The sequence below is a fragment of the Chiloscyllium plagiosum genome, unplaced genomic scaffold, assembly GCF_037043375.1.
Source record: "Chiloscyllium plagiosum isolate Xiang-an unplaced genomic scaffold, Cpla_swu_hap1 HiC_scaffold_25, whole genome shotgun sequence".
Taxonomy (NCBI): domain Eukaryota; kingdom Metazoa; phylum Chordata; class Chondrichthyes; order Orectolobiformes; family Hemiscylliidae; genus Chiloscyllium; species Chiloscyllium plagiosum.
The window spans coordinates 30244921-30706584 of NW_028270163.1; the positions used below are offsets into that span (position 1 = coordinate 30244921).

At 41.6% G+C, this 461664-nt stretch overlaps 2 protein-coding genes and 2 long non-coding RNA genes across 6 annotated transcripts; 1 reads left to right on the forward strand and 3 right to left on the reverse strand.

The window, feature by feature from the left end:
• Positions 1 to 2089: 2089 nt before the first annotated feature.
• On the reverse strand, positions 2090 to 19354 carry LOC122562115 (uncharacterized). The gene is made up of 3 exons (XR_006315223.2): positions 19236 to 19354; positions 17447 to 17542; positions 2090 to 2796 (listed from the first exon to the last, which is right to left on the reverse strand). It is a non-coding gene; the product is annotated as an uncharacterized LOC122562115 (long non-coding RNA).
• Positions 12776 to 227015, forward strand: ntn1a (netrin 1a). Of its 2 annotated transcripts, XM_043714647.2 has the most exons (7): positions 12794 to 13617; positions 13767 to 14831; positions 127322 to 127510; positions 158889 to 159038; positions 161120 to 161173; positions 179853 to 179927; positions 224701 to 227015. In XM_043714647.2, the coding sequence occupies exons 2-7, from the start codon at positions 13814 to 13816 to the stop codon at positions 225027 to 225029; spliced, it is 1815 nt and encodes a 604-aa protein (XP_043570582.1). In that variant the 5' UTR covers positions 12794 to 13617; positions 13767 to 13813; the 3' UTR covers positions 225030 to 227015. The 2 variants fall into 2 exon arrangements, with proteins under 2 accessions (XP_043570583.1, XP_043570582.1); XM_043714648.2 differs by lacking the exon at positions 158889 to 159038 and having other exon boundaries at positions 12776 to 13617.
• On the reverse strand, positions 110193 to 157959 carry LOC148145310 (uncharacterized). Its single transcript, XR_015761405.1, has 3 exons — positions 157912 to 157959; positions 156246 to 156309; positions 110193 to 111943 (listed from the first exon to the last, which is right to left on the reverse strand). It is a non-coding gene; the product is annotated as an uncharacterized LOC148145310 (long non-coding RNA).
• A 2225-nt stretch (positions 227016 to 229240) lies between the features above and the next one.
• stx8 (syntaxin 8) lies at positions 229241 to 427104 on the reverse strand. 2 transcript variants are annotated; one of them, XM_088000556.1, is made up of 8 exons: positions 426989 to 427104; positions 425936 to 426035; positions 409915 to 410009; positions 408923 to 409033; positions 399955 to 400079; positions 395505 to 395597; positions 275727 to 275828; positions 229241 to 230310 (listed from the first exon to the last, which is right to left on the reverse strand). In XM_088000556.1, the coding sequence occupies exons 1-8, from the start codon at positions 427003 to 427005 to the stop codon at positions 230243 to 230245; spliced, it is 711 nt and encodes a 236-aa protein (XP_087856682.1). In that variant the 5' UTR covers positions 427006 to 427104; the 3' UTR covers positions 229241 to 230242. The 2 variants fall into 2 exon arrangements, with proteins under 2 accessions (XP_087856682.1, XP_087856681.1); XM_088000555.1 differs by lacking the exon at positions 426989 to 427104 and adding an exon at positions 426898 to 426935.
• Between the last annotated feature and the right edge of the window lie 34560 nt (positions 427105 to 461664).

The following is a 461664-nucleotide window of genomic DNA, read 5'->3' on the forward strand; positions in this document are numbered from 1 at the left end:
AAGACTTTTAAAAATGAACTTTTGATCTTTCCTACCCAACCATGAGTGACTGTTTGAAAGTTTATTCTATAAACATGTCAGCATCCCATTGATATTTTTTTCTAACTTTAATTGTGATGTTTTAGGGGAATCACCACATGTTATGGCAGTGATGAATTCTCCTGCAACTTATTGACACAGGGAGGTTGAACAGCAATGAACATCTCTGTCATTGCGTACTGCTAATTTCACACCCGGAATAATTTATAGTTGGACTAAAAGCACACAGTCTTTGGTGTATTGCATTAAATAATCTTGAGAATGTTTCGAAACAGTTGGCTAAATTCTAGTACCATAAACATTCCGCTCTGTGAATTGCGCCTGTGGGTAAACTTATCGATCGGTGTTCCTTCTCTTGTTTGTGCGCCTGAGCTGCGCAAAATTCCTCTTTGCGTTGAAGTAGATGGATTTCAGAGACAAGATTTAAATACATCTGCTCCCTTAACGTTTCTGGGTTCTATTACAGAATGTATTTTAATCTTTTCAAACCAATAAATTTACCATCTTCGCTTTACACTGAAATTCCTGAAAATTTAAGCCTTTTTTCGAGTCTGTAATTCTCGCTTTTCACTCAACGCGTTTCAGTTTGAAGTTTAAACACGTATACGTAAACACACAAGCTTTCCATCTTTGTACGTGACTTCTGTTTATTTTAATATCCAGCCCTTCTCATTATTCCTCGGGACAAGAAGCGCCCCTTCTGAGTAACCCACTGTTCACAGTCGCTAAAGTTATTACTGTGGATGTCCTCTCCTGCACCCCACTGCACCCTTTGGATGCTTAAACGGTCAGGGTCCTCGACTTAGACAAGGTATCACATGTATAAAACATGTTAGTTTCGCTCTCGGAGCTGAAAACATTTATTCTACGTCAATCTATTAGACTTGATCCAAATATCGCTTCGTTGCGGGGGTTTGAGTAATGAGTTCAACAAACGAATTGACTTTTTTTCGCCGAGTTTCTTTGCCCCGTTGCATCTCCCAAGGTTTGGCAATGGCTGGATCCAGGTTGGAATCGGGGCAGTTGGTACAAAATACCTGAAGGTTTACCTCAAAGTTGTTGGTTTTTTTTTTGTTTTGTTTGGGCTGCTGATTTTCCATTTTTTAGAAAGATTAACGGCAAACAGGTAATTGTCCCCAAAACAGATTTTGGTTGTTTCGTAGTTTACCAAGTTTTCGGTGTTTGTGTCAATGTTTTACCAATGTCTTCAGTCTCAGTCCTCAATCCTAGTCTGCTTGGTAACAGCACTCCTAAAATTAACCAGAAGAGAACCCAGATGGTCACACATTGTAAAGCAACTGGAACTAGTCTGAGCAGAAGCAGAACTGGTCTTTTCATCCTCCACCTGTTGAAATGCCGTTACCGTAAATTTTCCCTTGCCCGCCACCACCACTCCTTCCCCTGCCCCCGTAGCCCCCACCCCCTCTTTCGAATCTCTTGTTTTGTTCAAAGTGGAGTTTGACTCTTTGGTCAAGCTACTCGCTTTAGTTGCCAACTTCAGAATTACAAACAAAAACGCTGTGCCTCAGCTCCTCTCAAAATATAACCGAGTCCGGCCTTTCGGAGCTGGTTGGCATCTCCTGCGCTGTCTCCAGCTAATCCTGGGTATCATGTTCTCTTCCCACACCCGGGATTAACAGGCCTGTCCGTAAAAGTCTCAGTCCATAAAGTTGGGTTACAGCCATTAAACAAGCCTTTTTTTCACCCTGCTTTTCTCGAAACAAGGATCGTGTAGTGCAAACGCCTCTCAAATGTTATTGGCTTGATCAAGTTTATGAGTTTTTTATTGTTTCAAGAGCTAATATCCAGTGACGACATATTTAAAGTAACATTGATTGCTATGAACATCAACTTTTGCAAGACACTGAAATCGCTTGGTTGAAAATTCGGATGAAACTCAGTAATATATCAGTAGGTGGCAGCATTGTGCGCAGTTAGGACGGCAATACCAATATTACTCAACATCCAGACTTTCTCTTGCATAAAGTTAAAAATCACACAACACCAGGTTATAGTCCAACAGGTTTAATTGGAAGCATACTAGCTTTCGGAGCGACGCTCCTTCATCAGGTAATAGTCTCTTGCATAAGATGCGTTGTTTGTAACAGATTTCTCTCACACTAAGTTGATCCTAAGTGTATGTTATAGATAGAATATTCTCATCCCTCACTGTGAACAGCGCCATGAAATGCGCCTGTTTAGTGATTGACAATTCTTGTAAAGCTCCATCTCTAAATATCCCGCCCCCTTCCTAACGGAACATTTTCTTTTCTCCAACGGTTCTGCTTCAGAAATCAAGCAAATGTTGCATGCTTTGCTGCTGCGATGAAATATGTTAATGTATTAAAATTGCAGGATGAAGCTGATATGAGTTCCATCTTATTAACTCGCCCACCCAAGCGCTGATGGGTTGCTCGCACATTAATATTTAAAACACTTGGCTATAATATTGATATGAAATGTTCGAGTTGAAACCAATTTTCTTGAATGTGTTGGTTTATTGCAAAGCACTAATAAACAGAGATTTGTTTGGTCATAGCCGAGGTAGCACACTACGCGAGTACACGAATGAAGTGAATTTAAAAGCTCAGATTGCAGTCACACGTATCTACCAAGTTAAAGTACATGCTTGCATTGAAAAAGATGCTGTTTGTCACTGACTTTCCGAGGCTCAAAGACAACCAGACCACAACTGTCCCATCTCATTTGTCCTTCAGCTGTCGGTCCTGTTGCGGGAATGCAGAGTTCACGAGACTTCTGATAGAGCGGCAGAAAATAAAAGGAAACACATTTTTCAGGATGATATAGCCAGATTGAATTTCTGATAAAATCATTCATTGAATGAAAAGCAGTTCAATTAAGCAGTCAGCGAGAATAAGTGGCCTGCTGAAGGTGTGGTTTAGACATACCTCCAAACACACATTTATGCTATTTGCAGCTGAAAGGGTTCTCCCAGGAAAAATGCCTAAACGAGACGTGTTGTCCATTGCCCTATGCCTCTCCGCATGGATGACAATTACAGGCTCAGGAGCTGACCAGATTTGAGCCTCTCCGAGCTGTTACAAATCGAGTCCACACCACCGTAAAGAAACATGTTTTAAATTTCTAGCAGATCGAGCAACACGGCCATTAGGGACAAAAATGGAAAGGTTTAGCCAGTTAACAGTTCAAACGCGGCCCAGTCTTAACATCAATGTGGTTTAGTACCGGCGGTGGTGAATTGGAGGTACCTATCTTCACAGTCGCAGGGACTAGATTACACACCTTTAGTGTAAAACATTCTACCCAAAAGCTGACAAATGGCGGAGCTCCCACCTTTCGGTATTAATTTTCAAAATCCAACCAAATGAGGAGGTAAAATGGACTCTGTAAATGAAACTGCACTTTCTATTTGTGGTACTTTAGTTTGTTTTCATTTATTTCATTGGACGAGACCAATCTAGCAGAACATTTGAAAGTGTATCAATCTGCGCTGATTTCTTTGCTGTCGACCTTCTCAACGTTGTCCAACATTCGTTTTTCAACGTGTTTGTGTCTCCGCCCCCTGGTCCCTGCAGAACATTCTATCACACAAATCTGGCTGGCTATTGATGTTTTGTTTCAATTATTTTTGGAAGTCTGTGTCATGGCATCAGCGAACCTGACGAGGTTACAGAATGCTTTGTGAAAGTATCTGTTTGACTACTTCCACACTGCTGGTGAATATGAGGCTGGCCTGTCCTGGGGTTCACCGGCTTTCTGATAGAGGCACTTAGCTCTCGCCCTCACTGGAGTGTTGGAATGTTACGCAGCATCTGAGTGAATGTGCTTACTCCAAACTGCGCTTGTCTTGCCTTAGCTCCCTAGGGTTTGTGTTCAGCAGGATTTTTAAAATTTTGAATTAATTTTAATATTTGTGGACTTTTTTGTTTTCTGGCTATTTGAAATACTGTGTTGTGTACTGGCAATATTACTGTTTTTCAAAGACTAAGTTAATGGCAGATTTTGTTTGGCAAGTAAGGGGCAGGAACATTTCAACTACCTTTTTAAAAAAGTATTATCGCAGTGTTTTTTTTTCATTAAATTGGTTTTACTAATAATCGCTCGCGATTTATTGAATGCAGAAATTAATTATTGGAAACAGAGTTTCCTCTGAACAACAGTGACGCTCCTACACGGGATTAAGTATTAATCCTGGAATATAAAATATTATCACGAAAAGCAATGAAATATATTGACAATCTTGCCCTCCAGAATAGTAGAAATTGATGGTCGTTAAGACGTACGATTATATTAATTTATAAGTCTTTGAATTAATTCGGTTATGAGATGGAAGTGGGTATGGTTGTCAATGATATCGTATTAAATAATATTAAATGTGTAAATCAATACAATGTTGAGAAATGAATGGCAATTTAAGATTGTGGTTCTTGTTATATGAGGTTCTGTAACCTCGTCAGGTTCGCTGATGCCATGACAGACTTCCAAAAATAATTGAAACAATTGTGCTCCAGCACTTGTGGTTAGCAAATGTAACGGGGCACAATTCTTAGGTGTTGCGATCTGAATATGCATTGATTCCCAGATGTATGCACACATACACATCAATACACATCAAAACTACACAGAAAAAAGGCTTGCATTCATGTAGTGTCTTTAATGATCTGGGGTCATCCCAACCAATGCAGTGTAGGCAGCCAGTTTACTCACAATAGATCCCCACATCCAGTCGTGGGATCATGATAAGAGCGTCTGGTTTTGCAAATTTTGATTAAGGGAAACATTTTGGCTGGGATAACTTCCCTGCTTCTCTTATATTACACATGTACAACACACATATACGGGATTACACGTCACATTTGCAGAGGACGTATTCAATTGTGTATACACACAAATACATAATGTATACTATTAAATGTAAACGCATATGCAGAATTTATATATGTACACAACCTTTTTTTAAATAATTGATTCATGGGATAGCGCGGCGCTAACGCGGCCAGCATATATTACCCAGCCCTAATTGCAATTAAGAGTCAAGCACATTGCTGTGGGTCTGAGTCACATGTAGGCCGGAGCAGGTAAGAATGACAGTTCCCTTCCCTAAAGGACAAAACTGAACTAAATGGGTCTTTTCAACAATCAACAATGGTTTCGTGATTATCATTAGATTTTTAATTCAAGATTTTTTTTAGAGAATCCAAATTCTACCATCTGCCACGGCAGGATTTGAACCTGGTTCCCACAACATTGCCTTGGCCTATGGATTAATAGTTTAGCAATAATGCCTCAAAGCCATTGTCTCCCCAGTAATAGGGATATACACAATTATACGTATGCACTTAACACTTATAAAGGATGTAAACATATGCAGGATGTATACTATTATGTATAAGTGCATTTGCAGGATATATATAATGACATATATAGACATCACACATAAATGTTGCACACAATTGTAAAGAAACATATGCAGGATATATAAAATTATACATATACATATCGCACTTATAAATTATGCACACAATTGCGTACATCACACATAGGCTGTACACAGGTTGCGAGGAGACCTTGTAGAAGTTTACAAAATAATGAGGGGACGAGATAGAGTTAATGGTAGTTGCCGCTTTCTAGGATGGGGATTTCATGACTAGGGGCACTTTTTGAGGTGAGAAGAGAGGGATTTTAAAAAAGAGATGACCTTTTTTTTCAGAGAGGGTGGCTGGCGAGTGGAATGAACTTCCCAAGGAAGTGATGGATGCAGGTACAATTACAACATTTTTAAAAAATTGGATGGATACGTAAATAAGAAATGTTTGGAGGGATACGGACCAGGAGCAGGCATATGGAACTAGTTTAGTTTGGGATTATGTTCGGCATGGACTGGTTGGACCAAAGGGTTTGTTACCGTGCTGTATGACTCTATGACTCTGTTCACAGAATGTACACAATTTCACACACATTCTCTGGCTCTCACTGGGATCCAAATTCGAACTGAGTCTACGAGTTCACTCATTCAGATCAGTTCCAGATCTGAACCTTTTACACAGTTGTGTATGGACCTCAAAGACCTAAACAAAACTCACAGAGGCATCGCGGGAGCTGTGACTTGTGCTGCTTAAAGGGGATAAACAATCTTATTCGGCCTTTACAACAAAAGCTAATACCAAGACTGGATGAAAACAAAAACCAAATAAAGAAACTGCGGATGCTAGAAATCAGAAACAGAAATTGCTGGAGGGGAAAGGGGAGAGAAAACAGAATTCACATTTCGGGCCCTGTGTTTTGAAGAGGGGTCATTAGACCTGGAACGTTAACTCCGCTTTCTCTCCACAGTTGCTTCTTGACCTGCTGAGTTTTTTCCAGCAATGTCTATTTTTGTGACCAAGACTGGGTCTGCTTCTGAAACCATTGCAGTACCAGGCTGTGCGCACTTTCATTGGCTTGTTTATATTGACAGTACGATAACGTTGAATTAAAACTCTTTTTTAAGTTGCACACCCGTTCATAACACTCATAATTGTGAATTGAATTATAGATCGTGCGGCAAACGCGTCGTTTTACGACGTTAGGTTTGTGCACTAGCCGTCATAAAGAACTTTCAAAGAGAGAAAAGAAAGGTCTGAGGAAGTCTAATTGAAGGAATCGTTCCGGTTGATTTCAATTTGTTCCCGGGATCCGCCCCCTCCCTTCCATTAAAATTAAATTATTAGTAAAAACAGGGGGCTGTTGACTTTGGCAGAGTTTATAAAGAAGCTCGGAATCGCACAAAGATTTGGTGTCAACCCTTCTGGAGGAAGGTTACCCTGACTTTCTTTTGAGACCATAGTTTATTCCGAGGGTAATTCTGCTGTTCGCTGCACGGTTCAGGTCAGAGTCCATCTGCTTTTCCAACCGTGGGAAGTGGGGTCGAGTTTGGCCAGGGTAAAGTCGATAATATTGGCAAGTGCAAACTGGTTATCTACCAGAGGAAACAGCGATGCTCGGCAGCTGTTGGGGTCATTTTGGTCTGGCTACAAATTTACCATGTCTAATCTGTGAAGGGTTTGCAATCATGAAAAGGCGATTCGAATAAAAGAATGCAAAAGTGTGGGCGATATTAAGAAGAATGTTAAATTATTCAAAGTGCTCGCGCTTTCATCTATGTGCTGGGTAGTATCTCTCTGGACAGCTTTGAAAGTTTCCTGGCTGTTCTTTTTTTGGGGGGTAGGGGTGGTTGGCGGGGCGTGTTTGTTTAATTTTTTTTTCCTAAAACACATAATTTCACAGCGAAGCCTTCTCGCAGAGACCCTTGCACAGAACCAACCCCTCGTAATTAATTTGGCATTTCAGAATAGCGACTGGGCTGCATAATGCCTGCATTCATCCCTACAGTCTCATCTGAAAAAAAATCTTTTAAGAAAAGCTTTCAGAAAGCCAGAAAAAAAAACCATTCCGTTACTGTTCAAAGGAACTGTCAGTCCGCGGAATAAATCGCCGCCGATTACTCGCTGCTTATTTAAACAGGGGCTTCGTGAATTTCCATAAACCGACAATTACTGAGTAGGACTTGTGTGTGGGCAGGAGTGTGGGGGTGGGGCTGCCTGGATTTCACACAAGGGTGCATTTGCAGCGTGCTCGAGATTGGTCGGTCGGGGTAACTGAATGGAGAACTGACTTTGCATCTGTACCTTCACTGCAGTTCAAGGGAGATGAAACCATTAGGCTCCCGGTCCCAAGGTAGTGTCACGCACACAGCTGCAGCAGCGAAAACTTTGCCCCAAAGGGTAGAAAGTGCACTCGCCTCTCCAATTTTTCAGTTCTGCCATACCAGCGCTAATTGTAAACGTACGTTCGACAGAGTTCTTTCAAATGATGCCAGTTCATCTGCCTTTTTTATTATATTGCAGACTCATGTTCAGCGTGAGATCCCAACCAGGAGTAGGGCGACATTCACTTCTGACGCGATTGCACTTTCTGAGAACTCATAACTAAAAAGGTTGACACTAACATCTTTGTACTGAAGTTCACTCCGTCAGGAACATATTCTGCTACCGAGCTCTACCCTATTGAACATTCTCGCTTTTTGTTAAAACAGAAAGCGCTAAAAGTTTGATAAAGAGACAAATGATGATATCTTACCTTTATCGCTCCTTTTTTTTCATTTGCTCCTCTCATACCACCTCCCCCCAAATACTTCCCCAAATCAAATACCGCTCGCTTTAAGTTAAAGCGACTTTTCAATTTTTACTCCAGCCTGTAAGAACCAAGTTTAGCAAGAAGTGGATTCAATCTAAATGTTAAATATATTTTATTGACTCAGCTTCTATAGCCTATTCACTGACCCATGAAATGTGATCGCCGATTAGAGTTCTGGTCAATAGCAACTCTTTAAACATCATTAACAGTTCAAACGTCATATTTATCAAATTTAACGTCAAATAATCTGCAAAAGTTTACGCCAGGATTCGAGTGAATGAAAACAATGAGAAGGGTTAAACTATTGTTTAATTAAGTTAAATGCGATCTGTTAAACTAGATACGCATCAATAAATTACTCATTAATGTTTATGACAGCGATCTGCCATGAACCGTTTGCTCTAATAAAACGCTCGAGTATTGTTTACCATACAGTTACTATCTTGATCAATATTACACTAGCCCGTGATTTACATGTACGGACTGTCCTTGCGAAAGTGCGATATGTACAAGTGTTTAAACAACATTCCCTCAGTACCTGTACAAAAATGTCAGGAATTTGCAACCTGGAAAGCGGGCACTTTAGCGTCTTCCAGCCTGCCGTGAACACGCGTGGAGTCTTCCCCGAGTTCATTTAATATCGCAAATGGATCCGTGGCCACGCCACATTCTCCCACACACTGCGAGCTCTCGCATTTTCAATCAGGATAACCCATTCAGAGAATAAATTAATTGGTCACAATTTAGTGTCAATGGGCGACTTGAGCATAGCTATTCCCTCTTTGCGCTCAGGATGAAAATCAAAATGATTCTGAACGGAAAATTATCCCATCTCCGCTTTTGCAAACAAGAATAGGCAAGCCGTTCCTTCAATGTGAGGCTTCCTAATCACAAAACAAAGCTTATGTGCCCTGGGCGGTAATAGACGCCCTCCGGGGTAAAGTCCCGCTCTATATCAGGCTTAAGGGGCGATTATTGAAGGTTTCAAAGCTGAAGCCATCAGTAGAGAAACTTTGGTTAGTGATAAGTTTGTTGGAAAGTCGTGCTTACTTCTAAAGAACGGAGTGTCCGTCACAGGACGGGTACACAAAGATGGCCCTGAGTTTAGCAGTAAATTGTCATTTTAAACAAGTGCAATAAAAGAAGCGAATCTTACGATAAGACACGGTTGCAGTTTGGTACCCAAGTCAACTGATGAAACAAGTTTTAGAATCTACATTACAACTGGCTCTGAATAGGATCACTTCTGTTGTATACTGCCTTTGTGCTGCAGAAGATTGGAAAACCTGTGAAACCCTTCAGTGGTCTTATCGTTTACATTAACTTTCTGCAGTTGCAGTGGAAAAACAACCCACTGCACAAAAGCTTGCCCGCTTTCCCGAGCAGAACAAACGTTTTGCTGATTGTCTTCGATTGCAGCGAAGTGCGAGCCTCGAATACAGTGCTCAACTAATTCAGTGTGTTTGGACAAGACAAACATTGTTCTTGTCATCAACAAACTGGAGAGAGGTCATCTGGCTCGTCCCCTGTGCTGTATTCACTCTGTGGCTCTGTGACCAGATATTGCTGATGTGAGAATCATCCGCTTTGACCGAAGGGACAAAATAATAGACATGAGAACACAGCAACTCAACTCGCTAGCTCGCCATTGTGACAGAGCTGCCTGCATTCTGACGGTACCAAGTGACTTTTTTTTCTGTAAAGATTGCTCAAAGGCTTCCAAATTAATTTCTTCACACTCGATTAACCCAAGAATAATAAATAGCTATAACCCTTAAATATAATACTCCAATTAGGGATGGACAATATATGCTGGCCAGCCAGTGACGCCCACGCTCCACCAATGAAGAAAAAAATTACAAGCACATGGGGGTTTGTTGAGTTGCAGTTACATCTCTCGTAATATCCATTTTCTCTTTAGGAAGAACTTTGGCAGTAAATATGCTTTGCATTACTGTTAGACCGAAGATGTCTTGTATGTTGAATTCATAAGCACCATTTCGATTCGTTTTATCATAAGTTGAATAGCAGCATGTCAGCAATAAGGAATAAATGTGTAAAATATGGAGAATGCGAGCTATTCGACAAATATATATATATATATATATATTGATAACATGCTCTGTCAACAGAATCGGAACAATTTACAAGACATTCTCTCAACCCCTCGGCTACTCACACTTGGTTTGAAACTAACGCGGAAACAAAATGCATCAGTTAAATTACACATCTCTCAACCGAACGGGCTGAATTTCTTCAGTATACGCCCAATAGTTTATTTTTAAATAATGACTCCAGAGTTCGTTCGAAATATATATACATAATCCGCGAAATAGGCAGTGAATTACAACAATTGAAAAAAAAAGCTGATGTTAAAATCTGTTAAAATGATGTTAATCTACTCTACAACGCTTCAAAGATGAATAGCTCAGATCACAAAATCTGTTAGAAACGTGTGTAAGGTTAAAATCCCAACAAATTTAAACCATAATGGTGCTGTTAAAAGGGACTGTTAATCTGAAATCAGGTTTTATTTGTTTTATCTTGTCTAGGTGTTGTCGAGTTTAATTTTTTGAGAAGTATTTTGGAAGTAATTACCGATGGCTGAATTCAATATAGGGTTGCAATTTGTCCACCGCAATCAAACTATTCGACTTTATTTCCAATGGTATTTTAAGCCGTTTATCTGGTTTTAAGAATGTATATTTTCATTGATCTGCTAATAGTATCTCGTATCTATCCGTTTAAAATTTGCTAATGAAAGTACAGTATGTAACAAAATATAGATTATTTAAATTATTAGCTACTCAAGTTTTCCATCTGAACTTTAATTTCTTCTGAAATCAAACCCAGAAAAAACATCAGAAACAGTTTGACCCCAGTTTAAATCGGGATAATCTGTTTACTGAAACAAATACATTCATCAGATTGGTATTGTATCGGTCAAAACTGTAAAATGAATTAATTCTAACAAAATTCTAACATTAATTCTGTCCTCTAATTGAGATGTAAGATAGCGATTCTCAAATATAGTGATATTGAACTGGTTAGAACTTCCAACACGCACAAATTTGACTGAAAGAGTTCCTGAAAGATCAATAGAATATACGTGTTTATCATGCAAAATAAATGAAACTCTTCGCTGTTCTTCTAAAATGTGCGCTCCCCCCCCCCCCCCGCCCCAACCCCACTACCTAAGCCCTAGGTTACTATTATTAGTGGTAATGGTTTGTCTACCTCCTAATTGGGATCTAGGTAGCGACCCTGATGAATCCAGGGTGATCGTGTTGTAAAAACGATTTGGCTAAGGTATTATGGGCTATTTCACGGTGAACAGTTAACAAATCCTCCAGCATGCTGACAGGGGACAGGCCAGGCTGCTGAACCGGGGCTTTCCTGCAGGGCCAACGCTGGAATCCCAAAGCCACCCCACTGAGAGAGCAGGACTGAGGCGAGATTAATCAGGGACTAATTCAATTTACAACAGCCCATTTATTCAGCCTCCCTTTTCAAGCGGAGCCTTTGCAGCAGCATTGTATAAGCAAATTTGCATAGTCTAAATCTGTAGTTGGGCTGAACTGTGATTGCCACAATAACAGGTTCTTGATTTTCTCCCCCTTACTTTGCTACCACGATCATTAGGTTGACAACAATATACATTCAAAACGGGTTGGCTTGGTTCATGTAGATACAGAAAAGCTGCTACTTTTCACACACACACACACACACACAGTTTTCGAGTTACAAAGGCTGGAATCGCCTTACAGATAATTCCTAACACCTTTCATAGTTTATTTTAAGACTGCCTACATAAAGATATACCTTTGGAAACTAGTTCCTGTTTAACATTTTTATGGCTGGGTGAGCACGTTTTTTATTCAGCAACTTTTTTTGGAATGTGTTTGGAAGGGGCCTTGCATTGGCACCAAGTTTAACAATTTCCTTGCGGTGTCAATCATCGTTTCCATGTGAATTTGTGGTAGCCCTTTGTGTTCTAACAAAACTGCTGGGGAATGTCTTCCTCGACCATTATGACACGCATTAACATTTTAATTGCACTTTTTGTAGTTGTATCTTGATATCCGTTTAAATTCTAGGCCAACAAAGTGTGTTTCTAAATGACATCAGGTTGAGCCTTTGACAGTTCTGTGTGCCCCACTGATTTGCGAATTGGTTCGCTGCATTATTTGGGCGTTGCTTGTTATGTTTCAGCTCAAGCACAGTTAAATCAGCGACAGGTGTCCGCTGGAATCGAACTATGTGTGGGAATTTAGATGTAACGTAAGGTGCAAGATGTCTCTCATTCTCTCGACCCCCACCCCACACCCACTCACATCGACATACACACTCGCAGATATAATTTGAATATGTATATATCGGCTGCTCCCTGTACTCCATCAAACAGTTGCAAATGAACAAGTATTCGAGCTTTCACAAAGTAGGAAAGGGTGGAGATACTGAAACTACAAAATGTACACCGACGAGATGCTTAAATCGCGCTGATCCCTCATTGATTACAACCCCCAATGTTTTAAGTTGAGCGTCGACTTAAACATATGCGGTTATTATGCTTTTCTATAAGTTTCCATTGCACCGCCGCCATGGATTTGGGAAGGCGAGATTTAACGATATAAATACGTCTGCGAAAATCGTAAAGCTGCACATTGTAAAAATGTAAAATGATCGGTGGAGTCGATGGGCAAGTTACTTACAACCGCCTCGACAAAGATTTGATTTTACAATCCAGCCGCAGTCGGCCCATTGGGAACAGAACGACATGACAGCGTTTATTACCGGGCAACTACCTGCCAATTTAATGTGATTTGAGTTCACACCTATAATTTCCACTGCACAAGAGATTACATATTTGGGAATATAATTCCACGGCAGGTTTTTATTTGGCATGTTTCATTCCGTCCAGGCCATCCCTATTGTTAAGTACACTGAAGTTCTTTCCTCGATTTTGAAAACAAAAATTCCTTATCTGAGATCCTCCACGCTATAGAGTCGGGCTACACCAGCTTGAAGGGGACGTGTTAAATGATTGCAGAGGCTGTAAACAGTCTAATTGGGCTCGTTCTGTGGCTGGAGCTCCATGTGAAAGGATGCTTGCTTGCTATTGATAAACTACCAGTGGATGTCGTTGTTTTCGCTCCGTATGTGTATGTGTGTGTGTGTGTGTGCAATGACACTCTCCGTCAGGGCACAGGATGACCTCGAGCTAGCAGGAGTTGTGCACGTCATTCACTTTCTATGCAGACACAAGGCGTAGAGACAGAGTCCCAAAGGAAAGGGAGACTCTCCTTGATACAGGGGCCGCGGGAATGACGGATGAACACTATAGAAAACGCTCTCCCAGCTGAAGCAAGCGGCATCGGTATTTGCATTGTTCCGCTTTCCATCAAAGCGTCCTTTTTACAGGTAACACTCTGCACAGAACATTCCCCGCCAGAATGCAAAGAAATCTGCAAACTTTATTTTTGGCGGACAGGTTTCTTTTTAACTGCTATTTCAATGTATGCAACTGATCTTTCCGCGTATTGTTCTCTCTCTCTCTCTCTCTTAACTAGGATCGTTCGTCACGGAAATCGAGGCTGCACTGTCAAGGCAGAACAAGATGCTGTGGAGTTTCTGGGAGTTTGTGTGCGTTTTTGCGGGTTTCGGTTGCCTGGCGGAGGGAGTCCGCGGGGGCTATGGCATGAGCATGTTTGCAGCCCAGCAGACACCCCCAGACCCCTGTTACGACGAGAACAGCAGCCCCAGGCGCTGTATCCCCGACTTCGTCAACTCGGCGTTCGGCAAAGAAGTGAAAGTCTCCAGCACTTGCGGCAACCCCCCGTCCAGGTACTGCGTGGTGACCGAGAAGGGAGACGAGCGCTTCAGGAGCTGTCACATCTGTGACGCCATGGATCCCAAAAAGGCTCACCCTCCAGCCTACCTGACCGACCTCAACAACCCCCACAACCTGACCTGCTGGCAATCGGAGAACTACATCCAATACCCCCAGAATGTCACCCTCACCCTCTCGCTGGGCAAGAAATTCGAAGTCACGTACGTGAGCCTCCAATTCTGCTCCCCGCGTCCTGAGTCAATGGTCATCTACAAATCCATGGACTACGGCAAATCCTGGGTCCCCTTTCAGTTCTACTCGACCCAGTGCAGAAAAATGTACACCAAGCCCAACAAGGCTGTGATCACGAAGCAGAATGAGCAGGAGGCTATCTGCACTGACTCCCACACTGACATGCATCCATTCACTGGGGGCTTGATCGCTTTCAGCACCTTGGACGGTCGCCCCTCGGCTCACGATTTTGACAACAGCCCTGTCCTCCAAGACTGGGTGACCGCCACCGATATCAAAGTGGCCTTCAGCCGCCTCCATACTCTCGGGGATGAGAACGAAGACGACTCGGAGCTCGCCCGCGAGTCCTATTATTACGCCGTCTCCGATCTGCAGGTCGGAGGCCGCTGCAAGTGCAACGGTCACGCTTCCCGGTGCATCAAGGACCGGGACGGTAACCTGGTCTGTGACTGCAAGCACAACACCGCTGGCCCGGAGTGTGACAGATGTAAACCTTTCCACTACGATCGACCCTGGCAAAGGGCCACGGCCAGAGAGTCCAACGAGTGTGTGGGTAAGAGAACATTTCCCATCTATTTTACGCGAGATCTTCGTGTTGTCCGGGAGAGGGTAAGACAAACAATAATAATTAGACGGACAAGCCCGTGAAATGTGGAGTTTTGAGGAAATGAGGGGGGTTAAAAACGTTGCCACTGTCCACTTTCCTAGTACCATCTGGCTTTTCACGTACTTGTCCGATTCAAGAAGATTATTTACATCAGGTCAAAACACAGCGGGTGTTGGACATCTGAAACACAGAGAGTTCTGAAGAAAGTCAGCAGGTCTGGGAGCATATGCGGAGAGAGAATCAGAGTTCTCGGTTCGAGTCTCCTTCAGCACAGACCGTTTCTTTGGAATGGACTTCAGAATTGGCCTCGAAGCGCTCTCTCTGTTTCTTTCTCCGCAGATGCTGCCAGACCTATTGAGTTTCTCCAGGATTCTCTGAGATTCTTTGCATCACTTTCTATTATTTACAGTCCGGATTCATTCCTTTAGCAGCCTGCAGATTGCAGGTCTGTTGTGTGGTTTGTAAATGTTGTAGCGAATAACAGTCTGTGTTAATTATCAACTCAAAGTTCAGCCAACCCTCCTGTTTGAGCTGTTCATTGACTTTATTAAAGGCGGGAGATATTGTGGAGCAAAGGACCACTTCCGTGCCTTTCTGCTCCCTGCTAATATCTGGACAGCCACCGCCTGCTGACCACTTCCTTACCAAAGTCGAAAAGGCTCAGAAACTGCCATTTTCAGCCTTTTAAAGCTGCTAATTCAAATCGTATTGATATTCAAGGGAAAGAAAGCTTGCAAGGCGTGATTTACGATCTCCAAGAATAACACATATTAACCATCAGTGCAGAGAGTGTCAAATTGGCAATAAATCACATTGCATGCGCTTTAGAAAGACTGTGGAAATTGATGTGGTTCAACTCAATGCCGATAAAATTCACGGAAGCTGCTTTTCAGATTCAAAAGCGAGGAATCGAAATAACCAGAATCCAATTAACTATACAAAAAGAGCTAATTGAGTACATTATTGGTCCTCAATAACCCTAGTTTCAATAAATCAATCGGTTCCCAAAGTATATCGGTTACTATTTATAGATTTGAATTTGCATTGCACTTGAGATACACTCAAGCCAGATATTGAAAGGTGAAAGTATATAGGATTAATAACTGCGCTGCAGCACACTATTGCAATTCCGAGTTATTTCCGAGAGAGCTTTTGATCAACAATAACGAGAGAAATTATTGACACAAACCATCCGTTCACCAGCAGTATCTTTGAAATTACAACTCCCAATATTCAAAATGTTTAGTGCAGAACTGAGCTGTTCGATTCTGAGGTTGGTGAGGTGCAGCTAACACAAAAACGCGCCCAAATTTCATCACCATGAAGAGACCCGCCAGTTGGAGTATAATCCAGGGATTTTAGGAGAGATTTTGTTTAAACATCGAATAATCCCACATTGCCACGAACTCTATCATCCCAGAGGGAGATTAGGACCCACCCTGTCATTTACCGGCGCTCACTGTGATAAAAGGATTTATAATTTTACAGCTACTATACAACAAAACTTGTGTCTTTGATGTCTCCTTTGAGGTGATCGGTTTTATTGCCCCAAGCCCCATAAATTGGGGTAATCTGTCTGTTGTTTTCATGGGGTATTATTTAATTATTTATTTTTCTGTAGGGAGTTGCCCATTTAACTGAAATTTCGCCCTGAAGCGGTTATCAGTTTGTCCAAGGCAGTTTAAGTTCTGTTTTAATTAACTGATGCGTACGTGGATTTTTTTTGACAAATACCAACCAAGGCGAGAATGGTTTAAAAGGGTCGGATAGAAAATGCCTGTTTCGGGTCTTGTCCAGAATTTTCGGGCAAGAGCACTCAAATGAAATACGTCCTTAAATGAAAACGGGAAGTAAATAGTTATTGAAGCGTATTCAGAAGTTCACTTGAGTGCTTTTTTGACAATTGATATTAATAATGAATGGATACCGAGCCACTCAAGTGTCCCATGACCAAACTGGCCAACACCAGACTGAGAGGGCTCTGACAGAGTGTACAGGATGTGTTCGCTGAACAGATCTCACTCCACGCGGCGACCTGAGGGACTTGTCCCCAAAGCGCCTGGCTGTTGGTGTTCAATGATGTGAGGGCCATGCTGTCGCTAAGAGTGATGGTCAAAGCTGTTCTAGATACGAACACAGAGGCGCGTGAAACGACAGGGTGGGAAAGAGGCTGAACACAGAAATAATAAATACATCAAGGAGATGCTCCCCCACAGACGCTGTCAGATCTCCTGCTCATTCCCAGCACTTTCTGTTTTCATTTCAGATTTCCACCATCCGCGGTAGTTTTGCTTTTACTAAAAGAGAAAGGAATCTGAAAGTAACGTTGTGCTCAGGAGGAGTGCGCCTGATGTTTGAAAGAGCCTGTTGAATGGGTTTGGGGGGGGGGGGTTGATCTCCGCATCAGTAACCTGTCTTGGAAATACTGTGCAACTGACCCGTTTCTGTGCAGTGTGCTTCCTTCATTTGAACACGCAACCGAATGGTTCAGCCTGGCTTTCTCTACGAAAAATACAGCTCAGGTTTATCCACCGCGTCCACTTCTCTAGTCTCAGTCTTACCGAGTAGCCGCTTCATGGTTTACTCATCCCTTGATGCTTTTTGGCTCGCTTTGCAGAGAGGAGCCAGTGTCTTTTTTCCCACCCCACGTTAGTCCCCTATGAATAAGAAGCAAATACATATGAGGCCGGATCCGAATTCTGGAGTTTAATTTTCATTGGTTATGCAAGGGAATCAACACATATAATATTTGCTAAAGACCCTTCCCGTAATTCTTCCCACCACTTAAAACAAACGCATCATTGAGACAAAACAGTGACGCTGTGAGATCTATTATTTCACACAGTTTCATCTTTCACTTTTAATTTGATTGAATAGGTTTTAGGAATGCATCAATCCTCCCGTTTACCACGATCTTGTCGATTTGTATAAACAAAGTCCCTTTCAAGCGGCGAGGCGATCTGCGCCGCGGTTTTGTTAACAGCTTGGATCCGCTGAAGGATCTACCCTCATTTCCTGTAGTCTAGTTGCAAAATAAAACCCCAGGTTGTTCCCGCCCCATAGTACGGTAATGCAAGAGCCTGCTCACGCGCTGAGGAGAAGCGCCTTGCTAGTTTAGGCAAAGAGGATGGACTTGTCAATGACACACCCTTTGGGACAGAGATAGGAACACTCGCACTGCAACAGCCTTACTACACCAGATTTATAGAATGATGTGCAGGTGCCGGTGTTGGACTGGGGTGGACAAAGTTAAAAATCACACGACACCAGACTATAGTCCAACAGGTTTATTTGAAAGTCCACGCTTTCGAGCACTGCTCCTTCGTCAGGTAGCTCGTGGGGTAGGATCATTGGACACAGTCTTTATAGCAAAAGATCAAAGTGTCTTACAACGGATGCGATGTATAAAACAAATCTAAATTGATGTTAAATGTTTAATCACTTAGACCGGAGATGCAGGTTTCGATTGATTAATGTGTAAATCCCAGAATTTAGTGCCCCAAGATAACTTCAGGTTTTATCACTGTATATAAAGTTGACGTCTCAGACGAAAGTGTGAGGTTACAGTCTGTCTTGTCCCAAGCTGGAGTCAGACTGTTGTTATTTCCAAAGTAAGAATTTATAGGTTGAAGCTCAGCTTGAGTCGGAAAAGTGAATGGGATCTGGAAATACCCAGTGTCAGATCCAAAGAGCAGTGGGTGAAATAGACAGCATGAAATAGACAGCACCCAGCTCAGACTCACGGAGCGCTGTGAGGTTAGCCTGAATTTCGCAGGCCCAGTGTTGTGCAGATAAACCCTTCGCAGCTAAACATTGTCGGGGGGTGCAATGACTTCTCATTTTCTGCTAGGATAACAATGGCAGTGACCGTGCAGAAAATACCTCCAGTGAAAAGACCCTGGGCGCACAAAGCGGGAGTGGGGGTGTGCTTTTCACGCTTTTATTCGCTGCTTTTGGTGACTCTGACAAGTTGCGCAAGGCCCACGGCTGGCGCTGAAATGACAGAATGGGAGGAGGGGCAGGAGGGCGAGAGATCTGGAAAGTGCTTTGAGCTTTGCTGGCCGGCTTCTGCTTTGAAGGAAACACATTGGAGCACAGAACCGCGGTCCGGGGGGGGGGGGGGGGGGAAGAGTGGCTGGAGCAGGCGCGCTGATACATCAGCACCGAATATTTGTGGTTCACACCCGGACTCATAAAGAAACAAACAATCAACCTGCTCACCAGCTTCTCAGCACCAACCTCAAACATCCACCTCTCCCTTCAAAGTGTTGCCGAACAAGTGAACAATAAAAAGTTAACAGTTATGTCAATAACATTAGCAAATTGCTTTACTGCTGGGTTGCTCTTTACCTTCAAGTTCAACATTTCACAATTGAACATCTCCATCCGTCTTTTTCACTGGTTAGAAATAGCACCAAATGCATATAATAATTACTCTATTGGTGCATATGCAAACAAATAGACGTTAAGTCGTCAAGTGCCAGTACATCCGGTTTTTGGAAAATAATTAACCTAGTATTTATTTTAGGCCTTCCGGGAGGCGATTCTGGGTAGGCTACACTTAAACTGCCAAAACATACTGCCCCCCGTGGAGATTGCTCGTTAATAAACGGCATGGTGCGCTATCAATCAATACTAGCATACAGCTAATTTTTCACCATTGTACAGCAGTGAGATCCTAACAGGGAAAAAGAAGTTATTTTTCTCACTCTCTCGGGTTTGACGGGCCAACAATAAAAATGGTTTTGGCACATTAGAACAATCATGTGACCAGCTGTTTCAACCAAAAACGTTTCGAAACTCTTACACACCATGAGAAGCGCATTGACTTTACATAACGCGTCACCTGAGAAATGCGGCATTTTGATACAGTTGTTGCAATATCAGACAACGGTGACTGAGTCAAAACCCTGCTACTCCATTACTAATAGCACCGTGGGTGCACCAACCCGACATGGACTGCAGCAGTTCAAGAAGCAACTCACCACCACCTTCTCAAGGGCAATTAAGGATGGGCAAACCTAGCCAGCAATGCCCACATCCCATGATTAAATACATGCGTATATAATATGTACAGACAAAGCATCCTATCAGCATCCTTGGAAATAAATCAGCACCCTCAGGCCAGCCAAAGCATTTCAAGATAATTGGGTAAAAATCGCACAATACCAGGTTATAGTCCAACAGGTTTAATTGGAAGCACTCGCTTTCAGAGCGCTGCTCCTTCATCAGGTGGTTGCGGAGTATAAGATTATAAGACACAGAATTTATAGCAAAAGTTTATAGTGTGATGGAGCTGAAATTATATATTGAAAAAGACCTGGATTGTTTGTTAAGTCTCTCATCTGTTAGAATGACCATGCTGGTTTCAGTTCTTTCATATGTAAATCACAAAACTTGTTTTTAAAAAGTTAGTTTCTGAAGTGAACTTTAACAATTGGTATCTGTCAGCACATATAATGCATTGAAGGTGTGAGCTGCTATAAATTCTGTGTCTTACAGTCTTATACTCCACAACCACCTGATGAAGGAGCAGCGCTCCGAGAGCTAGTGCTTCCGATTAAACCTGTTGGACTATAACCTGGCGTTGTGTGATTCTTAACTTTGTACACCCCAGTCCAACATCAGCATCTCCAAATCAAGATAAGTGGTGACTCTGTACTGCAGCTCCTGCTGTTATTGAGCAATTTACACAGTTAAGTTGCACTTAGCAAGATCCCAACTAAACAGAGAATTTTATTTGATTGGGAGACCACATACTCTGTATTTTTCCCTGCCGTTTCCATTACTGTAAGTTGCTGACAGCACGCTGATCATCCTTCAATGGAACATCCTAGAGATAGCTGTGCAGCTTAAGTGGAATGATGGGGTCTCTATGATGAGGGTAAAGGTATGTCCCCATACCACCTCTGGTTCTTCTGCCAATCAGTTTAAGTCTGTGTTCATTAGTTACCAACAATTCTGTCACAGGGACCAAGTTCTTCTTGCTGATTTTAACAAAATCAACCATAGTATTTACCATCTCTATCTAATCTCCTCCCACCCTTTGTTGCTCTAAGAAAGTGAACCGTAGCTTCTCCAACCCTTTTGTATAACGATGGTCCATTTTAGTAAATCTCTTCTGCAGCTTCTGTGAGACCTTTATATTCTTCTACAAATGTAATGCCTATATTTTAACTCAAGATCCCAGCTGATGTCCAACCAGTGTTTTACACTTATAGCACAACTTTTTGTATGAGGCCCGAAATAATGTACTGAGGACCTTATAGGTGTTTTTTTTAAGGAGGTTACTCAACATGATGCTATCCTCAAAATACACATACCCCAAGTTCCCTTTGTTTTCCTCCTTCCTAAATTTAGTTTAAATTGCTACTCCTCATTCTTCCTATGAAAGCTTATCACTTCACACATCTGTGTTACATTTTATTCGCCCATCCAGTCTGTGTCCACTTAGAGTCAATCATTGTTCTCCTCTGTTTGAGACATTTCCAAATGTTCTGTTATTTGCAAACTTTGAAATTATATCCTATACAGATCCAAGTCCAAATCATTATTAATATGTTTTGGTGATGGATGATGGATGGCATAGTTATGATCTCAGCTAATGGTAATACAGAACAAGTCAGATTCCAGTTTGAAACCTGGCTTGATAGATCATAGATTTAATTTTGCAACTGGTTGCCATAGTTGTTAATTACTGATCATTTTAATGTGAGGTTTCCAACATTTTTAAATGAAAGAATACAAGTTTGTTCGCAAAAGAAAGAAAAGCTCTCTATATATGACAGTTTAGAAAGATCATAAAATAAACAGCAAAGTTTAAAAAATACACCAAAGAACTTGTGAGACTGGAAATCAGAAACAAAATCAGAAATTGCCAGATAAACTCACCAGGTCTGGCAGGTCTGGACAGAAAGCAAAGTTAATCATCTGATTTAGTGACCCTTCTTCAAAATGAGTTTCACCTTATTTTGCAACAATCTCCATCATAAATAATCACATAGAAATATCATTTTTATCTCATTGCTATCATTTCTTACTTAACTGACTCCCTCCAATTCTTCTTCTTAGATGCTGTGACAGTTTCATAATTATTTTCCAGTTCTGCTAGCCTGAATCTTCTTTCAGTTCTGTTGACACAAACCTCTTTTCAGATCTGAATATTTGAAAACTTCTACACAAACTCTCATCACTCGGAGACTTCACAAATTAAAACCCTTCTGTTCAGATTACTTTTATCCTGAACTGAAAACTTGATTTTTCTGCTAGAAGGAAACTGTTCCCAAAACTGACCTCATGATTATTCTAAACTGAAGTCAAAGCTAAATTAATAGTCCAGAAGTGTGGTGCTGGAAAAGCACAGCAGGTCAGGAGCATCCAAGGAGCAGGAGAGTCGATGTTTCGTGCATAAGGTCATGAAGGCCATGAATGCAAAGTTCATGGATATTCCCATACACCACCTCCCAAAGAGAAGTCCAGTCAGCACTGACAAGGGATAACATTTGAAAATTAGCTAATATGTATGGGTGGTGTCCATTATGTTTACCTACAGTCCATCAGGAGGCCCTGATGAAGGGCTCATGCCTGAAAAGTCAATCCTCCTGCTCCTCAGATGCGGTCTGACCTGCTGTGGTTTTCTCGCACCACATATTTTGACTCTAATCTCCAGCATCTGCTGTCCTCACTTTCTCCTAATCGCTAAATTAATAGTGCCTGGTATGTTTTCTCTGTCTTCCAATTATATAAACATTTCATCAATTAACATCACAGATGATAGGGTTGGACGATTTAAGCTATAGGGAGAGGCTGAACAGGCTGGGGCTGTTTTCCCTGGAGCGTCGGAGGCTGAGGGGTGACCTTATAGAGGTTTACAAAATTATGAGGGGCATGGATAGGGCAAATAGGCAAAGTCTTTTCCATGGGGTCGGGGAGTCCAGAACTAGAAGGCATAGGTTTAGGGTAAGAGGGGCAAGATATAAAAGAGACCAAAGGGGCAACCTTTTCACACAGAGGGTGGTACATGTATGGAATGAGCTGTCAGAGGAAGCTATTCCTGATGAAGGGCTTTTACCCGACACGTCGATTTTCCTGCTCCTCGGCTGCTGCCTGAAATGCTGTGCTTTTCCAGCACCACTCTAATCTAGAATCTGGTTTCCAGCATCTGCAGCCCTTGTTTTTACCTGCCAGAGGAAATGTTGGAGGCTAGTACAATTGCAACATTTAAGAGGCATTTGGATGGGTATATGAATAGGAAGGGTTTGGAGTGATATGGGACAGATGCTGGCAGGTGGGACTAGATTGGGTTGGGATATCTGGTCGGCATGGATGGGTTGGACCGAAGGGTCTGTTTCCATGCTGTACATCTCTATGACTCTATGACTCTATGATCTGCAAGGCACTTAAATGAATGACATGCTTTCTTGGAAATGATATATTTACATCACTGTGCCAGCTGACTTCTGACCTCTTACATAATTGTCTTCCCCAATCAGATACCAACATTCCTCTGTCCCTATTCAAATTCAAATTATAATTTTATGTTACATACATTTGTCATAACATCTACAAATGTATGTTTGCCAACCAAGTGCAATTAGGAGTAGACACCATTGGTGCTTGTTCTCCTTTGGCCATGAATGCAAAGTTTACTTATATTCCCATAAACCACCTCCCAAAGAGATGTCCAGTCAGCACCAACAAGGGATACAGTTGGAAATTAGCTAATATTAGCTAATAGTTAGCTAATTAGAAATATCCATTATATTTACCAACAGTCAATCAGGAGGCCCTGATGCACTGCCTTCATGGTTAGATAGGTTGTGTTAGGCCAACTGTAATGTCAAACTGAAATGTTTTGTCCAGGATCCATGTGCATTCTCTGAAACATGCTTTTTGCTGCATTACTTTTCTTCCTTGTAAGTTCCTGCACAAAGGTAAAGTTGCCTACCAGGCCATAGAGCTGCTCTCTCATTAGAGAGAGATGACTCTAATGGTTTAATCTGAGGGACATTCTTGTAAACTTCAGCTGGTGCAGCAATGGATCCCATGCTGTTGGTGTCACTCTGCATTGCAAGCTAGCTGTTCAGTCAACCAAGCTAACCAACATCCCCAGTGAACACTATTCAAACACTATGTATAGTGAAATTGTCAACAACTTAAACAAGTATGAAAAATTGAATAAGTTAGATAGCACATTGTTTGGGATATATTATCTTTAAAACTAGTGTTAGTGATTAATGTTTGAGGTTGTGGATTTGTCCACCAGTAGAGACATTTTGGGGAGCCACATTGTATTTCAAGTTGCAACAATACACTTCCCTACCTGCCATCAGGATCCCTGCACCTTCAGGATAAGAGTATTGCCTCCAATCAGAGGAGCAGCTGATTCAGCCATGTCATCGGGAGCAATGGCCACTACTGGGACTGCAGCATTCTACAGTTCACAAGCAGCTCAAGAAATCCTGGAAGCTGGTAAATGAGGGAAGTTGAACAGGTCCAATCAGCTGGTCAAAGCCAGGTGGACTGGTCAAAAGACAAGAGAGCAAGGTTCTTTACAATGGAAGGCCTCTCTGTTGGGCATGGGTGGCTGAGCAGGAAGATCTCTCCTCCCCCAATACAAAGGCAGGCTGCCAGCATTTATCTGGTGCCTTGTCCATGTGGCATGGCCCTCCCCCATGAACAGTAGGAAGAGGCCCTTAAATGTCCATTAATTTGCCCTGGCGTGCCTCAGTTTGCCACTGGGTGGGAAGGCTGACCTCAACTTCTGCCTAGAACTCTCCCTGTTCCCCTTCTCCCATTAAATTTAAGAAAGGATGCAGGTAGATTAAGGGATTAGTTTAGACTGCATCACACAAAGCCCAGTCTGGTTTTACTTTACTTCAAGTAATAACTGTAGAAGGATGTTGTTCTGGTTTTGACATATAGTAAGATAATTACTAGATAATATAGTAAGACAGTTAAGATAATAAAAAGAAGTAAGTTGTGTCCAGCATACTGAGGCAATTTTGTTACTCAACAGAACATCTACCTCAATAATGGGAAGGGCTAAAAATTAATATTCTAGATCTACTTGATAACATTTTCATTTTTTGTGAAACATAAAGTATGATACCTATAAAGAATGTTTGATAACTATCTATTATAGAGTTGCTATTTTTATAGAATATAATAGAATTTATAGAATAGGAGAAAGTGAGGACTGCCGATGCTGGGGATCAGAGTCGCGGGTGTGGTGCTGAAAAAGCACAGCAGGTCAGGCAGCATCCGACAAGTCAGAGAATCAACATTTCATCAGGAAGGGCTTATGCCCAAAACATTAATTCTCTAACTCCTTGGATGCTGCCTGACCTGCTGTGCTTTTCCAGCACCACACTCTCAACTAGAATGTATAGAATCCCTAAAGTGTGGAAACAGGCCTTCAGCCCAACAAGTCCACACCGACCCTCTAAACAGTATCCCACCTAGACCTATTCCCCTACCCTATTACTCTATATTTCCCCTGACTAATGTACTTAACCTACACATCCATGAATATTATGGGCAATTTTAGCTTGGCCAATTCACCTAACTTGCACATCTTTGGAATATGGGAGGAAACCGGAGCACCCAAAGGAAACCCATGCAGACATGGGGAGAATATGCAAACTCCACTCAGTCACCCAAAGCTGGAATCTGACCCAGGTCCTTGGCGCTGTGAGGCAATAGTGCTAGTTACTGAGCCACTGTGCGGTGCAGTGCAACAGTGGCTTTGAATACAACTATAATAAAAAAAGGCAAGAAATAATCATTAGATATTTTCACTCTGCTGCATTATCAGAATTGAGTATATGATAGATTATTATGTTTAGCTGTTCTTGTAAAACCCTACAGTGTTAGCTCAATCTTGCTGTTTGAGAGGAGCCATGGGATTGATTCTAATCAATATAACTTGCTTAAATTTCTCACTGAAATGCATTGACATAGATAAAGAATAGGCATTCTTATTTAGTAATGTCTGTAAGTGAGGAAATGGGCAGTTCAAGGGGAATACAGTTTTGCAAGTAAACAGTTATACCTTGGAGCAAGCCAGTAAATTATGTGCTCACTCTCATTGTGCATGCAATACAATGAATAGGAATTTTCTCAAGTAGCTATGAATTTGATTGAAGTACATGTAATATCATACAAGGAGCAGTTCTGATAAATATCAAGTCTGCATCTTCTCATGAACTAATCAGAAATCTTTATTCAGTGGTAATGTAGATCATTTTGCAATGGGGTATAAATGACATTTTACTATATGCAGTTATATTATTTATCAAAATAGGGACATTAGTGTTATGACAGTTTTCTAATTACATGTTAAAGTGGCATTGCTGCCTCAAGGTTTTATAATTAGGAATAACATCTGGTGACCATTTGTTTAGATGCTCACAACAGAAGCAGAATTTGTAATGAATATATTTGTATTTCATGGGGAAGCTGGCTTACACATCTAAGTCAGGAATCTGCTGATGGTCAGTTCTAAGATCATTCTCATCAATACATTATAAATAGCTATTTCAGTCTCTCCCTTCATATTCCCGATATGACTTACTCGGGAGAAAAGCCATGACCTTGCACACTTTACTAAAAATGCCAATTAAGTACAAGCTCTCAGAAAGCTTAGATGACTACACATAATTCAGATTCTAATGATTATCTTACATAGTCTATGAATAGAATATGTCAGAGAAGAGCAAGCTTGATGATCAGTCACATTGACAGATAATGATGCACCAAGACAAGAAATGATCCCAATAGTTTCCAAACTGATAAATCCACTGAGATTATTTTTGTTTCCACAAAATGACTGTTAATTATTGTAATCGTTGTAAAAATTATTTTGGTGGTCCCGAATAGATCCTTGTGACAAAGTTCATCACTCACTGCATCCATCATGGTGAGAATGCAGTTGCCTTTGCTATGCATTCCTTTCATGTTATGTGAGCAATGTTACCACACACATCACAAAACATTTGCTTGCTTTGCTTTCCAAGGTAAACAATGATCTAAGGAAACCCAGTTTAGACTGATTTAGTGAGTGCTTTGTATATATATCAAAGGGAGACATTAAAGTGTTACCTGAATTAATCTTACAGTAAGATTTTAATTTGTAATAGATGATCATTTGGCTGCAGTCCTGCAATTGGTTTTGGTGTAAAGATTTTGATGATGGGGTTTCCAAAAGACAGTGTATGAATATATGATACAATTAAAATAGAGGCAATGATTTTAACAACTGTTAGTATTCACTAATTGATAGCTCTGTAAAATCCTAATTGCTTCTTAGATAATAAGGTTTAACATTTGATTTACTTGAAATAGTTCAAAGTGTTTTTTAAAAAAATAATTTTGCAGTCTTTTTCAATGGTGATTCAAATGTAGACTAATTCAACCAACATCAAATATGTCAACAACCTAGATAGACAACTGCACCTTATATAAGTATTGCGGTTTCAAGAAACTATTAGCATAATTGTCCAAATTAATCCAGAACAATGTATCATGCAAAACCAATCATCAACAGTTGCCACTTTTAAACAGGGTGCTTACTGATAATGGGGCCATTGTGACACAGAGATGGAGTCCCTCCCTCTTAGCCAGAGGTATTAACACGTTTGAATAGATGGTTTTAAAAAAATCTACTTACTGATGGTGCATTACCAAAATTGCTGCAATGGTTTCAGATGGAAAATACAGCATGATTCTAAAATGCAAAGTATTAAAAAATTCTATCTTAGCAACATTAATTCAACTATACTGTGTTTTCAAAGTAAATTAAATGTAAGATGGATTTGATGGATGTCGTTTATATCAGAACAGATTCACACTGATTCTTTGGGATTGTTATGGAGAAATGGATGGACCATTATTATAGTATTATGAATGTCTTCACGCGAGTGCTTGGAGAACTCTCTTGCAAGGCCTGCCCATCATGATTGTTAACAGCAACAATATGAAAAGTCTTCACATTTACTCAGCATTCAATTTACTTGACTAAAGTGATTACAGCTCCCATTTCATTTAACTCTACTAATACACAGCGGACATGTATTTGTGATGTAGTCAGAATGTAGAATTTTATGTAGGGAAAGAAACTCTCGTGTCTGCATTGGCAAAAAGCTCCCACCTACTGCACTTCGCCCATGATCTTGTATGCTCTGGCATTTCAAGTGTTCATCTAAATACTTCTTGAATGTTGTGAAGGTTCCCAACTCTAATACTTACAAGATTTGCAGGTAAACAATACTTCCTCAAATACCCTTTAATCCTCATGACAATTTCCTTAAAACTATGCCCCCAGTTATTGACACCTCTACGAAGGGAATATGTTTCTTCCAATCAACCTTTCTATCTATGCCATTAATAATTTTGTACACTTCAATCAAGGTTCTCTCTCAGCCTTCTCTGCTCTAAGGAAAACAATTCCAGCATACCTAGTCTCTCTACAAACTGAAACACACCAGGCCAGGCAGCACCCTGGTGTGCCCTCTCTCCCCTGCAGTCACATCCCTCCTATTGTGTAGTGACCAGTATTGCACACTGCTGTGGCCCTATTAATGTTTTATGCAGTTCCATCATAAATTCCATGTCCTTCTGTTCAATGCCTTGATTATAAAGACGAATATCCCACATGGTATCTTAACTACATTATTTACCTTGCCGTTATCTTCAAAGATGTATGGACATGTGCGCAAAGATCCCTCTGATCCTCTGTACTTCCCAAGGTCCTATCATTCATCACATATTTTTTCGGGTAGTAGAAAGTGAGGACTGCAGATCTTGGAGAACAGAGTCGAGAGTGTGGTGCTGGAAAAGCACAGCAGGTCAGGCAGCATCCAAGGAGCAGGAGAATCGACGTTTTGGGCATAAACTGTTCATCAGGACATTCCTGATGAAGGGCTTACGCGTGAAACTTTGATCCTTCTGCTCCTCGGATGCTCCTGATCTGCTGTGCTTTTCCAGCACCACACTCTCGACATTGCATATTTCTTTGCCCTCTTTGTCCACCAAAATCCATCATTTCATACTTAGAGTCAAAGAGGTGTACAACGCAGAAACAGACCCTTCGGGCCAACTCATCCATGCTGTCCAGATATCCGAAATTCATCTAGTCCCATTTGCCAGCACTTGGCCCATATCCTTTGAAACATTTCCTATTCAGCCAGATGCCTTTTAAATGTTATAATTCTACCAGCCTCCACCAAGTCCTCCGGCAGCTCATTCCATGCTCACACCACACTTTCTGTGAAAAAGTTGCCCCTTAGGTCTTTTAAATCTTTCCTCTCTCACCCTAAACTTATGCTTTCTAGATCTGGACTTCCTCAACCCAGGAAAAGGACTTTGTCCATTTACCCAATCCTTGCTCCTCATAATTCTATAAACTTCTATAACATCATCCCTCAACCTCCGATGCTCCAGGGAAAACAGCCCCAGCGTATTCAACCTCTCCCTATAGCTCAAATCCTCCAACCCTGGCAACATCCTTGCAAATCTTTTCTGAAACCTTTCAAGTTTCACAACATCATTCATATTGGAGCGAGACCAGAATTGTGCACAATATTCCAAAAGTGGCCTAACCAATGTCCTGTACAGCTGCAACATGACCTCCCAACTCTTGTACTCAATGCTCTGATTGATAAAGGAAAGCATACCAAACACCTTCACCATCCTATCTACCTAAAACTCCATTTTCAGGAAACTATGGACCTGCACTCCAATCTCCCTTTGTTCAGCAACACTGCCCAGGACCTTACCATTAAATATATAAGTCCTGCCCGGATTTGCCTTTCCAAATTCCAGCAACTCACATTTATCTAAATTAAACTTCATCTACCACTCCTCGGCCTGTTGGCCCATCTGGTCAAGATCCTGTTGTACTCTGAGGTAACCTTTCAGGATTAAATTCCATTTCCCAATGTTCTGCCCATCTGGCATCCCTATATATAATTCTATTGTCTAAGGCTTTCCTTCTCAATATTTACCACACCAGTAAATTTTGTGTTGTCTGTAAACTTACTAATCATACCTCCAACTTTCATGTCTAGATCATTAATGTACATTATAAACAGCAAGAGACTGAACATCAAAACTTGTGGTCCACATTGGACACAGGTTTCCACTTACAAAAAAAACCTTCGACTGTCACCCTCTGCCTCATCAATTTGACACATTGCACTGGATTCAATAGGTTGTTGCCTTCTTTAGCAGTCTCCCAAGTGAAATGTTATCAGTAGTCTTACTGATTTACTTACTAGATCAATTGCTTGTCTACACAACTAATCATCTCTTCAAAAACTTCAAACAGGAAATAGTGAGAGTACAGGGCAAATATATTCCCAGAAAGCTGAAGTGTGAACACACAGGTCTAGAGAATCCTGGGTCTCAAGGAATGTGCAGGATTGCATAAGAAACAAAAAGGAAATGCTTGTAGTAGATGGTGGCACAGTGGCTTTGTGGTTAGCACTGCAGCTTCACACAACCAGAGACCCAGGTTCAATTCCAGCCTCAGGTGACTATCTGTGTGGAGTTTGCACATTCTCCCTGTGTCTGCGTGGGTTTCATCTGGGTGCTCCAGTTTCCAAAGATGCGCAGGTCATGTGAATTGGTCATGCTAAATTGTCCATTGTGTTAGGTACATTAATCAGAGGGAACTGGGTCTGGGTGGGTTGCACTTCGGAGGGTCAGTGTGGACTTGCTGGGCTGAAGGACCCGTTTCCACACTGTAGGGAATCTAATCTAATCTAATCTAATCAGATACAGAGGACTCAATAAAATTAAATCCCTTGAGGAGTATGGAAAGTGCTCTGATGTAAATTAACCTACAAATAGCTTGTCCTAGCCCACTTTGGCCATATCCTGTCTGACCATATTAAAATTAACCTTCTCCCAATTTATAATCTTGCTTCCAATTCATCTTTGCCATTTTCTGTAGCTACCTTAAATTTACTGAGTTATGGTCACTATCACCAAAATAGCTCCCACTGACACTTCTACTACTTATCAGCTTGATTCACTAAAATTAGGATTAGTACCATGTCCTTTCTTGTAGGACTTTCTATGTGCTGGCTTAAAAGCTCTCTTTAATACATTTTAAGAATTCTGCCCTTTCTTAGCCTTGCGCATTTTGCCTTTCCCCGTTTATTTTGGGGAAATTGAAAACCCCCAAAATTATTATGCTATTACTTTTACACTGCTCTGAGATTTGCCTGTGTATTTGCCCTTCTATCTCTTCTTGGCTATTTGGAAGTCTATAGTACACTCCTAGCAATGTGATTTGTTGCTTTTAAGTATATATGTCTATACCTGTCTGTGCATCATTTTCCATCGGATCTCTACTCTGTATCCACCCCCTGCCAAATTAGTTTAATTCCACCAGGAGCACTGGAAAACCTCTCTGCGAGGATGTTTGTCCTATGTTAGTTCAGGTGTAACCCATCAGACCTGTACAGATCCCACCTTACCTAGAAATGAAAGCAGGGATGCAGGAATCTAAAGCCCTCCACTCTGCACCAATTGTTCAGCCATTGAATCTACTTATTCTTATGCTCATTAACATATAGAGTCACAGAGATGTAGAGCACAGAAACAGAGTCGTCAGTTCAACTTGTCCATGCTGACCAGATATCCTAACCTAATCTAATCCCATTCACCAGCACTTGGCCCTTCATCCCTCTAAACCCTTACTATTCATATGCCGATCCATATGGCACCATGAGTATTCCAGTCAATCCAACCTTTGAGGTTATGCTTTTCAATCTATTACCTAGCTCCCTAATTTCTGACACCTTCTCTCTTTCGAAAGCCTTGCAGCTGCTCAGTGACATCCTTGATCCTGGTCCCAGGGTGCCAACACACTCTCTTAGAGTCTGCAACCACAGAAATGCCTCACTATTGAAACTTCTACCATTACTGCTTTTCCTATCTTTCCCTCCTAACTTGTGCAGCTGGGCAATTAGTGCACTCCCAGGGGAACTGAAACTCTCACCATTTTCTAACACAGAAGAATTGTCCTTGAGTGACATTTACCTTAGAGATTTCCTGACCACCTGCTTGCCTCTACTTTCCTGACTGATAGTCATCGAGTCCTTCTCTGTCTGCATTTCCTTAAGCCACTGTGTGACCATGTCTAAAAACATGCTGTCCATGTAACTGTCAGCACGCTGTTCCTCCAGCCTCCTCAAGTTTTGAAACCAAGCAATCGAGTTTGTAAAACAGGTCACACTTTCTGTGAATGTAGTCATCCAGACTGCCAGGAGCATTTGAAACTTGCCACATTATGCAGACTGTGTTTCACAAAGGACTGAGCTCACTTGTCATACCTTTAATTAAAATATTCCTATCTGAAGCTTCAGCCTAGTAGAAAATTATATACATTTCTTTAATTTGCAAAACTTTACCTTCCTTAATGCATTGCTAAAGTGGAGAAAAACAACCTCCTCTAGCTTATCTCTCCACACTTCAGGCTCTCTGCCTTTATTCCTGATGAAGGGCTTTTACCCGAAACGTCGATTTTACTGCTCCTCGGATGCTGCCTGAACTGTCGTGCTTTTCCAGCACCACTAATCCAGAATCTGGTTTCCAGCATCTGCAGTCATTGTTTTTACCATACCCATTACCTGCCATTCAGGTCTATTCATTGTACTAATGTCGTTTTCATCATCAAAGGTAGATGGGCTTCCTGTTCGAGTTTAGCTGCTGCTCTGACTGACTCGATTTCTTGTTCTTGCTCCTGCTTGCTTATGGTCCTGCACTCCTTCAAAATCTTGCTGTTTCTGGTGCTGGTTTTTTTGACCCTAAATTCCTCTGGTCTCTTTCTCTTGCTCCAGTTTTATGGCCCCAAACTCCTATCTTTGTATCCTAGCACAGGACCCTCACTTCACCTGCTCCTCTTAGTGATGCTGACATGTCATGGGGCCCTCAACCTTCCCACTCCTCTCAGTTTTCTATTTCAGTTACTGGTGATGGCTCTGGTTTACCAGAGGAATGCAATGACATTCAAGTTTACTGCACCTCAAGTGACTCAACTGCAAAGACTGGGGGGAGAAAGAATGGAAGGCCAACAATGGAAGGCAGTTTGATAGTAAGGAGACCAGGCAAGCATTTCTGTGGAATTGGACATGACTCCTGAAAGGTATGTTGCCTTTGTGGTGCCCAGATCAAGAATGTCACAAAGCAGCAGCATGACATTCTTTGGGGAGAGAGTGAAGAAAAGGTTTGTTGACCACATTGGCACCATTGACGTAGGTAGAAAAAGGAATGAGATCGTGAAGTAGATTTAGAGAGCTATTCAAGAGATTGAAAAGCAGGGCATCTAAGGCAGTAATCTCAGGATTGGTCCCAGTATCACATGCTAATAACTTTAGAAATTGAATGACTTAGAAAGTGGACACTTCGCTGGAAAATTGGTGCAGGAGGCAAAGCTTTATCTTGCTGGGGCATTGGGGCTCATTCTGGGTCAGTTGAGATCTTTCCAGGGGATTTGCTCATGCCGCTGGGGAGTATTTAAACTGGCTTTTCAGAAAAATGGGAGCATAAATGAGGGCGGCATGGTGGCACAGTGGTTAGCACTGTTGCCTCACAGTGCCAGAAACCTGGGTTCAATTCCCACCTCATGCAACTCTCTGTGTAGAGTTTGCACATTCTCCCCATGTCTGTGTGGGTTTCCTCCGGGTGATCCGGTTTCCTCCCACAATCCAAAAATGTGCAGGTTAGGTGAGTTGACTGTGCTAAATTGCCCATAGTGTTAGGTGAAGGGGTAAATGTAGGGGAAAGGGTCTGGGTGGGTTGCGCTTCGGCGGGTGGGTTTGGACTTGTTGGGCCGAAGGGCCTGTTTTCATGCTGTAAGTAATCTAATCTAATCTTTTAGATTAGAATCTAATCATCTAAAAGGATATTTACCCTGGCTGTAGAGTCGACAATGTTTCAGAAATGAGGAGGAAAGTGTTCACTCAGGGCTGGTTGAGTCTTTGGAATTCTATGCTCCAGAAAGCTGTAGAAGCTCAGTCATAAGTAAGTTCAAGACAGAGAATAGATTTCAGGTTACGAATGAAATCAATGGATGTAAGGAATGACATGGGAATAGGGCATTGCTATGATTAGCCATGATCTGGAATGATGGTACAGGCTCATAGGGCTGAAATGCTCTTGTATTTTTATGTTCCTACACAATTTCTCATTAAACATTATGTTGAGCTGAGAAAATATGTCAAATGAATTAAGTCATACTTCTTTTATGTTCCCTCTAAGCAATGCCACTGATGGGCAACCAAAATAGAGTCTAGAATATATTTTTTTACATTAATTGTTAAACAAAGTGCTCATAACACTTTGATTAACACTGTTGATTTCATAATACATGCGTAGCAATGTCACAGGTGTAGTTTGCTACTTGTATTAACTAATCTGATCAATGTCACCTAGAAGCTTTGATCTTAGCATAGATGTTCAAATGTTTTAGGGAACTGCAGAACATACCTAATGACTGATTTCATATCATTACATTTTCTATTCTTTGTGAAGGTGGTGGCATCAGCACAGATTTACAAGGAAGTTACCAGGGTTGGAGGGTTTGAGCTCTAGGGACAGGCTGAATAAGCTGGGACTGTTTTCCCGGGAGTGTCGGAGGTTGAGGGGTGACCTTATAGAAGTTTATAAAATCATAAGGGGCAGAGATAGCGTAAATAGACAATGTATTTTCCCTGGGTTGGGGGAGTCCAGAACTAGAGGGTAAGGTTTGGGGTAAGATAAGAGGAGGAAGATTTAAAAGGGACCTAAAGAGTAACTTTTTCACGCAGAGGGTTGTGCATGTATGGAATGAGCTGCTGCAGGAAGTGGTAGATGTTGGTACAGTTACAACATTTAAAAGGCGTCTGAATGGGTAAATGAATAGGAAGGGTTTAGAGGGCCAAGTGCTGGTAAATGGGGCTAGATTAATTTCAGATATCTGGTGGGCACGGATGAGTTGGATCAAAGGGTCTGTTTCTGTGCTGTACATCTCTATGACTCTATGACGTCTTGACATTTGTAGCTAAATACATGAGTTCTTTGTGTGCAAATCTCTTTCCAGAAAAATGTTTTCAATACTCTTGCTTGATTTATCAACAAATAAGGATCAAACATATTGTATACCGCACGTCACTTATGGACTAGGTAGATTTGGCAGGCAATCTAGCAGCCTTTAGTAATCATGTTTGCTCCACAGCATATATTTCATGGTGCCTAGATGTAATAGAAGATCCCAAGATGCTTTCTAAGACCATTGTAAAACTAGATTTGACATGAAACCATATGAGGACACAGTTGGGCAGATGACTAAGAGTTTGCCGAAGAGAGAAGTTTTTAGAATTGTAACAATGGAGGGAAGAGAGGGAGAGAGGCAAAAGTGTAGGAAGAAAAATCTAGAATTTCAGTCCTTGTATTGGAATGCAAGCCACTAATGTCAAAGTAATTACCTTTGGCATTGATCAAGAGACCAGACTTTGAATAGTACAGAAATTTCAAAGGGTTTTTGGGCCAGATAAGCTTGCAGACATGTAGAGGTTGAAGATATGGAGATATTTGCAAACAATAAGGCAGTGCAATCAGGAACCAATGAGGGTCCTGCAAACACAAAGATCCTTGAAGTTGTTGTCTCTTCCCAAATTTGTGCTTATCTTTCCCAGGACTCTATATTTGAATTTGTCCAAATACAGTTTTGCCCCATCACAGAATCAAAACAGCTCTTATCAAAATCAGTAAGAGCATTCAATGTAACCGTGACAAAGGCAAACTATCCTTCCTCACAGTCGAGGATGACCTCATGTTTAGAGCGAGTAGAATTTAGAAGTCTGGCCAGAATAGTCAGTTGTAGAGGTAACCAAGATTTGGAGGAGGTTTACAACAGCAGATAAGCTGAGACAAGGGGTGGAGTTGGTCAATGTTACAGGAGTAGGAGTAGGCTGTCTTAATTTCATTGTGGTCATGTGGTCTAAAAATCAGCATTGGTCATGAGCAGTCTGAATCAGCTTCAGACAGTTATCATGATGACGAATAGAGGCAGCGACTAGGGAACACAGTTAACGGCAGTGAATAAAGAAAATATCCCAGATGTTGAGGCAAGCTGACTCAGAAACCCTTAATGGGCAGGCCCTGATTCGGCAATTCTTGCCCCCATTCTGATTTTGGAGATTTTTGCCCATTCCAGATAAGGTGTGGGTAGCTTTCCTGTATGCAGAACTCCCACTCTTACCAGCTCAATTGTGGGACTTGTCCGTCTGTACTACAGCCTTCAATTTTTTAGTCAGACATGTTCTGCAATAACTTGAGGGTTTTTTTTGTTTTTATTTCAAAAATAAACTTTATTCATAAAATATTTTGATGATGTGTACAGTTGGTCCTGCCATACATACGTAAACATTCCATTTCTTTGCATACAGAGATCAGAATTTATCATTTGTATATACAGGTCTGTACGTTTATCAATCATATATCCATATATTTAGCTGAGGCGTCAGCAGAGCCCAAATGACTGTGTAGGCCCCCTGTTCTTCTTTAGGCAGGCAGATGTTACACGGTGGTCTTTCCCCACCGTGCCTTGGCGGCAGCTGCCCCAAGCTTCAGCGCGTCCCTCAACATGTAGTCCTGGACCTTGGAATTTGCCAGTCTGCAACACTCAGTCGGGGTCAACTCCTTCAGCTAGAAGATCAACAGTTTTCGGATTGCCCAGAGAGCGTCCTTCACTGAGTTGATGATCCTCCAGGCACAACTGATGTTCGTCTCGGTGTGCGTCCCGGGGAACAGACCGTAGAGCACGGAGTCCCACATCACAGCGCTGCTTGGGATGGACCTCGACAAACACCACTGCATTCCTCTCCAGACTTCTTCTGCATAGGCACATTCCAGAAGGAGGTGTGTGGCATCCCCCCCGCAGCCACTTCGAGGGCAGTGTGCGGTGTGGCTGAGAGTCCGGGCGTGCATAAAGGATCTCACAGGTAGAGCCCTTCTCATCACCAGCCAAGCCATGTCTTGGTGCTTGTTGGAAAGTTCTGGCGATGAGGCATTCTGCCAAATGGCTTTGACAGTCTGCTCAGGGAACCGCTCGAAATGATCTGCCCTCTCCTTTTCCCGAAGGGTCTCAAGGACACTACGTGTTGACCACTTCCTGATGGACTTGTGGTCAAAGGTGTTTTTCTTCATAAACTTCTCCATGAAGAACAGGTGATACGGAACGGTCCAACAACTCGGAGCGTTCCGCGGCAGCGAGGCCAGGCCCATCCTTCGCAACACCGGGGACAGGTAGAACCTCAGTACGTAGTGACACTTGGTGTTTGCGTACCGGGGATCCACGCACAGCTTGATGCAGCCACACACAAAGGTGGCCATCAGGGGAGGGTGGCATTGGGTGTGTTTTTTCCCCCGTTGCCCAGATCTTTATACATCGAGTCCCTTTGGACCCGGTCCATCTTTGATCTCCATAAAAATTGGAAGATGGCCCGGGTGACTGCAGCGGCACAGGTTCTGGGAATAGGCCAGACCTGTGCCACGTACAACAGCAATGACAGTGCCTCACACCTGATGACCAGGGTTTTACCCATGATGGAGAGTGACCGTAGCTTCCATCTGCCCAGTTTCTGCCTCACTTTGCTGATACGCTCCTCCCAAGACTTGGCACACACCCCAGCCACTCTGAACCAAATACCCAGCACCTTCAGTGGTCAGTCCTGACGGTGAAGGGGATCGAGGATTGGTCGGCCCAGTTCCCGAAGAGCATGGCCTTAGTCTTTCCTCGGTTTATCTTGGCCCCCGAGGCCCGTCTGAACTGGTCACATATGCACATAGTCTGTGCATGGACAGCGGATCCGAGCAGAAAACGGTGACGTCATCCATGTACACGGAGGCCTTAACCTGCAGGCCCCCGCTGCCAGGAATAGTCACCCCTCTCAGGCTCACATCCTTCCTGATGGACTCGGCAAATGGCTCTATGCAGCACACAAACAAGGCAGGAGAGAGAGGGCAGCTCTGCCTGACTCCAGATCTGACTGGGAAGCTATCTGATTCCCACCCATTGATTGAGACTGCACTGACAATGTTGGTGTAGAGCAGTCTGATCCAATTGCAGATTCCCTCCCCAAAGCACATTTTGGAGGGAACATCTCTCATATATGTGTGTGATATCCTGTCAAAGGCTTTCTCCTGGTCCAGGCTGATTAGGCAGGTCTCCAACCCTCTGTCCTGCATGTAGACGATCGTATCCCTGAGGAGTGCGAGACTCTCAGCGATCTTCCTGCCCGGTACAGCACAGGTTTGGTCAGGGTGAATCACCGACCCCAGAGCAGACCTGACCCGGTTTGCGATTACCTTTGACAGAATTTTATAATCCGTATTCAATAGTGAGATTGGTCTCCAATTTCTGAGTTCCTCCCTCTCCCCATTCCGCTTCTAGATGAGGGTGATGATGCCTTTCCTCATGGATTCACTCATGCTACCTGCCAGAAGCATACTGACATACACCTCCAGCAGGTCCTGGTCCCACAGAGCAGAATAGAGCTCGACTGGCAAGCCGTCGTTTTTATTATTTTATTCTTTTCAAAGGACTCGAGGGCCTTGGTCAGCTCATTCAGAGATAGCGGCTGGTCCAGCCTCTCCCGTGTTCTGTCATCTAAGACCTCTGTGATAGAGGACAGGAATAACTGGGAGGCCGCGCTGTCGGTCGGCTTCGCGTCATACAGACTGGCGTAGAAGGATTTGCTGATCCTCATGACGTCAGCCTGATATAACATTATCGAGCCATCTTCTTCCTTCAGGCTGCTGAGCACGGAGCTCTCTTTGTGCACCTTCTGGAAGAAGAAACGTGAGCACGTCTTGTCCTGCTCCACGGAGCGGAACCTGGGCTGGAAGATTATCTTGGAGGCCTCCAAGGCAAAGAGCGAGGCTTGCTGGCCCTTCACCTCCTTGAGGTCCTCCGTGACATCGACCCCCATCGTCTGCAGCAGGAGCAGGTTCTGCATACTTTCCTGGAGCTGGGACAGTTTTCCCCGCCTCTCTCTCGCCTCCTGAACACCTTTGAGGATGAAGAACCTCTTGATGTTCCCTTTTACTGTTTCCCACCAGTCCGCTGGAGACTCAAAGAGGGCCTTCACGGTTCCCCAACCTGTGTAGTCCCTCTTGAGCTCCTCAATGTTTCCCGGGGTCAACAGCTTTGTGTTCAGCTTCCACATTCCCTTACCAGCCTGCTGCTCATCCTGTAGGTGACAGTCGGCCAGCAGGAGGCAGTGGTCAGAAAAGAACACCGGCTTGACGTCGGTGGATCTGACCAAGCAAGAACTTGTGGTTTACAGTACGTCCAAGGAGTTTTGAATGCCAAAGTATCCCAGGTCTGAGTGGAGAAAGAAAGAAGCCGCCTGCTCTAAGAACCCTTTCTTTGACAGGCTGTGAAATACAAAAAAAAGCCTATTGTTTCAAACATTGAGAAACACTGTATTGTTAGATGTGTTTTTAATGCAGTAATGCTCTGTTCCACAAAGGCAAGTTAATCAGCTTTATGTGATCCTAAGATGCTAAGTGATCCCACAACCGACTAATCAGATCTAAGCTCAGCAGTCCTGCCACATCCAGTCATGAATGTTGGCCAATCAAACCCTCTGGAGGAAGAGGCTCCACAAATATCTCCATCCTCAATGATGAAGAGCCCAACACATTAGATAAGGTTGAAGCATTAACAGCAATCTTCAACCCGAAGTGCCGAGTGGATGATCTATCTCAGCCTCCACTAGTGATCCCCAGGATGACAGATGCCAGTGTTCAGTCAATTCAACTTACTCCTTGTGATATCAAGAAATGTTTGGAGGCATTGGATACTACAAAGTCTATAGCCCTGACAACATTCTAGCAATATTAGTGAAGATATGTGTTCCAGGAGATGCCACTTCCCTCGCCAAGCTCTTACAGTACAGTTACAACACTGGCATCTACAGTACAGTTACAACACTGGCATCTATACCTGACAATGTCATGTATGAAAGTACGTCCTGTCATCAGAAAACCACTCAAATCCAACCCAGCCAATTATCACACCATCAGTCTACTCTTGCTCATCAGTAAAGTGATGGAAGGTGTCATCAACAGTGCTAATAAACAGCACCTGTTCAGCAAATAACCTGCTCAGTGACACCCAGTTTGAGTTCTGCCAGGACCACTCAGCCCTTAACCTCATTACAGCTTTAGTTCAAACATGGACAAAACAGCTGAATTTCAGACATGAAGTGAGATTGACAGCTTTTGACATCAAAGTTTCATTCAATTGAGTGTGGCATCAAGGAGACACAGCAAAACTGAAATCCATGGGTATCAGGGATAAAATTGGTTGTAAATCATACATTGTGGATAGGAAAATGGTTGTACTTGCTGGAGATAATCATCCCAACTCAAGGGTACCTCTACATGATTTTCTCAGAATAGTATCCTAGGCTCAGCCATCTTTAGCTGCTTTATCAATGTCCTTCCCTTCATCATAAGGTCAGAAGTGGGGATGCTCACTGGTGATTGCACAATGTTCAGCTCCATTTGCAACACCTCACATATTGAAGCAGCCCATGTTCAAATGCAACAAAACCTGGAAAGGTTTGGGCTGACAAGTGGAAAGTAATATTCTTGCCATACAAATGTCAGGCAATGACCATCTCCACAATTTTGCCACCACCCTGTGACAATCAATGGTGTTGCCATCACTGAATCCCCCACTATAAACTACAAAAACAGTCAGAGGCTAGGCATACAGCAATGAGCAACTCACCCCTTGACTCCCCAGAGCCTGTCCACCATCTACAAGGCACAAGTCAGGAGTTTGATGGAATATCCCCACTTTTCTGGATGGATGCAACTCCAACAACACTCAAGAAGCTTGACACCATCCAGGACATGCAGCCCATTTGATTGGCATCACAATCACAAAATACTCTTTCCCTCCATCACCGATGCTCATTAGTAGCAGTGCGTACAATCTATATGATGCGCTGTAGAAATTTACCAATGATCCTTTAGACAGCACCTTCCAAATCCACACCCATTTCCATGTAGAAGGACAAGGGCAACAGTTACATTGGAATATCACCACCTTCAAGTTCTCCTCCAAGTCAGTAACCATCTGATATGGAAATACATCACTGTTCAACTGTCAGTGAGTCAAAATCCTGGAAATTCCTCCCTAAGAGCATTGTGAGTCAACCTATAGCACATGGTCTCAACGATTCAAGAAGGCCGTGCACCACCACCTTCTCAAAAGTAACTGGGGATGAGTAATAAATGCAGGCCAGCCAGCGATGCTCACATCCTATGACTGAATTAATAAAATGACCAAATAAATTTCCCATTGGGAAACACTATTTAGCATTAAAACTGAAGGAACAATGCCTGAAGGATCTTGAATAGAAGATTGATTGAAGGAGGTGAGGGCTTGGAGGCCTGAAATTCATCACTAATTCTGAGCCAATTTCCCAATAAATGGAGCCTGTTGCTATGTCAGCCTCTCTTGGGCCTTCAGGAATACTGTCGCTGCCTCCCTTCAGCAGACATATGGTGGATATCCTCTCTTAGGGGAGATGAATTTGTTGAATTGAGAAGTTTCTCAACTCAACCTTCTCCAAAAGAACTAAACCATATAGTTTCAATCTTCACAATACTTAGAGGTGGTTTCTGCTCCTTGAATACTGGACATTGGACAATCTGGCAACAGGACATTAGTTAGGCCACTGTTGGAATATTGTGTGCAATTCTGGTCTCCTTCCTATCGGAAAGATGTTGTGAAACTTGAAAGGGTTCAGAAAAGATTTACAAGGATGTTGCCAGGGTTGGAGGATCTGAGCTACACGGAGAGGCTGAACAGACTGGGGCTGTTTTCCCTGAAGCGTTGGAGGCTTAGGGGTGACCTTAGAGTCATAGAGTCATAGAAATGTACAGCATGGAAACAGACCCTTCGGTCCAACTTGTCCATGCCGGCCAGATAGTTTCAATCTAATCCCATTTGCCAGCACATGGCCCATATCCCTCTCAACCCTTTCTATTCATGTACACATCCAGATGCCTTTTAAATGCTGTAATTGTACCAGTCTCCACCTCTTCCTCTGGCAGCTCATTCCATACATGCACTACCCTCTGCGTGAAAAAGGTGCCCTTTGGATGCCTTTTATTTCTTTCCCCTCTCACCCTTAACCTATGGCCTCTAGTTCTGGACTCCCCCATCCCAGAGAAAAGATTAGAGGTTTACAAAATTATGAGGGGCATGGATAGGATAAATAGACAAAGTCTATTCCCTGGGGTCGGGGAGTCCAGAACTAGAGGGCATAGGTTTAGGGTGAGAGGGGAAAGATATAAAAGAGACCTAAGGGGCAACTTTTTCACGCAGAGGGTGGTACGTGTATGGAATGAGCTGCCAGAGGATGTGGTGGAGGCTGGTACAATTGCAACATTTAAGAGGCATTTGGATGGATATATGAATAGGAAGGGTTTGGAGGGATGTGGGCCGGGTGCTGGCAGATGGGACTAGATTGGGTTGGGATATCTGGTCGGTATGGACTGATTGGACTGAAGGGTCTGTTTCCATGCTGTACATCTCTATGACTCTATGACTCTATGGAGTGGTCCAGACAGGTGATAGCGAGACAGAGCTGAGTGGTGCCATTATACAGGTGGGAATTAACATTATAGTATTCAGAGGATGATGTACAGGCAGCACATAAATGCCATTAGTGAAAGGCCCAAAGCTAGACGCTTTGGATGACACCAGAATTGGAATGTATCAACCAAATCACAATGCGTCATGGGACCAAGGACATCCAATGTTTGGAGTTTTCATCCAAAACCAAAATAACTACACAGTTAAAACTTTGTACATTTAGTTCAGTTGTGTGGAGCCAAAGTATAACTCTGAATAATTCTAAACATGAATTCTGCGTTTTCCCCATAGATGCTGCCAGACCTACTGAGTTTTGCCAGCAATTTCTGTTTTTATTTCAAATCCCCAGTATCCACATTCCATTCTTTATTTTACTATAACTCTGAATGACTGTTAAATACCGCAAAGATCAAGGTTTACCATGACATTTGTGCACTGCCATTGTGACATTGCAGAACTCTTCACAATTTAACATGCAGCTATTAAGGTGTCAGAACTAAAGAGTAATGAATCATAACATAAATGCCACAAGTATAAAACCATTCCTATTCAAATATACCAGCAATCACCTCGAAATCTAAAGGTAGTTCTTCTATAACGCGATGGTTGCATTCTTGGGCAACCCCACAGTATAGGAAAATCATGCTTTAAAAACAATGCTTTAAAGTATTGGTGATGTAATCACACTACAGTCAACACACATTTTAAAAGTTGGCACTTTAGAAACAGTGTCCCCAGTTTGTCAGTAGCTTTACAGTGAATTTGTGTTAACGAAACACATGCGATAGCAGAATGACCTGTATAATTAAGGATTTGAGACGCAATTCAGCAAAGCCCATTAAATGCATTAAGAAGCAGCATCAATAAAATTCATTGATGCCCAATATTTGGAATCGTAATATGAACAAACTTCTTATGTAACTTTAAATTTATTTGGTCTCATGATGAATTGCGATTTGATTGATACACTCCAATTGTGGTATCGTCCAAAGTGTCTATTTTCCTGATCCAGAATTTCAGTTCAGTACTCATAAAATTATTGAAATGGTTTTGACATTGCAAAACTTGTTTTTGATCTTCACTTGTATTCTTCTCCCTGAATTTTATTCTTTCACCACACTCACCAAGCCTAACATTGCACAGGAAATGTCCTGGAACATTTAATGCAGATTGATTATAACAAAAGCAAAAATGGAATGTTTGTTTTGAAAGAAGACAGCATCTGAAATGTTTTGCTACAATTGTGTACATTCTTACTGCTGCTTATATAGGGGATAGGCAAACACTGAACAGAGGGGATTGAGATTAGTTGGAGGGAATAGCTCCATTCCTGTTTGTTCTGACAATAAATTGACACCGAAGTTTAAAATAGTGAAACAGGTTTGTATAAATTACAAAAGTGGAGCATAAAATCATCATTGGATGTATATGAACAATACAGTTAAGGAAGAACCATGTAATCATCCAGAGTCAATGCACAAAGAGATTTACGGTTTATTGCCAGTCAATGTTGTTTTGCTACAATCTAATTTATATGGCATGTTATATGGCATTTCATGACTTACTCTTTAATGGAGATCAGTTAAATAACACAATTAATAAAAGATGTTTGCTGTGCCTGGCTGGCAACATGTAATTTACTGAACAACGAACGTTTGATAATTGGAGTGCATTTTAAGACTACATCAGAAACTCTGCACAATGAGGTAATCTGGTACATTGAGATGAAATGATAGTTTTACATATGCATTTATCTAGAATCAACTATATTTACCAACAGAAGATCCCAAATATCTTTGTATCATGCGCTCAGAAATACTTCTAGTCATCTGCACTTAGTTTAATCTAAGCAATTTAATATTGCCTTAACATTGCATTTCCTAAGGGAGCACTATTAGTACATGATGCTGAAAAGAATTATGAAAGCTGCTTGACAAGCAGAACTAGTGGGGTTATCAAATTAACATGTCTCTTTATTTTGATTACATGGTGGAATGAATGCCATACAACTAGTTAAAATTATTCAGTTCAACAGGTGATTTCTAATATTATTTTGTAAAATATATCAAAATTATGGCATATGAAAGGAGCAGAGTAATCATTGTTACACTCCTAGTGTTTAATATTAATTGCGTCTTTTTGACAAAGGTGCATGAAATCCTGGTTATGTTTTGAAATGAAGCATGTGTTCAATCTGTTATATTTCTGATAAATAGCTTCTTTGGTGGTGCTACTAGTAAATAAAATTCTCAGCATCATAAAATCAAAAAGGATTCTTAATTCCCATGATTCCTCAAATTGTGAATACTTGTGTCTTGTGTCTGAATTTACCAATTTAGAGTCTCAAGTGAAAGTCGACATGGAAAGGAAGTAATAATAATAAAAACAAAGGCCTTTTAAATGACACTGTGAATATTAGCATTTAAGCATTTCACACATTGGTATGACTTTTTGTTGTCTGCCACTTTAATGGTTGTGCTAACTCCTTTTCAACGAAGTAGGGAATAAAGGAATTTCATAGGAATGTGTTAAACTTTTACATACCAATATTTGCACAGCATAATTTCAAGGACAGAAGAAAGACTAGGTGGTTAAAGAAATCTATATTTATGTTTTTAAATGTTTTAATACAATCCTGCAAATTAATTTCCCTTCATCAGACTTTTCCAAAATGTGAAAGGCAAACAGCAACAACCTGCATTCATATAGTGCCTTTAACCCAGTAAAATGCCCAAGGCACTTAAATAACCTATTTCCATGTCACAGCAATTGCAACATAAATACAAATGAAAAAGAAATTTCTCATCTCTTAGCCCATCTGTCTAGATAACCCCTATTATCTGAATCTCCTTCCTGTGCCTGGTCTCAGCCTGACTCCAAACCATGGTATCGCATTCTTAAATAATTACAAGTCTTTTGCATCTACTCCTTCTCTCTAAAAATCTATTTCATACCTTGATCGCTATAAAGAAGCAAGTTGTGGCATCAGTCCCAAAATTTATCTATCGCTGTTGAAACATATGTTTTTGTGCTCAAAACCTGCCTTCTCCAAACTGTGGGCTATTTTGTATAACTTGGCAAGGCCTTCTGACAGTCACCTCAATTCAAAGTTAAAAATCACAACACCAGGTTATAGTCCAACAGGTTTATTTGGAAGCACTAGCTTTCGGAGAGCTGCTCCTTCATCAGGTGGTTGTGGAGTATAAGATCGTAAGACACAGAATTTATAGAAAAAATTTATGATGCAACTGTAATTATGTATTGAAAAAGACCTGGATTGTTTGTTAAGTCTCTCACCTTTTAGAATTACCATGTTGGTTTCAGTTCTTTCTCAATTCAAAACCTTAAAGCCTAGTAGCTGTTAATTTTTCAGTCCTCTGACATGAAATCAACCATGTCTTGAACTACCTAAACAAACTGAATATCTTCTTCATGATTCAATGCTCAGAACTGAACATAGTATTACTCAAGGGACCAGAACACTCCATGCTTCTGGCAAGATGTCTGCTGACTTAATTTCCACTATGTCGGCTGTATGATTTGGCATTTTATATGTTTTGCTAATAACTATTCAAACTGCAAAATGACCATGAGAGCATAGTGTGTATCATGAAATGTCCCTCTCTTCCTCAAAGGGTCTTTCTCTTTTGGCACTTTAAACAGAGAGTTTATCAAATCTCAAAATTACTGTCTTGGAATTCATGACAATAATCCATCTCTGTGGCAGAGCACGTTAGCATGTCAAAATTCTCATATATGCTGTTGAAAGCTGGGCTGTATATTATCAAAGAACCTAAGCCTTATACGTTTAACATTACTGAATTTTCAGTGGAATCATTTGACATTATGGTGATTTTATTCATGACTCTGCACACTTCCTTGCCCATTGACCATTTATATTTATTGATTATAGATGCATAGGTTGCCACAACAAAAGCCTAAAACAGCACTTTGTTGATTAGAAATATTGAATTTCATTGTATTTAAGAGGCACTATTCCTGAGATTTTAACTATTTGTTTTATGGCAGATTTGAGAAAATTACATTTATCTGATAACATGTGATCAGAAAGGTAGCTACCATTAACAGATCAGTGGTCTCTCAAATCTTTCTCCCATAGTCTAAAGGAATGAGAAGATAAATGAATCACACAATGTCTCAATTGTCAGTAAAATAGCTTAAAATGGCAAATCCTATGTGAACCAACCCTAACTATTGTGGAAACAAACATGAAAATAAATGCTTGTGGAGAGAGTCCTGTGACTCACTTTAGTATCCATTTCTAATTCTAGAAGACCATGGGTTCTAAATCTTAGGGCTGACTGTCACTTGCACTTGCTTGCTGAGTTGAGGAAGATGTGTCATTGTTTGGCTCCCTATTAAAGTAGAGCACGAGACAGAAATTTGTCACTCAATTTTTTTGGGGGAAATTGACCCTGTTTAATTAGGGAATAATTTTTTGGTGACACTTGAGTGGCAATTTCATTGATGAGCAAAGACAGAAATCTTAAGGACCTGGATATTCCAAATAATGGCATTTTTTCAGTCAGGTTGCCACACTTACATTTTTCTATTCGTATTGAGCTCTAAATTACTGGCTGGGGATTCTGATCCTGACTCCTTCAGATCAGTGGAACAAAGGTGAAATCAACATATTTCTTCTGTAGGAAAGGAAAGTTAGGGGATGTCAAATTATGCCCACTTTTAAATCAGTCAGTATGCTGATTATGCAGCAGCACAGTCAGCGACTTTGACAGTTTTGGTGAAAAGATAAAGTTAAAATGACACAACATTTTTATGCCTGTTCATCAAGTGGTTGTCCAAAAGGCAGCATCTCGAAAGCTAGTGCTTCCAAATTAACCTGTTGGACTATGTCCTGGTGTTGTGTCATTTTTAACTTTGTTCACCCCAGTCCTACACTGGCACCACAAATTATGCAAAGATAAGTATGTAAGTGTGGGGTTGCTCTGACAGTTGATTAAGGGGTTAGGATGCCAGATAGATAGGGTGTCAGGTTGGGGATAGAGTGCTTAAACTATGTCGGCATATGCTATGGGAGTGGTGAGGTTGGTGGCTGGTTAGTGAGTCGGTGCCAAGGGTATTGGGGATGTTAGGGAATGGGGGAATGTCATTGGGGTTAATTGTTACCTCGTAGAATCTTTCAGATTACTTTAGGGGTGTCAGATGCAGGAAAATTGTTCATTGGAATCTTCAGTTTCTCAGGCAATTCACACAGAGTCTGTTGCATTTGGGATTCCACAGATTCCAGGGCACAACTCATGTCTGAACTACTGCAATGAGTGTCTTTTGGAATATCCAGAGTAGACAGGCAGGAGGCTGAAAGAACACAGCAAGCCAGGCAACATCAGGAGGTGCAGAAGTCGACGTTTTGGGTGTAACCCTTCTTCAGAATATCTAGACCATAATTAGTTCCTATATAAGGAAATGTAAGATATTTCAAAAATGAAGAGAAGGAAATCTTTTTTGGACAAAATTCTCCCTAACGTGCAATTTCAACAAATTATGAAACCTCTACTAATAGCCGCTCACAAAAAGTTTTCTTTGTCTCTAAATACTTACTTTTCATATGCCTAATACAATGAAAGCCAAGCAAATAAAGATATTGCTTCTGTTGCACTCTTGTAACCTATTTCAGTAAGATTGTTTAACAGGAACAATAAAATATTGATGATTTGCTTTCAAATAAAAATCCCAGTCTGGAGATAAACAAAACAAAACCTATTCTTTTATACATTGTATGCGGGGATGAATTTCAAATATTCCAAAATTGTTATCAAAGTATGTAGAGGAATACTGCTGTTAAGGGAAAATTGGAATTATTGTCTGACTCATTGATCTGACAATCTAATAGGGACTGAGTTTTATTGTACACAGGTTTAGGCTTGGATGTTGGCATAAGGTGCCTCAATAAACCTTGAGGTCTTGTTTTGTGCCTTCTATTCAGCATTATAAAGTATTTTTCATGCTTACAAACAACAGAAACTGAATTATTCACATTGATTTTCAGCACACTATTTGTGCTAGTTTTCCAGAATTTCAAAAAAGCTTAGGAAGGAATTAGTTTTCAACAGAACAGTATTGTTCCTGAAAGTATTTATTTTCTTTGATTAAGAATTTTTATTTGATACTTAAAATATGTTATTTTGGCATTTTATACCCATTACGCTATAATCCTGAAGCTTAAAAATGTGTTGATGGAAAAGCACAGCAGGTCAGACAGCATCAAAGGAGAAGGAGAATCGACATTTCGGGCATAAGCCCTTCTTCAGGAATGAGGAGGGTGTGCCAAGCAGGCTAAGATAAAAGGTAGGGAGGAGGGACTTGGGGGAGGGGCGTTGGGAATGCGATAGGTGGAAGGAGGTTAAGGTGAGGGTGATAGGCCGGAGAGGGGGTGGGGGCGGAGAGGTCGGGAAGAAGATTGCAGGTCAAGAAGGCGGTGCTGAGTCTGAGGGTTGGGACTGAGAAAAGGTGGAGGGAGGGGAAATGAGGAAGCTGGAGAAATCTGCATTCATCCCCTGTGGTTGGAGGGTTCCTCTGTGGAAGATGAGTCGCTCTTCCTCCAGGCGTCGTGTTGCCATGGTCTGGCAATGGAGGAGGCCAAGGACCTGCATGCCCTTGGCAGAGTGGGAGGGGGAGTTAAAGTGTTCAGCCACGGGGCGGTTGGGTTGGTTGGTGCAGGTGTCCCAGAGGTGTTCTCTGAAACGTTCCGCAAGTAGTCGGCCTGTCTCCCCAATGTATAGGAGGCCACATCGGGTGCAGCGGAGGCAGTAAATGATGTGTGTGGAGGTGCAGATGAATTTCTGATGGATATTGAAGGATCCCTTGGGGCCTTGGAGGGAAGTGAGGGGGGAGGTGTGGGCGCAAGTTTTGCATTTTTTGCGGTTGCAGGGGAAGGTGCTGGGAGTGGATGTTGGGTTGGTGGGGGGTGTGGATCTGACAAGGGAGTCGCGGAGGGAGTGGTCTTTCCGGAACGCTGATAGGGGTGGGGAGGGAAATATATCCTTGGTGATGGAGTCCGTTTGGAGGTGGCGGAAATGACGAAGGATGATCCGATGTATCTGGAGGTAGGTGAGGACTAGTGGGGTTCTGTCCTGGTGGCGATTAGAGGGGCGGAGTTCAAGGGCGGAGGAGCGGGAAGTGGAGGAGATGCGGTGGAGAGCATCGTCAACCACGTCTGAGGGGAAATTGCGGTCTTTGAAGAAGCAGGCCATCTGGGTTTCTGCACAAAATATTGCATCCATATGTGTCACTGACAGTAGTATACTAGTTTCAATGAAACTAAACTAGGCAGGAAAAATTAGGATAGTTCCTGTTCCCAATTTACTATCCAGTGATTCCTGCTGGAAAGTACACATGACTGTGGGTGTGTGAAAGCAGAATCAATCTGTCAATATTTTGTATTGAGGGTTGCACATCTGAATGAGTTACTGAACAGCAATTGACACATTAAAGTCTACCCCAATGTGTATCAATGAAGATATTTACATTCAGCAGTTAAACAAGATAATTTGGTATCAATTTCAAAATAAAGCTGCCTATAAGGATCCAGCAATTTGTGAAATATGGATTTTCCCCATCTTAATGTTAATTTGAGTTTGCTGTCTTGTCAAGGAAATCTCTGGGTACCCAACAACTGGGAAACATGAAGCAGGATGTACAAGCCAGTCACATTGAAGAATTCTCACAGGCAGCAAATCAAATATTATATGCGAAAGAAATGGATTTTTGGTAAAAAAAAGTCTTACTACACAAACATAAAATTGAGTTTGGCCATTAACTCTGATTTCTTTTCACAGATGATGCCACATCTGTTTTTGTTTACAAAATTGAGTGTCTTGTACATTAAGATGATTCAAAGGTAGTTATGAATTGATGAATTGCCAAAAGTCTAGTTTCATTCATTAACAAGGCATTTTGTGAGTTTAATAATAACATTAATGGGACATTTTTACTAGATCAGTAATTTCTACAGATTATTATCAGTGGTGCTCGCTAGATGAGATGTGAAACCTCAGGGAGTTACTGATAAAAAATTTCTGGATTTCTATACTTCACTTTTGCAGTTGCAGTGATGACAAACATCACCAGTTTTGTTGTGATTATAATGGTTTGCACTGCTGCCTCATAGCGCCAGTGATCTGAGTTCGATTCAATCCTCGAGCAACTGTCTGTGTGGCGTTTGCACGTTCTCCCCTTGTCTGCTTGGGTTTCCTCCGGGTTCTCTGGCTTCCTTCCACAGTCCAAAGATGTGCAGGTTAGGTGGATTGGCCTTGCTAAATTGCCCGTAGTGTCCAGGGATGTGTAGATCCGCTGCAGTAGCCATGGGAAATGCAGGGTTATGGGGATAGGTTAGGGGGATGGGTCTGGGTGGGATCCTCTTCGGCGTGTTCGGGTGGACTCGTTGGGCTGAATGGCCTGTTTTCATACTGTAGGGATCAATGGATCTTCTTCGAAAATGTGTGTCAACAACTTTAGGAGAGAAGAGAAGCAAGTGTCTGAGGGGTAAATGTCTTATAAATGATTCAAATAGTAAATCTGGGCAACAAAAACATTTGCCTTGATCTTATTAATAGGAACTAAACACTGCTTTCTTGAATTTACTTCACTTTTGAAACAAAAGGTACTCTTTTAACTCTCTCTTTTGATTTTATGTGAAAACAGCAATTGGATGTCTACCTTTACAGCACTCTACCTCACATGCATAGTGTGCTGTGATATCACAGCATACAGATACAGCAAGGATAACAATCTCATCCACAGCATGGTTAGGATATGAAATAAATGTTTTCCTGTGCTCAACTGTAAGGCATTACAATGACTTTTTTTTAACATGCAGAGGGTAGATTTGAAGTAACATCGCTGTATTCTGTAGCGATAATATAGAGATGATTACTGTTTTGAAATCGTTCACTTCTATCAATATTTTCATATTTATGATTTGAAACTTTTATTTTTGAAAATTTCTGACAATTCATTTAATTTTGCCAGGGTTATTCTGCACTGTCAATAATTCACCTGTGTCAGTTAATCCTATCTGACTTTTAATATAAATTAAGTCCTCTGGTATGCAATCTGTATTTCAGACTGACAGCAATTATCAACTGACGTCAACGGGGGAAAAGTGGAGATTTCCATATCAGTGTGAGGTTCAGGAACAATTTTCACATATGAGTTCTTCACATAACCAACCCTTTTAAAAAAAAACCTTCAGCTTTCAATATGTCTTAAAATATTTTCATTTGCTTTAATGCCTCAGAATCTCAAATCTTCTTCAACATTCCAGACAGAACTTTAAGGCAGAATAATTCTGATGCTGAGATTCAATTGTGTATTCATTATTTGATTAATAATACATCGCAATCCATATCTCTTTTTATTATCCTTAGCTAGCTTCTTCTTTGTTATAAATTGAAACTGTTGCTTTCATATAGCCTTGCAACTTTTCAGATTACATCTTTACTATCATTTAAGACATACTGCAACATTGCACTGAACAGTTCAATGTGAAAGATATCATCATCTTAATGCCCTATTTATATGTTTAAAATTCTTGCATAGCACATAATGGAATAGACACAATGCTATGCATGAATCTGCATGATATGCTACTAACTTTTCCTGTTTTATTCTAATCCTTTTGAAATCTAGATGCATTGATGAGGAAGGTAACACTTTCTTTTCAGTCTGTTGTGCGTTAAGGTGCATTACATTTCTACATCAGGAAGGCCTGCAAACTACAGTCAGTTCTATATAATGCTATAGTTCAGTTCCCATGTGATCTGGCGTTATAAGAAAATTGCACAATAGCCATGCCATTTAAACTAATGGGGCCGGAATTGTGTTATAACCAATAGAGGTAAGGAAAGTTTGTGTTCTATAAATAATGATCTAAATTCTTCAATGGCATTAAAGCCAATTCATATTGAAGAAACACACGTTATAGCAAAAATGACTGTATCAGAAAGTAAACTGGGATGCATATTTATGGGGGTTTTATGTTTTAAGAATCTGTTCATCTTTTCCTCTTTCTGTCTTGCAAGCTTGATTTGTTGCTCTAACAAACTTACAAAAACTAATTACCCTCCAGTACCTCTCCAAGTGACTGTATTTGTAAGCTGTGTCTCTGAGTGACTTTCAGGGCAATTTCACCAACTTGACCATGATCTTACATAATCTCACACATCAGTACATACAAGCAGCAGTCACCAGATAGTGATCATAAACAGGAATTCATTCTTGCTCCCTTCTTCCAAATAAAAGGACTTCAATAAAATGAAATATAATCTGGCTACAGGCAAACTAGAGTCATAGAGTCATAGAGATGTACAGCACGGAAACAGACCATTCGGACCAACCCATCCATGCCGACGAGATATCCCAACCCAATCTAGTCCCACCTGCCAGCACCCGGCCCATATCCATTCAAACCCTTCCTATTCATAGACCCATCCAAACGCCTTTTAAATGTTGTAATTGTACCAGCCTCCATCACTTCCTCTGGCAGCTCATTCCATACACATATCACCCTCAGTGTGAAAATGTTGCCCCTTAGATCTCTTTTATATCTTTTCCCTCTCACCCTAAACCTATGCCCTCCAGTTCTGGACTCCCCCAGCCCAGGGAAAAGGCTTTGTCTATTTATCCTACCCATGCCCCTCATCATTTTGTAAACCTCTATAAGGTCACCCCTCAGCATCCAACGCTCCAGGGAAAACAGCCCCAGCCTATTCAATCTCTCCCTATAGCTCAAATCCTCCAACCCTGGCAACATCCTTGTAAATCTTCTCTGACCCTTTCAAGGTTCACAACATCTTTCTGATAGGAAGGAGACCAGAATTGCATGCAATATTCCAATAGTGGTCTAACCAATGTCCTGTACAGCCACAACACGACCTCCCAACTCTTCTACTCAATAATCTGACCGGTAAAGGAAAGCACACCAAACACCTTCTTCACTATCCTATCTACCTGCGACTCCACTTTGAAGGAGCTATGAACCTGCACTCAAGTTCTCTTTGTTCAGCAACACTCCCTAGGACCTTATCATACAATACTACACTATTCCCTACACTCAAAGAAAAAAATGCTTCTTTTTGAAAACTGTTATTTCCCAGACAACAAGTGGGTTTTTACCCAAAAACCTGGACCTACATTGTTATTGAGACGTCCACTATGGCTTAGGGTTAGATAGGAAACATACAGCCATGAACTTTACTTCTCCATTGTGCTCTTGTTATTATACTTTAATGATACTGCTGACATCAAGAACGTATGAGGGAATTTATAGCCTGAAACTCAACTCAATTGGCAATGTACTGATCTGTGTACAAGCCTTTTAGTCAATACGCTTTTATGTATAAGAAATGAAATCTACCATTATGTAACAAGAGGCAAGTAGGTTCAAGATGTTTTGTTTGGACCAGTGCCTATATGACGAATTTGAGGTTAATATTAGTTTAATTACATACAGTGATGTGTTTTATGTATTATACTATTTTATTATGATTTACCAGCAAGGCACCAAACTTATTCAGCCCAATTGACTGATTTAAAAAAGATTATAGGCTCACTCTTGTAGCCACCAGCATTTTTGTCTGCATTCCTTTATTTGCTCACACCCATATGCCCTTCCTTGGTTGACTGAGTCTCAAATCCTACTGTATTGTAAGTAAAGTGTCGCATCACCATAGTCCTACTGGACCACTCTCTCACTAGAGACAGAGATGACTACTGTGGTTTAACTTGAGGGTCACCACACCTCAGGCAAGGGTAAAGGGTGAAGAGGAGAATCCTTCATGGTAACCACAGCAAGTGCAGGAATTGAACCCACATGTTAGCGTCATACTGTATTATAAATCAACTGTCCAGCCAACTGAGCTAACCAACTCTTCACTTTGCCCCACCTTATACTGACCTGCTGACCACTAACTACCTCACCAACTGCCCTTGGTTGACTTCAGGATCAGCATTATCTTGGGAATAAGTCATGTGGCTCAGAGTTGTACTTTAGGTCAATTAACACACATGAAGATTCCTTCATGAAATACATTTATGATGGCAAACAATGGCTACTCTAAAATTATTTTACTGGTTTTGAAGCAGTTTGGAACATCCCAATGCTGAGAAAGGCAATCTATAAGTGCTCATAGCAATCAAGAAGTCTCGGGCTCCAAAATTAAAGATTCTAAAGATTGAGTAGAATACCACATATGGTACTATAATGAAAACATTAATCCAAAATTCATCTAGAGGCGATATTAACATAGAGTTATAGAGTAATACAGCATGGAAAAGACATATCAGTCCAACTAGGACAGGATGTACATGTATTGGGAAAGGCAAGGACTGATTACGGATAGTCAACATGACTTTTGATTGGAAAGTCATGTCTCACAAACGTGACTGAGTTTTTTGCCAAAGTAACAAAGAGGATTGATGAGGACAGAGCAATAGATGTGATCTATATGGATTTCAGAAAGGCATTCGACAAGGTTCCCCATGGGAGACTGGTTAACAAGGTTAGATCTCATGGAATACAGGGAGAACTAGACATTTGGATACAGAACTGGCTCAAAGGTAGAAGACAGAGGGTGGTGGTGGGGGGTTGTTTTTCAGACTGGAGGCCTGTGACCCAGTAGAGTGCCACACGGATTGGTGCTGAGTCCACAACGTTTCATCATTTATATAATTGATTTGGATGCAAGAATAAGAGGTATAATTAGTAAGTTTGCAAATGACACCAAGATTCGAGGTGTAGTGGACAGTGAAGAAGTTTACCTCAGATTACAATGCGATCTTGATCAGATGGGCCAATGGGTTGGGGGTGGCAGATGGAGTTTTAATTTAGATAAACGCAAGGTGCTGCATTTTGGGAAAGCAAACCTTAGCAGGACTTACACACTAATGGTAAGGTCCTAGAGAGTGTTATGAACAAAGAGACTTTGGAGTGCAGGTTCATAGCTCTTGAAAGTGGAGTCGCAGGTAGATAGGATTATGAAGAAGGTGTTTGGTATGCTTTCCTTTATTGGTCAGAATATTGAGTACAGGAGTTGGGAGGTCATGTTGCAGCTGTACAGGACATTGGTTAGGTCACTTTTAGAATATTGCGTGCAATTCTGGTCTCCTTCCTATCAGAAAGATGTTGTGAAACTTGAAAGGGTTCAGAAAAGATTTACAAGGATGTTGCCAGGGTTGGAGGATTTGAGCTATAGGGAGAGATTGAATAGGCTGGGGCTGTTTTCCCTGGACTGTTGGAGGTTGAGGGGTGACCTTATAGAGGTTTGTAAAATCATGAGGGGCATGGATAGGATAAATAGACAAAGTCTTTTCCCTGGGGTGGGAGAGTCCAGAACTCAAAGATATAAAAGAGATCTAAGGGGCAAGCTTTTCACTCAGAGGGTGGTATGTGTATGGAATGAGCTGCCAGAGGAAGTGATGGAGGTTAGTATAATTGCAACATTTAAAAGGCATCTGGATGGGTATATGAATAAGAAGGGTTTGGAGGGATATGAGCTGGGTGCTGGCATGTGGGACTAGACTGTGTTGGGATATCTGGTTGGTATGGACGAATTGGACAGAAGGGTCTGTTTCCTTGCTGTATATCTTTATGACTCCATGAAATAGTCCATGCCGAACATAAACCCAAATTAAACTAGTCCTACCTGCCTGCTCCTGGCCTACATCCCTCCAAACCTTTCTTATTCATGCATTTATCTGAGTGACTCATGTCAAAAAAAATTACACAAAAGAAAGAAGAAAGGAATATTCTCTCATCTGTACTAATATATAGTGTACTTGCACCCCAACTGTTATTGCAAAGTTATAATGGTGTACTATTGTAGTAATAAAATGATAAAATGTTGTTAAGTATTGGTTTTGAATCACCAGTGAGTACAAATGCACCCTAACTCCTTGTAAGAGTAAAAATATTTTAAAAGTATTAAAACATTCCAGTTGATTATTCTACATACCAAGACATTTTATGCTTTTTTCATAATAGTTGAGCAATTATCAACAGAAATAGTATTGGTGTCTCAAGATGTCAAGGTAGTTTCTCAATTATCTATTTTTTAATGTGTTGTTTGCTGAAATAGTCTACAATATTCCACAAATTAATAACTTGCTTGCATTTATATAGCGCCTTTAACATAATAAAATATTCCAAAGTGTTTCATAACAATGTATTTAGACACAGTTGGCACTAAGGTGTTATCAGAATAGGTGACTAAAAGCTGCATTAAAGTAGGTAAGTCGTAGAGAAAATCTTAGAGAGAGTTGGATAGGTTTAAGAAGAGAATTCCAGACAAATGAAGCCATACTCATCAATTATGAACTGAAGGATATCAGAAACAAAAACAGAAGTTGCCAGAAAAGCTCAGCCAGTCTGGTAGCATCTGTGAAGGGAAATCAGAGTCAACATTTCAGGTCCTGTTACTTTGGCTTTTCCAGCAACTTCTGTTTTTGTTTCTGATTTACAGCATCTGCACTTCTTTTGGTTTTTATGAAGGATATCAGGTTTGTAGAAGAGGCTACAATTTGATGAATGCAGAGTTCTTAGTGAGCTGTAGGATTTTAAGGTGGTTTCTGAGATAGAGATAAGTGAAGAATGGAGGAATTGAACAAAAAAATTCAAATTTAAATTTCAGTCATTGCTAGACTGGAGGTAAATGTAAGTCAGTGATTGCAAAGGTAATTGGTGAGTGGGACTCGGTGTTAACACAGGGCTCAATTGTTAACACAGAAATCTTAGACTATAATTCACCAAGGCCATAGTGAATTTTATGCATAATTTGTAAAGAGTTTGTAAAAAATCTTTGTCTTAATTTATTTCTGTTTTCTTTCACTTGGCTTTCTTCACTTGGAAAACTGGAGAATTGTGAATGTTTCCTTCAGGCCATCAATAAACCTATTTTGTGTTCCAGTTGGCAAAAGCCAATTTAATGAGAAGTACAATGACCTCAGTTAATTGTCTCCGATCACTTTCAAATGTGAGTAGCTTGGTTATCATTAATTCTTAAGTAACCTGGCACGATCATGAACATACACGGCAGCAAAACTGTCTGGCAGCTTTCTGCTTTAAAATGCTAAGCAGAGGCCTGTTTTAATTACTGTACTATGGGGCAGACAGACTGAGCCAATAGCATTGATCTGGTAAACAGAGTCTAGAGTATCACCACCTTATCAACAATGACTATTTAAGCAGCAGTAAATTAGAAAGTGCATTATCATCATTTTATCTTTACATGAATAACTTGGCACAAGATGAAGAACTGCAAACTCCATGACCAGGCAATTTTACTTTTTTTTATTGCAAAGAGATTGCCTCACCATTCAGAGGTCATCTCTTTCATGTATTCAAGATTTAAAATGAAGTTTAAATAAATACAAATGCGGAGTCTTCAAATGGTTTAGTATAAAACAATCAAAGAAAGAATATCAAAAACTGTGTCCTTGAGTCAAGTCAACAAGGCTGAAAGGCTCCACAAGATGTTGCATTTGACAATTTTATCGGTGTAGGAAAAGGGAGGAAAATGAGTCATCACCAGAACCCCCCGTTTCAATGATGGTATTCTTGAAGAAGTGTGTGCTCAATTGACCACAAATAACTGGTACCAATGATTGAACGCCTTTCTCTCTGACCGGTATTAATGCACATTCTTGCTATGATATGAACTGAGCTTGAGTCTGATCAAACTGACAAAAAGAATGACAAAGAAGAAGCAAAAAATAAGTCCCTGGAAGTATAAACAGCTGGAGCATTCTAATCATTTGACTCTCACAGTCATACATTATTATCTCAGATCCTTAGAAGAGTATAAAAGCAGTAGGAGTATGCTTGAGAGAGAAATCAGGAGGGCAAAACGGGGACATGAGATAGCTTTGGCAAATAGAGTTAAGGAGAATCCAAAGGGTTCTTACAAATACATTAAGGACAAAAGGGTAACTAGGGAGAGAATACGGCCCCTCAAAGATCAGCATGGCAGCCTTTGTGTGGAGTTGCAGGAGATGGGGGAGATACTAAATGAGTATTTTGCATCAGGATTTACTGTGGAAAAGGATATGGAAGCTATAGAGTTAAGGAAATAGATGTGACATCTTAAAAAATGTCCATGTTACAGAGGAGCAAGTGCTGGGTGTCTTGAAACGCATAAAAGTGGATAAATCCCCAGGACCTGATCAGGTGTACCCTAGAACTCTGTTGGAAGCTGGGGAATTGATTGCTGGACTTCTTGCTGAGAAATTTGTGTCATCGATAGTCACAGGTGAGGTGCTAGAAGACTGGAGGTTGGCTAACATGGTGCTACTCTTTCAGAAAGGTGGTAAGGACAAGCCGGGGAACTACAGACTGGTGAACCTGATGTCGGTGGTGGGCAAATTGTTGGAGGGAATCCTGTGGGACAGGATGTACATGTATTTGGAAAGGCAAGGACTGATTAGGGATAGTCAACATGGCTTTGTGCGTGGGAATTCACATCTCACAAACTTGATTGAGTTTTATGAAGAAGTATCAAAGAGGATTGATGAGGGCAGAGCGGTAGATGTGATCTAGATGGACTTCAGTAAGGCATTTGATAAGGTTCTCCATGGGAGACTGTTTAGCAAGATAGATCTCATGGAATATAGGGAGAACTAGCCATTTGGATACAGAACTGGCTCAAAGGTAGAAGGGGTGATGGTGGTGGAGGGTTGCTTTTCAGACTGGAGGCCTGTGATCAGTGGAGTGCCACAAGGATCGGCGCTGGGTCCACTATTTTTCATCATTTATATAAATGATTTGGATGTGAACATAAGAAGGATAATTAGTAAGTTTGCAGATGACACCAAAATTGGAGTGTAGTGGACAGTGAAGGTTACCTCAGATTACAATGGGATGTTGATCAAATGGGCCAATGGGCTGAGAAGTGGCAGATGGAGTTTAATTCAGATAAATGTGAGGTGCTGCATTTTGGGAAAGCAAATCTTAGCAGGACTTACACACTTAATGGTAAGGTCCTAGGGAGTGTTGCTGAACAAAGAGACCTTGGAGTACAGGTTCATAGCTCCTTGAAAGTTGAGTCACAGGTGGATAGGATAATGAAGAAGGCATTTGGTATGCTTTCCTTTATTGGTCAGAGTATTGAGTACAAGAGTTGTGAGATCATGTTGTGGCTGTACAGGACATTGGTTAGGCCACTGTTGGAATATTGTGCGCAATTCTGGTCTCTCTTCTATAGGAAAGATGTTGTGAAACATGAAAGGGTTCAGAAAAGATATACAAGGGTGCTGCTAGGGTTGGAGGATTTGAGCTATAGAGAGAGGTTGAATAGGCTGGAGCTGTTTTCCCTGGAGCGTCGGAGGCTGAGGGGTGACCTTATAGAGGTTCATAAAATCATGAAGCGTATGGATAGGATAAATAGACAAAGTCTTTTCCGTGGGATGGGGGAGTCCAGAACTAGAGGGCATAGGTCTAAGATGAGAGGGGAAGGATATATAAGAAACCTAAGGGGCAACTTTTTCACGCAGAGGGTGGTACGTGTATGGAATGAGCTACCAGAGAAAGTGGTGGAGGCTAGTACAATTGCAACACTTAAAAGGTATCTGAATGTGTGTATGAATAGGAAGGGTTTGGAGGGATATGGGCCGGGTGCTGGCAGGTGGGACTAGATTAGGTTGGGATATCTGTTCGGCATGGACAGGTTGGACCGAAGGGTCTGTTTCCACGCTGTACGTCTCTATGACTCTATGGTGTTTTGACACTTGGGCGCAAATTCCATTCTACGTCTCTACTGGGAAGCAATGGTAATTTAGCCTCAGGCTGATGGTCATGCAACACAGTGTTGTTAGCTGTTTCACTGCAATGGGGTGAGGTGGGGGGTAATGTAAGCAGAAAACAGTAGTTGTGATGGAATTAAAAGCAGAGCATACAATTCTTCCAGTGTCCTGCCCATTCCAAGATTATTATTCACCATGAATGACTGAACCACACCAGAATTCAATACCAGGACTTATTGGTTTCCAGTTCACTGGTCACCAAGTTGAGCTTGCTTCAATAAATGCGGCAAAACACATGTATAAAGCTGATAGCAGTGGTATTCAAAGCACTTCTGCTGTAAATGCTAATAGCTGGAACTGTACAATATCTATACTGTATTCTAAAATATTCTATTGATAGTGCTTCACTTTAACAAAGTAGATCATGGCATAGTGTCTCAGTGGTAAGCACTGCTGCCTCACAACGCCAGGGACCCGGGTTTGATCCCAGACTTGGGCAACTATCTGTGTGGTGTTTGCACATTCTGCCTGTGTCTGCATGGGTTTCCTTCAGGTGCTCCAGTTTCCTTCTACACTCCAAAGATTGGGCAGGTTAGATAGATTGGCCATATTAAATCACCCATAGCGTTCAGGGATGTGTAGCTTAGGTGCATTTGACAGGGGTAAATATAGGATAATAGGATTGGGGAATGGGTCTAGATGGGTTACTCTTTGGAGAATGGGTGTGGATTTGTTGGGCCGAAGGGCCTGTTTCCATATTGTAGGGATTCTATGAAAATTCTGTGGAAGTTGAACCTGGATGTTAATTTGGGATCATATTCGCTGATGCCAGTCAATGCTGATTTCTGGGGTTTTGAAGGGTTCACATCAGAATATTTGACTTACATTGGGCCAGTGATTACTGTGTCAATCTCCAGTTCCTGTCAACCTGAACTGGAAAATTCCTCAGCAATCCCTTCCCATTGCCTCAAGACGTCAGCGTCTGCCTTTTAGCATTGTGTAAGGAACCAATCCAGATTGTTATTATAATCTGTTCTTCACATGTTTGTGTTGAAGTCATTCAACACCAATTGAAAAATCACTGATATACAATGAAATAAGGTTACTCCTGGACCTTCGAGCATTCCAATGTACTCCAATTAATCTGTTCTTACACTCTTCAAATATCCATTCCTGCACAACATTGGTACTAAACTTTTCAACCTTTTCAACTTCTTATAACTTTAATATATCATGTACTCAGCATCATATCTTCCTCCATTCCAAAAAACTATAAAGGTGGTATCCTTTTGTCCTTAATATATTTGTAAGAACCCTTTGAATTCTCCTTAACTCTATTTGCCAAAGCTATTTTATGTCCCCTTTTTGCCCTCCTGGCTTCCCTCTTAAGTATACTCCTCCTGCCTTTATACTCTTCTAAGGATTCACTCGATCTATCCTGTCTATACCTGACATATGCTTCCTTCTTTTTCTTAACCAAACCCTCGATTTCTCTAGTCATCCAGCATTCCCTATACGTACCAGCCTTTCCTTTCACCCTGACAGGAATATACTTTCTCTGGATTCTCATTATCTCATTTCTGAAGGCTTCCCATTTCCCAGCTATCCCTTTACCTGTGAACATCTGCCCCCAATCAGCTTTTGAAAGTTCTTGCCTAATAGCATCAAAATTGGCCTTTTTCCAAATTAGAACTTCAACTTTTAAATTTGGTCTATCCTTTTCCATCACTATTTTAAATCGAATAGAATTATGGTTGCTGGCCCCAAAGTGCTCCTCCACTGACACCTCAGTCACCTGCCCTGCCTTATTTCCCAAGAGTAGGTCAAGTTTTGCACCCTCTCTAGTAGGTACATCCACATATTGAATCAGAAAGTTTTTTTGAACACACGTAACAAATTCCTCTCCATCTAAACCCTTAACAATGTAGTAGTCCCTATCTATGTTTGGAAAGTTAAAATCCCCTGCCATAACCACCCTATTATTCTTACAGATAGCTGAGATCTTACAAGTTTGTTTCTCAATTTCCTTCTGACTATTAGGGTGTCTATAATACAATCCCAATAAGGCGATCATCTCTTTTTTATTTCTCAGTTCCACCCAAATAACGTCCCTGGATGTATATCCAGGAATATCCTCCCTCAGCACAGCTGTAATGTTATCCCTTATCAAAAACGCCACTCCCCCTCCTCTCTTGCCTCCCTTTCTATCCTTCCTGAAACATTATGCTGCCAGTCCTGCCCATTCTTGAGCCATGTTTATGTAATTGCTATGATATCCCAGTCCCATGTTCATAACCATGCCCTGAGTTCATCTGCCTTCCCTGTTGGACCCTTGCATTGAAATAAATGCAGTTTAATTTATTTCCTGGGTAAAGTGGTCATTATCTAAACAGGCAAAACCCTGATGCTCACTACCACCTGAAAAGAGGACACTGAACTGAGGCCCATAATCTGTACACTTTGATGCTTGCGAAGAAGCAGTGCCCACCTGCAGACCTTCTCCCTCTATATAAGGCCTGTTTTGATTTGATTTGATTTATTATTGTCATACATGTACCTAGGTATTGTGAAAGGTATTTTTTGTGTGCACTACAGGCAGATTATATCATGCAAAGAGCATAAGGGTACTTTTCCATGGTTGGTTGGCAACAGCAACAGAACACAGAGAAATCATATGGATTACCGGGCTCTACTTCCTTCCAATGATTTACTTATAGCTAAGGGGTAAACTACTGGTGTCCAGCAGATTTACATGGTGGAATGAGAGATATGTGTCTTGGTGAGCGTGGAGACATGCTGATAACTAACTAATTCTCCATCACTACAATCTCCACATTTCAGGCAGTACATGGGAGGCATGACCAATAGTTAGTATCAAAATCATGTTGTTTCTGTATCAAATGTTGCCATTTTCTATACTTACCCAATTTTGTATTGTTCCTCCATTCATTTTATTGGATCTATTTCATTCTTAAGAAATGTATAAGATTTTCTTCAAGTACAAACCTCATTGATATATAACTTGAAGCTTGGTATATGCAGGGACCTGTCCTCTGCCAAAAACAAAATCAAGGTAGTTTGTCTTTTTGTATTAAATAAAAGCATGGGGGACAATAGTTCCCCAATGTCTTGTCCTATTAGAATTGACCTTCAGCCAGTCAGCATACTTTTCTAATGTAGCATAAATTATTGCTCCCTTGGAAATTTGGCACTCTTGCATTATATCCTGATGAGGATAAAATGAAAAGCTTCAACAGCTGTCATTTTATCAGCAATAATCATTGACAACATTGTCCAATAATCTTTTTAAGTTTGAGTTAGTTGTTTTTAATGTGAGTAACCCAGGATTATGACACGTGGATTTGAATAATACATAGTACAATCAATAATTCCCTCAATTTTTGCTTGGCCAAAGTGCAAGCAAGTAGAGTGATAATATTATATTGTACTAATGATTGAACTGTGTCACTGATGTGTGAGGCAATTCCTCTGCAGAGTATTTTCAGAAAGTCAGTAATCATAATTTATTTGCATGACCATTGGATTTACAACCCCATGAACTCGCTTGCTTTAGATTTTTTTTCAAAGATATGCTTTACTATTGGCTTGTGATCATATAAAATGAACAAAATATTCTATGTTCACTAGTGGTTAGGGCTAACCTAGCTGACAACAAGAGAATAATTCACGTCTAGGAATCTTACTTTGTTGGAGGGCATAGTTCAATACAATTATTACTCAAATCATACCTATAGCTACTGTGTTCCATCAGTCAGTGTCATATTGATCTTTGGAAAATGAGAGTTTGTTTGGAAGCGGTGCCAGGGACCAACGAGAAACAATTTTCTGGCTTTTAAAATTTATTAGTGCATGAAAGATACTACGTTTGTACTACAATCCCTGTAGTGACAAGTAACATGGGTTTATTGAATCTCAAAAAGCAGGGATTTATTAAATGAATGAAGCCATATGGTTCATGACTTGAAACAAAGTATTTTACAACATAAAAATCAGAGAACGTGAATGCTAATATACACAAATGATCTTAAATAATCAGCTACATTCAAAACATTAAAAGTATAATGAACACAGTTACGTACAATCTGAACCAAATTCTTAACATAAAACTTTTGTTGCATCCATTTACATCTAACTCAGGTTAGATACTTATAACAAACTGGAGGATAAAGCTTTCAGTCTGAGAACTATTCCAAAGATTTATATCAACTTTGAGATTTCTTAGGACTTCTGCTAATCTCAATTAAGGTTGCCCCTTAAAATCTCCTCCAACAACGCTAATGGTTATAGACTCCCAGGTCAGTATGGGCTTCCATTAACATGTTAACCATAGCCATTTTGGGCCAGAAACCTCTGGATTCTAATACTCCTCATTTCTGGAATCTTATACCAAAGATTCTTTATTACCCCAGAAGTCCAATTTACTGTTAGGAAACCTTTGGTAATTAAGGTTTATACACTCTTTTAGCCAGCAGATACAGAATTTAAACTAAGCTCTGCTCGAAAAAGTTGTCTGATAAATCCATAGAACATAGAACATCGAAAATAGGAAGATGAATTGATCATTCAGTTCTTAAAGCATGCTCCGCTCTTCAATATGATCATGGCTAATCATCCTACTCAATATTGTGTTCCCACTTTAACCCCATACCCTTTGTTCCTTTCAACCCATAAGAACTTTATCCAACTCCTTTTTGAAAACATCCAATACTACTGGCTTCAAGCACTTTCTGTGGCAGAGAATTCCACCGGCTCACTACTCTAAGTGAGGAAATTTCCTCTTCTTATTTTTCATTATACCCTAGCTACAAGTGACAACGTTAAATAAATCTAGATCTAAACCTAAAACACCTCAGCCATAATTGGCTTTTCCCATCTCCTGAGACTGTGGCCCCTGGTTCTGGACTCCGCAGCTATTTGGAACATTATTCTGACTTTTACCTTGCCTTTTCTTGTTAGAATTTTATAGACCTCTATGAGGAGCCCCTCTCATTCTTCTAAGTTCCAAATCAAACTAGAAGGTAAAACTTAAAACCCTGCTCAAGGCCACAGCCATAATTAACTTTGGGTGGTCCTTTTCTTTAAACTTATCTCCAAGGCTGCTTGATAAATTGACCAATTATTGGAGGCCAGATGCTTTTGCCATCATCATCTCCCAGAGAAACGTAGTTCCGAAAGGGATCATTATCCCAATTCAAAATACAGGTTTCTCCCCTAAAGGGCATGGGCCATCACACATGTTTTTCTCTATTTGACTACTCCAACCCATTCACCAATCCTTCTTAGGGTTTGTTTTCTTCTGCTTTCATAATTTAATATTTAGCATAAAGTAAATTAGACTCTGTACCTGGGAGCAAGCTCAACATCAATTACTTCCCCATTTTTATGTTAGATTGTCCATAATAAGTAATATATAATCTTCCAAACTTTCTTCAGCCACTATCTTGACAATTGCATAAAGGTTTTGACTATTGGTGCTGTGTCGCATTGTCTCCATTAATATTGACAAGTTTAGTGGGAGGGTATCACTTTTGAATGGTGTGAACAGTTAAAGCACAACCACGGGCACATCTCTGGCACCCACCTTAACCATCCATACAAGAACTCTGGCTGCCTACCAATGAGGGCATTTGCCCAGATCTCCACCTGCCTGCCCAATTCAACCATATCCTTCTTACAGTCATCCCTTCACCATGTGATTAGGCTGACATGCTTCGAAAATAAAAAGAATTGCCAAATTCAATAGAGGTCCAAACTACTTCTCTGGACTGAACACTACCCTGCTGCTTTCTATTGGCTGAGACTACATTTCCCTAACAATAGTTTGATGAGCTTGACCTCACTCAGTATAACGCACATCAGACACTTTTTTCCCCAAAAATATTATTTGTCCATAATATTTGCACAAGAAATAGCATTATAATACATTGGACTCAAATTTTACAGAATTTGCAGGAAAATTCAACTTGGCGCAAAGCAGCATGTTCCATCCTTGGAGTCATAGAGTTGTACAGTTCAGAAACAGACCCTTTGATCCATGCCAACCAGATATCCTAAGTTAATCTTGTTCTATTTACCAGCATTTAGCCCATATTCCACTAAATCCTTCCTATCCATATACCCATTCAGATGATTTTTAAATGTTATTGTAGCCGCATTCACTACTTCGTCTGGCAGCTGGCTCCATATACACACCATCCTCTGCATGAAAAAGTTGCCTCTTAGGTCTCTTTTAAATTGTTCCCATCTCACCTTAAACCTATGCCCTCTAGTTTTAGACTCCCCCACCCTGGGAAAAAAGACCCTGGCTACTCACCCTATCCATGCCCCTCATAATTTTATAAACCTCTAGAAGGTCACCTCCTAACCTCCAACGATCTAGGGAAAATACCCTCAACCTATTCAGCCACTCCTTATAACACAAATCCTCCAACCCTGGCAACTTCCTTGTAAATCTCTTCTAACCCTTTCAAGTTTCACAATATCCTTCCTAAACTAGAGGGCATAGGTTTAGGGTGAGAGGGAAAAGATATAAAAGAAACCTAAGGGGCAACTTTTTCACACAGAGGATGGTACGTGCATGGAATGAGCTGCCAGAGGATGTGGTGGAGGCTGGTACCATTGCAACATTTAAGAGGCATTTGGATGGGTATATGAATAGGAAGGGTTTGGAGGGATATGGGCCGGGTGCTGGCAGGTGGGACTAGATTGGGTTGGGATATCTGGTCGGAATGAACGGGTTGGACCGAAGGGTCTGTTTCCATTCTGTACATCTCTATGACTCTATGACTCTATTACAGGGAGACCAGAATTGCATGCAGAATTCAAAAGGGGCCTAGCCAATGTCCTGTACAGTTGCAACAGGACCTCTCAACTCCTATACTCAATGCTCTGACCAATAAAGGCAAGCATACCAAATGCCTTCTTCACTATACTATCCATATTAAATTGCATCTGTCACTCCTCTGCCCATTGGCCCACCTGATCAAGATCCCATTGTACTCTGAGGTAACCTTCTTCACTGTCCACTAAACCCCAATTTTGGTGTCATTTGCAAACTTACTATCTATACCTCCTATGTTCACATCCAAATCATTTATATAAATGACAAAAAGCAATGGAACCAGCACTGATCCTTGTGGCACACTGCAGGTCACAGATCTCCAGATGGAAAAGCAACTATCCGCCACCACCTGTCTTCAACCTTCAAGCTAGTTCTGTATCCAATTAGCTAGTTCTTACTATATTCCATGTGATCTAACCTTGCTAACCAGTCTACCATAAGGAACCTTGTTGAACGGCTAAATATTTTAAATTACAAATTATAGAAAATGTAGTAGAAATAATATTTTTCTCTGAGCACCATGTTCCCTCTAAGGCATCTCAATACATTGTCATTAGTCTTGATCTATACCATGCACTCTTTATGAGGCACACACCACGAGGGATATTAGTTTCCAACCCCTCTCTATATCGGGGATAAAGGGCCTTGACAGCAACTTTTCCCCATTGTGCATCTGCAACACTTGAAAGGACTGGTGGTTCAGAACAGTACAGATAGGGAACCTTGCTTATAGTTCCATACCTCTTGGCAACATTAACCTTTTAGAGGGCAGCTAAAGTTTGCATTCCTTACTTGGCAAGTCAAATGCTTCCAGAAATGGAAGAGGTCCAGCATAATTGGGCCATGACCGTTTTAGAGATTCAATTAGATTAGATTCCCTACAGTGTGGAAACAGGCCCTTTGGCGCAACAAGTCCACACCGACCCTCCAAAGAGTAATCCACCCAGACCCATTTCCCTCTGACTAATCCACCAAACACTATGGGCAATTTAGCGTGGCCAATTCACCTGACCTGCACATCTTTGGATTGTGGGAGGAAACTGGAGCACCCGAAGTAAACCCATGCAGACACAGGGTGAATGTGCAAACTCCACACAGACAGTCGCCCGATTTGTCAGAGGCAACTCTGTTGATCGCCTGTCTCCATCAGCCATGCCTCAGTCTCTGAATCATAAAAAGGAAGGTTCAATTTCCACCTCAATGCTTGAGTACAAAAATCAACTCCTGTGCAATATTAAGAAAATATTGCATCTTCAGAAGTGCTATATTTTGGATGAAACCTTCCACAAAGGCCCCACCTAGCTTCTTGAGTGAATGTAAAACATTCTAAGGCATTCATTCAAAACAAAAGAGCAGATCCTTGGTGTCCCAGCTAATACTTATCCCACCATCAACATCCCAGAAGTGGCTGATCTGGTCATTTATCATAATGCTGTTTGTGGGATAAATTAGCTGCTGCATTTTATACTTTACAACAGTGACTACATTGCAAAACTCTGTTGGCTGTAAATCACATTGAAATGTCCAGTAATCCTGAATAGCATCATATGAATGCAAATATTTTCTTTTCTCCCCCTCACTGGATATATTAATAAAACCATTGATCTCCCAACAAATAATACACAACTTCAAATCCCACAGTGGAATTTTGCAAATTTGAATTCATATTAAAAATCTGGAAATTAAAAGCTGGCTGAAGTAAAATTGATGTGATGTGAGACTGCCAAATCATCATCACAGGCCAAGAAGGTTCAGTAACTTGTTTTAAGGAGAAAAATCTGCTGCCCTGAAATCCCACAACAATAAGATTGGTTTTTAGCCACAAGCTGAGATGCCAGCAATCTCACTGCACTTAGCTAAAAATCAATTCCTTATCTGTGCAACATTTGTTCAAATATAACAAAAAAGTAGTCAAATTCTGTGTGAAACCATTCAGCATCATCTACTTTTCAGATTTTCCATTTGACAGTTTTTTTTTTGAGTTTGGAAATCTAAAGGTTGATCACATCAGACTTTTCTCGGGTGCATTTTCGTAACACCATCTATAATATTTTTCACATTAACATTCACCAACAATTAGAAATACCAGTTTTTGGCAAAAACAAAAGTGAAAATTGGAGGTAAAGTCCAGTTCAACTTAGTCTTCTGAGTATAAGCTTAAGAAAACACAGTTGTGTGTGAAGGCAGTAACACCTGCCAAGCTGTCAAAATATTTGACTACAAACTGAGTCCTTCAACATCTTTGTAGCATTCATTGGGATTAAAGCCATTATAAAGACCGACACTTATTTAATGCAAAGAAAATGAATTGTGTGACACTTCAAACTTAAAAATATGCTCAAAAAGGCTTTAAATCATTACTGAGGCCTGAACAATTTAAGACTCCATCAATACCTTTAGAACTGGAAGGCAATTACTGACACTTAAGTGAAAACTTTGGCTCACATTGGAAATCTTATTTCTTGAGTTAGAATTTCATGGGTAAAGCCCCACTCCAGAGATTGGGAAGGGTGGACTCCCTGATATCGTTTTGACTCCAGCTAGTTTTGGTCCTTAGTGAGCAATAATTCACCTCTTTAGGACCTCATTCTGCCACCTCTACTGGTGGGCAGGGGGGTCAACATGTGGGAGCCGGAAAGACAAATCCTATCAGGTTTGTTTGCAGGTTTCTGTGTTTTGGAAGACAGGTCCCTCATTCAATAATGTTCTGCAACTAATGAAAGGACCTGGCATCAGAAAGTGAGGAGGTGGGATGTTCACTGATTGCCACACCCCTGCGGATTCTTCTGAATCATACACCCCCTCTTTCCCAGCTATCGCCCCACCATCCAATTCTTAGTCACCTGTGCCCTGGGTCCCTTGGTGATCTTGTGGATCCAGGGAAAGCAACCACTGCACCGTAGTACCTCTGATGACAAACATAAAGCTGTCAGCTCTCTGCTTGGCAAGAAAAGAAATAAGATTAATTTGTGATGCTTTTCAAGACCAGTGGTTAGGTGGAATTGGAAGTGTAGGTTGCCATGTTACTTGAGACGAAAAAAATTAAATCATGAATGCACTGGAACAGGTAATTATAGCAGAGGTTTTAATACAGAATGGTGCAATATTCTTTAGGATCAAGTTGATCCAGTTGATGAAGTAGACAATATAACCTCAGTAATTTCCACTGCTTCCTTATAAACACTGAATGGCGACAACATAAACTCTCCCAAAGCATATGAACTGAGCAAAATGATTTGATTATTAGATGCTGGTCATTGGATTTAGAGAAGATCCCTGAATAGTTATAATGCTAATGATAAAAGCAAAATGAATTCACAAATATCATTGAACTGTTTCCTTGGACCATATATTGGTCTGTACGCTCCAATTTCTCATGTCAGCCACTAAATTACTTCATTCACACGTGTCACACAGTGGCTCAGTGGTTAGACTACTGCTTCAATACCAACCTCAAGCAACTGTCTGTGTGGAGTTTGCACAATCTCCCTGTGTCAACGTGGGTTTCCTCCAGGTACTCCGGTTTCCTCCCAGAGTCCAAAGATGTGCAGATTAAGTGGGCTGGCCATGCTAAATTAGCCATAGTATCCAAGGGTGTGCAGGCTAGGTGGATTAGCCATCAGAAATGCAAAGTTACAGGAATCAGGTGGGTCTGGGTGGGATGCTCTTTGGAAGGATGGTGTGGACTTGATTGGCTGAATGGCCTGCTTCCAAACTGTGGGTATTCTATGATTCATCATACTTCTAACTCAGAATGAAAATAAAATGTAAATCCTAGAACTGAAACTAAAAACAATGTAAATAAGCAGGAGGTCATTCTATACCTGGGAGGTAAAGATGGATTAACATTTCAGATGAGGATCCCACCTTAACTCTTAGTCTATTTTTCAGATACTGACTGATCTGCTGTGTTTCCATCATACGCTGTTTCATTTTAAGTTTCAGTAATCTTCATTTTGACAGCTGAGGGAGCACTATTAGAAGCCAAGTGTTCAAAAGTTCACAGTCGTAATTTACACCTAAAATATTATTCCCCCAATTATGCTGCTTGCCTTCATTTCGTGTGTCATAACTTGTACAAATAATTATGCCTGGCTGTGATTCAATCATTAGATCATCGGTGGGCCAGTCTATTGGGAACAGGGTAAAACAATGTAACAAAGGATATATTCAGGAATTTAAATGACTGAACATTATAGATTTAATAAAGAATCTTTTACTTGTTAGAATTGGACCTGTCATTAAGAGCTTGGGTTGAGGATTTAATTCAGTATCCATATGAAATGCATTCAAAATTTTCAGCATTCTAAGATCTGCGTTGATAATGGATTTAATAAAATTACTATTTTGCCAAATGAATAATATCAATTGAAATATGATGTCAGATTAAAATAAAATGTTTGCACTATGAAGACAGCTTTGCAATGATTACTATATCCAGGAGGGGTAAAGGGCAATATAACACCATTTTATACTATGCCAGCATTTTAACATGATAATTTGCATTTACATTTTACTTAGTACTCTCCATCTCAGATCAATTGCTTTCATTAACATTATTTACTTTGTCCATGCAACATCATTCAGCATGGTTACCTAATAGGATAAAATACTCATTCACTTCTTACACTATTTTGACATCCATCAAATCATGGTCTCGGTTGCTTTCTTCATAGAATAACATTTTTTTAAAATGCCCAAGTTGTTAGCAAGGCCAGGGGAACTGATTAGGTGCAAATGGGGTAGTGGGGCCACCTCATTCCCATTGAACTGGAGTAATCCACTGAATGTTAACCCAGTACTCATAGATCAAAATATTAGCTGGCTCTTGCACTTGTGGCTGTACTATTGCAAGTATCATTTGTTGTCTTATGTATCACATGTGTGAACTGCAGTTATTATTTCAAATCATCTTAGTCACACATTTAAATTGATCATAATCATTGCTCCAAAAATATACAGTAATGCTTGTCAAATGCAGTAAAAATCTGCTTTCCAATTTCATCTAGTCTTGCATTAAGTGGAGTAGTAGCCAGGTGGCACAGTGCCACACACAGGCCACTACGGCCTGACATATTACCTAATGCAATTTACGGCTAGGAATGTGTTGCACGGTTCAAATATTCTTAGGGCTCAGACAACTATAATATAATACACTGATTGTTGCCTCTTAACCTGCACTGTGCTACTTGCAATTGTGTAGGTATTGTTCAAAGTTAGAATTCAGTTCACGATTGGTCACTGGAGATTGATGCATAATTAGCACAAAATGGACTGGGAAAAATATGTTTATTGATAAGAGTAGAATAGTCTCAGTGCTTGAAGAATTTATGGAAATGTAGTTTATCAATATCACATCAACATAGCATCCGGAACTTAGACCACAAGTTCTAAAATGGTAAGTTCAGTTTGGAGATTTTATTTGGCATAAAATCACTTTTGTTTACCACCAACATGAAAGCCAACTGATTGACAATAAACTACTCCACCATCTACAATCACAGGTTCAGGTCAGAATTCTCAACAAAGCAGTTTGTGATCAAAGCCAAGTTATCAGAGGAGGTGTCAGACAGAGACTAAGTAGCCACTCATGAGGAAAGGAAATAAATTTAGAAGATAACTTGCTCAGTTTTTAATTAACCTTCCAGTAGCAGGTTTAGGACTAGCATTAAGAAATAAAAGTGATATGTGTCATGCACAGAGGAGGAAACAACAGAAACTGAAACCTGAGGTGACAGCATTATTGAAGTCTAAAGTGTGGAGTAGTTGGAACCAACTAGAGTGGAGAGGTATGGGTTAATGAGAGGAGTAACAGCTACACATTTGGTCTATATTCAATGGACTCTCACCTAGCTACACCAATGAGTAGTGGCATTTCCAATGGTGAGAAGCTGAGAAAGTCAATACTTGCTGGTTTCAGGTAGCACTTTGCTGCTTTGGCACAAAAAAAAGCCCTCGCATGTTCTTCCTCGCAAGCAGAAGATATGAGTGCCTTGGCATGATCTGTATGGGGAGAGAGAATAGAAAATGCCAATGGCATAACTATTTCAACCATACTTTGGATATTTGATTTTGCACTTCACTATGTTTGTTAAAAACTGATGCAGAACATATTTTAGACTGGATGCCACTTTACAATTTTACTGGTTAGAGATTTTTTTTAATCCTGCCCCTAAATCACCCATTATAACCTCACTATTTTCCTTTCACTCATACAAGTGTTATTCTGCCTTGTTTGATTTTCCAGCTGCAGTGCTGCACTGTAAACATAATGGTTTCAAGGGAATTCAAATTGGACATCTGGAGAACTGCTCTATGTACCAGTTTAAACACAAAATTCAATCAATTTTTAAATCATTTTTATTCATGTGTTCTATATTGTTGTCCACAAATCAGAAATGTTGTGTGATGTGTCCAGTGGTGACATTACTCTTTTATTTTAGATTTCAACATTGTAGTCTTTAAATTAAAAGTTAAATACTCAGTATAATTTCTCTGGTGAAAGTTATTAGCATCAAAAGTTAATGTTCCACCAAAGAAAATCATAGATTGTTCATTTTGACATAATTCAAAAAATTAATGATCTGTATCCTGCTCTCAAAGCAAAGAGAAAGCAATACAGAAAAAATAAATCCTTGAAATATTATTTCATGTAAAGGAGCTACAGGTTAAACAAGCAAAAGAAAAATTTAGGACTGCAGTGGAATTGGTTGCCAAATTCAAATTTCCTCCCTCTTCCCCTTCCGCTTGTAGAGAAGGGTGATGATGCCTTTCCTCATGGATTTTAACATGCTGTCTGATGTCGTACACTTCCAGCAGGTCCTGGCCAATCAAGTACCACACAGCTGAATACAACTCAGCCAGTATGACATTGCTCTGGGAGTTTTATTCTTTTCTAAGGACTCGAGGGCATTGGTCAGCTCATGCGGAGATAATGGCTGGTCCAGCCTCTCCTGAATGTTATTTCTAAGACCTCCATGACAGAGGACGGGAATGACTGGGAGGATGCACTGTCTGTGTGCTTCTTTTATGCAGTTCAGCATAAAAGAATTTACTGATCCTCAGCACATCGAACTGAGATGATGTTACTGAGCTATTTTCTTCCTTCAGGCAGCTTCTGGAAAAAGAAATGCCAGCAAATCTCGTCCTGCTCCATGGTGCGGATCCTGGACCAGGAGGTTATTTTAGAGGCTTCCGAGGCAAAGATCGAGGCTTGCTGGCTCCTCATCTCCTGGAGATCCTCTGTAATATTGATCCCTATTGTCTGCTACAGGAATAGGCTCTGTACACTTTTCTTGAGTTTGGACAGTTTTCCCTGTCTCTCCCTTGTCTTCTGAACACCTTTGAGGAGAAAGAATCTCCTTATGGTCCCCTTGACTGTTTCCCACTAGTCCACAGCAGACGAAAAGAGGGGCTTCACAGTTCTCCAACCTGTGTACTGCCTTGTGAGCTCCTCAATGTTTTCTGGGATCTGTTATTTCATGTTCAGCTTCCATATTCACTTGCTGGCCCACTGGTCATCCTGTAGGTGACAGTCGGCCAGCAGGAGGAAGTGGTCATAGAAGAACACATGGTTGGATCTGACCGAGAATTTGCAGTTGCAAAAAGGAAATCTATCCTTGAGCAGACAGACCCATTTGGCCATGACCAGGTGTGTCTACTCTGCACTCCATCTGTAGGGGTGTTGAAGACATTGTGCATTTTGGCTACCTTAACCATTTCCATTAAGAATCTGGACATGACATCCAGTTTGCTGTCGGCCCCTCTGGCTCGGCCATCCACATCAATGATGCCATTGAAGTCTCTGGTCTTTCATCATCTTAAACACTCCAGTTAGATCAAATCATAACTGTGTGCATTGTGAATACAGGTGCAGCCTGTAGAACCTGTCACCTTACTTAAACTCTTAGACTTGTGAATGCAGGTGGATCTGCCTTGCACCAGCAATATCAATATATCCTTCTTGAGATGTGTTGCCCAAAACTGAATGCAGTACACTGGATGCAGTCTTACCAGAGTTCTGTGTAACTGCAGCATGGCTTCTACTCCAGGTGATTAGTGACTTTTTTACTTTTGTAGGACTTCAAATGGCCTGATCAGAGTTTTATAGCTATTCTTATGCAACTTTAACTAGGGCATCAGAGCAAAAGGAATAGTTGGCTTTGCAAAATACCCTGTGGTAACTGATTCCAATGATTTGGAACAGGGACAAGGTTTGATTTTGTCTGAAGGTCATAATTGAAAAACACTTATAAACAGCAATTAATTCTTTTTTGAGGAGATGAGGGTAAATCTTGCAAGCATTTATGCCTGATCAGGCCTATAGCAGACCTAACCATCTGAAGTCCCCGGTGACATCAATTAGATATTCACAGGATTTCTTAAATATTTGTGACCAGGTGTTTTGACTCATAAGCCTGCCTATTTAAAATACCTATCAGTATTACAGAGAGCTAGAAGAAGACTTGTTGATATAATTTGAAGCTGTCTCCAGAAATCTTTTGGCATTTTTTGTTCCTATTTTCTTTGTCACTACTTAATTGCACAGGAGGCTGAAGGCCAAGTGTTTTTTTTCAGTTTTTTGGAACATCCACAATACTGGCACAACATATTATGTTTTTTGGAGGTAGAAAAGGAAGATCAACAGTAGGCTGCCAGCCAGGCTAGGCTGTACCAGAGACCGGCTGCACCCTTGCACATTAGCCTCATGCTCCCATTTACTGGCAGAAATGCAAATACTGATTATGAAAGAAGAGCATAGATCACAGATAGTCAGAATTACAACTAAGGCAGTAGCAGATTGTGCTGCAGGGACATTGTTAATATATTTGTACTGGACTCTGATTACCAACATCTGGCAGTTTGTGGTTAGGGTATGGCTGTCACCAATCCTCTTTGCTATGCATTAGGGTCTGTCTAATTATGAGTGGTACAGGGCAAACCATTGGTGAGTTTTAACAAAATGATGCTCAGACCCGGCAATTTCTTCTTTCCAACTATGTCCTGAATGTATGCCTATTAGTGTGATGCCGAGAGAGTTCTATGCATCTAATCTTTATTTTATTCAACTAAATCTTTACTCTCAATCTGCCGATACATAGAGTTGAAGTATACAAGCTCTCTACCTCAACTGCTTAATTAAGTTGAACATCTTTGAATGTCTGTCCCGTTTGCAAATTTGTTGCTTTTGTTTGTTCCCTTCCTGTATGATAAAAATCCCATGGGCCACCTGTACGCAAATGTTTTTTTTCTGTACAAGCACGTTATGCAAGTTAATATATATTTATTTTCATTTGTTTTATCTAATATAACATTTGTCACATGCATGGTTTTCAAACTGTTCAATGCCTTACTCCTCCCCATCTCTGTAATCCCTTTCAGCCCCGACAACTTACTAAACCTTTTCCATCCCTTCTATTCTGACCTCTCGTGCATCCTGCATTTTAATCTGTCCACTATTGGCATCCAGAGAAAGTATTCCTGTCAGGGTAAAAGGGAAGGCTGGTAGGTATAGGGAATGCTGGATGACTAAAGAAATTGAGGGTTTGGTAAAGAAAAAGAAGGAAGCATATGTCAGGTATAGACAGGGTAGATCGAGTGAATCCTTAGAGGAGTATAAAGAAAATAGGACTATACTTAAGAGGGAAATCAGGAGGGCAAAACAGGGACACGAGATAGCTTTGGCAAGTAGAATTAAGGAGAATCCAAAGGGTTTTTACAAATATATTAAGGATAAAAGGGTAACTAGGGAGAGAATAGGGCCCTCAACGATCAGCATGGAGCCACAAAAATGGGGGAGATACTAAATGAATATTTTGTATCAGTATTTACTGTGGAAAAGGATATGGAAGATATAATCTGTAGGGAAATAAATGGTGACATCTTGCAAAATGTTCAGATTACAGAGGAGGAAGTGCTGGATGTCTTGAAACGGTTAAAGGTGGATAAATCCCCAGGACCTGATCAGGTGTACCCGAGAACTCTATGGGAAGCTAGAGAAGTGATTGTTGTGCCTCTTGCTGAGATACTTGTATCATCGATAGTCACAGGTGAGGTGCCAGAAGACTGGAGGTTGGCTAACGTGGTGCCACTATTTCAGAAGGGCGGTAAAGACAAGCCAGGAACTAAAGACCGGTGAGCCTGACCTCGATGGTGGGCAAGTTGTTGGAAGGAATCCTGAGGGACAGGATGTACATGTATTTGGAAAGGCAAGGACTGATTCGGGATAGTCAGCATGGTTTTGTGCGTGGGAAATCATGTCATACAAACTTGATTGAGTTTTTTGAAGAAGTAACAAAGAAGGTTGATGAGAGCAGAGTAGTAGATGTGATCTATATGGACTTCAGTAAGGCGTTCGACAAGGTTCCCCATGGGAGACTGATTAGCAAGGTTAGATCTCATGGAATACAGGGAGAACTAGCTATTTGGATACAGAATTGACTCAAAGGTAGAAGAGAGAGAGGGTGGTGGTGGAGGGTTGTTTTTCAGACTGGAGGCCTGTGACCAGTGGAGTGCACAAGGATCGTTGCTGGGCCCTCTACTTTTTGTCATTTACATAAATGATATGGATGCGAGCATAAGAGTACAGTTAGTAAGTTTGCAGATGACACCAAAATTGGACAGTGAAGAGGGTTACCTCAGATTACAACAGGATCTTGACCAGATGGGCCAATGGGCTGAGAAGTGGCAGCTGGAATTTAATTCAGATAAATGCAAGGTGCTGCATTTTGGGAAAGCAAATCTTAGCAGGACTTATACACTTAATGGTAAGGTCCTAGGGAGTGTTGCTGAAAAAAAGAGATCTTGAAGTGCAGGTTCATAGCTCCTTGAAACTGGAGTCGCAGGTAAATAGGATAGTGAAGAAGGCGTTTGGTATGCTTTCCTTTATTGGTCAGAGCATTGAGTACAGGAGTTGTAAGGTCATGTTGCGGCTGTACAGGACATTGGTTAGGCCACTGTTGGAATATTGCATGCAATTCTGGTCTCCTTCCTATCGGAAAGATGTTATGAAACTTGAAAGGGTTCAGAAAAGATTCACAAGGATGTTGCCAGAGTTGGAGGATCTGAGCTACACGGAGAGGCTGAACAGGCTGGGGCTGTTTTCCCTGGAGCGTCAGAGGCTGAGGGGTGACCTTATAGAGGTTTACAAAATTATGAGGGGCATGGATAGGATAAATAGGCAAAGTCTTTTCCCTAGAGGGCATAGGTTTAGGGTGAGAGAGGAAAGATATAAAAGAGACCTAAGTGGAAACGTTTTCATGCAGAGGGTGGTACATGTACGGAATGAGCTGCCAGAGGATGTGGTGGAGGCTGATACAATTGCAACATTTAAGAGGCATTTGGATGGGTATATGAATAGGAAGGGTTTGGAGGGATATGGGCTGGGTGCTGGCAGGTGGGACTAGATTGGGTTGGGATATCTGGTCGGCCTGGATGGGTTGGACCGAAGGGTCTGTTTCCATGCTGTACATCTCTATGACTCTATGAGTCCATTTGTGCCATTTGCTGGCTAGCTCCAAACATTCCTCCCACAAACCTTTCCACATCTGGACACCGCGAGCCTCCTAAGATGATCCTGATAAGTGACGATCTTGATTAAATATTTGTTTACTTGGTTCAATATCTCTTTATGTGGCCTGGTGTCACGTTCTGGCTGATAACCTTTTGTGGAATATTTTGAGATATTTTACCACCTTCAAGTTATGAAAAGCATGTAAGTTGTTGAGGCTATGGGAATTTCCTGGATTTTGCAGACAGTGTGGGAGAAGGTTAGTTCAGTGACATTATCAGATGTGCCCGGAATAGACAAGATAACAGGTCCAAATCAGCTATAAATTACTCAGCAGGTATCATTGGTTAGTTTGTGATTTAGTAAGGTTTCACTGAAATGTCAGACGACATGATCTCTCACAATCAGGAATGTTAGCCCAACTTTATTTTCCAGTTGTTTCTGAAGCTTTTGAAACCTTTAGATTAGATTAGATTCCCTACAGTGTGGAACAGGCCCTTCGGTCCAACAAGTCCATACCGACCCTCTGAAGAGCAACCCACTCAGACCCATTTCCCTACATTTACCCCTTCACCTAACACTATGGGCAATTTAGCATGGCCAATTCACCTAACCTGCACATCTTTGGACTGTGGGAGGAAACCGGAGCACCAGGAGAAAACCCACGCAGACACGGGGGGAATTGTAAACTCCACACAGACAGCCTGAGGCGGGAATTGAACCCTGGTCTGTGGCACTGTGAGGCAGCAGTGCTAACCACTGTGCTACCATGCCACCCCGTGAGTTTAAATTGCCTTCAATGTTTTGAAGACATTTCTCTCCATTGTCATAGAGTCCTAGAGATGTACTGCATGGAAACAAACCCTTCGGTCCAACCCGTCCATGCCGACCAGATATCCCAACCGGCTCATATCCCTCCAAACCCTTCCTATTCATTTACCCATCCAAATGCCTCTTAAATGTTGCAATTGTACCAGCCTCCACCACTTCCTCTGGCAGCTCATTCCATACATATACCACCCCCTGTGTGAAAATTTGCCCCTTAGGTCTCTTTCATATCTTTTCCCTCTCACCCTAAACCTATGCCCTCTCGTTCTGGACTCCCCGACCCCAGGGAAAAGAATTTGTCTATTTACCCTATCTTCCCCCGTCACCCCTTGAGATCACTGATTTAATGCAACTCTGTCTTGATGAGAATCTGGAGAAGTTGAGAGATAGGCACTTCAGGCAACTCATTTCCCGAGGAGTCCCTCAAAGGTCCACAAATTGACCGGTCAAGACTACTAAAAGCTAGAGTTTGCTGGGATTATTCCTGTTGAAATAGGTTTCCACTCAGAATGTGCATGTTTGTTTCTTTTTCAATTGGCAGTAATCATTGCCGAATTGACAATGTAATGTGTTCCAGCAGTAAAATGTCCTCATGAACTGCTCGGGACTGTGGACCTGTGGGCTAAGAATTCCCCTGCCTAAAGTTTCAAACATGACCACTCTCCTTATTATCACTTCATTTGGTACCTTATTTCTTTCACCTTCCAAAAAAAATGGATCGCTTGACTCTTATTCCACTTCATCTGTTATGCAGAACTGGCTTATTTTGCAAACTAGTAAGTTTGTCTTTTCTTCATCATTGTTCTTGTGCATGGCCATCACCTTTAAGCGGCCTCTGAGACGTTCCCAATGCCAAGCTCAATATGAATCAGGGACATGTTTACTTACTGAGGCCAACTCTATACAACGGACACACTTAGTTGGGAAGATGCTAATAATTCATTCACGAGAAAGCCAAGTTGAAGTTGAAATGAGCAAACCTAATCTGTCATAATGTCATCCAATGTTTGAATGCTGCTTCTATTTCAGGAACAGCTTCATAAAACAGAAATTTAACTTATTTCTACCAACCAGGTAGGATGTTGTGTGTGTCTAAACCTGGTTTTCAGTCATGCCTCAAATTATTTTTGGGGTTCCCCTGACATCCAGCTGTAACTTTGAGAAAGTGGCACAAGTGGTCATTGTTAGCTGTTTACACATTATTCAAGAGTTCCAGCAATCTGTCATTAGAGATTCCATGTGAAATTCTCATGCACCAAGGTTTAATTAAAATTTGAATATTCATTATGGAATATCTTAATATCACGTCATGGATTCTATTAATATGGAAAGATATTTTCATTTCAAATATGATCATGAGATGTGAAGTTTTACCAGTCAACAATTCTGTAACTGAGCATAATTAAAAATGAGCATATTATCTAAGTGTTAAAGATGCCACCTATTGGATGAGAACTTGAGGTCTCACCTACTCTGGTGAGCATACAGAAAAGTCCAAAAAGATTTAAACTGGACAGATCACCCACAATTGGTCTAGGCACTAAAAACAGCAAAACCAAACTTGTCCACCCTGCAAAGTCCTCTTTTCTAACATCTGGGGCTTGTAGCAGTATAGAGAGAGCTATCCCGCAGACTAGTCATAGTCATACTCACAGAATCAGAACTTACAGAAAATGTCCAAGAGGTGTTGGCACAGTGGTATATAATCATGAGGAAATGCTCTGGCAGTCCTCAACATTGGCTTTATCCCTTGTGACATGTCATGGCACCAAGTCAAACTTGAGTATAGCAACCTCTTCATGATTATCAGCAACTGTTCCTCTTCTGCTGATGAATCAGTACTCCTTTCTGTTGACTACTAATTGGTAAAAGAACTGAGGTTGGAGGACTTCAATGTCCCTCGCCAAGAATGACTCAATAATACCATTAACTGGTTGATTCCTGAAGGAAAGAACCATGACACTGGGCATGCAGCAGATCTTGAGAAACCAAAAGTCGACAAAATCTTACTTGACTTTATCCTCACTAATAAACCTGTCACAGATACATGTGTCCATGTCTGTATTCATAGGTGTGACCACACAGTATTTGTGGAGATGACAACCCACCTTCCCATCATATTGTGTATTGCAGCCACTATGCTAGATGGGACAGATTGAGAACAGATCTTACAACTGGGCATCCATTAGGTGCTGTGGTCCACCAGCAGCCGTGGAAGTGTATACAATGACAATCCGTAATGTCATGACCCAGCATGTCCATCAATATACCATTACCATTATGTTCATGCCAAATACAGCACTGGTCATCCATAAGTTTTCAGATGTCAGCCTCATGAATCTACTACACAGGACTATGTACATGCCAAACAGCAGCAGAAAACGATAGACAGAGGTTAGAAATTGCTTAACCATCAGACCAGACCTAAATTGTGCAATCCTGCCTCAACCAGCCATGAATGGTGTTGGACAATTAAACAACTAACAAGTGGAGGAGCTCTACAAATATCTTTAACCTCAATGATGGAAGAACTCAGCAAATCAGTTCAAAAGAGAAGGCTGAAGCAATTGCAATCATCTTCAACCACTACTGCTAATTGCACGATCAATCTTAGTATCTTTCTGAGATCCACATGTTCAAAGGTGCCAGCATTCAGTCAATTCAAATCATTCTATATAATATTAAGAAGTGACAGAAGGCAATGGATATAATTAAGGCCATGGGACCAGATAACTTTAGCATGAGTATTGAAGAATTGTGCTCCAGAACCTGCTGTGCTCAAGCCAGACTCTTTCATTACAACTACAACATTGGCATTTATTTGACAATGCCAACAATTGCTCAGGTATGTTCTGTCCACAAAAAGCAAGACAAATCCAACACAGCAAATTACTGGCAATTCTCAATCATCAGCAAAATGATAGAAGTGACATCAACAGTATTATGAAGCAAAATGTCCACAGCAATAATCTGCTCACAACACACGGTTTGAGCTCTGCCAGGCCACACAGCTTTTGACCTCATTACATCCAAACATGGACAGTAGAGCTGAATTCTGGGGATGAGATGTGAATCACCACCCTTGACATTGAGACAATAGTTGACTGAATGTAACATCAAAAAGCAATCACCATCCCTCTACCATCAGGTCAGAAGTGGCAATGTTTGGTAATAATTGTGCAATGTTCAGTATATTTGTGAATCCGCAGCTACTGAAACAGTCCAAGTCCATATGTAGCAAAACCTGGACAACGTCATATGGAGCTTATAAGTAGCAAGTGGCATTAATGCTACACAAGTACCAGGCAATGACCATCTCTAACAAAAGTGAATCTAATCAGTGCTTTGTGACATTCAATGGCATTACCACCATACATTCTCACTATCAACAGCCTGGGGGATACCATTAACCAAAACCTTAATGCCACTAGGGGCGGCATGGTGGATCAGTGGTTAGCACTGTTGCCAGGGATCTGGGTTCGATTTCTGCCTCAGGCGACTCTCTGTGTGGAATTTACACATTCTCCCCGTGTCTGTGTGGGTTTCCTCCGGGTGCTCCAGTTTCCTCTCACAATCCAAAAATGTACAGAATTAGGTGAATAGGCCATGCTAAATTGCCCATAGTGTTCAGGGATGTGTAGGTTAGGTGTAGTAGTCTGGGTAAATTTAGGAGAATGGGTCAGGATGGGTTACTGTTCAGAGGGTCGGTGTGGACTTGTTGGGTCGAAGGGCCTGTTTCCACACTGTAGGGATTCTATATCTATAAATACTGTGGCTGTAAGAATGGGTGAGTGGATGGGAATTCTTTAATAAAATCCACACCTCCAGTCCACTCCCATCATTCAAATGCACAAGTCGGGGTGTGATGGAATATTCTCCATTTGCCTGGATGAGTGCATTCTCAATAATACTTTACAAATTTGACACCATCCAAAACTTAACCATCACTTGATAGTCAGTCTTCTGCCTCAAACATTCACTTCATTTACCACAGTCACTGCAGTGTTTGTACCATATGCAAGGTGAACTGCTACAAATGACCAAGTCTCCTTATCCAGTACATCCAAACCTGATATCATTACCACCTAGAAGGACATGTGCAGTAGGAGCATGGAAACATCTACACTGTAAGTTCCCCTCTAAGACACAGAGCTATTGTCACTTTTGTCACTATTATTGGATCAAAATCTTAGAATTCCGTCCCTAAAGCATTGTAGAGATATTTTCTAATGAGCTTGCTGTGAGATGATATGACATACTTCCAGGCCTCTTGGCTTAGAGGCAGGGACACCAACACTGTGTCACAAGAGCCCCTAACAGCATCATAGAGATAGCTATAGCAGATGGACTGTAGCTGTTCCAGAAGGCACCTCCTCAAGGCCAATTAGGAATGGCCTAAAATGCACTACCCAAATCCCATGAAAGAAGATCCAAAACCTCTGACATTGTTTCAAAAAAGAGCAATGATGTTCTCCTCAGTGTCCTGACCAATAATTAGCTTTTAAAGTTTTCAGTAAAACAGATGATTTGGTCATCAATCTCACTGCTGTTTGTGGGATCTTGCTGTGCTGCCATGTTTTCCCATGTTATAACAGTGACTACACCTTATTGATTGCAAAGCACTTGATGCTAAATGTTAAAGCCAGGCATCATGTGGTCATGAAAGGCACTGAAGAAATATAAGTTATTTTGACTCTTTCCATGTTTACAACGTTATTACTGTATGCTTAAATGATTTTTTTTTGTTATCCTAAAAGCAGTGCTAATGAAAAGGCTCAACAACTGGACTCCACTCCTTAAATTTAAAGACAGGCTACGTAGATAGGAACAAAGCTGTCCTGCTGATTTCACAAACCAGTGTAAACTCCAAACTTACACTGAGAAACTCCATTTGGTTTGTTCCCAGCTAATTGGTGAATACAGTTCTATTACCATTAAGAGGAAACCATTAAAAAGGGAGAGTCAAATCTACCGTCAGTACTCCCTTCTTTGTTTGAACAATGCAACCAATTAATCAGAAGATATGATTGCTTTGAAGTGAAAGCCTAATAAATTTCAGTTAATCCAGCTAATGCATTCTAGAAAGAAATCTGTGGATTATGCTGTGGAAGGGCTAAAAAGATTGAGCTGGATTAGCCACTAAGGAGTTGTCAAAAGCAGTGGTTACAAATTGTCACCAAGGACACCGAACCAGCACACATACTGCACTCAGTGTTGCAGAATTGGCAGCCCACGGAAGTCATTCAGTTTATTTTGTTCCTTCAGTCCCTGAAACCGGGCAGTCCTTTCCCCTACAGGAAAAGCACAGCCTTTTCCTCCCTGGCCCAGTTGTATTTGTTTAGATGGAGACCTTCCAGTTTTTTTAGTACTTTGTGCAGTCATGCCCTATTTCTCACAGTGTCACAGTTGACTTTGTACCCTGAGCCCATTGTTATTCTCAGCACACTGGCCAGGATGAGACACAAAATCAACTGGAATTTTTCAAACTCAGAAGAATTTTCTTTTCCAAATTAAGTCATAACCTCAAGGCAGGGACTGAAGTCTGGAACTTGATTTCTGTTTGTTTAGTATATGGGCTCCAAGTGATTTTTTGAACACAAACAACAGGTTGAAACTGGTCCAAATTCTAATGTTAATCAGCCAAACCACAGCCTTAGGTAAATATGTAGGTAAAAACAATGACTGCAGACGCTGGAAACCAGATTCTGGATTAGTGGTGCTGGAAGAGCACAGCAGTTCAGGCAGCATCCAAGGAGCTTCGAAATCGACATTTCGGGCAAAAGCCCTTCATCAGGAATAAAGGCAGTGAGCCTTTATTGGGAATACCAGGGCCTCCAAGCCCTACGTTTTTTCCTCTCCAGACGTCCCCAACAGTACCCTTCCACCGACACTCTCATTCGTTTGGCCGAACTGGTCCTCACCCTTAACAATTTCTCCTTTGAATCCTCCCACTTCCTCCAGACCAAAGGGGTAGCCATGGGCACACGTATGGGCCCCAGCTATGCCTGTCTCTTTGTTGGCTACGTAGAGCAGTTGATCCTCCGTAATTACACCGGCACCACTCCCCACCTCTTCCTCCACTACATTGATGACTGCATTGGTGCCACCTCGTGCTCCCGCGAGGAGGTTGAGCAATTCATCAACTTCACCAACACATTCCACCTTGACCTTAAATTTTCCTGGACCATCTCTGACACCTCCCTCCCCTTCCTGGACCTCTCCATCTCCATTAATGACGACCGACTTGACACTGACATTTTTTACAAACTCACCGACTCCCACAGCTACCTGGATTACACCTCTTCCCACCCTACCTCTTGCAAAAATGCCATCCCGTATTCCCAATTCCTCTGCCTCTGCCGGATCTGCTCCCAGGAGGACCAGTTCCACCACAGAACACACCAGATGGCCTCCTTCTTTAGAGACCGCAATTTCCCTTCCCACGTGGTTAAAGATGCCCTCCAACGCAGCTCGTCTACATCCCGCACCTCCACCCTCAGACCCCACCCCTCCAACCGTAACAAGGACAGAACGCCCCTGGTGCTCACCTTCCAGCCTACCAACCTTCGCATAAACCAAATCATCCGCCGACACTTCTGCCACCTCCAAACAGACCCCACCACCAGGGATATATTTCCCTCCCCACCCCTTTCCGCCTTCCGCAAAGACCGTTCCCTCCGTGACTACCTGGTCAGGTCCACGCCCCCCTACAACCCACCCTCCCATCCTGGCACTTTCCCCTGCCACTGCAAGAACTGTCAAACCTGCGCCCACACCTCCTCCCTCACCTCTATCCAAGGCCCTAAGGGAGCCTTCCACATCCATCAAAGTTTTACTTGCACATCCACTAAAATCATTTATTGTATCCGTTGCTCCCGATGCGCTCTCTCCTCTACATTGGGGAGACTGGGCGCCTCCTAGCAGAGCGCTTTAGGGAACATCTTCGGGACACCCACACCAATCAACCACACCGTCCCGTGGCCCAACATTTCAATCCCCCTCCCACTCTGCCGAGGACATGGAGGTCCTGGGCCTCCTTCACCACCGCTCCCTCACCACCAGATGCCTGGAGGAAGAACGCCTCATCTTCCGCCTCGGAACACTTCAACCCCAGGGCATCAACGTGGACTTCAACAGTTTCCTCATTTCCCCTTCCCCCACCTCACCCTAGTTCTAAACTTCCAGCTCAGCACTGTCCCCATGACTTGTCCGGACTTTTCCTACCTGCCTATCTCCTTTTCCAACTATCCACTCCACCCTCTCCTCCCTGACCTATCACCTTCATCCCCTCCCCCACTCACCCATTGTACTCTAGGTAAATATGTAGCCAATGGAAGGAATACATAATGTTTCTACCTAAAGCTTTAATCAAGGCACTATAGCCAAAACTCTGAATAACTAGCCATTTAGTGGTTACTCTAACATCCACTAGCCAATCACTTTTTTGACTGACGTTCTTCTGTCTTTTACACTTGAATGGCGGTGATTCCTATAGAGGAGACAGTGCCACAGATGCCAATTGCCCTCTGCTGGTCATTGTTCATGCATGAGTACAAATGAAGTACTGGTGAAGCCAGGAGCTTCTATCTGATTTACTGACACAAACCTGGCAAATAAGGAAGGGATCCATTACAGTAGACGTCCACTTATACTTGCCATTGCCTGCTCTCTAGGACTGATAAATGAGGGGTTTCCTGCGTGTAGTTCATCTTTTCCCACTACAATCTATACCAAATTAATGAGTCACATCAACAAGATACTGCACAGAAGTAATGTCTAGGTAGGAGGAACTTACAACATGGTAATCCATTATGCAAGTTCAGACATCATGCACATTCCTGAACCATTACATACAATGACCTTCTTTGTTCTTTCATATAATGTAAATGTTTGCTGTTATTTTTGATGCAGTTGAAATTTTCAAGTGAAATTTTACGTTGTATAGAGTATTATATAAGAATAAAGGATCAGCATATGTCGGTACTCAACAGAACAATTGTAATAATGATGTTAAAGCCAGGCATTTAGAAAATTTCAAGTTAGTCAGGCAGAATCAATATGGTTTTGTGGAGGAAATCATGTTAGATATCTTTGAGGAAGGAACATGTGCTGTGAATAAAGGGGAAACTGGTGGATATGCTGTACTTGGATTTAGAGAAGACATTTGATAAAAGCACCACATCAAAGGGTATTGTGTAAAATAAAAGTTCACGGTGTAACAGGTAAAGTATTGGCATAGATAGAAATATGGCTAGCTCACAGAAAACAAAGGGTCATTTTCTATTTGACAAGTTATAATGGTGTGTCACAGGGAACAGCACTGGGGCCTCGATTTTACTGTTTAAGAAATGATATAGATGAAAAGATTGCAAGTATGATTGCTACATTTGCTAATAACACAAAGATAGGTCAGAAGCTAACCTGCGAAGAGGACATAAAAAAGTGACAAATTATAAATAGGTTGACTATGTGGAAAAAGATCTATTAAATGGAACCTAATGTGGGAAAATGTGATGTTGTCGATTTTGGCAGAAAGAATGAAAAAGAAGCATAATATCAAAGTACTAGAGATTGCAGAGGCCTGAGTTGCATAGGGATCTGAATGTTCTGCTGCATGAATCAGAAGGTTAATGCACGGGTAAAGCAAGTAAATTCAAAAAGTTAATACAACGTTGGTGTTCATTCGAAGAAGAGTTGAGTACAAAATTAAGTTTACAGTTGTACAGAGCATTGGTGAAATGACATCTGGAGTCTTGTGTACAGTTTTGGTCTTTTAATTTAAGCAAGTGTGGAAATGCATTGTTCTGAGTTCAGAAAAGGCTTAGTGGACCAATACCTGAAATTGGTAGGTTGTCTTATGAGGAAACAGGACATGCTAGGCTTGTATGTACTGAAGTTTATAAGTGTAAGAGGTGATTTTATTGAAGCATGTAAAATCCTGAGATGTTTTGAAAAAGTTGATGCGGCAAGGATAATTCCCCTTATATGCGAATCTGGAAATTGGGATCACTGTTTAAAAATAGAAGTTACCCATTTGAAATAGGAGGAGAAACCTTTTCTCACAGAAGGTCTCTTGAAACTCTCTTTTTCAAAAGGCAGTGGAAGCAGAAACTTTAATTTTTTTAAGGCAGAACGAGATGGATTCATGGATAAGCAAGAAATGAAAGGGTATTGAGGATATGCAGAAATATAGATTAATCAGAGCAGCCATGATCTTATTGAATACACAGCAAGCTCAAGGGTTCAAAAGGCCTCTCCTTCTCCTAATTTGTATATTTATAATAAATGTAAATTCCGCCTTTAGTTGGCAACCTATTCCTTATTCTGTTGTAAGGGTCAGTTGTGATTGTCTGAATGCAACAGATAATTATTCAGATAATTTAGATATCGTTTTTATAAAGTTTCTGTGGAATGTTTTATAAACTCCTATAACATATAAATATGGTTATAACTTTCCTAAGATTCTGGGAAAATGTGTTATTTGATCTGCAGTTGGCCAGTGAATTTCAGGTAGAATTTCCTCATATTGTTTACAGCTGTTCGGAAAATGACTTGCAGTGTTAGTATGAATAGAATGGTCCTGATGAAGCCACAATCTGGAATAAGCATATCTGAATCCAAAATTCAATCTCTTTGATGTATTCACTGTAATTATGACCTTTCTCTCCTTCACCAGTACTCCCAAAGGGGACAGTTCCAGCTCTATCCTCAAGCAAGATTCCACAAGAAACAGCAAACCTTTATTATTTTGCCCATCAAGACAATCATTCTTTTTGCATGAATCTAAAGAGTGAAGGCTGGCAGCCTTTATACCAAGGCAAAAGGTCTTCATAACTGAGCTGGTCCTACTTTAATGTATCAGCCAGATATGCCCAAATTTCAGCATTTGGCCTACACAGTATCGTGCTGTTGCCTTGTTTCTTCGTGTCACGATACATATAGGACTGAGTCCCATAATATAGATCTTGTGTCTGCAAGACATCCAGGGAAGTAGGCCAATCCATTGAATTCAAGTACAAATGTTCTGCATCTCTTATTGATATTTGTTTGACAGCTTTCAAGGAATTTCGAAATTTTAAAACTGCCTTTATCGCAGTTATTTTTACAAAGTTTATCTCAGCCTGCCTTCTCAAAGTTGAAAATCTGGATGAAGCAATCAAAAAGAGATGGAAATGCAAAACATGGTAGTCATCAACTAATCACTGTATAAAGGTTAACATTCAGGGACTTAATATAATTAATAACTTATTGCTATTTCCAAACTTCTGAAGAGCAATAATTAAGTCTGTCTGCTGTCATTCTACTAAGCATTATTTTTACTATTCAATTATCAAATTATCGTTTAATGAGACTGGCTAATTTTCACCTAAAGCGCTTCTTAGTGGAATATTACAAAGCCTTGAAAGATCCTGTTGGAGGCAGGTAACAAAATCAGTAAGCTAATGTAGAATGTTCAGTTCCTGGGTTCATTCAATTGATCTAAAATTTAAAATGGTTTCAGATTATTGAAAGTGTGATGCTCACATGGATCAGTGTGAGAATTTAAGCCCTATATTTAGCCATCAGAGGAACTTAAGCAATTTCCTAAGCACCTTGTTTGAAACAAGTATTAATTCAGCAGCATACAGCTTGAACATATTAAAATTTTCATGATGTAGCAGATTGTCCGTCTATAGTTGTTCTATTTTGGCTACAGGATGCAGCTAAATTATTTATTAGGCCCTGAGACTTCAGAGTCTAGAGACAACCATATTGATATGGGAAAGGAGTCACATATCATTTAAATGAAATAGGGATGAAAAGTTTTCAAAAATATGAATGAGTCATGTGGAGTTTTGTTTTACAAAAAACTGGCAGTTCCACGATCATTTTTATTGATATCTGCTTCATATGCCTGCTAGATTATACATTCAGATCTCTGGATTACTAATCCAGAAAAATAACCAAAATAACACTTAATGTAAGGCACCAGAAACAATGTTCATTCAGTTGTTTACCAGCACAATACAGAGATCCTCACAAAGAAAACATGAAAATCAAATATCTACTTGTGTCTGGGATCATATTAATATATTTCAGAAAGCAAATGCTACAGTCAAGTGTTCACATTATTCATATAACATTATATATACTGTCATTAACTTTAACAAAACTTTTCCTGGCAAGTGGCCAACAACAATTGGCAGTGTGGTGCAAGGAGAGAGTGCAATGTGTGCCTGCTCAAGAATAACAGTTTGGTTCTTAACGACTAACTCTCAAAATCCCACCAGTGTACAGACTCTCAACATCTCTATCATTAATTACATGCCTTTAGACATAAACGGAGCAATTTCTGGGTGTCAGTAATACTTCTGATGGTCTAATAACACTTGGAAAAGCTGTGTTATGTATCAGAAAATAGTTAACCATGTGGAAGTTACCAGTTTGCAATTTGAATTTGGGAAGTAAATCTGTAAGCCAGATACAACAACAGCAATTAAGCATATTAGGTAAGAGATGGATCAAATTAAAGAGATCATGTTGTCTTTCCTGATCATTTTAGAAGCACGCCTTGTAAATGCTTACAGGTTGAAACTGTAATTAATGAGACAAATATTTCAAACTCAGAAAAGCAGTTGTGTTGACATAGTTTTGCTTCCTTCGTGGAAGATGTTTTGAATGTTTTTAACACTGACTCATTCAAATCAGCTGAGGAAGATTTTGCAGGCATTTGCCAGAATACATTGTTCCATACATTCAAGATATGAACAATGCATTGTTCCAGAAGAGTTACTGACTCGGACATTCCTAGATACATAGCAGCACATTCCTAGCAGTGCCTTTCTCAAGTGTGAGATCAACTACATATATATGAAGATAAGAGTGGCTATAATTAATCCGAATCAAAGGTTTCTGTGCAGTCACTATGTAGGTGGTCTGGGATGCATAACAAAGATTCTTGCATGTGAATGCCCAGTATTTATTTGGGATCAGTGCATGATTTATTCATCCCTAGAAGAGGCTTCCAGCTGAGGAATTTGCAAATGACGAGTACGTGCATGCTAAATATTGGGTCACTTGAGGCATGGATTCTGGCAAGAATTAATTCCTTGAGGCATAACTTGAAGATGCCAATAGAACATAATACCTGCATTCAGGTGTACAAGGTGGTGTGCTCCACCATTGGATAATCAGCAAGCTTACGGTAAGGTTTTTTAAAATGCAAGATAAGCAAAGTGAACTGAACGATTTGAAGTGTACTTATAGTGCATAATCTCCCTATTAGGAAGAGCTTGAATTGGAAACGAAGAAGCTACTTGCAGCTATCAGTGGTCATAGAGGACCATGACCTGCAAACTGTAACACCAACCAAAGAAAATGGGAGTTTAGAAGCAATCTTGATGACTATACAATTTAGTTAAGGAAATCTGCACTGCCCTACTTGGAAATTTCATTATTTTGGATTATTGGTATTAAGGGCATAAGACCATAAGATTAGGAGCAGACGTAAGACATTCAACCCATCAGCTTTGCTCTATCATCCAATGAGACATTGGCTAATCTAATAACCATCAACCCTACTTTCCTGTCTTTCCCCATAACCCTTCATACTTTACTGATTAAAAACCTGTCCATCTCAGCTTTGGACATACTTAATGACTCAACTTCAACAGCAATCCACAACTTCACTACCCTCGAAAGAAGAAATTCCACCTCATCTCTTGTTGAACTGGGGACTTCTTATTCTGGGATTATGCCTTTTGGTGTTAGATATTCCCACAGCGGAAAACGCTTTTCCACATTCACCCTGCCAAGTCCACTAAGAACCTTGAATGTCTCCATAAGATCGTACCTCACTCTTCTAAGCTCCAATAAGTATAGGTCCAACTTAATCAACTTCTCTTCATAAGGCAACCCCTCTATCATCTGGATGAAACTAACTAACCTTCTGTGGATTGCCTCCAAAGCCAACATGTTCTAACCTTAGATAAGAGGAAGGTCCAAAACCGTTGACAGTATTCCAGCTGTGGTCTGTCAAGTGTCTTGTATAGTTTTTGCAAGATCTTGTTATTTTTATATTCCATTCTCTTTGAAATAATCAATCTTCCTTTCCCATTACTGATGAAATTGCTAGTATTATGTGATTTATGCACAGTGATTCCCAAATTACTCTGTGCTGTACTTTTCCACAGTCTTACCCCATTTAAATAATATTCAACTCTTCTATTCTATCTGTCAAAGTGCATTACATCACATTTTTCCCACATTTGGGTGAAACAAGAGGTCTCGCTATCCATAGGAAATACATTTCAGAAATATTCAATGATTTTGAGGAATGGGGATTTATTTCCCATAAGAATGAATACATTTTTGGCAAAGTGCCAAAATAAAAACACAAGAATGGAACAGTTGAACAAGTACCAGAAATTGTTCCCTTAGAACACAGTGAGCTAGGAATATCACAACAATAGCATGAACCCCCTGTACTTCATCTGCCTAGTTTTTGCCCACTCACTTAATCAGTCTCTGTCCCTCTGCAGATTCCTTGTGTCCTCTTTACGACTTGCCTTCCCACGTATTTTGAGGAACCAGAACACTAATTTCATGGCTGTCATAATGAAACTTGTAACCTCCTTTAAATTACAGTAGTCATTCTTACTACTCATGCATATCTTCTGCTGGTGCAAAACCAGAGACAAAGTCAAAGATTATATTTTTAAATCAATGTTTTGTTAGCATGTAAGAATGATGTATGTGTAATTTCTGTGCTTTGGGTTTGGTGGTTCAGAAGTTACTCAGTAGAGACTGTGTTACTAAAGCTTGGAAATGTTTGATCATCTTAGGTAATGTTTAAGCTGTAAGAGAAAATAACATCCTTATGTGTAAGCCAAAATATTTTTTTTTTTATAAAACATCATGCTTTGGATTTTTACTTCACCATCACTATAACCTCTGATCCTGGTTTCATACTTTGGTCAAAATACTAGCTCTCCACAGAGAGAGTATCTATGTAATCAAGTGATGGTTACTGATTCTGTGGCTTCTTTGCATTGAAGCACCAGCTGCTGCAAGGTAGCTTACTGATTGAGTTTGTTGAAAAGAAATGGATGAACATTGACGGTGTTAGTCATTACCTGGCTTTGCAGCATGTGAGTTACTGGGGTGTGCTATGGGGTTTATGCCTTTAATGAACATTCCTGTCCTCTTGCCCACTACCTCACAACATTCAGTGTCAGTAAAACAGACTTTCCAAACTGTTTCTAATCCACAAACAAGCAGTTTCCAATTTACACGTCTGGTCAAGTGATATACTTCAGTTTTTTTTAATGTTTATGTTACAAAACTGATTTCGAAAATGGTTCATACTTGTCATATCAGGTCAAATTTGAACACTTGTGCATGCCCAATGTTTTATAAATGTTGCAGCTTTCTGCTATATGTTTGTTTGCTATATCCCTTTCCATGTTTGGAAAGATTTGTAGGGGTCAGAAAGTGCAACAATGTGTGGTCTATAAAGGCAAATCCAACTCTGTTTGTTATTGTGAAGAAACCATTTCATTTGATGTCAGCAGCACTGTCACTTTACTTAATCGACCACCTATTTAGAGGTTCTCTTCCTTATATTGTTAAAGTGTGGCAATGATGATCATAGCTCTACTATTATTGGTTCTTTAAACTTCACAAGCCGTTGATATTACTGCGGCTCTGTGGGGAATGTTTCCATAAGCTTAGAAATGTTTTGACTTTCACAAACATTTCTTCAATTAAAGGGTCTAATAGGAGATACCCAGAAAATCATTTGTTATGTCATTTGATTTGAAATGGCAGTAAGTTTTCATTCATAATATTTACATTTTGTGTATTTAAGGCTCTGCATCATTGTAATAGTTACCCATAATATAATTTTACAACAAAGACTAAGTTGTAGATGGACTATTTCCAGTTGCAAGATAGTAATAAATTCATTTTATACTAGAATTATACAACTCTAGTTGTTGTTATTTACTGAAACAAAAATATTGAAGCAAAACAGGCAAAGGAAAAATGCTTAGTGCTTAAATCGCAATTTCACACATTAGCCCCACTCGTCTGCCATTACCTCATAATACACTATTTCCTTCATCCATATACTTGGGCATGATCCCAGCCAGCAGTGATAGATTGATTCCATGATAACCACTAATTCACAAGGGTCTAGAGACTTATTATGGGTTTAGAGCTCCATTCCAAATTTAAGCATAAGAATCTTGCTGATATTTTGATACACTACTATCTTTGGTTGAGATATCTGCCCTTTCAGATCAATTTAAAGCAATTTAATTCTAAATACATCTAATACCCAAATGAATGTGTGTTGCAGTTTTATTTGCAGCTGAGATGAACCATTAGGAAGAAGGTTGGTTAAGGTAAATGCAGCACAAAATGTTGGACTGTCATATCTTAACAGAAGTTCTAACTTAAATTATACAATTACATCCTTCCCTTTCCTTAAAGATGAAACAGCTGTCAGTTCAAAGCTTTCCAGTGGGATATTGCGGTGCACCCCAATTATGTTACTGCTTTGAATTTATTTATAAATTCTTTCTGAGGTTTATGTTCGTGGTTTTAATTACTTATATTGGACAAATATTGCAGCCTTCCAGTTATATTGCCTTGAAGTGTTAATACATTTTAATTCAAAACACTCTTTACAGGATGCACAAAGGAATCATGCAAAGTTGTTAAGCGTTTCCTATGAAATTAAAGTCAAACTGCATATGTTAAAGGAAGTGAAGCAACACTGTTAAGTCTGTGTTTATACAAAATTAGAAGCTATTACTTTTGTCTTGTCATTATAGTATATGACAATATTGCTTTCACAAAAGGGGAAAAAAAACACTTGCTGGCCTTGGCTGCATTGAGTGTATGAAGGAGGGGAAGTAGGTCATTCACTCCCTTCCTGCAGCTTAAAGCCACCTCCTGAGAGGCTGACCAAGATGTTGTTTTTGTGACATCTGTGGAGATGTCAGTGGACTAGCTCTTAGCAGTCTCCTAACTGAGCATGATAATGTGAGATATTAAAGGAGAACCAGTAGGGTGGAAAAACTTGTTATTTCCAGAATTCAAATATGTCATTCTATGTCAATGTAATCACAGGTGGGAAACTAACCACGATGGTCAGACTCAGTGGTGACTTTTTCCTTTATCACACCAACCACACAGGGTAAGTGACTGGATGATTCATCAAAAGTAAGCCACTGAATAACATTACACCATATGGACTATTGGTCACACTAAGGAGACATGACAGGGAACAGTAGGAGAGGTAAAATTAGACACGGACATGAGTAAGTTAGAAGGCTCAAGTCGTGACTTGTGTATTTTTTGCATAACCAGAGTTTCTCCTGAAATCATAGACTCAATTTCTTCCATTTTGTTCTGTTCTGCTTTGTTTTATTGTGAAGCAGCCAAATAGCAGACTGCGTTTGTGGTAAACTGGGGCCATTTCATTTGAGAATACGTTTTTCATAAAACTGCTTAGCATCTCATTCCAAATCCTTGGTGCCTAGCACTTGCAATAGAGAGAGGAGCTTAATTGAAAGTCTGCAGTTTGATCATGGTTGTCGGGTAGAAAATAAGTTCCCACTTGCAAAGCAACATCCTGGTGCCATGAGCAGATAAATCTTCCTGATCTACTTCAATTAACATCAGACCAAAGTTATGTCTGAGATACAAACTATTTCCTGTGCTTTCAGACTCCAAAATCTGGAAATATTTACATTTGCTAGTGTGTTACTCTGAAATTGAAATCATATTTCAGTACATATTAAGTAAAATAGATTTATCTATTGAAATTATCTAGCAAGATTTGGAGTATTTATTTTCCTGATGTGAATGCAATAATTTGAGAATTAAAGAGTCAAGATTTTTTTTCGCCCAACTGTTTAGCATTAACCAAGTCCTTGGAACTATATTCATAACGCAGGTGCTTTCGTCATTCAGTCATTTCACAAAAGACTTGTATCATCTTATTAAAGGGATTAAGATGAAAACAATTCTAAATTTATTAATTCATTGCCACACATATTCTTCATCAGCTTGTTTGATTAAATGTATTTAAAATAGCTTCAATCAACTGAGAAGCTCAAGGTAGGTGAAACAAAAAATGCTGACTGGACTATTAAAGAAACTGTTGATGAGGAAGTCCATTTATATCAGTTTATTCATTAATCCTGGAAGACCATACACTCACACTTTTCAGCACCTACTCATATCTTGGATCATTCCAGGCTTTTCACATCTATCTGGTAATTCATTCCAGGTGTGGATCGCACTTTATGCAAAATACTTCCAGATATCAATCCTAATTGTACCTTTTGCACACTTCTGGACATATGAATTAGGAGGAGAAGCAGGCCTTGAGCCCCTTGGGCATGATCTACCATTCAACAAGATCTTGGCAGATTGGATTGTGACCTCAAATCCACATTCCCCCCCTTTCTAGGACAACCGTTAACTCCCATGTTTGCCAAGAATCTATCTAACTGTGCCTCACAGGTGACCCTGTCAATGACTCCATCTCTGGAAAAGAGAATTTGAAACACTTGTGACTTTCTGTGAGAAGAAAATACTCTTCGCTTCCATCTTAAATTTCATCTCTATTCTCAAACTGTGTCCATAATTTTTGTCTCCCTGCAAGGAAAAACATTCTTTCAGCATTCATCCTGGCTGGGCCTTACACGTTTTCATCAGTCCAAAGATGTGCAAGTTAGGTGGATTGGCCCTGCTAATTTACCCATAGTTTTCAAGAATGTGTAGGTCAGATGCATTAGCCATGCAAACTACAGGGGGATGAATCTGGGTGGAATGTTCTTCAGAGGATCGTTGTGGACTTGTCAGGCCGAATGGCCTGTTTCCACACCGTGGGAATTCTATGATTCTATGATTCTCTATAAGTTCACCTCTCATTCTCCATACAGGCCTAGCCTGCCCAATATTTTCTCATAAGAAAATTCCTCCCACCCCAGGTATTAGTGAAGGAAACCTTCTCTGGATTGCTTCTAACACATTTGCGTCCTTTCTTAAATAAGGAGACCAAAACTGTGCACATTGCCTTACTAACACTCTAACAAAATGTAGTAAAATATTCCTACTTTTAGCAATCATTACCACTCCCATCCCCAACCAATGACCACATTCAATTTGCCTTGCTTTTAATCAATAAAGGAATCAAGGGTTATGGATACAGGCAGGAAAGTGCAGTTGAGCCATGATCAGCCATGATTTCACTGAATGACAGAACAAACTCAAAGTGCCTACTTCTGTTCTTATACCTTCTGATTTTATGTCTTTATAATATCATTCATTTTATGTTCAATTCCTTGAAAAACGAAGGATCGCATTCCATTAGCTATTGTGCTGAACCTGCCATTCTAATCTTTTGTGACTTGTGCACTCAAACAAACAAATCCCTCTGCGCCTCAGAATTCCACAGTTGTCCTCTATTGAAGTTTTTCGTTTAAATGTATTAATTTTGTGGGATGTGGCCATCGCCGGTTGGCCTACATTTATTGCCCATCTCAGTTGCCCTTGAGAAGGTCGTGGTGAGCTAATATGTTGCTTTTCAGTCTTCTTACAAAAGTTAACTACAGTGCATTTTTGCATATTATTATCCATTTACCAGATCTTTCCCACTCATTCAATTTATCTATATCCATTTGCAAACTCCATATTTCTTCCTCATATAAATCTTCCTTCCTATTTTAGTCTTAAGTTTAAAATATTAATCTTGGACCTATTCTTCTCCTTTTCAAACTAGATGTAAAACTCAATCATATTATGGTTGCTGCTATGTAGGGGTGCCTTTACTCTGAGTTCATTAATTAATCCTGTCTCATTATACAATACCAAATCATGTTCCACAATCACTTGATGAAGAGGCAGCACCTCGAAAGCTAGTGCTTCCAAATAAACATGTTGGACTATAACTTGGTGTTGTGTGATTTTTAACTAAATCTTGTATACTTATCCTGTAGTGGATTCCACAATGTGCTATTGTCAAAACTATTCTATGAACTCCTCATCCAGGCTATTACTGCCAATTTGATTTTCCCAATGTACATGTAGATTAAAGTCACTGATAAGTCCCACTACATGAAAGAGTTAAACCTTGAGATTCTGCATCTGTACCAATACATGTTTGGAGATTTCAGAAACCAATGCAATGACAGGGATGAGCTTCAACTCCTTACCATATGAAAAGAAGATTCCAGAGGTATAGAGGATCACTTGGGCTTATGTTTTCATCAGCTTTGTAGAGAATTAGTTTAACACCTTGAGCTATGTTAAACCTGCTTCCCATGTAGACTAAGCATTCCTGCAAAAAATGCCACAAACGACAGACATTTCAAGACCTTCAGAAGAAGAACCGCAGCTAACAGTGTTTTTCTTCACCTCCTTGAACTGAACCATGGCAGAGTTGTCATAGTTTATTACTTTTCTGGTTGCTCTCTGCAATGTGAGGAATGAAGGTGTTAGACATTTGAGACATTTGCAGCCAGCCATCTATGTGAATCAGCATGGTTGCTATTGACCAATGACCTATTAATCCATTCAACAATCTTTGCACAAAGGAACTATAACTGGACACCTATAGATTTATCAGTCTGGAGGGGAATATTTAGTTGCACAGAATTTTAAGCTGTTTTCAAGACAAATGGTGAATTACCTCCTTGCAACAAAATGTGGCATCTTTATGTGTAATTCCTTCCCTTAGTATCCTGCAATAATGCAATGCTTAGTTTATTAATGCGGCTTATCTTGTTTTTCTGGTTTGAGTTTCTTCATTTACTAATTGCCCAAGCCAACGACAAGGGAGGTGCACATATCAACAGTATATTTGGGTGCAGTATGGAAATATTTAAAGGGGACAGTTGAAGAACTGGTGAATGCCTCATGTTGCCACTTTTCAGGAAGGTCTGATATATTAAGTGCTAATCATACACTTAATCAGACAGTGGGGAACCTTTGCCTGAATCAAGGATCCTTTGAGATAGAAATTGCACCCACTGAGTGCTGCTGGCCAATCAGAAGCTGGCAGCTCCTCATTGCTTGGCAACACTAGGGAGGTGCCAGAATTGCGCTCACCCAGAGCCCAGTGCCTTTAAGCGATGCAGGCCACGGGTGAGTAATGGTGAGAAGGAGTTCAGGGAGTGAGATGGTGGGATAGGAAGGACATTGGTTGGCTCTCAACAGGTTCGCTCAATCAGGCATTCAGCCCCTTTCAATGAATGATCCTTCATAAAAGCCTACAAGCAACCTGAAGAGGGTTTCTGTTTTGGGATCCCCTCCTGGTGAGTCTGCTGCCTGCTCCTGGGTGAATACTAGTGAGGATGTGAGAAGGCTGTTAAGGGGGTACTAATCGTCAATTTAACAGGGTTCTTGTTCTTTCTCACTACAAGCCTAATTGGGAAAGAGCTGAAAATGTGTTGCTGGAACAACGCAGCAGGTCAGGCAGCATCCAGGGAACAGGAGAATCAATGTTTCGGGCATAAGCCCTTCTTCAGGAATGAGGAAAGTGTGTCCAGCAGGCTAAGATAAAAGGTAGGGAGGAGGGACTTGGGGGAGGGGCGTTGGAAATGCGATAGGTGGAAAGAGGTCAAGGTGAGGGTGATAGGTCAGAGTGGGGTGGGGGCGGAGAGGTCAGGAAGAAGATTGCAGGTTACCTCTCCACCTCCACCCCACTCTGACCTATCACCCTCACCTTGACCTCTTTCCACCTATCGCATTTCCAACGCCCCTCCCCCAAAACCCTCCTCCCTACCTTTTATCTTAGCCTGCTGGATACACTTTCCTCATTCCTGAAGAAGGGCTTATGCCCGAAACATTGATTCTCTGATCTCCAGCATCTGCAGACCTCACTTTCTCCTCCTAATTGGGAAAGAGGCAGGTAAACAGCACAGTCCCCATCTCTCACCCTCCCAGCTAATTAACTGTCCCCCTTACCACCAAACCTGCCATACAGAAAGACATTAAACTCTGTCCTGTGTGTGATGCAGTGGTGTGGGAGGTATGGAGTAGGGGGAGACACAATTTATTTTTTATTGCTATTGGCTGTAGAAGTCATTGTTAAATTAAGTAATTAACCTACTGAAAGTAGCTGTTTGAAATATCAACCATGCTGTTGACACAAAGAATGTCTTTAGCTACCCAAACTGCTTACGCATCACTTAAACTTTAAAATTCTGGATACACTCAGCAGGCCCAGCAACATTTGTGAATAAAGCCAATAAATTTAACATCTTTAACAAATTTTGATGAGAGTTATCAGAAGTGTTAATTATTTTTCTTTCTTTCTCAGAGTGCTACCTGACCTGCTGGCTGCCCCCAGCATGTTCTGATTATGTTTAGATTTCCAGGATCTGAAGTATTTTTCATTCTGTGCCCAGTCACTTTGTCCTGTGCCATTCATACATCACCCCGTGCAATCCATATTGGTGAAAGAACATAGTAGATGAAATAATGAAAATAGAATTCACTATTTGGAGCATCTTATTCAAATACATTTTATGACATGAACATGTAATATTTGTCCAAAACATTAAAATTTCAGTCAATATAAATGCATAAAAAGATTCAATTTTTAATTGGTTAACACCCAAGCTAAGTAACGTTAGAAGGAAAGAATTTAGTTAACTCATGGATAATCAATTGTGTTCAGTCCTGGAAGAGAAAATGTAATCTAAAAATGGGAGTTAAGAAAGACATCAGAGAATTGAACTGATTGGATTGCTCTACAAAGACAGCATGCATTTCATTCTTGCTCTGTGCCATAATTACTCTATGGTTGTATGACATGGCAAAGTCACTTCTGATGAAGACATTAACTGCTATTGATGTGGCAACCTGACTTTCAAGTTTTAAATAAATGAAGATGTCAATAAGACGTTTCTTTGCAATGTGGAAGTAAGTTCTGAGGCCTTAAACAGTTCATGACTTTGGATTTGTGTACTTCATGCAAGATCTATCTCTTTCACCAGAGATTTGGTCACCAGTCCTAATATAGCCCTCTGCAGTTTAATGTCAAAGTTTATGAATGGATCTGTGAAGCACCTTAAAATATTTTACAATATTGCATTTGATATCTAAATGCATGTTGTTTTTGGTTTGAATTGGTTCTATAGATGAAGCTGTAATTTTTTTCCCCTAATCTTGCACTCCTGTCAAATAGGCTGCAAATCACATCAATAAATAGAGCTGCAGAATGATTTAAGAAAAGGGAAAGGTTCTGATGATAGTATTGACAAAATGCTGATTGACTGAGAGGACCTCATTGCATGTACATTGCAATAAACTAGGGTATGTTCCGTGCTAAGTGTTGCACCTTGGGCGCTAACCAAGATCTTATCAGCATAATTTAATTAGTTTATCACAGACAATTAGCTCTGTCATTTAGACTCCCTCAGGGCCTACACTATACCGACAGCAAGGCTGATGGTCTATGTGAGCTGCTTGTTTCCAGTGTCAACACTAATTTGAATCAATACTTCAAAAAATTATAAAACAACCCACTAAGGTCTCTTAAAATGAACAGTGCAATGGCTGGTGCGATAATGTTTAAGAAAAATCCAAGTTCTTATGTTCATTAAATGTAGCATTATTGTAATAACATGTACAGGTAGCTGACTGTAAGGTATTTCTCATACAATTCTGTCATTGATAATGATTAGCATTTTAATAAAAAGTTTTTATTGTTTTTGAATGCCTGTCAATGAAAGTTATATAAAGAGCTGTGAAAGGTTAATTGAGGGACTTTTCGTCACAAATTCAACTGAATAACACAAGGCTAATAACAATGACTCACTTTTGGAAGGAACAGCATATTTAGAGATCATATTATCAATAGTAAATTAAAAACTAAATAAGGTAATCAAAATAAATAAGTCAGTGTAAAAGTAGCACATACAGATTGTGAATTGTGACTTGGTTGGCAGCACACTCACCTCTGAATCACAAGATTCTAAATTAAAGACCCAGGACTTGAACACAAAAGCCTGGTTGACTGTCTGGTACAGTACTAAGGGAGTGCTGCTGTGTTGGCAGCAGTGTCTTTCAGATAAGGTGCTAACCCAGGCTCTGTCTACCTCCTCGACTCAATGTCAAAGGTCCCAAGGCATTAAATCAAAGGACAGTGTGGGAGACATCCCCATTGTAGGCCACAATGTATCCCTCAATCACAAATGTAGATGTCATGGTCATTACAACATAGGGGTTTGCTAAGTGCAAATTAGTTGCCACCATTCCTGTGTTACAACAGGAAAATTTACCAAGATGTTGCTGGGACTGGAGGTTTTGAGTAATTAGGATAGACTGGGATGTTTTACACTGGAGCATAGAAGATTGAGGGGTGACCTTATGCAGGTTTATAAAACCATGAGGGGCATAGAAAAGGTGAACAGCAGAAGTCTTTACCCTAAGGTGGGTGAGTTCAAGACTAGGGGGGCATATTTTTAAGGTGAAAAGAGAAAGATTTAAAAGGTTAACTTTTTCACACAGAGTGTGGTTCATAGTGGAATGAACTGCCAGAGGAAGTGGTAGATGCAGTTGCAACATGTAAAAGACATTTGGATAGGTACATGAGAAGGGAATGTTTCAAGGAATATGGGCCAAATGCAGGTAAGTGGGATCAGTTTGGTTTGGGAAACTTGGTCAGCATGGACAAGTATGACTGAATGGTCTGCTTCCATGTTGTATAACTCTATAACTCTATGACATCATAAAAAGAACTTTAATGACTACAAAGTACTTTGGGCATCCCATAGTCATGAAAGGAGATTTTTAAATGCAAGTCTTTTCTTTTATTTATGCAAGTTTCAAAGAAACATATCCGCAACAAAAATAGAAATTACTTGAAAAGTTCAGCAGGACAGGCAGCAACTGTGGAGAGAAAGCAGAATTAATGCTTCCGATCCAGTGATCCTTCTTCAGAATATATCTACAAGTTGGTTCCTGACTATCTGCTGGTTTGCAGACAATGAATGTGTGGATATTCTAGATAAAATTCCTGGAGGAAAATATATCAGGTGTTGCAAACCTCCATTTTAGGGTAACAATGTCTATGTTAAGTGTCATGTCTGTGATGTGAGAAAGAGCAGGAGAAACCTGGGCTTTTCAATGTGGAAAGTAGAAGTGGTCTTATTGATGTACACGAGCTAATAAATGCAAGGAAGAGGTAAATGCAGACGATAACTTTCAATTGAGTACAAAATTACGTCGGGACTTAAATTCAAGCCAGTAAGAGGCATCCTTAGAACAGATAGCAGAGGTAATATTCTTTAGAAAGAGAGGAAGCAGCATTTGGAATAGATTTCTGGGCAGAGAGAAAGAGACAAAGTCCAATTTTTAAAAAAGAAATCAATTCAATGTAATGCTGAGGGAATGTGGCTAGTATTGGGGTTTTGGGGAGACTCTTCTGGACAGATCAACTAATATTAAACAAAAACAGAAGTTGTTGTAAAAGCTCAGCAGATCTGGCAGCGTTTATGAAGAGAAATCAGAGTTCATGTTTTGGGTCTGGTGATCCTTCCTCAGACCTGAATTAGCCTCATCATCTGTAACTATCTTGTGAATTAAGTCAATACTGTGTATGATAAACTCGAATAAGATGCCAACGGTATATTAGAAAATTAATCATTAAATATTGAGTTCCACGTTTGAAAAGTAATTACAACTTGTAGAGTGCTCTCAACCATTTTATTTAGGATGTCCAATTAGTACTAGAGATATAAAAAAGAACAATGAGTTAAGTTGCAGCAAATTGAGAGCAGTATCAGAGAAAGTCAGTATTTATCACTTTGCTGTGATCCTAGTTACTAGATCCTAGATGTTAACACTATTACAGATCTGTAAGGGCTCCTGTGTCCCTACCTCTGAACCACAAGTCCTGGGTTCAAGTCCCACCTACTTACATGATATGTCATAACATCTTTGAGCAAATTGATTTGAAAATATGTGCAGGTGCTCTTGTGAAGTGTTTATGTCCCTACCACTAGGCCAGAAGGGCCCAATTCAAATCCTATCAGCTCCAGAATTGTGTCAAAACAGTTGCGATAATCCATTTTGTGTACCAGTAAAACTCAGTTTCAAAATTTATTACAGACAACATTTGAAGCGGAGGATGTTTTTTAGTGCAGTTTCCCAAAGATTGTGATTGTGATGAATAATCCCACTTTTTGTTTTCATTGCATTGACCTTCAAGGTCCATACATGGCAGTAACTTCTGAATGTGGAAGTCAATGTGTCATCACACCTATACACAGTACCTCAGAGGTATCTTGGAGTGGGAGCCTGGTTTAGAACAAACATTCATTGGGACCCCTGCTCTTCCTTATATATATTAATGTCTTATATCTTGATGTACAGGGTACAAATTCAAAATTTATAGATGATTCAAACTTGGAAGTATTATGAATTGTGAGGAGTACACCAGAGAATTTCAAAAGTCATCAACATTTTGTTGAAATGAGCCAGCAAGAAGCAGATGAAACTCAATGCAGAGAAACATGGAGTGATTTATTTTTGCAGGAAGAATGCAGTGAGACAAGATAAAATGAAATGTTCAATTCTAAAAGGATGACAGGAGCAAAGGAATCTGTGTTTATATGTCCATACATCATAGGAGACAAAATTGATTGTGAGAGTAGTTAACAACACATATAACATCCTCAGCTTTATCAATAGTACAGAGAATACAAAAGAAAATATGTTATTTTAAACTCTTGTAAAACACGGGCTGAGCCTCAGTTGGAACACTGAGTTCAGCCGAGTGCACCACACAGTAGGAAGGATATGAAGGCATTAAAGAGAACGCAGAAACGATTATTGACAATGGTTCTAGAGCCAAGAAACCTAAATTACACAGAAAAATTGGAGAGGTTTAGACCGTTTTCCTTGGAGAAGAAAAGGTTGGGAATGGATTTGATTTAGTTCCTCAAAATCATGAGAGACATGGACAGAGTAGATAGTGAAAAACTGTTCCAAATGGAGAAAGGATTGAGAACAAGCGCTCACAGGTCTAAGGTAAATGGCCAAAGAAGCAATTATAGCATGAGGAATAACTTATGCACAGATATACAGTGGTCAGGATCAGGAACATACTTCCAAAGAGTGTTGCAGAGGCAGGATCAATCGAGGGTTGAAAAAGGGAATCAATTTATTATTGGAAAAAGAAAATATGGGTGCTAATGGTGTTCAAACTACTTTGTTTATGTGCTGACTTTATGTTGATGGCTTTAAGAGCTGTCAGATGGTAAAGGTGACAAACATGACCACCATGTGACTGAATATCTGACAGTTTCACCCCCCTCTACTTGAGGACCAAATCAATTTCATTAACACGTACCAGCATGGGATTTAGGATATCTTTGTGAGAATCTAGAGATAACTGATATTCACCAAATTCTATCTCACCAATTCAGAAGGAATGAGGGGATTTATGAAAATTGTAGCAGAGATGTAAGCTCTAGCATGATCTTACTATACTTAGTCACCATGTTCACTTCAATATAAACTACAGTCAGTTTACTTTCTTTTGATCTTATTTCTAGCTTGGTCTGTTGAGCTTTTCCTTCTCCTCATAGCTCAGATAACAACACAATCCCCCTGCTCCCACCTTTATCCATTTAGCTATTTTCCCTTTTTTTTCAGCATCAGACCCTGTCCAAAGCTATGATGCTCAACTGAGGTATAAACATCAGAGTAGTAGTCACTGGACATGGGGGGCCAAGGTGTTGCCCTCCCCAGAAACACTCAGTATTACATCTGTGATGAATCCCTCAGTCTAAACATAAGATGTACTTGTCTTTTTTCAACAAATTATTCAACCATGGCTCTAAATCTTTGTGTTAGGTCCTGCAGTCCATACCACAAATAACCTTTTTTTAAATTTCCTTCCCCAGCTTTACTTTGCATTTTTCACATGAACAGCAACTTCTATTTGATGGGCAAAACACCCAGGTTATCCAGTTCCTTCAACATTTAATTTGTAAGTTCTCTATTTATTGCTTGCACTCCCATCCACTTTTACATCCTCAGCAAATTATAACAGATTTAGTTCTGCCCATACCCTAGGTGGTGCAGTGGCTCAGTGGTTAGCACTGCTGTCTCTCAGTGCAAAGGACCCAGGTTCAATGCCAACCTTTGGTGGTGGTGTGGAGATTGCACATTCTCCCTGTGTCTGCATGGGTTTCCTTTGGGTGCTCTGGTTTCCTCCCATAATCCAAAGATGGGCAGATTCGCTATGGGGATAGGGTCAGATGCTGTCTGGAGGGTTGGTGCAGACTTGATGGGTTGAATGGCCTCTGTCCACACTATAGGAATTTTATGATCTAGATAACTTCCAGATTACTTATGTACAATGTAAACAATAAGGGCTTTGTAATCCCTGAGGCACCATTTAATACCTCTTCCATTCTGATGCAGCTCAATGAACTGTTTCCTTCCTCTGATTCAGCTAATTTCTGGATGTCCACATGCTCCCCCTGTTTGTTACTTGCTGACCTTATTCACATTGCCCTATAATAGTGAGAAGTATGTCTTATAATTTATCATTAAAGTGCAGATCTATTTAACTGCATAAAGCGCTATTTCAGGAGTGGGTATTCTGTCAAAAAATAAATTTCTTGTTCCAAAGTTGTACTTAAATATGTGAGTAATTGATATTTTTAAAAAGCAATAGTTCATTTGACTTTGACCACTTACTGAATCCTGAAAGTGGCACCAACAGAAATTTCATTGTGAGTTGCAATCACTTTGGCGGGACTGTACTACAGGCCTTCCTGTAGTACAGGAAGTGATAGAGGAACAGATATGTGGATAGATCATGGAAAAATGTAAAAGCAACAGGGTTGTTGTGATGGGTGATTTTAACTTCCCCTATATCCACTGGTACTCCCTGAGTGCCAAGGGGCTTGGCTGGGGGAATTTGTTAAGTGCATCCAGGAAGACCTTTTGAAGCAATATATAAATAGTCCAACTAGGGAAGGGGCCATCCAAGACCTGCTACTCGGTGGTTTCAATATGGGAGGTTTCGGAAACAGTGACCATAATTCTGTAAGTTTTAAGTTTCTTATGGATAAGGATAAGGCTAGTCTTCGTGTGAAAGTACCAAATTGGGAGATGGATACTACAACAATACCAGGTAGGAACTGAAGAATGTAGATTGAGGGTGGCAGTCTGAGAGTCAATCTGATGTGTGGGAATTTTTTAAAGACCAGTTGATTAGAATTCAGGATCAGCATATTTCTGTGAAAATAAGGATAAGGAAGACAAGATTCAGGAAACTTGGAAGACAAGAAAAATTATGAGCTTAGACATTAGGAAAAAGGAGGCATATGTACGTTTTAGGAAACTGAAGACAGAAGTAAATAAAGAAAGTAGGAACAAAATTAAACAAGGATTTAGGAGGTATAAAAGGGGACATGAATTGTCCTCTGAAAACAGTATTAAGGAAAATCCAGTAGTATTTTATGAGTAAATAAGGAGCAAGAGCGTAACTAGGGTAAGAATAGGTCCACTCAAGGATAAAGGGGGAATTTATGTATGGAAACGTAGGAAGTGGTGAGGTCGTTAATGAATACCTTGCATCAGTATTGACAAAGGAGAAGGACATAGTGGATCGTGAGTCTAGAGAGGCAGATATTGATATCCTTGGGCATATCAGTATAAAAAAGGTGCTGGGTGTTTTGAAAAACATTAACGTAGACAAGTTCCCAGGATCTGATGGGATCAATTCCAGAATGCTGAGAGATATGAGAGAGGAAATTACTGGGGCCTTGTATGAAATCTTTGTATTCTCTTTAGTCAATGGGGAGGTTCCACTGGACTGAAGAATAGACAATGTTGTTCCTTTGCTTAAGAAGGACAACAAGGATAATCCGGGAAAGTATATGGCAATGAACCTTACATCAGGGGTATGGAAGTTATTGGAGAAGAATCTTAAGGACAGGATTTACTCACATTTGAAACATTATGTATTTATTAAAGAAATGTAGCATGGCTTTTGTGGGGGGGGATGTCATGTCTTTCAGCCTGTTTGAGTTTTTTGCGGATGTAACAAAGAAAATTGATGAGGGCAGAACAGTGGTTGTTGTCTACATGGACTTCAGCAAGGTCTTTGACAACATCCCTCATAGTAGGCTGACACAAAAGGTGAAGTCATATGGGATCTGTAGTGAGCTGGTAAGATGGATACAGAACTGGCTTAGTCATAGAAGGCAGAAAGTAGAAGTGAAATGGTGTTTTCTGACTGGAAACCTGTGATCAGTGGTGTTCTGCAGGAATCTGTGCTAGGACCCCTGCTGTTTACAATCCATGTAAATGATTTGGGGGAGAATGTAGGTGGTCTGATTTGTAAATTTGTGGACAACACAAAGGTTGGGGGAATTGCTGATAGTGAGGAGGATTGCCAGAGAATACAACAAGGTATGGATAGGATGGAGACTTGGCACAAAAATTTAAATTAGGACAAATGTGAGGTGATGCACTTTGGAAGATCTAATGCTGGAGGGAAGTATACAGTAAATAGCAGAATTCTTAGAAACATTAATGTACAGAGGTTTCTAGGCATACAGGAACACAGTTCCCTGAAAGTGGCAACACAAGTGGAAAAGGTGGTCAAGATTGCATATGGCAAGTCATATTGCAGCTGTACAGAACTTTAGTTAGGCCGCATTGGGAATATTGTAGAAAGTTCAATCACCACTTTACCAGACATAAGTGGAGGCTTTTAAGAAGTTACAGAAAAGGTATATTAGGATGTTGCCTAACTTGGACGGTATCAGCTCTCAGGAGCGATTAGACAAACTTGAATTTTTTTTCTTTTGGACATTGAAGGCTGAGGGGCAACTTGATAGAAGTTTACAAAATTATGAGAGGCATGGATCGAATGGATAGTCAGAATCTTTTTCCCAGGGTGGAAGTGTCAAGTACTAGGGGATATAGGTTTAAGTTAAAAAGGAAGAAAAGTTTAAAGGAGACATGAGAGGCAAGTTTTATACACAGATGGTGGCAAGTGCCTAGAATGCAGTGCCAGATGAGATGATAGAAGCAAATGCAATAGCAATGTTGAAGAGGCATCTTGATGGATACATAAATAGGCAGGAAGAGAGGGATATGAGTGGCTTTGAGGCAAAAGGTTTTTAGTTTAGAAAGGTGTCATGTGCTGGCGCAGGCTTGGTGGGCCGAAGGGCCTGTTCTTGTGCTGTACTTTCTTTGTTCTTTGCTCCTGGTGGCTTGCAGCCTGCTGCTTTTTTTATTCAAGCAGTAAGTGCAGGCACTTGGAGTCATTTCCAGCAGGAGGAGTGCCTCCTGGCTCAAGGAACATGAGGAGAAAAAGGGAATTTGTTGAAATAAATAATTTATTAGAAATAAAGAGGGAATTAGAAAAAAAACAAAAGTCCTTGTGAAAATACCAAAAACTTGTATTCCATTAAATTTCTGAACATGGAACAATAATGACAAGACAGATATATTTGCATTCTTTGGCCTTTCTGAAGATCTCTTGTGACTTGCTGATACTAATTTTTTTTTAAAAAAGACCCAAAATCCTTAGTTCTGAGCAAAGCTAGAATAATCTTTATCCTAATGAGTTCAAGTGTTTCTATAAATATAATCTCTTTAATGTATGCGTCATGATAAATTGCATAATCTGAGATTTGACTTTATTAACCAAATATAAAGAAAGGCATTTATACAATACATTTCACAACCTCAAGAAGTCCCAATGCACTTTACAGCTAATTAAGTACACATAATTTTGTAAATATGTGCAAAAACAAATTGTACAATATGTAGTACAATGTGACAGATGTCTAGAAGTACACAACCCATTTTGGCAAATTAAAATAGTGTTCACACTATCAATTGAAAGGACTAAGACTAAAGCATACATTAGTTATTTCCAAGTGTGGAAAGTTTTACAGCAATGAAATGCAATTCATTTTAGAGCAAATAATTCTATTTTAAGCTAAAGAAACTATTTATTGTGTGACTGAACAATCTGCTAGAATAACATATGGTAGAAAAAATTGACATAATGCATTATCATTTGGCATAGGATCACGCAATTCAATACAATCCTATACATGCAACACCTGCAAAGAGAATTTTCAGACACATTTTTAAAGAAATATCTGTTTAAAGATCATAAATTAATATCAAGTTGACAGCACCTTCACATAAAGAGTCTGCAAACACATTAGTGACATGGTCGGACTATAGCTAACAACTACCCTCCAGCAACATTTCATTGCTTTCAATCAGTCTGATGTTCCCACCTGGGAGTAATTTGTCCAGTTAATTGGGAGCACTAGCAAATGCTGTTAGCGTCACTGAGGGCGCAAATTGCTATGTTGGGAATGTGTTAGGAAATACTGGCAGCCCTTGGTGACCAGCAGCAGTCAGTTGTACTGTTTGATGTGCCTAACAACAGCCACTTGACAGATTATGGCGGCAGATTCAGTTCAGCGTGCCTCCCAGCATTGCATGAGGGCCAGAGTCGCTTGAGGAAATGATTGGCAAATTATGCTGCTTGTTTCTATCTAATGGAGCAGATGAAGTGTTTGTACTGTCAGAATGAGTTTTGCCTTGAGGTTAGATCTTTATCTCAGCTCTTTAGAGCATAGTTCCTTTCCATGTTGTCAACAGTTTAATCTTGTACAGACACTACTCAGTACAAGCTACTGTCATAGTTACTCAGTGTCAATAGCTTTAGCATTATTTACTCTTACAAGGATAGCATCCTTTCTCCAACCATTAAAAGTGGCTCCCAATGAGGATTTCACAAGCAGTCACTTTTTGTCAATCTGAAGATCTTGAATTAAGTGTAAATTTACATAATGTCCTTCATCATTTCGTTTCTAAAGCCCAGTTTAGTTTAGTCAGCATAGCACTCTCCATATAACCCATTTACAGGCCCTGATGAGATTTCTGTTCACAATTATTGATCCAACCTAAATTTAATTGCTTTCAGCATTACCACAAAGTACTGGATAGCATCAAATTACTGTCGAACACAGTTAATGTTGTACGGGAACAGAACTAAAGGACAGGACTGACAGAATTCTGTATGTATTTATATTGCAACGCTTCAAGTAGAAATGGTTTAACATTACATTAGACCCCAGTGATGCCTTACTTATTATAATGACTCTATCACTGTTTAACATCACTGTTTATTCCTTTATTATCTTGCCACCAAAGGAACTTCATAGAATCTAACAATAAGCACGCATTAATGGCCTGCATTGCTAGAGTGAGTACTTACGGAAAAAAATCACAATCGCATTGCTCCCATTTTCTCTCCAGAGACAGTGGAATGGGGTTGGGTGAGGGGCAGATAAATCCACACTACTGGACAAAACTTGAGCCTCCAGAGTTCAGTGTTCATTTGTGTTACAGTGCTGCAATTGAATAGTAATTCTGTAATATAATATTATTAGATGAATACATTTCAATCATTGTCGCTTACAGCAGTTTTAAAATCAGTGCAGTAAGATATAAATATTAGCACACTCACTGAAGTTAGCATCAAATGGTTTATTCTGGCCATGTTAGCAACGTATTGAAGACATGATTATTGAGCCTCAGAAATGACTTATGATGAAACAAAAAAATTATTTTGATATTTAAACGAAATGCTTTGTTATTGAAAATGCATCAATTGTCCTACTCCATTGCAAGCAGTTTCTAGAGACACATTGATACAGGATTCTTTACACAGATCAGTGACATTTCAACTTTCCAATCTGGGAGGTTCAATCTGGTCTGTGTTGAGGCAGGTGGAAAAGTAATAGGAGTGTTACAATTCACTTCAATCCTATTGGATTAAGGAGGGAAAAAACAGTTTAGGTTTTGCTTCTAATTGCTATCCAGCTAGCTGTGCACATGAAACCACCAGGTGGAAAGACGTTTGGGATTAATTCCGATTTCTCCATAGTTGAATGACTTGGCCATTTTCATGATAATGCACAGACTTGTTTGAGGGCACCCAGCATTTTCAGGAGACTGGTAAAGAGGAGAAAGTTGACAAATAAGAAGCAAATGATTCTAGTCCAGGAGACACAAATTTTATAGGTGCAATCACACTACATCTTCAGCATCACTGCCACCACAGTTTATTTCACCTCAGCAATAAAGCCACAATATAAGTCAAGAGTCTGGACAAATGAAGTCAGATCTTTTCAGATATTGTATCATTCACAAGAGTTTGACACTGAATAAAGTGTAACTCCAATTTGAAGTTTACAAATTGCCTATGGGGCTTCTCTATCTCCTAGTTTACCCCAATCCCTCCTCCATTGGTTTATCATCAAATGCTCTTTAAGTCTTTGTGAAGTTCCTGGGATTTATTTTCTGTAAAGTTGCTATATAAAAGCTGTTACTGCCTTTATCTTGTTCTTAGATGCATTATGAAGGATGTATTTCACTGGGGTTCCATGAGTGCCAATCTTCCAGAAAAATCACTTGGGGTTGCTGCTGGCTGCATGAGACATAACCCTTAGCATCTGACACAACGTCCACCCACTGACACCAAGATAGAAGCAATTTAAACAAGCTTTCAGTTAACTTAATTGTTGAGACAGGGCAGGTGCTGGCATCCACACAGTAAACATGAGCAAAGCTCTCTTCTAGATGGGAGAGTTGCAACTCCAAGCAAACAGTAAAAACTGCTTGGCTGAAACCCATCAAACTATTTAAAATTCAGAACAATGGCCTTTTGCTGTCTAAGAGAAAATATGGAATAAGAAACATGTCTGTTTTGATGAGACCTAAACTGTTGTAATTATTGCAAGGATGCTTTAAACAGACTCTAAAAATGAGACCTGCTGGGAAAAATACACGTTGGTGTGATGGTCATATAATTATGACTGTCCTAAAACAGAATTTTTCTCCATGTTGCCAGCTTTGTTTCTGTTGAACAATCTGCTGTATAAACACAAGAACACTTGAGTGACAGAGACCATATTGTTCTTAATAAAACAAAATCACTGCAAAAGACTTCTAAACTTTTCTAAATTAATTTTATGTTTATGGAAATATTTATTTCCAAAAAAGGACTTAGGCAGAATCTTATGCACAACAGCAGAATCGATTGGGGTGCTTGTCTCAATGTCAATATCTTGCAGTAACCTTCTCAATTTATTCATGTGGGTGGTGGGACTCTGCTAGGGAATAATGTATTCACAGTTACCCTTCTTTATTGCTTGTTAAACGGCTTACTAACAGTCCATCTCATCACGAGTTACAATCTTACCAAATGCATCACACAAACTAGCCTTCAGGAAAACTCGATATGGAAATCTGAGAGGATATCTGGTAGGTTCAGCTCACTGCTTGTTCCAAATGACCTATTGCCAAATGATAGAGGAGGGTATGGTCCTCAAACACCAGGCACACAGAACCTTTAACCACATGCAATAGGCACCCGCCTTTCGGAGAGTCATTACCTGCCATCTATGCATGCCGTGGCATTGTGGTCTGCAATCCCACACTTGTGATGCAGGGCACAGTGGCAAGCAGTGGTGCACTGTTACATTGGTATCGTAGTTACATAGGGAGAGGGCCCAGTAGTTACATAAGGAGAGAGCCCAGTCCATGGTGAGGAACAGATTGCCCACAAAGACATCTCACTTGCACCTGGTGACTACTGACATGTCTTCAATATTTCAGCTTTGCTCTGCCACGCATTGCACTGGCAATTATGCAATCAGCCAACCAGGCAGATGGCTATCTACACAGCTGTCTAGAGCGTATACACCTTTTCCTACATCAGTGAAAAAAAGTCAGGCTACCATCTGTACAATGAGACAAAGGTGTTCCCACCAACTCAATGCATCTGCAGCTAGTAATTGGACAGACATGGAAGTCTTTGGACAGTGAACGCCACACAATTGCATGACTTGATTTGATTTTTTTGTCACATATGCTCAAATACAAATGTAGAGGAGTACAGTGAAACATGTATAATGTCGCCACACAAAGTGCCATCTTAGTTCAAGTACCTAGTTACAGAATCTTAAAAATGAGATAGAAAGGAAGAACAAATTTAAAAGCTAAACAATGCAGTGAATATTGTACAGTCACATCTTCTGAGTTTTATGTAGAAAATAAAGAAATATAGCTGAAAATTCAAACATTTCAGACTTTCTTAAGCGCTTATGGAGGGACCACACTTTGATGAATTACCTTGAGACTGGAAGTCCATGGTGAGGTCACACTGGGCCAAGAGACTGCCACATCATGCCGAAAGTCTGTTACACCAGGCCGAGAGACCATCACACCGGGCCGAGAGTCCAGCACACTGGGCCAAGAGTCCGTCATATCGAGCCTATAGTCCATTACATGGGCTGAGAGTCTGTCAAACCAGAGTCGAGAGTCTGTCACACCAGGCCAAGAGTCTATCACACCGGGCTGAGAGATCAGCACATCAGGATGCAAGTCCATCATGCCAAGCTGACAGTCCATCACACTGGGCCGAGAGTCCATCACACTGGACCGTGAGACTATCACAACGGGCCAAGAGTCCATCACATCGAACCGATAGTCCATTACACCGAGCTGAGGGTCTGTCACACCGGGGCCTAGGGTGCCTCACATCGGGCCGCTCGTCCATCATGCCAGGCCAAGAGTCTATCACACTGAGCCAAGAGTCCATCACAACGGGCTGAGAGTCTGTCATGCTGAGCCGAGAGTCTATCACACCAGGCCAAGGTTCCATCATGCAGGGCCAAGAGTGCATCATGTCAGGCCAAGAATCCATCATGCCAGGCCAAGAGTCTATCACACCCGATCGAGAGTCTGTCACCATCCGAGAGTTCGTCAAGCCGAGCCGAGAGTCTGTCACGCCATCGAGAGTTCATCACACCGGGCCGAGCATCCGCCACAAGAGGCCGCGACTTTGTCACGTGGAGCCGAGAGTCCATCACACCGAGCCAAGAGTCTGTCACGCCAGGCCGAGAGTCCATCACGCCGGGCCGAGAATCCATCACGGCGGGCCGAGAGTCCGTCACACTGAGCCGAGAGTCTGTCACGCCGGGCCGAGAGTACGTCACGCCGGGCCGAGAGTCCGTCACGCCGGGCTGAGAGTCCGTCACGCCGGGCCGAGAGTCCGTCACGCCGGGCCGAGAGTCCGTCACACTGAGCCGAGAGTCTGTCACGCCGGGCCGAGAGTCCATCACGCCGGGCCGAGAGTCCGTCACACTGAGCCGAGAGTCCGTCACGCCGGGCCGAGAGTCTGTCACGCCGGGCCGAGAGTCCGTCACGCCGAGCCGAGAGTCCGTCACACTGAGCCGAGAGTCCGTCACGCCGGGCCGAGAGTCTGTCACACTGAGCCGAGAGTCCGTCACGCCGGGCCGAGAGTCCGTCACGCCGGGCCGAGAGTCTGTCACACTGAGCCGAGAGTCCGTCACGCCGGGCCGAGAGTCCGTCACGCCGGGCCGAGAGTCCGTCACGCCGGGCCGAGAGTCCGTCACGCCGGGCCGAGAGTCTGTCACGCCGGGCCGAGAGTCTGTCACGCCGGGCCGAGAGTCCGTCACGCCGGGCCGAGAGTCCGTCACGCCGAGCCGAGAGTCCGTCACGCCGGGCCGAGAGTCCGTCACGCCGGGCCGAGAGTCTGTCACACTGAGCCGAGAGTCCGTCACGCCGGGCCGAGAGTCCGTCACGCCGGGCCGAGAGTCCGTCACGCCGGGCCGAGAGTCCGTCACGCCGGGCCGAGAGTCTGTCACGCCGGGCCGAGAGTCTGTCACGCCGGGCCGAGAGTCCGTCACGCCGGGCCGAGAGTCCGTCACGCCGAGCCGAGAGTCCGTCACGCCGGGCCGAGAGTCCGTCACGCCGGGCCGAGAGTCTGTCACACTGAGCCGAGAGTCCGTCACACCGGGCCGAGAGTCTGTCATGCCGGGCCGAGAGTCCGTCACGCCGAGCCGAGAGTCCGTCACGCCGGGCCAGGTGGTCACCACATCAGGCTGGAAGATCGTTATGCAAGGTTTGTGCTGAGTCCAGGTTTCGGAGTCTGTGACCCGGAGAAGAAAGAAAAGAGAAAGAAGAAAAGTATACAAGAGAAGAAAGAAAGAGAGAAAAAGAGGAAGGGAAATGGATGGAGTGGACTCCGTCGCCATTTGGAGTGAAGGCATCTGTGAATTGGGGTGTGCAGAGTATTAGTCAAAAGCAATTTCCCATACCAGTCCTAAGACACTGGCCATGGAAAGGTATCCAGTCCGAGTATCTTTGCAGGTGGATATGCGCCTTTGTCCTTCAGAAATTGGATCATACTCTAGCCACGGCAAGTGTCTATCCTCGTGGAGCCAAGGACTCTGAGATCCGGAACACCTCACTGGCTCACCTTCATTCCACCCTTTTGTGCGATGTCTTCTCATGCAAGGACATAAAATGGGCAAACTGATAAGATACAGGTAGCTGGTGCAGCTGTTAATGCTGGTGAATGTAGGGAGAAGGGTGTGGAGCTCTTTCAAGGGAGTGAGGAGGTGGCGTGAGATGATGCTGGATTAATAGTGTAGCAGGATGGGAGTTAAAAGGGAAGTGAATAAAGGAAAATGATGCATGCAACACTGAGGGTGTCAGAGAAGTAGCTTTATTGCCAGGTGAATGCAGTAGCAGAGTTAGAGTAAGCGTGAGGTAGCTGGGAACAGGGAAAAGCACTTGCTCGGGCAGCATGGAAAAGGACATTGAACTTCTTTCAACACTGCTAACCGGTCTCTTAAACCTTGGACAGGACGCTGATCCAGGTGGCAATGCCTAACCAGGCCAATATCAGACAGTGGTGCAATCTCTTCTGTCTGACCACCCAACAAACAGGGCATCTGGGGCCTTCTATAGTCAATTATAATGCCAACTTGCCTTCCAGTCACCAGTCATGAGCAGACAAATGCCAGAGCTCCTCCAGGTACACGGCAGACTCTTGACAATGCCATGGCCATAAGGGATGCTGGCCTTATGGCGGATACCTGATGAATGATGATTTCTTCTGGGAATGGTACATTGGGAAGATGGGGCAGAAATATGATATGATACTTGCCATTTGGCCAGCAATGACCGAGGAGAAAGTGAGGACTGCAGATGCTGGAGATCAGAGCTGAAAAATGTGTTGCTGGAAAAGCGCAGCAGATCAGGCAGCATCCAAGGAGCAGGAGAATTGACGTTTCGGGCATAAGCCCTTCTTCAGGAATGAGGAAAGTGTGCTAAGTAGGCTAAGATAAAAGGTAGGGAGGAGGGACTTGGGGGAGGGGCGTTGGAAATGCGATAGGTGGAAGGAGGTTAAGGTGAGGGTGATAGGCCGGAGTGGGGGTGGGGGCGGAGAGGTCAGGAAGGAGATTGCAGGTTAGGAAGGTGGTGCTGAGTTCGAGGGTTGGGACTGAGACAAGGTGGGGGGAGGGGAAATGAGGAAACTGGAGAAATCTGAGTTCATCCTTTGTGGTTGGAGGGTTCCTAGGCGGAAGATGAGGTGCGCTTCCTCCAGCCATCGTGTTGCTATGGTCTGGTGATGGAAGAGTCCAAGGACCTGCATGTCCTTGGTGGAGTGGGAGGGGGAGTTGAAGTGTTGAGCCATGGGGTGGTTGGGTTGGTTGGTCCAGGTGTCCCAGAGGTGTTCTCTGAAACGTTTCGCAAGTAGGCGGCCTGTCTCCCCAATATAGAGGAGGCCACATCGGGTGCAGAGGATGCAGTAAATGATGTGTGTGGAGGTGCAGATGAATTTGTGGCGGATATGGAAGGATCCCTTGGGGCCTTGGAGGGAAGTAAGGGGGGAGGTGTGGGCGCAAGTTTTGCATTTCTTGCAGTTGCAGGGGAATGTGCCGGGAGTGGAGGTTGGGTTGGTGGGGGGTGTGAACCTGATGAGGGAGTCCCGGAGGGAGTGGTCTTTTTGGAATGCTGATAGGGGAGGGGATGGAAATATATCCCTGGTGGTGGGGTCCGTTTAGAGGTGGCGGGAATGATGACGGATGATACGATATATATGGAGGTTGGTGGGGTGATAGGTGAGGACCAGTGGGGTTCTGTCCTGGTGGTGATTGGAGGGGCGGGGCCCAGGTGTCCCTGGAGAAGGAGCATGCAATGTCCACCAACATCCCTGAGCTGTTCAGGGAGAGGTGGGAACTGCGTGGAGTGGAGTGTTTTATTTCCTCCTCCAACTCTATTTTGATTTAATCCCTGCCCTCCCCTTCACCTTTTTGATCACACAGCATTGCCCTTTGTTGAGAAGGCAACTGCTTGTCACTGGCCACGCGGGTGTTCCTTTCTTCCTGGTGGTGGAAATTGAATAAAGTTTTATACATCTGTTGTCTTCCACTGTGTTGCACACCCGCACACACACACAACATGTGTGTGAGGAAAACACCTACCGCTGTTAGGTGGTAGTGCAGGAATAAAAAAAGTAAAAAAATGTGTCTCACAGCACCAGAGACCTGGGTTCAATTCCAGCCTCAGACTTTGTGAAGTTTGCATACTCTCCCTTTGTCTGCGTGGGTTTCCACCGAGTGCTCCAGTTTCCTTGCACAGTCCAAAGATTGGGGTGGCACGGTGGCTCAGTGGTTAGCATTGCTGTCTCACAGCGCCAGGAACCCGGGTCTGATTTCCACCCCGGGGACTGCCTTTGTGGAGTTTGCACATTCTCCCCATGTCCTCTGGGTGCTCCGGTTTCCTCCCACTATCCAAAAATGTGCAGGTCCAGTGAATTGGCCATGCTAAATTGCCCATGCTAAATTGCCCATAGTGTTAGGTGTATTAGTCAGGGGTAAATTTAGGTAAGGGGAATAGGTCTGGTGGGTTACTCTTCGGAGGGTTGGTGTGGACTTGTTGGGCCGAAGGGCCTGTTTCCATACTATAGGGAATCTAATCTCAAAAATGTGCAGGTTAGGTGGATTGGCCATGCTAAATTGCTAATAGTGTTCAGGGATGTGCAGGGTAGATGGAATAGCCATGGGGAATGCAGGGCTACAGAGATAGGGTAGGGGGGTTGGTTGCTCTTCAGTGGATCAATGCGGACTCAATGGGGGCCGAATAGCCTGCTTCTACATGTAGGGATTCTACAGGTTGAAATGGGGAATGTGGTAAGATACAGTGAAAAAACTTGTCCAGCATCGAGACAAGTTTCACATTACCAAACTCGACACAACTCATACTTAGCCAAAAAATTTAAGATTCCATATTGATCTAATCCTCAAAAAGATATCATGCTTCAACTAGATTTTGGATTAATTTATGTAAGTTTGCACAATATGTGAGACTCATGGTATGGAGTAAACATGCATAGTCCAGATATATGACAATTGTCATATGAGAAATTTCTAATCTATTTAGAAAATGCTGTTGATTGAAGGCCTTACTATTCAAGAATAACTGAATGAGGGAGTATTTTTATATCACATGGTCTTACCAGACCATTGGACTGCTCTCTCAGAGAGATACAACTGGTGGTGATTTAATCTTGAAGGCCACTATACTCCAGGCAATGAAAGAGGTTGAGAGGAGAGTCCTTCAAGGTAAACTCAGCTACTGCTGGAATTGAACCCACTGTCAGTATCATACTGCTTTACAACCCAACCATCTAGCCAACTGAACCAAAGCAGTATTACCAGTCAGGTGTACATCCTCCATGGTATTAAAGGGAGTTGTGAGATGCACAACTAATATTCTGCCTTACGTCTAGGCTTTTCTATTGCAGCGAGAGAATCCCGGAGGAAAATGGGGAGAAAAACATTATAACACCCAGGATATTTTATATCAGTTACATTAAGCAAATCTGTTGGATGGTTTTGAATTACACATCAAATAAGCCAATAACAAGATTTCACGTTAAAATTTCAAAGCAGAAAAGATGAAAATAGATGTGATTATTTTGCATTATAGTCACATGTAGATTCAAGTGCTGATAACTTATTCTGATTTAGTTATTGAATAGTATCTGAAATATAGTAATCCAATCTGTAGTAATTTCCATTGATACTTTTGATCCCTATCTGTGTTTCTGTGTACAGTAGTTACTGCTATTTCTGCCAGTTCATTTTGGATCCTTGAGCTATGTATTAATGCTGAAACCACTTTTTTTTGTACTTCCTTTCAAAGATTGTAAACAGGTGTGAGGAATATTTTTAAAATTTCCTTTTTTGAATTCTTCATGCCATTGAAGGAGTTTTGTGTTGCCTGCAATTCAAGCATCTTATCTGTTGTCTTATCTGAAATCTGCCCACACATGAAATTCTGCCACTGCATGATTTAGAAAACATGCTTGACATGTAGAGACAGCAGACTTGCAGGAAAGGGCCTCATACAAGATAGTTCTGGGAACATTTACCATTGACAACATCATTAGGAAATGACTGGAAAAGACAAAGACACGGCAATGGCAATGGCTTTTACAAAACCTGCATTAAGTGCAGTGTAGATTTCCTATTGATTTAGTATGTTTGATATGGTATCTTCTTAAGTCAAAGCTGCTTTATTCAGCCTTCTGAACCATAGAGTATACTTGTAAAAACTTGTAAAGTACTCACTCAGTTTCCCTTCTTTCTATTACTGATAGTCCTTTAAAAGAATAATTTACCTTGATGGTTCCCAATTCATTTTGTTCTATCGTGTATCTTTTATTACTTCTTGTTGAGCTTCTGGCTGGTTGCTGGTTAAGATCTTCCAACATAAAGCATACTCTGAGGAAACCAAATTCTTAAATTTTTCAGAAGTATTTTGGGTGATGTGAGTCAAAAATGCCTTCTGTTGCGTCATTCAAATGTGGGCAGCATGGTGGCACAGTGGTTAGAACTGCTGCCTCACAGCGCCAGAGACCCGGGTTCATTTCCCGCCTCAGGCGACTGACTGTGTGGAGTTTGCACGTTCTCCCCGTGTCTGCGTGGGTTTCCTCCGGGTGCTCCGGTTTCCTCCCACAGTCCAAAGATGTGCAGGTCAGGTGAATTGGTCATGCTAAATTGCCTGTAGTGTTAGGTAAGGGGTAAATGTAGGGGTATGGGTGGGTTGCGCTTCAGCGGGGCGGTGTGGACTTGTTGGGCCGAAGGGCCTGTTTCCACACTGTAAGTAATCTAATCTAATCTTGACAGTCTGCTTTTTGTAGACACTGCTTCAGTCATTACTGAATTTAAGCTCCAGGCCCAGTTCTCACTTGAAGATGGGAGTTTTTTGATGCACTAGATGCAGGTTGAGAACTTTGTTTCTACCCTAACCCGTCGACCTGAAATATTAGACGTAACAGAAAATTCAAAACTGCCATTTTCACTGATACCTGTCACACAAGAACCAGTGTGTCTAGATATTTGTTTGGTCTGTTGCAGCTTCAGCAACTTTAATGACAGGTAGAATAACATTCAACAATGCAGAATCGTATCATTTAGCCTTGCTCATGAATCACAAAGGTATTTCCTGAGAACTGAAGCTTTTGGAACACAAGTTTTTGCTTGTTCCAATCAATCTGGTGGTTTTTGAAACAGAAGTCTCGTATTAAAGGGTTAAATTATTTATTGAATTAACTTGCTTCCTCATCTTTCCTTCTCTATCATGCACCATCGGCCATCACCAGATAATTTGGTAATCAAATAAAAATTACATCCCATTGCAAGTGCATCCAGTAGTCAACATAGAGAAACAACAACTGCTAGAAACATTTTGACATTGTCATTCCCATTTTGGTACCAGCACTTATAAGAAATTTACAGTCTGTCCACTGTAACTAGGGATTAATAACTTAGATAATTACAGTAAATAATAATTACTTAGATAGTCAGGATACCTCAAATTGTGGAGACAAAAACAACTTTGATTTATATAGCACCTTTAACATAGCAAAATATATCAAGGCATTTCACAGCATCATTATCAAAACAATTTGACACCAGGCCACATAAGAAGCTTCTGGAAGACGTAAACAAAAACTTGGTTAAAGAGGTAAGTTTGAAGGAATATCTGAAAGGAAGAGAATGAAATTAGAGAGATAATGAAATTTAGGGGCCAAATTCCAGAGCTTAGGGCTTGGACAGCCGAAGGCATGGCCATCAGTAGTGCCATCAGTAGTGGAGTAGCAAAAATCAGAAACAGGAAAGAGACTACAATAGGAGTGCAAAGATTTTGAAGGGTATTAGGACTGGAAGCTGGGAACAGAAATATTGGAGTCATTGGAGATTGAGTGGCAGGATGAACCTGGATGTAAAAATGACTTGAGGGTTTCCTTACTTAGTACATCAACAGGCTGACGAGGGGAGAGGCCATTTTGGATTTGGTGCCCGGCAATGAGCCAGGATAGGTGTCAGATCTCGCGGTGGGAGAACACTTTGGTGACAGTGATCACAACTGCCTCACATTTACCATAGCCGTGGAGAGGGAAAGGAACAGTTACCAAGGGAAGATATTTAATTGGGGTAAAGGAAATTATGCCGCTATCAGACAAGAGTTGGGAAGTACAGACTGGGAGCAATTGTTCCACAGAAACAGCACAGCAGACATGTGGAGACTGTATAAGGAGCAGTTGTTGTGAGCGGTGCATGAATTTGTTTCTCTGGGACATGTAAGAAGGAATAAAATTAAGGAACCTTAGATGACGAGAACAGAGGAGCTTCTCATCAAAAGGAAGGCAGGCTTGCTAGAAAGGAGTTCAGAAATGGACTGAGGAGAGCCAGGAGAGAGCATGAAAAAGGCTTGGCAAGAAGGATTAGGGAGAACCCAAAGGCACTTTACTCATACGTGAGAAATAAGAGAATGATTAGGGAGAAGGTAGGGCCGATCAGGATAGCGTAGGGAACTTGTGCGTGGAGTCTGAGCAGATAGGGGAAGCTCTAAATGAGTTTTTTGCTTCAGTTTTCAAGGGACCTTGTTGTGAATGAGAACTTTGAGGAGCTGGGATACAGGCTTGAACAGATCAAGATTGATGAAGTTGATGTGCTGGAAATATTGGTAAACATTAAGATTGATAAATCCCCAGGGCCAGACCACATTTATCCTAGGCTGCTCCAGGAAGTGAGAAAGGAGGTTGCTAAGCCACTGGCGAAGATCTTTGCCTCCTCATTCTCCACGTACCAGAGGATTGGAAGGCAGTGAATGTTATTCCTCTTTTCAAGAAGGGTAATAGGGAAATCCCTGGCAATTACAGACCAATCAGTCTTACCTTGTGGTTAGCAAAGTTTTGGAAAGAATTCTGAGGGATAGGAGTTATGACTATTTGGAAAAGCATAGTATGATTAAAGGCAGCCAGCAGGCTTTGTGAGGGGCAGGTCATGCCTCATAAATCTTATTGAGTTCTTTGAGGAGGTGACAAGACAGGACTACAAAGATCAAGCAGCGGATGTGGTGTATATGGACTTCAGCAAGGCATTTGATAAGGTTCCCCATGGTCGGTCATTCATAAAGTCAGGAATTATGGGATACAGGGAGATTCGGCTATCTGGATGCAGAATTAGTTGGCTGACAGAAGGCAGTGAGTGGTTATAGATGGAAAGTATTCTGCCTGGAGGTCAGTGCTCAGTGGGGTCCCGCAGGGCTCTGTTTTTGGGCCTCTGCTGTTTGTAATTTTTATAAATGACTTGGATGAGGGGGTTGAGGGATGGGTTAGTAAATTTGCAGATGCCACAAAGGTTGGAGGTGCCATTGATAGTATTGAGGGCTATTGCAGGCTGCAGCATGACAGGATGCAGAGCTGGGCTGAGAAATGGCAGATGGAGTTCAACCTGGATAAATGCAAAGTGATGCATTTTGGAAGGTCAAACTCAAATGCTGAATATAGGATTAAAGACAGGATTCTTGGCAGTGTGGAGGAACAGAGGGATCTTGGTATTCAAATACATAGATTCCTTAAAGTTGCCACCCAAGTGGATAAGGCTGTTAAGAAAGCATATAGTGTTTTCGCTTTCATTAAGGGGGGGATCGAGTTTAAGAGCCATGAGATTTTGCTACAGCTCTACAAGGCCCTGGTGAGACCACACTTGGAATATTGTGTCCAGTTCTGGTCTCCCTACTATAGGGATGATACAGAGGCTTTGGAGAGGGTGCAAAGAAGGTTTACCAGGCTGCTGACTGGACTGGACGGCTGGCCTTATGTAGAGAGGTTGACTCAGCTCGTACTTTTCTCTCTGGAGAGAAGAAGGAAAAAAGGTGACCTGATCGAGGTGTACAAGATAATGAGGGGCATGGATAGAGTCAATAGCCAGACTTTTCCCCAGGGCAGGATTGATGGGTACGAGGGGTCATTTTTTAAGACGTTAGGGGAAAGGTATAGCGGGTACATCAGAGGTAGGTTTTCTATGCAGAGTTGTGAATGAATGGAATGCGTTGCCAGCGGTGGTGGTGGAAGGAGAGTCATTAGGGACATTTAAGTGACTGCTGGACATGTATGTGGCTAGCAGTGAATTGAGGGGTGCGTAGGTTTTAATTTGCATTAGGATTAATCCTTGGCACAACATCGTGGGCCTAAGGACCTGTCTGTGTTGTACTTTTCTATGTTCTATGTTTTAACTATATTAAATACATGGATTTGAAAACAAGGACATGAGTTTTAAAATCAACTTGTTACCGATAATGTAAAGTAGTGAACTCCGAGGTGATGAGTTAAAATGATGATGACCTAGATATGGGAAGCTCAAAGTTACATATGATGGAAGACAGAAGACCTGATAGAAATGCACTAGAATAATCAAGACTGTAAGTTATGAATAAAGGTTTCAGGATGAAGAAAATGGCAATCTTCCTGCTCAGACACCACAGGACAAGGAGGGTTCATCTGATTCTAAATGTGTTTCCATGAAATACTGGGCAAATAATTGCGGTCATTCACTAATTATGTTGTTTAAACACCAGGTATCGGATGGGTGGTAGGTTTGGAGTTATCCCTACAATATGGAGGTATCAGACAGAAAATTATTCATTCTTGGTGGTGCTATAAGTGGACATGGGCAATGTTACAAAGATGGAAGTGAGTAGTCCTAGTCATGGAAAGGGTATGGCTTCAGAGCTTGCCTCCTGGTCAAATAAGCCCAGTGAGAAATACGACAATTTCTCCACTAGTGAGAAGTCTATTACTTCAAAGGTTACTTGGCATGGTCAATAAAATGATCGTTTGAAGTTTAGATGTGTGCAGAGAAATACTCCCTTCTGTTTTCGCCCCGGACTACGTTGAGACTGTCTAGACTGGTATCTTACTTTCATGAAACCCATGGACAGGGAAATTACTTTTCTTAAGATTCTAGTCCTGAGAGTTCTGTCTGCCAAGTTCATTCCAGAAAATGCGCTGCTTCAGATTCACAAAGGACAAACCTATTATTGTAAAAGGAGCATGAAGAATATGAATAAAGGACAAGGATCCTAGAACCCGAGCATAAACCTAGAGCGATATGGAAACTGAATAATATGGTATTAGTACAGTTATCCATCTAGAAATATGAGTTTAATTGCATCTTATTAAATGTTACAGGATCATAGAGTCAGTCATACAGCAAGGTAACAGACCTTTTGGTCCAACTAGTCCACGCCAATCATATTCCCAAACTAAACTAATTCCACTTGCTGCATTTTGGCCTTGTCCCTCCAACTCTTTCTTATTCATATACCTGTCCAAATGTATTTTAGACATTGTGACTGTACCTGCACCCATCACGTCCTCTGGCAGTTCATTTCACATGTGAACCACTCTCTGTGGAAAACATTGCTCCTGATATCCTTTTTAAAGTTTTTCTCTTCCCATCTTAAAGGTAAGCACCCTAGTTTTGAATTCCCCCACCCTAGGGGAAAGACTCTAAGAATGCCCCTCAACCTCCTACACTCGAGTGAAAAAAGTCCCAGCCTATCCAGCCTCTCCCTGTGACTCAAATCTTCCAATCATGGCAACATCCTGGTGAATCCTTGCTGAACTGTCTTGACTTTAATAATGTCTTTCCAAAAGCAGGGTGACCATAACTGTACACAGTACTCCAGAAGAGGTCTCACCAACATCCTGTACAACCTCAACATGACATCCAAATTCCTATATTCAATGGTCTGAGCAACGAAGGCATGCAGACTAAACTCTTTTTTAACCACCCTGTCTACATGAGATGCAAATTTCAAAGAATTACACGACTGAACCCCTAGTTCTCTCTGTTCTACAACACTACACTCTAACTGTATAAGTCCTGTCCTTGTTTGTTTTACCAAAATGCAATATCTCACATTTATCCAGATTAAACTCCATCTGTCACTCCTCAGCCCATTGACCCAACTGACCAAGATTTCTTAAGTAACTTTGTTCACTGTCCACTATTACTGACAATTTTGGTGTCATCTGCAAACTTACTAACAATTCTTCCTATGTTCTCATTCAAATCGTTTATATAAATGAAAAACAAAAGTGAACCCAGTACTGATCCCTATGGAACCAGTGGTCACAGGCCTCCAGTCCAAAACACAACCCTCCACCACCATTCTCTGTCTCTTACTGTCAAGTCAATTATATGACCTATTGGCAAGCTCTACCTGAATCTCATGTGTGATCTAACTTTACATATTAGTCGACCATGTGGACCCTTGTCAAAAGCTTTACTAAAGTCAAATTAAACAATGTCTACTGCTCTGCCCTCATCAATCTTTTAGTTGTAACATTGAATCTTTTATGATTTCATTGATCCTCAGCTTTTTGTTTTATTTCATGATTATGAGTGCCCTGTCAAATGTTTAGTACAGTACATGAGTCATATTGTGAATGGAATGGCACTTCACTGAGGAGCATGGAATAAGGGTAGAGAGTAATTGTGCAATTATTTGGAAATGGATTAACTGAATTTTTATCTTATTTTCATTTGTAGCTTGCAACTGTAACCTGCATGCACGGCGGTGCCGTTTTAACATGGAACTCTTCAAACTTTCTGGTCGGAAGAGTGGAGGAGTCTGCTTAAACTGCCGTCACAACACTGCAGGTCGCCACTGCCACTACTGCAAGGAAGGCTACTATCGTGACATGACCAAACCCATCACTCACAGAAAGGCATGCAAAGGTATGTGGGAAGAGCCTTGGCTTTCACCTGGCAAGAGGATTATTTTTCTTTTGTCTGCCATCACCGTGGAGCTTCCGCTGGTGGGAGCTCCCTTGTTTGCAATATCTTTAGCCTATCATTTTGGCACAGAGGGCTTTTGAGAAGACGTTCTTTTAGAACACATGTGACAGGAGAAGGAAAATAAACAAAGGTTGACAACAGAAAAGAACAAAGGTGTGAAAGGATTCTTAGTTTTAGTCGTATAACTGAGCAGAACTGGCAGATCAAAACATTAGCATAGCACAGGTGTGCACACCAGCAAACACACAGCAGTTACATTCAACAGGATCAGCCATAGCACAAAGAGAGCCTCATACATTGTTCAATGCAGCATTCTGATCTCCTAGCAAACTGCTCTAACACCTCTCAAAACAATATTAGTTCTTTGAAATGGGTCCTCATGCCTTGCCTTTTGTATGTTTTTCCCCTTTTTTTCAAAGGATAAACATAGGATTTTCAGCGTTATCTTGTTGACCTTGATTTAATAGTCTTAATTAGAAGAAATGCTGACAGGCAGAATAGAAGAGGTTTACTTTTACACTTCTGATGAAGTCAGGATCTAAATGGTAATTACACCCAAAATGGATGTAGAACCCAAAATGGACAAAGAAATTATGCTTCTTAAATCAACCAACAGGCATTATTAATCCCTCCAATCTGAACAATTCTAAAATGCAAATTTCATTTCAAAAATAATCATTTCTTTAATCAACTTGAATTTATTTACTTTGTGCCATTTGTGAATTACCTAAGGTTTAATTATTTGAATTAGTGTTCAACATTCTTACTTATAAGAGTGCAGCACGTTTTGTTAAATAATGGGGGAGATATTGAATCACTGGCATCTGTAACATTAAGAGAATCTGAAAATAGTTGAATCAGAATTAAATAATTCCACAGTTATTTAAAGACAAACTTCTGTTTTCCGTAAAGTGTTACATTTTTATTTGTCTGGGCAAAGGAGGAATAAAATTGTTATTGTTCTGAAAAAGTATTCCTAATTCAGTGATTAAAGATAAATAGGGAATTCTGTAACATTTACTGGTACACTTCTACTGGAATTAAAATATTATTCACTTATGAGTGTCATAAAATTACTTAATCATCTTAACATAGATTGAATATATCCATTTTAAACTTAAATAGTCTAATTATCCTAATAAGTTCTGTAATAAAGTATTAATGCTGAATAATAGTTTTACAATTATAAGATGCAAATACATTAATGGAAAGTTTCAATCAATTTATCTACTAACTTTATTTAATGTTAGGGATTATTTTATAATGTAAAAATGCACAGCTATTGAACTGGTTGTAATTATTTTACATGCAAAGACATTGTGAGAGATTGAGTTTTAGGCTAAAAAGGAGGATGTTAATAAAACTGTGTATATTCAAACTAAATATGTTAGATTCTGCAATTTGTACACAACACCCATTTCAACATCCAAACCCATCAATAAAACAAATACATAAATCTATCCAATAAAACTATGTCTGAACTGACTTAAGAAAGACATTTTGACATATAAAAAAAACACATGAAAGTAAAGAAATCTAATTTATTGGTACATTGTGTTACCTTAAATGAAGAAAATGCAGTCAACTCTATTGCATATTGCAATCAAAAACATGCAAGAGGTTGTATCAGACTATTCTTAGTAATCTTATCAGATAACCTTTAGGAAGTTTTTAAAAATCTATAAAATTATATATTCTAAGTTATAGTATGAATTGACTGGAAGAATTAGAATTATTGGTGATCAACCAAAGCAATCAGATTGATCTATCGACAGACCTCAAATAATTTGGTTGGAGTGATTTAGAGACTTCTGAATAGGTAGGAGCACAAACGTACTCATACACAAGTTGATAATAATAATAATACAATAATACAACCCACATTAGCCAATTGATCAATTTTGCAGGAAGGCAGACAGTTATATAAATAGCAGGTTTCAAGCCTGCCAAATTGTGCCTAATTTGAAGGAGACAGTATGTATTCAAAACACCTCGATGTAAGTCACATTACTGCATTACTTAATCTCATTGTTCGGCCAATAATGTAATAGGTTTATAAGGAACGTGAGGTATCGATATGAGTTTCAAAGCATGTTGCTGCATAAGTAGACACTCGATTTTACTTAAAGGTATTTTAGAAGTACATAAATATGGATCATATCTTTGAAACTGGAAGACAAATTTTGCTTTTTCCACCCTTAGATCAAAGAATAAGACAGCTACATATTTGCAGAGAACTGTTATGTAGAGAGCCCCAAACAGGTGCACTACTAACTCAGTAGTTTATATTTGTTAATCTTTTTTTACACAAAAGACACTATGGCTCATGTTACTGAAAACATTCCTGGATTTCTGTCACCCACAAAGAATGTTTAAAATGTTTGACACTTCTGAGAATTGAAGCAAGTTGGACTGAAACACTAGATTGACTTTGCTTTGCTTTGAATCAGAACAAAAGCCAAGGCATCAAAAACAGATCATTCCAATTAATTGCCAGAATTAAACTTTTAAAAAATGGTTCAGAGAAACTATTTTACATGTATGTACTGAATTCTAGAAATGCCTTCATTTTCAGATCCACGAACACAATGATTTGGTGCTAACTGCATTTAATACCAACTTCATTCATGACAATTTTAATTTTACTGAGGTAATGAACCCAGAAGATCAACATTAAATGAAACCTCATTAACAATTAATTCAGGCCATTAGTCAAAGTTTTCAGCTTCCAAAATAAATTCCATTTAAATTCCAATGGATATTAACATGTTTTTAACATCAGAAATTCAGGAAATATAAAGTTTTACAGCAACTTATCATTAAACACAGCTTTATAAGTTAAAGTATAATAGTTAAGTAAAATCAGGGCAATTCCCTTCTGAGCTCTTTCAGACTGTGTATGTTTATCTTTTGAGTTTGATAATTGATTTTTCTCTTGAAAGTTTAACAGGAATCAAGGAGCATTTTAATGGAGAGCTGAACTCACTGCATGGTGGGTGTATGTATTGGAAGCAAGTGATGTAAAATGATGACAATATAAGTTACGTGGGTTGTTTCCCAACCTCTTCCATTTCTAATTACTCATGGTTATCATAACAATGTTTAACTTTTCCAGGTGCAAACTAAGAAATCCTAACAATTCATTAACTTAAAATTTATTGTAGTATTTCATTGTTCCATCAGGTCTTGGTCATCATTGTTTCTTGTCATGTGCTTGCCAATAATTGGTCAAGTAAATTAAATTGACACGACCTATTTGAACTAATGTTATGCAGCATCTAACAGCCACCAGTACCTTTAAACTGCCATGTTTGTAACCATTTCAAAAAAAGACTTGATTCTTTCACCCATTCCACTTGCATCATCACCTAGTTTGACTTTAACATATGTTTTCTATACTCTCAGAAGTCTGATATTAACCATGGCATCAACTTTCTTTATACATTATTTATCTAACGCTATCATTTCCATTTTTCATTCAGATCAGTATCTAGATTTCCTATGGACCAGAAAGTCCTAGCTTTGATTCCTCTGTGTATATTAAGTTAACTTATCTGAATTGATCTTATGGTAGGTGAACTACGTGTTCACCTCAATGTCCCAAGATAGTGAAAGGAAACAAAAGGCAACATTTACTATTGCAATCCTGTGAAAATCTATTAAAAAATACATGTGAGAATTGAGTGAGAGAAGGCTCAGGGGTTAAAATGTAAACTTGTTCACCTATTAGTGTCACTGCGTCTGGCTCACAAATGAAGAATGACAACTTGGATAAAGTATCTCAGAAGGGTTTTTATTTCTTTTCAAATCTAAGATTGCCTCCTTTGTCAGAAATAAATGAGTTATTGACAAGTTCATGGTTGGGAAGTAGTAGTTGGATAAAGGATTCTGTTATTGCTAGCACAAATGGGTAGGCAGGTATTGGATTTATGTCCATGGGGAGCTGGCAGCCATCTAACCTGTGCAGCTGAGGTAAGCTGGCGCTCTTTAGAAGATAGTTGAATCAAAATTTGTGCCTGTGATTATACAATTGTTGCTGTGCAGATTTCAATATGTGAAACCATCAGGAGAATGCTGAACGAAGCATCCTGTCCTGTTCACTGTTAATCAATGCTCATTTACTCATTAATACCTTATCTGGTGTAAACACCCATGTGGCAAATTAATTGATGCTCAAGTCCCACAAACAAGCTATACATTATTTGTACAAAATTGAAGAATAGTAAGTTACAAGGCTGCAATTCAATTGAAATGTTCTGCTGCCATGAATGTGTTTACAAATGGTTTCAAAACACAATTCAACTTATTGCCATTTATTCAATTTCAAGTATTTTCTGCCCTTAAATTATGCAGTAAATCTTTGGTAACATGAACAAGCAATGCCAGATCTTCAAGATAGACTTACTTTGGTTACAAACCAAGCATATTTCCATAAGCAAGACAAATAGGCTTGCAAAGCCAGAAATACTTGAATAGCCAAGGAAGTAGAGATTAAAATAAAATAGAAAAATAACACTTATGACAAATGTCAAGTACAAAATACATTTGAAAAAAGTTCAAATAAAGAGAATGCAGGAAGAAAATGTGTAAGAATCATTAACAGAGAGTGGGTAATATAAAAGGGTAATCTGAATTGTTTAATAAATGTAAAATTATAATTAAAAGGAATGATAAAGCTTTGTTATGATAACAAAAGAAAATTTCTTATGAAGGCAGGAAGATGACTAAGATACTGGCGGAGTACTGTGTGTCTTGTCATTACAAAAATAAAAGATGAAGCTACACCCAGAGGATGAGGGCGGAGAGATTTCTGTTAAGGCTAGAAAGAAGTAAACATAAGTTTGGCAACATCTGGAGCATTGTGTCCAATCCTGGCCAGTACAGTTTAGGAAGGGTGTGAAGACATTAAGGAGCCTGCGGAAAAGATTTATGAGAAGGGTTTCATGGATGCATGATTACATGGATAAATTGGAGAAGTTGGATTGTTCTCTTCAGCAGAGATTGTGGATAGAGAACTTGAAAGTCGTGTTCAAAACCTTGAGGGATCTCAATACAGTAGATAGGGAGAAGGACATCAACAGAAGGGTTGAGACTGGAGGACCCGGATAAGGTGAATGGCAAAAGTAAATGGTAAAGGTAGCATGAGAAATAACTCCTTATATGCAGTAGATGGTTAGGAGCCCTGTGGTGGAGACAATCAATCCTATCTTTCAAAAGGACACTGGATTATTAAATAAAGAAGAAAGAAACTGGACTGTTACGGGGAAATGGTGGAAAAAGGGGTCAAGCTGAACTGCTCTTGCAGAAGTTAGCATAAACATAACAGATCAAATGGCCACTTTTTGTACTGTATTCTATTATACGAGCCCACATGTGGTGGGATCTCTCAGGGTTTGGATTAGAACCATTGCTTTTCCTGCTTTATATAAGCTTTCTGGCTTTGGATGTAGGGCCACAACTTCAAAGTTTGTGGATGATGCAAGTTCTGGCAACATATTAATTCATGAAAAGGATAATAATGGACATAGAATTGTGAAATGGGCAGCGAGGAAATTGGATGCAATTGGTAAGTGTAAGGAAATAAACATAGAGAAAAATGACATGGAAAAGCAATATAATCCAAATATTTTGATGGACTGTTAAAGTATAGTGATCTTGGGTTACATGTTCACAAATTCTTGAAGGCAGAAAGACAAGTTGATAAGAAGTGAAGCAAGTGTATGAGAGACTTCGCTTCGTAAATAGGACATTGAATGGAAAAACCTTTACCAATCACCAAATAGACCTCATTTGGAGTATTGTGTAAATTCTGAATATTATACTTTCAGAAGGATATCAAGGATGGAATGATAGTGAAGAGGTTTTTCAGGACTTTATCAATATCCCAGTACATCAACGGCAGTTAGGATTAGGCAATAAATGCTGGCTTTGTCAGTGATGCCAACATTCCAAGAAAGGATTTTTTTTCCAAATTGACAGAAGAATTAAAGAAGAAATGAGAAATAATTTCTTGACATGGACATCTTAAAATCTGAAATTGTTGTGGAATCAGATTCCATGGTAAGTTCCTCATGAAGGGCTTATGTCTGAAACATCGATTCTCCTACTCCTCGAATGCTGCCTGACCTGCTGTGCTTTTTCAGCACCACATTCTCAACCTAGATTTGAAAAGACAGTTGGATATATACTTGATGAGGAGTAATTTTCAGAGGTGTAAAGAAACATCTGAGGCCTGAAACAAAATTGGACAGCCCTTTGAAGGGGACATAGTTATCCAAATGATTTAATGATCTTGATGTGAATATTAAGAAGAATGGAGTCACTTTTTATTATGTTGAGAAGATAATAGATGTGGGGTAGAGAATAAAGATAATATTAAATAACACATACAAGCTGTCCCCGGTTTGTGAAAAGGTTCCATCTTGAGTCCGATCGCAAGTCAATTTGTAAGCAAGTCTGAACATAATGTAGGACAATATAAAGTAGCCGTTTGTAAGTACACGTAATGTTCATACATCACATCTTTAAATTTAAAATTTTAAAATTACACTGCTGTATGAGATCTCATTCATAAATACAAGCATTTGTAAGTTGGATGTTTGTAAAACAGGAACACCCTTTATTGTGATCAATAGTTGTTTGATAGTATAGAACTTAAAACATTGCTAAAAGGAATTTAGTCAAAGCTGTTGGTCTTGCACTCATCAGGACTGAGATTCATAAGACATACCTGAAGAAAGGAACACCAATTCATAGAGCAGGAGAAGACAATACTGATTAATTGGGCCATCACTGGATGCAGCATTGACAGACAGAGATTGGAAATTGGATTCAATAGACATCCAACAAGAACAGTTAACTGTCAATCTTAGTATTCAAATCAGGCAGGTCAGGACATTGACATGGGAATGCCCCAGAAATTGGCAGTTTCCACACCCCCATGGGGATGGGGATGGGGCTTGGATGGCTGGCTAGATGTACTTGTATGATTCAGGTGGCTGGGCACTTCTCATATATCCAGTTTGGTCATTCAAAGAGGAAAGCGTCAGTCAGTCTGAGGCTTTCACACAGACCCATGCTCTGGACAGAGCACTGACCTGCAGGGTCTTTATTCTCTGGCCATCCTATTACATTTGCTGTATACCTTCCTGCCACAGACATCGGTGACCAACTTATTCACATCAATAGTTTTGGACACAGATGCTGAAAAAGAGTAAGCATATTGTAGGGGAGAAAGTGAGGACTGCAGATGCTGGAGATCAGAGCTGAAAATGTGTTGCTCGAAAAGCGCAGCAGGTCACGCAGCATCCAAGGAGCAGGAGAATCGACGTTTCGGGCATGAGCTCTTCTTCCTGAAGAAGGGCTCATGCCCAAAACGTCGATTCTCCTGTTCCTTGGATGCTGCCTGACCTACTGCGCTTTTCCAGCAACACATTTTCAGCTAAGCATATTGTACCAAATGTGTCAGCAGCAATCACTGGCCTCTATATGCCTCGTCCCTCATGCTTGCAGATAATACAGTAGGCTCCCAACACAGACATCAATCCATTGTACATCCTGTGTGGCCATGAAATTATGCTTCATGCTGAAACAATTACATTTGGGACTGCACAGAGAGAGACAAACAACCAGATGTAAAGTGAAAGCAGTGCCATTTCTAAAACTGTGCCAGACAAAATACAGTGCATTGTCACCCGTGACACCAAAATGTCTTCAACTTGTTTGCAGCTTCGGGGCAATGTTCACTGCTCCTGTTCCTCCATGGGCATTCTAACAAAGTCCCTGATACCAACATGACAGCATCCTCTGCTGCCTGGGACTGCGCAGGTTCCTGGACACTGGCAGTCCTCAGAGTGCCAGTTGCCTGGGAGCATTTCATCCTGCGCCAACTGGCAGAGATGTGGCAGTAAGGTGCTCATCAGATTGTGGCCCCATGCCTTCAAAGCGTCACATTCCCGCCTCTGAGCTAGTGGGGCTGCAGCTGCAGCCTTGCTGAAACTTCCTCGGAACCAAACATTCTCGACTGAGCTTTGGAATGCCAGGGTTTGTCTGGGGGCACAGTGGCCTTTTAAAGGTGGTGCGAATGCAAGAGACGCTGATGGATATCTGGAGTGGCAAGTTATCCTGGGAGCAGCACCTGGTAAAATTGGACTGGAATCAGATGTGACAGCTACTATGGGGTTTGAGGCGAGCTTGGTAAGGTACAGTAAGGCCACAGAACAAAATCTCCGAATAATCTGACACAACTCAGACTTAATCCAAGAAAAACATAAGATTCAGCTCAGTATCATCAGTGCTGGATGTCAGATTGCAATACGGACTGGATTTCTTTTTGTCTTATTTACTGAAATACCCATTATTTTAAGCTGATAAAAGCAGTGCTCTGAATCAAATTGGACACAGAAGGACAGCACTAATTTTAAAAGATCATTCTCACTTTAGTGAGAAACAGTCATGAGAATTACATTTCTGGATGCCCAGAAACAGATCCCCAATTATAGATGCTGTCATGATAATCTACATGCTGTGTGAATTTTTGCCATTTTTTTTCTTCAACTTCTCCTAGTTTTACCTGGAAGATAAAGGGCTTTGAAGGGCTGACACAATTACTGCTTAATCATGTTTTTGGCAAAATGCTTTACAATGCAATAATGCTCCTTCAAAATGTCTTTTAGTTGATAAATACAATAAATGGCACTAAGCTATTATTTATAGAGATCTTTCCTTTTAATCTCCTATAAGTATTAAAGGCTTCAATTGAACTTAATATCCATAACACAGTGAACAAAATAATCAGTCTTCCCTCTATCGAATACTATCTGGTAAACTGCACTGGAAGCATCCGTGTGCAAAACGCAAAAGATTTGTCTAATATAAAAATACAGTATGATAAGCATTTACAAAATAGAGATTTGCTATTAAGATGTTTCACACACCTCAAATCTTAACCAGTAATTCCCCATTCGCGTACTGATCAAACTTTTCTTGTGTGTTTCTACAGTGCCTGGAGTGAAGGAATGTCTGTGGTTAAAGCTTTCATTCCTGCCAATGTAAAAAACTAAGCCAGGGAGTCTGTGACATGTTTATAGTTTAAATATCAAAACCAGCTGACCCATAAAGTGTCAGTTCAGAGGAATCCTATACTTTGGTACAGCAAGCATGAGGTGTTTTTGCATTCAAAAGGTATTTACTTCAAAACGCATACTCCATCTGAAAAATTATTGAGTTAGACTAATGTGGTTAATCTGACAGGTATTAATACTGTCCATTGTGGTATTATTCAAAATAAAAGTTACCAAGCAAGCAATTCTGCCACATCACCTAAAATATGGAACAAAGACTAACTCCCCTGAACTCTATACATTGCTAGCAGTTACAGTAGATTTCTTATTAAAATAATTTTTCTTGTGGGATCAAATATTAAGTGCTTGAACAGTCTTCATTGAGGTGAGCTTCTGGATTTGTGTTCTTGAGCCAGAACACATCTCCCCTATTGCCTTTGGTTGTTGCACTGTGAATGGCAAGCATTTGGAGAGAAGCACAAAGAACAGCTGTATGGATACTGGTCTCCAAATGAAAATTTGAATGTCTCTTCCTCTTCCCTTTTATTTTGAGTCTTAAAATATAATGAAAGAGGAATGGTAACATTAAGGGAGATTACTACTCTGTAATTGCTCCCTGATCGGGGAATACATAGTGTGTGCACTATATTTTTATATGTTCAATTTAATGGTTTTATTCTGACCAGGTGAGGAGGGGTTATCGCCTCCCACTTTTTAATCCATTCTCCATTGCATTTGTGTTTGTCAGCTGTAACAAATATTTTATTTCAATCATATTTTATTTTAATTAAAATATAGTTTGTTAGAAAATGAAGGTTTACCTAAGTGAGAAAAAATAATAAATATGTGGGATCAAACACGCCCACAAAAGCTGGCAACAAGTTTAAAAGGGAAAGTACTGAGTAGGAGAATAAAGGTTTTGCAGTATAAAAGTCCTTAGATTCTTTGAAGTTTTACAACCTGAGACCACAGTTGTTGAATTGTTGACTGGTACCATTAGCAGTGGTCAAATGTGTAGATAAAGTTGAGGTCCCAGTGGGTGGTTGTTACTCCAATTTCTTTTTCACTGATGAGAGAAACATACAGGGAGAGCGAGAAATTCTTCCAGTTCTTGTTTACAAGTATATTTTTCCTTCTGTCTCTCTGCTGTTCGAAAGCAGCTGATTAGTGTGATCAATATAGTTCAGTGTGTCTTCCTAAGTCTAGCTCCAATGATTTTCCAAGCTGGTTAATTGGCAGTAATGCTCTACATCTCACAATAAATGAAATTATCATACAAAGTGTGGATTAAAACAAGAGATGTGAATTTTGGGACATTGATTCACTTGTCTATTTGCACTGAAATGGTAATTTCAGTGCAAACAGTTTCATCTTTTTCACATGGGTCTTATGAAGTTTGCCTCAATCTGTGGTTAATTTACCACTTCAGCCATTTTAGGTCCATATTCTTGCTTTTTAAAAACTGTTTTAGTCCTGGAAAAGTTTTGAAGTATAGCGATCATTTGACACAAGTTAAAGTCTCAGAGTTTAAATGTATCATTATCCAACATTGTTTATTAAGAGAGAACAACAGTTAATGTAGATGTGCTACACAGCTACAACATACAGTGCATACTAAGAGAGAAGCTAAAATCTCTGCAACATGAAAAGAGAATAATGAAAATTGCACATTTAATTACTTTATTCAATTAGCCATCAATTATGGTTCTTCAGGAAATTTGCAGTTGAAGTGGCATCAGAAAGCACCACATCTTAAATGTGAACCATTTAGTCACTGCTGGATTACAGTGGTGTATAATAATATAATTGCTTCTCTCCAGAGTTAACAGTGATCATGTTACAGCCTCCATTTACACAGAATTCTATTATTGAGACTCAATTTTGCAAATGATCAAATTAATGGCATAAAGTGAGAGCATTGTGTAAATTAATATGGAACTTTAGGAGCAACAAAGGTGAATTAATGAATAATTTATACAGTTGATTAACAAGCTACATCGTTTTCAACAAAATCACAAGCATCTAGCAGATTGACTTATATTCATATAAAATGATGAACCTATTTAAAATTTGACCTTCATTCATACGCTAGGCCCAAATATTTATCACAGATATTTTGTTTTTTCCTTCTTCTGACATCCATACTTTCCTTAATTTGACTTAGTTTTTAGTATCTTTGACTCTCAGTTCATATATTGCAGGTTTACACATTACACTGACCTTGAACACAATATTGAAGGATCACTGAATTGTCAAATTAACTGTTCTTTGGATGCAATGCTACTCTAAACCCTTGCCTGCTGTTAAAGATATTTTCCTCTTTGCCTTTCCCTACACATAGAGTCATACAGCATGGAAACAGACCTTTCGGTCCAACTAGTTGATGTCGAACATAATCCAAAACTGCCTGCTCCTGATTCAAATCCCTTCAAGTCTTTCCTATTCATGTATGATTCCAAATGTCTTTTAAATGTTGTAATTGTACCTACATCCACCACTTTCTCAGGAAGTTCATTCCTTGTGCGAACTAGCTGGTATAGAATATTGCTCTTCAAGCCATATAAATAACTTTCTCTCTCTTCATGGTGTATGACTACTTACATTATCTACCTAGATTTGAAAAGCAGGGTGTTTCAACATTTCTATTCCTACCAACAATACTTAATTGGATTTTTCTCACTAATGTTTGCAGGATCTGCTCTGCACAAAATGGCAACCATGTTTTAACAGGATAACACCAGTTCCTGCATTTCAAAGTCATTCATTGTATTTGCAACTCTAAGATATTTAATACATGACAAGGCACTATAAATCTTCTTCCATGCTGTGTATACTTCATTTAATCGCAAGCATCAAAAGATAGGCAATTTTCACAAATGATCAATGATGATAAATGAATCGTTATAGACTTTCTACATAACGAAATGAGTAAGAGTAGGAAAAACACATATTGTCACATTGTCTCTTGGTGGCCATGTATTGTTAATGTTATTTTAATTAAAAGTGATTTTTCGTCTTGTTAGTATTTAATTATATGCTGAGACTCCAGACCAATTTAACTTTATGTAAAATTTTCCTAAAAAGTGCAATGACTCACAGTCAAAGCATAAATCTTTTTGTCATACTTTTAACCAAATTGTAACTAATGCAAAGGTCAAGCCCCATTTCAAAAATGGTGCAATTCAGTACGTTAGTCACAAGATGGTTATCTGCCAAGTGTCTGCAGCACATGCTGCTGACCGACAGAAATCAACTCATAATTGTGCTCTTAATCAGTTCCAGGGCAAGGTAAAATCCCAGCTGCCTTGCTGCATGTGGCTGCTGCTGTGGTGGCATGCAAATACCAACAGAATCTTGGGTGAAGGAAATTAACCTTTCTGAAATAAAGTAAACCTGTACGATCCATGATTAGTTTTAATCAATGTTTTTCTTAAGTTTGGTCTGGGACAAAGTTAAGGAGCTTTACACTGCATCAAGCTATACCATGTCTAACCTGAGAGTACAAAGTTAAAAATCACACAACACCAGGTTATAGTCCAACAGGTTTAATTGGAAGCACACTAGCTTTCGGAGCGACGGTCCTTCATCAGGTGATTGTGATTCGGAGCGTCGCTCCGAAAGCTAGTGTGCTTCCAATTAAACCTTTTGGACTATAACCTGGTGTTGTGTGATTTTTAACTTTGTACACCCCAGTCCAACACCAGCATCTCTGAATCATAACCTGAGAGTGTTACTGTTAACAGGTGGCACGGTGGCTCAGTGGTTAGCACTGTCGCCTCAAGGCACCAGGGACATTGGATTCATTTCCAGCCTCAGGTGTCTGTCTGTGTGGAGCTTGCACATTCTCCCCATGTCTGCGTGGGTTTCCTCCAGGTGCTCCAGTTTCCTCCCAGAATCCAAAGATGTACAAGTTAGGTGAATTGGCCATGCTAAATTGCTCCATAGTGTTCAAGGATGTGTAGGTTAGTCAGGGTTATGTAAATGTAGGGGAATGGGTCTCGGTGGGTTACTTTTCAGAGGGTTGGTGTGGATTGTTCGGCAAAATGGCCTGTTTCCATATCGAAAGGGTTCTGCAAACCCTTGCTTCCTGAAATGAGTCTCATTCCCCTGCACTTTGCATTCATTTATGCATTGCTATAATGGAATGCCACTGAATAGTTTTGTTTGGATCACCATTGTAACTGATCAGAAGGTTGCACTTGTAAGTCAAACATTAAAAAGGTAGTTTTCTTTTTCACAGACTCATTCTTCTGAAATAAGTTGGCTTTGGGCAATTCAGTGATACAAAGAATTAGACCTCCAATGGGTAGTCCTTATGGTAGCTCAATTGGCCTGATAGCTGGTTTCCAATTCACAGTGAACCATGGGTTCAGTTGCCACACTGGTTGAGATTACCATGAAAGACTCTCCTTCTCAACATCTCCCCTTGCCTGAGGAATGGTGACCCTCGGGATAAACTACTACTAGTCATTTCTTTGAGAAAGTAGCCCTATGGTCTAGTAAGACTTTGGCAACTTTTACAGTCCTTAAGACTGATGGGATGAAGAATCTCCCTCACATCTTAAAAGTGACATCACTGGGAGATACTGATACGTAAATATTTCCCCAAGTGAGGGAAAAAAAATCAGACCAAGTTCTGATAACACTTTCTAAAAAAGAGCGCTATCTATTGTGATTCAATTCAGATCATTCCCTTGGCTTGTGAAGGCACATGACACAGAGACTACAAAAGGGTAGAAACAAATTACCTCTTCCTCACCTCTCGTAATGAGCTTTAAACATCTGAAAAGACCTGAAAATAAAACCGCATCAATGTCGCGGATTTAAACTTTTTACTGCTCCAAACAACTTCTAAGTAAGTGTGCCAGAACTTAATTATTTCACCTGAGGCATTTGTTTAAAAGATGACTATTCAGCTCAAGCATGGAGGTTTGTTCAGCTTCACTGAAAATGAAAACATCTTTTGAAAAAAGTACGCTTGGTGCACGTGCAGACAGTCCTTTGATTCTCACATAAGCACACAGCCCATTTGTACAACATGGTATCTGTTAACATTGAACAAGATAGTTTCTGTATAGAACTGAAAAACTACCTCATTTTTGGAGCTGAAAAGGAATTTCAGTTTTGAGCTATTTTGTGAGCAAGGTAAACGATTGTGACCTATCATCTGAAAAATTATTTGCTACATGTGTGACAAGACTGGGTTTAATCCTTCATTTTGAAAATCATACCCTGACACCTTCATTGTTAGGGATGAACTTTAATTGTTACTTTCTCCCCATCCTTACTCTTCTTTCACTTCTTCCAAAGTGATTGGTCTGTAGCTTTAAGTATTCCTCATGGTCAAAATCTTACACTCTCCAATGAATGCATCTACAATGACATCATCAATTTGACCTTTCTGATGTCTTTGTAGAAGATGCCCTTGCTCGTGAAAGAAAAATTCCACAGCCCTTTCTCTAGAGGAGTATGGGAAGGGTCAGGAAGGTGATGAGGGTGTCTTCCTGACAAGAACATTAGTGGAAGATGGTGGCATGAGTATCAAATAGGATTTTCTTTTGCTCTCATGTTGACTTGTTCAATCCATTTATTAGCAATATGATTGCATTCCATTTGTCTTTGAGGAGTACTCTAAGTATATGAAGCTGGAGTGGCTACAATTCACATTTCCCAATCAGGAATTTGCACCTTAACAGTGACCCCAACAACTAAGTGGATTTCAAATGCATTGAATGTTCAGAATATATCAAACAATTGGAGAATTTTATGTACAGATAATTTATCAAGTCAAGATACTTCTAGCCTAAATGTAATGTAACCAGGCACATTATTTGATTAATTGCAGAGTAGAGAATACATGATACCCTGAGAACACACTAAAATCAATCAATGCTTTATGGAACAGGGACAATTAGTGAAGTCTTTGTTCAGACTGTAGCCATTCTCACCTTTAAGATGTTTTAGGGAGTAGCATCACATAGGAAAGATAATGGAAGGAGTGCCTACAAAGTCTTACATTTATATTTTTAAAAATGAAAGAACTGTGGATCCTGGAATTCAGAAACAAAAGCAGAAATTGCTGGAAAAGTTCACCTTCTGTAGAGGGAAATCAGAGTTCATATTTTGGGTCAAGTGATCCTTCATGTGGTCACTGGACCTGAAAGATTAACTCTGGTTTCTCTCCACAGATCTGCTGAGCATTTCCAGCATTTTCTGTTTGTGTTCCTACTTTTGAATTGTTTCTTTGCAGACTCCCAGTGTGTATGAACATCTGTTGTGCATTTAATGGTTTTGTGTTATTTATTGTAATTTTTAAAATCAAAATGTATATTTCTTATGGCAAACAATGTAAATACACTCCACCCTTTTTCTAATGTACTATTTGGAACCTAACACTTTGCTCATTATGCTGTAGGTCCTGATATTGAAATTGGCCCTGTTATTTAGCATAAATTAGAACAGATTTGTTTTCATAGTCCACGAGTCTCATAATCGGAATTTTCATCCTGACTAAGGGGCTAGAATGAAGTAAGGACTTTGTTGTGTTCATTTTGGTGCATAATACTGAAACAGCACTGATTGCCTTGTGGGTTCAAGCCTTGCCCAATGGGTTGCCACGTCACACTGACCATGTAGCTTATGAAAATAGTTTTCCTCAAAAATTCATCAGTTAGCCTCTTGACCGCATGAACCATTCAGATACATCTCTCTGGGACCTGGACAGTAAATATCAGTTGGATATATTAACAAGAAACCATCATGATCAAACCTCAGTACAACTAAAATGCATAGATATGTGCATTCCAGCAGCAATAATCATTAACAGGAACACTGGATGATTTGTTTTACCCTCTTTATCCAAGGGCTGCTGATACCAATTTTTGTGTTCAGTTGTTCAGCTGCTCCATCTGAGGTCAGCTAATTCAGTACAGACTGGGAGTCAACCAAGCGAAAGAGGCCTGAAAAAAAAATGTTGTATAAGTCCTAAGCTTACTTTCCACACTTTTGATTCAAAATAACCTTTTTCATTTTCAGCTGGCATGACAGTCAGCACTTCAATAGGTCAATGAGGTACAGGTTATGCAGAATGAAATGCAGGTAAATATTATTTATGTCCATGTGTAATCATAAGTGCTGTTGCACTACATACAAGTTAATGGATTGAAGAGATCATTCCTTTTGTATGCATATTCATGAGAAACCTACAGGCACTTAATTTGCCCATCAAATATTCTCTTAGTGTAAAGTAAAAAGAAATTTATTTCAGAAACAATAAAATTCAGTTCAAAATCAAATAATGAAATCATAACACTCAAGTTTAGATTTGATCTAATTGGTCTTTAGGTGAGAGGCATGCCAACATTTTAAATATATAAAGAAAATCTTCTGTCCAATTACTCTGCCTTCTATTTTAAGTTTCATTACTATAGACATCATTTTAGACAGTAATGACAGAAAATTAACCAGCATTCCTGCTCCTGACTATATTCTGTTGATGCATGTATATGTGCAAATATGTGAACAGAATAATCATGATTGGAAGCAAAAATTCCAAGATTAAGGGAATATCACCACTCACTGACATTCTAACAGATTCTAATCACAGGTGAACAGTTATGCACTGTCAACATATAATTCTACCATTTAAAACCCTAAAGCCTTTCTAAACCTCCCTCATTCAGTACAGGCCCAATGGGCTGAATGGCCTGCACTGTAACGCTTCTGTGATAGAAAGACAATCACAGACAAAAAAAACTTTGAATTTATTGGTGGAGAGAAATAAACTGGAAAATCATTAGTCCACAGTGTTTGTTGTGGTAATCCTCTTGCTTGCTAGAACCTTCTGTTGTTAAATCTCTTTTTTTTCCCAGGTCCCTTTCATATTTTTGCAGGAGACACAGGTGACTGGTACATTAGTTACATAGTCTCATAGTTATTGGTTAAGGTCATAGTTTACAGCAACTGCTGAAGGCCTTCTTCATGCTTTAGGTATTTTACTGGAGAAAAAAAATGCAACATCAACTCTTGGAAGTATACAAATGCTTCTGTGCAAATATCCAAATGCTTCTGCTAATATTGTTCACAGCCACAAGCTTTTCAGCTTCTCAAGAGCCACCTCGATGATTATTGTCAGTGTTAGTCTTTGTCATGTACAACTGGTTACAACTCCACAACCCAATCAGTTACATGTTGCCAGCCAAAACTCACTTTGTACATACTTTCTGGTCCCAGTCTGTCTACAAACAAATAGTCTCCCCCACTACTTGAAAAAAGCAGCAATATAATGACTTTCAGTAACTTTCTTGTTAAAAGTGCTCCTTCCAGAGCCCTTTCCTTCAAATAGTTTTATTTCCCCACAAGTGAGAAGTACCTACGGCACAGAAAGAGGCCATTCAGCCCATTCTGCCTGCACCAGATAAGTGTGTTGGGGAGACTTAGAAAGGTTTTAGAGCTTTAATTAATAGTTATATGTTGACAGTTCATAACTCTTTATGTGAGGTTAGAATCTATTTATCTGGTGGCATCAAAACAATAGAAATTCATCCTGGGTGAATATTGGTTGGATATTATAAAATATGTCTAATACCCTGTTCCACCAATAATACAATCCCACCTTTTTTACATTACTGCTCATGACATACTTCTGCCATCGCTCTCAAGATGAGACAGGAGACAATCTATAACATAGATCCCAAAATAGTAAACGTTTTATGCTGCTGAAGGTGCATACTGAATTTAGTGAAGTTTAATTTGGGCGGCACGGTGGCACAGTGGTTAGCAATGTGAACATGATCTGCCTTCATTATCAGAACACAGTGCGGCTCAATTCCCGACTCAGGCGACTGACTGTGTGGAGTTTGCACGTTCTCCCCGTGTCTTCGTGGGTTTCCTCCAGGTGCTCTGGTTTCCTCCCACAGTGTAAAGATGTGCCATTCAGGTGGCATAAATTGCCCATAGTGTTAGGTAAAGGGGTAAATGTAGGGGAATGGGTGGGTTACGCTTCGGCGGGTCGGTGTGGACTTGTTGGGCTGAAGGGCCTGTAAGTAATCTAATCTAATCTAAATATAAACTAAGCCATAATAATATTTTTACAAGCCAATGTTGAGCATTTAACACTGACTTCATTTCACAACCTTCATCCAAACCAACCTATTTCAATCTATACAGGCATTTATTTGAGATAGTTGGCTTTTATTTTTTGACCTTTTAGGTTCATTGCTTATTGTGTAAACCAAGCAGAATAATCAATTCTGATGACTTACAAAATCCGTATTCCATGAGCTTTTTGCATGATGTCACTCCAATAGTTTGTCTACAGTGAATAAGCTGCACTTTCCCTGTTTATTTTCTATATAAATGAATACACCAAGATTTTCATTAAAGGGTTAACTGAACATAACCTAAAAATCATGGGTTAAAGTCACTGAAACCATTGCTGATAGTTCTAATACTTATTTAATGTGCACAGATTATCTTTGATTTCCTCAGATATTTTCAGCTGCACTGTGTTCTGATAATGAAGGCAGATCATGTTCACATTGCTCCTTAACTCAGGATTGACTTAAAAGGTAAAGCAGAATTGCCCCAGTGGTATATTTCACAACATTTTAATTTGAATTGATAAAGAGATTTTTCAACTGCAGCACACACAAATTAAAAAGATAAACTTTAATTTAGAGTCATGGAGTCATAGAGATGTACAGCATGGAAACAGACCCTTCGGTCTAACCCGTCCATGCCAACCAGACATCCCAACCCAATCTAGTCCCACCTGCCAGCACCCAGCCCATATCCCTCCAAACCCTTCCTATTCATATACCCATCCAAATGCCTCTTAAATGTTGCAATTGTACCAGCCTCCACCACATCCTCTGGCAGCTCATTCCATACACATACCACCCTCTGCGTGAAAAAGTTGACCCTTAGGTCTCTTTTATATCTTTCCCCTCTCACCCTAAACCTATGCCCTCTAGTTCTGGACTCCCCGACTCCAGGGAAAAGCCTTTGCCTATTTATCCTATCCATGTCCCTCATACTTTTGTAAACTTCTATAAGGTCACCCCACAGTCTCCGACGCTCCAGGGAAAACAGCCCCAGCCTTTTTCAGCCTCTCCGTGTAGCTCAGATACTCCAATCCTGGCAACATCCTTATAAATCTTTTCTGAACCCTTTCACGTTTCACAACATCTTTCCAATAGGAAGGAGACCAGAATTGAATGCATTATTCCAACAGTGGCCTAACCAATGTCCTGTACAACCACAAGATGACCTCCCAACTCCTGTACTCAATACTCTGACCAATAAAGGAAAGCATATCAAATGCCTTCTTCACTATCCTATCTACCTGCGATTCTACTTTCAAGGAGCTATGAACCTGCACTCTAAGGTCTCTTTGTTCAGCAACACTCCCTAGTACCTTACCATTAAGTGTATAAGTCCTGCTAAGATTTGCTTTCCCAAAATGCAGCACCTCGCATTTATCTGAATTAAACTCCATCTGCCACTTCTCAGCCCATTGGCCCATCTGGTCCAGATCCTGTTGTAATCTGAGGTAACCCTCTTCGCTGTCCACTACACCTCCAATTTTGGTGTCATCTGCAAACTTACTAACTATACCTTTTATGCTCGCATCCAAATCATTTATGTAAATGACAAAAAGTAGAGGACCAAGCACCGATCCTTGTGGCACTCCACTGGTTACAGGCCTCCAGTCTGAAAAACAACCTCTCCACCGCAACCCTCTGTCTTCTACCTTTAAGCCAGTTCTGTGTCCAAATGGCTAGTTCTCCCTGTATTCCATGAGATCTAACCTTGCTAATCAGTCTCCCATGGGGAACCTTGTCGAACGCCTTACTGAAGTCCATATAGATCAAATCTACTGCTCTGCCCTCATCAATCTTCTTTGTTACTTCTTCAAAAAATTCAATCAGGTTTGTGAGACATGATTTCCCACGCACAAGGCCATGTTGACTACCCCGAATCAGTCCTTGCTTTTCCAAATACATGTACATCTTGTCCCTCAAGATTCCCTCCAACAACTTGCCCACCACCGAGGTCAGGCTCACTGGTCTATAGTTCCCTGGCTTGTCTTTACCGCCCTTCTTAAACAGTGGCACCACGTTTGCCAACCTCCTGTCTTCCGGCACCTCACTTGTGACTATCGATGATACAAATATCTCAGCAAGAGGCCCAGCAATCACTTCTCTAGCTTTCCACAGAGTTCTCAGGTACACCTGATCAGGTCCTGGGGAGTTATGCACCTTTAACCGTTTCAAAGCATCCAGCACTTCCTCCTCTGTAATCTGGACATTTTGCAAGATGTCACCATCTATTTCCCTACAGTCTATATCTTCCATATCCTTTTCCACAGTAAATACCGATGCAAAATATTCACTTAGTATCTCCCCCATTTTCTGTGGCTCCACACAAAGGCCATCTTGCTGATCTTTGAGAGGCCCTATTCTCTCCCTAGTTACCCTTTTGTCCTTAATATATTTGTAAAAACCCTTTGGATTCTCCTTAATTCTATTTGCCAAAGCTATCTCATGTCCCCGTTTTGCCCTCCTGATTTCCCTCTTAAGTATACTCCTACTTTCTTTATACTCTTCTAAGGATTCACTCAATCTATTCTGTCTATACCTGACATATGCTTCCTTCTTTTTCTTAACCAAACCCTCAGTTTCTTTATCATCCAGCATTCCCTATACCTACCAGCCTTCCCTTTCACCCTGACAGGAATATACTTTCTCTGGATTCTTGTCATCTCATTTCTGAAGGCTTCACATTTTCCAGCCATCCCTTTACCTGCGAACATCTGCCTCCAATCAGCTTTCGAAAGTTCTTGCCTAATACCATCAAAATTGGCCTTTCTCCAATTTAGGACTTCAACTTTTAGATCTGGTCTATCCTTTTCCATCACTATTTTAAAACGAATAGAATTATGGTCGCTGGCCCCAAAGTGCTCCCCCACTGACACCTCAGTCACCTGCCCTGCCTTATTTCCCAAGAGTAGGTCAAGATTTGCACCTTCTCTAGTAGGTACATCCACATACTGAATCAGAAAATTGTCTTGTACACACTTAAGAAATTCCTCTCCATCTAAACCTTTAACACTAGGACAGTCCAAGTCGATGTTTGGAAAGTTAAAATCCCCTACCATAACTACCCTATTATTCTTACAGATAGCTGAGATCTCCTTACAAGTTTGTTTCTCAATTTCCCTCTGACTATTGGGGGTCTATAATACGATCCCAATAAGGTGATCATCCCTTTCTTATTTCTCAGTTCCACCCAAATAACTTCCCTGGATGTATTTCCGGGAATATCCTCCCTCAGCACAGCTGTAATGCTATCCCTTACCAAAATTCCATTCCCCCTCCTCTCTTGCCTCCCTTTCTATCCTTCCTGTAGCATTTGTATCCTGGAACATTAAGCTGCCAGTTCTGCCCATCCCTGAGCCATGTTTCCGTAATTGCTATGATATCCCAGTCCCATGTTCCTAACCATGCCCTGAGTTCATCTGCCTTCCCTGTTAGGCCCCTTGCATTGAAATAAATGCAGTTTAATTTATTAGTCCTACATTGTCCCTGCCTGCCCTGACTGTTTGACTCACTTCTGTTTTCAGCTGTACCTGTCTCAGATCAATCTCTTTCCTCAGTATCTCCCTGGGTCCCACTCACCCTCTACCTTACTAATTTAAATCCTCCCAAACAGTTCTGGCAAATTTCCCTGCCAGTATATTAGTCCCCTTCCAATTTAGGTGTAATCCGTCCTTCTTGTACAGGTCACTTCTACCCCAAAAGAGATTCCAATGATCCAAAAATGTGAATCCTTCTCCCATACACCATCTCCTCAGCCATGCATTCATCTGCTCAATCCTCCTATTCCTGTCCTCACTAGCTCGTAGCACTGGGAGTAATCCAGATATTACTACTCTTGAGGACCTCCTTTTTAAATTTCTGCCTCACTCTCTGAAATCTCCCTTCAGAGTCTCAACCTTTTCCCTTCCAATGTCGTTGGTTCCAATAACTTTGCTAAACATGTTTTCTTAGCAGCATAGCTAGAACTAACTGGAAACCATGCATTTAGAATTTACAAAAGCTATGCTGCAGGGTTTCCCCTGAAATTCTTGATCCAAACTAAATGTGATACCTATAGTTTATAGTTACAGCTGCCTCAGCTCATTTCATGAGGTTGGTCATATGCAATTACCAGTTCAACTCAAGTGCTAAGGCATCTTTACTTATAAAAAGAGTATTTGTTTGTTAACCATTCTGATAAGAATCTCTTGCTTCATAGCTCAATTTATTCAGGAAAAGGTTTTGCTCTGGATTACAATAACTTTGCATCTCTAACAATTGAGCATGTTTATTCCAAATAAAGCTATGAAATTGCAGCAAGTCATAATTTGAACCTGTAATGTAACTCAGGCTTAGCACCGGTGTTGTATTAGGTTTCTCCAGTTGACATCTAATTGGCTTTTGAAGTACAGGCACTTAAATGATAGTGATAGCAATACGGCAGACTATACCACATTGGAATCTGCAATCACCTGCGTTTTGTCCTTGAAACTCCTTCTTTGTCACTCGGGCTTTTGCTGAGCTACTGTGAAGATGCAGACACTTCTGAGTCCTGTTAAAGGTTTTCATTTAATGAAGGGCATGATTTATTACCACTGTGAAAAGCTGAGACGTGCTAATGGTTCCCATAGTGGAAACCTATTGATCAAAACCTCCCCCATTCAGCCACCATCCCCCCTACCCTTCCACCCCATGCAACCCCTCAACAAAGTGTGCTGAACCTGATGTATAAAAAACATGGGAGTGACTCATTCGTTAAGCACTTGTTCAAACATTCAATCGTTGAGTTATAATTAATTCTGTACAAAGCTCAACTGCATGTACACTAATGAGGTTTCCAGCTTACCCACCCAATACAGCAGCACTGAAAGGAAGAAGTAAAACAAGAGACAGATCTGGAGATAAGTGACAAAGTGGCTTGGATGCTTTGAAGTACCAGGTGAAAAAAGCACTTCATCCAAAAGACAGACCTGATTCAGGGAGACACTGACAAGCTCAACAAAAAGGGTTACATTAGGAGTAGAAGCATCATTGCCCATTTCAGGTCAGCAAAACAAATCAAGAAAATAGTCAAAGGTAAAAGCAAAAGGTGTTCTAAATACATGGAGGAGCCACCAACAATGAGAACAACTTGGTGCCTTTAACATCATAAAACACACTAAGAAGCAGGATCATTACAAAACAATAAAATGATATTAGGTCACAGCCAACAGCTTGGTCCAAGAGATAAATTTTGAGGAATTTGAGAAGTGAACTCCAGAGGGAAAGGGGGAAAGAAATAGGCTAATATTGCAGGTGAAGCTCTTTCAAAATGATTAGAAAGTAATTCAAAAATCGTAGTATTTGCTCCAGTTTTTTTAATATGGTAATTTATAAATGAAAGAATTGGAGTCTATACAAACAGAATTATCTTCCAAATCCTTATAATGGTCAGATGCTTGGCATGTGTACCTAATCATTCGTCAGAGTTGGGCCTTTGATCTAGAGGCGTGTTTCAAATCTCTTACAATATAAAATGTAAATAGAACATTTTTAAAAAATAGAACTTTTCCACTCTGAGCCGACAGGCCATCAATCTGAATTCCTGCCATCTTCCACTTTCTATCTGAATTTCTACTATGCACTTAAGAGTAACCCATGGCCCCAGTCTTCACTGTTGCCATTTTCTTTGCACCCCTTTCCCTTCCCCCAAACAAAATTGGTACATTTCAGTATTTCATCAGCATAATCACTTGCATATTGCCTGCACCAGGCCTTTTCCAGCTGTCATATCATGTCAAAGCCAAAGATAAAATGAAAACCAGCAGATTCAGTCAGAATAGATTAAGATTAAGTTAACAAAAGAAAAGCACCATATTGAAAAATTCACTTCATAATGTCAGGCTCAATAATGGTGCAATACACAATATTGTTTTAATTATACATGGAGATATTAGTCTTTGAAGGATTTTCTGATTATACAATAAAACAATGCTAGTTGTTTTATAAAGGCACACTGTAAGTTGGGTCCCAAGATTAAACCCAATGTGTATACAATTTTCAATTAAATAAAACCAGCTGTTGGAATAATTACCATTGCTTCATGATGTGTTATGACCATTATAACAATCTGATAAATACTATTCCAATCAGATAGCATGGTCATTTTCTAGTGAAAGTCTAAGGGACTATGTTGTTTTTAATGAAACAAATCACCAGCAGTGTCCACTGATAACAGAGAAAGTGCTCCAGGCAAAACCATGAGAGACATGAATATTGCTCAGAGCTCAACATCTTTCTTACTGTGTCCCAAAAAAACAGATTCCATCTTTTTTTAATACTCACTTTAAATGTCCCTGTTAAAAAAATTAACAAGCTGTTTGGATTATTGGAAAAGCTTCAGACTGTTGATGTGGTGGAGGATTTTTTCCTAATGATTTCTTTCATGTTCTGTAAATCTTGGTTTTAATTATAATAATTGAGCAAGGCTGTTGCCAAGATTAAGCATATTGTTTTGTTTATAAAGGTATGCTTCTTTCATGAAAAACTAAGCAGGAATAAATAACCAAGTGAAGTTATTGTAATTGTTGTTTCTTTCACCTTTATGTGAAACACTTTTGGGACAAGTTAATAAAGTATTTGTCTGCACCATGCATTATCTGATGGTTAAGACACAGGAATTCTAAAAGACACTAGAATACCATAGCACAGGAGGAAATCTTTGAACCCTTTGACCACTGAAAGGCTTCTTTCATTTTCCAAGTGTGCATCTCCCTTCTTTCACTAATATCTGTAAAACAAATCTGATGCCAATGTTTTATACTGGGTGTTATAAAGATAAATTAGAGAAACATACCAAAGCAATAAATGGTTCCTGTTTCTATTCTTCTCAAAGTTTGAGCAAAAATAATATGCTTTCTGTCTGTAATTTTAGTTCAAAAATTTCAGAACAATTTACAAACCATTTAAAACAATAGAATATTTCCCTGCTTTTTGTTTTATTACAATTTGCACTGGCACATCCTGTCACTAAACATTCTCTTTCTTCTAATTCAGTGCATGTTACGTGTGTGGGATCACTATTTGCTCCATTATCAGATGAAAAATATCTGTTTGTGATCAACTTCCCAAATTTACTTGGTTCTGATGGATTTTCTGCATAATATAATCAAAGAGCTTAAAATGCACACTTAGAAACCATAGATAAAGTCTAAGGCTCCTTTTCAGCTCGTCTACAAAATGTTGCAAAGGAAAAGCTAATATTTTTGCAGTTACTGAAACTTTGGAAGCTTCTTCGCACACTTACAAAACACCCACAAATCTCAAGACATTACCAGAAGTCAGATAGCATGAGACTTGAGCCAAATCCCTAATAATATATCAAATTGCTTTCAAAGAATAAATTATTCCACACCTTTGTTAAATAACAGATGGATAAAATACAATTTTATCAAACATTGGTCACTGTTGTCAGGCCTTTTCTGTCCATAGTATACAAATCCATTGCACTTATTCCTACTAATCCATTGCATTCCATTGCAAAAACACAAAAAAGACTGGAACCTAATGGCACTTAAATATCAAATATATGAATTAAAGTGCAAGAGGAAGCACTTAAAATGAACAAAAATAATAAAAAGACAATTACAAATTAGTTCATCAAGTCTGCTTTATTGTATTATTTTGCGACAAGACAAGATGATCCCTAATCTTCCTTGTCCACCAAAAACCATGTACTTTAGCTTCCTGAGAGAGCAAAACACCAGATATTTTAAAAAGAGAACACCCCAGGCCAATTCCGGGAATAAAGAACTTTGGAAAATTCCTTTCTGACCTCTAAAGACAATCAAGACAAATCCAAGGAGATAACAATGGTATGCGGTATATTTCTCATCAACATTTTGCACTCAACAACATGGCCATCCTCCAAGAACTGGTCCCTTTTGAATGTCACAGTGAATTTGTGTTCACTGCGTGAGCTGGCAGCTCATATCCAAAGTAAAACGTCTTGATACCTTACCTGGTTTTAAGTTTAAGTGATTTAAGTTATTTCATCATACTGTCATTTGTTTAATTCAAATAATCTGTTCACATATACAACCTAGCTCCTACATCCTTTTAGCTACTTCAGTCATGTCTGCCTCATGTCTATGCTTTTCCAGAGCAAAATAATTCAGCTTTATGAGCTTATCATGGTAATAAAGGATTGTTAAATTATGTATTAATCTCGTGGCCCTCCTATGAACTTTTTATAGAGCTGCTATATCTCCCTGGTCCTTCTCAAGAAAACAAACACAACCTCTATGTTTTAACCAGGAAATGGCAAAGCAGCTAGCAGTCCATATTTGTAACACCATATCTGAAATTGTCTCATATATTTTCAATGAGATAAAGTTTTCTTAGACTCCACTCTATGTTTTGACTTCTTATTGCTGTTGCTATTCCATGCTGAGTTAACATACTTTCCACATAGTCTGAGGAAAAAGCTCTTATTTGGTTGTCAGCTTTTGTTTTGTCTTTAAAAGCTCACAGGCACAAACGGCAATGGGATCTGTCCACCAAATATCATTCTTAACTTCCAAGTCTCTTTGAGCTGGCTAGATTCTCCCCCATAGGGTCTTCCAGGAGTAAGCTCTCGCCAATCTGATGGAATGTGTTGGAAGATGACCAAATTGGGAAACTACTGATGCTGCTTAATAATCGACCTAGGAATCTTGCTCATTTCTAAATTTTGCAAAACATCTGGGAGACTCAGATAAGCTGATAAAATTTAATCACATAATTTTCTGGACTTTAAGATATCATGAAAACATAATACAATGTAAATAAGATCACACGCTTGTTTTAATTTATAGACTGTGACTATAGCCTTTTCAATACAATCTGAATACAATTCAAACCAATGAAAGATATCAGAAAACCTATATCAATAGCATGGATATTGCATTGCACAGAAAAACAGTAACAAAATAGGATAGGCTTTGTACTACTATATTGGAACATCAATGTGCTATGCTAAGGAATGCAACTCTCTATATTGTGATTAATTGTCACATTGGTGGTACTAGTGGTTGGCAGGAGCTTCTTTTTAATGGGTAAGAAAATCAATATTTACAGGAGAAGCAATGGCCAATGTGTTTTATTACTAAACTATTAAGCCAGAGACCCAAGTAATGTTCTGGTGACCTGGGTTCAAATCCCACCATACAATAACCAAAAGATCTGGAACTAAGAGCCTAACAAAGGTCATGTTGGGGAAAACCCCATCTGTTTCACTAACATCCTTTAGGGAAGGAAATCTGCCATCCCTACCTGGTCTGCCTACATATGATTCTAGACCCACAGGAATGTGGTTGACTCTTAACTGCCCTCTGGGTAATTAGTGATCGGCAATAAATGCTGGCCTAACCAGCAATGCTCACTTCCTGTGAAGGAATGAATAGTAAGAAAATATCTTGGAACTTTCTGATATTTGCTATGGACTGCCATTTATCTTCGTCTTCTCTGATAGGTGAGTTTCTTGTTGGCGATTCCCCTTATCTTTGACTTTCCAGAAGGGAAGGGGAAACTCAGGAATGCAATCAATTAACGCTGCATTAAAAGCACATGGCATCTGCCTGTCATCATGCTTGCATGCTTTTCCTAATTGCATTTGCCTTAAGAGCATTAGAGAAGAGAAACCATCTCTTGGTTGAATGGCATATTCATGGCTTCCCTGGACTGCCAAGTCACATACAGTCACATCTCCCCTACTCAGCACATCATCCTCAGAACTTCCTCATGTACAGACCAACTGACATTACTATCATGGATATCAACTCATCAAAGCCACCCTACATCTTGCCAAAAATATCATAAGTGTGATGAAGAGTCATTTAGACTTACCACATTAGCTTGCTTTCTTCCCACGGAAGCTGCCTGACCACACTGTGATATCCAGCAATTTTTGATTTCAGTTCATAAGTATTTGCAACATTAGTCCAATAATATTTTTAATTAAGACCTATTGTAAAGTTGAATGCGAATGTTTTGTACCATGATGCTCAATCCAGCTATGAAATAGCCTTGTCCAAAACCTCAAAAGCAGGAGGTCTAGATCATCCACAGGAGAAGTGCATAGTGCTGTTGGGTATCTATCATGGTTCAGAGCATGCTGTTGTCTCTCAAGGTGCCATTGTTCCAGCCTGGATGGCTGAGTTATAAAGCCTTTCATTAGAGCGTGATAGTGATTCATTGTATTTACATGCCAATCTGCTGCACAGTTTTAGGCAAAATCTGAATGCCTTGTAATTATGTGTAATCCTTTGAAAGCATTCTTCCTTTAAATGTAGGGCTCACACTTTTAAATAGCGAATAAAATAACCCCGCTCACTCGCTGTTCATATATCACCCAACAGGGCTCACCTCTAGCTCATTGCCTAATTCCACTCAAATGGATATTTGTGGGAGAGAGCTTTGTTTCATATTCTGGGTTCTGATGAAGTCATGTGCTTCATTATTAAGTATCTATTACAATATCAAAAGGGAGAAAAGAGGAAAAGTGGAATGGCTTACCTCAGGAATGGAACAAACTCAATGTAAGACTTGACTTGAAGTTTTCACTGTTTGATAATGTGGACTGTAATAAATGAGAAGCAGAATGCTAAGACAAATTATTTATTGGCATCTCTTTATCTCTGATATCATCTCTGGCCAACCACCCTATCTCTGGGATCTTCACAGCTTCCTTCAAATGAGTGTGAACAGTTTTAGGTCCTCACCACCTAATGCCAATTTCTTCTATCTGCTGTAGGCTGTTCTGCTTGAGGAATAATTACCTCCTGTACTTAAAAATGGTAATGACCTTTATTGCTATAAGGCAGAACAGTCCAAATAGATATTCACTGAAATGCACAGACAAGTAATTGCATCCCAAACAATGCAGTTGTATGAAGGATGCAAGTGCAGGTCAGAACATTTCTAGATGAAATCCAAAAAAAAAGACCTCATTGTGGCATAGGCGATGGTGGTAACTGGGTCAAGCAATTTATATACCATGAGAAGAAGTATATTCAATTGATTTTTTATTTGGAGATTATGGATGTCTCTTGTCAGCTGGCTTGACATTGTACAATCTTTCATCGCATTGACTAAATGGACACCCACACTTTTGCTGGGCACCTCCAATCATCTATCTATCATTTCTGCACTTGCGGTTGAAATTCTTTAGTTCCAGAAAGTTGTGTTCAAATTATGACCTCCTAAAATACCATTTCATTGGATCCACAAATCAGCAGGTGCATCCCGCCGTACTGGTGTACAGCAATTTCCCATGAAAATACTTCTCAATTTCGTGCAAAAAGAAGTTTTATTTGATGGCCGTTTTAAGGTGCTATAGGCTTTGATACTGCAAGGTTTTGGACTACCTGGTAAACAAGCTTACAATTTTCAAAGCTTGTTGCAACATTTAACCATATTCAGCTTCATCATTTTGTCCACGTACTTTGGACGACATCTCTCTCCCTGCTTCTTGATTTAAATTTGAAAATATTTCACGAGACAGTGAAGAAAGAGGAGGAAAATAAAAACAAAGGTGCCCTTAATGATGATGTTCAGAAAAGTTTTTTTAATATTTCAATTATCCTATGATGCATAATAGATTAGAAACAGTCAAAAGATTGTGCAACACAGTCAATTTTGCATTGAACTGGTTTACTCAGTTTTCATATTGCAATTCAAGAAAGACTGCTGCAATACAAAATCTTGATTCACTAATAATCCAGAAGAGCGTGGGGGAAGAATAACCCCATAGACTCAATTGCTCTGGGCTTCCTTTACCACATCCTTTTATTGCATTGCTTCCCCCATTTATCATTTTTACTACAAGGTTGCAATTAAATAACACTTGATCATTTCAACTATTGTCATTATGTAACTTTAAACATAGGTTATTTTCCAGTGCTCCTATCTGTGGAAAATATTTTGGATGGAAACCCCATAAATGAGAAGATAATTTGTCTTAACTTCAATTACATAGTATATTGCTAATAAATGTAGGTTTACAGTGCAAATGTGCAAATAATATACATATACTTTATCTTTAAACACTTTTACTTGATGGCCCATACCAAATAAGACTGTTTATTGCAGCAAATACTTTTGTTGTGTAGTGTTTGATATGTGAGATTGAGCAGCAAATTAGTAGAAAGAATAGCAATAAATGCATTTCTAGGTGTCAAACCTTTATAGAGTCATAAAGCTATACAGGCCTGAAGGGCTGAATGTTCTACTCCTGTTCCCACATCCTAAATTCATTTCTTCCTATATAATGTAGAGCAAATACTGTTTAGAAATTAAAATGACCATTCACTTCAGAGATACAAAGGTATAAAGCTGAACATCAGAGGGAACAGTGAGTTTACACCAAATTTGTTTTATCAGTATTAAATAAAGGCATTATAATCTTTAAAATTTGGAAGTTAAAACTTCCACTCAAACAATGGACAGTGGAATTACTTATGTGTTAATTGGAAGCATTACAATACTGTATAGAATGGTTTATAAGTTATTGTCATATTCCCGTTCTTCATATGTTTCTCTAATTTTGTATTATGAAATCAGAGCATACTCAATTTAGAAGGGACGTCTTGATAATTTTAATTTGTAATGCACTTTCATGAGAATCAAAGACTGTACAAAGGATTTAAATTCTAACATCAATTCAAAAGAAAGCTTCAGTGTTTGTAACACAACTAGTCAGAGCATTGATCCTTATTTCATTGTGAACTTTTGTACAATATTTGCACGGCATACTTTTTCTTGACCATTCTTGTGTTGAGGATTTTTAAATCTGATTGCAGTGATTGGCTTTCTTGTCCACTGACTAGAATCTTTTTGAACTTGTATTGAATGAATTTGGCAAGTGAACAAATGATACCTTGAAGTTCTAATTATTTTGTCCTTGTGTCAATGATGACTTGGGAAATTTTTGTTGGTTAAATATAATGAAGAATATCAAACCACATTCTCTGAGGGAAGAGTTGAGGCAGGTAGCACAATTTAAAAGGAAAGATTATGAGCAGCAAATGTACAGGCTGCATCACTATCTCAGTGAATCTCTTCTTTATTCCCCTTGTTTTATGTCCTCATTTACTCTGAAACTCTATTATTGTTGGTTTACGTTGCCTTTCCTTACCCATTGTTGTATGTTCCTCACAGCATGCGATTGCCATCCGGTGGGTGCAGCTGGCAAGACCTGTAACCAAACAACAGGTCAATGTCCCTGTAAAGATGGTGTGACCGGCATCACATGCAACAGATGTGCGAAAGGTTATCAGCAAAGTCGATCTCCCATTGCCCCTTGCATAAGTACGTGGACTAATCTTTTTGTCCCTCTAAGTAGAAATAGTTTTATAGCGTGGTCTGAATTGAAATTTGTTTAAGTCTGACAACGAGCTAGAAATGATTGGGTCCAAAGAAATTATCTTCATTTTTCTAAAGAGCCTAGACAAAGTTGTCCTTGTCCTTAGAAGCAAAGTTAATTGATACAGCAAACATTCTCATGGCCAACGGCAATAGTGCATCATCGATACCATGACTGTATACTTATATGGACTAGTTCAGACAGCCACAAAACATTCAAGGATTCAATAAGTCAGATGTAGCACTAGATTCTTGCTGCATTGCCCTGACTATGCATTTTTTTTCCAACCTCAAAAATTTGCATCATGACACAATATTACTTGGAATTCTGGCTCCCTCAGAGCTGAGTTACTGCTGAGGTAACCACAAATCATAGGAAAATTTTCAGTAAGAACAAAATGTGGACAAAACTCCACAAGATTAGTGGCCCCTTCTTCACCTGCTACATTGCAGCATTGGCTAGAAGTGAGAACTTTCCCAGCTATAGATTTTACTACAATCACCCTCAGTACCCACTGTGTTATCCATTGTCACGAGAGAGAACACATAACTTCATTTGATGTCGCATCTAGTGTATCTGCTATGAATCGAGGACGATCCCTATTCTGACCCCACCATGATTGCTCAGCAGTGAATGCAATTCTTGAAGTATAACACTGAACCATATGCAGTAGGAAACAAGATTTAGAAAGAATACCTTTAATGCAGTTAGATTCAGCATTCTGGTAGTGGTTCTGATTGTTCCTCTAGAAAAGAGGCATGTTTGGACAGTGAGCAAGAAGAGACTTAGGGTCAACTTCATGACCCTAAGCGAATAACCCTTGAAAGTCACTGTCTGCATATGAACATTAGAACTGGCCATTTGCCTGGAAGACCACATCTGCTGCAGGAAACTAAACTTAATATAAGGCATGACCTTTGAAGACTAGATGGATAATGTTAGCATTAGGTAGAGGTTCAGCTTCCATAAATGAAGTGCGCTGGCTTGCATGAAAGGACATTAGGACTTTAAACCATTAAATTCTAGTTGTGATATCAAAAAAGTTCAAAAGCCTGAACTGCCTGTATCAGGATGTGTTCAAATTAACTCCCTTTATAAGAGAAGATCTCATTCCCCTTCCCTGTGTTGGATTTGCCTGATTTTTATCAAGCTGGAAACATTTTGACCATGTGTCTCTTCATCAAGATAGGATTTTGCAAATTGAAAATGCTACAGATTTTTAATAAACTTTAGCTCATCTGAATTGTTTTAGAATCTAGAACTGGCAAGAAATTTATTTAGACCATATCAGCTTCACTCAGCCTTAGGATATGATTGGATATAAATCAATTGAAATGCATTCTGCACTAGATGTGTATAGCTAAAATAATTATGATTGATTGAAACTAGCTTAAAAGCATGAGTGTACACAGGTCAGACAGTGGCAACCATAATGTGATCCTTGTTTCTATAAGACTTGATTCTTTACTCTCACCTTTCAAACAGCCTTGCTTTATTTTTTTGGTGAATAACATAATGTCACTGACGTATACAATTGTGTTTGTTCTGATGTGCTGTGTGCCTCTGACAGAGTCAGAATGTGATCTCTTAACTTTCGGAATTTTGTGTGACCCTGTCTCTGGTACTTCATGCTGTCTACTTGTCTTCAAATGCAGAAACACTCAGCTTAAAAAAAATAGATCTAGGAGTTTAATCTCCACTTTTGAAATGAAAGTGCTCCTTCATGCATGGCCAATCTTAGTGCTGACTCAGTGCCAGAAAGGTGTAGGATTGAAAGAATCAAGTCTTGTTGGAGACAATATCCCAATTTGTTGTTATTCAACAGAAACTCCTGAGAATGAAGGAGGCAGAATTCCACAATTATTATAAATAAACATTTCAAATTAAGAATGTACACATGCTCTTTGAATTTGTAAAAGAGGTATCTACACAAAATACGTAATTTTTAAAGACCTTGAAATGTTTTGAACACTTGTGGATGATATATTGACGTCTCATTGCTGTTGCTTGCATTTCTTTCCCACAGAAATTCCAGTGGTCCCACCTACCACTGCTGCTAGCAGCACAGAGGAATCTGCCGGTAAGACTAGACGTATTATCTTTCTCACATGTAGTCTTCCCAGCTGGACAAACTCCCATAGTTTTGATATCTCCTCACTTTCAACTGAATGTTAACAAACCACAACAGCTGGCTGCGTGGCTATTCCTTTCCGCCGGTGATTTAAGCTTGGATATTATGTCTTATCTTAAGTTTTGCTCTGCTTGATGACAGTTTGGTATAACCGGCAAAGACAAAACATCAAGCAACTATCAGTTTGAAATTGTGCAATGTCAGTTGGAATAAAAAATGCATTCTCTCTACTACTTCCAGCTTAACTTCAACAGAAGTTCCAAATTAGGACAGGCGTTTGGAACTAAGGAAGCTTAAATATAGTGGCCAAGGTGAAGGATTTGATTTTCATCATCATCGTCTGGACTTAGAAGCTTAAATTATGAGTACAGGTTGTACAAACCTAGGTAATAAAAAACAGAAAGTGCTGGAAAAGTCTAGCCAGTCTGGCAGCCTCTGAAGAGAGAAAAAGAATTTAATTTTTGACTCAAATATATCATGTTCAGCTTGAAGCATTAATTCTGTTTTTCTCTTCACAGAGGCTGCCAGACCTGCTGAGTATTTTTCTTTCCAGTACTTTCTATTTTTATTTCAAACTTCTTTCATCTGCAACGTTTTGTTCATGTACTGGCCAAACTCCTGTTTTCTTGTATCATGACTAAGTTCCACATTTCTGGCTGCATCTTACAATGTCGCTCCTTCAGAAATGCTGAACAAGCCTGAAATACAATTGCTTCTTTGTCGTGCTGAGTTCTGTGGGGAAAATAAGCCACATTCCCTCTTTACAGCTCTGTCTGCCGTATTCTCGTAAGTGTTTATTCACTAACACTTTGAAAAGCTTTGGAACTTTTAAACCAATTTTCAGTGCGTTAGTGAATGGACCTATGAGTGAGGCAAGTCAGAAGTTCTGGGGGAGTCACTGGAAGTGGTTGGGGATGTCAGGGTTAGGGATGGGGGGTTTGTTGTCAGAAGGTCTTCATGAGTGCTTGAGGAATCAGTTCTGTTACTCTTATAAGCAGGAGTTGCACTAGATTTTTCTGTTTTGCATTTTAGGGGTCACAATTGAGTGAAATAAATTTACCATAGTCCAGGGAGACATTTTAGGATTGTAGAATTTCTTTTAGGTTTTTGGGGGATAAATTCGCATTAGACGTTCAAACTTCTCAAACAATTCCCATGGAGTTAATGAACGTTCTTTGGGTCACAACATATATTTTGCGTCCTGGATTCAGTCTTGAACTATTCGGAGCCTGGGAGATCCCAGTCTCTATTGCATTACCTTTGTTTGTATTGCTTTGGAAGATTGAAAGGTGACCTGATCCAGATCTATAAAATATTAACAGAATTTGTTGGGTTAGATTCACAAAACTATTTCATCTGGTGAGAGAGACAAGACAAAAAGGACCTGATGTTAGAGGTTGAGCAGAGTCATTCTGAGTAAAACTCAAGGAGCCCTTTTAAACATTAAGACTAGTGGAATTCTCAAACACTTTTCTTTCAAAAGGATGCTGAGATGATTGACGTGTCAAAAGTGAGATGTGAGGTAAGTGTGTCAAGATATGGAGTTAAAGTGGATTAACGGAGTTGAGACACCGATCAACCATGATCTAACTAAATGTTGGAGCAGGGCTGAGGAGCTGAATGCAGCTCTGCCTGGCAGTGTGAGGCAGAGTGCAGAAAGGACAATTCAGTGGGGAGTAAAGAATGCTAGTTACAGAGTCTGCCTTACATTAGTTGGGATGTTAGAAAGATTACAATCTCTGGTACCAATACATGAGACCCTTAACCAACTTTCCTTTTTGATTTCAATACCTAGGCATTAGGTAAAAAAACTAATTGTTTCAAACCATCCTGAGTTGTAGGTGGCAAATTAAGCATTGTAACTGATTCAACAACTTTAATAGGTTACAATATGATCCAATTCACAGCTCGACAGCAAGAACTATCAATATGTGAGAGGTCAGCACTTCTTGTTTGAGGGAATAAGATAAAACAATATTTTCTTCACAGATTTAATGTTCCAGTAGACTACCCCTTAAATCTCGGGCATTGAATGTCCTTCCAAAATTCAACAAGCTCCATCCTGCTGAGTATCTTTACAATGCTTGCTAATTAATATACAAGAGAATAACATAATGAGTCATGTATGGTCAAGAGCTTAGTTGGATAGGTCTGTAGTTGTGTTCAATTGTAGCTGAACCTATAGGTTTAATCTATGTAATGATATGCCAATTTCCTTTATTTCTCATTTTCACACAGAATAATGCATTAAATTATGGGACAAAAATTGATGACCTTTAGGAAATACTACCAAATAAAGAAAAACATAGACACCAACATCTCAACCAAAGGACATTGCTTTCCTAGTGATACAAATGAAAGCAAAGATTGGAAACCAGCTGAAGGATGGCACTCATTGCAAGGAAGCTTGGGAGAAGTGGGAAATAGATTCAGGGAAAAAACATTGGAAGGTGGTGCAAGTCAATCCCTTAGTAAATGTCCTGAGTCATTCTCTGCACAAGAATGTATCACAAGACCTCTCACTCTCTTATTCTCCTGCCCTCTGTCCCACATATGCTGATCTCTTTCCAGACATTTTCCATTTTCAGTAACATTTTACTTCCATCAATGTCTCTTTAACTGACACATACATGTTGCACAATACACTTACTTTTACTGTTGGGCAATAGACATTTCAAGCATAACTGTATGAAAATAAACTTTATTAACCAAACTCAATCAGCTGGTCTTAGTGCTATTGCACACATATGACTACCATTGTTCAGTCGTTCTGATCAAATACCTGAACTTGGAAATGGTTTAGTCCAATATTGAAGTGAATGGGCTCAATTAAATTACATTATTCAACATAGTAATGGACTTTACAAAAAGGAGAGATGTAATTGAAATATATAAGCTTCTTAGGTGTGCAGGTTGGCAGGGTGGGGAGGTACAGTGGCTCGCAATGCTTCCTCAGTGCCAGGAATCCAGATTCGATTCTAATCTTGGGCAACTGTCTGTGTGGCGTTTGCTCGTTCTCCCCATGTCTGTGTGGGTTTCAATTGGGTGCGCTGGTTTCCTCCCACAGTCCAAAAGGTGTGTAGGTTAAATGGATTGGCCATGCTAAATTGCCCTGTAGTGTCCATGGTTATGAAAGCTATGTAGATTAGTTATGGTAAATACAGGGATAGGTGAGGTAGTTCTGGGTGGGATGCTGTTCGGAGGGTCAGTGTAGACTCAATGGGATGAATGGCCTTTATCTGCACTGTAGGGGTTCTATGATTCTATGACACTGTATATGCCAAGAGGTTGTTTCCCTTGTTAGAGGATCATGGACCAGAGGGTATAATCTCAGAGCAAAGAATAGCCCAGAGATGAGGAATTTCTTCTCTTAGAGGTTAGTGAATCTTTGGAATTCTTTACCGCATGTAAGCTGTGTCATTGAGTACACTTGAGGATAAGATAGACAGATTGCTAAGCAATAAGGGGATCAAGGGTTATGGGTAGACTCAGGGGCCAAATGGCCTCCTTGTGCTCCTACATCTTATGGGTCTTAGTGTGTGTTAACATAACAAAGAAATTCATACAAGCATATTAAGTGTAGGTGCACTCATACCTAAACACTTTAGACTTATTATATTAATATGAATTGGTGAAATTATTAATTTTGATTGCAGAAGACTGACAGAAACAGAACATTAAGAAACATTTATATTAATTATGTTGCACAAACTTATTGCACAATTCTCACTTTCTGGAAGTTAAGCAGGGGTTAACCTGCCTTCATTCAAGCAGACTGCTATAAATGGAAATTACTTCTTACACCATATAAAACACTGCTGTATTTATGATGTAATTACTAGATGAATTCATACATTATGAAACAGCTAATCTCAGTAGAAACATTGAGTGATTCTCACGGTCCCTTCTCATAATATCCAGAGGCTAATACAAGTCTCAGCAGACTTTGCAACCAGATACTGAATACTGGAAACAGACATTGACTACTCAAAGAACCTTTTAGAAGAAGGTCATATTATTAACATTTGAGGGGATAATGGTACTTCTTCCCTTCTTGAAACGTTACCATTTACACTCAATGCAATCCTAGTTGCCAGTAAGCTATGGGTTCTATATAAGGTACGACTTCAATTTTATACCCAGTAAGATGATACTGTACATTGAATTTCCTCAGGCCAGAAAATTAGATTGGGGTGTTGTGTAGGGATCAAAGCAGGAAGAAACAGCAATGGGTGTGACAGAAAGAAATGGAATCTTAAGAATTATGGTGCAGAAATCCTGCAACACTGAAGGGATGGTTAAGGATTATTTCTCTCTCCAATCCTCAAGTAAGGCCAATGTTTTCTTTTGCAATGATGACCCTCAAACTTTTCTGCAATATGACATCAGTGCAAACCATATTTCAGGTAATCATGGTCCTAACTGCTTGTTGCAAGATGAATTTTGTTCTTGAACAATTCTCTGCATTCTGATTCAGATGAGAATTGGATCATGGGAGACCAGTCACATAGTGCTAAGACTTCTAAACCACTAAACAATGTGGGCAATGGTGGGTCAGTTGAGAAAATATGATGAGATTGTAAAAATGAGATTCCATCATTGAGAAAGGAAAGGCTGATTTTCTACCCAAATGAGAAGAGAATCTCACTAATAATAGCTAATTTGTGTGTATTAACACTCATTATCTATTCTCACCTCATTTGTATGCAATTTTCTATTCTCATACATAATAGAGAAACAAGATAACAACAATTCCCAACATTAAAGTCAGAGGAGGTACCCAGCAGCTTGTCACTTGCTTCCTACTTCAGTCCTCCACCTTGGCTGGAAGTCCCAGTCTATGGGCAGCATTAACAGTGAACTCCCACAAATACCTGCCCATGGAGATTGGCATTAAAAATGCACTAGACTCACTACACCATTATGTCAAATCATTACTCATTCATAATACAGTTCACTACTGCACTTCCACTGCACTTTGGAGTCAAACCAATACGCTTCATTGTAATGCTCATACTAAGCCACTTTGGACATAGGGTGAGGTTCCCATCCCATGCATCAGATCAAGGTGCATATCAGGGGTCTTCTAACTACTATGTGGATAAAGGAAATCCTGGAAAGTTCCAGCAGTGATGAGTACTTCCATTGTTTGTGAGCATAAGATAATTCGAGTGCGGCATAGTACACACATAAGGATAGTGTGAGAAAACTCACTGGAGCTCAGAGAGAAAAACCTTACATGGATGTCCCTGAAATTGACACTTAGCTGATTTTTTACTAAAGTTCAGATCATAATCTCTGAACCTATCTTCCAGGAAAGAAAAATGTCATCTCTTAAAAGCAGGGACAAGGAAGAAAGAACCAAAATAAATATTAATATAACAAAAATTAAATAGGAACTCGGTGGAATAGATATGCAGTAAATTAAGAACAGAAAGCAAAAAATGGTGTAGCAAAGCCTGAGAAAACAAAGCAGAGTGAAGAATAGAAAAGCAACATCCTGACATCTGGGAATATAACATCCGTCTCTGGGGCTAACTAGTCTCGCTTAAAATATACAGCTGGCATTTTCAGAAAATGTTCTTTGTACCTTCATCAAATTTTAGGTGTGGGCTGACTATGTTAGAACACTGACCCAATTATGGAGTGATCCCATTTAATTAAGTACCCCATTATTTTACAGACTGTACAATTTACTCCAAAGAAGATTGCATGCTATGCCATGTTCAACTCAAACACTAGGCTTTCCAGAGGAAAGGGTTGCTGATTAACTGCAATTGGACCTGGCTTTCATCAGGGAATTAACTCACCTGATACAATTCCAGGAATTTGTTCATTGTACAATTTTCACTTGGCCAGCAATTGGCCAAATTTAAATCTTGGTCTTCAGGAGAATTTATCATATCATCTTCTTGATTATATTCAATGTGCAAATATGAAAGTCTGGACTTTCTAAAGTTCCAGTGTTAACTTCAGTTTTATCCTTCAACAATTCTTTATTACTAGAATGCATTTTTTTTCCCATTTAATTATTTTTGCATCAATGAATGTAAATTTAAAGCTACTTCTATTCAGCAGCACATCTTGATGCATTGCTCCTTATGGAATAAAATCATCATGAGCACTTTACAAATAGATTGGTGGACAATAAGTGAGATTAAAAGAGGGTTGTAGGGCTCTGGTAGTGCAACAACTCTGAACCAGGAGGCCCAGTTTCAACTCCCTTCCTGCTCCAGAGGTCTATAACAACAAGTTGATTAGGAGAATAATTAGGAGAAGGGAAATGATTTGATGAATGAATTTGGGGGAACCTTTTGAAGATAGTGGAGCTGCAGTAATTTTCTCAGTAAGAGCACTGGTGCCAATACTACAGCCTAGAGTCCCAGAAATGGGCATATCTGGAGCAGCCAAATGAGAAGAGAATCTCACTAATAATAGCTAATTTGTGTGTAATAACACTCATTATCTATTCTCACCTCATTTGTATGCAATTTTCTATTCTCATACATAATAGAGAAACAAGATAGCAACAATTCCCAACATTAAAGTCAGAGGAGGTACCCAGCAGCTTGTCACTTGCATCCCACTTCAGTCCTCCACCTTGGCTGGCAGTCCCAGTGTCTATGGGCAGCATTAACAGTGAACTCCCACAAATACCTGTCTATGGAGATCGGCATCAAAAATGCACTAGACTCACTACATCATAACGTCAAATCACTTACTCTAAGGAGAGCCTTGTCATCTACTTTGCACAGGATGTCATTAATACCAGGGTATACCTTAGATTCCACTGAATCACAGGTATGCCGGAGTCCAGCAAAGTCACAACTTGTAACATTGCTCAGCGATTTTCTGCATTTTCAACATCACATGTCCAGTTAGTGCCCTCTGCTAAAGTTTCCCACTAGGCATATGCCCAGTACGATAAGAGAATCATTCTAACTGCCCAGCTATAGCACTATTTAAAGGGATCAGTATGGGACCTTGAGTTGAGATCATTTTTACTTTCTTCTTCTCAGGCCAGTGAGTGGAAGTACTATGATCAGTGTTGCTGAAAAGCATTATTGGCATCACAGAATAGTGCAGGGGATCATCAGTTACACGCTTATGGCTCCATAGATGGTACATCTCAACAGGGAGCTGTACTGGATTTGCAAGGGCTTCACTTCTTTGATATACAATTGGTGTATAATCATGCACAGGGCATGTTGGTAAATAACCACCATCCTGGCAAGAGCCACCATACCAGAGTCCAGTGACAGTCAGCCATTCCCACCCCCTTGAGACCATTACAACTGGCCAGAGGGTTCCTGCTTGCTGACAAGGGCTACATATGCCATACATGGCCCATGACTCCCCTTAATCACTTAAACACATATGGAGAGTGTACATGCATCAAGATCCGTGCTGGCAGCACAGTTGTCACAGAGTCATTAGTATTCTCAACCACAACTCTGAGTTCATGGTGAATGAAGAGAAGAAGATGGTGGTGGTGGAGGGGGACGGCGGTGGTGAGGAGATGGAGGGGGCACAAGGAGATGGGCTGGTGGCAAGGGTTTCATGGTGTGGGGAAAGAGAAGAGGCAGCTAGACTCCACCAGCTCTGAGCTGGCCATCATTGAGCAGTTAACCACACCCCAATTCCCATAGAATTAACACTGCCATTCCCAGTATGCTGCATTTCCTTACCTTTCCATCCCACAGACTATCACTGTATCCTTTTGACCAATACCCTGGTATTAATGACATCCTGTGCAAAGCAGATGACAAATTCAATAATATGCACAAAAATTAATGTATAATTCTTTTGCACTTCCTTCATCTGGCAGGGGGTTTACCTTACTGGGTGCTCTTACACAGAGGCCACAGCATGGCTGGTGGAAAGCTGATGATGTTCACTGAAAGCGATTTCAGCAGTATCGACTTTCAGAACACCCCTGAGCAGCTCTAGGTATTAACGACTCGACATCAGGCTGTAGCACTTCATATGGGTAATAATAGTGTGGATTGGCCAGCAAATAGGCAAGGGGTTTGTTCCAGTGGCAATAGTGGGAGGGTAAAAACTGCCCTCCTGAGAGAGCAAAGCAGGCTTGTGCACCATGAAGCCCATGCCACTCCCCCACTGCCAAGGCCGGACGATCCAAGCAGTCTATTGGAGGACAGTTTACAATGTATTGCAATGTATCTCCATTCTCCTTTGTGTATTGGCATCTCCACAAGAATAGCATTGATCTCAACTATGATATGGCATCAAGCTGGGCTAACAGAATAACTAGCATGGATCTCCTAACCTCAGCTTGAGCTTCCATGACACTGCTAAGATGTAAATGATTTCTGCCTGTTCCACAATGGAAGCTGAGATATTGGTCTGTAAATGCTGCTGGATGCACCAGCGCTATTATGGTAATGGTGATCACCTACAATAGAAAGAATGTACTCCAAGTTCTTCCCAAAGCCCCGTGCAAAGTTGGAATTGGGTTCCTCCATATTCCTAGAAAATGACAACAGGCTACTGCAAACTTTCCAATACTCCAAGCATCTCAGTGTGTGTGTCCATCAGCCTTTCGCTGTCCATCTTCCCATCAAAGTTCTCAAAGGACAGCACGGTGGCTCAGTGGTTAGCACTATTGCCTCACAGGGCTCCTCGGGCAACTGTCCATGTGGAGTTTGCAAATTCTCCTCATGTCTGCATGGGTTTCCTCCAGGTTCTCTGGTTTCCTCCCACAGTCCAAAGATGTGCAGGTTAGGGTGGATTGGCCATGCTAAATTACCCATGGTTTTCAGGGATGTGTAGGCTAGGTGGATTAGCCCTGGGAAATGCAGGCTTCCAGGGACAGGGTGGAGGGAATGGGTCTGGGTGGGATGCTCTTCGGAGGGGGAGTGTGGACTCAATGGGTCTGCTTCCACACTGTAGGGATTCTATGATATTCATCTGAATTGTTTTGCATTAAAAATTATGGAATTGACACACCCCTTCCCACTGGCTCAGCTGAAGCCAATCTATGCCCACTGATTCACCATAGTCTATCCCACCTCTTTATAACCTTCTAGTGCCAGTATCTGAGCTGGTAGCTGACAGTGTCAGATCAAGTGACAGTGCAGCTTTTATCTGACGTCTGCTTTTGCTCCCAACTTTATATAAAGCTGAGTTCATGAAATCAACTCACTTGACAATGATGGGGCTTATTGGTGTATGGGAATTGATCTTGATGATTGAATTTATTGAACGATGGAAGCAAGGAGAATGGTATTTCAGAAATTGATTCTTAAGGTACAGAATGAGAGAGCAGTTAATAGTGAGCATGAATATTGAGGGATGTAGCAGGGAAACCTTCCAGAGGTGTAAGAAATATTCTAACAGATGCAATGTGAAAAAAGATCAGCTCATGGTTAGAAAGAGATTGCATATGACCAAATTCATTCTCAGAAGGAAATGAAACCAGGTAGCCAAGGAGATCAATTTAAAGTGGCTGTTCCTGATTCCCTGGCAGTTTTGCCACAAGACATCTAATTACTTCATTTGTGTGGTCAAGGTGCATGCATCGTAAAGTGACATACCCTATCCACCAGAACACTAGATTAGGTGTTTCTCACCTCACCCATAAAATCCACACTGGAGGGCTTCCTCTTCCAGGGCAAAGGCATAAAGCCACATATTCATGTTCATACAGTTCTACTGATGTCCACCTTGCATTGAGCTCTTGCAACTTCCTCAGACCTCTAGCTGTTCAGATATGGCAGGCACATCACCCGAACACAGTGGCAACATGATCACTGACATTCTGCTCTGTCTGTCCCTTTACGATAAAGGGAGCAGAATGGAATTGATGGGATCCTGAAATTCTTGAATCTCCTGAATCCTACAGAGGAAATTGACCTCAACATTACAAAGCAATATCGCCTGAATTCAGAAGATGATTGTGGCTTACACCCTTCTCAAATCCCAGTTTGCCCTCAATCTGCATTCTGGTGCAAGAAACAAAATGTTGTGACCGTGAGCTTTCCAGCCCACTCCACTTCTGTTCCCCAAGTCTTCCCTCTTCTAGTTTAGGAATTTCAGATATCTGGCTCAGCTTTGACCCAACCGGCAGAGGAGAGAAAGGAGCACCTCAGCATTGATGAGGAGACCCTGTTTCTTCATCTGACACTCACAGCCACTAGCTCAGTTCATCAGCTAAGGCACTGCCCATATCTTAGAGGCTAGAAAAGAGGTGGGATCAGCACACAGAGAGTCACTGGGCCTGCGTGGGCTGCAGCCAGATCAGGGGAAAGGCTAGTTCATGAGCCAGCTCATTAAGGACACAGTCACAGATGAGTTCTCCTACAAAGAGTCTCAACAGAGTGGCACACAGGAAAACACTGATAGGTACGTCCACTAAGGTGTACATTGGCTGACCAGGCAAAGAGTCTCTTGTCAGATTGAGGATTCTGGCTCCAAGCTAGCAAAAGATTTAATATAAAGCTTGTCATCTCCATACCTCTGCTCCATTTCCCTGTCATGCTGCAAATCCTGACAGTGCAGACTATCCTACCTTACTTGCCAGTTGCAGTCTTAATGTCACTGAACACTCCATTTTTCTTGTGACAATGCAGTAACATGATCTTCCAAATCCAAGAACTCACCAGGACACCTTTTGGCAGAAAGCATTCCACAGTAACTTCAGAATCTTTGCACCAGCAATTTGGTTGCCTGGCCCTTTCAGCAGAATGCTCTTGCAGCTGAATGCATGTGCTTTAGTGAATGATAAACATATATGCTGAATGGAGCTTTGTGTCCAAGTTTGTAAATAGAGCATCATATCATCAGGGTTGTGTGAGGTCGTGACAGCAGCAGGGCAGAGGTTTCTGGGGCACAATGGGTTGCTCTTCTCAGCAGAGGGCAATGTCCAGGTCATGCTGGAAACAGCTAGAGATGCGGCATCCAATGGGTTTCTGACCCCCATTATTTTGTTTTTAGATTTATGGCCGTGTTCAGATTTCTATAAATGACAAGCAACAATCTACAAATGGAACTGCATGCAGTTGACATCATGGCTTCACATTCACCCGCAAAGTGACAAGGGTTACACTATGGTGGTGAAAAACAACAAACTAGCAACTGCTACTTTATACAATCCTCATTCAGACAAATCATCATTCACATTATTTTAAATATTGTTACTGATTGATAGATATGACTTCCATTGCACATATAGTCTTAGCTTTCATAATCAGAAAAGAATGATATGCATTCTGTTAAATAACCTTTAAAAAACCCTACTCACATTAAATACTTCACCGATGTGCTAAGTGACTTCTGTTGACAGCAAGAACACACCAACAGTGTTAAGAGCAAGGCCTCTCCTGATAAAATCAGATCCATTTAACATGCTTTTTAATATACTTTTTGCCTACATACTTTCTCAACATTGTCTCCCTGAGTATGGGTGCCACTTGCTACCCAGTACCTCACTCAAGCAGCCAGTTTGGTGGCAACAGAATTCCCAAGGCGGGGTAACAGGGGGAGAAACCTCACAGACTGATCCTGGAAGTTAAACATTTGAACTGCAGTGGAGAAAAAAAAATGCCCTTTCGCATCACTTTACATATTCATCTAGAATTCAACTTCACAAAACTGTTATCCCGAACTTTAAAACTTTACCTCAACAATCCTGTAATCTATAATAAAACCCAAATGTATTCCTGCCTAAATCTCGAACATTTTTCACCAATTTTCTCCACTGCTTAAAATATACACAATGTTTAAATTTTCTCATTGGTAAATCTGATCAAATCTGTAGTTTTCAGATCACTACGGACAAGTTAGGGGAATGGGCCAGTTGTGGCAGATGTTTTTTCAATTGTAGATGGATGTTGTGACATATATTTGGGGGCTTAAGAAATTCCAGACTGGCATACCAATTAAATATAAAAGATAAGAGTAATTGAAGGTGTTGAAGCACTTTCAGGTTGTAGATGAAGTAAATGGGATATTTGAATGCATTACTTGGATACTACTTAGATTCAGCAAGACCTTGTCCTTCTGCACTGAGTTTTGTTCTTCCACATAGTGATTGATGTTAAGACTCCAGAAAAGTTACAAAAGAAAGTTATCAGGTTAATACTTTGCCTTTGAGCTTTAAATATGAAGGCAGATTTCAAGGTTAGTGTTATTTACTTTGGAGAAATAAAATTAGTATCATTGAGGTTATTAAAATAATGGAAGGATTGGACTATGGGGGTGGGTAGGTTATGCTTACAAAACTTGTGGCAAAGAGTTGTGTTAGGTGCCAGGAAACACTTATTTTTGCAGAAAGGCATCCCCCTCTGGAACAGTTTACCAAAATATGTGCTGGGCAAGGAGTTGTTACAGTCCTTTGAAGAGGAACTTAAGAAGTTCCTTAGAGAAGCGGGTGTATCGATCATATAAAAGTTGTTTGCTGTCATTATTCCATTGACCCTGGCACATTGTATTCAGGAAGTGAAAGGTAGAAAGGAATTGTCCAACTTTTCTTCCTGAATTGGCAATAGGACTTTTCTTTAGCATTCTTTGCTTTGTCTCTCCCAGGAAATATAATAAGGGACTAATAAATCATGTGTATGTTTACACCATTGTCAGGTGCAATCTGCTTGATGACTGTATTTTGACATACTTTCCTTTTGTAGTTTCAATGCTTAAAATGGGACATAATGCATTCTGTTTACTTTGAAACCAGCTTATTAAAAGGGATACATTTGCTCTTGCATTCTAAGAGCAAGAGTGCACAAATAATCTGGTTTCCATTTTTATCAACAATGAATGAATTGGCTTCAGATCAGCTACTAGATTAAGTATGACACAACCTAATCAAGCCTCCCCATCCTGGGGCCAGATCCAAACCATTAAAATTGCTTATAGTCAATAAAACAGATGAAAAACTTGTCTCAACTCCACATTTTTATGGATTCAGATGCAGATGTCTTGTCATGAAATGTTTTGCTATTTTGCTTTTCCTTCATTTGTCTCTCCTTTACTTTTAAAATCTTTTTCATATGGTCAAGGAAATAAAAAGAAATGCATTTCTATAACACGCATTTCTATAACACCTTTCATGGCCTCAGGATGCCCCAAGATGCTTTATTACTAAAGTATTAAAATGCAAAATATTATCCTACGATTCTTTCGTTTGGTAACTGGGATATTAATTTCCCTTTGCTGTTGGTTTCTGTGGGATTATAAGTTACCCTCTTCAAGTCTCTTGCTTCCAGAGGCAGTTTGGACTCAGACTCAGGATTTACAAGACAGACCTAACTTTCTAATGATGGCAAAAATGGGATTGAGATTTCCCTTGGCAGAGAGTTATCTGCATTTACAGATAAGAAGTGAATTACATCGAATTTCACAAAAGAAGTCCTTCTCTCTGATTTTAATGAGCCAGTACCTTGTCAAGGGAATTTTGCTTGTAAAGTAATTGGCTTGGAAACTGCATATTGTGACATGTGGGCAGCACTGCTACACTGGATACTGAAAACTTGAAGGTACTGCCATGGGATATGCACCAAAAAGGCAAGATACTATTAAGTGGACATATATCACATGGTCTCATTTTCTCACCTCAACTTGCTTTTTTGGAAAGTCAGCATTAATTCAGTGTTTAATTGTAATTGTCCCAGTTACCAAACGAAAGAATCGTAGGATAATATTTTACATTCTAATACTTTTAAAAAGATAAAATCAATTTAAATTAAACATTAATTTAACAGGTAACTGATGCAAAGAAGTGTGCTTCAAAAACTGACTTCCACCAGTAAGGCTCCTTATGCTAACTCCTTGTTAATGACTCCTTGTTCTTAAAATTCTGACATGTCCCATCAGAATAGACTTCTTTCTTTAGAAAGAAAACTAACTTTTACATCCATGTGAAAGTTAACACAAAATGGTTTCCCCATTTCTTTCATGGCATCCGTTGCTACTTCTTCCCAGAGCAGAAAGTATCTTTGTCTCTTTTTTTTTATTTGTCTCTATCTCACTAGTTCACCTTATCATCAAGATGTGAAAACTGCATTTGATTTTTAAAAGGTTTCATTTTGGATTTCTTTCCCGATGTCTACCAGATCATGTGGACTTGTCTTTAGGCAAAGTTATTAGTCTCTGTTTCTCTATTCACGATATCTATTTCACCTTAATTTAGATAACCAATTTATACCATAACACTCTTGCAATGTTCAACATCCATATCACAGGCATGACATGAGAGGGTGATGAGATCAACAATTAATTTTCTGAACCAAGCCTGCTACCAGACTAAAAGATTGGATCCAAAAACATTCCTGATGGTCAATGCACAAATAGATTGCAAAACATCTGTACACATTTACTTAAACTCTGCAATTATCATGTCTTCCCTCAGGCAATGATGACAACAGTGCAAAAAAAGCACACATGCAGATCCACTGCACTGTACATCTTTATTTGCTTCCAGTGTGTGCCCAATTCACCAGCAATTGAACAACCACCTGTTCCTCAGTCTTATTACTATCCTCGGGAAGAGTTTTACATTGAAGCAAGTTGACTGAGAGTTATAGTTATCTCCATCTCCAGGGAAAGAAGTTTGAATACATGTACAAACAGATTCAAGAACTGCTTCTTCCCTCCTATTATCAGACTTTTGAATGGGTCTTTCAAATGTTAATTCTAATCCGTCTCTCTGTATCTTCTCTACTTCTGTAACACTGTATTCTGCACTCTGGATAGTACAATCTGCCTATATAGCACGCAAAACAACACTTTTTCCTGTATCTTGGTACATGAAAACAATCAATCAATCAATCAATCAATCAATCACACATGCTTATAAGGAGAAGTCTGAACTCTGGAATGCAACAAAAGGGAAAAAAAAACATTGTGAGCATTCAATAGATGCTGTAACATTGTCCACTGAAGCATAGTATTTCTCAGCTGGGGCACTTTATCTATACAAAAGATTAGTTCCACTGGTTAGTGCAAGTGATTTAACTCAGTTCAGGATTCCATGACAAACACTGTGGATGTGCATATGTTATCCATGTCACTTAGTTTGCTGTATTGCAACTTTAGAAAATAATTAAATGAAAATGCAGTCCCCTTAGTTTCTTTTACTTGTACATAGGATGTGCGCATTACTGGCGTATTATCTATCCTTAATTGGCTTGGAGAAATAGTGATGATCTGCCATTTACACCATTGCAGTATTTGAGGTATAGGGATTCCCACAGTTTTGGTAGGAAGGAGACTCTGGGGTTTTAACCCAGTGCCAGTGAAAGTATAGTGATCTAGTTCCAAAACTGGATAGAGTGTGACTTAGTGGAGAACTTGTCGGTGATATTCCCATGCATCAGCTGCCCTTGGCCTTCCAAGGTGGTGGTCACAGCTTTGGAAAGTACTGTCAAAGACGCCTTGGTGAATTACAACTGTGCATTTCGGGAATGGTACACCTCTGTCGCTGTGTGGCAATGGTGATGGGAGTGAATGTTGAAAGTGGTGAATAGAATACCAGTGATGGTACTAGTATAGAATTCACTGGTCCTGTAGATGCACAGATGCCCATAAATTCAATCTATATTCTATAGTAATAATGGGATATTTTGAATTCTTACTTGGTTGTTATGCCACAGCTCTTATGATCAGGTGTCTCCAAAATAAACCTCTCCAAACGGCTTGTGATGCAAACAACCTGGAAAGGAATGCACAACAGCTGTGTAACAGGTGTGAGAAGCTGGGTCTGATAAATGTCCTGATATCTTTGCCAACTCCTCTTGGAAACAGCATACAGAGTTATGAGGGTAGTTAAAAAATTCCATTTTATATAAAATTTGAAGTCGTTTGTTCAGGACAAAACAGACTTTGTTATCTGTCATGAATGAGCGCATGCGACACCCTATTCTTTGCAGCTGTACTATTATTCACAATGAACTTTTCTGGCAAAAAGAGGCCAGTGTTTATACTTTCATTTCATAACTGAGCTGTCACAGGATGCCTGATATTTCATCAACAGAGCCAGTGCTTTCATTTTAAAGTTATCCCTCTACAATTTGATCAGAGTCCTCAAGGAATTACTTCAGAGAATACATTTCTTTATGTTTTCAGCTTGTCTAGAATGTTCCAGAAGTTGCTTCATACTGTATGTAAAGAGCGGAGGACAGAAAAATGCAAATTGCATCTTGCCTCCTCAAATGCCAACCATTTGGTTTCAGTCCTGGTAACTTGGGCGAGGACTTTAATCTAATTACATGCTTTATTTGCAGCAATTTGTTTTTCAATCAATCTTGTTGAACAAGAAGAAAACCCTGCTACTGTGCACTCATTTGTGCTGCATTGTCCACAGATAGCAGTTTATGCCCGAGTCCCAGTCTGCACTGCCCCCACCTCTGAGTCAGTTAAATGTCATTTTCGAATGAGCAGCAAGTAAGGAACCAGGGAAATCTCAATGCTTTTTAAAAACTTAATTGTAAACGCAGTGCAGTTAGCATAGACTTCACTTCCATTTGGATCAGAATTTAGCTTTGTTCAGGGCTAATTCAGTATTACTTGCAATGTTTCTGCTTTATTCTTTTCTCCCCCCTGTTGCCAAGGCAACCACTTTCACTCAAAACATAAAAGAAAATAAAGCCCTGGCTGAGCTAAGAGCGAAACAATGAGCTTTCTTCATATTCTAGCCCATAAAAGTTCCAAAAAATGTTATAACAATGCATTGGTTGATACTATTGGTGAAGTTTAACTGGTCTTACTGAACTTAAGTCAAAAGAAAAAGAATCTGTAGTTTCTTTAGTGAAATTTTGCTTCTAAAATGCTGAAGTTCATTTTGGGTTTCTGGTGAATCATCTACTTTGTGAATAAGATTTTGTCTTGTTGCAACATGGTGATGGCCAAACCAGTCTTTTCCAAAAGGAATTTTGTCTCATTCTTGCTGATGAAAACAGCACCGTTAATTTTCTTTTCTAAGTTGTTTCAAATTCATTCTGACTTTTAGGTGAGCTCAAGCAGGCAAATTGCTGGTTGGCTGATTGTCAATAAAGTGACAGATAGCTCAACTGTTACATTTAGGTCAATTTAACCAACTGAAAGCTAATTCCATGTGTGTGTATATACGCAAGCGTGTGTATGTGTGTGTATAATACTTACACTTCAGTAACTATCTTGAAAATAGATCACCACAGAAGAAGACATTTTATATGAAAGCCACAATAATATCGAAAGACTACAAGAACTCATGTGCTCAGTTGGTAAAGTCAATGAGAAACTGAATCTTAGAGATCAGAAAGTCTCAAGTAGATTCTTGCCAAGATTACCTGATCTTAACTGATGTCAGATCCATCTTGTCACTCTTAAGGAAAACCAACAATCATTTACAGTTACAGCCTGGCCTGAAGATAACAGGACTGGACTTGGATGAGCTGTGACCTCTTGCCAAAGTTAAAAATCACACAACACTAAGTTATAGTCCAACAGGTTTATTTGGAAGCACTAGCTTTTGGACCGCTGCTCCTTCATCAGGTGGTTGTCACTTGATGAAGGAGCAGCACTTGAAAGCTAGTGCTTCCAAATAAACTTGTTGGACTATAAACTGGTCTTGTGTAATTTTCAACTTTGTACATCGCAGTCCAACACCAGCACCTCCAAATCATCCTTGCCAAAATAGTCTTAATAGTCACTGTGTAATCAATGTTTAAGAAATGGCTATTTGAATGACAAACTAGAGGAAATTTTTTATCCATGGAACTATACCCGATTAGGAGAAAATAACTGGGAGTTCCCTCAAGAGTTGCACCTGACTTTTCTGCAAATGTGGGGGCAACATTTGTTTATGCTGTAGTCACAGAACAGAAGTAACTCTGAAGAAATTCATTCACAGTTCCCTCTTGAGGTAAATAACTAAGTGGAGAGTTAAGATTTGGATTTGGTACATAAGTATAAATCAATGGAGGGGCCCACTTCAGGAGCATCATGACTTTACCAAACTTAGAAGTCTCTGGATCAAGTCTTAACAACAATATTTGGATGTAATCATTTATGTTTGTTAACTAATATATCAAATGTGCTCTATCATTACAGCTAAATAGAGGTATTGCAGGCAGCAATAAAATGGCCAGGAGCAAGAGGCTCAATATAAATTGAAAGTGCTTTGTGGGACATTTATTTGTTCAGCTATCTTGACAGGACACCAAAAGCCTTGCTAATGCCCAATGGGGTCCTCATTTCCTGACTGACCTTCTGTTGTTTGAGAATGACCTGTCGTCAGAATCTTCATGGACTGAAAGCAAAGTTTGACACAAGCCCGAGGTGAGGTGACAATGAGGTGTCCATGGGCCTTAATCAGAGGCCAGTGCCACTCTGACAGGAGGGGAATCTGTAGCTTAAAGGAGACCTGGGTGGTGTAAATAGGGGAGGCCTAAAGATCTCAAATAAGGCAAAGACTGCCTGCAGACAGCAAAGTATTTACCAGACAAAGCTCTTTGTGTGACTTTTTCTATAGAAATTAAGGCGTTATGAATGCTCTATAAGACCCATTAGACAACACAATTGGCAGCAGCAGATGGATTCCGTAAGGACTCAGCTATTCTGAGCAATGCTGTTTTTACCATGTCTTTTTGTAGTCTGATGTGTGTGTTTTTACTTCTTCATCCCACAACAGACTGTGACTCATACTGCAAGGCTTCCAAGGGAAAACTGAAAATAAATATGAAAAAGTATTGCAAGAAAGATTATGGTGAGTAGGATCTTTGCAACAGTTCTATTTACGTAGGATCATAATTCTCCTTTTGTCATAAGTTCAGAGGTCCAAGAGCAGATTTGTTCATTGTCCTTTTCGATGTGTCATCTAGTTTGTGAATTGAGTTATTCAAAAGGAATAAAATTAATTATTTCTGTTATGTATTTGTCAGATCCGTTGAAATTGAATCATATCTGCAGTTAAAAGCCTAAAGTTTGCTCTTGACGATGAGCAAATTTCATTGTAAAAAATTATCAAGGAAAGGTGGGAAACATTACTGATCTTAAAAAGAGTTTGGTAGAGTGAACATTAAGAAATATTTTAGAGCCAAGATTGAACCTAGAAGAGGAAACACTGCTTCTTCCATTCAAAATCCAATACATATCTGTATAATAATTGACTCATTGTCTACCCTCTTTTAACACTTTGTTTATGAATTTAATTCTTATACATTTTCTTCCTCCATCTAATGATCAGCTTAAATTTCCAAGGAAAGCAAACCAGTTAGGAGTATGTCTTATTATTTCATATTTTCCATGTTAAACATATTCCCATTCACATGATAATTATGGATGAGAAAAGCTGTATCTTATTTCATTTTTCAGAGATGCCTTAAAATAAGCCACTTCAGCACTGAATCATTTCCTAGAAGATTCCAGGGCTTTCACCTCTATTATTTGCCCTGGAAATCTATTCCAGGTTTAAATCATTTTCTCTGGAGAAGGTTTTTCCAGTATGTACCCTAATTATATTTTCTAGTTTAAATCTAAAATGGCTCCCACAGTTTATTTTAAAATAGATTCTACACTTCATTGACCACAGCTATTATCTCACCTGATAATGCACACATATACATTTTGTAATACAGTATACATCATAGGTCAGAAGTGGTAACCTTGGTAAGAACGTCAAGGTCAATGACAAAATACCAACTGCTGTTTAACTAAAATCCCTGTCTTGTGGTAATTGATACTGCCTTTCTGTGAACATGTGAACATGAAAGTCTATGCATAATTCAGTTTGTTATCCTTTTAAGTGTACAACCTGTTAAACGCCCATCTCCTCGCTATATTGTATTAAATGTATATCCATGTCACATCAATGCCCTCAGATGTATATTTCTATTTAAGCACTTAATTCTGTTTTTAAAAAGGCCACGTGCTTCTCTAATTATTTTTGCAAGCCTGTTAGCTTAAATATATATATGTTTATCATTTGTTCTTTACCACACCATTATTTTTCTATTTACAAACTGTAACCTAAACTTTTAAGTTGTTGTCAATATTTCTGATCTAAACAATGTACAAATATTTCAACCAATTTCAGTATAATGCAGCAGCAAGTTACAGATGTACTTCTTTTAAAAATGTATCATGGTCTAGTGTGCCAAAGGTGGTGGGAAATGAGTTACTAAGTTAACAGAAATATTTTGAATTGCTTCACATCTCTTTAGGCTGCTCTTTGTTAAGCTTTTGAGTGGTGTGTTCCCTACACGGAAAAACTGATTACCCTATCCATGCCATCCCAATTCTGCATGCCTTCTCCCACCACACCATGCATCAGCCAAAGAATTCAGTCACATTATTGGCCTCAACAATATGGCCTGAAGAAGCATTCAGAAGTCGATATAGCATAAAAAGTTACATAGATATGCTAAAAAATAAGTATCCAAGTTCTATACACTATGCTTTACTAACAATTACAAGTAATGTGACTATTAAACTTTTCAAAAATCATTAGTCAACAAATCCTTAGAGGAAAAATAACTGAATGAGTATCCCTTTTATCATGTAACTCATTTCTTGGATTTTTGACATCTTGCATTCAAGCTTTGTGTGATAACACTTTGGGATCATTTAGAGTGTTAGTGCTGTGCTGACAGATAAGCAGCCAACAGTACAAAATTATCCACTCTTATCAGTCACAGTTGCCATGCATGACAGATAAAATTTATATTGCTGGTTCCAGCATGAAATTTAATCAGCAGATGCAGGATTATTGATGGATGGTTATTAAGAAATTAAACAGATTTTTAGAATTATTATTATGATTATGTCAACAGGCAACCCATGAGCCAGTTTCTCCTTCTGAAAGTTGACACAGACAGGATTGATTATGTTGTTTGAAAAAAAACTTTATTGTGATGAGTTTCTGAAAAACACAATTTCACATTCTAATGAGCTTTTATGCTTCAACTATGTGTCCAAGCATTTAAAATATGTGGAGTTAATCTTATGAAGAACTGAGAAATTTGATGGATCCCACAAGCACTTTTTAAAGCAGATTTGATACAGCACAGGACTTCATATGAAGTTAAACTTAAATGTTCTCAGACTGCACCGATGGGGAGGGGGGGGGGGGGAGCTAATTTTTTTTTGAATTGATTCCAGCTTTGAAGTAATATGGTGACTTCAACATCATAATAGTTACATTGTAAACGCTCACTTAACGCTGTCAGATTTTGAATTGTCACATTAAGGATACTTCATGAAACAACTGAAAGATATATTCTAACATATATATTCCAAAGTCATTAAGTTTGTCCAGTGAATATTTCAGGAAGATTAATAATATTTAATGTTCAGTCTATGTTGTGATAAATGATCCCACTTGAGGCAGTGAAAGGAATGATCACTACCTCTGGTTTTCGAGACCCTGCTTCAGTATTAACCAATATCTAGATCCTTACTGGAAGTGCATGGCTGTAAGGTTTGGGTGAGGGAAGGGTTTGATCAGATAAGGGCAGTAGCTCTGTTCAAACAGTTTGTGCATATTCATGACCAAGGTTGACATATTAATGTATGCCTGTTGTAGTGATTGTAATAAGGTCAGCCAGGTGGACTCATAGAATAGGAGTTCCCTGGTTGGACCAGATTAACAGGCCCAATCAGGGACCCCTGGCTGACAGATAAAAAGAGAAGTGTCAGAGATTCTGACACTTGGAGAGCTGGCTCAGAGGGAGCTGGACCAGTGTCAGGGACTTTCCACTTAGAAATAAAGGGTGATCTGGTGATGGGATACCAGCCTCTATGGAGTTACTTCACCAGTCAGACAAGGTAACAGAAGATACGTAACACCTTTAAAGTTATATCTAAGGAATTAAATGGCTTTAGAGAGGAGATTAGGAAAATTGACCAGGTCAACAAATACCATAAAAAAAATAGTTCTTAGGACTAAAGTGATCAAGGATATGGGCAGAAAGTATGGAGTTGGATTATCAGTCATAAACCTATTGAATGGTGAAAAATGCTTGAAGGGCCGAATGACCTACTCCTGCTCTTATTTTTGATGTTCCTTTATTTCTAAATAAAAATATCATTAATTTGCTTCCCTCCACTACTGTAGTCACTTCCCTGAGATGGCACTTGTTGTCCTCCAGTACTTTGCTTACATGGCCACCAATTATACTTCATCAAGGCTACACCAGAGGGACCATCCCATCATTCATCCTTTCTTAACTGCCTCAGCTGTGCACTGCAAATGGGGAATTTGTAGAATAGTCTTTAGCCAGAATTTAAAGTCCTTGGAAAAAGTTGCAGGAGGGTTGCAAGGAAGAACTATTAAACAGAGTGAGGGTTGATAACCTGGAACTCACTGTCCACAAGGGTGTGGAAGTAAGGACAGTGAATAATTTCAAATGGCAATTGGACAGGCCGATGAGGGAACAAAATGTCCACGGCTATGAGGATAGCATGAGAGAATGGAATAGATTGCATTACTTTACAGAGGACAGGACTCATTGAGCTGAATGGCCTATTCCTGTCTCCACAACTTTCTAAGAACTCTGGCCAACTTTCCCCAATGCTGACCAAAGGCATTTAAGATCAATTGCAGTACATTGACCAAATCTCCAGCTGCAATGTGAGAAACAGCATTGTCTGCAGATCAAACCTGGCACTGGTGTATGCGGTTCAGCTGGTCATAAGTTAAATTCAATCAGCAATCAAGGGTGCCCACAATTTTCAACATGTTTTTCAAATGCTTAACTTGCAAATGGAAAGAAAGTTGCTTCAAATGCTGAAAATCCCTCAGTTGGAGACATTGCTTATATCATGTCACAGTATTTCTGTCTGTTTAATGTGTGTCACCATTTATCAGCTGCAATTCCCTCCCTAGACGACTGCAGCAATTATGTTGGACTCCACAATGATGTGCAGCTCCCTCAGCAACAGTTACTCCAAACCAATATATTTGTACTGATACAAGTTAAGTCAATTCTATTCACTTAATATTCATTCACCAAAATTAAGAACTAAATGAAAATAAAGACCATATTTTCAAATTAGCTTCAGATGGAATTGATGGTGAATGAATATTACTGAAAACATAATAGGTAACACTGTAAAATTAAAGCAGCTGTCACAAGAATCAATGACTTTGAACATGTTTTGTTTAGAAACTTCATCCACATTGATTCTGTGCAGCAGTAATAGAACTGAACAGCACATTGGTCCCCTATGCTAATGCCCATTAGGGTTGCAAACTTTGGATCAAATGGTTATGTGCATTCGCAGTGTGGAATCAAACTTATCAACTTTTCTGCATCTTGCATATAACTTGCACTTTGTCTCAGTGGCTCAATTATTTCCATGGGCACATTTCTTAAGATTAGATATCGCTTATATAAAATTGCCTCTGTGGTTTGAAAGCATAGCTGGTGCTCTTCAGAGAGGCAGTTAAGGAGTGTTGTACTGAACCACTCTGTTATTTGGTTTATGCCGATAGACACGGGAAGAATTCCTTCATGCACTATTTGTAACAACTGATAAAAGTCTGCTCATAATGAAACTGTTTTCAATTTGGCCATAATTAGTGAACAGAGGAACTCATTCCTCCAAATTTCCTCTTTGAAAGGTTGTTTGATTCTGTAACAGTTCATGGGGCCATGCATTCTTTTATTTACCACAGTTACAGATTGTTATGCACCATGTGATATTTTCAAAGTACAAGTTTTGATGTAACTCAGTTCACATCAGATCTAGAATCAGTAAATTATTGCTCTGCATGTAACCAACACTGTTTCATGGAGGTGTAGCACCACGACACCAAAGTAGGCCATAATTTGCTCAATGTTCCCAAATACTTGATCATTAGCCAAATGTAGAGCATTGTAGTTTGGAACCAGTTTTAATACCCATGAACAAGTGGAGTGAATACAGAATTTGACCATAAGTTAATATGGATTCACATTGCGAAGTGGACTGCAATCCCTTCTTTTTTGCCAGGTCACTACATTGTGTGAGGCCCTGCTCATGACAAAGGTCACATCTTTTTTATGTGTAGGGAACAAGAGGGCCTGCTTGGTTTTGTGTGGTAGAGGAAAACCACTTGCTGGTCTAACAAGAAGAGGCTCTAGGGAGACTTTCGCAACTAATTACAGGATACATTGATATGATAGACTTGTTACAGAGACTTTGAGGAGGACCAGATGCTAGCTGCCACTCCTTCAAGATCCTAAGCTGTTCTGTACACAAATCCACAAGACATCATCATCATGTGACATTTAAGGATGGATGCAAAATGATGCCCCGTGATACTACACCACACAAATGAATTTTGAAAAGTGTGATTTAGAAATACTGTCCTGTCTGCTGTCTTATATCATTTTGACCCCACCTCAACGACAACTGCTTCTTAGAGTAGCTTTTTGTCATTTCTACCATATACAACTGATACAGTAAAAATGAGACAGCATTCCTCCAGTACCAAAGATGCTACATGGACAGCACAATCTACACAATTGTACATGGCATAACGTGTATAAGAAGTGCAAAACACGCATGTACAGTGTAACAGAAGAATAATAAATAATAGACATTTTTCTAGCAGCAATTCAAAGTCATACAAAGAATTGCAGATGGGAAAGATCCGATCATACTGTGTTAAGGAGCCTGATGGCTTGGGAGAAGAAACTGTTGGATTCTGGATCAGTGGTGCTGGAAGAGCACAGCAATTCAGGCAGCATCCGAGGACAGGCAAAATCGACGTTTCGGGCAAAAGCCCTTCATCAGGAATAAAGGCAGAGAGCCTGAAGCATGGAGAGATAAGCTAGAGGAGGGTGGGGGTGGGAGAGAGTGGCATAGAGTACAATAGGTCAGTGGGGAAGGAGATGAAGGTGATAGGTCAGGGAGGAGAGGGTGGAGTGGATAGGTGGAAAAGGAGCTGGGCAGGTCGGACAAGTCCGGACAGGTCAGGGGATCGAGTTTCTGGAGGTTAGAAGCTAGGATGAGGTGGGGGAAGGGGAAATGAGGAAACTGTTAAAATCCACATTGATGCCCTGGGGTTGAAGTGTTCCGAGGCGGAAGATGAGGCGTTCTTCCTCCAGGCGTCTGGTGGTGAGGGAGCGGCGGTGGAGGAGGCCCAGCACCTCCATATCCTCGGCAGAGTGGGAGGGGGAGTTGAAATGTTGAGCCACTGGGCGATGTGGTTGATTGGTGCGGGTGTCTCGGAGATGTTCCCTAAAGCGCTCTGCTAGGAGGCGTCCAGTCTCCCCAATGTAGAGGAGACCGCATCGGGAGCAACGGATACAATAGATGATATTAGTGGATGTGCAGGTAAAACTTTGATGGATGTGGAAAGCTCCTTTGGGGCCTTGGATGGAGGTGAGGGAGGAGGTGTGGGCGCAGGTTTTACAGTTCCTGCGGTGGCAGGGGAAAGTGCCAGGATGGGAGGGTGGGTCATAGGGGGTTGCACAGTCTGGCCAACAGAGACCAAATGTTCTGGCATCTTCTGCCAGATGACACAGGAGGGAAAAAGAGTTTGAGTGAGGGGTGTGTGGAGTAATGCCTTTTGGATGCAGCAGGTGGAGTAAATGTCTGTAATGGAGGGGAGAGAGACCCCGATGATCCTCTCAGCTGTCCTCATTATCTGTTGGAGGGTCTTATGATCCAAGATGGTGCAATTCCCGAACCAGGCAGTGATGCAGCAGCTAGGGGACTCTCAATGAACCCGCTGTAGAATGTGGTGATGGGCGGGGGGGAGGTGGGAGGTGGGCTTTCCTCAGCCTGTGCAGAAAGTAGAGATGCTGCTGAGCTTTCTTGGCTATGGAACTGATGTTGAGGGTCCAGGTGAGATTCTCTGCCAAGCATACACCAAGAAATTTGTTGTTCTTCACGATTTCCACCCATGTCCAGTGGAGAGTGGTCACTCCATGCCCTCCTAAAGTCAACAACCATCTCTTTCAGCTTGTCCACATTCAGAGATTGGTGCAGAGCCAAAAAGCTGTCAGTCAGGCGTTGCACCTCCTCTCTATATGCTGACTCGTCGGTCGTGCTGATGAGATCCGCTACAGTCGTATTGTCAGCGAACTTGATGATGTAATTCGACCTGTGCATCGCTGCATAGTCATGTGTCAGCAGGGTGAACAGCAGTGGACAGTGTATACAGGTGTCTTCATATTAAAGTGAGGGCAAGTAAGTTTTTTTGGAGTATAACATTTGATATTAGTGGGGTCCCAACTAATTTTAAAAAAATGAACTTAAGGTTTTCATATTTTTTTTCTTGCAAAATGTTTATTTCAAATGATTCTTTTGAATCAATTTTCTGAAAATTATGCTATGATCTTAGAACAGGAAAAGGTTACAGTTTACAGCAGGACTTGCTATGGACACAATAGTTAACAAAGTTTCTAACACACTCAAGGAGGATGACCAATTGGTTTTATAATTTTTAACCAACAATAATGATGGAGCAGATGGCATCCATTAACTGATTATTAATGCATACCAGTAGCAGTCTGTGATCAGGACCAGTTCAATTACACAACCCGGAATGTCTATAAATGGCCATCGAACAAAACAACAGCCTGAGATGGCATCTGACAATCATCCCTGCCAACATTCTTTTTGAGATTTTAAAGCAACTGTATAAGTTTCAGCCGTATGTTCCTGTAAAAACAGATTCGTAGCAGTTATTAAATCAAATATTTCAGGAATTCTTATATACTGGATCCTTCGAGCTTGCATTAGTTATTGAAGTTCCTTTGGGGTGAAATCACACTTTACAATCTTACTGCACAAATACTGAATGCATTCGGTTTGAAACCCGTTTCTTTGTTTATTTTAAGTGTGGGCAGCACCTATTTATTTCAAGTGATAGAACATACAACAGAGAACATAGAACAATACAGTGCAGAACAGGCCCTTTGGCCCTCGATGTTGCACTGACCTGTGAAGTAACCTAAGCCCATCCCCTTACACTATCCCATTTTCATCTGTATGCTTATCCAAGGATTGTTTAAATCTCCCTAATGTGGCTGAGTTAACTACATTGGCAGGCAGGGCATTCCACACCCTTACAACTCTCTGAGTAAAGAACCTGCCTCGAACATCTGTCTTATTATCACCCCTCAATTTACAGCTATGCCCCCTTATACAAGCTGAGATCATCATCCTAGGAAAAAGACTTTCACTGTCTACCCTATCTAATCCTCTGATCATCTTGTATGTCTCTATTAAATCCCCTTTTAGCCTTCTTCTCTCCAATGAGAACAGACCCAAGTCCCTCAACCTTTCCTCATAAGACCTTCCATCCAGATCAGGCAACATCCTCTGCACCTTTTCCAATGCTTCCACATCCTTCCTGTAATGGGGTGACCAGAACTGTACACAATATTCCAAGTAACGCTGCATTAGCATTTTCTATAGTTGCTGCAATGACATTACGACTCCAGAACTCAGTCCCTCTACCAATAAAACCTAACACACCATATGCCTTCTTAACAGCACTATCAACCTGGGTGGCAACTTTCAGGGAACTACAGAACATCTGTCTTAGAACTGTGTGCAAAGCAACTTTGTATCAAGGCATTCAGTGTTAGTATAGAAACTCCACTGATCACATCCTATATTAGTTTAGGAAGAAATGTTCAGGAATATTCAGCCAGAACATCATTGAATTTATTTCGAATCTCTTGTCCCATCACTATTTTAAAATATTTGGAAGAGGAAGGCTAAAGGCTATGTGGTTGAAGGGTTATCTGTGAGAATGTCAGTTCAAATAGCTAACGTTTACAACTCCAAGTAAGCATTGTTGCTTCAACTTCACTTTAACCTCCTCATTACATTACAAACTCTTCTGAGAAATGCTGCAAATTATCTATTGGAATTGTTAATTGTTCAAGTCTTGCAGTCATCATCTGGTTAATGGAGGTCATACTAAAGGAGCTTTGTGTTTGCCACTTTCCCCAGTCTATTAAAACACAAATGTGCTGTTACGAACAGTAGATTGATGTGAAACATTGTGACATCACCAATAAACATCAACATGTCTGTGTATAGCTGGAATCTGCTGAGGTCACTAATGTACATTGAAATAACTCCACAGAGGCTGGTATCCTGTCACCAAGGCATCTTTTATTTACACATGGAAAGTCTTTAACACTGATCCAGCTCTGTGTGAACAGAATGTATGACACTTCTGTTCATATCTGTCAGCTAAGACTCCCTGATTGGGGCTGTTAATCTGGTACAATCAGGGAACTCATATTCAATGAGGTCCACCTGACTGGCCTTGTTACAATGACTACATCCTCCCCCTCTGAGTCTGAAAACATAGGTCAGTTCTTTTTTATGGAGCTCCTCCTGGGCGTTTAGCACTGGGTCAGGTTCCTCTGACTCTGCCTCTGATATAGGCAGTGCATAACACACAGTAGCTCGTCTCTTCTGCCCAGAGCATCTCAGAAGAAATTCATTCTCCTTTTCAGGTGGCAAAGGCATTGAGGCAGCGACATCCACTGTATCCATTTCAGATTCTGAGATATCTTCAAGACTTGATGGTGAGGGAGAACCCAGGAGTTCCAGAACAGTCAGAAAAGTTTGCTCTTGACCTGTCTGCGAGTTTGCACCTCTCTGGTCCATGTGCTTGTTCAGGACCATCGCACCAATCCAAACAGTATACTTCACTGGACCTGACATCGTGTTGACCATGACTCTCACCCATGCTGAGCCATTCCTGTGGTTCCTACACCAAACTTCATCCCCTGAAGTAAAATCTCTCTCGCTTAGTAGAGTTTTGTGTCCAGCATTGGTATACCTGATGCCGTTTCATGGTTGCCCCGCCCACTCCCAGCTCCGGGAATGTCAGATATGACCTGGTGCAGAGTCTTCTCCCCATTACCAACTCTGCTGGAGCTATTCTTGTAGTTGTATGAGGGGTGGTCCTATAATCAAGTAGGAATTGGAACAGTTTGGTATCTAGGGAAGCTGAAGATTGTTTCTTTAAACCTGCTTTCAAAGTTTGGACTGCACTTTCTGCAGACCATTGGATGATGGATGGTAATGGAGCTGACGTTGTAAGGTGAATACCATTTGAGATTGCAGCTGCGAAAAGCAGTTTACTGTTTGCTTAAATCCCCACAAAAGCAAACTGACCCATCGGGCTTCACAATTGGTACGACTGGTGCTGTCCCATTCTGCAAATTGGACTGGTTTGAGGATTCCTTCGTTTTCCAGCCTCCTGATTTCTGTCTCTCCTTTTGCCCATAAGGCAAACAGTACTTGGCAAATCTTGCAGAATCGTAGAATTGCCTTGTCGTCAACATGCAAGGTGGCCATGGCTCCTTTGAGAGTCCCTAGAACTTCCTGAATCTACTTCTAGTATGTAATTAGGACTTCCCTCAGGCAGCCATTTTCTCATCAAATAATGTTCAGCCAATCTCGGTGAATCTCTTACAAGCAATTTCACCCATCAAGTTTGGGCCCAAGCCTTTTACCACAATCAGTGGTAACTGAACCAGCTGCTTCTTACAAGAGACCGGAACTGATGTTGTTCCCTTAATCCATAAACAATCTTCAGCATAGGTTGTCAGTCAAGCTGAGGTCTTGTGAAAACTTAAGGATTCGAGTCCAGAGCGAATTTTGTTAAACACTGGTTCTGCAGTCACTGAAATGGCCACACCAGTAATGACTGCCTGTGGAACTGGGTGACTATTTAAACAGGCATTTATTTTGATTGGTTCTGATTTGGTTCCAAACCAGACGTCGGTGGACTTTCCAGGTTGTGCACTCTTCTGAATACTCAATTTAGGTATCTTACTCAGTTTAGGTCTAGTGGGACTTTTTTGCTGAATTAAGTCTGAATACTAGCAGCAACCACAATAACTTGCAGGCCCAAATCCCGAAGAAAATTTTAACCATTTGGCCAAGGCTTGGCTTTGTTTTGGAGTTTTGCTGTGGGCTGACCTAGAGTCCCTCTGTTCAGATTATGCAATTGCCTTCACTCAAGTGGTGTTCCCGAAGCTGGACTGGCAAGGGTGTCCACTCCAATCGGAATATCCTGCAACTGCTATGCTCCACTTGCCGCATTTTCCAATGATAAAGGCCAGAGGGTGGAGAGCATTAAGTTCCTCAGAGTGACAATAACTGACAACCTGTTCTGGACTTCTCACATAGATGTGACAGTCAAGAAGGCAAAACAATGCCTCTTCTTCCTCAGGCAGCTCGTGGACATGCCGAAATCCCTAAGGACTCTCATCAACTACAGATGCACCATTGAAAGCATACTGTTCCGGTGCATAATGGCCTGATATAGTAACTGCTCTGCCCAATACCATAAGAAACTAAAGAAGATTGTGTGCACAGCCCAGATCATCACAGAAGCCAACCTTCCATCCATGAGCTCCATTTAAATGGCTCACTGCCATGGAAAAGCTGCCAACATCACCAAAGACCCTTCGCACCCCAGCAATGCTCACCTACACCCTCTTCAGTCAGGCAGAAGATACAAAAGCTTGAACACACACACACTAGCAGGTTCAGGGAGAGCTTCTTCCCTGCTGTCATTAGACTCAAATAATCCTGATCTCATTAATCCTGATAGGCCTTGTGCACACCCTGTGCAATGTAACCTGTACGCCTCTGTCTAAGTCTTTTTGATCTGTACATCCTTGCTTACTATGATCTGCCTGTACTGCTCATAAACAAAGCTTTTGACTGTACTTTGGTACACAATAAATCAATCAATCATTTGTAGTTTCTGTTTGAAGTCCCATTGGACTTGAGGTAGTTACCTTTGCCTGCTTACATCATTAATTCCACATACCAAATTGTCTCCCAGCATCTCATGAAGGGTTAAACAAAGTCATATGCTTCTGCCAGTCAGCTTAACACAGTCAACAACTTTGATAAGGACTCCCCTGGTTCTCGAATTGCTGAGTAAAACCGAGAGCATCTCAGAATTAGAGGAGGCTTGAAGTTGTAATATTCTTTAACTAAACCCATTAACTCTTGAAAGATTTGAGTTTTTTCTGCTTCAGGGAAAGCATGTCTCCTCATAACCAAAAATGTTGCGGGTCCACAAACTCTCAGGAGAATTACTCCTTGCTTTTCATCTGCTCCAATGTCATTTGGGCAGAAAAAGTAGTGCTTTCTTTCCACATACTAGACCCAGTCTTCAACAGCAGGATTGAATAAGACAAGCTTCCCAAATAACGGCATGATGCCAAAAATGCTTACCCCAACTCAAAGATGATCGTTGCAAGCAAATCTTTTCAGGTGTTTGCTTTTCTCTCATTGCCACTGAAATAAGTCCACAGAGGCTGATATCCCGACACCAAGGCAGCCTTTACTTACACATGGAGAGTCCTTGACACTGATCCAGCTCCTTCAGAGCCAGCTCTCAGAAAGAACAGAATCTCTGACACTCCTATTTATATCAGTCAGCCAGGGCTCCCTGATTGGACCAGGTTAACAGCTCTAATCAGGGAACTCATATTCTATGAGGTCCACCTGACTGACCTCATTACAATCACTACACAAATAATCTTGGAGGTTACAGATTGTAACTTATGACTAGACTTTACATCTGAGCAGTGAAGCATAGACCTGTGATTGAAATTGGCCTCTTCAGATCCCTTGATAATTTTGCAAGTTTATCCAATGAGTAGCTGGACTGTGCAGACCAGATTTCATTCCCCAGTTGAACATGCCCTTTCAATCCAATAGTCTGTAAACAATCACTGAATGAGGAACAGTCACTTGAGTAAATCACCAGAAAGTGACAGAGTGAGAGTGACACAGAATATACCCCTGCAAGGAGTCAATGCCATCAGCACAGGAAATTGGGGGATTAGGAAATAAAATAACTCCTTGAAATGACATTCAAATGGTTTATCCAGCTTTTACGAAAGTAGAAATTAAATGTTATAACTATTAGTCTAAGTTTTCCAATCATAAAGCTGACAGCAGCCCATTCATTTTAATGGGTTATCGTTGGCAATATGATTGGAAAAACTAGGTTATAGCTTTCTTTGCCTCACACCCAAGGGAGAAGTGCACATCAATATAGAAGTTCACATTCAAATAATTCTTTGCTCTTGAGAATCCAGTTATATGCAATTTCCTTGAAATTGGCAAATGCATCTCCTCTCATACTTCCATATATAAATAACTTGTTTTTTTTTAAATTATATTCCTATTTTAGTAAGGCAAATTCTGAAGTGAACTATTCCAAGATAACTCTAATGGGCTACCATTAAACAAGCTGGCACATAGTGCTTGGTAACTAATGATACAAAATAATTATGTGAGAGATGACCATGTTGGATTGTTTTGATATGGTTATATAGTGATTCACTTCAGTTTGGAGTGTGCATACATAATTTAGTGTTAATGATATACTGAAAACACTATCATAAATCTTAATTGTACTACATGTCCATAGACAGGTATATTCGAGGAAATGCAGTATTGCCACTCCCATCCCCCACATAGATACTTCTGGCATTGGAACTGTTAAATGTTAACATATGCATTTGCAAGATACAGTGCAGAAGGAAACCTTCAAGAGTATTTCAAGGTGAATGGCAATAGAGTGAGTGGGTACGAGTTTCAGGCGATTGATGCAAGACTTTTGGAGCAGTTCCAAAGAAATAAAATTGAAGAGCTTTTCAAGGTCAAGGCATTTGCAAATGTTTATTAATTTTAATATCTGTATGAGATACTTCACTTTTCATTTTTAAAAATATATTTTTGATGGGTAACAAGGTCTTGAAATTGTGCTAACATTTGTTAAGAATCAGCTCTAACTATAGGGCATTAGAAAACAACTTTGCCGTTTGACTACCCTTATTATTTAGTCTGTACTTAAATGCATCTCTTAGGTTTTATTCAGGAATGTAGTGAATGTAAACTAAACTGACGTATAGCTTCCAGTGGATTGTTGCTGGCTCCAATCCGCTATCCATTGTGAAAAATGACAACAACTAGTTTCACTTCTGTATACTGCCTTCCTCAGAGAAATATTAAATATAACGCTGTAATCACATAGAAATCAGCATTCTCTGTTTGCCTGCTGAGGTTTGGTACAGATGCTGATCCCACTGGTAGTTTAAAAGGAGCTGAAAACACTTCAGTTGTCTGGATGACAAGAAGATTACAGTATACCATTATTAGATGCAAGACAATTTGTGCTAAAGAAATAATATTTTCAGACGCAGAAATGAAAAGGAGCTGTAGAAGAGATTTGATGCTCCAGACAACAATTAATAGAAAAAAAAGTGACAATAAAAGATAACAGGATGTTCAGTACACTCTCACACAGAGTTTGATGAATGATTGGGAATTAATCAGCTGGTAAAAATTTCATGTTTGTTTGCATGGTTTTGAGGTTATTGAAGTGAACTGTTTCCATCGTAGAAACCCAGGATTAGCATTAAACATCCTTGGAGTTGGGGACAACAATAGAGAGTTGGTGATCACTCAGGGTGGGAAGGGTTGAAGGAGCTCCATAATTGTGAGTGGAACCAGTGATCACAAGGGGTGGTGTCAATTGTGAAGGGGCTCAATGATCTTGTTTGATGATTATCAGGTCTGTGATCAAAGGAAAGGTATCAGTGATCACAGCGGTGAGGCCAAACTGCAGAGTGGTCAGGGATCATCAGTGAGGTCCAACCTGGGAAGGGAAACAGTCTAACTCAAGGATGGGGGCCTGTAAAAGGATTTCTCTCTTCCACACAACAGTCATTACCACCTTTAGATGTTGAGAGAGAAATACTGAGGCCTGTGCAACCACCTCTTGTCAGCTGTCTGGGAGCCTGCCCCTTTTCCCCACTCTCTTAAAATTTGAAGTGGTGAGTTTGAGATAGATGGGTTACATTTTGAGTTTTATATATGTTTACGTACCACCTGATCAAAATCCCTCCCTTTTAGAAGTTTAAAATTCTCCTCTCTGTAGCTATTTGGAAATCAGTTCTTGAACCGAAATAAACTAGTTCAATTCAATATCTGGGTTAAATTATGGTCATTTCTTTCATACTGGTTGTGCTATCATTGTGGGTTAAGCGTGTTTCGAATCCTTGACAGATAATTATATTCATATCAGAATGACGATCCAACATGGCTCCTGCAATTTATTTGTCACCAGCTGACTACTGCCAAATTTTATTCCCCCAGCAATCTTATGAAACTACAGTGGACAGTTTAAATGACCACACAGCATGGAGCCAGATGGATTTCATAAGTTTATATATCTCGATTAAACTATTTTTGGTTTAAAGATAGCATCATCCTTACAGTTTGAAAAGATTAGCAACCTTATTTAAATGAGGTCTTGAACTAAAGTTAAAAGAATTTTAAAATTGGCAGTAACTAATTTATGTAGAAGCATGACGTGAGGTAAGAATGACTGCCCATGATATCAAGGCAGCATATTCTGGATGTTATCATTGATCAGAAACTGAACTGAACTAGCCATATAAATTGTGTGGCTACTAGACAGGTCAGAGGATAGGAAACCTGCAACGAGTAACTCAGCTCCTGACCCCCTAAAGCCTGTCCACCACCTACAAAGCACTTATTAGGAGTATGAAGGAATATTCCCCACTTGCCTGGATGAGTGCAGCTCTAACAAAACTCAAGAAGCTTGACACCATTCAGAAAACAAACAACCCGCTTGATTGGCATCACATCCAAAAACACTTGCTCCCTCTCCCACTAGTGCTCAGTAGCAGCAGTGTGTACCAGCTACAAGATACACTAAATAAATTCACAAAGGCTCCTTAGCCAGCACCTTCCAAACTACACAACAAGTACCATCTAGAAGAATAAAGGAAGCAGATACATTGGAATACTACCACCTATAAGTTCCCTTCTACTTACTAACCTGACTTGGAAATATATTGCCGTTTCTTCAATGTCACTAAGTTAAAATCCTGTGACTCCCTTCCAAACATACCTACACTAAATGGACTGTACCAGTTCAAGAAGGCAGCCCACTGTTACCTTCCCAAGGACAACTAGGAATGGGCAATAAATGCTGGCCCAGCCAGGAACACCCACATCGCATGAGTGAATTTAATAAAAGCAACCCATACAGAATGTTAAAGCATCTTTAAGGGTTTCCACTACTGCAAATAATGATTTTTTAAAAGGATTGTATGTCTGTGGTATAGGATAAACAGTGGAGGATATAAAGTAAAGGTTGTAATAAAGGTTAAGATGCAGGCTGATATGTCAGAAGGGACCATCATTCACATATGAGCAAATGCTTCCAAATCTTTGGATAAAATGTTTTACTTGTAACTAAATTTGCACTGAGTAGCTTTTATACAATGAAACGAATTCTTGAAATCTCCCAAGTAAAACTCATTCTGGATATACTTAGAGAAACATTGCTTTCCCATGTGAAAAGTTAAAAGTGTTCCTCAGAATCGTGATAATTATTACAAATTATCCTTGGGATGTGGATGCCTGCAGATAACTGTGTACATCTGCAGTAAATAAGACCACAGTCTCTAAAACCCACATTTCACAGAGATCAGACTTTGCTGATAATTTTGATTCAATTAGTGTATCAACTTAAATGGCAACACTGGATGTATTGTGTCTGTGTCAAATGATATTCTTGAAATGAACAGCAGCCCATTGCCATCGGACCTCATTACTTCAACGTTCACCCGAGAATCACAAGACCAGCTGTAATACTGACTGAAAAAAAACAATGGGAATTGGGAACCTTTCCAAAGTTTAAAAATATATGGCCATTGATAATTTTCTGTATGTGCTACATATATTCTGTACAAGAGGTAGACAAGTTCTAAGTCTGTAATGCAAAATATCTTGCAATTTAAAACATGGTGACTGAAAATCTACAATTTAAGGCACATTTTAAAAAACATTCTGCTAGCCCACTACTACCGAACAATGTCTCTGACAATTCTCAGAAATTTGCAATATTTTGCAACGTTCTTTACAGATTCAAGTAAATGCATCTCAAAGTGCCGTATATAATCGTTTAAAACTGTCACAAAGTCTATGAAAGACCATAATTGATTAGATAAGATCCAAACCAAGCCTCGCCGATGATTGGTATCACCACAAGGAACTAAGCATCCGGCAGAATTTCAGTGAAAACTGTGACTCATTTGATTTTCTGCCTCCTCAGGGGGTATTGCTGATATGTGAATTTGTCACATGGCTATACAAGGGCTCCTGCTGCTCACTTTAACAGCTGCCCTCAATTACAAATTACAGGCAATTTCCTCCAATCAGCACAGCTAGGTTTTGCTGCCATGGCTTAAACTAATCCACTTTGCTTGTGATCATCGGGAGGGCTTTTTGGATTACAGTGAAAGCTTTTCTGCCAATAAACAGGGTTGATGTCAATTACAGGAAGTGACTCTCCCCTGCTGGAAGAGGCAAGAGGACAATCTAGTAGCTGCCTCATAGATTACAAATCCTTGAACTAAAAAATGAGAATCAAATTTTCCCAGTTACAATCAGAAATTGCACAGGTAGTGCTGAACAGGTTATTTTTAACCCCCCTGCTAGCATCACCAATCTCAGTCAGCTTGGTGGAAGAATGCTAAAACTGTAGCCGCCGTTGAACTGATCCATGTGCTTTGCAAAAAATTAAGTCTTGCTGACAGCTTGTATTGCACGATTGCTCACTTTAAGCGAAAGTAGTGTTATAGGTGTAGGGGTAAAATGTCTTTCAACATACACCAGGCTGTGGATTTGTTCATAAAAGTTCTCAGCACCAAAGGCAGCTATTTGGCCCATTACACTTCATCTCTCTGAAATTGCTCCATACTTTGTTTAATTCCATTGCTCTTTTCTCATATCACAGAACCTCCATTTTATTTCTTGTACTTATGCACACTATTTTAATAGGAGAAAGTGAGGACTGCACACCATTTTAATACCCTTATCTCCAGTTCTTGATCCACTGTAATGATCTTTAAGATGGAATTCTATTCCAATTTGGTGTAGGTTAGCCACTGCTTTGTTCTGTTTTTTATAAAAGCTGTTCACTTCTAGCATCCTCTTAGTTCCTTCAATGTAATTGTTATGGTTGTTTTTATGTGATAGAGACAAACTGTAGGTTACACCATTTCAGTCATGATTCCTACTTGGAATTGTCTGGCTTCACTCTATGTATCAAAACATATGAATAATATTTTATAATTTGTTTATAATTGTGTTTATCCAGGATTACTACAGTGATATGTCTGGATTATATTTCAGTTTCAATACTCCACTCCCCCCACCCCCACCATGCTAACTTGTCCATTTGATCGGGTGCTTCTTGACTTGCTGTGGATTTTCAGCATTTCCTGTTTTAATCTTTCATGTCTGCAATCTGCAGTTTCTTTCCTTTCCATTTTCTTGTCTAAACTAATTTAGAATCATTGAATTATAGAATTCTTACGGTGTGGAAGCAGACCATTCAGCCCATCAATTCACCACTGACCCTCCAAAGTCATCCCACCCTGACCCATCGTATCTCTGTAACCCTGCATTTCCAATGGCTAATCCACCTAGCTTGCACATCCCTGGACACTACAGAACAATTTAACACAGCCAATCCACCTAACTTGCACATCTTTGGACTGTGGGAGGAAACCGGAATACTTGAAGCCCATGCAGGTATGAGGAGAACATAGAAACGCTACACAGACAGTTGCCTGAGGCCACAATCTAAACCGGGTCCATAGCACTGTGAGGCAGCAGTAGTAACCACTGAGCCACCTTTATTTGATGAATAACAAAACGGAATCAAACAGCCTGGCTAACAGCTTGGAAAGAGCACCTGAACAACTGAAAAGAATGGTGATAATATCTACCTTGGGCTCTTTCCCAACCTCTCTTCCCTTACCACCCCCTGGAGGAAGCTGATTTGGGGAGGTTTGGGTTATATGGCAAGACTGGATAGGCTGGGACTATTTTCATTGGAGCATAGGAGGTTGAGAGGCGATCTGAAAGAAGTTTATAAAATAATGAAAGGTATAGATAGAGTTAATGGTAGTTGTCCTTTCCTAGAATGGGAGGGAGGGGGGGGGGGGGGGGGGGGGGGGGGTTTCAAGACCAGGGAACATAGTTTTAAAGTGAGAGAAGAGAGATTTAAAAAAGACATAAGAAGCAAATTTTTTAACAGAGGGTGATCTGTGTGTGAAATGTACCTCCTGAGAAAGTGGTGGATGTGGGTACAACTACAACATTTAAAAGACACTTGGATAGATACATAAATAGGAAAGGGATATGGGCCAGCAGCAATAAGGTGAGATTAATTACGTTTGGGATTATGTTCAGCATGGACTGGCTGGAGCGAAGGGTCTGTTACCGTGCTTTATGACTCTATGATCCATCCAGCTTTAAACTCATTCACTTTCACTGACTCCCTCTCACTGTGTTCCAGAAACAATGCCCTGATCCATTTTTCTGAGATCTTTTCCCACTTCTCAGACTTTCTTACAAAAAAGTAAAGCTTCCTCAGATTCTCACTGATTTTATCTTGTGTGTAGCTGAATTGTACTAAGAAGGTTCCAGATTTGATCTCCAGTCTGTATTAACTTAGTTATAACAGATGAGGTGCTGTCAGCAGTATTACAATTAGCCTCAACATCTCTGATTTGCAGAGTTCTTGTTCTTACAGACAATCCAATGACCCTTTCCGGAAGTATGCAGGTTGAACAGAGATATGAGCATATTCAGCCATCAAATCTGGCATTCTAGTGCAACACTGAGGCAGTACTGTTGGAGCTGCTCTCGAATTACCATCTCAGGCAGATATGAAATATTAGGAGAAAGTGAGGACTGCAAATGCTGGAGATCAGAGTCAAGGGTGGTGTTGGAAAAGCACAGCAGGTCAGGCAGCATCCAAGGAGCAGGAGAATCGACATTTCGGGCATAAGCCCTTCATCAGATATGAAATATTGGATGCCACTATTTTGAAGGGTTGTTGTAGCCAGTGGCTATCCTTCAATCACAAACCACAAATATTTGCATATTATCCAAAAAAAATCCAAATATTATCATATTGCAGATGGTGGCAGCTTGCTGTGCACAAATTATCTGCTTTGCATCCTGTATTACAACAGTTATTATGCTTTTACAAAATAATTCACTGATTGTGTAGTGCTTTCGATGTCTTGTGGTCATGAACGGCGCTACTTAGATGCGAGTCTTTCCCATTCAACTATAACGCACTTCATGCAAAGAATCTGCTGAGATCAAAACAGAACGTGCTTAGCATCCTCAAGGCTCTCATTTGAATAATAAATACTTGGCCAAGGTGCCAGTGGGTACTTCTGCAACCATACTCCAGTGGGGAATTATTCACTTTTCCACTGCGCAAATTTTCTAAAAGGAAAGGTCATTGGGATGTTACAACACGTGACAGTGGTTAACCAAGGGGCTAACATTAGCAGAGATAAAGTATTGGAGAAACATAAGGAAGTAAAAACCAAAAAGTCCCCAGAATCTGATGACCTACATCGAGGGCTCTAAAAGAGGTATCTGCCAAGGTAGTGCATGCATTGGTTATCATTTTCCAAAATTCTCTCAATTCTAGAACTGTTAGTAAGTTAGTAAACATTGCATTGCTGTCAAGAAAGGAGAGACAGAAATAACAGCAGTCTACAGACCGGTGAACCTGACATCAGTCATGAAGAAAATGCCATTATCAATAACAGTCTATTATTGGGGAGATGATGGCCGAGTGGTATTATTGCTAGACTATTAATCCAAAGACCCAAATAATGTCCTGGGGATCTGGGTTCAAATCTCACCATAACAGATGATGGAATTTGAATTCAATTAAGAAAAAATCTGGAATTAAGAGTCCACAAATCCATTGCAGATTGTCAGGAAAAGCCCATCAAGTTCACTAGTGACCTTAGGGAAGGAAACTGCCCTCCTTATCTGGTCTGGCCGACATGTGACTCCTGGCTTACATGTGACTCCAGACCCACAGCAATGTGGTTGCCCCTTAACTACCCTCTAGGCAATTAGGGATGGGGAATAAATGCTGGCCTAGCTCATTATGCCCTCAATCAAATGAATAAAAAGAATTATGAAAATCCTAAGGATACACTTTGAATATTATAGACTGATCAGATGGAATTGATGTTGTTTTTCAAAAGGAAACAATACTTCACAAATATATGAGAGCTTTTTAAGGATATAATTAGTTGGTAAATTTTGGTGCAGTGCCATACTTGTGAACAAGGTAGAGCTCATGGAATAAAAAGGACAGACGAAGGCTTGCAGTAGATTTCCTGAGGGTTTTTTATTGTGACTCTTCTTCTTAAGGATAGTGACAAGTATCAGAAAGATGTTGTGAAACTTGGAAGGGTTTAGAAAAGATTTACAAGGATGTTGCCAGGATTTGAGGGTTTGAGCTATAGGGAGAGGCTGAATAGGCTGGGGCTGTTTTCCCTGGTGTGTCAGAGGCTGAAGAGTGACCTTATAGAGGTTTATACGGTCATGAGGGGCATAGAATCATAAAATCATACAATCCCTACAGTGTGGAACCAGGCCGTTTTGCTCAACAAGTCCACACGACCCTCCAAAGAGTATTCCACCCAAACCCATTCCGTTCTCCCAATTCCTCCACCTCATCTGCTCTACTGCAAGCCTTTGTCTATCTCAACAATGTCCATCAAAATCTACTCTTTTTTTTCCAATTGTTTAGACAACTTTTATCCATGTTGCTATTGTCCTTTTTATTCCATGAGCTCTACCTTGTTCACAAGTATGGCACTGCACCAAAATCTACCAACTAATTATATCCTTAAAAGGCAGACATTCCACACCCAAGCATTCCCAATGTCCACCTATTTCGAACAACGTGCTTTTCCTCCACCTGTAATCCAGACAGCCCTCAGGGTAAATAGACAAGGTCTTCTCCCTGGGATTGGGGGATTCCAGAACTAGAGGGCATAGGTTTAGGGTGAGAGGGGAACAATTTAAAAGGGACCTAAGGGGCAACTTTTTCACATAGAGTGTGGTGCGTGTATGGATTGAGCTGCTACAGGAAGTGGTGGAGCTGGTACAATGACAATATTTAAAAGGAATCTGGATGGGTATTTGAATAGGAAGGGTTTAGAGGGATTTGGGCCAAGTGCTGGCAAATGGGACTAGATTAGGTTAGGATATCTGGTCGACATGGACGAGTTGGACCGAGGGGTCTGTTTCCGTGCTGTACATCTCTATGGCTGTATAAGTTGTAGAGGTCTTTACTACAGTTATGTGTAGAGTCTGGGTTGTTAAGTACTGAGATAGATAGGTTTGTAGTTAATAAGGAAATCAAGGTAACAGAAATAAGGCAAGAAAATGAAGTTGAGGATTATCAGATCAGGCATCACTTTGTTGAATGACAGATCAGACTCAATCTATTTCTGGTCCTTTGTCACATGGTCTTGGCGAATAGACAGATTGGTGTCAAATGATGTTCAGAGTGAAGAAGTGTAAGGTGGTACATTTTGGTTGAAAGAACATAGAGACATGGCATATAAAGGAACTGCCACAACCAGACTCTGGGTGAGGTTCCCAAATTTGTTACAGTTCCAAATGAGATACCCCAAATTGTTAACTTTCTGGGTGAAAAGGTATGAAATGTCACCTCTTTGTTGTTTGCCCATTATTTTGATTGATTACAAGAAGGTTAATTTGAAAAGGATCCCTTCCCTTGCAGATTCCTTTGTAAACTTATGCTTGAGAAAGGAGCCAGCTTTTCTTGAATTAACAAAGGAATGAGTTTACTAATTATTACACACGAGAAGAAATATTCTTGCAACCCACATATGCAAAGATTCACAGATTAGAAATAAGAGGGGCATCCCAAAAGATAATAGCTTAAAAGAAATTCAGATAAGTCTCTAAAGTGGTTAACTGATAGTTGAACATTGCATCTGTTGCATTCACAGTTATTGGCCCCATTGATGTTAATCGATTTCACGATCCTTGGTTTTGCAGATTGCTTGTGGTTCTGTAGTTTTGATTCCTTTCAACTCTGATTCAATTCTAACATTCTGGGAAGTGTTGTCAATCAGACAGACCTAGGGGTTCAGGTACATAGTCCCTTGGAAGCAGTGTCACAGGTAGACAGGGTGGTTAAGAAGGCATTTGGCACGCTTGCCTTCATTGGTCAGAACATTGAGTGTAGGAGTTGGGAAGTCATGTTGTGGCTGTACAGGACATTGGTGGGGCCACTTGTCAAGTACTATGTTCAGTCTGATCATCCTGCTATGATAAGGATATTATGAAATTGGAGAGTGTGCAGAAAAGATTTACAGGTGGGTTATCAGGACTGGAGAGTTTAAGTTACAAGAAGAGGTTGGATAGGCTGGGACATTTTCCCTGGTGTATAGGAGAGATTTATAGAGATTTATAAAATCATGAGGACATAGACAATGTGAATAGCAAAGGTAGGGTAGGGGAATTAAAAACTAGAGGGCATAGTTTAAAGATGAGAGAGGAAAGATTTAAAAGAGAACTGAGGGACAACTTTTTCACACAGAGGGAAATGAACTGCAGAGGAAGTAATAGATACAGGTACAGTTACAACATTTAAAAGACATTTTCATAGGGACACGAGTAGGAAAGGTTTAGAGGAATATGGGCCAAACACAGGCAGATGAGACTAGTTTATTTTGGAAAAACCTAGTCGGCATGGACGAGTTGGACCAAAGGGTCTGTTTCTATGCTGTTTGACTCTATGACAATCTGTTCAGTCCCACGAGTCCACTCCAGCAGAGTTGAAACTGGCTTTTTAACCGTTAACCTTGTGTACTCTACAAAGGGAAAAGCACAAAATGTGGCTGTAGTTTGGGACATAATCTATAGTATATGGCTTGAGCTTCAAAGCAAATGGTCAGCTTCTTGTTATCTTTGGAGTCAAAAGAGATCACAGTCTAATTTGTTTTCACTTGTCTCTTCACCCTCTCCCATCCTTTGAAGGGCTGTCATTTGAAGTTCCTTTCACAGCCGATAAATACGACATTCCCATCAGACAATATGCCTTTTAAAAACATATTTCCAAATTACCAGATAAAAATGCTTACAGTACTTGGACATCTGCATAGCAGTACTACTCTAAAGGGTGTGGAGGAGCAGAAAGACAGGTGTACATGAACATAAGTCATTAAAAGTGAAAAGACAGGTGAAGAGAACAGTTAATAAAGCACAAAACACCCGAGGCTTTATTAATAGAGGCATGAATACAAGAGTAAGGAAGCAACAATCCAACACATCAATTCTGTGATTCTGTAAACACTCTCTCCACCTATCCAGCCACTTCCACCTTCACATACACATCAAAGTTCCTGTATTCCTGCATCCTCTTTAAAACTCTTTTTTTATACAGTTTCTCACATTCTGCTTACATATGGAGGCCATTCAGCCCATCATGTCTGTACCACCTCTCCTCATGAGCTTTGTGATACAGTACTAATTATTGTAGCCTTTGCCCATAACCATGAATGTGATTATCCTGAATGGTGCAACATGCTCAAGAGGCTGCATTGCCTTATTCCTGCTCCTATTTCTAATCTTGATATGACAGTAGGTTTGACAGACCTTTCAAACCTCAGACATATAAAGGCTGAATCTTATTATTTATCCATACAAATGCACTTGTACTTTCCTGCAGGGATCATTACTCTGTAATCAGCGTCAGTAAATCTGGTCAAATTTCCATTCACTTGGCCAAAGAAAATTCAAGAACTATAAATCAGGGATTAAACCCTGATCTCTTTGGCTGAGTAATACACCACATGATTAATTTGCAAATTCAGCAATGGGACAGTTTATTAATTCTAATGAAAGGTCAAAAATAATCTATTCTTGACTTTCAAATGTTTACCAGCCTGTGAAGGAGGCTCAGGACTTGCATGTCCTTGGCGAAATGGGAGGGGAGTTACAGTATTCGGCTACAGGGCGGTGGGGTTGTTTAGTGCATGTGTCCCAGAGATGTGAAGTAATTTCTTCTGGTTGTTTCTACCAGCAATATAAATTAACTTGTAGGCTATTAAGCAGTTTTCTGATATAATTTGACTATTGTTGTGGACATGCAAGAAAATCACAGCAACCATATCCAAGTAATTCTCTTTACAACTGAACTTGGAGGAATTGTTGGGTGAAGTTCACAGCACAGAATCAGATAAGTTAATCGTTGTTTTAAGTGTGGCCTACAGAGAATCTGCAGTAGTGAGTAGAGTGGGTTTTTTCTTGATTATATGTTTTCGGAGATATGTTTCTTGTTTAAACTTAAAATATAAGCCATAACTATTCATTTAACCTGGGGCAATGTTTGTAGAGGAATAAGACAGTGTTAATTTCTGGGTCTGTAGATTGTGAAAGAGCAAAAATGGCCTTTAATAGAGTGATATGTACTTCTTGTCAGATGTGGGAGTTTAAAGAGAATTTAAGGCTTACTGATGGGAGACTGATTAGCAAGGTTAGATCTCACGGAATACAGGAAAAACTAGCCATTTGGATACAGAACTGGCTTAAAGGTAGAAGACAGAGGGTGGTGGTGGAGGGTTGTTTTTCAGACTAGAGGCCTGTAACTAGTGGAGTACCACAAGGATCGGTGCTGGGTCCTCTATTTTTTGTCATTTACATAAATGATTTGGATGCGGCATAAGAGGTACAGTTAGTAAGTTTGCAGATGACATCAAAATTGGAGGTGTAGTGGACAGCGAAGATGATTACCTCAGATTACTACAGAATCTTGACCAGATGGGCCAATGAGCTGAGAAGTGGCAGATGGAGTTTAATTGAGATAAATGTGAGGAGTGGAAATTTTGGGAAAGCAAATCTTAGCAAGACTTGTACACTTAATAGTAAGGTCCTGGGGAGTGTTGCTGAACAAAGACACCTTGGAGTGCAGCTTCATGGCTCCTTGAAAGTGGAGTCGCAGGTAGATAGGATAGTGAAAATGGCATTTGGTATGCTTTTCTTTATTGGTCAGAGTATTGAGTACAGGAGTTGAGAGGTCATGTTGCGGCTGTACAGGACATTGGTTAGGCCACTGTTGGAATATTGCATGCAATTCTGGTCTCCTTCCTATCGGAAAGATGTTGTGAAACATGAAAGGGTTCAGAAAAGATTCACAAGGATGTTGTCAAGGTTGGAGGATTTGAGCTATACGGAGAGGCTGAACAGGCTGGGGCTATTTTCCCTGGAGTGTCGGAGGCTGAGGGGTGACTTTTTGGAGGTTTACAACATTATGAGGGGCATGGATAGGGTAAATAGACAAAGTTTTTTCTCTGGGGTGGGAGAGTCCAGAACTAGAGGGCATAGACTTAGGGTGAGAGGGGAAAGATAAAAAAAGAGACCTACGGGGCAACATTTTCACACAGAGTGTGGTACGTGTATGGAATGAGCTGCCAGAGGAAGTGGTGGAGGCTGGTACAATTGCAACATTTAAAAGGCATTTGGACAGGTATATGAATAGGAAGGGTTTGGAGGGATATGGGCCGGGTGCTGGCAGGTGGAACTAGATTGGGTTGGGATATCTGGCCGGCATGGACGGGTTGGACCGAAGGGTCTGTTTCCATGCTGTACATCTCTATGACTCTACAATGATAAGATATTATTGTAAATGTTCACCACAATCCTTCAGTTTCATTGAATTAACAAAACTAATATAAATTCTTGAATTAATTTCAGGTGTAAATGAAGATAGGTTGACATGTTAAACAGATCATTTAATATCTTCTGAGGTAGTAATCGATATGGCCAAACTGAAGGTGATGCAAAGGATGTAAAATTATGGAGAGGGTTTTAAATACAAATTTCTTTCCACTGTTTTGCGCATAAAACATATGTATAATGCTGCATTCAGTTCTCAGAGAGCCCCCTTTGTAATGTTGTGTTGAGTTTATATTAGCTTGTAGCTAAAGTCCTCATGCGGGCAGCCAAAGGCATTTAAAAAAAGACAATAACACAATGGTTAAGGTTACCTCAGTGAAAAACCTGGAAGCTAACGTAGGGTGATTAAAACTGGTTTTGTTCAACAATGCTTTCTTCAATGGGGGACCTCACGAGACTAGACTGGGATTGTACTAACAGTGTAAAGAGCAAGGAGGGGGAGGAATTCCTGAAATAGATACAAAGCAATTTTCTTGATCTTTGAGTTTCAAATGTGTGGAAAAAAGCTGCACTGAGGCTTATTTTGGGCAAAAAAGTTAGACAAGTGGAGTAGGTTTCAAAGGTAGAGCATTTGGTGAACAGTCATCATTATATCATCAACTTTCAAATAATTATAGAAAGGATACACATCTCCAGTATCGACAACACATCATCAGCATCACATAGAAAAGCAAAGTCATCAATGAAACAGTCATTTCCAGGGTAATCATATATAGCAGGCTAGCAGTAAACAAGCAAAGAAGGCTTCACTGTTGAGAATGTGCACTGAATGGAAAATCCAATTCAAGGATGTTGTTCAAAGTGACATGAAAGACCTAATACCAATCATACTGATTGGGAAACTCTAGCTGATAATTGATGCAAACAGTGATGCCAACTGTGGTCAGGAGTTCATCACTACAATGTCATGTGGTTTGAGAAGCTCCAAAGCAAACATTAGCTTTGGAAGGCTCCAGTAGCAAGCATTGTACATCACCAGCAAGGGATATGTGTGATATTTGTGGCAGATGTTGCCTTTCCAAAATCAGCTTCTTCCGCCATCAAATGATGACAGGTGATCTCAGCTTTGAGCTCACCGGACTTCTGAGGCTGAATTCCTACCATCCTTCACAGATGAAAGGATGCCAAAAGCATGCATAAAATACCTCACCCAAGGAAAACAAACTTGCAAGAGTTGAAAAAGAATCAGGGCCAGGTGAATTGGAATCAAACATTGATAAACAAAACAGCAACTGAACAAAGAGATGCCTAAAGAGAAGATGTTTTGTGTACAGAGTAAAATCATTACTGTGAGGAGGAAAGGAAGGACATTCAAAACCAGAATTCCTTCGATGACAAAAGCTATGGAGAATTATGTGAAATAGAAGAGAAAGACTATTAACAATTATAAGGTTTGTAATACAGACAGAGGACAAGTATAAATAAAAGGGAACCAAAAGTCTTTTATAAACACATAAAAAAAATTTAGTGAAAGGAATGGAGTCAATTAGAGATCCAAATGGAATTTCTTGTTGAGGCTAAGGGCATACTTGAGTTACCAAATGAATAATTTACATCTGTCTTTACTAGAGAAGAGGATGTTATCAAAGCAGCAGTTAAGCAGGAGACAGTAGCAATATTGGATAGGATAAAAATAGAGGATTGATGTAAAAGGTTGGTGGTCCTCAAAGCAGAAAAATCACTTGTCCCAAATGGAATACATTGTAGGCTACTGATAGAAGTCAGGGTGGAAATTGATCAGCAAAATGTTCCAGTGATCCTGGGGGCAGGGAGGGGCTTCTAAAGAATTGGAGGATTGCCAGCTTTGGATCCCAATTTAGTAAAGTCGAGAAGGAAACACCTGGCCCAGGTCAATAAGCCTGGCATCAATGGTAAGGAACTTTGGGAGACCATCATTAAGGCCAAAAATTATTAGAATCTGGAAAAATATGGGATGATAAATGATAGTGTTGATTTGTTAAAGGCAAATTGTGTTTGACTTGCTTGAGTTCTTTAATGAAGTAATGGAGAGGATTTATGAATATAATGTGTTTGATGTAGTGTATATGGCCTTTCAAAGGGCATTTGTTACATACCACATAGTAGACCTGTTGGTAAGATTAAAATCCACGGAATTAAAGTGATAGTGGCAGCATAGATACAAAATCAGTTAACAATAGGAAGCAGAGGGTTATGGTGATTTGGAGCTTTTCAGACTGCAGTGAACGCAGTGGTGATCCCCAGAGGACTGTATCGGGACCACTGATCATTTTGAAATGTATTAATGACTTGGACTTGAGTATACAGTTCATTATTTCAAAATTTGCAAATGATACAAAACTGAAATGTAACAAACAATGAGGAGAACAGTAACAAACTGTCGGAGGGCGTCGGATGGTGCAGTTGCCCAGCTAGTGATTCCTCCATCCATGTAAATAAAAAAAGGCTTCCGACCTACCCTATCTCTTTTCCTCATTATCTTATACACCTTTATCAGCCTTTACTAATCTAAGGAGAACAATCCCAACCTTTCCTCACAGCATAGACCCTCCTCTCCAGGCAGCATCCTGAGTAACCTCTTCTGCACCCTCTCGAGTACAATCACATTCTTCCTCATAATGTAGCAACCAGAACTGCATGCTATACTCCAGTTGTGGCCTAACCAACATTTCATACAGCTTCTTCATAATCTCCATGTTCTTGCATTCTTTGCCTCAGCTAATAAAGGCAAGTATCCCTTATGCGTTCTTAACCACCTTCTCTCCCTGCCCTCCTACCTTCAGAGATCAGTGGATATGCACATTAATGTCCCTCAGGTGTTCAGTACTTTCCAGAGCCCGACAATGAATCATGCCTTGCCTTGTTTAGCCCTGTCCAAGGGCATTGCCTTGCACTTTTCTGGTTTGAATTTCATTTGCTACTGCTCTGCCCAACTGACCAGTCTGTTAATATTCTCCTGCAATTTATGGCTCCTCTCCTCACTATTTACCACCCTACCAATTTGTATCATCTTATACCCCTACATTGAAGTCTAAATCATTAATGTACACCATCGACAGAAAATGTCCTCAGAACTATTCCCAAGTCTGGATATAGACTCCCAGTCACAGAAATATCCCTCTACCATGACTCTCTGCTTCATGCCTCTTGGGCCCTTGAAGACAGAAACAGGGGAATATATTATGGGGAACAAAGAAATGGCAGAAGAATTGAATTGGTACTTCAGATCTGTGTTCATTGGGGAAGACACAAGCAATCTCCCTGAGGTAACAGTAGCTGAAGGACCTGAACTTAAGGGAATTTATATTTGCCAGGAATTGGTGTTGGAGAGACTGTTAGGTCTGAAGGTTGATAAGTCCCCGGGGCCTGATGGTCTACATCCCACGGTACTGAAGAACGTGGCTTGAGAAATCGTGGATGCGTTGGTGATTATTTTCCAGAGTTCGATAGATTCGGGATCAGTTCCTGCGGATTAGAGGGTGGCTAATATTGTACCACTTTTTAAGAAAGGTGGGAGAGAGAAAGCAGGAAATTATAGACCAGTTAGTCTGACCTCAGTGGTGGGAAAGATGCTGGAGTCTTTTATAAAGGATGAAATTATGACACATCTGGATAGTAGTAACAGGACAGGTCAGAGTCAGCATGGATTTATGAAGGGGAAATCATGCTTGACTAATCTTCTGGAACTTTTTGAGGATGTAACTCTGAAGATGGATGAGGGAGATCCAGTAGATGTAGTGTACCTGGACTTTCAGAAAGCTTTTGATAAAGTCCCACATAGGAGGTTAGTGAGCAAAATTAGGGCGCATGGTACTGGGGGCAAAGTACTCACTTGGATTTAAAGTTGGTTGGCTGATAAGAAACAAAGAGTGTGATAAATGGCTCCATTTTGGAATGGCAGGCAGTGACCAGTGGGGTACCGCAGGGATCAGTACTGGTACCGCAGCTTTTTACAATACATGTTAATGATATAGAAGATGGTATTAGTAATAACATTAGCAAATTTGCTGATGATACTAAGCTGCGTGGCAGGGTGAAATGTGAGGAGGATGTTAGGAGATTACAGGCTGACCTGGACAAGTTAGGCGAGTGGTCAGATGCATGGCAGATGCAGTTTAATGTGGATAAATGTATGGTTATCCACTTTGGTGGCAAGAACAGGAAGGCAGATTACTATCTAAATGAAATCAGTTTAGGTAAAGGGGCAGTACAGAGAGATCTGGGTGTTCTTGTACACCAGTCAATGATGGTAAGCATGCAGATACAGCAGGTAGTGAAGAAGGCTAATAGCATGCTGGCCTTCATAACAAGAGGGATTGAGTATAGAAGCAAAGAGGTTCTTCTTTTGGGCGGCACGGTGGCACAGTGGTTAGCACTGCTGCCTCACAGCGCCAGAGACCCGGTTTCAATTCCCGCCTCAGGCGACTCTCTGTGTGGAGTTTGTACATTCTCCCCGTGACTGCGTGGGTTTCCTCCAGGTGCTCCAGTTTCCTCCCACAGTCCAAAGATGTGCAGGTCAGGTGAACTGGCCATGCTAAATTGCCCATAGTGTTAGGTAATGGGTAAATATAGGGGTATGGGTGGGTTGCGCTTCGGCGGGTTGGTGTGGACTTGTTGGGCGGAAGGACCTGTTTCCACACTGTAATGTAATGTAATCTAATCTAATGTAATCTAATCTAAAAAGCTGTACAGGGCCCTGGTGAGACCACACCTGGAGTATTGTGTGCAGTTCTGGTCTCCAAATTTGAGGAAAGACATTCTGGCTATTGAGGGAGTGCAGCGTAGGTTCACGAGGTCAATTCCTGGAATGGCGGGATTACCTTACACTGAAAGACTGGAGCGATTGGGCTTGTATACCCTTGAGTTTAGAAGACTGAGAGGGGATCTGATTGAGACATGTAAGATTATTAAAGGATTGGACACTCTGGAGGCAGGAAACATGTTTCCGCTGATGGGAGAGTGCCGAACCAGAGGACACAGCTTAGAAATACGGGGTAGACCAGTTAGGACAGAGATGAGGAGAAACTTCTTCACCCAGAGAGTGGTGGCTGTGTGGAATGCTCTGCCCAGAGGGCAGTGGAGGCCAAGTCTCTGGATTCATTTAAGAAAGAGTTGGATAGAGCTCTCAAAGATTGTGGAATCAAGAGTTATGGAGATAAGGCAGGAACAGGATACTGATTAAGGATGATCAGCCATGATCATATGGAATAGTGGTGCAGGCTCGAAGGACAGAATGGCCTACTCCTGCACGTATTGTCTATTGTCTCTCAACCAATTTTGGATCCAACAAGACCTTTGTATTTGATTCCATGGGCTCTTAATTTGAAGTCCAGTTTACCATCAAGAGCATTGCTAAATTCCATGTAAGCCACATCAAATATATTGCCCTCTTCAGCAATTTAATTACCCCCTCCAAAGGTTTGATCAAATATGTCAAACACTATAACAAATCCATGCTTACTTCCTGACTAACCCATGTCTCTCCAGAATTCTTTCTAAAAACTTCCCCATCACTGAGGTTAGACTGATGAAAGATTTTGGTAGAAAGTACATATGTACAAATGAAAAGTACTACTGGAAAAGGTGTGCAGGGGCATCGGAGTTGGGACATAATGTTGAGGTTGTGCAGGACGTTGGTGAGGCCTCTTTTGGAATACGGTGTCCAGTTCTGGTCTCCCTGTTATACGAAGGATATTACTAAGCTGGAGAGATTTCAGAAGAGACTTACCAGGATGTTGCCGCGAATGGAAGATTTGAGTTATCAGGAGAGGCTGGGACTTTTTTCATTGGAATGTAGGAGGTTGAGAAGTGATCTTATAGAGGTTTATAAAATAATGACGGGTATAGATTAGGTGAATAGCAGGTGTTTTTTCCAAGGGTGGGGAACTTCCAGACTAGGGGCATACTTTTAAACTGAGAGGAGAAAGATTTAAAAAAGATACGGGGCAATTTTTTTTGTCACAAAGAGGGTGGTTTATGTGTGAAATGAATTTCTAGGGAAAGTGGTGGTTGTGGGTACTGTTACAATGTCTAAAAGACATTTAGATCAGCATCATAGAAACCCTGCAGTGTGGAAGCAGGCAATTTGGATTGGCATCCCACCCAGACCCACCCCCTACTCTATCCCTGTAACTGGATTGGTTGGACCGAAGGTTCTGTTTCCGCGCTGTATGACCATATGACTCTGAGAGTAGAGAGAGTTGGTGTATGTGTGCAGGACAAGCAGAGAGAACAGTTGATAAAGCACATAATATGCAGATTTATTTGTAGGGCACATCGTACAAGAGCAAAGAGAGAAAGCTGAGAGGAAATATGATACAAGTTTTCAAAATCATGAGGGGTCTGGATAGAAAGGAAAGGGAGAAAACGTTCCCAGTTGTAAAATGTTTGAGAATAAGAGGGCACAGATTTAAATTAATTTACATAAAAATAAATGCGATGTGAGAAAAAACCTTTTCCACTGAGTGAGTAGTTAGGGTCTGAAATGCTCTGTGTGAAAGTGTGGTGGAAGTTGTGCAGTTGAGGTATTACAAGAAAGCATTAGCTGACTAGTTGAACAGAAACACTGTACAGAATTAGTTAGAAAGGGGTGAATGGCCTTCTTCCGCACAGAAGCAATTCTGATTCTGTGAACTGCTCTCTCAGCTTGCCTTACCACTTTCAATGATTTATGCACATATACATCCATGTTCCTTCACCCGACAGCCCCGTCAAAGTTGGACCATCCATTTTGCACAGTTTCTCCACATTCTGCCTACCAAAATACCTTTTGGAAATACTCTACATCAACAACATTATTCCTCATCAATTCTAAAACTTAGCAAAAAAAAAACATTAATTAGAGCACATTTGCCAAGTGACTATTAGTTTTGTCCTGGATTAGATTATCATTTCTAAAAGCATCCCCAGTAGTAAGGTTAAATTGACTAGCCTGTAATTTCTGGGTTTATCTTTCCAAGGCTGTAATGTTTGCAATTCTCCAGTTTCCTGTCACCATCCCAGAGTCTAAGGAAAACTGGAAAATCATGACCAGCACTTCCACAATTTCTACACTCACTTTCCATGGTGACCTTGGAGCATATCTCATCTTACCCTGATGTCTTATCAATCGTAAGTACAGACAGTCTATCAAATACCGTCTCCTTATCGACTTTATACCCTTCAAGTGTTTGAATTCCTTTTTCTTTATCAGTACACTATCAGTACACCTCACAGTGCCAGGGACCCTGGTTCGATTCCGGCCTTGGGCAAATTTCTGTGTGGAGTTTGCACATTCTCCCAATGTCTGCGTGGGTTTCCTCCGGCTACTCTGGTTTCCTCCCATAGTCCAAAGATGTGCAGGTTAGGTGAAGTGGCCATGCTAAGTTGCCCATAGTGTTGGGTGCAATAGGCAGGGGTAAATGTGGGGAAATGAGTTTGGGTGGGTTATTCTTCAGAGGGTCGGTGTGGACTTGTTAGGTCAAAGGGCCTGTTTCCAAGCTGTAGGGAATCTAATCATCTTCCTTGGTAAGGACAGATGCAAAGTAATAATTGGGTACTTTAGAAATGCCTCCTACCTCCATGTATAATTATCTTTTCACTAGTTACCCCTTTTGCTACTTGTTTACTGTTAATGTGCTGACAGAAGAATTTCGCATTTCTTTTTATGTTAGCTTCTCATACCCTCTCTTTACTTCATTTTTCAACTTGTCAATGAATGTTTTATGTTTGACTTGGATGTCAATCATATTATCCACCTGATATGAACATTCTTTTGCTTTTCATCTTAATTCTATATCTCCTTTGTCATCCACGGAGCTCTGGATTTATTTACACTGGCATGAAGGGAAGAGTACCTTGACTGTAGCTGAAAATGTGTTGCTGGAAAAGCGCAGCAAGTCAGGCAGCATCCAAGGAGCAGGAGAATCGACATTTCAGGCATGAGCCCTTCTTCAGGAATGAGGAAGGTGTGCCAAGCAGGCTAAGATAAAAGGTAGGGAGGAGGGACTTGGGAGAGGGGCGTTGGAACTGCGATAGGTGGAAGGAGGTTAAGGTGAGGGTAATAGGCCGGAGTGGGGGTGGGGACGGAGAGGTCAGGAAGAAAATTGCAGGTTAGGAAGGTGGTGCTGAGTTCGAGGGTTGGGACTGAGACAAGGTGGGGGGAGGGGAAATGAGGAAACTGGAGAAATCTGAGTTCATCCCTTGTGGTTGGAGGGTTCCTAGGCGGAAGATGAGGCGCTCTTCCTCCAGCCGTTGTGTTGCTATGGTCTGGCGATGGAGGAGTCCAAGGACCTGCATGTCCTTGATGGAGTGGGAGGGGGAGTTGAAGTGTTGAGCCATGGGGTGGTTAGGTTGGTTGATCCGGGTGTCCCAGAAGTGTTCTCTGAAACATTCCGCAAGTAAGCGGCCCTCCCACTCCACCAAGGACAGGCAGGTCCTTGGACTCCTCCATCACCAGACCATAGCAACACGACGGCTGAAGGAAGAGTGCCTCATCTTCTGCCTGGGAACCCTCCAACCACAAGGGATGAACTCAGATTTCTCCAGTTTCCTCATTTCCCCCCCCCCCCATCTTGTCTCAGTCACAACCCTCGAACTCAGCACCACTTTTCTAACCTGCAATCTTCTTCCTGACCGCTCCGCCCCCACCCCCACTCCGACCTATCACCCTCACCTTAACCTCCTTCCACCTATCGCATTTCCAACGCCCCTCCCCCAAGTCCCTCCTCCCTACCTTTTATCTTAGCCTGCTTGGCACACTTTCCTAATTCCTGAAGAAGGGCTCATGCCCGAAACATCGATTCTCCTGCTCCTTGGATGCTGCCTGACCTGCTGCGCTTTTCCAGCAACACATTTTCAGCTCTGATCTCCAGCATCTGCAGTCCTCACTTTCTCCTACCTTGACTGTAGCCAAGTTCTCTCTTCTTTCCAAACCGATTAATTTTTTTCTGCTAATTTTTGATTTTATTTATCTGGCAGGGAACCATTCTTACCCCAACTGAATGTGGCTTTCCTCTAGTTAATTAATTTTATAATTGTTACATGCACTTTTCCAAAACCAACCTATACCTTAAGATAGAATAAATACTATCCCCTAAATATTCCCCCACTAACAAGAGGTTTATTTTAACCAACCTCATTGGCAAGAACCAGGTACAGTAATGATGTAGGATCCCAATTCAGGCTGCAGTTCAAATCTGTGACTCTTTAGTTCAGGACTTCAGCAATCTAGTGTTAAGTATACTGTTTCTCTCCAAATTAACAGTGTTTTAACGGTTTTAATTACTTATATAACTCACATACTTTGCATTTCTGTCAAAGGTTCCTTTGCCACAAGCTTTATGTTGTTGAGAGCGTTGTCAAGTGAAATTGTTCCTCAGTCTTCATGGTTTACGTTCACTCATCAGAAATTAATTACAAGTAGCAATGATTGAATTAACTTCCAATTTTAGCTGGATTATGTTGATTAATCCAACTTCGCAGTTTCAGAACCTTTTTCTCAAGATTCTGACTTTGAAGCATCTTCTTGCAGCTTGTCAGTATAACAATGAAATGCACTACATTTAAAGAGTTATTTTTTCACTCATTCACGTAATTTTGCCATTGCTGGCCGCAGCATTTATTGCTCATGCCTCGTTGCTCTTGACAAGGTGGTGGTTCATTGCCTTCTTGAACTGCTGCAGTCCACATGTTGTAGGTTGACCCTCAATGTCCTAAGGGAAGGAATTTCATGATTTTGACCCAGCAACAGTGAAGGAATGGCAATATGTTTCCAAGTCAGGTTGGTGAGTGTCTTGGAGAGGAACTTGAAAGTGTTCCTGCACATCTGCTACCCTTGTTCTTCGAGATGAAAGTGGTCATGGATTTGGAAAATGCTATCAAAGGATTTTTGATGAACTTCTGTAATGAATCTTGTAGATAGTATATATTGCTGCTACTGAGCATCGGTGTTGGAGGGAGTGGATGCTATTGAATGTGGTGGTAATTAAGTGGGCTGCTTTGTCCTGGATGGTGTTGAGCTTTTTGAGTGTTGTTGGATCTGTATCCATCCAGGGAAGTGGGGAGTATTCTATCACACTCCTGACTTGTGCTTTGTAAGTAGTGGACAGCTTTGCAGAGTCAGGAGATGAGTTACTCGCGACAGAATTCCTCACCTCTGACCTACTCTTGTAGCCAAGGTGAATATGTGACAAGTCCAGTTGAGTTTCTTGTCAATGGTAACCCCGAGGATGTTGACAGTGGGGGTTTCAGCAATGGTAACACTGTTAAATAAGAAGGGATGGTGGTTAGATTGCCTCTTATTGGAAGTGGTCATAGCCTGCAATTTGTGTGGTGGAAATATTACTTGCCACTTGACAGCCTAAGCCTGGATATTGCTTTAACCTTACTGTATTTAAACATGGCTGCTTCAGTACCTGAGGAGTGACGAATGGTGCACAACATTGTTCACCATTTCATCACTTCTAATCTTACAATGGAGGGAAGGTCATTGATGAAGTAGCCGAAGATAATTAGGCCTGGGATACTACAAGAGGAACCCTGCAGAGATGTCCAGGAGCTGAGGTGACTGATCTTCAACAACCATATTCCTCTGTGGATGTAGGTTTGCTCGCTGAGCTGGAAGGTTCATTTCCAGATGTTTCGTCACCCTACTAGGTAACATCTTCAGTGAGCCTCAGGTGAAGCAGTGTACATGATTCCTGCTTTCTATTTATATGTTTGGTTTTCTTTGGGTTGGTGATATCATTTCCCATGGCGATGTCATTTCCTGTTCTTTTTCTCAGGGGGTGGTAGATGGGGTCTAACTCAATGTGTTTGTGATAGAGTTCCGGTTGGAATGCCATGTTTCTAGGAATTCTCGTGCATGTCTCTGTTTGGCTTGTCCTAAGATGGAAGTGTTGGCCTCGAAGTGGTGTCCTTCGTATGTAATTATGTGGTTATCTGTACGTACTGATACTAGTGAGAGAGGGTCATGTCGTTTTGTGGCTAGTTAGTGTTCATATATCCTGGTGGCTAGTTTTCTGCCTGGTTGTCACAGTTCTTGCACGGTATTTTGAAAATGACATTAGTTTTGCTTGTTGTCTGTATAGGGTATTTCAAGTTCATTAGCTGCTGTTTTAGTGGGTTGGTGGGTTTGTGGGCTACCATGATGCCAAGGGATTTGAGTAGTCTGGCAGTCATTTCCAAGATGTCTTTGATGTAGGGGAGATTGGCTAGGGTTTCTGGATGTGTTTTGTCTGCTTGTTTCAATTTATTGCTGAGAAATCAGCGGACTGTGTTCGTTGGGTATCCATTCTTTTTGAATACACGGTATATGTGATTTTCCTCTGCTCTGCATAGTTCCTCTGTGCTGCAGTGTGTGTTGGCTCACTGAAATAATGTTCTGATGCAGCTTCGTTTGTGGATGTTGGGATGATTGCTTCTGTAGTTCAATATTTGGTCCGTTTGTGTTGTTTTCCAGTAGATGCTGGTTTGAAGTTGTCCATTGGATGTTTGCTTTACTGTGACATCTAGGAATGACAGTTTGTTGTTGTTTTCCTCCTCTTTAGTGAATTTTATGCCAGTAAGGGTATTATTGGTCTTGAAGGTTTCCTCTAATTTGAGTCATTTAGTGATGACAAAGGTAGCGGACCCAAAGTTGGGTTGGATGGTTGGCAGAGCTCTTTGTTTGAGTCTCTGCATTACTGCCTCTGCTAAGAACCCTGGTATCAGAGATCACATGGGTGTTCTGTTGATTTGTCTGTAGGCTTTGTTGTTGAAGGTGAAATGTGTGGTAAGGCATAGGTCCACTAGCTTGACGATATAGTCCATGCTGATGAAGTTAGTGGTGTTTGGTGTATGTGTCTTTGGGTCTTCTAATAGTTTAGTCTGTGTTTCCTTGGCCAGGTTAATGTTACATCAAAAGAGACCATTATTTCATCCTCTTCTATCTTAGTGTCTTTGATAGTCTTCAGGAATTCTTGGGTGGAATGGATGAAATGGCATCAGTCTTCTACTAAGTATTTTAGTCTTTGTGTAGTTCCTTGGCTAATCTGTAAGTTGGTGTTCCAGGTAGCAAGACTATGGGTCTGAGGGGGGCTCCTGGTTTGTGAATTTTGGGTAATCCGTAGATACGTGGTGTATTGGATCCAACAAGGAGCTACACCAAAGACTAAAATACTTAGTAGAAGACTCATGCCATTCCATCCATTCCACCTAAGAATCCGTGAAGACCAAAGACATTAAGATGGAAGAGGATGAAATAATGGTCTCCTTTGGTGTAACGTTAACCTGGCCAAGGAAACACAGACTAAACTATTAGAAGACCCAAAGACACATTCACCAAACACCACTAACTTCATCAACAAGGACAGTATTGTCAAGCTACTGGACCTATGCCTTACCACACACTTCACCTTCAACAAAAAAACCTACAGACAAACCAAAGGACTACCCATGGGATCGCCAATATCATGGTTCTTAGCAGAGGCAGTAATGCAGAGACTCAAACAAAGAGCTCTGCCAACCATCCAACCCAAACTTTGGGTCCACCACGTGGAGGACACCATTGTCATCACTAAACAACACAAATTAGGGGAAATCTTCAAGACCATCAATAATACCCTTATTCACATAAAATTCACTAAAGAGGAGGAAAACAACAACAAACTGTCATTCCTATATGTCACAGTAGAGCAAACAGCCAATGAGCAACTTCAAACTAGCATCTACAGGAAAACAACACATACGAACCAAATATTGAACTACAGAAGGATTCAACCCAACATCCAAGAAGCTGCATCAGAACATTATTTCAATTAGCCAACACACACTGCAGCATAGAGGAACTATGTAGAGCAGAGTAAAATCACCTATACAGTGTATTCAAAAAGAATGGGTACCCAATGAACACAATCTGCCGATTTTCTCAGCAACAAACCCAAACAAGCAGTCAAAACACATCCAGAACCCCTACATCAAAGACATCTCGGCAATGACTGCCAAACTACTCAGACCCCTTGGCATCATGGTAGCCCACAAACCCACCAACACACTAAAACAGCAGCTAATGAACTTGAAATACCCTATACAGACAAGCAAAACTAATGTCAAGATACCGTGCAAGAACTGTAACAAAAACTACATTGGACAAACAGGCAGAAAACTAGCCACCAGGATACATGAATGACATGACCCTCTCTCACTAGTATCATTACACACAGATAAAGAAGGACACCACTTCGACGAGGCCAAAGCTTCCATCTTAGGACAAGCCAAACAGAGACACGCACGAGAATTCCTAGAAGCATGGCATTCCAACCGGAACTCTATCAACAAACGCATCGAGTTAGATCCATCTACCACCCCGAGAAAAAGAACAGGAAATGACATCACCACAGGAAATAACATCACCAACCCAAAGAAACCCAAACATATAAATAGAAAGCAGGAATCATGTATACTGCTTTGCCTGAGGCCCACTGAAGATGTTACCCAGTAGGGTGACAAAATGTCTGGAAATGAATCTCCCAGCTCAGCGAGCAAACCTACATCCAGAACCTCAACCTGAGTTACAAATCTTCTCAAAACTTGCAAATATTCCTATGTGTCAGTTATGACTCCAAAAGGTGGGGGTTTGCCCAAAATCCATTGATTTAGTTTTACTGGAGCTCTTTGATACCATACTCATACTCCATCTTAATGACAAGTGCTGTCACTATCACTTCACATCTGGAAAAGGCTGTAATGAGGTCAGGAGCTGAGTGGCCCTGATGGAACCCAAACTGGGCTTCACTGGGCGGGTTATTGCTGAGCTGAAGCTGCTTGATAGCACAGTTAATGACACCGTGCATCACTTTACTGATGATTGAGATTGATTGATGGAGTAATAATTGGCTGGGCTGGATTTATCATGCCCTTTGTGTGCAGGACACACCTGGGCAATTTTTCTCATTGTCAGGTTGTAACTGTTTTGGAACAGTACTTTTGTAGCTCAGTTTTCACAACAGTAACATCTTTAAAAACATAAGGGAACTATGAAAACAAAACAAATAGAATGGAACTGTAAATAAGAAATTACTCTAAGTTAAACAGGTTAACATATCCATAAAGTAGTTGAGGGGGACTTAATGTAAACTTTGGCATGGATTCATTGAAGGGGAAATTTGTTAATGTAATAACAGGAAGGAGTAAAAGACTTGGTGATAGGGTGAGATGAAATGCAGTGGGCGAAGCTTATATGGAGCATAAACAGTTAATGGTCTGTTTCTGACCTGTAAATTCTGCATAATTATAAGTATAAGCATGTTAAGCATTTGTACAGAAACACTAGTTGTAACATAGCCTTGTGAAAAAAAAGTGAAATTTATAGATCATAGCCCGGGAAGTATTTTATTTAATGTATCTTTCTTAGTGCTTGTGTTGGAATAATTTAAACACTCGGTACTGTTTTCCTCTTTTTCAAGAAATTGTAGGGGCGAGCATATTAGCCAAATGATTAACACAACCTCCTAAACCTCACCCACTCATTCAGAGCTGACAGGCCAGCTCAGGTGATTTTTTTTCAGCCTATCAAAGGCCTCAGCACTGGCACCCCAGGTTGCCACAAGCAGTTAGTCAATCAGAGCTTCTGGGCCTGAGAGACTGACAGTTGAGGCTTACTCTATGGTGGGTGCAGTATCAACGAAGGTAAATAATCTTTATCTTCTTGGCATGGGTAGGCATCAGGAAGAGGGAGTGTTAGTGGGTCAGAGGCAAGACTCAATGTGTGGCTTTCAAAGACCACCCTTTGCCCCTCATCCGTACCTCTGATTACCCTGATCCAACAAGCAGGCCACACTTGTGTTCTAGCTGCAAAATTGGTCACTTAAGAACTTTAATTGATGGCAAGTCAGTAAAGTCCCTTTTGGATCATCTTGCTCAAAACATATTCGGTGTCTCCAGGACCACCTCATCTATTATTTGCCCTTCTCAGCACCTACAGGGATGGGGAAAATTCTGCCCTACGTTTGTGAATGTGTAATTGACCATTTCCTTCAATGTTGTTCATTTATTTCATCCTTTATTATTCTTGGTACTTTCCGCACATCTCTTGCTATGTACCTCTGCATGATGTGGAAATAACTATTCCAGATTAGAACAGTAACAATATTGCACTTTTAAAATGTCCATACATTCTAGCATTTTTCACATGTATTAGAAATTACTATTGGCAATGTATTAAACTGGACCATGCTTATATCGAATTCTTCACTACTAATAACTTTTATATTTCTCATCCAGAATCTAATATAAATGCAGATAATTTACATCGTGTTAATATATATCACAGAGTGAGATTTATCTGTTCTTGTATCAAATATTCCCCACAGAAATTCACCACCAGATGATCATAGCTATCCACAATATTAGTACTAAGATTGAGAGAGTGGTGAAGGGAGTGAACTATCAGCTTCTAATCACGTTGTGTACAGCTCGACTTATGAATGGTTTTCTCATTATAGGATTGTTTTCCGCCAATGTGCTAAAGAACAACTTAGGTCAAACAACCAGCCTTGTTTTCACATCATAGTTGTTGCAAGAGATGTCTAAAACCTTTTTTTTCCATAAGAAACATTGTTATTCTCATAACAGAATACAGTTGTCAGCCATTCTAACAATTAATACTTCCAGACAGATGGACTTTGCGAACAGATTTGAATAAAATGATATTGATTCTGCTGTTTCAATTCATGTTACCTTCCAGTCAGTTCTGCCAAATGCACTTTCCCAGCTTCCTTCACTCCTGTGTTGCTGCCTGCATTAGGCAGATTTCCTTTTCTTTTCAGGAGAGAAAGGCCAATTGTTTGAGGAGCTGCTTCCTTACTGCTTTCCACAACAATGAGTCAAACACTGAGGCACAATTGAATCAGTCAGAAGCAGTTCTGTTTTCATGATGCCACATATCATAATTAAAAACAGTGGAATGGCTCAAGTGCTCTTTCAGAAAGATGGCACGTACACTAGAGTGTGGTAGACTTTTACAGCACCAGAGAAACATTCAGGCGTGAATTAACAAAGGCAATTGGAATGATCTCAAGCTCTCTGCATTAACCCTCTGCATGCAGTCCATTCCTCTTAATAGTGACTGAGATTTCCCAACACCAATTTCTCAAATTAGTTGACGGGCAAACTGTTCTTATCAGAATTTATCTTAATTAGAAATTTCCTTTATATCTACCATTGCCACAGTAACACGCATTACTAAAAATGAGAAAAGATCATCAGATCTGCTTCATTCAGTCATGATGTATCAACAAACACTGATCCGCTCCCTAAATGCTGTTGGCGGAGTCACAGTCAAGTCTCTTTGCTACTAGGAAAGTTTTACTGTTATTTTGGCTGGACTACTAAATAAGAGTGCTTAATATTATTGCCACATTGTTCTATAATCAGACTTACAGCAGATTTTTCAGAATGCACTACAAATTTCTGAATATTGCTTAAAAAAATGAAGTAAATATATAACAGGTGATTGTTTTCAGACAAATAGAATACAATCAGCTGTGCAATTTATATATACAGTATACATATATATAGATATACACACACCTATTGAATAATGTGAAGTCTATTTGTGTGGAATAGTCATAGCCAGAAAACACAGCCCATGCAGTCCATCTTGTAAAAGCAAACAAACTTACTATCTGTATTCCTCATTTTTAAGTGATTATTTTAGAAACAGTTTTGAATGAATTGCCACACTGAACAGAAGAATGCTGAAACATTCTGGAATACTCATAGTGTCCATTGTTGTTAATTCACTGCCTCCTGAAAATCCTAATAATGCTCTCTGATGAAGATACTGCTGTTGATTATTTGATACAAAAATGAGGAAAACTCAAAAGTAGTCAGAAAAAAATTGAAGTCTGCAGAAATTAATCAGGGTTATTTGTAATTGTAATTTTAAGTAACTACTTCAGAAAACTGCTGAATAAGCAGAATCATATATAAACACAATTCAAAGTATTTACCATGCATGAGTACTCTACCTACATGATATACGTATTTACTAGGTTGATGCTAAATCAGAAAATATTTTCAGCAGTTGGAAAAAAAAGGACCACAACACACGGGTTAGACTAACAACAGAATTGAATTGACAAAGTCTATTTAATTATAAAGTACATGTGAACATGTTGTGCAATAGGGAACAATGCATGGCAATTTATAAAGTTATTATTTAATATTCAGGTTCACTCGCCATAACTCAATGTGAGTGGAATACTCTTAACTGGTATTGTTTAAATGGGAAGGAAAGCAAGTTTGGAATACTGAATGACCGACAGAGAGAGTAAGAATGTGTGACAACACAAAGCCAAGCGAACAGGGCATTCGAGAGCATGGACAATGACAAACTGCAGTTGCAATCTGTTTTATGGTTCTCCCATGCAGTTAAAGGAATGTAAGCACATTATGTACTACTGTTTGACAACGAACAGCACACAGTAAATTTTCTTAGATATAAACAATCACTTGTTCTAGGCTTTCTAATTAGCTTCTGGTTTAACAGTTCTTATCCTTTGAAGCATAAGCACTGCATATATTCTAAAGTATGATCAGCTTTCTCCCCTTTCCATCCATGTTTCAGCATTTTTTTCTGTGCTGATTAAGAATGATTCATTACCATGTTAGATTAAACTTCTTTTTCTAGGGAAGAAAATTGGTTTCTAAGGTTTCATTTATATCCTCTGTCAAAAATCAGTCTTTATTGTCAAGTTTATTTCATAGCCCTGGGACTCAGTCTATCGTCCTTCCCCCAGATTCTATGGAAACAGTTGCTACGACAATGATGAGTGGTCATCTAATTGGGGTTAAAACTCAATGTTGTTGCTGCATCTGAGGTGTGAAGAATTTATTTGATGCAATTTTTAATGTGTAAGACAGCCAAAACATTCTTGTTCCTTTCTTTGTTATTGCAGCTGTTCAAGCCCACATCTTGAAGGCAGAGAAGGCTGGTGAATGGTGGAAGTTTACAGTGAATATCATATCAGTCTACAAACAAGGGGTGAAACGGATACGGCGTGGAGATCAATTCCTCTGGGTCCGCTCAAAGGATGTAGCTTGCAAATGCCCAAAAATAAAAACAGGGAAGAAGTATCTCCTCCTGGGGAATGATGAGGACTCTCCTGACCAGAATGGGGTTGTAGCAAACAAAACCAGCTTGGTGATACAATGGAGGGACACGTGGGCAAGGAGACTGCGAAAGTTCCAACAGAGGGAGAAGAAAGGCAAGTGCAAGAAGGCATAAACAGAGACTGTGCTGCTTGGTTGTGAGCAGGAACCGATGTTAGGATAAAATTAGGAACTTGTGAAGGAACTCATCTAGCAGTTTGGGATTTTGGAATTGCCAAGTTTGCACCTAATGCTGATTTCAAATTAAAAAATAAACAAGATACAAATAAAGATGGACTACACTTTACATTAAAGCTCACTGTCTGAAATGATGAATATTTGTTTCATAACCAAAATCCTTTCATAGTTGCTCTTCTTTGCAAATAGTAGTACGAGTTTTGTTAAAGGGGCACTACATTTCAAACGGATGATTGATATTGGACAATTGCTGGGATTCATGCCAAGACTGGTTTGATCCCAACTTAAGCTGTCAACTTTTTATTTGTGTAGTTAAGCCACAACGTTTCATTTGCAATCTTCTTTCCCCTCCCAGTTTATATCTGGCACAATATTAAATGCTAGATTGTAATCAGATTTGCCAAGACCTGCAACCTTTGGCAACCAATGTAAAGATTATATTCCTTATTACAATATTTTCAGAGGCAGAAAAAAAAATACTTAAAAAGCATTCAAAGTGTCAAGGAAACATCTTGTTTGATTTCACTTCATGTTGACATTCATCTCACACTTATTAAGTTTGCTGGTGTTTTCTTAGTTCTGGGTTAATGATTGCACCCTTTACTATAGAGGATAGAAAATTCTGCTCCCTAAAGCATATGCCTCTCTGATATATTCTCCAGCCTTGGTGTATACCTATTTTACAGATGAAACGTGAATTCATTCACTCACGACCTATAAAAATACTGTCAGCAAAACAGCCTCAAATCAATTTAGTGGTTAAAGGTAAGCCTTAAGTGGAAAAAAAACCTTTTCAGTATAAAATTACTGAAATAAAGCTATATTTTCTTTTCAAATGAATTCTGTTACAGGTTCACAGAATCACTGCTCAAGAACAGAAAAAAAAGGAAAATCACTGACACTTGGTTCTTGTATCCCTCTAAAATGTTAACATATAGTCAAATTCATTAAAATTTCTATTTGTATAATTAGTACTTTATTAAAAGGCCTTGAATAGTTTTGGAAGTATTCTCAACTGGAAATATAACTTTTTTGATAAAACTACATCTCGAGGATGTTCCCTATTCCTCTTCCCACATCCGACAGGCCTGTTGGTTCAGATTCATCACCTACACAGTAAACTTCACACCTACATATTTTTGTAACTGTGTAGATGATTACAGGCAATGATTTACTGCTTGTTCCAGTGACCAGTTTCAGTTCCATTGGGGCAAGGTGACATCTCAACCTTGCTGATCAGTATCTCCATCAAGCAACCAACTCAGGTCGCACAAATGACCCTTGCCTTTGCTGTGACCCTGTTAACAAGTGTGCACAGCTCATTCTGTAATCAATCACAGCAGCAGACTAAAAAATATAAAGTAGAAGAAACTAACATTAAAACAGTCATACGTTACCACTTTAAGACGCTGCATAAAATTGATTTCTTAGTCTAAAAGTAAGAGGTACTCAAGAAGTGAATGAGTTTTGTAACAGGGTAAACACCATCAAGGTACCTCAGTTAGCATATGTGACTATAAGACTGACATAATTGGAAGTGTGTTTATATTGATGTAATGTAGTTCTGGATAAAGACTTTTATATCAGTTCAGCCATTCTCCAGCTAACTTAGACTTTATTATGACTCTTTCCCCTGTTACACAGACCTGTCGGGCTCTGCTTTTACCTGTTAATAAGTTGAACTGTAAATGTTGTTTAGTTATGGTCATTGCATAGTTTGCAATGTCTTCCTACAATGCATACTAATATATTATCATTATTATATATGAATATATTTAATTACACATAAAAAATTGTGCATTTTTTTGGTTGTTAGATGGCTGTAATTGAACCAGATGTGAACATGTACTATAACTGCTGAACACCCACACGTGATAGAATTAAATTCAGAATTCAGTTGAATAAAGTCCTGTAAACAATACCACATAGTATTTGGTGTGGATTATTCTCAATGTGAATTTTGGACAAAAGATGCAAATGGCACTGAAAAAAAATGAAATTAATGGAATCCTCTGAGCAAGAGCACATTCTACAAAATCCAGATCTTTTTAAAGGTGAAAATCCTCTCTGCATCTATGTTCGTAGGACAAATGATACTACAGACAGCGTTAAACAGCAGTGATACTTGAAAAGGTTCAGACGACATCAAAGACAAAAGGGTGCAGGTTGAGCAATTCATGAATACTATCTGAACCCAATGTTGTTCTGTTGTCGTACAATACATCCCTTTTATGAAGTATTACTCTTCATAAAGGACAGTACTTGCAAAGCTTTGAGAAATGCTTTTTTCCCATAAAATTTAGATGAAACTCGAGCACTGCATTTACAATAACATTACCAAGGTCAAAAATAAAATATTATTACCCTTTAAGGATATGAAAACATTAACCAGAAGTAACTTATTTGCTTAGAATAGACACAATCGATTTAGTGGAGAGATACAAAGAGCTTTGCCCTATGGTCACTGCTTTTAAAACTAGATATCTAATCTTGCTATTTATCAATGATAGGATGAGTAGGACATGATATATTTAGATTAAAGGATGATGGGGGTAAGTTAATTGGCTGTGCTGTAACAAAGCTGCTACCACCTGATGGATTAACAGGTGAGAAAAAGATTCTGATATCAACTCCAGGTCTGAGCTGACAACTATACTCAGCCAAGAAAACGGTGGCCCTCACCATTTCCCAGTTCTTCTACAATGAACTAGCCCCCGACTATGTCTTGAGTTCACAAATTAATAATACAGTTGAGATTACAGGGATCACTGGCAAAGTCATAGGTTCGTACAATACAGAAAAAGCACAAGAACACTTTGGGAGAGAATTTTCTGGGATGCTTTTGACAGTGACCACACAAACAGAACATGGTTACTACGTTGCTACAAAATGTGAGCACAATAATCTCCTCCTTTAATTTGGACAATCAGCTTTACACATAATCAAGATTTATTTGGCCAAGACACTGAAGGGTAGCTACTGTTGTCCATAGATTTTCAGCATGAATTGTTAACTTCCAGAAAAGGTAATTTAGAAGGAAGGAAATTAGAAGGATAAACATTTTAAAAAATGTAACGTCCAACTCCAAATAAACGTAGTTATATGATTTGAAAACAGAAGACAATGTATTCCAACTTCTTTTAACTGTTAAGAAAGTTTCAATCTGATAATAGACAGAAAAAAATTCAAAGGTTACAAGATATTTTCAGTTAAGTCTCTAACAGATCTCAAATGCTTGAACAACATCTCCCACCTAGTACAGAAAAGTAAACCTCTTGAATGCTTAAAAAGCCAACAATGTTACCAGTTAACCATTTGCCAACTAAAGAAATTTCTGAAAATGTTCCAAATGAAGAACAGTAAATGAAGTGATGGTGTTAAGACAAGTACGACAGAATGGAGATAAATAAGAATTTTCAAAAAAGAATTGTGTATGATTTTATGCAATTTCTGTAAATACAGTACAGATATGAATGCACTTTGTAATTAAAAAAACAAATTAAAATGTGGATTTACTGTGCTTGAGGCTAACTTGTATAAGTGAAGTGATATAATTAGACTGCATATCCTCATCTAAAATCTATTCAATGATAGATTATTCATTGTCATTATCTCTATATATTTTGTAAGGAAGAATTTTGCTTCTTTTTGATTTAGAAAGTTCAAATCAGAGGACATGTGCTGGAAGCAGAGTCTGAATCAAACCAAAGAGGCTGGCTCCTTCTGTGTTACATTTTCTTGAAAGCAGTTAAATAGATGAACAGATGGTCCAGATTTCTGAGACCACCTTAAACTCTTGCTGCAACTCTAAAACCTCTTGACCCAGGAAAAGTTTTTATTTTGCTTTAGCCTTGAAGCGTTTGAACACTGTATTGCTTTGAAGAAAAAGAGTTATGTCGAATTTTGCCAAAATCCTTATTTCAAAAATTATGCATCCAAGACAGAGCCTAATAATCCCAAAACTTATGTATAGAGAATGGAGTGGCTTCAGTGTTTTCAAACACACACTGATAAAATTTTGTCTTTAACAATGTATAGGAAGAGAATGAGAATTTTAACCAAAATCTTTAAATTAGTGTTCTGCAAATGTTGAACTTGCATATTGCAGCAAAGAAAGTTAGCAACTACACATAAAAAACACTGAGTAAACAGAGTTGAAAAATATTTATTCATAGACCAATATTGCAAATACTTTGAACAAATGTTTATAAAAACTGAATGCATAATGTAAGTGAAGACAATAAAGTTAGTAAATTATAAGAAAATCATTTGTAATTAATGTTCTGTTGGATTGGAATTTCCCCACTGAAAACAATTTGTTCTAAGTTTCAATTTCATGAAGGCGTGTGAACAGCAACACTGTTTACAGGCAGTGAGACAGCACACACTCCCTGTGCCCTACTGAGAGCCCCTTCAGTGACCCCACAAGCAATGAGAAAAGCTTTTTCCCTGGGAAAGCACAGTAATAGCGTGAGCCAATAGAAACTGCCTTATTTAACAAGATTGCTTGAGGATTTAAAATGATCATGTCCACCTCCTTTAAACAAGAATAAAATTATAATCAGAAACAGAGCAAAATGAAGGGAAAGACAAATTAATAAAACAAGTTAGAATAGCTTTAAGCATGCCATTGGTTAATTATTTAGAACAAGTCTAAAATATATTTAATTTAAGCATTTATCTGCATTCAACTTGTATACAATGATTCTGTTTCAATAAGGGAAACAAAGAAAAAACTACTTACATTTGGAGCATCCCTCAATCTTTGTAAAGAAAAAAATATATGTACGTGCAGACTGAAGAACTTTTGAGAGGCAAATGCTCAAAACTGTATATTAATTACAGGCCTTAGCTGCTGCATTATCCTAGTGACTTAAGAGTTCAACCCGCATCTCTGAATTTAAGTCAGAAATTAAATCAGGAAGGGAATTCTACTGTGTGAGTTTTCTTTTGATCTTGATCAATCCATTTTTTCATGAACCTCAAATAGCAAGACAATAATATCATAAACACATTTAAACATTCTATTGCTTGTTTAGGGATTCTTATCCCAAATGTTATCCCAGGAATTCATGAAGAACAAGTTGCTCAGTTTTCAGTTTCAGCATCCAATCCATATTCACCAGTCAGTTTGATGCCAGTATTCCTTCATTAGCTTGTTGGCCAGACAGCAACGACAACAATGGCAATCAGCAACAACACAATAACCACCAGCATTCCTACAATAAAATAAAATAATACTCATTCACAATGATTAACAAAAGACATTATTTTACAGTTTAAGAAAAGCATAAATTTTATTGAATATATATGAAAGTGGTTGCACCTCACCACGACTGTCCATGAGACCATAAGAAATAGGAACAGGAGTAGCCGTTTGGCCCCTTGAGCCTGCTCCGCCATTCAATAGAATTATGGCTGATCTGATACACCTCATGTTCACTTTGTGTTTTCCCTGTAACCCTTGATTATGAATCAAGGATCAAAACCAGCCTTAAATATACACAAGGACTCTGCGGCAAGGTGGTGCAAAGACTCTCAACTCTCACAGAAGAAATTCCTCCCCATCTCACTCTTAAACTTATATTCTGAGATGGTGCCATCTGGTCCTAGATTCTCCCAAGAGTGGTAACACCCTCTCAATATTGACCCTATTATGCTCCTTAAGAATCCCATATCTTTTAATGGGGTTATCCCTCATTCTTCTAAATTCCAGTGAGTACAGTCCCAATCCATTTAGCAGTTGGCTCATAAGACAATCTGCCCACACCAGGGATTTCCCCAATGAATCTTCTCTGAACTGCCATCAATGAAGTGATACCTTTGTTTAAATAAGGGAACCAAAATTGCTCATAGTACTCCAAATGTGGTTGCACCAGCAGCTTGTACAGTTGCAGCAAGTTTTTCTCACTTTTATACTCCAACCATCGTGAAATAAGGGCCAATCGTTGGTGGCAGTATAAAATGACATTGCAAAACAACTGGTTGAGTTCATTGTGACATTATTACAATCTATAAACCAATTTGCAATTTTATACAAACATATAACAAGCCTTTGATGAAAAAAACTATACAAATTGACTTATAAACTTAAACTAAGTTAATATTTAGTTTACACATTTAGTAAATAATTTTAATGCCAATTTTTCCAAACCAGGAACATTAAAGACAACAATTAAAAAGATGGTCAAAGTAAACAGGAATTGTTTCAACTGGCAAGTTCAATCTCGAGTCCCAATTACTTACATTTTACAAATTTTACTTTTCTCAGTGATTCCCTCTTGACAATCCATCATGAACATAATAAAGCTGGGTAAAGTAATCAAAGTTTGTGTGAAGATTTGTAGCTCGGGTGCTCGTTGTTGTGGTTCTGTTCGCCGAGCTGGAAGCTTTTGTTGCAAACGTTTCGTCCCCTGGCTAGGCGACATCATCAGTGCTTGGGAGCCTCCTGCGAAGCGCTTCTTTGATGTTTCCTCCGGTTTTTATAGTGGCCTGTCCCTGCCGCTTCCGGTTGTGTCAGTATCAGCTGTCCGCTGTAGTGGTTGGTATATTGGGTCCAGGTCGAAGTGTTTGTTGATGGAGTTTGTGGATGAATGCCATGCCTCTAGGAATTCCCTGGCAGTTCTCTGTCTGGCTTGCCCTATGATAGTAGTGTTGTCCCAGTCGAATTCATGTTGCTTGTTGTCTGTGTGTGTGGCTACTAAGGATAGCTGGTCGTGTCATTTCGTGGCTAGTTGATGTTCATGTATGCGGATTGTTAGCTGTCTTCCTGTTTGCCCTATATAGTGATTAGTACAGTCCTTGCATGGTATTTTGTGGCTAATCCTTTTGGTTGCGGTGACATGTTCGTAATCATTAAAAACATGGAAATAGAAAAAACACACCGGATCATCAACGCCACACTCACAGGAATCCGATTCACGAGAGAAGAAGAAAAGGATAGCCAACTCCCATTCCTAGACATGATGGTACAGAGAACACCAAACGGAGCATTCACCACAAGGGTATACAGGAAAGCCACACACACAGACCAAGTCCTAAACTATGAAAGTAACCACCCCAACACACACAAACGAAGCTGCATCAGGACACTATTCAAAAGGGCCACAACACACTGCAGTACACCAGAACTGCAAAAAGAAGAAGAGGAACACCTATACAAGGTATTCGCCAAAAACGGATACCCGTGCAACTTCATCAACAGATGCCTAAGAGAAAGACCACGGAATGAGGACATACCATAACCAAAAGGACTAGCCACACTACCATACATCAGGAGCATCTCGGAACTGACAGCCAGACTACTGCGACCCCTAGGACGCATAACGGCACACAAACCAATAGCCACGCTCAGACAACAACTCACCAGAACGAAGGACCCGATACCCAACATGAGCAAGACGAATGTAGTGTACAAAATACCATGCAAGGACTGCACTAATCACTATATAGGACAAACAGGAAGACAGCTAACAATCCGCATACATGAACATCAACTAGCCACGAAACGACACGACCAGCTATCCTTAGTAGCCACACACACAGACAACAAGCAACATGAATTCGACTGGGACAACACTACTATCATAGGGCAAGCCAGACAGAGAACAGCCAGGGAATTCCTAGAGGCATGGCATTCATCCACAATCTCCATCAACAAACACATCGACCTGGACCCAATATACCAACCACTACAGCGGACAGCTGAAACTGACAACTGGAAGCGGCAGGGACAGACCACTATAAACACCGGAGGAAACATCAAAGAAGTGCTTCGCAGGAGGCTCCCAAGCACTGATGATGTCGCCTAGCCAAGTAATCAAATTTGATATTTTCAAGTTACGCAAAATGAATATTGTAAGATTGAGAGCAACAAACAACATAATCATGTCATAAGCAGATATCCTCACAACATAAACTCAGAAAAAGTCATTATATCTGTGCTTATTTCACTTAGATTGCTATTCATTAAACCAATATTTATGCAGAGATTTCTGTTTATTATTCTTCTGGAATTGTGTAAATATGCTTTATAGTTGTTGCAACATTTATAAATATAGATACTCAAAATATGATACTTTATATGACGGAATTAAATTTAACCATTTGACTATCTTCACAAACTTTTGTAATGGTAATTGTAGTCAATATTAGAATGTCACTACAAAGAACATTTTAAGATTCAAGGAGAATTAATAATCACCAACAGAAATGTACATTTGCAAGAGATTAAAAGTGTTCTAGAAAGCTAACTGAGGTAGAAATAAGTATCACAAAGCAAACTGTAGACATTGCAACTAGTCGCCGATGGGTCACCATGATGATACGCCATTCATGAGGAACCACTGCCCATAAATGGAGAGAAAATGAACGGATAGCTACTAGAAGTACAAAATGTTCTGTCACATCTTTGTCATACCATCAATAAATGAATAAGAATGACAAAGTGGGAAACAAACAGAAGTGAAAGTACAATACTCATAGGGGAAATCTATCAGATTTAATTATTTGCACTTCTCAGTTAAAATGCAAAGAGAGACAAGGTCTTCTCTCACTCCTTTCCATGTTATTGACCATCAATGAAAAGAAAAACAAAAAAAACTGACAAACTTAATAAATGTGCAAACGCTTTCTTAACTTTACTTCTCAATTTGTTCCTTAAACTTATAATGGCCAGATCTTCCAATTTGTGTTGGTGCTGCTGTGTCCAGCACCAGTGAGTCAGAAAACTCCCCACTTTCCTAGTTCCATTTCAGCATCCTAGGGAACTCCCTCAGTGGAGGAATCCACTCAGAGATCTGTTAAGAGAATCAGCACAGACAACACAGTACCTTTTTATAGCACTAGCTGCTTTCTGTCAGGATTAATGACTCTATCTTTAAAGGTTGGTTAAAAAGGAGAATGGGTGGATGGGTGAGGTTTATGAGCAAGTAATGATGTGGTGGTAACATCACTGGACTAATAATCCAGAATCCCTAACTAATGCTGGGGATATGTGTTCAAATTTCATGAGTGCAGATGGTGCAATTCATTGTCAATTGTCGGAAAAACCCATCTGGTTCACTAGTATCCTTGAGGGAAGAAAATCTACTACCCTCACCTGGTATGGCCTACATGTAAGTCCAGACCCACGTCAGCATTGTTGGCTCTTAATTGCTCCCTGAAATGACTTTGCAAGCCACTCAGTTTAAGGGCGATTAGGAATGAACAATAAATCAATAAATACTGGCCCAGCCAGAGATGCCCTCTTTTAACAAACAAATTTTTCAAAAAGTGAATCAGTGGATTAAATCAGTGGGTTAAATACATAGAGATGAGGAGGTAGTCAGCTTAGGGGAGGGTAGTGGGTGGGAGTTGTCAGGTCAGGCCAAGGGGTTGGAGTGCAAAAATGAAGAGAATCCAAATTACAGTTGACAGGATCTCAAAAAAATGCTTCAAATTTGCTTAATTTCTGTTTTACAGACATGAATCAATAAGCATGTCTATGAGGTGACCTTAGTAAAATGTGTGCAAAATTACAAAAAAGGTGTTAGCAGAAGAATGACTGCTTAAAGTATTTTGAAGGCAGGCATTCAAACAAGCAAGCTAAAACCTAAAGGACACAAAGGCTCATCATTCTTCTGAAAGAAACGAAAATTGCTGATGAAAATAAAGGCACACCTGGTCTCTCTAAATAAACTTAGATACTGAAAAGATGGAAGACAATGTTGGAAGCAATAGGTTGGCTGCACAAAAACAGTGACTGAATGTGCAAGAATGGATACCGAAAACATAAAGGTGACTGGAAGAACTATCTTTTACGCCATGATTTGCTTATTTTGTGACCCGCAGCCAGACTGCTGATAAGTTAAACAATCAAAGGGGACAAAATCTGCAGAAAACAAATAGCGCAGGCATTGAAAGTACTAGCTGTATAGGCTATCAATGAGACTAGGGTTCAGTGATGGAGGACGATTGAATTGCAGCTCACCCATGCTGTATGCCCAGCAAACAAAGAGCTACTGTTGGTGGGTCAAACCAGCATCAGGATAAGACGACATGAGGCACTCTAGCAGTAAGGTATGAAGCAGTGGTGGACTGTGATGCAGGACTTTTGTTTTCGCAGAATAATGTATTCAGCACATAGCTACAAAATTTTATCAAAAAATACACTGTTTTACCGAGAATTGCATGAAGCAAAATGCAGTATTCAACATTTCGTTACCCTCCAGTGTCATTATTCACCATTACAAATTGCGTTCTCACGTTGCCAAATTATAAGTGTAATGCTGATTAGATATTTGCTCCGTCCATCTCAGTGACTTCAAATCAATTGGTAGAGAGCCATGAACAAATCACCTGTCAGCCCTAATATCAGAAAAAAGTACTGTGAGCAGAGACACCCAGAGCAGGAATAGGGTGTGAGGTACAACCTAAAATACTGATGATTAGGAATAACATTTATTCCCAGTTTATTATGTCACTGAACTTGCTCAACAGATTATAGCATGATTAATATGTTATTCTCTAGTTGAAAGATTTTATGGGTTCTGCCACCTGCTTAAGAAAATTCCAATATCAGGTATGAAGTTGAGTCATTCACTACACCTAGATATGCTTACCAATAAAGTGTCAGCTTTTCAGCTTCTCTTTAGTCCCTCCAGACTGTTTCTACAATTCAGATCCTACTAACTCTTCACAGGCATTTCCACAACAGCCTTCAAAGTCTGTAAAATAGCTTTATAATTTTTTAATGGCCTTTTTTTTCATACTATGCTATATTCTATTAATATGCTGATTGTCAATTCTTATTTAATTGCTAAGCACAGAATCAAAGATATAAAATCATTTTTCAAAAATTTTTAGAAACAACAGTTTGTAAGTTATGTTTAGTGCTGAAGATTGAAGCACAATTTACATTCTTCTGCAGTACCAAAGACTGCATCATAACATGTTATATATTATATATTCCTTATTATCGTTCCAATACACATCGTGTCACACTGACCAGCAAAATAAGCAGATCTGCCCACTGAGATGTGGTGTACTTAACACACATCATTTGCTCTCTTAAAATCGCCAGAAACAGTCCCTAAGGCCCACATTACATAGAATAAAACATTTTGCATTAGCTACTATTGTAAGATTCTAATGATTTTGTGGAGTTAATTCACAAATATAGTTGAAAGCATTCATAGTTTCTAATAGCCGCCAATTCTACAATTTTTTACTTTCAAAGACAACATGTAACTCCTCATCAGAAAATATTTAAGACTGAGCTCCATTTTATAACATACATTAAAATAAAAATAGCCTTTTTACTAAGGGAAAACAAATTATGCAGCTTGAATAAAAATGAAAATTTGTTTTATTTACATAGAGTAAGAAACCAAACTGTTATTTCAAGTCAACTGAATCAATTTTGAACAGACTTTCATGGGCCATGCAATTTCCCACAGAAAAGTAGGACTTACAAAGTATTAAGTGGGTCAGCTTTTTCAGGAAATTCAAAAGGCTTTTGGTATTTCACTTCAGTGCAATAACTGTAATTATATATTTATCTCTATTTACATTTTGTCTTGGGATTATGAAAACAAGACACTCCTCCTAGATTATAATCCTTGGGCTCCACACTCCATTAGAGCAGACTGTTTACAAGTATGGCTATACATAGAACCAAATAAGTATTTGACAGGACAACTATTTATTTTTAAAAAATCAATGCATCAAAGCTCTTAAAACAAATCACACCGAATTAGCTTGAAAACATTAGTTAGAAAGTCTCAGGCATTTTAATTAATTAATTTTCAAGAGGGACCCTTTTAACCTTCTATTCTTCTGAAATATCCTGAACTTGTACTAAAGCATTATAGACAACCACGTCCCCTCATTCTGACTCCATCATTATTATTATTATTGTTTGCTTCCCTGCACCCCCCTCAACTTCCATTCTCTCAAATCTTCAGTATCATATTTCTTAAAGTAAGAGATTAACACCTTTGACACAGGTTGATCTCTGGTTAATAATCCATGAATTTGACGAACCTGAATGTGCAATCCTGCAAAAAAACCTTACTTTTGTTATGAAGTATAATAGCATTCACAGCGAGTCACACAAATACTTAAACCCGTGTTAGCTGCAAAGTAAATATTTAATATAAGTTAATGGCACATCAACACTTACCACAGTGAATGCATAATGACATAATAGTAAGTGTGTTTCAGTCATGTTGGCGCCAAAGATCCCAGTAAATTACAACATCCAATATATATCAATGCATTAAATTTATGCTGACCTATGCATGTTACAAAGATTGCAATTTAAAGTGTTGTCCAATATTATGTCAAAGTAAATTGAGGATGGACACAATCCTTCTCTTGCATTTTATCTCCCTGTACAATCTATCAATACCATTTTTCCGCATTGTAAACAATGTTCATATTTTCAATTCCTTTTCCCTAAAATCACCATGTTTGGTACTAAAGTTTTCATTTATGAAAAAAATCCAACTAAAATTCTTATCATGCAATTAATGCACATATTCAAAACATAAAAGCTGAATTTTACCACCAGAGAGCAGTACAGCAGGTCCAAAAATGCAAGTCGCATTCTTAACTACACTATGTAAAATGCACTTTCGTGGCTTTCGGACTTGGTTCAAGGCTTCAAGCAATTTTGCTCTTTAACCAGCTGTTATGTTATATGTCATTGATTAAAATGCCCCCTGGCCCTTGACTATGGGATAGCACCTGGTCTCTAAACAGCAGCAAGGTAGAGATTGGGACGCACATTATAGGAATTACAGGTTAGAGCCTGTATCTTGCCAAGTACAGCTTACTGGAGCTCTGAAGCCAAGTGCTAGTTTAGTATTTGTACTGGTACAAAAAACACAGGTTTGTCAATCATTATGCTGAGCTCAGAGCTCAATGTAACATTAACAGATTTTATACCATAAAATACAGAAACTAGGTGTAGGTTTTTGAGATACCATTTAGAATGTGGAAAAACTTTTGCTTTAAATTACAAATAATTTTAAAATGTGCTTGAATGTAAAAGTACACATATTTGCAATTATGAATACTAAATGAACTTAGTACATTTAAATTTTCAGAGCTATGTCTTATCCATTAGTGTAAGGATAATGATCTGTAGAAAGTATCCAGTAATGCTATCTAAATTGCACCAACGACTTTAAATTGACAACTGCTCTAATATCATGACAAAAATATTATATGTTATTTATGGACAAAATTTGGGAAACAATCTAAATGCCCACCTCCCACTCCTCCAAAATACTTTAAAGAAAATAAAGCCTCACAGAAAACTCAAAAGAAAAGGTAGAAATTGGCTGAATGTGAGGCAAACCCCAAGCCTCTTGTAAGCAATGGAGCTGAGGTTGAAGAATAAATAGGGATTAAACTCCAGAACTGGACATTTTAGGGTAGCACTGGGAAAGCACTATCCTCCAACACCAGATTACCGTACTTGCCCAGATCACAATCCTATCACAATTGCAATTGGGAATTCACATTTAAGTGAGTAACTTGTTGTCTATTCTCAACAAATCTTGACACGGAGCGGTCAGAGCTGGGTGTTTGTTGCACTCTCACCTCAAATTCACATGATTCAGAGTTCAAGTCTCATTCAAAGTTTGAGCATTGATATCTAGGCTACAATCTGGATGAAGTTCTCTGTTAAACCAATGCCCTATCTACTCTCTCATGTCATATAAGATATCTCAAGACACTATTTTGAAGAACAGCATTCTTCCTTGCAATTCTAGTCAAGGTATGACCCTAACCTAATGCCATTGAAACACAGTATCCAGTCATCATTGTGTTTAAGGGAACTTAGACTAAAAACTGGTTATCATCTTTCCTACATTTCCTCAGTGGCTACATTTTAGAAAAGTACTTTTATGTGGTGTAAACCATTTGGGATGTGCTGAGGGTAGGAAAAGTACTATACAAATGTAAATCTTGATTTCTTTCTATGCAAAACGTGGTCAGAGATATGCAGGGCAGAAAAAGACAGGAGGCCAACCCAACCCCTACCTCACCACCCAAAATTGTTTTTGTCACCATCCTGAAGGCAGCACAGACTCCACAGACACTGGGTGCATTTAGCAAGTGAGGGGTTTCCATCTGACTACGAGCAGTGTCAGGACCATACTTTCCTGCCCATCCCAAGCCAGCCTCCAAAGAACAGTTGGAAGGTGCCAAAATCAGCAGCCCACCTGCCATTTTAAAATAAGTAATTAAAGGGCTGTTGAATGTGTCACTATATTTAAAATTGCTCACAAAACAATTATCATGGCAATGGGGAGCCCGAGTTCCAGAAGTTTTTTTGTAAAGGATGAAGGAAGGAAAAGCACAGCATTTGGGAGGATCCTTACCTGAGATGTTAGCCTTCCCACTTTGCTCTGCCCTACAAGACATCCAGAACCCATCTCCTCTCCCCAGCTGCCTGGTCCTTAACCACCCAATAATGCAAACTTAACTAGCTTCTGGCAATGAATTTCTCTTCCTTGTAAAGATGTTTGTTTTTCCAGCAATTCTCATGACTCAGTTAAGGCTGCCAGGTCTGCAAGAACACCAGCTCTCGAATGCAGTACTTTCTCCCATTGAGAAGTACAAGTTTCCATTTCACCACGTTTAGTTCACCAGCAGCATTTATCACGTTATCACTGCATAGCGAGCCTTTTTTTGGGACTTTTTTCAAATATTAATATTTCTTTTTTAAAAATCCAGAAAGGATCGTCATTAAAAATGTATCTGATGCTCCTTGGGCCATAACAAGTTAGTGTACCATGTTGAAAACCACGCATTAGGTTTTGAGACATATTGCTAACAAAGAAACCGATTAACAGGTAAACTGATTAACAGGCAAAATAATCACTTTTGCTCATCTTCAATAGTGGTGATAAGAGAATGATCACAACTTTAAACTTAGTGCGAGTTCATAGTATTGCACATTACTTATTGCTAGAATTCATGCAATTTATGATGTAAACCTGATATTGCTGATCTAAAAGTTGTGTTCGATTTCAGTTTGATCTTGAATATTGTTATTTAGAAAAAGTATATAAGATTGTCCAAATACAAACTCAAGGCAGCTAGAGTAATGCACCTGACGTTCTCACTGTCATAAACATACATAATGCATTATTAATTGGGATTTGGATTTTTAAAATAAAGGCAGATGTCTGGTTTCAGTTCTGCGATGGTAACTATCTTTTTGAAGAAGTTAGATGATCATTTTGAACAGTGAACTAAAGACATAATTTCCAGAAACGCATGCAATTCAGTCAATTGCCTCGCAGGACATCTATGCTGTTAATGGATGGAATGTTTGTACTGTTGAGCTTATGTCAGACAGAGAAAGGAAAAACAGACCAGAGGCCATTAACTTATCTTTAGATATTAGTTCAGAAGAAACAGGAGTTCAATTCTTAATGGAGAAATTTAAGAAAAATTTCTAAGCTATCTTCAATTATGCATAGCTTTGTCTTTTCTTCTTTTTATACTAAACTTGTATGAGTAACAGGAGTAGGCCAATCTGATCCAGATTTGATCAGGGACCTTGAAGTCAAGGAGCCATTAGGAGGTAGTGACCACAATACAATAAGCTTTAATCTGCAGTTTTAAAGGGAGAAGGTAAAATCGGAAGTGACAATATCTCAGTTGAATAAGGAGAACTATGGAGCTATGAGGGAGGAGCTGGCCAAAGTTCAATGGTGCAATACCCTGGCAGGGATGGCAGTGGAACAACAATGGCAGGTATTTCTGGATATAATGCAGAAGATGCAGGATCAGTTCATTCCAAAAAGGAAGAAAGATCCTAAGGGGAGGCAGGTGTGGCCGTGGCTGAAGAGGGAAGTTAAGGACCATATAAAGACAAAGATGAGTGGGAAATTGGAGGACTGGGAAACTTTTAAAGAACAACTGAGGTTAACTAAAAAGGTAATACGCAAAGATAAAATAAGGTACGAAGGTAAATTGGCCAAAAATATAAAGGAGGATAGTAAAGGCTTTTTTAGGTATGTGAAAAGAAAAAAAATGGTTAAGACTAAAATTGGGCCCTTGAAGACAGAAACGGGTGAATTTATTACGGGGAACAAAGAAATGGCAGAGGAGTTGAATTGGTACTTTAGATCTGTCTTCACTGGGGAAGACACAAGCAATCTCCCAGATGTAATAGTGACTGAAGGACCTGAACTGAATGGAATTTATATTAGGCAGGAAATAGTGTTGGAGAGACTGTTAGGTCTGAAGGCTGATTAGTCCCCGGGACCTGATGGTCTACATCCCAGGGTACTGAAGGAGGTGGCTCTAGAAATCGTGGATGCATTGGTGATCATTTTCCAATGTTCTATAGATTCAGGATCAGTTCCTGCAGATTGGAGGGTGGCTAATGTTGTCCCACTTTTTAAGAAAGGAGGGAGAGAGAAAACAGAGAATTATAGACCAATTAGTCTAACTTCAGTGGTGGGAAAAATGCTGGAGTCAATTATAAAGGATGAAATTATGACACATCTGGATAGCAGTAACAGGATAGGTCAGAGTCAGCATGGTTTTATGAAGGGGAAATCATGCTTGACTAATCTTCTGGAATTTTTTGAGAATGTAACTCTGAAGATGGACAAGGGAGATCCAGTGGATGTAGTATACCTGGACTTTCAGAAAGCCTTTGATAAAGTCTCATATTGGAGGTTAGTGAGCAAAATTAGGGCACATGGTCTTAGGGGCAAAATACTGACATGGATTGAAAATTAGTTGGCTGACAGGAAACAAAAAGTAGTGATAAACAGCTCCCGTTCAGAATGGCAGGCGGTGACCAGTGGTGTGCCGCAGGGATCAGTGCTGGGACCGCAGCTTTTTACAAAGTACATTAATGATATAGATGAAGGTATTAAAAGTAATATTAGCAAATTTGCTGATGACACAAAGCTGGGTGGCAAGGTGAAATGTGAGGAAGATGTTAGGAGAATACAGGGTGACCTGGACAGGCTAGGTGAGTGGACAGATGCACGGCAGATGCAGTTTAATGTGGATAAATGTGTGGTTATTCACTTTGGTGGCAAGAACAGGAAGGCAGATTACCACCTAAGTGGAGTCAAGTTAGGTAAGGGGGCAGTACAATGAGATCTAGGTGTTCTTGTACATCAGTCAATGAAAGCAAGCATGCAGGTACAGCAGGCAGTGAAGAAAGCTAATAGCATGCTGGCCTTCATAACAAGAGGAATTGAGTATAGAAGCAAAGAGGTCCTTCTGCAGCTGTGCAGGGCCCTGGTGAGACCGCACCTGGAATATTGTGCGCAGTTTTGTTCTCCAAATTTGAGGAAGTGCAGCGGAGGTTCACGAGGTCAATTCCCAGAATGGCGGGACTATCTTACATTGAAAGATTGGAGTGACTTGGCTTGTATACGCTTGAGTTTAGAAGGCTGAGAGGGGATCTGATTGAGACGTATAAGATTATTAAAGGATTGGACACTCTGGAGGCAGGAAGCATGTTTCCGCTGATGGGTGAGTCCCAAACCAGAGGACACAGTTTAAAAATAAGGGGTAGGCCACTTAGAACAGAGTTCAGGAGAAACTTCTTCACCCAGAGAGTGGTGAGTGTATGGAATGCTCTGCCCAGAAGGCTGTGGAAGCCAAGTCTCTGGATATTTTCAAGAAAGAGTTGGATAGAGCTCTTAAGGATAGTGGAATCAAGGGTTATGGGGATAAGGCAGGAACAGGATACTGATTGAGGATGATCAGCCATGATCATAATGAATGGTGGTGCTGGCTCGAAGGGCAGAATGGCCTACTCCTGCACCTATTGTCTATTGATGGGGCCCATCATTCAATATGATCATGAATGATCAAACACTTCATACTTCTTGCCATAATTTTGTATGCTACTAGTTATCAAAAATCCATCAATTTCTACCTTAAATATACTTAGGCTGAGCTACCACAGCCAACTGTGACAGGGAATCCAACGATTCACAAATTTCTGAGTAAAACAATTCTCCATCTCAGACCTAACTGGCACTCCCTTATTTTTAAAGTATGCTTCCTGATTTTACTCTCCCCAACCAGAGGAAGCATCTTACCTGCATCTTCTGTGTCTATCCCTTTAAGTATCTTGTTACAATGAAATCATCTCTCATTCTTTGAAACTGTAAAGAATAAAGGCCCAGTTTATGTGATCTTTCTTAAAGGACTGTCCCACTATCCCAGGAACGAGCCTTTTGAATCTTCATTGCACTTTCTCGCTGCCAGTGATACCTTTCATGATTTAAGGAAACCAAACCTGCACACAGTTCTCCAATCTGACCAAGCTACTAAATAATTGAAGCAAGACGCAACTACTCCTGCACTCAATCGTCTTGTAATAAAGGGTAACATTCCATTAGTCTTCCTAACAGCTTGCTGCAACTGCATGTTAGCCTTAAGTGACTAATAGATGAGACATCAATTTCCCTTTGTACACCTACACTTTGCAACTTATCATTTAAAAATTACTCTGTACATCTGATCCTCTTACAAAAATGATAACCCTACATTTTTCCATATTTTATCTATCTGCATGTTTTTGCCCATTCATTAAGCCTGCCCAAATCTGCCTGAAGCTGCTTTACATCTTCCTCACAACACATATTCCCACTTAAGTTTCGTATAGTCTGCCAATGTCAAAATATTACATTTGGTCTCCACCTCCATATCACTGATATATTTAGTCACCAACTGGGGCCCAAGTACTGATCCCTATGATAGCTCACTAGTCACAGCTGTTAACATGAGTATGATCTATTTATTCCTACTCACTACTTTCTATGTGTTTGTCAATTATTAATCTATGGCAGCACATTACCTCCTATCCTATGTGCTTTAATTTTTTTTTAAACCAGCCTCCTGTGATTGACTTTATCCAAAGCCTTTTGAAAATCTAAGCATACTATGTCCATCAACTTTTCTTGATAAATTTTGTTCGTAACATCCTCAAAAGGCTCAACAAATTCAAACACAATTTCCCATTTAAAACCCATGCTATGCCCAAGCAAGTCAATAGTATCCAAATATTTATCACATCCTTTATAACAGATTCTAGGATTTTCCCCTATTACTTATGTAAAGCTAACAGGTCTGTACTTCCCTGTATTTTTTTCTCACACTCCTTCCTTAAATAGTGGGGTCACATTTGCTTCCTTCCAATCATAGGAATCATTCCAGAATCAACAGAATTTTGAAAGGTAATGACCAACGCTATCTCTGTAGCCATGTACCTTAACATTCTTAAATGTAGAACATCAGGCCCGAGAGATTTATGAACTTCTGTCCAATTAATTTTTCCAGCATAATCTTATTATGATTAATTTCCTTCATCTTCCTGTTCACCCAAGTGGGATAAGATGTGCCTTTAAGAGATGTTCTACCCTGATTCTCTTGAAGAAGGGTGTTGTGAACTTGGTGCCAAGGTGTCTGCTCCATAGAGAAAGCAGCGTAAATAAGAAGCATGATTGGGTGGTGTCAGGCTCACACACAGAGCCGGAGAATTAGTTTTGCTTTCAGTTGTTGAAGGTGGGGTTTTTGGAGTTGAAGCTGTTGGTTACAGTTCTCTTTCTGCTGCTACAAAAAGCCCGAGGTGTCTCTATGTTGCGAGACTCATTCTGTTGGTGTTCCATCTCCAAGACTGGAGAAGATAGTCTGCTGAAGTTGCCTTTGCTAGGGTTTTTATGGTACGCTGCTAGATTGGAACAGTTTTCTATTAGATTAGATTCCCGAGTGTGGAAACAGGCCCTTCGGCCCAACAAGTCCACGCCGACCCGCCGAAGAGCAACCCACCCATTCACCAACATTTACCCATGACCAATCCACCTAACACTATGGACAATTTAGTATGGCCAATGCACCTGACCTGCACATCTTTGGACTGTGGGAGGAAACCGGAGCACCCGGAGGAAACCCACGCAGACACGGGGAGAATGTGCAAACTCCACACATACTCCGAGCCAGGAATCGAACCCAGTTCCCTGGCGCAGTGAGGCAGCAGTGCTAACCACTGAGCCACCGTACCACCCTATTGATGAGGAGTCATCAAATAATATATTATTTTGTTAAGTATTTCGAAAGAGTTAAAGTTATGCCAATTCTTTTTTGTTTGCACTTAACTGTGGTGTAAGAATAAAGAGCATTTTGCTTACGGCCTATTTGGTTGACCAAATGAATCCTATCTGGAACTCAGCACCTTACGCTTGCCTTTAAATAAGATAACAGTTAGGGTTGAGGTTATCTTCTTGAAATGTATTGAAGGGGTTTGGTCTGATCTATAACATTATTCACTTGAAGATATAAAAAAGTCTCCCAGAAGTACAAACATAATCAGTGAAAATCAACACAAAGTAATCACTTAGTTTCTCTGCCATTTCTCTATTTCCCATCACAAATTCTTCTGACTCTCCCTGTAATAGACCCATGTTCATTTAAAACAATGTTTCTGCTTTACACATCTAAAGAAACTTTTACAGTTCCTTTTTGTTTGCGAGAACATTTATTAATGAATGATTGTAGTCTTACATGCATATGTTTACACTAAGTGAACAACTATGGTAACCAACTTCAAAAATTCAGTTTATGATCTATGAAATCAGGTTTCACTTGGAATCTGTGAAAAAAATCTTGGAGTTTGACAAAATTTGCCGAAAGTCTAATTCACAAATTTAATTGTGAAGTCATAATTCAGTGATACAATGATTATGTGTACACATATATATTTGTGCATAAGTAAATAAATATGTTGGGTTTTTTCAGCAACTCTCAAGTCATACTGCAGAATGATATTTACTATATTCATGATGATGAGTGCAGTTGGACCTTTTTTCTTTTTGGATTGTGTTGACATTAACCAGGGGCTAATTTGGTGAGAAAATGTTAAAGGAGGAAAGAGTTCAGCTTGTGAAATACAGTCATCTGCAATAATAACACGGTTGAAATAACTATAACTTGCCCCTCCCCCTCACTTCTGTATTGTGGAAGAGATTAATAACCGCTTTAACAATCAACTATATTGTTCATATTCATTAGAACTGTTGACAAGCTGGATAACTGCAGGCAGGTTCTGCCAGGGTGATCCCAAAGCACATCTTTAGTAAGTGATACACATTTTCAGAAAGACATATCTTCGGAAAATGTACTAGTGTGTTAATTGCTAATGCAAAGAATAGCAAGGCTTTATGGGCTATTAAAATGTGCTCTCTTTATATAAATTCCTGTAGTCTCCACAAAATAATAACACCAGAAAGTCACACAATTTTCAGAATTTCTCCACTTGGCTTACCATTTCTTCCTTACTGGTCCCCATCCCCATGTTACAAATCAATGGCATCAAGTAACTAAATAACATGATTTGCTACTAATTCATCGCTGTTTTAAAATCACTTTATTAAATCAAAAAACAATCCTTGACTACACCTCATTGGCTCCGCAGGGTTCACACAGTTTCCTGTCTGCAATATTTGCTCCCAGTGATACTGAATGAGGTAATTCATAATTGTTTTCGACATCAGCCTTTTAATAGTCACTTTGTCTTCATGGACACTGTTCTCTTATCAACCTAACTGCAGCTGTATTTTTGGAAAAGAATATTGGCATGATGAATAGAATCACAAACTAAAAAGGTGGCTGTCAGTCAATTTTAACGTAAATTAACTCTATGCTTGTACCGAAAGTTGTTTTAAAATGAGAAATTAATCATATGTATATGTAAAGGATTAAAAAATACTAAGGAAAAACATGTTTCAACAAACCAAGTGCATTTCCATCCTTTAAACTGTAATCACAAAATATCTAAATATAACAAGTGCGTTATATTTTAATCCGACAGACTTTATTAAGGAACAACTGCCACGAAGGCAGTGATAAATGTACATAAAATGTAAAATGAAAAAGCAAATACACAAATCGTAGATTTTCCCAAACACTGAGGTACTTACACAATTAAATGCAGAGGTCCAGAACCTCAACTCTGTGATTACCTGGAGAAATTAATGATTGTCTTAACGGGGAATTGCAGAATAGGAAAAGCTGGATTAGTGGAAGTGTCATTACTGTTACTACTGGGGGAAACCCCAGAAAAAGCAATCAGCTACTCAAGATTCTGTATCTTAAATAAACATGGACACCATAGAACAAAAGAGAAAAAAAGAGAACAAATAATAAACATGAAGCTATTAGAAGAACAATCACAGTAATGGCATTTTCTAATCATCCTGTTCAGAGATGCTATTACAAATCTCGGAAGCGGTGAGACTTTGAACCCAGGCATCCTGGCTCAGAGGTAGGGACATGACGACTGCACCACAACACCCCTTGCAACCATTAGTGTATGATATACATGTGCATTTAAAACTGTGCACAGTTTTCACTTTCATGTCCAATCTACTGATTTAATGTAACCAATAACTCTTTCTCAATGCATTATTCTTTAATAACAATTTGACAAATGAAACATAGACATACTTACACACAAAGTCGAAATGGTAGAAGCTGGTTTAAGCTCACTCCCAACCATATGCATACGAACTGGTCCCTCTGATCAATTTATCACAACTGTTAGCTATCAGGACAACTCCCACCTTTCATTGCAAGCTCACATAATACATAGGTTAAGGGGTAAATGTAGGCAATGTGTCTGGGTGGATTGCGCTTTGGCGGTTCGGTGTGGACTTGTTGGGCCGAAGGGCCTGTTTCCACACTAAGTAATCTAATCTAATCTAAGATGACCCCATTTAAAAGTCATCAGAACTACTTAAAGGGACAATGTACTTTGGCAGCTGAAGAAAGTACCTGAAGAATACAGTTAATGGAAGTCACAGAATAACCTGAAAGAACTTCCATTATTTTGAGCCTGCACTGAATATATTAGTGAAGCAGGTTAGGTGAAAGACATTTCCTATCCATGGATGTTCAAAAGATGTCAAGACAAGCTAGCTAGCTCAAGTGTGACGTAGCAGATCTGTATAGAAGTATCAAACCACTAAACTCCAGATACCACTGCAATGCAACTAATAGTATAATCACCTCATAGGATGGTGAAGGTACATGGGTCCTAACCCACATCTCTCACCACTCTGGATATGAATAGGACAGGTTTAGAAAGATATGGCTAAGTATTGGCAAATGGGACTAGATTAATTTAGGATATTTAGTCGGCATGGACGAGTTGAACTCAGCTTGTGCTCAGCTTTGCACAGCTTGCTGTCCAAGCATCTATAAGCCTTTTCTCCCCCAGTTAACAGAACCTAACAGGCCTGCAGTGATATCTATCAGTTGCTTCCCTGGCGATGACTTTCTTCACTCAAGAACACAGGCAACACAAGACAAAGTAGGTGATTTAGCCCTCAATCCTGCTCCAGCATCATGATTGATCTGATAGTCGCCTTTACTTTCCTATCCATTTTTCAGAACTCTTTATTGCCAAATTGATTAAAATCCACCAAACTCAACTGTGATGATATTCAATGAATTAGCCTCCGCTGCTTGCTAAGGAGGAGAATTCTACAGACTAATGGCACAGAAATGAGAGACCCCAGTTTTAAATCATGTGACTTTATTCTAATCTCCTCCAAAAGGGGAAGTGGTCTCTCAGTATCCATGCTGTTAAGTTCTGTCAGGATCTTGTGTGTTTCAATATGTTCACCTCCTCACACCTCAGCAAGAGTATTCTATCCTAATAATGACAGCCCTCAAAAAATTTCACTACTCGAACACTGACAATCCTCCTTTCTGTCTGGGCATGCAGCCACACAAAAACAAAGAATAGGTAACCATAGGAAGAGCACTGGAGTTCATCCATGCGCTACCCCACTTGAAAAACAGATCATCATCATCAGAGAGGCAGCAACATAGTGCGGTACCTGATAAGGCTAGAGATTTAGTCTAGAGTCTTACAAGATTTTAAACAATTGCCTCCTCATTTAAATGCTGCCCTCATACAAATAACTAAATGCTGATGCCTTCATAGGTGTTCATTTTTCATTGTTTATTCATGGCACTAAACACTGATACTTGTCCTTTCTTTTATTTCAAGTTCAGAAACTCCATATAGCCCAAAAGAAAAATAGTAAGGGAGCACTACTGAAGAAGACGGCACCATAGACATTACACTTCCAGACAAAGGAGCAAGGGGTCATGATATCCAGAAAGCAGCTCATTAGAGGGAACCAGTACAGATGACAAAGTTGAGACCTTATCACCAATGAATATAACAAATGATGACACATACTGCCTACCTGTCATTTCACTTGTGCACAGATTAAAACAGACCAGCTTGGGTGCTGACTTTGCACATAACATCAATATCAGTGTCTGTGGAACAAATTGTCAAATTCTGACAGCTGTGATAGAAATTCAGATTACTGTCATTTTGGCTTTCAGGTCAACAATCTCCTTTGGTCTTTAAAGCTTGAAGGAGAGCATTCATTATTTGTTGTGCATGCCCTGAGGAGACTTTGCTGATTCTATAAAGCTGTTCCAAACTGCCCAACTTGAAGATGAGATCCAACAGTCTATAGCCAGGTCCTCAAAGGCCATAGCTCAAGGTTACCCAAAACAGCCATCTAAAGAGGCCCTGAGGAAATTCAATAGCCTTCTACTTTGCAAGATGTAGCTACTGCAGAAACAATTCTGAAGAGAGCCATTAGAGATAATAAAAAACACAAGACCCTACCTGACTGTTCAAGTTAGGATTTACTGTGCAGTTTAAGACATTGATATTTCAGAGGCACATTGATCCCCATTTCACAAAAGGTTCTCTGATTCAGAACACTCATTAGCACATTTAAATATTTAATAGGTCTAGATAGCTATTGGGGACACCTAATAAGCATACGAACCAATATGGCATTGAGCACACTTCCAACGTAGAATGTCAAGTTGAAGAGTTTGATTTCATGGTGTCTGCTTTAGATGTGGAAACTGTAACATGTATGCCAATTTCTGTCCCGACTTAAGCTAGAATGAATAACACATTACGCTCTGTGCAAGAGCTATCATAAACCAGCTCAGTTTCCATGGACTTAGAAGAATGCCCAATTTATTTTGCTTGGGGTTTCCTTCATTTGGTACCACCCACTGCATGTGGGAAATAATACAATAGACACTAGTAAATACTAGGAACTGTATCAATGTAACTGTATCATTGGAAAAAAGAAGGGAGGGGACCTAATTGAGGTGTACAAGATAATGAGAGGCATAGATAGGGTTGATAGCCAGAGACTTTTTCCCAGGGCAGAAATTGTTAACATGAGGGGTCATAGTTTTAAGCTGTTTGGTGGAATGTATAGAGGGGATGTCAGAGGCGGGTTCTTTACGCAGAGAGTTGTGAGAGCGTTGCCAGCAGCAGTTGTGGAAGCGAGGTCATTGGGGATATTTAAGAGACTGCTGGACATGCATATGGTCACAGACATTTGAGGATTCGTACATTAGGTTTAGCTTATATGAGGATCAATGGTCGGATCAACATCGTGGGCTGAAGGCCCTGTTCTGTGCTGTACTGTTCAATGTTCTATGAAATGGCACATTGGGCCAACTGCACTACAGTTTGTTTGTTCTGCTATTACTACAAAACTGAAATGACCCTGAGTTGGGATGTTGACAGCAAATTAAATTGATACGTGGTGCAGTATGATCGACCACACAATAATAAACTTAATGATCACAAAAAATTTCAGAAATGACATTAAATAAATGAATAGTACGTTAGACTGCATACATTGAAAAAAACATGAAAACATTCTTTTTATTTTCTTGTCTTCAAAATCTAATCAAAAACCCAAATGCACTTCACTGATCATAAAAGACCATGAACACTTAAGTGGTAAGTTACTGGAGTATTACATACAGCACAGTTAACATAATTTTCTTTTTACATTCATGAGAGCTCCATTTTCGCTTCAATAATGAATTCACGGTCCATTACAACCAAATCAGAAGCTTGCTGCTCTAAGTTAAAGCCATACACTACCTAAACCTAGTCATTTTTTCTTCAAATATTACCAATGTATTGTTCATCTGATTGAACTTCATAATGTGTTAACACATGATCTGAATATAAACAGGTTTTGAATTTTCTATGAGAAGTAACACTGTGATACTTCAATATCAAGGCAGCGTTTGATGACAATTAGACTCTACCTCATTTCATAGTGTTCAAACTATCTCACTCCAATAAATATTTTCAATATTTGCAGCAATAAGCCTTAACAGTGCTGAGGAATGAAATAATTAAGCATTCTGCACTTAGAGTACAAACTGCAATAATGAGTAAAGCTGGATGATTCCTGAAGAATCAAACTTAGAAGAATAATCTGTCTGTACTCCATATTGTTCCAAAATCTGATCACTAAATAATCACAAGGCTAATGTCAGTTGTCATTATTTATACACAAATGGTACAGACCTTTTAAATGTGGAGCAGATGCATAATTAAATGAGATAATCCAACAGCTATTGGCAAGTTCCACCACCCTACTTTCAACTATGTAAAACTGACAACTCATCATTGGCCTCTCCGTTTCTTAAAGAACTTATTGTATTTGACCAAAAATTGTCAATCAAATGAACCACACAAAAAAAACCTATTTTGTTCTTTAAATCATAAGCAAAAGTGATAATTCATGCTAAATACTCATGGCTGCCCATTACCTCTCTGGCATTCAAACTACCAGTGTGGAGACTCATTCCTTCAAATTTTTAAGTGTTTTGAAGCCATTTTATAAATGTCAACCTTTTGTTTACTATCCTCTCTCTTTGCCTCATACTACATCTTTTTGTGCTCTCTTTATTTCTTTATCTGTCCCTAAATTGTAATTCAATTCACTATCTTTTTCCATCTTTCCTATAACCCTATTTGCTTAAGAAGATTTAAGTTCATCGCCCTGTTCACTTGAACTCCAAATGTCACGCTGTTCTCACTGTTATCAGTTGACACTTGAGACAACTTCAAAAAGATTGTTTGTGAGACACATGCAGCTAACAGTAGGCACCATTATGTGTCCAATTAACAATTCTGGTCCATTATATCCGCTGTATAAATTATGAAGAACTCAATTTTACAAAACCATAATTTATTCAATGTTCAATGAAATCAGAGAAGATGCTTTACTTCTTTAAAAAAAACTCAGAGGATTTGAGCAGTGGCAAATTAGATAGTTGCACCACATTTGTTCTTTGTTAGGTAGATTCCTTGAGCATGAGTCTCCACTGCAAATTTCCTCATCTAACTAAAAGGAAGGACTTCAACGAGGCAAGGTAAAACTCTCGGTTCATGTACTTCTTTAGACCATAAGACTCAGAGTGGAAGTAAGACCATTCAGCCCATTGAGCCCACTCCACCATTTAATCATGGCTGATGGGTGTTTCAATTCCACTTACCCGCACTCTCCCTGTAGCCTTTAATTCCTTGCGAGAGCAAGAATTTATCAATCTCTGCTTTGAAGGCACCTAACAATCCAGCCTCCACTGTGTCCATGGCAATGAATTATTCAGGCCCACTATTCTCTGGCTGAAGAAATGTCTCCTCATTTCCATTGTAAACTGACCCCGTCTAATTTTAAGGCTATGCCTACGGGTCCTAGTAACCCCGCCTAACGGAAACAACTCCCTAGCGTCCAACCTTTCTAAAGCCAAGCATCATCTTGTAAGTTTCTATTAGATCTCCCCTCAAACTTCTCAACTCTAATGAATACAATTCCAGGATCCTCAGCCGATCATATGTCAGGCCTATCATTCCAGGGATTATCCATGTCAATCTCCGCAGGACACGCTCCAGGGCCTGTATGTCCTTCCTGAGGTGTGGGGCTCAAAATTGGACAGTATTCTAAATGGGGCCTAACTAGAGCTTAATAAAGTTTCAGAAGCACATCGCTACTTTTATATTCCAACCCTCTTGAGATAAATGACAACATTATATTTGCTTTCTTTATCACGGATTCAACCTGCAAATCAACCTTTAGAGAATCCTGGACTAGCATTCCCAGATCCCTTTGTACTTTGGCTTTATGAATTTTCTCACTGTTTAAAAAATAGTCCATGCCTGTATTCTTTTTTCTGCCTCGCACTTGCTCACGTTGATTTCCATCAGTCATTTCCTGAACCACTCTCCTAAACTGACTAAATCTTTCTACAGCTGGAAATGTGTTGCTGGAAAAGCGCAGCAGGTCAGGCAGCATCCAGGGAACAGGAGAATCGACGTTTCGGGCATAAGCCCTTCTTCAGGAATGAGGAAAGTTTGTCCAGCAGGCTAAGATAAAAGGTAGGGAGGAGGGACTTGGGGGAGGGGCGTCGGAAATGTGATAGGTGGAAAGAGGTCAAGGTGAGGGTGATAGGTCAGACTGGGGTGGGGGCGGAGAGGTCGGGAAGAAGATCTCAGGTTAGGAAGGCGGTGCTGAATTTGATGGATTTGACTGAGACAGGGTGGGGGGAGGGGAAATGAGGAAACTGGTGAAATCCGAGTTCATCCCTTGTGGTTGGAGGGTTCCTAGCCGGAAGATGAGGCGTTCTTCCTCCAACCGTCGTTTTGTTGTGGTCTGACGATGGAGGAGTCCAAAGACCTGCATATCCTTGGTGGAGTGGGAGGGGGAATTGAAATGTTGAGCTACAGGGTGGTTGGGTTGGTTGGTCCGGGTGTCCCAGAGGTGTTCTCTGAAACGCTCCACAAGTAGCCGGCCTGTCTCCCCAATATAGAGGAGGCCACATCGGGTGCAGAGGATGCAATAGATGATATGTGTGGAGGTGCAGGTGAATCTGTGGCGGATATGGAAGTTTCCTTTGGGGCCTTGGAGGGAGGTGAGGGGGGAAGTGTGGGCGCAAGTCTTGCACCTCCTGCGGTTGCAGGAGAAGGTGCCGGGAGTGGAGGTTGGGTTGGTGGGGGGTGTGGATCTGACGAGGGACTCACGGAGGGAGTGGTCTTTACGGAATGCTGATAGGGGAGGGGAGGGAAATATATCCTTGGTGGTGGAGTCCGTTTGGAGGTAGCGGAAATGACGGCGGATGATGCGCTGTACATGGAGATTGGTGGGGTGGTAGGTGAGGACCAATGGGGTTCTGTCCTGGTGGCGGTTGGAGGGACGGGGTTCAAGGGCGGAGGAGCGGGAAGTGGAAGAGATGCGGTGGAGGGCATCGTCGACCACGTCGGGGGGGAAATTGCGGTCCTTGAAGAAGGAGGCCATCTGGGTTGTGTTTTTGGAACTGGTCCTCCTGGGAGCAGATGCGGCAGAGTCGAAGGAATTGGGAGAATGGGATGGCGTTTTTACAGGGGGCAGGATGGGAGGAGGTGTAGTCCAGGTAGCTGTGGGAGTCGGTCGGTTTGTAGTAGATGTCCGTGTTGTTGGACCGAATCAACACGGACATCTACTACAGACCGAATCAACACGGACATCTACTACAAACCGACGACCGAATCAACACGGACATCTACTACAAACCGACGACCGAATCAACACGGACATCGACTACAAACCGACGACCGAATCAACACGGTCATTATCATTTTCTTCTCAAATCAAAGAAGCCCTACAGGACAGAAAGAGGTCATTTAGCCTTTCGAGTCTACATCAACCCTGTGAAGAGCATCCCACCCAGACCCAGCACCCATATCCTATCTCTGTAATTGTACATGGTTGGCTCACCTAGCTTGCACAACCCTGGACACTATAGGGTAATTTAGCATGGCCAATCCATCTAACTTGCACATCTTTGGACTATCTGAAAGATCACTGAGCCACCTATTTCCATTTTTATTATACCCTTAAACTTCACCAATGTCTCAGTTCTGCAGGTGCTGAAACTCTCATCTATACTTTTGTTACCTCATGATCAGGGTGCAGAATAACTAATGTTTTCTGAGGGCTTTCTTGAGATTTTCCCAAGGACTACTTTGATTTTTGGGAGTTGCTTTTTCATTAACTCACTTATAAATTGATCAATATCGTCAATAACAATTAACTCTCCATTAAACCTGAAGCCAAAACATTAATTTCAGACACACAACATTATTTAATTGGTAAAGTATGACAATCATAAATTACAAGGCTTTGTCCCAAATAACTAATACAAATTTCTATATATTCAAAGCCATCACTTGAAACACACTTTCCTGCAGACTGATGAACAGCTAATGCATTTCCATCAAAAGCACAGAAGTGGAACATTTTGACCCGGTAGTAACAACACCATATGTTGCAGATCTCAATCAGAGTTAAATTTAATTATTTACTATGTTCATTACAGTAGCATCCACTGCAATTTTTCCAGCTTCTGAATTGTACACTCTGCAGACATTTGGTGTACCTTGGTGATTTGAAGTTTTCTTAGATTCCACTTAGTTGAGTATTCCTTTGTTGATAGGTTTAAAAGTGTTATTTCTCCTTTGCAGGTTCCTGTCCCCTCCCTACCACTGCTGACCCACACCATCCTCCCACACCACAGGCTGATACTGATGACATCTCTCTCCTTCCAGATAGATTGGAACTTCCTTCTCCCACTCAAACCTCTCGCATGTCTCCCACTCCTCACTTCACACCTCTTGCAAAATCCTCCTTTTCACATCTCTTGTAGTCTCCTTCTGCTTCATACCTCTTCCGAGAGCACAAAGCATCATTTGCCCTCTGCAAATGCATCTACCTCCCACCACTAAACCAGTCTGCCTATTACCCCATAATTTGTGGCACCCACGAACAGAACTCCCAGATCCTACAAAATATGGCTCTTAGCGACAACCCCTTGGCTCTCAGTTTACCTTGTCTGCTATTAGCCATCGACATAGTTCTTACACATCTCCAGGCCCAGGTCTTGCCCTCCTGGACCCTATCTCCTCCCTAAACACCAGCACTGATATAGCTAATAGTTCACTATATCTCCAATCAGAAGCTGGATTCTCCACTGGGTTTGCTGTGGTTCTATCAGCAGCAAGCATGGGAGAAAACCAGCCGTGATTGCAGGAGCAAATTCTATTTATGGGAGTGACTTTTCTTTGATTGGTCACACAGGTGGTCAATTTTCCGAGGTGATGTGGGAACTTTCCAGCCACTGCCCCTGTGCATTTTAGGCATAATTCTAAACTCGACAAAACTAATGAAAGATCCATCAAAACCTATCCCTTCAGAGCAAGTCCAAATTGTAAATATCAACATTTTTTTCTCCCTACTATCTTACCTGATAGATTTTTCTAAACAGCTATTACAGTGAGTTAAAAAAAGTTCTTCCTGCAATTTAAAATTTACTTTTCACAGATGTCCATTTATGCCAATGGCCCTGTTTAAGCCTGCGTATTTTGGAGTATAATTGGGAGTTGACCGTATCTATATACCATTCTGCTCTTTGTTTACTTCAATGCAGTATCTTCTTAACAGACTGCAAAATGTATGCTTGTAATGCTTTTCTCATTGCTCATTCTATTCAGATGAGTATTTTGTTGATCTAAAGGAGACCTTCAGCATGTGAATGGTGCAAAGATCTGCTGTCACCAGAAATATATGTAATGTCATTAGAAGAAAGCCCAATTATAACTTGACATCACGGACGGTACCCAAATATAAGTTTGCATTTGAAATCAAATCAATTTAGTTTAAGATTTTCAGAATTCTAAAACTTGCTGAGGAGTACTTTTTGATAAGAAAATAACATTCTAGGTGTAATGTTTCTTTCAATAACAGCACTTCAAACATATTCTGCATTCAGTTCAGTGAAGCAGCACTAATTTGTCTTCCTCAGATGTTTAAGTCCGAGACCTTCCCCTGAGGATCCAGCCCAGCGACAGCCAACAAATGTTTTGGTCTGCTCAAGTCTGATTAGGAATCATCAGAGTGATGAGCCCTAATCATTCTATAAAGGTAGCTTTAGAAATTCACAAATCCTGTTGCATGAAATTAGCACAAATTTCTCACTACTTATATCTTTAATAGCCTGTCACATTGTAGACTCTATTCCTCAGCGAATTTTGCGATATGTAAGTTAATTAAAGGAAGCAACTGCTGCTGCCTCACAGCACCAGAGACCGGGGTTCAGTTCCCGCCTCGGACAACTGTCTGTGTGGAGTTTGCACGTTCTCCCAGTGTCTGCGTGGGTTTCCTCTGGGTGCTCCGGTTTCCTCCCACAGTCTAAAGATGAATTGGCTATGCTAAATTGCCCGTTGTGTTAGATGAAGGGTCTGGGTGGGTTGCTCTTCGGAGGGTTGGTGTGGACTTGTTGGGCCGAAGGGCCTGTTTCCACACTGTAAGTAATCTAATCTAAAAAAAAACTGAAGCACATAATGGTTTCATAGAAAATCAGGTGCATTTCACCAGAAAAATGGGATTTGAGGTATAAAGTATAAAGGTAATATTCAGGTCAACTAACAAGAAACAGGTTAGGCTAAATTGCATTTTCCCAATTTTAAAGTCGCTTTGGTGCCAACCTTAGAAATATGCCTCAGCTGCTCATTCCCAACGTACAGGTCCCACACATCCATTGCAATCCTTTTGTAAGTTGGTTACTTTTGTTGTTACTTGCTGCCGGCATAATTCAATTTTTACACTGAGCTGTTGCAGAGTGCAAAAAGTCCATGAGTCAGAAACCAGCAATTCAAGCATTACTTTCAGGCCAATTTAAAAGCATCTTGAGCTTTCCTCTGCAACCCCAACTTTCATTGTGGGATAATCTCTTCTCCTCCAGTCATCATTTCATAACATAAGTGTCAATAGATTTGTGAACTCACAGGGAGTGAGTTGTAATTTCCTTCCCTCTATCTTCAGCCAAAATGCAACAAAACTAGGATTGATTACAAGAAACAATGCTATTTTTCTGCACAATGTAATAAGTGGAAAGGTTCAGGCTTCTTAGAGTCACAAGCACAATAAGAGGAGAAGTTATTTAAGGGGAACATTAATCAAAGAAAGCAGTTGAATAAAAACGGAGATGCTCAGGAAACTTTTATTAAAATATCCACCAAACTAATTAACATATTCACACATATTAAACTAACTGCCACATCAGCAACTTCTATTGGTAAAAGAAAATTAAGCAAAGTATAAATTAAATGAATTTTCCAAATTAGTGGTCAGAGGGGAAAAATGTAACTACTGATATTGGAACTGTGCAGATATGCTTCCAAATCCAACACAAGATTCGGTTGTGAAGATAACAGTTCTGGAAATATAGCATTGAACTCTAATAAAAGTTGGTGCCAAGTTTGTTGAGTTTCATGGAGCATTTCTCCCTGCGTGCCCAAGCATGTTTTCTCACGCTACTCGCCACAATTTACCTCATTAGATATGCAACACTTGAATTTGGTGCCCTGTTTGTCCCATCTTCCCTCTCAGCATAGCAGGGACCTCCTGCGATTGCTGCTGCCAGTGCCCATTTGAAGAATAGCTGTGCACCAAGTCAAGTATTGTCAGCCAGGAGACCTTCACAGTGTACATAGAGGGAAAGGAACCAAAATGAAAAGCTTCTGAGGTCACATAGATGGGACAACGACGAGGCGCCAGTGTTGGCCAGAGGTGGACAAAGTCAGAAGTCACATGACACCATGTTCTAATCCAACAGGTTTATTTGATATCACAAGCTTTCAGGACACTGCTCCTTTCTCAGGTGACTTCACCTGAGGAGAAAGCATTGCTCCGAAAGCTTGTGATTTCAAATAAACCAATTGGACTTTAACCTGATGCCATGTGACTTCTGACATAGGTGGTATGGCTGTCGCTACATTGTAAATACAAGTGCACACTTTTAACTGTATTGCTATTTATGAACTAAGCTATACAGGTTACCATCTTTATTGTCAACCCATCTTACAGGATTACTCTTTCCATAACTCCCAATGTAGAGTTTCAACATCTTGTTCAACTTGTTACTATCAATACTGGAAACCTTGAAACAGTTGAAAATATTCACTTTTTGGTCATACTAGCAAAAGGGAAGAATAAAACATTCAAAAGCTGCATTTACTTCTGTGAACAAAAAGAGACTGCTTATTAGTCTATTGGAAGGAGGGATTAGTTATGACCTGTACAGTTTGTTGAGCCCAACGGTGCTCTGTCATACTGGAGGTGACATTCCTCCTGTTGAATATCCTCCTCAAGAATGTAGTCATCCTGCCAGCTCTTCAGCATCCACAGGATCATGTGGCACACACTGTCTGAACTGTAATGCAAGGAGCCCTCAGAGAAATCCAAACATCAGAACCTCATATTCAACTACTGTCTGCTCTACAAGCTGCACTGTACCTGCCTACCTGTCTCCTTGTGAGACATCCAGTCTTTGACAGTTTAACCTACTCCACCATATACCGGGACATGGACGACTCTGACAAAGAAAGCCATGGAATGCCTCTACGCAGATTTCTGGTAGAGATACCTTACTCAGATGAATGCAACACAAATAATGTCATGCAATGATAGTGGGAGATTTTAAGTATCGTAGGATTACATGTCCCCACATTTCTCAAGAAAGGCAGCATTGCATACAAGAGCATGTTTATAGAGTCACAGAGATGCATAGCATGGAAACAGACACTTCGGTCCAACCCATCCATGCCGAACAGATATCCCAACCCAATCTAGTCCCACCTGCCAGCACCCGGCCCATATCCCTCCAAACCCTATTCATATACCCATCCAAATGCCTCTTAAATGTTGCAATTGCACCAGCCTTCACCACTTCCTCTGGCAACTAATTTCATACACATACCACCCTCTGCGTGAAACCGTTGCCCCTAGGTCCCTTTTATATCTTTCCCCTCTTACCCTAAATCTATGCCCTCTGGTTCTGGACTCCCCCACTCCAGGGAAAAGATTTTGCCTATTTATCCTATCTTTGCCCCTCATTATTTTGTAAACCTCTTTTAAGGTGACCCCTCAGTCTCCAACGCTCCAGAGAAAACAGCCCCAGCGTGTTCAGCCTCTCCATAGCACAAATCCTCCAACCCTGGCAACATCCTTGTAAATCTTTTCTGAACCCTTTCAAGTTTCACAACATCTTTCCGATAGGAAGGAGACCAGAAGTGCACACAATATTCCAACAGTGGCCTAACCAATGTCCTGTACAGCCGCAACATGACCTCCCAACTCCTGTACTCAATTCTCTGACCAATAAAAGAAAGCATATCAAACGCCGCCTTCACTATCCTACCTACCTGCAACTCCACTTTCAAGGAGCTATGAACTTGCACTCCAAGGAGTCTTTGTCCATCAACACTTCCAAGGACCTTACCTTTCTCAAAATGCAGCACCTCGCATTCATCTGAATTAAACTCCATCTGCCATTTCTCAGCCCATTGGCCCATCTGATCAAGATCCTGTTGTAATCTGAGGTAACCTTCTTCGCTGGCCACTACACCTCCAATTTTGGTGTCATCTGCAAACTTACTAACTGTACCTGTTATGCTCACATCCAAATCATTTAATGTAAATGATAAAATGTAGTGGACCCAGCGCCAATCCTTGTGGCCCTCCACTGGTCATAGGCCTCCAGTCTGAAAAACAACCCTCCGCCACCACCCTCTGTCTTCTACCTTTGAGCCAGTTCTGTATCCAAATGGCTAGTTCTCCCTTTTAGCAAATGCTTACAGGTGAGAGAGAATCAGTGCCATGCTTTTGTGCAGTCTATAACATTTTGGACTGTCATTGTGATTTGTGGCCCAAAGGTTCCACTTTTAAGATTGCCTGTGATTACTTCTTCTTTACAGAGATGACTATGATCAAGCTGTGATGATTGATGACATGGTCAAGATTGCTTGTGATCAGCATTTGTATCCTACAGCTTGACACGCAGGGTACTATGACCATAGATAACTTCAACCTGCACTGTGTAAATGCATGATTAATGCAATTTTCCCTTATAGAGCTCATGTGCTCAGACAAAAAAAAACTTATTCTGCTCTGTCTTGGATTGGTTATTGCCATTTTCCATTTCCAGTGCATATTTACAACTTGCATGAGGATGGAAGACCACACAGACCACAGTAGGTGCAGTGAATTGTGGGCTCAGCCTCACAATCAAGGATTTACTTCCACACCAAACCTCCATATGCCTTTCTTCTTTGCTCTGCCTACCATTCATCAGTACTGAGCTTCCACGTATTCCCACGTACCTCTCTGAATTGCAACATTATACCCTAACATTATCTCTTGAGCCCCTGTACTCCAGATCAGACATCCATTGTGCTGCACCCCGCCCCCCTCCCCCCCCAAACTGAAGCCAGGGTACATGTGACCATCAATGATCTGCCAATGCACCATCCTCTCTCACTGTTACAATTATTGTCCTCTCTGCATTTCATCCTGCTGCCTCCAATCCCCACAACTGACTTCCCCAACTTCCCTACCCTAGCAGTTGCCCCGATAACTTGACTGTCATTGAGCTGGTCCCTAGGCGTCACCACGGTCCACTCCTGACCGCGTTGGGCCGACAGCATGACTGTTGAGTGACTGGACCCCTCACTGATCCCTGTGCACCTCCCCAACTGACTTACCACTTCACGCCAGACTGGTCGCACTGAAACTGGAGAACTGACTATGGCCCAATCCTGGGCTGCAGTGAAACCAGCTCCTTGATCCTGACCATCACAAGCAGACGACTGACCACATCCAAGCCCTTGGACTGCTAGCAGAAGCTGCCTTTGAGTTACTGTGCAAGGAATCCTTGATTGAAGGTTGTCTTCTATGACTTGACTGAGGATTACTGCCCTTAGACTTTGAGACATGGTCATCTGGTTGATGCATGTGCAGCGTGTTTGCTGTGCTAGTACATGCCATAGGCGTGAGACGGACCTAGCATGGTTCCATACAGCAACAAGTCCAGCTTCTTGACTGATCACTTCTCACAATCATGACAAGTTGACTGGCTTTATGTCTGCGCGGAAAGGTAGCGTAACACAGAAATACTCTGATCCTTTACTGTCTGGCTGAGAGGGCAAAGCACTTAAAGGCAAGGCAGAGATGCTATGAACATGAAAGTAAGCACAAAATATGTGAGCAAAGAGTCCTGGCAGTAGCACTTCAGTGAAAGGTGCTAGTGCACTCTAAAGTACAGCACTGAAGTGCAGATGCAGTGTGCGAGGGTGTGATGCTAACCACTATGGACGGGGTAGTGTGGGTTGTCCCTGTCTTTACAGCATATCCTGAGATATTGGAAACTGTGTACAAGATGGAGCTAGCATTGCTGGATACCTGTTCTGTCATGTTGGAAACTGTCCAGTTGTTTCAGCAGGTGGGAGAATGGGTAACTGCACATCAAAGAACAGCGATTAGGTAAAAATGGCACGCTTACTCTTGAAAATGAATAAACATAGGCTTCTTGCCACATTCTTGTGAGATTCTTGTCTCACCATTCACAACTTGAATGAAGAATTGGGCTTTTCTCTTGACATCAAGAATCTCATTTCTGCAGTAATCACTGTCTTTCTTGAACAGACACTCCAATGCCAACATTGTACCGGAGCTGGGGAAAATTCTTCCCTTAATTTCCAAATTACTTTTACTTATTTGTGGCGTTTATTAGTTTTTCCTCTCTCTTGTCTAGAAGTTCCAATGGGTATTACTCCACTGGCCCTGGCTCTTCTCCTGGACTTCATTCAAGTGAGCTTTTCAGACGATCACTACTGATAGCTTGTCATATTTTTGAAGGGTATCAAATCAGTGCCAAACTCTGTTCATATCTGATGGGCGATAACTTTATAGAAGGATGCCTCTGGATATCAACTAGGAACATGAAATCTAGCCAATTCTAAAGAACTAGCCCAAGGGCAGCTTAAGGTTTTCTGGGCAAAAACAAAACAGGTCATTAACACTCCCACACAAACAGCCACATAAAGACTTTATTTAAAAGTAACTGCAAAGCTATAGGTGAAATTATATTAAAACAAAGAACTGTGGATGCTGGAAACTTGAAACAAAAACAGAAATTGCTGATGAAACACAGCAGGTCTGGCAGTCTCTTTGGGAAAGAAGGGTTAATGTTTCTGAGTTTTGTTGAAGAGTCATCAGATTTAAAACGTTAATTCTATTTCTCTCTCAGCAGATGCTGCCAGACCTGCTGAATTTCACCAGCAATTTCAGTTTTTGTTCCAGAAAAATTAAAGATCAGAATTATGGTGACCGCTCAGATGTTCTTGCAGTAGTTAAACTCTTCTGGTTTCTGACTGCTTTATATTTGACATGAACATTTTTTAAAAAGCTTGAAACAATTTCACAAATGAAAATCATGAAATCTTTTTTGCAGTATCTTTTGCATTTATTTTGCCAAGTATTTTTGCACCCTTCTAAAGAATAATATATACTCATGAATGATTTACAATGTTCACAAATAATTTTTACACTCATATGCAAGCTTTACATTTTAATCTCTTTACATCCCCATTCCTTTGCAAACATTTACTACCTGTCTCAATCTGAGCAGAAAGTGTGAATGGCCATAGAAAACCAGCATAGCAGGAAACAGCATGTTTATCAATATACGACCCTGACAATACTTAAAAATCCTAAAGGTTTCTGTTCATGATTGGCTAAGTATAAAGTACACGAATTACAGCAGGAAAAGACATTAGCAGCTATTCTAACAAAAGACTGTTTACATCCAGAATATACTACGTGGACTTTTAGATTCCCTACAGTACGGAAACAGGCCCTTCAGCCCAACAAGTCCACACAGACTCTCCGAAAAGTAACCCACCTCGACCTATTTTCCCTCTGACTCATGCACCTACCACTATAGGCAATTTAACATGGCCAAATTCATCTGACCTGCCCATCTTTGGACTGTGGGAGGAAACCAGAGGAAACCCACGCAGACACGGGGAGAATGTGCAAACTCCTACAGACAGTCGCCCAAGGGTGGAATTGAACCCAGGTCCCTGACGCTGTGAGGCAACAGTGCTAACCACGGAACCACTGTGCTGCCCCTAAATGGTGTCTATACTTATAGACACTTATGCTATCTATACTTAAAAAGCATCTGATAACTGTATTTTTGATGACTATGACTTCACTAGAAATGAGACTGATACGAAAATGCAATACTTGCCAAGTTTTAATGCGTGTTTTGCCTGTACTAAAATTTAATATCCCTGAATGTCATTGATAACCTCAGTAAAATTAATGGTTTCTATAAATCCTCTGGTTTTAGGTTATTAAATACTAAACTGCTCAAGGTTATTTCAATAAGAAGTCATTCAATGCTGAATACATTTAAAATCTGAAATAATGCATCAATATTGTACATAAAATATTATAATTCATTTATCAACACTTATAATGACGCTCTGGACAAATTCTGTAACAATTAATTGTATGAAGTGATTGTTAATGGCATCATTCAGAAGATTTGTTTTCACAACACCACAACTTTGTTAAAAATGCAGCCCTTTACCAAGATAAATTTAATATTCTGGTTTTTCTGTGCCAAACTGATGCATTTTATACACATGAGCAAGCTTGCTATTTCCTCCTCCCTTTTCTAATGATATCTTTTATATTCACTAATAAAACAAATAATGAACACTGTCCTATTCTAATGTCATTTTTAACAATTACTAACACTCAAAGAAATTGTTGGTTAATTTCATGAAACTTGATGTTCAGTGACATTATTTGTGCATCCTTGATAAATAAGAAAGTTCAACGGAAATCCTGCCAGTCCAAAATAATCCTATTCTTGTTAACAATATTCAAACTACCACAGATGTTCACCACTGAATTCTCAAGCTCAGTCACCTCATCAGATGGAGGCGTTTGTCCAAAAGACAATCAGGGAGAAACAAAGGTCAGTTGTGAAGCCCTCACACATTGAATAGGTCGTATGTTTGTTGATGTACAACCAAATAGTAAAATTTAGGACAATTTGTTGTTCTTGTCCATGCTTGTGAAGTGTATCATGCTCATTCCCCACCCAGCAGCAAATTTGATAATTAAAAGCAAAACTGAAAAGTATATGTGCATATATTAGGTAAACTTACAAGTAACTTTTTAAACACCTGAAATACATTTTTAAGTGCAAAATTTCCAAAACAAAAACAATACCAAATGCATCACTATCGATCTTCTGATAAGTACAAATAACACAGACTCCACATTAATTTTAAATATCAAATTTGATCGCCTATTTCCTTCTCATTCAATAAAATCCACTTTTTTAATGTATGGAGCATCAATTAAGGTCTTTGTACAATTGGAATTTTCTGTTTATTTGAATTTTGCAAACAGGGTTCATGCTTTGTTCCCAACGCTGCACAGGCAAAATTTAATCAGAAATTAGATAATAAGATTCAGCAAGTGAGAAACACCAGAAGAATGGAAACTAGGTTACCTCCATGTTTAACACTTTCCAATCAACAAAGATTGTCCTGCCAAAATTAATTATTATTCAGAGCCTTTATTTTAGAATAAATTTAATAATTTTGCATCAGATTCTCTCAATAGATTCACATTTCATAAGAATGCTTAACAGAAGGTGCAATTATTAAAATTCCAGTCCAAAATTTTCTCTAAAACAGAATACAAACTTCCAGCTTATAGTCAAAAGGGTGACATAGATGATTTCATATTTTAAAACATTTAATGTAACAAATTGACTAAAAACACCATTAAATGCTACTTTGGAGGCATATTTTATTTTTCATAGCAGAACATAACTGAAATTCCACTTAAAAGCTATACTTTATTCTGTTCCTTAAGTTATCATTTAATTTCTCTGGATAGACTCCAAACATGTTTCGTCACCTCTAAGGGCCTACTATCTGTCATTTCCTTCCCAGTGTTGTAGGTTTTAACCCTGGAACTGTCATTCATAGCGGTGATTTTTCCTGGAGATACTCCCTTAGCAGAAGTTCGGTGAATTTTACAGCCTTGATTCGAATATTCACAAATTTGATCTTTGCAACCTGGACATGGACTTCCATCTGAACACCTGTGCAGAGAACTGTCGAGTCTTTAAGCATTTACCTGCTCCTTCTCTTCTGGATCCTGACAGGCTAACTTGTCCAACAGTTTTCAGGAATACCTTACAACCTTTTCCATGGCAACATGAATAATATATGCATTATATCCATTATGTGCATATAGAAATGCTGTGTAGCTATCCCAAGACCTTGCCTCTCTTGTATCTTGGAAGTTGAGAGTAACACAACAGATTTCAACAACTGAAATGGTTTCCATTCCATCAATGTACAAGTCATCTGTGAGCATTGAAATCACACCTTAGGAGTCCACATTAAATGTCCTGGGATCTACCATAATGCCTACACTTCTGAGAACTCTCACACTCCTTCTTCATTTCAAGGGCTAAAATGTTTTACAAGGATGGTCACTAGGAAACAAGTACTACCATCTGCGACCCTGATTGATGACTCTGTAACACAACCCTCCTGACTGAGGCTGAGCTTAGATAAAACACAGTCCTTTCTTCAAGGACGAAAGTGAGGACTGCAGATGCTGGAGATCAGAGTCAAGATTAGTGGTGCTGGAAAAGCACAGCAGGTCAGGCAGCATCCGAGGAGCAGGAAAATCAATGTTTCGGGCAAAAGCCTTTCATCAGTGCTTTCTTCAACCAGGGCCATCATGAAGTAGATGATAGATTTCCTGAAGATGAGGTTTCAATGCTTAGATCAGACTAGGGAGTGGGTACAGTCCAGACTGTGCTATATAATCCTAGCATGTGCGCTCTGCACAATTGGAGCAGACAAAGAAGAGATATGGTGGACTCTGAACAGCTTAGAGAGTGACAGCAGTGTTCTGTGGAGGAAGATGAGGATGCTGATCAGGAGAAACATCACCTTCAGCATGACTCAGTGATGCAGTGTCAGGGACAACAAACCAGTTAGCACTTAATTGACACAGTTCCAATAGATGTGAGTCGGGTGCAGTAATGAGTCACTGACTATAAATCAAAAGGCAGGTGGTCCTTGTTTATCATCAGCAGATTTTAAAAAATTGCTTTTCTTCTCTTTTGCTGTTGTTGAATAAAACTTACCATTTTCAAGTGCTTGAAGGTTTTGAAACATGAGTCGCTCCCAATAGAACAATGAGATGATGTTATGCTACATTAGGCACTGGGGAAAAAGTTACACACCCTTAGATAGGTTTTTTAAAATGTTATGACACAAAGCATAAGTCACCTGTGTAGCGTGAGTTTTGTAGTTTAGATACAATGACAACTGATCAGAAAAGATTATGTTAAAAAGCAATACATTTACAAATGCGAGCTTGAGTTTGCAATAGAGAGTCCTTGTACCACCAGAAGTGCACCTAGAAGTTTCTTTTTTGTTTTCCTCCCAACCAGTGGAAAGTTTATCTTATTAATGTCTTGATGATTTTGATCAGATCATCTTTTAACCATCTAAATTCATGCTAAAATCGACCTTTTTTAAAAAAAATTTCTAATCATAACTTACTCCCTGAAGTCCAGGTATCATTTCTAAACCTATGTTGCATTCCCTCCATGGCATATTATGAAGGACAACTCTTGGCTGGCAGCACTTGACTTGATGCACAGCTGGGCTTCAAATATGGCACCAGCCCTGGGAACCCTGGGAGGAACTGGCAGTTGCGAGTACTTCTGCCATTGCTGAGATGACAATAACAAACCAGGTGCACAATAGAAGCATGAAGTACAAATAATGAGCTGAGCTATGGAGAATTGCATGAGATAACCCACTCAGATTCACAGAAAGGAACTTTCTAAGAAACTACTTGAACATTTAGCAGATTTTAGCAAATTCAGACCATAGTCCTGAAACATAACAAGCTCGTAATTCTCAGATGTTTACAGATTTTCATAAAACATGTTAATGAGACACAATCTGCTAATTTCACTGGATATAAAAGATCCACTGGAACTACTTGAAAAAGGGGAATTCCAAAGTGAAAATGGGAAATTCTTCAAATGTCCTAGTCAAGAACTCCCTTTCAATCAACAAAAAAAATTAACTGATTATTTATCTCACTCCAGAGTATGGAACTTTGCTATTTGTGAACTGGCTGCCATGCTTGTCTGTGTAATAACAATGACCACTCTTCCTCAATAATAAGATAATTAATTGAATGTGCAGTACTTTGGAAAGTTTTGAGAAAGCAAACTAAATTATGTAAACAAAAATGGAAGCTATTTTTGCCCCAGATCATATTTATGCTTTTGATGGTTGTTCCATGGCCCTATTTTTGGTCATTGAAGTATATAAGGAGAAGAGTTCCAAAATACTTAGAATAATTTTATTTCTGGAACACTGGTGTCACTGGCTATGCCAGTATTTCTTATCCATCCCAAATTGTCCTTTCAAGGGGAATAGTAAACTGCCTTATTGAACTGAAATCCATGTGGTGTAGATGCACCCACAATCCTGTTAGGAAGAATGTTTCATGACAGTGAAGGATATAGTTCCAACTCAAACTGGAGGGGAACATGCAGGTAAGGGTGTTCCCTATGCATCTTCCACCAATGCCCTTCTAGATGGTAGAGACTGCTGGTTTCGAAAGTACCACAGAGGAATCTTTGAGTTGTTGCAATGCATCTTGCATTTAACAATCACACTACTATCATTGAGCAATGGTGGCACAGGAATCACATGTTCAAGTTGGTGGATACAGTGTAAATTATGTGGGCTGCTTTGTGCTGGATAATGTTGAGCTTTTTAAGTGTTGCTGGAGCTGCACTTGCAGGCAAACAGAGAATATTCCGACAAAATCCTGACTTGTATCTTGTACGTGGTGGACAGACTTCAGGGAATCAGAAAGTGGCTTACTCAATGGAGAATTCCCAGCCTCTGACCTAGTTGGAATTTACGTAGCTATTCCAGCTCAGTTTCTTGCCAATGCTAACCCAGGACATCGACACTGGGGGATTGAGTGAAGGTTTCATTATTGAATGTATGGGAATCTACAGTATTGATGCAAACTCTCAAGTCTGCTCTCAGGCAGTACAATGATCAGGCTTATTTGTAACAAATAGCAATTTACTTTGGAACAGGGTAAACACGATTTCTATGTGTTGTTGAATTTTTTTTAAGCTTATTTGTTTCTGTCTTTAGACATTGATGTACAAGTACCAAAATTTATTAATAAGCAAGAAAATATCCACTGGCTTAATTCTCACTTCTCGCAATACTAGACTCACCTTGGCAGAAATCTATAGCTAAATCTGCAGAAAAAAAGGTTAAAATAACAGAATTGTGGAGCCATTGTGTGCAAGCACTTTACACACTCCAGCTGAATTAAGGATTATGTTTTTGAGTTTCCCCTTTAAACTACCAATTTAGATGTCTCAAAAATATTGGATGCAGTTTTTAATACAGGAGGGTCTAGATTGGTAGTAGTTCCTTTAGTTGGGTTTACAGACCTCATGGGAAATTCAGAAGCATACAATTGCTATCTTGACCAAAGTCCATTTTCCCTTCACTCAACAATGACAACTTGCACGTTTTTGTACCTTTTAGTACCAGTCTCTTTATTGAAGCATTCTGAACCAAACTATGCTAATGGGTCACAATGAGAGACAGGTTTTAAGGTGTGTGTTAAAGAATGAAAGTGATGGAGAGAGGTGGTGAGGTTTAGGGAGAGAATTCCTGGGATTAGCACCAAGGCATTCACCATCAATGGTGGCACAATTAAAATGGAAAGCTATTCATGAAGCTGACATTAGAAGAGTACAGATATCTTGGAGACTGTAGAGTTGAAGAGGATTACAGAGACAGGAAGGGACTGAGCCATCGGCTCTGCTTAACTGGAGGTCAGGGTAGGTCAACTAACTCAAAGATGATGGTGAACAGGATTTTGTGCAAGTTAGAATGCAATAGAACGTAGAGTTTTAGACAACATCAAGCTTACGGGGGATGGAATGCAAATAGCTGGCCAATAATTCGCTAGACAAATCAAATCTGGGGTCACGAAGAAATGGATGAGATTTTATGCAGCAGAAAGACTGAGGCAGAGACGAATGATGCGAAGAAGGTGGGTTAGGCAGTCTATATGAAAGCACATATTTGTGGTTTAAAGCTCAACTTGAGTTCAAATGATCTAATTCAAATGTAGACAGTTGCCAGGCAAAGAGTTGGCAAAATAAAAGCAGAATTTGTCGTGAGGTCTAAGACAATGGCTTCAATTTTCCCAATTGGAAGATTTTGGAATTAGAAAAAGCGTTGGTCGAGCAATGTGAAAAGCAGTTTGAAAGTTTGGAAAAAGTGGAATAGTTTAAGAGTTAAAGGGGTGACGTAGTGCAGGTTGGCACCAGCATACATGCAGAAACTGATGTGTCTCCAGATGATGCCAGTGAAGGACAATAGGAAGGTGAAAAGCAAGAGAACTTTCCAAATACCAATCCTTATACGGATCGGATAATTGATAGAACCGGACAAGTACAGTCCCAGAAAGCTGATTGATGGAGGTGTGGCTTTGGAGGAGGGTGGGGTGATCAACTGTGTCAAACATTGGGCACATATAGGCTGAGAAGGGATGGTTTGCCTTTGTAAGCAGTCAAAGAGGATGTCATTTGTAACTCTGAGAAGTGCTGTTTGGAATTGTGACAGGGACAGAAGCCTGAATAAGGGGATTCAAACAGGGAGTGCCTGGAAAATGGTCACAAATTTGGATTGTAACAACACATTTTCATTAATAAGTTCCAGACTTTGAAGACGAAAAGGAGGTTGGAGATGGAGAAACAGCATGCAAGCATGGAGTGTTAAGGGTTGGCAAGACAGGTAATATTGGCAGATTTGAAGAAGTAAAGGACAGAATATGAGGAGAGAGAATCATAACATATGCCAGTGATCATAGTAGCTAGAAAGGGAGGATAAGTGATCAGTAATTTAGTAGGAATAGAATCAAGAAAGCAAGAATTCGGTGTCATGGAGATGAGGAGCTCAGAGTGCACAAAAAGCTCGGCAGAAACCACAGAAGACACAAAGTCAGGACCGAAGCCCTCGAGGAGGTTCAACGTTAGGCTTGGGAAGAGAGAAAAATGGCAGAAAGAGTTGATTGGATGGTCTCAAAGGGTGACAAAGAAATCAACAAGCTTTTCAGAGTTGTTGCTGGAGGTCAGGATGGAGAAGGCATGAAAGAGGGAAAAGAAGCCAGAAACAAATTCCGCAGGTTACCAAGTTATTAAATATCATAGCAGACTAAAGACGTAAATACATATAGGATTGATAAGCAGATATCTCATAAAGCTGAAACGTTTTGCACAAACAATGTATATTTATGATCAGGTTGAAATTGAATAACTTAATATGTCCGTTGACAGGACAATTATACACAAGAACCTAAAATACTAAGAAACTAAACTAGTTCAGAAGGACTTATTTCCAATTCTTTTCATTTTCAAACCATGCAAAACCAGTATTTTGTATCTCCTCATGACTTCAATCAGGGAAATATACTGCATGGACTGAGGAAGACATGGAGAAAAAGAAACATACCAATTCATAAGAACAACCTTCCTCAAGTGGGCGGCACGGTGGTACAGTGGTTAGCACTGCTGCCTCGCAGCGTCAGAGACTCGGGTTCAATTCCCGCCTCAGGCGACTGACTGTGTGGAGTTTGCACGTTCTCCCCGTGTCTGCGTGGGTTTCCTCCGGGTGCTCCGGTTTCCTCCCACAGTCCAAAGATGTGCAGGTCAGGTGAATTGGCCATGCTAAATTGCCCGTAGTGTTAGGTAAGGGGTAAATGTAGGGGTATGGGTGGGTTACGCTTCGGCGGGTCGGTGTGGACTTGTTGGGCCGAAGGGCCTGTTTCCACACTGTAAGTAATCTAATCTAATCTAATACTCCCTAAAATATAGTTAGTTATGCAGTTTTAAAGACCAACAAAGCACAGTCATACAAAAATGAAAATGAATCAGGCAGATGAAAAATACTGGTATCAATGGAAGATAATATAAATAATAAAACCTTCAGTTATTCACATTGGGAGATATTAGGTTTGCTCATGTGCTGTAGTTTATAAAGCACTGAAGATTGCTCAATAATTATATCTATCATAACAGTATTTCAATGCCTTTGGAAACATCAAATTAAACCATCATGATTCCTTCCCCTTCATTTCCTTCAAACCTTCCAGCATGTCTGAAGGTAAATTTCAGCACGTGACAGCATTTTACAATTGAAAAATTTAATTTCTAAAAAGAGGATTAAAGTTCTTTCATTCAAGTTTGGAAACTGTCACCTTCACACTAATTAACTCGAGTGTCTCCGTTGTTAAAGTCCTGTTTGACTTTTCAGGTCAGTGTATAAAAGCCACGTTTGCCGACCAAACAGATCAAAGTCTAATTTCCAAATGTAAGCAACGTCCCCTTTTGTTGCCATCTTTAACCGACCACCCAGTACTTTCCTCTGTAAATAGCCTGTACTAAACAACCTAATTTTTTTGCACTGTGAGAAGAGATTACTCCAGTAAATGAAACCTCTCCTCTCTTCCTTCATTACAAGAAAGTCTCATGAAAAGTAATTACTGAATATAATTTTGTAACAGGAAAACAATCAACTTGCATCCCGAAAATTACAAGCACTTTCTGTTAAATTGGAGCTACACTAACAATATTTTATAGTACAATTAATTGTCTAGCTATTAGTGCTTCAATGTAACATCTGTTAATGTAAATTGTCAGGAAAACACAACAGCACCAAATACTGACCTGAAATGCAATCTTTTTTTGGGGGAGGGGGTAATTCAATAAATAACTCCTATTTTCCAGCTTAGCTGATAAAATATTTTCTATCATCCATTCTAATTACTACTATAGTATTTTTCAAGTGCCATAACAGTTCATCAAGCCACCTTTGGAAAGCAGTCTTTGTAAAATAAAATGTCTTGGCTTCATCTACAATAACCGGCTAATAAATTCAGGAACTATTATTATTTCAAGCTTTAATAACTGATTTAATGGTTCTCCCTTCAAAATTGAATCAGTTTAAAACTACTCAAAATTTGCAAGACTGATTCTCAAGAGGCAGCTAAATTACTTGATAAGTAGATTATTACTGGAGGAACTGGATGCAGCAAGCTCTGAGATGATTAAGCCCTGGGAAATTCATCCACAAAATACCAGGGCACTGGTATTCATTTGTTTCTCACCTTTGGGTAATCTGCAGTTGAAAATGTATTGGGAGCCCTTGAGTCAAGGTGTTGAAACTAACATTTCAGTTAAACTTTCTCAGGCTGATAAAAGTTAATAGAAGAAAAACCTGTGTTTGATTTCACAGAAAGCAAAATCTCTAAAGGGTAACCCTTGACAAATCCCAGATTGTACTTGCCACTGTCTGCAGTTTGGCAACAAAACACAATGGCATCATGTATGTATACACTTTACAGGCTGAACGCCTATTCATGGTAGGAAGAAGCTTCACACACAGAGTGCCTTGTAGAACAAGATTGAAGTTTCTTAATTAAGTCAGCTGAAAGACAGTTTTAGCAGTCTTCCTCTCAGATCCCTTAACCCCTAAAGAGTAGTGATCATCAAATCAAAGCATTAAAATCAAGTGCACAAATCTTTATTTATTGTGCCTCATGTTCAGTGGAGCCCCTTCAGCTCTCTCACTGTTTCAGTGATTTTAGACATGTTTCTGGTTTATAAACAAGAAACAAAGGCTCTTCTTGTGTGTTACGGAAACCTACCAGTAGAGCAGAACTTCATTCGTTTGCACTGCAAAGTAGCATAGTCTCTGGAGAGCTGCTTAGTGAGATTCATCATATTAACATATCTATTAAAAACTAAACAGTATATGAAAACATATCCAAGTACTAACACCACACCAAGATTCAGAAGAGAACAATTTCATTTAAAAAAACTGCTGAAATACCTTCCTCGACCAATTTAACTATCAGATAATTGTCTGTCAACAAGCCACCCTTTATTTCAACTGATATAGCATTCTATAAATCCTGTGACACTCTCAATAACCACAATCCCTCTTCTACTTTAGCTCCTTCATAATTATAGTTCTGCCAAACAAGGACCAATTGTTTCTCAGCATTAAGTCACAGAGTGTGAATTGCTTTAATTTTTCCCCTTCAGCAGCTGTGCAGGGTGGGCCACAAGGTGCTTGTAATAATGAGGCAGAGGGACACTAAATAGGCTCTGAGGCCTGGCGGTCAGAGAGCTGGCGTTTCACAGTCGCCTGGTGTCACAAATGTTGCCTTCTAAAAATTTCCCTACATTCACCTTGACAACCTTTTTGCTCAAGAGGGAGTTCATAAAATCGAAAGTACCTTGCCAACGGGCAACATCTCACCTTTTGCTGTTTTAACCTTGTGTGTGCACCAATTTCTTTTTACTCTTGATAATTCTTGGCTTTTTTGTGCCTACTCATTAGTTATGCCCAACAAGATTCAGCAGACAAAGATGTGTGTGTCAAACAAAGAGAAGAGTGAAAAAAAGGGGGGAAGGAATTCTCCATTCACTTCTCTAAAGGATTCATTAATATCCTAAACTGTTGGCACAGCCTAAAACTGTTTTACGGTAACAAAGCGCACACTGAATCAGAGTCTGGGATCTTCAAATAAACCTTGCAGGCTGTCATGGCCACCAGGAAGCAGAATTAGTGCAATATTAGCTGACCTTCATTTTGTTATTTCATCAAATCTGACTGCTGTTCACTGCTTGGTGGTTACTAGGCTTCCTTCTGAAAAAAATGTAAGCATTTCCTAGGCAATTCAACAGCAGGTTTGATAAGCAAATAAACCAATCTTGAAGTAATATTTTTGACATTATCATGCTGCTCCAATTTTCATTTGGTTTTCCAACACGGTTGTCAAAACAATGCTGAGGTTAATGTTTTCTCCTGAAACAGGAGCACATTCTACAAAAGAGAGACTACACTATCAACACAGTGTTGTGTTGCAGAGAGAACAATAAGCTTTTACTTTTCAGCCACGACATGTTGAATTGCAAGTCTTAATAATGCAAATTCAACAGAATAGCAATAGTAATCTGCATTTTTGCAGCAGAAAGGACAGTTGTCGTGAAAATTGTTAATATCAAACAAAAAAATCCCTTTAAATGTAAAAGACTATAATTATAAGTTGCTAATGAATGAAGGTGAAAGATGTAACACTGAAACATGGTAACATAGATTACATCAATTCATTAGCTCTTAAGAATGTCCATTACTAAAAGAGACATTATTTTCAAGAGCAATTCAAAGTCCAAATGATGTCTAAACTGTAAACAAAGTACTATGCTAAAATCGTTTTCTGTAAATCTAAATAAAAGCGACTGAGGGAGGAATGCAAAAGAAAGTTGGGAAAACATCGAATTACAGCACCCTGAAATGATGGATTGATTGACAGAAGCCTGGTGCTTTTGCGATGTTACACTGCTAGGATGCAGATCATTTGCTTGCTTACTGGTAACAGCTGCTGAGAGCTCTTGCAGAGGGCAAAGAGGTGAGAATTACTATCAATGAATCCTCACTTAGTGTTTGAACAGCTGCATATGCAAATATCATCATAAAACCTTGGTTTTTTTGTTTTGTCAGACAAAGGACTGTGAACAACAGTGCATTCACAAACATGACCAACTCCTAAATACTTCTTTTGGTGGACAAGCGGGAAAAGGGTTAAGTAGGCCATGTTCAAGGGGAAACTACTAAAAACAATGACATCGTAATGCCATCTGGTGGATTGAGGGGACTATATTAAATATATCCACATACCACAAGAGGCTGACTTCTTATCAACCAGTTTGACTTGTCTTGTTTCACGTTGAATTCTGGAATCAGTTTTATCCACTAAGTGCGTCAGGTCATCAATGATCTCTGCGTGAAAAGAAAAAGCGAAAAACATACAGAATATGAGTCACTGTTAACTCATAGTTTCAGATCAATTAGAATCAATTAAATACAATTATGGTAAGAACTGTGAAATGCAAGATAGCTACAGTGTTTTTGAGGGAAATAGTATAGCAATGCTCAGCGGAATACTCACACACCACCAGAGAAGCATCAAGAGGAACATGGGGTTTCAATAATATTCTCCAGTTACACTTTCTGCATACATTCTGGAAATGATCAGTGTCTTCGAGTATGCAGCTCGGTTTGCATTAAGGTCAGTATTCATCTATTTATGTTACTTCGACTCATTACAAAGACACCAGCATGAGCTTGTACTTCCAGACTACGACACCAGCCAAGCTGGTCAGCTATAATCTTCCAAAGACCGAGCACCTATGATTCTCTTCTCATATCCATACACTGTCGGTGGAGTGTACAATCAGTGAAAAATTAAGAAAGTTGAGGTTGTTCAGAGCTGTGCTAAATTTGAATGTTTTTTGTTTATCTACCTTTTAACATAATATCAAAATTATTAACAGAACATCTGATAATTTTAATGTAATAACCAACTGAAATCTGCATTAACAATGCAATGAGGCACATTATTTCCATCTAAAATCTATGGCATATGGTAATACTTAAAGATGGATAGTTTCCGTGCTTAAAGTGGAGTGAACTAAATATGATCATCGAGGCAAACTTTGAAATGAAAAGATCTTATCCAGAGTAGAAAAACAGCATTGTATATGTGAATGTGCAGTCTATTCATTATTTGACAAATAATTTTAAGAATTTGTCTACAAATGTCAAAAGTAAAATTCTTTACAATGATTGTCACCTGAAATAACTTGTTCTACATTCCTCGTTTCCACTATTTACTCTGAAATGAGTGTCTTGTGGGAGCTTGCTTCACTGGGTATTTGAAGACCAACAGCAAGTGTCAACATTTCTCAAATGATTCAGGAAGGTCATGAAAATATTTGATCACAAATCACTCTAGGGTGAACCAAACCTACCTGCAAACAACCAGTGTGCTAAACATACAGACTAACCAGCTGTTTGCAGCATGCTTTCTTAAAGACACTTGTGGATATTTTCCCCCTCCAGGGAGCAGATTGACGAGACAATTCCACAATGAAATGTGGCCTAATTGCTAGGGTTTTACATTTGTTTAAAAACGATTCTTGTAGAAACCTTTGATACACATATATAAGTTATTCTATAAAATAACTTTGAGTGAAACAATACCTGGAAAAAAAATCTTGAACAAAAAGAAACAAAATTCTTCTAATGCACATCAGCATTAGGAAGAAAGGTTTATGATGGAAAGGATTCTGAAGTTAACTCACTGCTCAGATAGTGACAATTCAGCAAAGATTTCTTCACTTACCAAGGATGTTTAATTTGTAACAGATACAGAATTATAGGTCTTGTGTTTCTGCGGTATTACATTTCTAATAATCTTTCAGTAAGAGATTGCTAGTTCTTGCTGACTACTGCTATTTAGAAAGATTTTTGATACTTATGTTACTACATAGAAGTGAAATAATATCCCTCAGACATCCAACCTTTTCAAATTGTATGTATTCAACTGTGGCCTTCACGTGTAACTGTATGACAGGAAGGATTGTAGGCACTTATCATGCAAAATTGCAAAATCTAACTGCATTCAGCTTCCTAACAATTGGTTTTCTAAGGAGCAATTGTCTATGTTCCAGGAAAGATTGATCGATTCAGAAATTCAGTTTTTATTCCTGTGAAAGATGGCACTGGAGAATAAATCCACTACAACACTCGTTGGAATTTAAATACAATTTGTTAATTGAAAAAACTGAAATATTAGTGTAGTCTGTCATTGTGACTGTAAAAATATCAATGATTGGCATCTGGTTCATCAATGTTCTTCAGGGAAAGAAATCTACCATTCCCACCCAGTCTGGCCTTCATGTGACTCCACAACAATGTGAGTGACTTTTAACTGTCCTCTGAAATGGCTTAGTAAGGCACTGAATTCAAGAGTCATTGAGGTCAAACAACTCTTGGCAGTTCTTTTTGAAGAAGATTTTAGGAAGGTTGCACTCATTTGGTTGCAGATCCAATAGTGGTTAGTCAGGCCAATCCATGATCAACAGATTGTCCCACAGCAGGTGCATAGTTGCTGCTGGGGAGAATTCAATTTATACTTCTCCTTCTTTGCTCCATCTAGCTGGATCTTTGCTCGCTCTTAGCAGTATTCCTGAAGAAATATCTCCAGGCATCACAATCTACAACATGCAATTCCTACTGGCAATGGTCAATGTGGTAGAGACAGACGTCTTCAGGAAATCCTTGAAAGGTTTTGGGATGGTGCTTCTGTTTCACTTACCAGTGGTCAGCTCTCCATGCGACACAAGCTTCGACACACAACTGCATTGATGCAACGTGATGCACCCAACAAATGTTGGTGATGTTGGCTGTATCAGAACTTCAATGTTTGGGATGAGACATTGTCAGTGATCTTGAAGATGCTGTGGAGGGTGTGCAGTGGAAACCCTCCAAAAGATATATGTGTCAGTGTTATGGTATCCTTGATTCAGCATGGGTCCTTCATACAGAAGGATGGTAACAACTATAGTTGCGTACACATCAGAGTTTGAAGGGATCCTCCTTTTCTGGTAACTTTATCGAGAGCTGATAGGCTAACACTTGCTTGAATTGTTGGTGACATTCACAACACACGAAAGAGCAAATTGTAAAAAGTCATGTAATAGGAAATCCTGAAGAAGTTTAAGCCTGGTCCTGAAGAATCTTTTCAAGGTAATTAAACGCATACTGACAAAATCTCCTTCACATCCATCCTGGTTCTTTTGTAATGACCTATGCACTGCTGTCCACAGATTCAAATTTTATCATTACATAGTCTTAAAAATGCACAATAGTATGAAATTTTATAACAAGTTATTCGATAACTTAATCTGTCTTGGCACAAATTAGTCTCTTGGGTTGAATCTGGAAAACCTGCCTTTGAACACAGTATCTAACATTTTTGCACGAGAATAGTGAAATAAGGGTGTATTCCAAATTGGGCACCTGTGGTTCGCAGAAGAAACTGCCCAACTAAGTCAGATTTTTGTCAGCTAGGAATGGGAAACATAAAGTGAGCAGATTAGACTTGATAGTTGTTCTAAATGTTGTAGTGTTGCTGGGATCGAGAGGATGTGCTTAAAGAGAGGTATCATTTTGGATATGGTCCTGGGACAGCTTTGGGAGTGCCCTTGGGATTGTTAAAAGTAGATATGAATGTATGTAAAGAGTGCACAAATTCATTGGAATGGTCAAGCTCATTGGAACTGTTAACTTAGATGTCAAATGGAGCTGTCAAACTATTTTTAAGAACATATTCATTGAATAGTTGGAAAGAACTGTAGTGGTAAAGCAAATACTTGTTATTTTATTCTGTCTGTTGACATAAGTTTGATGTGGTTAACATCGGAAGGCTAATACTATATGATTAATTTTACAACCTTCTTTTATCAGATTGGTGAATAAAGGAAGCCTCTGAGTTCACAGTCAATTGACAGCTCCATGCAGTTGTAGACACTCTGAAATGGGACTATGTATTCCAATCCTTTTTAATACAAGGTATTGAAAGAAGTTAACTACATTGAGTTATTCATCAATATAATTTTTTTTAATGAATTATTCAATAGCCACTTTAAAATTATTTTATCTCAGTTGAGCAAATGTACTAGTGCTTTTCCATTGTGGAGTTGGTATAGTGGGGGTCATGGGTTAGCAATAATCTGGCATATGGACTACAAGTGGAAATGGAGATGGGTGGAAGGCAGACAATGGCATGGAGGGCATGAGGAGTCGGGGTTGGGTACAGGGGCATAGAAGATATGAGGAATCATGTGATGAGTCAGAAGTATGAGTGAACATGGATTGTGTTGATGGTGACGAGTCTGAGGGCTGGAGGTTGTTTTTAGTTCTTTTTCTTTTTAAGACTCTTCAGCAAGGTGCCAGAGCAGTGAGGCCAGTGTTCTGTCCAACCCACCTCTGGAATACTTCCAGTTATCCATCACTGCTCCCAGAAAACCTGGCCACTCTGGAACAAAAATCAAAGCTTCCACAGCACTTTCAGCCCAGTCATGTTTGAGGGCCAGGGAACTATCCCAACTTAATGCTCCTGACCTGCGAGCAAAGGTTCAATCCACTTATTCAGATACCTGTCATTTCACCTTTGTCTTTACAGGAGATCATCCTTCTCACATGTTTCATGTGCATTAAGCTGAACAAAATATTATGTTTTGGCTTGAATATTTTCACAAATGTAATTTCATCAATCTGATAATATCATCATGCCAATGCTTTGTAAAAGTGAGTCATCTCCATGGGTAAACTTATCACATGATTTGGGTTCAATATTGTGTGCTGCTGAATTCATAAATGCCCTGTCTGTGTTTTTATTTAATTGAAAAAGATTTATATTCTTTACAAAATTATAAAATTACAACAAGTATAACAATCTGAGAGTATAACAACAATTACAATAAATTAACTACTACTCTACATACCAAATAATTAAAACAAAAACTATCCATACTACAATACAATAAATAATTGGACATAATAAATTAAATTAAATTACTCCACTCAGCGCAACCCCACCAAAGCTCCCCATCACCAAGAGTGTCAGTTATAGTACCCATATTTATTTGGGATCTTCCTCTCAGGACACCCGGCCCATCAGACCCCAGGCCTCATGGGTCAACAAAGGCCCTAGTTAATATGGCCTACAAATCTGCTTCCCAGGTGGTTCAGAAAGGGCTGCCATCATGTCTTGTAGAAAAGTTCTGTTTTCTGGTGCACCATACTTGGAAGGAAGTCCACAGGGATGTGTTTAATAACTGATCTACGCCATCCCAGCAGACCCAGAGGGCTTTCCAAGGCCCAACTCATCAGAATGTTCTTCCTTGCACAATATGTAAGAATATTAAACAGCTTTTCCCCATGCTCAGATAAGGAAGGCAAATTTTACAGGCCCAGGTGGAGACACCGGATCTACCTTGACCTCAGTCCCCAGCAGCCCCTTCCATCACACTCACTATAGTGCCCCAATACTTACAAAGCTTGTGGCATGATCACAAACAATGGGTAAGAGTGCCAATACCTATTTTACATTTGGGGCACAATGGAGACGCTCCCTTTTTGAATTTTGCAAGCCGCTCTGTGGCCAGATAAACCATGAGAAGGACCTTCAGCAGCATAGCATGCGTTCTGTTGCAGATCAAAATCCTTATCACGTTCTCCCAAATGTCCTCTCATACCTCTGACGAAATCTCTGCTCCCAGACTCCATGGAGCCGCTCGATATCTTTTGAGGCACCACCTCCCAGTAAATGGTAAAGGATGCTTACTGGGAGAGTATCTATGATCTGAAGCACTCTCCTCTCTACGTCAGACCTATAAGGATCAATCAGAAATGCAGTCCTTTTCTGGATAAAGTCCCTGACCTAAAAGTAACGAAAGAAGTCCATGCTGGGCAATTCATACTCATCTGATCGAAGGACGTCATGACCTCCATCTCAAGTAAATCTCCCAGACAAGAGACTTCCCTGGATGCCTTTAACTTAAAACCAGACTCCATTAACCCTGGGCAAAATCCCGGTATTCCTGCTGTCGGAGTGAGAAAGAGGGTTTTAGATAAACTGCCTTCGCTTTGTTGTATTGCTGTCCATGCTTTAACCATACTGATGACAATTGGGTTCCAACAATAGTCCATGACTATCCTCATCTTAGCCATGAATAACAGATTAATAAGGGGGCACTTCACCTGGGATATCCAGCCATATTGACCTTGGCTCCTCACAAGCCCAATCATTCACAAAGGATAGCAGGGAGCTTATTTGATACCTCTTACTATCTGGAAACTCTACAGAGAAAGAGCCAAATAAGTTGACACATTGTGTTAAATGAGGCACAGTCACTGTGGGGTTTGATAGAAAAAGCAGTACATCATCTGCATAGAGTGTGATCTTATGCGCTGATCCCATCTCCGGGGCAATTATATTGGGGTCCCTCCAGATAGCCTCTGCCAACAGCTCAATCACCAGCATGAACAACAGTGGTGAGAGGGGACAGCCTCGTCAGCTGCCTCTACCGATACTAAAATGATTAAATCTTATGCCATTAGTAAGGGCCGCAGCCATGTGATCACTATATAGCACTACCACCCATCTGGTAAAGACCCCACCAAGACCAAACCATTCCAGAACATGAAAGAGATATGGCCACTCCACCCGGTCAAATGCCTCCTCTGCATCAAGGGAGACCATAAAGCCCGGAATCGACATCTGCTGGCACAACTGGACCATATTCAGTACTCTTCTAATGTTACTAGAGGACCAATGGTCTTTAATAAAATCTGTTTGATCCTCCTTTACAATAAAGGGCAACACCTTTTCCAACCTCAACGCAAATGCCTTGGATAAAATTTTTAAGTCTGAGTTTAGCAGCAAAACAGGCTTTTACAAAGCACAGTCCTCCAGGGTCTTCCCTCTCGAGGATGAGAGAAATATTAGCTTCTCTCAGAGATGACCGGAAGCAGTCCTGACTGTATGAATAATTGTACATGCCCAGCATTGGCCCGACCAACATATTTATAAATTCCTTATAAAACTCACTCGGAAAGCCATCTGGGCCGGGTGCCTTACCACTTTGGAGCTGTCTTACCACCTCCTGTATCTCTAGAACTGTCAAGGGAGCATTCAAAAGGGACGCCCGCTCCAGAGTCACACCTGGAAGGTCCAGATTCATAAAGAAGGACTCCATCTTTCACCAACCTGCCCTCAGAGCCCTCTGACCGACATAGCTCAGAATGAAATTTCCTGAAAACCATACTAATCTTTTTGGAGTCACGAGTAAGAGTCCCAGTGCCCTCTCTAATAGATGGGATAGATTGCGGGGGTGGTGGTGGGGCGCACTCTTTCCCCTACCCAAATAAGCCAGGTATTTACCTGGCCTATCCTCATACTCAAATAACCTTTGTTTCGAGAAAGACATCTCTCTCTTCGCTGTTTGAGGAATATAGAGCAGCCTGGAGAGCTGTGATTCGCTATAACTTAATCACTGGTGGCCCATCAAAGTATGTGGTCTTAGCTGCTTTCAGCCGGGCCTTGAGCAGACGTTGCTGCTCTCTGCTTTGTCATTTCTGACTAGCTGAAAAAGATGATTATACCCCTTGTGTAGGCCTTGGCAGTCTCCCAAAGCACAGATGAGTTACTGGCTGTGCCTGAGTTGATATCCAAGAATGCTTTAAACTCCCACAAAAAGTAATCGATAAACTTACTATGCTTGAGGAGAAAATGGTCCATGCGCCAATGCTGTGAACCTACCCCAATACCCCTGGCCTTAAACTCTAAATACACTGCCGCCTGATCAGAAATAGCTATGTTCCCAATTTTACAGGACAGCACCAAAGTAAAAAAAAACGATGGAACAAGAAACAAATCAATCCTTGTGTAATACTTGTGTGGATTAGTGAAAAAGGTAAAGTCCATACCCACCAGGTGAAGACATCCCCATACATCCACCAATCTCAACTCTACACATAAGTCCACCAATTGTTTAGATGGTGGGGATGTGCCTGGGAGATCCCTGGGCATCTTATCCACTGTGAAATCCATGAGGCAATTAAAGTCTCCCCCTATGGCATGTTCCAAGGGCAATCAGCCTAGAGAGCGCATCCGTCAGAAATTTAAGGGGGTGTGCCGAGAGACAATAAGCATTCAAAGTACCATACTCCTCACCATGTATTAAAGCTTTCAGAATCACAAACTGCCCATATTCATCCTTAATTTGATCTAAGGACTTGAATGGGAGATTCTTCTGAACAAGTAGAGCCACTCCCCTGCTTTTAGTGTTAAAAGATGTATTAAATCGCCACCATCTTGACTCCCCCTGCCTGGGCTTTCTAATATGGAGGTCCAGATGCAAGTGTGCATGCAAGATGACATTCTAGAGTCACAAGCTCCAGGTCAACAATTGCTGACTCCCCTCCGCCTGCTCTCACAGGTCTCCTCTTTTTCACACCCAGTCCCTAATCTTTCTGACCATTCACCAGGGTCACAACTACTTTAAGCTGTTTTTTAGAACTCTTGATAAAACAAGAAACTCGCAAGTTGTCTCAAAATATTATTTTCTAAAAAAAAACTTAACTCCAGGAGCTGAGTTCTGCAAACATAGGATGCAACATGGTGCAATTGACTTGCTGGAAAAGCTGTACTGCAACTAGGTTCGGTTTCCTTTTTAAAGGAGGGATAAATCTGCATTGGAACCAGTTCAGAGTAGACTCATAAGTTTATTCTTGAAAAAAAAGAGCTTAGAAGAACAAGAATGCGAAACTTGAAAGGGTGCAGAAAAGATTTACAAGGATGTTGCCAGGGTTGGAGGAATTGAGCTATAGGGAGAGGCTGAACAGGCTGGGGCTGTTTTCCCTGGAGTGTCGGAGACTGAGGGGTGACCTTATAGAGGTTCACAACATTATGAGGAGCATGGATGGGTTAATAGGCAAAGTCTTTTCCCTGGGGTGGGGGAGTCCAGAACTAGAGAGCATAGGTTTAGGATGAGAGGGGAAAGATATAAAAGAGACCTAAGTGGCAACTTTTTCACATAGAGGGTGGTACGTGTATAGAATGAGCTGCCAGAGGATGTGGTGGAGGCTGGTACAATTGCAACATTTAAGAGGCTTTTGGATGGGTATATGAATAGGAAGGGTTTGGAGAGATATGGGTGCTGGCAGGTGGGACTAGATTGGGTTGGGATATCTGGTCGGCATGGACGGGTTGGACCGAAGGGTCTGTTTCCATGCTGTACATCTCTATAACTCTAAGTGATCTTTATTGAGACATTTTGGGTAGGCTTGACAACATTGAATGCAGAAAGATATTTTTGTCATAAGGGCTTTCTAGAACTAGGAAGTATGGTTTCAGAACAAGTGTTCCCAAATTTCAGACAAGATAACAGGAATATCTTCAAAGAATAATAGCCTTTTGAGAGAAATGTTCTTCCCCAGAGAGGTGTCGAGGGTAAATCACTGAATCTATTCTAGGCTGAGATAAAGAGATACTGGAACTCCGAAAAGGCTTATGGGAAACTGGCAGGAAAATGGAGTTGAGGCCAAGATCAAAGTAGCCAGGATCTTATTAAATTGCAGAACAGACTCGAGGGGGTATATGATTTACAACACCTGCTTCTGTTGGTAATGCTCCTATATCCTGTCTGCACCAACTAGTTTCAGACTCTCAGAGCAGCCTAAATTCTTTGAAAAACAGAAAATCTTAAGGCAGACTCTTAGTTTACCTTAAATGTCATGCCAAACTATTGTCTATTGCTATAAAACATAGTACATTGACAAAAGAAATACAGGAGTTTAATAAAATGCCTTGCTTGACTGGATATACATTCAAATCTCATTAAATCTCTGCTTTCCTATAGATCTGGAAAATCTCCAGCTTACTGATCTGAAAGGATTGAGGTTTTCGGCAAAGCAGCAATTTAAAAAAAATCTGAAAGACTGCAAAATATATAGCATGACTAAACTAAAATGTAAGAGCAAGATTACAAAACTCTACTAGCCATTTGCATCTAAAAATGAGTGAATGAATGAAACTATATTTTCTTCTCTTGCTGAAGTAGAAACATCTAGGAGACATGCAATTTTCAACAAGATTGCTGATCAAAATCCAGAGACTTAAGAATTATTCATTTTCATTACATGTTGCTTGTTACACTCTATAAACTTATGTGTTTTGTTTCCCTTCCTTACAACAGCTTTTATGGTCCACAAGAATTACACAATTTTCTATCTGAAGATTGTTCAAACTTGTTCAAAAGAAAATCTCAATGACCACTGTCCCCCCACCCCTTCACAGTATCAACTCAATTTTGGATTACACAGGAGGTCTAATGACAAGGAGCTGACGACTTGTGAGGCCCCATCACTCTTATGTGCTTGGATGCACAGGAAGTCACACAATGCCCTAGCTAGTGGAAGCTCTAGTCATCCCATGTTTGCATCAGAAAAAAATGTGCTAAATGCTTCCATCAAAATTCAGTTTCTCTTCGTTGTCAAGGACAAAGAATGTAAGCATGCTTGGGAAACAGTTTATTTTATTTTGAAACAGCTTATTTCATTTTGCGAACAGTATCCAGATTCTCTAAAAATGTTATAGGAGCTCTCAGGAGTTAACTACTGCTTTACAAATACTGCTTTGGAATTACTGCATCACTATCGAGCCAAACTTGTTCTGTTTTCTCAATGGAAAAAAAATGCAGATAAAGCAAATTATATTTCTTCAAAATGCGTGACTTGGAAGTAAGAATGTCTATATTGTGGTTGTGTAATGTACCAACTGGAAGTACTCAGGAATATCTACTCATTGTCATCACAGTGACTGCCTCAAAGTGCATTAGCAAATGATGGAACAGTCCTCAAATCAATGATACTCAGGGAGAGTTTAAAAAACATTTAATATATAAAAAATGATCATTCCTAACAGGAAGCTAAAATGTACAAAGCAGGGAAGATGTTGGGTTTATTTAACGTTTGGGTGACATATATCAAGGCTTACAATAACTTATAGGAGAAAGTTAGGACTGCAGATGTTGGAGATCAGAGTCGAAGAGTTTGGTGCTGTAAAAGCACAGCCAGTCAGGCAGCATCTGAGGAGCAGGAGAGTCAACATTTCGAGGATAAGCCCTTTATCAGGAATCAGGAAATAACTTCTGCCAAACTCCGGTGCACATCTCCTCCAAGGCATGAAGCCGATCATAGCTGAATTAATTGTATATTCTCAACTCTAGGGTGGGGACTTCTTTCCCTATTGTTAACATGACATACAGCTAGGCAGAAGACCACGACTGATCATTTCTAGCTAAGAGACACACAGTCACTGCCAAAGCTCATACTCTTCTCTTTCCAGCTCTTATACTTCTTAAAATTTCTGTAAATTAGTTTGTTGTCACTCCAGCTTCTCTTGCTTTTCCATTCATTCCATTTTGAATATACAGAAATAGTGAAGAAGGCATTTGATATGCTTTCCTTTATTGGTCAGAGCATTGAGTAAAGGAGTTGGGAAGTCATGTTGCGGCTGTATGGAACATTGGTTAGGCCATTTTTGGAATATTGTGTGCAATTCTGGTCTCCTTCCTATTGGAAGGATGTTGTGAAACTTGAAAGTGTTCAGAAAAGATTTACAAGGATGTTGTCAGAGTTGGAGGATTTGAGTTATAGGGAGAGGCTGAATAGGCTGGAGTTATTTTCTCTGGAGCATTGGAGGTTGAGAGGTGATCTTATAGAGATTTATAAAATCATGAGGGGCATGAATAGGATAAACAGACAAGGTATTTTCCGTAGGGTGGGGGAGTCTAGAACTGGAGGGCATAGGTTTAGGGTGAGAGGGGGAAAGATATAAAAGGGACTTAAGGATCAACCTTTTCACACAGAGGGTGGCTCGTGTATGGAATAAGTTGCCAGAGGAAGTGGTGGAGGCTGGTACAATTACAGCATTTAAAAGGCATCTGGATGGGTATATGAATAGGAAGGGTATAGAGGGATATGGGCCAAGTGCTGGCAAATGGGACTAGATTAGGTTAGGATATCTGGTTGGCATGACAGAATTGGACTGTAAGGTCTGTTTCAGTCCTGTGCATCTCCATGACTATGATTCTAAATATCTAAATAAACCCTTTGGGTTAACTATCATAATGAGCAGCCTATTAAAATTCACACATAATGTTTAATAAAAACACTGGTTTGCTATCACCATTAATTCCTTTTAATTTAAATTTGGGGGAGAAAAATGAAATGAGGCAGTAACCATGTTTGGAATTTCTTTCTTTTCAAACATATAATGTTCCAGTTCATTCGACACAATTTTGGTCAGCAACACTAAAACTCACTTCAACAACCTGACAGGCAAATCAATGGTTCCCTTGGATAACTCCAGCTCAGTGTTCTTGCACAAAGCACTTCTTCCCTGTGCTATATCGACAGTGACACAGAATAACGGGTTGCTGAATTTGTGGACCATCACAGAAAAGCTTTTCCGGAACACTCTGTCCCAACACAGCAACTTGGGAGAAAGAAAGTGCACCACCACAGTGGTATAGTAGTAAGATATGTAAAGCACTATTGGAAAAACTTACCCAATATCAGAATACATTTGTTATTTTAATTAAAATCATATCTAGTTCAAATCCAACATGTGATCTTTTAACCTTGGTTTCACATTTTTGCAATTTTAATAATAGCATGTTTTGTACATTAAGGTGACAGACGTAACATTAATAAGTACTCAATTTATCCCAAATTAATAAAGTTGAGGTTTTCCTATTTTAAACCTCCAGCATTTTTCAGCCAATGGCCTCTGACAATATGTTGATTAACTTTCACTGTTTACTCTACATACAAAATAATGCAGGAGCACAAAATGATTGCTTCATTATGACCGGCGACACCAATGCCTTGTGATCTGGCTCGAATCAAATTACACAGATCAGCTTCTGGCATGTCCCTAGGATGCCCACTCAGGCAAAACCTGACTGTGTAGAACGCCATATCCTGTTGGTTCCACAAGGGATTTAATTTTCTTTCTGATCATGACAAAGACCATTTATTTTCATATTTGCCCTGAATCACTTCATTGACACAAAAACTGTATCCATACTTAATTACACTAAAGCTCCCCTTTCTCATTATTGGATTCTACTCTTCCATAAGCTGTAGTTCAAATTTATGCAAGCAACGCTCCTCATTAAAGATAGCTACTCTATCAGTCATGTCCTTGCTTTGCCTCATTAGTTACCTTTTGTTAATGCATTATCTTTAAAATCATGGCTTCATCATGTTCGTCCATGGTCTTGGTCTCTTCTAACTTCAAACTCTTTCAGCTCCAGATTTCAGGACACGGTCTCTGTTCTTCTTAATCTAACCTCACTTTCATCCTCCAGTCCTCTATGTGACTTGGTCATTAGTTAAATTCCTCATACCTTGCTACCTTCCACCTTATTTAATAAACTCCCCAGAACTTTCGCCCACCATAGTGCACTATTTAGTTATTTCTGCATTTGAAGTGCATTGAATAGTGCTCCATAAACTGCAAGTCGTTCTCTATCAATACGCACGTCTGATATCATTAAATTTTATTAAATCAAATAATTTTCCAACTAATGTTTCAATTATACTCTGCAAAGAAACCATTTAGCTCGCTTTATATGCTTACTAATTAAATAGAAATTTGATGGAAAGAGGCCATTCGGCCCATCGAGTCCACACCAACCCTCCAAAGAGCATCCCATCCACACCCAGTTTCCCTCCAACCTATTCCTGTAACCCCCCACTTGTCTTGGCTAATCCACCTAACCTGCAGATCTTTGGACTTAGGGAAAACCTGAGCACACAGAGTAAACTCAAGCAGACATGGGGAGAACATGCAAACTCCACACAGTCACCCAAAGCTGAAATCGAACTAGGGTGCCTGGCATTGTGAAGCAGCAATGCTAACCTCTGATCCACAGTGTCTTGTTCTGCTGTTTTATTGCTAATGTGCTTTCCTGTTCTTTCACTCTGCAGTTCAAACAAGTTTGAATTTGAGAGACATCCTGTTAACCCAAACTGAAACTAAGCTAGTTCTAGAAAGGAATTTGTATTGGAATTCCTAGCTGTGAAGTCATTTCTGAGGAGTGACCTGGTAACTTGTAGTTGCTATGGAGTTGAGAGCTGGGTTATCAAAAAAGATAAGTTGAGGCTATTTAGGGAGGGCTGAAGTTCCAGCGGTGTATACATAGCACAAGAAACATAGAATCTTGGATGTTCAGGAGAAGGACAGTTTTCCAAGGCATACGTCAATTTTCTGTTTGGCTCTGAGAAGAACATACAGAACTGCTGGATATCTTGGTAAAGCAATGTGTGAGCTTGAATAGGTGTGAATAGCTCAGGCAGCAAAAGACATCAGTGTGCATACTAAGTGATTAGACAGTGAACTGAAATGTGGTTGTTTGGTTAGTTGAAAAGGAATTCTGGAAACCTAAGCCATCAGGACTGTTGTGCCCAACAAGAGAAAGGAGTTGTCAGTTACAATCGTATTTGAGGACCTTAGATGGAATAAATCTGCTAGTGAAAAATGATGAGAGATCCTACATTCCTGAGACAAGATTCGAAATACTTTGAGAGTGCACTTGGTTCCACATAAAAGCCTGGACTGATGCTGAGAATTATTTTTGTAGTAGAGGGTATTTGAAGTAAAATTTCTACTTTATATTAAAAAACTTTTTTTCCTATTAACTCATACTTAATTTTATGCCAATTATGGATTTGACTGTTACAGTAGAAATTTTAAAATGTGCAATCTTGTTCATTGGTGCTATTCAGAGGGGTCATATATCGGACTTCTTTCATTTTAGGTTATCAATAAATAAAAATTGTAATATGATTTGTTGAAAACAACGCATATACTAACTAATCTGCTCATTCTTCTTTGTTGTCATTGAGTTTAATGTCGGTTGAGTTTAAAAGGAATGTGGAACAAAGTATGATATGAGAAGTATACCAGGGCAAATTCCCCATGTCCTTGAAAGTAGCAGAAGTAGCAGGGATAAGCAATATAATGCAGAGACTCCTATACATCAACTGATGAATGAATAGATCACAAGTATAATTTAATCAAATCAATAAGATGACAAGTAAATACATATAGACAATAGGTGCAGGAGTAGGCCATTCTGCCCTTCGAGCCTGCACCACCATTCAATGTGATCATGGCTGATCATCCTTAATCAGTATCCTGTTCCTGCTTTGTCTCCATAACCCTTGATTCCACAATCCTTGAGAGCTCTATCCAACTCTTTCTTAAATGAATCCAGAGACTGGGCCTCCACTGCCCTCTAGGGCAGAGCATTCCACACAGCCACCACTCTCTGGGTGAAGAAGTTTCTCCTCATCTCTGTCCTAAATGGTCTACCCCGTATCTTTAAGCTGTGTCCTCTGGTTCGGCACTCTCCCATCAGCGGAAGCATGTTTCCTGCATCCAGAGTGTCCAATCCTTTAATAATCTTACATGTCTCAATCAGCTCAGTCTTCTAAACTCAAGGGTATACAAGCCCAGTCGCTCCAGTCTTTCAGTGTAAGGTAATCCCGCCATTCCAGGAATTGACCTCGTGAACCTACGCTGCACTCCCTCAATAGCCAGAATGTCTTTCCTCAAATTTGGAGACCAGAACTGCACACAGTACTCCAGATGTGGTCTCACCACGGCCCTGTACAGCTGCAGAAGAACCTCTTTGCTTCTATACTTAATCCCTCTTGTTATGAAGGCCAGCATGCTATTACCTTCTTCACTACCTGCTGTATCTGCATGCTTACCTTCATTGACTGGTGTACAAGAACACCCAGATCTCTCTGTACTGCCCCTTTACCTAAACTGATTCCATTTAGGTAGTAATCTGCCTTCCTGTTCTTGCCACCAAAGTGGATAACCATACATTTATCCATATTAAACTGCATTTGCCATGCATCTGACCACTCACCTAACTTGTCCAGGTCAGCCTGTAATCTCCTAACATCCTCATCACATTTCACCCTGCCACCCAGCTTAGTATCATCAGCAAATTTGCTAATGTTATTACTAATACCATCTTCTATATCATTAACATATATTGTAAAAAGCTGCGGTCCCAGTACTGATCCCTGCGGTACCCCACTGGTCACTGCCTGCCATTCCGAAATGGAGCCGTTTATCACTACTCTTTGTTTCCTTTCAGCCAACCAACTTTCAATCCAAGTTAGTACTTTGCCCCCAATACCATGCACCCTAATTTTGCTCACTAACCTCCTATGTGGGACTTTATCAAAAGCTTTTTGAAAGTCCAGGTACACTACATCTACTGGATCACCCTCGTCCATCTTCAGAGTTACTAGTATGGACTAGTTGGCAGAACAAAAACAAAACCAAAATAGCTTATTCCCCAATTTTCTGCAAGTGCACATGTGAAAGCACTAATTATGGACAGGACTCAATCAAGCAAGTAATGATGAAGAGTGAACAGAAAACATAAACAAAAGAAACAATTCTTCAATTTCACACACTGTCATTCTATCAAAGCTGGTGTGAGTCATACTGCCACTTTCCTGCCTGTTTCAATGTTGCTTGCCATTTTCACTTTCAAATTAAATACAAATGAATATAACGTGTTTCAGTCAGCTTACAAACAATGGAGTCAATTAAATAGTGAACCTTGACTACAAAATAAATTGCAAAATTTGAAAAATTAAATTGAAAATTATTTACTCCTAAAGGAATGGAAGTAAAAGCTTTCACTTATAAATGAGAGGTCCTATTTTTGTTCTATGTCATTGATACTAGAAAATAAGGTAAAACACTAATGAAGGAATGTTTACTTCAAAATTATCACATTTTGTAAAATGCAATTGAATTCTATGGAAAAGCCACAAATGAAAAGTTTTCAGCATTACCCATGCACAATGCTTATGGGTCATATGGTTACCACCAAAATAATAAGTATTTTCTCATAAACAACCTGACACTAAAAAAAAATTAAAATAAATGACAGATGTTCAAGATTTTTTGCAGTAATAAAATTAAGTAAAAGGACAATAAAAATTCATTACAATCTGTGAAATTTCTCATTTTCTGTTGAAGAATTTTACTAACAATGCAAAATAAAATAAAAAAGATTTTACTTGTCTCAAACATCAAAGAATATAGGTTAGTGCAGTAAATGGTCTGAATACAGAAGATCAGCCAGGATCTCCCAAAGTGGTAGAAGGGCACAAAAGCATGAATAAAGTTCTCCTGCTTCTATTCCTTGTGTTGTGTTCTTGCACTTAGCAGGCTGGCAATATGGAGACAACCAGGGGTACAGCTTGGAACAAGGAAACCTCTCAGCAAGTGGTTCAAAAGCAACAGTGATGCTGGCCCCTTCACCTTAGATGTCCACATGATCCACTAATTCCAGAAAAGGTGCAATAAGCAGGTCACACGTTAAATAAATAAAGAAGCATAAACATTCAATAAGAGTTATAAGAGATCAGAGGAAGGTGCAACATTCCCTATCACAGTATCTGTTAAAGTTAGTCTTTTATTATGCTTCATTATAAAGAGAAGAAAATGATTCCAGCCTGCAAAGAGCTCAGTTTTAAAAAAAACTTTGTCGTCAGTTGTGTACATTAGAACGAGGTCCTAACTTTTCTTTTGAGAAACAGTGCCATATCGTATTAAGCAGGCAACTTCAGGAAACATAACGCAGATGCTTCAAGATAGGAGTTTGCAGTAAATATTAGATTAAGGATTGTAATTTTGTTCTGCAAAATGAAGAAAGAAGAAACTTCTGAAAGAAAATGTTAGGACAACCTTGACATACTTCTGTAATGTGGTGATGGTCTGACAGAAAAATTGGCCACACATAATACACATACAAATAGTACAAAACCTGCAATGGATTAGAGAGATAATGGATGCTTCTACTGGAGCCACAATTTTCATCAGCCACTGTATACATTTAAAATATACATAACATACAGCACTGAAACTGAGCCTTTGAAGATGGTTAAAAGACTTGATGTAATTTATGCAGCTGTCATAACGATCAAACACAAAAAAATCTTTTATTGAAACCCACTGAATTGCAAATAAATAAATCATACCAACATTCTTGGTCATTTATACTGTCATAGGTATCATAGGAAGAAGAGAGAAAAATTGTACCAATTCTCCTCAAAAGGAGGAATGGTCAACTGGCCAATGATTACATTTTTGCATATGAAGCTCTGTTAGACATTGGTTAAAGGACAGATTTGTCCATTATTTCATCAGATAATGGAGTGCTGTATGGCCTAAAAAGGCCAAATCTGTTGAACAGAAGGGGAAAAAATACTTTGGAAAGATAACTTTAAAAATATGACTCAATTTCTTTTTGGCCTCAATTATATCCATGTGTGGCAACTTAAAGTGATAAACATCTGGCAACATCAACCACAATTAGCATGTATTTAGAATAGTGCTTTTAACATTGGAGAACGTTCATAAAGTGGCTAAATACAGTAGGGGATCACTCTCTACCTTATTTAGTTCCTCAATTAAACAATTAATTATGTGAGGTCAAGGCATGTGAAATGATGGACACAATGTCTGTCTTATCACTCAGCGATGAATTCCACTGTCAGCACACCAGTCCATTTGAAAAAAATCTACTTCCTTCCTTCAACACTGCATGCATATATTTCTTAATGTCCCCAAAAGAGAATATAAAAATTGTTATTTATGGGCTGTGTCAATCTGATGGAATCATTGATTGATAAGCTTTTTTTCTGATGACTCTACGGAATGGAAGTGTAAAATATAAAACATATGAAGAAAGCACATTGGACAGTGGGTACAGTCACAAAACAAAAAGAAAGCTTTGAATAATGCAACAGTGTCATAAGCTACCATGGCTAAACAGCTTTCACATACACAGATGAAACAGTAGTTCAATTATCTCTTCTCTCTCATGTATTGCCACAAAGCTTCAGGATTTGGAATGCATAAAAACATAGAATCTATCATCGGTCCAGGAGCTTTTAACTGCTGATGAATGACAATGAAAAAAGATGGAGTAAATTTAATTCCTCTTCTGGGACAGATTGAAAGATGGCACCGCAAATTGCAACTAGAATGCATAGATTAACATAACATACAACTGAAAGGTGGAGTCGGCCGAAAGTTCCTTCATATTCAAGCTTAAATTTGAACATAGGAGCTTGAATGCATTCAAAATATTTACTGTATTAGCAAACATCACATAAATTATAAGACACATCCATCAAAAATGCATTACAGAAGAAAATAATCCTAAGACTGCTTTTAAATTTTCAATGACAAAAATTAGAATTCAATTGCTTTATTATTAGTAGCATTTAATATAAGTAGAATTGTTCTGTAGGGAGAGCTACTCTGGAGCATTTAATCTTTTGAACACTAAATAGCAGTTTCCCCCAAAACAAAATTACAATTTGTTCAGAAAATACAATGAGTAAGATGTGTTCCAATTTTTTTTTAAACATTTAATATGGGAATTTGGCCGAGATCCAATGGAGAGGTTTCAGAGAAGCCATGCATGAATTTCAAAGCTGTAAAGGCTGCCCAGCAGTTGAAGTGTTAATGAAATAAAAGCTCGTCTCCTTATCTGAGACTTTTCATATATCTGATACTTTAAAAGAAATGAGAAAGTATCACATTATTCGACATTACCTCAAAGTTGAAAGCTTATTTCCTTGTTTGTAATGAGTCAGCTTTGAGGATAGGATGTCATAATTGGTCTCAGTGGCCCTTGGTTCAGGTGGAAATCAGCCAGGGTCAGTTAGTTATTGGCTGTAGAAAGGACTGCAACCTCCCCTTCCCTTAACAGCTAAATGTAATGGTGCATAGCTGCTGTCCACAAACACAGACCACAGCACAATTCGCCATCTTCAGGAGAAACAGTGGAAATCAAATTGCAAAAAAAAGTACAAAACTCTGACATTTGAAACCAGGCTATTTCCAATGAAAATTTAGATGTAGTTACCTTTATTTTTTGACAGAAAATATGTCACAATAGCAGACACAGATAATGGGCTTCGGGTCTCTGATGTCAATAACAAAGAGTCCTGAGCCTGCACTTGCCGACAATAGGCTTGACTCAGCAATCTTTCATGAGGGCCTTCTCCTAATTGCCAGCCTCTATGCTCACTACAGGTCTTGATGCTGCTAGACCAATTATGAGGCCAACAACTCTGGAGCACTAGTGGCTCTAGCATGAAAACTGGGTGCTGCTGAGGTAGCTTGTTTTTGTTGAGATTAGCACAGAAATCAGCAAAATAGAGGTTGACATCCATCAGGATGCAGGGAAAATCCCTCTACTAGATTAACGTTGGCACCATTGTAGCCTTCCATGTTCAAGGCCCTCTCAATGGAACATGGAGCCAACGCACACCAAGGAAACATTCCATGGGATCTCATGCAGTTCTTCCTCTTTTCTCCAAATCCATCAGTGTCACCCACCCAATCATTTTATAATGGGTATTACGTCCTTACTATATAGGATTGATGACCTTTGCTGAATGTTAAATTGCTAAGTAAATTAAGTTTGTTGTTTTTGATCCACTTAAGTACTCTTTGAAGAAGGTATCACTGCAATTTATGTTTTTAGACTTGGGAAAAACAACTATCACTCCTATTGCTCCCATGAGTGAGATGAAGTAGCTCAACCTAGGGAACAGTGCTACAACATTCTTCTCGCACATTATACATTGTGTTTAGCAAGTGAGGCACTGAAGAAGCTTATAGATGTTATAATAGATAATTCTGCGAAGACCGAAGTAATGGAGTTTTGTCCTGTCTGATCTGTTTGAGTGTCACACTGGCCAGCACATTGAGCTACGAGGGATATTTTGCACATTTCCACATCATGAAACATGTGAACTAATTTTCTCATCAGGGAACTTCAGGAAAAAGCACTTAATATTCTTCTGAGTTAGAAAAATAAAGGAAATGCTCCAAGGTAGACAGCGTAAATTTTCATGGCAACAATGGCTAGAGAGACCAAACAACCAGTCTCCTTAACTGTAATTATCCTTGTAATTTAAAGGCAAATAGGATGAAGAACACTAGGATATTCACTGAGGTTCACATTCCTTGTTGGACTGAAAACACTTTTGGAAGTGGGAGCTAGTTTAACTGCCTGGATATTGCCTCCCATCAGCAGACTGCTGAGAATGGGTTGGAAGTTCATCCCTCCTGGCCTTTGTGCTCAGCTTCTCCCCATCTACAGCAGTGGCCTGGATGAGAAGTAAACTTATTTTTAATTAAACAATGTTGGAGACAGGGCACCTCTACTTGAAAATTCCCTCTGCCTCACTAATTTTCATTGCAGCCTATTGCTCCTTTTGAATTGAAAAGCCTTTGAATGGACTTACCACTCAATAGCTGACCACATTCTTAATTGGATCACAAGGAATTAATTGGTTAGCACAGAGAAAATTACACTTAAGGGAATGCTTTCCATGCACATTTCTTCTAATCCACATTTCAGTTTGAAGACAACGACCAACAGCCCATAAGGAAGTCCCTGCCCAGGATGGCCAAAACAATAAAAAGAGTGGAATTAGGATTTTGAAATCTATGTTCTGGTGTAGAAGTTGATGTTCTTCAGTTCTTCCACATTTATCAGTTTTTATGAACAAATGAGTTAGACCACCCATAAGGTTGGAAGAAGTGGAAATTTTATCTTAAAACACACTTCCACCACAATAAAACAATTGTCTAACCACAAAAAAGTTGCTTTTAATAGCTATGAATGTCATAGCTATAATGTTTTCCATTAACTATCACTGCTCTTAAAAGTATTTCTTTACTAGCTTCTGATGTGGAATTTCTCTCCAAAGCTATGCAAAGCATTAAAATAAGACCCAACTGTTGCATTTTCCAGGGTACTTGGTCACACCCCAAAGAAACTTCCAAATCCCCAAGGTGTCGTTCAGGAATAAAGAAAGTTAAATTTAATTTCAGAAAATCCAGAGAGCTCTGAAAACACCAAAAACCATGCCTTTTCACTTTACCATTAAGGCCAACTAATAACCATTTAGTTACAAAAAAAATGAAGAAATGCTAGTCACAGGAAATTTAAATTTCACAGAATTATTTCTGCAAATCTCAAAATATTTTCCAGTAACACATATTTCCCATTAAGTTAAAGTTAATTCTCTATGTAAAACAAAGGTCTTTCAGCCTTTAATTAGGACCAGCCTTTGAAAGAACACGATGAATAATTGAATATTATAAACTGCAGAATGGTAAATTACTAAAATCTCTGCTGCTTCTGCCACAGCTTAATGGGTGAATGTAACAGATAGGAATCAGAGGACTGCTGTTCAGAACAAGATAGGTCAGCTGCCCCAACTGCATTATCTGAACTCAGTTAAAGCATCTCAGCCTGGGCTGGGACGAAAAGATCAGCATTCCTGGTACAGTGAGCTTTGTAGAAGACTGGTTCAACAATAAAGTACCATAATATTGAATAGCTTAATAGCTGCCGTAACATGCATATGAAAGGGAGGAGGTGATAGTGAAATATTGACATTGCCATAATCATGCATCAACCATGGAACAGCAGCTCTGTAATAGATGCCTGAAAGGGTGGACAAGTTAAGTCCTTGTACATCTGGTGTCTTATCATTAAGCCAAAATTAGCTCTTGCCTCTGCAAACAGTCCAAGCAGCAACACCACATGACAACAAATACCCTACGCAAAGAAAATGCTTCAAATGCTGCGTTGTCATGTATCATGTAAATGATTAAGTATAGTTTTTCTTTACATATGTGCAACAAATGCATTTCTTATGTCCAGCAAATAACATTTGTAGGTCTGGCAATGAATCTTATGGTTTAAATATATTGATCCACTTGGAATGATTAGTATTTAAAGTCTGTTTAAATATGGGTACTATTGATGAGTTAGAAATGTAGCATTAACTGTATTCTCATGCTGGAAACAAATTAGTCTTAGACCAGAATATTTATCTTACTGCAAAGATTTACATATCATGTTTTAATATGGAAGTATGCCATAAGAAACAGAAGCCTATAAAAACCTAATCCAAATTTTAAGAACAGTCAAATCAAGGAGACTTGGAGAAAACAGTATGACGCAGTGAAAGAGTCACAAGCTGATTAACAGAGTGAATGCCTCCCTCCCTCCCTCATAGCTGTAATCACACTTATACCAGATGCTAGGGTGGTTAGTTCTAGATCCACCAAAGAACTATCTCTCTGTTTATAAACCCAGAATCCAGAGTGACACTTTTGGTCTCCCGTTGTCTAGAACACTAAAGCCAGGTTTAAGCCCTTCACCTTCAGAATCCAGCATGGGAATTCTGCCACAATGCCAAAGTTTCACTTTGCTTTTACTCAAGAAGGTAGTACAGTAAAATGACAGTGGCTTGTCTAGGAGTTTTATTGTGACCAGAAGTATTTTTTGTCCATTCTTGATATAACGTTTGGCAAAATTGGCATTTTACGTTCCCTTCAAAACTTTCAAAGGTGAGCTATATAAAGACCATGTCTTTTTATTTTTATTCTTTTTAAAATTGTGGGCTTAAATGATAAAGAACTGTTTTAAGATCCACGTTTCTAAATATTGTTACATAGTTTAAAAGCAAATACTTTGATATTCATTGTGAACATGTTTCTATAACTGTGGGTTACAGTAGCATTTGCAGACAAACTGGAGTTGAAGGTTTGGTTACAGACTGAGTTTTGGGTGGCAACAAGAAGTTATTGGTTATGGACTTGTAACCAGTTATTGATGACAAAGGTCTTTTGCCTGCCAACACTAATTGGTTCTCAGCTACATGAACAGTTTGGGGCTGCGAATAAAATACAATGAGAAGTGATGATATCTCCACCAGCTTTGGAGCCATCACTCTGTTCTGTGCAGTCTGTTAGGTTCTTATCCTGAGGTTTCACACACGAGATGCAATTCGCACACACTGACTTCTGCAAAGAGTTCAAGTTTATTAAAACCTGTACAAGCTCCCTTTTATACAGGTCAATTGATAATGCTCACAGGTACTCCGGCCACTCCCCCCCCCTCCCCCCCCCACCCCCTTCACCCCAACCCCCCACGCCCCCCCCCCCCCATGTTACCCCAGGTACAAAGGCATTTCTGCATGGAAGGGACGGAATGAGTGTTTAATTTAATAACACCAGTAGAGTAGGAGTAAATGGCTGCCCAAATGAAGTGTGGACTGGATAGTCATCTAAATTCTTGCATGCTATCTGTGAGAGAGAATGTCATCCCCACCCACTTCCAGTATGTTCAGTTTCTTGAAAAAAAACAGTACAGTTTAACCCTTTAATATTACATTAAATTGTACTATCTCTCTGGACATTAATCTTTTAACATTGCAAGTCAAACCCACTTTAAACCTGATTAAAGTACATCTTTCTTTTAGCGGTTTCTGTAAATTGTGATGTTCAACTGATATGTCAGAGACATTTTATCAGTTAACCAGCAACCATGCCTCTGACAAACCAGTGTAAGCATTTGAAAAAGGGAAGTTGAGAAGAAGTGGCCTGATCAGCAAGAACCAACTTAACAGATCTTGTGAACAGAATGAAGACTACTGAACCGTTTCCCAGTTTTGCTTCTATCCATTTTTTCCCTGTCTATATCTGTGCATGTACGTGTGTAAGAGGGAGTTTATAAGGGGTCTTAATTTGTAGTGTTCTTTGCCAAAAGTTTTTAATAGTTTACCTGTAGCTCGAGTCTAATGACTTCTAACAAAAAGAATGATTCTTGTTAAGCACAAGAACCTGTTCCATTCTTTATATCAACCGGAGTCTGGAAATTAGGTAAACCAAGACATTTTGCAGACTTATTTTAAAATCTTTAACTTTTGTGACAACCTCAGAAATAGAATCAGGCTTGATTTCTAGCAAAGTACACCAATCAGTCATGACAGCCGAACTTCTATCATTTTTAAGGTTGCAAGTTAATTTGCAGTATTTACAAAAGTTTTAATATTAAATGTTATAAAATTTTAATCCAGGAAAGTTGAAATAAGACTGCTTAACAAAATATGTATTAAGAAACAAATGAATCAGTTCCAAGTATTTAAAACAAGATCTAGGAGAAAATATTGAAAAGCTCTCAAAAACAGACCTTGTGACTGCAATGCAGGATTAACCTACACAATTTCTTCCAATGCAAATTCCATGCTAATTTAAATGTTAACAGCTTGCAGTCCACCACTAAACACACACATAGAGAAAAAGGACCCAAGCTGGCAGAAGCAAAACACATTTAAAGATTGCCTGAATCTCTCAATGAACGCACATTCTGGGCTGTAGCGGGCACTGGAAGTTGCTGGAGAGGTTTGACTGGTCTTCAAGAAGAGTGAATAGAATGCAACAGGGCATTGAGGCCATGCTCCCAGGTTCCCTAACACAGGATTCAATACCTTTGTAAAGGTGGGCGGTATGGTGGCACAGTGGTTAGCACTGCTGCCTCACAGCGCCAGAGACCTGGGTTCAATTCCCACCTCAGGCGACTGACTGTGTGGAGTTTACACATTCTCCCCGTGTCTGTGTGGGTTTCCTCTGGGTGCTCCGGTTTCCTCCCATAGTCACAAAGATATGCAGGTCAGGTGAATTGGCCATGGTAAATTGCCCGTGGTGTTAGGTGAAGGGGTAAATGTAGGGGTATGGGTGGGTTGTGCTTCGGCGGGTCGGTGTGGACTTGTTGGGCCGAAGGGCCTGTTTCCACACTGTAAGTAATCTAAAAGAAAGAGGTTCCCTCTCCTCTGACTGTACACCTAACATAGAATACCTTCTGTGAATATCAAGTATTTTATAATCATAATAAGTAGAACACACTGTAGAGGGACCAGTTGAATACTATTGCAAATTTCGTAAGCTTGAAATTGAAGTGTTACTTTGTTTTTCAACAAATGATTTGGAAAATGCCTTCTATCTCCACAGCAGAGCACACTCCAGGTAAATTTTACAAAGGACAGTGAAAGCAGAACACCATCATTGTGAAGGCAAGCTCCAAAACTCCAAATGCATGAGAAGTTTAATGATATCACATGAGCAGAGAAGGTCAGTAAATTCACCCTCAAATGCCATATTTTTATGGTAGAATTACTAGTTTCATACACTGCTCAATTCATCATCCATCCTTTTCATTCACCCACCAAAAATTTCTACCAAATACCATTCACACCTAACATTCATAGTTTAAACTGATCTTTATACACTTAACACTGCTGCAAGTGTCTCATAGCTGTCATACAATATCAGCTTTTCAAACATGACAGCCACAGATCCTGACACATTGCATCACATCCAGTATCGCAACTTCTTCTCTTGCTGACCAATATGACACACATTTAGTAACAAGGGCTAATCAGCAAGGGTCAAATATAGTTGCATGTACATTGTCATTTTTCTATTCTTTCACAAGTCATAAGTGCCATTGGCAAGGCTTGTATTTATTAGCTATTCCCTATTGCCCTTGACTAAGCCACCTTCTTAAATTAGCACAGCCCATGTACTAGTTATATCTACAGCACCGTTGGAAACAGAACTGCAGGATTTTGATCCAGTAGAGGAGCCCCGGATAGTACTTAAGATTGTAGAAACATCAGTAAGCATTCATGTAGCCAATCTTACAACATACGGAAGATCACCGATGAAGCAGCTGAACATAATTTGACAAAGAACACGAGTCTGGCAAACTCTCACAGTGTTGTCTTGGGTCCGTGATGATTGATCTTCAACAACCACAACCATCTGCCTTTGTGCCAGATTTGGTTTCTACGAGGAGAGAATTTTCCCCAATTCCCAGGGGCTTCAGTTTTGCTGGGGCTGCTTGATGTCAAATGAAGGTAAGTGATGCCTTGATGTCACAGACAGTCACTTTCACTTCAACTCTGGAGTTCAGCTCTTTTGTTCATGCTGAGACCAAGAATGACGTCAGGAGATAAGTGGCCCATGTGGAGCTCAAACTGAGCACCAGTGAGCAGGCTGTTGTTGAGCTAGTATCACTTGAAAACACTACTAAATGATACCAATCACCACTTGGCTGATGACATGAACAACACAGAAAGGCTATGACTGAGGCCATAATCTAATCCTCCCTAATCTTACAGTTCCCTGTCATCCCACAGTCTTGTCTGATTTCAACGTCCAGCTAATCTTCTGTCTGGATCTCTTGCTTTCCTTTCATTTCCCTAGCTCTGGTCCCTTTATCCTTGCAGATATCCAAGAACAGCAACCTAAGTTGACAATGGTGCAGAAGCAAGATGTGGCAGAGGAAGAAGTAGTACTGATAATATTCATGGCCTGACACACAAAACAATCAATTGTATAGCTTTTTGAAAAGATTGACACAATGCATATTTTAGGAGGTAACTCTGAGGCACTAGCCGCACATTGTGATGCTGGTGATGACTGACTTGAAGCCAGGGAAGGGGGACAGGATAACAGATATACCAGATTAATAGAAAAGGATGCACAGGAGTTCTATTGCACAATGATCAAACGAGGGCTTTGATGGGGTGGGTACAGAAAAGACTCTTGATGACCATACATAGAGTCATACAACACGGAAACAGACCCTCCAGTCCAACCAGTCTATGCCGAACGTAATCTCACACAATAGCCCCATCTGCCTGCTCCTGGTCCACATTCCTGCATAAACCTTTCCTATTCACGTACTTATTAAAATGTCTTTTAAATGTTCCGAGATATTCAGCATATCTGCCAGAAAGTCTGCAGTCACTGTAAAAAGGAATGCATGGAGGAATCCAGCACCAATCTAGCACTCAATTTTGCACAGAACTAGAAGCTCAACTTTCCAGTTTGCATTGTTGGACATTTGTAGACCCAAATATGGAGCACTGTTGGAATTCTGGTGTGGAAACTGGAATAGAAATTATGTAACCTCAGCTTGCTGCTACAAACTCAGGCTGGTGTGCACATTACTGTGGACCCCAGGATCTCTCACAGTTCAGCAATTTGTACTACAGCGGATTACAAGAACTGCTGAGGCACTGCACTGGGGAATGGAAATGGCGAAAAAAGAATGAAGCAGCTTTTCAAAATGACAGCATTCATTCCCCCACCACCAATGTCTTCACTGTTGCTAGTCAAAAAGCTAGGCAGCCCTAACTGCTGCCAACCACACTGCCTTCATGGCACAGAGCTGTTTGATGTCGTCCAGCAAGGCCAAATGGAGTCACAGAAACACAATATTCTATCAGTCATGTTGCAGCCACTGGACAGCACTGCTTAGGTGCACGACAGCAATTCACCCTATGATTGCAACCTGGATAGTTCCTTCCAATAAAGTAGATTTGAGAAGTTTGCTTTTTGATGGCTTTTATTTCAGCAGGAGGCCAAAAGGATGCTGTGATAGTGTGTAGCAAAGGGATATGATTGTTTTGAATGGCTAACTGGGATTAAATTAACTGATATTGCTCTAGGATAAGACGATAATGGATAGCCAATAAAAAGGGTTTGTGTTGATTACCTCTTTCTTTCCTGAATTACCCACCATACTCAAAATGGTGCGGCTCTGACAAATCATGGCATGTGCTCAGCACACTAATGCAGAGATCCTCCAGAACAGCTCAGACAGAAATGTAGCTGATACATCCCGATTATCTGCTTGATTGAATTTTGTGTGACAGCATGATTCCTGTTACATGCATGTTACCCATTTGTGCATAGATTGTGCACTATAGGAGTGAGCTAGGTGATCAGTGGCTTCTTACAGAATAATGGTTTTGTGATAATGCGAAATTTACCCTGTGATGCTTGAGTACAGTCACGTACCAGACACATAGCAAGGAAGTGAAAGCCTTGGCAAATGTGGTCTCTTTTGGATTCAGATGTGGTATACAAAAGATGTGGCAGTCAAAAGCATTCTGCACAATGAGGAAGCCTTGAATTCTGGAAAATGCATGGTTCCGCCAGCTGTTTTGTAAAAGAAAAGAATACAATTAATCCCCCTCCCTTTGTATATAATGAATTAACTCACCTGTGTTCACAACAGTAATGGTGTTGAACTTGTCCCTTGCTCCTGTCTAGATGGAGACATGTAAAGCAGTTTATCACCAATGTCACCTTCATAACCAATGGCAATGATGTCCTTGCTCTGCTTGGAGATTGCTGGTCTGATTGTGAATGGTGACAGATTTCATTGAGTACCTCTTTAGTAAAACTAGCTGCTCCTGGCTGATCTGGGAGAACTGCAACTTGAAGATGCTAGATAGTTGCAGCCTCATACTGCAAACACTTCTTTCTGCCACCCCACAGCCTTGTTTTGTGTTTACCCACCTTTGAATAATCTCTGGTCTTTCTCTATCATATTAAAAATCAACAGAAGCACACTGTGTTGTACAGAAGGCTAATTTATTAACTTTGAATTAATATATGAAACAAAATATAAAATGCAAGCAGAGGTAAGTAAGTAATTAGTAATTAAATAAATACATAGCTGCAACTAGTATGTCCTTATCAATTTAATTCTTTGATGCTGAAACTTGATACCACGTTTATCATGCAAGTCTTTTTTCAAAAATTATTTTCATTTTATTGCTGTGAGAATATATTGCTTAACAACCAGAACATTTATTCTTAGCGGCAAATGCTAGTACGGAAGAATGACCTCTCATGCTTGTCTCAGGAGGTCTTTAAGCATGCGATAAGACAAAGTAAATACTATGAATAACTCTGTTACTTTTCACAACTTTTCATCCAATTAGAAGCTGCTAGTTTATGATTCTCGATATCCTGATAAGCCAACAAAAGAGGAATTCATTTCAAGTTATAGTCAGTGCAATGGAATTAAAATTCTGATAAGTTACAGACCAATTTATATAAGTTGTGGGAGTTTCCATGCTGCTTTTTAAAACGAGAAGGAGCTCGATGTGTAAACTTTAAATGCAAAACATTAATTATAATGTGTTAATAATATTAAACATGCCCACAAAACAAAAGTGTCAGTATCCGGTGCTGCTTAATGCAAAAATGCTACTCAAAGATATCTAAGTATTTGAGGGGTGAAGACAATCATTAACCACTTCAACAGCACATTCAATCAAATAAGACCAAAGCAGCAATAAACCAAAATATTATAAACTTAAAGTACTCAAATGTCAATAAATACGTGACACTCAACTGACAGGCGGATCAACAGAGCCTGATAAATCTGTATTACAGCTCAATATAACTGCATTTTAACCGCATGGTGATGATGAAAGGCCTGTCAATCAGGATTAAAGGGGCTCTTAGGCAAAGACATGAACTTTTCCCTTTGACCTTTGTTAGCATCAAATAATGTTCGCACTATCTTGCTAAACAACCTGAAGAAGCCAACATACTTCCAGATGGCAAAGGCCTTTCCACTTGGGATATGCAGAATGAATTCCTAACCACCTTACACGGTCCAATTTGTAGGAACTCAGATGGATTGGGGTAGTCTGTTAGTTCCAGCGATGAGAGATTTAAATCAGTATTACAAGACTCATGCTCTACAGTCCCCTGGGAGAAATTACCCTGAGTCAATATGTCCTACTTTGATTTGATAATTGATAACATTTCCTTTTTAACAGACAATGTTCTGTAGTTTTTCCACATTCTCACAGGCACATCAAAGTAGAAAATGAAGACAAGAGTATGTTCCCAAGCATTTCATGTCATGGAAGGAATCACAACCATTGGTGTAAATTTATCAAAGAGACTTTGTTCCTTCTAACCAAATCAAAGGATGAAGAAATATTGTGTGTAACAACTAGGTCCTCAATTCCAGAAAGAAAGACAGTTGGTGGAAAATTAATGGCACCTCATGATCAGCTTGGAGATTTGTTCAGATTCAAAGTCAAAAGGGAAAAAATGAAGCAAAATGGGAATCTGTAGTAAATATTAAACCTCTTAAAAGTATGTCTGCATGGATGATGATTAAATAAAATTCTTTATCTGACAATTAAATTTTAAAGCACAGATGTTTAAATGTATTATTTGCTTCTCAAAATACAGCACATAATTTTCTTAAATTAAAGGTTCTAGGATTAGAATCATATAAAAACATTAGTACTGTTAAAATAGTTGGCCATTTGAATATTTTCAGACAAAAGAAAATCAACTTTAAGAGGATAAACTGTTTAGGTAATTATGGGGATTGCTTTACTTCACATTAGTGAACAATTTAGTTAGAACTATCACTCTAAGACTAGAAATCCTTTCTTAAAGTAACGTTACCGCTGGCTATTTGATTGCTTTCTGCTCTTTCTCCCTCCCTTGTAAGATTACTGAAACTAGTTCAGCAATACTGAAAGATTGGCGTTGTACTCCACCTGTTCTGGAAACCAAGGTCTGTGAAATGGCCTCTGAGAGAACTGTTTGACTCATACCACATTTGCAGCAAAACCACTTGGCACTGACCCTTAAAAAATTGCAATGTAATTGCAACCTTAAATTGTGAGAAATCGTAAACTCTATAGAACCACAAAGTTTCAATAAATAATTGAATAATTAGCTGGTAGAATGGATTAGTTTCAGCTGGAATTATACAAGGCTGAGTTGTACTTCATGGGTGGCAATTATTTAGTTTAGCACATTAGAAATTCCAAAACATAACAAATAATTCACAGAAAACATACTTAATCTCAACTATTACATTTTCTTAAATTTGCAACAATTGTAAAATTCATTCCTAATGGTCTCTTAGTAGGAGTTTACAAACTTCTACATAACTAAAGATTTAATATAGGCAGTTCTCGCTTTCATAATGGCGCTTTTTTCAATCTGATTCATACTGAGGGGTAGTTCTGTGAGCTGCAGTATTTTTCTGGTATCTCAAGTTCGTATTCCTCAAATGTGTGAATCTATGCAATATCAGCAGAACGTTCCACTATTTGATCATCACAGCTAAAGTTAATTACCTCCTTAGCCTTACAGGCCCTTTTGAATAAGAATTATTGGATAGCAAAGTAGAATAATATCCCACTCCTCTACTATTGCCTAGGGACACTGAAGCCAATTATTGTCCTGACTGAGATCAGCAAACTCAGCAAAAAAAATTCAGTCTGGAAACCTCCTGGTCTATATGCCTTAGTATATACGGAGCTGTTCATTTAGATATTCAGCAAGTTTTTTTTCTGTATGTAAGAAAGTAAAATTTAAACTCTTCTGAAACATTTTATAAAGGAAGTGCATTCTGATACCTCTCTCTAAAAACATAATGCATTACTGCAAGAAACTCAACAATATCCACTTGTTCCTAAATATTCTATCAATAAAGTTAAAATACTCAGTTTCATGTTCAACTTTACATTATCTGAAGGTTGTAGAATGTAAATAGTCTTTAACATCTCAAATAATAGAATTAGAATCAAATTATGTTACATTCCTTCATTCAGACATCCATTCATTTGAAAAGTGGAATATCATAATGTCTGAAGTATAACAAGAAAAACAAAATTGATTTTCATTCACATTGGGACTGGGTTTGGAGGGTAACGTGCATTATTGAACACAAATTTTCACAAAATCAGTGTTCAATTATGGCACACAGGAATCTGGAGTTTTAAGAAACTGTCTCTTGGATGTGAAACTATGTTTCAGTCTTCATGACTTTTTTTCAACAATCAACACAACTTTACATCTGTGAGTCATTTAGTGAAGGAACTGCACAAAAAAACAGATCCAGTTTACCAAATATGTGCAAGATTTATTAAAGCATGAGAAGATTTTGCTGGCACACATACAAGTAAAAGGTACTTTTTTTAAAAAACGAAAAGCTTTCACACATGTAGATCCACTTTCATGGATTTCAAAAGCAGATGGTCAATGGCCACTGGGTCCAAAACGGCAATAGCACAAACTAGCTATAAAATGTGACCTGCAGCATTAGTATAATCACAAACACATGCAAACCTTTTCGTCCAGAGGTTAGCATGGATTCTCCAAATTTCTCCTTAATACAATTTTCACATATCATGCACTTGTCTATAACTAATATGTGGAGCACTTAGAATTTTTTCAACAGGCCACAGTGGAATAAAGAAAACTCAAAGTATTATAAAGACATCTACATGCAGTCAACACTGTGTAGCTACAAAGCAAAACTGTCAGCATCTGAGCACTGGAAATATTATGCACAGTAATGACTGCTTATTCCAAGAAAGTGATTTCTGCCTCTCAAATTACTTCAACAGTTAATCAACATAACAATGTAAGCGTACTGGTACTGGTTGCTGCTGAGAGCTTCAGGCAATTGCGTGTACTTGAATATCGGCACATTAAATTAACATTAATGTGTGCTACAAACTGCAAACCAGTGCAAAAATGGTGCAAATTTCCATAAATTCTATTTATGCACCAAATGTGATGATCTCCAAAATAAAGTGGAAGCTGACCCAACCTGTTTTATAGTATATAATATGTACGCTACATATAGGATTTCCCAATAACCAGCTGCAGATATTTTCTCAATAAACTTACAATGAAGTCATAATCGCTTATCCTCCCGCATGATCATCCGTCACTGAAGAAATGAAGTATACTGACAGCTGGTGCTTTCAACAACAGCTGGATTTTCCACATAAAACAGACTATTAACAAAACAAACCATCATGGAATATTAACTTTTTAAAAAAAATTCAAAATATAGATACTAGGGATACACTAAAAGGTTTCAACATTTAGAGGATGGCTACAAGTTGATTGCAGGTTACTTGTGATAATTCAGTGTGATGAGGTGTGAACCAATCATAGCTTTCAAAAGAGAATTGGATAAATATTTGAAGGAGAGAATTTCAAGGAAATATGGAAGAAGCGGAGGGGTGAAACTAACTTTAAAAGAGTGATTACAAACTAATGGCCTCCTTTTGCAATTACTATTTCATACTAGATAATTATACTAAATCTCAAGCACAGAAAAACATTTACAAGGTACATTATAAGTACTTATGAAAATAATTCAAAGGTCTACATTTTGGAACCACGAAGTGATTCATTTTAATGATTTCTGTTGAGCAAAAAACGTGAAAACAAAGCAGAAAATTAGGCCTGGATTTTTGCCAAAACGGAAATCTCATCATGGCATTTCCCAATTTTGTAGAGGCTGGATTGAGGATGCATCAGAATTCAAGTATGCAAGGTTCACAGAGGCAGCTGGCCACTTTAGTCATCAGTTGCTACCAATGAAGTGAGGTTTTGGAAGTGTGAAACCAAAAAGTGCAGGACAGACCTTGTAAAAGCAAGTTTGAATTTTGTGGACACGTTCAGATAGCTAGAGTATGCCTTCGATCTGGTCCCAGGTCATCTCTGGAGAAGACAATGTGCCATTTTGTGGAAGTTTGGTGCTCTTTGGAGTTTTAAAATTGGGTGAAAATGTTTATCAAATTTCACAAATGTATTACTGTAAAACTCAATAGGACTATGAATTCTCCCAATTCCTTCGTCTCCGCCGCATCTGCTCCCAGGAAGTCCAGTTCAAAATACGTACAACACAGATGGCCTCCTTCTTCAAGGACCGCAATTTCCCCCCCGACGTGGTCGACGGTGCCCTCCCCCGCATCTCCTCCACTTCCCGCTCCTCCGCCCTTGAGCCCCGCCCCTCCAACCGCCACCAGGACAGAACCCCACTGGTCCTCACCTACCACCCCACCAATCTCCATGTAGAGCGCATCATCCGCCGTCACTTCCGCCACCTCCAAACAGACCCCAGCACCAAGGATATATTTCCCTCCCCTCCCCTATCAGCTTTCCGTAGAGACCACTCCCTCCGCGACTCCCTTGTCAGATCCACACCCCCCACCGACCCAACCTCCACTCCCGGCACCTTCTCTTGCAACCGCAGGAGGTGCAACACTTGCGCCCACACCTCCCCCCTCACTTCTCTCCAAGGCCCCAAAGGAAACTTCCATATCCGCCACAGATTCACCTGCACCTCCACCCACATCATCTACTGCATCCGCTGCAGCCGGTGTGGCCTCCTCTATATTGGGGAGACAGGCCGCCTACTTGCGGAGCGATTCAGAGAGCACCTCTGGGCCACCCGGACGAACCAACCCAACCACCCTGTAGCACAGCATTTCAACTCCCCCTCCCACTCCACCGAGGATATGCAGGTCATTGGACTCATCCACCGCCAAACCACAACAACGCGACGGTCGGAGGAGGAGCGTCTTATCTTCCGACTGGGAACCCTCCAACCGCAGGGGATGAACTTGGACTTCACCAGTTTCTTCATCCCCCCTCCCCCCACCTTGTCTCAGCCGAATCCCTCCAGCCCGGCACCGCCTTCCTGACCTGCAGTCTTCTTCTTGACCTCTCCGCCTCCATCCTACTCCGACCTATCACCCTCACCTTGACCTCTTTCCACCTATCACATTTCCAACGCCCATCCTCCAAGTCCCTCCTCCCTACCTTTTATCTTCTCCTGCTGAACACTCTCTGCTCATTCCTGAAGAAGGGCCTGTGCCCGAAACGTCGAATCTCCTGTTCCAGCAATAAAGTTTCAACTTTGATCTCCAGCATCTGCAGACCTCACTTTCTCCTCCTATGAATAGACCTGTCAATACCAACTGTCAGAAGAACCTGCCAAGAGATCTTGTCAAAGATGTCAAAAGGACTGTAAATGGGAGCTGTCAAGCAGTCAAGGCATTCAAAAGACTTTACTCTTTAGATCTTTGATAAAATAGCTGGCATTAAAAAAAACTCCTTGCTGTTTAATTCAACCTCTTGATCTAATTGATATTACCCCCATCTCTATGACGCAGCTCAGGAAAAAAAGACTGGGCCTTGACGTTTCAAAAATTTAAGTGCTGGAATTAAGCAATATTGAAAATTAAAGAAAGTCTGTTGTTTCTGGTTATTAACGTGAATTTCAAATTTCCTTGACAATTGGCAACCCATCAACTATGATGTCACCATACACATATAACAGAGATACACTTTTTATCAGTGTTTGCAAAGAATAATACTTCATGTCAAAATAAGCTAAAACACAAAATTACATTTGTAGCTCAGGGTGAAGTTCTGGATGTAGGTTTGCTCGCTGAGCTGGAAGGTTCATTTTCAGACATTTCGTCACCATACGCGGTTACATCTTCAGTGAGCCTCCAGATGAAGTACTGCTGAGGATTCCTGCTTTCTGTTTATCTGTTTGGGTTTCTTTGGATTGGTGATGTCATTTCCTGTTCTTTTTCTCAGGCAGTGGTAAATGAGGTCCAAGTTAATGTGTTTGTTTATAGATTTCTGGTTGGAATGCCATGCTTCTAGGAACTCGCGTGTATGTCTCAGTTTGGCTTGTCCTAGCTTGGATGTGTTGTCCCAGTTGAGGTAGTATTCTTCCTTGTCTGTACGTAAGGATACTAGTGAGAGAGGGTCATGTCATTTTGTGGCTCGTTGATGTTCATGTATCTGGTGGTTAGTTTTCTGCCTGTTTTTCCAATGTAGTGTTTGTTACAGTTCTTGCACAGTATTTTGGAAATGACATTAGTTTTGCTCATTGTTTGTACAGGGTCTTTCAAGTTCATTAGCTGCTGTTTTAGTGTGTTGGTGGGTTTGTGGGCTACCATGATCCAAGGGTTCTGAGTAGTCATTTCCGAGATGTCTTTGATGTAGGGGAGGAGTGGCTGAGGGTTTCTGGATGTGTTTATCTGCTTGTTTGGATTGGAACCATTTACCATCCCCTGAGAAAAAGAACAGGAAATGACATCACCAACCCAAAGAAACCCAAAAATATAAATAGAAAGCAGGAATTATCAGCAGTGCTTCGTCCAGAGGCTCACTGAAGATGTTACCTAGTATGGTGATGAAACGTCTGAAAATGAACCTTCCAGCTCAGCGAGCAAACCTACATCCAGAACTTCACCCTGAGCTACAAATCTTTTCAAAACTCGCTAACACCTATGGGCGCAATATGCTAAAACTGGCCCGAAAATGGAAAACAAATGCCATCCAACAGAGTGCCACCCGCGAACAGCTGTACTTCCTGCACAAATGCCTAAGAAAACAGGCACTACCTTAATGCCTTAAATACAAATCTCCCCTTAACACCCCACTAGCCAAAAGAATAGCAGAGCAAAACAGCTGCAGCATGCTTAGAGAAATGATTAATGATGCCCGCAACAGACTCTGCAAAAACAACCGGGAGATTTTGCACCAAAAATCTTTACTCACTCATGCAACAGACCACGAGTAAGCCATAGATATTAGACAGTGACAAGCACAGAAAATGAAAAAACTAGACCTGCAGAAAAAAACTAAACAAACTTACACAAAGTAAAAACACTAACAACACAGGAGCATGAACAAAACACCATCGGACCGACTCTTAACAGACACTGAAAAAACTGTCTTAGTAAGAGCATTAAATTACAACTTCGAGGATGCATACAAGAAAGATTTCTTAGCAGCATTAGAAACAACACTGAAATACAACCAACTCACAGAAGGAACCCAGTAAACTATCAGACAGGTAGTTGCACCAACATTAAGGAGCAAAAAAGGAAGGAAACACATTCAATTCATAAGAAAGGAAAGCAGTAGAAAAATTTAAAAAAAGATAAAACATTGTTATTCTACCTGCAGACAAAGAATGTTTGACAGTCATTTTAAATCAAAAAGACTACACTGAAAAAGCAAATGCACTACTTGCAGATATCAACACTTATCGACAAGTGGCGATCGACCCGACCCCACAACTAGAGAACCAAATCACAGTCCTACTCAAAAAACTTCAGAAATCTGAAGAAATACAGAGGAACCTCAATTGTCCGAATACCAATTATCCGAAAATTCGATTATCTGAAGGAAATCTTGAGGTCCCAATGGAAGCATTACATCAAAGACGTGTTTCCAATAGTGATCGCATCTTTTGTGTATAGTGATTAAACAGACACTGTCCCCAAATGACTGACTGTCCATCCTCTCTCTGTCCCCACACTTTCCATGGAGTGCTACACAAGGGTGTACCCTAAAACCCCCTCCCCACATAATCTCTCCAACATTGTCCTGTACAGAGCAAAGGTGGAACCTGTCAAAAAGTTGCAGCAAAATGTTTTGTGTGCTGCTTCTGTGCGCTATTTGCAGACTTACCTCACAAAGGCAACTGCAGCAGTCAAGCTGCCCAGGAGAGGGGGCAGGTGTGTACGGGGTTGGGGGGGTGGTGTTGGACAGGGTTGGAGACGGGGGGAGGTGTTGCATGGGGTTGGGAGCATGGGGGTGCGGTGTTAGGGGCAGGGACAGGGGCAGGTATTGCATGGGGTTGGAGGTGGGGGCGGTGTTAGGGACAGGGGGAGGTGTTGGGGGCGGGGGATGTTAGATGGCGGGGGTGGTGGTGTTGAACGGCGTTAGGGGCGGGGTTGGGGGTGGCACCTCACGCGTGGTGTCCTGCTGCAGTCTCCTGAACGGGGAGCAGACTTTAAAAACTCCGAGCCCCAGAGGAAAGGCATTTAATCGATTAACTGAATAATCTATTATCCAAACGAAATAGTGCCCGCCCATCACATTCGGATAATCGAGGTTCCCCTGTAACTAAGACCGACTTCCAAAAATAAAATCAGACGGATCCAACATACCATGCTTCTATGGATTACCCAAAGTTCATAAATCAGGAGCCCCCCTCTGACCCCTAGTCTCACTACAGAATGGCCAAGGAGCTACACCAAAGACTAAAACACTTAGTAGGAGACTCACACCACTCCATTCCATTCACTCCACCTAAGAATTCCTGAAGACCAAAGACACGAAGATAGAAGGGGATGAAATAATGGTCCCCTTTGATGTAACAGCCCTGTTCACATCAATCAACATCAACTTGGCCAAGAAAACACTGACTACACTATTAGAAGAACCAAAGACGCATACACCAAATACCAACTTCACCAGCAAGGACAGTACCGTCAAGCTAGTGGACCTATGCCTTACCACGCACTTCATCTTCAATAACAAATCCTACAGACCAACCAATGGAATACCCATGGGATGTCCAATATCAGGGTTCTTAGCAGAGACAGAAATGCAGAGACTCGAACAAACAGCTCTGCCAACCATCCAACCCAAACTTTGGGTTCGTTACGTAGATGACACTTTTGTCATCACTAAACAACACAAATTAGAGGAAATGTTCAAGACCATCAATAATACCCTTACTGGCATAACATTCAATAAAGAGGAGGAAAACAACAACAAAATGCCATTCCTAGATGTCACAGTAAAGCAAACAGCCAATGGCAACTTAAACCCAGCGTCGACAGGAAAACAAAACATACGGACCAAATATTGAACGACAGAAGCAATCATTCCAACATCCACAAACGAAGCTGCATCAGAACATTATTTCAACGAGCTAACACACACTGCAGCACAGAGGAACTACACAGAGCAGAGGAAAATCAGCTATACAGTGTATTCAAAAAGAAAGGGTACCCAATGAACACAGTCCGCTGATCTCTCAGCAACAAACCCAAACAAGCAGACAAAATGGGTCCAGAAACCCTAGCCAATCTCCCCTACATCAAAGACATCTTGGAAAATACTGCCAGACTACTCATGACCCCTTGACCCCATTTACCAAATGAACAGGAAATGACATTACCACAGGAAATGGCATCACCAACCCAAAAAACACAAACAGATAAATAGAAAGCAGGAATCATCAGCAGTACTTCGTCCGGAGGCTCACTGAAGATGTTACCTAGTATGGTGACAAAACGTCTGATAATGAACCTTCCAGCTCAGCGAGCAAACTTACATCCGCAAAATTACATGAATATCAATAAAATCTTCAGTGTTTATTGGTGTATCACAATTTCAAGAGAACCACATCAAATTATGGTTATGATGATCACTACAGATAAGCTTTATACTGGATATTATCTGAAGCTATAATTAAATGGCTCTAGATTATTAATCTCCACATAATTCATTTGTCAACCACATCTTTTATTCAGCAAAATAAGATGTGTTTTCAATTGTAAAATGGTATTAATTGTCAACAAAACAAACAGACCAACTGGTCATAATGTTTGAGCGCAACCCTCAATGAACCATGACTTTTACCTGAGCTGGGAGGTTTGTGATTTTGGTGATGGGTTGGACACTCTAATTGTAATGGCTTCTTTTGCAGTTCGAATGTTATTTCCATCTATTGAATCACAATACTTCATGATGACCTCCCATCTTTCCTTTATTTGTTCACTGAATCACTTCAATATTTCTAAATATAATCTCAATATAATCAGAACACAGATGTCGTCAATTAAGTTGGATTTCATTTTGAGAAAAAATAAACTCACTCGCAATCTGATGCTAAAGTACAAAAACTGCAGGATCACTATGAACCTTAGTAATCGAGTGTATTATATTGTATACTGTCAATTACCAGCTCCATCTGATGACTATGCATTATATACAAAGACAAGCATGTTTTTATAAAATGAACCATTTCATGACATGCAAAGTTGTATGGATTCAATGACCACTGATCATTCATGTGTGTCATTAAAATCCATTTGGTTCATTAATGTCCTTTGGGGAGGGACTTCACCTAAAGAGCAAGGTGGCTGACCCTTAACTATGCTTTGGGCAATTAGAAATGGGTAATAAATGCTAGCTGAGCCAGTGACATCCACATACCATGAACAAATAAACAAAATTAATGTAAAAGACATTACAGGTCAGCTGCCAATTTTGCTAATCAGAGACTGGCATGTTGACATTGAGGTGCTAACCGGATGCCATCATTCTGAGGCTTTATGCTGTATTTTATTTTGGGAGGGATGGAACCCTGAATTGAAAATGCAAGTCTAGCCCTTAGTCTTTGATTTAAACAAACTTTGTGGTATTAGGTGCTTCATAATCAGTATTTAAACTAACCTTGACCCATACCTTCTGGGTTCATTAGATGCATTTGAAAACAAATTGGCATTGGTTTATTTCATTTTTATGTCATTTAAATATTACATTTTAAAAATGATAATGAGATCATCCCTTAAATTATTGGGAGCATAGAGAGGCCAGTTTCCAGATTTGCCACCTCCTTATCTGTTATTGTTGCCTTTTACTCAATCTTCTTCACCAACTACTCTAAATTGACACTAAACTTGTTTGGCGAATGGTGGAGAAAGCTCGTTAAAGTTGCTCTTTCCTAGTAATACTGCAACATTTTCCCTCATCTACTGAGCAGTTTTTTTTTGTCAATTAACTTACATATGTGCCCTCTGGTTAATGATCCTCCTTTCTGAGGAAATCACTTCTTCCAATCTACTCTGTTAATTTTACTCATAATTTGAACATCTTCATAAAACCTGCCCCGTCTGCTCTGAACAATCCCAGTTTCTCTAATCTAAAACCTTTAAACCCTGTTACCATTGAAACAAATTTCCTTTGCACTCTTTGAAAGCCCTTTTACAATGCTGAGTATAGATACTGAGATATGTTGAGTTAGAGTTTCACCTGAAGAAGTGTATTTTAAGTTTTAACATATGGTAAGTTAGATGCAGACAGGCTCAAAGAAATACAACTCAGAAGGTGTGACTTACGTGACCAATAATGGGTGAAGGATGTGAGATTTGAATGGAAAGACAGAATCAGAAAGAAAATATGTAGAGGGAACTACAGGATTGAAACAGATTGCAGATGAATAATGGGGTAAGAAAGGTAAGAGGTATCCAGGCAAGTGTAAAGATGCTAAATGTATAAACAAAATTAGTATTTAACTGAATGAGCATAAATAATGAATGTTGCAACAATTATGCCATTCCAAAATGCTGTACCAGAACAGTCTAGATTTTGCAGTCAGTGATGAAAAACAGTGCCGGGAATCATTTCCGCCACCTCCAAACAGATCCCACCACTAAGGATATATTTCCCTCCCCACCCCTATCAGCATTCCGGAAAGACCACTCCCTCCGCGATTCCCTCGTCAGATCCACACCCCCCACCAACCCAACCTCCACTCCCGGCACCTTCCCCTGCAACCGCAAGAAATGCAAACGTTATGCCCACACCTCCCCCCCTCACTTCCCTCCAAGGCCCCAATGGATCCTTCCATATCCGTCAGAAATTCACCTGCACCTCGACACACATCATTTACTGCATCCGCTTCACACGATGTGGCCTCCTATACATTGGGGAGACAGGCTGCCTACTTGCGGAACGTTTCAGAGAACACCTCTGGGACCAACCCAACCGCCCCGTGGCTGAACACTTTAACTCAAGATTTCTCCAGCTTTCTCATTTCCCCTCCCCCCACCTTTTCTCAGTCCCAACCCTCAGACTCAGCACCGCCTTCTTGACCTGCAATCATCTTCCTGACCTCTCCGCCCCCACCCCCTCTCCGGCCTATCACCCTCACCTTAACCTCCTTCCACCTATCATATTCCCAACGCCCCTCCGCCAATTCCCTCCTCCCTACCTTTTATCTTAGCCTGCTTGGCACACCCTCCTCATTCCTGAAGAAGGGCTTATGCCCGAAACGTCGATTCTCCTGCTCCTTTGATGCTGCCTGACCTGCTGTGCTTTTCCAGCAACACATTTTTAAGCTCTGATCTCCAGCATCTGCAGTCCTCACTTTCTCCTAGGTATAGAACATAGAACATTACAGTGCAGTAAAGGTCCTTCAGCCCTCGATGTTGCGCCGACCTGTGGAACCTATCTGAAGCATATCTATCCTACACTATTCCATTTTCATCCACAAGTCTATCCAATAACCATTTAAATGCCCTTAAAGTTGGCAAGTCTATGATTGTTGCAGGCAGGGCATTCCACACCCCTACTACTGAGTAAAGAAACTACCTCTGCCATCTATCCTACATCCATCACCCCTCAATTTATAGCTATGTCCTCTCATGCTCGCCATCATCATCACAGGAAAAAGATTCTCACTGTCCACCCTATCTCACCCTCTGATCATCTTATATGTCTCAATTAAGTCACCTCTCAACCTTCTCTCTAATAAAAACAGCCTCAAGTCCCTCAGCCTTTCCTCAAAAGACCTTCCTTCCATACCAGGCAATATCCTAGTAAATCTCCTCTGAACCCTCTCCAAAGCTTCCACATCCTTCCTATAATGTGGTGACGCAATACTCCAAGTGCAGTCGCACCAGAGTTTTGAACAGTTGCAGCATGACCTCGTGGCTCTGAAACTCCATCCTTCTACCAATGAAAGCTAAACACACAGCATGCCTTTTTAACAACATTATCAACCTGGGTAGCAACTTTCAGGGATCTATTTACATGGGCACAGAGATCTCTCTCTGCTCATCTCCACTGCCAAGAATCTTACCATTAGCCCGGGTGCACCTTCCAAAATGAATTACCTCACACTTTTCTGCATTAAATTCCATTTTTCACCTCTCAGCCCAGCTCTGCACTTTATCTACTCTGTAACCTGCAACATCCTTCAGCACTATCCATAACTCCACCGACCTTAGTGTCATCAGCAAATTTACTAATCCATCCTTCTACGCCCTCATCTAGGTCATTTATAAAAATGACAAACAGCATGCCCCAAAACAAATCCTTGCGGTACACCGTAAATAGTAACTGAATTCCAGGATGAACATTTCCAATCAACCACCTCCCTCTGTCTTCTTTCAGCTCGGCAACTTCTGATCCAAACCGCTAAATCAACCTCAATCCCGTGCCTCCGTATTTTGTGTAAAAGCCAACCCTGGGGAACCTTGTCAAATGTCTTATTGAAATCCAGATACACCACAACAACCGTTTTACCCTCATTCACCTGTTTGGTCACCATCTCAAAGAACTCAAGGCACGACCCACCCTTCACAAAACCGTGTTGACTATCCTAATCAACTTATTCCTCTCTAGCTGATTATAAATCCTATCTCTTATAACCTTTTCCAACACTTTACCCACAACTGACGTAAGGCTCACTGGTCTATAATTACCAGGGTTGTCTCTACTCTCCTTCTTGAACAAGGGGACAACATTTGCTATCCTCCAGTCTTCTGGCACTATTCCTGTAGACAATGACCACAAAGATCAAAGCCAAAGGCTTTGCTATCTCTTCCCTGGCTTCCCAGAGAATCCTAGGATAACTCCCATCTAGTCCAGGGGACTTATCTATTTTCACACTTTCCAGAACTGCTAACACTCCTCCTTACTAATGTCAATCCCTTCTAGTCTAGTAGCCTGTATCTCAGTATTCTCTTTTTCCAGTGTGAATACTGACGAAAAATATTAATTTAGCACTTCCCCATCTCCTCGGACTCCATGCACAACTTTCCACTACTATCCTTTATTGGCCCGAATCTTTCTCTAGTCATTGTTTTATTCCTGATATACCAACAGAAAGCTTTAGGGTTTTCCTTGATCGTACCTGCCAATGACTTCTCATGTCCCGTCCTGCCTCTTCTTAGCTCTCTCTTTAGGTCTTTCCTGGCTAACGTGTAACTCTCAAGCACACTAACTGAGCATTCACGTCTCATCCTAACATAAACCTTCTTCTTCCTCTTGACAAGAAATCCAACTTCTTTAGTAAACCATGGCTCCCTTGCTCGACCACTTCGTCCCTGCCTGACAGGTACATACTTATCAAGGACATGCAGTAGCTGTTCTTAAATCTTGCCTCACGGCAAAATAACTCTTCCCCTGTGGTATATACCTATTCCTTTCCATCGCTAAAGTAAACATAACTGAAGTTTGGTCACTATCACCAAACTGCTCCCCTACTTCCAAATCTAACACCTGGCCAGGTTCATTAGACAGTACCAAATCCAATGTGGCCTCACCCCTTGTTGGCTTGTCTGCATACTATGTCAGGAAACCTTCTTGCACACATTGGACAAAAACTGACCCATCTCAAGTACTCGAACTATAGTATTTCCAGTCAATATTTGGGAAGTTAAAGTCCCATTATAACAACATACTGGTTACTCTCCCATATATCCAGAATTATCTTTGCTTTCCTTTCCTCTACATCTCTGGAACTATTCGGAGGCCGATAGAAAACTCCCAAAAGGGTGACCTCTCCTTTCCTTATCTAACCTCGGCAGACCAATCCTCAAATATCCTTTCTGCTACCAGAATACTGTCCTTGACTAACAAAGCCAACCTCCCCTTCTTTTACCATCTTCTTCGATCTTACTGAAGCATCTAAATCCCGGAACTTGCAACAACCATTCCTGTCACTGCTCCATCCATGTCTCCGAAATGGCCACAACATTGAAGTCCCCGGTACCTAATCGGGTTACAAGCTCACCCACCTTATTCCAGATGCTCCGAGCATTGAAGTACAACACACTTCAAACCACCTTCCTGCTTGCTGGTGAACTCTTGTGACCTTGAAACCGTAGTTCTGACCTCACTACTCTCAACGTCCTGGACATTAGAAGTATAATTTAGGTTCCCATCCCCCTGCTGTATCAGTTTAAACTCTCCTGAACAGCATTAGCAAATTTCCCCCCCCCCATCCCCAGGATACTGGTACCCCTCTGGTCCAGGTGTAGACCATCTTGTTCGTAGAGGTCCAACCTACCCCAAAATGAGTCCCAATTATCCAGGTATCCAAAACCCTCCCTCCTGCACCTCCCAGTAGCCACGTGTTTAACTCCCCTCTGTTCCTATTCCTCACCTTGCTAGCACATGGCACGGTCAACAAACTAGAGATAACTACTCTATTTGTTCTAGCACTGAGCTTCCACGCTAGCTGCCTGAATTTCTGTCTTAAATCCCCAGCCCTTTTTCCTTCCTATGTCGTTAGTACCCATGTGGACCATGACTTGGGCTGCTCCTCTTTCCCCCCCTCCCACCCCAAGGATCCGGAAAACACAATGTGAGACAGCACGAACCCTGACACCTGAAAGCAACACACCAATTGGGAGTCTCTCTTGTTCCCACAGAACCTGTCCCCTAAACTATGGAATCCTCAATGACTAATGCTCTGCTCACCTCCCCTGTTCCCTGAGCAACAGGGACAGACTCTGTGCCAGAGACCTGTACCCCATGATTTACTCCGGTAAGCCGCACCACCACCAGCCACCCCACAATGTCCAAAATGGCATACTTGTTATTGTTGTTATTGAGGGAATGGTCACAGGGGTTCCCTTCACTGCCTGCCGGTTTCTTTTCCGTCCTCTGACAATAACCCATCTGCCTTTTTCTCGTACCTGAGACATGATTACCTCCCTGTAACTCCTCTCAATAAGCCCCCACCGCCTCCTGAATGATCCAAAGTTCATCCAGCTCCAGCTCTCTAATGCAGTTTGATGAGCTGGAGTTGAGTGCACTGCCCACAGATAAAGTCAACAGGGACACTAGTGGTGACCCTTATCTCCCACATTCTGCAGGAGGAACATTCAACTGCCCTAACTGCCATCCCCACTGTTCTAAATCTCCAAAAAGAGACTGTAGTAAAATTAAGAAAATTTTTAAAAAGTTACCTTACCAATCTGGCGCACAGAAGCTTTTTTTTGGTTAGAGGAGTAAGGTGGGTGGGAAACACGACCTAAGGAGTGTTTCAGGTCTCACAAACAACCAAGTATATTACTTCACTGACTCAGCCATCCAGTGTCTGCTCCTGCTCAGCGTGCAATAGCAGTTAAGTCATTAAACAAGGTAAACATCTAATCAGAATATTCTCAGAAACAGCAAACCAGGAAGTTCAAAGCATTTAATTTCCTCATTTTTAACGTAAAATTTCAAAATAACTGATCTTGGCCAGCTTGAGACAAACAATGAAATAAAAGTTGAACCAACTTTGTAAACAAAAATAACGAAGTGTGGACATTTTTCTCATTATTGTCGAATTTGACTTTGATAAATATAAAATTAACTATGAGAGATCGATTTAGCAGTCATCATTAAATTCTTCCTCTTTGGCAGTCCCTCGGGTTCGAGGAATACTTCTACTGTGGTGTTGTGGGCCTTGAGGTGACTAAATAGTCCAACACTGGATCCACGCAGCCTATTACAGATGAGGTGGCTGATGTCTCATGTGATGGATGGGTGTAATGTTTGAATTGTTACATGCTCTTTCAGCTGTCTACATTTGGCCTTCACCTGGTTGGAGATGGTAAACATGGTTCACAGCTTCTCAGATGCTTCTTCTCCAGTTTGAGCTGCCTTGGAGAAAAGATTCCCAGGTGTTGGTGGTGATACTGAAGTTTTCAGGCAAGCTTTGACGACATCTTCGAAGTATTTCTTCTCCCCTCTTGGCAACGTTCCCCCCATGCCATGACAAATCTTAGAGAGTTGTTTTAAGATTTTTGTGATGGGTATGCAACAATGTGGCCCAACCAACTCATCCAACTGACCTAAACCGGTGTCTTGGTGTTGGCCTGATAGGAGACAATGATACTGCAGTGCCTATCTTGCCAGTGGATTTGCAGCATCTTACAAAGGTCATTTTACTGGTGATGTTCTTCTTGGGATTTAAAGCGTCTGCTGTACATAATTCAATTGTCTGGTGCACATAGGAGGACAATTAATATTGTTGACCCATGGACCACAAACGTGGTGCTGGGTTTGAAGTCTTTGATATCAAATACTCTTGCTCTCGGATGGCCACTGATGCCTGCCCTCACTGAGAGAAGACTCCCAAGGTTAATAAGAATTTATCCACATTGTTTATGAATCTTGATTATCAGACAGCAGTGCTGCATGGCAGGAGCAGGCTTGTTGAGAATCGTGGTCTTCTGGACATTTAGTCCAAGACCAAGTGGCTCATATGCTTTAGTGAATTCATCAACAGTGTTTTGGAGCTCAGCTCGAGTGTGCACATGGTATGCTGTACCTCAATGACAGAGGTCCTCTCAGTTCTGGACTAGATGCAATTTTGGTTGAAACATTTTCCACACATCCTGTAGATTAGCTCCAGTCCAACAGAAAACTTCATGGAGATGAATGAAATGGCAACTTCAATATTGGTTGGGCAGTGGAGGAAGAATGGTGGCGCAGGCAACATTGATGATGAGCTGGCACTCTCATCAGACTGATGGACTCTCTTCAAACAAGATCTTTGTATTTCCTTATTCTTAAAACCATTCAAAATGGTGCAGGATCGTGGTGATAATGGAAATGCTTTTCACCATATTTTACTGTTTTTCTCACAAAATACATGTGACAATAAAATCATTCCTTCATTTAATCAAATGGCGCACAGAGAAAGATGGAAAAATGGATTAAAACAGAGACACAACCTTGCTTGAATACACAGTCTGTACTCAGGTTGGGCTTGTGCGTATCATCAGTGAGCATCAGGACTTGGATGCCATCGCGCTGCAGGTGGAGGATGGTGACAAATTTCTGACCAGCAGTCACATTTGAGAAGGCTGATCTATAATCCCTCCCAGTTGATATTGTCAAAGATCTTTGTGAGGTCAAAGAAGGCTTGTATAGAGGTTGCTGCTGCTCTCCACACTTTGCTTTGTTTTCTTGCTGTGAAGTTCACGTTCATCTCACCTCAGGATACATGAAATCCACATTGTGATTCTTAGTGAAGTTCTTCAGTGATTGGGAGGCGGTGTTTGTGGAGGATTCTTGCAATAACTTTCCTCGTAGCAGACAACAGGAATACCTCTGTTATTACTGTAATTGGTCCTTTCTTGAAGGTGGTCATGATTATGGGGTCTCAGAGATCCACTGGCTTTTTCTTCTCCTTCCAGATATGGGAGGTGAGGTCATGTATTCATGCCAAGTAATTAAATTATTATGCTTTTAAAAGCCAACTTATACCTGATTCAACTGGCTTTTACTTTTTCAAGGGTTGTTACAGATAAACTAACGTACAACATTGGAAGTTCAAAGATTTCCTATTGTACGGCAGTACGGTCAAGCAGAACAAAATCGCACTCACAGGGGAACAGACCAAGAATCTCCCGCATCAACTTCTGTATTTCTGCATTATCAAGAACTCTCAAATGTGCTGCTGGTTTCAGTAGAATAATGACAGCCCACGACTGCAGTTTCATCGCCACTACCACTATAAAATCTGGTCGTTAGCAATTTAAAGAAAGATTCATGCAAGACATTCTGGTGACCATATCCTCAGAAATGCCCCAATAAAATTTGAGAACCACTTTTCTGGATTGTGAAACTTCAACATCTCCAGGTCTTTCCTTATAAGTCACCTTTAATATAAGGAACAGCATTTTTGATTTGTGCTCAACCCTTTCTGGGTATGGTCTGGCCTTGATGTATTGTTGAACTTCAGCATGATTTCCATAGCCTGATATCCTACAGTTCTAACTATTTACATGAGCATTCTTTAAGTGTTTTAAATAACAGTTAACAGTAATTAGGTTGAATCTCTTAGCCATAATGCATTAGTATGAATGAGCATTAACAGCTTCACCAAAAGTCGCAAACATATTCATCTATTCCATGCTGGGTAAAAATAACCTTTCATTATGGTATTAATGCACATCTTTCAGCAAAGTAATTAGAAATAATTTTGCTTCCATTGATCTGCAAAAGCTGCAGAAAAGTTAAAGCAGTTGGGAAAAGAAAGTGTAAACTAAGAACACATGTTGCTTCTATTAGGAATAATTTAGACTTTCAAACTATTTCCCACCTGGGCTTATTATTCTTATGCGTTTTAGATATAAAGCACACAAGTACTTGATTAAGTGATAGATTACATAAAAGTGAATATGCATGGGTGATCTAACTTAATTATTGGAAATTTCTGAAAAATATTTATATATTAATTAATTATGGCCTAATTCTGCTCTATATTGGATGGTTTTATTGCACGGTCATTGTAAGTCTTGAACACTAAGATCACTTGAACCACCCACTTTCTTTTGACAATACCTAAGAATCTGGTACGTGGCAATGATAGGTGGAAATGAGTCACAAAATAGCAGTGAGACCTAAGCTATCTTCCTTTCTTTTGTCCTAAAGAGATTTTACATTATCAAAGTGTCACCCTGCAAAACATGAAATGATTCAAGTCCCATTTCATGGTTCATAAAGTAAATTAGCATCACACATCAGCACAGTATCTAAACCACTAAAAGTACAAAATAAAGACAAAGAAAACATGCAAGAAGCTGTCACATACAGGATAAAACAATTGTATGTTTTAAAACTACATTTCTTTTGCACATTCATAAATGTTCTTACTTCCCCACCTTGTCAGCATCAACTGTTCTCAGGTCAGGTACAGGCTTCAATGCAGATCAGTGAACAAAAACAAATTGTAATGATATAGGATTCTATGATGTTATTATGATTTCTCAGATGTACTTCATGATCAAAGGACTGCTTATATCTTACAATTACATATGCAAAGAAAAGCTGTTTGTAAACAGCTGGATCCTACAATAAATGAAATAATCAATTTTTTTTTGATGGTGTCTGTTGAAGGAGGACTCTGACCAGAAGAATTCCTTGCTGTTCTTCAAACATCAGTTTACTTTCTTTTAACAGGACATGAACTGGTGGATAGGGTATTGGAATCATGGCATCTCCAACAATGCAATGAAATGGCCATCTAGGTTGTTTGCTGAAGGCCCTGAGTTTGTTTGAAAAGTTGAAATAAAACACACCATTTCCCTCACCCCTGCACTGCACTAATGGTTCTTCTTGAAATGCTCTTGGCATCTACTCTTTGATTCTTGGGGACTACTTCTTGGATTTCAAATACTCTTTTCTCATGCTCACCAAGAAAGATAGAAAATAGGAGTAGAAGTAGGCCATTCTGCCCATCAAGCCGGCTCCAGCATTCAACATAATTATGGCTGATCATTGATCTCAATACAATGCTCCCACACTTTCACCCCATATGTCTTGGCATCTTCAACTTCTAAAAATCTGTTTCTCTCTCAAATACTTTTAGTGACTTTGTCTCCAGAACTTTTAGAGAATTCCAGAGGTTTAGAACTCTTTGAGTGAAGAAATTTCTCCTCTTCTGAGTCCAAAATGGCCTACTGCATATCCTGAGACTGCGATCCCTTCTGGCCACAGACATAGCATCCATGTATCCTGTCCAAATCCTGTCAGAATTTCATACATTTCAATGAGATCTCCTCGCATTCTTCTAAACCTCCAGTGAATCCAGTCAATCTAATCTCTTCTCATTCGGCAAAGCTACCAGCTCAGGTGATCCTTTACTGCAATTCTTTGATAGCAAGTATATATTTTCTTACAACTTTACCCACTTCTAAAAGGATCAAGAACCAGAGGGCAAGGTTTAAAGTGTTTTGCAATAGAAGTAAGATCGAAAAAAATATTTTCACGTTACCTGTTAAGGCATGGAAAGCTCTGTCTAGAACTGTGGTGATGGCAGTTTCAGTTGAGGCATTAAAGAGAACATTGGATAATTATTTAAGTCGAAAATGTGTGCGGGCTTTCAGGGGAAAAAGACAGGAGATAGGCTCAGAAAGCTGGTGCAGACATGGGTGGCCAAATGACTTCATTCTGCACCATAACAATTCTCTGATTCTGTGCAACAACAGGGTCTGAAAACCTGCACTGGCCATGATTCCAACTATTCCCTGCGGCTTACCTGGCAGTGACTGTGGGAAACTGGTATCACACGAAAGCAAAAGTGTGTAATGTGTTGCAAGGAGGCCTGCGGCCAACATGCAGCAGAACGCTGGTGCAGGCAGTCATAGTAACAGCTACAAACTCAAATCTCTTCGTAAGTAAATTGACATGCTGGCCTTTGGGATTGGTGCCCTGAGGTTCCCTACAGGCCAGTCTGCTCGTAACTACTTCATGGAGCACCTTGTCCAAATAAAAGGTGTCAAACGGGGGACTGAGCATTGGGCAACTCTGATAAATAACTGGAGACTCTATTTTGTGTTTTAGTGTTAACTTCCCCTTCAACACTTTTTACACCCTTCTTTTCCCCTCTCAACATCTGCAAAACCCACCACTGTATATGAGGTTGAAATCCCTGTGGATCCTTGCACTAATATCTCCTTCCTCTCAATGCTAACTTGCTCTAAGTGTATTTCAGTCTCCCTTCCCGATTTCTATGCCTACATCATGCTTCTTTATCATGAATATGAATGCAAAGTATTCATTTGAAACTTCAGCCAACTCCACACACAAATTGCTACTTTAGTCCCAACTCATTCCCTGGTCCTGCAGCCACTCAATATTATCCTTGACCCTGGCACCAGGGAGGCATTATACCATCCTGGCAGCTGCAAAAGTGTCTCTCTGTTCCACCTTCAGCAGAATCACTGATCACTATTACTTTTACTTTTTTTCTCTCCAGCCTGTGCAGCTGAGTACTGCAGATTTGGTTCTCACTACATTTCCCTGCAAATTAATTTCCCCAGGCAGTATCCAGAGATGGCCCCAGAGGACTTCTGCACAACCTGCCTGGTGCTTTTGATTTGTCTGGTGGTCATTCATGTCATTTTCATCTGTGCAATTTTACCTGTGGGGTGACAACCTCATTATATACCTCGATATAATCAAAGACTTCGCAGATATTGCAATGACATCAGCTACTATTCCAGATCTGAAATACAGATTTCGAGCAGCTGCAGTTGGATACAGGTCCTGTACATATGGTCACCCTGAATACCAGAGGTTTCCCTGACTTGCCATATTGCACAAGAGGTGCATTTCATGAAGCTAAACTGCTTTGCCATAACTTACCTTTAATTACTCACATTTCCATTATTTCCTCTAAGTTAAAGAAAAGTAAATATATAGCGAGGACCTGACCTCATCCCTTTTCATGGGTCTTCCCCTCATCTATTCTTCTCAATGATGTTGACTGCCTGTCACAGGATCCTTCATTTTGTCATCTTGTTTATTAAGTGATGCACAGATATAGTAATAATATGTTCCATATTTGTGTTGGCACATCGGGCATTTCAACTCATATTGAAGCAATATTAGAAGAATTCAACAATAATATCCTCAATAGTCATCATCATTCCAAAAAAATTAAAACTAGTCACCAGTTAGCTGTGTATTTCTTTGTTAAAATGTGTAAAAACTGTTCTCTCCTTAACACCGTCTGCATTTCCAATGTGCGATTTCAGATCTCTCCCAATCCCCACCTCCTCTCTTCCAAGGGCTGAACTTTGCTGACTGCTGCCACTCACCTTCTCATTGCTATTCTAATGAAAGGCTGCCTGTCTTCCACACTGGCTGCTCATGATCTCAGTCTATGTAAGAAACAACCAATTCAAAATTGGAAGAGCAGCTCTTCAAAGATCCCACAGTTCTTACAGGGAACACTTTGCTCAGATTGGTTGCTGCATTTCCAGACATTTTGGTAGCCTTCAGCGGCAAATTCATTTGTCAGCCTGTGTGCTCACGTATTTGCTTGGAATATTTCACTGTATGAAGGCAAGAAATAAATGCACATTGTTGTTACCAATGACATTGAACTAAAGCCTACAGATTTGGTAGCAAGGCAACTAAAATTGAGCCAAAATAGCAAGAAAAAAGTTTAATTTATTCTATCTCAACAAAATTAAAATACCACACAGTGACAGATCCAAAGATTTTTTCGGCTGTTTTAGAGGATGTTTTAGAAAAAATATTCTGGAAGCAAACACAAATGATCTAAGGTCCCAGAAACGACACAGAATGCTTTCACAGACAAGTAGTAGTTTGGAACTCATCAGATGAAATAGTCTGTCAACTGGCATACCCACTTTCCTAAGTCCCTTTAGGCCTAACCTTAGCTGTAAGAAATGATCTCAGCATGAATTTTGCTAGTATGTTGTGGAGACCTTCACTATAATGTAAAAAGTATAGATAATAAAGTTAGAACTGGAATGCAGCAGTTCAATACACTCATTGGGAAAAGGTTGATGAATGTATTTGCTTCCAAGGAAGAAATATCCGAAGTCAGGCATGCGGGATCAGAAACAGACAGTAATTGAAAAAAATGGTGTAAAATGAAGACAATGTAACATGGTCAGTTGTTGAAATATTTGCTGATCTATCTTGCGCAAGTTTTTCTTTTATTTTGGAGGATGGGGGGGGGGGGGGAGGCGTTAGAGAGAAGGGAAGAAAGGAAAGATGTTTGCACCAAAGCCAGAGAGTTACATGTTCAGTGCTTTGTTACTGATCTTGGATACCGCAGGTGGAGTCAACAAAACTGCCAATATCAAGAGCATCAAAATTGGAAAACTTCGACCAAGCACAACAATGTTAATGTCAGCCTCAACAGAAACTGGGTAAACAGTTTATAAGAGAAATCTTGGGAACAAGAGATTTTTGAGAAAACAAAGTTGTGAGTCTTATAATGTCAGATGGAAGGATTTAAGAGGCTTGTACCTTTGAAAATCTAAGGTATATTTTTCAGTTGTCAACTGATTCCATGCATTCTCTGAATTCCAGTGAACTACTGCAGTCTATAGGTTTCAGTGAAAACTGCAGTGAACGTAGAAAAATACTGTAAGTCTCAGAATACTAGTGAGTAACAAAATGAGAAACTGATGTATATATTTATTGAAAAATAATCATAAATAAAATGCTTCAGCTCAAAAAGTCTACTATTGATGTTGTAAACAAACAACAATTTCAGACTTATATTAAAAAGAGAGGACCTCAATTTAATATCACCTTGTCATGCTTTTAGAAAGTAAATTTTTGATTAAGATTGTGGAGTGCCAAGGTTTTGCTTTGCAATTCTTGCAAAATTACTGCTCACCACATAACACAGACCACTTACCAAAAGTGGAAATTTATAGCAACATCTCATGTTTCAAGTCAAGTGCTCAATGACATTAGTCAACAACTGTTCTCAGCCTTGAAACACTCTTCAAGAAGCGCGACCCATCAAAGCCATGTGCATCTCTAGATCACTTTGAATACATTGGATATTGTGGTTTCAGAAAATACATGCGATATTTTAGCAAATTGCTTTTGCAACCATTTTAACAACTCCGTCTATACATTTCAAAGCTCTTCCCATATGATAACATTTTACTCTGGCTGCTGCTATGTTAGGCTCACTATTCAGCTTTGATAATTAAAGCTCTTTTCTTGATTTCTTAAACTGTTATTAAACAATATTTACATGAACTTTAGCCTTGCCTCTGTCCAAAATCTAACCCACACAAACATGTATACAGCTTTTGTAAAGCTTTGTCTGTTACCAGTAGAGTAGCCATAATATTTCAGACTGGCGAATTTATTCTGTTAAGTTCAAAGCCCATGACATAGCTCTACTTTCAGCTGTTTTTTGTTACTAGAAATTTAGCAACAATGTGAAGGATCAAAAATCCATGTGCTTTTTGTTTAAGGAATTTACTTTGAGAGCCGCAAGGAGCATAACTTCTATGTTAGAATCTACTTGGTGAATCAGATCAATTTATCTCATTGAAAAATGTAGATTTATTTAGATTGTTATAGAATCAGCATATCTATCAAATATCCACATTTTCAATGGGATGGCACCCTCTTTCTTACATACCTTAAAATTCTACATTACTTCATGGTTGCAATGAGGAACATATTCAAAACTAGGATACAGTATTCAAACAGGTCTACATGACAAATATATTAATAAACACAAAATAGAATAAACAGAGGAGCTGTTATAAAGAAGTTTATTTTATAAAATTATTAAACTCATATGACAGTCATAATTAAAATTTTTAGAATCACATTCTTGAAGCAATGTAATAAGCAACAACTTCCTATGCAATATTCTATTTGCAAAAGGTCAGAGCTCTGGTTTCAAATGCTTTTATTGAATTTTTAAGAAGTAAATTTGCAGATTTTGTGATCTACATTGAGTTTTTTTTAAGTTTATCAGTTATTAGTTTCTCTGGTTTCAATTCTTGGTATGAGGAATTTTACGTTAGTATTCCAATTATTGTTGGTTTCTCAGAAAGTTATTCCAGTAAGGCTGCAATTTCACAAATATACAATAAGGTCAAATATGTATGAGATAACTATTTATCACATAATGTTACTGATGACATCAGCTGTGCAAAAGCTTTGTACTTCTTCAGCCAGATCCTGGCGTTCAGTTACAAATAAATTCACCTATAACTAAACCAGTAAACAAAAACAGCAAGTTAACATTTAAGAAACCATTAAAACATAACAATTTAAATACCATTCATTTTCATGAGGCAAGTTCTGTTCACTAAATGGCATACTAAATGGCAGTACAGGTGCCCTGTTCCCAATCTCTGTTAATGCTCTTTGAACCAGGAACACTGCCATGTGCACAAGAGCTGAAGTGAGCTAGATCTGTAACCAAAGTGGTTGGTCTAGTCATTGCTGACGGAAATGAGATTTCCCTAAATCTAAAACACTGAATTAAAACAAAAGATAGAGATAGAGATTTTTAAAATGAAGCACGGAACAAGGGACAATCAGACAAAAGGAAATAACAAACAAAATTTACAATCAAAACAACCAAGTCTAAGGGTTCCTATAGATGAGCAGATACACCATTATATTCAGCAGGCAAGTTACATTATCCATGTTTGCGTTGATATCAATTGGAACATGAAATATGCTGGGCAAAATGTTTATTTTATTTAGAATGCAAAATAGAACTATATATGTATGTATACACACACACACACGGATGAAATCGAATAAAAATAAATGCATACAAGTAGTCGGTGTCACAGGTCAAACTGTCCATTTTTTTCTATCACCTGACAGATAGACAAAATAAATAAATTGTAATTGCATAGGTTTGAGTATACTAAGCCACTTTTGTGGTATTATCAACAGCATGGATAAGACACATGTTTTTGTTTATATAAATTTAAAATTACGTTGGCAATGCTTAGAACATTACACTAATGGACTAACTTCATATTGTAGCTGCCCCAATTTAGAGCATAATTGCTTCAATGTGAATTCTGCACATGTTCCACATTTCATAAGACCACCTTCGTGTTCCCACCCACTCAATTTTCATAGAATAAAATATCAGAGCAAAATAACAATAATAACAAAACGATTCTATGCAGCATACTACAAAAGGTTTTTGAAGTCCAGAATTTAAATACAATATCTGGAAAGTGCAGCAGAAATATATGCATTAGTGGAAGCTTCAAAGAGCTATATGCTTCTTAAAGTCCCATTTCTTTCCTCAAGTCTTATTCAGTTCATGCACCTTCTCCAGCTAAGAGAAGGTTTGCTTCCAGGCCTCTAACAATGCTAATTTATGCCACCCACCAAGAAGTGTGAGAAGGAGCCAAATGAGTCCCCTTCAACCCAGACTAACCTTCCTGCACAGTACAGAGACAATGCTGCACTGTCAAATGTGTAAACCTTTGGATGATGAGCAAACATCAATTCCTGTAAGTAGATGAAAAAGATCCTATGCCATTTTTCTTTGATGTCATGGCAATGTTATCCCCAGCATGTCTGAATTTCAGGCTCGGGGTTGAGTTTGTCAGAACGTGAGAGTCTCAGAGGAAGGGTGTAAAGGATTGATGGGGAAGATGAAGTTAGCGGGAGGAGAGTGACAACTACGAGGACCAACTGAGTACTCATTCAGGAATGAAACTGGGTTTTAAGGTGCCTAAGTTCCTTGGGTATTCACTAGCTTAATGGAAGTGAAACCTTCTGCATTCTCAGAGGATTCCAGATGGAGGGGAATTGTCCATTGGAATCTTCAATTCACCAGGCTATTTCCATGGAATCTGCTGTACCTATGATTCCAAGTGGTCTCTAAGTAGACATATATATGCACTTTAAAAATGAATTTGTACAGAAAACTTTAAAAAAACAATTAAAAATGAGTGTTGGTCCTATTGTCAGTGAGTCTGGGGAAAAGTAATGGAAAATAAGAAAATAGCTAATGAAGTAAACAGGCATTTTACTCTCACAGAATCATATAATCCCCACGGTAGAGATAATCAACACTTAGCCCACTGAGTCTGCACTGACCCTCAAAAAGAGCATTCCACCCAGACCCAAGACCCCACCATATTCCTGTGATGCCCCCGCACCTACCCCATGACTAATGTACCTAGCTTGCACATCCCTGGACACCACCATGCAATTTAGCATGGCCAATCCATCTAACCTATACATCTTTGGACTGAGAGAGGAAATCCACACAGGCACTAGAAGAACATACAAACTCCACACAGACAGTCACCAAAAGATCGAATCGAACCTGAGGTCCGAGCGCTGTGAAGCAGCAGTGCTAATCAGTGAGCCATTCATGAAATTTACTTTTACATAGATCTTTACAAGACAGGATATAGATAACATCCAAACAATATCCTTATTTCAGGCAACAGTGGAATTCAAGAACATTACAATCACTGGGGATGCAGTACTGCGCAAACTGTTGAAGTTGCAGGCTGACAAGTCTTACCAGGATCTGAGTGGCTAGTGAGATAGTTGATGTATTGGTTTCAACCTTTCCAAAATTCCCTGGTATTGGAAAATTTCCATTAGATTGGAAAATAGTGAATGTGTGAGACTTCTTGCAAAAAGGTAAGGAAACAGAAATCAGCAAACTATAGGCCATTTAGCTGAGCATCTGTTATAGAGTAAATGTCAGAAGCTTTAATGAAGGAGTTTACACCAGGGAAGGTAACGTGTTTTGATTAATGGGAAACTAGTGGACCTACTATATTTAGATTTCCAGAAAGGCTGATAAGAGTGTCACAGCAAAGGTTATTATGGAAAAATGGACTGTATAGGTGGCACGGATATAAGATTGGTTGGCTAACAGGAAACAAGTGTGGAGGCATAGATGGATGCTTTTCAGGTTAGTCAAAAATAACAAATGGTGCACCACAGGGATCAGTACAGGAGCTAAATTTGCTTATAATACAAAGACAGATATTAAAATGCAAGAAGCATTAGTAGAGGTTACAAAAAAATAGATAGAAAAATGAGTGAGCAAAGGTCTGGAAAATGGAAGAGAATGTGAGGAAAGAAACTTTGGAAGGAAGAATAAGAAAGGCAAATGATCTAAATGGTGGAAGATCAGAGTTCTGAGATGCAGAGAAATCTGGGTGTCCTAGTGCACGATTGACGAAACACTGGCAGACATGCACAGGAAGTAATGAGGAAAGCTAATAGAATGTTACAATTTGTTGCATGTGGAAGTGAATACAAAACTAGGGAGGTTACATTTCAATCATATAAGACATCGGTGAAACCACACCTGGAGTACGTTTACCATATTGGTCATCTTATTTAAGTATGTAAACTGGGTGTTTAATATCATTTATTGCAAGTTTGAGTTTCTGGTTTTTAAGTTACTGACTTGTGGGTTACTTGCAATTAATTTGCAACTATTTTTGTAGCCATGGCAATTTCTTTTTTAAAACAGTTTTTGAAGCCTGGCTTTAAGTGAATGGGATTTTTTTTTGTCTTGATTGTTTTGTAATACATCAAAATAAATAATAGGATCTCAAAGTTTGTTAGAAAAGTCTGAAACTTGTTTTACTTTCAGTTCAAAGGAACAATCCATAGCTTAGGAAAAGAGACTTTGGTTTCAGTTTGACTTGAGCTTTGGCCAGTTCTTTGAAATTCTTGGAATAAGAGAAGTGCGAACACCGATACTCCTGAGAGGGTAAAGATATAATGAATTAGATTGCCTTGGAATAAAGAGTTAATGTTAATCCAAGAATAGACATGTTCGGATAAAACCCTGAAGAGATTTTATCTTGAGTTTTGGGCCCTGTATCTAAGGAATGATGGGATTGGAGGGAGCCCAGAGGAGATTTACAAGAATGAATCTGGGGTGAAGGTCTTGTCATGAGGAGTGGTTGAGGCCTCTGGGTTTGTTTTCAATGGAGCTTAGAAGGATGAGGGGGAATTGCATTGAAACGTATAGCCTGGAAAGAGTGGACATGGAGGAGATGTTTTCACTGGAAGGATAGACGAGGACCTGAGGGCACAGCCTCAGAGAGAAGGGACAACTCTTTATAACTGAATTGAGGTGGAATTTCTTCAGCCAGAGAGTGATTAATCTATGGAACTCATGGCCTCCATTGCCTTCTGTGGCAAAATCATTGAGTTTATTTAAGACAGAGATAGATAGGTTCTTGATTAGTAAGGGGATCAAAGGTCACAATGAGAAGCACATCAGCCATGATGGAATAGCAGAGTAGACTCAATGGGCTAAATGGCCTAATTCTGTTGCTTTATCTTAAGGGTCTTATCACATTAAGTGGAGTATATTAAACCTGTTGTGCACCAGGAAGACACGACCTATTCCTCTGCCTAAATGTTGAGATCACAAGCGACTTAAAGGTAATGAGGTGTCAGATACAGGGACTCTGGAGTATTGTACCAGTCATGTTTCGCATACTGTATCAGAAGTTTTTTTTGGGAAATCATACAAAGGCTGCTTTGTTTGCATTTTTTCAAATTATGAAGCGGTCTTTTGGATTAATGGGATTATACTTTTACTGTGTGTTTAAAAATACTTTTGAGTTGGTTTTAAAAGTAGATACATTGTTTTATTCTATTTTATCTTAAAACCATAATGACATAGGAGCAGAAATTAGGTCATTCAGCCCATCGCGTCTGCTCCACCATTCAATCATGGCTGATAAGTTTCTCATCCTCATTCTCCTGCTTTCTCCCCCTACCCCTTGATACGCAAAGACCCTATCTATCTCAGCCTTAAATACATTCAATGACCTGACCTCCACAGCCTTCTGTGGCAATGAATTCCATAGTTTCACCTCCATGGCTGAAGAAATTTCTCCTCATCTCCCTTCGAAAAGGTCTTCCCTTTACTCTAAGACTATACCCTCGGGTCCTCGTCTCGCCTACCAATGGAAACATCTTCCCAACATCTACTCTGTCCAGGCCATTCAGTATTTTGTAAGTTTCAATTAGATAGCCATCTTCTAAACTCCAAATATTCCTCATATGTTAAGCTTTGCATTCCTGGATCACTCTTGTGAATCTCCCCGGAATATACTCCAAGGCCAATACATCCTTCCTGAGGTATTGGACCCAAAACTGCACATAATACTCCAAATGTGGTCTGACCAGAGCCTTATAGAGCCTCAGAAGTAGATACTTGCTTTTACATTGAAGTTGTCTCAAAATAAATGCCATCATTGCATTCTTAACCACTGACTCAACCTACGAGTTTATCCTGAGAGAACTCCCAGTCTCTCTGCACGTCAGACTGAATTTTCTCCCCATTCAGAAAATAGTCCATGTCTCCATTCTTCCTACCAAAGCGCACGGCCTTACACTTTCCCACGTGGTACTCCATTTGCCACTTTTTTGCCTACTCTCCGAACCTCCAAATCCTTCAGGAGCCTCCCCACCTCCGCAATGCTACCTGCCCTCCAACTATCTTTGTAGAGTCTGCCAGAATGCCCTCAGTTCCTTCATCTAGGACATTAAAGTGAAAAGTTGCAGTCTTCTTGTCTTTTGTTAATGATACAGCAAAACGTGCAGCATTGTATGTATATCCTTCAACAAAAGACAACTTTGTTAAAACCAAAATAAATCAAAATATGATCTGTCAAGTCAGGATTTGGCCTGTCCAGTAATGACATCATCTGGGTTCATGACATATGTTTAACAACATTGGAAGCAGACCAGAGTAATTTGACTAGAATGGAATGGCCATGTTGCCATGTGAGAAAAGTTCTGAGAGACTTATATTGTAACCTCTGGAATTTAGAAGAATAAGAGCCAACTTCAATGAAACATTCAAGATCCTAAGAGATTTTGACGGGGTAAAATGGAAAGGATGCCTCCTCATGTGGAAAGATCTAGAACTAGGCGGTCACTGTTCAAAAATAAGACAGAAAGTAGTTTTTTTCAAAAAGTTCTCTCGCAGATGATCATGAATATTTGGAACTTCTTCAATAAAAGGCAGTGGAAGAACAGTCTTTAAGTATTTGTAAGGTAGAGGTAGATATATTCTTACTCAGCAAGAGGTTGAAAAGTTATTGATGATGGGGGAGGAAATGTGCAATAGCAGTCATTGCTGGGAATACATCCAGCCTCCAGTAATGATCAGTGTCAACTTGACAGATTAGCTGGGGAGTCACCACGGCTTTCACCAAGGCAAGGATTAGAAGCTTTTCCAAGGGTGTGGAGGCCACGGTGCAGGGTCACTGATGCAGTATTGAAAATAAAACACAGAGCTGACATGAGGCCTTGTGTGGGATTGAGAGAGCACTAATGGATCTAAAGGAGGTACTCTCCCTGCCAGTTTTGCCAGGAATTCCAGTTGTGGGTCCTAGTATGCGCTGAATTGGGCCTCCATGTCCACCCACCTTGTGAAAAATTGCAACAAGGCAGGAACAGGCCGAGTATGGTTCTTAACATGTCATTGAAGGACACGAATTGGCCCAGAGGTGGATGGGCCACCTAATGCTTTCCCTTCCACCCATTTAAAAGTGGTGAAGTTGGAGGCTTACAGCAAAGTGGTGATTTTATACATGCCTACCAGCTCACCTGCAAAGGACGACAAGCCTCACATGTGAGTAGTAGAAAATGTCTATTTTAAGGCATTGGATTTGAATCAGTGATTGGATTAGATTCCCTACAGTATGGAAACAGGCCACTTGGCCCACAAGTCCGCAACGACCCTCTGAACAGTAACCCATCCAGGCCCATTTCCCTCTGACTATTCACGTAGCACTATGGGCAATTTAGCATTGCCAATTCACCTGACCTGCACATCTTTGGATTGTGGGAGGAAACCAGAACACCTGGAGGAAACCCAGACAGACATGGGGGGAATGTGCAAATTCCAAACAGACAGCAACCTGAGGTGGGAATCGAACCCGGGTCCCTAGCACTGTGAGGCATCAGTGCTAACCACTGAGCCACCGTGGTGGCCCTTGTTACATCTGTGTGACTCCGGCCCCACAATCCTTAACTACCCTCTGTGTAATGAGGGATGGGCGATGAATGCTGGACTACCCAGTGACACCTACATCCAATGCATGAATAATATATATATCAGTTGCTTCTGAGGGAGAAGATTGTGGATTCAACTTTCAATTAGATCTGAGTACATATTCTAGGCTAACACTTGAATGTAGTATGGAGGCAATGCTGCATTGTCAGAGCTGCTATCTTCTAATGACAAAATTGATTTCCATCAGATGCAGCTCCTAAGAAAAATGTATGCTCAGGTCCCAATCCTTTTCATTGTAAACAAAATAAAGAATTTGGACCTGGGTTCCATTCTACCCTCATGCAACTGTCTGTGTGAAGTTTGTACATTCTCTCTGTGTTGTCATGAGTTTCTCTGGGTGCTCCAGTTTCCTCTCAGTCAACAGATGTGCAGGCTAGGTGGGTTAGCCATGGTAAATGTGGGGTTTCGAAGGTAGGGTGAGGGCCTGGGTCTGGGTGGGACTTTCTGATTGGAGGGTTGGTGTATACTTGATAGGCTGAATGGTCTCTTCCTGCACTGAAAGCAGTCTCTAATTCTATGAACTGCGGATGCTGGAGATCTGAAACAAAATCAGAAATTGCTGGCAAAACTCAGCAGGTCTGGCAGCATCTACGGAAAGAAAGCAGAGTTAACATTTCAAGTTCAGTGACTCTGCTGAGTTTTGCCAGTAAGTTCAATTTTTGTCCCTTCACAGTAAATGGTGGTCTGACTGTAAGTGACGACAACCGAAAAACACTTTGACGGCCTTAGGTTGTGCAATGTGCTGTAAAAATATATTTTCAAAATTTGTAAATTATCAGCTAATAAAGGTGCGTTTTATTTTGCAATATGTTTTCTAGCAGATAGCATATTGTTGAGGTCCTCACTTTCTTATTTTCCTTTGGTTTGAAACAAAGGATGGAGGGCGAAAGTTGAACTCTGAACAGCAGCTTGTTTTAAAGGAGAAGAGAACAAAGACCAACGTTTGCTTTTGAGAACTGGTCTAGAAAATAATGCAATTTAATTACTGTTCGAAAGACACTGTAGGCAAATTGGCACTAAGCTGTTGCTATGTTCAGGGATGGCAGTTGGATGTCAAATTGGTCAATTAAGGGAGGACCTATGCTAACCAGCAATTCACAGAGAACGTGGATTTGAAAGCGAGAAAAGCACAGTTGGGTCTGGGTTTTGGTAAGAGTGTGATTTGTGGAAGCTCCAGATACTGCAGCTGTTTTTGCTCTCGCTCTCTTGTTTTCTATTGAGTTATTAGTTGCTGAATGTTCTGGGAAAAGAATCCCAGGAAATGGGGAAACATTTCAGGAAATTTGCTGAAACTGCTTGCATTGATTGTTGTCTTCAGAATTCAAGCAGGAAGCACAGTTCTACTTGCCTGTGAAGGAACCATTGTTCAAGAATTTCACATTGGCCTAGTGTCCATCATTTGAAATGGTTCACTGAAGTGACATATTACAATTATTTTTTTTTTAATTAACCCTTAAATGTGTCAGGCTGTATGTTGGGTTATGATCGCTGGATCAAGGATATAAACTCGATTATCTTGCTATTTATCTGTGTTCTCATAAAGTTACATTATTAATAATAGATTGTGAATTTTAAGCAATAAGTTTAGTGTTTACGATTTGTTATTTGTGAAGTCTGGTTAAGAACAATTGGTCAATTTTGAGGATTAATGAATATTTCAATTTCAGTGTTTTGATTCCAGTGACATTGAGGTTGATTTGGTTTGGTTTGCTATCGCTGTGTTGTAACAATATAAGCAGCGTTCACAACTATGTGCAAAACTTTACTTCCTAAACAATGCTAAGTTACTCTTGGCTTTCTTTTGATTTTCAGTTTCTTTCTCAGCTGTCACTCCCTGTCTAAATGTGCTATGTTCTGATATGTGCCAATTACATCAACAGTAAAACCTTTGAATAAAGTAAGCACCATTATCATCCGATGCAGCATTTAATGACTCCACTTGAAGCTCCCTATTTGGCCTCTGTGAATTATAATTTTATTATTTTCAGCAACTAGAGAAACAGAAGCAACACCATTACCAGAAAGGCTAAGCACTGAGATTCACTGATGATCAAAATCAAAGAATCATTAGTACATTACCTGCAGCCAAAAAAAAAGGAATGTTTATAATTCCAGAAACGTTGAAAGAGTAAACAGCCTTACTAAGCACAAACTTATCTTGTTGACTAAAACACTAATTATACACATCAGATTTGATCAGTTTCCTACTACTCATTCTATGTTCCAGTCAAAGCCCAAGAAAATATAATGTATTGAAAATTGATATCCATACAATTGAAAATGTGAAAATAAAGAATTCCTCATGGACTGGTACATAGGAATGATTAGTTTTGTGAGATACCAGAAGATTGCCAGTGTCTGTAAGACTATCCCTCAGCAAAAGTTGGCACATTTAGGAGTTTGGATAAAGCTAAAGGATGTTAGTAAACAAAGAGGACAGTAAAAATTTGAAATGATCCGTGAAGTTATGTTCAAGTGTTTTCTTTTGATCATTTGCTATAGATGGGCAGCCAGATGCACAGACTATCAGCAACACTACTTCTCATTGATGCTGGATAGGCTTCTGGTGCCTTCCAAGGATTAATCTGCTTCAGCAATGTATGCAAAACCGCTAATATATTGGGCTAAGATTGCATGCATATTTAATACAGTGAAAACTTTTTGTTCCTCACCTTTTACAACAAGTACTCAAAAACAGTCACGACCAGTGTTTAATTACAGACAATTAGCACTCACAAAGAAGCGCAGCACAGTACAAAGTTTAACATAAAACGCTTCAGTAAAGATTCCTTTTAAAAAATAAAACCTGTTTCTTGGTGCTAATAACTCTTCATTCCAGGGTCTCCCATTAACTACAGCCACTGTAAAACCACATAACTCCATTGAAACATTAACAAGAAGGATTATCTCCAGTGTCATGCATAATGAATAGCTACTAATGAGTTCCTGCTGTGCAACTGGTCACTTCAATAATATGAAGAGCATCCTCCATCAATTGCTGACATGCAACAAAAAGGCTTTATTCACCCTCTGTAGCCAACAAGATTGTTTCAAGCACGTTTTGCACACTGCATTTTAACTAAGTCAGATAAATTAATTTGGGGAAACAAGATTTTGTTTAGACTGTTGCATTTTCATTCACCATTGCATTATAGATGTCCAAAGACATGGATAACAAGCCTGCTGAGAACCCTATTTACAGAGTCAGGATTATCTGATATGAAGGACACATTATACAATCTAGACAAACTATTCAAAATCCCTTAGCTAACAACAGGACAAAGACTCCTTCTACCAATTTTACGATGCCAAACAAGGGTTATACAATTTGAATTAGTGGGCAACTACTCAAATCAGAGATAACTCATGTGTTTCAGGTTAAACTCTATATTTCAAGTCCTTGACCTTGGAAAAGTTAACATTTAAAGCTAATCCAGATAGCGATTGAAATATAAAATCAGAAGCAAGATATTTACATCTGAAGTAGTATCACTCATTTCATGTAGAACATTTAAATTGGGCATTCTTTTCCCTCACAACCAAAAGAATAACCAAAGAAAACATTTTGTTGTAATTATGAACACAATATAACAAAGTTTATAGAATTTGCTTTGAGAAGTTACAGCTATGCAGCACTTCATCCAAATTCACAGTGCAATATGTTGGCCTGAAGTTTAGTCCAAACTTCTGATTTAACTTGCAACTAAAACTAACTGGTAGCATTGTATTCATTTATGCTGAGGGTACGTACAGAATTTATGCATTATTCAGTTGCAGCTACTTATGTGCGAACCATTTTTATATTTATTTTCCTTTTTGGTTTATCAAGATGGAAGATAAACAACAAGCTAATTCTGTCAACCAATTCAGGTGGTCCTAATCATCCAACCTCATATCTTTGGTTTCTTAATATTGTGTGTACAATTGCCAGCCCTGTTTGAGAAATATCAGTATCTCCCATTTACAGTTAATGTTACTGGGAACATCAGTTCAACATACAACATAGTGAACTTTAATTCAGCTGTAAAGTAGGAATATTTTTTTTAAAATCTAAAATACCGTCCAACACATTCCTTTAAATTTCAGATCACATTTGTCGCTATATTATTGAATTGATGTGAGATGGAATTAAATTCAACATATTACTGGAGTAAATATGATTGCTATTAACTAATGAATCTATTTATCAAAGTATCCCAGAAGTGAGAAACAAGAGAATTTTCAACAATTATTATACTCCTTTACATTGCTTTTAAAAGCCCAAGCATTTGGAATCAAACTTCCATATTATATTGAACCACTGTGGCACCTATTGGTAAAATGTTGAAGTGGAGTCATGAACTATAAAAGAGTGATAGAGAAGGTGATCAGAAGTGAAACAGTGGAAAGTAAGGCCAAAATATCATGTACAGTTGAGACCACTTATTTATTTTTCTTAGTTTCTACCAGCACGTTAGCCAACATACTCCAACATTGCAAGGGGGGGTCGTGGAATCAATTGTTTTCTTCATCAATCTCTATCAATACGACTCTTTGTTCAAACACTCTCAGATTTTGTTCAGAAGTATAAATTATACGTCTTCCCCAATGGCTTCAATTATGAATGTGTAGAGTTTAACCTCGACACCCTTCCAATTCAAACAATTTATTAAGTCCACCCCTATTTGTACCAACTTTGCGAAATAAACACTTTGTCCCAAATGGTGCAGTTCTTAATTAATTCATTGGATGTCAGTTCACAGATCAGGTCAGCATTTATTGCCCATTCCCAACTGCCTTTGGGAAGGTGTTAGCCAGTGTATTGTTGTGATGTACACTCAATATGATTAGGGAGTGGGTTCCAGGGTTTTGATACAGAAATAGTGAAGAAATTCCAACAGTTCCAAATCACAGAGAGAATCTCAGAAATGAACTTGCAAGTGATAGCATTCACATGCAATTGTTCCCCTTGGCATTTCAGGTGAAGAGATGATAGATGTGAAAAGTGCTGTCAAAGCTATTAAACCCAAATCTTTCAATACCAATTTTATTTGCCAATTTGCCTAGGTTAGAAAGTTCAATCACGTCTTTGGTTTCCTTTTATCCACCAACTTATTTTTGCACAGTATTTTACTTGGTTGTATCATAAAACACTCAAATGTTTATTGTTAGAAATATTTTACAAATGAGCAATTATCTGGATTGGTCTGAAAAAGTAGAAGAAATACCACATACAAAGTGGCATTTAAAATGATAACCAGTTTGAAAAGTCAACACTTTAAAAAAATGATTCCAATCATTCTATACCAGCATATTTAATGAAGTGCATTGAATGTGAGATTTCAAGAGAAACTTAATTTTAGAATAATTAATACCATTGAAATAATTCAAACACTTACATGATAGAAAACAGAACTATTATCCATGGTCAGTAATTGCTAAAAGCTGTGATGTATCAATGTAAAGGTAGCAGTATAATGTTTTGATCCACCAGCCTTGTGTGCTTAAATGAATTGGGTGACCACATCTACTGCTGTTAAAGCTCACTGAGTAGAGTACAACTGATGAAAAGTTATGGTAGTTCAACGATTCTCAAACACTTAACGAAACAAAACTTAAAATCTGTAATATGTGATCTGTACTAAACTTGTGTTTTGAAGTAAAATTCATCAATAAAATGGCTTTCAAAATGACGTTGGTCTTATGACTAAACTGATGTTAATGCTTTTGCTGTCTAGACATCAAAAAATAACTGAGGAGTTCTAGTTGCACAGCAAAATCACACTGTCAAATCATAGATGACCACCCACAAACCTGTTAAAAGGAAGGTTTGAGAGCCAAAGAAGCCCCGATGGAACTCAACTTGCCTATAAGCGTGCTTGATGTTCAAAAAAAAGTGACAGTGAAAATTAACTTTATTTTCAAATTGTTCACGTTACACTAACCTGACCTTGTAAAGTAAAAGACATTGAAAAAATGTTGGTGATTAGCTCTGGAAAAACTCATTAAATCTTTTATTGCTTAGCATGTTGTCCCCAGATGAGCGTGATACAGTCTGTCACGTACTGAATGCAGTCAAACACCTTTTCCATATTTTCGTGCTGCTGTGTGAAATCCAGAGTATATCTCTGGCCTCTGCTGGCTTCAGCTAGCAAGGTAATCATTAAACACTTCAGGGATCTTAGCCTGCTCAGGCTCCTTGCTTCAAGAATGCACTACATCCACAACTGCCTCATCTGTCAACTCATTTGTTCACTATTGTGTTTGTTTCCAGGGTTCCCACTGCTGGAATTTCCAAGCCAGTCCCCTGCAGGCAAGTGAGAAGAGCCTCATTATCAGGTTAGTTTGCCTCACCCACCCCATCTCACTCTTGGCACATCTCGCATTAGTAGTCCATTTATAGCCCAGCAAGGCAGAAGCAGTTGGCGACTACAGCAGACCACAACATTAGCATGTTCATTTCTTTGTGAGTCATCATCACGTTTCACCTTTAAACACTGGAGCACAATTTGGTAAAAGGTGGTAAGACAGTCCAGTTTAGTCCACATTTAAAATGTCTCTTGGTGCATACTCATTCAGGAGGTGGGGGAGACCAGTTGAGCGAATAAGCTGCCATTGAATAAGTTTAGCCATCCAACACTGCAGGTGAATTCTTTGTGGCCCAGCCTCTTTGTTAGGATGACTTCATTTTCACACTGGATTGGATCAATCTCTACACCAGTTACCTCGAACCACCTTTGCACAACTTCTTCAACCATCCAGTACTAAGCTGGCCTGCTCTTCCTTTTTGATGTAGAGAATGCATGCTCGTCTGTTCGAAGATGTTCACCTTCTGCTTCAGAATGGTAGACAAACTGATGGCCAAATCTCTGCTCCTTTGCATTGTCCACTTTTTGTTTTGCACCACAGCTTTCCACTTGCTGTATCAACTTTACTTTGTCTCCAATTGAAGATTAACTTTTCAAAGAATTAGCAAATTTTGCAGAGCTTGAGATCTTGATGTCAAATGATGGCTTGTTCTAGCATTGCCAAAGTCTGCTCTGATTACACAACATACAACGCCACCCCTACTGCCGTGTCTGCCACCACTTCCACCCCCACCAACGCCACTCACCTGCATTCAGCTAACACGCCCCCCTACAGATCCCACTGTCACTATTCCCAGCTCCCGGAACCCTGAGGGGAACACCACCCGTGCTCATGACTCCACCCCCATTCCCCCTACCATCACACCCACTCCAGTTACTGGCTCCACCCCCACTCCCAGCTCCACACCTACACCAGATCCCAGATCCCAGCTCCCAGCCCTGCCGAGTTCTCACCATCCCTCCAGACCTTCCCCTCAGTGAGGACGAACGATCAGTCCTCAGCAAAGGACTCACCTTCATCCCCCTCCGTCCACGCATCAATGAATTTAATACACGCCGTGATGTCGAACACTTCTTCTGCCGCCTCCGCCTCCAAGCTTACTTTCACAATCAGGACTCCCGCCCACCTTCCGAGGACCCCTTCGCCCACCTCCAACACACTGCATCCACCTGGACACCCCACGCTGGCCTATTACCTGCCCTCGACCTCTTCATTTCCAACTGCCGCCGGGATATTAACGTTTTTACCTCGTTGTTTTTACCGCTTCAACCTGTCTACCCCCTTCCCCCACTCCAATCTCTCACCCTCACAACGCGCAGCCCTCCAATCCCTCTGCTCCAATCCCAACCTCACCATCAAGCCAGCAGATAAAGGGAGCGCAGTGGTAGTCTGGCGCACTGACCTCTACACCACTGAAGGCAAACGCCAACTCGAGGACATCTCTTCCTACCGCCTCCTTGACCATGACGCCACCCCCCATCACCAAACCATCATCTCCCAGACCATACAGAAACTCATCACCTCAGGAGATCTCCCACCCACAGCTTCCAACCTTATAGTCCGGTTCTACCTCCTTCCCAAGGTCCACAAGCCTGACCACTCTGGCCGACCCATTGTCTCAGCAAGCTCCTGCCCCACTGAACTCATCTCTACCTACCTCGGCACTGTACTATTCCCCCCCTAGTCCAGGAATTCCCCACATACGTTCGAGACACCACCCATGCCCTCCACCTCCTCCAAGACTTCTGTTTCCCTGGCCCCCAACGCCTCATCTTCACCATGGATATCTAATCCCTCTACACCTCCATCTGCCATGACCAGGGCCTCCAAGCCCTCTGTTTTTTCCTCTCCAGACGTCCCCAACAGTACCCTTCCACCGACACTCTCATTTGTTTGGCCGAACTGGTCCTCACCCTTAACAATTTCTCCTTGGAATCCTCCCACTTCCTCCAGATCAAAGAGGTAGCCATGGGCGCACGTATGGGCCCCAGCTATGCCTGTCTCTTTGTTGGCTACGTAGAACAGTTGATCTTCCGTAATTACACCGGCACCACTCCCCACCTCTTCCTCCGCTACATTGATGACTGCATTGGTGCCACCTCGTGCTCCGCAAGGAGGTTGAGCAATTCATCAACTCCACCAACACATTCCAACCTGACCTTAAATTTACCTGGACCATCTCTGACACCTCCCTCCCCTTCCTGGACCTCTCCATCTCCATTAATGACGACTGACTTGACACTGACATTTTTTACAAACCTACCGACTCCCACAGCTACCTGGATTACACCTCTTCCCACCCTACCTCTTGCAAAAATGCCATCCCATATTCCCAATTCCTCCGCCTCCGCCATATCTGCTCCCAGGAGGACCAGTTCCACCACAGAACACACCAGATAGCCTCCTTTTTAGAGACCGCAATTTCCCTTCCCATGTGGTTAAAGATGCCCTTCAACGCATCTCGTCCACATCCCGCAACTCCGCCCTCAGACCCCACGTCTCCAACCGTAACAAGGACAGAACATCCCTGGTGCTCACCTTCCACCTTACCAACCTTCTTATAAACCAAATCATCCGCCGACATTTCTGCCACCTCCAAAAAGACCCCACCACCAGGAATATATTTCCCTCCCCACCCCTTTCCGCCTTCCACAAAGACCGTTCCCTCCGTGATTACCTGGTCAGGTCCATGCCCCCCTACAACCCACCCTCCCATCCTGGCACCTTTCCCTGCCACCGCAGGAACTGTAAAACCTGCGCCCACACCTCCTCCCTCACCTCTATCCAAGGCCCTAAAGGAGCCTTCCACATCCATCAAAGGTTTACCTGCACATCCACTAATATCATTTATTGTATCCGTTGCTCCCGATGCGGTCTCCTCTACATTGGGGAGACTGGACGCCTCCTAGCAGAGCGCTTTAGAGAACATCTCCGGGACAGCGCCCTGTGGCCCAACATTTCAACTCCCCCTCCCACTCTGCCGAGGACATGGAGGCCCTGGGCCTCCTTCACCGCCGCTCCCTCACCACCAGACGCCTGGAGGAAGAATCCCTCATCTTCCTCCTCGGAACACTTCAACCCCAAGGCATCAATGTGGACTTCAACAGTTTCCTCATTTCCCCTTCCACCACCTCACCCTAGTTCCAAACTTCCAGCTCAGCACTGTCCCCATGACTTGTCCTACCTGCCTATCTTCTTTTCCACCTATCCACTCCACCCTCCTCCCTGACCTATCACCTTCATCCTCTTCCCCACTCACCTATTGTACTCTATGCTACTTTCACTCCACCCCCACCCTCCTCTAGCTTATCTCTCCATGCTTCAAGCTCTCTGCCTTTATTCCTGATGAAAGGCTTTTGCCCAAAACGTCAATTTTACTGCTCTTCGGATGCTGCCTGAACTGCTGTGCTCTTCCAGCACCACTAATCCAGAATCTGGTGTCCAGCATCTGCAGTCATTGTTTTGACCTATACAACAAGTAAGCACCCATTTAACTTATCTGCAGTTGTCAGCTTGGAACTTCAGCTTTTCATGAGTAATATTTCATTAGATTTACTATTGTGCTGGCAGGAATGGCTGACAATTTTATCACAACTGGAGTTTTGGGTTATCAGAATTCGACTAATCATGATACAACTTTTGTAAAAACATGTACATTAAGAATTCTCCCCTTGCAAGACACAGTTAGGAATGTAAAGCAAGTAACACTCAGAAGCATCTAAAACCTCTCTGCATATACCTGACATTGAATGAACATTCTTAATATCAAAAGCTGCTGCATAGTATTGAGGCACTTCAAGGTAGAACGTGGTGCATGGAATAAAGGCGAATTCTACTGAGCAATTGTAAATTTGAAATGTTTTGCCTGCACACTGTGCCCCCGACATGAAATGTATCCACAGACTATTGCAATTGCATCGAGGCTCCTAAAATTGGATCATGCTACATGGGGACAATTGAATCTTGTAGCAAATTCTGTAATTTTCAAATAAAAAACATTTTATAAATCCCTCTTAGAAATGTTACGAATGAATGTATATTTTGAAAAAAATATTTTGCAAAATTCAAATATTTTTTTCTGAAATCAAAGCTTAATTGTATTTGACATTCAACAAGACACTCATTATTTGGGGTTCATTTTTTAAAATCAGGAATGCCAATGGTCAGCATTAATAATGCAGAATATCTTTATTTCTAAGCAGATATTCATAAAATTCACAATAAATGTTAACCTAGTGAAGTAATGATCTATCATGAAAGTGCGACCTCTTCTGTTACAAAGTGTTCTTTAAAATTGCAACTGCAAATTGAGACAGTGACTGCAGGAGTAATATAAATAAAACAAATTGACTACTTTCCCAAAGACTGAATGTTCAGTGTGAGGCTAAACCTCGCAAGTGCAAATATATGAGATTCAGTTCCCAATCTGTGCCAAACCATTGGTTTCACTACAGTAGCTACAATTGACTTTAAAATCAGAGGCTGACTAAAAAAAGTCAATCTAAGTTCCAGCCTATGTTAGAAACTATATAATTGTGAATATAAATTAAGAATGAAAGTGGTTTTTTCAGCGAATAGCCTGCTGATACAAAAGTTCACAAACAAAGAACGGCTAAGATAAGATTACAAAAACTGCCAACACCTATGACAACCTTTCACAAAAAAAACCCAGCATCTTCAGGAGAAAAGAACATTGAGCAAATTCCCAGGCTTCTGTATGTTTTAAAATAATGATATCTTATGAAATTTAACGAATCACACTAATTTCACAGTTAAGAACAAACATTAACTTCAAAATTACGTTATATGACATCATTTGAGCCTCGATTACAGCCTTGTAATTCATTGAGAAATAGCCATTATTCTCCCTACAATGTCTCTGTAGAAAGTGAATAGAGACCTGACAGATTCCATAATCTGCTAAATCTGTCCTGGCTTCTTGTCCTAACAGGAATCTCAGCTGGAGCTCTTGACCATCAATCAGGAGTTTTCAACAGGTCACAAAAAACACCAGGCAAGCTATTGTTAACAACAGCTGCAATGGATGTACTACAGATGATCTATCTATATTTAAAAATATCTTTTATGTGCAAAATTAGCTAATAAATAACACGTGTTTCATTTTGAACATAGACTCCAAGCTATTACAGCTATTTCCATTGACATTTCAACTAACTTTTACTTTTTAATAGGCCCACAATAAATACAATATTTAAGTAAAAGTGATATTAAATTCTGTGATGGTGTATGGCTGCATGCAAATTGTAGTGTTCCTATACATCTGCCGTGTCGATCCTTCTTGGGGGGTAGCAGTCATGGGTTTGTAAGACACTGCCAAAAGTACCTTGTTAGCCGTGTGCTCTAAGGTGTGAGACTTATATATATTTCAATATAACGTTTGGACTTTTGAATTAGTAGTATATGGGTTATTTGTGTACCCAAACTTAATCATTGACTCGTATTTCTGTAACCACAGTGACTTTTCTAAAAGGCGGGATTTGAGAGAGAGAGAGAGAGAGACTTCATGGATAGCAACCGGCTTTTGTTTACATTGGGAGAGTTTACGAGGAAACAAAGTAAACAGTGTATTGCATTGGCTTTCAGATAAAATATTCCGAAATACTGTTTTTAGGTTTAAGGGAAACATCATAGCTTAGAACAAAGCTTCTTAGTTTCAGTTTGAGGAGTTTTGTAGAAGTGTTGGCTGAAGCTAGATATTTGAAACAGCTGCTCCTGGGAAAGGGAGTTAGCTTATGACTATTAAGAAAGAGGTTACCCCTGTTCAAGGAGTTTAGGTTAAAAGTTGCAGACCAGAAATGTTTTGTTAAAACCATGAAGATATTATATGAAGCTGAGAAAGTCTGATTCAGTAGTACAACAAATGAATGAAAAGACTATCAGGGTCTCATGGCTGGTAACTGCTGCCACAACTAAATCAAACCCTATTGTGAAGGTAATTCTCTCTGGCGTTTCAGTCCTGTAATGGGATACATGAGATTAGTGCAATTATTTAAATGTTAAATGTTTAAACATGTGTATATGTAAATAATTTGGTTTATTCTATTTTGTTTGTATTTCTTTTGTATAATTAACTTGTTTTATTGCTACATCTGAATCTGCAACATTTTGCATGTGTTTCAAAGACAATCACATTCAAACAACAAAACTATCAAGCCAGATTTTAACCTGAGATCTGACTTGTTCAGTAATAACATCAGATGAAATCATAACAGTGCATCATGTATACAATACACACTGCTACTGCTTTGTATCAGTGATGGATGGTATATCAATCAAGTCGCTAGCTTTGTTCTGGATGACATCAAGCTTGCTGGCAAGTGGAGAGTATTCCATCACATTCCTGACTAGTACCTTGCAGATAGTAGACAGACTGTGGGAGTCAAGATTTGAATTACTCACCACAGAATTCCTAGCCTCTAGCCTGCTCTTGTAGCCACAGTCTTTATACAGCTATACCAATTCAGTTTCTGGTCAGCAGTAGATTGCAGGTTGTAGATGGTGCAGGATTCAGCAATGGTAATATCACTGATTGACAATGGAGATAGGCAGATTCTCTCCTGTTGGAAATGGTCATTGGTACTTATGTACATGAAGTTACTAGTCACTTATCAATCCAATTATGCATGCACTCCAGGGCTTGCTGCATATGAACATGGAATTTTCTATCAGTTATGGATTATGGGTGTCACTAGGTCGGCTAGCATTTATTGCTCATCACTAGTTGCCCAGTATGCAGTTAAGAGTCAACCACATTGCTGGGAATCTAGACCAGGCACGTTTCATTTCTTAAAAGGGCATCAGTGAACCAGATAGGTTTTTCCAACAATTGACAAGGGTTTCATGGTCACCATTAGACTGTTAATTCCAGATTTTTATTGAATTCAAATTCCACCATATGCTGTGGCAGGATTCGAACCAGTGAATGTTACCTCGTTTCTGGATTAACGGTCCAGGGATAATATCACTCGGCCGTTGTCTCCCTTTACTGTGTTATCAACATACATGTGGACCTCAGGTTTTTGCAGTTACAAAGTTACAAGGAGGTGTTTATTCTTTAATGGGATTTTGGGTCCCTAACAGCCATGAGGCAATTAAGTGCATCATAGGGCCAGTTGAAAGTTAGCTACACTGCTATGTGTCTAGATTCACAATGACCCAAACTCGTGCAAAGCAGCAGATTATCATGATGATCCCACATTTCTACACACAGGGCAGAGTTTCAGGTGGGTAGAGAGGACATTGTCAGGTCAGTTGGGTTGGTTTGTGAGGTTTTGCCCAGTTGGAGGCTAGTCAGGTGGTGTAGGCTAATCAGATCAGGCTGGGGAGATAAGGATTAGTCAGGTTGGTTTGGGATGAGGTATTCAGGTGTTGCATGGTGGTTAGGTTGGTTTGGCCAGGTAATTGATTGGTAGAGAGTTAGGCCAGGTTAGGCTTAGGGATGAGGGGAGCAGTCAGAGTGGAAAAATGCCACCATGGTGGTCAGAAGGGTCAGTCATACAGTTATCCAAGTGAAGAGCTGAAAATGTGTTGCTGGAAAGGCGCAGCAGGTCAGGCAGCATGAGAATCGACGTTTCGGGCATGAGCCCGTTATCCAAGTGAGACTACAGACTTTCTGGTCTTTAACATGCCCTGAGTAACCTATCCAGGTAACACGCTCAAACAAGCATATGTACTTATCTTCAACCACAGTACCATCATCAGCCTGTTAGCTTCACAAAATTCCCAATTAAATTAGTTATTTTGCCTTCGGGAAATCAGGGTCCAAAATAGTATTTATTTATATACTTGTTGGTTTTGCACCACATTATCATTTCCAAACGTTCTCCTGCTACCAAGGATAAACTGATTAGTCTACAGTTACTGGGTTTATCCTTACACCACCTTTTGAAAAACTATATAACATCAGCAATTCTCTTATTCATCGCAGCTGTCAATTTAGCAGAGCAGGAATGGCCACTCTCTCTGAGATTTCCATTTTGATTTCCCGCAGTATCTTTGGACACATATCTGGTTCTCATTAGTTAGCAACTTTAAGTATTCACACACAGCAATACCACAAGTTAAAAGCAATTAATATCCTTTATTTTCAATTGAAATTTTCAAACAACAAAACAAATGTATGGCATTATTAAGGATACAGATATTCCTCTCTAAAAGATTAGTAATATTTAAGTCAGTTGAAAGTTAGAATATTCACAAACTCAAATAAAGACTTCCATTTAAATAATCCCTTTCTTGAGCTTCAGCTACCCCAAAATGTTTTTGGACCAACCCTTTGAGTATCTCATTTCTATCGCAGAAAACACAGCAGGCAAACTGCATGTAGCAAGTAACCTACCTCCCAACTGCAATATGATGATACAATAATACAATATAATACAGCACGGAACAGGCCCTTTAGCCCAAACATGATTTGTATCCCTCTGTTCACCTCATGTTCATGTTGCTATGAAGATATGCCTTAAACGCTGCTCAGGTGCCTGCTTCCACCACCTCACTGACAGTGTGTTTCAGACATCCAGATAATGATCATGCAAACTGTTTGTGAAGTTAATTGAGGAATATCTCCTGTACTCTTCTTTGAAATGGCACCATGGGGTCATTACATTTACCCGAGGAGTCAGCTTAACTACGAATCCCAAAGACGGTCCAGTATTCCCTCAGTACTGCAGCATCTGAAATGTTAGCTGGATTATGTGCTCAGTACCAGAATGAGATTTAAACCCACACCATTTGGTTTACAGGCATAAATGTTATCATTAAAGCTCAACCAAGACTGTGGTACCTTCACCAACAATGCTAATATCAGTACCACATCAGTCATTGATGTTCAATTCCTACTAAACAAATCTACGAAATTAATGTAACAAAGAATACAGTTCAGTCAAGAGTCCTCAGTATTCATTGTGCAGCTCGTATAAGCTGTTTGATGGCACTGGCCTCAAAGAACAAACATCAACCAAGAACATCCAATTAGAAAGCACCTTTAACATAAGAAAATGGGAAATGCAAAGGAAATTTGTCACATAAGGAGATATTAAATGGTATCAGTGAAAGCATGATTAAAAAAAGCAAAATTAAAATACAGTCTTGAAGAAAAAAGGATGAGGTGCAGAGGGGAAGCCACTTCAGGAGAAGCTTCCAGATCTTGGGTCTGCAGCAACTAAAGGCACTGCTGTCAGTGATGGAGCAATTATAACTGGGAATGCTCAACAAGTTGGAATTAGAAGAGTGCTGATTTATTGGCTAAGTGCACAGTTGGAGATTACAGATTTAAGGAGAGTGAAACTGTGGAGGAATTCAAAAATAAGGATGAGAATGTTAAACTCAAACCGTTTTCTAAACCAGGAGCAACTGCAGGTCATGGTATAAGTTAGGACTAAACAAAATTTTGGATAACTTCAAGTTTACAAAGGATAGAACATGTAAGGCTGGCCAGGGGTGCACTCGTCGTCAAGTCTAAAGATCACTAAAGGCATGGATGCAGGTTTCAGCAGCGCAAGACCCAGTGAGGTTACAGAACTGGAAGTAGGTGGTTTTGGGATAGCACTGATGTTTAGTCAAAAACTCATCCTGTGGTCAAACCTGACACCAAATTTGGGAAGCATAAATTCGGTCTTGTAGTCATCAGGAAAAGTAAGCAAATCAAAAATCTGATGAAAGGTCAACAGCCATAAATTCTGTTTTTCTTCACAGATGCTGACCAATCTGCCAGCTATTTCCAGCACTTTCTGTTTTCATTTCAGATCTCCAGCATTTGCAATATTTCACAGCATTTTGGTTGGCAGTCAGGGAACAGAGTTTGTTGCGGAAGCAAAGAAATAACAGGACAACTTTAATCCTTCACTCTTCAAAATAAAACCCCTATTTACATGTCATAATAGTGCGATCAAATGTCAAAACCCCTATAATTGTGTGAGAAGTATTCCAGCTTTTACATTTGAATTAAATCGGAAAAAAAACTTGTAGATTCACAAATATAGGAGCAAAACTGATTTTACATTCTTATTTTCTGAGTTGCCAATTTAAATGAATGGTGGAAAAAAATCAGCAGTTGAGGAAATCAGCTTCCTTTATTCACCTTGGGGCTGATTTCACGTCTGAAACTTAGCTCCCTTTACTGATAGTAATCAAATCCGGTTTGCTCCATGTCCCCGCTCCAGTTACTTGGGCTTTCTCAGTTCTTTCATTTTTGTAACTTAAATAGTAAGAGCACAAAAAAGGGGGGGATTACTGACCAAACCCACAAATAGCAAAGCCTGTCATGTCATTTTTGTTTTAATTACTGTCTGAACTAGCAATAGTAAGAATGCTCTTCATGAACTCAAAATTTACTGAAACAAAATTAAAAGTTAAAGTAAAAATTCATATAAAAGGCTTTTGTATAAACATTTAGAAGTAATTTTTAAGCATTCTAAAATATATTATGAAACGCTGGATTTATTCTCCTTCAGTTCCCCCATCTCATTGATCGGATTAAGCATCTGTTTAAATTATTCCTGCTCTAATGCTCAGGACAAACAATAGCACTATACTACTAAGTTCTACCTATTGCTTTGCTTCCATAAATTTCTTTGCACATAGAAAAAGCAGTCTATTTCGTAATTACGGCTGAGGAAGGTGAGTCTAACAGACAGTGATATACAAGGTATTGTAGAAAAATGGCACATTTTGTTGAATTTTTTTGTCTTTCACTCATCAAGACACTTTTCAAGGGGAAATTCAACATTTATACTGCATGAGGAGAGAGTGCTGACTGGTTAGCAAGTGGACACTGATTGGAAAAGGCACTGGCATGGAAAATGCACCCATTAATACTGACTGGCAACTCGGCTTTATTTAAATTTTAAACGAGGCAGACTGACTGTGATTGTCAAAGCATTGTCCTGAGAAATGGACTATTAAATGGCTGTGGGAGAAAGTGAAGACTGCAGATTCTGGACATCAGAATTGAAAAGTGTGGTGCTGAAAAGCACAGTAGGTCAGGTAGCATCCAAGGAGCAGGAGAATTGACATTTCAGGCATAAGCCCTTCATCAGGAATGTGGGCTGAAGGGCTTATGCCCGAAATGTCGAATCTCCTGTTCCTCGGATGCTGCCTGACCTGCTGTGCTTTTCCAGCGCCACGCTTTGACATTAAATGGCTGTACCTACTTCGCCGAGTTCAAACAGGCTGAACTTGTTCCGACTGCAAAAAAACAAGACATATGGTATTACTATGCGTAGCTTCCAGTACATGCAAGTGCACCACACATTCCGGATTATCCAGCAAATGTTGTCCAAAGCAGAATATTAGAAACTGTGTTGCAAATTTGCAAGTGCAGGGTGATTGGATACAGTCAGTGTCTTGCTTGTTGCAAAATGCCGAAGGTATATGTTTTTTTATACGATCCATCAGTTTCTGGGCTGTATGGCCTCCATGCCTGGTATCACACAAAATGAAATTCATGCACCACATTCCTAATTTATGTGATTACCAGAGGGCTTTTTGGCTTGAAGGTATCATCGTGTTAGTGGCAAACATCATTTTTGTTGCTACAGCACTGTAACTAGCTTCACCTGTTGTACAACCTTTCAAGATATCTCACCATTCTGGGGTAGTCTAAGGCAGTCCGGGCATCTTTCAGAAAACTGTAAAGTGGTCACCACTGCTCCTAAGAGTATATGAAAAACTATAAGAAATGATCTGACCAGTGTTGCTGTTCTTCTGCAGAATGGCTTTGATATGCACTTTTCCAGCATTAAGCTTGCACAGTGAATAAATATATCAGAGCTGAAAATGTGTTGCTGGAAAAGCGCAGCAGGTCAGGCAGCATTCAAGGAGCAGGAGAATCGACGTTTCGGGCATGAGCCCTTCTTCAGGAATGAGGTTGCTGATAAAGTCAATCTGACAGTGCACTGAAGTGGAGAAATTCCAATTTGTATACTGACCAGTGAGGAAGATTTGCAGTAGGCAGCAGGAGAGAAGCGACTAGCCAAATTATCAGCCATGACATTGAGTAACGGAAATTCATTTGACTATCCCATATATCACTTCCACGCTGATATTTTACTAGTTGTAAAATATTATACTCCCAATTTGATTATCAAATCATTTCTTGATCGCAGCAATTAACCCATGTCCACTAGTAAGAAATGTCATCATGCAGCTCAGTTACAATTCAAGAAACACGATAAGAAAATGGAGGCCTGGCATGACAAACTAAATTAAGTTCAATAAATTTTAATGAAAGTTCTTTAAAGCTACTGTAATGGTGGTTTCTCATTCAAGAGCAGGACATTTACAAACTCCCAGCTAAACCTATCAATGCTTCATATTGAGTCTGCTTTGACAGCAACACACTTTAGTAAAATCAAACCACTTGCTACAGTTGGTGAAAATCTCCAAATAGAACATAGAAAAATACAGCGCAGTACAGGCTCTTTGGCCCTCGATGTTGCGCCAATCCAAGCCCACCTAATCTACACTAGCCCACTAACCTCCATATGCCTATCCAATGCCCATTTAAATGCCCATAAAGAGGGAGAGTCCACCAATGCTACTGGCAGGGCATTCCATGAACTCACGACTCGCTGAGTAAAGAATCTACCCCTAACATCTGTCCTATACCTACCACCCCTTAATTTAAAACTATGCCCCCTCGTAATAGCTGACTCCATACGTGGAAAGAGGTTCTCATGGTCAACCCTATCTAAACCCCTATTCATCTTGTACACCTCTATCAAGTCACCCCTAAACCTTCTTTTCTCCAATGAAAACAGCCCCAAGTGCCTCAGTCTTTCCTCATACGATCTTCCTACCATACCAAGCAACATCCTGGTAAACCTCTTCTGCACCTGTTCCAGTGCCTCCACATCCTTCCTATAGTATGGCGACCAAAACTGCACACAATACTCCAGATGCGGCCGCACCAGAGTCTTATACAACTGCAACATGACCTCAGGGCTCCGGAACTCAATTCCTCTACCAATAAAAGCCAGTACGCCATATGCCTTCTTCACCGCACTATTTACCTGGGTGGCAACTTTCAGAGATCTGTGTACATGGACACCAAGATCCCTCTGCTCATCCACACTACCAAGTATCCGACCATTAGCCCAGTACCCCGTCTTTTTGTTACTCTTACCAAAGTGAATCACCTCACACTTACCTACATTGAACTCCATTTGCCACCTTTCTGCTCAGCTCTGCAACTTATCTATATCCCGCTGTAACCTGACACATCCTTCCTCACTGTCAACAACTCCACCGACTTTCGTATCATCCGCAAACTTGCTCACCCAACCTTCTAGCCCCTCCTCCAGGTCATTTATAAAAATGACAAACAGCAATGGTCCCAAAACAGATCCTTGCGGAACACCGCTAGTAACTGCACTCCAAGATGAACCTTTACCATCAACTACTACCCTCTGTCTTCTTCCAGCCAGCCAATTCCTAATCCAAACCTCCAACTCACCCTCAATGCCATACCTCCATATTTTTTGCAGTAGCCTACCATGGGGAACCTTATCAAACGCCTTACTAAAATCCATATACACCACACCTACCGCTTTACCCTCGTCTACCTCCTTAGTCACCTTCTCAAAGAATTTAATAAGGTTTGTGAGGCACGACCTGCCCTTCACAAAACCATGCTGACTATCCTTGATCACATTATTCCTATCCAGATGTTCATAAATCCTATCCCTTACAATTCTCTCTAAGACTTTGCCCACAACAGAAGTGAGACTCACCGGCCTATAGTTACTATGGTTATCCCTACTCCCCTTCTTGAACAAGGGAACCACATTTGCTATCCTCCAGTCTACTGGCACTATTCCTGTAGACAACGAGGACATAAAAATCAAGGCCAACGGTTCTGCAATCTCCTCCCTTGCTTCCCAGAGAATCCTAGAATAAATGCCATCAGGCCCAGGGGACTTATCTATTTTCACCCTTTCCAGAATTTCCAACACCTCTTCCCTACATACCTCAAAACTGTCCATTCTAATTAATTGTGACTCAGTATTCACATCGGCAACAATGTCCTTTTCCTGAGTGAATACTGACGAAAAGTATTCATTCAGTGTGTCCCCAATCTCTTCATCCTCCACACGCAACTTCCCACTACTATCCTTGACTGGACCTATTCCTACCCTAGTCATTCTTTTATTCCTGACATACCTATAGAAAGCCTTTGGGTTTTCCCTAATCCTACCAACTAAGGACTTTTCATGTCCCCTCCTTGCTGCTCTGAGCTCTCTCTTCAGATCCTTCCTGGCTACCTTATAACTCTCAATCGCCCCAATTGAACCTTCACGCCTCATCTTTACATAGGCCGCCCTCTTCCATTTAACAAGGGATTCCAATTCCTTATTAAACCACGGCTCCCTCACACGACCCTTTCCTCCCTGCCTGACAGGTACATACTTATCAAGGACACTCAATAGTTGCTCCTTGAACAAGCTCCACATATCAGTTGTGCCCATGCCTTGAAGCCTACTTTTCCAAGTCACGCATCCTAGGTCGTGCCTCACCGCATCATAATTTCCCTGCCCCCAGCTATAACTCTTGCCTTGCAGTGCACACTTATCCCTCTCCATCACTAGAGTAAAAGTCACTGAATTGTGGTCACTGTCCCCAAAGTGCTCACCTACCTCCAATTCTAACACCTGGCCTGGTTCGTTACCCAGTACCAAATCCAGTATGGCCTCACCTCTTGTTGGCCTGTCTACATATTGTGTCAGGAAACCCTCCTGCACACATTGGACAAACACCGACCCATCTAACGAACTCGAGCTATAGCTTTCCCAGTCAATATCTGGAAAGTTAAAGTCCCCCATAACAACCACCCTATTACTTTCGCTCTTCTCCTGAATCATCCTCGCAATCCTTTCTTCTACATCTCTAGGACTATTAGGAGGCCTGTAGAAAACTCCTAACAGGGTGACCTCACCTTTCCTATTCCTAACCTCAGCCCAAACTACCTCAGATGGTGAGTCTTCATCCATCGTCCTTTCCACCGCTGTAATACTATCTTTGACAAGCAATGCCACACCTCCCCCTCTTTTACCCCCACCTCTGACCCTACTAAAACATTTAAACCCTGGAATCTGCAACAGCCAATCCTGTCCCTGTTCTACCCATGTCTCCGTAATAGCCACAACATCGAAATCCCAGGTACCAACCCACGCTGCAAGTTCACCTACCTTATTTTGTATACTTCTTGCATTGAAGTATACACACTTCAAGCCACTTTCCTGTTTACAGGCACCCTCCTTTGAGATCGATGCCATGTTCCTAACCTCCCTACACTCCAGGTCCTGCACCCTAAAGCTACAGTCTAGGTTCCCATGCCCCTGCAGAGTTAGTTTAAACCCCCCCCCCCACCCCTCCCCCAAGAGCACTAGCACACCTCCCCCCAAGGATACTGGTGCCCCTCAGGTTCAGGTGTAGACCATCCTGTTTATAGAGGTCCCACCTTCCCCAGAAAGAACCCCAGTTATCCAAATACCGGAATCCCTCCCTCCTGCACCATCCCTGTAGCCACGCATTTAACTCCCTATTCCTCGACTCTCTATCACGTGGCACCGGTAACAAACCAGAGACAACAACTCTGTTCGTTCTAACTCTGAGCTTCCAACCTAGCTCCCTGAAAGCCTGCCTAACATCTTCAGCCCTCCTCCTACCTATGTCATTGGTGCCAATGTGGAACACGACTTCGGGCTGCTCCCCCTCCCCCTTAAGGACCCGGAAAACATGATCAGAGACGTCACGTACCCTTGCACCTGGGAGGCAACATACCAAACGTGAGTCTCTCTCGCCCCCACAGAACCGCCTATCTGTGCCCCGAATTATCGAGTCCCCAATAACTATTGCTCTGCTCTTCTCCACCCTTCCCTTCTGAGCAACGGGGACAGGCTCCGTGCCAGAGGCCTGAATCCCATTGCTTACCCCTGGTAAGTCGTCCCCCCCACAAGTATTCAAAACGGTATACTTGTTCTTGAGGGGAACGGCCGCAGGGGGTCCCTGCACTGGCTGCTTCCTCCCAGTCCCCCTCACTGTCACCCATCTGTCTGAAATCTTTGGAGTTACTACTTCCCTAAAGCTCCGATCTATGACCCCCTCTGCCTCCCGAATGATCCTAAGTTCATCCAACTCCAGCTCCAGTTCCCTAACACGGTCTTGGAGGAGCTGGGGATGGGTGTACTTCCTGCAAGTGTAATCAGCAGGGACAACCATGGCATCCCTCACCTCAACCATGTTGCAAGAGGAACATTGCACTGCCTTCACTGCCATCCCTCTAAAAGTAACCTTTTTAAAAAAAAAATTGTTCAAACAAGGTGTCATTTATGTGTCACAAACAAATCACATTATTTATCAAATAACACATGACATCAAAGTTACCTATTTAATATTGTACATATTAGGCTGCCCAGAAGCATATGTTTCTGTACACCTATAAAGCCCCTAAAGGTAATTTCTAAAATTTAAAAAGAATGGTGGTGTTAAATTATTGCAAAAAGCTTATCGGCCTCCAGCAGAAATACCCTGGAAGGTTTGGATATTTATTACCTGGAAAGTGCACGTCGAAGTGAGGTAGAGGAACAAAGGAATCTCGGAATACAAATACACAAATTATGAAAAGTTGCTCCACTGTTCATCAAGGCCATAACAAACCTAAACCAAGCACTCAGCTTTATTTCTCAAAAGGGATAAAATTGAAATGTAGGGAAGCTTTACTAACTTTGTACTGAAGTTTGGTTAGATCATACAGCCATTCATGCAGTTCTGGTTGTCATATTATATAAAGGAGTAGAGTGGAGCTGGAAAAGCACTGCAGTTCAGGCAGCATCCAAGGAGCAGGAAAATCAACGCTTCGGGCAAAAGCCCTTCATCAGGAATACAGACAGAGTGCTCCACCCTTCAGACACTCTGCCTGTATTCATGATGAAGGCCTTTTGCCTGAAACGTCAATTTTCCTGCTCCTCGGATGCTGCCTGAATTGCTGTGTTTTTCCAGCACCACTCTACTTCAGAATCTGATTTCCAGCATCTGCAGTCATTGTTTTTACCGATATTATAAAAAGGACACATTGGCACTGAAGAATGGAACGCATTTTAGAATTATATAAAAATGTTTAAAGTACATGTCAGAAAAGGATTGACAGACTGGATCTCTGTTCTCTTGAGAAAATGTTGAAAGATGAAATTATGAAAGCTTTTGATAGAACGGATACAACGAAAATGTTTCGTCTTGTGGGAAAGAGCATAACCTAGCAGCCATCAATATAAGACAGTCACCAAAAAAAAAGAGAATAGGGAATTCAGAAGAAACTTCTTTTCCCAAAACAGCAGTGAGAATGTGAAGTTTAGAATTACAAAAAATGGTTGAAGTGAATAGAATGGATCTTTTTAAGGGGAAGCTAGACATGTATATGGAGGAAAAGGGCATAGAAGGTTATGATAAAAAATTAAGATGGCAACATACAGATATAGGTCTAACAAACCACATACAGCAAAACAAAGAGAGGGGCTTGCGATTGAGTGCAACTCAAACTTGGAAATTCAAAGTGTTAATCTCCTTCTAAAATATAAGTACAACTCACTGTTAAAGTCAAGTTTCTTTCTGTCTTAGTCAGGGATGAATAATTTCCTTCTGGAGAGGTAGTTTCTTCGTTAATTAGGTAGCCAGTTCAAACTTGCTTTCCTAGCCTGCTTGACTCAGCTCTGTACAATTTCAGCTACTATAAATACAGGTGGTCTTGTCAAGCACACAAAGATATCAGCTGATGACTGAGTGCAATTTGCGATAAAATGTAACTTTGGGAGTTTAATAAGTATGTGGTGTTGTTCTGACCTTTTACAAAAATACTAATTGTTTGTAGTCACATTTGCTGACAACATGAAGATTGGTTAGAAAGCTAATTGTGACAAGGTTACAAAAAGAGTCCTGTAAAATGATCCATATAGGTTTGAAAACAAGGAAGATTATTATACCTGAAGATGCAGGCCATAAGTAGTCCATTCACCCATCGAGTCTGCTCTGCCATTAAATGAGGTCAACCATGAACACATTGAATGGTGGAGCAGACTCAAAGGGCCCAATGGCTGAGTCCTGTTCCTAGTTTCTCTAAGATCATGACAGATCTAATAATCGTCTACTGTACATTCTTGCCTTTTTCCCATAACCATCTAATCCCTTACTAACTGAAAACCTGTCTATCTTTGCCTTGAATATACCTAATGACCCCAGGCCTCTACAGCTCTCTGTGAAAAAGGATTTCATAGATTTACGATCCACTGGGAGTAGTTCCTCTCCATCTCTGTCTTAAATTATGCCCTCTGGTCCTTGACACACTCACAAAGGAAAGCAACTGCTCTGCAGGTACCTTATCAAGTTCCCCAAGAATCTTTTATGTTTTTAGGTCTCCTCTCATTCTTCTAAGTTCCAATGAGCACAGGCTGTGCTGACTCTTATGCCAGCATACGTTCCTCAGATCAGTGGCCCAAAACTGTTCACAATATTCTAGGTTTAGTTTTACTAGTGCCTTGTCCGATTGAGCAGGACTTCCCTATTTTGATACTCCATTCCTTTTGAAGCAAGCTACATTCCATTAGCTTTCCCTATTACCTGCTGAACTTATTGCTAGCTTTTTGTGATTTATGCACACGGACTTCCAAAACTCTATATGTGCTCAGTCTTTCAGTCATTCTCCCTATAAACATTATAAAGCTTGTATCACTGTCTCAGTCATTTTTATTTCAGCAGGCCTATACTTTGTTAGGTGAGTTGATGCCTTAGTTGAAGTGAAACATTTGTAAAGCTCAGGATGGTCAGCAAGTTGAGATGTCTTTCATAGTTGAATTCCCAAGAGTTTAGTTCTCGTGTGAACTTGAAATTGGAATAGTTTTGAGAAGAGTCGACCAGTTTCAACGTATTCCTATTTTTTAAACTTGGTCTGCTTTGTTGACTTGCAATTAGTTCAATGACTTTTTAATGGGAACTCTGCCTCTGCAGGACAGCTTCTACTTTTATATAAAAAGCAGGTAATAAAATGGCATTATATAACATGTGCAGTTCAAAGCCATTTTCCAAAAAAAATTGCAGTGTTGACTGCACATACTGTTTGTTGTTTGATGCCTTCAGATGTCTCGATTGGATGAGGGAAGTTTAAGGGTTAATTTCCTTTCAAAGTATACTATACTCCTAAAAATTGAAAGGTCAATGGGACTCAGTCATATTCATTCAACACACATGGAGTTTCTTTTGTCCATAGAGAAACATAAAGGTACATCAGCTGGAATGCTAAGCATCTCTTATTGATGATCCATCTTTAAACAAAGGGATAGATGAAATGTGTGAATTCCTTGGATGTCTGTGAATACGCATGTTTAATTGATATTTCCTTGAGATTCAGATTTGAGAATTGCCGGAGCATCTGAAATGTCTGCTCCATAAAATACTGGAACATCTCATAAGGTAATCAACACTTATCATCAATGTTGCTTCTAAGCTGCGCAAATGCACAGCTAGTCCAAGGTCTGCACATGAAAATTGGCATTGGCTTGCCAATCACAGTATTGACGTCAAGTTCCAGAAATTGCTGCCGTGCATGTACCTCAGAGACCAGCACAGACAGAAAGGAAATTAGAGGGAATGTGGATCATGATCAGTAGCAGGCAGGAAGTGGAGTTAAGGCCAAATCAGATCAGCCATTATCCTCCTGAATGTTAGAAACAGTTCGAGAGGCTTAATGACCTATTGCTGCTCCTTTATATTGGAAACTTGGGCCAAGCGTATGAATCAGGCTTGGCGAGCTGGGTTGAAAGGCCTACTTCTGAGCCGCATAATCTCTGTGATGCATTCAAACAAGTATATGGAAGCAAGAGAAATTAACAAATAAATTCATAAAAATACCAATGACAGTACACAGTTAAAGAAAGAAACATAAAGAACATTTATATGGCACCACTGGGACATTTCAAATACTTGATATCCAAGTAAAGTATTTTTCCAGTCAATTCTCTAGTGTAACGTAGTACATCAATACAGCCAACTTGTGTGCAGTAAACAAACAAGCAATGAGATAGCGACAAGATCTTCTGTTTATGACTTGAGAGAAAAATGGTGTTCAGGACACTGGAGCATTTTCCCCACTCTTAGAATGGTGCTGGGAAATTTTCAACGAATGAATGATTATGTTGTCCCATCTATTTTACCGTAAGAATATAATAAGCTTTCATTTGTTGCCACAATTCAGCACCATTTTGAATAATTTAAGAAGTAAAAATAAAAGAAAAAGATATAGGTTCAAGGGAATCCATCAATCCTGAGCCAACTTTTCACCATCAACACGCCTACGCTGCCAACCCTCCTCCAGCACATTGCCACTATCACACCGCACCCAACCAACTTTGAAGTTGCTAATCATCAGGCACCATCTTTCATTGCTGGACCGATACTCCTCCACCACTGCCTCGCCACTGCCTGCCCCCAACCAACCAACATTAAAGTCGCTTCACTTGCCATTAGGCCCGCATCAATGTCGTTATGATGCCCTTCCGCCACCACTTCATTGCTGCCAGCACCTGACCCAACAAACAATGAAGTCGCCAATCCTCAGGCACCATCTTTCGCTGCTGGGCCTACCTTGCCAACGTTACCTCCACCAATATAGCAGCTGCCTGTTCCGATGGCAGGTCCTGTGCTTGCCCCAGAAAAGGAAGGGCTCATTCAAGGTCCACGCTGGACTTGATCAAATCTTTAACATCTACCAGAGGTGAACAGATCCTTGGTTTAAGGTGTTACCTGTTGAAGCCGCAGTTTTGAAAGGGAAGTTGGTAGTCGTTTGAACGAAGAATATTTAAGAGCATTGAAGCATGCAGCAAAACTGGTTCTCAGGAAGAAGATCACAATTCAGGCTCATACACTACTTCCACTCTATAATTTTATTTAATTCTACATCTTAAAAAAAGAATCAAAACTCAATAAATTGATGCAATTATAAATAACTATAAACTTCAAAATGAGTTAGCCTGCAAGTCATCTTCTGTTACATATTATTTGCTGACTTTCTTTTCAGATGTCATTCCCAATTCTGGAATCTATCCAGAAGAATATCCATTTTGAAAATCAATTAATATATCTGGACCTCTGCACCATCTAAAAAAACTATTTCAGGCTAATAACAGTCTTCTTCTCTAACTATGCACATGAATGCATTAAAACAAAATAGAAAAATATATGGCTTCTCAAGCCTGCTCCACCATTCAACTTCAGTCATGACTGATCTTCTGCCTCAACCACACATCTCTGCCTCCTCCCACTTCCCTCAATTATCTGTGAGATCAAACCTCTCTCACACTTGAATATACATGCATGGTGCACCCATTAACTTCTGGGTTAACCAAATTCACAATAGCTCTTTGTGGGTTATCTTTGTTTTCCTTACACATGTATACCCACATCTCTCTAAGCATCAATATAGTACTTAAATATTTTATATTTTTAATTTGCTTTTCAAACCTATCAAAATGTAAAACCTCACAGTTCCCTACATTATTTCAAATTGCAACTTTGTTGCCCACTTGCTTAACCTGGCTATAGCTCTTTGTGTCCTCCTCACAGCTTGCATTCCAAACACATCGAGACACACCACTCATTGCCTTTTCATCTCAGTCATTCATCGAGCTTGTGAAAAGGAGAGGCTCCAGCACGGATTCTTGAAACATTAGCTTGTCACAGCCTACAAACTTGAAAATCTTTACTCTCTGCTCCCTATCCATATTAATATATGAATGCAACTCCACAAACCCTTATCCTGTGCAGAAATAATGTTTTGTAAGTTTCTGATGTCAGCCACCAGGTCCTGGTGACTTGTCAACTTCTAGTCGCTTCGGAACAAAAACAAAAACAGAAATTTTTGGAAAAACTCAGCAGCATCAGTGGAGAGAAATCAGTTCTGGATGTAAGTTTGCTTGCTGAGCTGGAAGGTTCATTTTCAGATGTTTCATCACCATGCTAGGTAACATCAGTGAGCCTCCGGTGAAGTGCTGGTGTTATGCCCCCCTTTCTACTTGCATGTTTCAGGTTTCCCTGAGTTGCTGGTGCCATTTCTTGTGGTGATGTCATTTCCTGTTCTTTTTCTCAGAGGGTGGTAAATGGGGTCCAAGTCAATGTGTTTGTTGATAGAGTTCCAGATGGAATGCCATACTTCTAGGAATTCTCATGTGTGTCTCTGTTTTGCTTGTCCTAGGATGGATGTGCTGTCCCAGTCGAAGTAGTGTTCTTCCTCATCTGTATGTAAGGATACTAGTGAGAGTGGGTCCTTTTGTGGCTAGTTGATGTTCATGTATCTTGGTGGCTAGTTTTCTGCCTGTTTGTCACAGTTCTTTCAAGGTATTTTGTAAACGACGTTTGTTTTGCTTGTTGTCCTTATACAGTCTTTGCTGTTCATTAGCTGCTGTTTTAGTGTGCTGGTGCGTTTGTGGGCTACCATAATGACAAGGGATCTGAGTAGTCTTGCAGTCATCACCGAAATGTAGGGGAGAGTGGCTGGGGTTTCTGGACACGTTTTGTCTGCTTGTTTGGGTTTGTTACTGAGAAATCAACAGACTGTGGTCATTGGGTACCTGTTCTTTTTGAATACGCTGTACAGGTGATTTTCCTGTGCTCTTCATAGTTCCTCTGTGCTGCAATGTGTGGTGACGCGTTGAAATAATGTTCTGATGTAGCTTCATTTGTGGATGTTGGGATGAGATTAGATTAGATTATATTACAGTGTGGAAACAGGGCCTTCAGCCCAACAATTCCACACCGACCCGCCGAAGCGCAACCCACCCATACCCCTACATTTACCATTGCTTCTGTAGTTCAGTATTTGGTCCATATGTGTTGTTTTTCTGTAGATGCTGGTTTGAAATTCCCCATTGGCTAGTGGCTCTATTGCGATATCTATGAATGGCAGTTTGTTGTAGTTTTCCTCCTCTTTTGTGAATTTTATTAGTAAGGATATTATTGTTGGTCTTGAAAGTTTCATCTAATTGGTTTTGTTTAGTGCTGATAAAAGTGTTATGCACATAGCGGACCCAAAATTTGGACTGGATGGTTGGCAGAGGTGTTTGTTCAAGTCTCTGCATTACTGCCTCTGCTAAGAACCCTGATATCGGAGATCCCATGGGTGTTCTGTTGGTTTGTTTGTTATTGAAAATGAAATGGGTGTTAAGGCATAAGTCCACTAGCTTGATATTGTCCTTAGTGATGAAGTTGGTGGTGTTTGCTGTATGTATGTGCCTTTGGTTCTTCTAACCCAAGGAAACCTAAACACATAAACAGAAAGCGGGGCGTAACACCAGTGTTTCACCAGAGGCTCATCGATGATGTTATCTAGGATGGTGATGAAACATCTGAAAACACACCTTCCAGCTCAGTGAGCAAACTTACATCCAGAAACTCAACCTGAGCTACAAATCTTCTCAAAACTCGCTAAGAGAAATCAATGTTAATGTTTCGGGTCCAGTGCGGTTTTTCCACAATTTCGGTTTTTGTTTCCGATTTCCAGCACCTGTAGTTCTTTCGATTTTTTTTTCATCTAGTCTCTTAGGTTTCTTCATTTTTTTTTCTCTGCAGATATAAATGAACTTAAGTTCTCCAGTCATGTTAGCCCCTTTGATACTACCTATAATTGGCATATAATTTATTTCCTCTATTGTATTGTCTTTTACGGATGAGTTGATGTTAGAAGGAGTGACAGTAGCCAAGTTCAACCCATGAAGAAACATTTGGATAGATTTGAAGTGTAAAATGTGGAGCCTGCCTGTCATCTGAAGAGTGACAACATGTTCTTCTGTTCTAACTGCGACTTGAGCTTCTTTCTAAACATGAACAGCTGCTGCCTGAATGACTGAAGTTCGAGCAGTAATTTGCCCTTGTCCAATAGAGGAATGAAACTCTTTTGTTTCTTGAAGATCTGTCCTGTTCACCTCCAAGTTTCAAAAGACAATGCCTTCTTTACTGTTGTAGTCATAAAATTTGTTGCTGACCCTGACAGATAGTAGATTCCTACAGTGACTTACATGGTAGAAGCTTCAAAGTGCATATCAGATCAATTAATCAAATTTTAAGTTACGTAACAAAGACCAAAATAACTCTCATGGCTTCATCATTTAAGTTTCCTAGACAGTCCTTCTTGGTGCTTTTCACTCTGTGCTAAAATGTAATTGGAACATACATTGAGGTTTTCTAAAGTTGCTGTCAGGAAGAGAGGGGGAAATAAAATCTTGAGTGTCCATGGTACCTTCTAATTTAGTGATCACTGGAACATTCTCATGAATCACAGACTACTCTGATTCCTATTGCCTCTGGATTCCATTTATGAAAACATAACTGATTCAAGGGAACAAGAAATGCCTAATTTCTCCAAAAATATCTGCCAAATGGCAGCTACCTGGAAACTGTTGATTTTAAGCTTATTTCCAACAATTTCTGCAACTAAGCATGAATCTGTTGTATGCTTCTGCAAAAACTTTTCAAACTCAGCTCTTCCAGAATAGAATACTTTCAGAAGAGGTATTTGAAGCACAATTTGTGTTTGTGGTTTATGTCATTGATGTCAATGAATATGTTGCATGTTGAATGTGAAGTTTTTTAATACCACATCATAGATTGCATTGAATCATATAAACTGTTAATTGAATATTCTCTTGATTTCTTTGGTTAATCAGGAACTGCTAAATATATCTCAATAAACGTTCTGCTGTTATTTTGTTGTGCTCACATACCAAGTAATGCATTTTGGAGGTATCTTATGTTCTTATCCACCATAGACATTGTTGTTCTTGATTATTTTCATGTGTAGATTCAACAATCGCAATATGTTATTTCACAACAAATTAAACTAAGAACAGCTCTTCAATACTTACATTAACACATAGTATAAACTCTCATTACCAGCTACATAAATAAGTGACTTCAAGGTCTGCTTATAAATACTCTCATTTTCAGCAAATCAACAAGATCCTGAAAATCCATCTGTTATTGCACTTATGCAGCAAAACTGCCAATAATTCTGTGCTTTATGCACAACACGGCCTTTAGAACATTTATTTGTAGAGAGATGCCTGAATGTTAACATCTAGGACACAGATATAAAAAAAACAAACATTCTGTTGTTAATTTTGCTCATTATAAACTCTGTCCAAATTTCTAATATTTTGGAAACTGCAACATTTTGTCACATTGTTAGTTACGTTCTTCAAAAAATAGTTGTATTGTAATGCTTCGATTTTACATCTTCCAGATTGTTAACTGAGACATCAAACTCTCTTCTAAATTGCTGTATGCTTTTCGATTGTAAATATAATATAAAATTACATCATTAAAAAGGATAAAATCGTACAACTTGTAGATCAACTTATGCCTTTACCCTGGTCTAATTATCTCCTGCCCTCACCTGAGAGCATGTTGTTGTTCAGTGTGTCATGCCATAAGCAATGCATGTATCAACTAGTCAATCCCCTGTAACAACGCACATGGTAAATGGAGAATATGGCCACTCTTAATTTTTGCGGATATGTGTCTCTGTGTCTCTTATTTTTTTTTGCTTCCCTTTATGACCTAGCTTTTTTCATTTCTTTTTGGTGAAAGACGACATGGCAGGAGAAGGTACAGCTGCAAGCATATTTCAAATGAAGTTACAGAAATGCATGGTCCTCAGAAGCTTCCTTGATGTCATTTCCAGTAATCACGTATGCTAACTCTGAACCTCAGAACCCTACTGCTTACACACTCCTTTGCTTATTCAATTTATCTTCCCTTTCCTGAAATCTCCTCATTCAAATCTTAGATCCTTCCAACTAAGTATGCAACCACTACAGAACTCCATCCTTTTTCCACTCTCACTTAACTCATTCAGTCCTCCTTCAATGCAAAACTCTCACTCTCCCTGCCAAAGGTTAGTGACACAAGCTCACTGACCCTTTCGGCTTTTCCTTCCTTGAAGCATACAATATGAGAACGCCATTATGGAGTGTGGCCCAATTTTGTCCCAAATTATCCTTTTCAAAAATCATAACACTGCAATGTAATCCTTTGAGCAAAAACAATGCTCCTCAAAAAAATGTACCGGCAAATATTCTTTGGATCAAGGAATGGGAAACACAAGCAGTCACTAACATGTCCCTCATGACAAACCTCATCTATCGAATGAACTCCTGCTGAAAGAGAGTAGTCCTCGCTAAACAGTTATCAACTTACGAGCTAGAAGATGTGAAACTGCAGCATTAAGATTCGGGTCATGTTTGTGCTGAGAGTCTGACGTTTTAAGCACTTGTAGAAACAAACAATCCTGCACCACTCTACAGGTGGACAAATCACTTTAAACTCAGCAAATGAGAAGGATATCACTTGGCTGCATTTGGTAAATAAATGAACTTCAACAGATAAAACAAATTAGAATGAGGAAAGAGACTATTTCTCTACTTACCTATTGGTATGTTGGCCCCTTATTCTTTTGCCATGGAGGCATCAAGCATATCTGGATATATCAATCTCTTGGAGTGGTCACATACCAGGTGAATATTTAAGCCATTCCACTTAATCTCATTGTCTGCTCACTTAGCACCTTAGTGGCCTCATGGCTGCAACTAATGATGCATTACTGCAATGGGAGTTCATCAGAGACAAATCCCAAATTTGTCTACCTTTGGAACTCGGAGGTTCAATTTATTTGAAACTGTACTGCTCTGCTTTGCAAATACAGCAATGACTTGTCAGATGTAGTAATGTACTGATGCTTGCAAAGACTCTACAGGTGATATCCTCTGAATTATGTGATCTCCCTCAATGAGGGGCCAAATTTCAGTGACCATCTGCCTAGTTGGAAGCAGTCTCCTATGGCATGGACTCAGTGAAATGTGCAGGTGGCTATATCTTCAGCAGTGCACTTTATGTTGAGGGTCTTTTACTGCCTTGCTGCCCTTCATTTCTCTCTTCTGACCTTCTCGTGCTAGATCTCCACATCTGGTCCCGAGAATGTTGATCATCAGCCTAATTTCCAGTCCCACAAGTCCATGTCACTCTTTCTTTGCTTTTGGTTAGCAACACTCATAATGATTAGATTACTTACAGTGTGGAAACAGGCCCTTCGGCCCAACAAGTCCACACCGACCCACCGAAGTGCAACCCATCCAGACCTATCCCCCTACATTTACCCCTTCACCTAACACAATGGCCAACTCACCTAACCTGCACATTTTTGGATTGTGGGAGGAAACCGGAGCACCCAGAGGAAACCCACGCAGACACGGGGAGAATGTGCAAACTCCACGCAGTCAGTCGCCTGAGGTGGAATTGAACCCGGGTCTCTGGCGCTGTGAGGCAACAGTGCTAACCACTGTGCCATCGTGCCGCCCACTCTTACAGTACACCCCACAACAGGCCCTATGGTCCTTGGAGAGTTATATCTCCACAACCGACCACATGCACACCCTAACTCTGCTCACCTATTAGCAAATGTGTGCCGATGGATGAGTATTCTTCTTAGCTATGCACCCTTTATGAACCGGTCACACTAAATGATGCAGCTATGACTGGCTTTCCAATGTGATGCTGCCTCCTTCACTTGTATGACTCCACATCCAATGTGGTTCAGCAGTCGTCTTACAAAATAACACATTACCCTCTAAGGAGATGACAACTCATTAACAGGAATTTTAAAAATTAATCATTTGTCAGAAGGTTGCCAAGTCCTACTTTCATAAAAGCACTCGCAGTTGGAACACCAGTGGATAATCTGCACGATAGCTGGCACTGAAAAATTATATGTCCACCTGCCACATACCTGCACCCTCATTTGCCAATCAAAATCCTACCAAAACGTCTGTCAACTCCTGCTTTTTTGTTTCTAACTTCCTTTCTAACCTTTACATCCATTTGCCGCCTAGCCAATATTATAAGAGAAAGTTCTTTAGCCAAAGAGTGGTAAATCTTTGGAATTGATTGCCACAGAAGGCCTTGGAGGCTAGGTTACTGAGTATATTTAAGGCTGAGATAGATGGGCTCTTGAGTATCAAGAGGATCAAGGGTTACAAGGAGAAAGCAGGAGAATGGGTGTGAGAAACTTATCAGCCATGATTGAATGGCAGAGCAGGACCCAATGGGCTGTATGGCCTAATTTCTGCTCCTATGTCTTATGGTCTTATTATTCTTTATAACTTATATAACATGGCACATGATCGGAAATGCCTGGAATCAAAAGAGATTTTTCCTCATTCTCTTGCAAGAGACAAATATATGGAAAGCTTTTGACATTTGTTCCCTTTTTTCAAAAAAGAGCAAAGTAACATTTGTTGTAATCCAAAGGAAACTATTCTCTCGGTAGAACTGACGAAGCATTACTAATGGACCCTATGAAATTAAGCAATCTTCACTGCCTCAAAACTCTACAATAAATTAGAAAATTCAAGCCCAAGCTTTTAGGAAAGGCTGAGTCCTTTGAATCAAACCTTGACTGAATATTTTTACAATTCATTGATACATTTGAATTATCCTACTGTAGAAGATTTAATTATGTGAATGCTATTTTCAGCTGACTTGGGAACTAAAGCTCTTCGCGCAGGAAAAATTGATTCTAATTTTAAAAACACAATTCTGTGGAAAGGGGGTACCAAGATTTTGCACTGGCAGCAAAATGTTTCTATCTAAATTACAGCAACTGACCTGAAACACTGCAACTGCTGATTATAATGCCACTTACAGAACTAGCCAAAAGTGAGGACTGTAGATGCTGGAAACCAGAGTCTAGGTTACAGTGGTGCTGGTAAAGCACAGCAGGTCAGGCAGCATCCAAGGAGCAGGAAAATCGGCATTTCGGGCAAAAGCCCTTCATCAGGAATGGCAGAGGAGATGACCTGGGGGTTGCAGTGAGAGAGAGACTCACTGAGATTCTTGTGGAGAGAGGAGGAGAACTTCTTCAAGGTAGGCATCCTTGCAAGAGGATTCGCAGTAAGGTTAAAATCAACTAGGCAAAAGTGAGGACTGCAGATGCTGGAAACCAGAGTCCAGATTAGAGAGGTACTGGAAAAGCACAGCAGGTCAGGCAGCATCCGAGGAGCTGGAAAATGAACGTTTCGGGCAAAAGCCCTTCATCAGGAAGGGCTTTTGCCCTAAACGTCGATTTTCCTCCACCACCTACAGAACTTTCAAGTAGACTAGGTCTCTTGAAATTTTCAAAGAAATACCTAACCCAAGTGCTAAAATTATACAATATGGAGATATAAACTAGCAGCTGTAATCAACATATGTATATACTAATCTGCTGGAGGCATGTGGACATGCAGAAAATACATGCACGGAGAAAAGCTTTGATGACAACAGGCTAATGATATGATCATGCTCGCTCATGTATTCAACATCTGGATTATAGATAAAAAGGTACAAACAAAGAGTACACAGCTCCAGAGCTGCAGTTACCAGCCACTGGATACACATAGCTTCTTTGAAAATGTTGCAAGGACTTCTTCAATATTTGGATATGCACCAAAATCTGAATTTTCAAGAGGAACTTTCAATACTTAGATTTGTGTATTCTTTTAGTTAAAAGCTCTACAATGTTCTACTAGTTACACAATTGAAAACCACTCAGGTTGGCAATACATGCAAAAATACACCACTTTGAACTTAACTGAGATTCCAATCTCTAATCAACTGTACAAGGCAAACAACTTAGTCTATTCAAAATAATGTAAATAAATAGTTCACACAGTCGAAAAACAGAAAAACTATGTTCTTTTTCTGCTTGACAAGCAATGCATATTTAAACTACAAATGACAAATCTATAAACCCAATCCAGTGTAACCTTTAACGAACAGGGTTTCTAATTCCCATGGGTGAAACAGTCATTGCAGCATATTTAACTGGCTACGTAATTAAGATGTTAAAATCAATCATGTTATGAAAGGTTACACATTTTATGATTCGGTAGTGGCATACAGTTGCTAAATCATTTATTATATAATTACTGTAAATTATACACAATAAAATAAGTCAGTTCAATGTATATTGTCTCAATTGGAAACAGCTGTTTGTAAAGCTCATCCAAAATGAATTATTCCTTCTTGCTAGTATATTTATATCTAAGGCATGGCTAATCATCAGCAGAGTTTATTTGTTCTTGTAAATGTTCATGAAATGTAACCAAACTTCAACTAGTCTAACCAAAAGAAGGTTCAAAATATATATGATAAAAAAATTTGCAACTTCAAATTTAAAACTATAAATCTAAGGTTTCATTTTCTATTTTATTATGCAAATTGCACTTTAAAATGATGATGCATTCAAGTGTGTGATTACGAAAAAAAGAAATAGGGACAAGTATGGTTTACAGTCATTTAGCATAATTTGACAATTCAGCTCCAGGGATTTTACCTCCCAGACACTGACAGCTAGCCAAAATATTATTCCATATAAATACACATTTTGGAGTCACAATTAACCGGACAACTGAACAATGCTAATAAAATTGCCTCTGGCAATATAAATATATACACAGGGTTTTGGAAAATCTCTTGAAATAAGCAAGCGATCTCTTGGAATATGTATGAGAACAAGTCATTGCAAGAAAAAATATTTTGTAGCAAATATTTTGACACAATAGTACAGAGTATTTACAAATCTTTACTATTCCTCTCGCCGAAGGATTATGACACAAAGTAAATTTGAAACTGTGCAATGACAAATACAAAATGTCATTGGTGGTCTTCATGTTCAGCAATTATCATGCATGAATGATCTATCCAATATTATCACACAGAATGCAATTCTTAAAAATACATACATTGTGATGTGTTATTTAATTTGAAACTTCTTGAATTTTAGCAGACAATAGGATGCAAATTGTGTAGCAAATGCACCAATGTGCAGGTGGAGGGCAATTATCAGGTGGTGTTCAGCTGCATACATGTAAAGAAACACTCACTGAAACTATGCAGTAGTCGAGTTAGAAGGTGCATGTTTCTAATGGCTCACTCTGTAAACAAAATGTAAGAATAGGTAAAGATTGGCAAAAGTATCACCAAACAGATTTCTGGAATAGAATTATAACGTCTCAATATATTCAGTTGGGACATCAGAAAGAAAGACACAATTCTGAGTGTTATACAAAGACGTCAATAGAGAATCTCTAATGGTAATAATGATACAAAGAAACAAGTCTGAAACCCTGGATGTAAGGACAATTATACAAGACTTTAAACGTATTAAAACATAAAACGGAAAAGTACTATGTCAATGATAGTAGCAGAACACAACACTAATCAAATCAAAAAGTCTGATGGCTAATGAATCTTTAAAATTAACGCTGTTATTTTCTACTAGTTGTAAGGAAATTAGAAATATCCTCCATGGAGTACTAAGATCAACTTCAATAGCTGTTTGGACGACATTTTAAAAGACAAGATTTTCACAAGAGTAATACAAGAAACCAAACTGACTGCAAGAGTTATTTTCTGAAGGAATTTCAGAGTTTATTTCTTCACATCACAAAGGATTATTCTGGAATTATATCTCTAAGCCTGGACTGGGCACTATGTGTTCATAGTTGATGGCTGATATTTGTGGAACTCGTTATTTATTTCCAGGTACATCCAATAACACTGTAAAGCTATTGGCACCTATTAGTATTGCAAGGTGAAGTTGGAAAGTATCACATTACTGATTGATTAAAGGAAAAAGACTGGGTTTTGGGACACCATCCAAGCTTTTATAATTATATGAGTTATCAAAAATCTGGATATTGAAATATATTTTAGACAAAACCAGGCTAGCAATAGAATGAATATACAAGAAGGGATTAGGATATATGCAGAGTCACTGAATGACAGTCCAAGTATTAACTGAAAGCAGCAGGTTATGTCAGAAAATAGAAAATGCAGAACCACATTTCACATTCCACCTATTAAATCTGAGACATACCAAATCTATCAGGGTCTCTAGACTCTCAATAAGAATTCAGCAGGGATGCTGGCACCTAGTACATGAATTACACATTATAAGAAACAACTGCTGAAAACCCAATGGCCTTTATAAAAAGTGGCAAGAATGAATATCTGCTGCCAGTTGTTGAGCAACTTATAAAGAGAGGAGAACTGTTCCAACTGGAACAGCAGTAAAAGGCAGCAAATGTTTTTCTGAGATTTATCCAACAAATCCCATTTACTTCAGAATTACAGAAAACATTTTGCATTTTAGAGAGGGCATAAATGCCAACCAACTACAGACATCAGGGTCATTGAAACAAAACTGGACATAGTTAACATTTTAAAACAGAAAATGTGGAAATAATCATCCATTCACACAGAATCTGTGGACAGACAAAGAGTAACTGGATGAATTTTATCAGCCCTTTGGGGAACTGCTGGGAGGCAGGAAGAATGAGAAAATGGCACTGGATGGAGCTACGTGGCACAACTGACTTCTTTCTTCCCACCATAGTGTTTTGTCAGCAGAGAGAAAATTGACAGATGGCCTGTCTGGCAAATATTTGGGCCACTTAAGTGGACAATTAGGATTTCTTCCTGCCTCAGCTGTCATTTTACCAGCAAGCACTGGCCTAGGGCTATCTGCCAAGATCACTAGGTAAATCTTGGTAGCTTCCCAGTGGATTCTAGAGAGAGGTCCTCTTTTTTGGGCACTTTTGGACTCATGGAAATACCCCTAATGGCAATTGCTGCCACCTATTCTCAGGATCCATGCCTGTCTGCTTGACCTTAACACCCGAGACTTCAGTTACATGAAGTTTGAGGTCACATGTCTATCGAGGCACATTCATCTCCCAAGTGCAGCCCAAGTAGCAGCTACCAGTGCTTGTAGCCAGCTATGTTTGGGAATGGGTCACAAACTTTTAAAGGATAGCAGACTCTGTGGTTGCCAGTTAATTGGCTGCTGCCAGCAAAATATGGTTTTGGTCCCACCGACCCACACACTTTCTGCCTGGCAGCAGGATTTTCATTAATGGGATGTGGGTGACAGTGACTAGGGCAGTCTTGATTTAGGAAATGGTGGTGAGTCGCTTTCTTAAACCACCACAGCCCAAGTTTAGCAGTTACACCCACAGTATCGTTATGGAGAAAGTTCTAGGAATTTAACTAACAACTGTCAAAGAAAAACAATATAGTTCCAAACTTGCATGGTGCATGGTTTGGAAGTAACTTGCAATTGATCCCATTCCCATGCTGCCCTTGTCCTTCTAGATGGTTGAGATTGCTGTTCTGGAAGGTACTGTCAAAGGATGTTTTCTTGAATGTTGTCAAAGCTGCACCAATTCAAGCAAGCAGAACTTATTCCATTATTATCCCTGCAAATATTTTATAGATGACATACGTCCATTAAGAAGACAAGAAGTGAAGTACTCATTGCAGAATTGGTAGCCTCCGATTGTTCCTACCCATTGCGTTTATATAACTGGTCCATTTCAGATTCTAATCAATGGCAATTCCCAAGATGTTGGTTGTAAGGCATTCAGTGACGGTTATGCCAATAACATCAAGGGGTGGGTGTTAAATTCTTGTTTGTTGTAAATGGTCATTTCCTGGCACTTCTGTGACCCAACAGCCACTTGCCACTCATCAGCCCAAACTTGCTTGCTGTCCAGGTCTTGCTGCATATGGATATGAACTACTTCAGTATCTGAGGAATCACCAATGGTTTCTGTCACCTCCACAGAATTCCAGTCAATGTTCCAAATGGAACATTCTTTCTCAAGCCTCAACCAACTCAGTGTCATTGTCTGCAGTAGGTGAACTGCTCTGAGGCTGATAATCTAGTTTCTACTGTGTTGGTGGCAAAGTTCTTCATGACTACATTATCACCAAATGGTAAGATGCACAGACTTGAAAAGCAGATCAACTTCGCTTCATCCCAAAGTAGCTTACATTGGAATGAAATTTATTGACTCCGAAATGCACCAAGTAATTTTATCTGACGTTGGACTACTCAGAGTCATAGAGATACACAGCATGGAAACAGACTCCGCGGTCCAAGTCATCCATGCAGACTAGATATCCTAAACTAATCTCGTACCAATTTGCCAGTATTTGGCCCCTGTCCCGCAAAATCCATCCCATTCATATATCCATCCAGATGCCTTTTAAAATGTTGTAAATGAACCAGCCTTCACCACTTCCTCTGGCAGCTCATTTCATACATGCATCACCCTCTATGTGAAAACATTGCCCCTTAGGACCCTTTCATATCTTTCCCCTCTCATTTTAAACCTATTCCATCTGGTTTTGGACTCTCTTTTCCTGGTGAAAAAAAGACCTTGACTATTCACCCTATCCATGCCCCTCTCTATAAGGTCACCCCTCAGCATCCCTCACTCCAGGGGAAAAAAAAGCCCCAGCCTATTCAGCCCCTCCCTATAGCACAAACCCTCCAATCCTGGCACAAACAAGAGACATTACACTCCTCACATCAGTCACCTCTCAACTTGTGGATCACTCACAAAATAAAGTGGAATGATTTAAATCTAGGTTTCAACTAAAACCATATCAAAAACAAAGTGAGAATCAGGATGATTTTACACAATTAGAAACAAGAAAAGAGGCAGGCAACTTGTGAGATGAAGACTGCAAGATTTCTCGAGCTTCAAGATCTTGATTGCATTACCAATAGTTCTCTATGCAGTCCTAATACTACACTATGTATGACTTTATCTTGGCTCAGTGAAAAAGGAATGTTAGAATATATTTTGTCATATTTTTGTAATTTCAAAATATGACTTGCTATGTATTATTTTATTCCATAATGCTTTCCATATTTGTAGTGCATTAGCCCAGAGAGCACAACTCTGATGAAATATCTCTGAAAAGGAAATGGCCTATGCTTTTCAATAATTAAGTGAATCTAATTTTACATCAGAGTTAATGAAGTACAAGAAATTTTTAAAAACATTTTTTGGCCAAAATTTTATAAAGTAAATTTTCTTTGCAAATTACCTCATTACTTACAAATATTAGAAACAACACAGATGGTCTGTTGCTCAGCAACGAAACAATAATGAATAATGTACAATGCTTCAATCCCTAATAGAACACATAAATAGGTTAATGAAGCTGTGCCAATATGAAATTTCAAGAATGCAACAAAATCAGGTTTATTGCTAAATTGAAGCTGTTCACCAGCCCCGGGTGTTTGTGATCGGCAATGACATCATACTAGGAAACAAAGATTCTGCCAGATTCTAAACCAACTCATTTATTTCCTGAAAGTTAATCTCTACATAGTGTCTCAACGGATTTGGCATTTGCAAATGTCTGGCTATGTCAATTAGAGTCTTATACATGCAAATGTCTGTCTTTCATTATATTCATTGCATTTGCCTGCAAACAACAATCTTGAACATATTCAAAAGGTTTTACTCAACTCGAATACCAACTGCAAGGGATCTGCCTAAATTAAGATTCCAAATTTGTTTAAAAGGCAACACAGGCAGAAACCAAATAAAGATGTTAAAAAGTCTACACTGATATATATTCAATAAGTAAAATTAATAATTAATGTGCAATTGTTGTCATTTGGATTCAAACTGACTTTCACATTTTTGCCATAAGTTTTGTTCAAATAGAAGTACTATGACACAGGAAATCTCATGAAGAAAAGTTTATGTCAATCAAAAAGAAATGCCACATCTTCAACTCACTGGTAATAAACAAGCGAAACTCTCATCTCTAGTTAATGTGCAGTGGACACAAACACGCCCATATTTCTAGGAATTGACATTTTTAATTGATCTTATGACAAAGATTCATTATGTATTACTACTATTTGGAAGTTTGAATTATGAAAAGGAAAAACAATGTATAGGCTTTTAAGCTTGATTTGTATTTCTATATTGTAAATTAAAGAGACACTGTTTAGTTTCATTTCTTTAGTTCCGCCAGTAATGAAGGAGTGTCTGAAATTTGATTTGAGATTATTTAATCCTCAAGGTGAATAGTTCAGTGCATCAAAAAATAAAGAGTAAAATGAAAACTGCTAATGCTGAGCCTAGTGACACAGAGAGACAGAAAAATCCAGAAATAGTCAGGCAATGTGGAGCTTTCCGTGAGAGAAAAAACATCTTCAGTAGCAGAGATGCTATTAGCTTAGCTGTTCCCAGAGTAGAATGGGTTTGAACGAAGTTTCGAGTGGTTTAAAAGTCAGTAAAGAGAAAAGTTTCAGAAGGATGTCCACAACAGGAGGTCATTGTCCACATTGGAACCAACGACATTGGAAGGGAAAAGGTTGAGACTCTGAAGGGAGATTACAGAGAGTTAGGTAGAAATTTAAAAAGGAGGTCCTCAAGGGTAGTAATATCTGGATTACTCCCAGTGCTACGAGCTAGTGAGGGCAGGAATAGGAGGATAGAGCAGATGAATACATGGCTGAAGAGCTGGTGTATGGGAGAAGGATTCACATTTTTGGATCATTGGAATCACTTTTGGGGTAGAAGTGACCTGTACAAGAAGTACGGATTGCACCTAAATTGGAAGGGGACTAATATACTGGCAGGGAAATTTGCTAGATCTGCATGGGAGAATTTAAACTAGTAAGGTGGGGAGGGGGTGGGACCCAGGGATATAGTGAGGAAAGAGATCGATCTGAGACGGGTACAGCTGAGAACAGATGTGAGTCAAGGCAGGCAGGGACAAGGTAGGACAAATAAATTAAACTGCATTTATTTCAATGCAAGGGGCCTAACAGGGAAGGCAGATGAACTCAGGACATGGTTAGGAACATGGGACTGGGATATCATAGCAATTGCAGAAACATAGCTCAGGGATGGGCAAGACTGGCAGCTTAATGTTCCAGGATACAAATGCTACAGGAAGAATAGAAAGGGAGGGAAGAGAGGAGGGGGGAGTGGCATTTTTGATAAGGGATAGCATTACAGCTGTGCTAAGGGAGGATATTCCCGGAAATACATCCAGGGAAGTTATTTGGGTGGAACTGAGAAATAAGAAAGGGATGATCACCTTATTGGGATCGTATTATAGACCCCCCCAATAGTCAGAGGGAAATTGAGAAACAAATTTGTAAGGAGATCTCAGCTATCTGTAAGAATAATAGGGCAGTTATGTAGGGGATTTTAACTTTCTAAACATTGACTGGGACTGCCATAGTGTTAAAGGTTTAGATGGAGACGAATTTCTTAAGTATGTACAAGACAATTTTCTGATTCAGTATGTGGATGTACCTACGAGAGAAGGTATAAAACTTGACCTACTCTTGGGAAATAAGACAGGGCAGGTGACTGAGGTGTCAGTGGGGAGCACTTTGGGGCCAGCGACAATAATTCTATTCGTTTTAAAATAGTGATGGAAAAGGATACACCAGATCTAAAAGTTGAAGTTCTAAATTGGAGAAAGGCCAATTTTGACGATGTTAGGCAAGAACTTTCAAAAACTGATTGGAGGCAGTTGTTCGCAGGTAAAGGGACGGCTGGAAAATGGAAAGCCTTCAGAAATGAGATAGCAAGAATCCAGAGAAAGTATATTCCTGCCAGGGTGAAAGGGAAGGCTGGTAGGTATAGGGAATGCTGGATGACTAAAGAAATTGAGGGTTTGGTTAAGAAAAAGAAGGAAGCATATGTCAGGTACAGACAGAATAGATCGAGTGAATCCTTAGAAGAGTATAAAGAAAGTAGGAGTATACTTAAGAGGGAAATCAGGAGGGCAAAACAGGGACATGAGATAGCTTTGGCAAATAGAATTAAGGAGAATCCAAAGGGTTTTTACAAATATATTAAGGACAAAAGGGTAACTAGGGAGAGAATAGGGCCCCTCAAAGATCAGCAAGGCGGCCTTTGTGTGGAGCCACAGAAAATGGGGGAGATACTAAATGAATATTTTGTATCAGTATTTACTGTGGAAAAGGATATGGAAGATATAGACTGTAGGGAAATAGATGGTGACATCTTGCAAAATGTCCATATTACAGAGGAGGAAGTGCTGGATGTCTTGAAACAGTTAAAGCTGGATAAATCCCCAGGACCTGATCAGGTATACCCGAGAACTCTATGGGAAGCTAGAGAAGCGATTACTGGGCCTCTTGCTGAGATATTTGTATCATCGATAGTCACAGGTGAAGTGTCGGAAGACTGGAGGTTGGCAAACGTGGTGCCACTGTTTAAGAAGGGTGGTAAGAGCAAGCCAGGGAACTATAGACCAGTGAGCCTGACCTCGGTGGTGGGCAAGTTGATGGAGGGAATCCTGAGGGACAGGATGTACATGTATTTGGAAAAGCAAGGACTGATTCGGGATAGTCAACATGGCTTCGTGAGTGGGAAATCATGTCTCACAAACTTGATTGAGTTTTTTGATGAAGTAACAAAGATGATAAGGGCGGAGTAGTAGATGTGATCTATATGGACTTCAGTAAGGCGTTTGATAAGGTTCCCCACGGGAGACTGATTAGCAAGGTTAGATCTCATGGAATACAGGGAGAACTAGCCATTTGGATACAGAACTGGCTCAAAGGTAGAAGACAGAGGGTGGTTTGTGGAGGGTTGTTTTGCAGACTGGAGGCCTGTGACCAGTGGAGTGCCACAAGGATCGGTGCTGGGCCCTCTACTTCTTGTCATTTAGATAAATGATTTGGATGCGAGCATAAGAGGTACAGTTAGTAAGTTTGCAGATGACACCAAAATTGAAGGTGTCGTGGACAGCGAAGAGGGTTACCTCAGATTACAACAGGATCTTGACCAGATGGGCCAATGGGCTGAGAAGTGGCAGATGGAGTTTAATTCAGATAAATGCGAGGTGCTGCATTTTGGGAAAGCAAATCTTAGCAGGACTTATACACTTAATGGTAAGGTCCTAGGGAGTGTTGCTGAACAAAGATCTTGGAGTGCAGGTTCATAGCTCCTTGAAAGTGGAGTCGCAGGAAGATAGGATAGTGAAGAAGGCATTTGGTATGCTTTCCTTTATTGGTCAGAGTATTGAGTACAGGAGTTGGGAGGTCAGGTTGCGGCTGTACAGGACATTGGTTCGGCCACTGTTGGAATATTGCATGCAATTCTGGTCTCCTTCCTATCAGAAAGATGTTGTGAAACTTGAAAGGGTTCAGAAAAGATTTCCAAGGATGTTGCCAGGGTTGGAGGATTTGAGCTACACGGAGAGGCTGAACAGGCTGGCGCTGTTTTCCCTGGAGTGCCGGAGGCTGAGGGGTGACCTTATAGAGGTTTACAAAATGATGAGGGGCATGGATAGGATAAATAGACAAAGTCTTTTCCCTGGGTTCGGGGAGTCCAGAACTAGAGGGCATAGGTTTAGGATGAGAGGGGAAAGATATAAAAGGGACCTAGGGGCAACGGTTTCACGCAGAGGGTGGTACGTGTATGGAATGAGCTGCCAGAGGATGTGGTGGAGACTGGTACAATTGCAACATTTAGGAGGCATCTGGATGGGTATATGAATAGGAAGGGTTTGGAGGGATATGGGCCGGGTGCTGGCAGGTGGGACTAGATTTGGTTGGAATATCTGGTCGGCATGGATGGGTTGGACCGAAGGGTCTGTTTCCATACTGTACATGTCTATGATTCTATGATGTGGAAGAGGAATTTAAAGAACCCATCGGTAATCCAAGATGGAGAAAGTGAGCACTACAGATGCTGGAGATCAGAGTCGAAGAGAGTGGTGCTAGAAAAGCACAGCCAGTCAGCATCCGAGGAGCAGGAGCAGGAGAATTCTGCCTTCATTCCTGATGAAGGGCTTATGCTCTAAACATCGATTCCCTTGCTTGTCAGATGCTGCCTGGCCGACTGTGCTTTTCCAGCACCACAGTCTTCGACTCTAATCCAAGATGGAGGTCAGGGAAAACTTGTGGCTGTCAGAGCTGCTTCCTTTTTGAGGTATTTTAGGTGTTGGAAGTGATTTCCTCGAATCCTAGGAACAGCAATTACTGTTTTACATGCTGTTGCATTGTTTTGGAACTTTGAGGGGAAAAGATCAAAACAACAGCACTTTAATAAAGAGGAAGACAAAGACAGGGACCACATGGTCAGAGAATGAAACCTACCTTGCTGTCTTACACAGCAGTGAATCTGTACAGTTACTGCCTTTGCTTTTTTGAGATCGAATATCTCTGGACATCAGAGTGCATCTCGGAAAAATTAACAAACAGCAAAATTCACAGTGCAGAAACTTGTGTGGGAGAGGTCACAGCACAGGAGCAGATAAGTGTATAGTTTTTAAGTGTAACGTTGCTGTAAATCTACAACAATGAGTAGACTAGGTTCTTTCTTGATTATATGTTTCATTCATGTCTGTCTCTTGATTAAATTTTTAAAATATGAACCATAAGTATGAGGTTAACCTGGAGCAGTGTTTCTTTTAAGAACAATAAGACAGTGTTATTTTCTGATCTGAGATTGTGAAAAAGCAAAGGCCTTTAGTAGAGTGATGTGCTCTTCCTGTTGGACATGGGAGTTTAGGGAGAGTTTCCATGTTACTGATGATTATGTCTGCAGGAAGTGTCTTTGGTTGCAAATCCTATCATATTACATAGATCGGTAGGAGTGGCAGTTGGAGGCAATGAGAAATTTACAGGAGCTAGGGAGTGTGATGGATGGTAGTTATAGCAAGGGAGAAAAACCACAGATACAGTCAGGTAGATGGGTTAACTCCAGGAAAGGGAGGAAAGTGAGACAACTCATGCAGGAGTGTCCAGTGGCTATCCCCATATCAAACAAGTATGCGGTTTTGAAAGATGTAGGGAGTGATGGACTGTTAGGGGAATGTAGCATGAACAGCCAAGTTTCTGGCACAGAAAATGGCTTGAATGTCATGAGGGGTATGGCAGGTTCCAAGCGATCGACTATAGTAGGGGACTCTCTAGTCAGAGGCACAAACAGCATTTTCTGTGGCTGGCAGTGAAAAAATCAGAAAGGTGTTTTGTCTCCTTGGTGCCAGGATCAAGAATATCTCACAGAGGGTGCAGAATGTTCTCAAAGGGGAGAGGAACCAGTAGGAGGTTGTTGTTCACATTGGAACTGACAAATAGGAAAGGAAAAGGATGAGATTCTGAAGGGAGAACAAAAAAAACTTGGTCAGGAATTTAAAAAGGTCTTCAAGGGGTAGTAATATCTGGATTACTCCCTATGCTATGAGCCAGTGAGGGTAGGAATGGGAGGATAGAGAAGATAACTGCATGGCTAAGGAGCTGGTGCAGAGGAGAAGGGTTCGTATTTTTGGATCATTGTAATCTCTTCTGTCGTAGAAGTGACCTGAATTGGAAGGGGTCTAATATACTGGCCAGGAGCTTTGCTCGTGCTGGTCGGGAGGATTTATACTTGTAAAGTGGTGGTGGCGGGGGTGGGGGAGAAGAGGTGATGGGAAATAGTGTGGAAAGAGATAAAATTTAGACTGGCAGAGCTGGGAAAAGGAGCAAGTCAAACAGTCAGGGCAGGCAGGAACAAAGCAGAGAACAAGGAAGGACTGATAAAGTAAACCACATTTATTTTAATGCAAGAAGTCTAACAGGGAAGGCAGATGAATTCAGGGCATGGTTTGTAACATGGAACTGGGATATCATAGCAATTACAGAGACTTGGCTCAGGGGTGGACAGGACTGGCAACTTAATGATCCAAGATACAAATGCCATAGGAAGGATAGAAAGGGGGTTAAGAGAGGAGGGGGAGTGGCATTTTAAAGAAGGGATTGCATTACTGCTATACTTAGGGACGATGTTCCTGGGAATACAGCCAGGGAAGTTATTTGGGTGGAACTGAGAAAGAAAGGGATGATCACCTTATTGGGATTGTATTATAGACCCCCTAATGGTGAGTGGGAAATTGAGAAACAAATTTGTAAGGAGATCTCAGTTATCTGTAAGAACAATAGGGTGGTTATGGTACAGGATTGTAACTTCGCAAACATAGACTGGGACTGCTATAGTGTTAAGGGTTTAGACGGAGAGGAATTTGTTAAGTGTGTACAAGAAAGTTTTCTGATTCAGTATGTGGATGTGCAAAACTTGACCTACTCTTGGGAAATAAGGCAGAGCAGGTAACTGAGGTATCAGTGGGGGAGCACTTTGGAGCCAGCGAACATAATCCGATTAGTTTTAAAATAGTGATAGAAAAGGATGGACCGGATCTAAACGTTGACGTTTTAAATTGGAGAAAGGCAAATTTTGATGGTGTTAGGCAAGAGCTTTCAAAAGCTGATTGGGGGCAGATGTTCACAGCTAAAGGTGCGGCTGGAAAAAGGGAAGCCTTCAAAAATGAGATAAACGAGAATCCAGAGACAGTATATCCCTGATAGGGTGAAAGGCAAGGTTGGTAGGTGTAGGGAATGCTGGATGATTGGAGAAGTTGAAGTTTTCATTGAGAAAAAGAAGGAAGCATATGTCAGGTATAGACAGGAGCGATCGAGTGAATCCTTAGAAGAGTATAAAGGCAGTAGGAGTATATTTAAGAGGGAAATCAGGAAATCAGCAAGCCATGGGAAGGGTTCTGTACGCAATCAGGTCCCAGACCTTCCCGTGGCTTGCCACATCAACACACAATCCTGCTCCCATGCCCACATGGCTGTCCTTGGCCTGCTGCAATGTTCCAGTGAAGCTCAACGCAAACTGGAGGAACAGCATCTCATCTTCCGACTAGGCACGTTACAGCCTGCCGGTCTCAACACTGAATTCAACAACTTCAGGTGATTATCCCATCTCGACCCCTCTGTTTCATTCTGCTCCATAATTTCCTCTCTGCCTCCCCCTTTGCTACCCTTCTCCCTGTTTTCCATCTTGCCTCTGCTTCACCCATCCCCCAACCCCACATATTTTGTCACATAGCACTGGCTTCAGCCTTGGTCATTCACGGCTCCTAATCTCCCTACGTACTGTCATTATCACCTCTTTATTGCTACTTTTGCTTCTGGAGCCATGACTCACCTTCTCTCAGCCTCGTATAAAATACCTCCCTATTTCTCCCTTTTTTTAAGCTTTGACAAAGGGTCAGTTAGACTTGAAACATCAGCTCTTTTCTCTCCTTACAGATGCTGCCAGACCTGCTGAGATTTTCCCTCTTCACAACCTATTGTTTTTAGCCAAAATGAGAACAGATGTGGAACATTGACGTAATCCAATAATTACTAACATGTTTAAAGCATGGGGGCAATGTGGCAGATGGAGGGTAACATGTCTGAAACTTTCTTACTCCCATAGTTGGCATGCCGGGTTTCTGGTCAAGGACAATGGATCCTGGGTTTTAACTTTGGGCAGACAGGGGAGTCTCTTGTTTGGGTGATCGGTTTGAGGGTGAAACATTGATGTCATTTGATCAAATAGCTTGGAAAATATGGATTGTTGCGTAGGGACCTCTTCAGTTTCTTTCAGATTAGAGATTTTATGCAAAAGACGACCACATTCTTGACTGAGTATTATAGATGTGATACGGAAAAGAGGGTGCTTCAGGCTAAGAGAGAGTACTCACTGAAAGAGTACTATCATTTGTTAAAGGGGGGAGTTCCTTGGGTGACATCAAGTGTCTACATGGGGTCTGGGAGAAAGAGTTAGGAGTTGAGATCACTTTGAAAACATGGGAGGACATTTATGAGACTGAGGGGAAGATTTTGATATGTAACAGGACCCGTGCTATGCAGTTAAAGGTTCTTCATAGGGCTGATCTGGCCCCAGATCGTCTTGCAAAATTTAAGCAGGAAGCATCTTCAGTGTGCCCCAAATGCAAATGTACCCTCACTCATTGTCTGTGGTCCGTGCAGATCGGAGAGCTGTGGCAGGAGTAATAGAGAGAATCTTAGGGACCAAAGTCAATCAAGGTGGACCCAATCTCTTTGCTCCTGGGTTTGCCAAATTTATCTCCCTTAGATGTACTTAGGAAAAACTTTTTAACATTCTTACTTTTTGTGTGAGGAAAAACATTCTGATGTGTTGAGTGTCTGAGAACCCCTCCAGGTGTATTAGGGTTTCTTACAAATATGGTGTGCCAGAAAATGGACAACTTTTACAAGACATGGCAGCCCTTGGAGGCAGATCTGTCCACCATTTTGATTTGGGCTTTTGTTGAGCCATGATGATTTGGCCTGATCAACTTATTGCCATGAGAGGAAGAATTTTGAACAAATGTTGATTTAATAATTGATGCTCTTGAAGGTTGAGAGCTATGGTCTTGTTGCGCTGAGTGGTGTTACTTATTTGTTTATTGATTTGTAATAAGTGTAGCGTTGATTTCTTTTATAGAGTTGGTTTGTTGTTTATTGCTGTTTTTGATGTTAGGTAGCTATATTTTCTTATTTTTGTAACTTTCTAATTTTGTAAAGAAAGATATTTCAATAAAAATATTTCTTTTACAAAAAAAAAGAGGGAAATCAGGAGGGCAAAAAGGAGATACGAGATATTTGCCAAAGCTAAGGAAAATCCAAAAGGGATTCTATAAATACACTAAGGACAAAAGGATAACAAGAGAGAGAGAATGGGCTGCCTTGCTGATCTCTGATGGGCCCTATGTGTGGAACTGCAGGAGATGGGGGAGATATTAAATGAGTACTTTGCACCAGTGTTTAGTGTGGACATAGAAGTTGTAGAATGTGGGGAAATAGATGGTGACATTTTAAAAAATGCCCATATTACAGAGGAGGTTGTGCTGGATGTCATAAAATGTATAAAAGGTGGATAACTCCCCAGGACCCGAACAGGTGTACCCGAGAACTCTGTGAGAAGCTAGGGAAGTGATTGCTGAGCCCCTTGCTGAAATATTTGTGTCACCAATAGTCACAGGTGAAGTTCTGCAAGACTGGAGGTTGGCTCACATGGTGCCACTATTTAAAAAAGATGGTAAGGAAAAGCCAAGAAATTGTAAACTGGTGAGTCTGACATTGGTTGTGGGCAAGTTGTTGGAGGGAATCCTGAGGGACAGGATTCACATGTATTTGGAAAGGCAAGGATTGATTAGAGATAGTCAACATGGCTTTTTGCGTGGAAAAACATGTCTCATTAAACTGACTGATGTTTTTGAAGAAGTAACAAAGAGAATTGATGACGGCAGAGTGGTGGACATGATCTATGGGGACTTGAGTAAGGCGTTCAACAAGGTTCTTCATGGGAGACTGGTTAGCAAGGTTAGATCTCATAGAATACAGGGAAAACTAGCCATTTGGATAGAGAACGGGCTCAAAGATAGAGGGCAAAAGATGGTGGTGGAGGGTTGCTTTTCAGACTGGAGGCCTGTGACCAGTGGTTGGCCACGAGGATAAATGCTTTTTGTCATTCATGTAAATTATTTGGATGTGGTCATAGGAGGCATAGTTACTAAGTTTGCAGATGATACCAAAACTGGAGATGCAATGGACAGCGAAGAAGGTTACCTCAGAGTACAATGGGATCAGATAGGCCAATTGGCTGAGGAGTGGCACATGGCATTTAATTTAGATAAATGTGAGGTGCTGCACTTTGGAAAAGCAAATCAGAGCAGGACTAATACACTTAATGGCAAGGTCCTGGGGAGTGCTGCTGAACAAAGACACCTTGGAGTGCATGTTCATAGTTCTTTGAAAGTGGAGTCCACGTAGATAGGATCATGAAGGTGGTGTTTGGTATGCTTTCCTTTACTGGTCAGAGCATTGAGTATAGGAGTTGGGAGGTCATGTTGCAGCTGTACAGGACATTGGTTATGCCACTTTTGGAATATTGTGTGCAATCCTATTGGAAGGATGTTGTGAAACTTGAAAGGGTCCAGAAAAATATTTACAAGTATGTTACCAGGGTTAGAGGATTTGAGCTACCAGGAGAGGCTGAACAGGCTGGTGCTGAGGGGTGATCTTATAGAGGTTTATAAGATCATGAGGGGCGCGGGTAGGATAAATAAGCAGGGCCTTTTCCCTGGGGGGGGCGTCCAGAACGAGATGGCATAGGTTAAGGGTGAGAGGGGGAAAATTTTAAAAGGGACCTAAAGGGCAACATTTTCACGCAGAGGGTGTACGTGTATGGAATGAGCTCCCAGAGGAAATGAAGGAGGTTGATATAATTGCAGTATTTAAAAGGCATCTGGGTGGGTATATGAATAGGAAGGGTTTGGAGGGATATGGGCCAAGTGCTGGCAAATGGATCTAGATTAGGTTAGGCTATCTGGTTGGCGTGGACGAGTTGGACCAAAGAGTTTGTTTCCATGCTGTACATCTCTATGACTCTATGTTAAGAAATAATGAATAGTATTAGCAATTTGCTTAAGGGTCTCAAAGAGATATTAACTGAAAAAAAGTATTTTCTGAACGCAGAAATTTGCTGGCAAGAAACCGATACATCCATACAAACAAGGAAATTTAAATTGAGAAAGGATGATTGCTCATTAAAGATAGTATCTATAAACTTGTTGCTGAAAATAAAATGAACAAATCTTTGTATCGTGAATGACAGATTTTTTTTTCTCTTGTTTGTGCAATTTTTTTCTGTTATTTTGTTAAACATACATTGGCAATCTCTTGTGAATACATTCAATGACTGACCACCATAATAAACAAAGAGCAAAAATAAAACTCAAGGCATATCAAGCCAAGTCTTACTCTGAAATCTGACTAGTTGAATATTATCATCAGATTGGATTATAACAATTTTTGACTCTGAAAATGGCCCTTCTCAATTGAGAATAATAGTGCAATTTTTGAATCATTTTGTTAAAACATCATAGTGAAATGGTGTCAGAACTCAATAAGAGAATGGAAGGATGTATTCCTCAATGCACATTGGGATGGGACCATTCACCACAGCAGATTTGCCGCCGACGATTAACCACAGCCCTTTGACCACTGAGGCCGCTTAGCCACCGCCCACTGGCCACTAAAGATGATTTGCCACCGCAAGTAAGTCGTATATTGTGAAAATTGGTAGCATATAAAATTGTCATTATATTGGTTAAGGTAGTGTTTGCATTGTTTCAGTAACAATTTATTTTTGTTACAGGAGAGTTTTTTTTAAGCTTGTATTTTTGGAACAGGAATTTTTAGTATGGAAACAGAAATTATTAGTAAATGTGGAAATAAGAAGTTTTACCACAATGGTTTTAATATATTTTTGATAAAGTATCCAAGAGTGATTCAAGTATTAAGTTTTGGCGATGTGAACAAAGGGGGCGATGTAATGGACGGATCCACACCAAGAGTGGCACTGTGATAAAAACAATTAATGGACACACACATTCTCCTTCCGCAGCAAGTGTCCAAGTTGCGAAAATGAAAACAAGTTTAAAACGTTGTGCAGAAGAATCGCAGGAAGTACCTCGTGTTCTTATTAACGAATGTGTAGCTGATGTCCCTCAGTCAGTCCTAGCATCTTTACCGACGACAAGCAGCATGAAGAAAATAATTTGACGAAAAAGGAATGATATTAATTTAGCACCACCAAACCCTACTGATCTTCAGCATTTGGTGATTCCAATTAGATACAAAGTATATAAGCTGGATAACAGAGCAGAAGAAAAATTTCTTTTGGCAGATAGGTCAAGGAAGTAATTGTATAATCATATTTGGTAGGGAATCTTGGATACATCATTTAGCAGAATCGACGTGGTTTGTGGATGGTACGGCTTTTGTGCCACTTACTGACCTTGATAAGTAGAAGCACTCGCAGATTTTTTTGCCTCAAGAACTACAACCAAATAAAAGGTGATATATTACTTCGCCTATAATTTTTTATGATTTAACAGCAAATTAAATTTTGATTACATTACATATTGTGGAAGTGACAATAGCAGCATCTCAAAGGCTCAAATGAAAAAAAATTATGACAATTTTCTAGAAGATACAATTCACTGACTTTTTACCATTGTGCATTACTGTAAAAAGGCAATCGTATTCCTTACTTGTAAGGAATTTTCAAGGATACACAGCAAAATAGTAGTAAATAGTCTGTAGGTGTAGTGAAACAGGAGTTATCTTGCAATACCTGGTTGCCAGGAGGGCAGTAATTGGTTTCATTGTGTTGGTAACCATCATTGCAGGAACCATCAAGGCAGTGGTCGGATTGTGTTGAGATCTGGCAATTATCAGATGGCACTGAGATGCCAGAAAACAAGGAGGAGGTTACTTGGTTTAATATCATTTAAAATGTCTACTATGAAATCTGGAAGAATTGGAAGAGAGATTGTTTTATGACAGGGGTGGGGAACCTGCGACCTTCTAGGCCAATGTGTGTGGCCTTTTGAATGAATCCAAATTTTGCAGAACAAATCTTTTATTTTTTATTAATATGTTTTTTTCATCCTTTATTTTTATTTTAATCTTAAAATGAATGTATTTAAAATACCAGAGAGTAAAAGAAAATTCAATGACATAATCCTCACAGACTGACCGCCACAATTAAAAAATTGGTAAGTCATAAGAGCTATTTCGACACCTGCAGGGACAGGTGTTACCAGAAATTTTATCTTTGCGAGAACAGATAATTAAATTTTATGAAGAACAGAGTCAGCAATGCGAATTTGTGCAAGAAGATTTCTATAGAAATGCTGCATTTCTGTGTGATATCATGTCAAAGCAAAATGACTTGAATATTTCTTTGCAAGTTAAAACTAGGTCTATATATATGTGGCAAAAAAAATCCAAGCATTTCAAAAAAAGCTATCTTTTTTCAAAACTCTTCTTCTTCAAAAAGGAAATTTCGGATGAACATTTTCCCCAGTTAGCAAAGGTCATTGATGAACAGGAGGATTCTTGCGAATCATTTGAAGAATACGCAGCTGTTATAGACTTATTAATTGGAGAATACAATGAAAGGTTCTCTGACTTTGAGAATCATGTCATCACACTCAAAGTAGCATTTCAACCTCATCGAGTTGATGCCTCCAAGGCTCCGAAAGAACTACAGATAGAATTGATTGAGCCTCAGAAGATGACATTTTAAAGTCCTTATTTGACGCTAAGAAAGATCCGATTGAAATATGATAAAATGCAATAGAATACCCATGCCTTCTGGGACATGCACGAAAAATGCTTTCTTGCTCTTCAACCATTTATTGCTGTGAATCTACATTCTCCTACTTAACCAAAATCAAGACGCTGAATACCCATCTAGAGGATCAGCTAAAACTACAGACCTCCACGCTGCAACCAAATATTCAAATGCTTTCCTACAAAACGCAGTCACAACAAAGTCATTAAAAGGTTAGTTAACTTTAGAATTAACTTTTTTTTCTTTAGTTAGTTAGTACATAGTAGTTAGATTTTTACAAAATAATGTGAATTTTGAAGATTTGGATGCGGCCTTATTAGATTACAACTAACATAATGCAGCCTTCCAAAATGAAAAGGTTCCCCACCTCTGTTTTATGAGATATGAGAATAACAAAAGAGGGTGTGACAGAGTGAGAGCAATGAGACTCATGCCTCAGTTGTCTGGGATCAATGGAAAGAATTAGAGAAAAGTCAGAGGACAGTATCCTAAACTCAAATATAGCTGGTAAAGTGGAGGGAAGAAAACTTTGGAATAAATCTCTACTGGAATATTTAGAGAGATTCGGCTCCACATGCCCTGGGAAATTGTGGAGATTGTTTACCCTTCTCAATCTATTGAAGTGTATTTGGGGAGGGAAGATGAAATCTGGCCATCTTACAGCAAAAGAGAGATGGGAAATTTATGAAATAGTTTTCACTTTCCCAATAAGATTTCCAGTATAGGGAAGTGAGTTTCAGTGCAGAGGTGACAAGTACTTCTTAATTTTTGAAAGCCCATAATTTGTTTTTATTCATAATGAGGGTATTACTGATGATGCCAGCATTTATTGCCCATCCCTAATTGCCCAGAGGACAGCTAAGAGTCAACCACATGGATACGGGTCTGGAGTCACATTCAATTAAAGATGGCAGTTTCCTTCCCAAAAAGGACATTAGTGAACCAGATGGGTTTTTCCAACAATCAACAATGATTTTGTCGTCACTATTAGATTCTCAATTCCAGTTTTTTCTACGGAATTCAAATTCCATCATCCGCCACTTTAGGATTCAAACTCAGGTCCCCAGAACATTACCTGGGTCTCTGGATTAACAGTCCAGCCAAAATACCATTTCCGTTGTCTTCCCTGTTATGTCAGGCATATTAGTAGTTATTTACACTACAAAAGTTTGTCTATATATGAACTTGATAAGGTCTAAGGTCAAGAAAAATCCTTAAAAAAATGTAAATCTTTTCTTTTCCCAACTGGACTATTGAGGATCCACACAGTGCCACCTAGTGGTAGAATGCCTGATGGGGAAATACAATTTGCCAGGGTGTTTTATATAGATTATGAGAAGTACCTTTATAAGGATTGTGACCGAGGCATGTTGTTGTAAAAGGTGAGATGCAGAACTGTAAAAGGCAGGGTCTATGGAAACATTCCAAATGTCGTTTTCAATATTTGTTTTTAATATTTAAGATTTACACATTTTAATCACCTACATTTTTAAATTACACGTTCTTCACAACATTAAGATCACCACTGTAAACTCCTTTCAGTATCCTCAAGATTTCACATGAAAAGGATTAATCAAGCCTGTGACTGCAACATTCTAAAACTCCAATATGCTACATCACTGATTGGTATGCCTCAGAGAGGTCTGTAATTCTTAATATTGCAAGCTTCAAAATTGACCTTAAATGTGAGACAGGAATCTATTCCATAAAAAGAAAGAAAATCAGTAAAGGTATAAAAGAAATCCCGGGTTGTTCTCGTGAACGTCATAGAGAAGGTACATTATAGGCGTAGAGACATAATAAACAGAAGCTTTAATAACAATATTGCATTCTTGTTTTTGAAATATTTGCAACAGTTATCATGAACAGTGCAACACAGTAATAACCTAATTGTGAAAGGCAAACTAGCCAAACTTATCACACAAGAACTTGAATAAATATTAGAACTTGAATAAATATAACCTTTAATAAAAGAAGAATCTCACCATTTTGTTCATCTAGTTCATTTCCAATATCTTGACCCATCTGCTTTTGTCTGGCTATCACTGTGACCAGAGCCTCCAAGCCAGCATCTTGTTCTGAATTTTGAAAAAAGTGCAATAAAGGCAAGTAAATTACCTGATCAAAAAGGAAACTGGCTAAACATTTTATTCACCCAAGATACTGCCGACAATATGTTTTTTTTATGCTTAATCAATGTTTTGTATAAAGTCACAATTTCAATTTTCATTCACAGTTGACCCACTACACGTTAAACTATAAAGGCAGTACACATTACAGATTCACCATGTGTCAATAAAACTCCATCTGTAAAAAAAAAGACAACTCATGAAAGACAAGATCCTCTCTCAGCTTTCCATAAGCCCCGAGACAATCACTGTCTTGATTAATTGAGAGGTAGAAAATTAAAACAATATCCAAGCTCTGGTGTGCAACCATCATAAAGCCAATATTTCAAACAGAAACAAAAATATAGTCTACGCTTTATTTTCTTCACAAAACATTGGGGGTTGGGGGGGGGGGGGGGGGTTGGAGGGGGAAGAGAGATCTGACTCAACTTGTATTTAATGCCCATCCTTAATTACCCTGGAAAAGATGGTGGTGAGCTGCCTTTTTCATTTGCTGCAATTCATGTGGTGTAGGTGTACCTACATTGCTGTTAGGAAGGAGTTTCAGGATTTTGACCCAGTGGCAATGAATGAATATCAATATGGTTCCAAATCAGGATTGCATGTGCCTTGGAAGGGAATTTGCAGTGTTCCCATATATATAATCTACCCTCTTCCTTCGGGGTAGAGAGTATAGGTTTGGAAGGTGCTGTCAAAGATTGTTTGTTGATGCTAGCCATTGTTACCGCTCTGTGTTAGTGGTGAAGGGAGTGAACATTGAAGATGATGGGTGGGTGAAAATCAAATAGGCTGTACTGTCTCACAAAATGTCAACCTTCCCAAATGCTGTTACAAGCTCAACTCATGTGGACAAATGGAGAATTTGCGATCACACTCGTGCCTTGTAGATGGTTGGCTGGGCTTTTGGGAGGTGCGTTATTTAATGCAGAATTCCTAATTTCTGACCTGCTGTTGCAGCTACAGAATTCATATGATTGAGCCAGTTCCGTTTCTGCTCAATAGCAGCCCAAGTTGATGTAAATATTTCTGTTATGATAGTGATTTTTTTAAAAAGCCGAGTATACTTCTTGTTGTGCAAGCAGAATCACAGAATTGTTACAGCACAGAAGGCAACCATTCAGTATATTGTGTCTGTACTGTCATTAGGTGGTGGTTTTTGACCAGAGTGGATGCGGTGAGCCACAAGGCCTTTCACTGTGCTGTGGACCTCTATGACTCTTCAAACAAGCATCATAACCTGATGCCAATCTCTTGCTTTTTCCCCCAATGCCCTTGCACAGTATTTCTATCCTGATAATCATCCAATGCCCTTTTGAATGTCTCAATTGAACCTACTTTCACCATACTTTCAGGCAGTGAATTCCACATCTGACCTCCTCACCGAGTGAAAATGTTTTTTCTCATATCACCCTTGCTGATTTTGCACATTACTTTAAATCTATGCCCTCCGGTTCTTATTCCATTTACAAATGGGAACAACTTCTACCCATCTACTCTATCCAGTCTGCTCACGATTTTGAAAACCTCTAACAAATCACCCCTCAGCCGCCTTCTCTCCAAAGAGAACAGTCCCAACTTCAATCTATCCTCGTAAATGAAGTTTCTCATTCCTGGAACCATTCTTGTAAATTATTTCTGCACTGTTTCCAATGCATTTGTATCTTTCCTATCATGTGGCACCCAGAACTTTACCTGATCCTGCAGCAGAGATCTACCAAGTGCCATTTACAAGTTCAACATCACCTCCTTGCTCAATGTCCCAATTAATAAACTCAAGGAGATGGCCTTTTAGACCTTCTATCCTCTTCCTTTCCTTCCTTTTTTAAGTTTCCAGAAAAAAGCTATATGCAGCAATATTTAACACCCAGACTTGCCCTTCCTTGAGTAAGGTTTCTATTGCCATAACATCATTTTGCCACAAGTTGAGTCTGAGTCTGTAACTCACCAACGTTATTCACTATACTCTATGAACTTACATACTTTAATGCCTGTTAATTCTATTTTAGACATCATTTCTTTCTCCCTTAGTCCGACTTCAACTATTAGCTTATGCTCATACCAAGGATTTTGCAAACCCTAGCATTCACCTCTGTCATTCTCTCATGGTCCTTCGGATCATTTCGCTTAAGTCATAAACTCACTTGGAAATGATGTTTAAACTCACTATTCAACAACGACTTTGACCTTTTCAAAGAACAAATCATTTTCAGATATAAAAGCAAAACCCATTTGTCTCTCGTTTAAAATTCAAATTCCCAAATTATAACAATACAGTTAATGTGTTTTGTGACCTCTAACACTTAAAAGAAAAAGGATAGCAGACGCCTAGGAACATCACCATCTACAATTCCACACCAAGCTAAATGCAAATTACAGTATATAACTGCTCTTTCACTGTCGCTGGATCAAAAAATATGGATCTCTCTACAGCACCGTTGTAATGTCTAAACTAGATGGGCTGCAGCAGTTCAAGAAAGTGGCTCACTGCCATCTTCTGAAGTGTAACCAGCATTAGGCAATAAATACTGACCTTGCCAAAGGTGCCCATTTCCCACAAAATAATTTTAAAAACTTCCATAATTCTCCACATCTCATGTGTTTTGGACTGCATAATAAAAGTTCTCATTGGTGTAGATTTTGGCTGTATCGGCACACTTGCCATTTGATATTAACAGCAGGCTTAAAATTTTCATGTGAAATACAGCTGTCGTAGTTGTTGAAGAAAACTACTTTTGTGCTAAGACTCTTCAAATTTATTCACCATATCATTTTGGGAAATGCTCATATGATTATCTCCTTCAACAATTCTTTCAAAAATGTAAACAACATTTTATAAAAGAGACAAAGTGAAAATTTTGACAGAATAAACTTGGTACTAAGGGCTGTCACTAACTGTATGGTTGTGAATTATTGTGTAGTTCTTTTGTATGACATCAGCATTGAATCTGGTGCAATTTGACCGATCAATTTATTACCTGCTCCGCACTGGCATGGTGTCCAAGAATAGTATAGCTCTATACATGCACAGTTAAACAAGTACAGAACTGTACAGTCTCCAACACAATAATATTTCTAATAGTTATTTGGAAATACCATTAATTTCAACAGTACGGCTTTAAACATGGTCCTGCAATGTCCCTGAACACGTTTAATTTTGATGTGTTCAAATTGATTGAGGCTATGCTACAATTGGTACAGAACCAGAACACTGAGGCTACCTTAAATAGTCTTCTACCCATTGCTAAATGATCCAACATGGCATTATGATGTAGTTACACATTATGTTTTGTTATATTTCTGTGCACTATAAATTGCTTATAATGGTCATCACCAGCTCAGTTGTTCCAATCACAGTTGTCTACCTAGATGCAAGACACTTGCACCTTCCAAGTAATTCAATCCAAATGCATTAAGGCTGTGGCATCTAATTGGTCAGTTTCTTAGGAACCATCTGCCACTGAGTACAGAACCAGTACAGTATGTCAATTTCAAGATCTGCAAAAGCTCACCATCATGAATTACTTTATTATTCTTGCAAATGAGTCAAATAGTCTGGAAACTAATTTCCCAAATGGTTTCTTTCAACTCTAATTAGGTTACCCAGATTAGAATAAATCCTAAATCAGCTCTGCTAGTTATTAGCATTTATTCTTTGCACCTCATACAGATTTTGCTTTGTATAGTCACACAGTGGCACGGCTACTAAATGAATTTGGAACTCAAGTCAATTCAAAATATACAAGTTACTGATACAAGTTTGTAGCTCATAATCAATGTGTGGCTCAAAAATATTTATAATGCATGATATCACAATATATTGGCCAAGATGTTACAAGATTAATTTAATAAAAGACAACAAGAAGATCATTGCCTTGTAGTAATCAGTGTTACAACAATAAACACACAAGCATTTAAGCTATAGATTTTATAGAAACCTCAAAATAAGTTCCAAATGAATATCATTTTCTAGCATTAGAGAGCTACAGTAGCTCATAATTTAACTTAAGGTGCACAGTTTATTTTTAAATGTATACAATTCATTACCATGTTCATTTTTATTGTAATTTTTTTGTATTATTTTCACAGAAAGATAATATTAAATTATTTCCCAGCTATCATCTACTAAAAATTCTAAAACTGCAAAAATGTCACTTTTCAGGCTGTTGAAATTAATGAGGAAGTTCAAGCTTATAAATATCTATAACATCAACAATACTCAAACATGCAAGAGAGGCCAACATTTTAGAGCTCTTCAAAACAAAACACAAAAAGTAAGAACATGTTTCTTAACAAGGATGAGTTTTACCTTGTATGATCCTCTGTTGTTGATGCTTGATTTCATGAAAATCAAGGTCCTTAGTCTCCTCTGACTCTTCCATTAACCAAGGATTGATAGGACCTGTACCTTGATCTCCACTCATAAGGCTAGACCTGAAAATTACATAAAATTTTAATAAAAACTTCAGTGATCATTTTAACTATGCCTGCAAAAATGAAATGAAAAATCAAAGTTAAGGCATTTTAAATATTTATAATTATTTCCATGCAGAACAAAATGGGCAGCTTCCAACACAGTCAATGTTTTAAGATCTTCCTCACAACTGGAAACAATGTACAAGGTATTTCACTTTCAAATTAAGTATTTGAAATGCAGAAGTGTATTGCTCTAAATAAACTTTAGCTCAGGGGATGACAACAATGGGATAGCAAGTTACAAATAAAAAAAAGTTTATAAAGGAAATTGCCTAAATGTTGTGTTTGAGTTTATAAAAGAATATTATTTATAGTTACACAAAAAATCACCTTTATAGCATGCAAGTATACAAGAGACAAAAAGATGAAGTCAAACTGTAAAATATCAAGAAATATGCAAATCATACACAAGGTGGCCAACTGATAGATATAACATATTTTTTATTTCATTGAAGGGATTAAGCTAATATGGTTAAACAATGGAGACCTATTCACTGTTCAATCATGTTAAGAGTTATAACTTACGGAGTAGTCAAAAAATGAATAGAGGGTCAGTGACAAGGTACGGTACACATTGTGGAAAAACACACAAAAGTAAATGTGTTCCAAATTATCCAAAGGATACTGACATTGGTGAACCAAAGGATATTGGTGAACCATCTATATTACTGAGTAATTAATTATCTTTGCGGACACTTAAAATTTATTAAATGCAAAATTGTTAGCGCTTACAAAAAAAATTACACTTTATAGCCGAGCCTAGTAAATTAAATAGTACTTCCAGTAGCTAGTTATATGATAGTGTTTGATATCAATTGAAGAAAAATGTGAAAAATGGCTTCTCAGTGATTCAATTCATCAGAACCTCAAGCAGGTTTAGGTTTAATACTTAAAAGCAGCTGTATATACTGGCAAAATTTGAAAATGAAGTCCATTCATTGGTCAGTGCATAGAGAGTTCAGTCTCCATCAGAGCAAAGAGCTTTTTTCCAAAAACAAACCTTTTTCTATTTTCTGTACTTGCCTGCCCTCTTGACGTTCCAGCAAAAAAACCAAAAGCAAAGCTACACAATGCATAAACAATGAATAATTTAAAATGCAACATTTGCATGGTTCCTTAATCTGCTATACTTTCCCCAAAATCCTAACCATATACTGCCAATTTCAAGTTAAGGAGTCTACATGATAAGGAAAGCAATTAGCAGCAATCTGCATCACTGTCTATTTCTGAACAACCTGTTACAAATCCATCAAAAATAAATGACAAATATCACTTGATAACAGTAATCCTTATGACATGTTTGGTAACTGTTCTACAGTAAACACCATTGTACTTCCTTTTTATGCTCTGATCTTACCACGCTTGCTTTAGTGGTGTAAAGATTAAAGCTTATCCAATTAGCCTCCCACTGATTTTGCCATGTTAATCACTTAAATCGTTGGAATGGTCACAGAGCAGTGGAGTGTGCAGATGATTTCAGAATTTTTTTTGTGATCAGCTTTAACTAATTATAAGGCTTTGAGATTTACTCAAATAGAAAAGACGAGAGGAATGGAATCAGAGAGCTGTGTCGCTGCTTAATAACCAGCAGCTAATCTTGCATGAAGTATTGTTTCACTGCAAATCTTCCCTGAAAAAAAAGCTTTCCAAGTGTCTATGATAACTCAACCGCAGCTTTTTTTCTTACGGAGGCCACACATTAAGATTTACTGTTTCTTTACTAGATATAAGTAAGTAAGGCTGCATCAGGATTTTCTAATCATAAGACAATATTTGGCATAACTGCCAAATGGAATTCAATAGAAAAATGTGCATAGCCAGTTTAAATGAAAATTGCAAACAACAGGTTTTAGAAAGCGGATATAAACTCAGTGAACAGTAGTAAACTGTAAACTTTGAGTCATTTTCATAACAGTTGATACAAAATGTGTGATTAACTGAACAAAACATTCAAACTAAATGAAATATTTGAGTTTTTTGCCAATCTTAATAAGAATGAATTAATCTCCTGAAATTCAATTTATTAGTTTAACTTTTGACAATCTCCAGTCATACATCACATTCAGGGGAAAAACTGCAGATCAGACTTCAAACAAGTGCACTCTGTTTAGCTGACCCAAGTTTGGCTGTGTTTTTCCAGTTGTCTTTTACCACTAAGTTAGTTATACAGCACATTAATTAAACAATTCAACTTATTATAATACAGCATCCTTTGTTGCCAGCTCTGTAACTTCTGGATACTCAATAGTGTTTACTCAATAATAATCTGGAAGGGATCTCGCATTGATTAGACATTACCATAGGTGAACACAATCAACTTCAAGGGGGCAAGGGAATATATGGGCTTAAAAATTAAATATTCCACCAATTCTATTTTTAGAAAAGTAATTTTTCAATAGAGGAGATCTTTACTAATTGTATGCCTATAAGGATATATGGGACTACCCTAGCAAGGCACTATTACAATAATAAGATTAGAGCACATGAATAATTCACTAATGTACCATGAAACTAGCTCAGTAAAAACTATTGAGCAAGTAGTGCGATAGATTAGATCCAGACCTTTCACCTCTGGGGTGTGGGCTCAACTTCAGCCCAGAATGATGGGAAAAGTTGCCTCTCTATGCAAGCATAAGTCTGCAAAATAAGTTTGGAAACTTAATTCAGTCCACAATACACATGCACTTATTTCACAAAACTGTCCAACATTTCAAGTTAATTAGCAAATTCGCATTACACAATGATTGATAAAACACTTCAGTACAGTAGGAGTTGTTCATCTAACTAAGGGACTTGGGTCTATTACAGGGGCAGACTAGCTTTACTCTGCCATCTAACCTGCATTTCACCTGATGTGAGAGTTTTTGATATTACAATTAAGTATTGGAAGTAAGTATTTCACTCACATGTGAGCACAAAAATACTTGCAATTAATAGCCAAGAATTTAGAGAAATTCTAATCTGCCAAGAATATAACCTGTTTTCACATAGTTACTGTACAACTAATACTTTAAGTTACTCAAACAAGCCAGTTTACTATACTAAAACATTTTAAACTGCAGAACTGAAACAACTCAGTTGCCACATTGTCACTTTGAAGACAGTGGGAAAAGACAAACTGAAACTTCATGACACTCAATGGGAGATTTCCCTCACACATGAACTAAAATTAGGATTTAAAGGAATGTTTTAAACAAATCTTTGGAAATCTTGCAAACATGCAGGGTGAAGTATTATGCTTTTTTGTGTACATGGCAATTTATGTTCATTATTTGATTGTAGAGGGAAGTGAAGGTTATAGAGTGGTTTTTGCTAAAAGATGATTGAGAACAGGTCAAACAGAACATTTTTGATTCTGTTCAACTCCATTCACTTAAAGGTTGCTGGAGCCTGCACTCCAAGACTAGCCACCCTCCACACTCTATTTAAGTTCCCTGTCTCTCTCATGATTCTCGCTTTTTTTCAACCACATACCCCTTGCTCCAAGCTGTGTCAGTTAAGCTCCTGCTTTAGATCTGCTCTCACAATGCTCACAATTTCCAAGGCTGCACTCCTCATGTTTCCAAGTCATAGAATTCCCTGTTCCAAGGCTCTTTCTTTCTCCCAGTGATCCTCACATCTACTCTCTCCTCCTTGAATGATGCTCACAATGCTGCATACATTACCTTGTAAAACAAAACGGTGAAGATTTTCAGCAATGAAAATTAAAGTTTAAGCCAAATGATCAGGTTCGGAACACAAGCATTTTTCAATGGAAATAAACTGTATATAAATGGCCACTTTTGTCCCATTGAGGAAAACCCTACTCAGGTTAAAAAGTCTCATTAGCTGACACTAAATGTGGAAGAGGAGCTTTTCCTTTGTGAATCCTATTTAGAAGTGAATTAGCCATCATTGAGAGTGACAGGGAGAGGTTTCCATTAAGGCACAATACTGGAATCAGGCTGGTCAGATCACCAGATTCTCAATGAGAAAGGGCAGTAATTAATCAGAGATCTCAGAAACCAGGAAGGGAAAAGCAATAGATAAAAATTAAATTATTTTGAATTTTTCAATTTTGGAAAAAGTCATTCAAACTAACGAAAGGTGTTTGCCCTGTCAGGGCATCTTTTTCTCTTTCTACAGATGGTGCCTGATCTATTGAGTATTTTAAACTTATTCTGTTTGTATTTAATATTTTTGGCATCTGCAGTACTTTGGCTTTCAAATACAAGTGAAATGAAGGTCACTTGCTTCTTCTTTCAATTTATACATGTGTTGCCCCATATTTCTGCACAATCCATTTTCATGGATCTTTATATTGAGTGTCAATTTTTTAATTTATTTACAGGCATTCTTCTGTTGATTAATAGCCTATGAAAATAACAGTGAGGCTGCACAAACTCCATCAACTTTCACTTTAGACTTGGCTTTGAACACAAAAGACAAAGATGTGATCAGTCTCATGAATCTCACGTCTCGGTTTACTGCACACTTACCAATCAACAAGTTAATGCAAGATAATGAGGTTAAATAGTAAACTCTGCGCTTTGCCTCTTTCCAATATGCTAAGTATTATTGGATCAAACCCAACAGTTTACTGTTCCAAATTTGTTGAAATATTTATATCATAGTACTTGGCAAAATGGACAATGGAATATTGAAATCTGTTTGTATAAATAGCTTTTAAAGAAGTTTTATAACCACTTAGCATATATTCAGTACTCTCAGCTTCTGAGTTTGTAGAATTTTGCAGTCAAGCAAAACCACAGCACATCACATTTCTAAAAAAAACCCATGAAATGTTAGTTTGCCTCAAAGATAGGTTGAGGCAAAAGGTTGTACAGTCAAGCTTCCACTCCATAATTAAGCACATAATGTACTATTAAAATCCTAAACCAGACCTCTCCTAGTTATGTTTTGGTAAGGGACCAGTAACTTTTTTTTTGAAGTAGATACATTTGGGAATTCCAGGTCTTTACAAATAGAATAAAGGCCATTAGATTTCATGGGTTTGTACAATCAGACACCAACTTTACCAAATCAAAAAAGTAAAATAGCTTAGAATATCTGTTGCACTCTAATAACCAAAATCAGCAAGTCATGAACAATAAATTATTTAACTTAACTTCAAACAGCAAAAACCAACCCAAGGTTAACATAAATTAACCAACAAACTATGGTTAAGCACAATACCGTGCACATTTAATGGCAAATGTGACCAAGAAAAATCCCATGACTGTCACGGCAAACGACCGATGCACCAGTCATTATACGAGTCATAAAAGTCCTGTTAACATTTGGATCATCCTCCACAGGGATGAGGGCAGAGACGTAGACGTTGTCTGCATGGACTTTAACAAGGCATTCAACATGGTACTAACCCGTCTATCATGCAGAAAAGTTATACCACATGGGATCCAGGGAGAGCTAGCCAATTGGATACAAAATTGGCTTGATGGTAGGAGACAAAGGGTGGTGGTAGAGGGTTGTTTTCTGGACTAGATGCATCTGAGCAGCAGTGTTCTGCAAGGATCAGTACTGGGTTCACAGCTGTTTGTCATTTATATAAATGATTCAAATAAGAATATGGGAAGCACGGTTCGTAAGTTTGCAATTGACACCATAATTGGTAGTATAGAGGACAGCGAAGAAGGTTATTTAAGAGTATGAGGTGATCTTAATCAGCTGCGCCAATGGGCTGAGGATTGGCAGATTTAGAGTTTAATTTAGATAAATGCAGGGTGTTGCATTTTGGTCAGACAAACCAGAGCAAGACTTACACAGTTAATGGGAGGGCCTTGGGGAACAAAGAAACCTAGGGGTTCAGGTACATAGCTGCTTGAAAGTGGCATCACAGGTGGACAGGGTGATGAGAGTGGTGTGTGGTACATTTACCTCCCTTGGTCAGAGCACTGAGTATGGGACTTGGGACACATTTTGAGGTTCTCGAGGACATTGGTGAGGCTACTTTTGGGGTACTGAGTGCAGTTCTGGTAGCCGTGCTGTAGGAAGGATGTTATTAAATTGGAAAGGGTACAGAAGAGATTTACAAGGATGTTATCAAGACTGGAGGGTTAGAATTATAAGGAGAAGCTAAATATGCTGAGACTTTTTACCCTGTGGGGTAGGAGTTTGAAGGGTGACCTAAAAGAGGCATAGATAAGGTGAATAGCAAAAGCCTTTTCCATAGGGTAGGATATTTCAAAACGAGAGAGCCTAAGTTTAAGCTGAGAGGGAAAACATTTAAAAGGGACCTGAGGAGCAACTTTTTCCACACAGGAGATGGTGCATATATGGACTGAAATGCCAGAGGAAGTGGTAGAGATGGGTATAGTTTAAAGATTTAAAAGACGTTCAGGCAGGTACATGATTAGGAAAGGTTTGAAGGGATATGGGCCAAACATAGGCAAATGGGACGAGGTTAGTTTGGGAAACCTGGTCAGCATAGATGAGTTGGACCAAAGGATCTGTTTCCGTGCTATATGACTCTCTATGGATTTCAGCAAAGCCTTACACTAATCCCACATCAAAGTCTGACAAAGAGGGTTAAAAACACATGGGATCCAGCGTAACTTGACAAGTTGTATCCAAAATTGGCTTAGTGATAGGAAATTGAAGACAGTTTGTGTGCCTGGAGGCCTGTGACCAGTTGCATACCACAGGAACTGGTGCTGGGTCCCTTATTGCTCGTGATACATATAAACAATACAGAAGAAAGAGTGTGAGAATACCTGAGAGACTGTGATTATCAGATTATAAAGAAGATTGGCGGGTAGTTGACAACAAAGAATGGCTCACATTACAGGAAGATAGAAACAGATTGGTCAAATGGACAGATCAATGCCAGATGGAATTTAACCTTGATAAATGAGGTGATACACTGGAAGAAGAAAGAAGACAAGGGAGTAGTCAATGAATGGTAACACACTAGGAAGCTCAGAGGAACAGAGGGATCTTGGAGTGCTTGCCCACAGATCCCTGAAGGTGGGAGGACAGGAAAGTTCAGGAATGAAGATGCCTTGATCAATGGTGGCACAGATTATAAGAGCACCGAAGTTATGTTGGAGTTTAACAGCTATACATTGATTAAGGAGGAGAAAGTGAGGACTGCAGATGCTGGAGATCAGAGCTGAAAAATGTGTTGCTGGAAAAGCGCAGCAGGTCAGGCAGCATCCAAGGAGCAGGAGAATCGACGTTTCGGGCATAAGCCCTTCTTCAGGAATGAGGAGGGTGTGCCAAGCAGGCTAAGATAAAAGATAGGGAGGAGGGACTTGGGGGAGGGGCGTTGGGAATGCGATAGCTGGAAGGAGGTTAAGGTGAGGGTGATAGGCCAGAGGGGGTGGGGGCGGAGAGGTCGGGAAGAAGATTGCAGGTCAAGAAGGCGGTGCTGAGTTCGAGGGTTGGGACTGAGATAAAGTGGGGGGAGGGGAAATGAGGAAGCTGGAGAAATCGGCATTCATCCCTTGTGGTTGGAGGGCTCCTAGACGGAAGATGAGGCGCTCTTCCTCCAGGAGTCGTGTTGCCATGGTCTGGCAATGGAGGCGGCCAAGGACCTCCATACCTTGATTAAGCCATGGATGGAGTACTGTGTGCAGTTGTGTGTGCACACAATAAGAAGGATATGTTTGCACTGCAGGGGTTGCAGAGCAGATTCATCAAGATATTGCTTGGGATGAAGCATTTTAGCTATGTAGAATAGCTGGAAAAGCTCAGGTTGTTAGCTTGAGATCAGAGAAGGCTGATTGAGATGTATATAATTATGAGGTATATGGTCAGGGTAGATAGAAAGCAGCTGTTCATCTTAGTTGAAAGATCAATAATAGAAGGGTATACAGAACAACTTCGATTAACCAAATGTCAATTATCAGAATCCTGGATTATCTGAACAAGATCTCAAGATCCCGTGAAAACTCTATCCAAATGAAATACACCCTGCCCGTCTTGTTTGGATAATCGAGATTGTTCTGTAATTTTAAAGGTGAAAGGCAGATTTAGAGGGGACTTTTGGAAAAGATTTTTCACTTAAGGATAGCAGAAACCTGTAATGCACTGCCTGAGGTAGTGGAGGAAGAATAACCTTTAAAAAGTCATACCATTCAAGGCTATGACCAAATACTGGAATGTGGGACTAGCATACACTTAAAGTTCTTTTTTTCAGTGCAGACTTGATGGGCTGAAGAGACATTTTCTGCATGTTTGGATTCTATGATTATATAATTAATTAATGTGTGGACCTAGATTTGCCAAACTGGGTGGTGCATTTGCTCACAGCATTAACATGAATCAACAGCAGAGAAAGGTGCCATTCAGCCCAACTCATCATCAATATTTTCACCTCAAACGAGTCATCTTCTAGTTTATTTCATCCCAAACTCTCAACAAAGCTTCTAATTCCTTTGTCCTTTATTATGTAGTTTTCTGTTGAATCCATCCCTGCTATATACCTCGATGGCATCAAAGAGGATTCAGTTTTACTCATAACCACACGAGGAGTAATGCAGCAAACAACTATAATGACATTCATTGGCTGCTCTGAGTATATGAATTTATTACATTCAAAATCCTTTGTTTCCATTCTGAACCAGAGTATTGATTCCACTAAGTTTTCAGTACTAAGCTCTTCACTAGTCACTGACAAAGTGAATTTTTGACAGATAAATATTAATTAAAATATTACTCAATATCTTAATAAAAACACAAAACTACTTCATTATATTTTTAGGACAGAAAAAGTTTTCAAAAAAGAACTTGCTTACACTGCAGCAAACCCAAATGGAGAGTAAGTTTTCAAATGTAAGAAAACTCAATGCAAGTCATACCTCATTACGTTAGGCTCTGTGCCATCATTCTTGAACGAAGTCTGAAGTTGTCGCTCTCTCGTTAACAAATCATCCATCAAATTTTGACGTCTGTCTGCTTCAAATTGTGTACTGAACATGAATTATTAAAGAATGAATATACTTTTATCATCTCTCCCTCTGTTTATCAATACAAAGACCCTTCCTATTGCCATGCTTAAAAAAGTCTCCCCAACTTGTCCTCCTGCCTTCATCAAAGTGTATTCATATACCACAGAGGTTCTGCTCCTTTAAAATTTTATAGATGCACTACATTTTTCTTTGCTGTGCAGGCTATTTGAATAGAGTGCATGAGCAGGATTCTTGTGGACACCATTCAAAGCAGATTATAATTGTGCTCAATCTACCACAAGTTCTACTCTTGGCTTGTCCATTTTGAGCTCAATTACCTAAGCTAATCATCACACTTTAAGGAATACACTCAAAATTATTTTTAAATTTTAAAGATCTGTATACATCCAATTTTTAAAAATTAAATGAAAACACCATATGAATGCACACAGCAGTTGCATGTTCTCATTAATCATAAATTTTGTGCTTCTCAGATATACTTTTCTTCTCAACATCAAACCACAAAGCTCGTTTTGAAATATAAACAAGTTGAAAAGATTAGATATTAACTCACTTTAACTTTCCTTTGCTGACTACCAGAATAAAAACAACAGCTATTGTTAGAAAGCATTTGTTTCAATTCCTGAGTTGCGATATTTTACAAAGGCAGAGACGAATCACTAGTTTTGCATCCTATTTTGTTATCTTTTGAAGGCAATTGTGTGGAAAAATAGCTACACAGATTATTCAGTCATGATCTTTTGCTACTTTAACAAAGAGACAGTGCACAGTGTATTTTATGCATGTAATATTTTATAGATATTATATATATCAGTTTATCTATATTTTGTTACAACGTGGACCTGCATAGCCCTGTAAAAGAACAGGTCTGGAAAGGATACATCTGGCGTGTTGACAAACTGCGCAACAAAGAATCTTTCAACTGGCTAATCTGCTCTTGGAGCCTCTGTAGAGATGTCCGAATTGTCACATTCAGCTGCAGGAGGACAAAATAAAATATTGTCTGCAACTCCACATTTGAAAACCATTCATGTATATTACAACAAATATGATCATGTAACAATAATCTGAAAATAGTCAGGCTTTTGAATGCATGTATTCCATTTTGAATTATTTTTGCCATTTGGCACCTACCAAGTAGGAGACCAAATGAAACAAATAAGAAATTTGAATAATCTTTTCAAAATTAAAAGAACCCAAACAACCAGCTGAAGCATTCTCAACCTTCCAACTCTTTGACATTGCCAAAAACAATCAATAACAAATGATCTCAACAAACTGGGTTAATATCCCATCCCCCATACACTCCCACTAACTCACAATAGAAGTGCTAATGGGCAGAAATGACATATTTTCTCAGGCAGAATACCATTCACGTGCCTACATTCCAGTTTTCCACAGGAGAATAAAATAATAATGCAAACCAGATAACAACTCAAGTGTATGAATATTACCACTGGAAGAAATAAATGAATTTATGCAAATATTTAGATATAAAACATTATGACACCTAATTGCAAAGCAACATTCTGTATAAAAATCACATTATGTTACAACAATGCATCCTCTGAAGAAAACTAATACGTTCAAAGTCCATACACAAAATAGTTTCTTTTCTTTGATGAAATATTTTGAGGAATAATAATTTTTGCAGTTTCACAATTTGTGAATTAAATTTTGCTACAATTAGGTCTCATAATTTGCACAACAAAATCTCATTTTAGCAAATAAATTTAAACTGGGGAAGTTACATGTTTAATCAGCAAGATAGTAAAGCGTTTAAACAAAACTAAAAAAATAAGATTGCCTCAATGCATTTATCTCAAATCGTAGAAAATGATATGTGTGATAATCTGAACAACATGGAAAAACAGGTGGCATGAATACACCATTTTGGGCTGTGGATCACTGATATTTCTAGTTATGTTTACACTTAAAGCGTCTTTAATTGGAAGGAGGTTCGATGAGTCAGTATTATCAAAGACTGTTGTTTAATCAATTATTAACTGCCTTCCTTTGGTTTTGAACTTTGTCTTTGCATAAATTATAACTTACAGCTCTTAACACACTAACACTTTCTTCATTCTCAAGTTTTCAATGAATGGTGTCCTTACACCTTTTGATATTAAGCTATACTGACCCCTTGTGCATTTCCTGAAATCAGAATAAAGTCTTCTGTTCTTTATCAGCAGTTTCCCAGTTGAAACCTTTTTCCTCCTTCTGTTGTAGAATTAACTGATAACATTTTATCAGGATAATTTTAACATAGCTTTTCTCCTAAAGTGTTTATCTACTTAACAGTTGTCCTCCACAGGTGTCTTTCACAAACACAAAGCATGTACAACTTTTTTTAAAAATCTTTTGAAGAATGAGTTAAGTTTGGATCTGTTACAAATCTACAATATGCAATTACTTCTGTTCACTTATTCATTTATTGTTTAATTAATTCTGTGCTAATTAATATCCCGAGCCACCAAAGAATTTTTTATTCTATTGATTTCAAAGTCAAGGGTCAGGACACCTCAAATAAATGATACATCAAAATACCATGACGAAAGTTGACTTTTTGTTCTCATTACAAATAATCTGGATATTGGACAGGTAAAAACATTGCCTAGGTCCTGGGAGAAAGGGCTGACTTTGGGAACAGTTTTAGGTATTCGATTCAAGGAAAACAAGCATGCAAAAACCACAAGAATGATCACAATTCAACAGCCACAACTCACTTGCTGAGGAGATTCCAAATATGAAATGATCATTTTCTTACCAAATCCTTGTTAACCAAACCACAACTTGAACTGGTCATTAAATTACTTTTTAAATGCCCAAACGACATAAGATCAAATTCATGATTCTATGTCTGCAAACATAATTTATAAAATCTAGGCAGATTATTCTGGGTGAGAATGCAACTGAACAGCCAGATTTCACAACACCAAACTCGATGAATGGAAAGCTGCAAATGTAGAACATGCCTTTCAGTTAAGTAATTGCAAAAATAAGTAGCCTCACTTGATTTGCATCTATGTGAATGAGGACACCTAGTGTCCATGACAAGGAACGCAGATATGATATGACTAAGGGAAAGAAATGATCAGACGACACAAAGTCAAAACCAGAAACCTGGTCTCACAGCTAGTGAGAGGAATTGTTTCGAGTAGGTCAGAGGAGCAGTCACTACAGAGTTAATCTCAGTTAAATATAATACAAATCAGAACTAGAGTTAAGCATTCTTTTTTACCAGAGACTCCAGAAACTACATAAGACCATAAAATATAGGAGCAGAATTAGGTCATTCAGCCTATCATGTCTGCTCCACCATTCAATCATTACTGATAAGTTTGTCAACTTCATTCTCCTGCCTTTTCCCCATAACTGTTGACCACCTTATTAGATAAGACAGAACTTATCTCTGTCTTAAATGCACTCAATGACAGCCTTCTGTTGCAATGAATTCCATAGATTCATGACCCCTCTGACTGATAAACTCCTTACCTCAGACCCTTCAAACTGTGCCCTTGGGTCCTAGTCACTCTTATCAGTGGAAACATCTTCTCCAAGTCCATTCTATCCAGGCCTCTCAGCATTTTCTAAGTTTCAATCGGATCTCCCTCATCCTTCTAAACTCCAGACAGTACAGGCCCAGAGTCTTCAACTGTTCCTCCTATGACAAGCCCTTCATCCCCTGAATCATTTTGTAAACCTTCTCTGGACCTCCTCAAAGGCCAGCAATCCTTCCTTAGATACACACCCAAACTGCTCACAATATTCCAAAAGCCGCCTGACGAGAGCCTTAAACAGCCTCAGCAATAGATCTTTGCTCTTGTATTCTAAGCCCTTCAACTGCCCACTGAACCTGCATATTAACATTTAAAGAATCATTAACTGGGACTTCTAAATCCCTTTCTGTTTAAGATTTCCCAAGCCTTTTCCCCCCATTTAGAAAATAGTCTTTATTCTTCCAAAAAAAAGCGCACAAACATCAAACTTGACCATATTGTATTCCATCTGTCATTTATTTGCCTACTCCCCTAGCCTGTTAAGTCCTTCTGCAGCCCCAACACTACCTGTCCCTCCACAAACTTTTGCATTATCTGCAAATTGAGCAACAATTCCCTCAGTTCCTTCATCCACAGAAAATATATAATGAGGTCCTAACAGTAACCCCTCAGAATTCCACTTGTCACTGGTTGCCTAAAAAAGACCCTTTTATCCCCATTATCTGCCTTCTGCCAGTCAGCAATCGTCTGTCCATGCCGGTAGGTTGTCCCTGACACCATGGGCTCTTATCATATCTAGCAGCCTCCTGTCAAAGGAGGCTGGAAATCGAAATGGATCAGGTTCACTGGTTCTCAATTGTCTTACCAGTTACCTCCTCAAAGAATTAACAAATCTGTCAGGCATGACTTTCCCTTAACGTAATCACACTGACTCCAATTCATGTTAGAATATTTTACAACTTAAGCAAAATGACTGGCCCACTTTTTACCAAAAGCAAACATATCACAAGCACAGTAAGTCAAAGCATGGCTACAGTACAGAAAGTGTTCTTTTGGCCTTTCAAGTCAATGCCAGAGAAGTATATAATTCAAATCTTATCATAAGATTATAATGTCAAGCAAACCTGGGAGTTAAAAACCATGCGTCTTCCACACCATTCACCTGGCATCATCTTTATTCTGGATACAAAATTATTTCAATGTGTCCCACACGTCAGCATCTTTTTTAAACGATCAGTAGCATATTGTGTTTCACTAAGTATGAGTATTACAGGCCTAGCCACTTCATTGCTCACTGTGTGGAACTTTTGAAATACAAAGACAATACAAAAGTTACTGAAATCTAAAATTACGACGAGAAATTTTGTCTCATTTCCTAACAACAAAAATTCAACAACAAAATATTTCACATCAGATACTAAAAATTTGCTTTCCTTACCAACATAAGTAAATTAGCATTTGGTGTGAGATTTGAAAGCAATTTGTATTATATGGGAGTGTGAAGCACAGAGTGATCAAGGAACAGAATGCTGAATAAACAAAAAGTTGACCAAAAAGTTAGTAATTGGTATTTCTAGTATTGCACCAGCTGTAATTTTGTTCAATGTTTAGAGTTTGAGTGGAAATTAGTTCTGTGACTGCCAGGACACTGATGTCTCAGAGAAGACTCAAAACTCAAAGAGTTGAGAGTATGTTGTTGGAAAAGCACAGGTTAGGAAGGGCTCTGGTCCGAAATGTTGATTTTCCTGCTCCTCGGATGCTGCCTGACCTGCTGTACTTTTCCAGCAACACACTCTCAACTCTGATCTCCAGCATCTGCAGACCTTCCTGTCTCCTCAAAACTGAAAGAGGCAGAGAGGGCTCAGGTGAAGAAAGATTTAGAAATTTGAAAAGTTAGGCATTTGACCAATGCAACGATTTGGTAAAGTTGATGAGACAGGAAGGGATAGTGTTTAACAGTGATTTTCCTTCACAAAGAAATGCAAAGAACAGTAGTACAAAAAAGGATTGAAGGCTCTTTATCTTAAAGTACATACAATTTGCAATCAAATAGACACACCAAAGGCACAAATGAAGATAGTGGTTTAGATAAGATTAGATTAGATTCCTTACAGTGTGGAAACAGGCCCTTTGGCTCAACAAGTCTACAGCGACTCTCCAAAGAGTAAGCCACCCAGACCCATTTCCCTCGACACCGAACACTATGGGCAATTTAGCATGGCCAATTCACCTGACCTGCACATCTTTGGACTGAGAGAGGAAACCGGAGCACCCGGAGGAAACTCATGCAGACACGGGGAGAATGTGAAAACTCCACACAGACAGTCGCCCAAGGCTGGAATCGAACCTATGTCCTGGTGCTGTGAGGGAATAGTGCTAACCACTGAGCCACCGTGCCACTCCCCAACTCAACTACTAGAGACATGGTTTTGTAGAATAAGAAATGAGTGTATAATAACCTTTTAAAGTCTAAAGAAACTTATTGATTACAGAAACAGCTCTCTCTGTCCTCAAGAAATATTCCATTGAACCTTGCTGGGCTGACAAAGACAGGACAATGTGGGTCTATTATTTCTGATGTTGGTATGACTCGAGCACAGGTTCTACAACAAGACATTTCTAAACCTGATAAATTTGAATCTTATGATTACAAACCAACTGTCTTTGTAAAGATTAACAGAATATCCCAGCAATGAAGTACCTTCATCGACTGCATGATAGAGGTAGGGATTACTTAGAAACTGTCCCTTGTTAATGGCTAAGTGGGTAAGAGATTATGTGAGACAACAATCAAGCCCTTAGGAATTAGATAATTCAAGAGAAATAAAAATCACTTTAGAGAGCAGTTTTTCAAAATGGAGTTGTACACATTTAGCAAATGATAGCAAACATATTTTGCTACCTTAACAAGACTGAGAACAAAAGAGGCTGCCACCTCCAGCAACAGAGATCAGTTTGATTGCCTGTTTCTCCAAGCTGGGATTTTGATTATTTTGAAAAGTCTGCAACATCAATCAATTAGATGAGCATTCTTCTGTCCACTCCAAGACCAGTAAACTATTCTCATCTGTGAGGAGGTTCATGTCTTGATCATATCTATTGCTCCTCAATATGCTGCTTTAAAGTCACTTCCAACTTCAAACATCCTTTTGGGCTATCCCTAACTCTTGGACCAAATTATACACCAAGGTTCGGAAATACGAATTTTCTACATATTTCTTTTTCATTCTGCCTGCCTTTTCAACATAATTCTGATTGAAAAGGATGACACAGCAATCAAAATGCCCTTGGCTTATAAGATGAGGAATAGAATGAGTATTTGTGGAGATTGGAATCATCAGGTCAGAAAAGGTTAGGTAATCAATTATCGAGGAGTTTGTATAAGGACAGGACCAATGGCAAAGGTAATCTAGAAAGTAAGGCTTTAGAATGATTTAGTGGCATTTCCTGGAACAATACAATGTGGAACCAACAGAGAATAAAGCTATTTTGGATCTAGTCTTATGTGCTAAGGCAGGTTTAATTTCATAGTAAAAGATCCTCTGTGACAAAGTGATCATAAATACAACTAAGTTTGAGAACCATATATGCCAGTCTAAAACAAAAATCTTAAAATTTATCAAAATTAATTACTTAAGTGTGAGGGGATAGTTGGTCAAGAATGCTTGGGTAAATTGGCTAAAAGTTGGTAAAGGGACACAATCCTTTATCCAAAATTCCAAAATCCAAAAGCTCCGAAATTTTTCTCGTGGAGTGTGGAGCATCATTATGGCGCGTGAACAGGTATGCAACTTCACACTCACTCGAACCACGTCACTCCAATGTGATGTCGTGGCATGGCCCAGCACTGACAGGCGTCAATTGTGTCTCAGCACTTGTACGATTCACACGTGTGTCTGATGTCAGGGTAATTTTTTTTAATTCACTGTGAAAATGTCATTTATTCCGAAATCAAAAAATTCCAAATTCCGACAAACAACTGGCCCCAAGGATTTTGGATAAAGGATTGTGTCCCTGTAAATAATACAAAAGGGAAATATTTAAAGCACAATTCAAGCTGCTTCACAAAAAACCCTTCAATTGAAAAAAAACAAGTCACAAAGATCAATCTACAGTTCTCGAGAGAAATTGAAGGCAGTAATAGATTTTTAAAAAAGACGTGACGTTTTAATAATAGTGAGCCTGAAGATTAGGCATACTTTAGAAACTTGCCAAAGGATGACCAAAATGTTGACTAATAATAGGTAGTCAGCTAACAGGAACATAACAGACTGTCAGAGATTTTACAGCTATATAAAAAGGTGGGCAGCTAAATTAAACCTTGGTTTCATAGAGGCTGAGGAAGGAGAAATGATTATGGGGAATGGGAAACTGTCAGAAACATTAAATAATGTTCTGAGGAAGGGTCACTGGACCTGAAAAGTTAACTCTGATTTCTCTTCACAGATGCTTCCAGATCTGCTGAGCTTTTCTAGCAACTTCTGTTTTTGTTTCTGATTTACAGCATCCGCAGTTCTTTCGGTTTACAATTAATAGTTATTGTGTATCTATCTTCACAGTATAAGACACGAACTACCCATTGGAAATGTAGAGTAATCAAATGTTTAATAAGATTAAGCAATTATAAACGATGATAAAGTATTGGTGGAGAAACTTAAGGGACTAAAAGCTAACAACCTCAAGAATCTAATAACCTACACCTTGGGGATCCAGAAGAAGTAGCAGCAGAGATAATAGGTACACAGGCCGCACTCGACCAGCTGGCCTGTCATTACTCAGAAGGAAATTTCAGCAAGTCTTAACAATGCATCTAAAAAATGATAGTATTTTGGGCATTTCAAAAGAGAAAGATTTTTCAATAAATTTATTGGGTTTTTTGGAGTTAGGCAAGGTGGACCAAAAGGTGGATTGAGGGAAGGCTGTTAATGTAGAATACTTTGACATGCAAATAACATTTGATAAGGCATTGCTCAAAAGGTTCATACAGAAAATAGAAGTGCTTGTGAAGCATTAACATAAGAGGACAGGATAATGGACAGGAATCAGCAGATTGGGAGAAACCAGAAATTATCAAGTTGGCAAAGCTATTGAGTCATGTTGGGCCTGAGCTATTTACAATCTATATTAAATATTAATGAGTCAGACTAAAGATATCTAACAGTAATGTATCCAGACTTGCTCATGATACAAACTGATTAGGACAGCGAACAATGAGGAAGATATAAAAATGCTACAAAGAGACAGAGAGGTTAATTAAGTGGTTAACAAATGGCAGATGGAGTGCAGTCTGGGTAAGTCATTCACTTCCATAGAAGCAGAGAATCCCTAGAGTGTGAAAGCAGGCTATTTGGCCCATCAGGTATACATTTACCCTCTGAAGAGCACCACACCAAGACCTAACCTCTTATCCTAACTTTGTAACCCTGCATTTCCAATGTCTAATCCATATAGCTTGCACATCCCTGGATACTATAGGCTATTTCGATCGGTCAATCCACCTAACCCACACATATTTGGACTGAGAGAGGATACTGGAGGAAACCCACAGGAAGAAGGTGCAAACTGGATGTAGGTTTGTTCACTGAGCTAGAAGTTTCATTTTCAGACATTTCATCACCATACTAGGTAACATCTTCAGTGAGCTTCTGGACGAAGCACTGCTGATGTTTCCTGCTTTCTATTTATATGTTTGAGTTTCCTTGGGTTGTTGATGTCATTTCCTGTGGTGATATAGAGTGCTAGTGATGTACAGCATGGAAACAGACCCTTCGGTCCAACTTGTCCATGCCGACCAGATATCCCAACCCAATCTAGTCCTTTACTTGCCAGCACACGGCCCATATCCCTCCAAACCCCTCCTATTCATATACCCATCCAAATGCCTTTTAAATGTTGCAATTGCACCAGCCTCCACCACTTCTTGTGGCAGCTCATTCCATACATGTACCACCCTCTACATGAAAAAGTTGCCCCTTAGGTCCCTTTTATATCTTTCCCCCTCACCCTAAACCTATACCTGCTAGTTCTGGACTCCCCCCACCCCAGGGAAAAGACTTTGTCTATTTATCTTATCCATGCCCCTCAATTTTGTAAACCTCTATAAGGTCACCCCGATACTCCAGTTCAGCCTCTCCCCATAGTTCAAATCCTCCAACCCTGGTAAAATCCTTGTAAATCTTTTCTGAACCCTTTCAAGTTTCACAACATCTTTCCGATAGGAAGGAGACTAGAATTGCACACAATATTCCAACAGTGGCCTAACCAATGTCCTGTACAGCCGCAACATGACCTCCCAACTCCTGTACTCAATACTCTGACCAATAAAAAAAGCACACCAAACACTGCCTTCACTATCCTATCTACCTGCACTCCAAGGTGTCTTTGTTTAGCAACACTTCCAAGGACCTTACCATTAAGTGTATAAATCCTGCTAAGATTTGTTTCCCCAAAGTGCAGCACCTCGCATTTATCTGAATTAAACTCAATCTGCCACTTCTCAGCCCATTGCCCCATCTGATAAAGATCCTGTTCTAATCTAAGGTAACCTTCTTCACTGTCCACTACACCCCCAATTTTGGTGTCATCTGCTAACTTACTAACTATACCTCTTATGCTCATATCCAAATAATTTATATAAATGACAAAAAGTGGAGGGTGATGTCATTTCCTGTTTTTTTTCTCAGGCTGTGGTAAATAGGATCCAAGTCAATGTGTTTCTTGAGTGTGTTCCGGTTGGAATGCCATTGCCTCTAGGAATTCTCGTGCATGTTTCTGTTTGGCTTGACCTAGGATGGATGTGTTTTCCCAGTCGAAGTGGTGTCCTTCCTTATCTCTATGTAAGGATACTAATGAGAGAGGGTCATGTCATTTTGTGGCTAGCTGATGTTCATGTATCCTGGTGGCTAGTTTTCTGCCTGTTTGTCCAGTGTAGTGGTTGCTACAGTTCTTGCACGGTATTTGCACCACAGGAAATGACATCATCAACTCAAAAGAAACCCAAACATATAAATAGAAAGCAGGAAACACCAGCAGTGCTTCATCCAGAGGCTCACTGAAGATGTTACCTAGTATGGTGACGCAAATCTACATTCAGGAACTCAACCTGAGCTATAAATCTTCTCAAAACTTGCTATGATGCAAACTCCAAACAGTTGCCAGAGGCTGGAAGTGAACCCAGGGCTATGGTACTGTCTGGCAGCAGTGCTAAGCACTGAGCCATAGTGCTGCCCCTTTAGTATCAGGAGCAGTAAAATAAAAACTTTTTGTAAAGGCATTCACCTTCTAAATGTTGATTTTCAGAAAGGCTTAGATGCAGAGAATTTTAGCATGTGAATACAACAAGCAAGTAGGAAGGCAATGTCACGGCCGCCTTTCTTGCAAATAGATTGGAGTACACGCATTAATAACTCTTGCAACAAAATAAGGGTTTTGGTGAAACTATATCTGGTGGAACCAGATCTGGTGTAGTTATCATCTTTGTATCAAAGGAAGAATTCTAGGTGGTGCAGTAAAACACATGTAATTAGCCGCAGGGATGAGAGGGTTTTTATTTGAAGAAAAGCTGAATAAATTGGACATATTCTGTCAATAGAGTCATAGAGATGTACAGCATGGAAACAGACCCTTCGGTCCAACCCGTCCATGTCGACCAGATATCCCAACCCAATCTAGTCTCACTTGCCAGCACCTGGCCCATATCCCTCCAAACCCTTCCTATTCATATACCCATCCAAATGCCTCTTAAATGTTGCAATTGTACCAGCCTCCATCACATCCTCTGGCAGCATATTCCATACACACACCACCCTCTGCAGGAAAAAGTTGCCCCTTAGGTCCCTTTTATATCTTTCCCCTCTCACCCTAAACCTATGCCCTCTAGTTCTGGACTCCCCCACCCCAGGGAAAGGACTTCGTCTATTTATCCTATCCATGCCCCTCATAATTTTGTAACCTCTATAAGGTCACCCCTCAGCCGCAGATGCTCCAGGGAAAACAGCCCCAGCCTATTCAGCTTCTCCCTATAGCTCAAATCCTCCAACCCTGGCAACATCCTTGTAAATCTGTTCTAACCCTTTCAGGTTTCACAACATCTTTCCGATAGGAAGGAGACCAGAATTGCACGCAATATTCCAACAGTGGCCTAACCAATGTCCTGTACAGCCGCAACATGACCTCCCAACTCCTGTACTCAATACTGTGACCAATAAAGGAATGCATACCAAACGCCTTCTTCACTATCCTATCTACCTGCAACACCACTTTCAAGGAGCTATGAACCTGCACTCCAAGGTCTCTTTGTTCAGCAACACTCCCTAGGACCTTACCATTAAGTGTATAAGTCCTGCTAAAATTTGCTTTCCCAAAATGCAGCACCTCGCATTTAGCTGAATTAAACTCCATCTGCCAATTCTCAGCCCATTGAAATGACTGCTTTGAAATATTCAAAGTGTCATGTCACTACACTGACCTGCTTTGGTCTTCTGTATCTTTCAAGAATCTAATATTAATGACACTTTTGAATATGAAGTGATGTCAACCACAGGAATTTGGCCTGATCAATAACCATTACCATTTGTGAATGCTGATGACTTAGCACTTCCATCTGAATTTTACTTTAAATTGATGCTTTGTCACTCTTCTTCAAGTTTCCGATACAATTTGATTTAATTGGCTTTGATTGAAGCTGTATCAACAGAGTTAACCTACTTCTCAGTATATGGTTACTTTAAAAATGTGCATTTCACCTCAAACACTATCTGCACATGCACTTAACTCTAGCCCTGGATTAATGCTCATTTCATTTGGGGATTATGTTACGTTAAAATAAAAGCATATAGACCTTAATGATATATAACTAAATAATAAACTGCTTCAACAAATAACATCCTGATCAGCTAACTTACTTCAGCCAGCCAATGCGCACACCGTGCTGCATGAATGCTGGAAGCACTCAGTTGCTACATTCATGAAAATCCTGTGCAATTAAGTTTGAAATTATTCTAACATTTGGCAGCACTGCTGCAAAGTCTAGTACAAGATGGATGTGTCTGGAAAGCATCCGTCTGTATTTTCTACCAAATTGAATCAGTGATTTCTTTTTAAACATACACAAATACTTCCAGGTACAGAGTAAGATGTCAATTGTGTAATGTGAATTGAACTGAAAATCTGTACATCACTTTTCTTTCTCTTCTAAACTATAGACATACAATTGAATGTATTTTGCAAAAATATAGTGTCTGTATGCATGATTAGGGGTGAAAATATAATTCTTGTGCTCTCTGCCAAGTCAACTAAAACCAGCTGCATTTGCCGTTTAGAAGTCTTCAAATCACAATTTCATACCTGAAAAGATATAATGAGGTTTTTTTTTTAATATATGGTAACTATCCACTTCTTAAAGAAAATCAATCAAAACATAGAAAGGCTTGAAATATGCATACAAGCAAATCTTTCACACCCACTATAAACTTTCCTGTTGCTTTCAGGCCAGAGATTCAACAATAATATGGCAGCACAAAGAAACATGGAAATCAGTGTGCAGCAATTATCATTAATAGCCTTAAATCAGCAGTTAACTTCAAACTGGAATATTTTTATTGGTCTTTGACTCAGCACAGCTCATGCTGTATTTCAAAGGACCCCAGGAATTGAAATATATCCCAAACATCAACTTAATGGAATAACTATTACTGTGCACATACTGGAAGCAACAATAAATATCTCACCCATAATTTTCCAGAAACATTTGTGGCTGAAATCCCAGAAACTGACACGTGTAATTAAACCCTTTGCTCAGAGTAGGGGAAACAAAAGAGAATAGAATTCTCAGAAAATTAAACTTTCCTCACTTCCATACCATCCTAGTATTCAGCTATATAAGAAACATTCAAATCAAAATAAAACACTTCCAGATGAATTGGTTATTACTGAGCACTGCCTTGTTTTACAGTAAAAGTTATAATAATCATGGAGGTAAAATAGGATATGAAACTTGCATACAAACATATCAGTTATTAATTTGCTGCAGTAGGACATCTATTTGTTAAAATTGTCTTTGCATACTTCAGGTTGATTTGCATGGCAATTTACTTAAACTGTGAGCTAACCCAGCTATAGTGACAGAAACTGAGCACCTGGGACCTGGATAAACAGGCAGACAACAACACAACTATTTAAGCAGGCACACTGCAAAACTGTGCAATTTGCCATCTTCAGTTCCTGACCTAGAGGCTTGTGGATCCTCAGATGACTCACTGACCAACCCTGGAGCCACAGGCCTTTGAGTATAGAGGAGGAGGAGAAGAAGATGAGAGGAGAGGGTGGAAGATGGGAGGGCAGAAGATGAGGCAGTAGCTGAAGCAGGGTGGGGAGTTGAGGGAGGCATAGAAGGAGTGGAGAGGGTTCTTAGCAAAGATCCTTCTCTCACTCCTTTTGCTTTCAATGCTTCTCTACACTCACATTTTGTGCCGTCAGTTGCCTACTGTGTTGCACTTTGTTGGACAAGGTGTCACTACATGGTGCAGTTCCCAGAAAGTTTTAAAAGACTTCAAATGTTCTGAAACAAATTTAGTTCTTATCCACTGTACTGCAAACAATTTGGACAGTAACTTGTGAAAAATGGTGTTTAACCATATTCAAAATTGTTGTAACATTTGCACATAAAGAAAGCTCAGCACCATTAACTTCATTGTAGATCTGTAGATCAACGTTATTTGGCCTACAGAATCCATCCATCCCAGGGCCCAGGTATTAAACTCTTGTGGCATTGAGTGAATTGAATTGAATTGAATTTATTGTCAGGTGTACCAAGGCACAGTGAAAAACTTTGTCTTGCTAGCAATACAAGGCAGATCACAGAGTTAAGTAGCATAGATAGTAAATAATAGGTAAACAGCAGCAAAAACAAAAACATAAGTACAGGCGAATGTTAAGAATTTGTGAGTCCATTCAGTATTCTAACAACAGTAGGGTAGAAACTGTTACAAAACCAGCTGGTGTGTGCATTGAGGCTTCTGTACCTTCTCCCCAATGGTAGAAGTGGTTGAAAGACAATGCCAGGATTTTTAAGAACGCTGGCGGTCTTTCCTTGACAGCGGGCCTGGTAGATGGATTCTATAGATGGGAGGTTGGTCTTTGTGATTGTCCGGGCCGAGTTCACCACTCTCTGTAACCACCTCCGATCTTGAATGGTACAGTTGCCATACCAGGCAGTGATGCATCCAAACGCAATGCTCTCGATGGCGCACCTATAAAAGTTGGCAAGAGTATTCGCCGTCATGCCACATTTCCCCAGCTGCCTGAGGAAGAAGAGACATTGTTGGGCCTTTGTGACCAGTGCGTCCACAATCCGAGGAAGCTCGTTGTGGATAACCACTCCCAGGAGCTTGACACTCTCCACTCGTTCCACCTCTGTGCTGTTAACGTGTAGGGGGGGGGGCATGAGTAACCTGCTGAAAGTCAATAATGAATTCCTTGGTTTTGCTGGGAATTCAACTGGGACAACACTACTATCATAGGGCAAGCCAGACAGAGAACAGCCAGGGAATTCCTAGATTCATGGCATTCATCCACAAACTCCATCAACAAACACATCGACCTGGACCCAATATACCAACCACTACAACGGATAGCTGAAACTGACAACCGGAAGCGGCAGGGACAGATCACTATAAACACCGGAGGAAACATCAAAGAAGCGCTTCGCAGGAGGCTCCCAAGCACTGATGATGTCGCCTAGCCAGAGGACGAAACGTTTGCAACAAAAACTTCCAGCTCGGCGAACAGAACCACAACATTCCACTGACTATGGTGGCATCATCAGTGAACCTGTAAATGGCATTGTTCAGGTATTTGGTGACGCAGTCGGGAGTATACAGTGAGTACAGTAGGGGGTTGAGTAAGCACCCCTGAGGGGGCCCCAGCGTTGAGTGTTAGTGACAATGAAATATTGTCCCCAATCTTCACTGATTGTGGCCCGTGGGTCAGGAAACTGAGGATCCAGTCACAGAGAGTGGGGCTTAGTCTGAGATCACTAAATTTAGTAATCAGTCTCGAGGGGATAATAGTATTGAAGGCTGAACTGTAGTCAATGATAGATTAAATTGCCTTGAATCCTGGGTTTGAGAAATTTGTAAATAGCCCTAAGATAATGATAATTCCAAGGATAGGATCATAGAGATGTACAGCACAGAAACACTCCAGTCCAATTCGTCCATACCAACCAGATACCCGAAATTAATCTAATCACATTTGCCAGCATTTGGCCCAAATCCCTCTAAACCCTTCCTATTCATATACCCATCCAGATGACTTTTAAATGTTGTAATTGTACCAGCCTCCACCATTTCCTCTGTCAGTTTATTCCATACACATACCATCCTCTGCGTAATAAGGTTCTCCCTCAGGTCCCTTTTAAACGTTTGCCCTCTCACCTTAAACCTGTGTCGTCTAATTTTGGACTCCCCTACCCTGGGAAAAGAGACCTTAGCTATTCACTGTATCCATGCCACTCATGATTTTATAAACCTCTATAAAGGTCACCCCTCAATCTCTGACTCGCCAATGAAAATAATCCCAGCCTATTCAGCCTCTCCCTGGAGCGCAACCACTCCAACCCTGGCAACATTCTTGTAAAGCTTTTCTGAAACCTTTCAAGTTTAACAACATCTTTAGGGTCCATGTATCCTTAGTGACTAGAATTGGAAGTGAGAAACCACTAACCAATAGGTGGTCCCCTCTCACTTCAGAATGGAGCCAGTGAATCGGACAAATTGCAGTTGATTCCACTGGTGCTATAAATTATTAATGCAGATCCCAGAATCAAAGGGATTAGAATGGATAAGTGGTTGTTTTTGACTAGCATGGATGCATTCGACTGAAGAGCTTTTTATTGTGCTGTAGATCTCTGTGACTGGATGTTTGACAGGTAAAAGTAATTAGTTTACATCCCTACCTAGGAAAAACCCATGACGTGGAGGTGCCGGTGTTGGACTGGGGTGGACAGTTATAAATCACAATACCAGGTTTTCATCCAACAGGTTTATTTAGAAGTACTAGCTTTCAGAGCACTGCTCCCTCATCAGGTAACTAGTCACTGATGAAGGAGCAGCGCTCTAAAAGCTAGCACTTCCAAATAAACCTATTTGACTATAATCTGGTGTTGTGAGATCTGTTAACTAGGATACCTCAGGGGTGCCACATTATTATAGCCATATATTGCTAAGTTTTAAAAATGAGAAACACAGAAACCAAAAATAATGTGAATAGGAATACACATATCAACCAGTATATTTAAATTAAAAGGTAGTGTTTTCTCACTTAATGCAAAGTATATCAACTGTGCAGGCAATGTTCAAATAAAAAGGAACAGCAAACTAATAGCAACCACATTTAAACTTACCTTTGAATGATTACCTCCTGTCCTCTTCTGTCTATTACGTTCATGAATACTTTCAGCAATTTCCTGTGCTAGATGGCAGGTGGAATCATATTTCATTAACCTATAGAACAAGGGAATGGCTATTACAGATATCCAAACATTGATCAGATTAAAATGCTCACATTGTGTATTTAAATAGCACTGAAATACATTTTAATAGCATTTTCCCATGACATATTTGGTTACCCCTTTGTCTGTGCCACAAAATGAGTTCCAAGTCCCTTTCTTGAATGTACAAAGACTTGAACGACTCCATGCGGCACAAAGAAGTGGCTGCAAAATTCAGGATGATGTCACTTAGTTGACATGTCATACCCAATGTCTGTCTGTTCCCATGTTTCAAGTGGATATTAACGATTCAGACTTAATTATAAGGGCATGATCAAAACAAATAATTCAGTTCATTGCTCTTGAAGGGATCTTACTGCATTTAAATTAGCAATGACAATTCAGATATGACCACTGGGATAATGTGTTCTTTAAAGTGACAGACTGTCAAAGCACATCTCTGGATCACCAAAATAATATTTGACACGGAGATACATAAGGGCACATTACGGACAGATGACCAAAAAGATGGATCAAGGTGGGAGATTTTAAGCAGCAGTTAAATGAGGTATGTGCAATACTAAAGGAAGAGAAAATTTAGGAAGGGAATTTCAGAGTTTCGTAATTTGGCAGCAATACGTACATTAGGCAAAGGTTCGGCAATAATTTAAAACAATAGGGATATGCAAAGGTCAGAACTGGAACACGACAGGTAGCTCAGGGATCTATAAATTACAGAAATGGAGGGATTAGATGATAATAGAGATGGTGGGGGGGGGTGACATAAGCACTTGAAGAGGATGAGAATTTTTAAATCTAGGCAGGGCTTAACTCGGAGTCAATACAGTGCCCCTTATTAAAGAGATCTCACAAACCCGGTGCTGCAAAGATTCCTCATGAAAGGATCCCGATCCCGATCCCGATCCCGATCCCTCCCACATCCCCACATCCCCCTCTCAACCTCACCAGGGCTCTCGAGCCATCGCTTTTCTTGTTGTTGCTCTTTATTTCCTGGTTTTCTGTCCGTCTCCTATTTCGGCTCCGAGTGTCACAACTTCCCGGAGTTTTGGTTCCGAGCGAAGTTTCTCGCTCTTCTTCCTCCATCACCTCCCCTTCCCCACCCCATCCACATCCCCATACCCCCCCCCCCCCCTTCCCTATCCCCATACCCCCCCATTTCCCTATCCCCATACCCCCCCCCCACTTCCTCCTCCATCACTTCCCCCTCCCATTACCTCCCCTTCCCCTTCCCCCTCCCTCCCCTCTGTGAGAGGTAATTTCGGTTTAAACTTTAAGATGTGCCTGGACCACAGACTGATCTATAATAAAAGACAAAACTTTTGTTTCTTTTCTAGAACATTTTATATACTCAAAAGTAGAATAGTTTAAATTGTGCAGAATGCTGACAATTTGTGAGCAGAGTAAAAACAAACAGGCCCTTGATTGATGAAACCATTAACACAGGCAGGGAAGGATGAGTCCTTGACTGATAAGACTCCAGGATAGGGAAACGACTCGAGAGACATCTGTTACAGATTGAAGTCTTTGACTGATAAGACGACAGGGTGAGAAAAACAACAACTTTAGAGACTCTGGAGCCATTTGTTGCAGACTTTGTGATAAGAATAATGATGTTTTTAAGAATGTGAACCTCATGGCTTGTCAGAGCCAAGGAGAGGAGGGACTTGTACTGTATATAATGGGAGACTTTGTAAGCCTCAGCGCGCCTTTTCTTCAAGGGTGCCCAACTCTGCAGACTTGACTTGTTAATAAAACTTTGTTTTCCTGAATTTGTCTCGAGCGATTATTGAGAAGCGATTTTCGTTTCTAACAACTTGGGGGCTCGTCATCCGGGATCAACACTCCGGCCGCAAGGGGAGTTGAGGAAGGATATCGGAGAAGGTGCACCCTGCCGAGTTCGGCAGTCCCTAATACCTTGCTTGTCGCCCCGCGCGGCTTGAGCGAGTGATATCCGGGAGGCTCCGGAAAACAAAGGAGGGGTGTACCCGAGGCAGTGGGGACGGTTAACGATCGAGTAATTTCGGTGCACCGAACCCAGGTAAGAAAAAACTTGCGGGGACCGTGTTTCCGGAGGACTGGGGACCTACGGGGTGCCTGTGGATTTTTTTTTCTACAGAGACGTGGGACTCAGGAATCTAGAGACCGGGGCTCGCCTGTGAGGGATTTTGCAGAGACCGTGTTTGAGGAGGAACGTGTACCTACGGGGTGCCTGTGATTTGTGTCACAAGACGTAGGACACAGGAATCCAAAGACCGGGGGTGCCTGCAAAGGAACCTGGGCGATCACGGGACTGAAGGTCCGGGAATTGGCTACATTGTGATAGATTATCACGGGAAAAATACGAAGTCCTCGGAAATGGGAAATAAGGGATCTAAGGTGATTAAGGGAAAGGTAGGCTTAAACAGGGACAATGACACATACCCCGGGGTACCTGACGATAGTCCGTTAGGGAGAATGCTATATAATTGGGATCAGGGTGGAAGAAAGGGAAAATCTAAAAGGAAGATGGTAAAATACTGTCAAAAGTGGTCCCAGAAACCTATTCAGGGCGACTCAGTGTGGTGGCCTAGATTCGGTACTGACGAAGACTGGGTCCGGCAAGCCCTCATTTTATATGTCAATTCAAAACCTGATGTTAATCTGGAAGAAAGTGATTATGCCCTTTGTTGGCTACCGGTTACGATATCTTGCCAAATGCAGGTAACTAATAAAGACTCGAAAGGGCAGAAAGAATGGGACCCTTTAGATCACTTACCGCCGCCCTACGTGACCCCGTCTGCCCCACAGAATGTTCCTTCGGGTGACGACGATTCAGGGGAAGGGGAAGAAAATGGGGAGGAATCACAAACTACCTCAGGGGTACAGACCAGATCTCAAGCTGGAAAGGGTCACAGACAAAATCCTGTCTCGATTGCAAGAATGAATCCACTCCGGGAAGTGCCCATGGGGGGCGAGGAGGGAAGGACGGGATATGTGAACGTTCCCTTGACGAGTACTGAAGTACGGAATTTCAGGAGGGAGATGAAGGGTCTACTAGAGGACCCCATGGGACTTGCTGAACAATTGGATCAGTTCCTGGGTCCGAATACTTACACGTGGGAAGAGATGTGTTCCATCATGAAAACATTGTTCTCTAGCCAGGAGCGTCAGATGATACGACAAGCTGCGCTCTTGGTCTGGGAGAGAGAGGGGCAGAAGGAGGGGAGCAGAAGTTTCCCCTCACCGACCCCGAGTGGGATAAGAACACGGAGGGAGGACGGCGCAACATGAGAGACATGCGGGAATATTGGATAAAAGGAATAAGACACGCAGCCCCGAAGGGGCACAATTTTACCAAGGCCTTTGGTAATCATCAAAACCCGGAGGAAACCCCTACGGACTTCCTAGACAGGATTAGGAAGAATTTGCAGCAGTTTGCTGGGGTGGACCCTGAGACGGACGTGGGGCAACAACTCATACGGGTAGAGTTTGTATCAAAAGCCTGGCCGGACATACGAAAGAAGTTAGAGAAAATGGATGATTGGGATAGTAAATCTTTAAGTGAACTACTACGGGAGGCGCAAAAGATGTTTGTGAGAAGGGACGATGAGAAGCAAAGGAAGGCGACAAAGATAATGATGCAAACGGTGCAACAAATGACAGCTGGAAGAAAGGAAAAGGGAGAGCCGTGGCAGAAACAGGAAAGGGGAGAGTCGTGGCAAGAGCAGAGGAAAAGAGAACCATGGCCGGAACAAAGGAAGAGTGGAGGAACGCGAGACCGCGACAGGGAAACGAAGAGGACACTCAGATGTTACTATTGTAATGAAGAGGGACATTTTAAACGGGAGTGCTCCCGCTACAAGTGGGAGGTGAGGTCGTACGCCCTGATGGAGGAAGATTAGGGAGGTCGGGGGTTCCTACCCTTGGGGCAAAAGGACTATCGACAGGAACCCCTGGTAAACTTGAAAGTAGGGCCCCAAGGATCGGAGATCACATTTATGGTGGACTCGGGAGCCGAAAGATCAAGTATAATCCAAATACCCCCCGGCACCCGAGCAGGAGGAAAAGTTATGGGGGTATCTGGAATTGGAGGACAGAAATTACAAGTCCCAGTGGTGGAGGACGTGGAAATTGGGTATGAAAACAGAACTACTAAACGAGACCTCCTTCTACTGCCATTGGCGGGGTTTAATTTGTTAGGAAGAGACTTGCAGGTCAAACTAGGGATCGGAACGGTACCAAATAACGGGGAAATGGTGGTAAGGTTGTTCGCCCTCACCGAAGAAGATGATCAAAAAATAGACCCGGAAGTATGGTACCGAGAGGGGAACAGAGGGGGTCTAAACATCAAACCTCTCCAAATCACCATGTTACCAGGAAGAGGCCCGGTAAGAAGGAAACAATACCCGATTGCTATGGAAGGACGGGAGGGGTTACAACCTGTGATAGAAAGATTAATCACAGATGGACTACTGGAGGAATGCATGTCCCCTTTCAATACTCCAATACTCCCTGTGAGGAAGCCGGACGGGACATATAGGCTGGTGCAAGACTTGCGGGGGTTGAATGAAGTAGTCCAGGCTAGATACCCGGTGGTACCTAATCCCTACACGTTAATGAGTAAAATTCCCCCCGAACATGAATGGTTCAGCGTAATAGATCTGAAGGATGCTTTCTGGAGTTGCCCCCTTGACGAAGAAAGTCGGAACCTTTTTGCCTTTGAATGGGAGAATCCCTTCACAGGACGAAAACGACAGTTAAGATGGACGGTCTTGCCGCAGGGATTCACGCTCCAGTATGTCGATGATCTCTTACTCTCAGGACCAAGAGAAGAGGAGGTACGAGCAGACACCGTTGCCCTGCTGAACTTCCTGGGGAAACAGGGTCTACGCGTCTCCAGGACAAAACTCCAGTTTGTGGAGCGAGAAGTAAGATATCTGGGCCATCAAGTCAGTAAGGGGCACCGCCGTATCACGCCAGAACGAATATCAGGAATTACGGGTATGCCAATACCCAGGACGAAGAAGGAAGTCAGACAATTCCTGGGACTAGTAGGGTATTGCCGGATATGGATTGAAAGTTACACCACTTTAGTAAAATTTTTGTACGACAAACTGGGACAAGAAGGACAAAAGGTGGACTGGTCAGATGAGGAGGAGCAGCGATTTAATATTATTAAAAATAAACTGATTCAAGCTCCGGTATTGGCTTTACCCACCCTGAAGGAACCGTTCCAGTTATATGTCAATAGCGCCGGCGGAATTGCCCAGGGTGTGCTTACCCAGCTGCGGGCAGGGAAACGTCAGCCGGTTGCATTTTTGTCAAAAATGTTAGACCCTGTGTCATGTGGATGGCCGACCTGTACACAGGCAGTGGCAGCTACGGCAATGTTAGTAGAAGAGGCCTGAAAACTTACCTTTGGAGGAAGGATCACAGTATACTCCCCACATTCGGTTAGTACCATACTGGCTCAAAAGGCTCACCGCTGGTTAACAGACTCTCGCATCCTGAAGTATGAGACGATTTTGATGACCGGGAACGATCTCAATTTTGCAAAAGATCTCAGTTGCAACCCAGCCCAGTTTCTGTACGGACGTCCTGCAGACGGGGAACAGGAGCATGATTGTGTGGAATTTGTGGACTTGCAGACCAAGAGTCGAGAGGACCTGCAAGAAGCCCCGCTGGGTGAGGGACAGGAACTGTATATCGACGGGTCCTCCCGGTGCATCAGTGGAGTACGATACAGTGGCTATGCTGTCATAGATGGTGCAACGAAACGGGCGATTGAGTCCGGACGACTGCCCGGGAAGTGGTCAGCCCAATCCTGTGAGTTGTACGCCCTCCAGAGGGCCCTGAAGTTGTTGGAAGGGAAAGTGGGAACCATATATACTGACTCAAAGTATGCATACGGAGTCGTTCATACTTTCGGGAAAATCTGGAAAGAGCGAGGATTGATAACTTCCCGGGGAAAAGAATTAGCTCACGAACAAATGATCAGCCTAACGTTGGAAGCCCTGGCGTTACCTACGGAACTTGCAGTAGTCCATGTACCCGGTCACCAGAAGGGGTCGACACCGGAAGCGGTGGGAAACCGGCTGGCAGACGAGGAAGCCAAGCGGGCAGCGGTCGAAAAATCCGTCCAATTGTTAACGTTAATACCGTTGAGGGAAGGGCTCGCTAAACAACCCGTCTTCACCCAGGAGGAGATTGATAAAATGGATCAATTAGGTGCCCGGCTAGATACTAACGGGAAGTGGACGGTTCCTGATGGGAGACAAGTACTGAACAAACAGATCACCCGGGGTATTCTGCACCGATTACACCATCAGACCCACTGGGGGGTGCAAGCCATGTGTGACACAATCCTGAGAGACTATGTATGCAGGGGGATATACACATTAGCCCAACAAGAGGTAGTCGGATGCCCCACTTGCCGGCGTATTAATCGGAAGGCCATGCGTTCTATGCCAGCCGGTGGTCAGCCCCTCGCGATTAGGCCATTTCAGAGGATCCAAGTCGACTTTACAGAATTACCCCCAGTACAGAGATGGAAATATCTGCTAGTAATAGTAGACCATTTCACTCACTGGGTAGAGGCTTTCCCAACTGCCAAAGACGATGCACCAACCGTGGCCCGACTGTTGTTAGAGAACATAATCCTGAGATATGGCATAATGGAATCTATCGACTCCGACTGCGGGACGCATTTTATTTCTAAGCTACACCATTTGATCTGTACTGCCCTGGGTATCCAATGGAAATTCCACGCACCCTGGCATCCTCAGAGTTCGGGTCGAGTTGAGAGAATGAATGGCACGCTCAAGACCCAATTGACTAAGCTGATGTTAGAAACTAAGTTACCCTGGCCAAAGTGCCTGCCCATTGCCCTATTGAGGATACATACGGCACCTCGCCGAGATGTCGGGGTTTCCCCCTATGGAATGCTGTTCGGATTACCGTATTGGAGTAAGGTTGATGGATGTCCCACTCTACAAGGGGGGGATGTATTTATCCGAACCTATTTACTGGCCTTATCCCGTTCTTTTGCAGAACTCCAGAGGAAAGGTCTCCTGGCTCAGACTCCGCCGCTTGACTTCCTCCTGCATAAGGTGGAGCCCGGAGATTGGATACTTGTTAAGACCTGGAAGGCCGAAAAGCTCCAGCCGCGTTGGGAAGGACCGTTCCTGGTTCTATTAACTACTGAAGCAGCTGTTCGGACGAAAGAAAAAGGGTGGGTCCACGCATCAAGGATAAAGGGGCCTGTTCCGCCTGAAGAAGAAAGCACCTGGACATGCGAGCAAGGGGACAAGTCGGTAAAACTGAAAAGACAGCAATAATGAACTCTACTTGGACTGTATTGGTGGGGATATTGATCAGTTTACTCCTGTATGTGGGGGAGGGTGAGGGGAGATGTGACAAATGTCGAACTACAGTAAGACTTGGGATTCGAATCTATTCGGGATCATTTGTGTCCCATTCCTATGTGGACGATAGGTGTTACGATGTGAGTGCACGCCATGAATGTTGGGAGGATGGGAGACCCTATTATCAGATATATAATAAAGGATACGGTGGCAAAATCCATGGATGCCCTATAAATGACCGCTGGGTGTGTATTAGCAAAACTGGGAGGTGGGACCTATCCTCCGTGTTGCACAGGGAGCAGGTTGACAGAGTCAAGGAGACCAAGATACAGATCCCTGATCGGGGGTTGGGGAAAGAGCAAGACCGTCAGGGAACGGTCGTGCTCCCTAAAGTGCCATCTGTATACGCAGAGGTAGAAGGAAAGATTGAACTCCCTGATGTTACACAAAACCTGTTTATTGATCTCACCTCTAGAATAGCCACTGTTTTAAATGTTAGCAATTGCTGGGTCTGTGGGGGGCCGCATATGTCGGAACAATGGCCGTGGACTGGTCAAAGCTTAGACATAGGGGAATTGCTGCAAACCACTTGGACTCATGACAACGACAGAAAAAGCCAGGGGTGGAGACTGACAAACAGCCCTGAGGGCCAGTTCTGTATTGAAGGCAAGGGGACTGTGAAGGTAGGGATTAGCCCCTGTCAGAATATATTGGATGCAACCACGCGAGTATGGTGGCCTGAGAATATTGCTTGGTACATTGCACACCGAGATCATCAAAATTGCATTCGGTTATGTTCTGATTCCTCCTCTTACGAGCTAAGTGCTGACCCTTCCGATGGCATGAAAAGAGTGTGGAGCGGTGGTTCTCAGGGGAATCAATGCTGGAATAATCCTGTCCAGACTCTGCCACGGGGTCAACAATCCGAATACTGGAATTGCAGTGGTCCTGGTCCTTATGAGGGCGTCCCTGGGGTAAAGGAGTTGTGGGATGACGTTGTGAGGCAGGGAGGGCCTATTTTGGATATGCGGTAATCAGGCATATTCCAAACTGCCCATGGGATGGGCTGGAGTATGCTTCCTGGGTCTAAAAAGACCTGAATTCTTCCTATTACCCCGGGAGGAAGGCGATGATTTGGGAGTTAAACTCTTTGACTCCCTGCGTAGGTCGCCAAGGGATATCCAAGTCGGTGATTGGGGGGATGAGTGGCCACCGGCCCGGATTATTGAATACTACGGGCCGGCTACGTGGGCACAGGACGGATCATGGGGATATCGTACTCCTATCTATATGTTGAATCGAATTATCAGGCTCCAAGCAGTCGTAGAGGTCATTACTAACCGGACTGCCCTGGCCCTAGAGTTGTTGGCTCAGCAGCAAGATCAGATGAGGGCTGCTATACATCAAAACCGACTTGCCTTGGATTATCTGTTGGCCTCGGAGGGGGGTGTGTGCGGGAAATTTAACCTGACAAACTGCTGTCTAGAAATTGACGATAATGGTAAAGCGGTTTTGAAAATTTCCGATGAAATTCGGAAATTGGCCCATGTGCCAGTACAATCTTGGCGTCCTCTTAGTGGCATCGGATGGTGGGATGGTCTCCTAGGTGGTAGCTGGTGGCGCACGGCGTTGCTGGTGGTTGGGGGAGGCATGATTCTTCTTCTCGTATTACCCTGCCTAACTCCCTGTATTCAGTTTTTAATTCAGAAAAATATTTCCCGACTCCAGGCAGTGGTGGTTCCACAACATGGGACGCGGGAACTTAAAGTGATGTTGCTGCGAAAGACCAAGGATTTCCCGGGCCGTTGAGGGAGGGGGGGGCTTATCTTGGTCAGGCACATCTTAAAGAAAGAAAAGGGTGGAATTGTGAGAGGTAATTTCGGTTTAAACTTTAAGATGTGCCTGGACCACAGACTGATCTATAATAAAAGACAAAACTTTTGTTTCATTTCTAGAACATTTTATATACTCAAAAGTAGAATAGTTTAAATTGTGCAGAATGCTGACAATTTGTGAGCAGAGTAAAAACAAACAGGCCCTTGATTGATGAAACCATTAACACAGGCAGGGAAGGATGAGTCCTTGACTGATAAGACTCCAGGATAGGGAAACGACTCGAGAGACATCTGTTACAGATTGAAGTCTTTGACTGATAAGACGACAGGGTGAGAAAAACAACAACTTTAGAGACTCTGGAGCCATTTGTTGCAGACTTTGTGATAAGAATAATGATGTTTTTAAGAATGTGAACCTCATGGCTTGTCAGAGCCAAAGAGAGGAGGGACTTGTACTGTATATAATGGGAGACTTTGTAAGCCTCAGCGCGCCTTTTCTTCAAGGGTGCCCAACTCTGCAGACTTGACTTGTTAATAAAACTTTGTTTTCCTGAATTTGTCTAGAGCGATTATTGAGAAGCGATTTTCGTTTCTAACACCTCGCCCCCCCCCCCATTACCTCCCCCTCCCTCCCATTACCTCCCCCTCCCTCCCATTACCTCCCCCTCCTTCCCATTACCTCCCCTTCCCCCTCCCTCCCATTACCTCCCCTTCCCTCCCCTTCCCGCCCATTACCTCCCCTTCCCCCCTCCCATTACCTCCCCTTCCCCCTCCCCTTCCCCCCCTCCCATTACCTCCCCTTCCCTCCCTCCCATTACCTCCCTTTCCCACCCTCCCATTACCTCCCCTTCCCCCCTCCCATTACCTCCCCTTCCCCCCCACTCCCATTACCTCCCCTTCCCCCTCCCTCCCATTACCTCCCCGTCCCCCTCCCTCCCATTACCTCCCCTTCCCCCTCCCTCCCATTACCTCCCCTTCCCCCTCCCTCCCATTACCTCCCCTTCCCCCTCCCTCCCATTACCTCCCCTTCCCCCTCCCTCCCATTACCTCCCCTTCCCCCCCACTCCCATTACCTCCCCTTCCCCCCACTCCCATTACCTCCCCTTCCCCCTCCCTCCCATTACCTCCCCTTCCCCCTCCCTCCCATTACCGCCCCTTCCCCCTCCCTCCCATTACCCCCACTTCCCCCTCCCTCCCATTACCTCCCCTTCCCCCTCCCTCCCATTACCTCCCCTTCCCCCTCCCTCCCATTACCTCCCCTTCCCCCCCACTCCCATTACCTCCCCTTCCCCCCACTCCCATTACCTCCCCTTCCCCCTCCCTCCCATTACCTCCCCTTCCCCCACCCTCCCATTACCGCCCCTTCCCCCTCCCTCCCATTACCTCCCCTTCCCCCTCCCTCCCATTACCGCCCCTTCCCCTTCCCTCCCATTACCTCCCCTTCCCCCTCCCTCCCATTACCTCCCTTTCCCCTCCCCTTCCCCCTCCCCCACCCTGCCATTACCTCCCCTTCCCCCTCCCCCTCCCTCCCATTACCTCCCCCTCCCCCTCCCTCACATTACCTTCCCTTGCCCCTCCCCCTCCCTCCCATTACCTCCCCTTCCCCCTCCCCCACCCTGCCATTACCTCCCCTTCCCCCTCCCGCACCCTGCCATTACCTCCCCTTCCCCCTCCCCCTCCATCCCATTACCTCCCCTTCCCCCTCCCTCCCATTACCTCCCCTTCCCCCACCCTCCCATTACCTCCCCTTCCCCCTCCCCCTCCATCCCATTACCTCCCCTTCCCCCTCCCTCCCATTACCTCCCCTTCCCCCTCCCTCCCATTACCTCCCCTTCCCCCTCCCCTCCCTCCCATTACCTCCACTTCCCCCTCCCCCACCCTGCCATTACCTCCCCTTCCCCCTCCCCCTCCCTCCCATTACCTCCCCTTCCCCCTCACCCTCCCTCCCATTACCTCCCCTTCCCCCTCCCCCTCCCTCCCATTACCTCTCCTACACCCTCCCCCTCCCTCCCATTACCTCCCCTTCCCCCTCCCTCCCATTACCTTGCCTTGCCCCTCCCATTACCTCCCCTTCCCCCTCCCTCCCATTACCTCCCCTTCCCCCTCCCTCCCATTACCTCCCCTTCCCCCTCCCTCCCATTACCTCCACTTCCCCCTCCCCCTCCCTCCCATTACCTCCCCTTCCCCCTCCCCCTCCCTCCCATTACCTCCCCTTCCCCCTCCCCCTCCCTCCCATTACCTCCCCCTCCCCCTCCCTCCCCTTCCCCCTCCCCCTCCCTCCCTCCCCTTCCCCCTCCCCCTCCCTCCCCTTCCCCCTCCCCCCCTCCAATTACCTCGCACTCCTTCCCATTACCTCCCCATCCCCCTCCTTCCCATTACCTCCCCTTCCCCCTCCCATTACCTCCCCTTCCCCCTCCCTCCTATTAGCTCCCCTTCCCCCTCCCTCCCATTACCTCCCCTTCCCCCTCCCTCCCATTACCTCCCCCTCCCTCCCACTCCCTCCCCCTTCCCCCCTCCCCCTCCCTCCCATTACCTCAGCATCCCTCGCATTACCTCCCCTTCCCCCTCCCTCCCATTACCTCCCCTTCCCCCTCCCTCCCATTACCTCCCCTTCCCCCTCCCTCACATTACCTCCCCTTCCCCCTCCCTCCCATTACCTCCCCTTCCCCCTCCCTCCCATTACTTTCCCTCCCCCCTCCCTCCCATTACCTTCCCTCCCCCCTCCCTCCCATTACCTCCCCCCTCCCTCCCATTACCTCCCCCCTCCCTCCCATTACCTCCCCTTCCCCCTCCCTCCCATTACCCCCCCTTCCCCATCCCTCCCATTACCCCACCTTCCCCCTCCCTCCCATTACCCCTCCATCCCCTTCCCCCTCCATCACATTACCTCCCCTTCCCCCTCCCTCCCATTACCTCCCCTTCCCCCTCCCTCCCATTACCTCCCCTTCCCCCACGTTCCCATTACCTCCCCTTCCCCCTCCCTTCCATTACCTCCCCTTCCCCCTCCCTCCCATTACCTCCCCTTCCCCCACCTTCTCATTACCTCCTCTTCCCCCTCCTTCCCATTACCTCCCCTTCCCCCTCCCTCCCATTACCACCCCTTCCCCCTCCCTCCCATTACCACCCTTTCCCCCTCCTTCCCATTACCTCCCCTACCCCCTCCCTCCCACTACCTCCCCTACCCCCTCCCTCCCATTACCTCCCTCGGCCTCCCATTACCTCCCCTTCCCCCTCCCTCCCATTACTTTCCCTCCCACCTCCCTCCCATTACCTTCCCTCCCCCCTCCCTCCCATTACCTCACCCCTCCCTCCCATTACCTCCCCCCCCCCCTCCCATTACCTCCCCTTCCCCCTCCCTCCCATTACCCCCCCTTCCCCATCCCTCCCATTACCCCACCTTCCCGCTCCCTCCCATTACCCCCAAACCCCTTCCCCCTCCATCCCATTACCTGCCTTCCCCCTCCCTCCCATTACCTCCCCTTCCCCCTCCCTCCCATTACCTCCCCTTCCCCCTCCCTCCCATTACCTCCCCTTCCCCCTCCCTCCCATTACCTCCCCTTCCCCCTCCCTCCCATTACCCCCCCTTCCACATCTCTCCCATTACCCCACCTTCCCCCTCCATCACATTACCTTCCCCTTCCCCCTCCCTCCCATTACCTCCCCTTCCCCCTCCCTCCCATTACCTCCCATTCCCCCTCCCTCCCATTACCTCCCCTTCCCCCACATTCCCATTACCTCCCCTTCCCCCTCCCTCCCATTACCTCGCCTTCCCCCTCCCTCCCATTACCTCCCCTTCCCCCTCCCTTCCATTACCTCCCCTTCCCCCTCCCTCCCATTACCTCCCCTTCCCCCACCTTCTCATTACCTCCTCTTCCCCCTCCTTCCCATTACCTCCCCTTCCCCCTCCCTCCCATTACCACCCCTTCCCCCTCCCTCCCATTACCACCCTTTCCCCCTCCCTCCCATTACCTCCCCTACCCCCTCCCTCCCACTACCTCCCCTACCCCCTCCCTCCCATTACCTCCCTCTCCCTCCCATTACCTCCCCCTCCCTCCCATTACCTCCCCTTCCCCCTCCCTCCCATTACCTCCCCTTCCCCCTCCCTCCCATTACCCCCCCTTCCCCATCCCTCCCATTACCCCCACTTCCCCCTCCCTCCCATTACCCCTCCATCCCATTACCTCCCCTTCCCCCTGCCTCCCATTACCACCCCTTCCCCCTCCTTCCCATTACCTCCCCTTCCCCCTCCCTCCCATTACCTCCCCTTCCCCCTCCCTCCCATTACCTCCCCTCCCTCCCATTACCTCCCTTTCCGACCCCTCTCCCATTACCTCCTCTTCCCCCTCCTTCCCATTACCTCCCCTTCCCCCTCCTTCCCATTACCTCCTGTTCCCCCTCCTTCCCATTACCTCCCCTTACCCCTCCCTCCCATTACCACCCCTTCCCCCTCCCTCCCATTACCACCCCTTCCCCCTCCCTCCCATTACCTCCCTTTCCCCCTCCCTCCCATTACCTCCCCTCCCTCCCATTACCTCCCCCTCCCTCCCATTTCCTCCCATTCCCCCTCCCTCCCATTACCTCCCCTTCCCCCTCCCTCCCATTACCTCCCCTTCCCCCTCCCTCCCTCCCATTACCTCCCCTTCCCCCTCCCTCCCTCCCATTACCTCCCCTTCCCCCTCTCTCCCATTACCTCCCCTTCCCCGTCCCTCCCATTACCTCCCCTTCCCCTCCCTCCCTTACCTCCCCTTCCCCGTCCCTCCCATTACCTCCCCTTCCCCTCCCTCCCATTACCACCCCCCTTCCTCTCCCTCCCATTACCTCCCCTTCCCCCTCCCTCCCATTACCTCCCCTTCCCCTCCCTCCCATTACCTCCCCTTCCCCCTCCCCCTCATTCCCATTACCTCCCCTCCCCCTCCCCCCTCCCCTCCCATTACCTCCCCTTCCCCCTCCCCCTCCCTCCATTACCTCCCACTCCCTTCCCATTACCTCCCCATCCCCCTCCTTCCCATTACCTCCCCTTCCCCCTCCCTCCCATTACCTCCCTTCCCCTCCCTCCATTAGCTCCCCTTCCCCCTCCCTCCCATTACCTCCCCTTCCCCTCCCTCCCATTACTCCCCATCCCCCTCCCTCCCATTCCCTCCCCCTCCCGCTCCCCCTTCCCCCCTCACCCTCCCCCTTCCCCCTCACCCCTCCCCGCCCATTACCTCCCCCATCCCCCTCCCATTACCTCCCCCCTCCACCCTCCCCCTCCCATACCTCCCCCTCCGTCCATTACCTCCCCTTTCCCTCCCATTACCTCCCCTTCACCCTCCCCATTACCTCCCCTACCCTCTCCCTCCAATTACTCCCCTCCCCACTCCCTCACATTACCTCCCTTCCCCCACCCACCCATTACCACCCTTCCCCCTCCCTCCCATTACCTCCCTTCCCCCTCCCTCCATTACATTCCCTCCCCCCTCCCTCCATTACCTCCCCCCTCCCTCCCATTACCCTCCCCCCCCTCCCATTACCTCCCCTTCCCCCTCCCTCCCATTACCCCCCATCCCCCATCCCTCCCATTACCCCACCTTCCCGCTCCCTCCCATTAACCCCAAACCCCTTCCCCCTCCTTCCCATTACCTCCCCTTCCCCTCCTCCCATTACCTCCCCTTCCCCCTCCCTCCCATTACCTCCCCTTCCCCCTCCCTCCCATTACCTCCCCTTCCCCTCCTTCCTCATTACTCCCTTCCCCCTCTCTCCCATTACCTCCCCTCCCCCCTCCCTCCCATTACCTCCCCTTCCCCTCCTTCCCATTACCTCCCCTTCCCCCTCCCTCCATTACCACCCCTTCCCCCTCCTTCCCATTATCCTCCCCTTCCCCTCCCTCCCATTACCTCCCCTTCTCCTACCTTCCCATTACCTCCTCTTCCCCCTCCTTCCCATTACCTCCCCTGCCCCCTCCCTCCCATTACCACCCCTTCCCCCTCCCTCCCACTACCTCCCCTTCCCCCTCCCTCCCCACAACCTCCCCTTCCCTCTCCCTCCAACTACCTCCCCTTCCTCCTCCTCCCATTACCTCCCCCTCCCCCATTACCTCCCCCTCCCTCCCATTACTCCCGTTCACCCTCCCATTACCTCCCCTTCCCCCTCCCTCCCCATTACCTCCCCTTCCCCTCCCACCCATTACCTCCCCTTCCTCTCCCTCCCATTACCTTCCCTCCCCCTCACTTCCATTACTTCCCTCCCCCCTCACTCCATTACCATCCCCACTCCCTCCATTACCTCCCCCCTCCCTCCCATTACCTTCCCCATCCCCCTCCCTCCCATTACCTCCCCTTCCCCCTCCCTCCCACTACCTGCCCCTTCCCCCTCCCTCCCATTACCTCCCATACCCCCCCCTCCCAACTACCTCCCCTTCCCCTCCCTCCCTTTACCTCCCCTTCCCCCTCCCCTCCCATAACCCCCCCTTCCCCATCCCTCCATTACCCCCACTTCCCCCTCCCTCCCATTACCCCACCATCCCATTACCTCCCCTTCCCCCTCCCTCCCATACCTTCCCCTTCCCCCTCCCCCTCATTCCCTATCCTCCCCTTCCCCCTCCCCCTCCCTCCCATTACCTCCCCTTCCCCCTCCCCCTCCCTCCCATTACCTCCCCACTCCTTCCCATTACCTCCCCATCCCCCCTCCTTCCCATTACCTCCCCTTCCCCTCCCTCCCATTACCTCCCCTTCCCCTCCTCCCATTAGCTCCCCTTCCCCCCTCCCTCATACCTCCCCTTTCCCCCCCCCTCCCTCCCTTACCTCCCCATCCCCCTCCCTCCCATTCCCTCCCCCTCCCGCTCCCCCTTCCCCCCTCACCCTCCCCCTCCCATTACCTCCCCCTCCCCCTCCCATTACCTCCCCCTCCCCTCCCCCTCCCATTACCTCCCCCTCCGTCCCATTACCTCCCCCTCCCTCCCATTACCTCCCCTTCACCCTCCCCCATTACCTCCCCTTCCCTCTCCCTCCAATTACGTCCCCTCCCCACATCCCTCACATTACCTCCCCTTCCCCACCCTCCCATTACCTCCCCTTCCCCCTCCCTCCCATTACCTCCCCTTCCCCCCTCCCTCCCATTACTTTCCCTCCCCCCTCCCTCCCATTACCTCCCCCCTCCCTCCCATTACCTCCCCCCCCTCCCATTACCTTCCCCTTCCCCCTCCCTCCCATTACCCCCCCATCCCCATCCCTCCCATTACCCCACATTCCCGCTCCCTCCCATTACCCCCAAACCCATCCCCTCCATCCATTACCTCCCCTTCCCCTCCCTCCCATTACCTCCCTTCCCCCCTCCCTCCCATTACCTCCCCTTCCCCTCCCTCCCATTACCTCCCCTTCCCCCTCCTTCCCATTACCTCCTCCCCTTCCCCCTCTCTCCCATTACCTCCCCTTCCCCCTCCCTCCATTACCTCCCCTTCCCCCTCCTTCCCATTACCTCCCCTTCCCCCTCCTCCCATTACCACCCCTTCCCCCTCCTTCCCATTACCTCCCCTTCCCCCTCCCTCCCATTACCTCCCCTTCTCCCTACCTTCCCATTACCTCCTCTTCCCCCTCCTTCCCATTACCTCCCCTGCCCCTCCCTCCCTTACCACCCCTTCCCCCTCCCTCCCACTACCTCCCTTCCCCCTCCCTCCCACAACCTCCCCTTCCCTCTCCCTCCAACTACCTCCCCTTCCTCCTCCCTCCCATTACCTCCCCCTCCCCCATTACCTCCCCCTCCCTCCCTTACCTCCCGTTCACCCTCCCATTACCTCCCCTTCCCCCTCCCTCCCATTACCTCCCCTTCCCCCTCCCACCCATTACCTCCCCTTCCCTCTCCTCCATTACCTTCCCTCCCCCCTCACTTCCATTACCTTCCCTCCCCCCTCACTCCCATTACCTCCCCACTCCTCCCATTACCTCCCCCCTCCCTCCCATTACCTCCCCATCCCCCTCCCTCCATTACCTCCCTTCCCCCTCCTCCCACTACCTCCCCTTCCCCCTCCCTCCCATTACCTCCCCATACCCCCTCCCTCCAAATACCTCCCCTTCCCCCTCCCTCCCATTACCTCCCCTTCCCCCTCCCTCCCATTACCCCCCTTCCCCATCCCTCCCATTACCCCCACTTCCCCCTCCCTCCCATACCCCTCCATCACATTACCTCCCCTTCCCCCTCCCTTCCCATTACCTCCCCTCCCCCTCCCTCCCATTACCTCCCCTTCCCCCTCCCTCCCATTACCTCCCCTTCCGACCCTCTCCCATTACCTCCCTTCCCCCTCCTTCCCATTACCTCCCCTTCCCCCTCCTCCCATTACCTCCCCTTCCCCCTCCTTCCCATTACCTCCCCTTCCCATTACCTCCCCTTCCCCCTCTTCCCATTACCTCCTCTTCCCCCTCCCTCCCATTACCTCCCCTACCCCCTCCCCTCCAACTACCCACCCTCCCTCCCCATTACCTCCCCTTCCCCCTCCTTCCCATTACCTCCCCTTCCCCTCCCTCCCTTACCACCCCTTCCCCCTCCCCTCCCATTACCACCCCTTCCCCCTCCCCTCCCATTACCTCCCCTCCCCCTCCCCTCCCATTACCTCCCCTCCCTCCCATTACCTCCCCTCCCTCCCATTTCCTCCCATTCCCCCTCCCTCCCATACCTCCCCTTTCCCCCTCCCTCCCTCCCATTACCTCCCCTTCCCCCTCCCCCCCTTCCCCTCCCTCCCATTACCTCCCCTTCCCCCTCCTTCCCATTACCTCCCCTTCCCCCTCCCTCCCATTACCCACCCCTTCCCCCTCCTTCCCATTACCTCCCCTTCCCCCTCCCTCCCATTACCTCCCCTTCTCCTACCTTCCCATTACCTCCTCTTCTCCCTCCTTCCCATTACCTCCCCTGCCCCCTCCCTCCCATTACCACCCCTTCCCCCTCCCTCCCACTACCTCCCCTTCCCCCTCCCTCCCACAACCTCCCCTTCCCTCTCCCTCCAACTACCTCCCCTTCCTCCTCCCTCCCATTACCTCCCCTTCCCCCTCCCTCCCATTACCTCCCCTTCCCCCTCCCACCCATTACCTCCCCTTCCCTCTCCCTCCCATTACCTTCCCTCCCCCCTCACTTCCATTACCTTCCCTCCCCCCTCACTCCCATTACCTCCCCACTCCCTCCCATTACCTCCCCCCTCCCTCCCATTACCTCCCCATCCCCCTCCCTCCCATTACCTCCCCTTCCCCCTCCCTCCCACTACCTCCCCTTCCCCCTCCCTCCCATTACCTCCCATACCCCCTCCCTCCAACTACCTCCCCTTCCCCCTCCCTCCCATTACCTCCCCTTCCCCCTCCCTCCCATTACCCCCCCTTCCCCATCCCTCCCATTACCCCCACTTCCCCCTCCCTCCCATTACCCCTCCATCACATTACCTCCCCTTCCCCCTCCTTCCCATTACCTCCCCCCTCCCACCCCATACCTCCCACCCTCCCCAAACCCACCCATCCCCACCTCCCAACCTCACCCCAACCCACCCCACCCCCACACCCACCTCCCAACCCCCACCTTCCCCAACCCACCCCTACCCCCACCCACCCCAACCCACCCCAACCCCTCCACCCATACCACCCCATCCCATACCACCCTACCCCCCACTTACCCATACCACCACTACCCCCTCCACCCCAACCACCCCACCCCCTCCCTCCCCTCCCCACCCTCCTCCCATACCCTCCCCATCCCCCGACCATCCCATACCCACCCCATCCCCCACCCACCTACCCCCCCCAACCCCCACCCACCCATTACCCACCCCTTCCCCCCTCCCTCCCCTACCTCCCCTTCCCCCTCCCTCCCCTTACCTCCCCTCCCTCCCATACCTCCCCCTCCCTCCCATTTCCACCCATTCCCCCTCCCTCCCATTACCTCCCCTTCCCCCTCCCTCCCTCCCATTACCTCCCCTTCCCCCTCCCTCCTCCCATTACCTCCCCTTCCCCCTCCCACCCATTACCTCCCCTTCCCCGTCCCTCCCATTACCTCCCCTTCCCCCTCCCTCCCATTACCTCCCCTTCCCCGTCCCTACCCATTACCTCCCCTTCCCCCTCCCTCCCTCCCATTACCTCCCCTTCCCCTCCCTCCCATTACCTCCCCTTCCCCTCCCTCCCATTACCTCCCCTTCCCCCTCCCTCCCATTACCTCCCCTTCCCCTCCCTCCCATTACCTCCCCTTCCCCCTCCTCCCATTACCTCCCCTTCCCCCTCCCCCTCATTCCCATTACCTCCCCTTCCCCCTCCCCCTCCCTCCCATTACCTCCCCTTCCCCCTCCCCTCCCTCCCATTACCTCCCACTCCTTCCCATTACCTCCCCATTCCCCCTCCTTCCCATTATCTCCCCTTCCCCCTCCCTCCCATTACCTCCCCTTCCCCCTCCCTCCCATTAGCTCCCCTTCCCCCTCCCTCCCATTACCTCCCCTTCCCACTCCTTCCCATTACCTCCCCATCCCCCTCCTTCCCATTATCTCCCCTTCCCCCTCCCTCCCATTACCTCCCCATCCCCCTCCCTCCCACTCCCTCCCCCTCCCCCTCCCCCTTCCCCCCTCACCCTCCCCCTCCCATTACCTCCCCCTCCCCCTCCCATTACCTCCCCCTCCCCTCCCCCTCCCATTACCTCCCCCTCCGTCCCATTACCTCCCCCTCCCTCCCATTACCTCCCCTACCCCCTCCCTCCCATTACCTCCCCTTCCCTCTCCCTCCAATTACGTCCCCTCCCCACTCCCTCACATTTCCTCCCCTTCCCCCACCCTCCCATTACCTCCCCTTCCCCCTCCCTCCCATTACCTCCCCTTCCCCCTCCCTCCCATTACTTTCCCTCCCCCCTCCCTCCCATTACCTTCCCTCCCCCCCTCCCTCCCATTACCTCCCGTTCCCCCTCCCTCCCATTACCCCCCCCTTCCCCATCCCTCCCATTACCCCACCTTCCCGCTCCCTCCCATTACCCCCAAACCCCTTCCCCTCCATCCCATTACCTCCCCTTACCCCTCCCTCCCATTACCTCCCCTTCCCCCTCCCTCCCATTACCTCCCCTTCCCCCTCTCTCCCATTACCTCCCCTTCCCCCTCCCTCCCATTACCTCCCCTTCCCCGTCCCTCCCATTACCTCCCCTTCCCCCTCCCTCCCATTACCTCCCCTTCCCCCTCCCTCCCATTACCTCCCCTTCCCCCACCTTCCCATTACCTCCTCTTCCCCCTCCTTCCCATTACCTCCCCTTCCCCTCCCTCCATTACCACCACCTTCCCCCTCCTTCCCATTACCTCCCCTTCCTCCTCCCTCCCATTACCTCCCCTTCCCCCACCTTCCCATTACCTCCTCTTCCCCCTCCTTCCCATTACCTCCCCTTCCCCCTCCCTCCCATTACCACCCCTTCCCCCTCCCTCCCACTACCTCCCCTTCCCCCTCCCTCCCACAACCTCCCCTTCCCTCTCCCTCCCATTACCACCCCTTCCCCCTCCCTCCCATTACCTCCCCTAACCCCTCCCTCCAACTACCTCCCCTTCCCCCTCCCTCCCATTACCTCCCCCTCCCCCATTACCTCCCATTACCTCCCCTTCACCCTCCCATTACCTCCCCTTCCCCTCCCTCCCATTACCTCCCCTTCCCCCTCCCTCCCATTACCTCCCCTCCCCTCTCCCTCCCATTACCTTCCCTCCCCCCTCACTTCCATTACCTTCCCTCCCCCCTCACACCCATTACCTCCCCACTCCCTCCCATTACCTCCCCCCTCCCTCCCATTACCTCCCCTTCCCCCTCCCTCCCATTACCTCCCCTTCCCCCTCCCTCCCACTACCTCCCCTTCCCCCTCCCTCCCATTACCACCCCTTCCCCCTCCCTCCCATTACCTCCCATACCCCATCCCTCCAACTACCTCCCTTTCCCCCTCCCTCCCATTACCTCCCCTTCCCCCTCCCTCCCATTACCCCCCTTCCCCATCCCTCCCATTACCCCCACTTCCCCCTCCCTCCCATTACCCCTCCATCCCATTACCTCCCCTTCCCCCTCCCTCCCATTACCTCCCCTTCCCCCTCCCTCCCATTACCTCCCCTTCCGACCCCTCTCCCATTACCTCCCCTTCCCACTCCTTCCTATTACCTCCCCTTCCCCCTCCCTCCCATTACCTCCCCTTCCCCCTCCCTCCCATTACCTCCCTTTCCGACCCCTCTCCCATTACCTCCCCTTCCCCCTCCTTCCCATTACCTCCCCTTCCCATTACCTCCCCTTCCCCCTCTTTACCATTACCTCCTCTTCCCCCTCCCTCCCATTACCTCCCCTACCCCCTCCCTCCAACTACCCACCCTCCCTCCCATTACCTCCCCTTCCCCCCTCCTTCCCATTACCTCCCCTTCCCCCTCCCTCCCATTACCACCCCTTCCCCCTCCCTCCCATTACCACCCCTTCCCCCTCCCTCCCATTACCTCCCCTTCCCCCTCCCTCCCATTCCCTCCCCTCCCTCCCATTACCTCCCCCTCCCTCCCATTTCCTCCCATTCCCCCTCCCTCGCATTACCTCCCCTTCCCCCTCCCTCCCTCCCATTACCTCCCCTTCCCCCTCCCTCCCTCCCATTACCTCCCCTTCCCCCTCCCTCCCATTACCTCCCTTCCCGGTCCCTCCCATTACCTCCCTTCCCCCTCCCTCCCATTACCTCCCCTTCCCCGTCCCTCCCATTACCTCCCCTTCCCCTCCCTCCCATTACCTCCCCTTCCCCCTCCCTCCATTACCACCCCCTTCCCCCTCCCTCCCATTACCTCCCCTTCCCCCTCCCCCTCATTCCCATTACCTCCCCTTCCCCTCCCCCTCCCTCCCATTACCTCCCCCTCCCCCTCCCCCTTCCCCCCTCACCCTCCCCCTTCCCCCCTCACCTCCCCCTCCCATTACCTCCCCCTCCCCTCGCGTCCCTTCCCATTACCTCCCCCTCCCCTCCCCCTCCCATTACCTCCCCCTCTGTCCCATTACCTCCCCCTCCCTCCCATTACCTCCCCTTCCCCCCTCCCTCCCATTACCTCCCCTTCCCCCTCCCTCCCATTACTTTCCCTCCCCCCTCCCTCCCATTACCTTCCCTCCCCCCTCCCTCCATTACCTCAACCCTCCCTCCCATTACCTCCCCCCTCCCTCCCATTACCTCCCCTTCCCCCTCCCTCCCATTACCCCCCCTTCCCCATCCCTCCCATTACCCCTCCTTCCCGCTCCCTCCCATTACCCCCAAACCCCTTCCCCCTCCATCCCATTACCTCCCCTTCCCCCTCCCTCCCATTACCTCCCCTTCCCCCTCCCTCCCATTACCTCCCCTTCCCCCTCCCTCCCATTACCTCCCCTTCCCCCACCTTCCCATTACCTCCTCTTCCCCCTCCTTCCCATTACCTCCCCTTCCCCCTCTCTCCCATTACCTCCCCTTCCCCCTCCCTCCCATTACCTCCCCTTCCCCCTCCCTCCCATTACCTCCCCTTCCCCGTCCCTCCCATTACCTCCCTTCCCCCTCCCTCCCATTACCTCCCCTTCCCCCTCCCTCCCATTACCTCCCCTTCCCCCAACTTCCCATTACCTCCTCTTCCCCCTCCTTCCCATTACCTCCCCTTCCCCCTCCCTCCCATTACCACCCTTCCCCTCCCTCCCACTACCTCCCCTTCCCCCTCCCTCCCACAACCTCCCCTTCCCTCTCCCTCCCATTACCACCCCTTCCCCCTCCCTCCCATTACCTCCCCTAACCCCTCCCTCCAACTACCTCCCCTTCCCCCTCCCTCACATTACCTCCCCCTCCCCCATTACCTCCCCCTCCCTCCCATTACCTCCCCTTCACCCTCCCATTAACTCCCCTTCCCCCTCCCTCCCATTACCTCCCTTCCCCCTCCCCTCCCATTACCTCCCCTTCCCTCTCCCTCCCATTACCTTCCCTCCCCCCTCACTTCCATTACCTTCCCTCCCCCCTCACTCCCATTATCTCCCCACTCCCTCCCATTACCTCCCCCCTCCCTCCCATTACCTCCCCTTCCCCCTCCCTCCCATTACCTCCCCTTCCCCTCCCTCCCATTACCTCCCCTTCCCCCTCCCTCCCACTACCTCCCCTTCCCCCTCCCTCCCATTACCACCCCTTCCCCCTCCCTCCCATTACCTCCCATACCCCCTCCCTCCAACTACCTCCCCTTCCCCCTCCCTCCCATTACCTCCCCTTCCCCCTCCCTCCCATTACCCCCCCTTCCCCATCCATCCCATTACCCCCACTTCCCCCTCCCTCCCATTACCCCTCCATCCCATTACCTCCCCTTCCCCTCCCTCCCATTACCTCCCCTTCCCCTCCTTCCCATTACCTCCCCTTCCCCCTCCCTCCCATTACCTCCCCTTCCCCCTCCCTCCCATTACCTCCCCTTCCGACCCCTCTCCCATTACCTCCCCTTCCCCCTCCTTCCCATTACCTCCCCTTCCCCCTCCCCTCCCATTATCTCCCCTTCCCCCTCCCTCCCATTACCTCCCTTTCCGACCCCTCTCCCATTACCTCCCCTTCCCCCTCCTTCCCATTACCTCCCCTTCCCATTACCTCCCCTTCCCCCTCTTTCCCATTACCTCCTCTTCCCCCTCCCTCCCATTACCTCCCCTACCCCCTCCCTCCAACTACCCCCCTCCCTCCCATTACCTCCCCTTCCCCCTCCCTCCCATTACTCCTCCATCCCATTACCACCCCTTCCCCCTCCTTCTCATTACCTCCCCTTCCCCCTCCCTCCCATTACCTCCCCTTCCCCACCTTCCCATTACCTCCCCTTCCCCCTCCTTCCCATTACCTCCTCTTCCCCCTCCTTCCCATTACCTCCCCTTCCCCCTCCCTCCCATTACCACCCCTTCCCCTCCCTCCCATTACCACCCCTTCCCCCTCCCTCCCATTACCTCCCCTTCCCACTCCCTCCCACTACCTCCCGTTTCCCCTCCCACCCACTACCTCCCCTTCCCCCTCCCTCCCATTACCTCCCCCTCCCTCCCATTACCTCCCCCTCCCCCTCCCTCCCTCCCATTACCTCCCCTTCCCCCCCTCCCATTACCTCCCCTTCCCCCTCCCCCTCATTCCCATTACCCGCCCCTTCCCCCTCCCCCTCCCTCCCATTACCTCCCCTTCCCCCCTCCCCCTCCCTCCATTACCTCCCCTTCCCCCTCCCTCCCATTACCTCCCCTTCCCCCTCCCTCCCATTACCTCCCCTTCCCCCTCCCTCCCACTACCTCCCCTTCCCCTCCCTCCCATTACCCCCCCTTCCCCATCCCTCCCATTACCCCCCTTCCCCCTCCCTCCCATTACCCCTCCATCCCATTACCTCCCCTTCCCCCTCCCTCCCATTACCTCCCCTTCCCCCTCCCCATTACCTCCCCTTCCCCCTCCCTCCCATTACCTCACCTTCCCCCTCCCTCCCATTACCTCCCCTTCCCCCTCCCTCCCATTACCTCCCCTTCTGACCCCTCTCCCATTACCTCCCCTTCCCCCTCCTTCCCATTACCTCCCCTTCCCCCACCTTCCCATTACCTCCCCTTCCCCCTCCTTCCCATTACCTCCTCTTCCCCCTCCTTCCCATTACCTCCCCTTCCCCCTCCCCCCCATTACCACCCCTTCCCCCTCCCTCCCATTACCTCCCCTTCCCCCTCCCCCCATTACCACCCCTTCACCCTCCCTCCCATTACCACCCCTTCCCCCTCCCTCCCACTACCTCCCCTTCCCCCTCCCTCCCACTACCTCCCCATCCCCCTCCCTCCCATTACCTCCCCCTCCCTCCCATTACCTCCCCCTCCCTCCCATTACTTCCCCCTCCCTCCCATTACCTCCCCCTCCCTCCCATTACCTCCCATTCCCCCTCCCTCCCTCCCATTACCTCCCCTTCCCCCTCCCTCCCTCCCATTACCTCCCCTTCCCCCCCTCCCATTACCTCCCCTTCCCCGTCCCTCCCATTACCTCCCCTTCCCCCTCCCTCCCATTAACTCCCCCTCCCTCCCATTACCTCCCCCTCCCTCCCATTACCTCCCCTTCCCCCTCCCTCCCTCCCATTACCTCCCCTTCCCCCTCCCTCCCATTACCTCCCCTTCCCCGTCCCTCCCATTACCTCCCCTTCCCCCTCCCTCCCATTAACTCCCCCTCCCTCCCATTACCTCCCCCTCCCTCCCATTACCTCCCCTTCCCCTCCCTCCCATTACCTCCCCTTCCCCCTTCCTCCAATACCTCCCCTTCTCCCTCCATCCCATTACCTCCCCCCTCCCTCCCATTACCTCCCCCACTCCCTCCCATTACCTCACCTTCCCCTCCCTCCCATTAACTCCCCCTCCCTCCCATTACCTCCCCCTCCCTCCCATTACCTCCTCTCCCCCTCCCTCCCATTACCTCCCCTTCCCCTCCCTCCCATTACCTCCCCTTCCCCCTTCCTCCCAATACCTCCCCTTCCCCCTCCATCCCATTACCTTCCCCCTCCCTCCCATTACCCCTCCATCCCCTTCCCCCTCCATCCCCTTCCCCCTCCCTCCCTTTACCTCCCCTTCCCCCTCCTTCCCATTACCTCCCCTTCCCCCTCCTTCCCATTACCTCCACTTCCCCCTCCCTCCCATTACCTCCCCTTCCCCCTCCTTCCCATTACCTCCCCTTCCCCCTCCTTCCAATTACCTCCCCTTCCCCCTCCTTCCCATTACCTCCCCTTGCACCTCCCTCCCATTACCTCCCCTTCCCCCTCCCTCCCACTCTCCCCTTCCCCCTCCCTCCCATTACCTCCCCCTCCCTCCCATTACTTCCCCCTCCCTCCCATTACCTCCCCTTCTCCCTCCCTCCCATTACCTCCCCTTCCTCCTCCCTCCCTCCCATTACCTCCCCTTCCCCCCATTACCTCCCCTTCTCCCCCTCCCATTACCTCCCCTTCCCCCTCCCATTACCTCCCCCTCCCTCCCATTACCTCCCCCTCCCTCCCATTACCTCCTGCTCCTTCCCATTACCTCCCCTTCCACCTCCTTCCCATAACCTCCCCTTCCCCCTCCTTCCCATTACCTCCCCTTCCCCCTCCCTCCCATTACCTCCCCTTCCCCCTCCCTCCCTCCTATTACCTCCCCTTCGCCCTCCCTCCCATTACCACCCCTTCCCCCTCCCTCCCATTACCTCCCCTTCGCCCTCCCTCCCATTACCTCCCCTTCGCCCTCCCTCCCATTACCACCCCTTCCCCCTCCCTCCCATTACTTCCCCTTCCCCCTCCCTCCCACTACCTCCCCTTCCCATTCCCTCCCATTACCTCCCCTTCCCCCTCCCTCCCATTACCTCCCCTTCCCCCTCCCTCCCATTATCTCCCGCTCCTTCCCATTACCTCCCCTTCCACCCCATTACCTCCCCTTCCCCATCCTTCCCATTACCTCCCCTTCCCCCTCCCTCCCATTACCTCCCCTTCCCCCTCCCTCCCATTACCTCCCCTTCCCCCCTCCCATTACCTCCCCTTCTCCCCCCTCCCATTACCTCCCCTCCCCCCCTCCCATTTCCTCCCTATCCCCCTCCTTCCCATTACCTCCCCTTCCCCCTCCCTCCCATTACCTCCCCTTCCCCCTCCCATTACCTCCCCTTCTCCCCCCCTCCCATTACCTCCCCTTCTCCCCCCCTCCCATTACCTCCCCTTCTCCCCCCTCCCATTACCTCCCCTCCCCCCGCCCATTACCTCCCCTCCCCCCCTCCCATTACCTCCCCTCCCCCCCTCCCATTACCTCCCCTTCCCCCTCCCTCCTATTACCTCCCCTTCCCCCTCCCTCCTATTACCTCCCCTTCCCAATCCCTCCCATTACCTCCCCTTCCCCATCCCTCCCTCCCATTACCTCCCCTTCTCCCTCCCTTCCCCCTCTCTCCACCCTCCCCTACCCTCTCCTCCCCCTCCCCTCCTCCCCCTCCCCTCCTCCTCCTCCCCTCCCCTCCTCTCCCCTCCCCCTCCCCCTCGCCCTCCTCCTCCCCCTCCCACTCCCCCTCCCATTCCCCCTCACCTTCCCCCTCCCCTCCCTCCCCTTCCCCCTCCCCCTCCCTCCCCTTCCCCCTCCCCCTCCCTCCCCTTCCCCCTCTCCCTCCCTCCCCTTCCCCTCCCCTCTCCCTCCCCCTTCACCTCCCCTCTCCCTCCCCCTTCCCCTCCCCTCTCCCTCTTCCTTCCCCTCCTCTCTCCCTCCCCCTTCCCCTCCCCTCTCCCTCCCCTTCACCTCCCCTCTCCCTCTCCCTTCACCTCCCCTCTCCCTCCCCCTTCCCCTCCCCTCTCCCTCCCCCTTCCCCTCCCCTCTCCCTCCTCCTTCCCCTCCCCTCTCCCTCCTCCTTCCTCTCCCTCTCTCTCCCCTCTCTCTCCCCCTCCCCTCTCAACCACTCTCCCCCCCTCCCCTCTCAACCACTCTCCCTCTCTCTCTCCCCCTCCCCCTCTCAACCACTCTCCCTCTCTCTCTCTCTCCCCCTCTCCCTCTCTCCCCTCCCCTCCCCCTCTCTCCCCCTCCCCCTCTCTCCCCTCTCTCCGCCTCCCCTTCTCTCCCCTCCCCCCTCTCCCCCTCCCCTCTCCCCCTCCCCCCTCTCCCCCTCCCCCCTCTGCCCCTCCCCCTCCCCCCTCTCCCCGTCCCCCCTCTCCCCATCTGCCCCTCCCCTCTCCCCCTCCCCCCTCCCACCCTCTGCCCCTCTCTCTCCCCTCCCCCTCCTCCCTCTCCCCCTCCCTCCATCCCCCACCCCCTCCCTCCCTCCCCCACCCCTCCCTCTCCCCCTCCAGCTCCCCCTCCATCTCCCCCTCCCTCCCTCCGCCTCCATCTCCCCCTCCCTCTCCCCCTCCCCCCTCCCTCCATCTCCCCCTCCCTCACTCACCCCCTCCCTCTCCCCCTCCCTCCGTCGCTCCCTCTCCCCCCTCCCCCTCCACCTCCACCACTCTCCCCCTCCCCCTCTCTCTTCCTCCCCCTCCCCCTCTCTCTCCCCCTCCCCTCTCCCCCTCCCTCTCTCCCCACCCTCCCCTCTCCCCCTCCCCTCTCCTCCCCCCTCCCCCCCTCACTCCCCCACCCCCTCCCTCTCCCCCTCCCTCTCCCCCTCCACCTTCCCCTCCTCCTCCTCCCCTTCCCTCTCCCTTTCCCTCTCCCTCGCCCCCTCTCTCCCTCCCCCTCCCCCCTTCCTCCGCCCCCTCCCTCCTTCCCCCTCCCTCTCCCCCTCCCTCCCTCCCCCCCGCTCCCGCCCTCCCACCTTTCTCTGTCCCTCCCCCTCCCCCTCCCCCTCCCCTCCCCTATCCCCTCCCCCTCCCCTCACCCTCCCCTCCCCCCCTCTGCCCCCTCCCCTCCCCCCCTCACTCCCCTCCCCTCCCCCCCCTCTCCCCCCCTCACTCCCCCTCCGCTCCCCCTCTCTCTCTCCCTCCCCCTCCCTCCCTCCCCTACCCCTCCCCCACCCCTCTCCTCCCACCTCTCACTCCCCCTCCACTCCCCCTCTCTCTCCCTCCCCCCTCCCCCTCTCTCTCCCTCCCCCTCACCCTCTCTCTCCCCCACCTCACCCCCCTCCCTCTCTCCCCCACCCCCACCCCTCTCCTCCCCCTCCCCCACCACTCCTCCCCCTCCCCCACCCCTCTCCTCCCCCTCCCCCACCACTCCTCCCCCTCCCCCACCCCTCCCCTCCCCCTCCCCCTTCCCCCTTCCCCTCCACCTCCCCCTCACTCCCCCACCCCCTCACTCCCCCTCCCTCACCCCTTCCCCTCCCCCTCCCCATCCCCCTCCTCCTCCCCCTCCCCCTCCTCCTCCCATTCCCTCTTCCTTTCCCCCTCCCCCTCCCCCTCCCCCTCTCCCCCTCCCTCCCTCCCCCCTCCCCCGCCCTCCCTCCCCCCTCTCCCCTCCCCCTCCCTCCCCCTCTCCCCTCCCCCTCCCTCCCTCCCCCCTCTCCCCGCCCCCTCCCTCCCCCCTCTCCCCCGCCCCCTCCCTCCCCCCTCTCCCCCGCCCCCTCCCTCCCCCCTCTCCCCGCCCCCTCCCTCCCCCCTCTCCCCGCCCACTCCTTCCCCCCTCTCCCCCGCCCCCTCCCTCCCCCCTCTCCTCCGCCCACTCCTTCCCCCCTCTCCCCCGCCACCTCCCTCCCCCCTCTCCCCCGCCCCCTCCCTCCCCCCTCTCCCCCGGCCCTCCACCCTCTCCCCCGCCCCTCCCTTCTCCCTCTCCCCCGCCCCCTCCCTCCCCCCTCTCCCCCGCCCCCTCCCCCATCCCCCTCTCCCCTCCCCCACACCCCCCTCTCCCCTCCCTCACACCCCCCTCCCTCCCTCCCCCAAACCACCCTCACTCCCTCCCCCTTCTCCCCTCCCCCACAACCCCCCTCCCTCCCCCCCCCTCCCCCACACCCCCCCTCCCCCACACCCCCCTCCCTCCCTCCCCCTCTCCCCTCCCTCCCTCTCCCCTCCCCCCCTCTCCCCTCCCCCACACCCCCCTCCTGCCCTCCCCACACCCCCCTCCCTCCCTCCCCCACACCCCCCTCCCTCCCTCCCCCCTCTCCCCTCCACCACACCCCCCTCTCCCCTCCCCCACACCCCCCTCCCTCCCTCCCCCTCTCCCCTCCCCCACACCCCCTCCCTCCCTCCCCCTCTCCCCTCCCCCACACCCGCTCCTCCCCTCCCCACACCCCCCTCCCTCCCTCCCCACACCCCCTCCCTCCCTCCCCCCTCTCCCCTCCCCCGCCCCCCTCATCCCTCCCCCTGCCCCCCTCATCCCTCTCCCCTCCCCCTCCCCCTCTCCCCTCCCCCACACCCCCCTCCCTCCCTCTCCCCTCCCCCACACCCCCCTCCCTCCCTCCCCCCTCTCCCCTCCCCCACACCCCCTCCCCCACACCCCCTCCCCCCTCTCCCCTCCTCCACACCCCCCTCCCCTCCCCCACACCCCTTCCCCTCCCCCACACCCCCTCCCTCTCCTCCTCCCCCTCCCTCCCTCTCCCCCACCCTCGCCCTCTCTCGCCACCACTCTCCGCCTCCCCCTCCCCCACCTTCCCTCTCCCCCCTCCTCCTCCCTCACCCTCTCCCCCCTCCCCCCTCTCCTCCCCCCTCCCTCCTCTCCTCCCCCTCTCCCCCTCTCCCCCTCCCCCCTCTCCCCCTCCCCTCTCTCCCCTAACCTCTCTCCCCCTACCACCTCTCCCACTCCCCTCTCTCCCCCTCCCCCTCTGCCCCTCCCCCCTCCCCACTCTCCCTCTCCCCCCTCTCCCTCTCCCCCCTCTCCCCCACCCCCTCCCCCCTCTCCCCCTCCCCTCTCCCCCTCTCCCCCTTCCCCCTCTCCCCCTCTGCCCCTCATCCTCCCCCCTCTCCCCCTCCCCCTCTCCCCCTCTGCCCCTCCCCTCTCCCCCTCTGCCCCTCTCTATCCCCTCCCCCTCCCCCCTCTCCCCCTCTGCCCCTCCCCCTCGCCCCTGCCTCCCCCCCTCCACCCCTCCCACTTCCCCCCCCCTCCCCCTCCCCCCCTCTTCCCCTCCCCCCCCTCTTCCCCTCCCCCCTCTCCTCCCTCCCTCCCCCCTCTCCCCCCTTCCCCCTCTCCTCTCCCCTACACCCCTCTCCTCTCCCCCTCCCCCCTCTCCCCCTCACCCTTCCCCTCTCTCCCCCTCTTCCCCCTCTCCTCTCCCCCATCCCCTCTCCTCTCCCCCTCCCCCCTCTCCTCTCCCTCTCTCCTCTCCCTCTCCCCCCCACTCCTCCCTCCCCCCTCTCCACTCCCCCCTCTCCTCTCCCCCTCCCCCCTCTCCCCCTCTTCCCCCTCTCCTCTCCCCCACCCCCCTCTCCTCTCCCCCTGCCCCCTCTCCCTCTCTCCTCTCCCTCTCTCCTCTCCCTCTCCCCCCCTCTCCCCCCCCTCTCCCCCCCTCTCCCCCCTCTCCCCTCTCCCCCTCTCCCCTCTCCCCCTCCCCCCTCTCCCCCTCTGCCCCTCCCCTCTCCCCCTCCCCCCTCTCCCCCACTGCCCCTCTCTCTCCCCTCCCCCTCCCCCCTCTCCCCCTCTGCCCCTCCCCCCTTGCCTCTCCCCCTCCCCCCTGCCTCCCCCCTCCACCCCTCCCACTCCCCCCCCCACCCTCCCCCCTCCCCCTCCCCCCCTTCCCCTCCCCCCTCTCCCCCTTCCCCCTCTCCTCTCCCCCTCTCCTCCCTCCCTCCCCCCCTCCCCCCCTTCCCCCTCTCCTCTCCCCCACACCCCTCTCCTCTCCCCCTCCCCCCTCTCCCCCTCTTCCCCCTCTCCTCTCCCCCACCCCCTCTCCTCTCCCCCTCCCCCCTCTCCACTCCCTCTCTCCTCTCCCTCTCTCCTCTCCCTCTCACCCCCTCTCCCCCCCTCTCCCCCCTCTCCTCCCCTCTCCCCCTCTCCTCTCCCCTCCCTCCCCTCCTCTCCTCTCCCTCCCCCCCTCCTCTCCTCTCCCCCACTCTCCTCTCCTCTCCCCCTCCCCCCTCACCCTCCCCCCTCTGCCCCTCCCCCTTGCCTCTCCCCCTCCTCCCTGCCTCCCCCCCTCCACCCCTACCACTTCCCCCCCCTCCCCCCTCTCCCCCTCTTCCCCCTCTCCTCTCCCCCTCTTCCCCCTCTCCTCTCCCCCTCTTCCCCCTCTCCTCCCTCCCTCCCCCCTCTCCCCCCCTTCCCCCTCTCCTCTCCCCCACACCCCTCTCCTCTCCCCCTCCCCCCTCCCCCCTCTCCCCCTCCCCCCTCTCCCCCTCTTCCCCCTCTCCTCTCCCCCACCCCCTCTCCTCTCCCCCTCCCCCCTCTCCCCCTCCCCCTCCCCCTCTACCACTCTTCCCCCTCTCCTCTCCCCCACCCCCCTCTCCTCTCCCCCTCCCCCCTCTCCCTCTCTCCTCTCCCTCTCTCCTCTCCCTCTCCCCCCCTCTCACCCCTCTCCCCCCTCTCCTCCCCTCTCCCCCCTCTCCTCTCCCCCTCCCCCCTCTCCTCTCCCTCTCTCCTCCCTCTCCCCCCACTCCTCCCTCTCCCCCCTCCACTCCCCCCTCTCCCCCTCTTCCCCCTCTCCTCTCCCCCACCCCCCTCTCCTCTCCCCCTCCCCCCTCTCCTCTCCCTCTCTCCTCTCCCTCTCTCCTCTCCCTCTCCCCCCCTCCCCCCTCTCCTTTCCCCCCTCTCCTCGCCCCCCTCCCCCCTTTCCTCTCCCTCCTCTCCTCTCACCCCCTCTCCCCTCCTCTCCTCTCCCTCACCCCCTCTCCTCTCCCCTCCCTCCCCCCTCTCCTCTCCTCTGCCTCCCCCCCTCTCCTCTCCTCTCCCCCCCTCTCCTCCCCCCCTCTCCTCTCCCTCCCCCCCTCTCCTCTCCTCTCCCCCACTCTCCTCTCCGCTCCTCTCCCCCACTCTCCTCTCCGCTCCTCTCCCCCTCCCCCCTCTGCCCCTCCACCCTCTGCCCCTCCCCCTCCCCCCTCTGCCCCTCCCCTCTCCGCCTCCCCCCTCCCCCCTCTGCCCCTCCCCCCTCTGCCCCTCCCCTCTCCTCCTCACCCTCCCCCCTCTGCCCCTCCCCCCTCTGCCCTCCCCTCTCCCCCTCCCCTCTCCCCCTCCCCCTCCCCCCTCTCCCCCTCCCCCCTCTCCCCCTCCCCTCTCCCCCTCCCCCCTCTCCCCCTCCCCTCTCCCCCTCCCCCCTCTCCCCCTCCCCCCTCTCCCCGTCTGCCCCTCCCCCTCCCCCTTCTCCCCTCTCCCCCTCCCCCCCTCTCCCCCTCTGCCCCTCCCCTCTCCCCCTCCCCCCTCTCCCCCTCTGCCCCTCTCGCTCCCCTCCCCCTCCCCCCTCTCCCCCTCTGCCCCTCCCCCTCGCCCCTCTGCCCCTTGCCTCTCCCCCTCCCCCCTGCCTCCACCCTCCACCCCTCCCACTCCCCCCCCCACCCTCCCCCCTCCCCCTCCCCCCCTTCCCCTCCCCCCTCTCCCCCTTCCCCCTCTCCTCTCCCCCTCCCTCCCCCCTCTCCCCCCCTCTCCCCTCTCCTCTCCCACTCCTCTCCCTCTCCCCCCCCACTCCTCCCTCTCCCCCCTCTCCACTTCACCCCTCTCCTCTCCCCCTCCCCCTCCCCCTCTCCCACTCTTCCCCCTCTCCTCTCCCCCACCCCCCTCTCCTCTCCCCCTCCCCCCTCTCCCTCTCTCCTCTCCCTCTCTCCTCTCCCTCTCCCCCCCTCTCACCCCTCTCCCCCCTCTCCTCCCCTCTCCCCCCTCTCCTCTCCCCCTCCCCCCTCTCCTCTCCCTCTCTCCTCCCTCTCCCCCCCACTCCTCCCTCTCCCCCCTCCACTCCCCCCTCTCCTCTCCCCCTCCCCCCTCTCCCCCTCTCCCCCTCTTCCCCCTCTCCTCTCCCCCACCCCCCTCTCCTCTCCCCCTCCCCCCCTCCTCTCCCTCTCTCCTCTCCCTCTCTCCTCTCCCTCTCCCCCCCTCCCCCCTCTCCTTTCCCCCCACTCCTCGCCCCCCCTCTCCCCCCTTTCCTCTCCCTCCTCTCCTCTCACCCCCTCTCCCCTCCTCTCCTCTCCCTCACCCCCTCTCCTCTCCCCTCCCTCCCCCCCTCTCCTCTCCTCTCCTCTGCCTTCCCCCCTCTCCTCTCCTCTCCCCCCCTCTCCTCACCCTCCCCCCCTCTCCTCTCCCTCCCCCCCCTCTCCTCTCCTCTCCCCCACTCTCCTCTCCGCTCCTCTCCCCCACTCTCCTCTCCGCTCCTCTCCCCCTCCCCCCTCTGCCCCTCCCCCCTCCCCCCTCTGCCCCTCCCCCCTCTGCCCCTCCCCTCTCCCCCTCCCCCTCCCCCCTCCCCCCCTCTCCCCCTCTGCCCCTCCCCTCTCCCCCTCCCCCCTCTCCCCCTCTGCCCCTCTCGCTCCCCTCCCCCTCCCCCCTCTCCCCCTCTGCCCCTCCCCCTCGCCCCTCTGCCCCTTGCCTCTCCCCCTCCCCCCTGCCTCCACCCTCCACCCCTCCCACTCCCCCCCCCACCCTCCCCCCTCCCCCTCCCCCCCTTCCCCTCCCCCCTCTCCCCCTTCCCCCTCTCCTCTCCCCCTCCCTCCCCCCTCTCCCCCCCTCTCCCCTCTCCTCTCCCACTCCTCTCCCTCTCCCCCCCCACTCCTCCCTCTCCCCCCTCTCCACTTCACCCCTCTCCTCTCCCCCTCCCCCTCCCCCTCTCCCACTCTTCCCCCTCTCCTCTCCCCCACCCCCCTCTCCTCTCCCCCTCCCCCCTCTCCCTCTCTCCTCTCCCTCTCTCCTCTCCCTCTCCCCCCCTCTCACCCCTCTCCCCCCTCTCCTCCCCTCTCCCCCCTCTCCTCTCCCCCTCCCCCCTCTCCTCTCCCTCTCTCCTCCCTCTCCCCCCCACTCCTCCCTCTCCCCCCTCCACTCCCCCCTCTCCTCTCCCCCTCCCCCCTCTCCCCCTCTTCCCCCCTCTCCCCCTCTTCCCCCTCTCCTCTCCCCCACGCCCCTCTCCTCTCCCCCTCCCCCCCTCCTCTCCCTCTCTCCTCTCCCTCTCTCCTCTCCCTCTCCCCCCCTCCCCCCTCTCCTTTCCCCCCACTCCTCGCCCCCCCTCTCCCCCCTTTCCTCTCCCTCCTCTCCTCTCACCCCCTCTCCCCTCCTCTCCTCTCCCTCACCCCCTCTCCTCTCCCCTCCCTCCCCCCCTCTCCTCTCCTCTCCTCTGCCTTCCCCCCTCTCCTCTCCTCTCCCCCCCTCTCCTCACCCTCCCCCCCTCTCCTCTCCCTCCCCCCCCTCTCCTCTCCTCTCCCCCACTCTCCTCTCCGCTCCTCTCCCCCACTCTCCTCTCCGCTCCTCTCCCCCTCCCCCCTCTGCCCCTCCCCCCTCCCCCCTCTGCCCCTCCCCCCTCTGCCCCTCCCCTCTCCCCCTCCCCCTCCCCCCTCTGCCCCTCCCCCTCTGCCCCTCCCCTCTCCGCCTCCCCCCTCTGCCCCTCCCCCCTCTGCCCCTCCCCTCTCCTCCTCCCCCCTCCCCCCTCTGCCTCTCCCCTCTCCCCTCTCCCCCCTCTCCCCCTCTCCCCCTCTCCCCCTCCCCTCTCTCCCCCTCCCCCCTCTCCCCCTCCCCTCTCCCCCTCCCCCCTCTCCCCCTCCCCTCTCCCCCTCCCCCCTCTCCCCCTCCCCCCTCTCCCCCTCTGCCCCTCCCTCTCCCCCTCCCCCCTCTCCCCCTCTGCCCCTCCCCTCTCCCCCTCCCCCCTCTCCCCCTCTGCCCCTCTCTCTCCCCTCCCCCTCCCCCCTCTCCCCCTCTGCCCCTCCCCCTCCCCCCTCTGCCCCTTGCCTCTCCCCCTCCCCCCTGCCTCCACCCTTCCCACTTCCCCCCCCTCCCCACCCTCCCCCCTCCCCCTCCCCCCCCTTCCCCTCCCCCCTCTCCCCCTCTTCCCCCTCTCCTCTCCCCCTCTCCTCCATCCCTCCCCCCTCTCCCCCTCTTCCCCCTCTCCTCTCCCCCCCCCTCTCCACTCCCTCTCTCCTCTCACTCTCTCCTCTCCCACTCCCCCCTCTCCCCCCTCTCCTCCCCTCTCCCCTCCCTCCCCTCCTCTCCTCTCCCCCTCCTCTCCTCTCCCTCCCCCTCCT

Excerpts from the sequence above, each read along its gene's own strand:
- ntn1a (XM_043714647.2), top strand. The coding sequence starts at position 13,814 with ATGCTGTGGAGTTTCTGGGAGTTTGTGTGCGTTTTTGCGGGTTTCGGT. Across the intron at positions 14,832-127,321 it reads AGAGTCCAACGAGTGTGTGG|CTTGCAACTGTAACCTGCAT; the intron begins GTAAGAGAACAT and ends TTTCATTTGTAG. Across the intron at positions 179,928-224,700 it reads GTATTGCAAGAAAGATTATG|CTGTTCAAGCCCACATCTTG; the intron begins GTGAGTAGGATC and ends TTGTTATTGCAG.
- stx8 (XM_088000555.1), bottom strand. The coding sequence starts at position 426,920 with ATGAGGAATCTTTGCAGCACCGG. Across the intron at positions 275,829-395,504 it reads TGAACTAGATGAACAAAATG|AGATCATTGATGACCTGACG; the intron begins GTGAGATTCTTC and ends CTTTTCACGCAG. Across the intron at positions 230,311-275,726 it reads TAAGAAGTCAGCCTCTTGTG|GAATGCTGGTGGTTATTGTG; the intron begins GTATGTGGATAT and ends ATTTTATTGTAG.